Source organism: Sphaerodactylus townsendi, linkage group LG03 (assembly GCF_021028975.2).
Source record: "Sphaerodactylus townsendi isolate TG3544 linkage group LG03, MPM_Stown_v2.3, whole genome shotgun sequence".
Classification (NCBI taxonomy): Eukaryota; Metazoa; Chordata; class Lepidosauria; order Squamata; family Sphaerodactylidae; genus Sphaerodactylus; species Sphaerodactylus townsendi.
Genome location: NC_059427.1, coordinates 126,071,735 through 126,648,450, shown reverse-complemented (window position 1 = coordinate 126,648,450; position 576,716 = coordinate 126,071,735). Strand labels below are relative to the sequence as shown.

General features: G+C 44.7%; 3 protein-coding genes across 25 annotated transcripts in view; 1 reads left to right on the top strand and 2 right to left on the bottom strand.

Annotated features, from left to right (window-relative positions):
* Window positions 1–110,821: 110,821 nt before the first annotated feature.
* On the top strand, window positions 110,822–513,585 carry RBFOX3 (RNA binding fox-1 homolog 3). Of its 17 annotated transcripts, none has more exons than XM_048491460.1 (16): window positions 110,822–111,047; window positions 241,648–241,746; window positions 318,312–318,356; window positions 411,255–411,303; window positions 491,659–491,913; window positions 493,108–493,248; window positions 494,210–494,263; window positions 495,957–496,049; window positions 497,128–497,188; window positions 497,490–497,543; window positions 498,377–498,509; window positions 499,570–499,599; window positions 503,418–503,457; window positions 504,386–504,447; window positions 509,612–509,747; window positions 510,907–511,100. In XM_048491460.1, the coding sequence occupies exons 5-16, from the start codon at window positions 491,692–491,694 to the stop codon at window positions 510,949–510,951; spliced, it is 1,071 nt and encodes a 356-aa protein (XP_048347417.1). In that variant the 5' UTR covers window positions 110,822–111,047; window positions 241,648–241,746; window positions 318,312–318,356; window positions 411,255–411,303; window positions 491,659–491,691; the 3' UTR covers window positions 510,952–511,100. The 17 variants fall into 17 exon arrangements, with proteins under 17 accessions (XP_048347417.1, XP_048347419.1, XP_048347420.1 ...); XM_048491459.1 differs by lacking the exon at window positions 110,822–111,047 and adding an exon at window positions 111,398–111,629 and having other exon boundaries at window positions 318,310–318,356; XM_048491462.1 differs by lacking the exon at window positions 318,312–318,356.
* ENGASE (endo-beta-N-acetylglucosaminidase) lies at window positions 502,982–541,449 on the bottom strand. 7 transcript variants are annotated; one of them, XM_048491447.1, is made up of 14 exons: window positions 540,409–540,979; window positions 538,965–539,041; window positions 538,669–538,866; window positions 537,641–537,789; window positions 535,971–536,128; window positions 533,893–534,041; window positions 532,077–532,242; window positions 531,641–531,744; window positions 531,276–531,384; window positions 525,811–525,995; window positions 523,233–523,384; window positions 521,672–521,777; window positions 521,368–521,482; window positions 502,982–503,492 (listed from the first exon to the last, which is right to left on the bottom strand). In XM_048491447.1, the coding sequence occupies exons 1-14, from the start codon at window positions 540,424–540,426 to the stop codon at window positions 503,454–503,456; spliced, it is 1,725 nt and encodes a 574-aa protein (XP_048347404.1). In that variant the 5' UTR covers window positions 540,427–540,979; the 3' UTR covers window positions 502,982–503,453. The 7 variants fall into 7 exon arrangements, with proteins under 7 accessions (XP_048347404.1, XP_048347399.1, XP_048347403.1 ...); XM_048491442.1 differs by lacking the exons at window positions 502,982–503,492; window positions 540,409–540,979 and adding exons at window positions 516,854–519,193; window positions 541,332–541,449 and having other exon boundaries at window positions 538,669–538,870; XM_048491446.1 differs by lacking the exons at window positions 502,982–503,492; window positions 540,409–540,979 and adding exons at window positions 516,854–519,193; window positions 541,332–541,392.
* Window positions 541,450–569,419: 27,970 nt separating this feature from the next.
* Window positions 569,420–576,716, bottom strand: part of C1QTNF1 (C1q and TNF related 1) — a 14,093-nt gene continuing 6,796 nt past the window's right edge. The window contains exons 3-4 of the mRNA XM_048491467.1: window positions 574,751–574,890; window positions 569,420–570,735 (exon numbers count right to left, since the gene is read on the bottom strand). Of these exons, the coding sequence (XP_048347424.1) occupies window positions 570,185–570,735; window positions 574,751–574,890 (691 nt within the window). The 3' untranslated portion in view covers window positions 569,420–570,184. The remainder of the gene's footprint in view (window positions 570,736–574,750; window positions 574,891–576,716) is intronic.

Genomic DNA, 576,716 nt, shown 5'->3' with positions numbered 1-576,716 from the left:
ACCCACAATGCATGTACATATACACAAAGAAGAAGAAAAGTAGTAGTAGTAGTAGTAGTAGTAGTTTGAATTTATACCCCCTTTCTCTCCTGTAAGGTGACTCAAAGGGGCTTACAATCTCATTTCCCTTCCCTCTGTCCACAACAAACACACTGTGAGGTTGGTGGGGCTGAGAGAGCTCAAAGAACTGTGACTAGCCTAAGGTCACCCAGCTGGCATGTGTTGGAGTGCACAGGCTAATCTAGTTCCCCAGATAAGCCTCCACAACTCAGGTAGCAGAGCGGGGAATCAAACCTGGTTCTCCAGATTACAGTGCACCTGCTATTAACCACTATGCCACCACTGCTTCATTTTCGGGGGGTGGGGACTCCCTCGCATGAAGCGACTCTGTGCACCTGCACATATGAATAGTTTACCTGGTGTGAACCTGCATATAGGTGTGGAGTGCATTTGTGCTCACAGTTGCTTGCATGTACTGTCTGGCAACCATCACCAGTGGTGACATCTCCGTACATCTGTTTCTCCCTAATACCTGAGGCCAGCATTATTTATACGTGAAGGCTGCTGCTGGATCTGTTCCTCCCATTTGGCTGCCCTTCCCTTCATCCCAGCTGCCTCGTCTCCTCGGTGACCTTTGGAGGAGCGCAGAAGTGCCGACTAAACTTTGGCAATCGAAGCGGGAGGCGGCGGGCGGCGCCTGCGGGCTGCCGAGCTGGTGAGTCGAAGCCTCGCTTCCGCCTGCCTCTGTCCGCGGTGCTGAAACGCCCCGAGCCGATCCCACCTCTGCCGAGCGCCGCAGCTGCCTTGAGGGGCCCGGCAAGACCAGGCTCGCATCCCATAACTGCAGACTTCCCCCACTTTGAGGCTGAACCCCACCGCGAGGTCCCGCAGACGCCGACGGGGCTGACCTTTCCAGTGCGGGCTGGCAGCACTTTGGTCCTGCGCCCCCCCCCCCCTTTCCGGCTCCTCCACACCCTTCAGGGAAGTCTAAATGTGCTTTAATGGCTTGTGCTGTCATTCCCCATCGATCTCACCTTCTCTATCGACATATGCACGGGAGTCATAATCTTCTGCTAATCTTCCACCCCCTCTGCGGAAGGAGGGCTGCAGGGCTCATTTATCCTTGCTTAAACTTTGCTCAAGCAGAGTGGGAAAGGTGGGTTTGAAGCAGGTTGGCCGGCAGGCGGGCTTCTTCTTTGAGCCTCCAGAGGGGAATGTGAAAAGAAAGTTAGGAATTCAGGTGAGATCATCTCAGGCTAACATCTATGCTCTGTTCCTAAGCGCTTTGTGTATGTGCTTGTTTGAGTATGTCAAACATGTTCGTGCTTGGGTCCTTTTCTGGGTACCTCTAGGTCTAATATTAAGGACCTCTTTGACATACTACATCTCTGTGGCTGCGTTCAGATATCATGATAAAGCACATGTAATTTAAACTGCAGATTATTGAACTAACCATGGTTAGTGCATCAGAAGACGGAAAATAACTAACCTCAGCTTGGTGAGAGCTGACTGCAACAAGACTAGCATGGATTATTTTCCTCTCTGTAACTGTAGCTATGGGCCCAGGGAGATAGTGCTATTGGACAAGCTGAGAGTAAATTGGAATTCCTGCATAATGACTAACCTGCGTGACTACAAACCAGGAGTCATAGGCTGAGATATCTCTGGTGAAGAATCCTAGTTTGTGACCTTCACATTAACTGGAGTGGGGTGCATTTGGATGCTGCATTAAACCAGAGTTTAATCACATAGTATAATGTCTTGGTGCAACTTGGATGATTCAGCCCAGAAATTCCTAGATGCTTTGCCTAAAATGTCCAGTTTCCTATACTCTCAGGGGCCAAACTATTCTTCAAACATAAAAAGCTGTGCTGCTTCTGAACAATAGACCATCTAGTCCAGCATCCTGTGTCATACAGTGACCAACCAGGTGCTCCTGAAAGGCCTACAAGCCAGGCACAGAAGGCAAGGAAAGGTGCTCTGATGTTTGCTGCCTCTGAACATAGAGATTCCACATCATCATCATGGCTAGAGCAACCAGTCCTCCATGAGCTCACTTAATCCCCTTCTAAAGCCAACTAAATGGCCATCATCAAATGCTCCCACACAGAGTTCCTGAAGCCATACGATCATCCAGAAAGCTGAAATTGCTTCAATGGACAACCTAAACCCCTTCATGGGGGCCCAGAATTGACTAGTAAGAGCTTCTCACATAAGTCTGGGTATGGAGGGGCCATTCTAATCAAAACCAACTGACAAATTTATTTTAACAGTGTAGAATACTTATGTTTGCACTGCTCTGGAAATTTTTGTTATTGACACAGCTATGAAAAAACTAGGTTTTTGATAAATATTCACAATTGCTGGGGACAGCACAAAACCATCCTGTCCAACACACCTGCAGGTGACTATTGCTTCCTTTAGCATTCCCATTTTAATTGTTCCCTTACTAAGTGGATTGGGAATGAAGTTCCTCTGCCATGCTGTATTGGCATTTGGCACCTCTTGAACCCAACTGGACCTCACCATTGAAGTCCCTATCACCAAAAACATATTGGTTTTCCAGCAACACAGTATGAGTACTTCATGAGCTTTGAATGCTTGGGTTATGTTGCTTTAGCTTAGGGATCTGGTGGCCAAGGAAACTACAGTGATCTAGCTTCCTTGCTTGCTATTTTCTAATCAAGAGTTGAGAAGATTTCACTCCCTACAATGAAGAGGAAAATACTCTTCCTCCAAGGGCCACAAAGGTACTTCTCTCTCCTGAGCTACTCATTGCTCTCTTGTGTGATGTAGCAGATAGCAGGAAGGGTTAAGACTACCCAGAATTTTCTGCCTTTGAGGAAAGAATCAGCAACAGGGTCTGTTGCTGTGTGACTGACAGCTCTTGAAATTATTGATAAATGCACGTTGGCCACTGGAGTCTGGTGATTTGCCAGCCAAGCAACCCCAGTGGATTTCTCTCTTGCCAGCATCATTTTTCTTGATGACAAGGTGTTCAGGAGGGGATGGGCTCGGGTTTAGCTTTTGTGTAACTTATTCCCCTTTTCTATGAATCATGTGTTTTAAATGAACCCTGACATAAGAACAGAGAGGAGGAAACAGGATTTAACTTATACATGCAGAGTGGAGATGAAAGATAAACTTTGAGATGAAAGACAACTTGGAAAGAACTAATGTAGTTCAGAGAACGTCCCAGTTTGGATAGCCCAGGCTAGCCCAATCTCTTTAAATCTCAGTCAGTATTTGGATCTCAGTCAGTATTTGGATCTCAGTCAGTATTTGGATGGTCAGTATTTGGATCTCAGTATTTGGATGGTCAGTATTTGGATCTCAGTCAGTATTTGGATGGTCAGTATTTGAATCTCAGTCAGTATTTAAATCTCAGTCAGTATTTGGATGGTCAGTATTTGGATGGAAAACTGCCAAGGAATACCAGGGTTGATACACGGAGGCAGGCAATGGCATACAACCTCTGAACATCTCTTGCTTTGAAAACCCTATGGGGTCACCATAGGTCAACTGTGGCTTACAAAAAAATGTCCAGAAGATGTTGGTTTGCATCCAACCACATGCAGACTTTGCTGAGTGGCAGTGGCATTTTCCCACTTCCTTCCTGCTGCAGCCTACGGTTGTAGTGTATCTTTTTCTGCACACCCCCACTATTCATTTCTTTTCTTTGCCAGTGTGCTGCATGATCAAAGCAATGACAGCTGATATCAGCACAATGATCTCTGACTCAGAAGGATGTCAGTGGAATTTCTGGGCCCAGGACAAACAGCAGGGACCTAGACACCTACCACTATAACTTTTGCACTGTTGCAGAAAACACTCGAGAGGGTTATGGGCTGCTAGGTCAGGAAAAGTATGTGAGCATCTCCCATACTCCTTTTGGCCTGTCCATTAGCCCAATTGTGTTTGGACACAGGATGATGAATTGAACTCTACTTATTGGTTGTTGGACTGCCATGAGTCCTACAGTGATTTTTTTTAGTGTCATCAATTCACAGCTGACTTGGGTTTTTCAAGGCAAGATGTGTTCTGAGGTGGTTTACCTTTGCAGCCTCTGCACCATTATCCTGGAATTCCTTGGAGGTTAAAAGCCCATTTTGTGTAAGACTCAACAAGTGGAATGAAACACCAAAGGGCTGGCACAAGAGGCAGAGACAACCACAGAATGTCAAAGAGTGAGTTCGTGTGTAAATATACACAGTCAATCAGGTCTCCAGCAGCCCACCAGAAGCCCTGCTGGGCAAAGGTCCATTCTGGTCCCAAACCACTTTCTAGAAACACTTGGAGGTGGGCATCCCTGATTCAATTTATATGCTGCCAATAACGAACAGCTCATTACACCAACAGATCCGGGCCCCGCTGGACTTAAATTGTTTCCGCACGGCCTGTAAGAGGGAGCTTTTTACCAGGCATTTCTATCTGGCCAGCCGGACTGACTTGACTGTTACCATCACTGACCTCCTGTGGGTTTGACAGGCTGGGGAGGGACGTCGTCATCTGTGGTTATTTTTATTGGTTTTTATGTGTATGACACACAGTTTTATCTTGCACTTCCAGCAGGTCCCAGGGAAGCTGTGGAAGCTGTGAACAGGTGCTTGGAAACAGAGATCCTTCTGGTGGGAGAAATGGGATCGCTCCTGGTCTAGATGGGGTTGCACTTCCCCTAAAAAAAGCAGGTGCATCACTTGAGGGGCTGGGCCCAGGTCTCCTGTTGGATGAGCAGGTGTCCAGGAATGACTTTTGGCTGGTGTGTCACCTGCAGCCTGGTTTGGTGTATGCCATGGTAACATCTACTTTAAATAACTGCAACATACTTCATGTATTTTATGTGGGGCTGTCCTTTAAGAAAGCCTAGAAGCTATAGTTGGTGCAGAATGCTGTTGACTGGGACAGGTCATGAGGACTCATCACTCCAGTCTTGTTCCTTTTACATTGGTTCCCAGTTTGCTTCTGGGCCCAGTTCAAGGTGCTGGTGTGAACATTTAAAGCTCTTTAAAGCTTGGGGCCAGCGTACTCCAAAATACTACCTTCTCCCATATGAGCCTAGCTAGGCCATCCACTGCAGTCCTCTTTGGAGGCCCTGCTTTGGGTGTCCCTGCCATCTGAGGCTAGTTAGAAGAGGAAGAGCCTTCTTGATCATGGCACCACAACTTTGGAAATCTTCCCCAGGGAGAATTATTTCTCTATTGTTGTCTTCTGTAAGGAGACTTTGTTTTTGCTCTTTTTGGCATAACTCCAATAATGGAGGAGTTGGCCCTTCTCTCTGATTTTTCTGTTATGTGTGCATGCTTATTGAATTTATATACACATGCACACACACGCATTTTATTTTAAATGTTGCTTTGATGTTGAAATGTCTTAATGCTTTTAGGTCCATTACATTAGGAGGGTGGAAAGGTGACATAGAAATGTTTTACATAAATCAATAGATATACATGTTGGAAGAAAGGGACTTTACGCTGTTTCCTGCCTCATCCTACAGAGGGTTTTTTTTTACTAGCGAGCTAGTGACTAGATAGGGACTTAGGAATTTGTCACCTTTATTCTATCATGCTGAGTCTATCCCTTTGATGTAGACTGATACTCTTAGGGACTTCCTCCCTTGCTTCCGCCTTCTTCTCAGAACTTCTCCATCTTACTTTCACCATGCATAGGGAGAGGATGCATGCCTCGAGCATCTGCCTCCATCCAGCTAGAATAGAATAGATAGTGAACCTATCTCTCAATCTTTCTATCCAGAATGGAGTTCACTAATAAATACTCTTTTTATTAGATTAGAAACTACAAACAACTCTGACTTTCTTTTGTGTCTGAAGTTCTCTCTAGCAAGCTCAGCCACGCGTGTGTGCCCAGGTAAGCTTCCCTGTGTTCAGCCTCTGTGCCGCTCTGCTACTTTTGCAAGGGAAACACACACACCAGGTGTGGTTCTCCCAACAATACACAGTACAAACAAGAAATTCAAACAAAAAATAATAAGATGAGTTGGATGATGACCCTGGTGGTCCCTTCTGACTCTGAAATTAAAACAAATAAAACACTAACGAAGACATGAAACCCAAACACAAGCAAAGAGCATAATTGCACCTATTAAAAACTGCAGATTTCCACAGAATCCTCTTATTTGGGGTTGTCTTGTAGCAGGCACACCTCCGTTGCCAGAGCTGCCCCCAGACTTACCCAGGAGTCACAGGATGCTGACTTGGGAACCCACAATACCGGCAAACGGGAGGCCAGTCCTCCAGGCCAGGGGCAACAAGAACTGCTGCAACAGTATTAGCCCAGTATAGGCCAATTGAACCACACCCACCAGCTGCTGAGCCAGCCAGATGGCGAAACCAGCAGCAAGGAGGAGGCATGCTGCATCAACAGTGATGCAATGTGGGCCTTAAAGACTGTGTTGCCAGTTCGGGCAGGGCAGTGGGAGGGGGAAAGAGGCTGCAGGGACTGCCCAAGATCCCCCTGAGGTCTCATGAAACTGCAAGTTCTTGTGAGACTTCTGGGAAATTGCAGTAGGCAGGAGTTATCACTGTGTTTTCTGCAAGCTGGTTAGTGGCTTTCATGGGTTTCAGATCACCTTTCTGTTGTTCCTATGGCTTGATTGCTTGAGCAATCTGGAACTAATGTCCTATATCCAACTACTCTTCTCAGTAAATTTTGATGACTTTCTCCAGCCTGAGGATCCTTTCTCTAACTTAAAGAACTCTTCTAAGTTGGCCGAAGGTTCCTGCGGCCAGAGGAAACGGTCAAACTTAGCTGAGCAGAGTGGCTGGATACAGGCCATTAAGTCTACTAGCACCTTCATCTGGCAAAGCTGCTCTCTGCTTGTGACACAGTGCAGAGTGTGCAGTCGGGGTCAGCCTTGCCTACACTGATTTTCGTAGTCCAGATGGCTCTGTGGTCCTGCTTTTGTACAGGGGGCTGGAATAGATAATTTATGGATCTCTTCAGCTCTGTTTTGATGGAGGTGTCCCAGAGTCTATTGTAGTAGCAAAGTCTATCACTGACTGTTACTTGTACTGAAAAGCCACGAATAACAAGAATGTTCCCATCAGCTCTGATTGAGCTTTCAAAATGCATTACGTTTTGTCACGTATGTTAATAGGATATAGGACCTTTTTGAGTATGTGATTATTTACCAGTTATTTTGTGGACTATTTAGGCAACAATATTCAACTTCGGCCCATTATGCATGGAGCGCTTCCCCCAGTGCTCCTCACCCCGCAGTTTCTTCACAGTGGGGGTCTCCTCGTGTTTCCTTCTTTACACATGAGGAGGTGCACCACTGCCTGCTGTGTGTCTTGCATGTCTTTCCTGCCCCCACAACCAGGTTGCTCCCCCATCCAACATGAGATTGAAGATTGCTGGTTTTTAGAAACCCCTTTAAATGTAATATCGATATTTCTTATATCAATATTGTGCAGGCTGCTATCATAGTTTTTGGGGTTTTTTAAGGAAAATGCTGGCTGTTGATTCCTGGGAGGAGTGGGGGAAGACTGTCTCCCTCCTGCTGTTTTCAGGGATTGATGGCCAGCATTTTCCTTTTTAAAAAACCCCAGTGATAGCAGCCCGCTCAATATTGATATAAGAAATATCGATATTACATTTAAAGGACTCCAAAAGAAGAAGAAGAAGCTGGCAATCTTCAGTCATGTGTTGGACAGGGAAGTGACCCAAAAGAAGCAAAACCCTGAAGTTAGGGGGAAACATTGGGGTTTCCCTGCTATTGGTAACTGTGGGGCTTCTCGGATCTTCAGCGGCACAAGTGAGATCATATCAGTACAGAAATCTCTGTCCTGGAGGAAATTTACCCTTACTGCGGGGCAGAGCACCAGTGAATAACTGGCCATTCTCCCAGAATTCACTACTGCTGCTATTTCACACCCACCATTGTGCCCTGGCTCATATTTCAATGTGGTGTTATCAGGGAAGACCTTCTACTCTCTTCTTCCTGTTATACACTATAGAACTATACTCCTGTTGTACACTATAGAACAGTTATACACTATAGAACAAACCACTTGCAAGCCATTTCTGCCCAGGAGTTGAGAATTACATGAACAGGGGTTGACTCTCTAGTCCAAAATATTTGCACACGTACCCACACCATTCCTTTGCCTTGCATAATATGCCAGAATCTTGGCCTGAGTTTGAAAATGAGGGCAGGCTCATCCTGTGCTCGGTGATCACATTCCTACACACACGTGCACATGAACACAAGTGTGCGCGCACATATGCACACGCTCCTAAGCCCAGCAAATACACTATTACAGTTGTCATGGAAATTAGAAAATGTGTCTGTTTGAATTTCCTCAGCGCAGGCCTCCTTGTTCCCAGCGGTTGCTACATCAGAGAGCCGCTGGCAGTGCTAATGCAGGCGCCACTCTCATTAGATGGCTGGGATGCGCAGTGGGCAGCCACCACTTTCCCCCTAGACAGGCTGCCACTGAGTACCGAGGGCCACAATCGAACGTGTCAGGCTTCTTTAAGCTGCAGAAAGTGAAGATGTTTCACAGCAAACTGAAAGGTGTGATTAATCAATGCTGTTCCCCTGAGGATCCTGGCGTGTCAGGCACAAAAAACCACATACATCACAGCAGGGGGGAAGGAGGGAAGGCCTTGCTGGGATTTTTTTTTTCATGGCCATTTTATTTTTTATGTAAGCTGCTGTTTCCTTTGTGATTTCAGGCTTTGGAAAGCAGCTGGCCAAGAGCAGGGCCAAGAGGAGCAGGAAGCGAGCACAGTACACGGGGGATCTTCCTCTGGATAATGAGCTGTTGTGATTGATGGTCGGATGCAACGCATTGCTTCTGATGTGCTAGCTGGAGAGATATCCAGTCTTGTTTCCGAAGTGCCACGCAATTAGGCAGGGCTGGTCTTGGGTCCCACCACACAGATCAGGCAAAGAGAAAACACAGGCTAGAGCCAACAGCCAGAACTGTGGCCCCCTTTCACCACAAAGGGGCACTTTTTGGGTGACGTTTGCTTCATGGTGTGTGATTTTGTGAGATGTTTATGGGCATGGTATTAGATGGGGACCATTTGGCTGCTTATGTAAGAAATGTGTCATAAAATCAAAGAAGGGAAAGAGGAAACTTGGAGGTGAGCTGGAGGGAGGGTGTGCATGTTGGAGAAAGGATGGGAAAGAAATGAAGGGAAGCACATTTTGATTCCCCCCCCTTCATTTATATCCTGGCTTTCTCCCCAATGGGCACTAAAAACAGCTTACATCCTTCTCTCCTTCATTTAATCTTCACAACATCTCTCAAAGGTAGGTTAGACTGACTGTGTGTGACTGGACAAGGTCATGAGCAAGATTCCATGGCAGAGAGGGGAATTCGAACCTGGGACTCTGAGATCTTAATAGTTCAGTCTAATTGTTATGTCACATTGACTCTCAAAAGTGGAAAAATATGTTAATGTGCAGTTGTGCATTGACACTGCAGAGATAGTAGTTGAAGTCTGTACTGCTTTTGCAGTTAGGTGTTCTTTCAAGAAGTACTCTACTGTTTTCAGCACTTGAACAATCAGTTCATAGTCGTGCAATATCATATATGATAACTATAGTTTATGGATTCTGAAGCCTACATAACCCATGATGTTGCATGACTTTGAATGGAATAGACTGCAAAAATGATTGGGGCTATAACGGAAATGATCTGGCTGAGCAAATGAGACTATTCAACATCAGGGGAGGAAGTTACCAAGGAAAACTAAGAACTGCATTGTTGAATTTTGAAGGCAGGAAAGTAGTCATGGATAGTGCATGCATGAGAATCATGTGCTTATATAGTACATGCTGATATAGCACAAGGGGTGGAGTAAGGGGAATTTGCACCCGGGAGCGCACATGCTGTGCGCCCCTGCCGCCGTGCCCCCACCCCAGAATGCCCCGCCCCATCCCCGCAATGCTCCGGCCACACCCATACCACAGCATGCGCCCGGGGCATCATGCCTCCCATTGGCACTACACCATTGTATAGCACATCTGTGTATTTGACAGATGCATGTACACAAGTTTTTCAAAGTACCTGTCTTTCTGCTCCCAGTAAATAATCTCAATCATCCCAAACCCCAGTTTGCTCACTTTGTGAGGATACTGTGTATATGTAAACAGAGGTCCAGATAGCTTTCTCTGTGCCAAACCATACTGTTCAGATGAGGAACGCCTTATCAGCGCCGATAAAATTCTCAGGTCTTCAGGCAGGCTAAGAATGCAATTAGACACTGAGAATCTGCAGCTCTTTGTCTACTACAAAATGTCACCTTTGTTCAGGTGTGATCTTAGGCCAGCGGTACTCTCCCAAATCAACAAGCCAGCTCATCAGCTAACTGGCAGGCTGAATGGCAAGGATCAGCCATGTTTCTGTAGTGTCTTCCCTCAGGTTAATTACAAATAGCATCTTCAGAAGTATAACACAACACCTCAGAGGATAAGGCCAGCAGGACCCTGAAGCCTGAGATGAAGGCAAGGCATTTAGGGGGTTAGAACAGAATGAGAACCAAAAGGCAAATGATGTGTGTTGCTGGAAACATGTTTGTCAAAGAAAGACATCTGGTTTTTTTTAACTTTGTTCTTTGACTACTGGCTCAGAAGTGCACATTTTTTTCATTAGAACTACACAACACTGATTCAGAGCTTGAAGTGTTGCACAGAAGTGCATGTTAGGAAAACCTGTGCATAATCTAGAAGAAGAAGAGTTGGATTTATATCCCCTCTTTCTCTCCTGTTAGGAGACTCAAAAGGGCTCACAAACTTCTTTCCCTTCCCCTCCCCCTCACCACAAACACCCTGTGATGTAGGTGGCGCTGAGAGAGCTCAGAAGAACTGTGACTAGCCCAAGGTCACCCAGCTGGTGTGTGCGGGAGTACACAGGTTAATCTGAATTCCCCAGATAAGCCTCCACAGCCAGGAGGCAGAGCGGGGAATCAAACCCAGTTCCTCCAGATTGGAGGAATCTAATCTGCTCTTAACCACTACGCCACTGCTGCTCCCACTGCACCTGCTCTTAACCACTATGCTACTGCAAAGCAGACCAGTTTTTCCCATGGAAGTCTCCTGTTCTGGATTTGGAAATGATATTTTAAGGCAGCTTTCCCACCTGGGACTCTTATCCTTCCCCAAGTTCAAATTCCTTTAGAGCTGATACACATGCTAGTGTTTCTGGATAACTTACTAATGGGGACAGGTTTCCCGGCAATAGAATCTGATGCCAGAGCTACTGCTGGTAGATGTGAATCAGGGCAGAGATAGAGCAAAAAGCCATGAATGCCATATTAAATAGAGATTTTTGTATGTCTGTACATGAGAAAGGCAGCTTTGACTCACTCAAGGAAATGTGCCTGCAACTGCTCTATCCTAATTCCCCTTTTAACAGCTGTTCAAAACCTACTTGCCTTGCAGGGCTTTGGCAAAGGTAACAAATAAGCCCAAGGGCGTGCTGCGATGTATTCTAAACTCTGAGATACGAAGTAAAACTTGCCTGCTCATTTGGACGGTTGGCACTTCCTACTTCCAACCACAGTGGAGGAGCCATTTCCCCATCCGTGGTGCTTTGCTCTAAATCAAAGCAATTGGGCTGTGTTGTAGCTCCAGAGGGTGGTGGCCCTGGCCTCTCGGGGCGGCTGGCCCAGTTGCAGGTACATTTCCTCTTTCTTGATGGTTCCCGTCATTCTTTTCCCAATCCCGCCCCTGGCACTGTGTCGCAGCTCCTGCCCCTCCTCCCCGCTGTTCGCCACATCAGCATGACAAGGAGCTGCTCTCCTGTCTCTCCATCTCGGCACCACACATAAAAGCAGCCCTGATGGCCGTGACACAATAGCACAGCCAAAACTTAATTTCACAGCATTTTGCATGTAATACTCCATAAAACTGACCAAATTTGCTGGAATCCAAATTCCATCTCATTATGTGGAATTGGTGCAAAAGCGGAACTCTCTTAGATTCCAGGGCTTGCAGGCCCACTAAGGGGATGTCACAGAAGAAGGGGAAATAATTAATTAGGTGCCACCCTGTATCTTTGATCCTCCACCACCAGTCACATTAAACAAAATGCCTGGCTCATGAATATCAACATGGCAAAGAGCCTTCATTTCCTGGTTGCTTCTCAGGAGTCTAAAAGTGAGTCTCAAGTCAAAAGGAAGTTGTGGGGAGGGCTACGTGAAGGGATATCAACCCTTCCTTCTCCAAACACTTTCTGTATTCATTTTTAAAACATGCATTAAGATTCAGTGGGAGATGCTGATACCCAGAGGTGTAGCTCCAAGGGGGCGGGGGGGGGGAGGCGATGCACCAGGCATGGCAGGGGCATGGTGGGGACGTTCCGGGGCAGGACTGGGGCATTCCGGGATGGGACAGGGGCAGGGGACGCACCAGTGCACTGGGCGCTTTCCCCCTTTGCTGTGCCTCTGCTGATACCTGCTGGGCAAGCACAGAGATGGAATTGCAAGGGGACCTGTGGGGGTCTTAGGACAGGACAGAAGGGCATTGGTACAGGGTAAGAGGTTAGAAATGGAATGCCCTTGAACTGTAAGGCTTTGCTCCTTCTGGCAAAATCTTTTGGAGAAGCTGCAGCCATTTCATTGCTTTCTCAGCTTCCAGTCTAGCTCCACTCCCCCAAACAGCATACTAGATCTCGGATTATAGATGCTTCCCGGTCACAGTTTGTTCTTTGCCTGATCAGCCAACACTCAGATTTTGGCCTTGTTTGTACAGGTGTTTTCCAAGGTGTTGTTTTTCTGTCTTTCCCAACTGCCCTCTTCAGGTTCTCTCTTTTTCTCCCTTCCACCCTTTTCAGTATTGCACAGACCTTCTGCAACATGCCTCAATATTTCCCTCTGGGCTACAAATCTTTTTCATTGGGACTTACTTCTGTTGCACCCTGCATTTCCGGTGGCCAACGTACTAGTACTGACATAGATGCCCAAGAAACAGTTCCTAGTTCTGGTGCCCTGTGATGGTTTCGTTTTCATTGAGCCGGGAGTGAGGTGGTCATTTAACTTACAGAGTAAATTCCTGGTGGGCAGCTGCTGTCGAGGCTACTGGTGGCCAGTGGCAAGCAGAGACAGGACCCTGTTGTTTTGATGGCACCACAGAAATCAGTTGCTTGGACCCTTCAGCTGCAATATTAACCAGTGTCAGTTCTCCAATTGCCTCCTTTTGTCCTGCTGTCAGTTTGCAGGGTGCGGCAATGTGTGAGTGGTGGCCATTTGTTGGTGCTGCTAGGGCAGATATGTGTGATTTGCTCCTAAGCCATTTCAACCTCCCAGTCCACCCCTGCACTGAACAGTCATGGTGAGTGCAGTTATATGAGGCCCTGTGCCTTCTCCTTCTTGTTTTCTGCACTTCCAGATCCTTTGTTTCTGAGGCCTCCAAGGAACCAGGACCTTCCGGTGGCTGCAGTCTTCTGGGTCATAATGTCACAAGCACATGATTGAAAGGGAGGCTACAGGATTGAGACTGATTTCCCAGATTCTTCTGGCCTTTCAGTTGAAGGGCAGAGCACCAGCACATCATGCTGCCCCCCCCCCCCCGCCCTGCCCCGGCAATCTAACCCCAGTGAGATATAATAATAATACTGAGCATTGCCATCCTTTGACTTCTTTTTACTGGTGCATTCATTTTCAAGGATACACAGTAAATAAATATTCAAGTGTGATAGATATAAAAATATCTTGGCAGAGATGATTTTACTGCAAGTTTTGTTGTCAATCACTAAATGTACAGGTGGTTGTTGTCCATATCTGGGAAAGGAACACAGGACTGTTCATCACAGCTTTGTGGTGTTACTTGTTGCTGGCGTTTCGTCTTCCATATGAAGATGGAGTGATCAGAGAGTGGATAACTGAGTCACCACAAGGAGCTTTCTTTGCTCTTGCCTCTGACATAACAAAACCATTTTAACATGGTGTTGACAGGGGAAGCTATTAAATGTTGCCTTCCTTAGTGGTTTGTGAAGTCTTACGAATACTTTGCATATTTCAAAATGAAGGCAGGCTCCCTTCTGACTCAAGCCTATCTTTGGAATGTTTTCCAGGAAGAAGGAAGAGGAGGAGGAGCAGTTTGGATTTATACCATACCTTTCTCTCCTGTAAGGAGACTCAAGGTGGCTTACAAGCTCCTTTCCCTTCCTCTCTCCACAATAGACACCTTGTGAGGTAGGTGGGGCTGAGAGAGTTCCGAAGAACTGTGACTAGCCCAAGGTCACTCAGCAGGAATGTAGAAGTGCAAAACACATCTGGTTCACCAGATAAGCCTCCACCACTCAGTTTGGAGGAGTGCAGAATCAAACCCGGTTCTCCAGATTAGAATCCACCTGCTCTTAACCACTATGCCATGCTGGCTCCTGATCATATTAGGAAGCATGACTGTTTACAAAACCATGGTAAATTACAATGTGATTTCAACATGATTCTGGTGGGTAAGGAAAACACTGTAAATCACTTTGAGTCCCCATTGGAGAGAAAAGGGTATAAATGAAGTAAATAAAATAAAAGGGTTCAGGGAAGTATTCAAAGCATTTCACATGAGGAGGTTTAACTGACAAATAAGGATGACCCAAGTTCCCTGGCCATGCAGGGATTTGAATGCTGGTCTCCCCAAGTTGATGTCCTAGCTGCTACATCCAGGCTCAGATTTCCTCCAATCAGATTGGCAGTGAGCCCTGGTAATATTGCTTTCTGTGGTAGTATGAAATGCAACCCTCTAATTATAGGAGGAGGAAAGAAGGATGGCTAGCAGGCACTTAAAGGGTTCCACCGGGATAGCGAGAGATGAAAGAGAAATCACTTTTGACAAGAATTCTGATCTGGACACGGCATGAAATATGAGTGACTTGTCCACGGCTTAAAACAGCCATCAAGCCTGCATACAGTGCATCTGACAGAGCTGAACATTTAAAAAACGCACACATACACGCCATATCGGTTTCTGTTTTTACTCTCTAGCCCCACCGCCCTTTCCTTGAGCTAGGAATAGGGCACAGGAGCCTCGACTCCAGCCACACCTCTTCTAATCAGTCACGGTAAGGGACTGCTGCCTGCCTTTCAAGTATGGTAATAAGGAAGCCAATACTCCTCTTGGGGTCAGCCTCGGCACGAAGCAGGCAGATTAAAAATGTCCAGCCAAAGCAATTCTGCCAAGAAGCGAATGCGAGAGAGCCCATTCCGCCTGATGAAATTAATTAATCTCCAAGTCAACAAGGATGCTCTCGTCTATTCTTTACTTAATCCATAACCCTGAAATTATGGCATCTGTTCAATACAGATGAAATTAATTGCCTGGGGAAACAGGCAACAGGTTGCATTTCTAATGCCCTCCTTATCGCCTACTGTAATCAAAGCTACAAAGTGCTTCCCTGAACAGACCCGGCAGCAGCCATCATGGGATTGTTTGTAGCAGCCACTAAACGCCAGAGCAGCTTCCCTCATAAATCTGGACCAGCAGCCCTCACTGTTCAGTAAAACTACAGCCAGCCACAGGGAATGGGTCGTCAGAGATGGCGCATGGGGATCCAAAGCAAGGGAATCGGTGGCTTGAGACAGAAGGCATTCTTGTCAAGAATCCAAACGTCCTGATCACATCCTCCTCGAGACATACCAAAGACATGTGTTAGAATGAGAAGCTGGGAGTCTTTTGTTGAATATTTCTCCATTACTGCTGCCTTGACCTGCAGAACTTCAGCTAGCGTTTGTTCAGAGCCAAGATGGCTTTACCTGGAGGCATGTATAGTGAAAGACAGTGCTGGATGATATCTTCTGCATATTGATGATGCTCAACCCCAAAGCTCCAGATGATCTTATTCAGTGGTCTCATCTAAATGAGAGCATGGGTGAGAGAATAGAGCCTTGGGCAGCCACTGCACAAACCCAGAGGTGGAGCAACCAGGGGACAAGGGGGGGCGTTGCACCAGGTGTGTGCCTTGGGGGTGTGGAAAATCCCCCCCCCCACGGCGCCCCTCCACACTTACCTTAATGAAACAATGCAGGCTGGAGAAGCGGCCTTTTCCCTTCAGGCTGAAAATGGCCTGGTGGGAACTACACTTCCCAGGAGACCTTGCGAGCCTCAGACTCTCATGGGAAGTGTAGTTCCCTCCAGGCTATTTTCAGCCTGAAGGGAACAGACCACTTTCCCAGGCTGAACTAAGGTAAGGGGCAAAGGATGAGGAGGCAGTGCGCCATGGAAGGGAGGGCATAAAACACAGAGTGCGCACCAGGCACACTCTGGCCAAGCTACGCCTCTGCATAAACCCCACCCTGATGCTTCCACTCCTTCCTAGGCAAAACAAGTAGAATCGGCAACCTCTGGTTTCTTAAGTTTGGGACATTTCTTGTTGTCATTAGTCACTTCAGAAAGATGAGTTCTATGAACACAGTCCTAAGAATAATTTCTGGGAACAAGTCCCACTGAAGAACATGGGCCTTACTTCTCAGTACACCTGCTTAGGAGACCTGCAAAAATGGTGATCCATCCAGGAGTATATAAACCACCACCCGTACATTTTGGCTTTCCAGATGTTTGAAAACTCCTTGCTTTCCACACATGAAGCACTAACAGCAAATTAATGATACCCTGATGGCTTACCAAAACAAGGGTGATACATTGAAAGTGGCTTGGGAGGTCATGAGTTGTATAGGCTGAAAAACTTTACATTATTTTTAAGTATGTGTGTGGAATCTTTTCTGATGCTTGCCTAAACATTGCTCACCTGCAAGGCCAATCTACACTACTTCAAAGGCTATATTGCATTCACAGTCCCTTGCATTACCTCCAGCCTCTCCAAATTTATTGTCCTGAGACAATAAATGTGTGTTAGAACTATTTCTTCTCTGTGTGTTTGCTTTCATACTCATGTGCCTTTAGAATACTCAACATGTCCTACTCTGTTTGGCCAAATCTGTCCTGCATGATAGACCTGTTTCAGGTAGGTGTCAGGATTTGGTCAGAAGAGTCCTCCTGAGAGGACAAGGATGCTGTGATGGCTAACCCCATTTAGGTTGAAACCCTGGCAGACTCTGTGGTTCCTGGCGTCTCCAACACCCAGGATGCTTCAGAAGACAAGCTTCTAGGTGTGGTTGCAATGTCAGAAGCTGAGATAGCCCATGATAGTCTAGAGCCAAAGATGCTGAGGAACTCACAAAGGAGACCCCCTTGTTGCCATAAATCCCACAGTCACCACTAGTACCCCAGAAGCAGAGAAGATGGAAGGCCCAGGCAGAAGCTCAGTTCAGATGGCAGAGTGCCCAGCTGGCTTCCTGGGACCTCTCCTCTGTCCTTGAGGCCTCAGAAGACCAAGACCCACCATGAAGCTTTGCAGAATGCTGAAGGGGGTTTAGTTTTAAGTACTTGCAGGCTTCATGTCACTGTTATTCTCACAATACTAGAACCAGGGGGCATACATTGAAAATTCTGGGGGGAAGAATTAGGACTAATAAAAGGAAACATTTCTTCACACAACGCATGATTGGTGTTTGGAATATGTTGCCACAGGAGGTGGTGATGGCCACTAACCTGGATAGCTTTAAAAGTGGCTTGGACAGATTTATGGAGGAGAAGTCGATCTATGGCTATCAATCTTGATCCTCTTTGATCTGAGATTGCAAATGCCTTAGCAGACCAGGTACTCAGGAGCAGCAGCAGCAGCAGCAGCAGCAGCAGCAGCACGCCATTGCTTTCACATCCTACATGTGTGCTCCCAAAGGCATCTGGTGGGCCATTGTGAGTAGTAGAGTGCTGGACTAGATGGACTCTGGTCTGATCCAGCAGGCTCTTTCTTATGTTCTTATGATGGCACTAATTCCTATAAATATCCTCAGTCCAGCTCTGGTTGTTGTGGAATCAATGGTTTTCATAATCTTGGCCTGCCTGGGTAAAAAAGGAGGCATACTAAGAGTTTCAGGCTGAACAGATTTGCCATGTGAGCATATCTTTCTCAATATCTGCCCTTTATCTACAAGCTGAGCCTCAGATTGATTTATCTCACCCACAGTGTTTACCAGCCGACTCAAGCACTGAGTCAGGCAAATGAGGAGCAGCCATGGTTGACAAGCTTCATTTCTTTGTTTCATGTGGCTGCTTTTGCACATGTGCAGTAGGGGGAAAAATCTGTTTCACCCCATGGTCATAGTTAAAGCAGATCATTACTAAGCACAGATTACTAGTGCACATCCCCTTTGCCCCTGAGCAGCAATAACTGACATTTAAATAATCTGTTGACTTCCTGCTGTTGGTGGTTGCACAGTTATGGGGAATCTCTCACAATATTTGCTATCACCACATGCTGTGGGCTGAATTGGGGGTTGGTCAAGCATGTCTTGCTTCAGCACAGCTTCTGACTGCCTCCCCTTTGCCTGCGCCCTACCCAGGTTCCTTTCCCTAACAGTCTTTGTCATCCAATTTCCTTATAGTGTGTGTTGTATGTGTGTGAGTGTGTGTGTGTGTGTGAGAGAGAGGGGGGGATTTGGGGGGTAAATGTTGCAGGAAGTTTAGTTCCTTAAATTGCTTTCTGGTGTAGTTCAAAAGAGTCTGTAAACAACCTGCCAGAATGATTTTGAGAGATGAGAATTGCTTCTTTAAGGTCAGCAAGAAGTGCATTCAGGTACATGTGAATGACTGGGCAGCACTTTTGATCAAGATAAGGAATTTTCCCCACAACTTTAGTGCAGGCACAGGCTTGAGATGCCAGTTGTTTGATGCTTGAAAGCTGTTCCAGCTGGACCATTTTCTGCAGCACAACCTTCTTCCTCTTCCAGCAGAATCATAAGGGTTTGGTCCCCTGTAGTCACATTGGATAGGCAGCATTTCTGATTGAACTGAGAAATCAAACTTCAGAAGAAAGAAGAGGAAACGTTACTGATCCCTGCACAGAACTTTAACATACTAACTAATCTGACAGTTTATTCTAACTCTGTGCACATATAGGTGCTGTTGAATTCCACCCTCCTAAGCTTGCTTCATGTCATCTACTGATCTTATTATATGCAGATGATGCTGTGCTCTTATCCAGAACTCTGCTTGGGCTTCAAAGAGTGCTAAATAAGTTTACAGTTTACTGTGAAAATGAACATCTTGAAATCAGATTTAATAAAACAGAAGTAATGGCCTTTAGTAGGTGCCCCAAAAAGCGAAACTGGATAATGAAAGGGAATAAGATTGAGCAAGTTAATAAATTTAAATACTTGGGAGCGGTGTGTGAAGAAAGTGTATATATTCCTTTAAATTTACTTAGAGATTATTTATCTTGTAGACTGGGTCTTTCCTGAGGCAATCATTTGGTTTTGCTAGGAAATTTACAATGCAACCATTTGGTCTCACTAAAGTTGTAAACTGTGTTTAGTTTAAGTAGTGTTATTTTTTAGATAACAGAATTGGTTTTTATGCCACATTCTAAACCAGACAGATAGGGCCTAATTTCCAAGAATGCTCAGGTGAGGGTCATCTAGATGAGCCAGTTCTATAACATTCCTGACACCATTTACGGATCATTAGGTGTCTGGCCTCTGGTGTTGTGGACTACAGGTTTCCTCCATCCCATGCCATGGCATCATGCTGGCAGGGGATGATGGGAACTGTAGGTCCCTGGCCCATCAGGCAACATCTGAGTGGTCCGCTGAAGTTTGACACCTATGATTTAGATAGAGAGATTCATAAAGGATTCTTCTTAAGATTTTTCTCATTGTTGTTCTTGTCTTCTTACTATTCTTCTGCCTTAGGCTGAATAACCTTTTACTGCGAGTGGTCTACTGAGAGTGGGTTTATCATCCAGTGCCCTTCTGGTCCAAAACACCTGTTAACCAGCAGGTAGAGGACACAGAGTGCCAGCAAGTTTTTATGAAGTCACCCAGCTTTATGGCTTCTCTGACATCCAGTCTCCGGCTTCGGCTATGACACTATGACTCCAGCTCCATATCTAACGTATCTAGATGTTCATTCCCTTGGGAGAGCCCTTACCCTAGCTAGGTGTGCAGTTTTGCCATCTGCTGTTCTGGATATAAGAAGATCCCTTATTCAGAAATAATATGTTCCTGTGCTACAGGAGAAATTGAGACTTCCCTTTTTATAAGAAGTTATGGGCAAAGATTGTTCTCCACCTCCCTGATAAATTTCCAGCGTATTCAGACAAAGTTCATTTAGGAAAAACCTGTTAGCCAATGAAAATCAAGTATCTCGAGGCAGGTGGCAAATTTTTGTGCCTATGTACTTAAAATTTATGGCTAGCTTGGTTATATTGTGTTTTAAAACTAAATATTGTTATCTTTTAAGAAATGTTTTTGGATGTAGTTTTACCTTCAGGTGTTATTGGTTAAATATATTTTTCTTTTCTTTTTCTATATTTTTAATGCAAGTCAACATTTTTATGGTTTTTATTGTTTCCCTTGAATGCCTTCCATTTTATTATTCTGGAACTTGGGTTGTTTTACTCAATGGGTATTATTGGTCTATGACTGTAAATGAATGAATGAATCAAACAAACAAACAAACAAACCCTGTGCAAATAAACTGCAGTTGCTGGAGGCAGAGCACATTTATGTGTGTTACGACTGCATCCCACATTACAACAGAAGGACAAGTTTGTGTATTTCAAACATGGGCTGTCCCATCATCTTTTCTGGGGCATGTGAAAGACTTCTTTTCTTTTTTTGCAGCCAACCCCAGTGGGATTTTCAAAGCAAGAGACAATCAGAGGTGGTTTGCCATTACCTGGCTCTGTGTCCTTAAATGCATGGTTAATGTGAGCCTATGAGCATCTGCCATGGATGCTTCCCTGAGGGCATATGTTCCATTTCCACCCCCCCTCCATTAATTCAATATTTTTCAAATGGCCCAGAAAATAAAGTGGTCGACCAGTAGCAGAAGTGTGGGAATTGTCCTTTTTTAACCTGGCTGAAGCAGGCTTTCTACAAATATAAGAGCTGCAGAAAGATCTCTCTTTACATTTTCCAAGGCTGCAACTGAGCAGACTAAAAATAATGGTAGGGGTGTGAGAGACTGTGCTTGATCCTGGAAGGAGAACAGAATTACTGTTAATTACAAATGTCATGGTGACTTGTTTCTGGTCTAACTGGGCATGGAATACCAGGCATCAAGTATTCTGCTCATGAGGCAGGCTTCTGTGTTCAGAAGTCTGCTGGCGGGTTGCCCCTAACAGCTCTTACACAGCTTACCTTGTGAATAAGGCATCCTTTATCTCCTAAACAGAAGGCTGGTGAGGAGATTTGCATTGCACAATTCAGCATACTTTCTTCCGCAGACGCTGTTCCCGCCTGCCTCCATCACAGGCACATAGAAGTCCATCTTTTCCCTCCTCTTTGCCGATTCTGACCTTCCCCTAGCAGGGCCCCAACTATTGAAGGACACTCTTCTTCTCTCCCGCTCACACATGCCGAACGACTTTGAGGGGAATAGAAAGGTCCTCATCAGAATGGATCAGGAGAACAGGAGCCTTTACCTCTGGGTACAGAATAATAGTGATTTACTTTTTATTAAAGTCCCCTCATGGGGAGTTAGAGAGACAGAGCGAGAGGACGTGAGGGGGAAATGTGATCAAAATTAGTTCCCTTGATGGAGCTGAAGAGCAGAGGAGGTGTCGGGAAGCAGCAGGTGTGCCCACTGTGAGGGATTCCAGACTGCCAGGCAGGCTGTCCAGTGCTAGGATGAGCTTGGCAGGAGCAGTAAGTGCATAAACTGTCTGACACAGCAGGGCAGATGTCCCGCTCTCCCTCGATGAGGAGCAACTCATGAATTGTGATGAGCTGTAAGCAAAGGAACTTTTTGCAGAACTTGCTCTCCACTGTCAGTGGACTTTGAGCAAAGGCAGAGGGCCCTGCCATCCTCAGAGAGATGGAGAATCTCTCTGGGCAGGCACAGTGTCACAGAGCAAGCTGGGATTAATGTAATTGAATTCATCACCCAGGCATTAAAACATGGGAACTTCCAAAGTTGGGGGAAGACAAGGGAATGAGGATAAGAATTGATCCTAGACTTTGGAAAGGCTTTGGGGGGGCGGGGGGGGGGGCGGTGTTGCTTTTCTGAATGTTGGAGGCATGGGATGGCTATGAAAATATGATAGAATATGTGTTTCACCTGGCCTGACTCCAGTTCTAGTTTAACCACTACACCATGCTGTCATCACATACGTACAGATACACTAGCACACACACCTAGGCAGATCTATTTGTACCATCTCCAGCTATATCCAAAATTAAATCTGTCATAGTACCAAATACAGTCATTCCCATCTTCCAATCGTTTTTTCTAAAGCTTTCAGGTTTTTTAAAAAAGTTTTCTCATTTTGTTGATTTTTGGGGGAAATTCTAAGAATACAACAGAGTAGACCAAACCTACCCTGACTCAAATGAACCAGTGTCTGTGTACCATTTCAAATAACTTAAAAAGAATATTATAAACAATCGCTTCAGGCTTATAGATATATGATGCCAAATAAGAGTCATTAGTTAGAATGTTAATACGTACAAAATAGTTTTGTGTTTTACAGGCTGAGCTGCAGCTGCTGCTTTTCATGATTACTTTAAAGGGAATCCAGGTGAAATTTATTGACTTTTCAATTCTCAGTGGAAAGTCTGAATTGGTATATGATTTTCTCCACTATTAAAATGCACCAGGCTTTCCGAAGCAAAAGATAAGGGTGTGGGGGGGAGGGGACAGGCTTTGGAATTCCATCTTCTTAGCAATATATATTCACTATTAAAAGGAAAATACTGAGCCATATTAGTAAATGGGATGAGATTATCCCTATACCTAGGTAAAAGAGGATCAGCTCTGGATTCCTTGGCATCAGACAGCCGGTGATTTTGCTAGTGATGCTTACAACCTTCTTCCAAAATCCAAAGCCACTCTCATTACACATAAAGGTATGAATCTTTCTTTGCACAAACCTCCCAACCACCTTCATTGCATTCATCGTCTCAGTAGGGACTTATTTTCAGAAGTGTCATGTACAATAGGTTCACAGTTTTGAAGGCCAGTGATCTGATGTGGAGAGAGAAGAAGGTAGGCTATTTGGCCCATTTGTCATTCCATGGGCCTTGTGCTTGTAGCTGTTCATATAAAATAGGTTTTAGAAATCTGAGGAGACCCTGCTATCCAAGCTTCACGTACTTTCTAAGGCTGTTCAGAATGGATCCAAGGTCACTAGCAGAGAACATTTGTCTTGCTTGGAAATGCTGGAAACATAAGAAATTTAGTGCTCAGATTCCTTGATTACCTATCACAGTTTTATCCCACCCTGTCTTTATGAGGCTCAAAGAGGTACAGGTAACTCTTATCTCTTCCATTTTCTCCTCACGGCAACCCTGTGAGGTAAGTTAGGCTGAGACCCGGTGACTGACTCAAGTTCCCCCAGAGAAATGCATGGCAGAATGGGAATTTGAACGGAGGTCTCTCAGGTCAAAGTCTAGCAATCTAACTGCTACATTACACTGGCTCCTTGAAACTCTTATGAAATCCAGGCAAAATGCTCCTAAAATGATTTTCTAGAGAGCTGAAGATGGGGTGAAAAAAGGATTTGAGAGCACAAAACAGTATATAAATTCTACAATGAAGTGGCTGTTAAAATAACAGGTATACAGTTTTTTTTTCATTTTCATTTCCTAGATTTTTAATGTTGTCAGTGTGAAAGCATTAGAAATAGCGCTGATTGTGTGGTACGATAAAGGATACAAAAATAGGTCAAGAAGGGAAGCAGTGATCAAGCATAGCCTCCTCCTGACCTAACCAGTATTTTTTGACAGGGTTTGGTAAAACAATAAAATGCTTTTCAGAGCTGAGCTGTATTGTAATGCTAGATTAGGTGTCAGAAGCCTGCCCTTGTCAATGGGTCTATAAAGAATGGTTGGGTTTTTTAAGCCTCAGATGTTATTATTATAATTGTTCCAAACAAATCATTCCAGCAGTGTATGCCACTCCTTCAGCCTGGAAGCACCGTGGTAAATTGGTACCACTTGGAATAGAAAGTTAAACTTAGGTACCATAATCATTTTAATTGCAGCTATACGACCAACCCGTGACAAGTGTATTTTCCTGTAGGCACTTAGGACTTTTCAAAAAGAGTAAAGCAAGGGGGCAAATTGTGACAAAGCCCAGACCAATTATCAGTAATCTGAACACTAAGGCACTTCCATAGTCTAGAAGTCCATTTCAGAGGATATACAGTGTTTGATTTCTAAGAATTTTGTCTGGGAGGTAAATTGCTATGGCTCTAGACTTGTTAAAATGTACTGAGATTTTCCTGGAGTTTTCCAGCTTTCTTGGCAGCGCAGAGGAGCTCCAGTTCCAGACTGGAGAAAACGATGTGCCTTCAGCTGCTAAAAGTCTCTTTAATGTGTACTGACTGTGGCTTGTCTGTGAGGTCTCAGTTCACAAACTTCTCAGTTTATTGGCTGCAGGGTCTCAGAGAGAGCATTGTAGTGGGGTGCTATTTATGGGGATTTCACACCATTAACCCCTTGGGGGTGTACTTGTTACCATGATGGCCAGGTCTTCCCTGGCCACCAGCTGGGGATGCGGGGATACAGGTGGGAAAGTGCTGGAGATTTGGGGATGGAGCCTGGGGAGGACAGGGACAATGCATCCATTCTCTCCAGCGAACTGATCTCTACAGTCTGGAGATGAGCTGTAACGCCAGGGGATCCCCAGGTCCCACCTGGAGGCTGGCACCCCTACTGATCTTCAGAGCCTACTGCCACAGGATGTGATGATGATGCAGCACAAAAGAGGCAAGGAGCAGATGTGCCAGAATGTATGCCCAAACCAGGTTTGCTTACTTGCATCTGGGAGACAACACAGAGTTTGTTGCCTCATATTACGGTTTAACCGTTGCCCTGCAAATAGAGCAGGCAGTGGAACCACTGATACTGCATTTTTGTTTTAGACATTTATTTAGAAAATAAAATCCCAAGAGGGGGAAACAGGTTAACATTTCCAGTGAACTGTACTTTTATCAAGACAGATAAATAACATGAACATCTTGCAGAAATCATCCAGTTTTAACCTCTCCCAGTCCCCCACCTCTTCTCCTTCATACTCGCTCTGTCCTTGTGCCCTTGATCCCCCATAGATCCATGTTCACCACCAAGGAGATGCTGCCCTCACATCTTCCAGAGCCAGCCTTCTGCCTCCCAGACTTGAGGCTCTCTTTCTCCCAGTTTTGCCACAAAAGACCCCTTTGTGGGAATTTGGCCAGAGCAGGCCATTGGTGGCTGCAGACAGTGGCTCTTCAGCCTTTGCTTCTCCATCTCACGGGGTGGCAGCTTCTCTGTCTTTTGTCTTGTTCGCTTCAAAAACTCAGAGACATCCGACACACCTTCTGCAAGCACGAATAGCCTTATTCTGTGTGCTGTCTACTCCACTACCTGGGCCCAGCAGGGAAAACAGGTCAGTGTCTCCTGCTGAGGAGCGTCTCAACTCACCCTTGGTGTGCCCATTTGTATGTGTGTGTGAGAGAGAGAGCACATCTGCGTGCCCTGCCCTGTTCCAGCAAAGTCATCTGCTTTCTTCTGCCTCCAGGAAAATCTCCCTTGTCACGCACACTCCCCACTTCGGCGCTCACCCTGCAGTCCTCCGGCAGAACGCCTCTGTCTGCAAGGTCATGGCCGAACCATCCAGAGAGAATTGACATTCTTCTGCCTGACCTGCGCTGGTCAGCTCTTCTCTGGCACTCTGGGATTTCCTTTTTAGCTTCCAGCATGGTGACTCATGCAAGCACAGATGTGTTGTTGTCTAAGAAGATATCTGGCAAAACAAAAAACACTTGTCAGTGAACAACGAATCCCCAGGGCCAGTTGAAGCCAACACACCTGCACAGTGCTGTGAAAAGGGCAAAAAGAAAGCAGACCTAGTCAGACTGACCTCTCCCTGGAACGGGCATCAAAGATTTGGGAATCAGCAGTACCATTTCCTACTCAGGTTCCATAAAGAATTTCTGCCTATCTGTTATGTTAAAAATGTCAGGACTTCTTATTAGAAATGTCATTGTACCTTCATACTAGGGATCAGGAAACTATGGTTTTAAAGGATTTAGATAACTACTTGAAAACTTAATTTCCCCCCCTGTGTCATGTCAAGGCTGTTTTCTTTCTTCAAGGCCTAATTGGTAATTGATAAGCAGCATTTTGGCTTGGATCCAGCAGTAATTTTTTTTGCTAGAAAGTATTTCTGTCAGTGGTGGGCAACTTGCTCATGTACCCTTCCCACAAGGGTCAATAGCCTCCAACGGGTGGCTGGAGATCTCTCCCTATTACAGCTGACCTCCAGGCCACAGAAATTGGTTCACCTGGAGAAAATGGCTGCTTTAGAAGGTGAACTCTATGGTATCACGACCCACTGAAGTCCTTTCCCTTCCCAAACTCCGCCCTCCTCAGGTTCTACCCCCCCCCCAATCTCCAGGTGTTTCCCAACCTGGAGTTGGGAACCCTACTTCCCACTACAGTCCCCAAAGCTCCCCCCCAAGTGTTCTAGGAGTCAGAATCCCAACAAACAACATGAGGGGGGCAGTTAGAGATCTGTACTGAGAGGCAGTCGTCAGCAAAAATCACCCACTTCCTCCTGTCCACAGAAATCCTTCACTGGATTTTGTCTTAGCACTAATGAACACTTTGCCTCCTCACTAATTAAAGAAAAAAACAAACTTAAATGAAGACCACACTCTGTGCAATCCAACTTGAATTCAAGAGAGAACGTGGGCTACAGATGACGTAAACAAACAAATTAGAACGTTAATACATAAGCACAATGGGATAATATCAGAGTAATATAAAGGTTGCTGTCAGACCTCAGGATGCCCATTTCTTTAAAGTTTAAACCATGATTTGTGCAACAAACTCTGTTTTTGTCTTGCAGAGGCAAGGAACAAATCCTGGTTTGTCCATTAACTCTGATATATCTACTTCTTGCCTCTTTTCTGCCACTCAGCAGGGAAGACATTAACTCTATAATGCTGTCTCTGAGACCATACAGCCAATAAACTGCAGTTTGTGAGTTTAGGCATTGTTAAGAAACCAGTTAGTACAAACTACAGGTAATAAACTTCCTATAAAGCTAATTTGAAAGAACGGTCTTGTGCCAGCCCTGTTTGACTAGATGAACTGACTGTGTTCAATAAAGTGGAGTAGGAGTGAATAATATTGCAAGCACTCTTAGGTACCCATTGGGGAGGAGAGTGGGGCACAAAACAAAATTTAGATTTCAGAACTAGGGGTGTGCACAAAAAATCAATAAAATTCAGATTCAGGTCTAATTAACATAATATTTTTAAGGAAACCTGGCAATTCCAAAACCCCATATTGTGAATATCCATATTCCTGAAAAAAATTGGTCCATTAGGCCAGAACCCAAATTTTAGTCCCACCCCCACCCCATCTCCTTCCATTCACTTACCTTGAGTCCAGCATCAGTAATGGCTGCCTCTGAGCCCAACGTGGAACAGCCTTTGAGTTCTGCTTCAGCCTGACCAGCTGTCAGCAGAGGGAGAGGAAAGTGGGAGAGGGGATTCCACACAGTCTTTTTTAATGGCAGCAGGGCTGAAGCATTATCTGGGATCCTTTAAACTGCGCCAACCTTTTCTCAGGAGGATAAAACCTCCCAAAATACCAATCAGATATTTTTCAGAGTTTTTTTCGGTTCAGCTTTGGCGAATGCACAGCCCTTTGGCGAATGCACAGCCCTCACATCACACCAAGTGAGCTCTGATAGGATGCTTCATTCACCACAGGTTTTTTGTGTGTGTGGGATGTGTGAATGAAGCCAAAATTGTGAGACCATTTTTGAGTACATCGGAACTCTTCTTCAAGACAGGCAGTTCAGTAAAACAAAAACAAAGCCAAAAAATGGGGGCGGGGAGAGGTATGAATAATTTTGTGGGCTTCTGTTGCAAACAGGATTTTCAGAAATGTAGCTTTTCTTTACCCTGCATTACAAGTGGCACCTAACCACACAAACAAGGAGCTTTCAGAATAATGTAAAATTATAAACAGAAGAGGAAGACTGTTTTTCGTGTCTCCCAAGGTCCCAGCAAATAGTTGTGACGGAAGGCTGCTCTGCTCTCTGCTGGCAAATTATCTTGCTCGACCATTCACAGGCATGCTAAAGCACAAGTGCAGAAGAAGATGCTGCAAGGCTGTCCTGTGGTTCCCAGTCCAATTTCCTCATAATTTAAATACAGTGGCAGGATCCACTAGCAGGGGAGAACCAGCAGGCTGATAGGTGCTTGCAAAAGCCCTGGTTCACTCGCCTAGTCTCCTCAGTCCTCACCAGTCATTTTAATTGTTCCCCCCCAAAGCTAGGCTTTGAAACAGAGAAATAAGTCCCATAATGACTCAGGGAGAGGAGATTTGCAGAGAAGAATACACAAGCATGGGAGGAGTTACGTCTTTCTCCCTCCCAACAGTCTGTCTCCCCCCACAATTTGCCTCCCTCCCTGTTCTTGAATTTCTATTATCCCTGCACATACACCTCCAGAAAAATGTATTTGTCGAGATAGCCTCTGGTTTCAATGAAGTACAGCTCAATCAAATGCTGTGCAACTGACCCTAAACTGCTTCCAAGCCCCAGTAAAATTGTCTCATTACCATATTTCTCCCTGTGATTCTTACATTGGTATGGAGACTCAAACTATATCTTGAACATTCCCAATCTAATTCTGGTATATGTTTCCTGTGGCCTCATCGAAGGCATTGTGAGCTTGTATGGTGCAGTGGTCAGTGTTGGACTAGGACAGTGGTGGCAAACCTATGGCACAGGTGCCAGAGGTGGCACTCAGAGCCCTCTCTGGGGGCACGCGCAAACACACACATCTAGGCTGGCCTGGGCCGCTGGGCTCTATTATTAGCATTAAACCTAAGACCTAGTTTTGGGGAAGCAGTGTAGGTAACCCTGTTAACCACTGTTAAACCCCACTGATTTTCATGGGAAGAACTAAAGTGCGATCCTTTACCTGGGAGTAAGCATGGTTGCTGACAATGGGGCTTGCTTCTGAGTAAACCCTCCTAGGGTCGTGATTCACCCGTTGGAAGAGTTACAGGGTTGCTTCAAAGCAAAGCCACTGACTACCACCAAGCTTACTCCTGAGTAATGCGTGCCTTGGAGCCAACCATTTTTTCTAAACTAAAACCTCAGTATTCAGGTTAAATTGCCATGTTGGCACATTGCGATAAATAAGTGGGTTTGGGGTTGCAATTTGGGCACTCGGCCTCAAAAAGGTTCGCCATCATTGGACTAGGATCTAGCAGACAGACAGGTTTGAATCATCACTCAGGCCAGTCACCCTCTCTCTCCCTCTCAGGTTCTAAACATAAAACACAGGAGAGGAGAAACACGTCAGCTGCTTCGGGTCCCAGTTGGGGAGGAAAGTGCGATACAAATAATTAAATAAGATGCTAGGCAATCCACAGAGAAATGTAACCTCCTCAGCATGTTGAGCTTGAACCTATGAACAAGATGAGCCCATGAGGCAAGACTCTTGGGAACCTTGAGGAGATTTAATGGCTGAGTGAAAGCATGTTGGGGGACTGGTAGTTTACTTCCTCATCACAGCTCCATGGAGGAAATGGCTTGCAACATGGAAGGATGACAGCTAACGGTCAGTCTCCATATTGCAATCTCCGCAACTGCATGTAACAGCATTCACCCCATGGCTGCACCTTCAATGATTTATCTGTCAGGATATTGAAAATTGCAAGGTGGTCATATGCTGGTCTAGAATGACTGGAATGTAACAGTCAGCAGAATTGTAAAGGTCGGAGCCTCTCTGTCTGGGTCTGCAGTGATTGGCATGTTAACAGCTGCAGCAGAATTGTAGCAAAGTCGAACCTCCTCTGTGTCTGGAGTCTGCAGTGATTGGTGCATGTAACAGTCAGCAGAAGTGAAAAAAAAAAAAAAAAAAAAAAAAATAAAAGGTCTGAGGCCAGGATGATTAGATCATCTAGCTAATGATTTGCTGGACAAAACTATATAAGAAGACTGCATACCCAATTCGTACCTCTCCTTCACCTTCAGGTTCGGGCTCAGATTGTTGTCAGAGTAGAGAGTGGATAGTTATTGTTATTTTTGTTCCTTTGAGAAACAAGAGATAAAGTATTCCTGTTGGAACTAAATCTACTGTCTGAGTGTTTCTTTTTCTTATACTGCAAGCAGTTACCTCCTGTTCTAGCAAGGGTGAGTTGGCACCTAGTCCTTCCGCTGTGCACTAGGCCAACAATTTGGTTATGGGCCCAGTATCCTAACCACTGAAGCTGAAGAGTGTCGAGGCAGTGTGACCGCGATGACCATGTGCAGTTTGCCTTTTGAACGCGGCTGACTGCAGGGAACTCTCAGCATGGAGTGTGAAATGCAGGAGCTTTCTCATCATTGAAGATTTGGGCTGTAATTCGAGACCCACCGAACCCAGAGCACAGCAGCAGAGCAGAGGGCAGATGCCAGAGCCAAGTCCATAATGTTGGCTGTGGAAACTCAGCTCACATCTATCTACGGGCTGCTGAGAAGGCTTCTGACTGCTGGAAGGTGTTGAAGGACCTGTACCAGACGCGGAGCTACTTTGGTTCCCAAGGTAATCTTGACGGAACGTTTATAATTTGAAGCTGAAAGGAGGTGAAAATGTGGCCAACCATGTCCAACAGCTCGTACACTATTCGTCGAGCTGGAGAGACAGAGGCATGACTTTCACTGAACATAGGGCCTATATTGCTATCTTCCTAGATGACAGCTGGGACAATTTTGTCTATAGTATGCAGAGCATAAAGATGATTTGACTCTAGACTATGTGACTGCGGCCTGGGCTCCAGGAAACAAAGAGAGTTTTGCCTTGAAGCCACAGCCAGAGAGAAGCCTGCTGTTTCCAGAGGCAAAAGTGAAACCCAACTTTCCCTGAACTGTCAAGGTCATATGCAGTTCGTTGTTTTCCGTTATTGGCTCTACTAATCATCTTCTCTGAGAATGCCCACAGAAGGAGGAGAAAGAAGGGGCCAACTAAGGACGAGGGGAAGAGGAAAAGAAGGCACTACTTAGCTGGCATTGCGCTGAGAACCGATGTCAGAAACCAACCCATCTGGCTCTTGGACTCTGCTGCTCAGAGCATGTAAGTAAATGCTCATCACCTGTGACTGAGGAGTCCAGGCAAGTGTGAAGCATGTCAGCTTGGCGATGGATCACCAGCTGCTGTTACGCTGGGAACTGCCTACATACCATGCCTGGTAAAGTTGCAAAATGTGTTGTGTGTTCCTGGACTGGATTTTTTTGTTTTGTTGGCGTCCCAGTTTAGCTGAACAAGGGTACAAAACTATATTTGATAGACAGGGTTGTACAGTATGGCAGGAGATGACATAGAGTGTGCAAAGAGTTACACTCTGCGACAAAATGTATGTTATGACTGATAAAGGGCAAAATGAAAATGTAATGAATGTTTCAAGTCTAGCTAATAGCCTATGCATGATGATTGTGTGCACTATCTTCACAGAGTCCTAGGACATGCAAGAAGTTTTGCCACCATCAAGCAGTTGGCAAAAGTATGTGATTTGAATGTAAAGCCTTGCAAAGCTTCTAGACACAATTTCAGTCTGTAGTGGGGTTAGGTGAAATCTATCAATCCCCAAAAGAGCTACAGACAAATGGAAAGACCATTTGAACTAGTCCATGCAGACTTAGCTGGTCCTTCCAATCAAGCGAAGGGTGCACGATATATATTTCTGCTGATTGATGATGATTATAGCAGATATTCTTACCTGCTTGCTGTTGGAAATCTAAGGGCCGAAGCCTTTACAAGGTTTAAGGAATGGGTCTCAATGATTGAGCAGGAGGTTCCCTCTCACAAGGTGAAACTGCCTGCAATCTGACAGAAGCGGTGAGTTCATAGGAACAAATTCCAAACATGGCTGACACAGAAGGTATTAGCCACAGGAGAACAAATCCGTTCAGCCCGGCTGAAAATGGCGTGGCTGAGAGGACTAGGCATTCTTCAAACAATGCGGGATTGCGTGATAAATGATGCCAAAGGTTCATTCCATTTCTGGGGAGAGGCTGTCTTAGCTGCCACACATGTAATAAACAGATTTGTGGAGTTCAGTATCAATGAAACACCATTTTCAGAATGTTTGGCAAAAGGCCTTCCCTGAAACACCTTAGAATGTTGGGAGTTTGCTAGCGTCCTCATTCCCCAGACAGCGGAAAAAAAAGGACAAAAGAAATGGCAGGAGCTTCGTTTTGTAGGATATCGCAGAATACCAAAAGGCTATAGATTTTCATTGGGCATGGAAAATTGCTATCTCCGCGAGTGCAAACTTTGAAAACATACAGGTTGGGAACATGTGCATCAAAACTCTGAAGTGTTCTTACCACCAGTAAGCCATGACACAGTACTAGTGACAACACACAGCCCCTCCCTGTTCAGGTCACATCTGCTCCGAGGCCTTAAGCAACAACAGAACAGTGATAGTGATCAGGAAGAGGAAGCCAGAGGGAGAGGAGGGGGCTGAGCAAACTCAGATAGCTATACCGCATGAATCAGAAAGAGCAAAATAAAGGCATACCACCAAAAAGGTTTATGGTACAAGAAGTGAGAGTGTGTGCCAGTGGGGACAGAACCACAAGGTTTCCATGATATGTTGAAATGTCCACCTGAGAACTAGGAAAAAATGGAATCAGGCTATGGACAATGAGTTTTGAATCCTGGTGAGCAAAGTGTTTAGCACATTGTTGATAAACACCTACTGATAAGCCCGATCATAGGTGCAAGATGGAGTATACAGGCGTAAACCTATGCCCGATGGGACTTGCAAATATAAAGAAAGCAAGATTAGTCAGCACAAGGCTTCTCTCAAACAAAAAAGTTTGACAGTTATGATCAGACTTATGCACCCTGCAAAGGCCAGAATCCATGAGATTAATGATTGCTCTGGCTGAGCAAAGAGACTTAAATAGGGCGGTTGCAAAACAGCTTATTTAAATGCGATTTGCAGAATATATACATGAAGCAAGCACCAGGTTATGAGCATGAACAAGTTGATAAAGTTCTTATAAGCTCAACAAGCTTTGTCTTGAGACTCAAACAGTCAATATGTTGGAACAGGTGCATACACAAGAAGCATTATGTGAAATGAAATTGACCAAAGTGTGTGATGCCTGTATATATACCAGAGGTACTGGTGATGAATGTATCATTTTAGAGTGATTTATGTTGATGATCTCTGTGTGGTTGCAAAACAGACAACCAAATCAAACAACTTTACACTGAGTTGAGTAGAAGCACTTTAAGCTGAAAGACTTGGGGTATCCTAAAAGCAATACTGGGTATTCAAGTCCAGTAAATCTGAAGAAGGGATGTGTTTCGACACAAAAAACAAAAGATAGAGGGTGTCATACAAAAGCTGGTCTGCAAGATGCCAAAGTGGCACAAACCCCAATGGTGGCTGATTTTTTTTTTTTGTAAGCAAGATAACAACAAAGCATTTGAAAGGCAAGACCTATATGCGTTCCTTAATTGTTGGCAGCCCTGCTGCATTGCTAACTGGACAAAGGTTGAACATAGCTTTTGCTGTAAGGTTTATTAAATTAGAACAGTTGCAAAACCTACAGAGAAAGACTGGCGGGAGACTAAAAAAAGAGTAGTGGTGCTTGAAGGGAACAGCTAACTGGTTTACACTTTTCTAGCAAAACAACAAGGACTTAGTGGTGTATCTGGACAGCTCATTTGCAGAGGACTCAGGATGTAAGAAGTCAGTGAGTGGTTATTATATGCAATATGGCAGCCATCCCGATTTGTTGGAATCTCGAGGAAACAAACGGTTACCACTTCAACTGCACAGAGAGTATCACGACTCTTAATAGAGGCATGCAATGAGCTACAATAAGGTTATGCAGTTGCTAAAGACCTGGGTGAAATGTCAGACAACCTATAACAGTTTTTGAGAACTCACGAACATGTATAGCCATGGCAAAGAAGCGAAAACAACAAAGTCGTGCCGCTAAACATGTAGCTGTGAAATTCCAAAATGTAAAACAACTGAGAATACAGTCAAATATGATTAAGTTACAGTACTGTAGATCATCTGCAAACATAGCCCGACATCTGTAAACCATTACCAATACAAAAAACATAATGACTTGGTGTTTGGTTTGGAGTTTAGCAGATGTACAATTTGCTTAAGGACTCTGTACAAAGTGAGTGAAATAAGTAACTCATGTTACTTGCTGACTATGTACTAACTATGTGTGGTAAAATAATGTAGATGACTTTTGTTTGTAATTATTTTGTTTGTAAATATTATGTAATGAGGCAACATTCCAACCAGATGAGAAGGGTGTCAGGATGTGAAAATTGCAAGGTGGTGTATGCTGGTGCAAGTATTCAGAATGTAACAGTCAGCAGAATTGTAAAAGGTGAACCTCTCTGTCTGGGTCTACAGTGATTGGCATGTAACAGTCAGCAGAATTGTAAAGGTGAACCTCTCTCTGTCTGGGTCTGCAGTGATTGGCATGTAACAGTCAGCAGAAGTGAAAAGGTCACAGGCCAGGATGATTAGATCATCTAGCTAATGATTTGCTGGACAAAACTATATAGAAGACTGCATACCCAATTCAGTACCTCTCCTTCACCTTCAGGTTCGGGCTCAGATTGTTGTCAGAGTAGAGAGTGGATAGTTATTGTTATTTTTGTTCCTTTGAGAAACAAGAGGTAAAGTATTCCTGTTGGAACTAAATCTACTGTCTGAGTGTTTCTTTTTCTTATACTGCAAGCAGTTACCTCCTGTTCTAGCAAGGGTGAGTTGGCACCTAGTCCTTCCGCTGTGCACTAGGCCAACATTATCTTGTTGGGGGTAGGTCTATCCTCAGAAATTTCAGCCATCCACATGCCGGCATCTAACAGTATGAGGTGGATACAAACAAACAAACAAACAAATAAACAAATGTTTAACAAGAACAGCAGGAGTCCACATAGATGATGCTACAGCTGTAACACAGATGCTATGCAGAAGTCATTTGTTGTAACTTCTGTGGGGCAAAGCCTTCACCCAGATGGCTCAGGCTAGCCTGATCTTGTCAGATCTCAAAAGCTAAATAGGGTCATTTGTGATTAAAGCTGGACCCAAACCTTACTGAGGCCAGGCTCAAATAGATCCTCCACATGGAGATCAGGGGTGGGGTAAGCTGGCTGGTCCTGTTTATGATCTCCATGTGGAGATTGGGGGTGGCACTCACTGCACTCAACTCTCCTCCGCCTTGAACTCCCTGGGGAGATTGTGGCCAGGGCACAGTTTGGGGCGGGTATTGTTTTATAATGCTACGCCCCTGTCAGCATGAGGGTCAAGGATCAAGTATAGATGTGGTGTGATGCACCCTTCCAAGCAGTTTGTTCTCTTCATTAGGCTTCATCAGTTTATCCTGTTTTGAAATTATTCATTCTCACCTCTTTGTGTTCTATTAAAACCCCTCCAGTGGGATGCATATATTTTGGAGCTCCTTTGAGAATTGTTCATAAAGCTACATTAAAAGTTAGTGTGAGGAAATCCAGCATGGCGTAGCTTCGGTGTTGAACTTTGATGGGAAAGACTCAGGTTAAAATACGCACAGTCGTGCAGCTCACCTAGTGACTTTGGGCCAGTCACTCTCTTTCAATCTAACCCACCATTCAGAGTTGTTGGGAGGATAAGGTGATGGAGGAGGAGGATGTAAAAAAACACAGGCAAACCACCCTGAACTTTTTGACGGTGGAAAACCAATGCGTTAAATGTTAATGATGAAAATTCTTGGAAAAACGAAACCCAAACCTGCTGCTTCATTGAGAATCTCAGCACGCCAGCATTTCAGTTCCAAATAGCTTCTTTATCCAGTAATAGCCATTTTCCAAGAAAATATTTAAACCTAGTCAAAAATAATGGTCCTTCCCCAATGGCACCTCCCAAGCCTATGCAAAAATATCAAGAAGTTTTCTGTTGCAAATAAATCTCAGCAGGGTCTATTTGTGACACTGAAGAGGGAATTAGAGATGATGATCCCCCATGGCCAAAGTGAAATCTAAACCCTGCAAAGACTTGGTTATGCCTTTCTGCAAAAGAGCCAATTCTTGTGCACAACACCATTAATCCAGCCCAGCATATGCATGGTATTCCAACGTAAACAGCCTAAATCCCCATCAACAGTTCTAATTAAAGCCCATTAACCAGAAACCAGTTCTGTCCTTAGCAAAGTGAGATGAGACCTGAACAATGCACACCAGGGAAAGCTCTCCGCCCAGCTCCCGCCTACTGCCTTGCCAACATAGCTGGTTAAAAAATACCCATCTGCCAACATTTGCTAGATGTCCGTTTGAAGCTGGTTGAAGCTGCTAAAGCCATTTTTCTGGATTGGTTTTGGTGGTTTAATTTTTTTTCTCTAGGGAAGGGTTTCCTGTAAGTGGCTAAGACAGATACCAGTATACATGTGACTAGCACATTAAGGCCAGTTGTAACATAAAATCCATACTAAAAGGGTAGTAATGAATTAAAAGAATTGCCAAGCTGACAAAGGCTGATATTTCTGGGGCATTTTAGGAGCCCCTTCGTTTTCCCATAGTTGAAGCTGAGCTCCCAGGATCAAAATCTATGGAGGAGAAAAAAATAGAATTGTTACTTCTCGCTCTGCCCTATCAATTTAAATAAATTAACTATTAGATTAACTACACTTAAAACAAAACAAGAAATCAATCCCACCAGCCTTGGCTGCTACTAAACTACGTTTTGCACCACTAAACCGATAATTGCCAAGGGTGCTCACAAAGGAGATGCTGGTAATTGGATTCCATTTAAGTGTTCCCTCTACATCTTTGTAAGAGGGAAATGCAGAGAAATCTGGACGCCTGTGCAAAAGGGAAAGGCCTATTACAAATTGCCCTCACCCATAGTCCCTCCCCGCCAATCTATTTTGCACTGAATGATACATAGAGCCAGAAGGTTTGCCTGCAGCATGCTTCATCTTGTGCCATGCAGTAAAGTGTAGAGGCATTCACAAGCTTCAAGTGTGTCCAATTTATAGAAGGTAGGACAGGTGATTGAGAGAGATGAGATTCCTAGCGAAGGCCACAGTTCAGGCCTTAATGCCTGAACATCTGGAGGCACAATCATGACATGTTATTTAGATGAGGAGCCTTTCAAGGAGATCTCTGTGGTGCCTGCGTCAGAGTGATACCTCATTAAAGGCAGCCCCCTTTTCCTCACAGTCCCCCTTGTGTCAGTGAAGCTTCATTCTACCAACTCAAACTAGAAAAGCTGACACAACAATGCATTTATGCCACTGGAATAAAAGGGGCTCCAGTCATAACAAGCAGCAGGAAAAGAGACTAGAAGGCAAAATTCTCTTTTGCAGGGCCAGCAGAATTGGAACAAAAGACTCATGGGAAAGGCAGTTCCCTTTCTGTGGAGCAGAAGACACTGTCTTTCTTGTCTGGTAAACCACACACGACCTAGTGACTCCAAGAACACAAGACCAGGCCAAGGTCCATTCAGTATTTTTCTTACCAGTAACGGTCAGCAAGCTGGAGCATACTCTCTGCCCACTTGTGCCCTGAGGTGATTTTCCCTCTGAAGTTCCAACGGCCGTTTTCTTCTGTTACTGAGCAACTCCCTTGTCTACTGTTATAATAAAGAGGTAACGTGAATGTGGTGACTTTTCCCTTAGATTTCCAATTTGTGTTTTCCCACCTTTATAATAGAAATAAGAATAAAAATGTTCTCGTCTGCTCAGTGTGGGCACCTCTCAGCTGGGCAGATAGCTACGGTTAAGAAACACAAAATAAAGCATTTCTTTTCTGTCAGAAAAAAACATAGGTAGCAGAGGCTTTATAACTTTAAAAAAAGATGAAAAATGAAGTTTTTATTAAGAACAAAAAATAGTTTTGACAAAGTACTACATTTTATGAAACTTAAAACAAGTAAGTATTGATGTTAACAACAACAAGCTGTTGTTGGATCTCTCTTCTTGTTTGGGTACAATTTAGTTTAGTTCCTTTCAGTTTACAATCAGGCTGTTATATACAGATATATACTCATAAGTAGATGTGAAACACTGTGCTTTTTCTCTTTCTCCTTTGGCAGAAGAACCTTCAGTTTACTCTCAGGTAAGTATACCAAAACAGTTTCTCTTCATATAACTGTACGACAATTCCTTATCTAGATGTGTCTTGCCCACATGTTGCTTTCCAGAGCAGGATTTACTTCTATTCCTCAGAAAGTAAATTTCCTCTCTTTTCTCTTTGAAACACCACAACTCTTATAAGTTTTCCTGCTTAGTCTCTGCATGTGGATTCCCTTCAGAGAATACAAACTAGCAACCCATGTGTATCTTTAGTTTGACTGTTTTGTTTACACCAGGCACTCAGTACAGATTCCTTTGCCTGTCCAGTCCCTCAATCAGAGTAATCTTTAAACTCCCAGAGAATGGAGCTCATTCCACACATGTGTTCACTAGCTCACTCTGAACAGAACTCCCCTCAAAATCTTTTCATGTTGACTCAAGAACTCTTCTTCTAGAAGTCAGCCAATCACAAGCAGTCCTCACTTAGCTCCTTGTGTGCTGCATTCCAACTGCAGTAAATATGGCTAAATGTTGGAATTTATCACATAAGCCAACCCTGGGAACCTCACAAAACAGGGTTTCCCTTCATCTGATATTCAGTGGTAAACTGGTTTTATTTAGCTATTTTTCATGCTATCTAAGCAACAGTTTGTAAATCCCAACCACCCATAGCAGATCTCTCCCTCGAGGATTCTCTACACTCTCAGGAACTATGGCAGGCTGTTTTTCCACCACCCTTTTTTATTTAACTGATGCTTGTATCTTAAAAGGCCCATTGAATTCTGAAACATTTCTCTCACATAAAAACCTTCAGTGCTTCAGGACCATGTCCAGCCTCTGGCAGATAAACGGTTTCCGCCTAAAATAGGAGAAATGGGGATTATTTGCTACTCAGTTGATTATTGCTGTTTAGTTAAGGAAGGTGTAAATGTGAACATGCTAAGAACACATGGATAATCTGTGAGTAGAGGTAAAACTGTAGTGAATTAAAGAAGCCGAACTTACTTTGAAGTATGCAATCTTTAATATATTTGCTAAGATAAAAAACCCTGTTGAAATCAGTGGTACTTATTTCTTAATAGACATATTTAGGGCTGGCTGGGTGGCTGGGGACAAAGGGATAGTCTTGGGCATGTGGCATGCTGGATTGACAGAGAAAATGAAGACCAGGCTTAGAGATGAAATGCAAGACATCTATGATCAGAATGTCTCACAGTTTTTAAAAGGATAAAAGCAGCTGCAAAGAAAGAGGAAATCCAGACTGCAGTTGTCCTGCAGAGAGAGGAAGTCCTCTGTACCCCATGGGGACAGCTGACAGGTACCTCCTGAAACAAGTAGCAACTGCAGGGTGCAACTTCAACTGCAAACCAAACCAAACCAAAACACCAAGGAAGGGTAAAAAATAACCCTCTCTGCGCCTCTTGGTCACGAGTTGGATTGTCTCCTTCCTCATAGCAAGGGATCATAGATCTAGATACCTGGTGGCACTTGAAGTTCAAAAGCTGGCTAAACAGAATCCCGCAGATGGAAAGTATCTGTGTGTGGGGGTATGTAAGCTCAGCATGTTTCTGGAATGATGGAAGCACCAGACTAGACTGTTGCAGGAGAATTACCAAGGGATATTAAAGTGATGCTATTATTAATATTTGAATCCACATGAAAGAGATGTGAAAATAATTCTTTTGTTCCCTTCAAGCTTGCATGCATACAGACCAGATCAGATTGTTGGCTAAAATGCAAATTACCCCTTCTTTGAAATGCATCTTTTCTTGATCAAAAGTCCTAATTTACAATGGAGTTGATTAGTCTATGTTTTCCTTCCCTGTGGCAATCAATGGCCTATTACCCTTAGAGCATTGTCCAATTGTAGGTAAGTTTATTTGACGAGATCCAACTGGGAGGATTGTGACCTACTTCTTTCTGGCTTTATATCCATTATTCAGTCCTGATGCGTAGTTAATTAGGGTGGATCCCATATGGAATACTTTTAAAAAGAGTCAAAGCTCCATTTGTCAGATTGTGTGTAAGATTTTGTAGGTATTTTTGTGACCACAGTTATTTTGTCTGGCAGGCCTCTTCTGCACATGCAGAATAATGCACGTTCAATCCATTTTCAGTGCACTTTGAAGCTGGATTTTACAGTGTGAAATAGCAAAATCCATTTTCAAACAGTTGTGAAAGTGGAATGAATGTGCATTATTCTGCATGTGCAGAAGGGGCCTAAGGCACTACAAGATTATCCTGGAACATATTAACCTGCTGATGTCTCTGTGAGGAGACAGCGGAGTCAGACATGGGGTGTGAAATGGTCGTGGCTCTCTATAGCGTTCAAAAGAGGCAAGAAGGGTAGTGACAGGTGATGGCCTGATCACTTGCGAACTTGAACCTGTGGGAGAGAGTTTGTTGATGGTGGTAGGCACTCTGTGTGAGTGATAACAATACATCACACCAGATCTCCCAGATCTCAGTAGAACACTCTAGCCCAGTGGTTCTCAACCTGGGGGTCAGGACCCCTTCGGGGGTCGAACAACCTTTTCACAGGGGTCGCCTAAGACTCTCTGCATCAGTGTTCTCCATCTGTAAAATGGATAAATGTTAGGTTTGGGGGTCACCACAAAATGAGGAACTGTCTTAAAGGGTTGCGGCATTAGGTAGGTTGAGAACCACTGCTCTAGCCACTACTCCAAACTGTTTGAGCCTCTACTTCTGAAGCTCATGTGGCAGACAGCATTAGATTGGTAGAACAATGGTGCAGATTGAAGGAATGGATTTGCATCTTATACTTTTGCATCTTATACTTTTGCAATTTGAATTTGTGTAAAATAAGTTACTGGCTGTATTGGCTGCGTTCCATTAGAAATCAGAAACCATCCATCAAATTGTAGTGGGACTGGGAGTCTTTGCAGACTTTATTTTATTTAGAAGACTTACATCAGTACAATAAAATAAAACATGATTAATAACTGAAACCTGGGCAGCAATACACAATCAGGCGCTCCCAAAGGCCTTCCAGAACAAATGGCTTTGAATAGCTGGAAGGCCTATAAAGGTGGTGGCAGTCACGGGAGTTTCAAAACAAGTGCAGCAGCTGCAAAGGCCTTCCCATGGGTCTCTGCCAATTGTATTGTGTTCAGTGCAGATTTCTATAGCAAGGTCTCTCCTGCGTATCTGAGGGCCTGGGCAGGCTGATAAAGGTGGAGTTAGTCAGTGCTTCAGATAATGGGTAGCCCAAATCACTGAAAGCTCAAAAGTAGCAATTTGAATGGGCTGAAAACAAAATACAAGCCAGTTTAATTGATCAATTACTAGCATTAGGTTTTATATGTGGATCCCTGTTAAAATGCTGACCAACACAATCTGAACTAGCTGAAATTTCTGGACAATCTTCAAAAGCCAGCTCCAAAGCATGTCTTGTTATGGTAGTCTAGGCTTCATGTTACCAATGCATGAGTGACAGTGAATATCACTTGCCATGACTGGACTTGGATTTGGCCACTGCAGGGAGAAGAATCAGAGCAATGACCTTGTTACTAAAAATCAGCTGTGCCGCCCCCCCCCCCTTTCTTAAAGGAACCTGATATTCCTTTTCTCTTTTCAAGGACGTTATCGCCTTCTTTAAACCTGTCTTAGCAGCTTCTCAAATAAATTAGCATCTAGAGAATCTTTCTCTCTTTGCATTCAAAGGAAAGGAGCATAGTAGTGCCAGCAGCAGATTGCATTGTTTAGAGGCATTAAAGAGACACAGAGAAAGCTCCTGTTCTTTCCCCTGCTGCTGCTAGCATATATAATTCAGTTCTGCAGGATAATGGGCCTTTGTGTATGTGTGTGCATATTGCTGCTTTGCACAATGTAACTGGGAATAGGTGAGTGGGTGTCTATGTCATTGGGGATACACGAGCAGGCAGCTGGGAGCCCCAAATTTCACTCGCTATATGATCTCCCATGGCGTTCTGGCCCACAGAAATGGTCAGATGCTAAACAAAGGGCTGGAGGAAGTGATTTTTGACCTTAACTCACAGAAATCTTCCTTTTTGAGAGGCAGTAAACCTCTGACCCTAAGTCCAATGTCCAATGTCTCAAGTAAATAATTGCAAATATCAGAGGGGATGCATAGGACAAGCCTTGATTCTGTGTAGTTTTTGGCTCTCCTCAATACCCTTTAAGACATGGCTGGCACTGCATACCTTCAGGCCAGAGGGTCTGCAACCTAGAGCTCTGGAGCCGAATGTGGCTTGGTCTCTATGGAACAAAATATGGCTCTTCAATGAAGAAAATGAAATCACTAAGCCAAGAGGTACTGGAGGGTAGCTGGAATGCTTGAACAGTTAGTATGTGGAAGGAATGACAATGAAATATTTTATGGGACTAAAGGGCTTCTTTAGCAATGCTGTACAGAAAGGGAAAGGTGACCAGCCTCCAATAATCCAAGAGCAAACCATGCACAGATCTATGCCACTACACTAAAACATTGGGCAGAATGCTCCTGTCCATATTTATTACTTTTCGTGGAACCTCATATTTGCCACTTCCTAAAAAGGACCACTCATAATCACAACCATTACTGGGCAAAATTCACAACTACATTTCTTTCATAATACGTAATGCATGAATGTTCCTTTGTGGGGGGAAAAGGGAGGGGGTTATCATATGTTCCCAGAGGTTGGATACAGTGGCAGGTTTTTGATAACAGAAGAGAGGAAGATATCACTAGTTCTTCCCTTTACTTCAGACCCCCCCCCCCCCAGTTCATCCCTCAGGGCCTAAGTCTCTCTCTCTCTCTCTCTCTCTCTCTCTCTCTCTCTCTCTCTCTCTCTCCTTGTCTATCCGTATTATTATTATTTATTATTATTTATTTAATTTGTATACCGCCCGATCCCCGAAGGGCTCCGGGGCAATCTTTCTGTCACTGAGGGTGGGGGAATCTGCCTCTATCTCTTCCCACCCTCCATCTCCTTAGGATTACAGTCAGTACAAGGAAACTTATTTCCTACCATCTCTTAGGGCATGTAGATAGATGCAGGTTGTCTGGTGGAACTTAAATATCAATCATACGTGTGTGGTGACCACACACAGATGGATGTCTCAGTGCCTCTATTGCCCCTTGCCCTGCCTGTCTGCCACCATGCACAAGCAGGGCAGACTGTTACTGCCTGCCTGCCTACCAGAGGTGGGATCCAGCAGGTTCTCACCAGTTCCCGAGAGTGGGTTACTGATTATTTGTGTGTGCCGAGAGGGGGTTACTAATTGGGTCCGCTTTTCCATTAGAAATTCCATTAGGTCCCAAAATCATAAAGTCCTGTTGTTTCCTATGTGGCTGGTTAGCGAAGGTGGAAAACGGGATAATTCTCCCTGTTGGGCTGTTTTAAAAACATGTTTTAGAAATATGGTAAAGTTCCTTGTTTAAGGAAAGTATCCTTCTTTTGATTTCTAGAAACAAAATTAAGTATTTGAAAGTATTAAGTATTTGACAGGCAGTCAATTAGAGAAGTAGTTGTTTCTGTTGGCAGTAGACGATAGGACTTGCTAGAATGAGTTTAAATTATGGACAGAAAGATACCAGCTGGAAATTAGGAACTTTTTTTCCACAGTAACAGAGAAATTATTAATGCCCCGCCCCTGGAAGGCCCGGCCACGCCCCTGTCGTGCCCCGCCCAGCCCCATTGGCGCTACGCCACTGTTTGAATCCCACCACCATGGGAACCTGTTACTAAAATTTTTGGATCCCACCACTGCTGCCTACCCATTTTGGAAGGGAGGACCTGAAGCCTCTTATTTTCCTTTGCCTGCCTAGTATGTGCCAAGTCAGTCCTCCCCATCCTTGAAAGTGAAAGTTCCATCATTGCCTCACCTCCCTACATTAGCCTGTGCTCAAGTCCACAGCAGCTTCTTAGTATGGTGTGGTGGTTAGAGCAAGTAGAATCTAATCTGGAGAACTGGGTTTGATTCCCTGTTCCGCCACATGAGTGGAAGACTCTTATCTGGTGAACTAGATTTGTTTCCCCACTCCTACATTCCGGTATAAATCCAAACAGTTCTTCTAATCTGCCAGCTCCTGCCAAAGCCAGATCTCTGGTTCCAACCCCTAAGGCAGGGGTCCCCAAACTTTTAAAACAGGGGGCCAATTCACTGTCCCTCAGACTGTTGGAGGGCCGGACTAAAAAAAACTATGAACAAATTCCTATGCACAAATGATTGTAAAATGTTTGATTTCACCTTTCAGCCTTTCTAACGTCATGGGTCTCATTTTGTGTGAACAGTAAATCCAAAGTATGTCAAGTACAGGGTGGGCTCCAAATATTGTTGGGGAGGTTGTGGAATACCTTCCCCTGTAAAAAAAAAAAAGCAGAACATTCCCAATGAAGCATTCCATCTAACCCAGGATCAGGTATCTTCCTGGGTTCTTTTCCTCCCTCAGCAGCCGTAGCTGAAATGCGATTCCTGGAGCCAGCCTGGCTGATGCCAATGGGAGTGAGGCGGAACAGAAAGCCTGAGAGCAACACATGGAGTAGCTGAGAGGGAAGGGCGGAGCAGGCATTGCCACGTGTAAGGTTTCCAACTCTGGGTCAGAAAATTCATGGAGATTTGGGGGTGCCATCATGTAATTGCAATCAACAGCCATTGGGGCTGGTTCCTCCTCTCCCTTGAGCCCCCACTGCACATGAATGGAGCCATCGCTGCCATGCCTGGCGGGCCGGATAAATGCCTTCAGGGGGCCACATTTGGCCCCCGGGCCGTAGTTTGGGGACCCCTGCCCTAAGGCAACCAGCTACATTTACCATTGATTGCCGGCAAGCACCAGTCTACAGCATTTCCCTCCCGCCGGACCCCTGCCACATACCTCATCCTGTTCTCAGATCTCCTTGCATCCTTTCCACATCTCTATCAGTCTGGAGTCCAAAAGTGCCTGAGGATGGCATCATTTCTGGCCACATCAAAGCAGAGCAGCTTGCACACTGGAGTGTGGTTCAGGTGCAGAAAGACTCATGACCTAGCTGTACTTGCAATGTATTTAACACAATTTGCTCCAGAAAGAAGTTTTGCATATTTTACTGTAGGTGTGAACAAGTTCTGAAGAACCCATATGGGTGTCATTCCCTTGCACTGAACATACCGATCACAGACAACTTCCATCAACTAGAACTTAAGAACCATTTGCAGAGAGTTCACTGCTCAAAATGTTCAGTAATGTTTAAAATCAAGTCTTGATTGAAAGGAGTGCTATTTATTTATTTATTTATTTATTTATTTATTTTGTGAAGAGACTTCTGCCTCTCAGTCCTTGTACAAAAGGAATCCAAACTAAAAAGTCTGGTTGCGATTCTGACACCCAGCCTAAGGGTTTGATTTTACATGGAGCTCCTGACCAGACATCCAGAATAGCTTCAGAAAGAACTCTTTGAGGAACACGAATCAAAGGGAAACCATGTTGAAAGGAGAAGTGGGAGCAAGCACAATGCAGACAGAACATGGGCTTTGCCCTCAGTTTTCTGCTATTATGTGGAATCTCCATTGATCTTTGTCAGACTTGTAAGAACAACATGTCTGCTTGCACATAGTTGAAACAGCTTAACGTCACTCTGCTTCAATCCCGGTGCCACTTTAAAATATGGGGCTATATTAACACTGGACAACATTACAATGTTGTTGTACTCAAGAAGAAGAAGAAGACTTTATTTACGGTCAATGTACTCAACCTCAGCTACTCTCCCCTATATGCAGTAACGAGATACTAGCCCAAGACTATATTATAAGGAGGGGTTCTCATACGCCACTGTTTCGCAACTCCTCCCGGAAATTATGGACATCAAATCTCCCAACTTTACCCTTGAACATGTATCCCATCTGCAATAACTGCAAAACAAGAGGCATTTGCATGGCATATAAGACATGTTAATAATGCAAGGCCTTAATTGTTTTTTTTCCTTATACAAAAAAAGCCAGAGTGTGAAAAAAATTATCTTACTTTGCTTCTACTTTTGAGAAATTGGGGGAGGTACATGAAACTGCCCAATGACTTCAATAGTGAAGTCCTGGATTTTCACATTGTCTGGTATGAGTAGTTGTCAGCATCTGTTGTTCTGAAGCACCAAGGTTTCAAGAATAAGCAAGACTTACAGTCTGCAAAGAGCAGCTGTTCTCCTGCCCTCCCACCTTGGCAGGAACACCGTGAGGCAAAACTGCTGAGGACAGAAGTTCCAGAGGGAACTGGAGAAAGGGGAGAGCTGGGGAGACACTTTTCAATAGATCCCATTCCCAGACTCTGAGTCGGTAGACGGCACAGACTTGGCTGCCTTTGCTGTTGACCTAACCCCATTGATTTCCACCGATCCAAGCCTGATGAGATGTGTGAAGCGATCAATGGTCCTTGCTGCAGCTCTGCAAAGGAGTGCGGGGCGGGGGCAGGGGCAGGCAGGCAGGCAGGCAGGCAGGCAGGCAGGCATCTAGTGTGTGACCCTTCTTACAATATGCCCCATTAAAGTAGCTGAAGCAGACAAACAAAATTCACTTTGTTCTTCTTAGATGGTCATTCTGCAAAGGAATATGTATTAGCAAACAGCAGTTTTTATTGCAGATTAAATTAGTACTGTATGCTTGCTCTCACAAAGAGAATCCATATCTCCCCATCATTTGTACATCCTAATGTATCCCCCCACCCCATATGCCCTTTCTTTGATTTTATATTAATCAGGCAATAGAAGGCCTTGTCCAGAATTGTTTCACTAAACAATAACAATGAAATAATAATAACGTGACCTAATGGTTTCCATTCTAGAAATCCTTCTAACCATCTACGTACTGGGAGAGATATTTCACATTGGTTCCTTTATCATTAAGAATATTGAACAAGACATTCTTTGTTATTTTTCTGGAGTTCTGCTATAAACAGGTTTGCACATCTGTAACAATTCATCCATAGTTTAGAAAAAGATTATATTTTGCAAGGAAGCAGTCTTGGAATTATTATACATTTGTGTAACACTGGGTAATAATTTAACATAGGTTTCTTGATATCATAAATAGTAATGTTGCCAAAATCCACAATGACCTAGCTTGGCGTATTAATTGGATCAGTTTGCAATGCTCAGTTGTATAACAAATCAAGCACAATTTTTCCCAGCAGCTCTTCATAAGGACATAAGAAAGAGCCTGCTGGATCAGACCAGAGTCCATCTAGTCCAGCACTCTGCTACTTGCAGTGGCCCACCAGGTGCCTTTGGGAGCTTGCATGCAGGATGTGAAAACAATGGCCTTCTGCTGCTGCTGCTGCTGCTCCTGAGCACCTGGTCTGCTAAGGCATTTGCAATCTCAGATCAAGGAGGATCAAGATTGGTAGCCATAGACTGACTTCTCCATAAATCTGTCCAAGCCCCTTTTTAAGCTATCCAGGATTGGGTGTTAGTGACCAGCAGCACCACCATTTTCACTGGATCTGGAAATGAGATTCCTATCAGATACAATCTGCTTTCAGCAAACCAAGCACCCAAAGTCAGATAATTTGAAACTCTAATCTGGGTTATCCATAAAGTTTAGAACATGCCAAGAAGTTATTTAGTGTTAACGCTTTCCTCTCAACACAACCTCCCATTAATGGCTGAGAAACTACATGATCCAGAAAGCCTATGGGTGGTGATGGTAAATGTCTAATGGCCCAATCCAGATGGGGGAGCCCAAAATGATATCTGGGAGCAACAAAAGGCACCTGTACCCGAGGAGGGGGCAAAGAAGCTGGCCAAGTGCCCCACAGCCAGGGTAGTCAAATCCAGAAGTGAGCACCACTGCGGATCAATGCTGGTGTCTGAGAGGACAACGGCATGGGGGGTGCAGCAGGCTGGGAATGGAGCTGACTTTAGTTGGCTTCCACTCAAGCTTCTGAGCCAGGAACACCATGGCATGGGTCTCGGACTTACACCACCTGAAAGGGTGATTTAACTCTGTTCAGCCCTATGGAGGGCTTTCCAGGCGACCAAGAGGGATTCCTTTTTGCTGCCTCCCTGTGCCACCTGGAAGTGGCATGGCGAAGCAGCAACAGTGCCATTCCAAGCTGCTGTAGCCCTGTGGATCGGATGGCCCATGTCTCTTTCTCCATGGCTAGTATAGAGTAGGGGAAATTAAACTGTAATTCCTGGATGGGGAACACCCGAAGCACCTTCAAAATGCATGAGACAATAATATAAACTGGGAGAGAGTTCTCAGGAAACAGATGAGCTTTTTTGGATTGTTTCTCAAGAAGGCTCATAAATACAGAGCTGACTGAATCAAAACAAGAGAGGTTTGTTCAGAAGGCAAATTCCCTTTATTTTGATTCAACGTCAGCTCAGTATTTATAAGCTTTCTTGGCAAATGCTCTGATACTAATTCTGAGTTGAATGCAAAACCTCGTGATGAGTTTACAAAATTCAATGGGATTTGAAAATACGAATTTTCACAGACTCTAAAAATATTTGAGCTGAGACAAGTGTTTCTGGGGGGGCAAAATCACTGCAGGAGGTCATGTCTTTAGTCCTGTTCAAACCTTTCTTTATGAATATATAAGGGAAATTCTTTCTCCCAAATCACAAAAACTGGAAGAGTCTGTTTATTTAAAAATGAACACCCTGTATTTACAACCAGCAAGCCTGACATCCTGCTAAATAACTAGTGTAAAACTGGTGTAAAACTAAGGTAAGGGTGGCACACTGTGCTGGAATAGCTCACCTGTTGTCTTGTCTTATCCAATGCACTGATGTGTTGTTTTATAGCCAACATAATATTATGGCTAGAAAGCTGTGATTTGAAGGATGTCAATATTGTTTACAGTGTTGTATACAGACACAATAAATGCGAGTATGGCCTTGACCATAGTATATGATTAATAACAGCACCGTTGAGAAAATGTTTGATGAAACGCTCATAGAACACTTCATAGAAATCCAGTGCTGTTAGAAGTGATATATTTCAATGGCAAAAAAATATAAAGCAAGAGTGGGTAAGAGTCTTCAAATGATTGCCACTTCTGGGGCTAAGAAAGGGTTCTTAGTGGTTGCTTAGGAACTGCCATATGCTCTGCCTGACTGAAGGTTACTCACTCTTCAAAGACAACCTGCCATACCCAGAGAGGGGTTGGGTCAAGGGGCAAAACCCAAGAGATCTGGGACACCCTATGTGGCCAGCAGTAGAGCCAATGATAGAGTGTAGAGCACAGAAAAATCTTCTGTTCAATATAGAAGGGACCATGGCTCAATGATACAGCATCTGCTTTGCATTCAGGAAGTTCCAGGTTCAAACCCCAGAGACTCCAGTTAAAATGATCTTCTAGTGGGAGGTGATATGAAAGGCCTGGAATCCTGTAGAGCTGTTCTTCCAGTCAGAGAAGAACAGGTGTTGCTCACCAATAGTAGACTGCTTCCCAGAAGTAACTCATGAAAGACAATCCTCTTCAAGAGTTGTTCAGCAGTGATGGGGGAATCCCCTTCCCAATATCAAACAGAGGATAGGGCCAGGAGGACACACCTGGTGTAAGGAATTCCAAAGAGCAGAAATAAAAAGGCTTTTGATTATAAGTCCGTTTATTCAGACATCCTGGAAAGCACACACACACGACATGGCAGGAATGAGCATCCCCGCTCAAACAACAGGTTATAATGCTGACTAACCCATCCCCCCTGCCCCGTTCTCATGAGAACGGAATTCTACTATGCAACAGCGAGATAAGCATTCTCACAAGGTTGGTGCAGGTCCTGGCCGGACGCCCGGCCAAAAGAATCTCCTTCAAGGTCAGGTTAGGCTGTAAGGGAAACAAGAACGACTGAGATCCTTACACCTGGACTCAAGAGCGCATGTGAGGCTCCTCCCTCACCAATGCTACCCCCTGGCCCTCAGCCTTTGTGCTGTTTTCATTCCCTGGAGTCTCCCCAAGCTTCAGAATAGAAATGGGGAGGTGGGAGGGTTGCATCACCCAAGTCCACTCTATTTTCTTTGCCCTTGTTTGGGCAATACAATGCTCTCTCGCTCCTCGGCCTGGCTGTGGAGCTGCCATTTATGCTTCCTCCCCATCCTAGCCAATCAGCCCCAGTCTCCGACTTCATCCTTGCTGCTCCTCACCTTTCCACTTACTGGCTGATTCCTGGGCATCATTCCACCAGACCCTTCCTGCCTGACTCTTCTCATGTTCTCTCATGGCTGGCCCCCTCTCGTGCCACACTTAAGCCACCATGGTTGGGTTTCTGCTGTCTACCTCCATGCTCGCAGGCTGGCTGTCATGATCAGCCCCTGTTTAATCCTGCCATGTTTTAACTCCTGCCCGGATGTGGGAACATGTCTTTGCTCAGTCCCCCTCCCTGCTATGCTTCTGTTACACCACTTTGATCTTTCTCAGGCTCGTTATCAGCTCCTTGAGACACCTGCTGTTTAGCTCTGTCAATAGTGTGGAATGTAGGTTGTTTTGACCCTGGTGGGGGAAGGTGATTTCTTCTTCCAACAGACTGTGGGATTGGGGGGTGCCATCTCCCTTGGGGAACTGGTTGGTGGGGTGACATAATGTAGGGAGTAACATGGGGTATAATGGGGACTGCAATACTGGCTAGGCTTAGTTCTGGGAATAGAATTCTAAGTGCTTATTCCTGATGCTGTTTCATAATAAAGAAATCAACTAAATACAGAGTCTTGTTATTGAATAGTCCAGGGGCACAGCACTGGCCCGATGGCCTCTGAAGCTTGCTCTTCCCTGGTGTTTTGCCCTGGAGCCCAGATATGATGCCATCAGCCAAAGCTCTAGGATGCAGGATGGAAGTGGTCAGGCCCATATGCAGCAGCTGCAAATACTGCTGCCCAGAATCCTATCCTGGAGATCTGGCTGAGTTGATGGTGGCTGCTTGATGTACAAGGGAGGTGAATAGGTCTAACTCAGCTTCTGCTGTTTGGGGGGAGTCCCTGACTTTGCTGCAGGTGCCTTGGTCAGGGGCAGGACAGATGCTAGCCCTGGACAGCCCGCCAGGCATGTCTTGGCTCCATCTGCGGCAAAACGCTTTGACTTCCCTTATCTAGCAATGGGGAGAAACCCCAAAGAGAAAGGCTGGTAGTTTCTCATCTGGCTGGCAGTTACACTATGCACCTGCAGAACTGGCAGAGGAGTACAGAATTTGGCTTGAGAAATGGAGTTGGCTTCAGCTGGCCAGGCTCATAAGGGAGAACACAGGCCCAATGAAAAGTGATGTGGAATGTGGGGAGGAAGAGTCACCCCAACTGGTTGCTTTTGAATGGCCCTGAATTTTATTCGCAGCAATCCAGGGCAGCTGTTAGGTGGCTTTTACCTAGTGGTTTGGGCTGTTGATGCCCAGGGCTACACACCTGGGCCTGTTCTGGATCTTTTTTTTCACTGTGATTTGGAGTGAAGCCCCTCATTCCCAAGGCAAAAATTTATCCACAAACATTAGATTAAAAGTTTTTTCCTTAAATCCACAAACATTAGATAAAAATAGTTTTTTAATCCACAAACATTGGATAAAAATAACATCTGCTGTTAGAAATAAATGTTAAAAGTTGAAAAATAGATTTTACATCTACTTCTGCTTGTCTGTGATTACCAACATTTCTCTTATCTTCTACCCTACCTGTTATTTCATATGGATGCTAAATTTGAACATTTGGTGAATTTTAATTCCAGAATGATCCCTCTTTACTACCGTAGTAAACATACATACTGCATTTCTGCCAAGGTATTCCACCAAGAATATTAAAAGGCAAAACAATAGAGCCATAGGAATTCTTACAGGCCCTTGCTGATTCCTTTAGGAGCTAAGATGCCAGCTACAGATGCAGGAGAAATGTTAGGAACAAGATCTACCAGACCACGCCCACACAGCCCGGAAAACCCACCACAACCAGTAGGGCCTGGTTTTCTCTTCTCTCAGGGCAAAAAGAACTTTAAACAGCATCTGAGAAGGTTCAGGAAAGCCTGCCATTGTGTGGCTCTGTTCCCTGCCTGCTCTGAAGAGATGTGTATTTTTTAACATACGTAACGAATGTGCTGAATTGGAGGCTTTAGCTGTCAGAGTTTTTTCTTCCTGCATGTTTGGACTTCTGTAGTTGTTGCATTTTGCTAATCTGTAAGTCTAATAACTGGAAGGCCAGACGATTTTATAACAGCAAAAGCAACCCCAATATAAAGGAATGGAGAGAAGATCTGAAGGGAAAGCACTTGAGTTCTTCCGGCAGTCCTTTTGCTATCACAGGAGGGAGTTGTGGCCTAAGTAGTTCATAATAACCTTCCCTCCCCGAAATAATGTTTTTAGTAGCCTAAGTAATTTAGGTAAATAGGATTAGTGTGCGCAGAAGGCACTGGCGGGATAATCCATATTGTCCTCGTTGTAATATCTTGCCAGGTGACCAGAGTCATCAAACAGCAGGCCTTTCAGCTGCCGCACACTTGACATAAGGAAGTGCAGACCCTGGGACATCTGCTCACAAATGTGCAGGCGCCAACACAATAACCCTCTTCAAACATTATGTCCATTAGAACTGGGAGCTTGCCAATCATGCGTAACAAAAGCATCCCTGCATCGCACCCAATATGTGTGATCACCATTCTATGTGATTTAGGCAATGAATGGATTTTCCACACATGTACAGTTTCTAAAATATGTGGACCTTCCAGGCATGGTCAGCTTCCATACACATTTCTGAGGACTGTGTATATATCTGAAAAATCCATGTGTTCCCTCGTTAACCCGAAAGGGCGGCACCTGGCCAATATACTTGGTTGGTAGACTTTCTGTATATTTGCAGACTGATGCAGACTAGCGTTGTTCAGTATGCAGGCTAGTGTTGTTCAGTTTTTGCACACAGGAAGTTCACTTCTTGGGTGTCTAGTGAAAAAGGGAAAATTAGGATAATCTTGTACAGAACCTCAGTTTAACTCACGCCAATAGGATTCTCTTTCTTATTGCTCTATCAAGTATCCTTCAAGTGCAACAGCTGCATGGTACCAGGTGGGCACAGGTATGTGAATGACTTCTCACAAGATTTTAACCATGGCATCCAAAAATGCTCATTTTCATGGGCTGCTGATGCCGTGGTTAAAGTTACCTGGCAACATTGTAAGCCATATATACAAAAATGCTTACTTCATGGAGGTGGATTGATGGTGTTCCATTGTAAGCACTCACTTCCAGTGACTAGGTAGACAGGCCAAATAATATTTATTTACTGAATCTGTTTCAGTAAGCTCTTCTAAGCAAAATATGTTTCTGAGCTCTTCTCATGATGTTGGGATCGATGGCATCCACCAATTCCATTTTATCCTCACAAAATCCCTTTGGGGTAGGGTGCACTGAGAGCTGAAGATTTCATCCAGGCCTCATCAATCCAATTTCTACTCTCAATCAATCCCACCATAGTGGCTCTCCCACTGGTCATTACATAGCAACAAACCTGGTTTTCTATGTACATTTATCAGCCAGTCTTCTGCTGCCTGTCAAACACTTAATGGTTTATTTTAAGCACATCCCATCTTGCAGTATGATTGCCCCCAAGGTAATTTTTTGTTGCTTTTATATTTTATAGTGTCCACCCGAAAACATATGAATTCCATGATCCTATGAATCCTATGATCATGTGATCCTATGAATCCTGAGCACAAGCTTATGAAGGCAGGTCTTTTCTTTACCTTTCCTCAGTAGCCTTCCTGAAAAGTACTTCTGGGAATCAGGAAGTCTCTTGTGAACAAAACACATTGTAGTGCAGGGTAGCTGTAGAAATGAGGGGGAATTAAACATGATCCCTCCGTCTGCCATTTCAGATGGTTCTCTGTAGATTTCCTCCATTGGCTGAAGAGAGATGGGGGACTTCACAATCCCCTCCTTCTTACTGCCGCCCCCTATATCGTAGGACATTATGTAGTACCCCCAACCCCAAGCATCATGTTTTTGGGAATCACTGGTAGAAAGAAAAGGCAGAGAAAAATCTCTGTTGCTTTCAAGGTTCAGAAGATTCAACCCTTATAGTGTAAAGTGGCATTAAAGAAGTAGTTTCCAATCTATATATCACAATCTAGGAACTGAACAAGCAGAAATTTTAAAAGGAGTGGCAGATCTTGGCACCATATTGCATTACCTGCTGCTGAAAATTAGAGGCCCATTAGAGGCCACAAGCTTCAACAGTCTAAAAAGATGTGGGAACATTGATTTAGAGAAGTATCTGTTATCAAGTTAGAGACTGTTCATGTCAATGAACTTCCCCCAGATAGCTTGACCCTATGAATATTTGCCTGTTTTCCTCCTCTGAATTTGTCAAGGCTTAACTTCCAGCTGTTTGTTCTTGCTCTGCATTTTCCTGTTAGATTGAAGAGCACTCTAGTGCCCAAAAGATTCTCCCTGGGAAGATGCTTATACACAACCATCAAATGACTCTTTAATCTTATTTGTAATGGGCTAAACTGATTTAGCTGTTTAATTCTCTCACTCAAAGGGCTCATTCGCATGTTGCAATTTGCAAATGGCAAGCTTCTGTTACATTATGACATCACAACCCACACAAGGGTGACATGTATCACTCTTTTACATGGTAGGGCAGTCAACAGCATATTGGTGATTTTTTTCACCTTTGCAATTTTTTAATGTCACCTGTGCTTTAGGTTTTGTGAGAGATAAAAAGAGTCCTTTGGATATGCTGAACTTGATAAAATTTTAACAGACTGCTTGGTCTCCACTGAGCATAGTGAACTAGTCATGTTCATAGATCTGTCACATAAGGCTTAAGTACACTTGACAAATATACCTGCACCATGTGTTTCTGTATCTTTGTTCCAGGCAATTTTTTTGTAACAGGTGGACATTTCCTGATTTTTTAGAGTATGGTGACCATATTTTAGATGTGTTACATTATAGAGCAGGCAAAGACATGCATGGGTTTTGAGCATGGGCTGATTTGAATGTTAAGCAGAGACAGAATTCAGAAGAAATCTGCAAATGCAGAATGGTCTGTTTCTAGATTTTGTTTGAGCATTGTAGGACCCAAATAGACTTAATGTGAAATTCTCTGTAATGTACATATTACAATGATACTTTCTGTTCACATCACAACTCTGTTTTTAGGATTACCACCTCAGCAATCTAGAAACATGTCATGTGAGGGCCATTTCTCATGTAGTCTCATGCTGAGATACCTTGTCAAGAGTGCCTCGATATCCTCCATAATATCCATAGGCCTGTCCATGTCTCAGGCAATAACTTCAGGTGGATAGCCATGATTGTCTGAAGCATCCGCATCTTGAAATAGGCTGTGGGGATTCCACTTCTAAAGAAGCCTACCCTCGATGCAAGATATCCAATGATCAACCAGTCTCAAATGTTCCATTCTTGAGGGAGGTGATTGAATACATCCATGCTTTCCTGGATGAGCCAAATTGTTTAGATCCCAGAAGGTCTAATCCAGGATTTATGGTGGTGTTTGTTCTGGATGTGGTTGCCCTCCCTTTGAAGGGAAAGGTTTGTAGTCTGGAGGTATCTTGGATCCAGGCCTACTGATGGCAAAGCAAGGTGCCAGGAGTGGCTTTTAGCAGATTCATCTGGTTAGTCTGCTGTGACTTTTCCTGAGTAGAAAAGATCTGGCAACTGTGGTGTATGCCCTGATTATATGTAATTCTGCAATACACTCTATATAGGGCTGCCCTTGAGAAGTGTCCAGAAACTTCAGTTGCTACATTCTACAGCCAGGATAATGACCAGAGTGGGTAATAGGCGCATTTACACTGACTCCCAATTCATTCCCATGCACAAGTCAAGGTGCTGGTCTTAGGGTTACCAACCTCCAGGTGGTGTCTGGAGATCTACCAGAATTACAACTGACCTCCAGACAACTGCAATAATTTCTGAATAATTAGAAATACACACCCCGCTTAGCAAGCCTAATTATGTGAAAATGTGGACAATATTACATCAAAATATGAAAATATCATGCATTCACACATCACAGTCATACTCACAAGCTCTCATACAATTAAAACCTCTCTTACAGCAATAAATAAATATAATATATAAATAACATGAGATGCTTTGTCCAGTTCTCCTGGAAACTCCAGGAATCCCCTGGAGATCTTGCCAAAATTGCCAGAAATCTTCAATTATTGTCCCAGTATCCTCAATTAAGAGACTGGTTATATTATGGATTCAAAACAGTGATCAATAGTCACTAGTCAGTAATAATGTTCTCAAGTGGATAGGATTCTGCTGACCTTGCAAAAGTAGCCCTTTCTGCAATTAATATTGCTATGAAGGGCTTCTATAGATTGTACTTGGTTGTGAAAAGAAATCTCCAACCCCCCACCCAGCCTTGCAAAATGCGGGCATTGTGTGTTTTTACAATGGTTCTGTTAAGCGGGCAATGCTATAATGGGCCTGTATTCTGATGAGTGCTTGCACATTTCATTTGGTTCATCTGAGCTAGCAAAAGTGCCTTCACCTTCAGGTTCCACTCTTCAGGTTCCACCTTCAGGTTCCACTCTTTGGCTCATTCCGCACATGCAGAATAATGCACTTTCAAACTGCTTTCAGTGCTCTTTGAAGATGTGTGGAATGACAAAATCCACTTGCAAACAGTTGTGAAAGTGGTTTGAAAACGCATTATTTTGCGTGTGCGGAAGGGGCCTTTGTTTTAACATAGGTTCTGTTGTTTTGTGCTGCCTAAGTGGGCACCTGTTCATTGCCAAGGCTTATGCTGAGCTTGCAAAAGTGCCTCCAATGCTTCATATTGCTTTGCAGGGCTTCTATGGGTCGCACTTGATTGGGGAAAGGGACCCTCACAATGCTGGCATTCTGTGTGTTGATAATGGTTCTGTTAGGCTTCACTGACAGAGCGGGACTAGGTGCTGGCAGGCATCTGTACATTTCATTTGGATCAGACTAGTGAAATCCCCCCCCCCCACTTAATTTTGTGTGTGGCATTGTGTTTCTCTGGTTTGACATTGGTTGTGTCAGGCTTTGCCACATTGGCTTGTGGTTCTGATGGATTCCTGGGTTCTGGTTTGGTTCTATTGGGTCTATGTTGGTTCCTAGGGTGGGAAGCATTGACCTGTGGTTGATCACAGGCATGCTGCTTTGCTTTTTCCTTGGAGGGGAAAAAGGCTGTTCCTGCTTTTATTGGAAACAATGGAGAATGGATGGACCTCCTGATGGACCCCGTAAAATTGGACTCCCCGATCCAATATTCACCAAACTTGGGGGTTCTTCTAAGGAGAGGCGCCTGCAGCTTTTCTGAAAATTTGACTCCTTTACCTTAAAAACAGATCCCCAGAAAGATTCCCCGTAGACTGCTATAGAGCTGGGGGGTTTTCATTTACAAAAGTCCCTGGAAAAACCATACCAATATGGGAATTTGGGAATATTTGGGAATCTTGAACATTTTTGGCTCTGATGTACCCAAATATAAATGTTAACCTTTTTTTAAGGCACGCCCTTACTTACATATGTTGGAACATATAAAAAGCCTTTTGCTTCAGACCAATCAGATTTATTATGTCTAGGATACTGCTGTCAACTGTAGCCAGCCAAATTTTGTGCCTACATCTCTTATTCTTACTTACGTGGAGCTACACAAGGCACTGATTCCTTATTCTCTATAAATCCTTCCATATGCACATGCATACCAACTTCTGAGGTGCTATCAAGGTTCAAATATTTTCAAGCTGGCTTATAAAACACAATAATAAGAATCTGTCTTCTGCAACAAATATCACACTTGTACATAATGGCAATTGAATGCACACAAGCCTAGCCATTGGTCCGTGAGAGTGGAATGCATGTGGCATTTGGCAATATGGGAAAGATCTGCAGTTTGCTGTAGAATGTGGTTCTCTGCCACTCCTGTTGCATCCAAAGATCCCCAAAAAGGTGCTGCACAAAATTTAAGTTATGGATTATGGACTCTTCCTTTGTTCCTTTTTATGCTGGGCCATGGCACACTGGGTCCTTAACACTGACGGGGCTGGGAAAAAGAGCAAACACTTGGGCCCAACAATGTGTACTATAGTTCGATTTCGAATACTTTTAATGGCATATAAGTGTACTATAGTTAAAACAGCACGACAAATCAAATTGAAATTAAAGGTGGAACAGGTCTGAGGGATCAAGTAAGTCTTACAGTTAACTCTTCACAGCGTGGAGAGTGTAAATTAATGCCGATGTTAATGGATTGGAAGTTGAGTGAGTGATAGACACGGTAGAAAACTGGGGTTTTAAAAATCCACAGAAAGCTGCTATGAAGATGGAAATATCAGCAGACAAGGCAGGAATCTTAAATAGGAAGAAGGGGCTGGTGCAGAAAACAAAATAAAACCAGATGAGAATGGCAAGTGTATATAGAATTGTCAAATGGTATATCCAGACATTGACCAGATTCACCTAACTTCAGCACAGTAGCAATATAAAATGCCTTCTATTTCTACTCTGTGACAATTGTTGGGGAACATCCAAAAAACAATTGCCTACAAATCAGTTCACCTAACTGTGGATCTTTCTAGCTCACTGAGGGCCAATTTGCCCATTACAAAGTCCATTTTTAATGTGTGAATTATAACATGGAAATCCGTCCAAAAAGCAGTGCTATGATCATGACAGGTGCAGAGAAACAGTGTGGCATAGTGGTTAAGAGTGTTGGACTAGGATAGGAGCCCCCAACCTTTTGAGCCTGGGGCACATTTGGAATTTTGAAATGGTATGAGGGGCACAGCAACTAAATGGCTGCTTTAGGAGGCAGAGTCAGCCACAAAATGATTGCCACGGCTCAACTTCAGTAACATACTGTAGATCCTTGTGCTATGGTGGCAGCTGCTGCTAAAGCAACATGTAAATAAATCTGCACAACCAATCAAACCTCCAATAGTCAATCAGAAGCGAAACGTCAGAAGAAAATGCTTCTAGAACACAGCCATACAGCCTGGAAATGACACAACACCCCAATCAGAAGCCTTGCTAGGCAAAAGCCCTACCTGGCCCTACCCACTTCCTAAAAAAACTTGGCAGGCACCTGAAAAGATGTTGGTGGGCACCATTGAGCCCACAAGCACCACACTGGGAACACCTGGACTAGTGTCTGGGAGATCTGAGTTTGAATCCCCACTCATGCCTTGGAATCTCACTAGGTGATCTTGGGCCATTCACACTCTCTCAGCATAGCCTTCCTTACAGGGTTATTATGAGGATGAAATTGAGGAAAGGAGAATGCTGTCAGCTGCTTTGGATCCCCACATGAATTAAATGCATAAAGGAAAAAGTTGCTTTGCCTTGCTTTGACTAAGGAAGTGCGAGGAAAAATACTTTTGCTGAACATCTCAGCATTTTAGACATTTTGGTTACCTGCCAGAATCCAAAGATAGAAATCGGTGTCCAAGGAGTGGCGTGCTTCAAGGCTGTTCAGTGTTGCCACTTTCGACACGCTGAGCCGTAATGCCTTTCTTGTATTGTACTTGGAGAGGTATGCATTGAACTCCCTCCAGATGAACTTCATTACGGAGAATGAGCCTTCCCCCCCGCCTCAGTAAGTGTGTGTGTGTGTGGGGGGGGGGATTGTTTAATTGCATTTACAAGGCAAAATCTGATGGAATAGCGAGATAAACTCAATCTGAGCTTTGTTTGTCACATGAGACTTAGTCAGACTTTTTTGCCAATTAGAAAAATCCACAGCGAAAGCACCATTTAGAACACTCTGGAACAACACAAAATGTGTGGCCCCGGGGGAGGTGGGAACAGAACATGAGACTGGCCTCTAATCTCTTCCCATTATCATTCTCCCCTCCCAGTTGTTCACTCCCATCCCTTGGCAGCCCCAGTGTGCATTTATGCTTCATCTCTTTCAGGTGACTAATCATTAGACTAATTACTGGCTAATCGATGTTTAATTAAACCTTGGCTGTTAATTACAGAAAGTGCTACTGCAATGTGGGAGTGAAATATTTCTTAAATACTACTTTCCCCCCTCTTTTCCGCAGAACGACCTCTTTTTGTGAAATCTTTCTTTTCTTCACTGTGGCAAAAACTCATTTGCTGGTCAGGTTGTGCGGGCTTCTCAGAAGAGCAACAGCAGTGAGTAGAGATGGACAAACAAAGGCATACGGGAGTTCTCTTATGTCTGGTTTTACTCTGCAGGGTTTTAATTGTTACCCTAAGCCAGTGGTGACGAACCTATGGCACGGGTGCCAGAGGTGGCACTCAGAGCCCTCTCTGTGGGCACGCGCGCACAGAGTTCGTCATGTGGGGGGGAAATCGCCCCCTCATACACACATCTAGGCTGGCCTGGGCCCCTGGACTTGATGTGCATGCACCTTAGTGAGCAGGGAGGACTCGGCTGGCGGGCCTGGTGCCTGTGCTCCAGGTGGCTGCTGCCCAGGGGGGTGGGCAGAGGCGGCAGAGATGCTAGAGAGGCACAGAGCGGTGCATGTGGGACTTCCTGGAGGCTACAACAGGCTGGCCCCTGCTCGAGGGGGTTATTCAGGTTAAATTGCAGCGTTGGCACTTTGTGATAAATAAGAGGGTTTGGGGTTGCAAATTGCAATTTGGGCACTTGGTCTCGAAAAGGTTCGCCGTCACTGCCCTAAGCAGTCTTGAGCCCAGAGGAAAGGTGGGGTACAAATATTTGAACAAATAAATAAGCTTTCCGTGTCAGCAGTAACTATGAGAATCCTGCAGGATCAGATTGGAGGTCAGGATCTTCTTTCCAGCTGTGACCAACCAGATGCATATGGAGTCCGACCAGAGATGGGATTCTTATAATTTAACAACCGGTTCCGATGGTGGGATTTAAATAATTTAACCACTGGTTCTTTACAAGCACCATTTTAACAACTGGTTCTGCCGAAGTGGTGCGAACCTGCTGAATCCCACCACTGAGTCCGACCCTGCTTCATAGCAACAGACAGAGGAATCTGACTTCTGTACATGAAGGTCCCATTTGGCCATTGTGGCGTACAGTTATTAATGGATCTACCCAGTGGTGGGATTCAAATACCAGTAATTTAACAACCAGTTCCAGTGGTGGAATTCAAGTAATTTAACAACTGGTTGTTCACCAGCACCATTTTAATAATTGGTTCTGCCGAAGTGGTGCGAACCTGCTGAATCCCACCACTGGATCTACCCCACCCCCCCATATGAATCTCTAGTCTCCTCTTGACTTCATCTGTGCCACTGGCCTTCATGACATCCTGTGGCAGTAAGTTTCTCAAATTACTTCTTTATTTTGGAGGAGAGCATTTTTAACCAGTCTCCAAGACTGGATTCATGGTGGGTTGCAATGATATACAATTGAAGCTCAATACAGCCTAACAACCAGATGTAACAATCATCAGAACCATCTAGGCACCAGGGTCAAAAGCCCTCCAAAATAACTTATGCAACATGTGGACTCCCAGCCAGCACAGCGGATGCCTTCTTAGCAGCTTCAGGAATGCCATCCCACAGAATGAGAACAGCTACTGCAGCAGCTCTAGATCTAACATTTATGTTGTGTGCAGAAATGCATTTTTTCACCACTGATCTGATTAAGAAGTAGTTTGGAAGCACTAGACTGTTTACCAAGCACCTGAATTCAAGATTGCCCCCTCCCAGCTGCTTCCCCACCTGTAGGGGGAATGAAAGGAGACCCACATCTTTTCCTTGCAAGTAGAAAAGCAGCTTTGGAGAAGGGTTGGTTTAAGTCAGGGATAGGGAACCTACGGCTCTCCAGATGTTCAGGAACTACAATTCCCATCAGCCTCTGTCAGCATGGCCAATTGGCCATGCTGGTAGGGGCTGATGGGAATTGTAGTTCCTGAACATCTGGAGAGCCGCAGGTTCCCTACCCCTGGTTTAAGTGAACAAATGGCTGGCAGAGAACAGATTAAGTAGCGCCCTTCCCCCACTGATCCTCTTCTTAAGATTCCAGCTTCCTCTGGATGCTTTTGCTTAAAAGAAAAACTGTGGGAAGGAAAATCATGAAATTTCACACAACATGTAGGTCAGCCCTGAGGCAGGGATTGATGTAGCTTTACAAAAACAGACCCAGATTCAGAAATGAAAGGGGAATGCTGAAGAATGAATCAAGGAATAGAACAATGGGGAGCAGAGGACAAACTCTTGACACGCTGTGTGTGCAGAAATGGGAATGGGGGGTCGGAAAGGATCTTGCAACAAGGGAGAAGCAGCCAAACCTGCTCCTTTGCTGGTTCAAGACTCAGTGCTGCTGATTATTTTATTGATTTACAAAAATTATATGCTGCATTTCTGCTCTTGTCACGGGTCCTGAGGCAACTAACAGATGAAATACATATATAATATGAAAACATCTTAAAAACAATTAAAAGCAAACAAAAACACATCATTTGAACACTTAAAACCAAGTTAAACTACGCATATGATATGATAAAATGTATGTCTGTTAACGGACATCAAGTTGCTTTTGACTCATGACGACCCTATAAATCTATGTCCTCCAAAATATCCTCTTGTTACCAGCCTTGTTCCGATCTTGCAAACCGAGGATTTAGGTTTCCTTTATGGAGTCAGTCCATCTCATGTTCTCTTTTTCTGCTGCTTTCCACATTTCCTAGTATTGTCTTTTCCAGTGATTCTTATCTTCTCATTATGTGACCAAATTACGACAGCATCATAGAGTTTGGGGTGAATGCTAAAGCAACACCCAACTCGAGCTTTACTTCATAATACTTCATTTACTTCATAAATAGAATCTTCCTGTGAGTGAAAAGTGAGTCCTGAATGCCTTTATGCAAAAAGAGATCCTCACTTCTGTGTCATAGTTCTACTTTCAAAATACCACCCCATTTCAGATACTTCTAGGCATGCTTGAAATGATATTTAAAGTCAGTTTGCACAAATCCACAGTGAAATTCTTCTGTGCATAACTCAGTGGATACATGAGACTGATTGCCAGCACCTCTCCAGGATCTCAGATGGACCATATCACCTACTACCAGTCACAGGTGTCAAACTCATGGCCCTCCAGATGTTATGGATGTTATGGACTACAGTTCCCATCATCCCCTGCCAGCATGTACACCTACCTGATCCTTTTAGTGGGAGATGTTAGGGATTGAACCTGAGACATTCTACAAGCAAACTAGATGTTCTGTCACTCAGTCATGCCATCTCCCCTTATTTCAGAGGCCCTGGAATGGAGACATCGATAAATGTACTAGTGATGCTGAATAAGATGGGAGAAGGTCTCTAATATTCCAAGTTACTCCCATCAAAATAATTACCCCCCCCCCAAAAAAATAACCTTATCAAAGCTCACAGCAGCGTTTGTATATACTGATTCAACACAACCTGCAATATAATGTCAAGAATGCTTCCTTGATATTGGGCCCCTCCGCACTGTAGGATTCAACCTTAGTTCGATGTAGATCCGACCCGGGTACTCCACACAGCCGTAGCATTCGACTAGTGTCTGTCTCTGCTCCCCCCTCTCACCGTCAAATTTTTGAGCTCGACTGGGAGGTACAACTTTCTGGTGAACTCAGGTTGCACTCAAGCCGAAGCTGGCGGAGTGCGGAATCTCCCTTGCCTCGACTCTGCCAGCCAGCCAATCACAGTGCAGTATTTCGGCCATGCGCAGAACGGGAGACTCGTGGCGGGGGCAGCGAGAAGCGCGCCTTTAAAAAAATCCTCCTACGTAGCTCCTATGTCGGTAAATTAAAAAAAGGGACACGCACTCACATTTCCCGCCATAGAACGGCAGCCAGTTGGGAATGAGGAGCGGAAGATGCGAGGAGGTAATCCCACCCTCGGCTTCGGAGACACGAGCCAGCTGCTATGCGGAGTAACAGAGGAGTCGAGCTCAGGTAACGATTTCCGAAGACACGAGTCGAACCCTAGCTGCCTCTGCTGTGTGGAGGGGCCCATCATGGGGGGTGGAGACAAGGTCAGTTAGAGATTACTCTAGACCTCTTGCTGACCAGTTGGAACACACATATACATATACATATACACGTGGGAATCTGCAAGGACTTGTTAGGAGCCCCTCATGTCCCTGCAAGGACTTTTGCGGAGCATCTCATATGCCCCTCCTCTACTATTTACTGTTTCCCATTCCTGAAAGACCCCATAGCTTCTCCCATTTTTCCTGCTTCCTTCTCACAAAATAGGAAACCTACCTTTATCTGCTCCTCTGTCTTAAGCTTCCCCCACCCGCAGCAGACTCTACCTATGAAAACTATGGCACAGTTGTGTGTTCCCAGGCCAGCCACTGGGCCAGGCCCACTTGCATGGTAGGGAGTCCTCAAGGACTTGTGTGGAGATATATCATTGTCTTCTCTATCCTGTTCGCTACACTATCTCCTCAATCCTTCCTCCTGTGAATCCTCTTCCCTTTCCCTGCCTCATTCTTTCCTTCTCAGTCGTTCACCAACCAACCTTTTATCTGCCTCTCATCTTCAGCTACAGACCTTACCGTGAAACTCTAACCACTATACCACACTGCCTTTCATTGGGTGGCTGCTATTAGGGCAAGGAGCCAGACCTACTTGAGTCTTGCAAGTAGGTATCAGGTCACCCAGACATTGCTGTCAGGCCTAAGTTTACCAACCTCCAGATAGAACCTGGAGATCTTCCATAATGACAGCATGGTGTAGTGATTAGGAGGAGCAGTGGGCTCTAATCTGGAGAAACTGGGTTTGATTCCCCACTTCTCCTCATCAGTGGCAGACTCTAATCTGGTCAACTGGATTTGTTTCCCTGATCCTACCCATAAGTTTGCCGGTGACCTGGGGCTAGCCACAGTTCTCTCTAAACTCTCTCAGTCCCACCTACCTCACAAAGTTCTTTTGTGTGGAGGGGAAGGGAAGGGGTTACAAGCCGCTTTGAGACACCATGTAGTAGAGAAAAGCAAGGTATAAATCCAATTCTTCTTCTACAACTGAGCTCCAAATGACAGAGATTTGTCCCCAAGGGTAATGATTGCTCCAGAGGATGGACTTTATGGCATTATATCCAACTGACACCTCTCCGCTCCCCAAACTCTGCCCTCCTCAGATTCTACCACAAACTCTCCAGGACTTTCTCGACCTGGAGTTGGCAAACCTTGCCAGGCCTGGACCCAGCAAGTTCTCCCTCAAAGGCTAAAAACGGCCTGTAAAGGGTCCTGCCATCTCCCCCACCTTTTTCTAGCAGAGCAAAGCCTGGGATCTGTGGTTGCCTAGCAATGGCCATTGAAGGAATTCATTGCTAAAAACTACAGGTGCTCCATTTATCAGTTTGTTTGTTTTTTAAAAACCAATATATATATATAATATATATATTAGATACCATATTTTTCTGCAAACCTGGGACATTTATCAGATTTGTAGAAAGATTTGTCTTGCCTTTTGATAGCTCCAGTCACCAGATTTATATATTCTCCGATTTGGCCGACTTGGCTATTGGAGTATACAACTGGGGAATCGCAAGAAACTTGCGAGAAACTTGCATTCCTCCGCCTTCGTGTGCATTTGCGTGTGTATCCACATATATATTTATATAGTGCATGTTTGTGCATTTGCATAGCCACTGGTACAGGATAATATATTAGCTCCATTAAGACACATGAAGTGTTCTGCTAGCAAAAATGAAAAAGCTGCTCAATTTATTCTGATCAGAAATGTTTGGTAACATGTTACAAACCCTAAACCAGCTCCATGCACACAGTGTCATTTTCTTTCTCTTTTTTCCCTCCATCAGATTAAATTTTAAATTGATTTGCTGGTATCAGACCATTCATGGCTCTCAATATGTCATCGCAGGTAATGAACCGTGCCAGAGACACATTTATAAACCTCGATTAGCTTCCTCCATCAGGAAAGGAATGGGGTTGCTTGATGCAGGGTTTTGTGTTGGGGTGTTGTTGTTTTTTTTGCTTTTTAAAAAACTTGTCCTAAAATTCTAAAATTCAAAAGCCAGATAAAACAAGATCCACAGCAGCAAGTAAGGACTTTTCACTGAAAGAGTAAAATATCTTATTGACTAAGATAAGATAAGAAGTAAAGGCCACTGTTGAAGATAAATAAGGAGCTGTATTAGGGATGGAAAGTAGATTAGAGAATCAGTGAAATCTGTACCATGGAGATTAGATAGATTTTACACTACTTTCCTAAGCAGAGTTACGCCCTTTCAAAGTCCATTGAAGTCCATGGGCTTAGAAGGGTGTGACTCTGCTTAAAATGGCACTGTTGTTATTGAAGATAAGACACCAAGAATAGGTTAGTTGTGCAGTTGAAAATGTTATATTACATTTGTATTCTTGTGTACCTTTCTATCTCTGCCTATTCCCAGAATCTTGTACTTGTATGGTCCAACTACAATGAGCTTTCTCAGTGATGGTTCCAAAGTGTAACATTCATTTAAACTACCCACCATCTCAGGATTCCTGGTGGCCATTGAGCTTTTAGAATTTCTGAGGGATTCCTTGGAGTACACTTTCTGCGAGAGAAAATCATGGTGGCGCTGGTGATGACAGTTGAAGGTTAATATTTTTAATATTCCTAATTTCCAATATTTCACAGGGATTTCAGGGTCCAAAAGCCATTGGGCACAAGGAATTTGCAATTTTCCATTGATTTCTTTTTACCCAAGCATTTTAACTAAACTTTTTTAGTTTGCTCTAGACTAAGGACTGGTTTATAAACATCATTATCAATTACACTGTGTTATGTACTTTTATGCCCTGCTTTGTAACACTGGCTATTTTGTATCCATTTGTATTTGTTTTTACTGCTGTTTTCTTAGTATTAGTTGCAAGATGCCTTGAGCAGGACTGGGGATTACTGTGCACAGAGGCAGCTCTCAGAAGAGAGGGATTGAGGAGAGTGGGTATATTTAGTGGCCTTAAGTGATGGGTTTGCAAACTTTATCATATCAGTTTTCAATTGGGCCTTCTCAAATATGAGCACAGATAGGTGAAAACTCTGAAATGTGGAGGCATTTGTACAATTCAATGTGGCTTTATTAAATAATAAGATAGTAATCAATTAATTTACACTCACAAAGTATACAAGAGCTGACCTTAGAAAGGAGTCTGGCTTAGGCCCAATTCAATTTACCATCAAGACATTTGGGATTTTCCCTTGTGGAAATGGAGCCCATAGGAAATCGAGTAGAGGTTAAGGACTCCTTTGACTTCTTGTTATTGCAAGGAACTCTGCACATGCTCTGAGGGACTTGCTACAGCTTAAGAAATGTGTTTAGTTCAACAGTTTTGCTTTTCACTTGAACCTGTATATGCTGTTGTTGGCTGTGGTTTTTTTTTTAGCTCTTGTTCCACCCCTTGTTGGAATCAAACCACTTTCCCCCTTTCCTCCCTTTTTTGGCTTTGCTTAGTCTCTCTTGCCCATGTGCCAGAATGCACAGGTGCTACTGGGTTTGTTACAAGATATTTTCTGTGCTTTCTATCCTGTTGGCTTGATACTGTTTCAGTACTGTGCTAGAAGGGTGCCTTCGCAGCTGGTTTCAGTCTAGATGTTCTCAGGGGGGTCTGAGTGGCAGCAAGAGCTGACCAGTATATTTTCCAAGGAACTCATGTCTAAGGGAGCTTCCCAATGAGGAAAGACACCCCCTTTCTACCACAGCAATCACTATCAAAAATTACGAAAAGATCTGGAAATTATCTCCCACACCATTAACTCATAATGACTGATCCACATGTCATAAAGTCCTTGTTCGCTGCCTAACATGTTTCTATGAGACATGTACTGGGAGTTTCCACCCAACATTTAATTCTCAGGCGCTCATGGGCCCAATTCAGATGAGGGCTTTAGCATGTGGAAAAGCCTCCTTTTGCCACCATCTTCCCAATGTGAAATGCCCTTGGTAAATGATTTGCCCCATTGAGGAAACTTAGGTAGTCATCAGTACATGTTAAGCCTCCACATCAGGGCAAATGGTGGCTCCCCAGGGCCTATTTCAAGTCAGAACAACAAGAGGGGGGCAAGGCTGGTGTCCTTTCCATCTGCACAGCATGGTCTCGGTCTGAATTGTAAGGGAGTTAAGCTCCCAGTGGGGAATGCCAGTCTCACATTTGATCAAAAATTCTCATGGCAAGCATGAGGACTTTATATCTTGCAAATTGACTGTAATTGCTCAGGCTATGCAAGATTTTATAAAGGTTCAGAGGAACTCGCCCAGTCATTTATGGGATGTTTCTCTGCTTGACAGCTGTATTGCCTCCAAGATACCTTTTGGAATAATAATAGTTAATTTAAAGCCCTACATCAGAGTACGCCCAGCCTGCGTTCATTTTTTCTCTTATCTAAGAATTTAATTTACCATTGAATAGTACATTAGATCCCTTGGTAGCTCTTCATAGGATACAGTAAATCCTGATCTCATATGATAGATTAACACCCACCAATGTGTCCAGGAGTTCTTATAAATGAAGTGCCTGTATACACACTGTGTAAGAAGAGAATCACACAGAAGTGATGACTAATAAAACTCCAGCAGGTAGGCAAAGGTGTAGCTCCAAAGGAGTGGGGGGGTGTAACACACCAGGAGTGTGCCCCTGTGGGGGTGTGGCAGAGGCGTTCCTCCAATTGGGCAAAGTGGGCAGTTGCCCAGGGCGCCCCCTTGTGGGGGGCGCCAAAAAAACTGCTAAGTGAGATTCTGTTTTGTGGAATCCTTTTTTGTATTTTCAGTGTTTTTCTGTTTTTGGCCTGCAGAGGGCACAGTTTTTAGGCTAGCAACACCAAAATTTCAGGGATTTTTTGGGAGACTCTCCTGATGATATCACCCAGGTTTGAGAATTTGAAGGGTTTGGAAATTTTAGGGAGTTCAGAGTTATGAACTCCCCACAAGGGGCTGCCCCATCCCCCATTGTTTCCACTGGGAGCTAATAGGAGATGGGGCCTACACCTTTGAGGGTCCATAACTTTGAGACCCCCTGAACCAAACTTCACCAAACCTGGGTGGTATCATCAGTAGGGTCTCACGAAGATACTCTGAAATTTTGGTAGGTGCTATCTGTAATAATTGCACCCCTGACATCAGGCACCGCTAAATTTCCCCAGATTTTCCTTTTAAATCCCACCCCCTTCCTGCCAATGCTTGTTTTCTCTTTCTTTTATTCTCTCAATGCCTAATAAAGATGATGATGATGATGATGATGATGATGATGATGATGATGATGATGATGATGATGATGATGATGATGATGATGATGATGATGAAATCCACCCCCTTCGGCATTGATTTAAAGGTTTGGTCACAGTGGGAGAGGGTGGCCGCCCATGAGGGGGGCATCAAACTCAGGTTTTGCCCAGGGCTCCAGTTTGCCTACCTACGCCACTGGGGTGTGGTGAGGGCATGGCGGGGGCGTTCTGGGGCGGGATGGGGCGGAGGACTCCACTGCAAGGTGCACAGGCGCTTTCCCCCTTGCTACGCCTCTGCAGGTAGGTTTAAGAACTGTTGATACAAAGTTCAAAACCTATCCAGAATGATAGATCATGATGGGAAGGGGGTGTCAAATGGTTCCATCGGAACAAAACACAGTTCTTTAAGAGCAGCAGCACCTTCAACGTTTTCAGCATCAGCTAATGTTCCAGTAGTAATCCCTTGAATAGGAGAGGGTGCTTAACATATGGAACATGGTTGTTGTGAGTTTTCTGGGCTGTATGGGATAGGTTTCCCCTTCATTTCCAAAACAGAACTGTAGGAGTAGAGAAAGAGAGAGACAGAAAAAGAGAGAGAACTTGATCAGGGAAACAATAGCTAATTAAATTTACTGGGATCATTGGAAAGGAAATTATTTAATATTCTGTATGGAATTTAATATCTTAAGACATGGATGGCCTTTATTTCATCAGAGACCCTGTTCTATCTCAACACCAGGAGTTTTGTATTTCATGTCTAGCTACCAACACTGTTTCCACATGCCAAAAGTGGCTCCAAGCTGGCCCAGTCTAAACCCTCTCAGGGCTCCAATGTTGAAGAAACATGCAGCCAGTATAAAGTAAAATTGCAATTGTATGAATGTTGGCTGCATTATTTCACAACCACGCACCACCTATGTTTGCCAGCCATATGTTTGCCTCATAATTACAGAATATATGTAGCACAGTTTGTTTCTCCAAAGTATCGTTGTATTACAGCACAATTCTCTACAGTGTTACACCCTTCTATGCCTTTTGATGTCAATGGACTTGAAAAGGTACGGCTACTCTTAGGACTATACTGTTGTTTGTTCTATATCACATTCTGTCCCTCCCTTCCTACAAGGAGCTCAGATTGTCCCAATTTTTCATCACAGTTACTTTCTGGCATAGACAAGGATGGATGATGGTGACTTAAAACAAACTTTTCAAAGGATTCAAGTCACTGCCAGCCAAACCTGAGAAAGCCTTGAACTGAGCAAGTTGTGCTCACAAAGTAGAAAAAAACCCATGAACTAGATGCACAACAGGCAACATTTTGGTCACATGGAGAACCCTTAAAGTCAACAAAGCAAGCAGAGGGATACTTGTACAAAGGAAAAGGTGATTCCTGGATTATCAAAGGAAAGAACGGAAAAGTCAAGTTTCCCTTGTATACCTCATATGGTAAAAATGCCTCCAGAAAAAAAACAACTCTCCCAAAGGAAATTCACTGTTTATTCTTTCCTGTTCCTGTAGCCCCTAATTATCACTGAGCCCCACATCCTCACATTCCTTCCTGATTCCCACTTCATTTGGGTTCTGCTAGAGACAGAAAAAGCTGTATAATTTTCTCTCTTGAATAGGAAGTCCCTTAGTGGTACACAAGAAATGCTACCACTCCTCTTCTTTCCCTGCCATTTTTAACAGCTTGACAAAAATGAAGAGCAGGGTATCCAGGCACATAGTCTAACAGTACACATTTCACACAAATGTGTTCCTTACCTGCTCTTTTAATGGCTGCAGAATTCTGTGAACGCTCTCAAATCCATCTAGTCTAGACCAATTCTTTTCTAATAATACAGCACTGAAAGAGGCATTCATGTTTCTCCCATCAACAACCTTAAAAGTTGGTGATAATTTCTAACTTTTTCAGGAAATGTTAAGATTATAGAATTTTACACAAAGGAATATCCTTTCCCAGGAATTTATATGTAAACATTGAGCTTTAAATCCTGGATTTTGATTTCCCCCCCTCACGATTTAGTACTGCTTTGTACAACAATTAACTGATTGGTGCACCTGATGATTCCTTTGCTGCAGATTTTAAATAAAGGCTATAGTAACATTTAAGAAGGTGTACAAAGCTGGTGGCATTGTTTTAATCTATCAGATCTTGAACATTGCCTGTTATTAAATTATTTAAGGTTAAAATATTGCTTCCATTTAATGTGCTAAATATATCAATTACAATTACATTGTATTGCAGTAATAGAATCACAGTATCATAGAATCACAAAGTTGGAAGAGACCACAAGGGCCATCAAGTGCAACCCCCTGCAGGAACACACTGTCAAAGCAGTCCTGACATATGATCATCCAGCCTCAGTTTAAAAACCTCCAAAGAAGGAGACTCCACCACTCTCCAAGGCAGTGACTTCCACTGTCAAACAGCCCTGACAAAAAGTTCTTCAAATGTTTAGGTGGAATCGCTTTTCCTGCACCTTGAATCCATTATCTGTATCCTAGTCTCTGGCCGCTTCCGCATGGAGGCAGAAGCGGCCAGGTCGGCGTATTCGACGCCGACCTGATGCCGCTGGGACTGTCTGCATGGACAGTCCCAGAAAGAACCAGGAAGACGGCGCCGCTGGGCACCGTCGCCCAGTGAACTTACCTGGTCCCCGGCCCTCCGGCGTGTCGCCGGGGCCTGGGGACACTCCTCCTCTGCCCTGAGCGCCTGCTGCAGCATCGCAGGGCAGGGGGGCGTGTCCCCAGGCCTTGGCGACGCGCCGGAGGGCCGGGGACAAGGTAAGTGAAGGGAGTGAGTGGGAAGGGGGAAGCGCCTGGAAGCCGCTACCGTTCACACGGCAGCGGCTCCCAGCCGGTGTTTCCAGGAAAGTGCGCTTCCAAGTGCACTCTGGAAACGCCGGCTTGGCGCCAGTTGGGTGGCGCGAGGGCGGTGCGGCTGCGCAGCAACTGCGCCCCCTGTGCGAATGGCTCCCGTGCGGAAAGGGAGCCATTCGCTCCCATACAACGCCCGTGCGGAAAGGGCCTCTGAGGCAGCAGAAAACAAGCTTGCTCCCTCTTCAACATGACATCCCTTCCAATATTTAAACATAGCTATCATGTCCCCCCTTAACCTTCGCTTCTCCAGACTAAACATCCCCAGCTGCCTAAGTCTCTCTTCGTAGGGCATGGATTCCAGATCTTTTACCATTTTGGTTGCCCTCCTCTGGACATGTTCCAGCTTGTCAATATCTTTCTTAAACTGCAGTGCCCAGAACTGAACACAGTCCTCAAGGTGAGGTCTGACCAATGCAGAGTACAATTACTTCCTTTGATCAAAACACTATACTCTTATTGATGCATCCCAGAATTGCATTGGCTTTCTTGGCTGCCATATCACACCTCAGTTTGAGGTCTACTAAGACTTCCAGATCCTTTTCACAAGTAGTGTTGTCAAGCCAGGTGTCACCTATCCTATATCTGTGCATTTCACTTTTAAGTGTAGAATTTTACATTTATCTCTGTTAAAATTCATTGTGTTAGTTTTGGCCCAGCTCTCTAATCTGTCCAGATCATTTTGAATCCTGCCCCTGTCCTCCAAGGTGTTAGCTACTCCTCCTAATTTGGTATTATCTGCAAATTTGATTAACATGCCCTCTATTTCATTATCCAAGTCATTGATAAAAATATTGAATAGCACTGGGCCTAGGACAGAACCCAGTGGCACTCAACTACTCACTTCTCTCCAGGATGAAAATGAGCCATTGATGAGCACTCTTTGTGTTCAGCTAGTCAACCAATTACAAGCCCATCTAACAGTTGTATTGTCTAGTCCACATCTTTCCAGCTTACTTGCAAGAATATCATGGGGCACCTTATCAAAGATACTACTAAAATAAAGATATGCCACGCAGTGGCAAAGCCACAAGGGGGCGGGGGATGCGTGGTACACTAGGCACACGCCTGGGGTTGCAGAAATCGCCCCAGGCCCCTCCCCCTTCCCCCCGTGCGTCTACCCCGTGCACCCCCCGCGGCGCCCCCACCCCTTCCCATACTTAGTTCCTTTTTCAGAAGTTTTTCAGGCTTTAAAAGGCCTTGTTCTCAGTAAAAAATGGCCTGAAAAACTACAGCCCCCAGGAGGCCTTGGGGCTCACAAGGTCTCCTGGGAAGTATAGTTCCCATCAGGCCTTTTTTTTTTTACTGAGAACAAGCTCTTAGAGCCATAGGAGCTGAAAGGGCCCATATACTAGTCAAACAAAAAATATCTGACATAGGGAGACAAACAGACCTACAGAAGTGCCCTAAATTCCTTGCACCGGAACATTTAAGATGGCAAGTTAGTACAGCACCATATCTGTTCTTTCTGGAAAACAGCAACACGAGAAGATCTTTTACATTGGCCAGATGCCACTCTCTTCCCTTGTTACTGCTAGAGGGAAAATATAAGAAAGTTCCTTATGAAAAAAGGCTTTGCCCCTGCCCCCTAGGCAAAATTGACACTACCAATCACATGTTTTTTAGATACCCCATGTACGAACAGCCCCAAAAGGAAATCCTTAGTCCTGTCCTGTCTGCCTTAACCCGCCTAAATCACAAAGATTTACTGGACTATATATTGTCGGGCAGAAACCAGAAAACCACACGGGAAACGGCACGTTTCTGTGCACACATCTGTAAAGACAAAAAGAGATATCCTGTGGCCGAATTGTCAAGGGAAGGGTAAATTAGATCAGTTCAATTTTTAGACGACTTGGCCAGAAGTCCAGTTTTTTAGCCAGACTTGGCTGGAAGTCCAGTTTATTAGCCAGTCCTTATTGGCTTCCTTTTTGCAATACTGTAGGGGCCTCTTATAGCTAAATTTTTATCACTGTTCCAATCACTGTATTTTTATCCATTGTATCACAATTTAGGTGTAATGGGATTTTAAACCTAAGTCACAGAAATTTTTTTATATAAATTATTTAATTCCTGCGAACATCCCCTCAGTCAGCAATATTGACTATATATTTTGTACTATGTACTATCTTTGATTCGTGATTCATTATTGCTGAATTGTGTATTTCTGTTATTGCTGTTCTTATAGATGACTGTAAAGAAATGATTTGGATTTGGATCTGAGAACAAGGCCTTTTGAAGCCTGAAAAAGTTCTGAAAAAGGAACTAAGGTAAGTAAGGGATGGGGGACGGGGGGTGGGGGGCAGGGGGGCAGGGGGGCCAGAAAAATGTGGAATGCGCACTGGGCACAGTTTGGCCCAGCTACGCCTCTGATGCTATGTCCACAGCATTCCTTTCATCTACCAAGTTTGCCATTCTATTAAAAAAAAGAGATAAGATTAGTCTGGCGTGTCTTGTTTTTGAAAAACCCATGTTGATTTTCAGTGATCACATTATTCCCTTCCAAGTGCTTACAGACTGTCTTCTTAATGATCTGCTCTAGAATCTTTCCTGGTATTGATGTCAGGCTGACTGAGCAGTAGTTGTTTGAGTCCTCTTTTTTGCTCTTTTTGAAGATAGGGACAACAGTAGCTCTCCTCCAGTCCGCTGGGACTTCTCCTGTTCTCCAGGAGTTCTCAAAGATTATAGCAAGCAGTTCTGAGATTAATTCTGCCATCTCTTTTAATACTCTGGGATGTAGTTCATCAGACCCTGGAGATTTGAATTCATTAAATTATTCAGGTATTCCTGTACTAGCTCTTTATTTATTCTGTGCTGAATTTCCCCTACTGTATCTTCTGATCCATTTCCCTCCAGTTGAGCACTGTTATTCTTTTGGGGGGAAACTGGGGCAAAGAAGGTGTTGAGTAGTTCTGCCTTTTCTCTGTCCTCTGTTAAAATTTCACTATCTTCTCCATGCAGTGACCCTATCATATCCTTTTTCTTCCTTTTGCTATGAACATAACAAAAAAAGGCCTTTTTAAATTGTTTTTAACTCTCTCGCAAGTCTGAGCTCATTGTGAGCTTTAGCTTTCCTGACTTTCTCCCTACATGCCTTGGATATTTGTTTCAATTCCTCTTTAGTCATTTCCCCCCTTTTCCATGTCTTGCACATGTCCCTTTTATATCTTAACTCACTTGAGAGTTCTTTAGACATCCATCCTGTTTTTTTAAACACCTCCCATTTTTCTCCTCATTGGAACTGTTTGAAATTGTGCCTTCAAGATCACACTTTTAAGGAACTCCCAATCCATCTGGTACTCCCTTCTCTTTTAATGTTCTTAACCAGGGGATCACACCCAGTTGTTTCCTAAGTTTACTGAAATCAGCTTTCTGAAAGTCTAAAACACGTGTCTGATTAGACTTGGCATCCCCTTTCCATTGTATAATGAACTCTAGGAGAACATGGTCACTCCCACCTAAAGACTCTTCCACTCCATTAATCAGGTTATCATCATTGGTTAGGAGCAGATCTAAAATAGCCGATGCCCTTGTTGCCTCGTCCACCTTCTGGACCATGAAATTGTCTGCAAGGCAAGTGAGGAAATGGTAGTCTTGGCAGAGTTTGACTCCCAGCAAATATCTGGATAATTGAAATCCCCCATTACTACTATTTCTCTTCTTTGTTAAATTTTGCTCATCTGCTCCAGGAAGGCATCATCCAACTCTTCAGTCATATTATTTTGGCCTCTGCACTCTGCAGAGGCGCATTTACTGGTGGTACCCTGCCCCTCAATGATGCAGCCGACCTCCACCTGGGCCAGGTCCTTTACTGCCCTGGCCCCAGCCTGGTGGAACACTCTCCCTCCAGTTATTCAGGCCCTGCGGGACCTACATTAGTTCCACAGGGCCTGTAAAACAGAGCTGTTCCACCGGGCCTTTGGAGAAGCCGGTCGCTGACTGTCTGCTCCCCTGCTGTAATATTCTTTCCCCGCTGCAATATTCTTTCCCCACTGTAATATTATTTTATGCCATCAGCCAATTGTTACATCTTGTCGGCTCCTCCTGGTAGGAAGCATAAGGGCTCTAGGGCACCACCTAAAATTGGGTTTTTATCTGGATTAGATTTTAATGTATTTATTTAAGTTGTAAGTTGGTTTTACTGTATTATTGTTTTGTTGTAAACTGCCCAGAACCCTTTGGGGATGGGGCGGTATACTAAATTTAAATCATCATCATCATCATCATCATCATCATCATCATCATCATCATCATCATCATCATCATCATCAATCAATCAATCAATCAATCAATCAATCAATGAAATAGATATCAGATTGCCAACCCCATTTGCCACCAGTGACCTCTTGGCAAACAAATGTTCCTTTTCTAATCATTGCTTGTTTTTGACTACACTGCAATATTGGCAGTCTGCCCTGTACGTTACATTCTGTACACAGTTCCCTAACACTCCCCAGGTCTCAATAAAAGTCTCCATGTCCTAAACTAATATTAACTCAGTCTTTCATCTCATCATTCCTCTCCCTGTATCGCTCAAACAGCCGTAAAAACAAATAATTATATATCTCATGAGCCTTCCATAGAGCTCCACTCACAGAAAGAACTTTTTCTCCACCTACTTTTTACTGTAGCCCACAGAATCCCTTGAAATGCTATGCTGTGGGATTCAGGGGTCCTCTGGAGACAATCAAGGACAGACTGTGTGGGAATTAGGGAGACAGAAATCCACAAAAACTGCTGCTGCTTCTCTGCCAGCAGGTCTGTTCTTCCACTGGTGGAAAGGAAGGTTGGATACCACCCCTACTACCTCTGTTTTTCTGGTGCAGAGGTCTGCAACCTGCAGCTCTCCAGATGTCCCATTGACTACAAATCTCATCAGCCCCTGCCAGCATGGCCATGTGTATCCCAGCCATCCTCCAAAGAGAAAATGGCAGCACTCTTTCTCCTGCCCCTTATTTTATTTTCACAATATTATTCTTAGATGCACTGGCCCAAGGTCATGAGAACTGAACCTAGGGCTCCCACTATTCCATACTACTAAGGCTACTTAGCAACCATTCTGAAATGTTAAGAATGTTCAAAACACTTTACTTCCATCGTTTCAGCAGTCACTACAACAGTCCTGGCATAATACCAAAGGGGTGAGGGGGGTGCGCAATGCACCGGGCCTGCTCCCGGGTGGGGGCGTGGTGAGGGCGTGGTGAGGGCATGGTGGGGTGGAGGACGCACCAGTGCACCAGACATTTTTTCCCTTGCTACGCCTCTGTCCTGGAAGGTAGTTCAATATAATCTTCCCTGGATGATAGTGTGTGCATGTGGCTCGGATACCATCTCACCTAAACCCAATTTGAGAATGCACGGTGGGAGAGAAATCTGAGCAGGGGACTCCTGGGTTACTGCTCAGTCTCTTGGCTGCTATGCCACACCAGGTTTCCTCTGAAGCTGCATCTCTTACAACAAACCTGTATCGTATGTAAATTTAATATGTGCTCAGAACAGTGCCTCCCTTGTAGAATTGATTGCAATCACAGAGTTCAGCATTTTTAAGCCAAGAGTTTCAGAACACTATGAAGGTATGCATCACACGCTGTCTTCTATAGCCATGGTGCCTAGCCAGTTAATAGCTAACTGCCATTTACAGGAAACTTTAGGCTCCTTCTGTGGAAGCCCACTTAAATTATGCACCTCTTTCTCTGTGTATGTGAAAGCCTCTCTCTGCCTCTTGCCCTGACACTGTCTCTCATAGGAGCAAGCAATGATGAATACAGAAGCAAAATTGCCACTACTTATATCATCAGTGCCTCTGGTTAATTCCTGTTAACTGCCAGCAAGGTAGCCCTAATACCTCTGCAAAAGACAAAATAATTACTTATAAACATAGTTCCCTCTCTTCACCCTGTCTCTGCTGAATTTTCATGATGGTTGGTCCACTGTCAAGCGTCCCATTATAGCTAATTAAAAATTATAATTATGGCAGAAAAACTAACTCAAGAGCGTCAAACAAGAAGGCAAAGACAGACTGGCAAGGCAATGTACACTGTTGGTGAATCCTGTCCAGGACTTTCCTTCCTTTTCTGTCCCATTTCAAGAGGGGAAAAAACCTCTGTCTAATTTTTACACTGTCTCTCCTCCCAGCCTACTTTGCCAGAAGGAGGAGAAGGAGGAGAAGGAGGAGAAGAATGAGGAGGAGGAGGGGAGGAGGAGCAGGAGTTTGGATTTATACCCACCCTTTTTGTCCTGTAAGGAGACTCAAGATGGCTTACAAACTCATTTCCCTTCCTCTCCCCACAACAGACACCTTGTGAGGTAGGTGGGGCTGAGAGGGTTCCGAAGAACTGTGACTAACTCAAGGTCACCCAGCAGGAATGTAGGAGTGCGGAAACACATCTGGTTTGCCACATAAGCCTCTGCCACTCAGCTGGAGGAGTGGGGAATCAAACCTGGTTCTCCCAATTAGAATCCACCTGCTCTTAACCACTACACCATGCTGGCTCTCACCTGCTCTTAACCACTGCACCATGCTGGCTCTCACTAACTCAAGTGATCCCTTTTGTAATGCCCTCAGCAACAGGCCCAAACACACTTTATTTTATGCCCTTTCACACTTGTCGGCCTGCATTTTCTGTTTTAGTTCAGTGCAGTGTGTTGGCCACCATATTGGCCTAGGATGTCTGAGTTCAAATGCCACTCAGCCACAACATTCATTGGGAAACTTTAGGGCAGCTGCTCTCTTTCAGCCACATCTACCTCACAGAGGAGAGAGAAACCCTAAGCTTCCCAGAAAAGGGATGGAATAAAAATAGACAAGACAGTCCAGCAGCAACATTGTATGCCAAATCTTACCTAAGCCCAGTTTGAGAGTGCATGGCGGGAGAGAGATCTGAGCTGGGGACTTCTGGGTTCCTGCTCATGTAAATGAACAATATTGGTCATAATTTTGAAAAGAATGTCTTGTTAAGCTAGGACCTTCTAATCCACATTTTGATCAGTTTGTTTTATAAGTATATTGTATTCAGCTAGTTGGCATGAAGAGAAAGTCTCTTGCTCCATTACTGCCAGATTAATAGCTGCACAGCAATGTGTTTGTTTAATCCAGTTGCTAGTTTGGAATCTCTCAGTCCTTTCTGATTGGTTCCAATTTCCATAGCAGAGTTATTATGGCAGCATCTGCTCCCTACTTTCACAATTCCAAAGGTCCCCAGAGGTTCAGCAAGGCTGAGGGTTCTTGTATTAGAGGGTGATGGGAAATTCATGGGTAGGTCCATCGGTGTCTATTAGTCACGGTGATTACAGGGAACCTCCAAATACAGAGGTGATATAAACATCTGAATATCAGTGTTGGAAACAACATCAGGGGAAAGACTCAGTCTCTATGGCCTGTTTGTTGGCTCTGAATTTCAGCTGGTTGGCCATTGCATCAAATAGGACACTGGACTCGATGAACCTGTGGCCTGATCCAGTGGGCTTTTCTTGTGCTTCTAATTGCTTACATGCAGGGTTTCAAAACATTCCATCATGCTCCCATTACCATTCATTGTGTCTATATTCAGAAATTAGCTGATGCTCAAAAGTAGGAAGGCATCAGTATTCTGGCATGTGTGTCTCACTATTCAATTGCTAGCTCAACAATGGTCTTTGTTTAAAGGCTGGGCCTGGGGTCTATTCCAGCTGAAGCTGAATCTTGACCATACAGAAGCTGAAGTGTTTCTCAGACTTTGTGAAATTCAGAGAAGTTACTTCCAACAGTGTTGGGTTGCTGGACTGTCAGATCTGTAGCTTTGGATCCAATCCTACACACTTGAAGTACAGGCTGTGGCAATAGCCAGGAATACTTTCCCCTGGTTCCATTCAGTGAAAAGGCTGCACACTTCTGTCAGATTTGGGTTTGGCAACAGTCCGTTATGTCTGTATAACATCAAGATTGACAGAAACTGCTTAGCATGTTCTGAATCAGCTTGTCTAAGAACCATACCCTTGAACTCCCGCCCTGACTGGGAGAGGGTCTAGAAGGTCCAGGAAAAGCCCCTGGAGAAAGACTTACCCAGGCCCCAGGGGCGCACAGGATGGCAGACCCTGCAGAGCAAGGCAGCTCACAGGGAGGCTCCCCACCTTGGCAAGAAGTTGCCTGGGCTCCAAAGGCTGCACAGTGGCAGAAGAGTCCTGGAAGGCAGGCCAAGCCATGCCCATGCCCAACACAGCACCAGATGACCAGGCCCTAAGCAAGGGGCCTGCAGCAGAGGAATCTCTGCCCTCTTGGAGCAGGAAGGAAGGAAGGAAGGAAGGAAGGAAGGAAGGAAGGAAGGAAGGAAGGAAGGAAGGAAGGAAGGAAGGAAGGAAGGAAGGAAGGAAGGAAGGAAGGAAGGAAGGAAGGAAGGAAGGAAGGGGAGAAGCAAGTAGGCTGGATGAGGGCCCTTAAAAGCAGGGGGAAGGCCAGAAGCAGAACCCAGATTTGGGGGGGGGGAATAAAAAGGGGGAGGGACCACTGAAGCACAGTGCACCTAGACACTCAGTCTGAGGATGGAGGAAGGCTCCTCAGACTCTGGGGAGAGGCAGCCTGGGCAATGCTATTAGAAAATTCCAGCAGTCTCCCAGTTACTCAGAGATACAGAGCCGTAGCAAGGGGGAACTGCACCTGGGGCACGTATGTGCCCTGCGCCCCTGCCATGCCCCCGCCCACCCCCACCCAGCCCCAGAATGCCCACACCACGCCACTCCCATCCCATGCACCACCGTGCACCCAATACAAGACGCCCCCCTTCCCCTGGGTGCTATGCCACTGCAGAGACATATAGATTGGTTCAAGGAAGCAGATAAGCTTTTATTGCAATAATAGCGGGACAACGTGCTGTAGTCAGCCAAAAAACAGTGTCCAAAGTACACATTTCAAAGACACTTGTTCGTGCAGTTTTTCAAGCAAGCAATTTAACTTTGCAAATACCTGATTGGTTACATTTTGCCACCACACAATTGTCTGAAGCTGATTGGTCTGGTGTCAGAATTGACCACCACCCGGCCCAGCTGTAGGGTGGGACCCCCTATCTCTTATTGAGCAAAGGGTCTGTCTGCAGCTAGTGAAAGTATCAGTGGACCCAGGTATCACACAGCAGAGCCTGTAGCAGCACAGAACAGCAGAGTCATGGTAAACAACATGTCACATACTCCCTGTTTTCCTTGATAGTACACTTGTTTGACCAAAATATGATCATATCAACAATATGTACGTGACAGTCACAGCTCTCACTTCAGACTTGTATTTGTTCCCTCTGGACATTAACACTTAGACCCTGGTCATTTTGCCTTACAGTCTAATATTTCCTGCAGTGCTGGGGCTCAGGGGCTTGACACAGTTAACTTCTCAACAAGACTGGGATGTCTTCATATTATGCCTGTGCCACAGTATCCAGGTTTATGTCTGCCTCTTCTGAACCAGAATCTAAGATGCTGGGTTTGACCTATGAGGTGGACTCTACACATGCTTTTATTCTGCAGAAGTGCAGAAAAGGCACCAGAATATGAAGAGAGCATGCAGAATACAGCTCCATGGGAATCTTGGGTTTCTGACATTCCTTTCTTTCCTTTTATTATTTAAAAAAAGTCTTTGAAAGTGTGGATGTGATTCCAAGTAAAATACCAGAAACCAGAGAAGATCCTGAACAAACATTTCAGTGGTTAGAGGACGGGCTTCATTGCCTTGCATCATTCTTGCACTTCCCTATATCAGGAATTGCAAGATAAATTATGCCGTATAGGAGAATTTATTTAGATATTCTTGATTTCCCTAATTTACATAAGAAGAATCCAGGTTTTCTTGCTTAACTTGTTGCAGAATTTCAGTTACCTTGTGGTAGAATTTTTTTTTTTTAACACAAAGGTATTCCCAGCCCTGAGTATAAGCCTGAATGTTATTATCCCTCAGTAGACAAAATAATATTTTTGTGCGTGTTCCATTTAAAATTTAAGGTTGAATTTTATCATCCCTGCCTTCCATTTTGACTTTAAGGGAATGAAAATCTGCCTGTGAAATTTCCTTACCCTGAAGCTTCTTTGAGCAGTATTTCAAGATCTTATTAGAGCTATTTTTAATGAACAGGAAGATGGATTTTAATATGTATTTACTAATTAGGAACCATGACTAGTACAGAGTTTCTGCAGCCCATAGCATACACATGATCAAAATCCATAAATCTCTCTCGCACATGTTAAGGAAATGCCATGGAGGTCTTCCACTTTGTTGAAATTTAGCATTTTTAGAATATTAAAGTGGTGCCATGGCTGCTGTGAGAAGTGCAGTCAACCACTAAGCTGTTGTGGCTTTTGGATCCAGTCACAAAATATTTGGAAGCTCAAAACCAAGCATCCTCCTGTGATGATACCAGCTGTTCCAAATGGATGCTCTGCAGATAGAAAGAGGATGCCTAGTGGGCGATTTTGAAGCACCGACTGCTACACAAATAAGGAGGACAGCTGTCAGGACTGCAACTCCCAGCATGCACTGGCTCCTGCCTTTTTCCAAAAAGAGCAGGAAAACAAACTGAGACGCTACATCCCACCGGAGCTTCGGAACCAATGAGAGGCCAGGAGCTGCGGGGAGGGGAAAAGTTGATTGGTTGCTGCCTGTTTTTGTAAATAGAATAAATACTGGAACTGAGGACAAGAATCCTCAGTTCCAGCACCCTGTAGCTAGGGCAACATAATTCAATAAAGTTCATTCCTTTTTATTAAGCCGACTGTGAGTGTGTTCAGCCTTACAGACAGCTATGATTGACTCTTTGCATTGGGGGAAATGTGCTTTGGAAATGAGGACAGGGTCACCAGGAAACACATTGGCAGGGTCCATGACACCCACAGGCATAAGGATGAGGGTTACATAGGCTCATTCAGTATGAAAGTGTTTTGACTGATTTTCATAAAATGGGAAGTAGTTCATAACATCTCCACTGTTCTAAACACTCCTGCTGCTGAAAAATGTTTATCATGATTGATCATGATGATGATCCCTCAGAACTTCACTGGTGATTATTTACTATCTACCCTTCTGGAATTTACCTACAGGTATACTGTCGGTAGAATACCCTCAACATTATAAACTTGGTAGGATCAAAAACTCTGCACAATGGGGTCATGTACAGACAGGGAAGCAAGTAACAGGGGATAGCGCAAGGGATAGCGAAGAGGAAGCAGGGGAAAGGCATTGGAGGAAAAAAACCCAGGGATCCATCAGCCAGGTGATCAGCAGTGACTTGCTTGTGTTGATTTCCTACCTGACACCAATCATCTGGCAAGCACAGTATTCTGAAATGGATTACAGCTAGTGCTGTACAGGATGTGCTTTTAGCCCCAAGCCACTTGGGAACACACAGTTGCTGACCCTTTATATCTTGGGACCAGGGCTATCAGAGCAGATCTAATTTCCCCTTCCCATGCATCATTCCAGGTCACCCATATTTCCTTGCACCACTGTGGTGAGGAGCTCCTCTCTGCAAACCATTGAACAGATTTCTAGTGATTACCAGGATGAAAGAAAGAGGACAAATGGCTGTCTCCAAGAGAAACTTCGCCTAGAATCTGTCCATCAGCTCATTAATCAAAGACTGCCAGCAATGTGTACCTGTCACATAGCATTCTCCAAATAAACATTTCCAGCTTTGGACTGGACTGGTTGTTACTATTAGCCTACGTAAGTTATTTTAAATTGCCTGCCAAAGCCATATGTCTCCAATCTGACCAAAATTGCTCCAGAACACAACACCTTTTCACCTGGAAGCCTTGCATCTTATTTGAAATTTTTCCCACCATCTGGAACTAAGCCTTCCTCTCCTTCATCCAGTCAGATTTTTTTTTAAATCTTTTATTTCCAGACCTTGGAAAAGGGAAGGAGACAACATGAGCTTGAACTGGAAAGGGGGCTCTAATCTCTCTGTCTTACACATGTCTTCCTGACCACACACAGCAACAAAATATGTATGCAGAAAAATTGATATAAATGGATACATGCTCATGACGCATGGATACATGACAAAACAGATGTGCAGAATCTTCATCTATAAGGACATCCTTATGTGAAGTGTGAAGTATATCCTCGTATCAAATATGAAGTGGCACTCAGATCAGATGTTAATAAATGTGCATCTTTCTTTCTTATATTTCAACTAAAAAGCAGTCAAAGAGTTTCCAAATGGAACGTTCTATTGAAACCCTGAAAGTGCTTAATTCATGCAGCAGGAACTGTGGTCAGCTTTGAGCACGTCCTCCACCCACTATAATGGGTCTTGATAATTGCCTGATGCACTGTGATGTTCACTGATTGAATAAGTTGGACAGTGTGATAGAAACTTGGGCTTTTACTGTTAATATGCTGCAATAATTACATTTTAAAGTTGCTCATTAGGTTGCGTAACTTAACAATGCAATCCATTGTCAATAATATTTGTAAAACACATTGTTCTGAAAGTGCATCAGCCCAGTACTTAAAGCTCCATTCTCTTTCATTCTTCTAGAGACTTGCATAGATGACTAAGTTAATGAGAGCTTTGGTCAACAAGTACAGAATGCTGTAGCTACTTCACAGACCAGTAGTTGCTTTGTCACTTCTAAACAATAATATATGCAAAATGGACGATGCAGGTTACTTTACTGGGCCAATATTTGTCAATATAGGTAGAACAAGATGGATAACTGTTGCCTGAGGTCTGTATTCAGACCTCTGGTCCAACCAGAGGTATAAAAAGGGTTGCTTGCATGTACAGGAAAGCAGTTGGGTTCTCAATTCTTCTGTCACCATTCTTTTCAACACAAGCAAGTATTTGCACACAATGTGACTAACCGTCATAGACTGTATAACTTGTGAAGAGACTAAATCTACAATATATACATTAAAGGGGCTGTATTGCAGTATTGCCCCAGTACATCTTCAAGTATGGGCTTTTCCCCACTTCAGAAATGGTAGCTCATGTAATCCGCGCCCTTTACATTCTGCTGCTTTCCATCGTGGAAAAATGAAGCATTCCCCAAGACAGCGCGCTTGGTGGCCCAGGTGTGTGTGTGTGTGTCTCTGTTGTGATTGGATGTTGTGCCACTTTTAAGGATTTTTCCCCCTTCCTGAAATTGATGTGGGTTCGTCGTCATGTAGACACGCCCTGCTGTTGCCTGATTGGTCAGGAGCACACACGTCACGGTGAGCGGCGCAAAATTCAGTATCGCGTTAGCTGCCGAAGTTCCCCACAACCCCGCGCCCAGCGCGCAGTTTCCCAAAGGTTGCTGTTCAAAACAGCAGCAAAATTGACGCATGCTGAGGAGCGGGGAGAGCAGCAAATTCGGGCCGACTGCGCTGTCGCCGCTGCCGTGGTGGGGAGCACTTGAAAACCCCAGGTCATTTGACTGGGTTACCATGCAACAAATGGTGAGTGGGGAAAGTCCCACTCAGAAATGTCTCACAAACAAACAAGGATACATTCATAAGAACTAATCAGCACTTTTACAATTGCTTCCCTAATCTTTACAGGGATAGCTATTGACTAAATATTGAAAACTTAACACTAGAGACCAGCTTCCAGATATATTCTGGCTTCAAAAATCTTCAAAGGCTCATGAGTGTATGGTGCATACAATGTAAATAAAGATATTATTGTTCATTCCCATATTACAGTTCCAAATCTAAAAGGCAGAACTTCCATTCTACTTACTTTCAATGTAGATCAGTGAGTCATATATAAACTTGTTCTTACAATAATCTGAAATAGAATATTTATAAATGAGCAGGTCCCTATTTCAACAAGGATATTCTATTCTAGTATGTCTAAACAACAAAGACAAAATTAGACATAAAAATGACCAAGTTGGACTTCTTTTGGCTGTGCAAAGCTTTCTCTTGCTACAAAAGTGTCCTTGAAATGAAAGAACTCTGACAATCATTTAAAGGTCAGTTGCCAGCACAGCTCCTCACAGGTGTTAGTAATTAAAGTGGAACAGTTCACAAAAAAGCAGAAAAGTCCAGGTTGGAATTGAGTCCCAAAGGATATGTAGTTCACAGCCGGTGGATGTAGAATGCTTTGATTCTATGCAGTTCTTGTTGTATAATGGTTTGTGGGTCTTTTTTTCCTCCGTAGTAGCCAATACGAAGAAACGAAGGGATTTAGGCTCGTGTTATTTTTATATAAAATGTTCCACAAGGGATGCCTTCATGATCTTACTTCATATCTGTGACAAGTGCTCTAGCACCCCAATTTTTATGGTCTTGATTGTCTGACCAATGTAATTTAACCCATGATCAAAATAAAGCAGGTACACAGCATTTTAGTATTACAACTGGTAAATTGCTAAATGTCCCTGTCATAGTTTTCCCTGGAAATCCAGATCTCATTGCACTCATGCACCAGCAGGCAAGCTGCGCACTTTCCACACTGGTAATGTCCTGAAACACCCAAGAATGGCTGTGCTTTGGGTTTTCTAACATCTGCCCTAATGAAAATGTTTCCCAAAGATCCAGTTTTTCTGCATCCTAGCATGGGAGGTTGTTCACTTTCTGGTAGTTCTTTTATAATCAACCAAAACCTGTGAATAACTTTTATTAATGTTTTCACTCAGATGGGAATATTTGATGGAGCTGACTATTCTATTGTTCTCTTCTCTCTGCCAATTAGAAAGAAGGTCTTTCCTTTTAGCGCTATCAGCCTTCAGTCTGGCTTTTTTAATGACTGGCCAGGGATAGCCCCTGTTCAAGAGCTTCACCTCAATGGACCTCGTAATTTTCTTATGGTCTCTTTTGAGTGTATTATTTCATTTAGCCCTCAGGAAAATCCCATAGGGGATATTGTTCTTCCAGTGGCAGGGATGGTGTGAGTGCTAATGAAGACACACATTGCTGTCTGTTCCCTTCCTATATAAGGAAACTGCTAAGGAACTTCTTTCAGTAAAGATTGTCTTGACATCCAGAGGCGTAGCAAGGGGGGAAACTGCCCGGTGCACCGGTGTGTCATCTGCCCTGTCCCGCCCTGGAAAGGGAAATTTCTCAAAGATGAGGGGGATAGTGTGCAGGAAGCTGAAAGGGAAAATCAAAGAGAGTCAAAACTGTCCAAGATGCTTGGAGGTTATTTAAAAACACAGTTATAAAAGCTCAGCTGGAATGTGTTCCACAGGTTAGGAAAGGTAGCGCCCAGTCCAAAAGAAAGCCATCACGGTTAACAAAGGAGGTTGAGGAAATTATTAGGAAAAAAAGATGTCTTTTAGAAAATGGAAGTCCAACTTAACTGATGAAGAATACCAGAGAGAACACAAATGGTGGCAAAAGAGGAGCAAGTTAGCTGTAAGGGAGGCAAAAAAGGATTATGAGGAATGCATGGCTGCAAACATCAAGACCAGCAATAAACAGTTCTTCAAGTACATCAAAAGCAGGAAGCTAGCTAGGGAAGCGGAAGGCCCATTAGATGATGAAGGATCAAAAGGTGTGCTAAAAGATGACAGGGAGATTGCAGAGAAGCTGAATGAATTCTTTGCATCTGTCTTCACCCAAGAGGAGGTGAGGAAAATTCCTGCACCTGAACCAAGCTTCTTAGGAGGTGAATCCAAGGAACTAGCACAGATAGTGGTAGACAAGGAAGAAGTTCTGGCAGCCATTGATAAACTAAATGCTACCAAATCCCTTGGCCTAGATTGCATTCATCCAAGAGTTCTTAAAGAGCTCAAGCATGAAATTGCTGATGTTCTCACTTTAATATGCAACTTATCCCTGAAATCTGCCTCCATCCCTGAAGACTGGAAGATGGCCAATGTCACACCAATCTTTAAGAAAGGGTCTAGGGGGGACCCGGGAAATTACAGGCCAGTCAGTTTCACATCTGTTCCTGGAAAATTAGTAGAATCTATCATTAAAGATAAAATTATTAAATATGTAGAAAAGCAAGACCTGCTGAGGAAGAGTCAGCATGGCTTTTGCAGAGGCAAGTCCTGTCTTACAAACTTACTAGAGTTCTTTGAGGATGTAAACAGGCATGTGGATAAGGGGGAACCAGTGGACATTGTCTACTTGGATTTCCAAAAGGCTTTTGACAAAGTTCCTCACCAGAGACTATTGAAAAAACTCAGCAATGAAGGAATAAGAGGGGAAGTCCTCCTATGGATTAAAAACTGGTTGAGGAACAGGAAACAGAGGGTGGATATAAATGGGAAGTTCTCACAATAGAGAGATGTAGGGAGTGGTGTCCCCCAAGGATCCATTTTGGGATCAGTGCTCTTTAACCTATTCATAAATGACCTGCAAGTAGGGGTGGGTAGCGTGGTGGCCAAGTTTGCAGATGATACCAAATTATGTAGTGTGGTGAGAACCACAAAGGATTGCGAAGAGCTCCAAGCGTACCTTGATAAATTAGGTGAGTGGGCTAAGAAATGGCAAATGCAGTTCAATGTAGCAAAATGCAAAGTGATGCACATAGGGGCAAAAAATCCAAACTTCACATACACACTACAGGGGTCAGTGCTATCAGTCACAGACCAGGAAAGGGATTTGGGCGTCTTAGTTGATAGTTCCATGGGAATGTCAACTCAATGCATGGCAGCTGTGAAAAAGGCAAACTCTATGATGGGAATAATTAGAAAAGGAGTTGATAATAAAACTGCAAGGATTGTTATGCCCTTATATAAAGCTGTGGTGCAACCGCACTTGGAGTACTGTGTTCAGTTCTGGTCGCCACATCTCAAAAAGGATATCGAAGAGATAGAAAAAGTGCAGAGAAGGGCTACGAGGATGATTGAAGGATTGGAGCACCTTCCTTATGAGGAGAGGCTGCAGCGTTTGGGACTCTTTAGTTTGGAGAGGAGACGTCTGAGGGGGAATATGATTGAAGTCTATAAAATTATGCATGGGGTAGAAAATGTCGACAGAGAGAATTTTTTCTCTCTTTCTCACAATGCTAAAACTAGGGGGTATTCATTGAAAATGCTGGGGGGAAGAATTAGGACTAATAAAAGGAAACACTTCTTCACGCAATGTGTGATTGGTGTTTGGAATATGCTGCCATAGGAGGTGGTGATGGCCGCTAACCTGGATAGCTTTAAAAGGGGCTTGGACAGATTTATGGAGGAGAAGTCGCTCTATGGCTACCAATCTTGATCCTCCTTGATCTGAGATTGCAAATGCCTTAGCAGACCAGGTGCTCAGGAGCAGCAGCAGCAGAAGGCCATTGCTTTCACATCGTGAATGTGAGCTCCCAAAGGCACCTGGTGGGCCACTGCGAGTAGCAGAGTGCTGGACTAGATGGACTCTAGTCTGATCCAGCAGGCTAGTTCTTATGTTCTTATGTTCATGCCACGCCCCTGGAACGCCGCTGCCATGCCCCGGAATGCCTTCACCACACACACACAGGAATGCCCTCTCCACCCCCACCCCCGATGCATTGCACACACCCCGCCCTCTTGGAGCTATGCCTCTGTTGACATCTAAAAGAGGAATTTGAGCGTTGTTTTTTCGTGGCTGAAAGTTTAATAGTATGATGCTGGGATTAAGCCATTGTACAAAGGGTTCCGCTATTTCTACATCTCTAATGACAATGAACAGGTCATCAATGTACCTTTTGTAAAATAATACATCTCCAAGAAAAGGATTGTCAGCAGGATCCTTACTAAACTATCTTTAAATCTTGCCATGTATAGGTTGGCAAGCACAGGAGCAAGGGGAGATTCCATGACCAAGTGTCTGAGTTGTAAGTAGTATTGATGGTCAAATCCAAAGAAACTGTGATCCAAGATTAAATCTAGGAGCTCCAGCAAAAAATGAGTGGGGAGGGGGGAAACGTGTAGTTCTGGAGTCAAAATAATATTCAGCTGTAATTCTTGCCTCATCATGACATCTAATGTAACCAGAACAGCTCCAGGTGGAATCTTCAGTGGGGCAACCAAGATTATGGGGAGCATGTCATGGGGTTTGTAAGATATTTGGACAATGTCATTTGCTCATTATATAATTTTTTTCAGGAATCAAACCCCCCATACAATCAGACTGATAATTTGCATGCAATGTGAAAACAGCAATATTTTGAGTGATTTTATATCTGTGCACTGTGTTCTACTGATAGTCCGTGCACTGATAGCTGTTGATGCATTTTCACAATTAACTGGGTTGCTTGTATTACGTGTATCCAGAGTCAACATTCATGGGCTTTGGGTAATTTGGAATTAATGACATCCAGAATATCTGAGCTGCTTTGGTGCCTTTACAGTGGACATCATTTGTCATTCATTGGCATCCAGCATGCTTAGTGAACTGAACTACAGTCCCCAGGTAGCAGTGCAATAACAGCAAAATATTTGCAATCTATTTTAAAATACCTGATTAATGCAATCATATGCTGCTTTGGAAGTCAGGCATGTAAAATGTTCAAGGATGTAATAGTACACAGACAAGTCACAGACCTTGCCTCCTACCACCCCACTCCAACAGGAGAAGCACCTTCTTTCTAAGCCATAGGTGTCAAACTCACGGCCCTCCAGATGTTACGGACTACAGTTCCCATCATCCCCTGCCAGCATCATGCTGGCATCTAGAGGGCCATGAGTTTGAAACCTATGTGCTGCGCCCCCCCCCCCCCTCCGTTGAGTGACTGGGGAAGGGAACAACCAGAGCTGATGGAAAGAAGTGGGAGGTGCACAAATAATTTGCAATAGATTTTAGAACAGTTTCAAGCACTCAAGAAAAGCTGCATAACTTTTCAATACCATGAGGATGCTGCTCATACTTGGTTATCAAATTGCTATCAAGTTTCAGATTTCATTCTGCAGCGCGGAGGGACTTTAAAGAATCCATTAGTGCTCCCAAGCAAGGAGCTGTCCACAGAAACCATACAAGAAAAGGTGCTGAAACTGAGCTGGAATGAAGAATGCAGAAGGAATTTGCAGCTGCGTCATCTCAGAATCTAGTTGGAGGCCTCATTTTGGGCATACTGCAGACTGAATAAAGGTCATTTCATATGCCATGTTTTAACATGTACGTGTTTTAACATGTGCATGTTTCAACATGTATATATTTTTAAAATGTGCCTGGAAATTAAAATTTACTATCTTGCTGATGCTACAAGGTAGTGGCTTCATTTGAAACCTTTGCATTCAAGGGCATTATGTTTCATAAACTCCACTGTTTAATCAAATGCTAAATCCATTGTGATGAGGCCATTAAGTGATGACCCCAAATATCTGTGTTCATAACCATGGTTGGTCTCTCTAGAGTTAAGACTCTCTAGAGTAAAGTACAATCTTGTGGAGGAGGCCCAAAGCCCCTCAGGAGGCAGTGTGACCCTAGCACCAGAGTAAATGCCACTTCCGGCAGTGTAAGGGGCATTTTTGCCAGTGCAGAGGCATTCATGCTGACACTTGGGAGCCATGCAGCTGTGTGACACTCTAGTGCAGAGTCTGCAACCCGCGGCTCTGGAGCCGCATGCGGCTCTTTCAGCTTCATACTGCGGCTCCACATGGCCTGAAGGTCGGAGGGTAGCGTGGGCATGTCCCTCCAGCAGAGCAGCGCTGGAAGGAAAGGTGAGTGGAGGGGCTGAACTGGAGGTGGCTCCGTGTGGAGCCGCCTCTCTGGCTCAGTACAGCGCTTCAGGGCCATGGAAAATGGGTCCAAATGGCTCTTTGGTTGGTAAAGGTTGCCGACCCCTGCTCTAGTGCCAGTGCTGCCACAGTATCAGTGTTCCAAAGAGGTTGTTCTCAGAGGTGAGGCTGGCTTAAGTCAGCTTCCTGATCCATTTTAGCCTGGACCACCCCCATTTGCCCACACAGACTTATGCTGTATAAGGGTAGGCACAGCCCACAGAGCTGCACAGAGCAAGTTTATGGGGTTTGGGGAGCATCCCTGTTGGCTTGCTGGCTGCAATGCAGCAAGCTTGTTAGGAGGTGGCATGGCTGCACCGTGGCTGTGCCGTCTCTGCCTGTGCCACAACTCAGGATTGCCCTCTTAGGTGGACTCTGCACAGCATAATAATAACAGGTTACATCCATTATTTTTGAATCCGTGTCTATTTTATTCTGCTTTTGGCCTTCGCATAGGTCTCCATTTTCCATGAAGGAAACGATCTGTTTTCTTTCTGCCCCTTTGCATGAACCCGCTGTATGTATATTTTTTACAATGCAAACACATAGGCACAAACATCACATTTTTCCTGCATGCTGATTGGCTGTTCCATCACCACAGTCCCCCTTCCGCCAACTCCCACTCTCTGTGAAGGGAATTCTTCCAATTGGTGGAGAATCTTCACCAAGCCCGGGAGCCCAAGCATGACCTTTCCCTCCCATTTCTCCAGCATGGAAAAAAAAGTTTAGGGCTTTGAAACCATGACACATGTAAACATGAAGTATGCAACTTAATGTTGTGATGTGCAAAATGATAAAATCCGTTCAAAAAGGGAGCAGAGTAATATGTCTCATCCACATCCAAAGGTGTGTGTCTTCCCAGCTACGAGCTCTGAGCACCCCAAAAATAAAAGGAAATGGGCCAATGCTTGCAATGGTCCCATTTGATGTGAATCTGTTGATGTACACATTTGGGTGAAATGGCACTCACAGTCACTGCCAAGGGGAGAAAATGTGCTTGGCGGACATTTCTGAAATGGCAGGCTATCGCATCAGTTTGCAACTCAGCAGAAATGAAATTGACATAATGTAAGGTGGGAGAAAGGGTGGCGGAGCAGGAAAAATAAAGTGGTTGGGAACTTGTGCCATTCCCTTGGTAGTGGGTTCAACCCAGGATTTTTCAAAACATCGCAATGTTGGCTTTTAAAAAAATGGGTTGAGGGAAATATAACTGGCCAATCCTGCTTTGGGGAAGGGATCCATGCAAAGTACTTCCCCAAACCTGGATATTTCCCTTCGTCAACCTGTTATATTTCTACTGTGCAGAATCCACCTTAGATTGTTTTCCAGTCTGCTTGATGGAAAGTTCTATATGACTGGAATATTCTTTCTCCCACAGAAATGGGTCTATTTTACCTTTTTCAAATACTCCATGAAAAGATTTTGATGCCATTTTAAATTATTCATCTCAGTGGGGCAATGTGAGTGTAAAGTTATTTTCTGGAGGTTACAAGGAGAGGGTTGTGAGTGGAAGAGGGCTACTGCCACTAGAACAGAGAGAGTGCCCTGTGTATTTTGACATGCTAATGAAACTGATAGGATTAACATTCAGTTCTGGTCTTAGTGGCTGCAGATCTAATGAAAGCCAAAAGGGAGCTGTGTCAGCTTCTGTCAGGGGCAAGATTTGGCCTATAATGTTAATCAAGTGTAGACTTCATGGCCAAAATTGCGGGGAGTGTAGGGGGGGGAGGGGGATCCTTTCCTGTTTACATCCAGTGAAACCAACATTCTTAATTTGAAAGATCGGCTCAAAAAAAAAGAAAAAGAAAAAGGGAGGGAGGGGAGTTTGCTTTTATTAAAAAAAACCTTCAATCATTCAAAATGTTATGCAAATCAAAAGTCCAAGTAAACAGAATGCTATCCACATAGGATTACATTTACATGGTGAATTCAGATGACATGAATTGCAAGCAAGAGAGCACCCCAGTGACAGCCTATCAGAGACAAAACATCTGGAAAAGAAGAGCCAACCAAGTCCAGCAAAGAGCAAGGAAGCAAGACACTTGGCCTTTTATTATGGAAAAACTGTATAATTTCAAGTATGATCTTGGCGTTCAAAGAAAAAAAACCTTAAAAGCACTGAAAGACAAAAAAGCTCTGAAAGACAAAAACAGAAAGACAAAAAAGTCATCAATGTAGAATAGCAGAGGGATAAGGACTCTCCAGCGTGCAGCATGGACTGTCTGCCTGCTGAACAGAAATTGTGAGTGTATGCTCAGTGCAATAATTTCCTGGCTCTCAGGGAACAAGTTCATACCCTTGAAGCTAAGACTGCTGACCTAGAAAATCTGAGAGAGGCAGAGATGTATGCAAACAAGATTTTCTGGGATATTTTAGAGGCCTCCTGCTCCCATGCTGACAGCTCTTCTGCATTCACAGTGAGAGTCTCAGAGTAAGAGGGGATCTAGCTGAAAACAGGGGAAAAGATTCCTTAGAAGGGACCACTTTTTCAGGTAATAAAGGATACCTCTCTGGGTTTGAAGGATGAAGGCTCTTTGTAGTGATTCTCTAGAAACATAAAGAAGAGTCTGGAGTAATACCCCCCCTTCTCTCCTACAAGGAGACTGAAAGGGGTCTACAAACTCCTTTCCCTTCCTCTCCCCACAATAGACACCTTGTGAGGTAGGTGGGCCTGGGAGACTTCAGAGAGAACTGTGACTAGCCCAAGTTCACCCAGCAAGTTTCATGTTTAGGAGTGGGGAAACAAAATCCAGTTCACCAGATAACAGTCTGCCGCTCAGGTTGAGGAGTGGGGATCAAATCCAGTTCTCCAGATTAGAGTTCACCAGCTCTTAACTATTACACCACACTTCAAATCTGTGGCAGGTATTTTGATTACACAGCGATATGCCTGCCTAGTGGCAAAGTCTGAGGACATCACACATTGTCTGCACAGTTTGATGAATAATGGGGAGAAGAGTCATGCCACACGTTGATACCAATTATGTTGAGAAGTATTAATTGTATTGTCCTGGAACAAAAGGGACATGGTTAAAGTCCAGATCTAAAACCACTACAGAGGAAATGCTGCCTGTTCCATACAAAACCAAAGATTATAAATCTCAGAGTATGGATTAAATAGTGGTATGAGAGGAAAAGTTTAGATATGATAGGCACTGGATAACATTTTGGGGCAAGCCTACCCTGTACAAAAGTGTTGAGTTTCACTTGAAGTGAAATGCACCCAGACTGCTGGTGCTTAATATCAAAAGGATTGCAGAATAGCTTACTAACACCTGGCGAAGAGCACCAAGAGGTGAAGGACATCTAATTCAAGATGATTCAATGCTAGGGTAGAATGGGGAAACTGATTAGTGTACATTAGATGGAACAACTGAAGTGCTTAGTATAAACCAAGTACCTATAGTGGACATTTCCAAAATGGGGGGAATCAATGGGATACAGCTATCCCTGGACTCAAACTATGTAGGTAGCATACGGAAAGATGCATTGGGAAAGAGATGAAATACCTCTATGTACCACAGAGGGCAGAGGGCTCAATAAAAAAGAAAGCTTCAGAAGACTAGACCTCTGCATGGAATTGCTGTTTGTGAAAGTCCCAGGCCCGAAAGATAACTTAACAATGAAGACATACTTTTGCCCAGCTGACCAACACTCTGAAGATGATCTTGAAATAGAGAAGAGACAAGGAAGACAACCAGAGAAAAGATCTGTGGTTTCTTCAGCTGCATTTTCTTGTCCTTTTCAAACACGTACATTCTTGTCATTTTCAAACAGCCGAATGTGTGATTTAACCCCATGTTCATCCAGGTACTGTTACCTGGTGTGATTTGTGAAGAGAATGTGTGTGTTGGCCCTTTCTTACAAACAGATATGAGCACGTGCATGCATGATGTATAATAGATATGTGCACATACATGCATGATGTATTCCCTGTACCAAATCAACAGAGCTTCAGTAAGTGGTTAATTGTGTGTTCAAGTAATGTCAAAAGGACAAAATGTCTGGATACCATTATCCTTTGGAACAGATTGTCATTCATAAAGCTGATTGTTTCTGAGTGGTATTTAGCATTGGGTGCAAGTATTGTTGCACTAATTGGGAACAGGGTTCACAGGGTTCTTAAGAAACTCAGGTATGTAAATAGAAAGTTGTCCAAAAAGTCCAACACAAACAGCTTTGGTTTCAGAAAAGGGAATTTCTGAATTAATCCAAAGGAAGCTGGAAGGGAGAATAAAAAAGGTCAAATCTCTTCAGGATACTTGGGAGTTATTTAAATCTCCAGAAATGAAAGCTCAGCTAGAAAGAATATTTCAGATTTGGAAAGATATCACCAGTGTGTGTGTGTGTGTGTGTGTGTGTGTGTGTGTGTGGGGTGAAGTCAAAGCCAAGTCACAGACTAGTTAAATATATTCAGACAATAATATGAAGGTGCTTATATGGAGTGTAACCATGCGTCCCTTATTTTCTGTCTCTTAAAGGGCTGCAGTACACATTCCATTTTCCATGTGTCTTCTTGGGGTCTACGCTAAGGACTTCTGGTCAGGCATCTTCTGAGAGATGGTCACTAGGAATTCAAATCTCAAGGGTGTGGAGATTTGAGATTGGGGCTGTAGCATGTGAGGAGCAGGGGCTTAAGTTTGCACAGTTTTCCCAATATGAAATGACTCTGGGGGTGCTGTTTCCGTGTTGAAGGCTGCAAATGTACCAATGGAATACACATAGGTTTTGCTAATTGGATAAACTGAATTTTCTGAAGCCATTTCAGATTGGTAATACAGTGCAGGGGAAAGTTGGTGCCATGTGTTGTGGCCCCAATCTGAATCAGATTTCCGCATACTTGGGAACTCAGTTCCTATGGGGAACTCACCACTATTATCTGGCTGAAAGTCATAGTGTGCCACCTAGACACAGCCCATGGAAAAAGGTCACATGTAGTTAGGCCCTTTTACTATCAGCAGCAACCCAGTGTTTCAAGCTGAGGTCTTTCACAGCCCTGTTATCAGAGATTCTTTAACATGAAGTGTTGGGTATGGAACATTTTGTGCACTGAGGTCACATATATTTGGCAGTACAGAACCATGCAGCTAAACCGTAGGATCTAAATTACAGGACCAGAACAATTGATCACTCGTTTGATTGTGCCAAAATCTTCATTGGACTCAAAATGATAAAACATCTTGTGGCACATTAAAGACTATAGATTTATTGTGGCATAAGTTTTTGTGAGCCAGAGTCTACAGGCTCATAAAATCTTAACCCACAATAAATTTGTTAGTCTTTAAGGTGCCACATCGCCATTATTTTGCTTGGGGTAGACTAAGACAACTACCCCTCTGGGATTTTACTCAAAATTACTACTAGTGCTAAATCATTCCATGCCATGCCATTCTGATTTTAGAAACACAGAGTATCTAATGATCTTTCTCCCACTTCCTGCTTTTTTCAGAACAGAGGCATCAAAGGGTGCAGACACAACTTTAGAAACTCAGTAGGAGGTGTTTCTTTTTGACACATTTTTGGTCCCTCCTCCCTTCCAAGCAGGTATTCCTCTTCCATGTTTAGGATAAGTGATCAGACAAGCTAAGGATAAACACTCTAGAAGTATGACATATTGCAGATGAAAACTGTTTTTAAATGATGTGCATATCAGTGTGCACAGGTTCACATCTCCGTGCAGCTGTGATTTTGTACAAAAGCAAAACCTTTGTGTCAAACTGCATCAACAATTTCTCTCCTATATCCACTTTTCCCACTACTGTTATTTACCATGGTCAATTCATCCCCCACAGCTGCACAATTTTGAGACTGGCCCTTTCTTCGGCTATGATTTGGTCTATCAGGCCCAAATGAGCCCATTCTGCTTGAGGCCGCGGATCCTCCAATCAAGACTCAGCGGAGAGTTTTTCCTCACATGGCAGCATGAGGTTGCCTAGCAATCCAACATGATCTCTTCATGGCAGCTGGCAGCTTCTCCACTCTGCGTCAGCTAGTAGTGATGCACCTTCTTATCGGCAACATATCGTCTTCCAGGTGGATGCTGCCTGCATTTGCATCCCTACGTTTTGGGGTAACAGCCTTGTATGTTGGCTGCTCAAGAAGCTCAGCAACTTGGGAACTCTGGTGGATTCTGCACAGGGCAAATATAATGGGTGTAGGATGTTATATTAATGGGGTGGAACTTTGCACAGGTCCTGTTCCAAAATGAGTTTGGCCCATTTTATTCCCCTCAACCCGAGATTTTCGAAGGTCACTAAACTGGCAATCCTTTTGCACAATCCCGGGTTGGAGGCGCTCCCCCATGAACACAACAGGCAGGAGACACTTTCTTTCCCTCCCTTTCACACATTCACTTTAAGTTCCACACCGTCCACTGTCAGGGAGAATCTGCCCACCTGCCACTCTGCACAGGTCATTGCAAAGTACAAAGTCCCCCCAAGCACTGTATTGTCGAAGGCTTTCGTGGCTGGATTCAACTGGTAGTGGTGGGTTTTCCGAGCTGTGTGGCCGTGGTCTGGTGGATCTTGTTCCTAACGTTTTGCCTGCATCTGTAGCTGGCATCTTCAGAGGTGTATCACAGAGGGAAGTCTGTTACACACTGTGTCCAGAGAGAAGGGAATGTTTGGGATACATATTGTCCATGTCCCAGGGTGGGGAACCAATCAGTAAGTGTTTCAGTGGAACTTGTTATGCAAAGATGTGGTTGATAGTATTGTATTGTGGATGGGGCTTATCAGTCCAGGGAGTGATTCACATTTTCATGTCCTGCAGCAGCAGCAGTATTGGTGAATGCAAGATCTACCAGACCACGGCCACACAGCCCAGAAAATCCCCCAAGCATGTTTTCTCCCCATGGCAGTGAGTATGACCGATCTACAGCAATACATTCATTATTGCCCGCCATTGCAGGGAGGTCTTTTTTCTTTTCTTTTTTTCCCTTTTGTGTGTTGCACATGTGCAGCTATGCAGGTGCATCCAATTGTATTGTGAGACAATCAACATTGCTGTGTGGGTTTATTTCTGTATGCCTGGGCAGCTACCCATGTGTTGCAGGAATTCTTTTTTTTTAAAAGAGAAACTTCTCCAAGCAAAGGCACAGAAGCAACCTGGCTAGTTTCCATGATCTCCAATTGCTGCCTGAATGGGTGAAGGGCACACATGTGAATGAGAAAAAGGAAAACAAATGCTGTTATAAGGACTGCAACCCATTATACATGTGCTGGGTGGAATCAACCTCCGTTTCCATTCTATATATCTGGTAGTTAAGGCAAGTCTGTTCCTGGTAACTGGAAAGAAGTGCCCCCCTCATCATTGGGGCTGTACTCATACTTTTATGAAAACAGTCTGCACAATATTAATATGGATAAAAGTGGTGCTATCAAGCGTCACGGAAATCCTGTTCATACATTCAAAAGTTGTATGTATAAGAAGTACATAATAGTGAGTATGTGAGAAATGTGCATAAATTAATTTAGGCATGGAACATAAGATACAAAATAAGATAAACTGGGGAAAAAAACTGAAGAAGTTATGGTTTATCCATTATTGGGCTCCTGTTTTAGCAGGCATGCATTTAGTAGGAGCTCTTATCTGTAAAGAGAAAACAATCCTTAATGAGGAATGTTCATGTTCTTCAGTGTCTTGAGTTCTTTAAACTGATTGTCTGAAAGGGTATTATCATTACGCAGCACTGTTGGTGCATGCGAGCTTTTGTAGATATGTTTGTAAATAGATTAACACCTAAGAATCTCTGGATCTTGCTCTGAATGCTTTTTAAAGGCTTTTCACCTTGTAAATGTGCCTAACTTACACAGCTATTGCTGCTAACCGTGTGTAGGGCACTTACTTCATTGTCTGAATACATGACATAGTCCATATACCTCTAACAGTGTTTCCAAATGGTCTTGCTGTGAGACACAGCTACCAATTAGCTCAAGAGAAAGCTTATGTAACCCGCCCCCAGGAGGCCTAGAACATATGTCAACCAAGTTTCTAATGGTACTAATGATGAAGGGAGCTGTGTTGCTACCTGTGAAATGCAAAGAGTTAATTCACTAGCTACTAGACTGCTGGTAGCATTGCAGTTTGCAAAATGTTACTTGAGAATAAGCTGTATGACAAGAGACAGCAGGTGGGTTCTTGTAGTGCTCAAAGGAACAAGAGAAAGATACTGATCATCTCACGATAGGCAATGCTTTCTCTTCACCCACTGCCTGACCATTGTCAGGTTTCAGATCAGCAAAGATTAATTCGAAGGAAGAAGCTTGAAGGAGAGCAATGGTGCGACCTTTACTGGTAGTTACAGGAGACATGAAAAGTACAACAGGAGACAAAAAGTACCAAGTTAGGTAATAAAAGCTGGTATCAGCTGTGAAGGAGCTAAGGCCCTTTCCACACGGGCCATAAACAGTGCCCTGGGGACGGCAAAAACGCCGTCCCCAGGGAGCTGTTCACACAGGGGGTGCAACTGCTGCACAGCCGCGCCGCCCTCGCGCCTCGGTATTATGATGCGAAGCCGCCGTTTTCCGACCTCGCTTCCCCAGCAAGGTTTATGGAAAATGGCGGCTTCGAGCCACTGCTGTGCGAATGGCAGCGGCTCGAAGGCGCCATCCCTCCCCCCTCTGACCAATCGACCTACCATCTCTGCGGCCGGCCAGCGCGTCGCCGAGGCCTGGGGACACCCCCCCACCCTGCGACGCCGGAGCGGTCGCGCAGGGCAGGGGGGCGTGTCCCCACGCCTCAGCGATGCGCCGGACGACCGCAGAGACGGTAGGTCGACTGGGCAACGGCGCTCAGCGGCGCCGTCTTCCCGGTGGTTTCTGGGACCGTTCGTGCAAATGGTCCCAGGGGGTTGGGTCGGCGTCGTGAACGCCGACCCAACCCCCATCGTGGCTGTACGGAAACAGCCTAAGGCAGGAATGAAGGTTTTTGCCCTAGAAAGACCTCGTATACATATTGGCTACAAGGACAACTGATATACCCAAAAATAAGACCTACCCCAAAAATAAGCCCTAGCATGGTTTTCCAGGATTTTTAGAGGATGCTTGAAACATAAGCCCTACTCCAAAAATAAGCCCTAGTTACAGATTCCCCAGCGCAGCTGATCTGGTTATGTGGGGGGCACAAAATCATGGGGAAAAAATAATACACCCCCTGAAAATAAGCCCTAACACATCTTTTGGAGCAAAAATTAATATAAGACCCTGTCTTATTTTTAGGGAAACACAGGTATTTGCCCATGGACACTTGCACCTCAGTGAATCTGTAGTCTTAATAGTGCTATGAGACTTTTTTTGGGTTCACAGCTCCCCCTCTTTTATCCAGTTCTCATCTGAAAGAGTTCATAGGTGCAAGGAACCAATTGGGAAGGGGGAGAAGTGCGCAGTCATATTTCACATAGTAAAACTGTTACCTTGTTTATGAACCTCCTTCCTAAAAAATGTGTTTCCAATGCCATTATTCAGAGCAATGAAAAGACATCAGTGAGAGAAATTAATTTCATTCTGGATTTGGAGTGTATGGGTACTTTCGCAACCTGAAATTAATCAGCCCCATTGTCGTCTGCTTCTTTCTGAACCAGATTGAGGCAACTACATTTGTTTAATGCTGTAACCAGTCAAATGGGTAGAACAGTGTCCTCAAGCAAGAGAGATAAGAGGCCCAGTAAATGAATTGCAAAGATTTTGATTATGCTGATTATAAATTTGCTTTTATGACATGGGAAGTTAAAGAACATAACAAAAAACATTCACACTGTAGCGTCTAAGGAATTGCACGCGCACTCAATATTAGAGAAAAAAAGGCACAGAAATAGTGAAGAAGCAATGTAAAAATACAAAATAAAACTCAAAGATAAAACATAAGGTTAAAAAGACATGAATGTATAAGCAATCCAAAAGTAGATTATAGTTTAATTGCATCAGCATTGTAGTTTGCATTGTATTAGCAACTGCCTTTGGTTAATTTATAACATCCCAATTGAAACAGAGAGAACAGGCTTTTCTCTGACCAGGCTAGGGCTGTTGTCTTCCTGAGAATACTTTGTCCAATGATCTTTCTTCCTGTCTCTCTGATGTTTCATGTTGGAGAGCCTCTTCCTATTACAGCTAACTATTGTGCTCCCATTCCAGTCTTTCTCCCTTTCACTGCTCCAAAGCTCCTTCTTTCTCCCATTTCTGTAACATGAGAATTATGCATGACTTTCCTTTCTCCCTTTCATTCTAGCCAGAGGTCCATTTGGGTTGCTTACTTTCCATTAAGAACATAAGAAAGAGCCTGCTGGATCAGACCAGAGTCCATTCTAGTCCATCACTCTGCTACTTGCAGTGGCCCACCAGGTGCCTTTGGGAGCTCACATTCACGATGTGAAAGCAATGGCCTTCTGCTGCTGCTGCTCCTGAGCACTTAGTCTGCTAAGGCATTTGCAATCTGAGATCAAGGAGGATCAAGATTGGTAGCCATAGAGCGACTTCTCCTCCATAAATCTGTCCAAGCCCCTTTTAAAGCTATCCAGGTTAGTGGCCATCACCACCTCCTGTGGCAGCATATTCCAAACACCAATCATGTGTTGCGTGAAGAAATGTTTCCTTTTATTAGTCCTAATTCTTCTCCCCAGCATTTTCAGTGAATGCCCTCTGGTTCTAGTACTGTGAGAAAGAGAGAGAAAATTCTCTCTGTCAACATTTCCTACCCCATGCATAATTTTATAGACTTCAGTCATATCCCCTCACAGATGTCTCCTCTCCAAACTAAAGAGTCCCAAACACTGCAGCCTCTCCTCATAAGAAGGTGCTCCAATCCCTCAATCATCCTCGTTGGCCTTCTCTGCCCTTTTTCTATCTCTTCGATATCCTTTTTGAAGTATCTATAGTATTATTTCCTTTATCATTTCTAGACTTGTTAAGCTCTTCTTTCTGATTTACCAATTTCCTATCTACATTATCTTCTGTGTGGATCTCTGTTAGTTTCTTGGTCTTCTAAGCATTGTTTTCCTGACATCTTTCCGCTAGAGGAGGATCAAAACTGCCCAGGAACAAACCAAACCCAATCATACCTGTTGTACTGACTGCAGTGGAGTCACTCAGCCTGGACACAGTCAGTAGTGGTGGCACACAAGAACATCAAAAGAGCCCTGGTGAACCAGACCAGCACTCTAATCCAGAATCCTGGAGGGCCAAGAGAGACCAAGGCCTTCCTTTGATGTTGTCTCTTAGCTCTGGGCTTTGGAGGTTTGTTGCAGCTGAATATTTACTCACTAGGGCTAGTAGTCATTGATGGACATATTCTCCATGAATCTGTCTAACTCACCTTTGAAGAAATCTATGCTTGTGGCCATAACTACTTAATGAGTTAAAAAGTGTTTTCTTTTGTCTGTCTTGTTCCTAATACCTTTGGTGAGATATAGTATTGGAGAAATGGAAATTCTTTACGATACAATCCTAAGAACTTTCCTGAAAGTAAGCTCACTACCCACCAGGTAGACTTGAGAAGAATTCGGAGTAGATAGCTTAGGATGGAACTATAAAACCTCTATGCTTGCTCAGTGATTGGTACTTGCCCTTCTCCTGACAGCTTGACGTTATGTCTGCAAAAGAGCTGCCATAGGTCATAACACATTTTAAGGTTGTCTGTCATAGACATCAGAAAATAATCCAGAAGTGGTTACAATATTCTTCAATGAAGTTCTATGCAAGGTGAGTAACAATAATTCTCCACAGTCAGATCTGAAGAGCTTGGAAAGGATAGGGTTAGATCAGTTGTGGAATTCAGCAGGTTCGCACAACTTTGGCAGAACTGGTTGTTAAAATGGTGCTTGTAAACAACCAGTTGTTAAATTGTTTTGAATCCCACCATCAGAACTGGTTGTTAAATCATTTGAATCCTACTACTGGGTTAGATATAACCAGCAGAAACCCCTCCCTTTCCCTCTAAGCAAGTGAACGAAAGCAGAGTAACAGCATTGCCTTGTTTATCATAGTCGGCTCAGCTAGTTCACACAGGAAATGGTCTTTATCTCTAACTACAAAGCACTACCAGCCTGGAATGTGAGGGCCGGAAGGGAGGGAGATGAGAATGAGATGAGCCTGGTAACAGTCCAAGCCATGGTCTGAGAACAGCTTGATGTCACCACATAAACAGATCCCAGACTCCCAACAGGAGGTCAGCAGGAGTCTTATTAAGAAGAAAAAGAAGAGTTGGATTTATATTCCCCCTTCCTCTCCTGTAAGGAGACTCCTTTCCCTTCCCCCTCACAACAAACACCCTGTCAGGTAGGTGAGGCTGAGAGAGCTTCGAAGAACCATGACTAGTCCAAGGTCACCCAGCTGGCATGTGTTGGAATGTACAGGCTAATCTGAATCCCCCAGATAAGCTCAAGTGGCAGAGCAGGGAATCAAACCCAGTTCCTCCAGATTAGAGTGCACCTACTCTTAACCACTATGCCACTGCTGCTCCATATCAGGGGGATATTTCTTTAGCAGCAGTGCAGGACCATTGAGGACATGACACACTCCCTTTCTAACTGATGGAGAATCCAAAAACCACTCCACCCACTACCTTTCCCTCTGATCCCACAGGTAGATCAGAGGGTAGGATTCTGTTAAACTCTGCAGCCAATCATAGAGCCTTGTTAGATGTATGCAAGTCCCCGCCAGGGGACACAGATTTCATATATTTTGCTATATGGCTTGAATACATAGCTTGAACTGCATGTCTACAGAACTGAGAGCACCCAAATGGGAACTTTTATGAAGAGGCATTTTGACCAACTACAAACTCCCAGCAACCGGTCAGAAATCTGAAATAAGTGAAGGGCAGAGGAGAGGCCACTAGTCTTCTCAGAGACCAATTACAGACATCTTGTCTCAAGACAATGTGGACAACCATGTGTTATAGTGGATATAGCGTCAGACTACTAGGATGTGGGAGTCCCAGGTTTGAATCCCCTCTGTACCACTATGGAAATTCTCTGGGTGGGTCAGTTACATACTTTCAGCCTAACCTACCTTACAGGATTACTGTGAGGATAAAATGAAGATGAGGATAACAATGTAAGCTGCTTTGGGTCCCCATTGGGGAGGAAGATAGGGTATAAATGAAGTAAATAAAATAAGAAGGTGGACACAAACACCCTTTAGGAACTTCAACACCACTCCTTCAATAGAGGCTGCAAGGACAAGACAACTCACACGGGTCATCAAGTTATGCAGTATCCTGGAGGCTAGGGGAGGAAGTGCCATTTCAGCCGGAGGAAGACATCAAATTTTGCTTTGTGGAATGGTAGGATACAGGATGGTGTGTGTTGGTGTGTGAGTGGGGGTGGATGGCTCATTAGACAGCTATATAGTGTCTTTGTCCCGATAATTATGGGCTAACCAAACCATGACTAAACAACCTTCCCTCACCCATCAGGTGTTAGCAGAGTGTCCCCCAGACACCAGACACAGGTATGCATGATGTCTGCAGTAAGAAAACCCTTGCTTCTCAGAAGCCCAATGCTAAGCACTAACAGGCCAAACACTCATCATTCATTTCTCTTTGCACGATGGCAGTCGGGACAAACGGAGCAGAACAATCAGGAGCCGCAGATAGAGTCCTAATGCAACTCCATGCAATGAATGGATGAGTATTACTTTGCTGACTGTATTATCTCTGCTAACAGATATTTTGCCAAATGTAAAAGCCACTAAGCCAGGGGGACTACAAATGGGAAAGCAGGAAGGAAGGTGGAGGCGCTCAGACTGGAATGTCACTTGGGCAATGACATCCTTTATTACATAGTCACTGTCCCCAAAGGACCAGACTTACCCATTGCAGCTGTTACTCAGGCCTGTCTTGCCTCCCTGCAGACACCCAGGCAAGGATAGTCTCTACCCCAGTGTCATAAAAGCCACAATTGAGGCCTGCAAGAAGGGACAGCAGCAGCAGGAGCAACAGTGCCTTGAGAGGAACCAGCATTTCCTCTGTGTGCTTGTCTTTGCTTTGTTCTAGTAGTGTTCCTGCATCTTTTCAGGTTTCCTGATGGACAGTAATATAACAGCTGCAGCATTAACCAGCATGGTGATCCAGTGATAGGGACAGCTGCACCTGTTATCCCTCTATCTATCATCCTGCTTTCAAAGGAACAGGGATCCTGCACAAACAAGAAAAACTGCTTGATGCTGTCAGACTTCATCCACAAACCGATGCTGTTTGATACAAGCTGTGGCCATCTCTCTTCCCAGGACAGCTGGCCAATGAGGAACCGCTCCCAGCTCTTGCTGCTTATCATTGTTTCAAAAATTTAAATCCTTTATTAAGACAAAATCCAGGAAAGTTGATACAGATACTTGGAACAAAAATCCAGCCAAGGGATCTACTACATTCCACAATTCCTGTCAATATGAGCTCAAACAAACTTTATAACATAAAACATTTTTCTATCTGTCTTGAAGGTAAATGTTATAAAGTTTTGCCTTTCATGGCCAGATTTCGCTGGTTGTTGTGGGTTTTCCGAGCTGTGTGGCCATGGTCTGGTAAATCTACCAGACCACAGCCACACAGTCTGGAAAATCCACAACAACCAGTTATAAAGTTTGTTTGTGCTTTTATTGATGGGAATTGTGGGTATCAAAGAATGTAGTGTTAGGAGTAGTGCTGAATAAAAACCCATAAGATTCTTTGGGGTCCCATATGCTTTTTCAGTTTAACTAAATATCTTAGGGACCATCTCTCCCCATATGTTCTGATTTGGCCTCTGCAAATTTGCTGATAGTCCCTGGCCTCTCAGTGATATGGCTGGCCTCTACCTGGGCCAGGGCCTTTACAGCCCTGGCCCCTGCCTGGTGGAACACTCTTCCTCCAGCTGTCACATTGGACAGTTCCACAGGGCCTGTTAAACGGAATTGTTCCACCGGGCCTTTGGGGAGGCCAGCTGCTGATTGCCACCCACCCATCCGCCCACCCTTGTATACCATCTCTGCGGGCTGTGATTTATCACGCCTTGTCCTCTCCCAAAGGGTTTTTTTATTAGTTGCCATCTAATATTAGATTCCGAATTGTGTTGCCTCTATTTTACATTATTCTGTTTGAATTATTTTTATAACTTTTAAAGTGTTTTATTTGTACACCGCCCAGAGCTCTTCGGCAGTGGGCGGTATAATAAACAAGCAAGCAAGCAAGCAAACAAACAAACAAACAAATAAAGATGATGATGATGATGATGATGATGATGATGATGATGATGATGATGATGATGATGATGATGATGATGATGATGATGATGAAGCAGTTACTGAAAACCTTCTGTGGCCCACTTTGGTTTGGTGCTTGTCATTACAGGGGCATACGTGTGTTCCTGTGGCATAAGACAGAGAGCTGTGCTGGGGCATTCCCAGGCTAAAAGCTCAGTGGAAGCTGACCAAAGTTAGCTCCACTCCCAGGAATGCCTTTGGCCTGCCCCTTGCTGAGCCAGCAAGCTCTTGCACACCCCAGGGCAGCTTTTGAGCAGCGAGCCCTTCTGGGTTTGGGTGCTGCACAGCTCCGCGGTGCCCACCCACCAGCACATTTGCTCTCCCTGTCAGCATAGCACATGCTAGCAGTGTGGGCAAATACATCAGCATGGCCCTGTGATGCTTCCACAGCCCATTTCACACCCCTCCTCCCGCAATCTGGATTGGGCCTTAAGGGTCGGCATCTTGCCCATTATAATGAGTTCTCAATAGCCTGCCATATTATCCTGCTGCCATATTATCCAATACTGTATTTCTTATTTCAAAGCAGTGTATATGATTTCCCCCTCCTTCCTTCCTCTTTATCCTTACCACAATCCTGAGAGTCCAGTTACGGGTAAGTGTGTGGGGGTAGGGGGAGGCTCACCTGTTCAGGGTGATGACTGAGGGCTCTCTGAATATATGAGCCAGACCTTTGGTTGATCAAGGTCAGCCCTGTCTGCTCTGACTGACAACAGCTCTGTGGGATTTCAGGTGGTAATCTTTCATCTCACTCACTTCCTGGTACTTTTAATCAGAGGTGCCAGAAACTGAACCCAGGAGCTTCTACATGCAAAGCGAATGCTCTTCCACCGAAGTACAACCCCTCTCCCAGGAAGTGTGTTTGTATATATGACAAGTGAAGGGGATGTAGATGGTAGGGTCACCTGATGGTGGTGTTTCAGCCATTGCTGCTTGATGAATGATACAGCCTATGCATGGCTAATATGAAAACACTGCGTGCAACAGGAAAAAAAGACAGCAGCATTTAAATTGGGAATTCTGCCTTTGTTGCAATGTTCAGTTATGTTTCTGTAGCTGTTGTTGCACTTCTGGACCCGCTGCTGGCCAAACATGTTCCTGCAATACATTACATTGATGTTAGTGTTGGCATAGAGGCCGCCTTATTAAAAGGTTGTCCTGTTACTTATTAAAGCTACTTGCCAATAGATGCACAGATAGATGTTGGAACAATAGATAATTCATGCTAAGTAAAGGAAATACGGTCTGTAGTTGACCCACGTGGTCAGCGCAAGAACGAGACGAGACGCGGAGATAACATCTGGTGGAGATCGCCAGCAGCGGGAGACCGGAGGTCCGTGCTCCTAGCGAGTCTCCCGCATGCCGGTTCCTGGCACCTTTTATTGTTATCCTATCGGGGGCGTGTAGGAGGGAGGACCGGGGGGAGTTCCGGGAGAGCGGGAGGCGGGAGGTCGGGAGATCATCATGTGATGCATGATCTCACCTGGCTACGTGCGGAGAGGAGCGTAAGCGTCTGAGCCTAATCCTCACCTGGGGGCAAGACCATTGTCCCTGCGCCCGGTGATTGAGCCAGACAGTTCATGACCCGTGACTCATGGGGGGATGAGGAGTGGGGGTGCGGTGCGACCAGCAAGGCCGTAGGTCCGTTGGCGTCCCAACGTTCTACCACGGTGCTGCTGGGTCGGCAGTGCATTACTACAACGGTCCATTCAATCTAATACTTTATAGGAAATATGCAGTCAGAACTATATTTGATACTGGGATTCCCAGTGTGGTAGTGGAATGTGCTGTCAAGTCACAGCTGATTTATGGCGACCAATGGGATTACAGATCCTTAAATATTAATTATATGGCTGAATACTGGCAAGCTGAGGTGTAAACTTCTGAAATCTAATGTTTGTGTTAAGATTACATCTCTTTAGACTGCAATACTTTATCTGTACAGCTGATTTTATCCAGGATGTATTGCACAAACATGCAGGAAGGCGGTGACTCACTGTAGGTACTAAATTTTCTTTCATCTTCCCCAATGTGCAATGACCATCACAAGTGACAAGAACTGACACTGGTCAGTTCTGAGTTGGGTGGCCAATGAGTTACATCAGCTATGTTGATATACCTTGAAAATGAAGCTCATATACCTTTATCCCTGGATGGGTCTCACTGAACATGTGCCCATTATTTTCTAGTTGGCATTCCTAAAATAGTCCTCCAGCAGGGAAATCATCACAGAGAAGACAGAAAGAGACTGAAAACAGAGGCACATAGTTAATTATGTTTTTTGATCTTTTCAGAGTGAATTTCTTGCAGTATTAATGGAATGTTAGAAACACTTAAAGGGAGGATACACAAAGAAGGCTTGAACAATTGGTGGCTTCAAAAATGGAGGAACATGTGGCATCGAAAGGTATCTTAGTGCTCAGTGGTTCCCCCATCCAAGTAATAACCAGGGCCAATCCTCCTTAGCTTCTGAGATCTGGGCTGTTCAGGCCCATCTATCTATATAAAAGGCAAGGTGCATTGGTGTTATCTCACTTTTTAAAGACACATGTTCACTCCTGTCCCTGTACTTGCTGTGAGAGCGTGCCTGCCAACCTGGAGTGAGATGGGGGGGGGGGAAGGAGGAATACCAGCCAGTGAGTAGCTGCATGGGGGCAGGAGGCTGGCCCTGGACCCCCGCCCCAAAATGCAGCCTGGATGAAAGAAGGGCAAGCCCCATGAGAGGGAAGAGTAGGCAGGGATGTGGCCCTGTCTGTCTCAGTGGCCCACATGCAGTCCTGGACCCTGGTGGCCAACCTCCAATGTGGGGAGACCTCCAGGAATTGCAACTGACCATCAGACTACATACATCGCTCTTCACCCCCCAGAGAAAATGGCTGCTGGGGGGGGGGTAGAGTCAGGGTCCTGCCAGAGCCCAGGGGTTAGGGAAGCCCCAGAGTGACCCCACATTACAGCTGAGCTCCCTCCTTTCCCCAGACTCTGCCCTCTTTGGGGGCTGGGCTCAGATCTCCAGGAATGTCAAAAGCTCAAGTTAGCAACCACATAGAGATCCCCAAGGGAGGGATTAGCATCCTGCAAAAGCTTCTACATGTTGAATTTTAACAATGAAAGAATTTTAACAATGAAAGAAATGGCCAGCAAGTTTTCTAGAACTTGTTGTATTTTTTTGCACAACATGCTTTATTGCTAGTCTGATGATATCAGGATAATTGATCAGGAAGAATTTTGGAAGGAAATAATACAAGGTACTAAGTGTCCTGTGGATTTGGTGGTGTTGGCTCCTTGTGTGGAGAAGAGAATTACTGGCCTGTGCAATCCACAGCTGGTCTGGAAGAAGGCTAATGAGTGTTTCTCATTAGACTGATATGTGGGGAAGTTCCAGAAAGAGAACTACATGTGGAGAAGGACAGCGGACTAGATGTCCCCAGGGAAGAGAGCAGGCACTTTTGGCCTGGTGGAATGCCTTTACTGTCTGGTGAGCAATGAGAGTTCCAATGTGCTGACCACTAAGGCAAAGGAAAGACACTTCCCTACCAGCGATGAGGCCTGAGAATTAGGATTCCTTGTATGACTTGAATAAGCTCCGAGACTTGCTTTACATGCTCAACATCAACATGAGAACTATATGAAGTAGCAGTGATGATGGGAAGATACCTCTGAGCACTGACAGGGTGCAAATGTTTCACTACAGCTGGCACTCAGACATGAGAGATCCAAATGCATTCACTTAGTGGACAAACCCAGGGAAGAACCTGACGGTTTAGGGGTAAGGAATCAGATGCGGGGGGGGGGGGGGGGCATCCTCAGATGCCCGGCCTAGGGAAGCTGAGGGTTGCTCGCCAGGTCCTCCCTTCCCAGCGCTCGCCAAGCCGTGGAGGGATGGGGAGGCGGGCACAGGTGCTGCCGCACGTGGCCTGGCCGGGGCTCCCCCTCCCCCGCGACGGGGGCGGGTTCGCGCGCTCCCTCCTGCTCGCTTGCTCGGGGCTACAGGCGGCTCGGGCGCAGCCGCGTGCTCTGCCAGCCTGCCAAGCCGGAGCCGGGCGCACAGACGAGCCGCCTTCGCCGCCGCCGCCTCCTCCTCCTCCCCGGCCGAGTCCTTCTCCTCGCTTTGGGCGCCGCCACTTTCTCCTCCCGCCGCGGGGCTGCCCCGGGGATGTCGCTGCGGGCGGAGGGATCCGGGGCTCCCGCACTGGCCTGCCCCCGCCGCAGGGACCACTGAGAGCGCGTGAGTCAAGCGCGAGGACTGCCCGGGCGCCGCCGGACTGGGGTTGGCTGGGTTGCCTGCCTGGGCTCCCTTCCCCTCTCGGGGGCTTTCCCTCTCCTCAGGTGCAGCCCAGAAAAGTGGGGAGTGGGGGTGAGGGTGGGGGAGTCGAGGCAGGCTCGCTCGCGCGCGGGCAGATGCGGGGGGAGGGAGGAAATCCCCGTGGTGGCGGCGGCGGCGGAGGAAGGGAAAAGCCTGGCTGAACGCGCAGCTGGCGCGGGGAGGGGGCAGGGCTGCCGATTGCAACCTCTCCCCCCGCCCCCGCCCGTGGTGCGCGGGGCTGCTTCGGAACCGGGCGATGATTCATTCGTTGCGGGGGAGGCGCGGAGCCACTTGGCTAATCCTCCCCCCCATCATGGCGAGCCGCCTGGGCTTTTAGGGGGTGCTAGCAATCGGCGGTCTGGGGCGTGTTGGGGAGGTCAGCTCCCTGCCCCGTTGCCGCGGAGGTGAAGGCAGAGGTTCCCCTGTAGAATGGCCAGTCCCGGGGACGCGACTCTTGACCTCCTCCGGCCCCTGCAGCTCGACTCTTTCTCTTGAGAACCCGAGGTGTGCCTGGGAACAACTTGGCGGGGTTGACTTTGGAGTAAGCCTGCATAGGCTAGGGGTTGGGGGGCTGGCAGTCCGTCGCCTGTAACTTTTAGGGTCGGGCCTTCCTCGGGATAGGCAGTCGAAATGGAGATGGGTTTAACGCAGGGGGTGAGGTGAAAGGTGGGGGAGTGTGTTTCATTTCACTGACCGCGTGCTTCAACTTCTTGCTTTAAAGGGTCTGGGTAGAAAAAACTAACGCCGTTTGGAAAATGTGTCCTTCCCTCTTCCTCGGTTTCTCCCCCCTTTGTGCTAGGAAGAGGTTATATAGGCTGTAAAGAGTTGGAGGTGGGGGTAATGTGGAGCAAAATCCCTCTCTTTATTGTTTCTTCTGCAGCCTTCACAGAGAAGTTGGGTTGCTGTGCTGAATACCAATACAGAGCTAAGCTCCCTGTACATATCTGCAACACCATCCCAGGCGGAATTGCTACAGACTGGAAGGGGAGAGGGGATTTATAACCCGGTGGTGCCTCCCCCCCCCCCCCCCCCGCCCACCTCCCTCTATCCCCCTGTGTTATCACACACACATTATTACACCGCAGCAGGGAGCTCGCAATGAGAGCTTCCCTTAGAAATCATTATGGAAGCAGTCTGGAGCAAACTGGCTCCAGGGGAAATAGGAGATAACTTTAGTAAGCTCCAAGCCGCAAAGCCAAATGCTAGCTGTGGTTGAAGATTACTGTATTGTGCAAATTCTTACCTTGTCTTTTGTCTCTTTGCTCCCTCCCCCCACATTTTACAGATATGATATCTGTACAGAAACTGTCGGCTCTGTTATTTTGGCTTTGTGAGATCGAGCGTATGAGTATGGGCAGAGGAAAGGAAATAGACTGAGGTGTAGCATTTTGCTTAAATTGTATGGATGTGATTGGGAGGAGAGCCATCAGTTATATGAGAGAGTTGGAGAAACCCTGGCCGTGTGGCCTATTTGATACAAAAGCCATGGGGAAAAAGGGAGGGTTGTAAGTGGGTTTCCAGCCTGGAAACAGGATTCATGAACCCCATTGTGATTCAGTGCAGACGTGGTGGTGAGTGGCGAGGCCTGAGTTCAAATCCTGGTTCAGCTGCATTTTGTCACAGATGTAGATGGAGGTGAAACCATACAGGAGTTGCCTGGATTCCTGGCTTGGGACTGAGCAGAGCTGGAAGCACTAGCTGTGACCTGGGGGAAAAAAACATCCTGGGGCCTCCCCACCTTGTTATTGTGGTTAGCCAGGCAAACCAAGCGAGGCTTATCAGTTTTGCCATCAGTAGTGTGATTTGTGTGGGCTACAGTTATGCACCTAATCTCCAAAATGTCGTTCTGTAGTGGTTCCGGTTCCGGCGATGAGCGTAAGCCAGCGTGTTTTCCTTACTCCTCTGTGTTTTTGCCTACTTTATCTACTTATGTGTCTCAAGAGTTGTCGTTCTGTAGTTTTACCCCAACAACTGCACTTTGACTTCTCATATGCAAACTGGTCATAACCGTGGATTGTCTCTGGGATGTTGGTGAAGAACCAAGATTAAAATTGTAAAGTTTAGTTCATTTTTGATAGTCTTATTGTTAAGTATGTGGTTGGTTATTTCTCCAAACAGAAAAGCTGCTGTTTGGGGGGTGGGGGGAAATACCTTCCTATAGGAGATAAGAAATGGGATATAACAGCATTAGAAGATCTGTTCATGTTCTGTTCTCTCTAATATATTTTGATCCAACATAGCTATAAACCCATGCAAACAGCAGGTAGGTTTACAAATAGCATTCATCTGGTGTCGTTGATGGTTTCAGAAAATTCTTGTTTAAATAATGGCAACAGACATGTATATCCTCATGACTTACTGGTCTGACGCGTTGCCCTCCCCCGCCCTTTTGAAAACATCTGAATGGCTAGTGTTTAAATTAAATATAACCATTAATTAAATCTTTTGATGTAACATTTGCTGCAGTTTTTTAAAACTGTAAAGCCCTTCCTCATTAAGTTTGCATTTTGGATTCTTAGCAGAGATCTTAATTAGGGCTATTGTAATAGTGACGTTAACATTAATTAAAATCAGCCCCTGTAGGTGAATGTAAATGGTAAAGAAAAGCCTAGTATGAAATGTAGGCTGATTAAAAGGAGGGCCAAGGTAGGGAGCACTATAGTGCATATGTACATTTGGGATGTGAACGATTCTTCTCTCTCCCCACCAGTTTTTCAGTTCTCAGAGACTGTTGTGCAGCTAGGAAGAAAATATGCGTATGAATGGTAATGGTGTGTTCCGAAGTTGTAAGACTTAAGTGAGCATCAAATCTGAGCATTTGTGCCTAGATTTTAATTTTGTATGGAAAACTAGAATCTAAATAATTTGTTCTAATCTGTGTTAAGGATGCTTTGGGGATATTTAGGGGAGGAGGAGAGGTACAAATAACATCTATGCATTTTGTTAAAAAATTACCATGTATTTTGATGAACTGAGAAATAACAGGTATATTCCTGGGATCTACTATATTGCCTTTAAACAAAATCAGAGTTATCTATCTATACTACCTTGAAGCTCCAATGATCCATTTGCCTGCAGTGGTGAACCTCCAGTCTTTGGAATATTGCACCTGTCCTGTGTTCCTGTGTACATATGGCAAAAGGTGTTCACCAAGTTGTGAAGTGGCAGTGTTTTAACCTGGTGTACTGGTATAGGTAGCAGGTAGCCTTCAGAGAGAGCTACAGCAATGCTCATTGTGTTGGTCTAGGGCTGGGGAGACTCTGGCTTGCAAATCTGCTTGGCCATGAAGGCCACTGGATGGCCTTGGGGCAGTCTCTCTCAGCCTAACCTTCCCCACATATGGATTGTCAAAGGCTTTCATGACTGAAATCAGCTGGCTGTTGTGGGTTTTCTGGGCTGAGTGGCAGTGGTCTGGTAGTTTTGCTCCTAACATCTCATCTGCATCTATGGCTGGCATCTTCAGAGGCAGGTCACATCTCACTATGGCATGCCTCTGAAGATGCCAGCTATAGATGCAGGTGAAACATTAGGAGCAAAAACTACCAGACCATGGCCACATTGCCCAGAAAAGCCACAAGAGCTGCTTCCCTGCATAACTTTTGTGAGAGTAACATGGAGGTGGGAAGATGAGGATCATGTACACTGACTTGAGCTTTTGGAATGAAGGGTGTGTGCCAGTGCCTAACAATCGTTTTCCTTGCCTGTTGAGTATTAATTTTGGCATTGTTTCCCAGGAGAGGAAACTTGGTTATGGGAGGGAGGTGGGGTGGTGTCAGCGTCTGAATAAGAAATGGTTACAGAGCTTTATCTTTCTGCTGTATATGCCAGTTACAGGATACCAAGGAAACTCATTTCATTTTAGTTCACCCCTCTCTGCCAGTTAGCCTCTTCTGTTTCTTCAGGGAACAAACAGATTTTCAGGCATTTAAGGTTTCTCGGTTGCATTGGTATCATATTTTGGTTAGGCAAGTCCATTGCTCCCTCAGATTTTATGGTGGTTTTGCAGGCTATTACCCCTATTTGATGTGTGTAAAAGTAATTTTAGACAAATGTACTTGCGTTGCAGGAACAATTCAAGAAAATGAGGAATAATGGTAGCCTATAGTGTTACTGTCTTTTGGAGAGGCTAGTTGATAAGAGGAGGTAGGGAGAACTTCTCCCAGAAAACTCTCTTGCTATATACAGACTACTGTGAAAGATATTATGGAGACGTTCTTCCTGGTACAGAGTATATGGAAGGCATTGTCTGGGGAAAGAACAGGTACAATAATGCATTGAGGGGGTAGGGGTGGGGGTAGTGCATCAGGAGTTCTTCGTTTCCAGTGTGGACAGTTGTGCTGATGCTGTTTGCATCTGTTTTGTGGATAGATCAGGGATAACTGTAAGCTGTCTTCACATGTCTAATGAACATACTTAAGCAGACATGCCTGGATGCCAGGCTTCCTGTTATTTGTTGGACTGGCAATTGTACGAAAGGGTAAAAAGAGTTGTTCTTTGGATCAAGGAGTACTTTTAAAAATCCTTCCTCACTCAAAACAAGTCAACAGTGTTTATTGATTAGGCCTCATTTTTAGTGCAGAAGATTTTTTTAGCTTTGCTTTTATTTGAAAATATATAAGGCAGCTTCCAATAAATCAAATTCATCACAAAACATCAACCCACTGTTATTTGCGAACTGATGAAAGAAGGACAATGGATGGCCCCACTCTTCTTCCCATTTTTGTTGAGTGATTAAGTGCTCTTCCAAAATAAGTTCATACTTCAAATACAGTATGCAACCAAGGAGGTGCATTAAGAAGTGTCTTCAGGTTGAAAACCAGTAAAGTAACTTTCATCTAAAGTCAGACAAGTCTGTTGCATTCTAGGAATTTAGGAACTGAGTTCATTCTCAAGTTTTCATTAAGGCTTTGAGGTATGGTATTGTCAGCAAGGAATAAAAATTTTACTAGTTTTATGTAATTGCTTCTTAAACATCTCAGAAGTCAATTCAGCAACCTTGCAAGGTGGGTTGTTACCTTCATATTGATAGTTAAGAAAGAACTGATGCTCATACCCATTTGTCAGAGAAATGAAACAGAAGAGGGACATCATGGCTGAGCTAAACTGGGAACCTTAACTGTTAATTCCTGCCAGTAAGAGATGGAGGAGGATGGGGTAAGAAGGTCATTGAATGGTCTTGGGAGCTAGGAACAGTTTGTATGATGGAAAGCAAGTATATATAGTAATATATAAAGAAGAAACTTAGTTTGCCTAAATGGAAGGAAAGAATTTGTGGGGTTGCTCCGGGAGATTAAGAGACGTCACTTCTTCCTAGTACTGTAGCTTTCTCTGCAAAGGTTGTAGGTATGTGTGCCCCTCTCCTTGTAAACTCAGAAAGGTGAGTTATGCACAAATCCTTGTGAATCCTGGCTACTGCTGTTAGAACCTGCAGTTCTAATCATCTTTACAAGAAATAAGTCTTGCTGAAGTCTGGGACATAATGGCTCAGTAAACATGGCATTGGGTTGCAATTTACATTTTAGGTTTTATCTTTTTTTTTTGCTCTGGAATTTCATCTAACAGATATTTAAAAGCCTGATGGGTGTCCTTTTTCATCTTTATCCCTTCTGACTTCTGGAAAGAAGTTTGAAAATGCTTTGTATTTGACATCGAAGGGAAGCTTTCTGCCTGGGGAGGTAGCTATGAAGAAATTTGCCTTTATAAAATTAGTTCTGCTCATAGCATATTCTCCCCAAATGTGACCCCTTGCCTTTTAGCTCTTTTATTCTGAAAAGTTTCCACTTTCTGGCACTTACTAGTAAAGTTTAAAACCTCCAAATATTTCATTCTCATTGAGGTTCAGTGGTAGTTTAGGAAGCATCCTCATTGCTTTCAGTATTTCCTTCTGCTGATTATTTCTCTCTTTTGTTCTGTGATGGATACACTTTGTCTCATGTGAAGTCCAAATGAAACTGTTCGGTTTTTCTTTGTTGCTATTGTTGCATTACCTGCTACTTCTGCTTGATAGCCAGATCCCTGTTGACTGGTAGGTGCTGTAAAATACAAAATGCCATGACCACCTTTGCTCACTTGCCCTGACATTTTCAGGGCTAAAATTAAAATATTACATGAAAGTACCAAACCAGTCAATTGGCCTAATTCTGTGATAGATAACTCAAGTATATGTAGGTAAGTTAACTTTACTCTCACTCAATGTGGATGAGTGTGCAACTTGGGTGACTTGCTTTCGCAGGCCACCTCAGTACCTGATCACTATCTAGGGTGATTTATCAGTTTGACTTGGGGTGGAATTATTTGTTGTGCAGCTGCCTCATAGCTTGATCGCCTGATGTTTGCTACAGCTCTGTAGAGTTGCATCAGAAAAAGCTATAGAAGAGACGGGGCCAAGGAGTTCTTCAGTCTTCTCTTCACTGTCTGTTTTCCTGTCTTCCTCATAAACATGGCCATTTAGGTTTTAGCATGTGAGATTGCTGCATAACATATAATGTTCTCCCAGAGTTTTAGAAGACTGCCTGAAAAATGAAAGGATTCCTTTTTTAAAAAACCCCCTGTGTGTGTTGCCTCCATCCCATGGAAAGGTAAATGGTTCCATGACTGCAAAAGGGGGATAGTGATGGTCACAGCATGTGTGAGGTTTTGGTACTTAATCGCATTGGCCATGATGGGTCAGATATGTTAGGAAGGCTTTATAGTTTTTGTAATTTGTCCTCTAACAATAGCGAATGTTCCAGTTTCCTGGGAAGCATTTCCACTGTGTTAATTGTTTCTAGGCATCTTCATTTTTATGGCAATGATGAAATGAAGCTAGATTTGCTCCTTAATGCCGGCTTGTTTACATAATTATTGATTAGGAGGTGATCTGAGGCAACCAGTCTAGGTGGCTAAGAAAATCCAGGTGTCTGCAGTGAGTGACACACAGACCTCGCTTTACCATCTTGGGTCATTCATAGGTCTCTTCTGTTTTGCGAGGAACTTACCACTGTATATCAGAAATGGCAACATTGTTGTTTATACAAACATTAAAGGGGATGAAAGAGGAAATCAGAAGCCCTTGACTCAGCTGTCTCTTTCAACTTTCTTTAGTCTGTGAGATGCTTTCAGAGCCTGCACATAAATTGGAGAGGGAGATGATTTGCATTGCAATCCTATGCAGAGATATTCCATTCTAACTTCACTGAAGTCAGTGATCCTAAACTTGAATAAATCTACATAGGATAATACTATTTAGTATCTTCAGAATTTTGGATGTGGTGTTGTGGGGCTGTCATCAACACATGTTTGTTCTGTGTGTCCTGCCACAGTCCAATCAGTGGTGTAAGTTTTCATAGTGTTTCTAGATATATCCTGGAAAAAACAAGCTCTGAAAATCATAATTAGCAGTGTTAAATAGACACACAGACCATTTTATTGTCTTGGATGCTAATTGACTGGTGTCAGTAATGAGTAAGACATTTTCCACCCCACGTCCCATTAGGGCCAGAGCACATTTGAAAACTTTTCAGACTGGTCTTTCCCCCTCTTTCCCCCTCTATTGATTTGTTCAGGTCTTGAGACTGGAATTAGGAGAACTGAGCTAATGGCTGTCTTCTCTCACCTCTGTCTTCTCTCACCTCTTCATCCACTCTATGTGTTTAATCAGTCCCGATGTTGGTGCTGGATTGAGACTTGTGCCCCAGCAATAGTTAAGAGGCAGTTGCATGATTTGAGATAAATAGTTGTCTGTATGCATTCAAGCTCTGATAGTTCTGTGGAGCTATTTTGCAATTCACCATCCTCAACAGGAATGACGTTTTATTATGCATGCCTGTCAGCAGTAGGGTAGTGAAATCCAGATACAGTCTAAGGTGCAAATGGATACAAGCTACATTTCTGCAGTATTTTTGCTGTTGGATTATGTGGAAAAGCATATGGGTGAACAATTTCCCCTCAGATTTGGCCAGCTTCTAAAGATACTCAGGCAGCTAAATGACTGATTGTGGGTAAGAACTACACTAGTGTGATCAGGTTCCTGTTGGATTGTGTCCCAGCAATGAGGAACATCTATCACAACTAATGTGGAACTTGGAGTCTAAAAACTAGTCCAGCACAAATGAAACTGGAGGGACATCGAGGGGTACATAAATAAATGGCACCATTCAAATGTTTTAATTCTTAGGGTAGTTTATCTAGCCCCATGGGGTGCATTTATTTATTCAGTGTGTAAGTGCAGAGTTTTAAGAACAGGCATTTACTAAATTTGTTTGTCATCATAATTTTTCAGAACTTATCGGCTGATGGTAGATAACTGCCTTTTGAAGGTTACTTGGGATAACAAAAAGAACAAGTAGAAAACTCTAATTTATTGGAGTATTTATATGTTGAGTATTGTGTAGATAGTATACTATAAATAACTTAGTTTTTATTAAACATCTGGGGTAGAGGCAAAGAAGAGGAGGATAGAAGTTCCTTGTACCCAAAGTACCGGTATTGTGGGGTTTCTGGGCTGTATGGCCGTGTTTCAGTTGCATTTTCTCCTGACATTTTGTCTGCATCTGTGGCTGGCATCTTCAGAGGAACCTCTGAAGATGCCAGCCACACATGCAGGTGAAACGTCAGGAGAAAATGTGACTGGAACATGGCCATACTGCCCAGAAACTCCACAACATCCCTGTGATTCTGGCCGTGAAAACCTTCGACAATACAGTGTTTTTAAAGATGTAAAAGTTGCATGTATATTTGAAATGGTGTGAATACCTGGATTATAGCCAGGTCGGAATACCTCCTGGGGTAAGGAATTAAAGTTCCTGAATGTCACAATATAATGACTTTATGAACTCCACCAGTGACAGCTTGCAATTCACTGCTCATACTTTACAATAAAATACTTGGCAAACCCTAGAGAAGCAGTTCTCCTCTCTTCCTACTTCATTTGGTTTTTACTCAGGTTTTGATACTTAAACGCATAGCCAATATCCATCCCCTTCTGTCCTTTGTGCAGAGATGCTGGTTTGAAATGCCTTTTCTATATAAATATTTATCCATTCATATAATTCCAGCTTCTGCTGCTGTCCAGCATAAAAGACTTTGACCTCATTCCTGATAACACCCACTCACTTGTATACTTCAATTCTAAACCAAACATGAGCCCTGAACAAAACCTAAACATTTCTTTTTATTTTCCTGAATTAGAGAGAAAGCTATATTATTTGGAAGTCTTTGGTTAACCCAAACTGGGATAGAACCTATAAAAAGCCAGGTCACCAGTTTAGAATAAGTCTAAAAAGGGCAGATATACTTACTGGCTCTAACCTGAATAAGTCATCTCTACATAGAAAATAAGTTTTTTAAAAAGCTTATGTTTAGGATTTTTTCAGGTTTCTGGATTCTGTTTTCTTCAAAGCCCTTGGCAGCAGAGGTTGGGACACAGTTGTACTGTTTTAAGACGACAATTTGTTGTAGCAGATAGATAAGCAGCTTGGTAGAGGATGGGGCAGGCGGCAGCATTTTTCTGTGTTGCAGAGATCCTCATGTTGTAGTTCTGAGATTTTCTCTGCAGCTGTTAGAGGTACTGCTGGAAAATTTTTCTAATTTTTTCCTACAGGTCACTATATGCATACTTTCCTTTGCGGGCCTTATAGGTTTTTTCTGCACAGAACATTTAAAACATTTTGCAAACGTTTTAAAAAGAACCGTTTTGGGTTTTTTAAAATCTGCATACTGTAAGAAACTAAAGAATTTCTGGTGACAATGGTTCCTTCCATTTTTTTCTTTTTTGTGAGCTATTGTTGAAGCTATGGAGATACGGAGACTCAAAATCTGTACATATTGCTGATTGTCATATCGTGTCACCATAGCTTTGAAGACAGCTCACAGAAAACAAAACACAAAAAAGGAAAAATGACATGTTCACATAATCGGCAGGCAATACTGAGTTTATTAATGTACATTAATGATGGAAGTGGTTGGCAGCAGCAATGCCAGATGAGTAAATGTCCCTGGGAAACTTCAGCAAATGGCGGCTAACATGGAAAGTAATTGAAATGGCAGAAAATTGTGAGCGGTGGAGAAAATGAAAGTGAGAGCTTCAAAATTGGGCGGGAGAAATAAAACGTTTCTTGCTCTCCACAGCAAGCAAGAAATGATTTGGGGTGGTTAGTTTAGTGTTTTCAAATAAAACCATTTTGGGATGAAATAGTTTTGAAAACATTTTGGGGGAAAAGCTGTGAGAAATTCCTCCCCAAAACTTTTCTGTTTCTGTCCTCAAGACGTTTTATTTGTCTTGTATGGAAAACGCTGTAGAATTAGTTCTATATGGTTCCAAGCAGAGCAACAATCTCCCACTGACTAGAGCTTAAGAAATCTAACTCAAAGGGGGATTCTGGCAATAAGAAGGATAGCATGTGAGGTTTTTTTGGATTCCTTCTCTGTTTCATTTTTTCTGAGTTGCTGCAATGTCTGTGTAGTGTATATAAGCAAATGTTACTATGGTTGGGGTTCATTAAAACAATATTAAAGCATCATAATATAAAATCCACAAATGAGCTGGCTTTTGGGGTGAGCTGAAACGGTTACTGAAATTTTAAAAGCCAGAATCTTGTTGGTTACAACTGAAAGTGCTGTGGTTTGACTCCTTGAACTATCCCATAGAATTCAATGGCACTAAAAAGATTTACCTTATTAACTATAACAAACTCCATTGTAATTTTGAGTCTTCCCAGGTACCTCAAATTGCTGTTACCTCGGGTATGTGTAAAATATTACATGTAAAATATTAGAGCTGATGTCTAGTACCCTGTTTCTCAGAAAATAAGACATCCCCTGAGAATAAGATGTAGTAGAGGTTTTGCTAAAGTGCTAAATATAAAACATCCCCCGAAAGTAAGACGTAGCAAAGTTTTTGTTTGGAAGCATGCCCGTCAAACAGAACACCAGAGCATGCAGCTGTGGAGCAGAAAAATAAGACATCCCCTGAAAATAAGTCATAGCGCATCTTTGGGAGCAAAAATTAATATAAGACACTGTCTTATTTTCGGAGAAACATTGATGTCTGAGTATTACAGTTGGGGAAGAGGATGGTGTGGATTGGGAGGAGACAGATAGAAGAGGCCTCCCTGAGGTGGGCAGGAAAGTCCTGGTAAAACACTGCTCCTTCTCTCCTACTCCCCAAAATTGGCAGGGGCAGAGGCCTGTGCAGACATGCTGTTCTCATGCCCTTTGCAAATATTGGCTTCAAGAAAGCAGAATGCAGTCCTAAGATGTCACTCATTACTAGTCCATTCTCCCTTCACCTAGGATTAGCTGGGAGAAGGGATGGTGCTTGGGGAACATGCATTGTTCAACAAACCCAGTTCCACTGCCAAAGAACCCATAGCAAATTCCCATTGCAGGTTAAAGGGCCATAGGAATCTAGGAGCTCAGTTCATTAAAGCGATGCACAGAGGTAGAAATCACCTGTGCTTGGAAGCTCATGGGAATTGGACACACTATTCTTATCCAATATGTGATGCTTGATAAGAAGACACTTACATGAGCAGATCTCCTCAGATGGATCAGGTTAGAGAAAAAAATGGGTGTTACAGAAAGAGCTGGAAAGATGGAAATTAAACAGGAATCCAGTGATGCTTTAAAAACCAACAAAATTTATTCCAGCAGAAACTGCTGTGACTCATAAGAATTCATTTCAGAGGCTAAAAAGGAAGATTTTTTCCTTTTTTGCCTGTGACAACCCTCCTTTTCTTTGCTGGGTTCCTGGGATGTAACAAATAGCAAGAGGAAAATACACAAACAGTGAAACTTTTCTCAGGTCTGCACTTGTTGAATACTTTTTAAGGAAGGCCAGGACTGCAGATTGTGATGCTGTGTCTGCCTTGGATCTTCCTCTGCAGGCTCTTGGGCCCCTGTCCTTTCTGGGTCCCTTACTTTCCTATTGACTGTTTTAGGAGGACAAGAAGGTGAGATTTAGTCATGCTCTTTACCTCTTATAAATTCTGATTCCCTAAAATTCTAATTTCAGCTAACCTGCATACTTTTAAAAGGGCTTTGTGAAACAGTGCAAGTGTCCTGTTTCATCAAAGCAATTCATTCCTTTTTAACAGTTGTCAGATTTATTTTTGGCAGCTGGAAATGAAAAGTAACTTTATTAAAAAATTTAGGTCATGTTGGTAAATTGTAAACTGTAAGTAGCAGAACACAGGATTTTTTAAAAAATATGTAGAAAATGCTAATATTCTGTGTGTTCGGTGCCCTGGAAACAATTAATGTCATCTGTCACAACTCTGATGTGAAAAGAGATATCAAAGTCTGCTTGTACTTTTTACTTCCTAATAGTCTTTCCTTGCTTTCTTTTTGAGCAGGGGGAAATACAGACAGCAGTGAAGCCCTATAGAATAATTAGCTGCTTAATTAGCATATTGTGTTGTTGGCATTGTATATGTGACCCTTTCGACTTGCTGTGTGAGTAGGCTGAGGCTTTTGAAGCCAGATTTTATAGTAAATATTGCTGGGGGATTCGTTTTGTTCAATATCAGCAAAATCATTTTGTTAAGTGTGAAATGGGTGAGGATTTTGAAAGCCACAACAGGTACGAGTAAAATTCTAGTTAATTGGTAGCGCCAGCACTGCATCCAAAGTGGTCCGAGCAGCTGGCTGTGGCTGTATAATCCTCATAAAATATTCTCTAATTAGCTGATTGCGTGCAATTAGATCTACTTCAAGTAAAATAAGGGTCCTCTCCCCAGATCTCTCCTCAACTGCTGGACTACATACATGTGCCAATGGATTGCTAGAGGTCTGTAGAAGTGTAGTCCTAGGAAGTGGGTTCAGTCTTAAAATGTGTTAATTTCATACTGGTGGTGGTTTGAGTTACCATATAACCCCCTTAATAACTGAATTTCTATGCAATTCCTGCCTCCTTTAAACTATTGTACTTCTGGAGGGCTAATGGCACCAAATATGCAGTAGTTTGTAACTAGAGCACTGCAGAGCTCACTTGTCCCTTCCCTGCTGCATTGATAAATCTTGTCTGTGCTGTGTTTCTCTGCAGTCACTGTAGAGAAATGAGAGATCCCCCCCATTCATTGCATGTAAGCATAGGTTTGTAGGTTCACCAAGCAGAGGTCAAACCATGTTTAATTATGAAAGACAGTTACAACCCTTTCCTGTTCTACTTGCTGGCCAATTTAAAGGGCTGCTTGCTGACATTAGAATAAACTGGACAGTGCCAGTTGAACTATTGTGGGTTGTTCTTGAGGAATGATTATTTACATTTGCATTGTTTACCAAACTGTGGCATGTATGAGACCCAAAGGATTACACATTTTTCTTAGCAAATTCGGGGGAACTCAATTCTGTCTCATCAGTGCTGGAGGATAGAACAGCATGGCAAAAGAGGGCAAAGGAGTGAGTGGTTCCATTGGCATTTCTGTTTAAAAATGTACCCTGGGAAATGAAGCGCTTGCCTTTCTCCCCTAAGCAAAATGGGATAGCTGTAAGCTTCCCTAAGCAAAGCTAGCTTGTAGATGTTAAAATGTAATGAGGAGCTAGTCTTGGAGAGGGGTTGGTGACAGTGGTCTTGCTGTGTTGATCCTTCTCATAAATACTATGACTTGCATTGAAATTGAAGCTAGCTCAGTTGGATGTGGAGATGGAGGTCGGAACTGATATTGACTGAATGTGGTTCTTTCCTTGTTGTTGTGTTCTTCTTGTAGAATTCCTGACTCAGTGTGTTCAGAAATCTTTTGGGATGTGTGACTTCAGTATGTGCTGGGGCATTTATAAAAGATGCAACCATACCATTTCTCCCTTTCCTTAATCCTTGTACCATGACCCATGCAACTAAGGAATTGTGACTGCCGTAAAACTAGCACAGACTGGTAATATGACAATACATGTTGTGTATAGTGTTGGTCAAACAAAGTTACTGTTAAAGGGAGTGAGCTATAATATATAGTTATCATAGTCTAGTACTTTGTGAACATGGAGCATAGACACAGAAAGCTGGGCAGATTTGCCAGGATATGCGTGGCACGTGGTACATCAGAACTGTTATACTTTATCCAATCAAATTGTCTCCCAGTCCTTTCTACTCCTGTAACTGCAGGGAGATGTCGTCTTCACTGTTCCATCAATTAAAGACAGTTATTTAGTGGAATACACAAGAGAGGGCCTTTTCTATAGCAGCCGTACAATTATGGACTAGTTTCCTGAGGGAGGTGTACCCAGGCCTCTCAATATTGTTTAGGAGGCAGTTGAATAGTTTTATTTAGGGCTGCATTTTTGTTGATTTAGCCTTTAAGTCCTAATTGCAGTCCTAATTGGAGTTTTTAATAATGGTTGAGAGCCAGCGTGGTGTAGTGGTTAAGAGCAGGTGGATTCTAATCTGGAGAACTGGGTTTGCTTCCTTACTCCTCCACATAAGCAGTGGACTCTTATCTGGTGAATCACATTTGTTTTTCCACTCTTACATTCCTGCTAGATGACCTTGGGTTTTGATTCCCTGCTCCGCCACATGAGCATTGGAGTCTTATCTGGCAAACTAGGGCTCTTTCTGCATGGGCTGAATAGAACGCCCCAGGGATGGCAAAAACGCCGTCCCTGGGGAGAGGTTCGCACGGCCGGTGCTGCTGCATCACAGCAGTGCTGGCCTTGCCACTCCTGAGCAGCGTGAAGACACTGCTTCTGAACCTCACTCCCTGAGCGAGGTTTTTCAGAAGCAGCGTCTTCCAACTGCTACCATGTGAACGGCAGCAGCTGGAAGGCGCCATTTCCCCCCACCGTCCCTGAACGCCGTACCTCATCTCCTGGCTTCCGGTGTGTTGCAGAGGCCAGGGAACACGCCCCCTGGCCTGCGACTCCAGCGCTGCCACTCCAGCCTGCGCGCGGGGGTGGGGGGGAGGGTGTCCCCTGGCCTCTGCGATGCGCCGGAAGCCAGAAGATGAGGTACAGCGTTCAGGGACAGTGCAGCCTGTGCGAAGGCTGTGCTGCCACCTGCACCCCTACCGGGACCGTCCGTGCGAACAGTCCCAGGGGGGTGCGTTGGCATTGTTTATGCTGACGCACCTCCACTTGTGCTCATGCGGAAAGGGCCTAGGTTTGTTTCCCCACTCCTTCACATGAAGCCTGCTGGGTGACCTTGGACTAGTTGAAGTTCTTCGGAACTCTCTCAGCTGCACCTACTTCACAAGGTGTCTAGTCACAGTTGTGGGGAGGGGAAGGGAAAGGAGTCTGTAAGCCCCTTTGAGTCTCCTTACAGGAGAGAAAGTGGGGTATAAATCCAAACTCTTCTCCTTTTATTGGGTTTTTATGTTTTATTTATATTGTAAGCCACCTTGAGTTCCACAAGGGAAAAGGCCAGTTAACAAATGTTTTAAATCAATATTATATAGGCTGAGCAAATTGTCTGGTATACATTTTATCTTGGACATTAATCCCTTTATTGTCCTATGTCTTCCTCGGCCATTTCTCTTCCCTTCAAAGTTCTGATTCATACCCAACTATTTTTTTAAAAAAAGAAATCTTAGTAAAAGCAACTTTCCAATTCCTTTCATTTTACAAACTTAATTGCACCATATCCATTTTTTCCTAGAAAGTCTTCCTCTGTTATTTTCTGTTGTTGTCCTGATAAACAACAAAAAATGTTTTGAATGATTGACCTAGCAAGCGGAGTCTCCCTAGTCCAGAAACTATGTTCTGGCTTTGATTACAGAACAGATGGCAGAATTACATGTGAACTAGAGATACTGCAGTGCTAACAATAAATTTTCCAGTGAATTAGTTGGAAGGCTGTATACCTCTGTAGGCTGAAGTGCTGTTGGGCAGCATTTTGAAAAAGTGGCTTGCCCTGAGCTGTGGCATGACTGTGGTTTAGCCAGTGGGCAGCTGGACTGCACCACACTGTGTGTGTGTTTGTGTAGCGATCTCTGGGGGCACATTGTATTGCCATACACCTATCTGTGCGGCAGATGCGGAAGAAGCATGCTGTTCTGTGCTGAAATACTCTGCAGGTAATCTGCATTAAAGTGCATTGTCTGCTGCAGTGAGTTAAAGCAGCATTATAGCAGGAAAATACATGGACCGATTCCCATTGTGTTGTCAATGGGCTCCATCAATAATACATAAAGAGAACTATTTCTTCCTCAGTGGCTGCAGTGGTTGTATTGCTGGGCTTGCCTAGCCTTCTCACTGCAGATTGTTGTACTAACCACCACTTATAGGTCTCTGTGCCTTTAGCTGAGGGATATCAAATCCTATTTCATGTTATGTCTCTTTTGTCTCTGGGTATTGAATGCGCTAAATACAAAGCATGCTGGGGGTTGTGTTTGCAGAAGGAGGTGTCTGTTTCTGTTTATAATCTGCTTCTCTACAGTATATTGCAAAGGTAATTAGGAGTCCTGAGATAGAGACGCAGCTATCTTTGAAGCAGCGAGACTCATAAAGCTTGATTCAGGGACCTCGTTATCTTTAATTTTAAAAATAAGTTTTTTTATTTAACTTTCATGAAGTTACCATGGTTACTCCCATACTTGGTGGCTTCTTTGCCTCCCTCGTACCTTAAATGCAGCTGTGCTGCCATTAAGAATTAAAACATCAACATCGGGAGCATCCCCAATGTCATGCCAGCCGTAAATCGTGTTAGTGGAGAAGGAGGCTGCCCTGGCTGCCTTTCAGAGGGACAGTGGAATAGGGGATGTTTTAATGCAGCCCTCTTGAGACACTGGGCATAGTAAAATGTCTCTGCCCGCCCTGCCAGAATAATTAGAGGCAGTGCACAGGAGAACTTAGAAAGGGATACAGCATTAGTTTGTGCCAGAGAGAGAATGTTACTTTCCTCCTAGCAGAGCTACTTTGCTTCCTTGTCATGCGTGTCAGCAGCAAATTGAAGCACTGCTGTGCAGTTGGGTGATGCTGCCACTTTAGCCCCTTGTTTTAGTTGCAGTGAATGGCATATTGGTTAACTTTGCTTCATGCCACTGTCTATTCCAGATACTTACCCTCTTGCTATCTTGACTGTTCTGCCTTTAGATGTTCCATGCAGTGATGGGATTCAAATAATTTAACAATTAATTATTTACAAGGAGCATTTTAACAACCATTTCTGCCTGTTGAATCCCACCACTGGTTCCATGGACCTATGAAGCTTCTTTATAGTGAAGCATGCCATGGGTCCATCTATCCTACAACTGCCTATCGTGGCTGTCAGTGGCCTTCCAGGATCTCAGGCAGAGTTCTTTCCCAGTTCTGCTAACAAATATCCTTTCAGCTGCACTTCTCAGAAATTAAACCTGGGACTTTACAATTTTGACGGACCTGTTTACTGATTTCCACCCATCCTAAGACTGGTTCTTGCATTGTCTGAATCTGAGGAAGTAACCCATTAACTGGCTTAATCTCTCCTTTTCTCCCTTAGAGCAAAGGGTTTTTGGAATCCATGGAAAGTATCTGTCTTCTGTTCTTGTAGTTGACAGTGCAACAGATTTTCACCAAGGGCCCAGATGGACTTGTTGGATGTGTCTTCTGACAAGAACATGCATCTCTGTCCAGGGTAACCAGCTGTTGAATGTCACTAGCTGAACTGGGTCCACAAAGATTAGCAGTTCTTGACATGCTTCCTTTGAAGATGAAAGAGCGTTGGATTAAGTATGAAGATTTATCCCACTGCCTCTGTACATGAAGCTGCCTCATGCTGTGCCAGACCATTTGTCTATCTAGGTCAGGGGTCTGCAACCTGCGGCTCTCCAGATGTTCATGGACTACAATTCCCATCACCCCCTGCCAGGATGGCCATGAACATCTGGAGAGGCGCAGGTTGCAGACCCCTGATCTAGGTCAAAGTTTATTCTGGCAGTGACTCTCCAGGATCTCAGATAGCAACCTTTCACCTCATCTAGTCCTTGACCCTTCTAACTAAAGAGATTGGAGATTGAATCTGGGACCTTCTGCCTCCAAAGCACCATGGACCTGCTCTCCTAAGGCACGGTTCTTACATGCCAGTAACATGTTCTAGTAAAATTTTGCTGCCTGTTGCTGAGAGGAAGAGGACAATGAGAAACTGTTTGTTCAGGATTGTTTTGATTAAAATTTGATCTCCCCTTAAATGGCAAACCTCTTAAAATCTTAGTTCAGTTGCCCATGAATAGTTAATTGCTTCATTAACGGATTACATTCAGTTATTACCAAGATCTTTCTATTGCTGCCTCAGAATAGTCAAATCTGTTACCTATTGTTGAAAAGAAAGGCAATCTTTATTTTCTCTCTAGTTCCTTGAACCAAAAGTGCCTCAAAGTGCCCTTAATTCTCGGGCTCACTAATTAAAATTGATCTGTGCCCTTTAGTTGACTTCACAACCATTTTAATAAGTTAAGACTGCATCTCCACACTGAATGATAGGGGTTAGCTTTGGTTGCATATTTCTGTTTTGAATGCATTGTTGGCTGTTAACTTGGGTTCTGTTTAGGCTGTTGTAAACCTATATGAATTTTAGTGAGAACTTTTTTCCCTTTGTACCCTGTGGGTTGTCTTACACTTCAGCAGTTGCTATGATATTTATAGCCATCGATCTCAGAATTTGCAGACATTGTCTGCTGTTTGCAAGCTTGGTACTTCATTCAGAAGTTTGCAAGCTTGGTATCCCTTTCAACCTTTTAGATGTGTCAGAAGTGTGTTCTTATCAGCTGTCTGTGGATGGCTTCAGATTCTGATCCTTGGTGTTGTGAGGGCTGTCCCTTGAAAATAAGATGCCTGCTTCTTCTGGCTAAAGAAATAATGCCAGGAAAATGTGAGAACCCCTTTTGCCAAAATTGTGAGGCCATTGGCAGAAGATATAGTTTCAGAACTTGAAAATGAGCTGGTAATGAAGCTGGAGAGCCAGCGTGGTGTAAGGGTTAATAATGGTGCATTCTAATTTGGAGGACCAGGTTTGATTCCCCATTTCTCCATACGAAGCTTGCTGGATGACTTTGGACCAGTCACAGTTCTTTCAGAACTCTTAGCCCACATGGAAGTAAGCCATGGTATACCTCTCTAAACATCTTTTGCCTTGAGAACCCTGTGGGTTTCCATAAGTCAGATGTGACTTGAAGGCACGCACATACAATTAAACTGAGGCTTGGTGGGTTGTATTTAACAGAGGAGCTTCAGGAGTGAATGGATAATGCATCTGCCCTTGGATCTATTTCAGTCTGGTTTCAGACCAGTTTTTGAAATTCTTTATTTGCTCTGGTGGATTGTCTCTGCTTACAAATGGATCAGAGCAGTGTATACCTTTCAGTCCTACTTTATCTGTAGCCTTTTATATCATTCACGTTGTGTACATATGTGCCTCAAGAACTAGCTTCTGTTTCCATTTTAAGGCCTCTATATAGGAATAGTCTCACTTGGGTGTTGTGTTTATTGTTGAAGTTGTAGTCTGTCAATGTAGCTTAGTATTTTCTCTTAGGAGTGTTCTCTCCCAGTCAGAAGGCATAGAGACCTATATGTTTGCTGCAGAGCAGGACTGAAGCATGAACTGGAAGAAGCAAAGGTAATCTCACCACTGCCCATTAAGCCTCAGAGAGTATTACACAGATGACTACTGTATCCTGCTGAGGCATTTAGAACATAAAGTAGATGCGAAGATTATGGTGGCTTGTCTTTTGGTTTTGTTTTCTGTCAGACTCAGGCAGATTTCACACGGGCCAAAAACTGCGGAGTGCAATTGGTGTAAATGAAAACGCTACAGCCTCAGAGCATTTGCATGGCCGGGCGCCCCGTGGACAGCATGCAAATTGGTCGGGCCACAGGCCTTCGCACAGAGACGTGGCAGGGGGTTTTTTTGTTGGTTGTTCATTCCGAGCCCTGCCACCCTGAGCCCCGATCTTCCTGGCTCCTGTAAGAGGGGTCGGGTGTGTGTGTGTGTGGGAAGACGGTCAGACTCATGCCCCTGGGCACAGTTTGGCCCCAGTACGGCACTACTTAGTCTGGTGCCTAGCTGTTTGGTCAAGTGGCTGAGGGGCAATAAGCTGAAAGACTGTGGTGAATCTAGATGCCACTCACTAAAAGGGATTGCTTTGCCTATTCTTGGGATCATTCTCCATATTGTAGATGAACTAAAGAGTTTGGGGGTACTTTTGGATCTTGCCTCATTGTGGGAGAAACAGTTTAGCATTGTTGTGTAGTGTGTCATTTTTAATTATACATGTTCATCTCATTAAAAGATTTTTTTCTCTTTTAGACTCTGCTCACCTAGCTATGCTGATCCATGATGCTATAGCCTGTATGTAAATCACAGTATGTGTGGCTGTTCTTAGAAAGAACTTGAAAACTTCTTAGTGAAAATGAGGCAGCTCATATTTTAACTGAAACAAACCAATATGAACATATTACATCTGTTCTAAAACAGCTCCACTGGTTTCCTTGGGTAAATTAAAAGACTGGTTCTTGCCTTGAAATTTCTTTGTGAACCAGGGTTTACATACTGAAATACTCTCTTCCCTCTATAAACCAGTGAACTGGTTAAGGCCTGCCAGTACCGTTAGCATTCATCCTAGTAATCCATGCTCTCTGTACCATGTTTTAAGAGTCTTCCATTTTCCTTGACTTTAATCGTAGGTCTTTTTGGCCATCAGAATTCATCAGAATTACTGGCTACAAGTATTGGTTTACATTTTAAGAAATTCAGTATCCTACCAGCTGTCATCGTGAAAGAGAACTTTTGAGGGATGTCCACAGCATGGAATACTTGGGTTCAGCCCATCTGGCCACACTGCTCCATGTTTCTGTAACCTCATGGTTGGAGTATTGCAGCAAACGCTGCATGGGGCTACTTTTGAGGACAACCCAGAAACCAAAAGTGGTCCCGAATGCAGCAGCTCAGCTATTGTCAGGGGTTAGCTGTTGGAAATGTCTACAGTCCAGTTTGAAGCAGGTACGTTGGCTACTAGTCAGTTTTGCAAGTTCAATTCAAGATCCTGGCTATGACTTTTAAAGCCCTTCACGACCTGGGATCCACATATTTGAAGGACTATCTCCTTCCAAATGTCCCTGTGCACTGACTAAGGTCATCAGGCAGCCATCTAATGGCTATCCCCTCACTTTGGCATCCATTGGAGCCCAAACCTTTTCCATCATGGCTCTGGGTCTGTGGAATAGACTCTTTGAAGAGGTGAGGAGAGGCCTTCTATTTGGCAAAATGAGGAATTGCTGCAAGGCCTGCCTGTTTGCCAGGGCTTTTGCGGGAGTCTGAATTGACAAGCATCTTTAAGGGACTGGAAATATATTTAACTGTTATTTTAAGCTTCCTTGAACCACAGGGAAAAGCGGAATATAAATATTTTAAATAGAATGGACAGAATGTTTCATTTTACACTAAGCAGCTAGTTGAGGAAGACCTTTAGGCTCATCCTGTGCAGGTAGCTATGGTGCGATACAGTGGAAGAGTTATAGTATATCTAGCACTGATACATGGGAAAGGATTGACAGGTCAATGGAGGCAGCAGTGGTAGGGCAGGCATTGGCGAAGGGCTGTACAGTAGCACTGTTCCTCCCTCCCAACAGATATAGTAGTGATCAGAGACTGCAGGTGCATGAACCAACAGCAAGGACCAAATAGCACTGTTGGCACCATATCTAGTGCTAACAGAAGAGCAAGTATTTATTTATTTATTTCCATTTTTAGACCACCCTCCCCCGAAGGGCTCAGGGTGGTGTACAGCAATGTCAAATATAAATATAACAATAAAACAATCTAATACAATTTTAAATTCACAGAATTAAAAAAAACAATTTAAAATTCACAGGTGGCGACTTATCCCAACTCCATTCCCTCCCACGGGAGACCTAGGTGGTATGAGGGTCTGATGGTCATCCCGGCTGGCCAAAAGGATACAATATGGAATTCCTTGCACAATAGCCTAGCACTAAGGAAAAAAGAACATTTCATGAATGCAATAGCCTTTAAGATTATTATTTCACAAAATTAGCAAAAGTGAACAACTGTCACTTTTGGTACAATATCAGCTGAGCTTGCCAAGTCCCAAAGTTGTAACACATGTTTTTCAGGAGGTCACCCCTAGGGATCATGTGAATGTATTTTTAAACTTGTGGGGAGATATAACCACAAGTCCATATAAGAATCCAAATAGAACCGAAGTGCTGAATTCACCTGACTGGTTTTGCAGGTCAAATTAGAAATAGAACTAAAATTCTTATTTATAGGTCTTTTCTCACATGGGGAAGGGATGTTGTAATCACTTAGATACAGAAATAGCAGGTAATGCAAGTTATACTACACAGAGTGACAGTGAAATCGAGGTGGCTCAGTACTGTCAATAGTTAAGTACTGTTGGGGAGAAATAAATCAGGGGACAACCACATCCATACTGTGTTATTTGGGTGTGCTAAAATTAATGTCAGTAGGTTGTTGTTGTTGTTCAACTACAGGAAGAAGTAACTGCTATATGGATTTTCAACTATTGCTAGTATTATTCCGATAAATCAACATTTACATAAACATTTGAATGTTTTTAATGTGATATTTAAACCATACTTGATGTCTTACCCCCATGTTCAAATATTTCAGTTCTAGTTGCTGTTGGGCCCTAAAATTGGTATGAACAACATTAAAAACATTATTAAATATAAATTTTTAAAAGTGCTTAATCAGATCACTTTATTCAGAACAGAAAAAAATCCTATTCAATTTTTTTCTGGAAATGACAAATTGGCGTGGCAGTGGAAGTCAATCACAGAAACAATTAGCATTAAATCTTACTGTCCTTGTTGGGAGAACGTGTGACATTTTTGTACTCTCTTGGAGTAACTCTTGCTGCGATGCTCATGTTTGTGCAAGTGTTGCTTCCCAGGCATACAAGTTGTTAAGACTGATGTCATGAATTAGTATGATTCTAGTTTGTGTTAGCACTGCCTTAAGCTTTCTGAGTTTTCACTAATCCTGCTTCTTGATACCTTAAAAAAAACCTGATTAGCTAGGGATGCCAGCTTTCGGTGGGACCTTGGGACCCACCAGAATTATATAGCTAATTTACAGAGAAAATGGATGCTTTGGCTGATGGACTGTATGGCATTAGACTCCACTGAAGTCCCAGGCCTTCCCAAACTCCCATCTCCCAAACGTCCAGGAGTTTCCCAAACTTGACCCGGCAACCTTGGCCACCCCTGGTCAGAAGGGGCCTGGCAACCCCGTGATGAGCTTTGTAACAACGTTGGTGGAATTCAAAGTAGAGAAAATGGGAATTTGGACTGCAGCCATTGTTACGATGTTTAAATAATTAGTTGTCTTTCAGCCTGTTCAATTGTTTCGTGTCAACACTGCTTTTTAAAACTAACCACATGTCCTTGTTGTTTCCTCCCAGTCTTTTTACTACCTCCATTTCTTCCATCCTTTTCATCTCCCCTTTTCCTCCTCCTTCCCATTGAAAGGTTGTTTTTTCTTTGCTTTTCTTGCTGTGTCAAGGCAATGTGGCCTGGTTCTGTAATAAAGAGAAGGCTTATTAGAATTAAAGCCTAACAGTCTTTAAAAAAAAGCAATCTCTGCAAGATTGAAGCCACGGGGGAATTGTAAATTCTCAGCAAAGACCTCATTTAAAGACTGGAATGAAAATGTGTGCATGGGTGCAAGCAGCGTAAAAACCTCATTGGAGGAGAGAAGTTTCAGTTTGAAATTAAAATAAGTGAAGAATTGGTGTGTGTGTGTGTGTGTGTGTGTGTGTGTGTGTGTGTGTGTGTGATGTGATATATATATATACAGAGAGAGAGGGGGGAGGGGGGAGGGGGAGGGGGTGCTGAGGTATGCCTGCACTTACCTAGTCTGTCATTTGGTCAGTGTTAAGTTGGTCTGCTGGATTTTTTTCCCCTCCGGGTAATTATTTTTTAAATTTCAATCTCAACATCATGTGCCAGATAATTTGAATGTAAATATATTTAAATTAACATGTACACAAACCATGGTAGTTCTGTTTTCTTTTAGGGCACAAGTTTCAAACCTAGTAGCCTGAATTCAACGTAGTTCAGTTAACACAGTTCATTAATTTAAAATATTTATATGGCCACCTTTCTCCAGACCAAGTCAGGATTAAAGATAAGTAACAGTAACATAAATACAACAATAAAACTGTTTATTTTTTCCTGTGTTGAAACAATAACAGTATTAAAAACCCTGTGAACATACTTTGCTTGGCCTTTACTCAGGAAGCCCTAAATGCTCTGTTGAGCAGTTCTATTTAAAATCTTGCTGGAAGCCCCCTGATCCTTTCCATGTCGCAGTCGTGGGGCAACTGCTGAAAAAGCCCATCCCATGACAGTTACTGAGGAGTCACTGCCAGTAGGCCCTGCTTGGATGACTGAAGCTGCGCATATGAACACAAGGAGGATCTGTCCTTCAGGTATGAGGATCCCAGGGTTTAAAGGTAAGAACCAGCGCCTTTTAAGTTTTCTTAAGAGCAGGGCAACAATCTCTGCTTCCTGCTACCCTCCAGCTGCAGCTTACTGATCCCTCTGAAATGTTGTCCTTAGGGCTAGTGGGCTTTCAGGAATAGTACGCTGGGAGCAGCAAGTTAGCAGGAATCGCCACCTCCTCTTTAGAGAGCTCGAGAACATTTCAGTCTTCAGAATGTGATTGGATGTAGGACAGGCTTTGTTTTACTGCTCATGTTCTTGCTTCCCTTACTAAATTGTCAATCATCTTTTTCTGTGTTCGTAAAAAAATAATGAGGGGATGCATTCCGTTCAGCTTCCTCTGTCTCCGTTTCCTATCTTTGCACAGCTTTTGCACCCATTTCCTGATCTCTGTGCAATTGCTAATGGTAATGAAGGTACCAAGTAAGCATCTGCATATTTTAGTCAATCCATAGCCCTACCAGTTAATATGTGAAGTAATGTACTGCTACAGTACAATCCATGGGGAGGAGCGGGGAAGCATGACCCTGGCAACAGCTGAGAGGGCATTTCTGCCGGAGGTGGGCTGCCAGAGGTGGGCTTTTGATGGTACTGGTGAGATAACATGGCAGTGTGATGCCTGGGTGCCAGCACAACTGCGGGAGCAATGCTTCTTCTGTGGAAAAGCTTGCACTGGCCCATAGGGGGATGTTCTTGGGATGGTGCTGACATGACTCAGCTTCATGAGCTCTTTCAGCCTGGGAACCCTCCCATTAACAGGTTTGAACTTATGCTGGCAAAAATGGTGGTGCAGCCCATTGTGCTGCATAGGACTCTTTCTCGGAGGTAGCGGGAACATCATTGTTGCACTGATGGCCACAATGCAGCAAGCCTCTTGGGATGCAATGCAGCTGTGCCATGACTGTACCATCCCCAGCCACAGAGCATCTGCTTCCCCACCAGGATTGCGTTTCAGGTTAGCTAAACATTGCAGACTCCAAGAGCAGCAATTCTTAAAAAGTACTGGGGATCCACGACATGTGTAGGCCACAGAGTAAGGAGGTTATCAGTCAAATAGGGGATTAAGTCAAGATGTTCTTCCCAGTTCACAATGAACCAGCCTACATTGTTATGGTTGTTGTAACTCACTTCTGTCTTTCATTTAGAATTCTTTAATTTAAAAAAACCTAGTGGTGTACATGAAGCTTCTATTTGTTATAATATCTAAAATATGGAATTTGTCAATTTCTTTATGTTTTTGAAAGCTAATAAAAGATTACCAATGGTTTGTAAGATTTTTTTCTTTGTCTCCCTTCTTTTATTCTCACATAATATAGGTGGTTCAGGATTCTCAAACAGTTTATACTCCCATTTGGTTACACTAGTGTTTTTTCAGTTTTCTAATGCTTTGTACAGAGAATCCTAGCAGTAATTACTAAACAAGACATATTCATATTCTAATAGTGAAGTCATCCAAATCTTTGGATGCTTAAATCTGGTGACGGGAGCTGGGAAGGGGCAAGACAGATTTTTCTATAAACCTGAAAAGGGCCCCAGGTTTGCAGGAAAAAAATAGGCTTTTAAAAAACGCACAGATGATAAAAAGGAGTACCTGTAGCTTTAAGCAATAGAGTTCCTTAGTGGCTGTTGCTAGTCAGTTCTAAGACTTAAAGGAAGGGAGAAGAGCCCTTCCCAGGCCTACTTTGACCTTTGAGAGAGAACTTATTGGGGCCAGACTTGGCAGTTCCAGGTTGGGAAATTCCTGGGGATTTTGTGGTAGAGTCTGAGGAAATCCAGATCCCACCTAGAGGTTGGCAACGCTTGGCTTGGCAGCAACCTCTGTGTGACTTGATACCATCTCACTTGCATGATTCAACAAGCCCTGGCTACTCTGAACCTCTAACCGTTAGAGCTTCAGAGTAGTGTCTGTGATACCCATGTTTGAATTCCCATTTTGCTATGGAAGTTCACTGGGAGATTCTGGACCAGTCACATACATTCATCATTCAGCCTATCCTATCTTGCAGTGTTGTGCAGATAAAAAGGAGAGGAAACTAATGTAACCTGCTTTGGTCCCCACTATGAAGAAAGGTGGGATAGAAATGAAGTAAATGAATAATAAATACAGCTGAAGTTGAGAAGTAAATAATAGGTAGGTTGGTGAATGGCTGTGGGGAGAATGGGGAAGGGAAAGAGGAAATAGTGTGGAGAGGGAACCCTCTTTTTCTTTTAGGGTTTTCTATCATTTAAGTGGGTTTTGCCCAATGCCAAGGAACACAAAACTGGGCCACAGTTTCTGTATGTATAGGGGGGATGGGAAGGGAAAGCATAAGACAGATGGGCAGGTAAAGGTAGGGGTTGACTGTTGGGTGGGAAGGAGGTAGGTTTATCAACTACAGGTTGGTGGGAGTGAACATAAAGATTTCAGGAGGGGAGGGACTTCCAAAGGGTATACTGCCACAGACGCCACCCTCCAAAGCAGTCATTTCCTTCATGGGAGCTAGGGTTGCCAATCTCCAGCTGGGGACTAGACATCACCTGAGATTATTGATGGCAGAGATCAGTTCCCCTGGAGAAAATAGCTGCTTTGAATGGTGGATTGCATGGCTGAGGTTTCTTCCCTCCCCAAAATTCACCTCCCAATGCTCCCCATCCTTAGGTTGGCAACCCTAAAAAGAAAGCAGACAAAGGGAAGCAGCTATGGGGGCTTTCAGGAAAGAGAAAGAAGAAATATTGGGGGAGAGGGAAATGAGTTGCCTCCCACAAGTATTTGTGGGTTCCTAGTTGTTTTCTCTGTTTTGTGTTTAGATTAGAATATGTGAAAAAAATAAGGGATTTAGAGTCTATGGCTGATTCCGCATGGGCCAAAAACAGCAGTGTGAAAACAGTATAAACCCTTCTACACCATTTTAAACCCCTTTACACCATTTTCACACTGCTGTTTTTGGCCCATGCGGAATCAGCTTAACACAACAATAGAATTAACATCACTGTTTTTTGTACTGTTATGGATCTCCCCCAAGTCTTCATTTCTTGGGAAAGCTCTACTCCATGTTTGTTGCATCATTTTATCATGAGCCTACCTTCTTTGCACCTCTGCCAGAGTAAGTGTGGTGTTGATATATGCATGATTACATGCTTTCCTTTTTTCTTGTACACTGGTAACTTGCACAAATTGGAGATGATTCGGGATAAATTTAAGATTATATGCTTTTTAACTTGAAATGCAGCTCTGGGGTGGGGGCTTCAAAAATGTTATAGCTGCAGGAGGGGGGGTATTTATATTCACCACTGTTATCCCGACCATTCTCCCCACCGGTCATTAATTTTTACCAGAAAAACAGTGAAAGGACAAAGGACTTCAGCAGTAAAGGAAAATTTAAGTGAAGGAAAATTATTTTGGAAGGGGATCCTGCCATGGATTTCTTGTTTCGCATGCAGTTCAGCACTCAGACATGAACACAATGGTACAGTACAGATACACGCGAGACCGTGGCCCCACTGATATTTCTTTAGGGATGGAGGAAAACGAGAACCCTAGAGACACAAGTGTCTCTTCAGCTGGTATAAGTGTACAGCAAAGAAACAAAGTGCAGTGAAGAATCGCTAATCCTTGTGAAAGCCTGTGTATGGTGAAAGCCTCTGTGGGTGGAGCATTTGCATGCCCTCTTGTGGGTTTGGATTTGGAAAATCTTGTAGAGAAGAATGGGGCAGGTATTGTGTGAGCTTATCTGTGAGCAAAATGGAAGTAATGACACTACAGGCAGGCAGCAGTGAGAGCTGATTTATGTATGTTTCTGAACCCTCCCTGCCCTGGGGCAGGGCAATGGGGAGCTTGTACTCTGATGCAAACAGGTGATGACAAAGATATACACATGGATACAAATGCAAGCATTTCCTCCCTTGGAATATCCGCAGGTCAGCAGTAAAAATGATGATTACACCAGAGACTCCTTGCTGCTTGTTAATTTAGACCATTTGAAAGGGAAGGCACTAAGCTGAGAAAGAGCTTCTGAGCTGTAGGTTTGCATAGTTCTGGAGTCTGATCAAAATTCCCACTGAATGCGGTTAAGCTGTGCTTATTGATGTTGTTGGAGACTTGCAGCAATCACCACGGATGTGTTAAGGGGCAAAAAGGTGAACCATGGGGGTAGTCGGAAGAAAGTGCTGTTGATTATGAATCATAACATTATAGCATTTTTCTCTGTGGGGAGAGGTTAATGTTCTGAGTTGCCACAGCCATTAAATGACAGGTTGGTATTTTCATTTTGCAGTTGGGTTCTGAGGCTTCAGATATTTTCATGAAATGGATTACTTTGTTAGTATACCATATTGAAAAATTATTGGCTCACAAAAATATTTACTGGTTCACCTACCCACACAAACCTGTGGTATTCATTTGTGGTCTGGGAGAAGGGTAAATGGTTACGATTTCCTGACTAGTTGTCTCCAGTCCTGTGGTGAGATAAATTCACCTACAGATTTCACCCAATCTATTAAATAGTTTCTTAAATAAAGTTACTTGAAAAGGGGGAGACTCTTGGAACAAAATTCTGGGCTATGTAGTCACTGTATCTTCCAAATAGTCTTCAAGGGCAGCCCCACATTGCAGTAGTCTAATATTATCAGGGCATGCACCACAGTGTCAAGACTCTTTTTTGTTCAAGGAAGGGTACAGCTGGCTCACCAGCAGAAGCCAGTAAAAGGCATCTCTGACTGCCACTGCCACCCCCTTATCCAACAGGGGGCATGGTTTCAGTAGCACACCCTCACTATGAATCTGCACCTTTAGGGGAGTCCAACCTCATCCAGAACGGGAGACACATATCTTACTCCGGTTAGGATAGCCCATGTAAATAATAAAGATTGCTGGAGAGACTGTGGTGAATTCAGAACTTCTGTTCATATGTTGTGGTCCTGTCCAGTTACAGCAAACTTCTGTAGATCAATGCTTGCAAAGATTGCTAAAATAACTTGAGAATCAATAAATTATACTGTTTTAGCCTTACTCAATTCATTTATCAATGAAAACACCATTTTCAAACAAAAACACCATCTTTTTATTAGTTGCAGTTAGAATGCTTATTGCTCAATGTTGGAAAAATGCCAAAGGAATTTTCTTAGGTGGCCTGATAGATTAAAGACTATAGTGGTGCTTGAAAGTTTAACAAATAAGGTTAGGTTAGTTCAGGGGAGAAAAAAAAGATATGTCTTTAAGATGATTTGTAATATTTTTATAATTTATTTAATGGAATTTCAAAAGCCTATTTTCTTTATTGGGTGAGCCTCACATGAACAGTTGGAATAAGGTATTTAATAGTTATATCAGATGAGATATATGTATGTGTGTTTGTGTATTTATATATATAGAAATTAATATTAAATTAATATGTAAAGTCCAGAGGGAAGCACTTACGCCTTTTCTCTTTCTCTCGTTTGATGTTGTATGTTTTTGTTATTATTTTTCTTTACTGTAACTTGAGTGTATCATTTGTTATATTGGTTTCTGTGTGGTTCTTTGGTTGCTTTGCAGTGTGGTTGATTTTTTTTTGCTATGCACGTATATATATGTGTGTGTAATAAAAATTTTAAAAATAGGAACAGAGGACTCATCAATTTGTGAGTGAAAAAAGGAGAAGTTTTGATTTATACACCACCTTTCTTTCCTGTAAGGTGTCTCAAAGTAGCTTACGAACTCCTTCTCTTTCTTTCTCCGCAACAGACACCTTGTGAAGTCGGTGGGGCTGAGAGTTGTCAGAAAACTGGCTAGCTCAAGGTCACCCAGCAGGCTTCATATATAGAAATGGGGAAACAAATCCAGTTAACCAGATGAGAGTCCTTTGCTGATGTGGAGGAGTAGGGAAACAAATCTGGTTCTCCAGATTAGACTCCACCATTTTTAACCACTAACCTTTTGCTTATCACTAGCATCTCCATTTTGTCAAGTTTTGGTTTCATTTATATATTTTAACCCTACTTTTCTTCCCATTGGTGACCCAAAGCAACTTATAACACCTCTCCATTTGCATTTTATTCTAACTATAACATTGTGAGGTATTGTTGCTAGGAAGTGGTTGATGTCTGAGAGTTTAGGTGAGAGAAGCAGGAAGATGGGCAATGGTGAAATCATAGGGAGGCCTGTGGGCTGGTGGCAGAAGGGTCTAAGCAGCAGGGCCACTGGTCAAGGCAGTGGGATGGGTCTGGGGGTGTTACTGTAGCTGCTGTAGTTGGGGGGAGGAGGAGTTCCTTTAGGGCTATGCTGGATCCAGATGTGAGGTGGTAGTAGTAGGCCCAGAGAGCAGATCTGGCTAATAGGAAGGACTTCAGAAGTCATACTGAGGAGGAACCAGGGGTGGACATCCGAGGAGGAGGCAGAGGGAGGTCCACCTTGTGTGCAGGAGTGACCACAGCTTTCCAGTGTTGGTAGACAGAGTTCGGTAAAAACCAAAACCAAATAAAGAATTGATTGTTCCCTGGATGTCAAGACTCGCCTTGAAGGGCACAGGATGGCATGGAGTCTTGATCCCCTCCCTTTCTACTGTGTGCCTCTATACCTGTGGTGGCGCACCTATGGCACTCCAGATGTTCATGGACTACAATTCCCATCAGCCCCTGCCAGCATGCCAATTGGCCATGCTGTCAGGCTGATGGGAATTGTAGTCCATGAACATCTGGAGTGCCATAGGTTCGCCACCACTGCTCTACACTATAGGTGTCAAACTCACGGCCCTCCAGATGTTATGGACTATAGTTCCCATCATCCCCTGCCAGCATAACGCTGGAGGGCCGCGAGTTTGACACCTGTGCTCTACACTATAAGCAATGAAGTGTTATACAGCTTTATTTTAAATATTTAACTTGTTCTGTGCAGTTACCTCTAATGTTCAAATTTTTTTAGATTTTAGACTTCCTGTAATTCAATGAAATCCTATTCATCTCACAAATATCTTGGAACTGTAACAGCAATTGTTTCAGACCTATTTGTGAATGGAAGCAGGAAAGAGCTGTCAACATGGAAGAAGGGGCGAGGGGGAACGCGTGGACAGCAGTGTGAGGGAGTGGGAAGGGTGAAATTAGGTAGGCTGGCCATGGGCAGAGGGAAGATGTCCAGGGCAAAGCTGTGCTCATTAGCAAATCTGCCAGGCTCTGGCTGCAAAGCAAATTAAAAGTCATTCTAGAAGTGGTGCCACTTGCCATGGAGAGAATGGATAATGAAAGTGGGGCTCAAGGAAAAATGTCCGTACAAGAAATCTTGCCATAATCAACATTTTCCCCTACAGTGTGGCAGACACCTTGTGCATAATCAGCCCGCGTCAGATTTCAGAAGCTAAGTAGAGTTGGCCTTGATTAGTACTTATATGGGAGACCCCCAAGGAAGTCCAGGCTGCTACACAGAGGTAAGCAATGGCAAGCTCAGGCATAGTATGCAAAGGGAGCAAATTCCATAGCTCAGTTTCTGCTACTTTATAAGGAGAACACTGTTTTCTAGGCAGTTGCTGAAGTTTTGTTGTGTTCTGGGTTCTCTGATTCCTGATCATTAGGGTGTGCTTTCTGCCAAACCTCTCTTGGGCTGGCCTCCAGAAAAGGTGATTTCCCAGAGGATTGTTTGAAAGCTTCAATTAGTCTTGAATGCAGCAGAAATATCAGGGTAGACAACAGGCAGAATATCTATTAAGTGTTTCCATTGGCTGCCTGTTTGTTTCTTGTCCCAGTTAATGGTACTGGTTTTGATCCACAAAGTCACAGGAACTTAAGGACTGTCAGTTCCTTTATAGTGCTATCCAGATGCAGTATCCTTTATCACTGGCCCTCATCCCGGCAAGGTGAGGCTGGGTAGCTGTGAGGGATAGAGTTTCCTAAGTGGCGGTCTCCTGACTTCAGAATGCCTTCTTCCTCTTCCTGTGTTTCATGCCATTGCTGTATGTGGGTTTTTTTTAATCTGACCAAGGCTTTTTTAAAAAGTTCAGCTGGCTTTTAATTGATCAGTATTCAATTCCTGATTTTTTTCCCCTTATGCTTTTGTAAGGTGGACTTCTGGATTTCAGTTTGCTGTGGTTTGCATCTCTGGCATGCCCTGTTGTTTTTTGATCTGTTTTAAATTCGTTGATATTTTAGTAACCTTGGGGGATAGTTTATTTCTAATCGTTATAGAGAAGACTGCTCTGAGCACTCTGGTGGAAAGGCAGTGTATAAATATTTTAAATAAATAAAAACTAAAACCAGAGAATAAAGCCAAATGATTCAGCTGATGGAGCTGGTAATATATCAACTTTCTTGCTTTGGACAAGGTTCAGAGAAAGATGTTATGGACTTGCAAGATGTCAGTCTTTGTCCTTGTTTCTTCTACCCATTTCCGTTTGTTTCTGTGCTTTTTCCTCCAACCAATGCTTAATCTCCTAGAAGCTGTCATATTACATAAACCTCTCAGTGAGGTACATCCATTTCCACTGCCAACATTTCCATATCAAACACTTGTAACATGCCTCTGAACTGACAGCCCTCACTATACATGCTCTGCTACTTTACAAAAGAGATGCTGTGTCTATGAGGAATAGAATTACATGTGCTGAACCATCATGTGGTCTGTGCATGGACGCATTTTCGCCTATGTTATGTTCGTTAACTAGGCCTACAGAGACAGAGGCCAAGCCCCTACACGCACGCCCCACATAAAATGAGGTTTTAGCTGAGCTAAAAGGAAGAGAAGGATACCAACTCATATGATAAAAGTGCTGAGAGAGCCAGAAAGAGCTTCTTGAGATGTGTGCTGGATGGTGGGTGGGCAAGAGCCACAGACACTTCCTTGCCTCTTGTCAACACAAGTTTCAGGGGGAAAGCTCCTGCAAGTGCTATGCTAAGCATCAGAGGCTTAGCTCCAAGGGGGCCGAGGCACCAGGCGTGTGCCCCGTGGGGCGCGGCGAGGGCATTTTGGGGTGGGGACATTCCGGGGCAGGATGGGGGCAGAGGACGCTCTAGTGCACTGGGCGCTTTCCCCCCTTGTTACACCTCTGCTAAGCATAGAAGCTGCAAAGAGGTGGGGAGCTTATGAAAGCTCTTCCTCTGGCTGCTGGTATTGTTGCTCTTCCTCTGGCTGCTGGTATTAAGTGGGAGTCTGAAATACTCCATTCGTGTTCTCTTTTGGTTGCCATTATTGGATAAGTGTTCCAATTTAGTTTTGCACAAGATAGTAGGTTGTGTATATAATTTACTGTGTAGAATGGGTTATATGCCTGCAGGGATGCCAGCTTCCAGGTGAAACCTGGGGATCACCAGAATTACACTCATCTCCAGACTACAGAGATCAGTTCCGCTAGAGGAAAATGGATTCTTTATGGCATAGGTGTCAAACTTGCGGCCCTCCAGATGTTATGGACTACAGTTCCCATCATCCCCTGCCTACAGTTCCTATCATCCCCTGCAAGTTTGACACCTGTGCTTTATGGCATTGTACCCAATGAGGTCCTTGTCCTCCCAGGAGCTTCCCCCAAATCTCCAGAGTTTCCCAATTCAAATCTCTACCTCACCAGTGGCTTGGGGGACCTGGCAGTCCTATATGCCTGATAGGGAGAACTGTTGTAGGATGGGTCAGCTCAAAAGGTAAAATGAATGGTCCAAAGTTCAAAAGTTTGAGACACCCTGTAGTACATAGATCAAATATCTGTCTTCACATACATAACAACAGCTACATTGTGGTCTTTGGAGCTGGGCCTTCCCCAAAGTCCAGTGTTTCATTTTCTGGTACTGTTTGTTCATTTGCACAAATTGAGAAGACATCCAAGTGTTCAGTAAGACTTATGATTGTGTATGCTGTAGTTAGAATAGAACTCGTTTCTCCAAAGCAGAAGATGCAGAAGTGTGGGGGCTTGCTTATCTTCAAACATATTACCATACAGCATCATACTTTCTCTTCCCAGGTCTCATTTCCTTCGGCTCACACATTGGAGATACTGCTGGACAGGCTTTTTTGGACAGAATAAGCACATTATAGGCAGGTTGTAGATGCATTTCACATTAGCCTATTCAAAACAATGTTACAAATATGGATTCAGATAACTTGGTCTCAATGAATACAGCGTGACCTTGTGCAAGGCATTTTCCCCTGCCTATATAACATGCCTATAACAAGGCATGTTACAACTGGGACTCTTGTTCTCACAAAATCTCAATTGGGAGAGTGTTGTGTGTTCTAGAATGCTAAAAATCTGTGCACTGGACAGAATTTGGAGTAGAATGGGTCAGACAATCTTCTTGAAGAAAATGTTTGAACTGTTCACCATGTGGGAAGAAAGGGAAAGCTGTAGGTTTGGGATAAGATTACCTAGCTGTGAATGGAAAATGGAGTGAAGTCTGCTGGCCCCTATCCAAAACAATCTTAGTTCCTTTCAGCATTCCATGTACCTGTCTTAAACAATGCTTAAGCAATCCTTTCCCCTTTGCTGCAGTAACAGCCAAACTCTTTAAACCTCTCACTTGGAACATGAGGTCAGCTGTGGTCAGGATTTTAATAATAATATACTCCCAGCCATTGTATAATAACAACAGCCTCCACAGTGGCAGGTCATTGCTATAATCCTGAGACTCTTTTTGTGGGGCTCTGTGGAGGCCGCCTTTCTTGGTCTAAGATGCAGTTCTTTATACGCTTTCCACTTTGTAACATATGCATCTTGGGTTGCATCCCAGCTCTGTTCTATTGTGGGTTTGGCTTATTAGCATGGAAACATTTGCTGTGGGACGTGTCATCACTCCCTCTCCATCCCCAGCATGTATTGCTTCTCTGTTCCATTGAGCTATCCTGCAACTGAGATTCAAGGTCAGTGAAAGACTCTGAATTTAAGGAGGATGAGTTGGCATCAACGAGTCCAGAGGGGCAAGCTTTTCCTCTCCCTGCCAGGTAACACTCCTCACAGCCATGATTTATGCCTGACTACCTTTTCTGAATGGCATCCAAATGGTGTTTCTGTCAGGGCCAAAGGAGTCTGTTGTAGAGAGATTGAGGTTTACATGTATGGAATTTTCCAGTGACCTGGTGTCCTTCCAGTTTTACTCTGCCTATCTGAATGTTTGATGTATACCCAAAACATCTGCATAACCAATTTGTATAGTGTAGTAGTGAATACAGTGGTAGGCACTGGAGTTCTACACTTTCCAACTCCTGCCTCTGTAGCCTGGAATAAGGGGTTATATTTGTTTCACTCACAAAGAATTAAAGCATTGGACTGAAAGATCTCTACTGTGTTATGAGGCTCACTGGTTGACATTGTGCTAGTCAGTATTTCTCACCCAAACTTACCTCATAAGTTGTTGTGAGGATAAATGGGAACCACATGCTGTCTGGAAGGATGGGACAGAAATCTAATAGATAGGTTTTTATCCGGTAACATCATCTGTGGTTTTGAGTGAAGAATATAGAAGTCCTGAAATTGTCTTGAGGGCCTCTGGGCAGATTGACAGGTGGGGGAAATAAATCTGGGGAAAAATCAGCATGGAAACATCTAGATTTTTTTGGTTGTACATAATTCTGAACTATAGCAAATGGGGAAAAGTTTAACTTCTCCATGAAATGTGCCCACTTGCATATTTTATTCTGACAAAGGGATTTGGATTTTCAAATTGCAGAACGGGGAAGTTTTGAGAAAAGTAGACATCCCGGCAGGAGATTGAGGCATAGGAGAATGGGATGCTGTAATTGGCAAAAGACGTCTCCCCTGGCATGCCCAAATTGCCTTGAGAATCAGTTTGACAAACGATTTTCTACACCTGGTGGCTAAAGCTTTTTGCATCTCACCGCCTGCAGCATATGAACAAAAGCATATCAAAGTCATTCTGTTGAAATTGGCCTCTTTCCCTCCCTCTTTTTTTGGTTATTTGTGCTATCAATCCAGCTCTCACCCAGCACAAGAAAACGCCATCCTTATGCAAAAGTCCACCAGAAGCTGGATAATTGTGTTCACTGTTTCTCTTTCAAGTGAGTGTGTGCGTGTGTTTGCCAAGTTGAATCTTTCAGCAACAGAAGCAGAACAATTTGCCTTCCATCCTGATTCTCAGAATGGGGAATTCCATACCTAGTGTCAAATTTTGTGCACAAAAATATGCACAGTGTCGCAAGAAACTTGCATTCTTTAAAAGTTCTCCCTTTGGTAGTGTGAATATAAGTTTGGAAGTGTGCACAGTGCCTGGTGAAAGGGGCTCAGCGGGATTTCTAGTAGTTGTGAGCAGTTACTTGTATTGCTTCTTGTCCTCACTTGTGACTTTCTGGTGAATAACATGCAAAATAAATATCTCCGTGTACATATTTGTAAATTACAAAAATCAGTTTTTCTTGGCATAGAATTTGGATTAGTTTAGCACAGAACTCTCTCTTGGGTGGAGGTCTTGCGCAGTTGTTATTTTCCGTGTGAGCTACTCCTCTCTACAAAGCAGGCTTTCCCTTCCTGTGAAGACTGTTGAACAAGGCAAAAATTAAGGAAGATGGCAAATATGCTATTACATACATTTAGGAAGTTAAGTGGAAGAGGACTTTTCTTCTAAATTTTCAGTCCTGTTGTGTCTGACCTAGATTAGGACGGTAGACTCCCATGGTCTCCTCTTTTTCACACGTTGGTTACAAGCAGAATTAAGGTCTGCCTAGCTGTTAACTTCCACCGCTGCCTTATTGAGAGACCTCTGACATGGCGAGACAAGCTGTGGCTGCTAATGGAAGCTGTAATTGGTGAAGTGTGTATCCCATCATTTTAATGCAGCATTTGTAGAGATTTCTGCCTCACTTGCACAGTGGGAGGAAACCTTGACACTAAAAACGCGAGTTACTTTTTAATGTAATGTCATTAAAATGGTTTTTAATTGAGTTCATTTCTACAAATTCTATGATAAATTTTTAACCACCTTGGCTTGAGAGCAAGAGTAGCTCTCTCTTGTGTGCCCTTCTAATTGATTCTGCATGAACATGAGGGGGATGTGCTCCTGTCCTTGCTGGCGGAAAATAGAGTTTAAACTTAGACATATAGAGATGCCTGGAGCCTCTTAACTTTTTTTGGAATATTTGGGTGCTGTGTGGTTTCCAGGCTATATGGCTGTGTTCTAGCAGCATTCTCTCCTGACGTTTTGCCTGCATCTGTGGCTGGCATCTTCAGAGGATCTTCTGAAGATGCCAGCCACAGATGCAGGCGAAAAGTCAGGAGAGAATGCTGCTAGAACATGGCCACACAGCCCGGAAACCACACAGCACCCAAGTGATTCCAGCTGGGAAAGCCTTCGACAATACATTTTTTTGGAATACTTTTTTCTTTTTACAAAATTGGCCCAGAGGTTAAGGGAACTTGTATCCACGGTAGGCTACAACGGATACAAATGCTCATCTGGACACCCGCACCTAATCGTCATGCTGTGTTAATGTAATTAATAATTTGAATTGCATTTGCATCAACAGTGTTTGTGCCAAACCCTTGCTGGTAGCTATGTTATATATTTTGTGATACTCATTTCTAGAATACTTTAAATTCTGATAATAAGGGGAAAAAATGAAGAAAGCTTAAGTCAGTTGTGTGTGTTAGTGGGATGGAGGAGAAAGTGGATCATGATATTTCAAAATCATACACATTTGGAAAAAGACAAAGAACTTAAGTTTCTTTCAGTTATGCTTGGAGCTTTATGTGTGTGTTGTGGTGTATATAAAACATAATCCTTCATGTACCTTTTGTAGAGTAAATTGTGGAACTGTGAGGATCCAAGAGCAGATTAGAAAGACAAACTGATTCTTTCAGGAATGCTGCACTGTTCACTCTTGCTTAAATTGTGTTTTGAGGGCATCTCGCACAGTGTCCCTCTGAGCATTGTAACTGACTTCAACCTTTACTTACAAATATGCTGCTATTCTGAGCCATTGAGAGAGAATAAGCAAAAAAGGCTTTCCCTTAGGCCTTGTGCTTCTGTGATCCCTGTGAATTGCACACAGCGTGAGTGTTTAGGGTGTGATGTTGCTTGCTGTCCTCTGACTAATATTACTGTTTCTTAGTCCCTCCACTTCCTGGTGGACTTGCAATCTTTGTGAAATGGAATGGTAAGTGAACTGTCAGTCTGCTCTGACAGACAGCTAACTCTTTTTTTTTTTGGTTCCATTGCACACACTTCCAAAACCTCCCCAAGTTTTGCCTTTGTTTTCACTTATTATGCTCATCTGGACACCCATAGCTTCTCTCTGAAGGGATGTTTGAGTTTGTTTTGTGTTGCTGGGTAGAATATATACAAAATTATTAAATACAGTAAAATACTGGATTTCTTTTCTGTTGACCAAACTATCTCTGTTTTAGCCTTTCCAGTTTGTCTGTCTATATAGTTTCCAGTTTGTCTGTCTATATAGTCTTTCAGGCTGTGGAGTGCAAGACTGATAGACATATTTAAGCTACTTGTATATTAAAAAACTTGGGACCAATGTTTTAACATTAAAAAGCAGCTATGAGGCCTCCAGTTTGGATGGGTGTTGCACTACTCTTGGAAGGGGAGTTAACCATTCTGCTCATACCATTCCCCCATGGAAATGTATTAGTTGGAGTAGGGGAAAAGTCCAGCAGTAGATAACCACAGAGAGCAGTGCAGTGACATTTTACTTGAACAAGAAAAGGCTTACTGAAACCGAATCTCCGATTCATTATGTGGACATATATGTCCTTAGCATTTCTGAAGCAGAAGCTGCCAATAGTTTGGTGGATTCCCTTGGTCCGTCTGACCATTTTTTCCATGAATGGTCTCTCAGTAGTCAGTTCACCTATTCTATCATTCTGCTTCAGAGGCACACGCTGTTGGACTTGTTTGTGATGGCACTGAATCTAAAATGTTGACTCCTTTTTATGCATGGGCTTGAAAGACCAGGTGCTCAGGAGCAGCAGCAGCAGAAGGCCATTGCTTTCACATCCTGCACGTGAGCTCCCAAAGGCACCTGGTGGGCCACTGCGAGTAGCAGAGTGCTGGACTAGATGGACTCTGGTCTGATCCAGCAGGCTAGTTCTTAAAGAATGATGAATCTCTGTTGTGCACCTTCACCATACCATCGTACCATGCTGGCAGGGGCTGATGGAAATTGTAGTCTATGAACATCTGGAGCGCCATAGGTTGGCCACCCCTGCCATAGACCTTTCCACTTTGCTGCACTTTTACATTATTTGTTTTGACTCTGAATGTCCTCTGGAAAACATATAATGTGTGTCTTGATTGTCCCAAACTGGCCTTGGCATCTATGGTTTACAAAGCATCTTCAGCCAAAGGACATCCCCAGCTTCTTCCCAACAGATCAGATCTTCTAACCCAGTCAGATGGTCAGATCTTCATGCAAGTTTTTTTTAGTAGTTTGAAAGCCTTTTTGTACACTAGACTTCTGCACAGTTGGAACAGATTCTCAGTTTGGGTTTCATATAGACCAGCAATCCCAGCATTTTCATGTTCTTAACTCTCTCCTTTTCCTACAGAAGTGGTCTTTAGTGGGACAAGATAGATGCCATTTTGCTGCTTTTTGGAAAGACTTGTAACTTCTACAAATTCACAGAGAGCGCTATGGTACTATGCTTCTTGATTTGCCCTGCACACCCTCCAACCTTCTGACCCCAGGTGGTCCTTCAATACTCCATGTGACCTTGCATCAGAGAGCTTCCCTCCTAGCCTGCATGGTGAGACTCCTCATCTTCCTGTCATATGATTGATGTTACATGACTGATTCATATGATTTCCTGTAATGCTAGTGCCTAGTCTACTATAACTGTTTATATAGGGATTCCATATATATCATCATGTTAATAATTTCTCATTTCTCAGGGTTAAGAATAAATGGTTTATTGCACATGGAGAGAATCCAGCCATTTCATAATTGCTTTGAATTTCTTGTAAAGTGTAATCTTGTAAAGTGTAAGCATTGTTTGGTGAAAGCTCCATCTCACTGCTTTGAGAGGCAAGACACTTCTGTCTTGGTCAAAACTTTAATGTAGACCAGAGGATCTCCTGTTGCTGTCACCTATGCGGCTATTTCCTGGTAAACAGCACTGACCTTCATTAAACTTTGTTTCTCTGTGCAAGATGCAATCTCAGAACAACTATCAGAAATACACTTCTCTTCACTTTACAGTCTCTTCCTTCCAGCTGAGTTACTTTGCTAAGTCCTGTTTTTGAGAGTGCACAAAACCAGCAGAGACAGTCTAAGCAGTTACACATCTTTCTCCCCATGTCCACTGCAGAATATTGTCCAAAGGGTCAGTGAAAGGAATTGAGCAGGAAGGCATCAGTTTTGCCCTCTCATCAAAATCAAGGCATATTTTTGTGGATAGCTGGGATGAAGCCAGTGCTCCCAAGACTTTCTAGAAAGTGCTTCATGTGCGCTGCATAGATATATTTCCATATGTGTGACGGCACAGAAACTTATTCAAAGAATAATAGTTCTAAACATCTCTGTTTTTTAAAGGTAGAAATGTAACCAAAACAGGTTTTTTTATGTTCGAGACAGTCATGAAGTCCTTTTACTTCAGAGTTCCCCAACCTTTGTGAGCCTGTGTTGGAAATTTGACACATTGAGGTAGGCACAACCACAAAATGGCTGCGACAAGAGGCCAGCCAACCAAAAAATGTTTGGGCATAGGAACATGGATAACTTAATAGCAGCTGTTCTGCACTTCAGGCAGAAGCTTTGTGTAAGAGGATGCCTTTTTAAATTAGTAGATTTTTAAAAACTATTTTCTTACGTTAAATGGCTTTCCTTCAGTCACACAGTGAAGTTCCTTGTGATACGGTCGCAGCTGCTGCCATAGCCACCTTTTCACAATTTGCGCAACCAATCAGAAACCCTACTGGTTAAAAACCCCATTCACTTTCTAAAAACAGTTGGTGGGAGTCAGGAAAGGTAGTGGCGGACACCAGGTTATATCAGACTGGTGTCTCATGAAACTGCATTGGCTTTTTCTGTCAGATATTGTGAAAATGTTTACAAGTGTTCACTCTTTTATGGTTCCTTTTTCAAGCTCCTGCTCTCTTCCTCTGCAAGCTGGTGGCACAACGTGGACAATATAGGGCTTTGTGCTATATAAATGGTTAATAAGAATTTAGTCCTGTGTAAAAATTAATCAAGTGGAATACCCATTAGAAGGAATGATTGTAACAGGAAAAAAAACTGTAGAAGAAAGGGCAAGGGTTTTTTTTTTTGGTGGAGAAGAGTTTGAGCACCATAACTTCCCTTTTACAGTGAATATTTTAGGTTAAGTATTTTATCCAAGTGTTAGAGTTGCCGGCTCTGCATTGGGAAGTACCTGGAGGGGTTTTTTTTTGGGGGGGGGGAACCTGGGGAGAGTGCGGTTTGGGGATGGACCTCAGCAGAGTAGAGTGCCATGGAGTCCACCCTCCAAATCAGCCATTTTCTCCAGCAGAACTGATCTTGGTCTTGTGAAGATCAGTCATAACAATGGAAGATCTTTAGGTGCCTCCTAAAGGTTGCCAGTCCTACCCAGTATAAATATGCATGTTGTAGTTGGCCCAGAATTATTTTTTTAACAATTGGAAACACTGTTGGAATAGGGAACACCTGGTGTTTTAGTAGCAGTGCTCTGGCTTCCTTGGTAATAATGTCTTTCATAACATGAGCTGTGTATCCCATCTCTTGACTTGAAAGATGTGCTCTGCTTCCTACCCAGGCAGCTTCCTGTGCTCGTTTTATGACTTCATTCACACTGAGAGGTCATGATCAGCCAGTTGTTTAAAGCTTTCAGTTTAATTCCACTGTGCTTCTGTTAAGGGTTCCTTTGGGCCTTCAGGATCTAACAAGAAAAATCCATGTTACTGGGTCTGTTCTATATTGGGTGAATGACTACTGCTTTTAATTAACATATTGGCTTTGGAAGAACCTGTGTGTGGTGATGACTCTGTAATAGTGGCAGCAAATTCAGCTTATTTTCTTAAAAATATATTTCAGTAGAATCAGAAGGATTCTTGATATTTTGTAGAATTTTCCCCTGCCTTCTCACCATGCAACAGTTTCTTTTTTTTTGCTTTGTTTTGTTTTGTTTTGTTTGCCATGTTGTTCTTGCTGCCTTAATCGAAACACATTTTAAAAGCACTTTATTTTTTATTGGTATACATAAAAATTATCAAACTCAGGCAAGAAATAAAATACACCAGAAATACTGCACTGCAATAAATTACAAAGTAGTTTTATTCTGAGGCAAGTCCTACTGACTTTAGCTGGATTTATTTCCAATTAAGTGTACTGAGAATTGTGGCATAGGTGAATGTATAGGGCCTGTGGGTTTTAAGTGGGGTAACTTTTAATGGTGGAAAACATAATTTACTGGAGTACCAAAATAAAACTCTGGGACATTATGTCTGGTTTGTAGGTAGCTAGAGCAGTGACTACATAAGGTTAAACAGAATGTCCCTGGGTTAAACAGAATGATGGTTAATGATAGGGGAAAGCTGAGAGCCCATAATGAATTGTGGAAGGAGAGAACAAGATGGAAATATCCAAATCTCCCACTTAATGATCTTTTAAAAAAACTTTCATGGACTTCAATTAGCCAATTTTACCTCCTTTTTGACCCAACTTAATGCTCTTAGCATTGTGTGGCTCCTTAATAATATTCAGTTAGTCCCCATCAAGTTACACTGGATTTACCACTGTTTTAATATGCATCATATTTTGGCATCCCTAAAGACTCTTCCAAATATGTAGAGCTCTTCTTTGTCTGTGGGCAGCTTGGTTTTGCTACTTTCATGATTGCCATGGGGGCAGTCACTTCTGTACATCTTGATGCAGTGGAAATTGTGTTATTTTAAATGAACAATAAATTAGAGGAGGTAGAAGAGGAATTTCAGAGCAGTGTCCAAGGTGAGTAATTTTCTTGGAGTGTTGTCTCAGCAAGCATGCTAGTAGTAACAAGGTACGGTAACTTTTGTCCTTAAAAAATCCAGATGTGAATGATAGGTAATCAGTTGAGATACAGGCAGTGGTGGGATTCAGCAGATTCACACCACTCTGGCAGAACCAGTTGTTAAAATGGTGCTTGTAAACAACCAGTTGTTAAATTATTTGAATCCCACCACTGGATACAGGCATATTTTGGTACAACATATAACTTAATTTCTAAATTATATTTGCTTTATAAACTCTTCGTCTTCTTCTCTGATTTCCTCGATGCTGAACTGATATGCCTTGGTGATGGCCTTGGTGGTGGTTCTGAGGGGAAAAAATTAGTCAGAGAAGCAGGGCAGGTATTTGAGTGATGGCTGCAAGATGGGATGCTTCAGTCAAAGTTCAGAAGCGTTCATCACACGGAACAGGGAAGGTTTTCCTTTTAATGTGCTGATTAAGAGCCTTCATGGCACCATGACATGGTGAGATAAAATATTGGGCACCGCATTCTTTGCCTTAAAACTTAATTAAAGCCATATATCAAAAAGCAAGACCCTGGGCTTAATAAAAAACTGATAAAATTATACTAATACACTTCAGTTCCAATCTAAAGCTCTCTGATGGAAAGCATTTGAGAGGCCAAGCCTGTAACGAGATTAGAAACGCCTCCAATACAATATTTATGCGGCAGTCTCTGCTAGAAGAAGCATGGCCTTAGAGGTAGGAACGTCCTGATATCATAGCAAGGAGGAGGTGGTCGCTGTCTTCCTTTCAACCGAAGAGAGGATACAGAATATGTGAGCGCTTCACAGCTGTGTGGGGGAATAGCCTGTTTGCAGTTGTGGGACTAGGACTAAATATATTTTAATGACTAGTTCCTTGCCTGTGTGTGCGGGGAATGGGAAAAAGGGAAGTCTGAATGGAATGTTAATGCTCCGGGAGAAAAATCCCTGTTCCCTTCCAACAGTTCTCCTTTCAATATGTGCTAGGTAGGAAAGCCTCCCCTCCGAGATCAGTCGTGCCATTGGGAAGCCCAGCACCAAGCCATGAAAGCTGTATAAAGCTTTTCAGCAAAGCAGTATTTGCTTCACTTCCTCTTTTTAGAAGTGGCGAAATGCTGTGCCAGGCGGCAAACACCAGGTACTTTAGGACTCTCTTGACTGACACAGCTGCAGCAGATCTCAAGAGCTGCCTCCAAGTGCCATCTTGGCAATGGGAGGTCGATTGCTAATGCACAGCATAAATCGCTGCAGAGACAAGGTAGGTCGGAGGAGGAAGATGGGATCAGTAAAGCATTACGGTCAGCAAGACACAGTCCTCAGAGGAAAAACAGGATCTAATTATAAAGAGAAAGGAGGATATGATATGTGAGAGACGGCAAGGACCAAAAGGGCTTTTCATTCTCCTTCCAACTTGAAAAGGAATTTCTGCTGGATCTGTGTGCACATCGTAGATAATACCCTCAAGCTCTCAGAGGGCGCCTGCGTGGCACAGTGTTCCTGGCAGAGAACTATGCCTGAAGTATTCTGGCAACTCTTTGTCGTGATTGGCAGTGGTGAATCCTCCACAACTTTCTCTCTTATTTGCCATAATAAAACTCAGTGGTGGGAATAGCTCTTTTGGGACCAGGCTGAGAGGAAAAGATGTTGCAAGGTACCATCAGAATGTGTTCTGTATGGTGTACCAGTGTGGTTGCCAGCCTCGAAGTGATGTGTGCAGGTCTTCTGGAATTTTTACTGATCTGCAGACAACAGATGTCAGTACTCCTGGAGAAAATGTCTGCTTTAGGAAGAAGATTCTATGGCATATCCTCCACTCTCCCCAGGCTCCACCAAGAAAATCTTCAGAAATTTCCCAGCCGGCAGCCGACACCCATAAGACCGAAAAGCATGTACTGGCGGTGGGGGGAGAGAATACATTGCTCTCTGCCCACTGCCTAGCTATCACTGTTCTCAAGCTTCTGTCATGGCCCAGAGTTTCTGAACTTGTGCCCAGTGGCAGGGACAGAAAGGCACAGGGGGTCTAGGGCTGAGTGGAAGGCAAGCAGCTCTGTGTACCTTCAGTTTTCTCCTTGCAGTCTTTTCATTTCATACTTTTTAGGCCCAACTATGGCAGCCAGGCCTTAGAAGAGCAGAAAATGGGACAAGGCAGGCAGCTCCTTACTCTTCAAGTCTTGAGTTCAGGAGGTTTTTCCCCTCCATATTTGCTTTTCAGGGCAGGATCATTGTTTTCAACTTTCTATTAGATAGTCTTTCCTTATGTGTCCAGGACCAGTGAGTTTTGTTTCCAGTTGGAGGTCTAGCAGATGGCTTGAAAAACAAACATGCTTCTGTTCCTCCTACATGGTGTCTATTGGATGTAGACACAAAGAGAGGAGCTTATGCCAATGCAGGCAGCATGGGTGGGCAAAATAGTGTCAGATGGGAATGACGTTAGAAACCTTCCATTTAGATGTGTGGAAACAAAGTAAGGAATTGGGCAATCCTAACAACCAGACATAATCCCTGATCCAACACCAGGCATGGTGTCTATGTCATTCCCCACCCAAGTTTTTTTATGTCCCTTGTCCATTACGTTTTTCAAATGCAGTGTTTCTCATGGCCTGTTGCATGTTAGCAGTGGAAAACTATCAGCTTATCCCCAAATAAGTAATCACTTTGACATCTTCTGACTTTATTTATTCCAATGAAAGAGATTTTGTTAGACTGCTAACTGCTGAGTCTTCAGTGGGCATTGGGAGAAGTTTGGTGTGGACATGCAGATGGAAGCAGCAGCAACCAATGTTGTAGCTTCTTTTTTTCTGAAGATTGTTGATCAAAAACATTGATTTGGGGTATGCGCGCTTGTGCTGCCTTGTGAGGGTGTGAGCAAGGAAAGGTGTTTAGTATTTTGCTAAGTGAAACTGTTGGATAAGAGGCTGTAATCCTCCAGGAACTTCAAAGTTGCAAATTAAGGCTGGTCTGTAGCCATTACTGGAAATTTTACACGCCATAGAATTGGTGAGAGTTATTTATCTGTTTTCAATAGCGGTATAGATTGGTGTGAGCTCTCAAGGATATTTGCTTTGTAACATATTCCTGAAAACAGTGGCATACCAGGCCTAAATAGCCCCGTCTCCCCGCAGCCCACCCATGCCCCAGGAAGGGCAGGGCTCGGGGCCAGCCTGCCACCAAGCCCTGCCTCCCGGCCTCCCTGCAGGCCTGCTCCTGCCCTCCCCAGGACCTGGGGAGGGCAGGAGTCAGCCTGCAGGGGGGGTGGGGGTGGCTTGGGCACGCTCTGTGGCAGTAGGCTGGCTCTTGCCCTCCCCAGCAATCCGGGGGGGGGAGGGAGCCAGTCTGCGACCACAGTGAACAGCTCAGCTGGCAAGTGGAGCCCCGGCATGGGTGAGCCACCAATCACCAGACGGGTTGCCGCTCTTTGGGAGAGGCCAGGTGAAGGGACCCAGCTGGTGCCCAGCACCCCCCCCCCACGTGACGAAATGGCATGCGCCCATTTCGTCACGTGGTATGCCACTGCCTGAAAAAGAACGGTATGCCACTGCCTGAAAAAGAACCACGTGTTGGTTCTCGTTGACTTCTTGGTTTGCTAACCTCCAGGTGGGGGCTGAAGATAATTGATATTAGTTGCCCTGGAGAAAATGGCTACTTGGGAGATAGATTCTAAGGCAGTGATGGCAAACCTATGGCACTCCAGATGTTCATGGGCTACAACTCCCATCAGCCCCTGCCAGCATGGCCGAGAGAGTTCCAAAGAACTATGACTGCCCTAAGACAGTGATAGCGAACCTTTTCCAGACCGAGTGCCCAAATTGCAACCCAAAACCCACTTATTTATCGCAAAGTGCCAACACGGCAATTTAACCTGAATACTGAGGTTTTCCTTTAGAAAAAAACAGTTGGCTCCAAGGCGTGCGTTACTCGAGAGTAAGCTTGGTGGTAGTTGGTGGCTTTGCTTTGAAGCAACCGTGCAACTCTTCCAACGGGTGAATCACGACCCTAGGAGGGTTTACTCAGAAGCAAGCCCCATTGCCAGCAACCGAGCTTACTCCCAGGTAAAGGATCACGCTTTAGTTCTTTGCATGAAAATCTGTGGGGTTTAACAGCACTTAACAGGGTTACCTACACTGCTTCCCCAAAACTAGGTCATAGGTTTAATGCTAATAATCGAGCCCACCAGCCCAGGCCAGCCTAGATGTGTGTGGGGGGTGGGGGGGCGACTCTGTTTGTGCATGCCCATAGGTTTGCCACCACTGCCCTAAGATCACACAGCAGACTTCATGTGTAGGAGTGGGGAAACAAACCTAGTTTACCAGATAAGACTCCGCTGCTCATGTGGCATAGCGGGGAATCAAAACCTGGTTCTCTAGATGAGAGTCTATCTCTTAACCACTATAACACACTGGCTCTAAGTAAGATAAACTGGAGAAGTAGAACTATTTCAGGAGACTGTTAAGCTGAATGTCCCTCGCCTTTCCCAGGGTGTTATTAAGATGTCCTGGGCAATGTGAGTATGTCTCTGCTTCGTGGTTTGTAAGTGATGTGTTACATTTCTTTTCCAGGTGCAGTTTGCTAAGTTAAAGAAATAGATTTTGGCATGGATGTTTAAACACAACTGATCTTCATACTGTGCTCAGTGGAATTTACTTTGATCTAAGCAGTTGTAATAAAGTAGGCTGCAGCAGAAGGAAGCTTGGGGAGTGTTCTGCGTGGCTCTTGGCATGCCCCTTTTTCTTTGTGCCTGACTTTCTCAGAGTTGATGCTGCTGGGGCCGTAAGCATTTCCTCATCCCTTTTGATCCTTCTCTAGCGGTCCTTATGGCAAATGAACCGTTTTCATCTGCAGCTGCAGTTCTAGGTGGAGGGTGCCAGGGAAGGGAAGGGCAGACTGATGATGGCAGCCTACAGGGGGAGCGGTGAAAGGGAATAGTTGTTTTTTTAAACTGGCTTAGAAATTCCTCTGCTCTACTTCCTTCATTTAAATCAAGCTGTGGATGCTTGAAACAGAGATTCTGTGAATATTCAGTCTGCCAGGAGATAAGGAGGGCAGCTGCAATGCAGCCCTGGGGATACTCATTCCCCTCTGCCCCCGAGTGCATCTTTTGCTTTCGGTAAATGATCAGCTCTGTAGAAGCTGGATAGGGGTGCCTCTCCCTGCCTTCATTGGCAAATGGCTCCTTCCTTAGTTGATAATGTTGGGCTAGCCATGATGCAAGTCCTGCCTTCCTTTGAAAAAGTCAGCCCCCATGTTTCTAAATTTCTGCAGTGTGGCTGTTTCTGTAGGGGACATCATACCAGCAGTCTTCCTCACCTTTCTGTGACTCATCTCCTGGCTATTTGCATGCTGGATATGACCCTTGCAGGAATGGCAGTAAACAGGATACCTGAAGTGGACCAGCAAACATCTAGGTCTATCACCTGCCCTTTACCTGGTCAGATGATGGATACTTATTCATTATTCTTCGTATCCTGCAGATTGCAACTCTGCGTGCAATGTCTTTCTTGCTGGCAGCACAGTAGCCAGGCTTTTCTTACTTCTGAAACCCCACCCCTTTCCATCTTCTGGTTTCCTGTAGCAGCTGGCAGATGGAGAAGCACAAGGGAAGATGGAGAAGCACAAGTACCTCTGAACCCTCCTAAGCTCTGCCCCTCCACCGGTGGCAGCTGTGGTGGCATGAATCCCTTTTTTCCTTCTTGACTGTATTTTGAAATCTGTGCCTTTCCAGTGGCCAAGGGCCCCCACGAGCTACACTTAGCAACATGCCTCTTGCTTTTTGGGATGCAGTGGGGTGGGTGGGAATGTCATGTGTATAAAATTAGCACTGCCTCGTTAGGCCTTTTCAGGCTAATTCAGAGTGAAATGCTCTAGCAGCGGTGGGCTGATTCTATCAGGAGAACAAGGACTAATTAAATTCACTCTGACCATCAAGCAGTAAATTATTTATATCCAGACAGATGCAATCTAATCTCTAACATCCAGCCCAGCCCTTCCTCCTCGATGGGTGGTGGTGGTGAAAGGTAGATTAAAGAGAAAGGTGAGCATATAGAGGCAGCTGCAGCTTATGATGGGCAGCTGTGTGGGATAACGCTTGGGAGAGGTAACAGGTGACCTTGGTTTCCTTCCAAGTTGATTGCTCCCCCCTTCTTATTTTGTGTGCAAGTTTGTCAGGGAAAGTGTGATTGCAAATGGGATGGGCAAGAGTTTGTATGCAGTGTGTAGGGCTGAGAGCTATAATTGGTAAATTAATCAACGGAGGCTCTAGTTGATTGGTGAAGGTAGATTTTAATGGCTGAAGCTGACTCATTTTTGGGGATTTCTTTTTCGGTCACTTTGGTTCTGATACGCAGTTGTAATGAGATGGGGGAAGCGTGCAGCCTTTTCCATCTATTGTTTTTAACGTTCACTAGTATCTGTTTGTTGCGCTGTATGTTCAGTTTTTCTTTTTATCTCAGAAAGTTATCCCTCTTTGGTTGATCATATGCAAACTTAACTTTAATCAAGTGAGCATGAGGCAGATGCAAAAGAGACCAATTTTTTTTTTAATCAGCTCACTGCATTAGTAATGAGTGATCAGAGCTGTCTGGCATAGAAGTTTCTAGTCTTTGGGGTGTGGTGACTCATAAGTCCAAATTTACTTGGTATGGTGATTGGATTAAAAAAGAAAACCAGATCATACACAAAGATGGAAAATTGTAAAAGCTGAGGACCCACTTTCATAGGCTTCACTACCCATTTTTGGGTTAGGACCTCCAGGCTGGGAAACTCTGGTCTAATAGACATCTAGTCTCTAGTTCAGTGGTGGTGAACCTACGGCACTCCAGATGTTCATGGACTACAATTCCCATCAGCCCCCTGATTAGCCATGCTGGCAGGGGCTGATGGGAATTGTAGTCCATGAACATCTGGAGTGCCATAGGTTCACCACGATTGCTCTAGTTGGCAAATTGAATTCGTGTAGTCATTTTCCTTCCAAAAGATGTATACATGGTAGGCATCTATATAAAACTGGATCTTCTATCTATGTTGAGACTTGAACCTAGAATGGAAAGTTGTTACATAAATAAGATAGTGGGGCAATTCATTTTTAGCTTATAGAGATTTCAAAGGATAATTATGGTGATTGAACAGACTATTTAAGTGCTGGTTTCTCAAAGTGTTATGTGAATGTTTGGCCATGTGGCCCATGGCGTTGCCTTCAACAGTGCTAACAGCTTTGTCTGGGGCAGTAACTGTGCATAGCACTTTCCCTCATTAATGTGAAGCAGTGTAGTACAATAGGAAGAGTAGCATAGAGTAGATTATATTCAAATCTTGTCATGCACATGACATTGCAGAGTTTCATTAATAGCCACCTTTTCTCCCCAGTGAAGATCCAAAGTGGCTGATGATACAGAAAACAACAACAACAGGAAAGTAGCTACTGGGGATACAGTATAGGACGGTGATTGGGGAATCCAATGGTAAACCACCCCATAAGCACAGTCTGCCTAGTAAACACTGATGTGTCGGCACCCCATGGGCCAGTAATGATCCAGTGCTTGCACAGGGGAGTACGTTCGCCTTTTCAAACAGGAAAGAGAGGAGAAGACTTCTGTGTGCCAAGCAGAACTTACCTTTCTGTGTTAGCCCACCTCTTCCCTGTTCATGGCTAAAATCCTTAGGCTGAGAGCTGAAAGATAAGAGCTCCTTGGTTTGCACCTTCTGGCCTTAACTAACTGTGAGCAGAGAACAAACTCAGCCAATTGTTATGTATCTGCTGTTAGGTAGCAGGGTCTTTCCCAATTTCTCACAATTTTCATCATGTTGCAGATTGGAAATGAAGGAAGAATAATTGAGAAACTTTCCAGGATGGCTGAAAGACGGCATGAAGCATTTAGTAGGCTAAGAATGGGCATACATTCAGTTTCTCCCATTAGCAAGCCGTCTTTAATGCACTGTTTGAACATAACACAAACATGACTCCAGGGAGTACTTAGCACTTGTAAGAAGAAGGGCAGTTACTTTCAACCTTCCCTCCAGTTTATCTCAAAAGTCCATCATCTATTCTGCCTTTATCCCTGGCTATGCAGACAAAACTAGTAATGCATGTGTGTTCTTTCTAGAAAATTGAGGCCACTGTTAGTCTTGCCAGTTAGTACAGGCTTCATTCTGGGTTGTGGTTCCACTAAAACTGAGAACAGTTTCTCTGTTTATAAAGAGACAGGAAAATCTCTTAGGCTTCAATACATGGGTTTTCACAGCTTTCCTTCAGGCCAATCTGTTCATGACTAGAAAAAAGGATTGCATGTCTTTTAATGTACCAGTTCTTCATGATCAATAGATAAGAGTATATGTCAATGATTCATCCAGTCCAGTACCCCACTTCTGACAATAACTTCTGCAGGAGACACCAAAGTAGAATTAGTGAGAAGCCACAAAGCAACTATAAGGCAATCTCTTCATTTTCTAATCTGCATATTATGCTACAGTTTCACTGAAATCCCTTCTGTGTAGGAAAAATGATGAACCTTGTATGTAGGACATGCTCGGTGCAACACCTGAGACTAATCTACATGCGGTTCCATGGAAGTCCTCTGTCTGTAAGAAAAGTATGAAGAAACTCTAGGTGGCTGTGTTTTCAAACATTAAAACATTTTAGTGAATGGAGAAATATTTCACAGGTTATGGTAAAACATTACATGCAAAAAAAGAGGAGCGCTGATGGTCCACAGCAAAGTTCAGAAACAATCTCAGAATAACTGGTTGTGGGGGGTTTATCGGACTGTGTGGCCGTGGTCTGGTGGATCTTGTTCTACCAGACCATAGCCACACAGACCACCAGACCATGGCTACACAGCCCGGAAAACCCACCACAACCAGTTGAATCCGGCTGTGAAAGCCTTCGACAATACAATCTCAGAATAAGTCTTACTTTTTTCAAAGCAAGAGATGTTCAGAGTTGGTTTGCCATTGCCTACCTCTCTGTTCTTGCCCTTGGTATTCCTTGGAGGTCTCCCATTCAAATACTTGTCAAGACTGAGAGTGTGTGGCTGGCCCAGGTTGCCATGGCAGAGTGGGGATTTGAACCTGCGTTTCCCAGATTCTAGTCTGATATTTTAACCACTACATCACCCTTGCTCTATTACTAGCAATACTTTGTGCCAAAATGCTTGTAAGAGAGCCTCAACTTGATAGCATGGAAATGTTGCCTGCATTTCTAAGGGTTTGGACACAGGTCTAATCAAAACAGGTTATTCCCTCCTCACATTTGACTATAACTTTAATGGCCTGTTTTTGTCTACATTATGTCCTGTAACTGTCATGTAATCACTCTGCCATTATGCCTTTATACAACTTGTCACCTGACATGACCCCCAGGAGTCTTCCTTCTGGAATGCAGGCAGGTAGCACAGCCTAATCTCAGAGCAGATACAAACTGTTATGATCTTCTTTAAAGACCTTGCTTTCTTTTGGTTATCTGACCCCAGTGTCTGATTAGATCATTCTTGTGTCTCAGTGGTAACATGAGCTTTGATTGCTTAAAAGCCGCAGTTCGCTCTAATTACTATTGAGCTGACACACCACTCCTTCCCTGCAGTTGAAAGGATGAGGAAGATGGTGGGGGGCACAAAGGAAAGGGAATTGTTGGTTAATCTTCAAGGGCCTTGTGTCGATTTGCACCATCCACCTCCCTTCAACAAATGGCTGGTAAGAATGCCTTACTGGGGGGGATAACATTATTTCCATTGGTTGTGGTGGGTTTTTCAGGCTGTGTGGCCGTGGTCTGGGAAACACACCCTGGAACACCCACCACAGCCAGTTGAATCCAGCCATGAAAGCCTTTGACATTACATTACCTCCACTGTTCTTATGATGATTCACTTCCCTTTTATCCTCACAACAACCCTGTGGAGTATATATGCTGACTGACACACTAGAGTTGCCAGTTCTAGGTTGGGAAATACCTGGGTATTTTGGGGGTGAAGCCTGAGGAAGGTGGGGTTTGGTGAGCCAACGTAGTGTTGTGGTTAAGAGCAGGTGGATTCTAATCTGGAGATTCCCCACTCCTCCACCTGAGTGGCAGAAGCTTATCTGGTGAACCAGATGTGTTTCTGCACACCTTCATTGCTGCTGGGTGGCCTTGGGCTAATTACAGTTCTTCGGAGCTCTCTCAGCCCCACCTACCTCACAAGGTGTCTGTTGTGGGGAGAGGAAGGGAAAGGAGCTTTAGGCCACCTTGAGTCTCCTTACAGGAGAGAAAGGTGGGATATAAATCCAAAATCATCATCATCATCATCATCATCATCATCATCATCATCATCATCATCATCATCATCTCTTCTTCTTCTTCTTCTTCTTCTTCTTCTTCTTCTTCTTCTTCTTCTTCTTCTTCTTCTTCTTCAATGGAGTATAATGCCATAGATCCACCTTCCAAAGCAGCCGTTTTTTTCACAGGTGAACGTATCTCTGTTGGCTGGAAATGAGTTGTAACCCAGGAGATCTCCAGCTACCACCTGGAGGTTCATAAACCCTATGACAATCTGACTTGAAGTAACCCAGTGAACTTCATAAGTGAGTGGAGATTTGAATCAAGTCATTCCAGTCCTAATCCAACAAACAAATCTCATTTTCAACTGGATTTTTCTGAGCTATTTCTCCCTCCTCTATCTCCAGTACGGTGCTTTGCAAATTGTCAGAGTAGAATTTAAATCAGCTTTCAATTGTGACTTGCTCTGTTCATGGATGCCACTTTTCTGCTTTTCTTTCCTTTTCTTATCCCTCGTGTTGCCACCAGCATTGGTGAGCACCTCCCACCTTCCCTGTGCGCATTTGTTCTCAGTCATCTCTCCTAGCCTGAAGTAGCAACAGGAGCTGGGTCACATGTGCCGCTTTCAGAGCACTGCTTCTCTGTGAAGAGGCTGGACATTTGGCTTTAAGCACATAATTTATTTACTTTTCAGTTTGAGTTGCTCCCAAAGCAGCTTACAATTTGAATAATAGCAACAGTTGCTGCCATTGAAACAAGCTGCAGCACTCTGTCTGGTTAACACATTAGAGGTTTGCTTCTGGGGAGAGGAGAACCTTTGTCCTAAAGAGATGAAAATTTCCGGTGGCTGATTTGTTAGAAATGGGGAACCAATGACTGAATGGATAGCAGCATCGCTCTTATGTGGAGAATTTTATTTGATGGCTGGAGGGATGCATTGTGCTTTCTTCAAGTTTTCTGCTGGCCTGACTGCTGCAGGTACCACCAGAGGCGTAGCAAGGGGGGGAAATGCCCAGTGCACTGGCGTGTCCTCCGCCTCACTCTGGAATGCCCCATCCCTGCCCCAGAATGCCCCCACCCGGAACACCCCCATCTTGCCCTGGAACGCCCACGCCACGCCCCCACAGGGGCACGTGCACCCCCCCCAGCCCTCTTGGAGCCACACCTCTGGGTACCTCTGCTATTTTTTCTATTCCTTCCCAGATGTTGGCAGCTACTAGTGGAGTGGGGTGTTGAATGGTGGCTCTGGCTCTCTGCAATCTTTTTCTTCCTGAAAGCAGCAAGGAGACTTTGGAGGAAAGTCATGACCTGAGTCCTCTTTTTGAACCTCTTGTTGACCAAGCTGCTGCTGCTGCTGTTCTTTCTACTCCCCAATACGCACAACTCTCTGATCCAGCCTTTGGGAGCCTGCAGACACATTTGGATTCTGACCCAAAGTGGTAGGCTCAGTCACAGAATGGGTGCCACACGAGGTGGAGCCAACTAGAAAACATTAGGGAGTGAGATTATGAATAATTCTAATAGTAACTCTCCAGTGTTTTAGGCAGAAGGTTGATTTAACAGATTGCCTTTTTAAATGACTATATTTTAAAAAATATCTTCCTGTACAAACATGCATGGTAACCCAGTGAAGATCTTTATGCAGGGATGGCAGCTGTCACTAAAGCAAATTTTGAAATGTCCTCAGATCTCTGATGTCTAATCAGCACTTGTACTTGGCAAAAGCCCCACCCACTTTCTGTGAACAGGTAACAGCACCAGGAAAGGTGTAAGCATATGCCCTGATGCCTGTGGGCACCACATTGGGAGGTCTCAATTTCCTGGTACATGAATTTCTCTTGTAGAAAATGTAAGCATGCAGGCCAAAATGCTTCAGTCCATTATTGCTGGACCATGTGGGAGGTTCTAGTCATGTATTTTGGTTTATACTTCCTACTACTTCTCTATCTTTTTTGAAGAGGAGGAAGATGAAAGTCGGCAAGTTCTATATTCCTGCCTTAGAGGGTATTGTTGTGTAACGTATACGAGTTACTGTGTTCCCTCTAACAGCAGCCATTACTGTAGTTATGAGGGGACCTGATCTTCTGTAGCCAATCGTGGCTTGCCACAAGTGATCAACCAAGTGCTAAATTACAAGGCTGTTTTTATTTCTATCAAGGCCACTCCGTAATTTTTCATCTTTAAATGGGAAGCTTTGTCAGGCATCAGGGCTTGCAACCTGGTTTGTGAACAGTAGGCAACAGCTTATGATCTGATATTTTTCTCTAGTAAATTTATTCTTCCATCATATTCAAGGATAAGGTGTAGTGAAGAAGCTGTGAAAATGTAAGTAGTATGCTTTATGCTATCTAGCGACAGCCATTTGGAACTGGAAAATAAAAACCTTTTCTTTCCTGTCTAATTTTTGTTTAAAGGAAATGAACTCCAAATGTTTTGAAGTGAAACCAAGTGTTCCTAATCGTTTATATTTCAACTATAGTTGTGATACATCCAGTTTAGGTTTCTACTACATAGCAGGCTTCAGAGGCGTAGATGCCGGGGGGAGGGGGGTGCGCGTTGCACTGGGTGTGCACCTGGGGGTGGGGGGTGCAAAAAATTCAGCCTCATTTGTGGTTTTTGGGTATTTTTCAGTGTTTTTTCGGTTTTTGGCCTGCAGGGGGCGCAGCTTTTAGGCTAGCAGCACCAAAATTTCAGGGATTTTTCGGGAGACTCTCCTGATAATACCACCCAGGTTTAGTGAGGTTTGGTTCAGGGGGTCCACAGTTATGGACTTCCAAAGGGGATGCCTTACCCCCTTGTTTCCAATGGGAGCTAATAGGAGATGGGGCCTACACTTTTGAGGGTCCATAACTTTGGACCCCCTGAACCAAAGTTCACCAAACTGGGGGGGGGGGGATGATCAGGAGAGTCTCCTAAAGATACTCTGAAAGTTTGGTGCTGCTAGCTTAATATTTCAGGGGCCCCCAAATTTCCCCATTCTCCTTTTAAATCCACCCCCTTCGGCATGGATTTAAAGGGAGAATTTGAGGTCCCCTGTTTAAACATTGAAAGTGATGCTGTTCCAGGGTGGGGGATAATCAACCCCAAAACAGCATCACTTTCAATGTTTTAACTGGGGACCCCAGATTCTCCCTTTAAGGTGGATTTGAAAGGAGAATCTGGGCTCCCTAGTTTAAGCACCATTGAAAGTGATGCTGTTTGGGGGTGGATTCCAGCATCACAGCGGCCGCCCAGATTTTGCACTGGGTTCCTTTTTCCCTAGCTATGCCTCTGGCAGGTTTTCTAACAGTGCAGTCCTAAACAGAGTTCCTCACAAGACCACTAAAGCCTGTGGGATCACACTGTTAATCACATTAAGAGGAGAGCTTGTTTATAATTACACATGATTACTGATATGCTTTTTGACAGCATTAAAATAGCTTAGTGGTCTGGTCCTTGCAAACTCTTAAGGGTCAATTCAGCGGTTATGGATTGAGTGTGTCTATTGTATACACCATTACATTTGAAGTGGTTGCAAGCACTTTTTTTTCTTACTTGCCACAATGAAAAATGGCAACTGACTGCATCTCCCAGTCATTTCTGCATGGGTTAAATAAATGCCTCCATCTGCTTCCTATAGAACTGGTTTAATTTCATCTATGTGTGTCTACACAGTTCATATAGGGTGGCCCTTAGTTAAGTATGCGTGATCTGCCTTTTTAAAAATCTGGCAGTTTGCAAACCTGGTGTCTGAAGCATCAGATAGTAGAGAGGAAGCATAGAACAGTATTTGGGGAGTGAGGACATATTCCGTCCTTTCGTGTTCACATCTAGCTTCCATCCTCCTGTGGTTACTGAATGTATACATATGCCTTAATCACTGTATCTAATAATAGACATTGGTGTAATCTTATTTAATTAAATTTATTTTCTCCTTTGGCTGCTGCCTCATGCCACATGAGTGGCTTGTGCAAACCTACAAGACCACAAATGAGTTGCCCTGGCTGCTATCTGTTCATACTCTACCACTCCTTTGTGAACAGGGTAGTTACAGTAGCATGGCTGGCAGCAGCAGTGTCAGCCTTTGAATGTACAAACAGCACCTGAATGTAGTAGAGGAGCTGGGAAAGGGATGCATGTTTAGACATAATTTCAGTTGTGTTGTTTCGAGTCCAGAAAGTGGTGACAATGTGGATTGTGTGACAAGTCCTACTAAATCTTTTCCAGCAGCAATAAAAGGCTCTACATGGCCAAACAATCACAGAACACCAAATAGACTTCAAAAGGCCAAGCAGTTCTCTTAACTCATGCTCCCAGGAGCCAGTCTGTGTGTACGGTGTTCATGCAGGCATGTATGTGGTCATTTTTGATCTTTTTGCCAGCGTGTGTCAGTAAGATTAGTCAGGTGAGGATGTGCACTGTAGCTTCAAACAAGCGGAAGAGGTTGAAACAGTAATATGGGAGGGGGGGGGCACAAGCCGTGGTTTCAACTTGCAGGGGAATTGGATAATGGGAGGGTTGATTAAACAGCTTCCCTTACAGGGAGGAATTAAGAATTTCCCTCTGGGTTTGGTGAAATTGGTTGGAAGGGAGAGGTAGAGGGACTCAGCCAGGCGGAAGAACAGGAACTTTGAAGTGTCAGTCAGGAAGGCCAGCGCTGTTTGATTCTTCTGACCTCCCTTGCTACGGTTTGTGACAGCTTATTGGCTACCATGCAGCAAATTCTTTTCACTGAGGATGTTTTAAAACACAGCCATGCAAGCAAAGGCCATTTTAAATGCCATGGGGAAATGAGAGAGAAAGAGAGAGACACATACCCGGATGGGCATCTTAGAAACTGTTTCTCTTCAAAACTCTTTCGGCATGAGGCATGAGCATTTCTGGTCACGTGGGGGGTGAGGTAGGGTTGATACACCCAGTACAGGAGGGGATATGGGAAGAATATGCTTAGTTTTATTCTGACCTGTTGAGTCACTTTGTCTGGAGCAGTGTGGGGACCTAGAACTGTAAGCTTCCCTCCGGAAACAGAGTGGTCTGAACTGCAAACAGAAACCCCAAACACTGAGATTAGATGGCATTTTGAATATTAAGGAGATGTGTGAGAATGCTACCACTATCCAATTTCATCAAAGTAGTCTTAATTTAAAATCTGCATATTAGCATATCTATATGTCCAGTCTCTTCAAGAACTGAGATGACGATCCTTTCTTCTTTTACTTTACCGGTGAGTGACTTTTCCTTGAAGAGAGATTTCTCCAAGACTTATTTGTTCTGGATGTTGGGCTTGGGTTTCCAAGTTAAAAAATCTGACATTTGATCTATTATTATTATTATTATTATTATTATTATTATTATTATTATTATTATTATTATTATTATTATTATTATTATTATTATTATTAGCATTTATAAACCGCCCTCCCCCGGAGGGCTCAGGGCGGTGTACAACATAGATAGAGCACAACATCATTTTAAATACAATAAATATAGATTAAAACAGCTCTAATAAAAATAAACCCTTCCCCATTTAAAATGCAGCATTAATTAACTCAGGATGGCGCCTGCTATTAATTCCCATAAACCCCAAAAGGGAAAGGGTGGCAGGATCTCCATGATGTCATAGCGGAGAGAGAGGAGAGGGAAGAGGGCCCCTTATCAACGGCTGGTCTCCCCAAAGGCCCGGTGGAACAGCTCAGTCTTACAGGCCCTGCGGAACTCAGCAAGGTCCCGCAGGGCCCGGACAGCTGATGGAAGAGCGTTCCACCAGGCAGGGGCCAGAGCTGTGAAGGCTCTGGCCCGGGTGGAGGCCAGCCGTATCATCGAGGGGCTAGGGATCACCAGTAAGTTGGCCTCTGCTGAACGCAGAGACCTATTTGGGACATATGGGGTAGGACGGTCCCGCAGGTACGGAGGTCCCAGGCCGCGCAGGGCCTTAAAGGTTAACACCAACACCTTGAAAATGATTCGGAATTCGATTGGTAACCAGTGCAATCTACTGGACCAAATATTCTCTAGATTCTTACAACCAATTTTGTGTTCTTAACACACTAGCAATAGTGTGCAGAAAAAGCCCATTGTGCAGAAAAAATACAACAAACTTTAGAAAACTTCAGCCTACTATCACCCAGGGAAGGGGGTGGGGGGGCATGTTTCTGGATCCCTGTTCTCCTAGTCCAGTACTCTTAAATTCTACCTGCTGCAATAGAGGATGAGCCGCAACTGTTTTCTGAGTCTATACCTTCCAAGGCAATGAATTTACACCCTTATTAGAAGATACATTTGCCATCTAGCTCTTCTTCCCTGCCTATTCATCTAAAGATATAATGTATGTACTGAGAAGTACATAGTGCGGTGGAAAATTGCTGCTCTTATGGTTTGCCTACCTTCCATACTGTGTAATAAAGCTCACCAAGTTTTACTATCCTCCCATTGTGCATTTCCCTTCCCACTTTACTTTCTTCTGTTGGCAGGATGGGGGGCAAAATGTATGTGCTGCATTTATACTCCCTATTTCTCTGCAGGGCAGGGGACCCAAAGCAGTTTGTATCAATCTCTTCCATTTTATCCTCACAACAGCTCTGTGAGGTAGGCTAAGCTAAGAGTATGTGACTGGCCAAGATCACTCCCAACAAGCTTCATGGCAGATAAGGTCTTCCAGATCCTAGTTCAACACTCTCACAGCAGGTTTCTGCCATTAGGATGTGGTGATCCAAATGTCAGGGACAACGGAGCACCTTCCTTATGAGGAGAGGCTGCAGCGTTTGGGGCTCTTTAGTTTGGAGAGGAGACGTCTGAGGGGGGATATGATTGAAGTCTATAAAATTATGCATGGGGTAGAAAATGTTCACAGAGAGACATTTTTCTCTCTTTCTGGGGAGGCTAACCAAATGCCTGGGTGAAGAGGAAGGCCTTTGTCATGCATCTAAACCTGTAAAGGGTAGGTGCCTGGTGAATCTCCGAGGGGAGACTATTCCAGATCTTTGGCGGCAACCACAGAAAAAGCCCTCACATATGCACCCCCCCCTTCACCTTGACTGGGGAGGAACCATCAGGAGTGCCTCCCGCTGTGACCTCAGTGTCCGGGCAGGTACATACGGGTGTAGGCGCTCCTTCAGGTAGACAGGGTCCAAGTTGTTTAGGGCTTTGTCAGTGTCAACACCTTGAATTAGGCCCGGAAGTGAATCAGGAGCAAGTGCCGTTCCTTAAGGACCGACATGATGTACATCGGTCCAGATGAACGAGCTAACAGCCTAGCTGCTGTTCCTTGCATACCTAATAATTGGAAGGTCCACTGCCTTTAAATCTACATTTTAAATTTTTTAGCTGACCCTCTCTTTTAGCATGGCTTGAAAGCAAGGTATTTAAAAGCTGCTGCATGTCTCTTTAACACCCAGTGGAACACATTAACCAGTTTCTTAAGTTAGTTGCTGTTTCCATTCTGATACTGCACATCACACTAGCAAAGGGATGATTCCAGGATTCCAGGATAGGTAGAATTCTTTGGTACAATGGAAATGTTCCGTGGCTTGGACATCTGCCACCTGACCCATTGCCGAGGTAGCCTCTCCTTAAGCCCAATCAAAACACCTAGGCAAGTCTCAATCTGCATAGGGCTGCAGTCCTAGTTGTTCTGCCTTCTGCATAATAAGAGGCTGACTCGTCCCAGAGCTGATGCTGTGTACTTTTTCATTTTGGTCACATTCCACGTCTGCCTTCAGCTTGATAGAAGCCAGTGAAGAATTTTGGTTAGTATGCTTATGGGAGGTAGGGAGGAGGGGATGCTATTCTGTTGCTGAACTCAGTATTTTGCCACATTTCAGTGCACTTTTGTCTCTGCTCAGCCACCGATTCTGGGCCCAAAGAACTTGTAGTGAGATCCATCCAGCCCCTGGGAAGAATCCAGTAACTCCCACTTAGTGTACTTGAACAAACCATTGAAATTTTCTGTCTTACATCTTACCTTGAAGCTTGAAGGATATGATAAGGAATAGCAACAGTGTGCACAAAATACTTTACTGAGAGAACATGGGTAAACCTACAGACTAATACAAGGGGAAATGAACATATCCAGCTGCTGTTTGCTCTCCATCTCTTCCATGCCTTTAAAACATTGGGGGGGGGGGGCTATTCTTGAAAATCATTTCCAGAATTATGAAGAATATTTGAGGCTGTACCAGTTTCAACTGCAAATTAGGGAATAACATTTTTCAACCACGCCCCATTGGTAAAATAACCCTTTCTGCACGTGACAGTGAACACATTCAGTGTAGGTTCAGCGTAGGTTCCCTTGGGATGTGGTAGTATTAATATAGGGGAGTATTAAAAATGCCCTAATCTGGATAGCCCTAGCTAACATAGACCATTTTTTCATGGCCAAATTGTCCCATGGTAGATCCTGGATCTTACATGCCGCAGCACTTTCCCCACTGTTTCTGATTCTGCATGGCTCCCCGGTTCTTCCCGGGAGTCAAGGCAGGGCTAGTGTGTTATGCCCCAGCTGTTTCCGCACAAGCCCAGGACTTTCCCATTTGCACTGCAAGCTGTTCCGTAGTCTCTTCTGCACATGCGTGGACAATCTCCATTTCCCGCGTTCTGATTGGATGATTCTACCCCCATTTCCACACTCACTTTCACTGTGGAAAAAAACCCCAGAGGGATAAACTGTAGATCTTAGACAGAAAAGCTGGATGTGGAGGCACCAGGAATGGCAGGGCGCCGATTCTCTCTCACAAGGATTTCAGTCAGAAAAGAGGAGTGTGTGGGTGCCGGGATCGGCAGGGAGCCAATTCTCTCTCACACAAGGATTTCAATCAGAAAAGCAGGGTGTGCGGGTGCCAAGAATGGCAGGGCGCCGATTCTCTCTGACACACAAGGATTTGTGTCAGAAAAGTGGGGTATGCAGGCGCCAGGAATAGCAGGGCGCCAGTTCTCTCTCGCACACAAGGATTTCAGTCAGAAAAGCAGGGTGCGCTTGTTGATTGGTAGGGTGGGCCACAGTGGTAAGGCGGTTCTGCTGGTGTTTTCACAGCAGTGGAAGCACACAGAGGCAAGCGGAGTCACACTGTGGCATTTCAAAAGAACCTCCAATTTGGCAGTTTTTAAAAGCCATGGGGAAAGGGGAAAATGGCGGTGCAACTCAGGGGCAGACCCAATGCAGCTTCAAGGACCGTGAAGAATTCCAGGCTGCACTGGGATGTTCTCTGTGCTAACAACGGTACAATTTGGCCATGAAAAAACGGCCATAATCTCTTCAAATCTCAGAAGTTAAGCAGAGTCAGCTCTGATTAGTATTTGGATGGGACACCACCAAGGGATACCAGGATTGCCATCCAAAGGCAGGGAATTGCAAACCACCTGTGAATGTATCTTTCCTTGAAAACCCTATGGCTTGAGTGTCAAACTGATTTGATATGAGATAAATATGACTTGGTCAAACTGGGTTGTGGGGGAGGGGATGTCTGCCTCAGCTGGTGAGCACCCAGCCAGCTCACTAGCCCAAATTAGCACATGGGTTGTGGTGGTGGTGGGGATTAACTGCCTCAGCTGGTGGCCTTGCAGCAGGTCATCAGCCCAGATCAGTACTGGGTGAGGTGGTTGCCATGAGTTTGTGCATGGCTGCCTCAGCTGTCAAGCCCATGGCAGGCTCACCAGCCCAGATTGGCACTGGAGCGTGTGGCTTGCCAGGCCAGATCAGGAGTGGGGTGAGTGCCTGGACTGGCAAGACCACAGTGGGATGGGGTGGGTGCCTGGAGATCAGGAGCATGTGTGCGTGTGCTTGGACCAGCGAGCTCGCAGGAACTGTGCAGAGGTATGCCTCAAAATTCTTGACCCCTTTACTTTTGATAATCTTGCTGGCCTTGGGCGTTTGGGGTCAACACTGACTGTACTTCTGGGTGAGAGATAAAGAGGCTGGATTTTCTGTGAAGACAGAGAACCCACGTGTATGAAATAGAGATGAATGCAGAACATTTTTTTCCCAGTGAACTGGAACACACTTTGACATCCAAAATGAGTAAGAAGCATTCATCCTAGCCTGATAGGTCTTCCATTAACTGAGCTTGTGCTTCATTGAAATAGTTGTTGGAAGTTGAGACAGAACCAGGGTAGTTTGGAGAGGACACTGTAAAATGGTCTTGAAGTGTGAATGAAAAGTTAAAATGACTGTTAAGAGAGTGAAAGAGGCAAATCACTTGCTGAAGTTTCAAGTGGAGAAAATCTTATGTTCTTGTTACCTCTTTTTACAGGGAAGTTTCTTAAAATTTTAACTGTACAGTGGCCAGAACTCTTGGAGTGCCCTTCAATTCAGTCCCATCATGAGCTGGCAAATTAAAGGGCTTTATACCTAAGGCATCAGGTTTGGATGTAATTCAAAGTAGTTAATCTTTGGTGGTCTTCATTATCCTTGCTTCTTTTTATGCTTTGGGCTGTCCCCAAGGCAGTAAGTAAAAGGCAGAAATTCTCAGGCTTTTGATAAAGGATCTTTTGTGTCAATCTTGGCATTCCTCCTTGGATTAGCTTCTTGTATGTTTCTGGAGTTCTGAGAAAGCTAGTTGGACCTGTTATTAAAACCCTAAAACCTGAAGTTCTATGCCCAAGGGAGTAATTAAAAGTCTTAAATGTGTGAAAATAAAGATAACTTGAACATAAAGTTTTAATGATCTCTGACCTCCACCCTAGGTAGAAAATTGTCTTTGCTGTATGTCTCTGCATGCTTATAGATCACACTTCTTTTGAGATCACTTTACTGGGAAGTATGGTTTTCTCCACCAGAGGCAGAGGACATCTTATGGGTGTTTCCCATCACTTGCCAGGAAGGCAGGAAATCAACTTTTTCTTCTTCCTGTTTCCTTGGGAAACACCCACTGCACTTCAGTTTCTTTTCTACCTTCAGTTTCTTTTATTTTCACAAAGAGGAGTAGTAGAACAGTTGCCTCTCCTACTTCGTATTGTCTTTATTCTCTTTCCTGTGCTTCAACCTTTCCTCTTTCTGTCACCTTAGTCTTTCTCCCCTGAGCAGGAGGTCATCTCCTTATTGTGGGCGTTTCTTACCGGCTTGCCAGAGAGGCAGGAAGTAAACTTCCATTTCCTGTTTCTCGTGGGAGACCCCTCCTCCTTCCTTAGTTTCTTTCCTGCCTCTGAGGGAGAAGCAGTCCTCTAGATTCTACCCTGAAAAGATTTTTCCCTTTCCCAAATTTTTTGAAAGCCAGGTCAAAGCAGAATGGGCTAAACCTACCGCAAATAGACAGATTCCTGGATTCCTAAAAACGATGTACGGTGCCCCTGCATACACCAACCAGCTGATGCAGGTTTCCTTCATAGATGCACCCATTGCAGCTCTTCAGTCTAATGACCTGGTCACAGGGGATGGGGAGCAATTCATGAGAGATAGAAGAGTGGATCGTTTCACCAAGAGGTCCCAAGAGGCCACAGCCATGGCAATTAGGGCATCAGCAGCAGCTTCCATTGTCTCTAAGGCCAGGATCGTCTGAGCCAGGAAGCGTATTGAGTTGCTTCCAAAGGAAAATAAGTGCCTTCATGGGGGCACATCCAGAATTTAAAGGCGGTCTCCTTCCCTGCTGATGTCATCCTAGATGCCATCTCCTTCTCAGCCAGGGCTATGGCCTTCACAGCAGCTACCCGCAGGCTCCTATGGCTGAGAACCTGGCCCGCAGATTTCCATTCCAAGACCACAGTGGTGGCTTATCTGTTTACCAGAGGAAAACTGTTTGGCCCATACCAAGGACAAAGGGAAGGTCATGCTCTGTACATTATGCTGGGGAGATAGGTGACCTGCTAGCGGGTCGTCCTTTCATACACAAGATACACTCCCCAGGTTTTGCCAGGGCTCAAAAAGGGGTTGCTGAGCAGCTAGATCCTTCAGGAAACCCCCCTCCAAAAGTGGTTCCCCCCAAAGGGTAACAGGCCAGGGGGAGAGGGGAAGTCAGCAAAGGCATGATTGGTGCCCCTTTGGTGGGGGCGCGACTCCCCATGTTTCAGGAGCAGTGGATCTGGTCAAAGGTGGACTCCTGGGCCATAGAGGTGGTCTCGGGGGGCTATTCCATCGAGGGGCTATTCCTTAGAGGTCCCCCTGGAGCGTTTCCTGATATCTCCAAGGGCCAAAACCAAGGACGAGTTCTTCAGAAGCTCCAGGGCTATACAACATCTCAAGGACATTCAGGCTATCAAAGAGGTACCCCTACAGGAGAAGGGCTGGGGGATATAGTCCATTTTCTTCACAGACCCCAAGCCAAAGGGGACTAGTGTGCCATTCTGGACCTGAAGTTCCTGAACAGATTAGTCAATTTGCACCATTTTCACATGGAGACCCTCTGGTTGATCACAGAGAGGCTCCTCCTGGGGGAGTTCATGACCTCGATTGACCTGTTGGAGGCTTACCTGTATGCCCTGATGATTCAAGGCCACAGGAAGTTCCTTTGCTTCTGACACAGGGATGTGCACTTCCAGTTTCTGGCACTCCCCTTCAGCCTGTCGTCAGCCCCCAGGCTATTTTCAAAGGTTTTCATAAATCTCACCATGCTCCTGTGGTGCCAGGGAATCCACATTCATTCGTATCTAGACAACTTACTGATCTGGGCCCCCTCCTTTTCTCAGGCCCAAGAAGACACTCAAGCAGCCATTGTTTGCTTACAGGAGCACAGATTCTTAGTAAATTATGCCAAAATCTCTCTCAAGTAATAGAACACCTGGGGGTTGTGATAAATTCAACCTAGCCAAATTCTTTGTCATGAAAAAAAGGGTGTCCAAGATGAGATCCACAATTACCCAGGTATTCCAGGGCAAGCCCTCTTCCCTCATGACTTTAGCAAGCTTGATGGGAATCTTGGTTGCCAATACCAAGGCTACCCAGTGGGGCAGGTTCCACGCATGAACCCTGCAGCAATTTCAACTGTGTATCGTACACAAGGCAAACCTGCAGTTGGTGGTTCCCAGGATCTTGCAGCACATGCTGGTTTCACGACCTGACCCACCTGTTTAAGGGACACTGCTTTAGAAGGTCCCACAATAAGGAGATGCCCTCCTGCTCAGGGGAGAATGACCACTGGATACTTATCGTGAAGGGTCCTTCTCCTCTGAGCAAAGGAGGATATCTCACCTGTCCAACAAGCAGACAAAAAAAGGGAAAAGGACATTCAGTTGTTAGTTCCTTGGGGGGATGTCTTGGGGGGGACAATTGTCTTGTTTGTTCAGTTTCCTGTTAGTCAGGTTGCAGCCTAATGGGGGATCTGTTCCTTTCCCCTCAGCCCCTTACTTTCCTTCCTACCTGATTCCTGTTGGGGTTCTGAGAGATACTTTCTTGTCTGCACTGCTCGTTGGAAGTATCCAAAACTGAGGAAGGAGGAGGGGTCTTCCACTGGAAACAGGAAGCTGAAGTTTACTTCCTGCCTCTCTGGCAAGCTGGTAGGAAACGCCCACAATAAGGAGATGTCCTCCTTCGCTCAGAGAAGGACCCTTCACAGTAAGTGTCCAATTCTGGTTTTCTCCTTGTTTTGTTCCTACCATTGTGCTGCTCTGTGGTATTCATACTTGCCTTTTGATTCTGTCCCTTTAATACTGGTGCTGCTTTAATTAGTGTGGGAAGATCAGTCTTATCTCCAATTTCTGCAGTGATGCAGAGATTGCCAGCTGCAGCAGCCTCTGACGCTTTCCTGTCAGAAGAGGATCTCAACACACTCCTAGTAGCACAGGAAGAAGGCAAGGGCCAGGCAGGCATGACCCGAAGGGCTGTCTCTGCCTTACCAAGCCCTCAGGCAATGGTGCCATTTTGCCCTCTGGGAAAAGGCGTAAAAAAGAAATGAGCCAAAATGGCTACTGCTGAGAACAGCGTTCCCATGAATTTGTGACTCAGGATTATTCCCAAGGAGGTTGGCTTTACTCTTGAGGAGACACATGAGTCAGAGACCTTTGATCCCTATCACCCAAACAACCCAGCCAGTCCAGGGATCCCCTCTTTCCCTCAGAAACTACTGGAGGAAATGAAAGCCTATATGAGGAAGGAGATGTAAAAAGGGCACTGGCAGCCTTACTGCAGCAGGGGACTCCAGTAAATGTTAATTTTGCACCTCATTCTTCATACTGCCCCTTGGGCAAGAGCTTAGCCCTTCCCCACTGGGAGGGGGGATTCTTCAAGGCTCACTAAGGCAGCCAGGAAAAGGAGCAGATTCAGCCCAATGAGAGATGACCATAATTCTGAGAGGAGGGAGAATTCTGACCGTAATGCTGAGAGGAGGGAGAATTCCTCTCTGAAGAGAAGAAGGGCAGAATTCAGGTTATGGAGCAATATCTTCGCTTCTTTAAGAGCAAAGATTATCAATACCTACTGGCCCAAACTATGTTGGCCCTTGATATTAAATGCGCCCAATCAGAGGAACAGCAGAATTAACCTGACACCAAATCTACTCATAATGGCAATATGGAATCCCCACCCCCCCTCAGTTTTTTGAGCAGCAGCTCAAGAAGAAATGAGTCAGGCCAACTTCCAATCTGCAGGTTCCAGCGTTTGTTAAAAAGTTATACGCCCTCTCTGAATATACTAATGATTTGTTACAAGTTCCTTTAATAGTCGGTCCAGTAGCAGCATTGCAGTCCTCTGGCCTTCTCTCTGAGGATGTTGATGGCAATATTAGAGACAGAGTCGACTGCAGAGCCGACCACTTTCAAGGAAGACACATGAATCTCCAGCAATGGTTCTTCTTGCCTGTGCAACTGCATCTTTAGTATCTTGTGCAGGCACTGTATGAGCAAGAAAGATATCACAACATCCCCAAGTCAGATTGAAGATGTCAGAAAAGGGCTTCCAGGATACCCAAGGTGGCATCCTTCACAGCAAACACCACCCTTAATGCACTCACCTTTGCAGGCAGACCCATGGATATGGCAATGTCCACCAGGTGTCTCCACTGGCTGCGGGCCAGGCCTGCAGATTTCCATTCCAAGACGATTGTCACATCCTATCTGTTCCAAGGAAACAAGCTCTTCGGGGAACCACTCAATCGTTACCTGGTCTAGTCCAAAGACCAGTCTAAAGCCATGCTCAAGACCTTGCGATGTGGGGGACAGACATAGAGGAAGCAAGTATTCCTTCCGTTCCCACCACACCATACCATGCTTTCACCAGGACTTCTGCAACCAATCTTTTCCCCAAAGAGGAGTTTCAGCTGTTGCTTCCCCTCCAAATCTGGCTGGAAGGATCAGGAGGGAAAAGGAAACACCAGCCTGTATTTAACAGCATGGATTCTTGGTCAACCTACAAAAGAGTTCCACAACTCCACCACAGGTGCTGGAACACCTCAGAGTAACAATCAACACCAAGTCCCACAAATTTGTGGTAATGAATAAGAAGGTACAGAAAATAAAGACCCTGATACTCCAGGTCATCAAGGCAAGATCCTCAACCCTCCTGACTCACAAGTCTGATGGGCCTACTGATCTCCAACTTGAAGGCAATACCAATCTCCAACTTGGGGCAGTCTCCACTCATGTGGCCTGCAACACCTACTGCAATAATTCCAGATGAGGATCACCAAGGAAGTCAACCAGTCTTTCACAGTCCCTTGCCTGAGGAGGTGAGAGATTCGGCCTGCTTTGGTGTGAATAAGAGCTTAACACAAACATGACAGCAGGGCACCTTTTGGCTTCATGAGAAAGGAACTCTAATGGTACTTCACAGATATGTAGGAGCTTCCCAGAATGGGAAGCCTGTTTCCTTGTATGGTTTCAAGTCCAGAGGTTTACGGGCAGTGTGAGCACCAAAGCCAAGCTCACCTACTCGATCTGTTGGAAATTCGGGCCATCTTCCTGGCTCCCATGACCTTTTAACAACAAATAAGACACATGCTAATCAAAATGGACAACATTGCCATGAATGCATACCTGATCAAGCAGGAAGGTCAAAGTTATCTTTATCAGGAGTCCCTAAAGAATTCCTAGATGGGCGAGAGAAAAAAAATCCCCCTGTCCATGCAGAGCAGACAATGCCGGGTGGTTCTGGGCAGCCCAAGGAGCAGATGAAGCCACTGCACAACAGCAAATGCAGAAGTGACAGTGGAGCTCAAACCAAGAAATATTATATACCAATTTACATGTGACACACCTAGGCTCAACACAGTCATAGAGACCTGTTCGCCTCCCCATCATACCATCAAGTGAGAAGGTTGGGATCACTTTGTTTTGTTTCACCCCAAAGTGGGAAGCTCTCCTCCACATGCTCTGACCTGGTCATGGCCTCAGGCTCTCCCACTTCAGAGCTTCCCACTCTTTCCTACCTAATTTTTTATGAAGACTCCCAAGTGTAATCTGTAAACAGCAGGCAGAGATAATAGTCAACACAACATACTGGCCATGCAGACTGTGGTTCTCTTACTTCAAATGATGACAATAGCATCATTGTCCCAATTGTTGGTCAGCAGGGATCTACTTCAGTAGGGGTTGGTATGCCACCCAGACCCAGAGTGATGGCAACTGACTGTTGGAAATTGAAAGGGATTTCTTTTATGGCCTTGATTATACTGAGAAGGTCACCAACGTGATGTTAGCCTGTAAAAAGAGTTCCATGTCCAAAAATCTATAACTGCATCTGGAAGCACTTCACCAACTGATGCAAAAGAGGATCTATAGATTGCCTTCATCCTAGATGTTCAAACCTACTGGATTTCCTACAGGAAGGACTTAAAAAAGGATTGAGGACTGCCACATTAAGAAGGCAGGTTGTGCAATCTCACGCTTTTAGGTTTCTTAAGGGAGCGTCCTATAAAGACAAGCCTATGATCCATTGTTTTCCTACCTGGAGGTTCAATATAGTCACCCTTGCAATCTATTCAGGAGCTTTGTCTAAAGCTCCTTAGACAAAGATGATTTTTCTGGTAGCAGTCACATCTACCAGAAGGGTCTCAGAAATTAGTGCCCTATCAGTAGACCCGTCCTTTTGTATCTTTCACAAAGATAAACTGGTACTTAGAATCAATTTGTCGTTTTGTCCAAAGGTTAATTCCAAATTTCATGGACAGGAGGAGGTAAATCTACCCTTCTTTTGCCCAACCCACAACATCCTAGTGAAAACATGTGGCATACTCTAGACTTTAGACAGGCAGTAAAGGTATTTATTATTAGAACCAAATCTTTTTGAAATACACCTTTTTAATGTCCGTCTCCCCCTTCCCCCCATCAAGGAGACCAGATTTTGGCGCCCAAAATTAGTAAATGCTTAAAAGATTGTATAGCCAAGGCATATAAAATCCAGGGATTGAGCCCTCCAGCAGGCATAACTGCACACTTAGGAGTGCTGCTACAAATGAAGCTCTAGCCAAAAATATCTCAGTTGAGGAGATCTGCAAGGCTGCCACCTGGTCGTCAATCTCTGTCTTCATCAAGCATTACAAAATTAATAGCTGTCGCTTGGCCCATGCAGCTTTCAACGGAAGGATCTTGCAGTATATGGAAGAGGATTTGTAACAACCCACCCTGATTTGGGGACACTGCTTGGGAAGGGCCCACGGGATGTCTTCTGCCTCAGGGGGGAACGACCATTGGTACTTACTATGAAAGGTCCTTCTCTTCTGAGGGTAAGAGGACAGCCCCTGGTAGAGAGGAAATGTATCAAGATTATGGAGGTGTATGTTGGCTTTTGCTCTTACAAATAAGGCTGCATTCAGACTTCAGTTAAAGCCAGGATATGCATTATACTGACTTCTATGCCATACATTTGCCTTACTTCTCCTTTCTCATGTGGTTAGACACTAACCCTGGTTACCTGTGCTATATGAATGAAGAGGACAATATAGCACAGGTAACCCTAACCCTAACCACATGAGAAAGGAGAAGTGAAATCTAGTCCAGGGGTTAGGAACATAGGTACGACTCTCCGAATGTTCAGGAACTACAATTCTTATCGGCTTACCAGCATGGCCAATTGGCCATGCTGACAGAGGCTGATGGGAATTGTAGTTCCTGAACATCTGGAGAGCCGCAGGTTCCCTACCCCTGGCCTAGTTAATTCACCTAGGCACCTGCATTCATAAACGAGTGTAAGTAGCCAAAGTTTGTTACCAGAGGCGTATCTAGGCAAACTGGAGCCCGGGGACAAAACCTGAGTTTGGCACCCCCCGTATGGGCGGCCACCCTCCCCCACCATGACCAAACAATGATTTTTGCACCAACTCACAAAACACCTCTCATCCCCATCAAAACATAGATGGCTCTCTCCCTACCAACTTTCTTTCCTAATTTTGTCCTCACACCAACCCTATGAGGTAGGTTAGCCTGAGAGAAAGCTCCAAGCCAATGCAAGTTGGTATTAAGCATGTAAATCTCTCACAAATCACCCCCAGCAAAACATTTACCAAACAAATGTCAGCATCATCTCTCACAAAACACTTCCAGTGGAATCCACCCCCAAACAGCATCACTTTCAATGGTGTTTAAACTAGGGAGCCCAGATTCTCCTTTTAAATCCACCTTAAAGGGAGAATCTGGGGTCCCCAGTTAAAACAGCATTGAAAATGATGCTGTTTTGGGGTGGATTCTCCCCCACCCTGCAATAGCATCACTTTCAATGTTTAAACTGTGGACCTCACATTCTCCCTTTAAGTCCATGCTGAAGGGGGTGTTTTTAAAAAGAGAATCTGGGAAATTTTGAGTGTGCCTGCTATCAGTGTTAAGCTAGCAGCACCAAACTTTCAGGGTATTTTTAGGAGACCCTCCTGATAATACCACCCAGGTTTGGTGAAGTTTGGTTCAGGGGGTCCAAAGCTGTGGACCCTCAAAGGTGTAGCCCCCATCTCCTATTAGCTCCCATTAGAAACAATGGGGGATTGGGCACCCCTTTTGGGAGTCCATAACTTTGGATCCCCTGAAGCAAACCTCACCTAACTTAGGTGGTATCATCAGGAGAGTTTCCTGAAAAATCTCTGAAATTTTGGTGCTGCTAGCCTAAAAACTGCACCCCCTGCAGTCCAAAAACTGAAAAACACTAAAAATACAAACACACAAACGAACCTGAAATTTTTGCACCCTCTACTAGGGGGCACCCGGGGACATCGGGTACCCCATGTGCCCTAGCAAATACACCACTGTTTGTTACTAACCTGGATTTTGCTGGGCAGCCATCTATTTATCTATCCATTCATCCTGGTCTCCCTGCCAAAGCAGGCTCAGAGTGACTTCCAAAATTTCAATAAAAATATATATAAAGTAAACATCTACAATATAATGTCACCTTAAGGATCCAGTGCACTGCCTGGCTTGATGGTGATGTAACGGCATATAAGAATGCTGCATAAATAGCAGCCTGTCCAATCTCATATAACCCCAAAATTGTTAAAATTGCTACTTAAATTGAGGTTTGAGCAGCTAAAACTTTTTAAAACTGGGGGGAGGGGCAAGAAATGTTCATTCCAGAAATCTTTCATTGTCACAGGAACATTTTTTTTAAAAAAATGGATAACATCATAGCTGAAACACCTGATGATTAAATGGGAATGATGCCTAGGTTTTAAAAGGATAATGAGAAAAGGTATGCCCCCCTCACAAAGACAAAAACTGATGCCAGAGGTCTTTGTAACAAAACAAAACACATGTATTACAGGAGCTACAAACGGGGGCGGTAGGCGGGAAGAGAACCTCTGTAAAAATCAGAAAACACATCCACTGTAAACTATTCTAGGTTTAACGAAAGCCTTGTTTTCCAGTAATCATGGCGGGATTAAATGTTTTGAAAAACAGTTTCCTATGAAGGAAGCTAACAAAGATGGAGTCACTGCCTTCTACTCTAAAAGAGAAAAAGAACAAGTTGTCTAGGCTACAGAAACCATTTTAAGGGAGGTCTTGTGAGTTGGGTTGAATGAGGTGGTTGAAGTGATATCATAGTATCATGCCCCTTGTAGCTTGCAAGACATGTACAGTAGCAAGATAAAAGAAACCATGCCAGACTTCTGAGTTTGCTTGCTTCTGGAACTGATTATTTCCAGCGATGGCCCTGTTTTTTTCCTTCTGTTAACATTTTTATAGGTAGCAATTCTACCATCAGATGCAATAACAACTATATTAAGCTATGTCCAGTGATAGGGTAGTGATATAATTCATGGAGCCAGAGTCCTTTAAATCTCTCTGTATATATACGTAAGTATATATGTTTTTTAATTTTTATTTTTCTGTTTTTGACATTGTTTCTCGGCCCCTCTTTTCATGCCACTTGTTAAGCTGTTAACTCACTCCATTTATTTAGTGCGTGTGTTGCCGAGAGCTCAATTTTATCTTGGTGAAAACCAGGCTTTCTCATGGGCACATAATGAAATTGCATAAATATACCCTTAGCCAGGGAATCTAATTTATTTTCCCTGTTCATTATGGGGGAGAAGGCCATTATGAAATGTATAACTTTTTTTTTCTTCTTTCCCCAGTGCTGGAATTGAAAGGCAGGCGTGCGGGCTCTTTTTGTACTGATGATTTCGCCCTGATTCAATTTAAAGCTGGTTAGAGCTCAAATACTGTAGCGTAATTGACAAAGATCAGTGTGGGCTGTAATGCTAATGTCTCGGCTGTGGCTTCAGAAGCTCTACAAGACAGCAGGTTAGAAACACTATCTGAGGAGACTGGGCCTGTAATCATTTCCCTGGTTGAAGACAACCCAGCATGTAAATTGTGGTGATTCAGTCTTCTTATTTTATTTTATTTTGGCAGTATAAGGGGTGTTACTCAAAATAATAATTTGGGTTGTGATGTCTGCTTCTGTTTATCAGTGGGTACAAACTTAGTGAGCATGTCAGAATGGGTTTCTGCAACCTGTTGCATCATCAGCCTGCAGGATGGTTCTTTGGCTGCTGCTGCTTTTAGGGGCCAGGGGATTCTCTGCGCGGTGATGTTACATACATTTTTTTATTGCTAGATGTTATCAGTGGAGAGAGCAGAAGCAGGCAAAGGGAGTCTGCTCTTTTTGGTGGCAGCTGTGCCTCTCCAATAACGTTTTGTTCAGGTCTGAGGATCTGGTTATCTGAAATCAGAGAAGAGGTCAATTCCCACATTTGCCATCAGTGTTGTACTCATGGTTGCATTGACACAAGTTCCTAGAAGCAGAGAGGCAGTGAAAGCACGGGTAATCCTCTGTTTTATCTAAGAACTGACTCATGCGTGGGGAAGCTAGCCATTTGTGTTCTCTTGGCAATGTAGAGAATCAAAAGAGAAATATGGCACTATGAGCCTTCAGCAGCTGCCACTGTAATTTGTAAAAATAGCTTCTGGCCAGTGCAGGCTATGGATAGATGGATGGCTTGGTTAATGTGGAAGTTTTCTTACATGAACTCATACATGGAAAGGATTGTGCAGTGAAATCAGGTGCCCACATGAGTCTCAGCTGAGTCTCTTGGTGTCATGTTGTGGACACAATTTCTGGGATTAATATCCTCAGTTGAGCTGGAGAGAGATGCAGCCTCAGAGGACATGCAGCAGCCACTAGGAGGAATTTCCATACCTGAGACACAGGTATCAAACTCGCGGCCCTACTACAGATGTTATGGACTACAGTTCCTATCTACAGTTATGGACTACAGCTCCCATCATCACCTGCCAGCATGATGCTTGCAGGGGATGATGGGAACTGTAGTCCATAACATCTGGAGATCCGTTTGACACCTATGCCTTAGAGGTAGCATGGTCCACCTTGTCTGTTTGTCCAGCAGCCCAGACTGATTGATGAACTACATTGATACTGCTATAAAATCCACATTTATAGCATTATAATTAAGAAGGGCCTGTTTAGGTGGTGGATTTGAGTGATGCAGAGTGGATTTATGGGCTGCTGCAGTTATATTTAATTTTTTTTAAAGGACAGTCTTCTACAATTGTGTTAGTTCGACGGTCATTAGTATAATGGAGGTTTCCAGGGTCATATTGCCAAGCTAAGGAAATGGCAATTACATCCTAGCTGCTGTGTGAGCTTAATTGCCTCCTGTGTGAGAAACATTCTGAAATGCCGGTGCAAAGGAGAGATGGGAAATAGAGAGATGTCAGAGACTTGCAGCAGATTTCCCCCTTCCCACAAAAATCAAAGTGTTTCCTGAGCATCCCAAGTTCACATCAGGGGACTGGAAGACTTCAATGCAACATTTTAGTTTGGATTAAACTACAGGAGTCTCTATGCTCTCAAAATGGGCTGCTCCTTCTGGGTACTTGTATACATTAGGAATGTGCAGCCCCCCCCCCCCCCCAAAGAACAACAACAAAAGCAGTATTTTTCAGATATGGATTATCAGGGAGTCAAAAATACTGGCATTTCCAGCTTTAAAGGTTCCAAATACTGGTTAGGTATTTGGTTCTGGGTTTCCCCCCACAGAATGCTGGTAACTAGTCTCCATTATTTCCTATCGAGAATCTTTTCAGAGGGCTGCGTTTTTTTCTTGTTGACCAAATTGCACCAAAATTGCAGAAATGCTGCTGGTGACTGTCCTTTAAATACCCCCCCCCCCGCCCATATTTCAAATTCTGTGGTTCCCTGCAGGAGGTGCTGAGCTATCCCTCACTGCTTTCTTGGAGGCAGGGGTTCCTGCTTTATCCAGGGCAAAGGATAGCCAGAGACACAGGAGCAAGAAAAAGCCTCTTAAAATAGAACAGACCAAAAGCCTATTAAAATAGAACAGACAGAACCAGCAAGTCCAAAGAACTAATGCAGATCCAACAGAACCACGAGTAAAGCTTAACACAACCAATGTCAAGATAGAGTATCCAAACAAATATATTTAAAAGGGTGAGGTGTAGTAAGTGAGGACAGGCAATAATGGGATATGCTGGAAAGCTGATTGGCTATAATGGGTGCCACAAATGCCAGTTGATTTCAGTGGGCTCCATTGAAATACATTACAGCACACAAAAATTGCAATGGAAATGGATTTAAAGAGGGTATCTGGGCCAAAGACAGACTGTTTGGGGGCAATAATCAGCCCCCCAAAGTGGAATGATACCCCCTGAGAGTAGCATAAGTGCTCTGGCACTGGAATGACACCCCTCAGAGTAGAACGATACCCCTTGAAATTGGAATCAGTATTCTAGGACTTAATTGACAACTTCCAGAGTAAAATGACGGTCCTGGAACCAGATAAACTGCTCTTGGACTGGGATAATGCCCCCAAGTGGAATGATGATCCATCAGAGTAACATGACAGCCGCCATGAAAGTATGCTGGAACAACCACTGGTCAGATGCCTCCCATGCAAACAGAACCAATGAGCCCACAAAACCAATGCAGAACCAGGGAATCCCAGCAGAACCACAAGCCAAAGTAGCAAGCCTGACAGAAGCAGTGTTGGACCAGAGAATCAGAGAAAAGCTTAAATAAGGGTGGCACTTTTGCAATGCCCACAGAACCATTGTCAATCCACAGAAGCCGAACAGAACATGATGCCAATGTGGTAGCACAAGCCCAACAGAACCAATGTCAAACCAGAGAATCCCAGCAGAACAAAGTTAAGTGGAGAGGATTTTGCAAGCACAGCAGAACTAATGGCAGTCCACAGAAATCCAACAGAACCAGAGTCAGCTAGGCAGACCAGTAAAACACACACAGGCGCAAACAAACACACATACTAACGCTGGTTACCCTGTTGCCTAGGAAACTTGCAAAAGGGGACAAAATCAACCTTCCTTGGAGAACTTTAAAGTTTAAATTGCTGTCTCTGGATATACCCAAATATGTCTGGATGCATTTGGGATCAAATTTACCGGCTTTGGTTAGGGATTCTGTAGTGTGTATTCAGATCTGCATATAGCAGAAAAATACTGAATATTTTTGGTTATATTTTCAAACTGCACACTTCTAGTGCATGTGTGGTTTCTCAGTGGATCTTGTATAAGTAATACATGCTTTCTCTGGCTAGAGACTTAAAGAGTCTGCTCTAGCATTGGCAAGTGTCACTTGGATTCACACATGATGGAGAGCACTCTATTTTCCCTGTTCCCTGTGCTTAGTGAGATGGGGTTAATATTAGCTTTGCTTAACCTGCTGGGGTGTTTGTGAGGATTAATTATTGAAAGCCTGTAAAGTGCTTTTTTGAATGCAAGTGCAAAGCTTTATGATTATTTTATCCTGTCCCACACTCCAGGGACAGAGCAAGCTTTCCTTATGTGGTTACAGGATCACATGAACCTGTCACTTAGCAGTGCTTGCTGGCATTACTGTTGTTTCCAGTAGTAGCAGAACGGCATTTTGACTTTAATTGAAGTTGTAATCCTTTTGTTTCTCTGATCAGGAAAGCTTAGGGTTTTTTGTGCTGGACCTGTTGGGACAGACATTCTCTTCCCCATCAGCTTAATTGATCAGTACCTAGAGTATATTACAGTTACACTGTGTAGTCTAGTCTGTGGATAAATCTGATCTAGACCAATTTGCTGGTCATAAAGTCAGAGCAGGCACAGTGCCCCATTGTAGTAACGAGCATGCATGTAGCGCACGTTTGTGTTCACTTTTTTGGTAGAATCCTAAAGAACAACAAACTTCAGAGGAAAAGAGTTGAGTTCTAAAGGGTCTTTGCATTTTGTTTTGCAGAAACTGCCTGAATTTTTCACTTTATATTGTGTTAATTTTACATTATATTTTATTTCTTAACATCACAGGCAAAAATCTGTGACACAGTCCTCAAGTTGTTGCTAGAATGTTACTAACTACTGCTTGATGCATAAATCACTTTTCTTTCAGTGCAATCCTATGTAGTTATTCCAGCCTAAATTCGTTGATTGCAGTACAGTCTCACATTCCAATTTTTGTTTGTGGGAGCATACCTACAAGGGACTTCTGCAATCCAGTTTGTGATATGGGAAGCATCTGTATTCAAAAAGAAGAGGTCCCTTCCGCACACACAAAATAATGCGTTTTCAAACCACTTTCACAACTGTTTGCAAGTGGATTTTGCTATTCCGCACAGCTTCAAAGAGCACTGAAAGCAGTTTGAAAGTGCATTATTTTGCATGTGCGGAATGAGCCCGAGTTGGTTTTTATACCTAGCTTTCCTCTTCCATAAGGAGTCTCAAAGTGGCTTACAATCGCATTCCCTTGCTCTCCCCACAACAGACACCTTGTGAGGTTGGTGGAGTTGAGAGAGTTCTGAGAAAACTATATCTGGCCCAAGACCACCCAGCAGGCTTCATGTGGAAAAGTGGGGAATCCAACCTGGTTCTCCAGATTAGAATCTGTTTGCCAATTCTAGGTAAAATGCTGTTTAGTCTGTTAGCACTTGCTTCCATGTGCACTTGTTGGGAGGGTTAGGGTTAGCTCATTCCCTCACCTCCCCGCTACTTGAATTGAAGATTAAGAACCAGTCATCTAGTGTGATACAGTGATAAGGATATGAGCAGGCTTGGGAAGTCTCCCATTTCAGTGGGAGACCTCTCACCTCTCACTGTCCCTTCCTGTCACCACTCATCCGGGTAGTGGGAGAAAGATGTGGGAGGGGATGTGACCATTGATGTTGGCATGGCTGCACTGATGTCTCTTCCGGGGTGATTGGAGGTGATATTGCATCATCTAGGACAGTTTAGTACCCCTAGCAATGTGATCATGTTACTTCTGGTCAACATGGAAGTGATGCTAGTCATGTACCAGTGATATCATTTTTTGCTGGCAAGGCTGTAGCAGTCCCATGCTGGCAATTCTACTATGAGCTATAGTTGGTAAGTCCCTGATTCTAATCTTATCTTAGACATAAATTCAGTAAAATTGTATTCAAGCAATTTACAGAAGCAGCCACATTGGTATTTTACATGTCTGCTACATTTATTCATGGACAAAGCAGAGGCTATAGTGGGGCTCTAATTTTGACAACACAAAATGTGCGCAGAGAATGGCAGCTTGTGCCTTGACTCCTGCATTTCTGATCACTAAAAGCAGGTTACACCACACTCTGGCTTGCTTCTGATATTGCAACTAGGCTTGTGAAAAGTGTCTGAAAGTGATGCAGGGTAGGGAGGTTGAGCCGAGGAGGGGGACATATTCATTGATCATCACTCAAATGCATATCTAAGAATTTGAACCACACTTTTGCTTTACATGTAAATAGGGCAGACACATGTAGAAAAAGGTTGCTGCCCCATATTTGCCTATTTGCCTTGGTTCGTGCGTGGTGACCACAGCATCTGTTCAGTTTAGACCAGGGGTAGGGAACCTTTAACTCTCAAAGAGCCATTTGGATCCGTTTTCCATGGGAAAAGAAAACATTTGGAGCCGCAAATAATTTTTGACATTTAAAATAAAGATAACACTGTATATTTTGGGGGTTTTTTAACCTTTTACTCCGCTCATTCTGAGAAGCGCATGGATGCGTCCGCCCTGCCCTGCTGCCTGCAGGGCGGGCAAGGATGGGGCCAGCGGCTTGGCTTGTGGAGCTGCAGTGCAAGGGCAGAAGAGCCGCATGCGGCTCTTGAGCCGCAGGTTTCCTACCCCTGGTTTAGACCATAATGACAACCACTTGTGGGGGGGGGGGGGAGGTCACTGAAGTGCATATATGAAAAAATACCAAGATGGCAAGAGGCATGGCATGGGACTTTTGCTTGATTCCAGGTAGTTTTGCATGTGTGGACTTAAAAGCCAGTGCGTTTCCATGTAAATGTGGAGTTCACCGTGGCTTTCTTTTTAATTCGTTAGGCAACTGATAAGACATGATGCTCTTTCCCCCCTTTACCCTGCCCTCTTTAGGCACAGAGGACCAGCATCTCTGCACCTTGTAATGACATCATCTATTCCTTCTGTGAAAGCAAAAGTTGTGCCTGTGAACCGCTTCCCCAAAGAGGGTGAGAGACAGATGTACACACAACATAGGCAGTCCATGGAGAGGTACCCATATGCTCTGCTATCTCCACTAATACACTTATTCCATGGATACTGAACTCACACAGTTATTAAAAGCTCAACATTTTTTTGAGCCGTCTGTTGTCAGTCTTCACCATTTGCCACAACTGTTGTCTAAAACAGCAGAATTTATTTCGCCCCCCCCCCAGCATCATTGCTTCCCTGTGTACCATCAGTATGATTTATATATTTGAAAAAATGTGGTATATTTTTCCTTCCTTTTGTTCTGTGGAATGAGAATCAACTACAACTGGACATTGGAAAATTGAATGGGGCATATTTTGTATACGAGAGATGAGAGGATTGCTTTTGGGAGGACTGCATATTTAATGCGTTTTGCAGTGAGAATCCAGCATTACCATAACGTATTGCCATATGTGGTTTCTGGAAGGCCTTGGTACTTTATTGCAAAAGATATTTTAAAAGGCTTTTCAGAACCTGAGCATTGAAATATCTGTCATCTAGGAGCCTGCATATGTGGAAATCCCTGTGTATTAGTTTGTGTTGGCAGTGACATTAATAATGCCTATATGCTGAATGGGCCAATAATCTAAAAAGATAGGTTTTATTTACCTTATATCTCTGTCTCACCCCTACCATTCTATGATTTTTTTTCCATTATAAAAAATCTCTTAAATAATTTCCTCTTCATAGCTTCTAATGCAGTGAACTCACTAAACCTCATGTAAGAATACGTTATTAGTATATAAGTTGTCACTTGAATTCCTGTTTTCTTTTGCTACAATAGACATAACATAGCAACCCCTCTGAAAAATATCTCTGAAAGAGCCCACCTTAAAAATGTGTAAGATAATATACTCCTATGTTTGTTCCTCGGCCAGAATAGAACCCAAGAGTACACTTTAGCTGGGTCAGCTCAATGGTCAATGAAGCCCAGTATGTAGTCTCCAGCAGTGGTATGTGTAAAGAAAGGCATCTCACCTCACAGGTAACCAGTGTAGAGCTTTAGGGGGAAAATTGTATTCTGCTGATACTTCAAAGATATCCTGAAGAATCCACATCAGGGCAAACACTGTAAATCAAGTTTACAAGTTGGAGCGCATCAGGCCAAGAAATCTTGCCCAGAAATGCTTACTCCCTGGCGCGCGCCGGGAGCAGAAGCATGTCGGGGCACAAAACCTTGTCCCGATGTGCTTCCTTCTGACAGTGCGCTGAGAGAGGAAGTGGGTTGGGGCAAGATTTCTTGTCCTGATGTGGTTCCTCTTGCCCTGCTTGTGCTTTTCCCATGGGGAAAGTGAGTGCACTTCTGGTGTGACTTTTGTACCAGTGTGGGGCAAGGACGGGGCAGAGCCAGCTGAGGGTAATTGGCCCAAGTAATCTTTCATCTGGAGACCCATTTGGCTAGAAGAAAACTGATACCACTGATGTAAAACCCGTAAGATTCTTCCTGAAGTACAGACCGTTATCTGTGTCAACCACGGGCTCAAAACGATGGAGATTTTTCAGCAGGTAGAATAAGTGGGGACTGATGTCACTAAAATGAAATCTATTCTGGAATATCAACTTCTCCCCTTGTGAAAAGCTTACCCAAAGCCGGGTGCCTTACTAGTAACATACCGAAACCTGGGTTCTTTATTCAGATACTTTCGAACAACTGAGATTTTAAGAAAGAAAGAAAAAGAAATGGCAAGAGCAGTTCTTTCTCAGCTCTAGATAGTTCCAAGTATAAGAACAAGAAAATCTTTTGAAGAATCCTTTATGAATGAATCTCTCTCTTAAATGGTGCCAGGGGTTTTATAGAATTGACTCATCTAAACCATTTGATCAGTAATTAATCAATTGGGTGTCAATTAGAGTTGGATCTTTTAGGTGATGGAGATGACCCCCACCTGAGCATTCTTGGCAATTAAGCCCTATCTGTCAGGTTTAGAATGTGGCCGTGTAAAAGCCAATTTCATTATCTAAAGAATAACACCACTTAAACAAAACACAAACAGTTTACAACTTTAGTGAAGCCAAATGGTTGCATTGTAAATGATCTAGAATTGGTAGCCTAGATAAAATTAGGGTCCATACTATCAGCTCTCACCAGCATGGCCAATTGGCCATGCTGGTAGGGGCTGATGGGAATTGTAGTTCCTGAACATCTGGAGAGCCACAGGTTCCCTACCCCTGATCTGGAAAAGCCAAATGGTTGCCTCATAAAAGACCCAATATACAAGATAAATGATCTCTAAGTAAATTTAAAGGAATATTGATTGATTGATTGATTGATTGATTGATTGATTGATTGATTGATTGATTGATTGATTGATTGATTGATTGATTGATTGATTGATTGATTGATTGATTGATTGATGGGTTTATATGCTGCCCTATCCCCAAAGGACTCTGGGTGGGTTACAACATATTTAAAAAAACATTTCATAACAATAAATATAAAAATATAAATCCTAACCAATTAATAATTTAATTTTTTAAAACACTGAGGTAAACGACATAAGTTTATCCTTCCCACCTTCCACCCTTCTTTCCTCCCCCTCCCCCAGGAGATCAAAAGATGTTATACTGTATTCAAACAATCCAGCTGGCTAGTTAGAAAAGGCCTGGTGGAACAACCATTTGCAGGACCTGTGGAACTGACATACTTCCCTCAGGGCCCTGACATCACCCCGCAATTTATTCCACCAGGCCGGAGTCAGGGCCATAAAAACCCTGGCTCTTGTTGAAACCAGACAGATATTCCTTGGGCCAAGGATTTCCAGGAAGTTCTCCTCTGATGAACAGAGGGGCCTTGTAGGGCAATATGGGGAGAGGCTGCCCTGGAGATATGCAGGTCCACTACCGCTTAAAGCCTTAAAGGTCAGTACCAATACTTTGAAAATGATCCGGAACTCGATTGGCAGCAAGTGTAGTTCTCTAGGAACTATTGTTATATGATCGTAACTGGCTGCCCTGGTAAGCAGCCTTGTGGCTGCATTCTGAACAAGCTTTAATTTCCGGATCAGAGACAAAGATAGGCCAGCATAGAACAAGTTACAGTAGTCCATTCTTGAAGTGACCATTGCATGGATTACTGAGGCAAGGTCGGGTTTAAAGAGATATGGGGCCAGCTGCTGCACCTGTCTGAGATGGAAAAAAACAGCCTGGGTAGTCCTCATGGTCTGCCCCTCCAGCAGTTGACTGGAGTCCAGAATCATGCCCAGACGCTTGACTGATGCAGCTGAATGAATAGTTGCATGGTCCAGAGTTGGCAGCTGAAAGTCCATAGGTCTCTCCCCTCGGCCAACCCAGAGAACCTCCATCTTCACTGGATTTAACTTCAGTCAGCTCGCCTTCAACCACGGCTTCAAAACAATGCTGGAGAGCCTCAGGGATATACACACTTTCTTCATACCCTTCCATTCTGGAAACCTGAGAGGAGACTGGAAATTGCTTAATGCAAAAGAAGGGACAATCACCCTAGTTTTTAGCCATAACATTAAATGGGGTAACCATATTTTGTTAACTTCACATTTAAATGAATTGATCCATCTCTTCTTTTCCAACATTAGAGAAATGCTTCTAGAAAAAAGTGGAATGTATTTATTACTCACACTTTTGTCCTTTGCTCAGTTGATGTTAACAGACAATTTTTGTTCAATTGGATAATTTTTTCTTTACTGCAATCAGTGGTTTTCATTTCAAGGAAAGTCTTTGCAATATTAAATTGGTATCATGGTAATTTTGCTTCCATATAAAAGCCTAACTTTGTTTATTCTTACAATTGCCCTTATATTTTGGGTAAATGGCAGCAGAGCTAGAAAAGCTTGTGAGTTTTCATTTGAAGAATAGTTTTTCAAGAACCAAGACGTGAGATCATTTAGCTCAGGGGTCTACAGTGTGTTGCCCAGGGGCACTGTAGCGCCTGCCAGCATCTTTCCTGATGCCAGCTAACTGTTCTTAAATGGTTGGCAGGGCCAGATGGGGTTTTTGTTCAACAGGGCTTCTGATTGGCCATTGGAGATGTGGTTGGCTGTGCAGAATTTTTTTAAGTTGCTTTGACAACAACTGCTATCACAACACAAGGATCTTTACAGCAAGTCTGAAAGCGTATTCAGTAAAGTATTTTAAACATGTTCATTGAAAAGGCATCCTGTTAAATAGAGCTTCTGCCCAAAGTATTTCCTCTATGACATTTTGTGTTTGGGTTTGCCTCTTGTGGCAGCCATTTTGTGTTTGGGCCCAGCACCCAAAGGTGGCGACAGGCTCAAAAAGGTTGGGAATCTCTGGCTTAGTTTATAGTTTATCTATACAAAACTTCTGTTGGTGTCAATCTAAGTGCTCATCCACAGCAGATCTGGGGAATAGGCCAGGAAATAAGGCCCCTGCTCAATTAGGTCTGGTAACTTGACACCTTTGTCTGCAGAGATATCCCTCATTTTCTAGATAAAATAGAGCTGCCCACAGAGACTGTTTTATCACCTGCTATAGAGAAAATGAACAAGAAACAAGACCACTGTGAATGATCCAACCATCATATGTTGTTGATATCCAACTTCTGGGAGGCAGATGTTCTATAAATCTGGGATTCTACTCTTAAGCATCAGTACATTTAATGAATCTTTCATTTTTGTTGATCATTGGGTCTGGAAAGATTAGCCTCCTTTTTATATACTTTCTCCCAAGGCTACTAGCAAATACTTATAGATATCAAGAGGTTTCATGTCTTTAAAATCTTTTTTAAAAACATATATATAGATAGATACAGTATCTCCAGTAGCAGAAAATATGTTGATAAGGACAACGAAACATTCCCCTTCAAATGCAAAATCTGTCTTAATCATCTAACTGTTTGCTTGTTCTGCTAGGTTGACAGGTTGTTTTGGTAACTTGTGCTTAAAATGAGATTCTGCTTCTCCCCAGCACCATTTTGCATCTGCAAGGCCTATTAATTCAAAATTATTTACTCCTCATCTTTCTTTGTATTTTGAAGCCACGCGCATGTTGTTTACTTTCAGCAAGCTGACTTGCTTGAATATTTCCCTGTTTATAGTTATGTTGGCTGGCGAGCAAGAAATCTGGTATTAGGGATTGGCCTGTTTTAAATTTCATTAACTCAACTGTTTCCATCTTGTCTGTATTGTCATTTTGCCACTTAAAGTAGAAGTTTCAGCTCTTCTGTATGCTAGGAGTAATTCACAAGTAGCTATTTGAACATTGTTTTATTCAGTGGAAAAAGGTTGAGATAGATACAGTAAATAAAAACTTGTGCCAGAAGGAAAAGTCCAGTAGGAAATCCTAGGTTCAGTCCACCAATTTCTCTTTTTCCTCTTTCACTGTTGGCACCCAAATGTACATAACAAATTGAGTTTGCCACAGATATTTATTGTAGTTTGTCAGCTTTGTAAAGGACTCTTTGAACCACAGATATTTATGATATGTGACAACCTTCTGGACAGAAAACTTTACATAAGAAGGTGCAATCCTGCCTGCTAGCAGTCTTCTCTTTGTTCTTGCAGTGACCTGTGTAGCTTTCATCATATCCTTGCTGTGGTTGGTATTTTATTGTATCCCACTTTGCAGACTTCAGAACAGAAAAGTGGGCTATAAAGTATACAAAACACACTGAAAGAAATGTTGTACTTGATTTAAATAATCTTAACAGCCCTGAGAAAATGTAAGGATTATGCTTGTACTGTAACAGTGACTTGCGCATGTGCAGATTCAAATTGGTATGTTATGTATCCAAAATATTAAATGTTTCCCCCAATAAAGTTTTTTATTGTTTTGAAGAAAAGTAGAAGAAGAATTTAGATTTTTATCCCCCCTGTACATTCTCTCCTGTAAGGAAATTTGAAGGGGCTTACAATCTCCTTTCCCTCCCCTCCCCGCCCCCCACAGCAAACACCCTGTGAGGTGGGTGGAGCTGAGAGAGCTCAGAGGAACTGTGACTAGCCCAAGGTCACACAGCTGGCATGTATTGGAGTGCACAAGCTAATCTAGCTCACCAGATAAGCCTCCACAGCTCAAGTGGCACAGCGGGGAGTCAAACCCGGTTTCCCAGATTAGAGTGTACCTGCCCTTAACCACTACACCACGCTGGCTCAGGGTTGACAGGGTTACTCAGGAAATTCAGCCTAAATACATGTTTGCAGTTGATTACAGTTTTGTTAGGAGCAGATAGTTCTTAAAACCTGGCAGTTCCAGGTACTGTTGCCTGTCTTTGTTCACCTGAAGCTGAATGTGTGGTAAGGTGATGTTAATTACCCTAGAAAGACTGAAATTTGCTTGGGATATTTCTCTTTAAGTTTATGTGCATATGGTATGAGTATGCACATTGGGTTGTACAATCCTGCGCAGTTACTCAAATCTGCACCTGTTGGGTTTTGACTGGGGTAATGCTGCATTAGGATAATATTTTATGTCTCATTGGCACTGTGTTAGAGTATGGGATAAGTGCTGGGCTTCGGTTAGTAGTGGACAGTGTTTAGCTGACAGTTTTGTGGTCTCTCTGTGTGTTTCTACTACATGCTTACATGGAAATAAAAGGTAACCCTGCTTTGTAGCTGAAATGAAATAAGTATTTCTTACCATTCACTTTAAAAAGGTGCTAGTTATCTCCACACACCACAATCCTTTTAGCAGCTCTGAGCACCTTATAGAGTAGCAATTTGTAGTGGCACTGATGAGCTGTAGGCTGTACAGTTTCTGCAGGGTGTGACAGTTGCAGTACATATTGCACAAAATTACTTGGGAAGGAGCTGGGATGTGAACCACCCAGAATGCACCACTCAGGTCACATTTATATTTGTGAACTGCTGCAGGGCATGTACTCCCCAAAACCTACTGCACAACTACCTTTTTGCCCATCTGTGCCACAAGTAGTGTCTGGAGGAGCTCCTCTTGATACCAGAGTCAAATCTTGCTTGCCGTTTAAATGCTGCTGTTCAAGTGGAGTAATTGTTAATCCAACTTGGTGGAACGGTGCATGGAATTGTGCGGCCCGTTTGCAGGGCAAATAGAATGACTTGCACGTTTTCTAGTTTTAAGAACCTCCGTGGAGAAAAGGATAGGAAAACAGGCCAAGAACTGTAAGCATGCTTTTAAAAACAAAGCAGAACACCAGGCAGCTCACATCTGCTTGCTATACTTTGGGTTAATACAATGTAGGAAATAACTCGTTTGCTACAACAGTACATCTTTGCTTTTCTGTGTATGCCCAAGTGCAAAGAACTGGGGCTAAGGGGTGGGGAAGCTGCTTCCTTGTGGTTGAAATGGAGATGCTCGACACCTTTGCATCTGCAGTCTTGTGTACTAAGAGGGCATTTCCTCAGTCAGCCAAACATAAGCAGTGCTGAGAATGGGGGAGTGGCAGGTAGGGTCCTGAGCCTCTGATGTGGAAATGTCCTGCTGCTGTTTGCTTTCATGTCAGTCAGAGTTTTGTCTCCTCAGCTAAATAGCCCATCTCTGGGTGGCTGCTTTGGAGCCAGAACAGCTGAAGCACAGACTTGAGAAGAATAGCAGGATCCAGGATAATCGCAGAAGAAAAACACATTCGACAGAAGCAACTGTCCCCATAAGACCAACTAACAGTTTAGCATCCAGGGTGTGTGTGCAACCTCCTCCATCTATTCTAGGTCTAATCAGAGGACAAATACAGTCAATGGAGTGATTTGGTTTAAGTGGTATCGCAGGAATGATGAGATGTGAAGGAGCACTATGCTAAATATGTTGCGTGCTGGTCAGTCCAGGGATTCACTCCCGCTCCTGATCTGTCACGGCAAGCTCCCACGGTAGGTAAAGAGCACCCCTAATATGTGGGTTTTAATAGTACTCCCAAGAAACGCACAGTAAGATGCTTCTATAACATACCTCTCGAAAGGATTTCATTTAGCTGTGGGAGGGGGAAAAACCATAAGGATAGGAAGCGCAGAGAGAAGATTAAAACCCAGACTTAACTTACAGTCCGTCTGCCTGCAAATGTGAAACCCTCATCTCTTGGGTCATTTTCGCTCCACTTTTTCCTGGTGATTGATGCTTGTGACTGTAGGGTGATAACCAAGTGACTGCTTTCTCTTCCTCTGAGGGCTGATTGAATGCAAGTTTTATGGCTCCTTGAAAACTGGCCTGTTTGGGGGGGGGGGGGGGGAAGGGGAGCACATTAACCTCTAAGTATAAAAGAAAGGTGTGGATGTAGGAAGCATAGATCTCTTTGACTGTTAGTGTAGATAAGACTGCAGGGGATGTAGAAAGTAGTACTTCATAAGCCCCTTATGTCCTTGGGAGAGGTAAAGAACATGGAGTGGTCTGATGGGAAACTAGGGTGAAATGCTGTATGTCCACTTTGCAATTGTATAACCCTTTGCAATTGTATAACCCTATTATAAAACTTGCTCATATGTCATATTATAAAACTCATATTATAAAACTCATATTATAAAACTTGCTCATATTATAAAACTTGCTCATATGTCAAGATTTTGGACGTCTGGGTTGACTTTTGGATATTTTCTCTTCTTTCTGTAATAATGTGGGTGCTGTCCAAGATTTAGACCCTCTTTTCTCCCTTGGAAATGAATGGTTTCCACTGACATTTGAGGAATAAAGTAAAACATCTGTAACTGGGTATATAGTTAGGGTCAGCTAAGACTTTTCCATACCGTATCGGTTTCTGTCCCCTGTCCCCAGGATATGTGATATGACAGGTGCCCAACCCTTTTTTCACTTATTTATCACTCGGCACCCCATTTTCCTAAACTGTACCCCCATATTAATAAAAATGTTTGTAATTAATGCAGTTGCTGTTATTTCAAATGTATGTATTGTTACTGCAAATAAACAGCCTAATAATGGAATTAAAAACAATGGAGTAAGATGAACAAACAGTGCACATATATAACAGTGCATATAAATACTCAAAAGATACAGTGAGCTCAAGTTAATACTTAGGCTCATTGCGCACATGCAGAATAATGCACTTTCAAACTGCCTTCAGTGCTCTTTGAAGCTGTGCGGAATAGCAAAATCACTTGCAAACAGTTGTGAAAGTGGTTTGAAAACGCATTATTTTGCGTGTGCAGAAGGGGCCTTAGTTAACTAAAAACTATGTTGCATTAATTAATACATTACACTTTTACATTTAATTTATTAATACTTGAATCTTTAATATCTGGTAATACAGGAATTGAAAAATTAATTTTAAACTTAAAACAATGTCAGAAACTGCACTTTGGTGAGAAAACGTGGAACTACCTCACTGAACACTGCACAACAGCAGTCTACATGCGAATGTTCACAAAGCAGCGGAGAAGAGGCGCATGCATATTGCAGAGGCACGTTTGCCAGAATAACAAGGGTAGGGAATGCAGGCTTTTCTTGAAGTTAAATAACGATGGAAACCCGCACCACCACTTATCATAACATTGAATCAATTACACAACTTTTGACTTGTATTTTGTCTTACACTGTTGACATTAATGTACCTTTTCCCTCCATTAGATAATTTTTTTCACATACCCCCGAAGGTTCTGGAGTGTACTCCTGAGGCTCTACATCTGCTCCCATTACTCTTCCTTCTTCAAACATGTGTTGTGCTAATAGGCCTTAAACTGTCTCACCATGTCCACATCTCTCTTGTCTCAGGCTCTCTCATACACAGTCTCCCAGGGGGTGTTGGTGTGTGCGTGTGCACAAGTGCAATTAACAGCTGACTTCCCAGGGCATGAGGTCTATTCTCCATTTGTTCAAGGACATCCCTTCTCAATTAAATCCTGGTGTGGGACTAAATGAAGGGACTGCTAAGTTCAAAAGGAATTTTTATTTATTTATTTACCTTTTAAAAATGCTGTCTGAAAGGGTCTGTCTGAACAAAAGAAGTGCCTTCTTTTTCCATTAGACTGGTTGGGAGGAGAGAGAAAAGGCACCCATTAAATCCCCATAACGGCTCTGTCTATGTTAACATAAAAACAGAGTGTTTGTAAATATTGGTTCTAGGATAATGGGCTTGGAAGACTGTGCAGTAGATGCTAGAAAGCTTGCTGGTTTGCATTGTTATATATGTATCCATTATACTGTATATTGTGCAGCCATTTTACTATAATGGGAGTTCACTGCAGGAAGAGTTTAACATGGCCTATTCACAGTTTCAGTGGGCTTTTTGAATGTCTCCTGGGAAAGAATTTATTAATTGTAATGTATGTTCCAGTGCTGAAAGAAGCACTTGCCTTGAATTAAAATTTCACATTGGAAATTTTTTGGCCATCAGGATTAGGATGGCTCTATGGAAGTTACTATCTATCCATTTGTCTGCTCAAACGTCCCATTTTTATCCTGCCTTTACTCCATGGATCTCAGGGCAATATATATTTTTCTGCCCCACCCCCAGTTTGTTCTAACAATAGCCCTGTGGGGTAAATTAGGGTGAGGGGGAATGTGATAGGTCCAAAGCCACACAGAGAACTTCATAATGAATAGGAGATTGATCCTGTTTTGCCTTGATCAAGCCATTATCAGTCAGCCTGCCTTCTCACACAGGGCTGTTCAGGTAAACTGTGATAACCTCTTATGTGCTGTCCTAAATTCCTTGGAAACAGACTTGGATACAAATATAATCCATGAGGTGAAGTGTCAGGAATGGCTTTTTGGCCCTGCCTTGTTCTGGAATATATTCAGTTGGAAACACTGGAGCCTTCCCATTTTCTTTGGCTCTGGCTGCCAACACTTCTTGTTAAAGGAAGAGGTTGCTGGCAGTGTAGTCAAGAACTGCTTCTGAGAGCTCAAACCTCCTTACTAAAAATTCTGGTTCCTCCCTACCCCCATGTCTGCCTTCTTCTGAGTCCTGCTTGCTTGTGCATCTCTCCTTCTCTGCTGCTTCTTGGCTTTCCCTCTGATCCCACCAGGTCCAGCTTGTCCACTGTCAAGGAGCCATGGTTAATACAGTTTGTGGTCCACCTCCTGGGTTTTTTTGTGCAGGATTCCACGGAAACTTTTTAATGGATGGATCTGGATAGTGGCCTCTCCTGCTGTTGTACAGTCATTTTTTCTCCATTGCTGGACCAGTTCCCTGCCTGTCCTGACAATGTGCTTGTCCAATTGTAGGCACCCTTACCTAAAATCTATCTGTTAATATCACCTGTCAGTTTCTGTCTGTGATCTCAGAGACTAGTTACTTCACAATCCTTCTAGATTTTGAAACAAAGATCTCCCTGCCATTTTCTTTCCTGGGATGGTGGCAAGGAGGATTGCCAATGTCCAGGGGGGGCTGAGATCTCCTGGAATTATAGGTGACCTCCAGATGAGATAGACTTATTATTTATTTTAAACATTTGTTCCTCTTCTCTTGGGAAAAATGGCTGCTTTGGAAGGTATATGGCATGGCATTGCACTCTACGGAGGTCCATCCCCTCCCCAAACCCCATCCAAACTCCACCCTCAAATATCCAGGTATTTCTGGACCCAGAGTTGGCAACCCTATGTACAAGTGCAATTCCAAATTTTATTTAGAAAAAATATATAATTTTGGGAAGGGGAAGTTCAGATGTACTAAGATAAAAATACGCCCTGAACTTAAATGAGTAATTTTGAGTGGTGGGCTGGCTCTGCTCCTGGAAAGTACAAAGGGGGTCTGTAGAAGAGCAAAACCATCTTCTTGAGCAGCTGCCCTGCAAATGAGACCTGTGTTCATTCCAAGGTTCTTCTCTACAAAGTGATGCCATGTCCATTTAAAAAGCTCCTGTTACTAGTGAGTGCAATCAGTTTCTTGTGCAGCAGAAAACTTGATTTAGCGACCTTTCCCATCCCTCCCAAACTTTGTATCTGTCCTCCCCAAAAATCCCTCCTCTCCTCACCCCCCCCAGGCCCAAATGCACTTGGGCTGCTCTGGAATTGATGATCTCATTAAAGTGTCAAGCTAGCCCAGGGATGGTTCCATTGCGAATGAGGATTTATGGCAGAATCTGCCTTGGTGACGGTTTTATCACTGGCTTTAAACAGAGCTGGGCAAGGCCTCCTGGGTTTGGCTGCACCAGCTGCCTCATTCCCTAAAAGACCCAATCAGGTCTACTTGGGAAGGATTGTGTTGGGATATTATTCAAGAAGCAGAAAAATTAATGGTGGTTAATTAAAGTATTCAGTCCATGACTTTGTGGAAGGAAGCGACTATGTCATTACAGGTGATCTAGGCATGGATGAACTGTGCACTTCACATCTGATATCTGGAGCAGCTCTAAGATACATGATGCGTATCTCTTGCTGATGACACACTGATGGCAACCCAATGACATTCTGGGTGGGGGTGAGAGGGCCAGAACTAGGCAGGGAAAGGGCTGGCAGCCTGGCTCTGCTCCATGCTGAGATCCTCAATCAGGAGCACATCTTGGGCAACTTTTCTGCCACCATCAACATACAGACAGCAAGTTGGGTAGGCACAGATATCATATGGCTTCATGGATACTGATGGCAGCACAAACATTGGGACAGTGGCATCTGGCCTAAGATGCATCTACTATTCAGCCCATCTTCTCGACTTAGTGCTTAAGGATGCCTTGGGTCTGGGTTTTGTAGACAATTCCAGGCTGGACACTGTGACTTGTGCCTTCTGGCAGCTTTTCCAGAAATTCTGGCATCTCACAGGTTACTTCTCACCCCTTTGCTGTGTGAGAAGGAGGAGCTGACATGTTTGGCAACACTGGCACTCACTGGAACTCCACCCATGCCAGGTTTTTTGAGCATTTGGTAGGGCAGAAGGGACCTCTCACCCCTTTGTTCCATGAGACTGAGGTGGCACTGAAAGAGAGCCAGCTCAAGCCAGACAAGTTGTTGATTGTCTCTCAGACTGTGGAGGTCCTTAGGCCCTTTAAGGACTTTACGCAGTTGTTCCCGTTTGACATGGTGACACTGGCTCTGGTCATTCCCATGATCATTTCTGAAATTATTAGAACATTTAACATAGTTGTAATTGAAAGGATTTTTTTAAGACTGGTTGATTGTCTGTTACAAGTACCTGTTAGATCTAGAATTAATCTGCCCCCTAACTGGGCACAAAGGACAGATGAAGCGACTCTGTGAAGGTTCTCTTACCTATAATGTTCTGTGAGGTTCATGGGGCGTTTGCCAGAGTTGCCTAGTCTACATTCAGCTACCCAACCACCACAGGCATCCACAGTCTAAGGTTACATCCATCAATTAAACAAGCCAAAGGGGAATCTGGCAGTAGAAGCGAGTCCCAATGAAACAAACAATTATAAAAAAAGAAAAGGCTATCCAATTCAATTAAACATGACACAAGGAAAACCCTCATGGCTCTGATGACGCTTTCCCCCCCTTCTCTCTCCTCTTTGCCCCACCAGGCTACAAAATAAATTATCATGCAAACTTAAGAGTCTGAGCTATCGGAACAATGAAACAAATTTTTTAAATTTAATTCATTTATACTTCCAGCACAAAGTGAATAATGTGGGGTTGATTTTTTCTTCTTCTCCCCCTTTCTTCTTCTCTCCTTGCCTTGGCATTACCTAGGACTATTATGGGAAATTAATCACAGGGAAAGGCAATGAACGTGATCTATTGCTCTTTAAAAGTGCACTGTAGTGATTATATAAAAATCTATTAAGAGGACAGAAAATTTAAGAGCAATGCTGTTTTAAAAGGGAGTCAGGCTTAGCCTTTGATGCCGGAGGAGATTAAGGGGGGGGGAGGGGGCAGAGAAGGAAATCAATTCTGTAACGCGTTCAAGTGAAGACCTATGGAGCACAAAGTTTTTAGCAAGTCTGCCTTATCAACTAGGGGTCACCCTACAAGAAAGCCATCTCAGTGCTTACAAACTGTCCAGGGCGCCATCCTATACATCAGCAAAAACTGCAAGCATAAAGATCACTGACAGCTTTATAGACGTAGCAGCCCCACAGCTATGTAAAGAGAAGTGGACTTTTAACACAGGACATTGGTTCCAGTATCCTTTTTGGCAATGACCTACTGGGTCAACCCATCCTCTCTGCTGCCTGCATTTCCCCCCCTGAGAATCTTCATTACTATTATATCGAACTATATGAATTAAATCAAGTGTTGATAGACCAGGTTCTTCTACAGTTACAATAACTTTAGACCAACTTGCTCCATGTCAGAAAGTTAATAAAAATACTTCAAATACTAAAAAAAAATCCTCCGCACTTCTTCTCTTATTGGGGAAGGGGGAAGAGAGTTGAAGGACTGATTTGCCTGTCATTAAAAGATGCCTATAATGGAAGAAACTGACAAGTACTTATCAGCATGGAAAATAAAAACCATGACCAGAGACTGCTGATGATAAAAGTCTGGATAAAGCAACATTTTATGCTAAACAATTTCAGAAGTTTAACAGTCTTTTCAAATGGGATTCAACATTTCAGTTTCAAAATGTGCTCAGATATTTGATGCATATTTGAACCATTTCAAATATTTTTTTCTGTAGCAATATGTGTTTTGTATTATTAGGTTACCATTGACAGTACATATGCATATCTATAACTGGGATAATATTAGAATTCTGTGGGTATTCTACGTGGGTATTCTATGTTAACAGTTTTAGCACAAACCCTGTCAATTATCTGACCCATGAACCACATACACACCCAACTAACTGGGCTCAGGAGTTAATACCCAGGTATTGACACAAAGCAACAAAAGGCAAATGTGAAATTCCCTCTCTCTTACTCCGCATATAGAGAAATCGGCAATTTTGCCTCTCAAGCTGGGCAGATGACTGGCATTTTCAATTTCTCTGCAACTGAGATCAAAGGTGATGCAATAGTTATGGTGCTCTAAACAATTCATAGTTTGTTTAAAAGTGCACAAAAGAGTTCCAGGATGGTCTCAGATAATATCACTACCATAAGGGTCCTGCTTAGGCTGAAATCCCATGCCACAAAATTAATCAGCAGAAAAGCTCAATACCGCCCTTGCTACAACCTTTCGTAATATACTCAGATTATTTAAGAACAATTTGCTACATATTGTATTGTGATGAGAAAGGTAGAATGCAGGGAGCATTCGCAGGCATGCAATTCTGAAATGAAGGCCTAGGGCTGGAATGGCAAAGAAGCAACAGATTTGAAGAGCCACCATATTCAATAACCTTAATCTTCAGAAGCAGCAACCTCTCTATAACAGTCCTGGCAGTCAACAATAGGGAAACGGCCTGTCCTTTATACCCTGCTTGCTGACCCTCCAGGGAAACTGGTTGGACACTTTGTGAGGCAGATTGTTGGACTAGATGAACCACTGGTCTGATCCAGAAGGGATCTCCTTGAGTTCATATAAATGAGAGCTGGCCAGCCCACATGTGACCAAAAGACTCCCACCACGGCACAGGAACTTATTTCAGTTCCAAGGTCTTGTCTCATGGCTATGAGTCAAATGCTTGACCTAAGATAGTGGTTAAATGCAGGAATACACCTGTTGTTGCTCTAAAGATGGATAATAGCAGGCAGTAATTAACATCAAGGTACAATATCACTTTGAAGCACATCATCATGGCCCATACTCCCTGAAACAACAAATGTTGTGGAACTACCTAGACTAAGATTAGGCAAATACAATTTTAATCCATGCCAATTATGTAAAAGCTTTCTTACAGGGCAGAGGGTTAAGCAGTTGCACATCTGAGCACTCTGGTTTCAGCACTGCATCTTTTGTTTTTAGCCTGGAAACTGAAGCGAAAACCTATACTGGCTATGGAGCTCAGTAGAATCACTGCTCTCCCTGTTGAGACAGGAAAAATACTGGAGCACGAGATGGACGCTCAAGCCTTCTACATGAAGTAGCAAGTTTTAGTTCCTGCCTCCCTGAGAAAGGGTTGGGAAATCACCCATCCAAGATGCCCTCAGTCACCTCCAGGAGAATATGGATATTCACGAGATCATATGGCCACTGTGCTTTCTCCAACTGTCAGTACCTCACAGCCTGCTTTCCTTATCCTGAAATAGAGAGAGGTCTGAGCAATGATCTCAGTTGGAAGGATGGGTGTTTTGACCATTTGGGCCAAGACCCAGATTTTGTCTGCTTAAAGAAAAAAGATCATCAGGATTACATGAATACTTCCCAATCCCTTCTCTCTCACTGGTCCAATTCCAACCAAAAAGAGATGTTCAACTCACAGCATGAGACTCTGCAGTGAGAATGTGGAGAAGTACTAGTTTTCAGATTCTAATTCACAAACAGGAGAAGGGATCCTTTCTGGGGCTCTCAGTGCCATCCTAAGCAGAGTCACATCTTTCTGACCCTATTGACTCCAACAGATTGAGAAGGGCACAACATTGCTTAAGAGGGCACTATGAGTCCCCACAATCAAGGGGTAACATACTGCCCAAAACAGTTCTCCGAGCACAGGACAACTGCGTCTTCATATTTTCCCTGCAGTTCTGTACAACAAGGGCATCACGATTGTGGTGCAAATAGCAGGCAAGTACAGGGATAGGCATCTTGGAGCAGATTGTGGCACCTGACTCTTTCTCTTAATCTGAAAGATACCCCATCAATTGTTTTCATCCAACCAATGATCCTTCTCCCTGTCATTACTTCCCACCCTAGTGCCATCCTTGTCAAGCATCTTTGTCAATGTTGCTTCTAGAGACTGTGCGCTGCATGCAACAGGGAGACCACCAGGTGAGGTTGCTGATTGACTCCCCTCTGGGCTGCCTAGCGGATGCTTGGCCACTTCACCTACCTCTCTCTCTCTCCCTGAAGAAGCACCACCTAGTTGTGCTTCATCAGGTGGTTCCAGTGTCCAGAAGCTGATGGTGTTTCTCCCTCGACTGATCCAGGCCCTGCACAACTGGCATTTTGCAAAATGTGGACTTCCCTTGTCACCTGGAAGTGCTTCCAGACAGAAGATGCGAGGGGGCACCCATGCTGACAAGGATTTTTTAAACCAATTCTTAACACACCCTTATTAAAACTAGCTTCTATTTAAATCTCTCAACTGCTATGTCAGAATGGCTCAGATGGAACCTGCAAGGAGGGCTCAACAGTGTAACTGTACCAATTCAATAAAGCAACAGTGAACAGACCTCCCTCCCCACCTCCACCCCCGCCCAAATATTCCAAACAAGTGAAGGAAAAACAGGCCTGCTCCATTACAACACCACAACAGCACAACAGAGAAGCAAGCACTAGAAAATGAAGGGAAGGGGGGGGGGATCAATTAAAAAAACTGAAAGAGGAAGAAACCCAAAGGAAAAAACACTGGAACAGTAGTGAGAAAACACACATGTTCACACACACAAAAAACTAAATATAAAACCTGAGACTCCCAAAAAACCTGAACCTCCCAAACAATGGCAAGAAATTGCAAATAATCCTTTGTAACCAACCAACTGAACTTAAAGGCCCTGGAAAAACCTCACAAACACAATAGAATGTAACCACCAAGCAGTTCCTCAGCTCTCAGAAGGATTTCTGGCCTGTCTTCCCCTTGTACCACACCAGAAAACAAGGGTTTTCAAGAAAAGAAAGAAAGGGTGAAGGAATCCCCGCAAATCAAAGCCCAAGAAAAGTAGCTCAGTGGGGGGAAAAACAACCTCAGCAGAGCCACTCACACAAATGAAGCCCTAAAAATACAAAACTCTTAAACAACTTTTAACAGATAGGGAAACCAAACTAAATTCAAGGCAACTGAAGGGTCTTTAGACCTTGCTAGGCCCTGAGATCTCCCCGCTTGCTCCGCATCTACCAACAAGCCCAAAGGAAAATGTGCTACAGGCACATTTCACAAAAAAATTAAATAGACCAATTTATTTAGAAAACAAACCAGTTATCCCAAACTGTTCAATGTCCTCCAGGTGGCAGGCAGACACCAGGAATCCAATACTGGCAGGTAGTAATTTATTTTTATTTATTTATTTATACTTTAGGCTTATATACCGCCCCGTCCCCGGAGGGCTCTGCTTAATCCTAAAGCAGTTGATGCACCAGAAACTTGAGAGTGGGGGTGGGGATGATCAGCAGCTGAAGCCAAGCTTTGCACTGAACTCTCTCAAACCTCTGCCTGGAATGGGGCCTGCTGGAGCCAGGCCCGCTATTTGTGCTTTTTGGCTGTGCATGCACCAGACACACAAAAATCTGGGCAAAAAATGGCCATGCAGCACTGTGGTCCCTCATATGAAGTCCTATTGGCCACTCTAGTTTCTGCCCTCATTTCCACTCTCCCCTCTCTGGAGGATCTAGGCTGCAGCAGCCTAAGCTTCAGTAGAGTTGCAAAGTGCATTGCAGCCTTCGGACAAATAGGAAAGCTCCACCAAGCTTTCCTATTTGTCCCTTCAGGATGCCTCTCCCCCTCCCTCCTGTTGCTCTGAAACCATCCACAGGGCAGGAAAAGGTCAACAAGGAATTGCTCCTTCAACAGCCATCCAGCAAAGGAAGGGCACTTTAGCCAGGCCAGAAATACCCATCTGGAAGCCTATCAAAGCACTAGCCAAAATCAGTTAAAAGGGAAAGGGCTTCAAATTTTAAAAAAGAATTTTCATTTTCCCCCCTTTTATGGGCTATTAGAACTGGGCCATGGGAAAAGCTGAAAGAAGCATAAACGTTTTTGGGTTTGTTTGTTTGTTTTGCTTCGGCTATCGGCTTCATCCAAATATTTGAATGCACAGCCCTGTTCGGATGCACTGGGGATGTTTATAAATTGTGAGAAACCAGAACAGTTCTACTCGTAGAATAAAGATTAGGGACTTGGTGATTCCTTATTATGCCTGCTAGCATGCTTAAGAGCCCAGAAGGAAAAGACCTAGTTGTGGAAGAATCATACTGTAGGTGCTGGGAGGACAGTTTAATATTTTGTGCTGAGGTGCCAAAACATCAGCCCTGTTTAAAACCCTTTCCCGGTGACCTGTATGTTATGCTCCTTTGATTACACTGAAAGAACTTGAGGTAAATGCAGAGGATACTGTTTGATGAGAGACATATTGTCATTTAATTATTTTATTGGACTTCAGGGGTTGGTGGGAAACTTAAAAATGTTGGGAGGTCAGGAGAAAAGAATCCAAAGGTGCAACAATTTTAATTTGTTCAGATAACATTGTCCACTGTGCTAAACCTGAAGAGCATGTGAACACTATTTTAGGCCTGTGTGAATACTGCAAGGAAGACGATCAGGTAGCATGCTGGTGTGCTCTGTGTATGTGCCTGTGCGTGCGCAACAGCTGCTCTTTTGGATTGTGTGACCTGGTCTTGCTACATTGGGATTAGCAGGGAACAGCATAGGGATTGTTCTGGCACTCACATGACCTGCAAGTGCCCGCCATGCTGAATCAGTGCACATCATACTCAGGGGGGGATGCTGCTGCATGGAAACATTTTTACTGCTGTTCCATTTTGTGGTGAGTCCGCACTATGAGGGATGAGCCTTTGTTGAGGGAGAAGCAGACTGTTAGGCCATGTGTGCTGCAAGTTAGCAATCTCCTCCCTGGAAAACACTGCCAAGCAATCTGTAGTGCTGTGACATAGTTTAATGTTGAAGAGAGGAGGGTGATTCAGCAGAGATGGATAATAAGAGCAGGGTGCACAGGGCAGAATAAACCCCATGAAGAATGGGGGGGGGGGGTCAGTATTGAAATTTTGCTGGTCTTCAGTCATCCTTGCCAAATCTGCAGCTTTGCCTTGTTGAATAAAAGCCAGTATGCAACCAGTGCTGGAAAGCAACCCCCATCTGTACTCTCTCTCTGTCATTGCTTTGTCTCCATACCTCCCCTAGTGTGCCTGTTTTTTTTCCCCTGCCAGCCATTCATTTGCATCATGTAGCCTTTGGAATCTAATTTGCAGCTTGCTGCTCTTGGGCAAAGCTTCCTGTTTTATGTGAACTGGCATCTTCTTGGATGGAGGTGAGTTCTGGCTGTACTTTCTTCATTCCTGCCCAAACCAGGTGTTTCATACTTCATCCCTCCAATGTGGCATCCCTCATTAGCTCTCCAATCCATCAGACTGCACCTTCATTTCCAATGAGTTTTGAAATACATTTTGCTAAAGCTTCTCCTTTTCCTCTTTCCTGTGTAGGCCATAAATCTGTAGTTCATCCTTTCTTGTCTTGGGAGCCTTACCAGTCTCCAAGCAACCTGGTTCTCACTTTGAGGGAATCTCTGTTTCCTTCGCCTCAGCAAAGGGCAGGAGAATCTGCTTTAAGCCCTTGGTACAAGCTATCACTTTTGGAAAAGAGGCAGCACACCATCTCTAAGGCCCTTTCCACACGGCAATAGTGCAGGGGTGCGTCGGCATGAACAATGCCGACGCACCCCCCTGGGACCGTTTGCACGGATGGTCCTGGGAGGGCAGCAGGCGGCTGCGCAGCCTTCACACAGGCTGCGCCATCGCTGAACTCCTACCTCGTTTCCTGGCTTCCAGCGCATCACAGAGGCCAGGGGGACACCTCCCTCACAGGCTGGAGTGATGGCTCTGTCCCCTGGCCTCTGCGACGAGCCGGAAGCCAGGATACAAGGTAGGCATTCAGGGACGGTGCAGGGGAAATGGCGCCTTCCAGCTGCTGCCGTTCGCACAGCAGCAGTTGGAAGAAGCTGCTTCTGAAAAACCTCGCTCAGGGAGCGAGGTTCAGGGAGCAAGGTTCAGGTTCAGCGCCGCTCGGGGGTTGTGAGGCCTGCGCCGGCCGTGCAAACTCCTCCCCAGGGATGCTGTTTTTAGCATCCCTGGGGCGCTCTTTTCCACCCTTGCGGAAACTGTGAGAACCTTTATTGGGGAAAGTGGGTGGAAATCCAGGTTCTAAACTGAATCTAGTGCTCTCTGGGAATCCTTGACCATGATTATTCCGTTTAATCTGAATTGTTTAGTTGGCTTAGGCAAAAACTTCAAATTTTCCTAGACCCCCTTTTTAAAAAAATGTGCAGTTGTTGCTTGAGGGCTCAGTTGGAATAGTCCTTCCAAGAATCAATGGATACATTCTTCATCCTTTTTCTTCTCATGGAACTTTGTCTACATCCCTTGCCTCAACCTGAATATAATTCCTCAATTATTCTTATGTGACTTAAGCTCCACTAGTTTGTGCTCAAATAGCTCAAGTTAAGGGAAAACCCCATATTATGCAATTGGGTCCTATCAGCAAATGTAAACAGATTAATGCAAAGCTGACTAAATTGCATAATCTATTTGAGCTGCAAATAAGGGATTCACTGGTTATGGAATTTGATGTTTTCATCTTAATTTTTAGTACAAAACTTAAGTAGTGCCCGAATGGAGTTTAGTTGGGAATCCAGTTGCCAGTAATTAGAGTAATAGTAGTAGTAATAAGAGAGCCACAGGGGAGTCTTCTTGGAGAGCAACATCAGCAGCCTTCATCTCTTATTTTTCATATTAGTATTAGAATTGCATCCTTTGACAATGAGTTAGGTTTCTACTGTGCTAGTATTGTCTACTCCAAGGGTGTCCAAATCCAGCGCTTCAGATGTTGTCCATGCCAGCAGGAGCTGATGGGAATTGTAGTCCATGGACATCTGAAGCACCAGAGTTGGACACCCCTGGTTTACTCTGACCAGAGGCACTTCTTCAGAGTCTCAGGCAGAGGTCTTTCGTATTACCTGCTGCCTGACATTTTAAATCTGAAAATACCAGAGACTGAACCTTGAAAGCTTCTGCATCCAAACCAGGTACTGTGCCAATGAGCCATCATCTCAGCCCTTAACACCTAGATCTTCCTGTCTACGCAATATCATCTCATCAAGAAGGCAGAGGCAAAGCAAGGGGCGAAAGCGCCCAGTGCACCAGTGAATCCTCTGCCCCCATCCCGCCCTGGATGCCCTCGCCACACCCCCACAGGGGCACGTGCCCAGTGCGTCACGCCCCCCCCCCCTTGGAGCTATGTGTCTGCTAGAAGGAAGAAGGTAACAATCACACTTGTTTGTTTACTCAACATGCACAGTCTAGAACAGTTCACATGAAACAAGGACTGTTAACAAACTGCAGTAGCTTATTAAACACTGGGAAGTGCTCATCTTGAAATTGTTACCCGTAGAGTTTCAGGCATCTCTGTGAATGTGATGTGACCACCTGAGAAGATGTGCAATGGCAAAAAAAAAAAATCTGCTTCTGCCCTTGACAGTTTTGCTGGCCTCCGATTAAACCAGCAGCTTGCTTCTGGTGAGGCAAATAGGGACAGAATCTGCAACTTTTTGACTGCCTGTTCCTTGTTTTAAGCTTTTCTTCCTTTCTTTCTGTGTGTAGTTTGTGATTGTATTAGTATGTGCTATGTTACCAGATTGCATCAGGGAAGACTGCAGAGGTAGGAGCAGGCATTGTTATGAGGTTAGCATGAAGAGTATAATTTGCCTGCAGTAGGAAGGATGATTGTTTCTGCCTGTAGCTTCTGAAACCTTGATGGTCAGCAGTGCTGGCGAAGAGAGCGCAAGGTCAAAGATAATTCAGTATGAATTCCCCATCTGAGACTGGGCTTGTCTTTTTTTTTAAAAAAAAAAACCCAAACAAAGCCAGTTGGAAAAGGGGGACAGAGCATGAGTTGGCATGAACAGCCAAATCTAAGCACAGCGACAATCCCTTGGGGAGTGCCAGGGGTCAGAGGGCTACCCTGAGTCAGAATTATGAATTCCCCTCGTTTCCTGGTGCTTGACACTGATGGGGCTTCTGCAGGGCTGATCAAAGAGGAGCTGTCACTTCCCTCTTTAAAATATGACTGCTGAGTGGCAGATGGCGAGGAGAAGAGTTTAAGATCTAATAATAAAAGGGAGAGTGGGAAGGGACTAATGAATGCATCCCTGTATTTCTGAGATGTCACCTTGAGAGACAGGTGGATGTGTGTATGTCAGATTTTGGGTGGGGGGGCGGGGGAGATGCATAGAAAGGACGAGCAAGCTTGCTCTTTTATTCTGAATATGGAATAAATGGGGTGGGGGATCAGATTGGTTCAGTCTGTTGGGGGAGGAAGAGTATACTGTTACTGAATGCTGCACTCCTTCATCTCTACTACAGCCTCTGGAGAGCTTAAGTGCCAAGATCAAGACAAGACATTTTACCTCTTTCTGCAGTGTCACTTACCCACAAGGAGGCCTGATTTGCTGGAAATTACATTTAGAGCCAGAATTCTTGGGGGAGTGTTGGAGGAATCTGCCACTCTTGTCTCTGTGCGCTTGGCTGGGTATGTGCAGGAAAAGTATGCTTCTGGAAACGACAACAATGCTCCTTGCTTTTTTCGTTTTCTGTCTCAGAGTCTGTTTCAGGATTATATATTTATTTCAAATGTTTATATTTCACCTTATCTCCTTAGATGCCAAAGGAACAACAAGCTGCAAATACATAAAACATAATATAACAGTAAATCAGCGAGATAAAACAGCACAGCCAGATCTTCCAGGACAATCTACCCTCCACCAAATGCTCTTTGAAATAAAACCATTTTCATATGCCTTCCCGAATGCAGAAAGTGAAGGTGCCCTCAGCGCCCACTCCGATAAGCCATTCAAAGGACTGATTCTGCCACTGGAAAAACTGTAGCCTAACTTGTCAGTCCTGAAAAAGGGCACCACAAAGAAAAGGCTGTCTGAAACTACTGAGGGATGCAGATCATTAAATATGAGAACGGCAGGCCATAAGGGACTCTGAAGTAATAGCCAGAATTTTGAATTAGGCCTGGGAGCAATAGTTTTGGAAGCAAATAAGTAACCAGCGCAGTTGATGAAGCACTGGAGTTATATGTTGTGAGTGGTTGACCCCAGACAGATGTCATTTTGTACCAAGTGAAGCTGCACAGGTGTCTTCGAAGGAAGCCCCATGGAGAACATGTTACAGTAGCCCATTCTAAAGATTACTGTGGCATGGTTCAATGTGACAGGTTAAGTCTTAAATAAGGGACCAGTTTATGAGTTAGATGCAGTGGTGTAGCACCAATGGGGCTGGGTGGGGCGCGACACCCTGGGCGGGGCAGTGGAGGGGTGCAGTCTGGCCATGGAGTGGGCAGGGAGTTCCAGGGCGGGGGTGCAGTTCCCACCCCTCCCACTCCCCCCGCTAGGGTGGGTGGGCCATGTCAAGTTACCTTCCCTGTCACTTGACGAGGCCATCTCTGTTTCTCCAGCCGGTCGGAGTTTCCTTCAGCGGTAGCAGCATCCCATCAGGGGTCCCTCAGTCAGGAAAAAGGTAATCCACAAAAGCAATACACAAGGCAGCATCGGAACACCCCGGGCGCAGTTCCCCCTCGCTTTGCCTCTGGTTAGATGTAATTGAAAGGATGCATCTTTTTAGTTGGTGCTGCAGTTTTTCCCTTCTCCATGCTTCAGTGGTGAACTTGCTCAAGGACTTGGTGAACCTGGGAATTTTAAAGGCTGAAGGTCTTTCACTGTTTTGTCTCTTTTTCCACCCTACTCTCTTTGCTTCTTTCTCTCTCTGCTTTATGTGTTAGCTGATTCCATAATTTCTGCTAAATTTCTAGTAACTGAGATGAAACTGACATCTTGAGGTGTGAATTCTGACCAGGCAGGCAATCTGCATTCGAATGCTCATTCCTTTTGTATCTTGAAGGATCTTTCCACTTCCAATTCTTGTTCTCAGGGATAAGACTTTACGAGGAAGTGCTACAGGTTAGTTTTCTTCCATTGTATTCCTTTCCTATTCCATCTCACCACTGTAATCTATTTTTGCCTTTTCTTGAAACAGAGAATTCGGTTCTTGGGAGCTGATTAGGTGAATGGTATACTCATTGCACCAGGCTCTCTATCTAACTATCTAAAATGTGGAAAAAATGGCCACTGCTTGTTGGAAGTTTGCTTTCAGAGCTTCATATCTCTCCTTCAGATGAGCCTTTGGCCTTTATTTTGAGTATGTGTTTTTTTTTACCACATAGATTTTAAATGTTTTCTGTGCTGGCTGTTTTTTAATCTTTTATGAAAGGAGATTTGGTTTTCAAACCTTGAGAACCTAGCAGATAATTAGTTGGAGCTGCTGCACTGAGTGTTGGTCTGTGAACCTCCTATTCTAGTTGTTCAAGCAGCCTTAAAGTAATGCTGGGAGAAAGTGAGTGCTCGGCTGAAAATATTAATGAATTTTTAAAAAGAGGTAAGGTGTCAGGCTAGAACCTGGGAAACCCAGGCTCAAATCCCACTTGCATCGTGGAAGCTTGCTGTGTGACCTTGGGCCAGTGACAACACTCTCAACCCTGACCCTGACTTGTGTTTGGATGGGAAATCTTCCAGCATCCCATGGCCGAATGTAGAGGCAGGGAATGGCAGGCCACCTCTTGCCTTGAAAATCCTGTGAGGTCTACATAGATCAGCTGTGACTTTATGGCCAAACTAACAAACAAACCTATCACATATTTACATTAGGCTATGGAAGGATGGAAGATGGATAATTGGCATCCATAGAGAAGTTGCATCATTCCTCATAATATCAAGCCAAAAGCGTCAACTTAATGAGCCTGCTGAATGCCTCAGCTATTTTTTCAAGTAACTCACATCCAGTCTATCACCTCATTCATCTCAGAAGGTATCAAACTGTTCAGTGTAAAAATCCAGAAAGACTCTCCTTTAGAAGTTGGTACCGCTGCAGATCTGATGTCTGTAGACTTTTCATAACCAGAATCCAGCTGTTTAATCTAAGTGGTTAAAAGCCACAAAAACTGTTTCACAAATCCTCTCCAGTCTGATATAGCTTTTGTGCTCAGATATGTATGTTTTGACCAATCTTGTAGTTAATCCTATATACGTCAAGCCACAAGAGCATTGTATAGCATAAATTATACCCCTGGAATTACCATTTACAAACAATCTTATGTAATAGCTCTTCGTTTGAGATGATATCCTTCATATGACTATTAAATTTGGTATGGCTTACAATGAACCGAAGTCCAATTTTCATGATGCTTCATCCTCTGCATTCTGGTACAGCTGACCAAATTGAACAAGAGGTTCTTTTGGACTTTCCCATACTTTGAAGATATCAGCTAAAATCTCTCATACAAACAATTCTTATAAATACTATCTTTATTTTGAAAAATCAGCTTTTTCTTAAGTCTATCCATAAACCAGTTTGCTAATTCAGGAGCAAATTTGCAACCCATTGCCAAAATCTCCCAAAAATTATTATGAAATTGGAGAATACTCTTTTTTAGGCACAGTTCCATGACTTGACATAAAGAAGATGTGGGGGGGGGGGGGTTGAAAAATGCTCTCTCCTATCAAAGCTATCATGTAAAAGATACAAGACTTTTCTTGTGGGATTTTAATATATAAAGAGTTACATCCAAGGTCACAAAAAGTCATTTTCAGACATCAATTTTACGTAATTGATCTGATTTAAAAAATCCTTAGTGCCTTTAAGATATAACCCAATCTTGGGGGAAAAAGACCTCAAAAAAGAATCCAAATATATTGCCAGGGACTTCAAGTGGGCCGACCAGGAAAAAAGATACAAGAGAAAGTATCCAAGAGAAAATCGCATGTCATCTTACTTAAATATCCATCCAGTAATCCTTTCTCCACAATCTGGACAATTTTTTCATACCAGTAGTAGGGTTCTCTGTACTCTGCTTCTAACGTGATGTATTATTCAGTTTTCTCTTTGCCTGCTTAATGTAATCATTTCTATCCAACACAGTTTTGATACCCCTCTTTGTCAGCTGGTTAAAAAGTAATATTTTTACAAGTGGAAGGTTCCCTTCATGTCATATAGAGCATTTATTGACTCTAACTAACTGAAACCAATTGTAATCTCTGGATGAAGCAAATATTGGTGTTTCCACCATTGTTGGATAAGTTTCCTAGAGATACATTATGAAAATATTCTGAATAAATAATTGGGAAACACTCATAATTCATTATACTTTCTGAATAAATAATTGAGAAACACTACCATAATTCATTATCCTTATATATAAAGATATTATTTGGCCTTGGTATTAAAAGATTTTTACCATGACTTGTAGAAAGTCCTGTCAAGAGTCCTAATTCTCGCCCTAGCAATGCTGCTGTTTGCATCACTGAACATCACTGAAAACTGCAACCAACAATGTGCATTGTGTTTTTTGTTAGACATTGCAGGCACATTTTGCTATACAGTTACTTTCCCTATAGCCAGTGGCTCATAGCCAGTGGTATCTTCAAGGAGGAGGAAAATGTATAAATTGTGTGTATGATTCTGTGATACGTGCAACTGCCTGATTTTCTTGGAGGGCTTTTCGAGCTGCCACAATCACTTTAAACATTATGGTTGAACTTTCAGTTTCACTTACTCTTTTTCTTGTCTAGCACCAAACCCCTGGTGGAGACCTGGTTCGAGCAGAATGACTACATTGCTTATAAATCAAATGGCACAGTATGTGCATCACAAAGAAATGACAAGGCTACATCTTAAGGGATCCCCAAGGCAGGATTTTGCTGTTTTTCAGCCTACCCATTTAAGACATTCAGGGAGGTAGTGACATGAGGAACAGGATCTCAGCAGGCTAGGCACTTCTGTTGTATTGATTAAAGTCTTTCCGCCATCAACTTCTTTTTAACATTTTGGGTCCCTGTAGTGGGAGGAAGATGACTTGAACTGGTGGGCCGCTACAGACTCTGGTTGCTTGGGAGGTACAACCTGCCGTCTATGTACTCAACCCATCATAACTGATTATATTTAGCGGTGCGGGGGGGGGGGGGTCTTAGAAGCAGCTTTGTTGGGATGGAGGATGGTGTCAGTTGCATTGAGAAATTTTGTGAAAAAAACTACTACTGGACCCTACTGACCTATGCAACTATTGTCCAGTCACAGATATAATCTTTTGGGGGGTCTTGGACAGGTTGTAGAAGCCCAAATCTAGTTGTTCCTGAATGGCACTGGGTTGGAATTGAAGCTTTCTTGGTTAGCATGGCATATGACCTAGGCTGGGATAGCTACAGTGTGTATGATAATGTTCATTCTGCTGGACCTCTAATAGCTTTTGTTACTTCTCTTCCAGAGTACGCTTCTGGAACATCTGGCATAATTAGGAATAGGAGACAATGTGCTCGAGTGCTTATGCGTTATATTATGGAGTCCTGTTAAGTATATTTTGTTCCCCCCACCCTCCAGCATTCTATATTAAACTGCTGAGAGAGATCTTCAGGAGATTTTGGATGTCATTAGTAAAGGAATGATGATGCTCGTGGAGGGTATTAAATGATTACTGGCTTCAGACAGTACCATGTTACTCAGAGGCATGTGATCTTAAGCCTGTGGTTAGGTGAACTTGTGGCTCAGGGCATGGAATGCTGACCTGTGCTCTAAGGCCGTTGTGACAGCATATCAATTTCAAGAGGATATGATCTTTGGAGGGGCCTTGAAATAGTAAGGGAGCACTACCCAGAATTTTAGTCACAACAGAAGTACCCAAATCAAGTTCCTATTGAAGAAAGTCTTTTATCAGGAAGAATCCATTGACAGGTGTAGAGAATTTTAGTTTGTATTTTGATTACTAATGGGCAGGAGATGAGCTAAGTGAGAACAAAAATTAAAAATTTACTATTCAATTAATTGAGTGAAGGTAACATTAAAAAAGTTCAGAATACTAAGTACAATTATCCATCATCAGTCTTCTTCTGATGCATTCCAGGACATCTCTTTGGAAACCAAAGAAAAGCATCTGATACTGTGTATTTTAAGTATTTATTTTTAAATTATTTATTATTTATCGACCTCACCTTTGTTCTTTTGTGGAACTCGAAGCAGGTTACATAGGATACCTTCATAGTCTCCAATTAAGACACTGACTAGACTGAGACCTGCTTAACCTCTACAAGGTTGCTGCATAGTATGATTTTTGCTCACAGTAGGAACCAAAGTCATTAAAGGGTTCTGTGTTCTGATGGTAATCCAACTTTCATATTTAGAAGATGCAACATTTTTTCTTAGAATAAACTATGAATATTAGTCTGTCAATGCATAATTGGTCTTTCCCTTTTTTCATTGTAGAGAATGCATGCTGGATTCCCTGTCTTCAATGAATGTCTCCTTGTTCTGGATAGTATCATTTCATGGTGCTGTTTAGCTGTGCGAGCTGTGTTATAGTGACACCTGGTGTCTGTCATGTTGCAAGTGTTATGACATTTCATTTTATTTTATGATTTTACATTTTATGTTTTTATTACTATTGATTGTTTCCTGATTGCTTACTAGACCTATATGACAATCATTAAGTGCTGTACCTTATGATTCTTGACAAATGTATTTTCTTTTATGTACACTGAGAGCATATGCACCGGAGACAAATTCCTTGTGTGTCCAATCACACTTGGCCAATAAAGATTCTATTCTATTCTATTCTATTCTACATAGTATATTTAGCATACCATCGTTGTATCACAGGTTTGATTACTGCAGCTGATGTGTTTTCAGTTTGTTTGCATGGGAGATGGGCAGCCTGCCTAATCCATGTCTCTTACCCTAATGGTCATTGTTCAGTACAAAATTTGCAAAACAGTTTAACAAACTGAACTTAAAATACATTTCCTCATAATAATATTTTGTTGACAATTTAAATAATCTGAATCACAATAAAGTTTGTTCTATGCATTCCCTTTGTAAAAGTTCAACCAAGTGCTTCTGCACTTGATGACCAACCTTGCATATTTAGCAGTGTTATAAGAGAGCTCATTTTTCCTATCCAAAAGAATTTTTTTCCTATCCAAAAGAATTTTTTTCCATTTTTCCTATCCAAAAGAATCCAAAAGAATTTTAATTCATTTTGGATGTCTGTAAAATCTAGCAATGTGCGTAGTAACAATTCTTGGTGGATTTGATTATATATATATAATAAGTATTGGTGGATTCTTGGTGGATTTGATTATATATATATAATAAGTATATATATATAATAAGTAATAAGTATTATATATATAATAAGTATTTATTATATATTTTAAGTATTTATTATATATTTTAAGTATTTATTATATATTTTATATATACATACACACACACACACACCCCACAATCACATATCACATGTTTGATCATCTCTATATTTCTGTCCTGACAAATAAACGTACATTCTCAAAGGGTCGCTTTAATATAAATTCTCTCCTACATTCTGAATTACTTATTATTGGAGAGGTAAGTCATTGGTGATAACCTGTTTGAAAGAGTGGATTTTAGAGCTATTTATATCATGTTGTCTTTCCACCCCCTTCATCCTTGACCTTTTACCCTTTCGTTGCATATTCTGTTGGGGATAGCTAAACTATGCATGCAGATCATTTAAATGTCTTTAGCTGAAGATTCCCAGCTGAACGTGTGAACTGTGGGAAAGCATTGTTTCTGAGATGATGACATAAGTTCTAGCTTAGATTTGTTCTAGCTTATTCTTACATGTAAGTCATTGCTGGAATATTCCACTTATTATATGAGGCATTGCTTGTGTGAGCTGGATCTTAGGTTTCATCTTGTCTTTCCATGTTGTGAAATAGTTGTTACAATTCTCCCTTAAGCTTTGTTTTTTTTGAAGCATGCAGTATTGTGCATGATTTGAATATATTTTGGTATTCTTTGCAAGACATAATATTCTAGTTAAAGGTGTTCAGTCATGGCTCTGTACTTAGGGGCCTGGGTAGGAGTCTGAAGAAAGCTCATATCCCTGTAAGAATTGTCTGGTAGACTTTCTCCGCTGGTGGTCTGTATCACATGTTCAGCAAGAGACTACGTAAAAAAGAATGAGTTTATGATCTATTCTGTATTCAGCATTCAGAAGTTTTTACGTGTGCTTGAGTGCTCTCCTCCACTAGTTACTTTGGCAAATAACTATTGATGAATTTTTCTGATATGTCTTTGTCTAATTCTTTAGACAAATGTATGAAATATCTCTTCGTTTTTATATTCTAAAGAATGAACTACATCCAGGAGAAATATATATTTTCTGTACTATGAGGGGGTGAAAAAATGAATGTATTGTGTCTTTCTTCCCTTCTAGTTCTACCTAAGTCATTCCCCTTCTCCCAACTATGTACCTCCTTCAGTTCTTATAAATTGTTCTTAACTCAACTCTATAATTGTTTGTAATTGTGTTTTTTGAAATTTTTCTGCAGCTGTACTGATGTATCAATTACACATGATTCTTAAGATCTGCTAATAATCTTTAAAAGCAAGCATGGAGGGAGAGGGCAACTCATAAACTTGTAACTTGGGGCTGCAATGGTGGAGCAGATGGGGTGGACTTCTTCCCCTGTGACCCACTACCACCATTCCTACCGCAGCTGCTGTTAGCCCTTTTGGGGAGAAAAGGCAGCCTAATATGCAGAAACACAGGTATATGTTCTTGCAGATGTCCCAAGGAGCATGACAGTAAATGAAATATATTAATCTTACACTGTGGATGGAGTCTCTCGAGGACAACTAAAACACTTAACTGATATTCATTGACCTGAGTTCATTGCTGTAGTTGCAGGTACTGGTTGTTTTTTCCCCAATCCCTTCTGGAGCTGTACTACCAGCACTTTAGTTTTTAAAATTATTTTGCACAGCCATTCTCCTTAATCCTAGAGAGACTCAGAATATGCAGATATTTTCTCTCAATGCTCCTCTGACCAACAACATTGAACTGGTACTGTTTTGTAGTAATTCTTGGAGGGCTGCAAAATGAAGGCACATAAAATGAAGAGACCTTGTCTTTTGTGCTGTATAAAAAAAACCCAAAAGGATAACATAACCACACTTGAGTTCATGGAGATATCACATACTGTGCTCAACCATAAATCCATCTAACCTTATGCTAACTACTCTGATATCCTTTTGACTTGAGATGCCAAGCAGATGTACGACTGCAAAGGATCTTGTCTTTCTTGTTATATGGGCCTGTATCCAGCAGTGAGGTTCTGAAGACTTACATTTTCATTATTAGGAACTCAGGTTCAGTGACAGAACTTTATATTTCGAAGGACTTGGGTTCAGTCCCCAGCATCTCCATTTAAAGGGATTTGAAAGACCTGAAATCCTGGAGACCTGCTGCTTTTCAGAGATGACAACACTGAAATTGATAGATTAGCCTCATCTGACTCGGTATGAGGCACTTTTGCATCTGCAAGAGAGCTGTGATTTCTCACTGAGCCCCTTGAAATTTGGTTCCTATGGTTTAGTGAATCTTCAGGAACAGTGAAGTATGCATGGTTTTCTTGCCAGGGGGTGATAAATTTCTCTCCCACTACAGATCCCCAAATATCCAAAACTTTTCATGCCTCACAAGTTGTTCTTCTTGTAGACTTCCAGAAATGCCACAGGGAGACTTAATTTCTCCTAGTCACAACTTTCTGTTTCAGGACCTGTGTGACTCAAAACACATTTGAGGATTGTAGCTGTTTCATGTTAAAAAATAAGGCCCAGCTAGCCCTGAGGAAGAAGAGAGCTGTTTACTCTGTGTGCAGGGGCAGGAGTCTGGATGAAGGCTTTTGCAAAAGAAAGATGAAAAAATGTAATACCTTTCCCCTTTGCCTTTTCTTTCCATTTTCTTTCCCTATCCCTAAATGCTTGAAGTGGTTTTCCTTTTGACCCAACTTTTTTTTTGTTTGAAGCTAGTTTGGCAGAAAAATGCTTCAAACAAATGTTTGTTCAAAATATTTTAAATCTCCCCTTCTCTGTCTGAAAATGCCTGAGGGCTTTTACAGTGAGGTAATTAAACTAAATGTCATTCAGAATTGAAACACAAAATAAAGTTTAAAAAAGCACCAACAATCTGCATCAGAACATAGAGCAGAGGTTCCAAAACCTGGTTCCTATAGGTACCATGATGCCCTTTCTTGGTGCCTGCTAAATGTTTGTAGAATGTGGCTGGGTCTTTTGCCCAGCAGGGCTTCTGATTGACCATTGGAGATATGATTAGCTAAGCAAATTTTAAAGAATTGCTTTTATCAGCAGCTGCCACCACAGCATAAGGATCTTCACTGCACGACTGAACGTAAGCTGTGTGTATTCAAGAACTTATATTAGAAGAATATGTTCATTTAAAAAAGCATCATGTGAAACAGCAGTTCTGTCTGATATAAGGAAGTGTTACTATTAGAATTATGCATAATCTCACTTCCTAACATCTTGTGGTTGGATCTGTATCCTCTGGCAGCTGTTTTGTGTTGGCTCTGCATCCTGTAGCAGCCATTTTGTTGTTGTGCCCACCACCCTGTGTCAGAATTCTGGGAGGCCTGCAGACTCAAAAAGGTTAGAGACACTTGAAATAGAGCCAAAAAATTCTAAATGCAGTCTGTCTGGCCAAATATGTGGCCAAATAATACAGAACAGCAGTTCTATCAGGCAAACATTTGGGCAAGGGATAGAGGTTGGAAATAGACATTCAAGCAATTGCCTATGACAAGAACTTTATTAAAAACCAGGATTTTAAACCAGGTATCTACAGTTTAACAAGGTACCATGATGTCAAGGTGGTCTGTCACCCATTTTACCTCAAAAGGTTAGGCCTCACAGAAATAGGCCTCTAAAAAGACCTTACCTAACAATGAGATGAGGAAATGAGTGAAGGGGACATGGCCTTGCTCCCTCCCTCACACACAAATTTGAGTTTTCTTTTTTAAAAAAACAGAACTTGTCTGTCCTTGAGCACCTTTGCAATGTTTGTGGGTCTACCTGTGCAAAATGCCGCAGAACAGAACAATTCAGTCGTCTTCTCACAAATCCCTTTGCTTGCAGTCTTTGTTGTCTTATTGAATATTGACATTGGAAATATTTTATTTTAAGCATTTCAAAATAAAACATGCAAAATAGCCACCTAAAACTTTTTAAAACCACCTTTTCAACCAATTTAGCATTCCTATGGCCATAGATGACACTGACCCTTGGAGCAGGACTTCTGAATTTGTCATGGTTGAGTAGGTGCATATGGGAATAGATAGTCTTAAGGTGTGTTGGTCCATAGAGGGCTTAAAGGTCATCACCATGAATTGGGCTCGGAAGCAAATAAAGAGCCAGTGTAAGCGAAACAAGTCTGGAGTGATATGGTCCCTACAATTTATTCATTGATCTTATTTTATTTTTGCCCCACTCTCCTCCACTGTAGTGGTCTCAGAGCGGCTTCCAACATACAATAAAATTTACAACATATATAATAAAATACAATCAATATATACAATAAACCATGTAACTCCTGTGAAGCTTGACCAGCCGAGGATAGAGCAATTTCAAGAGTCCCCCAGCCCCACAGCTAAACATACAACCCCATCCATAGAAACAAGGGGAAGGGACATGAGGGGGGAGGGAGGCCAGTAAAATGACTCCAGCCAGAATTCTGGCCACAGCATACATAGCAACTTTTGAATACTCTTCCAGGGCAGCCCCACATATGCTACTATATGTGGTAGTCTATCTGGATGTTACCAGGACATGTACATGTACTAAAGTGGATTTTTTTTCCCAGAGAAGGCTGAATTTATTGAAAGGTGCTCCTGGCCAATGCTGCCTCTTGCTGTCCACAGGAGCCCTGAGTCAACCAGCACCCCCAAGCTACAAACCTGCTCCTTTAAGAGGAATGCAACTTCATCCTGAACAGGAGGAAACCTCAGTTCTTGGGTCAGTCTCTCCTACTAGTAGCAGCTCCATTCTGTGGGGATACTGAGGAATGCAACTTCATCTTGAACAGGAGGAAACCTCAGTTCTTGGGTCAGTCTCTCCTACTAGTAGCAACTCCATTCTGTGGGGATACTGAGGCCTACAATTCTGTATCTTCCTGGAATATTGTCTGGTCTTGGTTACCAGCTGAAGTACAAAATTTAGTTTTCAGTTTATTATGTTGCAGTGAAATAAAAAGATAAATAGAAAGTAGCCTTCGACAGTCTCATTTCACTAGCTAATTTAATACATATTCAGAACAAAAAAAAACCCAGTTCCATGAGTCTACTGCTTTATCCAACCTCATTACTATATAGTGCATTTAGAAGCTTGGAAAGAGAGAATACCTTTCCGATGTGACCCACTTTTACTTTTTTTGTTAACATAACCATGGGAAATCGACCTTCAGAGACCCTCAGCAGCGAGCCTGAATAGGATGTGATTTAAAGCTGCATGGAATACTTAACATATTTGTGCATAAAAAAGTCCAGAGTGGAATTCCTAGTATCTGTAATCAGATGAGATGTGCAACCAGTACCTCAGTTACCCTTATGTGGGCTTCAGTTGACTGATTGCTGTCATTTGGATTGAAAGACTTTGTAGGAAACAGTGAACAGGCACATAGAATCTGATGCAATGAGTTCCCCTCTCCCACACATACACGCACGCAGAATCTACTACACCCTTGGTACCCTGGGAAGCACAGAAAGTCAATGAGTACCATGCCCAGTATCCATTGATCCCCAGCCAAACAGATTCCCCCCTCCCCCCCGGTACAGCCAGTGGTAGCACCCGACAGGTAGTATAAAACCTGCTCTGTGTACAGGCAGGCCAGGTGCCAAATTGTGCAGCATAGGACTACATTGGTTGATCCCCACAACCGTACGATATAGCATCTCACACCAGGTGAGCTCTGCTAGTGGCTGCTACAGTGGCTGCTACAGTGAAACCTTGGTTTTCATTGCCTTTGGTTTTCATCGGTTTTGGTTTTCATCGATTTTTTTCAGTGAAAAATTTGTCTCGGTTTTCATCGATTTGCCTCGGTTTTCATCGATTTGCAGTAAGGTGCAGGGGTTTGTGGAGAAAAATCACCCGGACAAAGCTGTTGCAGGCCATGTCTGCAACTTGTTTAATGACAATGTCTTGCCCCATTTCAGACAAATCTTAAAGAGGCATCAGAAACAGACTTCTTTGGGCAGCTTTCTGGTGTGACATTGGCCCACTGGCTCTGAAGCTGGTCCTGGTGTTATTGTTTGTTACTGTTTTCAGCATTAAACACTATGTTTATTCACCAAAAAATGTGGTTTTGGTATGTTTTTTGGAACGGATTAATTGGATTTACATTGATTCCTAAGGAAAAGTTTGCCTTGGTTTTCATCGATTCTTTTCAGACGGATTACCAACGAAAACTGAGGTTCCACTGTACATAATCAGGTTTGTGGGAGCACAACTCACCAACAAGGCAGATAGACTCCTGTGGACCAGTTCTCCCTCCCACGGAAGCTGCTTCTTTGCCCCTGCAGGGTGCATCCCAATTCTGTTATGTAAACTTGGAGCATCCATGGCAGCATCATGCCATTCAACTACTGAGCACTGCCCCAGCGTTTACCACATGAATGTTTCTGCACAGAGCAAGGCAAGTTCAGTGCCCCCACAGCTCTTTATCAGGTCCCCCTCCCATGCTCCCGTCCCCCTTTCCAGCCATGGGCTTTGGCCACACCTGGGTTGCTGCACCTGACAGCTAGACCGCATGACATCGCAACACTCAGCTGGTGGGGGTCACCGCCAACCACAGCCTCCTGGTGGCACCAGCTGGAACCTGCTGGCAGCCAAGACTGGCCCAATGGGGCCTGGAGTTAGCCCACCCAGGTGATTCCCCAACCAATCTGAAAGTTTTCTTCCTCCCTCCAGGGACCTGCCTGATATCTGGGATGTTGACTTCTGGAGGTGGGTCTACCTTCTGACATCAGAGACCAACCATCACATTGAAGGCACCTGGTATGGCAGGTGATCCCCCCCGAGGCCCCACCCCTGGGTCCACCCTTAGCCAAAACTGTGGTACCCACCTGCCCTAGGACAATGTAGGTGGGCAGGGTTTGGTTGCTCGTTGCTCAACCCCATAGCTGTTTATTCTGCAGGCACGCTCCCTTTGGTCATGCCTCTGCTAGCTGCTTAGCTGCTGCCATCCAGAACTGTCCACAGCATTGGCAGATCAGCAGAGCTCTCCTACACCAGCCCGTGGGATGATTGCCCTGCCACATAAGCCTCAGCACCACGGTTGGAGTGTTGGAAGGTCCTCCCCACAGTGACCACTCAGCACCATGGCCTCTCCCATGTTATTTTTACTACCCTTGTGCTTCTGTCACCACCCTTGCTCCACATAGATCATATTTCTGGGTGGATCTGCTTGGGATTGCTCCCAGTGTGCAGGGAGAAATGCTTGTACTGCTGCACCCATTCTGTATAGCTGTTTCCTGTGCCTTTAAGAGGAAAGGGTGTGTGACCCAACAGTGTTTAGCCCCACCCCTCATTCTCCCTCTCCTTACATGTCCCTGGGACCAGATTTCTGTAATTGGGTTATGCCCCTGTGGTGTTTTGTCACCCAGTGGGCTTCTATGAGATTTGAACCTGAGTTTCCCGGATCCTATAATAGTATCCTATTATAACTGCTACACCAGATTGGGCAGATGTGTTGGAAATGTTTCCCCCCACCCTTCAGAGTAGAGCTTCATTGTATTTTTTGCTGCTAGAACTTTGACTCACCTGAGAATGGGGGAAGACAGGCTCATCCCTTCACTATACACGATATTGGCTTGACAGCCTCTTCAGAGCTGCCCCTCTGGTGTCTCCCTATCCCTGAAGAAGCTTTTTAGCAGTTTTGCCGCAATGGAATCAGATTCCTAAATCCATCTTTCTGCTGCCACCTTCTCTGTTAACTCTTATCTTCCTCATCCTGCAGCAAAAGCCACTGAGTGTGCCACAAAGATAACTCCCGTCAAACGAGCAAATCTGGAAAGGGAAGCCCTGTGAGAGAGATCAGGTTGGGCTAATGTGGGATACAGCATATAGTTAGCAAAGTTTGCTTGGTCTTCTGTTAGGGCCAGGAGGATTCAGTGTCTGCCTCTTTTGCTGCTCTAGTAGGTATCAGACATCAAGCCATCTGATCCGTTGTGTCTTTATTGTCTCCCCTTCTGAATGGCACATGCCAGGAGAGCTTTAGGTAATGTTGCAGTGCTTTCGTGATCTGCATGTTTTTCCCCCTGTGGCCTGCCAGTACTGATAAATCCTTCAGGCTTCTCTATTGAATAGGCACAGAAATGCTGAAAGAAGTCTTCCTGAATTCCCACTACACACAGCAGGGAGGTGCTTTGTAGGGGGTACTTGTGCTTCGCTTGGGGGACGGGTTTTTGTAGCAGCCTGTGCTTAACTTTACACAACTTCTTTGTTCTTGGAGGCATTTTCCTCCTGTAGCCCACCGGGTGCTCTCCTGTGAGAATGCTTAAGAAAAAGCTGCAAAAAGAAACTGTATTATATCACATTTTAAAATATTGTTTGCTGCTTTTATTGCCATGGTAGGAGGGAACTGCGCTCTGTAGAATATTTGTAGCATGTAACAGGCTATGATTGCACTGGAGCATGTTTATTAATTACTACATCGCTGTCTCAAAAATAACATTTCCCTGTGATTCCTTTTTGTTAATTGGATGTTTGTATGATCCTGGATATCTTAGTTTGTATACAATCATGTATGCAGGAAAAGTGCCTGGCATCTCCCCATCTTCCTATCTATTCTGACAGTATCTTTTGATCCCTTGAAGGGTAAGTCCTGCGGCTGCAGAATGTACACGGAGGAATAGCCACGTGGGATGGGGTTCTGTGGTGGAAAAGTGGGTGAAATGCCTTTGAAATACCTATGTTTTAAAATTCTATCCTTTCAATTTACATTCAAGTCTGATTTGGTTTTATATAGGAAGCTTGTACTTGGCCCTCTCATGCTGTGTTCCTGACCATGGCCTGAATTGTAATGGGTATTAAGTATGAGTAGAAAAATATTGGCTGGACATTAGGGTTTTTTTATTGTGAGAGTAGTTAAGTTGTGGAATTGGCTGCCTAGGGAGGAGGTGAGCTCTCCCTCCCTGGCAGACTTTAAGCAGCAGCTGGATGAACGCTTGCCAGGGATGCTCTAGGGCAGTGGTGGCGAACCCATGGCACTCCAGATGTTCACAGACTACAATTCCCATCAGCCCCTGCCAGCATGGCCAATTGGCGAACCTATGGCATGGGGGTGAACCTATTGTATTCCAGATGTTCACAGACTACAATTCCCATCAGCCCCTGCCAGCATGGCCATGTCCAGTCTCTCAATGTCCAGTCACCAGATAGGGGGATTTCAAGGATGTCTTATTGAAATGTCTCTCCAAGCTCTCTGACACAAAATGCGCTGGGAAGAACCACCAGCACCCCTACAATGTACACTTTGGGACCAGATGGAATTGTTTAAAATCCAGAAGGAGTTTTTAAAAATAATCAAACTAGTCTGGACAAGTTCTCTCTGCAAAGTAGGACAGATGCCTGGAGAGGAGAAGACCACTAAAGGTATATATAGTCCACTTGCTTTACTACCATCAGATCCTCTGACGATGCCAGCCACAGATGCAGGTGAAATGTTACAAGAAAATGCTACTAGAACACGACAATACAGTCCGGAATCCACACAACTCCCCAACTTACAGTCATGTTCCCAAAGTTATGGGATGGTGTTTCTGAGAGTGACAGGATCACACCTATTCTCCTTTCTTTTGGACATCTGTGAAAGATTGAGCGGTATAGATGATTGATTTGTTAGCAGTAACTATAACATTTTCTCCTTTTGTTCTGGTTCTCTGTTTTGTGCATAGGTTATATTATATCTAATTCATGTGTGAGCCACTTTGAGTTTCCTTTGTGAGAAAAGCATGCATGTTCCAATTCTTTAAATAAAACTGATGCCCTGGCCCCATCCCTTTCTTTTCTCCTTTCTTTTAAGCCAAAGGATGAATTCTGTCAGCAACCTTAATCATTATATTTAATTCTGAACTGGGTCATCGAGTGTGAATGAAGAAGCGCGCGCACACACACACACACACACACACACACAGAGTGGGGGTGCATATTGTTCTTCATGTCTGGGGGAAGCCCAGGATTTGCAGAAAATTTGATATATAAACAAATACTTTGAGAGTTTTTTTAAAAACCCAAATCATAGAATAAGTGTCTGATGCTCTTAGAACTGTGTGGCACTGACATCTCTCAAGGCTGTATTGTGAGATCTCAGTAGCCATTTGGGGGGATTTCTAGGCAACTTGCAACTGACTTTGCTGAGAATTTGAAGCCTTAGTGTCAGATCACGAACTCACAAGCTGTAAAAGATAGGAGGAAGAGATGAAAATGTGCAAAAGGAAGGTGTTTAAACTAAAAAGTAGAAGACTGGGAAGGGGAATGAAAAATGGTGGGTGGTGAGTGAGTGAGGAGGATAGAGGCCACCAGGTAGAATAAAACAAGGTGGGTAGGAGGAGAGAAAGAAAGGGGAGAGGCTACAGAAAGCAAAGGAGAAGCACAAGAGGGAAAGAAGGAATGAGGAATTTACATTTCTATCAGAAAGTCCTGTTATCTATATAAAAAGCTAACAGTGACTTTGTTACTCATGCCCTAACGCCGAAACGGTTGGACGGATCACCCCCAATTTTTCACATGATGTCCCTTCCTGTTGCGGGCAGGTAATCGGACCTTCAAATCTCCAAAAGTCCATACCTGAGCCAGGTAAAACATCTTTTTCCTGGTGCACCAGGCCATGAAGCTGGCTGTGTTTAGCTGTCACCCTTAGAATGTTCGTGCAGCATGTCTGTGGCCTAAGGGGTTGGTATGCCCTTAGAATATTCATGCAGATGGCCACAGATGAGCAGTTAAAACAGTAAATAGGTAATACTGTTAGGTAATACGAGTGGAAGTGAAACACATACACACTTTGCCATGTGAGACATCAGGTGGGGTTCCCCCCCTCACATGCAGGTAACTTTCACTTTCTGTGCCTCACCCACTGCTACCACACAACACACATACTCTCATACACATCCAGCTCATCCTCACACACCTCACTCTGCCCTCCCTCACATCCATCCCTTAATGCACATCCCTTAATGCACATCCCTTAAGGCCATCCCTTAATGCACAGGTGTCGTGATGCTGGCAGGGGATGATGGGAACTGTAGCCCATAACATCTGGAGGGCCACGAGTTTGACACCTATGCCTTAATGCTTCTGGAGATGGTAGTGACCTAAGACTGCTGCTTGTCTCGTCAAGTGTAAGACTTGGAAAGTTATAGGTCAGTGATGGCAAACCTTTTCGAGACCGAGTGCCCAAATTGCAACCCCAAACCCGCTTATTTATTGCAAAGTGCCAACACGGCAATTTAACCTGAATACTGAGGTTTTAGTTTAGAAAAATGGTTGGCTCCGAGGCGTGCGTTACTCGGGAGTAAGTTTGGTGGTAGTCGGTGGCTTTGTTCTGAAGCAACCATGCAACTCTTCCAACGGATGAATCACAACCTAGGAGGGTTTACTCAGAAGCAAGCCCCATTGCCAGCAACCAAGCTTACTCCCAGGTAAAGGATCACGCTTTAGTTCTTCACATGAAAATCAGTAGGGTTTAACAGTGCTTAACAGGGTTACCTACACTGCTTCCCCAAAACTAGGTCTTAGGTTTAATGCTAATAATGTAGCCCAGTGGCCCTGGCCAGCCTAGATGTGTGTGGGGAGGGGGACGACTCTGTTTGCACGTGCCCACAGAGCGGGCTTTGAGTGCCACCTCTGGCACCCGTTACATAGGTTTGCCACCACTGTTATAGGTCCTCCCCAGAGTTGTCTGATGTAAGGACAAGACAAAAATCTGGGGATCTTGTCAGGAATGAATGCTGTAATGGGAAGTAGATGCAGAGTGTAGCAAGCTATAGTATAGTGGAAGTGGGGAAAATATCAGAATGAAATTCTCAGTTTGGATTTGAGTACATTAGGGTTGGTAACAATGAGGAGAAAAACAAAATGTCCTGCCCCTTTAACAGACAGAATGGTGTTTTTTCCTGTTGTGACATGAAAAATTGCAACTGCCTACTTACACACATTAAGTCACTGTTAAAAGGGCAAAACATTTTTTCTCTAGGTTATTGGCAACCCTTGAATATACTATTGTTTTAGGTCCCAATCAAATAAGGTGATAGTCATCTATCCTTCTACTAAATAGATGACATGACAGGTCACTTTGCTTCCCAAACTCAGCACCTCACCTGTGTATATCAGAATTGGGTTTTTCATCCTCACTCCTTGTGCTGCGTCCAGCCCCACAGCACTTTGGGGCTCAGGAGAAGCAGGTAGCAGTGAGTATATTTTAGAAATCTGTTTTTAAGTCACTGCATTGATCTACTTGAGACTAAATGGTTACCAGCATGTTCCGTGTTTGCTGACTCAGGAGAAATCAGCTAAAATTCTTAGGGCAAAAACCAAACAAACAGATTTCAGAGGGAAGAAAAGGCAAAGCCTGAAAACAGATGTTAATCTATAGCCGAGAGCAGTGGTGAATAGACCCTGTAAAGAATTGGACTGTGTTGCCTTTAAAGGTGACTGATGGAAAGAGCTGGCTGAGAAGGCAGGAGGCCTTTTGGCAATGAACTGAGTCATGCTAAGCTGCTACCCAGCTGTGCATATCAATAGAGTCTAATGAATGGGTATAATTAGGTGGAAAGGGAATTCCAGCCAGTTGGGGGTGGTTTGTGGATTATTTGCTGTAAGTATAAGGTTCATCCCCTAGCTCCCCTTCTTCGTCCTCTGCCGCAAAGCAAGTTTTTCTTTTATTGGCAGGCTGGTAGTTGAATATGTGAATGCAGTTTCCTTTTAACTTATATTTAACAACACAAGCCTTTATTGGCATATAAAACGGGACAAAGTTTTAAAACAAAACAAGGTTAAGAAATACAGTTAAAATTGCTAAAATTACTAATTTCCAGTATAAAATTTGCAACAGTTTCACAAAAGAGCACATCAGAGCTGTTCAGGAGATTGGGTATCTTATAACACTCATGCCACTGAGAACATTTCAAGAAAATGGAATTCATGTATTTCATGCGTATCTTATTGTATTTAGGGCATAGAAACAAAGAATGGTCAAGTGTTTCAACCGTAGTCCTATCACATGAACAAACTCTTTTAGAACGTTCCATATTCTTAAATCTTCCCTTTTAACTTATATTATGAATGTGTTTTAGTACTAGAGTACCATTTACAGACTGGGGAACAGGAAATCTCCTGCCCGTAGCTCCCATTTCTCTTCACCACTGGCTGCTGGGAGAGAAAAGCCTGGTTTCACCACAGGGTTCTTGTGATTCTTAAGCCGATTATACGTTGCTGCTTTGCCCCACAGCAAAGGAACATTTCCTTCGGGGCAGAGATTTCCTTACAGATGCGCTCTGTGTTACAGCATCACAGATCCTTAAAGTCCAGAGGCTAGTGAAAGCGGGTAAACCCTGATGTTTTCCCTTGCCTCATGATTTCCGCTCTTCCTCCTCCTTCAGGTCACACACACACACACACACCCCGAAATGGCATTTCCAGGGGAACTACAGCCAGCTTTTGGGAAAAGAACAAAAATATCGATATAGCACAGAAATATTGATGTAATTAAGGGCTTTAAAAACCAAGTTGCAATCTTGTGATAACCGGAACTGACCTGGAAGTGGGGGCAGGCAAGCTACGGAGCAGGAAGTGGAATGCCTTTTCACATATAAACAAAGTAATACAAGGAGATCCCACTACAACCCCACTGTGAAGCAAAGAGCCCTGAGGAAAGCACTCCATGCCTAATGGGCTTTGCTTTATTTGCTACTTACAGCCATGTCAGGTGGATGATGTGAGATCTACTTCTGGTTTATAAGTGTTGGGAAAGGTGTGTTGGGGGTAGTTAGAAAGATGTGTGTTTGCCTTCTCTATTCCCTAGTAATTAGAGTGCATCTAATTTTCCTCCAGTTTCTTCTGCCAAATGTCTATCTTCTTTTGAAAAGAAGACCATAGAACAGGGATGCCAAACTCATTTGTTAGGAGGGCCAGATATAACATGAATGTGACTTGGTTGGCCTGGCCGGGGTGGGTGGGGGAGGGGCTGCTTAAGCTGGCAAGCCTGCAGCAGCCTCACCAGCCCAGATTGGCACTGAGGGAGGTGGTCAGCATGGGGGGTGGGGTAGATGCCTCAGCTGGTGTGCTTGCACTGGGGAAGGCGGTTGGTACTGGGGGAAGGGTGGCGAGCTCACAGCAGACAAGCCAGCCCAGATAGGCACAGCGGAAGTGGCTCACCAGACCAGATCAGGGGGGTGCCTGGACTGACAAGCCCGCTGCAGGGTGGCAAGGCTCCTTGGACTGATGAGCCTGTGGTGGGCATGCCAGGCCAGATTGTGAACAAGGTTGCCTCAGCTGGCTCAAGTTCCTTGAGAAGCCCTGCCAAGGGGCCGGATCTGGCCCCTGGGCTGCCTATTTTACATTCCTGCCTTAGAACATATAGGCAGTTGGTAGAACAAAGGAGATGCACAGAATACACTTGTCTGCAGTGTATGGCACACAGAGAGACCAAGTATTTTGGTTACTCTCTGTGGGTCATTGCCTGGCTTAGTTCATTTAGTTCATCTTGATGTCTTGTTGTTCTTTAATTATGTAGATCCTCAGCCTGCCAGGTTAAACATTTAATTAAATATAAAAGCAGGCCCCTGAACAGGCCCTATGAATCTATACTTTCTTGGAAGTATAGAATATCAGTATCCTTGTTGCTATAGGAGACTAGGGATATTATTTCCAAGCTGATTTAAACAATCTGGCTGTTTTTCAGAAATACTCAAGTATTATATCTGGATATTTCTCTGACAGCCCCATCCAAAGGGAGAGTGGGGTGAATGGCTCTTGGGATAAGTGCAAGTTTGCACCAGCACATTTGCTCATCCTGGTGGCACATTTTGCAAATGCACCAGTAGGATGGGCAACTTGGGAGGTGGGCAGGTGCTACAGACCTACACAGTGCCTGACCTGGAAGGGCTGATGACGTTCTGCCATGCATTGGTGTCCAATCAGACACCAGCACCGGGGGCGGGGGGCATTGGGGTGTTACCACCCAGGCTTTTGGGCTGTGGGCACTGCAGCTGGTGCCCCAGACTTATGCCACCTATTCAGTCTATTCAGCACCAAGGAGTATGGGCAACCGGGGAGGTTTGTTGATATTCCTGTCTTCCTTCACCGACCAAGAGCCCTCTAGAGGCAGTGGGGCAGTGTGGTAGTAGTGCACCAGGTCCTGTCATCTTGGGCTCTGAATGGGGTGCCTGTCTGTGAATAGTTTTCATTCAGATTTTCCACTACATATGCAAAATGTATTTGCCCTTTGCAGTTTTGGGGAGTTTGGAGGATAGAAGGTTGGTTATGATGGAGCTGGGGTGCTGTGTGATTTTCCGGTCTGTATGGCCGTGTTCTAGCAGCATTCTCTCCTATGTTGGAGCTGTTCCACTGCAGGCATTTTATTCCCTTTCTTCTGGGTTTTAAAAGCAATCCAACCTTGCAGGGGTCCTTGAGTGCAGTTTCTGCAGCTTTTCCCATAATACATTTCCCAGCTTCTGTTTGCTATTCTGTCATGGGAATAAATCTTACAGTCTGGATACACAATGTATTTCACTGCCTGCTGCTTTCTTGCTGACTTGTGGGGGATATGAATGGGAAATGGGTACTACTTAGACGAGGTTTTGGGGTGGGGACGTTCCACTCAGTGCCTTGATTGATAGCACTGTAAGCGCTGAGTGAAAAAGCCCCATAACAATAGGGGACAAGCTGTTAAACTATCTCTGCTCAATCCAGGCGTGGAAAGCAACCTCTGCCAGCTGAGATCGATCAGGGATGACATGGCAGGCTTTTGGAAAGCCTCTGTCTCTAGGGAGGGTTAATTTTTTTGTCATCTCTGCTGTTGTGCCTGTGGATATGATAAAGCTTTGGTCCCTTACAAAAGCAGCAGGGGGGGGGGGGCAAAGGCATCGTGGGGGCATGTACTCTTTTTTGTGAGATTAATTTGAGGCCACATGACCAGAACAAGCTGCCAAGCATATACATATGTACTGTTATTTTGTAAACCAAGTCATTTTGGAAGGAAAACAATATATTCACAAACTGTTTTGCTTCCACATAATAATCCCTTTACTTTGTTTAAAGGTTCCCATTGATGCAGTTGATTTTTTTTGGTACACTTGTTCTTTTTGACCTTTGTGCGGTGAATGGACGAGTAAAAGAAGTTTTAAAAAAGGAAAAATAATGGCTCTATGAATTCTAGGAAGAAAAACTGTCATCCAAGCATAAATCTACAAACCTATTTACAGTATCATGCAGTATTTATGGAAACTTGGCTTTGTCCCCATGCAGACTGGTGAAAGAAAGTAGAATGCCTTTTTCATGTGGTGGAATTTGGGATAGTATGTTCTGGCACAGACCATTGGCTTTGTACTTCGAGCCTGGAGGAACAGGATAAGGGGCTTGCCTGTGTTGTTCCTTCTGGGTTCTAAATAAACAGGTTCCAGTTCTGTGATCTCAGCTGGTGGGCAAGTCCTTGGATCAACAGCAGAAAAATTGCTGGAATGGTAAATAACATTGAAGACAGGGCAAGATAGATGCAGAGCAATTTGGATCACTTGGTCAGCTGGGCCCCATTCCAGCAACCTCTAATTCAGTGTAGTAGCCAAATGCAAGGTCATATCTCTAGGAATAAAACAAAAGTATCAGCCAGAGCTATAGAACTGACACCATTGTCTTGGAAAGTAGGATTTACTGGATCCTTCTGGTTAAAGTTGTAACTGATTATGGGTGCCTAATAAATAACCACAATCATGGTGCGAATGTGATCCACTGGAGCTAATAAATTCTGACAGTGGAGATTTTCTTCATTGTTTGATTGTTTTGATACATCTGAGCATAAATGTTTTTTCTTTGGAGGTTTGAACTGTATAAAACCTTCATCTTGAGTTTTACAAACTTAGTATAAAACAGGTTGAGGGGGAGAGTTAAGTCTCACTCAGACCAGTGCTTTAGAAATACCTGTCCTAAGCCATGCTTGCTGGAGACAGTGAAAGCAGCTGGAGGACAGTGAGATCTCAAAGGGAAGAGACAGTTTCAAGGTTTAAAATGCTAGAAATATCTCATTCTGAAGACTTTAGGAAAAGCTTCCTTTGATCTAGCATGAAGTGGAGAGGCTATGGGGGTTTTCAGGCTATGGGGGAGGAGGGAATGAGATGCCCCCAGCAAATTCTTGCAGTTTTTTGCTTGCATATTGTAATAGCCATATTGGCCTACTCTGAGGATACTTTTAGTGACTGGAGCAGTAAATCGGCAAGACAGATGGTTCTACAAACGCCAAAATACCTCAGGGTTGTTGAAAAAGGTGAATTAAAAAAACACATTGTGGGGCTTGAAAAACCCAAACATGATAAAAAGAGCCTCTGTAGCTTTAAGAAATGGATTCTCTCAGTTGCTGTTGTTTATTTACTTCTCTTACTGTTCTTTTGATTCAAAGGTGTTGACAGAATAAGATCCAATCCTGTTACAGGTAATCACCACAGTTAAATATTTAGTGACTGCTAAGGTAGTTTTTTTGATCCTCATCTACAAAGAAAAACAGACAATTTTAAAGATGATACGTTTATATAACCTATTAAGAGGGAGGTCAAATACCTTTCTCTCAAATCAGACCAGATTTCACACTCCAATAAAATATGTTCCAAGGACTCAAGCTGTCCAAACACACTATCCCTGTGAACTGGCCTTCTAGTACGGCTGACGAAAAAGAATTGAACCGAGCAAGCATATATGCTCTTCTATAATGAGGGACTGTTAGGTCTTTTAAGTAGCTCAAGATAGCATAAAAGAAGGGAACTTCAAAGAATGCTGGTGAGCATATGTGCCCTGCCCTCAATAAGGTACTTCTACTATCCAAATACAGTATTGAGGGCCAGTTGCTGTTGCTAAGCAACCATAGCATTCAAGGCTTGGAGTTTCTATGAGTAAAAGGCAGGAGCAGGGCCCTTTCCAGGTCTGTTTGCCCTTTCTCAGAGGACCTGGCCCAGGACTAGGTTTGCCAGCTCCAGGTTGAGAAATTCCTGGAGATTTTGCAGTGGAATCTAGGGACTATGATGTTGGGGGAAGGGAGGGACCTCAGCCAGATACGATGCCATAGAGTCCCCCCTCCAAAGTAACTATTTTCTCCAGAGGAGCAGGTCTCTGTTGTCTGGAGATCAGTTAGAATTCTGGGAGATCTCCTTGTTGCAAACATGTCCCGGCAGCAACCGCTGCACACCTTGATACCATATGATTCGCATGACTCACCTAGACCTTGCTGCTTGCTACTGTTCAATAGGAGACAAAGCCAGTGTGGTGTAGCAGTTAGAACTGGGAAGTGTGAGGTTTCTTCTCTCAATAAAATGGCAGCATTTTAAAGATCTGAAAAGCTGATCCCAAATGATCTTGGTTTCTTTTTCGGTGTGATTCAGCCCTGCCACCATTTTTTTAAAAAAAAGCTTGAGTGGAATCCCCTGTCCCCTTCTCTTGCAGTCACCTACACAACTGTACCATGACCTCCAGGCTCCACATGGGGCTTGGAGGCTGTGGGCAGCACAGAGCAGCAGGCCGGGCTTGGCTCAGTCAGGCCTTGCATGCAGCTCTGTGCTAGTCACCGCTGTGACTATGGGTTCCATGTGAGCCTCAGAAACAGGGGTTTCCTAGGAGGATGGAAAAAGGAAATAATGATGGAAGAGTGGATAGAGGGGAAAATTAGGTGTCCCCTGATCCTTGATTGTTCCTTTCCAAGGTGTATTGGGGGGGAATGGCACCTGGGGCAACACCTGCTCTGGGCACCCCCCTTGTGACCCACTTGAGCCAGGGGGTGGCAGCAGGTGGGGCGGTAGCAGCTGGTGGGCACGCAGCTTGCTGTGACCCGCCAGCTTCTCCCCCCCCCCCCCACCTCCATTGTCAGAGGCCGTACTGCCTCGTCTTTGGAGGCAATAGGGCAGACACTACAAAACTGGACCATGGCAGTAGCTGGCAGGCCCGCAGCTTGCCGTGACCTGCCAGCTGCTGCTCCCCGTCAGCAGTGGCCATGCTGCCTCATCTTTGGCCTCTTACGGGGCCAGGCTGAGGAGCACCTTGCGAGTCCGCAGAAGCCTTTGGTCTGTGTGGGGCCACCCCCCCCCCCGGGACCAGATAAATGGCACCCAGGGACATGGGTTACCCATGTCCCTCTGGCAGGTATGCCCTTGTTATGCCATGTCCCTCTGGCAGGTACGTCCCTGGTTCCTTACTAAGCAAATGGACCTTGCGCTACAAAACTGGACCATCATTTTCCTTGTCAAAGACTGCTGGGAGAGGAGATGGAAAACTGGAGGTACCTAAATGAAGGTTAGCTGTTGGGTGGGAACAAGATAAGGAAACAGGAAAAGGGGATCAATTGTGTGTGTGGGGGTTGAGTAAAAGGAAAGAAGAAATAGTGTGGGAGTGAGAGATGAGATGCCTCCTGCAAGTCCTTCTTGTATACCTTATTTTGACAGATGTGTGTATTATTTAAATATATATTATTTGGGCAACCATTAACATGCTATGATGTGTTTGATGCTGATATGTTATCATAGGACCAGTATTTACACTGTTACAAAGTTTAACACCCAGATGTGCTAGTGGTAGTCACACTGTGATTTATGAGAGTTTCTTTCCAAGTAATATGCTCTTTTGTCCACTACAATTTTTTTGTATTTTGTTTTCAACTTAACATTTCCTCCTTTTCAGATGGCAAAATACAAAGACCTGTGTGCTCAGGCAGAATAGGGTGCAGCAATGTGCATCTGTCTTTTAAGTATTAGGTACATTTGCAATTTTGTTTGTAGAAAACTAGGCATTTATACTTTCAAATTTCATAAAATCAGAGAGATAGAATTCAAGAAAAAGATACTTTGGGAAGACGAAAATATGCACAGTACTAACTTTCCTATCAGACCTAAATTATTTTATGGTTTTAAACATCCAACCTCATCATCCAACCTGATGAGGAGTTACAAAGAACTCAAAAGCTTGCACGCAGCATTTCTTTTTGGATTTTATTTTGGACCAATGTGGCTGTTGGCTGTGTCTTTCTACTTAGAGATTGGGAACAAATTGGCTTTTAAATATAACGAGCCAAATTGTTGGCTACAGGCTTCTTAATTCATTCTCTTTTAATGTGAGTTTTACATATCTTTAGAGACAACACATTAAAAAAACTTATGGACTGTAAAGATCTGAAATGACAAATTACTATAATGAGTCTACTCTACAAGTCTCTGAAATTTTTGTGGATTTGAAGGACACTTTAAAGTAGAAATTAAGTAATTTTTTTTCTGTTGGTATAATAGCAGCTTCATTTTTAGTCACAGATCTCTTCCAGTTAAAAGTTGCTGTCCTTGACCTTGTAACAAGCAAAACTGTGGCTTCATGCTTCCCCCCTACCGCCCCACCCCAGTAGATAGCATTAGTGGACATGATGAATCAGACCTCTATCTACTCTGTTTTGTGGGTCTTTCAGTGTACTTTACTATTGGAAAAAGGGAGAATGACACTTAAAATAATTGTTCTTTTCATGTCCTGTTCTTCATTCTGTATGTATGAAAACTAGGTCTAAAATTTCTTTTCTCCTTTTCTTCCAGGTGGAGGAACCTGATGGCTCTCCTTCCCAGCACAGAGTATTAGTAGCTTCGCTGAATCTTTACATCTGCTAGATCTGACACGGTTGCTTGGTGTTCTAGGTAAGAATATGGACAGAAAGAGACCCTATGGAATATCTGTGACTGGGAACAGGGGTGTACACTTACAGTGGTCCCCCAGGCCCAGACCTTCATGCTAATATTAGACTATGGAAATTTTATAGAGAGAAAAAGTAAGAAAAACCTGAGAAAGGGGATTTGGTCATGTAACTGGGCATTTGGAACCCTCTGTGGAGTTTGCTACAAAAACCTGTTTTCTTTGTCGTATATCCATGCCAACCTAAAACTTGTTGGTTCTGTTGCCTCCCATGAGGACTGTGCAATTCTCCATTGCCCCTGAAAAAAACGAGCTGAGTTTTAATTGGACAATTTCCTCTACTTTTCCCTGGGGCAGCCTATTAAGTGAAGAAATACCATTTTTATTGTAATACACGAATGCCAAGGCTTGGTCATGTGTATACTTCTAAAACACATGCCTTATTTTCTGTGCCTGCACTCTGTGCAAAGCGATGTCTGTGAAATATTAGCTATTACTTTTCCCAATGTTTTTATTTTAAAAATTTCTACTTATTGAAGCACTTCCCCACCTCCACCCCCCAGTGGCGCATTTTGCCTGGGTGAGTCAGTTCTAAAACTAAAGCTCTTAAGGAATTCACTGGCATTTTTGAATAAGTCAAACAATGAAAAGAAGTTAGAACACGTGTTCATGTTCTTCCCCTGTCCTTGTCTGTGACTTTTTATCATGATCTGTAATGTCCTACAAAAGAACATATGATCAGATCAATGGTCCATCTGACCCAGCATCCTGCGTACAGACAAATGCCACAGGAAAGCCCACAACGATGGCCTGTTGACAACACACCACACATGCAGGCTGCTTCCTGGCACTTGACACTAAGATGCACTCTGCTTCTAAAACTGGGGGGTTCCTATTCGTTATCGTGACAAATCAGCAACGACAGACCTACCTTTCATGTATCTGTTTAGTTCCCTCTTAAATCCATTTAAGTTGGTGGCCATTGCTACATGTTATAGTGATGAGGTCCGCAAGCCAACTACCCACTGAGTGGCACAGTCACAATATGCAGCAGTACATTTTTGTCAGTATCTTCCACTAGTCAGTTTCATAGGGTAACCTAGAGTTCTGTTAATAGGAAGGTAGGAGAAAAAAATTCCCTCTGTCTATATCATGCATAATTTTATAGGCTTTCATATGTCACCCCCCTCAGTTGTTGTTTTTTTCAACCAAGAAGCTAGAGACTTTAGCCTTGCCTCACAGGAATTCCACTTCCGTAGTCATTCTGGCTGTCCTTCTCTGCACTTTTACTATCTCTTTTATATTATTTTTGAGATAAGGTGACCGGAACTGTACACAATATTACACATGTGTCTGTATGAAGGGCTTGTATAAAGAGGTTACTGTAGTGGCCATTTTATTGTTGGTTTCTTTTCTCATAATCCCTAGTCTGGAATTAGCCTTAAAAAAATTACTGCTGCACACTGAGCTGACATTTTCAGGGAGTTGTCCACCATAACCCCAAGGTCCTTTTCCTGGTCTGATATCAAATCAGGCATCACTGTGCACCGCTAAAAGAAACTCTCTAAACGGGCAACACAATTGTAGATGAAGGCAAACAGGTAAACACAATTGTAGATGAAGTTCAATGTAACACTGAATGCTTCTCACGGTTCTCTTCTTTGAGACCAGTTTGGTATCATCTGCCTTAGTATGCATCTTCAGTTCCAGGTCAACATGTATTGGGGCTAAAAGCACTGAAGAAGTAGTGATGGTAACTGAAGAAGTTAGGAGGGGGAGCTGTGGGCTGTGAAGAGAGGAAAAGGCACAGAGGCAAGAAGATGTTTTGTAACTCGTGACCATTTAAAATATTGCTAAGTGTCTTCAGTCTTCAAATGCAAAGATACATTTCCATTCTCTGGGGCATCTTCTAACAACTAATACTATTTCTGTTCTCCAGCAAAAAGTCGAATTCTTTCTGGCCCTTATTTGCCCTGTTGACCTTTGTTTTTTAAACCCTTAATAGCTATTTGAGAGTCGCACCTATGCTATGTATCAATTTATTTATACTGAGACAGAGTGTATCTCTTTATTAAAGTCCCTTTTCAGCATTGTCCTGCATCCTTTGTGGACACAGTATATTGCAATGTTTTATCATTTGAGTACAATCAAATTCTTCTGTTAGTTTATCCTAGCCAGCATGAATTATGCTCAATCCCAATTACGAAATCCACACCTTTTTTTCTTAGTTCAAGGCTGCTGCTAAGTCTTTTACTCTGTTTTTGCCTGGTTTTCTTTATTGAATGGATGGACACTGAGTGAACAAATCTGTTGATTCTGAGTCTCATCCGGCTTCATGCTGCCTAAACTGCATAACCAGAATCTTGCAGAAAATATGAAACAGCAAGAATCTCACCCCTGCCCATCCCAATTAGCATGTTGTGTACTTAGTTCAAAATATATATTCAGTTCTGCATCAAGGAACCAAAATGCTGTGCTTGGATTATTGCAGCAACTTATACTGCAGGTACATTTCCATCACTCCCAAATGCTGGCTTGAATCCACCAGAAATTTTTGCAACCAGGAGGGATTTCTTTCCATGGAGTGTGATTTTCTCAACCTCCCCTATCCTGATGGAGCCCCAAATATCACTGATTTATGGTTTCGGGGCGGAGGATCAGAGGACCCCCAGGAACATCATGTGGGGAGGTCTCCAGTGGTGGGGGAGGGGGATCAATGATAATGGCTCCTTTTTCTGCTTGTATGACTCCTCCATTGCACTAAAGAAGAGTTTGGATTTATATCCCCCCTTTCTCTCCTGTAGGCTTACAAACTCCTTTCCCTGTGAGGTAGGTGGGGCTGAGAGAGCTCCAAAGAACTGTGACTAGCCCAAGGTCACCCAGCTGGCATGTGGGGGAGTGCACAGGCAAATCTGAATTCCCCAGATAAGCCTCCACAGCTCAGGCTGCAGAGCGGGGAATCAAATCCAGTTCCTCCAGGTTAGAATGCACCTGCTCTTAACCACTACGCCACTGCTGCTCAGTAAATCTCTCCTATTCTAACCTGATTTGTAAAAATATTCATTTTATTTGTTTTAACTTTCTTTGCTGTTTGTTCTTACTTTTTTATTATCAGGGTAGGGAAGAAACAAGGGTTCACCTGTAGTGCAACTTGTTCCACATATCCCTTTGTCTATGATGTCTGTCTGGATGTACAACTTGCTTGAAAGGTGATGTATGCATGTCACTTCCCAGCATGTCACTTCCCAGCAGGGCCATATTTACATTTTTAAAGGCAGGCAAAAGTACAAAATGATACTTCCCATATATTATATACATATTTTCTCTATATCCTATAAGATAAACATATATAATCAACAACTCTTTTTAATGATATAATAAATTATGTTCATCTCTATGAACAGTTAACAAAGAATTACACTTTCACATTAATTTTTCTATCTGTAGTGTTTGACTACTCCCTCTGCCTCCCTGCACACATAAAAACCCAACCCAAAGATAAAGTTTTTCAGTCTGGCTTTTTCTGGACACTTAAAAAAAATACATCACATATAATTCTGCCATGGAAAACATCAAACATGTGCCATGCTCTTTTGCAGCCTGATGAAATACAGTACAGCCTAAGAAAGGCTTCATCTGGTAATTATGCTTCTAGAAACTAAAATGACTAAGCTGAAACTACTGTACTTTAGTCATTGAAAAAGTCGCACTGGAAAAGACAATAATGCTAGGGAAAGAGAAAGACCCACCACAAGTCTGTCCTTTTCCCTTCTCTGCCATTCTACTCCAGGATGCTCAAGGGCTTGCAGCACCTTAGCATAAGGCACGGGGACAGGAACCGCATTCTAAACCATTAACCGTCACCAGCCCGCCCCCCCCAAAGCCTGTTCTCTTTCTGTGACTATTTAGTATGTGCCAAACATGCCTCCACCCCCAAAGTCTTGCATACACAAAACCTATCACAGCCACAGTCAGCATGTGGTCCTTGAAAGAGGAGGGTGGGAAGACAAGGAATTGGGAAGTCCTGCAGATGGGAATGGGGCATGTGTGCTGCAGACCAGGCCATCTCTTCTGGGTGATTGAACCTCCCCCACTTTCTTTGTCATTTAGCCTTTATTTGGCATAAACAGTATAAAAAGTATAAAATCACATCTAAATCGCATCAAAATACAAACTTGCAACATATAACAAATTAAGTTGATTCATATATACTGTTGCTTGTGGGATATTTCCAGCAGAAAGTTCGCAGCCATTTTACAGAATGTAGCATCAGAATTATTTAATAAGAACAATAGTCTGCTTAGTTCATCCAGCTCGCTAGGTATCATAGAAAGCAACCTGGAGTATTTGACTCTAATACTTGCCGATTTAGGACAACGGAATAATTGGTGAGTTAATGTTTCTAATTGATTTGCACCACATGAACACACCCTTTTGCACATTTCTAGGTTGTTATATCTACCTCGTAGTATGGCAGAAGGGAAAACATTGAAGCGAGCGAGTGAAAAAACTCTTCTCTGATCCGGATTGGTCAGATGATACAGATAGGAGGCCATTCTGTTATGTTGCAAGGGGATCGATAGATGCAAAGGTGAACAAGTCTTCCTCGCTGCCAGAGTTAAACAGTTCCATTCTCTCACCAACAACCTTTGTTTCAATAATCTATACGACTCTGAACAAGTTAAAGGATTAGAAGGGAGTCAAGGGGTACACCAATTGACTCGATCTCCCTCTCTATCAGCGAGAACCATGAATTACTCTGGGTATCTGATAGTATTAGGTGAACCAGAGAGTGCCCATTATGTGTATAATGCAAGTGCAGCCAAAATTTAAAGGCTCTCGACCAAGCCCTGTAGACCAATGAATTTTGGCCCAGTTCTAAGCAGAGAGCCGCATAACATACGCAATTTGGAAGGCCCATGATTTCTGAAAAAATTTTGATTGAACCATATTCAAAGAGTCATCCACTGCGTTCAACCAAATGGGAACACCATATAGCAACTGAGCTTCTATTTTTGAATTAAAAACTTTGACTGCTGCTGGAACAAGGGCATGGCCCTTTCCATAATAGAAGCGCACAATGGCATGAAAGCTGTTAGTAGCTGCTGCCATAGCAGCTTTATGGGGTAACCAGGAGTGATTATAGGAGAAAATTATTCCCAGGTATCTATATCGACTGACCTGCTCTACTGGCACCGTGTTAATTGCCCATTTGTGCTTTTATGGCGTTTGGCAAAACTAAAATCTTGGTTTTTAGGTAGTTGATAACAAGGCCATTGTCTACACAGTATTCTCCACACCTATTCAGCAGTCTATTAAGTCCGACCTTAGAGCGGGATAAAAGGACAGTGTCGTCGGCATATAGCAGTATTGAAATATGCCTTGTCCCTAGTTTGGGAGCATGGCCATTGATTCCCGTTAAGGCTGATGGTAAGTTCGGCCTCAGGAAAAGGTTGAAAAGAGGTTGGCGCTTAGTACACATCCCTTGCCTAACACCATTATACGTTGGAATAGAATCTGTAATTAGACCTCTCGCCAAAGTACTCTTAACCTCTACAGTTTGTATCAGTGTAGAGTTGCACTTATCAGATAGAGGAGTTTATTTATCTATTTCCCCTGTGTAGGTGATCAATTTAGCCCAGAGACGGATTCTCTTGATATTGTGTCAAAGGCTGCTCTTCAGGTCAATGAAGGCAGCATAAAGTCTAAGCATCTTGGACCTCTAGTGTATTTGGTAACAAGGTCTGCTGCACAAAAGAAGCATTGCATGATCTAAATGTCTAGATTTCCCCCTTGTGAAGCCTATATTTTGTTCAGGACCAATGATGTTCTGCATTGGATTGACCCAGGTTTGAAGTTTGGATAATAGTGTTTTGGCATACCGGAACAACTGAGATTAAACTAATTGGGCGATAGTTGGCAGGATCTGACCGGATCATGCTTCTTGTGGATAGGCACAATACCGACTGCAGACAGCCAAGACTTGTAGGAATGTGGCCTGAGTCATTAATTTGAAGAGAATGATTTTGCCAATAGGGGAGCCCACCAGTCAACATGTGACTTTAACATCTCAGGGGAAATTAAGTCTGGACCAGAGGCTTTACGGGATTTCATTCCGGATATTAAGTTCACAACTTCCTGTGTTGCGACAGGTGGCCATTTAGGAGTATCCAACTTTGGAAAGAATTGAAAGCTAAAGGTGGTCTCCTCCTTTTGAAATAATCTCGCATAATACTCTGTCCAAACCTCTGGTGGAACAGAAGGGAACGTCTCTGATTTTGTAGGATTTAACCGATTAGTCATAATCCAGAACCGTCTAAAGTCGTTAGATATTATGGCTTGGTAAAGATGATCCCATTCCTGATTTGCGTACTGGATCTGTTTCTCTTTCATTAAGGCATTTAACATGGTTTTATGTTGAGTTAACTGGCTCCACACTGTCGGATTCCTAAATTCCTTAAACTGTTGATAAAGTAAACGGATCCCCCACTTTCTAGCAGCATCCTAACCAGGGGGATGGGGCTCACACACTGCAAAACAAGCCATCTCTTCTGTGCAGTTGAGCCTCTTCCACTTCCTGTTGCTGCCTCCTCTCTGGCCACCACCCTGGATTACCTGCCCCCCTCCCTCACTGATCCGGCCCTGCTTTCCAACATTCTGACGCAGTCTCCCATCATAATCTAGTGTGATTAAGAAAGGGTGGAACTATGCAGCTAGGAAAAAAAAGTTTGATGTTTTTGTCGAGGTTACTGGAAAACAGGTTTTGCTTGCATTCTAGAACTGTGCCTGGATCGCTGCTTTCTACCATATAAGTGAATGGCTGTCATTCATTCCATTAGGGGAAATTACCCAGTTTCTCCCCAAAAGTGGGTGACCTGCTGTCATTTATGAGGATCTTGGCTGTGGGTGACTTTGCACAGAGAACACAGTGACTTGTAGTTGCTCTCTTTTCTGAGGGGTGCCCCTGTGAATCACAAAACCTTTTGCAACCCTCCCACCATGTGTCATTGATGGGCATTTTTCTAGTCCTCAGGCTCCTTTTCAGTTTGCAGTTATTGAACATGGCAGTACGTACTTGAATGGGACACTGAATTGTCAGCTTTGAGAATATGATACATTTAAAGAATCTTCTACATACCTCCAGAGGTTCAAGGAAGGCATTACTGAGGATCCCAGGAAGTAAAAAGGTTTATGTGAAAAGCCAGAGAAAGGTTTATTTCTGTTTGGATTAAGAAACTGATGCCTAGGAGAGGGCATATGGAAGGTTTTTTTTTTAAAGGTATGCTAATTTGCTCAACACAATATAATTTCCACACTCCTCTATGTGTACTCTGTGTACTCAGGGCGCCATTTCACACCAAAACCAGCACAAGTCAAGTTGTGCTGGTTTTGATGTGGAATGGCTTTTTGAACACCTACAGAGCAGCATGGCAGCTATGTTGTGTTAAGCAAATTAGCATCCATTTTCTTCCTGTCACTGGTTATGGTTTGGAAGGGACTAAGTGGTTGATTTGCCACAGGCTTTTTCCCATTGGGGAGCAGTGTGTGGAACTTGAATGACTGGAAAACAGAAGTACAAGTCCTATCAGGTTTTAAAAGATTGATTATAAATATTAAAACACAATATATTTGGCTGAGGAGTGAATAGGCAGTAACAACGAAATATGATTAAAGCATGCAATGTAGGGATGGAAAAGTACATTTATTATGCCATATTACTGACCTGACATTTTTGAAATAATCCAGGAAGCATGTGTGTATTGCGGGGGGTATTTTGTCAGAATCCTCACCTAGTTGTGCTCTGGTTTGAGCAGCTATAACATAAAGTACTGTGCTTTCCTCAGTCTTTTTCTTGACAGTCATGAAGGCGGGGAGCATACTTTTTAAAAAAAGGAAACTGATTTCGTACTGCCAAGCACTGGTGTTTAGAATACCAAGAGCTCTGCTCTGAGAGAAACATGCCAGACTGTGTTGTGCTACTTGCCTATCTGGTCCACGATAGCTTTTCACCCTTGGGGCAGCAGCATGAGGTTAGTGATTATGTTTGTCTTACCAACGCCCGACCAAACCTGTCGCCTGCAGCTGCGTTGCAAGCATTAAAAACCTCAGTCTGCTGCACATGGCACTCTTTCTTCCCACCAAGCATTGGCTGCGTTCTGCTCTAGTCTTTTGTTGCTCCCAAGTGCATGCTCTGAAATCATAAAATAAGGAACATGATTCCCCCCTCCAGAACCTTCATTTCTCCACTGGGGGCAGAGGTCGTCCTGAGAGAAGGATTAAAGAGAAGCCTTGTCTTTCTGAAGAGGCGGCACAGCCGTATTTCCCTGGCTGCATTAATCAGTCTCAAGGAAGCCAAGCTCACAGCATCACCTTGAAGCTTCTTCAGAGTCTTTTGAAAAAACTCTGGGTGGAAGATACTGCTCTTTGCGAAGGGGGGAGGGTTAAAGGGACCAATCGCGCTGGTTTTAAGCAGGCGTAGTGTGGGCAGATATTATGCAAGCTTCCCACACATCTGCCAGTACACCTTTATTCTGTAGCATTAGTGTTTCCTGGGTTTTTCCACATCCAGTTCTTCACCCAGTCTCTCTTGAGACTTGTCATGTCCTCTGTCGTTCTAGATGGGCCTCTAAATGGTCAGGTCTATTATTGTCCCTTGGACCTCATCTGCCATAGTCTTTTTGGGGTATGTATTTTATGCTTTTATTTGCCATTAAGAATGGTCTTCTATTTGCCATTCAAAAAAAATGGAGAGGGGGAGGGGGTTTAGAGAGATGTTGTTTTTAAACTTTGCTCAAAGGGGTATGTTTCTTATTTAATCTGTATGGAAATAGGCCTGCAGACACATTCATCTTACCCTGGGCCCTTAAACATTTTGATGCCTTTGCTTTTAGCTTTGTCAGGTAAAATGAGTAGGGTTGAGAGGACTTAACCGTCAGTGAAATTCTTCAGCTGTGTATTTGGAGGTGCAAGGGTGCTTGACTTGTTCTGTAGAGTGCTGGGGCCAGCAAGGTCTATCTCTCTGACTCAACGTGGAATGGATTTAGTTTTTGGAATAACTGAAGAAACCATCATCCATCAATGGCAGCAGTGCTGTGCTAGGGAAGCTTGGAAAGCATTATTTAGTCATATGGTGCTACTGAATTGAAGAACTGAAGACTGTACTTAGCAGAATAGCATGCCTCTTCACCATACAATGTTAGAATATGTCTGCGATCTAAGATGGTTAAGTTCAGTGTCATTGTGCAGAGATAAATAGCTGGAGTTGATTTCCTTTGAATGTTGAGAAAAAATATCTGTTGTGGGAGTTAGGGTGCTAACTTTGAAGACTTTATGGTGGTCATTTTAGAACATCATTCCTGGGATCTGTCTAAAATCAGACCAGCTTAATGCTGATAGAGCATTTAAGCAGTGCATGCCATCTTGCCCCTGCTTGTGATCTACATTTTTGTAATTGTGTGATGTATTTGAGAATGACTGAAGTATGTGGTTGAGTGTCAGGTATGGTGGCCTAGCAGTCAGTGGAAATCTTCTCAGGTAGTGGAGCAGGCCAAGAAACAGGAAGTTGGACATCTGAAGAAACCTCTCGCTCTGCTTTTGAATGACAGGTTGCATATGAGGAGGAGCTAGGCCAGCATGAGCCGCTTTATAGTACCAAGTGGGACTATATTGGCTTCTTGTTTCATCTGATCCTGGTTGGAAGTGAAGCTGCACTATCATTTGCTCCTGCCATCTGTATCAATCACATTGCTGCAGCCCAGCTGGTATGAGGCCTATAGCGGGCTAATTTGATGCACTAGCAAGTCAGGCATTGAGGATTTGCTGTCAGAGAATACACACCATCTGAAACCCTTTGTCCCTTATGCTGTAGAGAAGTATGGAAGAGGGAATATGTTTCTTTAGTTGAGGAGTCCATAAAAATGGAACATTTATTGTAGCACAGTCACATTTAGTGGATGTTTGGCTGGGATGGCAGAGCCATAGTGCTATAAGAAACACACCAACATCCTTTTCTAGCAATGGGATTCTGTCCTTGATAACTGTGTGAGCTGACAGGCAAAGGGAGAGTGAGCACATATAGAGCAATAAAGTAGAGAGTCAGCATGATCTAGTAGTTAGGAGCGGTGGACTCTAATCTAGAGAACTGGGTTTGATTCCCCACTCTTCCACATAAGCTGCAAACACTTATCTGGTTCTCATCCAGTGGTGTAATGGTTTAGTGGACTCTAATCTGGAGAACAGAGTTTACTTCTCCACATGAGTCGGGACTGTTATCTGGTGGATTTATATCCCCACTCCTATACATGAAGCCTGCTTGGTGACCTTGGGCTAGTCATAGTTCTTTGAGAACTCTCTCAGCTCCACCTACCTCACAAGGTGTCTGTTGTGGGGAGAGGAAGGGAAGGAATTTGTAAGCCAGTTTGAGACTTTTTGCAGGAGAGAAAAGCAAGGTATAAATTCAAACTCTTATCTTCAAACTTTTAGTCTAAAGTAGTTACTCTGCAAGTTTACTTTTTGGCCTCTTAGAAAGTACCATGAGATTATGAAGTGGGGCCAAGCAGGGCAGTTTCAGGACAGATGATGTGTGCTGCTGACCTTTATGATACTGCTCGCCCATCATTGTTTGATGATGCATACAGTGTTGGGTTGCCACTCTTGCCAGTTTGACACATCCACTTTTTAATTTATGCATATTTTGGAAATGTTCCAAAAGTCACCTGCCCACAAATACACAATGAGTAACACAAAAAACAAAAGATGAAAAGGGCAGGATAATCAAAACACTGAAACAATTGTCTGGTCTTAAACTATTTTCCGTTTGCATGCAAGCACTGAGGTTTCTCCAAGTCTAGGCTTCCTCTGCCATTATGTTCACCTTGTATCATGGAAATTCCTATTATTAATAATTGTTGGGGATCCTTGGGTTCTAGAACTTTCAGCTTCAGGCAGGGATTTGGGGTGCTTTGTGTGAAATAGAACCCTGGAGCTAGAGGCCTGCAATATCAGGAGGGAACGCAATGTAATTTGGTATCTGCAAGCATACTCCTTGTCATTGCTAAATCCTTTTGGGAAAGAAATGCTTTTTAGGGAAAGAACTGGCAAAAGGCAATGGAGCAACATCCAAGAGGGGAGCCCTCAAGGTACTTTTGTTCCAATGAGTAGGAGTCTTTAGATCCGCTTAGACATAAAAGGCAGCACAGTTCCATTCCCAAAGTCTCAGCTGAAAGGGGGAGAGAGAAATGAGGCTGCAAAGGGAGGAAGGGAGGTCATTAAAAATGGCATCTCGAAACCAGGATGGGCCTTTCTCCTCCCCCTCCTCATCCAGCCCTAGGAAATAAATTGGGTCAGACTTGAAAGTGAGTTTCCTTGCTGTGGATTTAATTTTAGCTCTTGCAGACTAGTTATCGTATCGTAAATGCCAGGCAATTTTTAGGAAACATGCCCAGCGAGGCTTAGCTGCTGTGTAACAAGATTTGTGTCTATTTCCTGTGGTAGCATGCTTTCAGTAAACAATTGTGGGTTCCCAGGAGTCTGCAGGAAGGTTGGGACGGGATAAAAGGAAGCAGCCAGCTCTCTGTCTGTCCTTCAGCTTTTGGGTGAAGCGCTGTCCATGGTATTGCTTGTGTGCCCCGTGCCCTGGATGCCAGACTGGCAGTGAACAAGAACTGATGTGTTGACATTCTTACCTGTGGAGTCAAAAACAGAAAGCTGTTACAGAAAGCTGACCATAAGCTCCTGCTTGATTCTCAAGATTCTTCTCCTCATGGTGATCTCACAAACACAAGAAATGAGGCACCGGTTTAGATCTGTGGTTTGCATAGAAGAATCTTCCATCTGTGCCAGTAGACCTTGGCAGTGCTTTCAAGGAAGATGTAGAAGGGAAACCACAGCATCAGGATAGTCTTGTTTTTACAGTGGAGATTCAAGTATTTTGTCAGATGGCAGCTCCGAATACCTTTTTGCTATAACGGGGCTTTGGCTGATTTGTTGTGGTCGTGCTTAAAAGGAATGTTTTGCTATGTTAGATGTGTTGCTTCCTCATAAATCCTTGTTCATGCGCCCTTCTCTTGGAAATTCCCTCTAGCAACATCCTAAAGACATTATTAGCTTAGCATTACGCTCCGTCTTAACCACCCCATCATCACTGATTTGATTGAAAAGTATTTTACTTTGGGCAGTCTTTTGCTGTGACAGGGATGATGGCAGGGGCTGTAACTATCAACATTGCTCTCTTCCCCCTTTCTCCTGTGTCTTGCTTTTCCTGTTAAATCTGTCCAATTAGTGTCTATTAGTCACTCAGTGTGTTAAAGCATTAAGAACAATTAAGGGTGTGAAGAGTTTCCAGATGCAGTAATGTTAAGCACAGGAGCTGGCAGGCTGCTGTCTAATCCCATATGCAAGCAGTTGTTGGAGAGAAGGAAAGAACATAGGCTGTGGGATAGACCTGGATACTGACAGAATGGGGATTTCTTATCAGCATTTTACCTGCCATCTTAGACCATGGCAAGCAAAAACTAACTGGCGTTTTGGTAGTTTACTGGCCAGTTCCCCACATTATGCATTGAACTTGCAATTTATTTATTGTACCAGCTGAAGGCCATAACAGTGTAAACTAACAGAAGAATGACTCCTGGTTACAGCATCAATTATGTATCAGATGAAGATCCCTTGACTTGAAAATTACGATGTTCAGGTTGGACCAAGTACTTGTACACTGAAACCTATTTAGGATGGTCCTTTGGCTGAACATCTTTAACTATTAGAATCAAGCCAAGTAGCAACTTCAATCATTAGATCCCGTGTGTAAAATACAGCATATCACTTTCACTGCTGGCATCCCAGTGCTACTTAAAAATATGCACAGCTGCTCTAGAATATACTGATGTGTTTAGACACTGTACCATTCTGGACATGGATGTGAGGCTGATTTCCTTCAGTATGTAGCATCCCAATTGAAAATTCATGCTAAAATTATATTTATGAAATATTCTGGCGCAGAGGTACACAAAGTTTACAACATTTCAGGCTCAAACCTGGGTGCATTTCCCATTGTAGTTTGTTGGTGGGGTCATAGAGAGTGAAAATTTTCTGTCATACCACTTCAATGCATCAGGCTGTGGTTGCTGTTTGTAGCAGGTGGCGCTGCCTTACTCTAGCGTGTTGTCATTCTGCTTCAGGTTATGGTGTGATACCAACATGATAACCATCTTGTTCCATCCAAAATCTGATTTGTTTGTGCACTGAATCATAGCATCAAACTGCAGTTGTGTTTTGTGCTCCAGTTGTAGCAGCAGTTCTCATTCTTTGTCAACCCAGGGGTCCATCATTTTGATTAAAGGTTTTGCAGCTCTTTCAAGCCCTTCTCTCCAACTCACCTGACCAGTACCCTTTATAGATATGCAGTGAATCTCCTCCCTTAAAGTATGCAGCAAGCCTCCATCTTGAAATGATATAGTATCACCCATATCATATATAAGCTAAAAGCAAGTGAAATATCAGTTGCTGACCTAAAAGGTTAGGTGACTCAGTGGGGCTGCAACTTTTAAAGACCCTGTTTCAGATTCAAGGAGGTAGGTAAGGGAGGGTTCTCGGGTTCAACCCCCCCATTCATGTCCGAAGCTCCGCCCCTCCGTTTGTGGGTTTTAAAAACATTTTTAGTGTTTTTTCGGTTTTTGGCCTGCAGGGGGTGCATTGTTTGGGCTAGCAGCACCAAACTGTCAGGGATTGTTTGGGGGACTCTCCTGATGATACTACCTGGGGGCAGCTGGTGGGGGGCAGGGGAGGGGAGGGCAGAGGAGTCTGCCGTCCCTGGCCTTGGAGAACTGCTTTTATAAGCGCTAGGCCAGAGGCGGGGCTTGGGGAGGTGTGGCCATGCCCTAGGAGCAGGTGGGAGTGTGGCCCTCCCAACCCCCCCCTAAAAATCTATACCTACATCCCTGTTCAGATTCAGTTCATTCTCACCCTTTTATTGTAAAGAACTTTGTGCTTGAGATGACAAGAAGCTTCCTTATTGGCTAATAAATTTTCTCCAGATGCTGGCAAAATAGAGGTGGGAAGGTGCATTAAAATATGCAGAGCTGTACATAGAAATAAAAGACCAGCAGTGCACAAAACCAGAACTTTATTCAGTTGAAAGCCAAGGGAAAACAGTGGCATCTTTTTATCTCCATGGTGCATTGGAAAGTATCTAAAATATCTGATGACTGTACATTCTTGTCCACTCAGGCAATTAGATTTCCTGGCAAGGCATGTTTCTGGCTTGTGCTGTGAAATGGAAGCTAGGTGACTGTAAGCATCAGCAGCTCTAGGAGCTGCCCCCCTTTGAAAGACAGGGAGGCAATTCCTTCCCTCCAAGTGTAGCATCCTTGCCTCCATTCATAGGAAACTGAGAAGGCTTCTGCAATGGGCAGCTTCATTCTAAGGAGTTGTCCCAGTCATAGAACCCTGCAGGGAGTTCGAATAGAATTCCAAGGATGACAGTTGAAAACTAACAGTTGGAGGAGAGAAAGATTAACGGACAAATTTGAAGACAGCTGAGTGAACTGAAAGTTGTCTGTAAAGGATTCTCCCTGGGAGTGAGAGGAACACACATTGGTTTTAGGATCAAGAACGATCTATAACCAGTTATAATGAGCAATAGCTCTGCTGTAGAGAGGGTGATCTCAAAGTGTTGTATGGGAAATAACTAAGGAAAAAAGTGATCCCTGGCCAACTGAAAGAAGTAAACTGTGGAAGTGTGTATATTTTCCTAACTTCTCCTAATTAAGAGCTATTGGCTTATGAGTGTGACACAAAGCAGTAACTGCCAAGGAAAATCAGCCACAGTACATAATAGATGGATGAACACTTTTAACATCTTGAAATACAAAGTAGTTACATCTTGAAATACAAAATATGTCTTGTATATTTCTATAGGAAGTTCCTCGTCCTTGTTTTTCTGTTACAGTCCAAGTTCATTTAATGGCACATCCTAACTTATACCATCCCCTAAGTGGAGAAAAATAAAACCTGTTCAAGTTTTACTTTCATAGTTCATTCAGATGAATTCAAGTTTACAGTATATGTAGCTTATACATTGTTCCCTTTTAATTGTACTTCAGCATCTACTGATGACACTTGGATTCAGCCAAGAAATTGCTGCAACTTACCCAGTGCAGTGGGTCCCAGTGCATCCTTCAGGAATTGATTTTTAGATGCAGTTTTATTCTTTGTTTAGTAGTTTCCATGGGAGGACTAGGGTTAAAGACTCCTTTAATAGGATTAATGTGATTTTTAATTTTAGTATATTACTTGCAGTATGTAATAGAGGAATACCTCGTCTGTCTCCGACTTTTCATCCAAGCACCACAGATCTGTTTGTGGCAATTATCCCATTTATTTCCTGGGAACCTACTCTGTAAAGTGAATTAGTCTGAGAGATAATAACTGGCGCAAACTTACTTGGAAAGTTTCCTGCAGTGCTTTGAACCCAGGTTCCTATTGTCCAACTCAGACAGCCTCTGTCTATTCTTTTATACTTAGACTAGTTAAAAATAATTTTCTTGGAAATTAGGTCTTCCTTGTCAATGAGATAGCAGATGAGCTTTTTTCTTACAAAAAAGTTGGAAAGTTGTCTTCAAAGGCAGCCAGGGAAGATGGAGTGCTTGAGCATGGGACATAAATTTTTTAGTGTTAGAAAAAGGTGTACAAGTGTTTCCTATTTTGGGGTACTTTAACAGTAGCTAGTTTGGGTTTCTGCCTACTATCCTGTGTGTTCAAAGAATTGGGAGTGGGGATGGAGGAGGCTTTTAGAACTTCTGAAAAACTCTCTGGGGTCAAAACCCATGACACTCAGGCAGATGGTGTGAATGATTTTTTTAATGACCTTGTTGTTGTGCTAAGCAGTTCCCTCACTTGCAGAGTAAAGACAGGTGGACTGTTGCTGGAAGCGAGCCATAGAATTACAATCTGCTGCTGCTGCCAGGAATTCACCACCTAACTTGTGCCAAAAGAGGGGTGGTGGGTGGTAGCAGAGGAAGAAATTGTAAGAGGGAGCCAGAGGCTTAACAACTGTTATGTAATGGGCAATTAAAAATGCAATGTACTTTCCCCCCTCATTATCCCAAGAATTTTTGTACCACTGTATACAACTTTGTTTTGTTTTTGGAGGAGACAGTGGAACTTCCTAGCTTACTTTTATTTAAGAAAGAATATATCCTGCACAACAGAGACCATTATAGGGAACAACCAAATTGCTCAGTAGTAGGATCCTCTGTCCTATCAATTTTGCTGTAGGGAGCAAGAGATACCATTCTAGATTCTGGAATCTAAGATTCCAAATGAGTGCTTTGTTTTTGTTTTGTTTTTTTTTAAGCTGCCAAGTGATCCACTGAGCCTGGATCTTGATGCAGTTTGGACCTCTAGCGATTAATTGGATGGTTTGGAAAATGGGAGGGCTTGCAAAATCAATTAGCTTGTTTTCATGTGTGGGAAAGGGAATGCTGTGATCCTTCTGTCTTCAGCTAGTATGCTTTGCTAGGGGCTTGCTGAGGTGATACATCCCTGGCATGGGAAATGCTTGTAGCATCTGAGAAATGGCAGTTACTTAACATGCAGCTAGTGTTGTGCTCAGAGAAATTTAGATGTAATTTTGTGTGTATGTGTGTGTGCGTATTCGCATGTAAATGTGGGTAGGTGCTGTCCTGATTGATGGCAATTAGCATTTTCTAACAGTAACAGATGTTCAGATTGCCAGGAGGCTGGTACCTAATGCCCACGCCACCATCTGTTTCACTGGGCACTGCCACAGGAATCATTGCTATCAATTCTGAAATGTGTCTGAAGAGTCCTTGTTGGGGCGTACTGAAGAGTCCTAAGTGAATCTGTGTATGCATTTGGAGAAAAAGAAGAATGATGCTTAACAGTAGTAAAGGTCCTCTCAGGCTTGTAACTACTTGGTCCAGCTTATTATGGGATTGAGTTTTTCCATCTGAGAAACCATCTTTGGATATTGAGTAAGCAGTGAATGACTGCACAGGATGCAGGATGCATACTTCAGTTTGTGGATGGGGTAGTTGCATTTGACCTTTGCTTTGGTACACACAGATTGTTGGTGGAAGGCATAGCATAGCATAGCATGTTTCCCACACAGAAGTTTGTCAACTAGCATTTTTTGTCAACCAACACTTTGCCAATTATAAAATGCAGGGAGTCCAGCTGTCACAGCTGAGAATTATCAGAGCCTCCCCCCCCCAAGTCAGCAGCATGCTGGGCTAAATGATTACTCAGTACAGATTGTAAACATGCCCCCAAGACCAGCAAATCCAAGATATTTTCCTTTCCTCCTTCAGTCAGTTGCATCCTTAATTTGATTTTAAATAATCAGAGAGATTATGGCTTTTAATGTTAATATCTTTCCCCTTGGTACTTTATTACTTATTTTATTGATTTGCAGTTGATATATTATATAAAAGGGTAACATCCAAATTATCTTGTGAAGAATTACATGAAGGTCTTCTAGACCAGCAATATATTGATAATTGCTGGGACCAGCAATATATTGCGATGCATATTTTAAAAAACTGATAGCTATGCACATGCAAGGCTGAGAAGTGAACTAGTGATTATTATTCAAGAAAAATCTGATAACAGTTGTCACTGATGCTTCCTGGAAAATACTAGTTCAGTACTTTACAGACATTCAACAGTAGAAAAAGACCAGGGAGTAGGGAAATCTTTAACCAGAGTACTTATGACCATCCCATTTCCAAAAGAGATCTAATTTGTTTGTTTATACCCCTTAGTTGGGCTAAGGGCAGTTTCCAAAAGAAACACAACAGTGTAATAAAACTAAAATCTTAATATAAAACTAATGAAAAATGGTAACAAAACTAGATGGTGCCAAACTCTGTGTAAGGCCCAATTATAAGGAAGGGAAATAGTTAATAAATTTATAAATATGGATTTTACAGTAAGAAATAAGGGAAGGAGAGAAGAAAGGAGGCCAACATGATGGAAACCATTGCTGCCCTCAACCACTGGCCTTGCAGAACAACCATAGGCCTGGTAGAATTGAATCAAATCCTGCAGGGGCCAGATCTCATTTGGAAGAGAACTCCACCAGGCTGAAACCAGAGCCAAAAAGCCAGACAACTTTAGAGCCAAGGACCACTAGTAGATTGTCTCCTGATTGACAAGGCATTCTTTGCAGTATACATTGAGAGAGGTGGTCCCACAAATACAAGACTTCCAAACCGTTAAGGGCTTTAAAGGTTAGTATCAAAACCTTGAACCTAATTCAGTACTCCACCTGCAGCCAGTACAACTGGCTGAGCACAGGTTGAATATGTGCCTACCAAGGGTTTCCCGTGAGGACCTGTGCTGCTGCATTCTGGACCAATTGGAGTTTCTGAAGAAGTCTCAAGGTAGCCTGCATAGAGCCAGTTACAGTAGTCTAGCTTTGAGGTAACCACTGTATGCATTACAGTGGCTAGATCAGGGTGAGATAGGTGTGGGGCCAGTTGCTGGATCTGATGAAGGTGGAAAAATGCCACCCTGGCAACATTCATGACCTATGGCTCCATCAATAAGGAGGCATCCAGAATCACCCCAGATTCTTGACAGATGGTGCAGGTGTTAATTGCTCCCCATTAAGAGTGGGGTTTCCCCTACCCAACCACAGGACCTCTATCTCAGATGGATTCCATTTCAGCCATCTCTGTCTCAACCACCTTCCCATGGCCTCCATACAACTGACCAGTACATCTAGGATGGTATCTGGACGTCTCCCACCAACAGACATAGCTGAGTGTTGTCAGTATATTAATGGTGGCCCAGCCTGAAACTCTGAACTAGCTGGATTAGGGGGTGCATGTAGATATTCAGTATTGGGAAGATGATTGCCTCCTAGGGAACTCCACATACTAAGGCGTGCCTCAATGTCATTTTCTCCCCTTGCACTATTTTCTGTCCCTGTCCTTGGAGAAATGAGACTAGCTATTGTAAGACTGTCCCATATACACCGGCATCAGCAAGGCAGCGAGCCAAAAGTTAGTGGTTGGCTGTTTCAGATGCTGACCTGCTCTGCCCTGATCTAGCTGTCTAAGAGGACTGTCCATGAGGGGCATACTGAAAGCCAGACTGAAATGGGTCAAGCAAGAGCTGACGTGTCCTCCAGGAAACTCTGGAGCTGTTCCACTACTGCTTTCTTGGTTGCCTTACCCAGGAACAAAAGTTTTGATGCCATCTGATAATTGGAAAATATCCATAGGATCCAAAGATGGCTTATTTACTACTGCCTCTTTTAAACCCCATGAGAAAGCCCCTGAACTGAGGGGTAGATTGATAATGTCCACCAGGGGCCCTGTATCTCATCACCACTGGCTTTCACTGTCATGATGTGCACAGGACCAAGGGGCTGATGATAGACTTCACAGCCACCAAGATCCTGTCTACATCAACTGAACTGGTCCAGGATAGGACCTGAAGATGGGCAAAGGCCCTTCAGTTGTGTAATTCAATGGCCTTTCCGGCATGTCATTCTTAATGAGATCCGACCGAGAATTAGCACAACAATCTTCTGCCAGCCCCGAAGTGTTTTCCTTGATGCATCTGGTCTTGATTAATGGACACTTGGAATCCTTTTTTCCCAACAAATTGCATTTGTCAAGGAAGTCATCAGTATCAGCAACTGGAACCACAGTGCTGTCCGGGGCACAGCATGTTTCGAAGGCATCTGTTGATTGCTCCTCAGTCTTGGCATCAGATGGCGGCTCTATTCTTCCTGACACATAATCTGGATCATCCCTGTGCAAAGTCTCTTTGTGAATGGTGAAGCTGGTTTCTTCTTCAATCACGAGAACATTGGTTGGAGCCGGCTGAGCTGCCTCCGCTTCTGAAGACACAATGAGATTTGAAAGCCTGTTCAGAGCAGAAACAGACTTCTGCACCTCTAGAATGATAGTTGTGGGGAGACACCGTACATACTGACAGACGTCCTCATAAGAAAATTCATAGATCGGGATACCTTTGATTGAAAGGGTTTTATCTCCAGGAGTCACCCTTCCCATAGATGCCCTTTCGGCTGCTCTGCCAAGACGCAACCCAGGTATCACAGCCCGTAAGTGAGTGGCGTGGATTTCCAGATCCAGGCCAAAGGATTCATTTTCATTCCAAGTCAAAGTAATCACTTCTGTACGGCTCCACCCAAGAGGACTCTCGTGTGCTTCACTCTTCTGGTTTTTTGGAAACGCCCTCCCAATGACCTGATTGCCAGCACCGTGTTCTTCGTTTCTCGGCCGCGGGACCCCATGGTATTCAATGCTCATCAAACTTTTAACTCTAGTGACTGCTTTGTGTTCCAGTTTAGGGGATCTCTTAGATTCCAGCTGTGTCTCTCAGAAGTCCTTCAAGCTGAGGTGTTGCTCTGTCATATGTGAGGAATCCAGAGATTTGACTGGAAGGAAAGGGGATTCCTTGGCACTCTTGGCTGAAGATGCCCTGAAGATGCCCACGGTTGATACATTGTGGATATCTGCTGCAAATTCTTTCTCCTAGTTTGCAACCTTGCCTTCTGTTGGACAAGTTACTCTGTGCCTTCTTTTGGCCTTTGGGTCTTGGTCCTCTCTGAAACTGAACGCCATCTTGCTTGGCAAAATCATCTTCATCGTTGGCATCACCATTGTAGAAAGCAATCCTCCTCTGCCTCTGGAACACGGTTCGGCTACCTTTGGGGCTATCATTGAAACTCACGTGCCAAACTACTTCCCTGGGCTTGTTCACAGGACCAGGTGAGTTTCCACTACTGGGCAAATCACACAGGGCCAATTCTTTTGTAGTTGGAACGCCAGGAGATGGGAAACTCTCGTCCAGAGAGCTGCTCCCACTTTTGGGACAAAATTGCTCTTCGTCACTGGAACCTGTGACTGTGGTCTCAGAAAGCGTCAACTGACTTGTGCCATCCTGCAGGAAGTACTGAGATAGCTCTGTTTCAGAATTGACGGACCCCTGCCGACTCACTGGCTCCAAGAAACGCTTCATTGTCCAGCTCAGAGGTGAGGAGGCGTCACTCTGCTTAGACGTCACACTCAGAGATGGACTCTTGGGCAGATTACCTGTGACTTAAGGGTATGGGACATCTTTGTTTTCTCACTGAGTGGTGCGTGCAATGGCTTCATCCATCTCCTGTTCGGAAGCCTTTGGGTTCGGATGGCGGCTAACGATAAGGCTGACTGGGCCTGGGCCCCATTCACTCAAAATGGCATAAGCTTCACTCAGAGCTGCATGTCTCAGGCTGACTGAATCAGCTTCCAGGATTTGATCACCGCGGCTGGTGGCAGCAAGAGCTCATGGTTGGGCCATTACAACCACTTTGTCCAGCCCTTCAGTTCACATACTGTATCAACACTGATGGGGAAGTCATGGTGGAGTAACAAAATTTTATTTGCAAAAAAAAAAAAGCTCATAAAAGCCTCACAGCTGATAACCAAATCCCTGTTACTCTGAGGTGCCTGAGAAAGTGATGTCAGAGACTGAATTACCATAAACAGTTGTGCGGGGCAAAAGCTAGCAGATGCAATGGACATTGCATAATGAACTTTTTCATAAATGTCCCATAGGATGTTCTAATTTCATCACAAGTTCATCTGGTAAGGAAGAGTTAATCCCTCCAGGTGTGACCTCGGGATCCCCCCAAATTACAGCTCATCTCCAGACTACAGAGATCAGTTTTTCCTGGAGAAAACAGATGCTGTGGAGGGTGGACTTGCTGGCATTGTACCCCACTGAGGTTCCTGTCTTCCTGAGGCTCCGTTTGCAAAACTCCATGAGTTTCTTGCAACCCTACCCCCCTATCATCTGCTGCTGACCAGTGGGGACCTGGCAATCCTGGAATGAAAGGCTGAAGAGTATGGAACTCTTTTTGATGAGATTAAGATTTATTTTTTCATTTAAAGAATGGATCTGATTCAGTGATAGAAAATTGTAAGTCAACTACAATAAGTGCGTACAGACTTCTCATTTTTCCATTCATACGATACTCAAACTGGAAGCTGCTAAATGGATAAATGGGTGGTTTAAAACAAACAATAGAAAGTGCATTTCCACGTGAGGGACCTTTGGAACTATGCTGTCAGAAATATAGCTGAATTTGGGGGGAGGGACAGGATGCTAGGCAAAAAAAATGAGAAATGCTAGTTGAGGCAGGATGCTAGGCAAAAAAAATGAGAATAATTGAAGTTATTAGGTAAAATGCCATATTTCTGGACAACAGTGACTGACAGTAGGAGGACTCAGCTAGAACTTGGGGGATGCTAAAACTTCCTTGACCAACTGATGTTAGAAATGGAGTACAGGGCCAGATTGATGGTTAACAGTATCTAGCTTAACACTCCTCTCCCAGAGAGTACAGCAAGCTAAGAACAGCTGGTAAGGCATTGCTAGTCCAGTAGCTTGCAAGGCCCACAGTTTGAGTAAGCCTGTGAAAAAACACACGTGGGTAGGGAGATTGGATATTTTTTAATGTGCTGACAAACTCTACTTATTTTTAGGATAGTGAAAGTACTCTGCAGCCATATGCCAAACATTGCTAGAATGTGTTCAATTTGCATAATTCTGCTTGTTGCAAAAGCTCAGATTCTGCCTTTCTGTACAGCAAACAATCGTGAAAGGGACTGAAAGTGCATTATTCTGTATGTTCAGAACGGGCCTGATTATCTAGAGTTCTCTGTGGAACATACCAGAAACATTTTCTTCTCAGCAATATTTTCTGGCTGAAGATGCCTTCGCTTCTTAAGAGTTTGGCCTCACAGCTTATTACTTAGCTGATCCACATTCCACTTACTTTCTTGAGTTCTCCATAACTATAGATTAGGTTGATATGGAAAGGGATGGTAGCTCGGTTCCTGAATTCAATATATGAGGAATTCAGAATGTATGGTGGGGCCAAGCACAGAACGAGAAAGTTTAGAAGTCAGAACAATGTGCTGATGCAAAATCAGCTCTGTGCTGATGCAAAATAAAGATACTGATGAGGAAATGTTGATGTAGTCTTGGGGGCGGGGTGGGAATAAAAAAGAATAGGTATTTAATGAAGATTCAGAAAGACATAAGGAATTAAATATTAGTTCTCTATGGCCCTTGTGGAGAAAACTAGGCTTTAGATACAAAGGCTGATTTCACATGGGCCAAAAACAGCAGTTTGAAAATGGTGTGAAAATGGTGTAAAAGGGTTTTAAATCATTTGCAGCCCAAGTGAAAGAGTTGAGCACCCATAAGAGAATCACATAAAGACAAGCATGCTTTCATTGTGGTAAAAACATATTGGCCATAGCCTTCTATTAAAACACATTCTCAAGGAAAACAGAAGTGTAATGTGCAGAATGGGGGTCTGATCTGTGTGCTGGGCAGCATAATTGCTATCCCCCAGCCCATAAAATTTTCCTCACCTGCTGGGGAAAATGCACTTACTAATTGAGCAGCAATTGAAAGACTAGCTTGCCACTGGCTCTGACTCTCTTTTTGTATGAAGGGGCGCAAGCCCAGAGTAGCCCACGTTTGGGGTACTCACCGGCACTATTTATTGCTCCATCCTAAACCTCTGTGGAGGTTCTCAAAAGTGGGTATCGAACCTGGTCACCCAGCACTGGGGACTAGTCCCCCCATGCGCAACCTGCAAAGGCTATGACAAATAAAACATTATCAAGCACATTCCAAAAGGGAGAGGAGGATGGGGAAGCGTCTGCGGCTGCAGTGAGCAGAAGGAGCAGCGGCCAGGCCAGGCCTTTTATGGGCTCTGGTTGGCTCCTACCTGGCTGACATCAGCTCCCCAAACCTCTGTGCCTGCGTGCAGGGTCCTGCCTGGTCCCCAGGCTTGGGACCAAGCTGCGAGACCAGGAAGGGAAGCGGGGAGACCGCATGCTCCCCTTTCCCAGGACTGCAATGGCGGCCACGGTAAGTTGTGGCCGCGTATTTTACACCATTTTCACACTGCTGTTTTTGGCCCATGTGGAATCCACTTAAGATTATAAAGTCAGGAATATTTGCTTGAAGCAGGTGCAGTTTGACAAGGGAGGTTTTTAATTTCCTGTCTCCCCCCAAAACATTGGCACTTGCTATACCCAAGCAGATTCCTTGACATCCCTGCCTGGTGCTACAGCAGCAGCAGGTATCTGGATCTTGCATCTGCTCTTGCCCTCGCCAGAGGTTTTGGGGATTCTTTTACTGCATAATTCACTGCTGTGTTGCTCTGAAGATGCAGCACTATCAGACCTAGGATGAGAATATATCTGTAACTCATGCTTTTCTCATTTCTCTGCACTGTTAAAATTTTCTGTCTTTTTTCCTGCTTGCGTTACAGCCTACTTTCCATCACCTATATTTTTTTTTTGGGGGGGGGGGGGGGGGGGCTCTGTGTAAAGCACCCAAAAGTCTCCTGTGGTGCATATCACAGTGTAAGGCACACTGTAACCCACAACATATGTTACTTTACTGTTGATTCTAAGCAGGGGAATGTAATAATAGGCCTCGATATGTCTTCTGGAGAGTCTACCTCCTTAACTATCTCCCTCTTGTTCTGCTTCCCCTTACCCTTCCAGCATATGATGCAGCTTGTGAATGTACTTAACAGTCTGAGCAATATCCATGGAAGACTTCAGAATCCCTCTCTAGTCTTCCTCATCTCCAGTTCTTTTCAGTGCCTATTTTCCCACACTCTGCACAATAATCCATATTCCAGAACTCCACTAGTCATTTGTCTGAATAATGACCATTTTCTGCTGCCCAATGCCTCCATGTACTCCCATGTAACACCCTTTTCTCCTGACTTATTTCTTGCTTTTTACTACCTGCATGTTGAATTATTAACAATTTCTTGGGCAGCTTTCCCAAATAACTTGAATGATGCCATGGTGCACTCAGGATATTTCTTTCTTTTTTAGGAATTCATTCTCTTACTTAGGGCATGAATTGTGCTCTTGACAGTGTGAATTGGGTTTCCTAGTTTGAATGAGGTGTACTTGGAAAGTCATAAATGGATCCCACTTACAGCTGGGTTTCCTGAGATTCCAGTGCATCCCTGTCTGGGCATAGAATATATTCTTTAAATGATTGTGAGTCTATGCATATAGGTGTGCTGCAGGCAGGTGTCAGCTATGCAGACAGCCACAGGTCCAGAGCACAGGAATCCAAGTAGGCAGGCAGACTGGGAGCTATAGCAAGCACGGGAAGATCCAGCAGGAAATGCACTCATTGCACCCAGGCAGAACCAAGCTCAAGGCAGGGCTTATATGGAGATGCTTGATTGCTGCAGCAGAGATCCTGTAAGAAGTTAGTCTTCCTCTGCTACAGGCTCTGTTATTGTGCCATACCTGGCAGAGAAACGAGCACTCTTCCTTTGACTCTGTAGCTGCTGTCACTGTCTCCGCCTCCTTTGCACAGCTTGCTCATCACAGGGCTCGATGGAGGACTGCGCAGGTTCTCTCAGCTGCATGGTATCAGGTGAGGAAGGACTGGTACCTGACTCTGCTGCAGTGGTGGGATTCTACAGCTTCAACCACTAGTTCGCCCCCCCCCCCCAGCCATTCCACCCTACCACGTGATCCCCCACTGCCCACTTACATGGCTGCTGCAGGCTGGGCTTCTTTCACCTTGGAGCAGGCCATGCACCTGGGTGCAAGCTGCATGGCCCGGTGGGGCCTTTCTCCAGCATTAGCAATGGCCAGGAGGCCTGGGTGGGCTCTAGCAGGCCACACCACTGTCCCAGACATGTAGCCCGATCTGTGACCACCCTGGGGTGGTGGGATTCTAGCCGGTTAGCTACCGGTTGTGCCAAACCGGTGCGAACCAATTGAATCCCACCTCTGCTCTGCTGCCTGAACTTCCTCATTTATTTATTTATTTATTTATTATTGTATTTGTAGACCGCCCCATCCCCTAAGGGCTCTGGGCGGTGGACAACAAACATCATAAACAATTCAGCAATAACAATCACATTTAAAATCAATAAATATATAAATTACATAAAATTACAGCGATCTATATAAGCAGGGGCGAATCTAGGAAAACTGGAGCCCGGGAACAAAATCTGAGTTTGGTGCCCCCCCCACCCCAGGTATGGACGACCACCCTCCCCCACAATGATTTTTTGCGCCAGCTCACAAAATACCTCCCACCACCAGCAAAACATACATGGCTTTCTCCCCACCAACTCTCTTTCCTAATTGTGTCCTCACACCAACCCTATGAGGTAGGTTGTTAGCCTGAGAAACAGCTCCAAGCCAGTGCAAGTGGGAATTAACTTTTAAGCATGTAAATCTCTCACAAGTCACCCCCCATCTGAAGGCTTCTACTCTCAAGCAAAACATCAGCATCATCTCTCACAAATCACCTCCTACCCCCCCAGCAAACCAGGCATGGCCCTCTCCCCCCCTCTTTCCTAATTGTGTCCTCACACCAACCCTGTGAGGTAGGCTGCTAGCCTGAGAAACAGTTCCAAGCCAGTGCAAGGGAAATTAACTTTTAAGCAGTGTAAATCGTCTCACAGGGAGTCACCCCCATCTGAGAAAGTTTACCTCAAGCAAACATCAAAGCATCCCTCTCTCTGCCAAATCACCTCCTACCACCAGCAAAGAGCAGGCATGGCTCTCCTCCCCACCACTTTCCCTGGTGATGCTTGCACAGGAATACCAACCCTGTGTGAGGTGGGCTGCTAGCCTGAGAAACAACTCCAAGCCAGTGCAAATTGGGGAATTAACTTTTAAGCATGTAAATTTCTCTAGGGGTCACCCCCCATCTGAAGGTTTACCAATCAAACATCAGCATCATCTCTCACAAATCACCTCCTACCCCCAGCAAAACACGCATGGCTCTCTTCCCACCACTTTCCTGGTGATGATCTCACACCAACCCTGTGAGGTGGGCTGCCCCAGCCTGAGAAGCAGCTCCAAGCCAGTTACAGGGGTGGAGATTAACTTGGCATGTGTCTCTCTGGTCACCCCCCATTCTGAAGATTTCACCAAAACAAACATCAAAGTACCATCATCTCTCACAAACCACCTCCCTACCCCCAGCAAAACAGGCATGGCTCTCTCCCCACCACTTTCTACCTTGTGATCCTCCACACCAACCCTGTGAGGTAGGCTGCTTAGCCTGAGGAACAGCTCCAAGCCAGTGCAAGTGGGAATTAACTTTTAAGCATGTAAATCTCTCACAAGTCACCCCCCCATCTGAAGGTCTACCTGAAGCAAACATCAGCATCCTCTCTCCTGTACAAATCACCTCCTACCACCAGCAGCAAAACAGGCATGGCTCTCTTCCCACCCACTTTCCTAATTGTGATGCTCTTCTACACCAACCCTGTGAGGTAGGCTGCTAGCCTTGAGGAACAGCTCCCAAGCTACAGTGCAAGTGGGAATTAACTTTTAAGCACATGTAAATCTCTCACAAGTCACCCCCCATCTGAAGGTTTCCACCAAGCAAACATCAGCATGCATCTTCAGTTCTGCTACTGCTTCTGGGCTCCCTTGCTCAGCTTGCCTTTTCCTGTGCACTGCTGGCTGCTGGCTGCCAGGTGGGAGAAGGCTTCTGAGTAATGCCACACCTCTAATTTAAGTGCGAATAAGGCATGCTGGGTTAGAGGGAGTGGGGAGGCGGAGCTCCCCCTGTGTCCCAAGCTCCCTGGGAGCCCAGTGGGACTTCTCCTTCCCCCCCTGGACACTCCAGGCCACCATACAGAGTGGGCGGGGCTACGACAGGCACTGGGAGCAGTGGGCTGCTTCAGTGCCTGCTTTCTAGGGCTTGCTCAATCCCTCCCTCTGTAGGAGGATGTTTTGGCACCCCCCACATGACCTCAACCGATGCGCCCGGGGACAAGGGGTACCCCATGTCCCTAGGCAGGAATGCCAGTGCATAGAAGTCATATATCATATGGCGTCCAGTATTCAAACTATCAATAGATAAAAAGACCCCTCCCGAAGAGGGGGCGGTATAGATGTTGTAAGCTCCCAGAGTGATAGAGGGAGGAACAGGAAGGGCGCACACCATCAACGGCCGGCCTCCCCAAAGGCCCGGTGGAACAATTCGGTCTTACAGGCCCTGCGGAACTCTCCAAGATCCCGCAGGGCCCCAGGACAAGGATGGTAGGGAGAGGTGTTCCCACCAGGGCTGGGAGCCAGGGCCTCCCTGGCTCCCGTTGGAAGCTCAGCCAGTTATCATTGAGGGGGGCTGGGGACCACCAGGTAAATTGGGCTCTGCTGGAGCGCAGATGCCATGTAGCCAGGGGACATATGTGGGGAGGGTAAAGAAGCGGTCCCCGGAAGTGCACGTAGGGGGAGCTCCAGGTCAGCGCTAAAGCCTTAAAGGTTGAAGCCACTCCATGCCTTGTGGATGATCTGGAACTCCACTGGGAGCCAGTGCAGCTGGCGCAATACAGGCTGGATATGGTCACGATAGGCTCCACCTGTAAGTAGGTGCGCTGCTGCATGCTGGACCAGCTTCAGCTTCCGGATCAGGTGCAAGGGTAGGCCAGCATAGAGCGAATTACAATAGTCTAACCTGGAGGTGACCGTTGCATGGATCACAGTGGCCAGGTCAGCTTGGGAGAGGAAGGGGGCCAGCCGTCGGGCCTGGACGGAAAGTAGTGGAAAAACGCAACCCGGGTTGTATGGGCCACCTGGGTCTCCATTAAAAGAGACGAATCCAGGTGGACCCCCAGGCTGCGAACAGAGGGGGCCGGTGCCAATGAGGCCCCCTCCCACACCGGCGGCTGGAAATCCCCAACCTCCCCCCAACCTCATGAGCATCCTGCTCTAGCTGAACAGTGTGGTCAGCTTCTGCTTCCTCGTGCAGAGTCACTTCTGAGTGCCCAGCATTGGGAGGTTCTGTATCTGAGTCCTCAGAGTCCAGGTAACTGCCCACAGGCATGACAATAGGGAAATTGGCTAGAGCATAATGTTTTCTGGGACCTGACCACCTAAAGCAAGGTTCCTGGAACTATGGAGAGGTATTTTCACTGAATGTGACTGAAATGGAAGACATATTCAGGTCTACCTGTCTCTTTTCTGGCACAGCAATATCTATCTGAATAGGAAGTGATTAATAATATTATTAGACTACACATTGATGTATATGACACTTTCTAGAACTTCATAAGCAAAAATAACAGGCTCACAATTACTTTACAATCTCAGTTTTCAACCTGTGGAGTATAAAAAGGAAGGGAAGATGTATGAATTAAAAAAAATTAATTAGATGCATCTAAGATAGGTTGCATTTATGAATGAGGATTAAGGGGTTAAACCAAAGACTTAAAGGAAAAGTTTTAAGGGAGGATATACTGAATGGAGGAGAGGGGATACAAAATTGGCAAGAGAGAATCAGCAGAAAGCAGTAGACATTCAAACAGCTGAGGATGGTAGAATTTCAGTAGCAAAGGGCATGGGCAGGAATGTATCCCAAAGATAGGGATAGAATCAATCTCTCTCTGTGTCAAATCACAGCTGACTCATGGTGACCTTGCAACATTTCAAGGCAAGAGACATTGAGAAATGGTTTGCTATTGCCTGCCTCCATGTCACAGTATGGTGTTCCTTGAAGGCCTCCCATCTACTACCCAGGGTCAATGCTGAGAGTGTGTGACTGGTTTAAGGTAACCCAGTAGGTTTCCATAGTGCAGGTGGGGATTTGAACCATGTTGGTTCTCTAGAGGTGTAATATCCTATTCTGGAGTATACGTACTTCCTTGTAAGCCATATTGAGTTCTGCAAGGTAGAAAGGTGACTAATAAATGTCTTAAATCAATAAAATACTCTGAGGTGTAATATCCAGTTCTCCTCCAGCTTTGCCCTTTAAAGCTGTTCTATGTATGGTTGAAGGCTTTCACGGCCGGAATCTTTGGGGTATTGTATGGTTTCCGGGCTGTATGGCCGTGTTCTAGTAGCATTCTCTCCTGACGTTTTGCCTGCATCTGTGGCTGGCATCTTCAGAGGATCCTGCAGGCGAAACACCAGGAGAAAATGCTACTGGGACACAGCCATACAGCCTGGAAACCACACAACACCTATGACTGTTTTGTTTTCCATAGAATGACTGCATTTTTTAAAATAAGCTGCATGGCCCAAGAAGATATGTGTGGACTGCTTTGCTCATGGATTCAGAATTTATACTTTCAGCCTTCTTACTCATTCCCTCCCTTCTTCCTTTGCCCAAGCTGCCTGCCAAAAGGCTCCGAACACCAATCAATTGTTTTCCCTGCTCAACAGTCAGATGGTGCCACCACTGCACCTCCCCCGCCCCATCAAGAGAGAGCTGAGCCTCCAATTTAGCCAGCATGCTCTCAGATCGATACACCAATCTTTAGCGGGCTCTCTGTTTTTTCTTCCTTTCTCAGTCAGCTTTGAGCATTAGTGGAGGCAGAAGCTGGCATGAGCTGCATGTACCCCGAGCGCTAATTATTAGGAATTCTGGTGCAGACTGGAAATTGACTGAGCCATTCCTTTTGTCTGTTCCTGGAGTAGAGAAGGACAAGGTGTAAGAATAAGTCAGTTCAACGATCATTTATTGACACAGCAAGTGATGTATTGTAACATAATCATTAAAATTTTATACAACCGATAACGAGTATCTTCTTGCATTTCTTAAGATGTGTGACACTGGAGAACGAAGCGGGCTTTTCTTGTTTGCACCAACTATTTGAACTGCATTTGGCCTTCCATGTTCAGTGATTGCTCCTCACCTCCATGAGTCTAACCATATCACTGAAACTTCATCTCACCCCACCTGTGCAATAATGCTCTGCAGTGATTAGTAGCAATGTTTAGTAGCGATCTGTCGTGTTCCACTGAGAGTTGCTGTTCTTGATAATAGCAGTATTCGTTCTGTGTACCTGCTCCTCTTCTGGAAGTCTCAGCACTCTTTATTTGTTGTGTGATTGGATTTCAAACCATACAGTTGGAAGAGACCATGAGGACCATCAAGTCCAACCCCCTGCCATGCAGGAATATCAGAGGCGTAGCTAGGAAAAATGGAGTCTGGGGCAAAATCTGTTTTGCACCCCGCCCCCCCTGTAGGTGACTACCCACCACCACCATGACCAAAGAACAATTTTTTTGCACCAGGTCATTTCAAAGTCACCATCACATTATAGAACATGTCCCAACTCACAAATCTGAATAGAGCAATGGTCCTGCGATCCATGGGCAGGGAGGCGTGCTGCACATGAGGTGTGTGTGTGTGGGGGGGGGGGGAAGGCTGGGAGAGCTTGCTCTGCCCATGGATCCTTCTAAGTTTACTGAAATCAACTTTTTAAAGGTCCAGAATGTGTGTCTACTCTTGGCAGCCCCTTTCTGCTGTATATCAAACTCCAGGAGAACATGGTCACTCCCTCCTAAGGATCCTACCACTTCCCCCCCCCCCATTAACCAGGTAATCATTGTTGATTAGGAGCAGATCTAAAATAGCCCATCCCCTTGTTGCCTCTTCCACCTTCTGGACTATGAAATTCTTTTCGAGACAAGTTAGGAATTTTTTGGACCTTATTGTCTTGGCAAAGTTTGACTTCCAACAAATACCAGGTTAATTGAACTCTCCCATTTCTACTACTTCTCTCCTTTCTGAAAATTTGGTCATCTGTTCCAGGAAGGCATCATCCAACTCTTCAGTCTGACTTGGGGGTCTACAATAGACTGCCCCCCCACCGTGAGATCACTGTTGTTTCCATTCCCCTTAATTTTTACCCAGATGCTCTCAACTTGGCTTCCGGGATTTAGGTCATGGACCCGCTCACAGGTGTTATTTTCCTTGACATGTAATGCTACTCCTTTGCCTTTCCTAGTGGGTCTATTTCTCTAAAATAAGTTATACCCTTCAATTGTTCCAATCATGAGACTCATCCCACCGGGTTTCATTGATGCCTATTATATCATATTTGCTTTGCTGTGTTAAGAATTTGAGTTTGTCTTCTTTGTTTCTCATGCTCTGTCCATTAGTCAATCTAATGGTTCATTCCCCCTGGATGTTTATTTAAAGTTTTTTCCTTCCCACTGTTGGGTTCTTGAACTATTTGCTGAGTTCTCTCTCTATTATTATCTCTAGCACTTGATGAACTCCTGCCCTCTCGAATACTGGCTCCCTCACCCATGCTACTCAGTTTAAACCCCTCCTGATAAGATTTGTAAGCCTCCTAGCAAAAATGTTCCTACCTATAGTTGTGAGGTGCAACCCATCCCTTACTAGTAGTCTGTCCTTATGAAACTGCAGACCAGATCTGAGGGTGATCTGGCTGCGACATCTGTCACCCCATTGATCGCCAGGGTTGATTCGGCTGATCTGGCTGGCTAGGTGGGTGTCCCTTACCTCCCTCACTGCTCCATGTGCGTCCCTCCTGAAGCTGTGCGCTCGATGGAAGAGGACAACCATCCCAGATAGAAGGAATGTACTGTTCTTTGGTCAAGTTTATACGAAACTGCAGACCATGGTCCAAGAAGCCAAAATATTCCTGGCAACACCACCTGTGAAGCCAGTAGTTCACCTCCACTATTCTTCTTTCCCTCCTTCAACCGAGAGTAGAGATGAATTAAAAACCTATGCATCCAGATCCTTCAGCTTTCTTCTGAGAGTCTCAAAATCCCTTGTGATGTCCCAAAAGCTACATCTTGCATTGTCATTTGTTCTCACGTGAATAAAAAAGGGATAATGGTCAATGGGCTTGACAAGTCTTGTCAGCCTCTCTGTTACATCATGGATTTTTGCCCCAGGGAGACAGCACACCTCTTGAGACATCTTGTCAGGACTGCAGGTCACTGCTTTTGCTCCCCTCAGCAGAAAGACCCCCCCACCCCCCTGGAGAGCCAGACCCGCCTTCAGCTGGGAACCAGGAGGAGGCTCCATCCACAGGGCTCAGCTTCTCTACTCCAGTATCCCACTCAGCCGTGCCAAGCCACATTTCTAAGGCCAACCTTCTCTTTGGCAGTCTAGTGCTGCCCAAGATTCACAACTTCTCACATGTGGTTGAGGAAACTAGAGTGCAGATGGGGGAGGGACCACTAAGATAAGGTGGTAGCAACAGGTGAGTAGGAGATAAGAAGAGCAATATATAGATTAGGAGAAGGAGAAGGAGAAATGCGAGAAAAGGATAAAGCAAAATGTAACTGATAAAGAAAAACTGTACTTACGGCACATTTAACCCTCTACGCAGTTCAGACACAAAGAAGCTTAAAGTTGTTAAAGAATAAGGGCACTGCATTGCACAAATCTTTAAAATCATGTGTCCCATTCCATGAACCCCAACAACATATCTGTTTTCCACCAATTTACTGATTCATAAATCAGCAGCATACATCACCATGCTGCTGTCAGTGCTTTCCAGTGAGATAGGCCTTTCAAAGCTTTCAAAATTGTGTGACCATAGCAGCCTTCCTGACAAGCTTAGGAAGGTCATTCCACAGCAACTACTGAAAAGGCTTGAAAATGGGCTATAGCTGTCCAAATCGGGATAATCAACAATTCTTAATCAGAAGAATGCAACTGTCACACAGAAATACACCAAGAGAGGCTGTTCTACAAGTATTGAAGAAATTGAAGAAAATAGCAGGGATATCAGTAGATTTCAATGGGACCAAACTCTTGTGGAAATGGGGTAGGGATAGCAAACTGGGAGGTGTTCCTGGAACAAGTTACAAATCTTTCAAGGTAGGGAGAATTAATAATAATGGGAGACTTCAACTACTTTGACATCTGTTGGAAGACAACTCAATTGAAGATGGAATGTCCAATAAATTCATTACATGCCTTTCCTACAACTTTCTTTGTTCAGAATGTGGAAAAAGGTAAAAGTATTAAGAAAAGGGGGGAAAATGCTGGAAAGCAGAAGGGGAGTGTAAATCCAGCGAGTACCCTGAGCTTCAGAAAAGTTGATTTTCATAATCATACAAAAATGCTAGATATATTATCTAGCAGTGGAATCCTGTCCGATAAATTTCAGGATGTGTGGGAATTCCTAACAAAGAGTTGCTAAAGGAACAGTTGAAAACAATATCAGTGCCAAAGAAAAATGGGAGACATTCAAAGCCACTGTGGCTGCATAAAAAGCTAAGTGATGAGCTAAAAATAAAAAAGGATATGTATAGAAAATAGAAGGAGGAATGTCTACAGATGAGAAGCCAGATTGGTAAGGATTGTATTGGGAAATCTGAAGTTCAAAATGAACCAAGGGTGGCAAGATCAATACAACAATGCATTTTCAAGTATGTTCAAAGGAAGATGAAGGAAGCAGTTGGCCCATTGCTCAATGGCAATGGCAAATCATTCACAGATGGTAAACATAAGGTAAAACTCCTCCGCTCCCATTTTGTCTCGCACTTTTCCTGCAGGACATCAGAAAGGTATTGAGAATTGTAACAGTACAGGATTGCAGGTCAAGATTGATAAATAATTGGTTAGAGTAGCCCCAGGCTAACCCGATCTCATCAGATCTCAGAAGCTAAGCAGAGTCAGCTCTGGTTAGTATTTCTATGAGCACCCTCCAGGGAACACTACAGTCATGACACGGAGGCAGGCAATGGCAAACCGTCTCCAAATGGCTCTTGCTTTGAAAACTCTTTAGGGTCAGCATAAGTTAGTTCTGACTTGACAGCACAAAAGAGAGAAAGGGAGAAAATACTTAACTACCCTAAATGAATCCAACTTTGAATGAAGATGCATATTTATTAGATTTTATATCCTGCCCCTCCCTTCTCAAGCTCAGGGCAGCGTACAACAATTAAAACTATTTTAGAAACATTTAAAACATTTAACATCTCAAATACAGTATAACAAGCAATACAAACAGTATTTGAATCTACTCAACAAGGGACACTAAATAATATTACAACCTTGGCAATTTGATGCTCCCAGGTTGATAGATGGGAGAGGCCTCTAAATCTTCACCTCATTGCCTCAACCGCGTGCCTGATGGAACAACTCTGTCTTACGGGCCCTGCAGAACTACACAAGGTCCTGCAGGACCCAGGTCTCCTCAGACAGAGTGTTCCACCAGGCTGGGGCCAGGGCTGAAAAGGCTCTGGCACTGATTTAGACCAGCTGAACCTCTACGGGGCCTGGGACTTCCAGCAGATTTGTATTTGCTGAGAGGAGCTATCTTTGGAGGACATACCAGGAGAGGTGGTCCCTCAGGTACACTGGCCCGAGACCGTTTAGGGCTGTTTATGTTAATACAGGAACCTTGAAATCTAATTCAGTGCTTCTCTTGAAGCAAGTGCAGCTGGCAGAGCACAAGTCAGATGAATTACATTTGACTGAATTCAAGTCAGATGAATTACACCCTAGGATACTAAGAGAACTTGCTGATTTTTCCAAAGAATTGTTTTTTGTCATTGAGAAATTTTGGAGGACAAGTGAAGTGCCATGAGTTGCAATGAGAAAATGTACCAGTCTTCAAAATAAAAGCAGGGAGGGTCCAGGAAGCTACAGACCAGTCAGTTGGACTTTGAAAGCAAAGAAGATACTAGGACAGGTTATAAAATGATCAGTCTGCGAGCATCTTGGAAACAGTGTGATTCACAGAAGCTAGTCTGGATTTGTAAATAATAAATCCTCCTTAATCTTGCCTCTTATTTGATTGGATTACTAGCTTAATGGATTGTGGGAATGCTGAATGTATTATATCTTTGTAGCAGGATGCCTTTACTTACAGCTCTGTCAGGAGGCTGGGGCAGAAAGGTACTTCATGTCCTTCTCTCTTTTGCCTCTTTAGTAGTATGCCATCTCCCTGCCCCTCTCTCCTTGGTGCCATGCAGGGGACTGACACCCAAGGTCGATCTTTGTGTTAGCATGCCGTGTAGCAAGGCAGTAGGAAAGAAAATGTGCAATCCTTTTAGTTAAATAACTTTATTACTACATGGCACAACTCATGGTAACTACAAGACAGATCCAACTATACATAAACAAAATTAAAAAGAACATAATAAAAAAGGTTACTTGAATGCCTGGTCCTTGAATGCCTGGTCCAGTCTCAGAAGAAGACTGGCTGTTGGTTGCATGGTGTGCCTTCCAGGACCACACTTGCAAGCGGCTTCATTGCTCACATCAAACCCCCCTTTGACTCTGTCTCTCTCACACAGAGATTCCTACACTCACACCCCCAAACAAAGGAACAGCTCCCATTTTCAGACCCCTTCTCTGTGGGCTTCTCTAGGACCTCATTCAGTTTGGATGCAGAGTTCCTGGGCTAAGCCAGCGGTGGGATTCAAATATTTTAACAACAGATTCCGATGGTGGTGGGATTCAAATAATGACTGTTAAAAAGTATTAAAAATATTTTAATATCACTTTTTATTGTATTAAATTATTAATACTTAAAATATTGTAAGTATTAAAAAATGAAAAAGAAAATTTTAACAACAGGTTCTACAGAACCTTCGGAACCCCCTGAATCCCACCCCTGGCTTAAGACCACCAGAACATGGTCCCTCCAGTCAAGAGGTTTAATACATCAAAGAGCTATCATGTTTTTCCTTAAGGTTGTAAATGACTTTCCCTATCTGGTTACGTGTATCTTTCCCATAATCTTCCACTCTCTTGCATGCCAACCCAGCCTTCCATCTCCACAACTGTCACAGCATATCTTGCCTATCTGCCCATTATCCACAACAATCTTTTCAGCAAATAATTTGACAGAAGTCCTCCATGATATTTTGTTCTGCAAACAAAGTCTCGATGACATTACCAGCACGTGAGTTCATAACTGCTTGGAGGTCTGTACTCTGAGTTCAGTTGGATCAGTCTAAGGGGAGATTCCAGGTGGATTGGTGTAGGCCTATGTATTGGACAGTGAACAGGCCCTGTTATCAAGCCCAGTTAGTTGGAGTGCTAAATTGGAACAGAGGAGGAGGTGACTAGCACTGTTCCCTCACAGTCTTGGTTGAAAGGTACATCAAATTACATCTGCAGTCTACCTTGGAACAGCATGGGAGGAGATGTACTGTGGCAAGGAGACTATTTGCAAATCTACCTTGAAGCAAGGTGTTTTCTCCCTGTAGTCAAGCTCCAACAGGTGGTAGAAAAACCATCTGCAGCTAACCTTGAAGCTGGTGGGTGTGCACAGCTGGTGGGGTACACTCTCACTCATGCCACTACCACCCACCTCCAACATGAGTGTGGAGAGCTATGCTGACTTCTCCTTTGTCACTAATTACACCTCTCAGGGTGGCAAAAACAGATGAGCTAGCTTTCCTGATAGTCTTGAAGAGTTTATCAATAATGTGGATGAAAAGATGGGAAGCATGCTTATCAGAATAATATATGACACAAAGCTGGCTTGGATAGTTAACAGAAGACAGAAATACATTCATAATGACATTGACAGGTTGGAAAGCTGGGTGAAACCAACAAAATGAAATTCAACAGACAAATGCCAAGATCATCTTTTAGAAAAAAAGAAATTCACAGGTATAGGATATCTACCTTCACAGTAGTGCATGTGAAAAGGATCTTGGGATGGTGACAATCACAAACTGAACATGACTGGGAGTGTAATGTGGCTATAGAAAAGGTAAATGTAATCTTAGGCTTCAGTAATAGAATAACATCTGAATCATGAGAAGTACTTGATCTAACAGCAGTGTTTGACCTGGTCGATTATGATCTTTTGGCTCACTGTCTTCTTATCAATGGAATAAATGGAACAGCCTTGCAGTGGCTGGTTTCCTTCCTTGGGGTCAGTGACAGAGGATGGCATTGAGAGAGAAGACCTCGTCATACCACTCATTGGTGTGTGAGGTCCCTCAAAGAGCAATGCTTTCCCCAGTGTTATTAAAACATCTATGTGCACCCTCTAGTTCTACTGGTACCGAGTTTCAGACTGGGTTGCCATCAATACGCTGATAGCACCCAGTTATATCTGTTGATGAGCAGCCAACCAACCGTCATTCTGGACAACTTGATCAGCTGTTTGGATGCTGTGATGAGGTAGATGAAACGGAGCCAGATGAAGCTAAATCCAATGAAGACGGAAGTCCTGTGGCTAAGCCAAGGAGGATCTGAGACTGGGTACCAGTTCCCATCTCTTAACAGTGTGCAATTAACACCTAAAACAGAGGTGGGATTCAGGGGGTTCTGTAGAACCTGTTGTTAAAATTTAAAATATCACTTTTTTAATACTTAAAATATTTTATTAAGTATTAATATTTTTAATACTTAAGATAAAAAAGTGATATTAAAATTATTTTAATACTTTTTAACAGTCATTATTTGAATCCCACTACCATCAGAACCTGTTGTTAAAATGTTTGAATCCCTAAATCCCTGAGTCCTAAACCATCAGTCAAGAGTCCGGGTATGATTCTGGATGCCTCCATTTCAGTGGAGGTCCAGGTCACAAATATGGTGTGATTGGCATTTTTTCATCTTTGCGTCAGGCAACTGGTGCCTTATCTGTCCTGCTGTGACTTGACTACAGTGTTCCCACAACAGTCACCTCCAGAATTTATTACTGTAACTCACTTTACACAGAGCTGCCCTTGATCCTGATCCAGGAGCTCTAGACGGTCAAAAATGTGGTTTTGCAGCTCCTTACTAGGACATTGTGGAGAGCCCATATATGGCTGGTGCTGTATGAGCTACGGTAGAATACCAGATCTGTTTCAAAGTCCTAGTTTTAACATTTAGAGCCCTTAATGATCTGGGACCAGCATATCTATGGGACTGCCTTTCCTCATATGTACCTACACCAATAGCAACTTGCTGGAGGTCCCTGGCCTGAGAAGTGTCCAGCTAGTCCTCAACTAGGGCTAGGGCTTTCTCAGTCCTGTCTCCAGCCTATTGGACTACTTTGTTGAATAAGACCAGGGCCCTGGGAGAGGTATTACAATTCCACAGAGTCTGTGAGACAGAACCATTCTGCCAGGCCTGTAGTTGAGGACAGCTACATAGTTGAGATCTAGCTGCCTCCCTCTCTCCTGCCACCCCTCTTTCCCCCTCTTTAAATCTGGGGTGGGGGGAGTGCATGTATCTACCCTGATTTGGTTTCATGCCATCTTCATATGAGTTTCATAATTGTATTTTATCTATGTTGTTAGTTGCTCTGAGCCTGCTTTGGCAGGAAGAGCAGTATAATAATAACCATAAGAACAGCAGTAATAGTTCTACTCTATTCTATATCAGTTCATCTGGAGTACTGGGTTCAGTTCTGGGCACTGCACTTCTAAAAAAGATGTAGCCAAATGAGAACAGGTTCAGAAGAGGAGAACTTAGATGGTTTGGAAAACAATCCCTAGCAAGGAATGTTGAAACAATAAGGTATGTTTAACTTGGAGGAGACTGAGGAGTGACATGATAGCACTCTTCAAATACTTGAAGAAATGTCATGAGAAAGAACAGGCTTGTTTTCTGCTATTCCAGAGGGCCCAACTAAATCTAATGTTCTGAAGTTGTGAAGTTGAAATCCTTGTAGTTATTTCTTTGGATCCCTTTTTATATTAATTTAGAGATTATAGTGAATTGAACAAATATTAAATTTGAGTAGTGGACTTTGCCCTGTCTCTGACCTGGAATTTTATTATACCCCAGCTGCTTTTGATCTGGTTTCTTTCTGGCATCAGAAAGAGTTATCTGTAGAGGTGCCAGAATGTCAGCTCATCCTGTCTCTTTTGTTATTCTAACAAGGCGATATATCACTGAAGAGTTATCAAGTGTTCTTGGAACATCCTGACAAGTTTTCATTTCCTCCTTCTCTTTGGAAGGAGGTCTCTTGGTTACCAGCTTCAGGGAGGGAGATGTCATTCTATCTGGCAGGAGGTGGAGTGATTTCTGTTCGGTTGTTATATTCAATCAATATTATCATTGGCTATATGTTAATTGCGGCCAAATGTGCAGAGGCTACTCAATGATCGCAGACATGGCTTGGATTGAAATAGGGCTGCAACCCTTTTTATTTACATAATTCTTACACTCGAAGAGCGCATCATCTTAGCCAGTCAGCCTTCCTAGCTGATCCTGGCTTCACCCCATTTATTGGGGGGACTGAGTTCCTGGGCCATGGGGCATCCGCCCCATTCTTTTGTGGCCCATCCATCTGGGGTGTCAGGCTCGCCTGCAGAGGCCCTTAGGGGCATGCTCCCCGAGCCCGCCCCTCTCCAAGCCTCTTACGGAGGCTCCCCAAAGGCAGGGAGGTCCGGCATGCAAGCCAGTCTCCCCAAAAACTTTGTGCTCCTCTGCTCAAACCGCCCAATAGGACTGTGATGAGAACTAAAATATCCCATCCCTTCCGGGAGGGCCTCAAGGCGTTGAAAGAGGCCGAGACCACCACGTGCTGCCTTATAAAGGTAGCTTGCTCCACCCTAAATGCCCGCATGCGTCAGCATTCATATTGCTGGGTGGTAAGGCGTAGCCGTCCGGCAGCCCAGGGACATGCATGCTCCTTTTCTGGAGCCCTTACCACATGCCCTGCCCCCTGTTGCAATTACGGGCCTAGTTGATTCTAGTGTCGTTATTTATGATGATATCATCCATACTATAATCGTGCCAGCATTTCTTTGTTCTGGGCAGTTGGCCAGGATTTCTGAGGAGTTAAGGAGCAGACTTGGTTAACCAAATTAAATATCATTTTTAGAATAAAGTCTGACTCTAGATACTACTGTTTGACTAGGATTCCCTTCAATTTGGGGACAAATTTATCTGTCAGTTGAACATGAGGAGAAGTTTCTTAGCTATGGGAGAAGTTTAACAATCATTTAAGTGGGTGGATGGCTCCCCTTTGTTGGAGGTCCTCAAGCTGAGGCTGAAGAACTTTTACTCAGGACACTCCTCCACTGATCATGGGGTTAGGATGGAGAGGCACAAGTTCTACCCCATTTTGCTGCCTGTTTGTCATGGCTATTGCCTTCTGTCCATCCACGAAAAAGGTAGAATATTGTTACAGTAGTGATTTTCTCACTTAACCAAAGCAGGTGTGAAAACAAGAGGCTATGCAGTTTTATCCCCTTCACAAAGGGACTACTGTTTCCTTTTTTGCCAGTGATGTGGAACTGGGTGGGGGGGAGAAATACATTTTTTTTCTCTTTGTAAAGACTTTCCTCCTTTCCCCACTACTGTCCTCATCAGAAATGGGAGAACAGGCACGTGCAGGTCAACAGCCTCAAGCAGGAAAAAGTTTTGGGAAAGGGGATAATCTGTGGTAAAGTACAGTAACCAAAAACTGTGTCTTTAAGAGTTAATACAAGACAGCCATCTGCTTCCAAAGGGTGTCTGGGAAACATGGTGCTAACTGTACGGTGATGTCCTTCTGGCCTAGCTGAATATTTTTTTAACAAAAACTGTGCCTCTCTTCTTCTTGTAACCTAGTGTATCTTTTTGTAAAGAGCTGGCAGACACCCCTAGAAGTACATTGCCGCAGATAGGGCTTAACAGTAAGTTTAGAACCATCAGAATGAAGAGAATGGGCAGGCATATAGAAGAACATGGCCAGGGATGAGAGACTGAAGATATTTAAGTTTTGTTTATATTGCTTACTAAAAAAAAAGCTGGAATGAGGGGAGGGAAAATGCAGAGCGCTAAGCTGTCACCTAGCAAATCTAGACCTGGGCAAGCCAGTTGTACCTGAGCCAGGTGTGAGATGCTTCTGTAGAGCTTTTGTTAGAATTCTTTGCTTTATCTGGAGGAGTTGAGACCGGCTACAGATGCATTGTGTGTACCATGGCTTGCATGCTGCTGCTTTAAAATCCCTTTTGTATTTATTCTTGCAACTGAAACTCAATTTAAATGGCTTTCATCTTGCTCATTAATCACTTTTTAAAACTTGTTTCCATCTGAACAGCCAAAGAGTGTTAGCACAGAATGTGACTTAATTAGGCTCATTTAGCTTGATTGCTAACAAAAGGGGAGTTCAGTTAGTCTCCATTCAATATTCATTAGTTTTTGTTAGGCAACCAAAACTTTGACTTTGGCTTTAAGCCTGGCTGGACTGGAATCTCCTTTCACCGTCCCAGGTTGTGTGTTGCAGCAGTGTGTTATTTGCAGTATCCTATCTCCTGATGCCCACTGTTCTCTCCGTGACCAGCAGAAACACCTGGTGGGTTGAAGGGTTAACCCTGAACCTTAACCCAAAAAGTTCCGCAATTCAAACCCATGGTGTCAGGATTCCTACTGGTTGTACTACTTAAGGATGATTGGGTATGGTAACAGAGGTCACATGCTAAAGCTAGGTGTTTAGGGATGGTTGCTTCTTCTGCAGATCAGTATGCTCTGACAGATTAATACATTGCCAGATTCTGTAGTTCATTTCATAGTAATACACCCAAACTTTGTAAAAAAAAATCCATGCACATTTCAAAGAAATAGCAACACCCACTGGAGCCCTTGAGAACCAGGGCAGAATTCATCAATCAGCTGGCTGGATCTTGAGGGTCAGCCCATGATAGATTCCTGTTTGTCATTAACCTCTGGATTTCCCCTCTCCTCCCAAATTCTTTTTCTCCCCTGAGGAAGAAAGCACCAGAACCTACTGCTTCATACTTGAAATGTTGCCTCCACTTTGAGTGAAGCAAATGCTCAAAGTTAAGTTTCCTCTACTATTATCTAAGTTTGCATTTAATATTTTTTCTTTACAAAAAGCATTTGTTTTTTTAAAAAATTACTAACTGCCCTTGATCCCACAAACTTTCTGCTACAATGAAATGTTTAAGTGCTGTTTGTTTAAAAGGAGTAATTATATGTGAATTAGAGGGATCAAATGTGTTTATAGAAATTCAGATATGGGAACTGCAGATTTGGGTTGGGTTGGCCCAGAGATGTATCCCTCTACAGATGGATGTGTTACCCCCAAGCACCTTCCTTCTGCCCACCAATGCCGAGATTTTCCCTCCAGTTCTAACAGTCAGATAAGACTTTGGCTGAGCAGCCCTTTGTTTGTTGTCTGATGCAGTAGCATGAACATGATGATTTCACTCTGTTTCTCCTCACTTTCTGCTTTTCCACCTTACACTCATAATAAAAAGCAAAATGCTCTTCAGCTGCTCAGCTAGGGCACAACTCAGCCAGGCACAGGTCTGTGCAGAGGAAACACAAAATAAATGTTTTCCTGCTGTTCAAAAATAATTTAACTTAGGCACCAGAGGCTTTATGACATTAAAAGAAAAGTGTAGTTTTTATTAACAGGAGCACAAAAACAGTTTTGGAAAAATAATAAATATTATAAAATAGCTGGTAAGTTGAGATGTTATTATTTACGAGTTCTTCCTATATCTTCACAGTAGTTAGAAGACAGCTTGGGTCACTTATTTAGTGCCTTCTAGATGTTATATTCAACTTATTACTTACAAGTATATAAACACCAGTGTAGGTGACACAATGTGCAATTTGTCTTTCTATTAATTTGAAAGACCTTCAGTTTACCATCAGGTAAGTATTCCAAAACAGTTTCTTCAAACACTGACTTTTAAGACAATCTCTCCACTAGAGATGTCCTGCCTACATATTGTTTAACAGAGAAGGAATTCCAGCTATCTGTCAGAAAGCCAATTTCCTCTCTATATTAGGATCCCCACCACTCTCATAAGCTTCACTGCTTAGTGAGTGTGGGTCTTCCTCAGAGGAAAAAAACCAAGCAACCTGTGTGCTTATTTAGTGCCACTGTTGTGTTAACACCAGGGACTCAGCACAGATTTCTTTTTATTCTGACCCTTCAGTCCCTCAAACAGAGTAGCTTAACCAATATATAACAAAGCCTCTTCAGCACACACAAGCTCACCCTAAAATGAACTTATCTCAAAATCTCCTCACACAGCCTTTAGAGCTCTGCTTTTTCACAGCCAGCCAATCACAAGTAGTCCTGACTTAACTCCTTTTGGGCTGCAGTCCACCTGCAGCAAATAAGGCTAAGTGTTGGAATTCGTCACAATGGGCATTGTCTGTAATAGTCTAATGGAAACTGCTTATTATTTGCTGTGATCAGAGTACTACTGATACAACAAAGAATTTGAAGGTATGTCTTGTGGGATTCATGGATTTCACCCTGTGCAAAAGCAGAACTCCCTAGAAATCATACCTGGCAGATGTATGTTCATTTTCTCTTTTTAGAAGTTCTGAAGGAGTGAACTTAAAGTCCCATTCCCTTGGGTCCCACAGACTGGAAAGCCTCATGGCCATTCCAAGTCTTCACTCAGTAACCACACCTCTTTATTTTGTCCTGGGAAAAACAAAAAAACAAACTAGTTAGTGACCACCACCGCTAATAAATATGTCTCTTGCTGGATGAATTTGCCCCCACCTGGTGCCACATTTTCTGCGTAATTCTTACAAACTAGCACAGGGCTGATCACATTGCACTTTCAATTTTTTGAGCTAGTACATTCAAGGGATGCTGTGCTTAACTGCTGCCCCTCCACTTTGTTGCTTAGCAAGGCAGAACAAGTGTGTGTGTTTTTAACAGAGATCAGGCTTCAATCATGCAACGTAAGAAAGTTTAATAAATAAAAAGAGTACACATGCTGTAGTAAAGCATCATGTTGTTCAAGGATACAAAGAAAAGGTGAAAATATGCAATACTCTAAAACCAAGGAGGAGGAGGGGGAGGAGGAAGAGGAGGAGAGTTGGATTTATATCCCCCCTTTCTCTCCTGTAAGGACACTCAAAGGGGCTTACAAACTCCTTTCCCTTCCCCCCTCACAACAAACACCCTGTGAGGTAGGTAGGGCTTAGAGAGCTCAGAAGAACTGTCACTAGCCCAAGGTCACCCAGTTGGCATGTGTTGGAGTGCACAGGCTATATCTGAATTCCCCAGATAAGCCTCCACAGCTCAAGCAGCAGAGCGGGGAATCAAACCCAGTTCCTCCAGATTAGAGTACATCTGCTCTTAACCACTACACCACTGTTATTCGGTATAGGTACTGTATAACACAAATGATGTAGTTATCCTATAGAGCATAGGTGTCAAACTTCAGCGTTCTCCAGATAGTTATGGATCACAGTTCTCAACATCTCCCTCAAGCTACATCATGCTGGCAGGGGATGATGGGAACTGTAGTCCATACCATCTGGAGGGCTATGAGTTTGACACCTGTGCTATAGAGGGTCACTCTATAATTATCCTAAGCAAAGTTTAATTAAGCCAGTAAATCTTCATATTCCAGCATTCTCTTCTGTGCTGCTTTATTTATGTTTATAGACCAATTGGTTATAAGCAAATATAAGAGAAAACAAGGTACATATAGAAGGAAGAGAAGAATTTGGATTTATATGCTCCTTTTCTCTCCTGTGAAGAAGAAACTCAAAGGGGCTTACAAACTCCTTTCTCTTCCTCTCCACACAACAAACACCTTTTGAGGTCAGTGGGGCTGAGAGAGTTCCGAAGAACTGTGACTAGCCTAAAGACCCAGCAAGCTTCATGTGTAGAAGCAGGGAAGCAAATCTGGTTCACCAGGTAAGAGTCCGCCCATTCATATGGAGGAGTGGGGAACCCGGTTCTCCAGAGTCCACCTGCTCTTAACCATTATACCATGCTGGCTCTCACGCTATATCACTTATTTTGTGACAAGTGATATAGTTACATTATGATATAGCATTACTATTATTATTGAATACTATAGACAAGAATCTTGCCATTGCAAGAGTCACATGAGGATCAACTTCTACGAACAGTTTAGCTACAATCTCCAATTCTGGAACTGGGGTCCATTTTTTATTGTACACTGTGATCCATTTATCTCGAACAATAGCATCTTTATTACAGCCAATAAAGAAAAGCTGAATTGTGTCCACTTTACTAGATTTACAGGCACAAAGCCTTGCAGGGAAAGGGACCCTTGTAAACCTGCCTAATAGTTCCCCTAAAGGTAGCACATTTAATCTTGCTTTAGAAAAAAAATTCAATATTCAGGTATTGTTAGGAGTTTACAGTATGCTGCAAAAGTCTTTGGGATTGAAAAATCCAGTGTTCCAGTGTTTATATGTCCTTCATTATTTTAGATCTCAGAGCTGGAACGTATGCCCCGTGGTTCCATACCACATGCCCAAGATCAGTCCTTGGGTAAACATTTAGTCCTTCATGACTTGGGCCTTCTTGAGGACACATTGAAAAACGGGAGAGAGGAAGAAAGAGAGACCTTCCTCAAGTCTTGAGAATTTATAATCTCCCCTTGCAAGGCCACCTCCCTTTTGGGATCATTCCAATCTCCCTGGCTCTCAAGGAAGAGAAAACTGTCCAGTCATTTAGCTGACCAAGTCTTTGTCCCTTTGAGTGTAACATTCTAGCACAGGTTGACTCTTGGAGGACATAGTTTTCCAACATGTTGTCAGCCACATTTCCAAACATAAGCATACTGTCTTCTGGCTCAGTACTTACTGCCCCAAATATTACATTTGTGATATGGAAATAGTCAGAAATAGAAATGAGTGGGTGCTAGTCCGTGTGACAAGCTGTTGCATGGAGCTGCTTCCCAGGTGATATGACAAATTTTATTCATGCCAGTGAAATCTGTCATGCCAGGTAGAGCCAAGCAGGAATGTTTTACAAATGGATATCTTTTCCCATATTATTCCTGCCACCTCAGGTATGCATCAGCAGGAATTTATTTGTTTCTGCTGCATCCTGCCATCCCAGAGTATGTCCAATCAAAGCTGGTACTCTCTTCTGAGGGAATATATTTATAAAAATATCTGTATGTGAAAATCAAAGTGGCAGACATGCAGATTCACTAAGACGGGTTATGAATTCTAAAGTCTGTGGTAATTGCTTAAAAATTTGGCTAGTAGTTCAGTAGTTTGAAGAGGAATGTGAAGGAGCAGAGGGCCATCCTTCTTGCTTTTCATCAAGGCCTTGGTTCTTCATTGCGACCTTCTATGTGCAGACCCACATGGGTCTGCACATATGCAGGCCTGCTGTGGCCAAAGACTGTCAAGCTTCTTAGAGATGTCTTGAGTTTTCCTGAATGCTCCCCCTCCCCCAGCTCCAAGATGGGAAAGATTCCCACTGAGGAGTCACGAGGTACAGAAGGGAGTGGTGAGTGTTCCCCTCATTTCTCTTTTTGCCATTGCAAACTGTTGACCTGTCTGGCTTCTCTTTTAGAGACTTTTTCTATCAATTGCCTGTTTTTGGTCAGTGATTGCATTGTCATGGAGTCTGGTGGAGCACTATTTATGAAATGTTTGACCTGTGAGGCCAAGATGGCCAAAAATGATAAGCATATTGAGTGTCTTCTCTGTTTACGGGAAAGGCACATTCTAGCCACCCGTAAAGCTTGTGCTTAGCTCACTCCTCAGGCAAGAACCATGAGGGCTTCACACTTAAAAGCATCCCTCTATGAAAAATCGCTTGCACCTGATTCAGAGGCAAAAGTTAGTAACTCATCCATGCATCCTTCAGTTTTCTCCCTTACCATGAGAGATACCAACGTCCCACTGTCTGGAGGTAAAGCTGTGGCCAAGAGGCCGTGGAAAGATCTTACTCGGACCAACTGGGGTGATGCCGCCACTGATCTACCTTTCAATTCCTCTTCAGCGTCATCAGTGGCGACTCGGTGCAGCTATTCTCAGTGTTATGGTTCGACGTGCTGATCTGTTTGGAGCCATTTGGTATCGAGATCACATGCAGAAGTTAACCATGCCTTACATCTGCCAGATGTGAAGCTGAGTTTCAGTCAGCATTGGGGAGTTTTGACACCAATTCTGGGATGTTTGACAGCTTGACAGTCGGGTATCAGATGGCAATGTGGTGTTGGTTGAGATGCATCCTTCAGAGCAGTTGATTTCCACTCCTTCATTGGGGCTCCACTTCTCTGCAGTCCACTGGAGCCATTCCACTTCCACAGCCTGTTCAGGACGCACCACAACTTCTTCTCACTCACGGCTGCATGGAACTCCTCATAGGGTTCATAGCACTGAGGTTTTTGCAGCATTGTTTTTGCAGCACACTCTTCTTCCTGCTCCCTGTCCCATCAAAGGTTGCTCGCAACCGGTGCCACTCGCACCAACCATTGTCCCTTGCCAGTGGACCTGCGTCAGTCTGACTCATGCTGTTCTCATCATCGATCCATTCCTAGGAGTCATCATTTTTCCAAATAGAGCTGGCATCAATGTGAGACTTGGGCTCAGCACACTCCCTTGTCCTCTAGATGGTACAAGTCTTCAGCAGATCGTTGGCATCGAAGGTATGATCACGTCAGCATTTGCTGTCGAAACATCAGTCCTCAGATGACCACCAGTGCTGATCTGACATAGATCGACATTTTGCCTCACCATCTCCACTACGCTCATCCTTAGCCCATAGGTGTCAATGTGATTTGGTTGATCGTGGCTGCGATCGTTGTTCCAGGTCACCCAGCCGTTGCTGTGCATCGGATTTGAGCCAGTTGTGTTCACCTCACCTATACTCCGTCATTTGGAGCTGGCTGTGGAGATTCCAAGTTTCCCAACAAACACTCCCCACAGGGTTGATGATTCTCCAGACCATTGACAAGGTCTGCCAGAGGGTCTGGAAGCGGTTTTTCACCTGATTCATCTATAGTGTCACATCCAGGCTCTGAGGATGTTTCTGATCCATCCCCTGATGATGTATTTGGGGTACTCTTAGATGTGTCTCCTTCAGAGGAATTTACCCTGTATGCCGAACATCTCATTTGTATGGCCAATGTTTTAGGAATGGTCATTGAGGCACACGAGTCAGGGTGTAAGGGTTCAGTGGTGGATGTCTTACCTTCTTCCACCAAAGCTCTGGATGCCTTGCCTATGGTAAAGGCATTCATTATATTGCCACCAATAATTTGGACTCCCTGCTTCAGAGGCGAAGCTACCAGGGGATGGGGTGTCGCGTTACAAGACCGGCGCCCCTATGTAAGGCAACAAAAAATTGAAAGGTTCAAGTTAGGGTTTTTTTTGATATTTTTAGTATTTTTCATTTTGTTCTACTCTTCGCAGGGGGGGCAATAGTTTTTAGTTAAGACAAGGGTGGGAACCTGCGGCTCTCAGATACCAGGGACCACAATTCCCGTCAGCCTTCTCTGTCAGCATGGCCACTTGGCCATGCTGGTAGGGGCTGATGGGAATTGCAGTTCTGAACTATCTGAAAACCGCGAGGTTCCTACCCCAAGCTAGCAGCACCTAAAGCCAAATAGGCAATCTTTAGGAGACTCTCCTGATGATACCACCTAGGTTTGGTGAAGGTTGGTTCAGGGGTCCAAAGTTATGGACTCCCAAAGGGGGTGCCCCATTCCCCATTGTTTCCAATGGGAGCTAATAGGAGATGGGGGCTACACCCCCCCCCTTTTTGAAGTTTCAGCCAAAAAGGGGGTTTTGCACCCTAGCTTAACGTACCTGCCCAAAGTGGTTTCTCCCACCTGTCACAGGACATTGTCCTTCCTGTCTTCTATTCTCACCCTGCAATGGCTGCAGAAAGGGTGCTTCACTCCCTAGACCTTAAGAGAGTGTTGCTTTTTCATTTAGACAGGACCAGTCCTTTCAGGAGGGATAATAATTTATTTGTAGCCTTCTCAGGGTTCCTTAAAGGTTATAAGGTTTCCTCGCAGACCATCTCACACTGGGTGACAAGGTCTATCTTGAAGACATACGTATGCCTTGGTGGGGGTGGAATGCCATATTAGCATTCAAGCTCATTCCACCAAAGCCCAGTCTGTTTCTGCACCTTTTCTTGCAAGGGTTGACATCGCAGACATCTGTAAGGCAGTGATGTGGTCTTTGTCTGTGATGTTTGTACAGCATCACACTGTGAACATGACTCAGCTGTGGGGAAAGCTGTGCTGGAAAGCCTGTTTAAATAAAACATGATCAGAATTGGTCTCCTATCTGGCTTTTATGGGTCAGTGTGAACTTCCTTGAAGCCGACTCTGTCTATTGGATTCAGCTTACTACTCTCCAATGTGGGTCTGCACAGAAGGCCACAAAAAAGAAGAACAGTGTTGCACTTCCGTGCCATTTGTTCGTCGAGTGGCCTTCTCTGTGCAGGCACACATCCTGCCCTCCTTCCCCGCTGCTGGCTGCTTCATTCGCTCATTCCTGCCCCGCATTTTACTTGATGTTTTATTTTTAGTTTTAACTGATTTTATAATGTAATTCATAAAAGTCTGCTTTTCGTTCTTAGCTGTAGCAATTGCATTGAAAGACGGGATGTACATTTTGAAAACAATATGTAGGTGTTGATTTGCACACGTATATATGTACATGTATATATACAAGGACTCTGCTCTTGTTTGGCAGAGCCTACTTTGTGAGGGGGTTTAAGGTATTTCAGCATATTCTTCTTATTATCCCTCTGCTCTCAGGGGCACAGTCACTGACCCTGAAAAGCAAATAAATAAAAGCCCTGGATGTGTATGGCTTCATGACTTCACCATCTGATGTCTGCAAAGAAGTGTGAAATGTGGCATGAAATATGCAAGCAGCCCAGGGCTGTGGGGTTGCTCCCTCCTGTCCCATGCGTTTTTGTTCTGTCTTACATTTTGCTGGCAAAAAAAAGCACATTATCTCCTCTCACTGAATGGCATAACTTGCGTAGGCTTTGCCAAGGTATCAGCTGGCCAGGAGGGTTGTTATTTTTCAGCAGCATTTACTAGGTCCCTTCTGGGGGACACAGAGCTGGCAGGTTGCCTCTTTACTGCGATGATGATGAAGTCTGGAGAAGGCAACAACTGCAAAGGGGTATCCTGTGGGAAAAATGTTCACCTCTACCTCTGTTTGCCTGTGTGCCAAGAATCCTGAAGGCCAAGTAGCTGCAGGGCCTGCATTCAAGCCATTTTTAACAGGATGTGGATTCTGGAGACTGGATAACATTGATATAAAAAATTTCCCAGACGTTAGCAGTTGGTGAAGAAGCAAAATTTACTGAAGCTAGAAAATCTGACCGGACTAGGAAGAATGGGGATCAAATGGCAGGGATTGTGAGGGTAGACCTGGGAGAAATTTGATGGATTTGTGAACTGCAGAATGCAGAAACTGGGCAGGGGTAGCAGAACATGGTTTTGGGGTCGCAGAAGCGAGGCAGAAAGTAGAAGGCTGGATGAAAGGAATATTATATCTTGGGTGGGAGCTTTGTCACTCAGTTCCTGACAGGGTTGTTATGTGGGACAACAGTGAAGTTGTAGGATGCATTTCATGTTTGAGTCAACCTGACCTCGTTTTCTGAGCACTGCCTTGTACCTGGAGCCCTTAGGCTGAAGAGAAGAGTCCCCCTTTGTCTTGAACCCCAGACTTTAGTTGGGCTGCTGGATAGTTGAGCTTTAGGTTAGCTCCAAGATGGCTACAAAGGCAGTTTAATCTTGTGCTCACCTCCTCTGCATTCCTCTGCTGCTAAGGCCCTCCTGGGGGAGTCTCTTGCTCTGCTTCAAAGTTTCCTTACTGTGATGATTATTCTTTCTGCTCTGGCATCCGTTACAGTGACAGCAGCCGGGGAGAGCGGGGCTATCAGAACAAATTTCTCATAAAAGGGAACTAAGTTGATGAAACCATTACAGTGCATGCATCCTGTACTCAATCATTGTGACACATCACTGGGGGAAGCGTGGGCATGGTAAACATGTGAGCATGCGCGTGTGCGCGCACACACACACACGCAGCTCAAGTGAATGTCCCTTCAGGCAATCTGGGCTGCTGGCTCCCCCTCGCAATGTTCTCCTGTCACTCCTCCATTTGTCCCCCTCCGCTCGCCATTTTTGCCTATCTTGGGAGCTTTCCAGGCAGGTGTCTCCAGTTTGCTGATGCAACTACTAATGCTTCATAGCAAAGGCTCTTCCCTCCCCAGTGTTCAGCTTTTGCACCTGAACAGGAGCCTGTTGTCTCATTCCCCTAATAATAGGGCCAAGAAGAAAAGGAAGTAGCTAGGCAGATTGCAATTGTTGCTCCACTATTTAATCTATCCTCTCCCTATCCTGAGATCTGTCAGGGTTTGCATTTTTTGTGCTTCAGTGTGTTCTTGTGTTTCATATGCATGGGGAGGGATGGCAGGACTGGTCTGTAGACGGTTGAGTGTGTGTCTTCTGCTCTGTCAAGTCGTTTTCAACTTATGGGCACCCTATGAATTGATGGTCTCCAGAATGTCATATCTCTGACAACCTTGCTCGGGTCTTGCAAACTGAAAGCCATGGTTTCTTTTACTGAGCCAATCCCTTTCTCTCTTGGATGCACACTTTAATATGTTGAGGGGGTTTATGTGTGTCAGTGAAGCTGAAAGCAATACCATCAGGGGTTTAGACTCTTCGTCAAGAGGCTAAGCTCCTGGCAGAGTCACTCAAGGTGGAATGTTCAGAGTTGAAACACCAAACTAAGATTCATCCACCCATTCAGGAATCAAGGTCGCACGAGCAGAAGGGAACGGACAGTTCCAATGGTGATGGGGGGAGAGGAACCCTTGAAGGGTAGCTACTGGTCAGCAGCAGTAGTGGAAGGTGGCGCTGGCAGAGAATTTTTCATGAGCAACAGCAAAGATACTTCAGCTGACCCTGGCTAGTACTGCTCAGAAGGCAATGGTAACTGACCTCAAAATCTCCATGATATGGAAGTAGATTTGTACATTTTGAGTGGTGTTTTCCAACGACCAGTCAATTTTCCGGATGGATTAATGGTGACCCTAAGTGTTCAGCTTGGAGGCAGTGATGTACATGAAGTTGTTGCTGGAAACACTGGCGTTATGTCGCCGTGTTCCGCAGCAAAGTGGAACCATGCATGCACATTCATTTTGGGAACCTGGATTAATAAAGGGTTCAAGATGCATGCGTTTGAAATGTGTATATACACACGTTTTAATCCCATCCTTTGTCCTTTAGTGCAGCAAGACCTGATGTTTCCCTCTAGTGGTAAAGTAGTGCTGCCCTTGAACAGGTGGCTTCTTTGCTTTAAGGGCTGAAGGGGCATGGGGAACAGGATCTAGAAGTTAATGCATTCAAATGTTGAATCAGGTATAGCTCTCCCATAGAAAGGCTCCCTATTCCCCATGCCCTTCAGCTGTTGGCTGTAGCAGAAAACTAGAAGCCATACCCTCTGGGAGTTTGCCATAGTGGTCGATAATGTCCTGAGCTGGCAAGTCAAGTGACACCAGAGGGTCAGTCTGGTTCTAATGGATGATGTAAAGACTTTGCCTGCTGGAGTAAAGATCATTTGAAAAAAGAACTGATCCTCCTCTGCTTCTCCATAGTTCTAGCTTCTTACCTGCCAGACTTTCTCCTGTCACCTTGTTGCTGGGTCACTTCCACTGCACCATTTGTCAGCAAAGTCTTCTTGCTGGTCTCTTTATCTTTCTTCTTTTCGTTCTTGGCTTCTTTGACTCCCAGCTTCCAGGCCTCTGCTCTCCATTTCTGCAAACAGCCCTTAGATCCCACTGTCCTACACTTTGGGTTCAAGTTTATTCTTCTTCCTCAGCTTCTCTTTTCTGCAGATTTTGCTCTAGGTTGTAGTCGTTGGTCAATACCACGCTTTGCTCAAACTAGTTGAAAATCAGTTTTGCAGTGCAGGGCTGCAGAGTCTTCAAGAGAGACTTTTAAGGGAGTAAGGATTCGTCAATAGGTTTTTTTGAACTCTTCAATTGCAGTTGCATTAATAGGATTGCTGAGACTAGTGATTTCATTCCATAGAGGGCAGGAAGTTTCCAAAAATCCTAGAAATAGGAAGGAAAGTAGAAAACAAAGTAGCATATGAGCTTTGAAGACCATTCTTTTGATGTCCCCCTGGACAATCCAGGGCTAGTTGTTCACTTCCCGTCAAGTTAAAGGTATGTTTGTGCTAGGGCCCATAGGTCTATGTATCTCCAGCAGTAGGTAGAACCATTTGTGCAAAACAGATCTTAGGATGATCTCCTGTGTCTTTTTATGAGGTTTCTTCATGGTGAACAACTGAATCGTGTGTCCTCGCTCCATTTAGCTGCTGATTTGAGTTACATCTATGAAGTACGCCTTCTGAAATCCAGTAACAATAACCATGCTTAAAGTATTCAGTGTATTTATGTACATTAATTCTTACAATTGTAATGTTAGCTAGGATTGTATTATTATCCCTGTTGTGCAGATGACATGTAGAAGACTCCACTGAAAAATGGCTTCTTGCAAAATATCCAGCAAAATTAACAATGACAGGGTGTCATGGCAGGGCGCTTCAGTGGTAGGTCTCTGTGTGATGATTGTCCCTCTGGGATGTGCCAAGCATCTTCTTTATAAGTGTTTAGAGTGCTGGTAAAAATGCACCTGTTTACCCTAGCCTTTGGCAGAAAAGATAGTTTCCCCCTTTGAAAATGTCAGGATTTTAATAGGTTTTTAGGGATTCTAATCGGCTTTTTGGAATTTTAACAGGCTTGTAGGAATTTTAAACAGGTTTTATTGTGCACGGTTCATAATTGGTTTTAGGTTATTTTTATGTCTTATGTTGAACCTTCCTTGAGACCTTTGGATATAAGGCTGGATAGAAAGGTATATAAATAAATAAATAAAATATTTGAACCAAAGCCTTTATTGCATAGTCTTCTAGCCTGTTCACTGCAACATTTGCAATCTTTGCCTTTATTATAAGCAGGTAAATACCTTTATTATAAGCAGGTAAATAGTCACTGTCTTTCTCTTGGGCGTTAAATATGGAAATACAAAGGAAATTGTTCCCTCTTTAAATATATGATTAGGAATTGTGTCTTGAAAGCCTGGGGGAGTCTTTATAGGCTCCTCTTTTGCTGTCCTTGGATGAACATAGTCTCTGTAGGATAGGCACTGTCCCCAAAAGAATTACTGTAGAATACCAGGTTGGGATTCCCTTCAGTAACACTTACCTGACTTATAGTACAACTTCTGGTTGAGGCATTAGAAACAGACTATTGTATTGTCGAAGGCTTTCATGGTCGAAGTTCAACTGGTTGTTTATTGGGTTTTCCAGGCTGTGTGGTTATGTATCTGTAGTTAGATCTTATTCTTGACGTGCAAGCCAGAGGCATCTGAAGCCTTGGTGGATTCTTTCAGAGTGTATCACAGGAGAGAGGAGAGTCTGTTACACAGTGTGTAACACACTTCTCTCTGTGATACACCTCTGAAGCATTTCGCCACACAGATGCAGGCGTAAACATTAGGAACTAAGATTTTTTACTTCAGACCACCTACTCGAGGGTTAGTTTGCTCTAGATTCAGAGATCTGCAACCTGTAAGTTTTCGGTTCAGATAGCTTCATGGGATTACAAAATCCCATCAGCCTCTTGCCTCAAGATGGCCAATTGCCATTCTGGCAAGGGCTGATGGGATTTGTAGTCCATGAACATCTGGAGAGCCGCAGGTTGCAGACCCCTGACCTAGATCTTAACACTATGATAGGACAAGACTACAAGTGAACCTGCCAAACACATTTTTTGTGGAGAGATTTAGGAAATAGCATCCATTCCTTTTCAGGGCCTCACCTTGCCTACATTGAGGCTGGTAAGAATGATGAGGGGGGTGGGGGAAGCACTAGCAAGCAAAATATGTTTTGGGGGATGGGGGTTATTTAGTTCCAGTTGCATTGAACATTAGTGGGTGTTGCTGGTTAACCAGCTATGTCTGCTTCCTAGCAGAGCCCTTATCCCTGCTGGCATGGGCAAAATCAAATTTCAACATTTCCTTTCTCACCCCCAGAAAGTGAGCAACTCATCTGTGGCCCTGTCAGCTCAAGGATTTACACTTGCTCCCTGCCAATTGCTGCCTCACCCTTCTCCCGCCTTTATCCCTGTCATAGATCACTCCAGGCGCCTCGCCTCGCCACCAGCGGGACACTTCATCAGGCCGAACTTTTACGCTGTCATTCTCTTCTTCTTTGGGGAGAGAGAGTGGGAAGAGGAAATGGCCTCAGTAACATTAGATTAACGGCCTAGCAGGAGTTGAGCAGGGGGTAGTGGGGAAATCCAAGAACAACGAATCTGGATTCTTCTCTCTTCCTAAAAGGAGAGGCCACCTATTTGGGTGGGAAGGAAGAAGTGGGCCAGTGAACAACAAAGCCCCCTCCCTTCAAAACTCAAGCCTGAGTGCTGAAAAGAAAGTAAACTAATTAACCACTTTCTTGCTTACTCTTTGGCCTCCTCTTCGGAGTTGTGGCAGGCATGTGAGAGTGACATAAATAATTTAAAAGCTGTTTCAATTATTCTTATTCTACTTCAGGCTGTTGTGGCAGCATTATACCTCACTAGCAATACAACCTGTTGTGCAAAAATATATATATATACAATGGGCTCTAGAAAACTAATCCTCCCAGGGCAAGAGATGTGGACGGGGGATATCTGCAGGAAATGGCACCCAGCGCAAACACTGACATTATACCCCCAAACATCCCAGCTTTGCCTAGAAGGGGTAGCGGGGTGCCTGATTTTCATAGCCCTTCCCCCATTTGCAAAGCTGGATCCAGGCTTTGCAAAGTGGGCGGAATTAACATCTGTGAAGATGGGGAACCTATTGAGTGAAAAAAAAATACAAAGAGCTGTAGCAAGGCAGAACCCACAAGGAGGTGATGTGTCTAGGGTTTACACTACATAGGGACCCGAGAGGACATTACCACTACCTTTTTTCTTCCGGTCTCCCCCTTCTTCTCTGCCTCTCACTATCCATCCTGCCACCCCTTCTCTTAATTTTCTCTAGTTTTGCCCCACTACCCCAATTCTGTTTTAACCCCCCAGTTCTCTCTTTCGGCCCCACTATCCCCGCTCTGTTTGAGCTTTCTGCCCCTTTACTCCAGCTGTCTTTCTGCCCCCTGCAACAGCTCTCTCTGCCAATTTATTCCAGCTCTCTTTCTCTCTTCCTATCCCAACTCACTATTCTTTATATTTCTGTCTCCCGGCCTACTCCAATTTTCATTTTCTCTTTCTGACCACCTGCCTTAGTTCTCTCTCTTTCTGCCTCTCCTCAGCACTCATTCTCTTTCTGCTCCTACTCCAACTCTGCACCCCACCCCCAGCCCAATTTTTGGTAGCTTGCTTGGAGTGCTCTGCGTGGGTATGATGAGGCTTCTCTCCCCATAGGCCCGCTCTTGCTGCCCCAGCCAGAACTATTCCAGATGCAGTGGGGCCTTCCCTCTCCCCCTCAGCCTGGGGCAGGGTCACCTGTTCAATCCTGGCTGCTGGAACCAGGCGCACTGCTGATTTACTCGAGAGTTGGCTCAGGGCAGGGGTCTGCAACCTGCGGCTCTCCAGATGTTCATGGACTACAATTCCCATCAGCCCCTGCCAGCATGGCCAATTGTCCATGCTGGCAAGGGCTGATGGGATTTGTAGTCTATGAACATCTGGAGAGCCGCAGGTTGCAGACCCCTGGCTCAGGCAATGGATAGGACAGCTGTGCAAAGAATCCTAATGGAGAGTTGGCTCAGGCAGGAATAGGACAGCCCTGCACGGACCCCAGAGCTTTAAGAAGCAGAGTAAGGAGGAGTCTGGTAGTCCCATTATCCCCTATTTACATGAGAAATGGCACCCTCTGGACTACATCTCCCAGAGTTCTTCACCTTTTCTAGTTCATTGTCAGGAACATGCTGCTCAGTTATATGCCACACAAACCAAACGTATACCCTAGATTCATTATTCATCCCAACTGTTTTCTTGAATTAACCAGTTTCTGAGAGTTGTACAATCAACCCATGTTGGCTTACTGGTTTGTCTGAATAAATGCTACCCTCCTCTTGCTGCAGTGGTGACACACAGGCAACTCCAGAGTTTCAAATCATGCTGTGGTTTTTCATGAAACATTTTTATGAAAATGTTGAGAAAGTTGAGAAAGTCACCATTGGTGGCAGCCATTTATTGAGCCTGTGAAGTGTTTTTAGACATTGCAGGGGTTACGTTTTATCTATAGGCTAGAAACTGGAATTTTTTATTTGGATTTTTAAATTGATGTTTAATCTATAACAAGTTTTTAGCATACATTTTTAGGGTATTTTGTTTTTGGTTATGCAAACTACTTTGCATGCTGTAAAAGACGAAGTACACAGTTTTAAGCAAACTAACGTAACTGCTTGGCAACATCATATAAATCTGGTGGAGTTCTGGAATGATAGGGAAGGTCTACAGTAGCCCAGTGTTTTGTAAATGGCAGGAAACCTATGTCAAAATGTGGACGCTGGTCAACTAATTACAAATTCTCCAGTATTTGCTTCCCACTTATCCTTTCCACATACACAAATGACTCTGAACAATTTAGATCTTCTTGGTACACAAGAAAGGGAACTCTAGGGAGAGGCTTTTAGTCCTTGTTTTCTGGCCACCACAGCCATCCCTATTGAGATGCCACTCCTTTCTCCTAACCACTATTTTCCACTTAAAGATATGCTCCTCATCCCTCCACTCAGACTGCAGAGCCAAAGCTTCACATTCGTCAAAAGAGGCAATTGCTCAGTCATCAGCAAGGATCTATCAGGCTCTGCTCCCTGTTCTGCAAGACTGTTTCTCCCGAGCGTCGATGTTCCTACAACTAGATCAGATTATCATCTGAGTGGCATAGTTCATTTGCAGCGCTGAACTGAGTGGGGTGTGTGGGTCATAGATACAAGGAGAGTGCAATTCTGGCTGGTGCTTTTGTTCACTTGCATTCAGCACACACTTCATTGCAGGAAACAATAGCTTGCCATAGCATCCTTGAGACTATGGACTTGAACCGGAGTCCAGTGTGTACATTATTAAGGGTGACACTGATTGGCAGCTGCTGCTCACAGGAGCTGGAGGCTTTCCTGTCCCTCAGCCATCCTTCCTACTGAACATTATTTATTTAACAGCCTCTTTGTATTTCTGGGACAACAGCAGGAACTGTATGGGGAAATGGTTTGGAGAGGGGAGAAGGAGGAGGAAAGAGCTTCTGTTTTAAAAGTATTTAGGCAGACAGCTGTCAGTTAAGTGTGTTGGAGTCTTCCAAGCCTGAGGATAGCTTTGACATGATGGGGTTTTTTAAATATGGCTATGGAGAAAGCAAAAGGTGGCTGGCTATCTGTGAAAGTCTCTTTTTTCAATCCAGGCCTGGAGAGAGTAGCAAATTGCAGTAATGGTGGTCCTTAATGCCTGTAGGAGAAGACTCGAGGGGCACCACCATTCCTTATCTCTGCAGACACCAGGCTGATAGTGAAAAAAAAGCATATTGCATCTCTGTACATATATCAACTTCATACTGGTAGCTAAGGAGCCTATTGGGAGCCTGAGAGGTTATCACTTGGACAGGGGAGGAACCTCAACTGGGTATAATGCCATACAGCCCCCTCCTAACACAAGTAGCTATTTTGTCCAATGCTGATGTCTGTAGTCTGGAGATCTGTTATAATTTGGGGACATTTTCAGGTCTCCCTGAATGTTAGCAACTCTATAACTTATGGGTGGGAGGGTTATGACAGTCACATAGTTTGGAATATGCTGCCACAGAAGGTGGTGATGGCCACCAACCTGGATAGCTTTAAAAGGGGCTTGGACAGATTTATGGAGAAGTTGATCAATGTCTTAGCAGACCAGGTGCTCGGGAGCAGCAGCAGCAGCAGCAGGTCACTGCTTTCACATCCTGCATGTGAGCTCCCAAAGGCATCTGGTGGGGCACTGTGAGTAACAGAGTGCTGGACTAGATGGATTCTGGTCAGATCCAGCAGGCTGTTTCTTATGTTCTTGTTCTTATAGTCAGCATGCTTGCTGATTTGCTGGCTAATCTGAATACGTATGCCTCCCCCTGTTAAACAGAGGGGAGAAGACATGTGCAGGGGTATTACAGTGAAGTACAGCAATTGTTGTCATTTTATTGTAGGAATAGAAAACAGCATGCCAGGAGTAGGCAGCTCAACTATGGCCTCTGTAGGGGCAGGGGACTGTTCTGTTCTTTGCAAACATACATAGTTTTGAGAGAAGTGAAGCCAGTAAAGCTCATGCTGCTTGGAGGTGGGCAAGAATTGGTAATTTTTGTTCTTAGCCCTGATTCTCGGTCTAGGTAGCTCTGAAGGATGCAAGAATATATATTTAGCGTATCAAAGTTCACTTGGTGTCTCACCTGAAGCAACTGAAAACAATATAGAGCTAACCCAGGAGAGCAGCCTAACTGCATCAGATTTCAGAATGGGGACAACTGCAGATGCAGCATATCTGTCAGAGCTGGAAAGCTGCAAGGTGTGTGAGCCCTGCCTAAAAATGACTGCAGGATTGGAGAGCTGTCCAGTTCCCATTTCTGTCTGTCTTTCTTTTTTTTTAATACGGCACCCTTGCAGCAGGCCAAGAAGCCAAGCCAATGCCTATGTTTTCATACTGCTCCAAAAATCTGATGCTTCCTATGTAAGGAATCACATGCTGGTGGCTTGGCATGACTTCAGCCATTAGCAAGCAAACTCTTTCCCTGTTGCATCTATAATGCATAGAGCAGGGGCTGATTTGGGCCTGGTATGTATTCAGAGCCTGGCTAATATCCAAACATGGCAAGATGTATCACTAGGGAATGAGAGGGGACACTAATCTTTCATCCTGTTCTGCTCATCCCACTCTAAAGGGGTTGAACTCTCCCTCAGGAATGCTGCTTCTGTGATGAAAATCCAAGCCTCTAGTGTCACTTTATTGCAGTAAACACAAAAACACTGGGATCATGGCTCTTATGTAGTTTGGCAGTTGCTTGATTACATTGCATTTAACTGGTGTACTGTATATTGTGCTGAGTGACAAGAAAAGAGCTGATGAGCAAAACACTCTCTTCCCTTTCCTCTCTCAAATTCTGGGGCAATGCACCAAGGAGATGAACAAGGGAACATATACAAATTGGTTCTTCTCCACAGGTTTTTGCTACCATTAGCATATCCATTAGAACTGCTTAAAGTGAAGCATCTAAAATGCATATAATTTGTTTTGTGGGCGCAGAACAAAGCAAATCCATAGAAGGTAAACATTAAATGTTGACATCGTTATTGGAAGTGATTAACCAAGATCCAGAACTTAGCTACTGTTATAATGGAGTATCAGATAAAATTCAGTCCAGAAATCCTGATTAGAAGCAGATCTCTCTTTCTTTGACCACAGTTTGTGTTTAGTTGAGAATGGCAAAATGCTAAACAGGTCTCTGTTTAAAGAAGCCAAACTCAACAAGTTGAGAAGCAACAGACCTCCCGAACACCAGGTAACTTTTGACCAATCCTGATTTATTTCCGTGCATTGTTATTAAGAGCCTAGTTTGACAAGAACATAATTAAATTGACTGGTTCAAAGGAAATCACAGAATATACATTCATTCTGGAGTGAGACATTTGCCAACATACAACATTTCACTGGGTTGCTGGGGATTTAACAGCTCATCATCTATCAAGAGGACAGTTCAGTTAAATCATTAGCATAAGTCTAGGGCAGGGGTAGGGAACTTGCGGCTCTCCAGATGTTCAGGAACTACAATTCCCATCAGCCCCAGTCAGCATGGCCAATTGGCCATGTTGGCAGGGGCTGATGGGAATTGTAGTTCCTGAACATCTGGAGAGCCGCAGGTTCCCTACTCCTGGTCTAGGGCAAAAATCCTTTACAGTTTTGGCCAAAGAACAGAATTTTTTGGGATGTCATGTTTCGAAGGGAGGAGAGTTATTACTTTCTGATGTGGGTGGTGTTGGCAGAGAGACCCTTGAAGTACAAAAGTCGGATATTGTGGCCAGTCCTCTGCTATCTGTAGAAGGGCTTTAGTTAAAGACAAGCGGGAACCTGCAAAGAAGTTGCAGATACAGCTTTTCCATTTCCACATGTTTGTTTTTTTCCTTTTCATATCAACCTTATTTCTGTCTCTCTCCTACTCCCCCACCATCAACACTCTTTTGGCTTTATGTATCGCTCTGTTTTTCTCCCTGAGGAGGAGGACATCTTGTCGGGTGATTCCCACGGACCAGTCAGCGAGGCAGGATTGATTTTTTTCCCTCTTTTTGCTTCCTGATCCAGCGGGAGGGGGGAAGGGGGTCACCATTTCAGTTTTGTTCCTGCCTCAACAGGGAGACGTTCATGAGAGTAGCTGTTCTACTCTTTTCTGAATACTTTCATTTCTATTTTTCACTTCTGCATTATTGCTTTCTTCTAGTCTTCTCTTCTAACTATCCACCATTTCCTTTCCTTTCGTTCCCTGTCGATCTTTTGTGGCCTTCTGCCTTCTTACTCTTATCTCCCTTTCCTTTGAGCTTCAGAGACAGAGTCAGCTTGGAAAGCGCACCATGGCTGCTCAAGCTGTACGCAGAGAAGGGAGTGACAATGAGGGAAGCTTCTTCTCAGAGCTGGAGGAGGCAACAGCTGTAGCTGTGTCAGTGGAGACGAGCAACGTCCGAAGCTGGGCTGCCCTAGCCTTCTCAGAGACGGAGCCAAACCTTCGCTCCAAAAAGCCTCGCTTGGAGTAGGCACTTGAAAGCTGCGCGGGAGACTCCTGTAGCAGCTGTCACCATTTTAGCCGCAAAAACAATTGTCAGACAGAAAGGGGAGACTGAGGAGAGGGCCGGGTCACCCTGCCCCATGCGACGCTAAACCCAACCAGTCACTCTCTCCTTTGCCTTGACTAGCTCCAGACTCCTCCTGGCCTCCTGGTTTTTTCTCATCTTGGAGGCAGTCAGTGGGAGAAGAGATGCAGTCATTTGTGAGGAGCAGGCCTGGGCCCACTGAGGGCCATCACACCATTGCATTCCCCCAAGAAACCCCACTAAGTGGCCTATCAAGGCAGCCCAAAAATCAGTTATCAACAGCAGATAAGAAAAAAACCACCCACACCATAGGAATCAAAGGAAACACATGAATCCAAAACACAGGCACAACAGAAAGCAAAAGCAATGTTATAGCAGCATACAAACCACAAAACAAAATGAACTGAAATGCACAAAAATCTGCAGGAGAACAGATAAGTCCAGTGAGTCCAAATGAGCAACACTGCAGGGTGTGTGTGCATAAGTTAGAGATTCTCCACTACGAGGATGGACAATCTGGCTTTTCTTCCCATTTCGTAGTTCCAAGTCTGCTTTACCAGTAGCACAAAAAGTTTAAGCCTGCCCAATCATGGGTTTGATTAGCCACTACGAAATTAATGTATATAAAAAAGAGAACAATAAATAGCACATTTAAAGGAAACACATCACAAATGTGGATTTTTAGCAGACACCCCCCCGGATGCTATGATCTCCTTATTGAGGGGTCTGGCTTCCTCAGCTGCAACCATAAGAACCCTAAGGCTTCAGGCTTGGTCTGCTGATCACCATCGCTGCATATCTTTTCAGGGGAATAGACTATTCAGGGAACAACTAGGCAAGGTCTTAGTAGAGGCCAAAGGTACATAAAAGGTTCTCCCCAGACTCTTGGGAGGGGTGAAAGGAGGGGCTATGGTTCCTTTTGCAGTCAACATAGCTCCCTAAATACAAACAGGAACCTGGAACTTCTTCTTGGAATAACTTCTCCAAACAGGACAAGGGAGACAGAGAATCCAAGCAGTCCAAGAAGTAGTGCAGGTCAGTGCCAGTGGGGAGTTGCCTTCTCTTGTTTCAGGAAAGGTGGCTATCTTCCCAAGGAGATCAGTGGATGCTATAATTAGTCACCAACGGCTATAGTCTGGAGTTCAGGCAAACTCCACTGGATCATTTCATGCCCTCTCTCCAATCCAGAACCCTGGCAAAACATCTAAGAACCAGAACAGCAGTTCATTATCTATTGCAAATCCAGGCAATAGAACCTGTGTCTCCTTCTCAGAGGGGGATCTATTCTATCTTTTTTACAGTGGCCAAAAAGAACAGCGACTGGCGGGCCATTCTGGACCTGAAATATGGCAACAAATTCATCAAGTTTTGACATTTCAGGATAGAAACCCTCCGTTCCATAGCATAGTCACTTCAGCATCAGGAATTCTTAACCTATATAGATTTGATGGCGGCATATTAAAAAAAAAAAGCATCTACCATGTCATCTGGCCTCCCATGGGCACAAGGGGGGGGAGGGGAGTAGTCAGACGCCATCCACATTTTAAAATGGGTTCTGTTTTTATATGATATTAAATTATGTTTTAATGTTTGTTTTAACCTGTTGTGAACCGCCCTGAGCCCTCAGGGGGAGGGTGGTATATAAAACTAATAATAAATAAATAAATAAAATAAAAAATATCTCCAAATCTCGATCCTCCCAAGTCATCAGAGGTCCCTTCACTTTTGTGTGGAGAAGATGCATTACCAGTACAGGGCCCTACCCTTTAGACTGGCACCAGTGCCACAGATGTCCTCCAAGGTGCTCATTCATCCCATTGTCAGACTATGGGAAGCAGGCATCAGGTTACACCCTTACCTGCATGACATTCTAATAAGGTCAGAGCCTCAAGCCAAATCATATGTGGATACCCAACATACCATCGACTGTGTCCAGAGCGTTGGGTTTTTAGTAAACTTAGCCAAGAGTTCCCTAGCTCCAGCCCAACCCCTAGAACACCTGGGAGTGATCATGGACACTACTCTGAACAAATTCCTGCTGCCAAAGAAGATATCAAAGAGCAGAGAGTTGATTGCCTCTATATCGAAGACACCCCCAGCTCCTATAATGTCCCTATCAGCCCTGGTGGGGCTTTTGCTTTCAAACATGAAAGCCATCCAGTGAGCGAGGATACATTCTTGCCCTCTTATGACCACTTCAGTTTCAGATCATGCAGAAGAACAAACGATTGGTTCCTGTTCCTTCCGGGGTCCAATGCAGTCTCTTATGGTGGACATACACCCCCAACCTACAGCAAGATTGCTTTTACTTGATGCAGTATCCGTCCCAAGTCTTTACAGATGCTAGCCTGTTGAGCCAGGGGGCTGTACTGAACAGCCTACCGGTTCAAGGTAAATGGGCTCCAGAGGAGCCTCAAGTGCCCCTCAACCTCTTAGAGCTCAGGGCCATTAGGCCCCTTCTGCACATGCAGAATAATGCACTTTCAATATACTTTCATAATTGTTTGCAAGTGGATTTTGCTATTCTGCACAGTAAAATCCAGCTGCAAAGTGCATTGAAAGTGTATTATTCTGCATGTGTGGAAGGGGCCTCAGTCTTGCTGTCCTTCACTTCTAATTGCAATTGTTTCACTCACATTTCCTGATACTTATGGACAACATCGCTGCAAGGGCCCACATCAACAACAGGGGTGGCTTTAAGTCGTCCGGCCAACACAAGGAGGCGATGCTGATACTGTTCTGGGCAGAATCCCACCTGTTATTTCTTCAAACAGACTACATAAAAGGAGTTGCCAACACTGAGGTGAATTGGCTCCACAGGACCTCCATACAAGAGGGAGAGTGCTCACACATCAGGCAAGTCTTCCTGCTGATAGCCAAGTAATTCGGGAGACCTGTAGTGGACCTCTTCAAATGGAGGAAAATCACCAGACTCCTAGGTTCATGTCACAGTACCATCATTGCCTAGCTGAAGGTGTCAACGCTGTTGCATCCTAGCGGCCTGAAGGCCTTCTATGTGCATTCCTTCCTCTTCCCATCCTTGCCAAGGTTTTCCAGAAACTCAAGGAACAGCAAGTGATGGTCATCCTGGGGGCTTCATCTTGGCCTTGCCATCCCTGTTACATGAACCTACCTCAGCTATCTATGTAACCTCCTTTTTGACTGCTGGTGACACCAGATCTGCTTCACCAGAGTCCAATTCTCCATCCAGACTCAGGTTGGTGGAATTTGACTGCATGGAAATTGAGCGCAACAGGCTACTAATGCTGGGATATTCGTCCAACGTCATCAATACCATTCTGGCATCCAGACATCCTTCCTCTACTAGGATCTATAACACTACATGGAAGACCTTCATCCAGTGCAGAAGAAAAACAGAAACTTAGCCTCCAACTGGACCTCAAAGTAATGTCGACATTCTTGCAGGAAGGAACAGATAGTCTCAGAGCTACCACCTTCAGACAACAAATGGCTGCATTGGCCACTGTAATCCTATCCATTGACGGCACGCCCACCACTAGACATCCTCAGGTCATCTGTTTCCTCGGAGGGGCATCACTGAAAGATATTCCTACTAACCACAGATTCCCCACCTGGAAGTTGAATACCATCCTCAATATCTTGTCAAAACATCTGTTTGAACCCATACAAGGCATTCCCCTTAGGTGGCTAGTGATGACTCCAATTCCAATTCCAAAGCCTTTATTGGCATTATAAACTACAGAGTTAGTAGAAAAGTAGAAAAGAGGCATTTATCTACTAACTGAGACATTAAAACATTAAAATGCATTAAAACATTAAATACATTAAATACATTAAAACAATGTTAAACGTTCACAACCACGCCTTGTAAACCGCACACATATAAATTAATTAACCATTACTACTATGTAGACAATGATTGCGCCTGACCAAATAGTGCCTCAAAAAACTTGCAACATTCTCACATACAAGATCACAGGACCCATTGAGTAGAAAGTTCATCACAGATGGTAACCTGACAGCATTTGAGCTCTCTACCAATGGACAGATGTACATGGAGCGTATAGACTCGTATATTGGACACTCCAATAGTACATGTTGAACCGTCTCAACAACGGCCATGTTACATTGACATAACCTGTTCTCATATGGAGTGTTATTATACCTGCCAAGAGTCATAGCGTTAGGTAGAGCATTAAAACGAGCCAAAGTGTACACTCTGCGTTGTTTGGGGTTGCACAGAATGTACAGATAGTTGGCACAGTAATCTGATCGGACAATTCCCAAGGCCTGTGGGGAGCAGCTTTTTCCCCCCTCCTGCAACATTCTCAGTTTCTCTCGTTCAACTAAAACAGATTTAATTTCATTATGAATTCTGATGGCAGACATAGTTTGGAACTGGTCAGCTGTTAAGCCCATGTTGTTAAGTTTCTTATCTATGTCAGCCAACCATTTCACAGATGTAGATTCTGATAAGAGTTGATGTATAAAACTATTGGGTCTGGGCTCAAAATGAATTTGGGTCAGTGATGACTCTGTTCCTAGTAGCCATAACATCAGCATGGAGGGTCTCTGAGCTTGAGACTCTCTCAGTCAGACAGGACTTAGGCATCTTCCACAAGGATGTGGTTACCTTAAGAACAGACTTGGCTTTTGGACCCATTAACTCCTCCTTCCATAGTCAACAGGAGATCAGTCTCCCATCATTTTGCTCCAGACCTACTCACTCAAAGGAGCATGTTTGGTACAAGCTGGACGTTTGGAGAGCTTTAAAGTGCTTCGTTGAGGACCCAGTCTGAATCTCACAATTTCATGCACGGCCTCCATTTACCAGCACTTAAAGAGTTCTGGCGGCGCGCCGGTAGGAAGCCCGTTCGCGGCAAGCGTGCGAACGGGCGGATTGCTGAGGCCGACAGATTGGCAGGCGACTCCATGCACGGTCGCCTATTCTCCAGTGCCCCACTCACGATGTCCTCGTCGTCACCTGCTGGGCGTCGAAGCCCCGCCCGCAGCTGCCCTCCGACCCCTGGAGGTCTGGGGACCAGTGTGGTGAGACTCTGACGCTCCAGCAAACTGTTTGGCTGGAGGACTATCGTGAGTGGGGCGTATAAGGAACACAGCGTCTTCCAGGCGGCCTTGGTTCGCGCAGCTCCACCGGGAAGACGCTTCCTCCCCAACAACAACCCTTTAAAGGGGTTGTTGTTTAAACAAGAGGCAGCCCTGGGGAAAGGGAAGCAGAGTCAGATCGCGCGCTGCTCGCGTTGTATTATATCAAGCTTGACAGCCTGGAAGAACGTTTTTAGCGCCCCCAGGCATTAAATTTAATGGGCCGTCTTGGAAACGGCCTCTGTTCACATCAACTTCTACTCCTAATTTGGGCCAATGCATATCCAAGGCCATGATCAATTAAAATATCAAATCATGGATCATGTGGGAATAGAAAGCTCAGGGTCTGTAACCGCCCATTCCTTGAGGACCGCAGCAACCAAGATAGCATTCAGTAAATGAGCCTCAGTCAACAAAGTATGCAGGGCAGCCACTACAAGTTGAATATATACCAGTCAATCAGTTCAGCATTTGGAAAAAGAGTTCTGCAAACTATTTTAGAGATTCTGGATGATGACCCACCTGGAAATTAGGACACTGGTCGAAGAGGTCCCAACAAAACGTCCTCCTCCTCAGAGAGAATGGTCCATTGGTTACTCACCAAGAGCATCCTGACACCTACCTCGGATAGAGAGTTCTCTACCCTAATCACATAGTCAAAATGGCTTATGCTCTCCCCTGTATTTTTCTCTCCATTTTGAACCGGGGCCGCCAGGCGCACTAGCCTGTATTGTTTAATAAACCCTGCTCAAAGGAGAGCCATAATTCTCACCAGGTTTAATGTTATGCCTTCTGCCTTGTTACATGGCAGATTATAACAAGCAAGAACAGGGCTAAGGATTGGGCCCGTGTAATGATGGCTCAGTTGAATCTCTGGCCCACCAATTATTACACTGTTTCAGATTCAAGGAAATCAGATCCAAGTATGTGAATCTTACTCCTTTACATTTACCCGATCTCCCCGATTTATTTAGATCACACTACTTGCTGCACAATCCTGATCCTTCTCTCTGTATGATAGTGGCAGACTTTCTCCTGGAAATTACTAAATGCCAGTAGATTTCCCTCCACTTAACATTTATTTCCTGTACTGTATATGTTTTTAATCAGTTTTTTTACTATTGTTGTACTGTTGTCTATGCCAATAAAGGCTTGCTTGCTTGCTTGCTGACACCTACCTGCAGTTACTCCTCTCTTTGTTTCTCTTTCTTAATCTCCCCCACGCCTGCTGTAACTTTCTTCACCCTCCAATCCATTACTCTCTCTCCCCAGCACTTACTTTGTCCCCACAATGCTGCCAGGATAGGCATAGCTCCCAGCCTTCCTCTTCCCACACACATATAATGGTTGATGCTTCCAGGATCGCCATGATTCCCAGCCTCCTCCCTGCTTGAAAATCAACTTTTGGTCTCCTCCCACGGGAAGGACAACACTGCTGGAATGTCTGCAGCTCCTGGCCTTCCCCATACACAAAGGATAACAAAACAGAACTAATGCAGCTCCTGGGTGTTCCCCCAGGTTTGCAGAACTAGTTGTTTTCTTCCTGTGTGGCTCAGTGGCATACCTAGGCAAACTGGAGCCCTGGGCAAAACCTGAATTTGATGCCCCCCCCCATGGGCAGCCACCCTCCCCCAACGTGACCAAACAAAAAATTTTTCCACCAGGTCGTTTCAAAGTCACCATCACATTATAGAACATGCCCCAACTCACAAATCTGAACACAGCAGAAATATTTTTTGAAAACATTTTCAAAATGCTTTCAAAATAGTAATAATAACCTTTATTAGGCATTGAGAGAATAAAAGAAATAAAAGAGAATAAAAGAAATAAAAATGGATTTAGAAGGAAAATCTGGGGAAATGCCTGCTGTCAGGGGGTGCCTGCTGTCAGGGGTGAAATTATTAAGATAGCAGCACCAAAATTTCCAAGTATCTTCATGAGACCCTACTTATGATACCACCCAGGTTTGGTGAAGTTTGGTTCAGGGGGTCCAAAGTTATCGACCCTCAAAGGTGTAGCCCCCATCTCCTATTAGCTCCGATTGGAAACAATGGGGGATGAGGCACTCCCTTTGGGAGTCCATAACTTTTGGGACTCCCTGAACCAAACCTCACCAAACCTGGGCGTGGATATCATCTGGATAGTCTCCTGAAAATTCCCTGAAATTTTGGTGCTGCTAGCCTAAAAACTGCGTCATCTGCAAGCCAAAAATCCCACAGATAGACCCGTGCAGAAGTTTGCGTTTCAACAAGGCGGCGTTTCAGCGGAAACTGCCCACTTTGCCCAATGGGAGGAACGCCTCTGGTGTGGCCCCTATCCATCTATTTAACTATCTTCAGATGGGGGGCACATTAGGAATATATAGATATAGAACTGTCTTTTTAGAATAAATCATAATTATGTACTGAACTGAATACCGGCACGCAGCTGGGATTCTGTGACACTGCTTTCTTAGCGTAGCATCTCTTTTGTTTGTTTTTATGTTGTACGGGAGGTGTTGTCTCAATATTTCTTTCCTTACATATTTCAGTTAGATATCATCTTTCTCCCCAATGGAGACCCAAAGTTATTTACACTGTTCTCATCTCCTCCATTTTACCCATTTTACCCATTTTACCCATTTTACCCTTTCTGAGGGAGGTTTTGCTGAGTGTGCATGATTGGCTCAAGGTCATCCCAGCAAGCTTCCAATGCAGGGTGGGAATTTAAACTTGGGTCTCCTGGATCTTCGTCCAGCAGTAACAAGTGTACCAGGTTGACAGGCAGCAACACAGGTTGGAGCCCTGTGGACATTAGCCCTGAATACCTTCTTGCTGCATTTGTACATGGTAAATAAATCTTAAAATGATGCTAACATATTTTCTGGTCCCAACTCAATATATCATGTGCAACCCAATTCTGGAAGTTTTTCAGAGGGTGTTGAATCGTGACCTAGATACATGATGCATCCTTCCAGGATGCTTTCTAACGTTCATCTGCACACCAAAAAGAGTAAACTTGAAATGATTTTTAACACAAAAAAGGTCATGAAAATGTAGTCTCAAAGTACTTTTTAAAAGGTAAACAAAATACTCTTCTGTGTATTGTGAAACAGTTCCGTAGCCAAACATGTAGGAACTTTGAAGATACGTCGCTTTCCTTGACATTTTTTACCTTTGCATAGTCACATATTCTAATTCATTGTCGAGAAGAGTTCAAGCGGAGCATGTATGTGTGTGTTGTGAAATGCTGTTTCAGGTAGCTTGTGTAGGTTTTGTTGTGGAGGGAGGTTCCAATTTGTTTTGCTCCATTTTGCTAATTTTTGTGCATTGTAAGTCACTTTGAAGTTTGCAGAAAGGAGCCTGTAAAGGTGTTAAATGTTTCCTCACCCACATTTTTCCAGCAGCCATTTGCTGCAGTGGCTCACTGGTTTGAAATGCCAGTGTTGTCTGAACCAGGGGGACGGTTGGTTCAATCATCTTTGGGGATGAAGTTGGGAAGAAAGATGATGGTGATTGCTGGCAACGTGCAATGGGCTTTCAGCTTAGGTTGGCCAATGAAGCCAGAGGGAACATAGCATAATAAACTAATGATGGGTTCATCTCTGAGGGTCATAAGGGGAGGGGGTTTGGTAAGCACCAAGGGTAGTCAGAGGCAGCTGTAGAAAGTGAGGGGCATCCTTTTTTCCCCCATTTTTCTTCTTTGTTGTCCTGTTAAAGTAATTATTTTAATGAGGCTGTCTGCATGCTTCCTGCTGGCAACTCTGCCTGGGCATACATGAACACAGAGGCTCCTGAACAGCTTATTAGCACTGCCACGAAAGGCCCAAAGGAAAATAAACTTCCAACCAAGTCTTGACTAGACTTCTTTATGGAGGAGTAAATGTCTGTGGAGCTGTCCCTCCAGGTTCCAGCTCTCAGGCCAGCCCTCTCAGTAGGTTTCATGATTGTCAGGTGTCCTGCCCAAAGGGGACACCCTAGGAGCTGAAAGACTTCTATGCTTCAGGTGATCAGGTCTTCTTGCCCCAGAATGGCTTAACAGCCAGGGTCTCAGTGGCTTAGCTTTTCTTCAGTGGCAGTCTGTGTGCAGACCAAAGGATTTTCACACTTGGTCCTTCCTCTCTTTACTTCAGGTTTCTAAAATCTAGTTTGCTGAGAGGAGTACAGAGCTTGGTTGTAGTAGCTCTAAAACCTGATTTAACTGCTCATCCCCATAAATAGCAGATTAATCTCTGCTGTGGTGTCCAACAAATTGTCCCCTTCCCATAAATCTGATGGGAAATTTGTTTTCCCTCCCATACATGTATAGAAAATACAGTGATAGTAAGGCAGGGTGGGGAGTTTTTCTTCATTTGTTTTAGGGTGGCTGACCAGCTGAAGAGTCCTGGGGGTGTGCAATACTTATTTTAGAACCTTGTGAACAAGAGGCTAAGGGGCACCTCTCAACACTACATTTTTCTTGCATAAAGATAAACATACATGTCACCGTGACATTTAAAGGAGATTTTGCCACACATAATTGGCTCCAGTAACTGCTGCCCATATTTAATGCCTGAATCAAGCAAGAACATGTATTCTGCAGTCCAGACATAAGAGTGTATTCTCACAATTCTCCTTTCCCTTACCTAACCCCCCTGTTTTTGAGTAATAAATCCTTGCCTTGACTTCCCTCCAGTCAGTACCTGTCAAGTATGTTGTTATACCTTACCTGTAGTTCCTTACACTTCCAAATTATACCCAGATGATACTGAAATAAATCACAGGAGACGCTGCTGAGGCTGCTGTATAATTCCTGGGCCCTGCAAAGGTTCCCAGTACAGGTGATGGATTCACTGGAAATGCTGGCCTTGGCTAAAGTTGTATCCGTGCATTAAATCTCCATTATCCTTTACAGTGTGTGTATGTGAGTGGGGAGGGGGTGATTAGGAGACAGACAGGGAGTTGGTAAGAGATTGCTCTACTTGCTGTTTGACAACACAGTCATCTCTGGGACAACAGGGCCTAATGAAACTAGATTACATGGTTTCACTTTGACAGATCATTTTGAAAAATGTGGCATTTTCATTCTGTTTCTCTTATTTATCATTATTTTGGGCTGGCTGCTCTGGGTGGGTGTGAGGAGCAACCTCTGCATTGCCAGCTACAGAAACTCAATTGCAGGATGTGTTGGCAATTTGGAAAGGATGGCAGTCCAGGGCTGGCCTCTGGGTGTTTCCAGTCACTCCAGAGTGAAAGCTGGAGGGCGAGCAGGGTGTGATTCTGCTGGTCTATGGAATTGTCAAGCTGAAAATGCCTGGTAATGTCTGCCATCTGCTGACACAGAGAAGCAGGGCTGATTCTAGCTGCCGGTGCAACAGAACTTGCTGTGGTGGACTTCAGAAAACAAAAGGGATTGTCAAGGACGTGCAGGAAAAAATTAGTCCAGGAATCACCCCTCTGTTATAAAGGAGCTTTCTCAAGCTTGTGGGCAGATAATCTTCTTGGAAATGAGACTGCACTAGAATATTTCAGCGTGCAGCACACTGAAGTCAGGTCCAAACTTTAAAATACATAAGCCATTTGTGCATGCATTACTTACCCCGCAGCTGTTTGCTTCGCAATGGGTTTTTCCTGCAGTTTTTTGTTTACACAGGGATTCTCTCCCCTGCAAAGTGTCCTTAGAGTTAGTTTCCTATACCATGTAAATTTCAAGGCTGTATCATCTTCAGTGTTAATTTTCTTTTTTTAAAAGAAGGTCCTTCTGATTGTTTTGAAATGATAGCTCAATGAGTAGGAAAAAGTACAGTTGTGTGGGCAGGGGAAGGCGGAGAGGAGCGAGGAAATCCGAAGGAAGCTTAATGCACAATCCTCACCTTCATTTTGCCTGTGAACGGAGATAAAACGTTGTAGGTTTCAGTAACTACGGGGATTCTCTGATTTGAGAGCACAGTGAGTTTCAAAGAGGGAAAAACATGTGCTTAACCAAAAGTCAAACCCAAAGGGAATGTCTGCTCAATGTGAAGGAGACTACAAGTGTGTGAATAGTCATAGTTACTCATTCTCTAGCCAAGCACAGGGCTCAGGCTTATCCATACTAAGCTTTTCACAAATTTGCATGGATTTTAAACCTGCCTTGTCTGTACACTTATTCCAGTGCGAGTAGAGCATTTACATGCTGCTTGTAGTGATAGTGTGAAGAGGGTTAAGTTTTTCTGCCTCACTTTATTACGCTGCAGTATTGGATAGAGGTCACCTCTGGTGTGCCCTGTCATTGCATCTCTTGCTCTCTCCTTTGTCCACTTTTCCTAATTCAGAAGCAGTATGCAGGGTACATTTTTATTAGACAGAAGACTTTCCCCTTAATTGCAGAAGACATTTGTATCGGTCATTTTTATGCAATCCATTATTCTTGCCACCCTGATTAGTTCCCTCCGTGTCATGTGTCTTGCCTTGATTACCTCTGTGCTCTCAGAGGTGGTTTTGTTTTTGTTTGGTTCAGACAGATACAAAGGGAGGTGTGGGGCTGTTTACCAATATAAATCCCCACTGTACTTCCTCCTGTCCCTGCAATGTGTGTTTGTGGCCTGGTGCTCTGACTTTCCCTTCCATCCTATTTTCCCTGTAAATGTGTGTGCATGTCTGTGTGACACTATAGTGTATGTTTGTTCTGCCCCATTAGAAAAAAAAGTATTCACAATGAAAGCAGCATTACACTAAAATATCTGGGTGTAGTTTCAAAAGTTTACCTTAGCCCCACATATCGAGAAGAGTTGCTCCTTTTTGAAATGGTGTGAAAAGGAACTGCAGGAAATACTCAATGAAGACTTCAGTGAATAATTACTGAGGCTGGATCCACAAATCACTTGGGCATTGCACTTTTGAAGTAGTTCACAAATGGACAGTTCAGTTGTAAATCACTACTGAAGCACAATCACAGTGCAATGTCCAGTGATGTGTAAATAGCAAAGGAAAGAGGGAGAAATTAGATAGAATTTGAAAGGGATTCTGTGATCATAAATTGTTAAGTGCAACCATCTGAGAGTCACTGTCTTGCTTGGTGACCACCAGAACAGCACAAAATAGGTAGGCCTTGAGTCCATATTGGTTGTTCTGAACTCCCCATCCTCCTAATCAACACTTGTTGCGGAGGGGTGCGTGTGGAACAAGCAACACAAAACGCAGCAATAGCATCAGGACAAATAATATGGGCATAGTAGCTTCCCATGTTTTCTCTTCTTTCAAAGCATTTCTCAAATATCCAGAGGGTGCCTTTCATCCTGATTTTTCTCTGTAAACCAAAGTTCATCCTTTTCAGTCAGGAGCAGCAGTGGCGTAGGAGGTTAAGAGCTCGTGTATCTAATCTGGAGGAACCAGGTTTGATTCCCTGCTCTGCCGCCTGAGCTGTGGAGGCTTATCTGGGGAATTCAGATTAGCCTGTGCACTCCCACACATGCCAGCTGGGTGACCTTGGGCTAGTCACAGCTTCTCGGAGCTCTCTCAGCCCCACCTACCTCACAGGGTGTTTGTTGTGAGGGGGAAGGGCAAGGAGATTGTAAGCCCCTTTGAGTCTCCTGCAGGAGAGAAAAGGGGGATATAAATCCAAATTCTTCTTCTTCTTCTTCTTCTTCTTCTTCTTCTTCTTCTTCTTCTTCATAAGAAACTTTTTAACTTATGATTTTAGATATAATTGGAGGGAGGGTCTGTGGCTCAGTGGAAGAATTTCACCTTAGTGTACAGAATATCCTAGGTTCAATCTCTGGCATCTCCAGTGTAGGCAGAGGCGGAGCTACCAGGTTCAATCTCTGGCATCTCCAGTGTAGGCAGAGGCGGAGCTACCATTGAACCGGGGGTGCGCATTGCACCGGGCACACGCAGGGGGATCCCCCCGTGGCGCCCCCACACACACACACACATTTACCTTCTTCAAACAGTCCAGGGTGAAGAAGTGGCCTGTTCCCTTCAGGCTGAAAGCCTGGTGGGAACTACACTTCCCAAGAGACCTTGCAAGCCCCAGGACCTTATAAAAAGTGTAGTTCCCACAAGGCTGTTTTCAGCCTGAAGGGAACAGGCCGCTTCTCCAGCCTGCACTAAGGTAAGGGGGGGGAGGGTGCTGCGGAGGGGTGTATGTGGAAAACACAGAGTATGCACTGGGCTCACTCTGGCCTAGCTACGCCTCTGGCAGTAGGTGATTTGAAACCCTACTACCTGAAACCCCGCAGAACTACTGCTAGTCAGAGTAGACAGTACTGACCTTGGTGGATCAATGGTCTGATTCAGTGTAAGGCAGCTTCATGAGTGTACAATAATCAGTGCTTCAGCCCCTTTTAAAAAGTTGGTTGCATATTATTTGCCAAATGTTTATTTTGAGAGCTTGATCCCTGACGACAATGGCCAGAGGTATCATAGACTCTTATGAGTGGGAAATTGGTGATTTCCAGGTTTCCCCCTTTGTGACGGCTGCTTTATCCTGAACCCCCCAGTGGTGACGTGACATTTGGAAGTCTTTTTTATTTCCTGAGGAGAGGGTTTTCCAGACGAAATAATCTCTGCCAGCAGATAAAACAACAGAAACCCCAATAACAGCAGCAAATGCCTGAAAAAAAACACAGGGAGGGGGAGGAGAAGCCATCAGTCATAGAATAAGAAGAGAAAGGGGGGAAATGAAATAACTGGTAACTACTCTACCACTTCTGTTGGGACACATACTGCCACTTGACACTTCTAGCAGGATAGTGGATACAATCTGTCTGTCTCACACACTTGTAAACCTAGGGAGGGCTGTCCCCTGATATACACAGCTGTAATTATCCCACGTTTAACCCACAGTTTGTGGAAACTATTTGTCTAAGGCTCATTCCGCACATGCAGAATAATGCACTTTCAAACTGCTTTCAGTGCTCTTTGAAGCTGTGCGGAAAGGCAAAATCCACTTGCAAACAGTTGTGAAAGTGGTTTGAAAACGCATTATTTTGCGTGTGCGGAAGGGGCCTAACTGAATGTTAGTATAGTTCCTGAAAATTAAATCTAGATGGAAAATGACCCTGTCTTACTAAGAGCACAGAAAGTTCCTTGCCTAACAACTTCACTCAATCCCCAGACACATCTTGTACTAGGGGAGGTATTTATCTTCATTCTACCTGTTTCTATGAACAAGAGGAAGCAGAGTTGTTCTGTGGTTGCTGTTTCCTTCCCCTAAACATCTCTCCTTTTCTCTCCAAGAGGCAGGTCTGATCAGAGTGAATTCAAGCTCCAAGTCTGGGACTGCTGTGAGTACTTCTTACTTCTAAATAACTGTAATTCCAGAAGAAATTCATGTCATAATTAGTAAATTTGCTAATACATTGCTGGTTTTGTTGGCCACTGCATACACTTTTTCTGCAAAAGGGGAGCACCCTTTCTGCATGTTCCAATATGTTTTATGCCAGTAAGTTTCATCAATTTATGGTTTGAGAGATTCCTTCAAAAACTAATGTTTTCATGGCTTTTCCCCCATGTAGTTTCAAAGAAACCAAATATTTCAGCTATATATACCACCAGTACTGGAGAACTGAAACATAGCAGAAAAATAGTGCTTTGATAGTAACTTAACCATATTTTGGTGTCTGCGTACCACCCTATTGGCCCAGGGAATTTTCCTGTACCCCAGTAGTGGGATCCAAAAATTTTAATAACAGGTTCCGATGGTGGTGGGATTCAAACAGTGGCGCCGCCGCACACGTGCACCTCCAGTCCCTATTGGGCAGGGAGGTTGCTTTAGTAACCCCTTCTCGGTACTCAGAAAAAATTAGTAACCACTTCTAGAGAAGTGGTGAGAACTGGTTGGATCCCACCTCTGTCGTACTCATAGCAAGAATATGCAACTTACTGAAAGAAATTAGCCTAGGTGGAACATTGTCAGTCTTGTCATGAAGCACTGGGACAGACTAGAGGAAAATGAATACCACCACGTGAAGCTGATCTGCAGATAAGTGTACAGTTTGTAGGTTATTTCCAGCTTATCATCCAGAGGCGTATCTCTGCTGGGTGCCGAGGCGGCCATCAAATGTCAGGGTGTTTTTAGTTTTGTTTAGGAAAGTGAAAGTAATATAGCATAATGTGCATATATTCGTTTCTTTCGGCTCACTGTGGCGGATTCCGCATGGGTCGAAAGGTGGTGTTTTACACAGTTTTCACACCGCTCTTTTTGGCCCATGCGGAATCCGCCTATCATTGCTGGTTATACAGCAGGTTCTGAAGTTGCTGCAGTTACCATGGAGTACCCTGATCAGCCCTAACCTGGATAGCCCCAGGCTAGCCTGATCTCACCAGTTCTTGGAACTTAAGCAGGGTTGGCCCTGGTTAGTATTTGGATGGGAGATCTTCAAGGGCTGAGACGCAGAGGCAGGCAATGGCAAGGTTCCTTTGAACGTCTCTTGCCTTTAAAACCCTACAACATCACCATACGTTAGTTGAGCCTTGATGGCACAAAAAGACCCTGCAAAACTTGTTGGATCAGATGAGACAAAAAAAGAATGTTTACACTGTGAGCAATGATGAATCTGTCATATTAGCCTCTACTCTCTTAAAAACTGTTGTCTGTCTTTGTCCTGACTTGAGGCAAGGTGCTAGCACAGGGGTCTGCAACCTGTGGCTCTCCAGATGTTCATGGACTACAATGGAGGAGTAAATGTCTGTGGAGCTGTCCCTCCAGGTTCCAGCTCTCAGGCCAGCCCTCTCAGGAGGTTTCATGAATGTCAGGTGCCCTGTCCAAAGGGGACACCCTAGGACCATGGTGGCGAACCTTTGGCACTCCAGATGTTATGACTACAATTCCCATCAGCCCCTGCCAGCATAGCCAATTGGCCATGCTGGCAGGGGCTGATGGGAATTGTAGTCATAACATCTGGAGTGCCAAAGGTTCGCCACCACTGCCCTAGGAGCTGAAAGACTAAATCAGGGGTCTGCAACCTGCGACTCTCCAGATGTTCATGAGCTACAATTCCCATTGGCCATGCTGGCAGGGGCTGATGGGAATTGTAGTCCATGAACATCTGGAGAGCCACAGGTTGCAGACCCCTGTTCTAGCATATGCATTTTTGTGACCGAAGAATCCTCCTGTTCTTCAAAAATTCATTCTCTCTTGCAGCCAGCACACAAGTGTTTCTTCTACAAAGGAGTGGAGCCATTTGAGTGCTGCAACAGATGTTTGTACTGAATAAATGCGCTGCCCTTTGCTGAGAATAGCATGCCAACCTGCCTATGATCGAATTTTAGACCTATGCTGGTAGTATCTTGATGTTGACAAAGACTGTAATTGCCTCCCACCCAGGAAGAAATTATATATTAGTATGGAAGACTCTCCCACAACTTACTTGTTTGTGTACAAAAGAACAAAATATTTTTGCAGCTTTATGCTTTTCTAGATGTTTATATATTTGTAAAATGGAATGTCAGAAGCTTTTTTTTAAAAAAAGGAGCACAATTCTTAGAACAATTTCTGTGATTTGTTCAACAACAAAGTAAATAAGCTTGTGAAGATAAATATAAACTCGCTATTGTGGGAGAGCATAGGTGCTCTTGAAAATTGCAATGAGTATGGAAAAATTTCTCTCCTTGCAACATCTAGATTATAAAATGAGTATCACGGTGTTACCGTGCATGAATTTCCCATCACCACTGCATGGGTGTGTGGTGACAGGCAAACCTGTAGCTGGTAGATCTCATGTCCTACATTTTCCAGTCCTAAATGTCACAGTGGGAGGAGAGGAGAGGGGGAGACACCAGCCTTTTATTTTAGTTCAGTTATAAGGTTTCTGTAGTAGCTACTTCCTGTCAAAGTAAGTGCCCAGCTATGGTACTGGTGGCTTCCTATGCAATCCCCTTGGTCATTTAAGCCTTTCCAAGATGATGGCGCTGCTTTGGTCATAGGGAGAGGTTATAAGCTAATAATGGAGAATAGTCTCAGAATATAGAGGGTAAAGGCACATGTGCAATTAATTGACATTTTTAGACAGGAAGGTAGTATTCAGGGACATAGGTATAGATTTTTTATGGGGTGGATTCGGTGCCCCCAGTAGTCAAAATGGGGGGAAGCGATCCCACATGCCACGTGAACTTCGCTCCCCTCCAACCACCCAGATCCTCCGGCAGGCTTGCAGATCCCTGCTTCTCCTTCGCACCCCCACCCCCCATTGGCAAACAAACCCCTACCCATTTCCCAAGTCTACAGAAACGAAGCACATAGTTATACTAGTATTGTATAACTGTAATCACAGAAAGGCGTCCCTTTAGCTTTGCAGCTTGTTCAGCTATCTGCTGAACAATTGAAGAAGAAGAAGAAGAAGAAGATGAAGAAGACGAAGAAGAAGGAGGAGGAGGAGGAGGAGGAGGAGGAGTTTGGATTTATATCCCCCCTTGCTCTCCTATAGGAGACTCAAAGGGGCTTACAATCTCCTTGCCCTTCCCCCCTCACAACAAACATCCTGTGAGGTAGATGGGGCTGAGAGAGCTCCGAAAAGCTGTGACTAGCCCAAGGTCACCCAGCTGGTGTTTGTGGGAGTGCACAGGTTAATCTGAATTCCCCAGATAAGCCTCCACAACTCAAGCGGCAGAGCGGGGAATCAAACCCGGTTCCTCCAGATCAGAGTGCACCTGCTCATAACCTCCTATGTCACTGCTGCTCCCAAGATCCAAAGCAGCCTGTAATGAGGTCCAATTCTGCAAGCAGGCACTCCCAGTAGAATGATCCTCAGCTAAGGGTAGAGGTTGAAACGGTGAGGAACTTTGGCAGACTGAAAGTGAGTAGTGGTGTCACCTTCATGTTGTCTTTAGGGTGTTTTATAGCATGAGCAGTGTGGGTGGTCAAACATTCTGTTTAGGTTATGAGGTTGAACACATGAAGCCGCCTTGTATCGAATCCGACCACTGGGGTTTGTCAAAGTTAGTATTGCCTGTTCTGACAGTTAGCGAGTCTCAGGTGGAGGTTTTTCACATCATCTACTATCTGTTCCTCTTAACTGGTGATGCCAGGGATTGAACATTGGACATTCTAACAGAGAAAGCAGATGATTAGTTGCTGAACCATCCGCCAGAGATAATACTGCCCTCCTTGTGAGAAGTCTAACCAATCTCAGGTATGCCTGTTTTAGATGGTGCCTGTTGGAACCTGGCCCAGTGCTGTCTTTCAGCCCAGTTGAAACCTTAGACACAGGCACGAGATCTGGCTTCATTTCATCTGAACTCAATTTGTTCATCTGCATGACCTTATTTCTTGGCCATCAGCCATGCTTTTGACTAGATGGGGCGCTATTGAGTGTAATTTATTTTATGCATATGTGGTAACGAGAGAGCCCTTTTGTTCTCCTGGTCTACAAGACTAAAAATCAGCAAGCAAATTTTCACCATGAAACAAGGTTGTGGCAGGGAGAGTTAATTAGCCTCTCAACAATTTAGCCAGGATAAGTAGGAGATTGAGCATAGGAACTAGAAAAGGAAAGGGGTGAAAATGTTTCTCACTAAAACGTATGCCTTAATTGCTGCATACATTTGGTGCTCTAGGTTTGCAGGAGGCCAGACAGAGTGATCACAATGATTGACATGACCACAGTGATTGACCGTTGACAGTAAATATTGTGATAGTCATGCAGAAGAGAAGATTAAACAGGCCTACAGAGAGAACATCCATTTAATGGCTTTTAGTTCAGGATAATCAGGATCATGAAGCATCGTCAAAATATCTAGAACTGTAGGAAGCGTTGTGTGGAGCCGTTCATCCGTTTGGTTGATTACTGTGGTCTGGCTGTTTGAAACTTAGGCTCCAGTGCTTTCCATACTTGAGGACAAGATCCATTGAAATTAGTGGGACTTGCTGCGGAATAAATGTGCACAGATTGCATGTATAGTTTCAAGTCGTTATAATTATTCCCAAAGTAACCCATCACAAGTTGACCGGGATTCAGTAAACTAAACAAACATGAAGCAAAATGAACGGATGATGGGCTCACATGGGCAACTGTTACAGATTTTGAGATAATGAATTGGCCAGTGTCAGACAAGACTCTGGGGCTCAATTAATTGTTGGTCTCTTCTAGCATTTAATACCATGAACTGAGCCAGCTGTCTTGTGAAATCCTGTACAGTGTAATCTCTGCCTTGGAAAGTGTACAGATGGAAAGCAGAATGGCTCAGGGGCATAACTGCATTCTGGTATCTTGCACTAACGTAGCAGGCTTACTGAAGTTCTTGACCCACAATGAAAATATCCCCCCTCCTCTAGAAATACAATATCTGAGCTCCAGTGGCTGGCTTTACTAGGCTAAGGTTTGCTGGCATAGAGAGAGTTAACGTAGAGTGATTTGTTGTTGTGTTTACCCTGTGGCATAAACATTCTGAAATGCATGCCAGCCCTCATTTGCATATTGATATGTATCCTGAAGGGACACAGTTTGGAAAGTTTTTGTGCTTTTTTAGAAATCCATCTTCTCATGCAAGGGAGGAAATTATTCATAATTAAAAAGCAATAATAACACAGAATGAAGGAACCCAGCTGTATCGTACTCTGTGTGTTTGGGTATGTGCGGGGTGTGTGTGTGTGTGTGTGTGTGTGGTGTGTGTGTGAGGGAACACGGGAGAATCTATTTTTAATAGTTTCCACAGCAACAGAAAATTTTGCTTACAGTAAATTTCATCCTGTGAAAGGAGGCTATTCTGATGCTGCTTTTGTGAGACACTCAAAATGAGTAAACAGGTTGTGATGCTGGGCACCCTCTCCTTGTCCTGTGGCAGCCTCCAGAGCGCACTAGTTGTTGCCCACAAGACAGGGATTAATGAACGCTGAAATAGACCCCTTTTCTTGTGAAACCGAGCTGCTAAAAGAACCCCTTATGGCATCTACCTCCTGCATACTTCTGCCAGCCCACCTCTTCCTTGACTTTCTTGGTATCCTCCTGTTCTTGTGGAACTTTGCAGAATTCACCTTGACTGAACAGCAGTGCTAACATAACCATCCAAGGACTGGCTTTGCATTTATCACTCCCAGAAGCCAAACGCAGACCCTCAGCCAGCAACATGCGAGCCTCTTGGCCTTCCTGCCTACTTCCCTCTGCGCTCCCTCAGTCCCTCTTCATCTCCATGCTTTTGTGCCCTGCTTAAATTAGCACCACATCTGCGAATCTCTGTCTCATTTGCTTTACAGCCAGAGTAGCAGGTGGCTATACCTTTGGGGAGGAAGTAGAGTTAAGGGGTTTAATTCCAAAAGAGCACTTCATACTTGGCTTGCCAGGGGCTGGCATTTTCATGCTGGACTGCATGATGAAAACCTGCCTGACCATTGCTTGTCTTTGCAGCAGATCCCAACATGTTCATTGCCTCTGCTATCCTCATTCCACATCCTGATCGTAGCATTGAAAGCATGTGGATTTCTGGTATGTTCATGACATTTGCATGGTACAAATGGAGGACCCTGAAGGACTTACAGGGGAATGCTCCTTTTCCCAGCCCCACTGCTTGTTCTTTCTTTTCCCTGAAACTCCCCTTTCCCTGCTTCATTCTGTCTTTCCCATCTACAAGTCACCCTACTTTTATCTTCTTTCTTGTCTTCAGCTTTTCCTGCTTCCTTCCTGCTGATAGCCTTTTTCTAGGGATAACTATGGTCCAGTTGTGCAACTCCAACGATGAGGCTGGGCCCAATTGTGGAAGGCACCTCAAGGCCTTGTGGAAGGCACCTCACTTTCCCCTGTATCACCTTCCCCACGCTATTTCTTCTTTTGCTTCTTGTGGATACCCCGTATCCCCACTTTTCCCTGCTTCCTTCTCTTTTCCCATCCACCCACCAACTTACCTACAGTAATTGTTATTTGTTTACTTCATACTCTGCCTTCTTCTATCCTCCACTATATCCTAACAATAACAACCCTGTGAGGAATTGTAGTCTGAGAGAATGTGACTGGCCCAATGTTACCATTGAGCTTCCATGGCAGAGTAGAGATTTGAATCCAGGTCTCCTAGTCTGAAACTCTAACCTCTGCACCACACTGACTTTTGTGGGATGGCTCTTGTTGAACTGTAGCAAGCAACCAGTCTTAGGTGAGCCATGCATTTGCATCAATGGTTGGAACAGCCCTGGAAAGGTTACTGTGCCTCCCTATGCTTTTTACTGACAGAAACCAAGGCTTGAAGGCTGGCAATACTCATCTAGTTGCCTAGGAAGCCTCACCATGATTATTGCAGAGAGTAATATTTCTTAAAGCTACAGATACTGCTTCTATTTCTTGAGGGGCTTAACCTCTCCAATATCTTGGTTTTTAAATTTCAGATTCTTCTGCAAACATATTACTTTTTTGAGGTTTGTATGAAGATCTGTATTTTCTGTTCATGATGTCAGTCTCAAGATGGAAGTTTCCATAGATTTGGCCATACTGCAAATTAGATATATTGATTGATGAGTGAAGTTCAATTCTCAGAAAAGCTGTGCTTTACAGTTTGTGACTCTGAAAATTCTTGAGGTGTGTCATATGTCTGTAAATAAATATCAGAGGTGGGGATGGTAGTTAGAACAATCTGCCACAGAGTTTTGAATGGGTAGCCTTGGCCAGCCTTGGAATAGAACTCTCTCAATGAGACTTGGCTTTCCTTTACTTTCTAAATTTATGAGATTCCATAGCATTAATTTTGGGCAACTTGAAATCAGCACATAAAAATAGCATTTATTATTGGTGTCCTTGCATTTTTCTGTTGCCTTGTTCCCTGAAATGGTTAACACTATGAATAATACCAATATTTGAGGGTGTTCTGTTGCCTTCCATGTTTTAGATAATGCTTAGGCAAAAGACAGAGCTATTTAATGAAGGTTTCCTTTACCTCAGGAGGAGGGACTTGGCTGCCCTCTTTCCTGTTGATTTTATGAATCAATAGGAAGGAGCCTTTCTCACCTGCCATGGATGGTTTGCAGTGACATGTAATAGCTTTGGGAAGCAGATAGATGGATTAATTTCTTTGCACATGCTAATGTTGAAAAGAATTGAGGTGGGTGCTGTGGGACCTGGGGTGGGTGGGGGGTTGAGGTAGCCCATTAGCTAACTAACCTGCCCTTCTGGTGAACCAAAAATATATTAATCTTTTACACAGTTGTAAGCTCTTATAAGACGAAAGGAGGTTGGCTTCAATGATAAGAGAAACAGGGAAACAGGAATGCAGAGATCTGCTGGTATGACAGGGTGTGGGTCATAAAAAGCATAATTAAACTGTGCCATGTTGGGGGGGGGGAGCAGAATAGGAAAGTTTTGGGATTAGACATCACTTGTTACCTGAGGGATAGAACAGCACAGAAGTGTCCAGCATTGGTAGGGCCAGTAGTGCAAGTGTTAAGCAGCATAGTAGATCCCTGAGCATATGATGAGGCAGAGAATTGAGGGACTGTTTTGCCTCCTGTTGATACACACTTTTTTCAGTCCTGCCTGCATTCAGGACTGCCTCACCAAGTCTGGTGACAGCCACCTCTAGCCACTAATGTTGCCTTTTGTTTTAGCACAGTGACTGGACACATAGTTGGGAACAGCAGAATCCTTTACTCTGTGGCCTTGCCTGGCTCTTTCCACGCAGATATTGAGTGCTAAATATTCTCTCTGGCTTTAAGGTTGGCTAAGCAATGACATGGAGTAACTGGGGATGGGCTTTGATAGACAGCTGGAGCCATCTGGCTGCTCATGAGTTCTCACACTTCAGTGCTACAGATATTTCTGCCTGGACTTTGGAGTCAATAGGCTGAGAACCAGAACGTTTTCAAAGGGAGGGAGTGGTTGAAGATGACAGGAAAATAAGAGTCTCTTTCTCAGATGTGTCTTGATGTTGTAAGCAGACATGTTATGCCACAGGTGTCAAACTCGTGGCCCTCCAGATGTTCATGAACTACAATTCCCATCAGCCCTTGCCAGTATAGCCAGTGCTTATGAACATCTGGAGGGCTGCGAGTTTGACACCCCTGCATTATGCAAAGGTGGTGAAGATAAGGGCCTCATCCAGCTGGTTGATTAGGTTTACACTATGGTATGATTCTGTGGCCATTTGGATGGCATCAAGAACTATAGGTGTGTAAACCAGCATCTAGAGAAGATAAGGTAATGTATAAGAATCACACTCTGTACTCTACAGTGTCATCTGCGTGGATCCTACTTAATCCCCTGGTCCATCACAGACTAGCTAAGATCAGGATGGGGGTGGGCCATAGTCCTTGTATGACTTGCTGCAGCTTTCAGGTGGACTGAATCAGTTTGGTACACATACATGCGTTTGTGGACATACATAATCACCAAATTGTGGGGGAAAACCCCAGGTACAAGTGCCATGAGCATGTTTTGAAGAGTATAGGAATACTCCTTCACATGCTCAACCCCTGCTGGTTGCATGATGTTTGTATGCCTCTGACATAGTTCCCTGTCTCAGACTAAACAAGAATTATGACCCACAATGATGCAGTAAACGTGATGAAAACACTGTCTGAATTTTCTCAATAATATACTGACTTGAGGAAATGCAGAATTTAGCCGAATTTCTTGGATTTTGATAGTAAACATCCCAATTTTTAAAAAGACAAAGAAACTAGGTTCGGCAGCAAAACCTATATGTTGACAGAACTATTTGAGTATTTGCTAAAAGTGCATGATTGATTTTGATCGTTACATGCACCCACACACACCTGAACACATGTTTCTCTGCGACCTCTCTGACTTAAGGGATCAACTGCAGGGGAATTCCCACCTTTACAAGGAACTGAAGTGTAGGAGTCTGCCTTACAACCAAGAGGAACTATGGATATGAGTAGTGGTGTGGGTAATTTCTTGGCTGCAAGGCTGAACTATGTAACTATGTCACAGTGTAAGGCCATGAATGAAATCATATGCCCAGAAATTGAGAAAGAGAAAGTAGATTTATGGATCAATACTACACATAGTTATACCATTCTGTGTTCACTGGTGTTGTTAAAAGTTATCGGTGGACCTTTTTCATGGAAATTCTATTAGGAAACCAAGCTGTCAATGGAATTTCCTCTGTGGGCATTGCCCCCTGCTTTTAACTTTTACTGTTCACTTTTCTCAGTCCCATAACAAGAAGTTTCTGCTGGAAATTGTTGCTTCTCATTGGCATTCCACAACTGAATTTGAAGCTCAGGTTTTCTCTGTTTTCTTTAACAATTGTGCTTTTAAGAAGGCAGTGAATAAATTTGCACCTGCCATTGAAGAAAAGTATCTTTTCAATTAAAAAAAACCCTGCAAGTTCCCTTTAGCATCCATCCACAGCTGTAGTTACACCAGTTGTTTTATTCACATATCTGGGTGTTTGCTTCTGGCAATAAAAGTGGAAAAGATCCAGTAGAAGGGGTTGAAAAATCCATCCATTTGTCCATTTTTCAAAATACTGTGTGTGTTTTGTTTGTCAGAAGACCGAATGGCTAGCCTAAACCTGGGCTAATCAATTGAGTAGTGCCATGCTAGCCTGATCCGGGTAGTTAGGGCTTCCGTTTGTTAAAGTGCTGTGCTTTTGAGGCTACAGGAATGAGCTAGCACACATTACCACATATTAATCCCTTCCCAGGAGCCTCTTGTTGGCACTTTGTCAAATACTCACATGGTCTACTATGCATTTTGCTGGATATCTTTGGGACATTTGTTTGGGACTAATTTGACAGCCAGAATGGTGTTATGCTTAGAGTGCCAGATTGTGATCTTTGAGACTAAGGGTCATACCCAGAGGCAGCATGGACAACACTAGATCCTCCCTGCTTTGGCACCCCACAATATCAAGTCCTGCACCCACCAGGCCCACTGAGGCCGCAGATGTATTCTGTAGGTATCCACATAGCAACCAATAGTGGCAGGTCTTTTCAGAGTCAGGTACTCACAGTTGGCAGCTAGAAACAGGAAAGCCACCATGCCCTGGCTGCCAAATGTTCTCAGGCGCTAAGCTCTAGTGTAACGATCAGTGGTAGGATTCAAATAATTTAACAACCAGTTCAGGTGATGGGATTCAAATAATTTAACAACTGGTTCTGCCGAAGTGGTGTGAACCTGCTGAATCCCACCACTGGCAACAATTGATTAATAAAGTGCAAATGTGAAAAGTGCAAAGCACACAAACTTTCTATGACATAAATTGCACACGCAACATCAGTGCCTAAAACAGATCACATCTGGAAGAAAATTTCAGTTCAGTAGATCAAAGTTTGCCTATTCTGTGGTCCAGCTAATTCGCTATGATTAATATCATTTAGATCAGCAAAAGTCAAGTGTACTTGCTTGCCAATGGCTCCCATTGTGCAATCCTGTATCTTATAGAACTCAGTCTCCTGGTCTGTTGGCAATCTCTCCAAACTCCCACCGCATACGCAACGAATATACAACAGCAGAAAGCATTCTATGGTAAACCATATTTTCGAACAACCTTCCTCAGTGGTAATATATCTCTTGCCGACTTAATGCATGAAATGGCAGGCTCTTAGTCACATCAGGGATGCGAGAGCTAATTCTACCTTTTAACCTTGGATTAAATCGGCAAGAAATCTGTTACCACTGAGGAAGGTTGCCTGAAAATGTGGTTTACCAAAGAATGTGTTCGCTGTGTATTCATTGTGTGTGTACTGGGAGTTTGGAAAGATTGCAAATCAGATCGGGACACTGACTTGTAGAAGATACATGATTGCGAGCCTGCACAATGGGAGCCATTGGGCATGCAAATAGGCTGAACTTTTGCTGATCTAAATAATACAAATCACAGTGAGCAACTAGAAAGTGGACCTTGGAACAGGTGAACTTTGATCTGCTGAACTGAAGGACAGATCTATTTTGTGATGCTGTAGGTGTCATTTGTGTCATAGAGAGTTTGTGTGCTTTGTACTTTTTGCACTTTTCACATTCGCACTTTACTAATAAATCATTACACTAGAGCTCAGCGCCTGAGAACATTTGGCAGCCAGGGTACGGTGGCTTTCCTGTTTCTAGTCACTCACACTTGGCAACCACACCATGAGAAGCTACACCATGTGGATGGGGAAGGGGAGTGGCAGGTAGTGTTGGTCCCGCACCCCGGTAAGAGAGAGCCAGCGTGCTGTAGTGGTTAAGTGCAAGTGGACTCTCATTTCGAGTAACGGGTTTGATTCCCCATTCCTCCACCTAGGGGTGAACTGAATTTGTTTCCCCACTCCTACACACAAAGCCGGTTGGGTGACCTTGGGCTAGTCACAGTTCTTCAGAACTCTCTCAGTCTCACCTACCTCATAAGGTGTCTGTTGCGGAGAGAGGAAGGGAAAGGAGTTTGTAAGCCCCTTTGAGTCTCCTTGCAGGAGAGAAAGGAAGTTTATAAATCCCCAAAAATCCTTTGTCAGCTTCTGGGTAGAGAGGAGGACACTGCCAATGCCCTAAGGCTGGCTCAGGCCTTTGAAAGTCTTGAGGGGAAAGACTGGCAAGGCAGACCAACTCTGGCTCCTCGGTAGGTAAAGCTAGAGGAGAGGAGGTGGAATAGGGTAGGACAGCTTTCTCTCTGAAGTTAGAGAACATGTTGGCGTGAGGATAAAATGGAGACAGGGCAAATTACTTTAGATACCCACGGGGGAGAAAAGCGGGGTATAAATGAAGCAAATAATCTCATTTTACCAAATTGCTATGGGGCTCAAGTGAGACAATCTCTTATATCACACACACACACACACAGTACCCTGAGCTTGCCGACTGCAGCAGGACACTTGATAACCAGGAGCAATTTACAAAATAGGATATTTGATGAAAGAGAGAATGGTTCCGCAGAACTTCCTTGATAGAGACATTTTCTTTATGCGAACCTGAACGGATGCAGCTTGTTTCTCATGTTGCATTCTGGGCCGCAGCTGTTCTCCAGTCATTTGGAAAGAGAGTTGTTGAAATGTAAGGATTTGGTTCTGTCCTATTAATGATTCATTTCCTTGCAGTGTCCCATCATTCCCTCCTGGAAGTATTTTGGATCCTCCTGCTGGGTTTGTTTGTGTGTTCCTAGTGCTGTTTTATCTCCGTCACAGCCTGGGTGCTGAAAAGCAGTTACCCTTCCAAAATAGCTACAAAGTTGTGCCATAATCTCCTACTGCTCCACAGCTCAAACACTCAAAGTAATTTTCCTTGTAACTTTTTGCTGGATCAAGCATACTATTTTATTAGCATTGTGCCAAGAGTCTTGCAGCTGTGGCGGCACAGCATGCATGTTGCTATGACTTTGACTGGGAAACCAAGATTTTGGAGTTTTATTTTGTACTTCTGATATTACCTCATTGTTCAAAGTAGTTTGAAGGCAGAGCGTTTGGGTATATGAATGGCTAGTCTATGTGAGCTGCCGTGGATTGGGATTGCTGGTGGGTTCAATCAATAGAATTTGGTAAAATGGGTATTCTACAACTTGAGTGATACCTGCTATGGTTTGTCACCACCAGAGAGTCCCATTCTTGGGAATACCTGATCAGAGTTTAGACCAGGGGTCTGCAACCTGTGGCTCTCCAGATATTCATGGATTACAAATCCCATCAGCCCCTGCCAGCATGGCCAATTTGTAGTCCATGAACATCTGGAGAGCCGCAGGTTGCAGACCCCTGGTCTAGAAGGTGGTGCCAGTTAATGTGTGACATGAGTTATAATGAATAAGAAGTATCTGTATTTTATCTTTCGCTGCCAAGCAGGGCTGGGTCTTAAAGTGGCTCGGAGAGCGGCTATGGCTCAGGGGTATAGAACATTTGCTTCACGTGCAGAAGGTTCCAGGACCAGTCTTTGAAACGTCCACTAAACGAGTCTTGCGGACTTGGGCTCTCCTTGAAACTGTAGATGGTCACTGCCGGTCAGAGTGGATAATACTGAGCTAGAAGGCTCTGTGATCTGACTCAGCATACTGCTGCTTCATATATGATAGGCAAAATTATTTGTCCTTCACTGGCATTGGAAAACAGATTTTTTTTGGGGTGGGGGGGGCTTAGAAGTATTTTATAAATGTATTTTATGGGCTCAGTTTCAGAGCAAAATTGTCCTAATTTGGGGGGGGGGGGCAGAGTTGAAGCTGTCCTGGGGGGTGAAATTCCCACCAAAAGAAAAGACATCCCCTTTGAAATGTTTGCTTTTGTGACTGAACAGTATGAAACACAATCCCTTTTACCAACTTGCCAGTGCTTTGCCAACAGAGGTGAGTGTGTGTGTGTGTGTGGGGGGGGGGATTATGCTGTGCTTCACTCTGCCAATTACCTCCTTTGAAGTGGCAGCTGCTAATTTAAAGGAGGCAATTTGCAGCAGCATCTACATCCCTTCATCCTCCCTTTCAGGAGTTTGCCAAGAGAGGGGAGACAGGCCTCAGATTACAACTGCCACTTTGAAGGAGTCAACTGTTTTGCCCTTTCTCGGAAGGGGCCCAGTCATGATACAGAATGTTCTTAAGGAGTCAGGTTTGTCAGGTCCATAAGAGTACTTTCCAGTTGGCAAACTCCCAAAGATGTGTACCTTTTGAGAGGTAGGTTCTGCCATCTGCTTGCTCAATCCTTGTCTTGATTAAATCTGCGACGGGAGGGGGATGACTTTACTGGGTAGCAGAGATAATTTTTGCTTCCATAAAGAATACACTTCTCTGAACGTGATAGTTGGGGAGGCATCATTAAGGAAGCTATCACTGAACCCCATGAAGTTCAGGTTTTGGAATGAGGTGCTACCACTATGTGGATAATACTTAGCTTGATATCTCCTTTCTGTCATATTCTGGGCAGGCAAGCATTGGAAACCTAACTCATTGACTGGAACTGACAGAAGAGCTAAATTTGTGTCTGGTAGGACCTTAGAGACCAAGAAAGATGTTTGAGATAGAAACTTTTGAGAACCAAAGCTCCCTTTGTCGGATACAAATAGGAATTGAGAGTTCGTGGGTCCTTGTATTGCAGTCAGAAGGTGGGAGGGGTATTGCAAAAAAAAGGGGGGAGCTATGTTGTAAAGGTATAATGCAAATTGTAATCAGCTATTAGATCCTCAATGGGGTATCATAGAAGATTAAAATGTTTTCCTGCTGATTTTTGAGTGTCATGATTTTTTATGTCAGATTTATGCCCACGTATTCTTTTGTGTAGGAACTGACCTGTTTGTCCAGTGTAGAGAGTGGAAGAGCATTGCCAATGCTTGATGGTATATATAACATTGGAATATGAACCAAGTGCAGGAACCTGAGACAGGTGTTGTTAGGTCTGGTACTTGTGTTATCAATGTGAATATGGACAGAGCTGACATCTTAGTTTGTTGCAGGCACCTGGTCCCAGAGCCCATGTCCACATTATGGTGGATGAGAGGTTGTTTAAGGTTAAGAGATTGTCTGTGAACAAGAAAAGGTTTGCCTTCCAATGCCTGTGAGAGAGGAGCAATATTGTCTAGTATTTGTAGTGGGTTGTTAATGATGCATTGAACTAGTTTGAGCTGAAAGCTATACGGGACCACCAGTGTAGTTCTGTTGTCACAAGTAGGGCCAAACATATCAGATTATCCCTTGGTACAATTCTGCCTTTGTTGATCTATTTCCTTGTTACATCAGGTGGGTGTTGTAACTCTAGAAATGTCTGTTGTAGATCCTGCAGGCAAGAAACTCTGTCATAGGGATTGGAATAATGCAACTGTGGCATAGAGCTTGGTTATAGACAACTGACTTTTGGTGTGTTTAGGATGGTGACTGGAGGCGTGTAAATATATTTGGCAATCAGCAGGTTCCCAGTAGAAGATGGTTTTTGTGCTTCCATTATGTATTTGCACAGTGGTATCTAGGAAACGTACTACTTTTGTGGATTGATTCATTGTCAGATTGATGGTGGGGTGGACGTTGCTGAAGACCAGTTGAAATTTCTCCAGTGTTTTTTTTCCCCGTGTGTCCAAATGATTTAAAAAGTCATCAATAAATCTCAAGATCAAGAGGGGTGGTGATGGGTGGGAGCTGAAGAAGAGCTGCTTCAAGTCAGCCATGAAAATGTTGGCGTGTTGAGGTGTCGTACAGGTGTTCATACTTGTGCCATTCATCTGAATTAATAAATCATCACCAAAACTGAAATAGTTGCAGGTGAGGGCAAACTGGCAGAGTTTGGTGGTGAGCTCAGGTGAGATATTGTCTGAAATGGTACTCCTAAAGGCTTGTGGTTCAACTTTGTGTGGATGTTGGTATATAGAGACTCAACATCCATGGGGGCCCAAATAGTGTTACCTGGAAGATTGTCAACAGATTGTATTTTTCTCAGGAAATCTGTGGTGTCTCACATATAATTGAGGCATTGATGGAATAGGGTCTGAGAATGGAGTCCATGTATGTGTAGAACCAACAGAAGGATGTATAAGAGTATGCAAAATACAATCCAAAAGTATTCCTGTATCCACATCAAGTGTTTCATCCCTTCAAAGTGGTTAGAGTTAGGCTCCACATCTATTCCCCTCCACCTTTTATGCCTTTTCCACATATTAGCTCTTTTATATGATGGGATTGCTGGGCTGTGGGGGGAGCCAGCATTTTTGTGCTGATTTGGGGAAGGGGAATGAGGATGCAGTTCCCACCCACTTCCCCACTGTTTGCTTCTGATGGCATCATGGGGCATATTTTCACCCTCCCATGTGGAAAGGGCCTATATCTTCCTGATTTAGTGATATAATTAATTTAGGAGTAGACAGAGAAATCTGACTTCAGTTATCCATGCCTTGGTAATATCAAGTTCAACTGCTTTAATGTGTTCTGTATGGAATTCTTTGGGAAATAATAGTTGGCACAGAAGGGGAGGCCTGAGTCAAGAAAGATAATAGGCTGGTGACCCTAGATATCAGTCTGTGTCTGTGCTGGGATCAAAATGATGGTGTTCCCTCGCAAGTCCTAGGATTAAGATGTTTGAGGGACTGCCTTCATCGATATGAACTCATCCAGCATGGCTAAGAGCTGGCTGAGAGCAGGTGGACTCTAATCTGGAGGACCAGGGTTGATTCCCCACTCCTCCAAATGAGTGGGGGACTCTTACCTGGTGAACCAGATTTGTTTCCTCGCTCCTACACATAAAGTCAGCTGAGTGATCTTGGACTAATCAGTTGGTTCAGCTCTCTCTCAGCCCCACCTACCTCACAAAGGTGTCTGTTGTGGGGAGAGGAAGGGAAAGGAGTTTGCAAGCTGCTTGGAAACTCCTTAAAGGAGAGAAAAGCTGGGTGTAAATCCAAACTCTTCTTCTCTTCTTCTTCATTCATGACCTTCTTCATTCCTGACCTAAGACCTTTAACTGGAGTGCTATTCTGCATGGGGGCCTGAGATGAGACTTGTTGACGCAAGAGCTGCTGCACCCAGAAAATAAAACTCCCCCTCCCCCAGGAAGTCCACTTCCACCACTCCTTTCTAGACTGTTGATGCTTTTTAAAAACAATATTTCTTCATTGAAAGGAATTTGGATATTTAATAAAAACAAGCAGCCGCAATTTTAATAGCCTTCCTCCATCACTAACTTGACTTCTTAAACTTTGCTAGCTTACCTTCCTCCAAGGAAATAAGGCAGTGTGTATGGTTTTTCCTTACTCATTTTATCCTCACAGTAGTCTTGTGAGGTAAATCAGGCTGAGAGTGAATGGTCCTTGGGCATCTAGTAAGCATCAAGGCTACATGAGGAATTTGAACCAGCGCCTCCAGATCCTAATCTAACACTGACTTGTGCATGGCATTGGCTGTCAGTTATCTTTTATGATTGTTATGTTTTTTAAAAGAATCTTAGCATGCACGGTTGCTGTATGCCAGAGGCGTAGCTCCAAGGGGACGGGGGGATGACACACCGTGTATGCTCCCTTGTGAGGGTGTGGCAAGGGCGTTCTAGGGCGGGGGCGTTCTGGGGTATGGCGGAGGACACAGGCGCTTTCCCCCCTTGCTACACCTCTGCTGTAAGGGAAAGATTAGGGTCCAAATACTTGAATAAATACAATGGGTCCCCTTTTCACAGAGGGTGAAAGGTATTTTGAAATGCTGCACCCTAGTTTTGGCTCAGCACTAGTATATTTGGGGTGACTTTTGGAACTGCAGCCATGGTCAGCCAGTGTGCACCATGTCAAATTTTCAGTGTCTCATCACACTGACTGATGCTCACTGGTTACTGGCACTGTTGGTCAGGTTGTATCCCCCCGCCCCTCGGCCACCATGTCCACACAACCATGGAACAATTTTAAGTTTGCATCCAATCACACCTTTCCTAAGCAATACCCAAACCCCAGCCAAGGCACCCATTTCTCAGATAAGGAGGCACCATCCCTCCGTGGAAGTTAACATCACAATAAATTATGTCTGCTGCAACAGTCTAATGAAGACCCTCCTCTAAAATTCATAATGTCTTGATAGACTTTCTAGATGGACACTTGTAATTTAGAATAGTAGCAAAATGTTTGTACCTATCATTGCACGTGATATTTTTGCTATTCTTACAACAGACCAGTAAAAACTTTGAATTTCGTCAAATGCCCCTTCGTCTGTAGCCCAAAATGTGTATAACACATTTTAACCAGTAGGTGGCAGCAATAGCATATTCAGCGTATGCTGTTTAACAGGCTGGAAAAACTTTGGTGGTGGGTGGGCTGCATTAGATTGGCCTCCAGCTGGCAGTGCAGTGGCAAAAAGGAATGAAGTGTGATAAGGGAAGGAACAGTGGGATCAGCGCTGTACATTTCTGAGGAAGTCACATCTGATCTCAGAAGGCCTTAGAACAAATGTAATTGCAGGGCCTAGAGAGCAAGAGGCTGCCCCACATTTGATGCTTCCGCCCCAGAGGCTCCCGGCAGAACTTTTGCCCTTCATGGAAGAGGTAGGTTTTTATCGTTCCAATGCACTGCCCTTACATGCAAAGAGGCACTATCACATGGAAGTATATTATCTTCCCCTCAGCTTTTCCTCTGTTTGGCCTTGTACCAAACCTGTTCTCCTGATGCAGCAAGGTCCTAGCTGTCTCTTTAGGGCATAAATCCCCAATCTTTTTGGAGTGCAGGAACTCTGAGAATTTTGAGAGAGGGTAGTGGGTTCCATGCAAACAGCTGCCACAGGATGACTCTAACCTTTTCCCATTTGTTCAAGAAGAAAAACAAACATTTTCAGCTTTGAAGTGGGCAGGAAAACATCCAGGTAATTATGGTGGTTTATTCCCCCCAGAATTGGGCATTTTAATATGGAAATCTACTTGAAACCAACACTGTATACGCCTAGGGCCGTGGTGGCGAACCTTTGGCACTCCAGATGTTATGGACTACAATTCCCATCAGCCCCTGCCAGCATGGCCAATTGTAGGGGCTGATGGGAATTGTAGTCCATAACATCTGGAGTGCCAAAGGTTCGTCACCACTGGCCTAGGGTTTTATGGGGAGTGGTGAATGAATGACAGTATTCTGGATGTGCCTGACCTGGATGGCCCAGACTAGCCCAATCTTGTCAGTTCTCAGGAACCAAGCCTGGCTAGTACTTGGATGGGAGGCCACCAAAGAAGTCTAGGCTTGCAGTGGCAAACCGCCTCTGTTTCTTGCCTTGAAAAACTTGTAAAGTCACCATAAGTCAGTTCCAGCTCAATTCAATTTCCACCACCATTCTGGATGTGTCAGGTAATAGGAAGGTAAATGGGGCAAAGACATTTGAAAAGGGACAAGGAAGGTATGTCGGAAGGGGCCAGGAAGTAAGGCAGCATTTGGCTACTAGAAAACACACCTGCCGGTTTGTAGGCACCCATGCCACACCAGGGACTCCTCTTCTAAGGCTTCAGCCTTGTCACTTGCTGTACAAGGAACTGCTCCATAGTAAAAAGCAGCTCACTCACACCCACCCATGCTAAAAAAAAATCTGTCTTCAGCTGCTAAAGTTGACAATTGTCATATCCTTCTGTTAACTTGAGTACTAAATCCAAAACTGCATTAATACTAAGGATTAACTTTGTGTGAGGAGGGAGTAGACACCTTAAAAATGAATGGCACCTTAAAAATGAATAAATAGTGGCTTATAAAAACTTATCCCCCAATAAACATGTTAGTCTTTAAGGTACTGCAAGACATTCTTGTTTAAGGGAATGAATCTTTGCACCCTTTTTGGCCTCCTCTTACATTGTTGCTTGTTTAGATTTGTGGAAAGTGACACTTTAAAATGTTCAGGCTTAACTTCCACCCCGGAAAATAATTTCTGTGGCACTTTCATATTGGATGTCCCTGTTGTAGTTGGACAATAATGATCCTGTCCACATGGCACACTTTTATAGATGTGAAAGTCACTAGATCCTGAGGAACCAAAGGGAGCATTTCTTAGGAGATCAACGGCCTTCCCCCTTATTTTTCCACTGCGGCTGTGGCTGGCTGCAGCTGATGCCGTATCCACTAGAGGGTGCTACAGCTTAGCAGAGTGGTGGGAAGCCTTTGCCATAAATCAATGGTTCGCTCAAAGCACAGTGCTGGCTTCCCCAGCAGGGAGTATGTGGCAGAGCTCCTCATTTTGCGTAAATTCCATGCACCCTGGTTTTAAATGCCGCTGCTGGCATGGTTGGGAGGGCGTAGACACTGTTCTGGTCTTCGTGGCGTTTTCTGAACCAGAGATCGATAGAATTAAAAAACCATTTCCAGTGCTTTAAAACAAAGCAAAAAACATCATCAGCAGAAACAAAAATAATAAAAAAACCCCAACAAGCAGTGCTTCCTCCTGCAGGGTTTGCAGCTTGAACAAACTCTGCAGTATTGAGCTAATGCCTGAGAACCAGCAAAGGAAATTGAGTGGAAACTGACAAGGGAACAGAGATGAAGCTGACTTCTTGTGCTCTCCCATTGGCAGCTGAGGAGGAAAGTGCAGGCTATTGCTTTGGTTATTTATCTGGGTAATAAGGGCATCCCCCAGGTAAGAACAGATGGGGGATGTGAACTAGATGCAAATAAAGAGAACTGCAGCCGGCCCTGCTTCAAGAAGCTTCAAGCTCTGGGTCTGCTCACCTTTTCAAGCCAAGCTTCACTAAATCGTGTAGTGGCCTTGTGGGGGGAAAGGACATCTAGGAGTTGTAAAATGGGCAGGGTTGGGCTTCTTGGCTTTCAGTATCATCCTCTATCCTAGTAACGTCTTAATGTAGTCTCTTGATTTCTTTTTAATCCCTTTGGGTTAAGCAGATATTATTTTTTAAAAAAGAGGCTAATACAAACAGACTTGGGTTTCATGATGCTATATCGTCTGTGATTTAATTCTAGCCTCGGCACTGGGTCGAAGCATGAGTAATTGAGCTGGTTCAATTGAGGCATTTTGTAGAGTATTGTGGAATATTGAAGCTGAGCAGCAGCAGAAGGGACAGACGGAGGATACTGTTTTAAACAAAGTGACCTTACAGCCAGTGGCCTTTCTACTTCCTTGGGCACAAGACACCTCATGATGTGGTCTACAAATTGCAAGTCAAAACCTCTGTTTTTTGTTCTTCAAGGGCTAACGCCATCTCAAGGCTTCTGTAACAGAGAGTCGATCACTGTTTACTGTGTTGGGGTCGGTCCACATTTCTGTGCTGCTCCTGCTGTATGGGAGGCAGAGAATGCAGCAAGGAGTGAGCTGAGGAATGGGGTCACTTCAGTGGGGTCAGGTGATCCGAAGGTTGCGTGGGCTAACAGCGACAGAGGGAATAAAGCCAGCTAAGTTGTGGACATGAGTTGGTAGGATTTGTAGGAGTGCCTTTGTTGTTTACGCCGTTTCGAGGCTTCCAAGATCTTGTGAGATTTACCCAAGACAACCTTCAACTTTAAGCACTTCTTTAATAAACTGAATTGGATTCCACTGGGCAGCAGAAGACCTGAGCCTTCCTGTCACCTGATGACATTTTGGTGGGTAAAGGGACCTGGCTGTTTTCCTCACGTTGTCAGTAGTCCCCTCTTGCAACTTGTCTCTACTAGACGTTCATCCTTTGGCAGGTGTGTCTCTTGCAGTATTCTTGTATCTGTTACTGGGAGAAACTATCAGTTTTTCCTTTGAAATACTTATGTGCCCTCATATTATCTGAGCTGGAAAACGGAATGTGTCAGCTCTGAAAAGCTCCCTTTTCCAGCTCTAGCTATTGAATCAATACTAGCCGATCACGGCTTGATATTCTCTGTGTGTGTGTGTGAGGTTGCAAGACACACGCCTGTAGTTTCTTAGTGGTGAATGAAAATACACTCTGAACATGCTCAGGGAGAGAAGCCCTCCCACATTTAACTGCTTTGGCACAGTTTTGGACTGTTCCTATAATCAGCCTCCATTGATTCTATGATCAATGTTGTCAAGACTTTTTCACTTGAATGTCCAGCCTCTTTCCTTCCCCCTTTCAGGCTGTATTTTGGGGGGAAAGGGCCAAACTATATATCAACTTTGGATCTTCTGATGAGTAATTTAGTTGCTATTGTGTTTTGTGATGGTGTGTGATGTGAACTGAAGCCACAGTGCTGGAGAAGGGGACAACCATTTCCTTGACCAAAGATCCATCTTCTCCTTCTGCTTTTAGGAATAAGTCAGGTTCCTGTATTGCAGCACATTTTTTCTCGCTGAGGCTAATAGCACCTGTATTATAGCTGAACCCATCCTGAGAGCCACTGTGGTGCAATGATTAGCATGTCAGTGAAGCAGCTGAGAGACAACACTTCCAAAAAAACCCCTCCCTCACTGCCATGGAGTTTGTTGGGTGACCCTGAGCTAATCGCACCCACTTTCAACTTCATCTACCTCAAAGAGTTGTTGTGAAGGTAAAGCAAGGCAGCCATAATTGGTGCCTTGAGCTTCTTGGAAGGGTGGGTTGGAAGAAGTGTAGCGGATAGTCAAAATTGGGCCGGAGGGAGGGGGGTGATCAGGGGAACAGCATAAAGCAAGGAAGAAATGAATCCCCCTTCACCAGCACTGTGGCCCCAAAGTTTGAGCACCTGTGTTTTATATCTAAGTTACACCCTGCAACTTGCATTCAGGATACCCCAGTGTGACATTTAGTTTTGGCTCTTAGCAGACCAGTGTATTCAAATATAGGGAGATGGGGGAGAAATTATGAAAGATTCCTGCAGTGAGAGTGGCAAGCTTGGCACACACTGCAGTGGGGCAAGAACGTCACCCCTCCCGTTACGCCATTGCTGCCCAGGTGCATTCCTGAACCTCTGAATGCAGCACAGTTTATCCTTTGTAAGGAGCTAAAGTGCGGGCCTCTATATCCTTCATCCAAGGTGGGATTTCACATTCAGAGTCTTAAAAATAGAATTTAAAAGGTAAAACAGGAAATATATTTTTAAAAGAATTTTTTTTAAAAAAATTGTGTTCCGCCTGGGACGGTATGACGTTTGCCTACTTTCAGCGGGTGCGATGAAATGTTTAGGGTGTTCTCTTGAGTGCTCCCGCTCTCCCACACAATCAGGTTTGTGAAAATCAGCTTGAATTTCTTGATTGATCATTAAGCACCCTATCCAAGGGGTAGCTAGCCCATGACAACCACAGGGATCTTGCTGGCACCAAGGTGCATTCTCTACCCCACTAAGTTCCTTTGATTTGATTTGCTCAGCAACACTGGAATGTTCTAAAAGATCTTGCAGCTCTGTCCTGATTCCCCCTTCCCTCCCAAGAAATAACTTTCAGTTTTAAGAGAAAACGAGGGGTTGTACTGAAACCAGACTTTCCCCTACTAGTCTTCTGCAAAGTTAAAAAAAGATTTGAGCATTGAAGACAGATACAGGGCTGGAATAGACAGTTTCAGTTTTTAAGAATTCCCTTTGCAGCTAGGCGTTCTGTACCAATTAGAGGTTTTGAATGCTATTCAAGGGCAGCCCCATGTAGAGCACATGGCAGTAATCTAATCTAGATGTAACCAGGGCATGTACCACAGTGGCCAGATCTTTTCGGCTCAGAAAAAGCCACAACTGGCTAATCAGGTGAGGCTTCTAAAAGGCATTATTGGCCACAGCTGCCACCTGCTTATCCAGGAATGGATCTGTGTGTCCAATGTCTCCCCAGTCTACAGAGTGGTTCCTTCAAGAGGATTGCACTGCCAGCCGGAACAGGTGTCCCCTTAAACCTCTGATGATATTTTCCAACCCCAAGAAGCATTTCCTTCTTATCGGGATTGAACATCAGTTTATTAGCCTGCATCCACTTCAGAACTCCCTTAAAGCACAGGTTCAGGGTTTCTACAGCCTTCCTGGGAGGCTACTACATCCTATTAAAAAGGTAAAAGTGCAAGCATCACATCACAACGCTTACTAGACAGGCTGTTTAAAGGATGGTTTGCCCAACGCCTTCCCCAGTCATCTGCACTTTACGCCCATTAAGCCTCAAAGGGATTAAACGCTTTGAGATTTGTCATATCCATCTAGTACATTTTTAACAAACTTTTCTTCCATAGATCTTTGGGGGGGCATTTGTTGTTCTTTCTTCTCAATCTTTTCCTCACGACCATCCGGCGAGGTCCAGTGGTGGTGAACCTGTGGCACTCCAGATGTTCATGCTGGCAGAGGTTGGTGGGAATTGTAGTCCATGAACATCTGGAGTGCCATAGGTTCACCACCATGGGGTTAGGCTGAGTGAGAGAGATTGGCTCAAGGTGAACAATAGTGAGCTTTGTGGCAAAGTGCGGGTTGCTGTCTGGGACTCCCTCATGCAAACTCTAAATGAGAGTCAACACCTTTCTCATTTGGAAAGGGCTTGAATTAGCTGCAATGTTGTGATGGTCTATTTCTGACACTTCAGCATACTGGGGTTTGTCTCTTTTTCTCAACCTGATATTTCATTCTGGTTTATTGGTGTGCAAGAAAGTCCAGTTTATTAAAGCATCCCGTCAGATATCGCAAGTTGTGATTATATTTGAGTACTTCCTAAACAAAAACAAAAATCCTGTCTTGGCTCTGAACAGAAAGGGAATAGAGGTGGAGCTGTGCAACCATGAGAATAAACCAGAGGTGTTTTTGATAGCTGAATGTCAAATTTTGAAATTTGAGGAGAGCGGCATCCCTGTTTCCTGTTCCTCATCACTTCTTAAGCAGGCCTTGCTTCCTGTGATGTAAGCTCAGGTTTTAAGGAACTTGATTGGTAATTTGCTTTTAACAGTATATTTATGCCTGGCATTGCAAAGGGACTGTTGAGCAGCACAGCTGAATTCTTGAGAAATGTACTCCAGCTATTGACCCACTTTGGGAGCTGGACAACAGTTTTATTAATTGGCATTCATTTAGCATTGTGAACGCAGAGTATACAATAAATACATTTCAAAACCTAATGACGCAAAGAGCAAAGCTACAGAAAGGAAGGAATAGCCTTGTTGGAATGTATGTATTTTTGGGGTGTGTGGAGGAAAACAGTTGTTGTCTCATAGTCAGAAAACGTTTTATGGAAAAGCAAACTCTTAAGGATGTGTTTTTTTTAAAAAAAAAGATTATTCTATGAACAACGGCCAACATGGAAAGAGCAGCAGAAGCAGGAGAAGGGATTACAAAATATTGGGAGAATATAAACTTGCTGCACTCATCCCAGATAAGAGATTCAAAAGGAAATAGTTATCCTTCTTGTTGGCACCAGGGTTTAAGCATGCAACTTTTTTGAATGCATTTCTTGTTTTAACTTCACTATTCCACTGGTCCTGGTGGGTTTTCCGGGCTGTGTGGCCGTGGTGTGCAAGAAAGTCCAAAATCTGGTGGATTTTGTTCCTAACGTTTCGCCTGCATCTGTGGCTGGCATCTTCAGAGGTGTATCACAGAGAAAAGTCTGTTTCTCACTGTGTCTAAGTGAGAAGGGAAAGTTTAGTGGGGTATATTGTCCATGTCCCAGGGTGGGGAACCAATTATTAAGTGTTTGGGTGGAACTTGCTATGCAAAGGTGTGGTTGAGTGCATTGTATTGTGAGTGGGGATTGTATTCCCTACCCGCAATATGTATTGTATTCCCCACCCACAATATGTATTGTATTCCCTACCCGCAATATGTATTGTATTCCCCACCCGCACACTAAACTTTCCCTTCTCAGTTAGACACAGTGTGAAACAGACTTTTCTCTGTGATACACCTCTGAAGATGCCAGCCACAGATGCAGGCGAAACGTTAGGAACAAGATCTACCAGACCATGGCCACACAGCCCGGAAAACCCTCCAGAACCAGTTGAATCCAGCCGTTAAAGCCTTCAACAATACATTTCACTATTCCAGTTTTTGCATTTCTTCTCATGTCTTTCACTCTTTTTTGCATTGATTTCTAAGTTGTCTCACTGAGTAAGTCTCTTTACATCGTATGTCTTGTACTGTCCCTATTGTATTTCTAAATTTTGTAATCCACCTTGAGTCTCTGTGAGCATGGGAGACTATAAATAAAATAAACATACCTGCATAGGTAAGGTGACTGTCTGATTTATGTATTAATTTTTCTACTGCAAATCCCCTGTGTGAATTTACGGACTGCTTTTCCATTTGTGATTCTAGAAAACCTAAGAAAAACAATGTTACTTTTGCTGTTCTGCACTAGTTTTTGATCTTATTCTTTGAGGTTTTAGTATTTGTGTGTGTATAAATTCTGTAGAACTGGATCTGTTCTTGCCCTCACTTAGGTGCCTCAGGATAGCTGGACTTGTCAGAGCTCAGAAGCTAATCAGGGTCAGCCCTAGTTAGTACTTGGATAGGAGACCCCCAAGGAAGTCCAGACGATGCAGAGGCAGGCAATGGCAAAACATCCCTGAATGTCTCTTACCTTGAAATCCTTATAGGGTCACCATGTAGGTCAATTGTGCCTTGACAGCACTTTCTATCACCACCAGTAGTTCTGCCTGTGTACCTGCTAGGCTTTCAGATTCAATCAATCCATCAATATTTACTCCGGTCATAGACCAGAAGTTATCAAGTATAAAATACAAGATCCACATTTACATTTCCAGACTAAAATTGGAGAATAAAACTGAGGTAACAACATTTCCAGTAGCCTGTTATTTAAGGCTTTCAGATTTGGATGATATGGTACTGTATCGGGGTACCAGCTCTTTAACAAATCATGCGAAATATGAATTCAATTGTTTTTAATGCAATTTCTCTCTCCCTCACCCTGCTCTTGCTTCCCTCTCTCTCTTTCATCTGTCACTTTCCCAGTCTTGGGTAATCAGAAGAAAGTGTAAGGCCGTGGTTTTTCTTCTTGCTGTTTATAGTGTCACACTGAGGACTAGAATACAAGTATTAAGTTTACCCACCTAGCTTGTGAATTCTGTCAGACTGAACAACTCTGGCGATACTTCAAAGAAATCTGGCAGGTTGATTCTTGCGACTTCACAGAAACCCCCACCCCACCCTACCCCAACACTGACTTCATTTCAGAAGCAGACGGTTTTCTGTCTTTCTGCGGCATTTGGCAGTATTAATCCTGTTGGCTTTGGCAATTTCTGCAGGTGCTGAGAAGGCTTTCAGGGGGGACTGGCTGGTTGGCTGACAGGAGAAGTAATTCTCTATGGCAAGGTTCTTTAAAGCAGTCTGGCAACAGCAGCCTCGATTCCTGTGCTGGGGTTTTCAGGGAACAGGTCTCTATGAAGATGCTGGTACATCTTGTAGACTTCTGGTGGGCAGTGGGGTTGCCAGCAGTAACGGGAAGACGATGCAGCCCTGGGATATTCATAATCCTGCTGCTGTGTGCGTGGCTTCCTGGAAATGCTCTGGACAGAAACAAGCAGCCAGAGGGAGGAAGCCCTTGCAGTTGTGCCTCCATGTAAGTTTGTCTCCAAAGAGCTGGTAAAGCGAGGAGCAGGACAGGAAGGGGCCAGCCATCACCTCGCCTTGGGAACGAACAGCCGTTCCCTTAATTGTCAGTCGGAACTTGTCAGCGCCATCGCAGGAGCATGGGATAAAGTGTTCCAGTGAAAGAGATAATTGAAAATCAAAAAAGACTTTGTTAATTTGATTAGACAGAGCCGGAGTTGAATTGTTCTTCATCAAAAGAGATTTAATTTTGACACACAATTAAATCCTCCTGCTGTACTGGTGCCCTGCTCCCTTCCCAGGAACCGAGGCTGACTCAGGGCAGCAGGAGTGGGGAGCTTTAAAGGATGGTGAGGGGATTAAAGGGGTGAAGAGGGGAGAGAGAGGCGGAGGGGGGGCTCCAGGAGCAGGCAGATATGGAGGGAATTATTTGGCTGGATAGAGATGGAAAAAATAAAAGAGCACGGGAAGGAGCAATGATTGAGAGATCATTGCCATGCCAGGAAATCTTCATCCTCCCTGACCCCACTGTGCTCATCAACTCTGGCAGTGAGACTCACAAAACGGACACATCTTGAGAGCTCAAATCTCTTGATTCAGGAACCACTGGAATGGTTGCAGATCAGTACTGAAGGAGAAGGGTAGAAGGGTGCCCCTTTTCTTCTATCTGCTGCTACTCAATTCCCTGTTGGAAAAACCCACTGGGGCCTTTCCCACATCTCTAAGTATCGAGTAATGACCTGGAAGTGGCTTCCATTGGCAGCCCAGTGTTGTTGTACATAGGCCCCTGTTCACTTGGCACAAATCACATCAATATTATAAAGCTTTGGATGGAGCTAGGATGGAAGGAGGATTCAAGCCTTGTTCAGCCATGAAGCTCCCAAGGTTAAGTGACATAAGCAAGTCCACCATCTTTCATTCCAAAATAGCTTACAGGTGTTGCTGTCAGACGGGTCTGTGAAGCATCATTGGACAGGTTGGGGTGGGTTTTCCGGGCTGTGTGGCTGTGGTCTAGTGGATCTTGTTCCTAACGTTTCGCCTGCATCTGTGGCTGGCATCTTCAGAGGTGTATCACAGAGGGAAGTCTGTTGCACACTGTGTCCAAGGAGGACACAGCCCAGAAAACCCACCACAACCAGTTGAATCCGGCTGTGAAAGCCTTCGACAATACATCATTGGACAGTTTAAGGTGAGAAGTCATAAAACCCTTGGCTCCTAGGCTGCATGGTGACGACTGTGTCTGAAGATTAGGTCTGTTTTTGAGGAAGTGCAATGCTCGGGAATTACCGGGCTCATACCTCGGAAAGGACCTGACCATAGCAACAAGCTGTCTCATCTTACCAATTGTAGCTTTCTTATTTTGCCTTTTTCCTACTGCTTGCATGAGGACATAATTTTGGCAGCATGCAGTGAAATAACAACAGAAAGGCTTATCTGGAAAACTAAGGAAGTAGCTGTATTGGATGTTGTCCTGGTGAGAGAAGGGTCAATTGCGGCAGCTGCTAGTAGTCTGGAGCACGGAGCGTTCATAACCCTAGCTGAGGCCGTGTTTGCTTCAGCAGCATAAATGTGCTGAAATCTCAGAGCACATAATAATGTTGCTCAAATTCAGTTTCTCTGAGGGTGAATTCTCATCTTGCACTCACTAGTTGTTTCCCAGCATTTTGCTGTGTGCCTGTGTCTGTTTCAGTAGTCGGCCTGATTCCACTTCCTCCAGAGACCTCTCGATCCCCTCGAGAAATCTGGCCAAGCTTCTGCCTTGTACTCTTGCAGAGTGAGACTTGGTTAGTAAAACATGGCCAGCTTTGGTGTATATTTGACCACTCTGGGCCGAATAGATCTAATGGGACCGAAAGACCTAAGGCTGCTCTGTCATAATGGGGAGCCCGTCTTCTGGGCAGGCTTACTGATTTGCATTACTTCCAGCAGGAAAAAGGGCAAGGAAGACACTCCTTGAACCTAGTATTGAACCAGATAAGCATGCAGCACATTCCTCCCGTGGCATTTGCCATTCACGGTTTTCTCTGAGACAGTCCAAGGATACTTGTGCATTTTGAGAGCGTCACATTTTCCTCAGTCTGCATGACATGCATGTCACATTTTCCTCAGTCTGCATGACATGAGATGCTGTCAATGGGCACAAGAATCCACTAAGCCTGTGAGATCGCAGAAGACTTTTCCAGTGGGGCCAAAGGATGTCTAGGGTTCAGTGCAAAGATAATGCTTTAAATCCTTGTGGGCAGAAGTATTGCAAAAGTCACAAAGGAACCCTGGGGCACCTGAAAAGGTAACAGTGTATCGCTGCTTGAGCATTAATGGACTAGAGCAGGGGTCTGCAACCTGTGGCTCTGCAGATGTTCATGGACTACAAATCCCATTAGCCCCTGCCAGCATGCTATGGGATGGGATTTGTAATCCATGAACATCTGCAGAGCCTCAGGTTGCAGACCCCTGTACTAGACCAAGTACTCAGTCTTAAGCTGACTCAGTAGATTCTGCCCCCCAAGAGATGAGGCCGCAATAAATTGGTTAGTCTTCAGTGTGCTATAAGACTCCTTTGGGGTATGTGTATATGTGTGCTTGCTGCAAGAGCCTTGTATGCTGTCCTGGAAGAAGATGTAATGATGTCTACTCTGTCATTTCCAGGCTTGGGGACACTCCTGGGAAAATGGGGCACGGAATAGAAGCTTCCAGTGGGGAAGGCTGGCCTTGAAGGGCAAATGCTTGTTTGCCCCACATTCCTCTTTTTGTGTGTGTGGTGCTTCGCTGCTCTCCCTCTCTAGATCAGCAGCATTGCAGTCTTGCTGGCTCATCTGGGGTGAGATAATTGAGCAAACAGGCAGGAGGCAAGGGACGCTGGGGCCAGTGTTAATTTAATTGAGTCGCTTTGTTCACAGCAGAATATTAACCTCTCGGGCAATAGTTTGAGAGCGAATTCTACTAAAGCACTGGTTCAGAGCAGGGGCTGCGAGTCGACATACCCCTGGCATCATGGGAGGAGGGGCTGTGGAAAGAATCCGGGCACACCTCTGCTCAGCGAGCTGATGATTGCAGATGTATTACTGCTGCAGCAGCCAGGGACGGCTCCCGTGGGAGAGGGGATTGAAAACTAAATAACCCCACTGGGACCAGCTGGGGAGGTGAAATAGAAGGAATGTCTTAAGTAAACCTAGGAGAGGGAAGAAAATCCCTGCTTGCTCATGGGGGAGGCTGTTGTGAGATACTGAAGTGCTGTGGGGAAGTGGGGATTCCCTTTCCCCTCACAGATGGCCGTGACAGAGCAGTGGCAGTTTCGTACGGCTCAGCATAATTGATCTTTTTTTAAAAAAAATATCTCTGCTTAAGCACCAAGGCGCTAGACAAGCTGAACGGTAATATGGTCTGACAATTGGGCAGGGGGGATGCTTAAGGGTTAAAAAGAGTCAACAGTGCAGAAGGGCCACCGTTTGAGATGGGACTGTGTGTTGATGTGGAGGGGCTGCTTCGGAATCACTTGTAGTATTGGGTACAAGGGAAACCCTGACTTCCGCAAGGTGGTTAAGGTACTGGCTCAGGGTACAATGAGGTACTGGCTGAGGGGGGGGGATAGGCAGAAACGTTGACACGGGGGGGCTGGTGGCAGGGCTTTAGAGCATCAGCGCAGCTAGATCGTGGAAAGAGGGTCTGCATAAAGAATGCTCTGAGTTAAGGCTGGGGATAGTTAATAGAGCTTATGTAACAGGCAACTAAAACAGGTGGTACAACGGTCTTAAGGGTTTCTGGCAGAGCTTTAGAAGTGACTACCACATTTGCTTCAGCATTTTCATTTCCCTGTGATATTTTCCAGCGAAAGTGCTCCCAAACCTAACTACTTAACCCCTTTCTGACCACATATATTTCTGACCTTAGACGTGCTCAGAGCAAAGTCTGGCAGCTGATGTTCCAGGGATCCACAGAACTGAACTGTGCCCCAGTCTTATCCTATTCCTGATTTTCTGTCAGCGATCAAGAAACTAGCATGGTGGAGGGAACTAGAGAATATGGAAGGGATGTTCCTGTGTGATGTCACTGTAGGTATCTTGGCCAGGGCGGGGGCAAAAATCTTAAATCAATCTGGTTTTAACTCTGATGTTCCTAGCAGCAGAAAGAACCAAACTTCCTTTACTTCAAGGTTCAGTTTGGCTGCTGGGAACCACATGGAGCTTTGGTTGTTTTACCACTATGAAATTAATAGGTAATCTAGGATGAACGGAATGTCTTTTATTCTTCAGTTTCACTATGTGTTGGAAGACATGGGGGAGGCCAGGAGGCCATGAGAGAGTAAATTAGATGCTATCACTGTGTCTCTTCCTTTAAAGTCCTTGCTGAAATTTTTCCAGAAAGATTTAATAATGTGAGACCCCATCCCATTCGAGCAGCCGTATAAAAAGGCAGGGCTTCCAGATCTATATCTTTAACTCTCCAGGACATTAGGCTATTTCTCAGGAAATGTGGCTTCTGCCCCCGGTGCTGCAGGGGCGAGTTCTGCTCTCTCCCCTTGCCTGCAGGACTTCCATACTTTCACGGCAGGCTACAGAAGAGGGCAAAGGAAGGAGCACTGGGAGGTCAGTTGATGCATAAGATTCATCCTAGAGTAACCTCAGTGTCTCTGTCTGGCAATGAGGGTTCTGGTTCTTCCAAGGTTAGGAAATTCAATCCAAATTGAAATTGCAGTTCCCATCATGAAGTCATCTATAAAACAGAGCTAGCCCTGTCTGCCTTCAGGAGGTGAATTCTGTTGAACAGTCTGCCATGTTTAATATTGAGAATTTTGATGAGGAAGATCTTCCTTTGCTTTGGCAGGATATTGACTGATGGGATGGGGGTGGGAGTGATGAGCCTTTCTCTGACCCTTCACCTTTCAAAAATTCAACTACATTTAATATTGGGAATTTCACCAAAAGAGCGCTCTGTGTGTGTGTGTGTGTGTGTGTGTGTGTGCGCGCGCGTGTGCGCGTGTGTGCGTGTGTGCGTGTGTGTGCTTGGCAGCAAGATGGGCCCCTGATTGGATCAGGACTGTGGGATAAGGAGAGAACAGTTTAATCCTTCTTCTCTACGCCAGTGTCTTGACCAGACATGGCCCTGGGAGATGTCATTTGTCCCACCAGAGAAACATATGAGTATTGATACAGCTACCTTCATGCTTTGCAATGGGGCAGGTCACAGCTGCCCAGGGACAAATCATTCAGGAAAATGGTGTGGATGGACTCTTAAGGTTCCCTGCCATGTTGCAGTCCTGATCCAGCTTGACTCCCTGGGATGTCTGGTTTTTCAAGAGAAAAAACCCTTGAGAGCTCCATTTGCACAACTCCCAATAGCATCTGCATTTGAGCATTTAGTATCTGGGTGCTTCTTGACCGAAAGGGGAGGCAGAGACTTAATTAACTGGAATGAGAGGCAGAGACTTGCTCTCAACCATTAAGTGACCTTCACTTAATGATTGTTCTGATGTACAAGTGATGCTGCTGTCTATTTATGTTCCATGGACATTTCCCATTTGGGTGCATTTACTTTTTGGAAACAGTAATATGTGCTTTGAGGGATCAGCAAGGCTTTTCTACTTTTGATCTACCTCACCTTGCCTGGGGCTGCAGGTAAGTACGAGTTTGCGCTGTTAGCAAAAGTTGTCGATATGTATATAAATATAAATAAATAATATAAATATAAATAAATAATTGCTGTATGTTCAAATAGTGATATGAAGCAAACCATACCTTTGGAACAAGATATTCAATTAAGGAACATTCCCCCAATTTCTCCCTATTTTGCTATAATGCAGAATTTTGAATCTTCATCTTGGCATGTTGCCATCGTGACAGAGGGTGGGGCATCCATCCTTGGCCCTAAGTCTGCAGAAACCCCACTCAAAATGGCAAAAGAAAAAAAAAGTATCTAATCCTGGAGGTAAAGATCTGCATGTACTAAATGCCTTCTTACCCTTCCTTCCCTGGTTTGTATCTGTCAGGTTAGACCAGGGGTCTGCAACCTGCGGCTGTCCAGATGTTCATGGACTACAAATCCCATCAGCCCCTGCTGGCCATGCCAGGCACCCAGTCCAATATGTGCAGGAGGTAGATGGATAGAAGGGCAATGATGTGTCCCCGTGGCCCACAAAACCCAGAAGCCAGCGCTGCTGTAACAGTACAAGCTGTGGCAGCCTCTTGTTTGGCTACAGCAACCCCCACTTGCTTTCCATGGTGTTTACCTAGACTGTGTTGGCTTGTTGCCTTATTTGTTCCCTTCTAATTGAGCAAATGTGCTGTACGCGTGGAAGCTAGGCCAGCATCGACTTTATTAGAGGAGAGCATCAATAAAAGGGCTGCACGTTTGGAGGCTTGGCTTCAGATCTGTCAGAAGAGAGGAGTTTTAAAGTTGCGCTTTATTCATGATGTTTTGATTTCTCTTGCTCTGGGGACGCTGACTTTGATAGATTGCAATGCAGCAGCAGAACAATATAATAATATAGCATGGTAGCCAGCTTTTTCAAAGCAGAGATTTGCCATGTGCCCTGTACCCTTTTCTTCATGTTTCAGTGCATTATATCTTGAACCCACAAGCAGGCTTAATTACGGAATGGATTGTGTTTTTCTTCATCCATTCACTTGGTGGCTAATGCTGGCAAAATCTGCTGTATTGCTGATTGCACACTGCAGCACTGATGGCTAGGTTTGCTTTGGATCATCCTCATGTCTTCAGTGCAGTCCTGCATAGAACTGTGCTGGTGCAGGCTGGCTGGCTGGCTGCAGAGAACTGACCAGAGGGCTTCTAGAAACACTTGAAGCACTCTCCCCCCTGGAACTGAGAGTCGGCTGGTTTCCTGCCCAAACGGTCACTTGAGAGGAGGCGTGCAGAATGTTCCCCCTTCAGTTCTTTCTTTGCCACCATGGAGAGAGGGTCTGCTTCACCGAGTGTTCCAATTTACCTCAGGATCTTTTCCTCCTTGATGATGGCGTTATTCAAGAAGTGTTCCAAATGTGGCGCTAAGATGGCTTAGATTAGAACGATGTGCATGAAGAATGCCTCTTCTGTCTTGGGGCGACTTGTGGTTCTGATACGTGCCCTTCATGCTGCCTCATCACTCTGAAGGCCAGGCAAGTACAGGCTTTGTGGGAAAAGTCTCTCACTTCAGTGGATACTCCCTCTAGCGACTCTTCAAAGAGAAAATATACGTCTTCGGCTTCTTCAGTCCCTAGGATTACATCTGGGCCATCTTCTGACACAGCATTAGTGGGCACATGGACTGCTTCAGAGCCCCTTGCTGAAAAAACCAACAAATAGGTGGAAAATACTCTCAGGCCAAGCTACTAACTTCCCAACCCCAGGACTCATCACCAATGTGTCAACAATTGGATTCCCTCATTTGTCCACTGGTTGTCTCTTCTTCATGTCCTATGGTAAACTATACCATTACCAACAACACCATTTCATGTCTCCATCCATTCCCCATCAGCAAGGGAAATGGTCTTGACAGAGACAGAAAGGGAGACAAGGTGGTTGGTCCCCCAGGGATTCCTCATCTAGGGGTAAACAGCCCACAGTGCTCAGAAAAGATTTGCCGCAACTAGTAGACGAGACTGTTAGATGTGATTGCCAATGGAGAGCTAAGATTGGAACCTTGTGGCGGTGCCCAGGCAGTGGAGGTGGCGGAGTCTCCCAATTTGCTATAGAGGGTGCTGCCAACATCTTTTGTTCTGATGGGTTGGAACAGACCAGTTTTCTCATGGGGCTTCTGACCCTCACTGAGAGGATGTGCACAGTGGGGATCCTGAAGCGGATTAGTGCCAAAGCACCTTAGGATCAGGCAATAAGCAATCTTTCAGCACCACCCTCTTCTTGTCTTTATGTTTCTACCCTCTCTTCTTTTGAGGCTTTTTCACTGGGGGCTCAGAAACAACCCTGGCTAGGGGAACCAATGTGGCGGCTGAAGTGTCATCTGGCACCGAGAGTCTAGAAGGAAACTGAGAGCCCTCTTGTACAAAGCTGCCTTAAGGTAGGTGGCCCTACTTTGTCTTGACCGAGGAGTGTGAGACAAGCAAGCCTTACAATGGAATATGGGCTTTGCTGAGACACAGAAGTCTCTTTGTGCCGATCCATCTTAGCCATCTTTGTGCTATAAGTAGCACACTTCTTAAACAACATGGTGTCCTTTTTTGCCTTGGACTTGGTAGAAAGCCAGAAGATGCAGAGAACCAGAGCTATAGAAGGAAGGTCTATCCTCTGTGGCAGCAAAAGAAGAACTGAGCGGACGGCACTCCTCCCCCTCCCTTTTACATTCTACTTTTAGGCAGGAGGGAGAGTGAGTGCCTCTTAAAGCTACAGCTGCAGAACAGAAGATACACTTTCTATTCTATCCATGGTGGGCAGACTCAATGTGGGACTGCACAGAAGACCCATGAAGATGAACCAATTCCGTAAACATCTCTTATTCAATCTAGAATGCAGAATGACAGAAGTAGTAGAGGCTATGAATCCCAGGAGTTTTTGCATGTGGGTGACCTTTTAAAATCTATTAGAAAAGACAGTGACTAAAAATTGAATGGCCTTGAACACATGTATATTGTAGGGAAGAGTTTGCATTAGCTGCTGCTAGAAGTACGAAGCAACCTTCGCTGCATTCGGTCTGTCAGTGCTGCTGGTAGTCCCCAGCCCTTACCTAGTTCAAGAGTTTCAATGAAAGGCAAAAAAAGGTCCTTACAATCAGGGCTTTTATTAGCCCCTTGGTGAGCTCTCTCCCTCTCCTTCTCCCTCCCTCCCTCCCTCCCTTCCTCCCTCTCTCTCTTTCTCTCTCTCTCTCTCTCTGCCAGAGCAGTTAAAGCATTGCCACTCTGCTTTTGATCCTGTACGAGTTTCTTTCCTTAACAGAGGGAAACTTAGGTAACCTTGCCTCTGAGCATGCCTTTGCTTGTTATGAAAAGGCAGGAAGCTATCTTGGACGAGGAGGAAATTGATTTATTCACACCCTTGTGATTTCAGATTCTCTTGATGACAAATCTGGACTGGGAGGGCTGGTCAAACGACACTATAGGAAAGCCTCAGAGATGTCCCAGAGCATCATGGGTGGTTCAAGGACCATTCTGTTTATGTGGCCATAGCCTCCACTAAAAAGGAACTTCTTGAGACCTCACTGTGGTTTTAGATATGTTTCAAGAAGTGTACATTTCAACAAACTATCTTGCTGGATGCTTTTGTGTGTGTAATATATGAATTCTGGTATGTTTGGAAAGGTCAGTCTTGATCCCTTAAGGAAAGCTATCTGGATTCTGCACTTATGCAGTTGTCAGCCTGGAGATTATTGGGGCTTTGTTTGCCCAGTTGTACAAGGCTCAATTAAGAGGAAGGAAAGAATAATGATGACCAAGTCTGGGTAGGAGATCCCTCGCCGCACCTGCATACAAAATACTTCGCTAAAAATAGAGAAATCTGCTATTTTATCTACACAGTTTCCCATTATATAGAGATGATGTATTTCAACACGAATCCCAAATGTTGATATTGTAGGTTGTGTAGCTACGGAATATCAGATCATGTGAAATTATCATTCTTTTGCCACTGACCTTTGAAACCTCTAGTCCAGGTGTCCTGTAGAAGTTAATGCTTTGTGCTGCTTCCCAGTGCAAATGGAAATCAAACTAAGATGGCTTCTGGTTGAAGGAAGCTATTGGCCACCCCTGTCTCACTAGACACTCCATCCCCCAAAATCTAGACGGTCTCCTTCCCCAACATTTTTGGTCTTAGGACTGCTTCATAGATTACTAATGCTTACCTGGAGGCAATTTTCCTGCCAGGGACCTACAAATATGGCACCATTGCTTGTTTTTCCACAGATGCTGTTTCTCAGTTTGAGTATTCATGGAAAAAATAAAAACCCAGGTTTTAGAAATATATCTTTGCATGCCTTATCAAATATAGCAGTTGGTGGAAGGTAGATTGAGATCTATTAAATCTTGGTCAATTTTTGATGGCCCAACAAGTGAATGCTGTCCAAGTGCTAGGAATGTTGAGCTAGATGGATCTTGATCTCATACAGCAATGCTGTAATGTGCATAAGCAAGAAAGAGTACAGGGTCAGGATCACTTAACTCAAATGAGTGATGCATAAACAGAGATCCTCAGTATCTATTTCTGTATACTGCTGGACTGCAAACAGCCTCTATTTTTGCCATCAAGTCACAGCTGATTTAAGGCAACCCTATATGATTTTCATGGCAACAGACATTGGCAGGTGTTTTGCCATCACCCAGAGGCATAGCTAGGGAAAATGGAGCCCGGTGCAAAATCTGAGTTTTGCTGCACCCCCACCCCCCCCATGCTTGTGGTTTTTTGTATTTTAGTGGGTTTTTTCCAGCTTTTGGCCTGCAGGGGGTGCAGAATTTAGGCTAGCAGCATCAAAATTTCAGTGTATCTTTAGGAGACTCTCCTGATGGTACCAGCCAGGTTTGGTGAAGTTTGGTTTAGGCGGTCCAAAGTTATGGACTCTGAAAGGTGTAGCCCCATCTCCTATTAGCTCCCATTGGAAACAATGGGGGATGGGGCACCCCCTTTGGGAGTCCATGACTTTGGACCCCCTGAACCAAACCTCACCTAACTTGGGTGGTATCATCAGGAGGGTCCCCCGAAAACTCCCTGAAATGTTGGTGCTGCTAGCCTAAAAACTGCGCCCCCTGCAGGCCATAAACTGAAAAACCCTAAAAATACAAAAAACAAACCTGAAATTTTTGCTGTTCCCCCCCCCCCAGGCACGCACCCCCCCCCAGCCCCCTTGTAGCTCTGCTGCTGCCATCACCTCTCTCTGGTATTCCTTGGAGATTTCCCATCCAAGTGCATGCCAGGGTCGAGGCTTAGTGTGTGTGACTGGCCCAAGGCCAATCAAGTAAGCTTCCATGGGGCATGTGGGGATTTGAACTTGGGTTTCCCAGATCCTAATCTGATACTTTAATCACTAGACAACACTGCCAGGCCTTCCTATGCTTAAATATTATTCTGTATAGAAAAATGAAAAGCAGTTTATGAGAATCCTGTTTTATTTCAAGGATCTGCTTCTTAGAGTGTTTTCTGGCTCAAGTTTATTCTGTGGTGTCTCTCTTGCTCCCCCTTCATTACCCAGATAATGATACTTACTGAAATAAAACAGTCCATCAAAAGTTGGTCTTACTCTGCACATTTGGTTTCTGGAAGGGGTTGCTTTGTTTTAAATATTTTAAATACACCCATATTGCTTTGGATGGAAGAAAAAGAATCAGCTCTGAAGCATCCAAAGCACTAGGGGTAGTAGGACTGGGATGTGAACATATCTATGAAGCCTAATTATCAGGATTGATGAATTTGCACTTCTCATCTTCCTACTGACCAGGTTTGTTTCATTCACCCAGGGCCAAACTAGGTGAGGTAGTAGGAGATTAAGGCTCAATCTCCACACACACCTGAGCAAAAACCAAGGCTGAAGTACTGGGGATGTATGATTTGGTCTTCCTTGCCCATACAAGTAAGTATGGGCATTAAGTAAAACATACAACCAGTGGTGGGATTCAGCAGGTTCGTACCACTTCAGCAGAACCGGTTGTCTAAATGCTGCTTGTAAAAACAACCAGTTGTTAAATTATTTGAATCCCACCACTGCACCAGAACCGGTTGTTAAATTATTTGAATCCCACCACTGCACCGGAACCGGTTGTTAAATTATTTGAATCCCACCACTGCATACAGGTACATGTTTAATAGTGGTACTAGAACTAATTCCAAGCCAACCTATTAACTAGTGCGTTCATACATACTGTAGGAGTAATGAATGGGCGGGGGGGAATCTACCTGCTGAAATGGTATGTGACAGGTTCCTGCTAACCGTTTACTTACAGTAACAGATGAGCCTCCCAATATGAATGCTTGTACATATGAATGCTTAGCAGATAGTCTCCAGTAATGAACGAGAAGAGCGGTTTCTGTCTCTTGAAGAAACGAATGGATGGAGTGCTAGCTTGTTGTTTATGGCTCAATGAGTGGTAAGGGGGCCGTGTGATTATTTTGTGGGTGGTTTGGGTCTGAGAACAGCAAGGCAGTTTTGTTTTTTAGGAAAAACTGTGCTTGCAAGGATGGTCCGGCAGCCAATCAGCAAGAAGCCGCTGCAATATATCCTGGACTGCACAATATTGCTGGCCCAGTAGGCAGTGCATACACCAGAGAGGTTGACTGTATTATTTACAGAGAGGCAAGTGGGGTCTCTTAGGAGGGGGAGGAAAAGAACAACTTGCATATTAAACTGGGAAGTGCAATTAACGAATGAAAAAGACATTTTATCACACTTTTATTGAAGTCTTAATAAACAAATAAAAAGCAGCACAGGGATCTGTGGATTGGGTCTGGAAGGAGCTTGCTTGACATAAAACCCCATGAAGCCCCAGTTTCCCTTCCAGCCTGAGAGATAAATAAAAGAATACTGCAAAGAGACGGAAAGAAAAGGCACCTTGTGTGCCTGAGAGGGCTTGATGAACCCCAGGACTTCCCTCTAAGCCTAGGGAGCTATTTGGGTCTGACTCTTTCTCATAAGAACCTCACAAAGGGCTTATAAAATGCTTGATGCTGGAAGTCAAGTGGGAACATAGATCTGAACTCTGTAAAGACTGTTATAAATAATAACAGTAATAATAATTTTGCTTTACAGTTGAGCCTGCAGAGCTTCTAACTCTTTTACACTGTAACTTACTCTGTAATTTTCACTGTATACATGGAGCGGGCCACAGCTTTTAAGTATATTTTTCATAATTATGATCCACCCCATCTTGAATGTTCCAAGTTGGTACCAGTGGCTTAAAAATCAAATGTGATATTGAAATACGTGTGTAAAGTGGAAAACACGTTGTTTGGGATGAGTCATTGTCATTCAATCTATTGATCACACCCAATAAATAAATGACAATTGAGTTAACTCTAGTATTGGCCTGCAAGCCCATGACATGACAGTTTCTGAGATGTGCCACACCAGTTGCTCCTCTATTAATGTCAGACAATTCAGACTACGAGGGATGCCAAATCAAAATTCTGGACTTTGATACTAAGGAGGGCTCTGCTCACCAGATTCCTCTCCACCCAACCCCACTCCCCAATCCCGCTATCTGCAACCTGCGGCTGCCCAGATGTTCATGGACTACAAATTCCATCAGCCCCTGCCAGCATGGCCAATTAGCAGTGAACAATGCATTTCATAAAGCCTGTGTATGGATAACGAAAGCCACCATCTTGGAAAAGATACACTTTCCTCTAGCTCACAAAGGGTACACAAGTTCTAACCTGCCTCATCACAATCTGCTTTCCTGAGTCCTTTCTTCCCTACCCAATCCAATCATTTCTTCCTGTCCCACTACCAGAGGACCATAAAACTTTACTTTGAATTGGAATGCCCTGAGTTGTAAATTCATCAGCTCTGCCTAAAACTTAATCAAGAGCTGGGCTGTCCCTGGCTCTGACTCATTTGAGCCATTTTCCACTGCATGGTTCTCTCCTGAGAATGTAACTCTGTTTTGTCCAAGAAGATTGCCTTTCTTAGCATCACCAGAGGGCCAAATTTTCTCACAAATGGACGCCTCTGGTCCTTTGATTCCTGAACTGCCTTTCGTTTGGTTCCCCTGTGCCCGACATTGCCCCCCTCTCTCTGCATCCAGTACAGGAGTTGAATCTTGCCTCCTTTTACCTTCCTTCTGAAATGGGTAAATATCACCCTTCCCTCAATAACATCTATTATTCCCATCTGTCCTTCACCTCTCTATATATTCTAGGCTCCTTGAAACTCTGTATGTGTGTATGTGTTGCCAAACTGTGTGTGTACCTTTTATTATTTTTGTTTAATCAAATTGTCAAAACTTCACAAATTCTGTTTTCCTGTGGCTTTTTAAAGGGAGAAACCCCTGTATAAATTGGTAGAAATCACAAATCCTGGCCTCTCACATTGCAAGGAGGCTGTCCTTGCTAACTCCTCAACCTAAAATGGGACATACCCTACTAATCTGGGCAACACTAGAGACTTCATGAAAACAAAAGCCAGAGGAGGGTGATGTCTGAAGATTCTGTCATTGTATTGTCGAAGTCTTTCACGTCGGAACATTATGTTAGCTGGTTGTATGGTTGATGCAGATGCCTGATGCTAGATCTGTGGCTGGCATCTTCAGAGGATGCCAGCCACAGATGCAGGCGAAACGTCAGGAGAGAATGCTGCTAGAACACGGCCATACAGCCCGGAAACCACACAGCACCCAAGATTCTGTCATTCTTCAACTGTGGCCATTTATGTAGCATTTGATAGATACTGAATATGATGGTTTCATAGATTCTCTGCAGAGTTCTCCCAGTAGTAAATCAATGCCAAGAACCAATGCCAAGCCACCATTAACTAAAATGAGGACCGGTACCGGCTTTCCCCCACTTGGACTTCCCCACACATTTCTGGCATGGCATTGTTCTACCACAAAACACTGCAAATTCTGTGAAAAGTAAGCCAAATTCCACAACCCTAATTAAAATGTGCTGGTGCAAAGTAGTGCTTTTCCTAAATGGTGGCCAGAATTTGACTTTGCTATAGAGTACTCCTCTACATGTCATCTTTGTATAGCCCCCTGAACAGGCAGCATAATCAAGGTGATATTTTCAGTTAATCTTTGGTACCACAGCAAAGAGAACAAGTGTGGCACAGAAGTTAAGACTAGTGGATTCTAACCCGAAGAACCATGTTTGATTCCCCACTCCTCCACATGAAACCTGCTGGGTGACCTTGGGACAGTCACAGTTCTCTCAGAACTCTCTGAGCCTACGTGGAGGCAGGCGACACCAACCAACTCTGAACGTCTGTTGTCACCATAAATCAGCTGCAACTTGATGGCACTTTCCACCACACCCTACTAGAAGAGGAGAAAGAATTCTCTTCCGTCCCAAAGAAAGTCACCATGGTAGGTACAATATGTGTCTGATCATCTAGGCAACTCCTAAAATAAGCACATTGTTATCTCAGAGTACTGTAGAAATCTCCCTAGACTCATTGGAAATGTGCTGGTTTTCCCCTGAGCTTCAGGTAGAATTGTTTACTTTTGGGATGAAAAATACAATACAATATGCACATAATTGTCATTTATAAATGTCTGAACTGTATCTCAGGTAGGCCGTCTTTACTAAAATCAGTAGCCGCATTTTTATGCTTCTACTGTGGATGGTGTTTTTTTCCAATTCCCTGACATCATTTTGCTTCTTTCTAAACTGCTGACGCAAGTAACCCTATAAATTAGCAGATGGTGGCACAGGGAAATCTCTTGGCTTCTCTCTTTTTTTCCATTTTTTAAAAACAGTTTGATTTTTATAAAAGGGGAATTGGGTTGGAGCCAGGAATTCCTCAACTGGCAAAATAAGTTGCTGGGGGAAGGGGGGGGGTGAGTGTCTGGCTGGATACCCATATGAGACAGTTTATTGAGGGTTTACATGTATATTTTGAACTAGGTTTGTGGACAGTGGTGCATTAGATTCTCATTGCTTGCTGAGGAGGGGCTTGCCTGCATTAAGAACACATTTTTAAAAATAAAAGCCTTAATTTAAAAGTATAGGATATACATTTGCGTATAACTTTCAGTTCTGTTACATTTTAAAGTGTCTCTTATTTGGAGGCTTAAGGGCAACCTAGAGTTGGTTTGCCTTGCTGGCACTAGGAACAAACACAAACTTCTTCACAAAATAGTCTATGTTGCACTATATACCCTCTACTGAATAAATGTTCTGTTGCCTCAGTAACACTAGAGGATGAAATGATGCCTTGCGTTCTGGTTTCTTTAGAGCTCCTTGCTGCATTCCCCCCCCCCCAAAAAATACCTTCCAGGCAATAAAGTCAGACAGTTTGTAATCTGTTAACAATAGCTCCACTTGCATTCTTCCTGCTCTTTGTCTTAAAGAGAATTAATTTTTTCCAGGGTAAAATCACCTGCCGTGTAATTTTATTCTTCAATTATTATTTTTTTGCTTTGAAAGTTAGTGGCTGAAGACGAGTCCTGTTTTGTAGCATTAATGTTGAAGTCTTTCACGGCTGGATTCAACTGATTGTGGTGGGTTTTCTAGGCTGGGTGGCCATGGTCTGGTAGATCTTGTTCCTAACGTTTTGCCTGCATCTCTGGCTGGCATCTTCAGAGGTGTATCACAGAGAGAAGTCTGTTTCACACTGTGTCTAGTGAGAAGGGAAAGTTTAGTGTGGTATATTGTCCATGTCCCAGGGAGGGGAACCATGTCACACTGCACAGGGAGGCCATTGTAATTCACAATCACCAAGACAACTTCAACAAGAAAGTAGAGACTCTGAAAGCTAGCAAAGCTTGGCTACCAGTACTTAAAAAATGGACTGATAACCCAACCCACAATACAATACACTCAACCACACCTTTTCCTAGCAAGTTCCACCCAAACACTTACTGATTGGGACATGGACAATATACCCCACTAAACTTTCCCTTCTCACTAGACACAGTGTGAAACAGACTTCCCTCTGTGATACACCTCTGAAGATGCAAACCACAGATGCAAGCGAAACATTAGGAACAAGATCTACCAGACCATGGCCACGCAGCCCAGAAAACCCACCACAACCAATGTAATACCTTTTTTGACTTGGTGGAGGGGGCTGTTGCTGGATGTGTTTCAGTTCTATGGAACTACTTGATTCTTATTTCAATTCAGTAAATTCCCTTCTGTTTCTCTCCTTCCGTCCCCATAATCATTGGTGGTTTCCGCACAGGGAAACAACAGCGCTCCAGGGATGGGAAAAAATGGTCCCTGGGGCACTGTTCGCACAGGCGGTGCTGTTGCATCGCAGCAGTGCCGTCCTGGCTCCCCTGAAGTGGCGTGAAGACGCTGCTTCTGAAACTCGCTTGGGGGGCGAGTTTTTTGGAATACGCCGGTTGCCACCCGTTGCCAAGTGAACACCAGTGGGTGGAAGACGGCGATCTTCGTGGGTATCTCGGTCAGCTGTTTCATTTCGTCACTCTGAGGAGGGAAGGGGACACAACTCCTTGCCTCCGTCGCTTCAGCCGCTCTGGCCAGAGGGTGTGTCCCCTTCCCTCCTCAGAGCGACGAAACACAGGGAAAAGGTAGGCAGCTGTTCGGGGGGCTGCGCGGCTCCACCAGCCGCATAGCCTGTGGGGCCATTCGTTCGAATGGCCCCAGGGCTTGCATCAGCATCAATCATGCAAGCACGCAAGCCTGCATGTGCAGAAACCGCCATTAATATTTGTGGGTCTGGAATTTTTTGTTTACAAAACCACAAAGAAGTATGGTATGTTGGTGAGAGTGTCTTGGAGACCTAGATAAAATCTTTGCTTCTTCCGTGGAAGCTTGCTGGATTACCTTGGCCCAGTCATACACTCGTAGCCTAACTTACTCCACAGGGTTGTTGCGAAGACGAGAGAGACGTGATGTAAGCTGCTCTGGGTCTCCAGCAGGGAAACAGCTGGGTATAAATGAAGTAAATAAATAAAAATCAAAAAGGTCACTAGCCTGCCTGATCAGGCCTAATTCCTCGAATTGGAATCCACCTAAATTCCATTTGTCTAGCATCAGCAAGCGGGACATAGCAGCCATCTGTTGGTTCCTAATCTGACCCACTGGCAGAATTCGTCATGCCCACAGGAAGAATATTAGTCCATAAAAAATGGAAGATTTCATGTGTTACTAAGGTGCAAAAATTTCCTGCAGAGTTCACGGTGCTTTCTGGATGATTCAGAGGGAAGCTGGTGGCACCTGCGTAGAAAAGACCAATGGAATTGTATTGGGCCATTTGAGAGTGTTCGCAGAAATGCAGGCAATTGCATCTTCTTACTAATGGGGGCAGGAGAGTGCATTGTTGCACTTTTCAGTACGCAGGTTCCTGTCCACTTTTAGGTGCTTTTTTAGCTTACAGTGAATTTGTTCCATATCCTGTATCAACTTTCTAACCTTTATAAACTTGTTTGATTCACTATAGTTGGACTTCAAGTATTGCTAGTTAAAAGGTGAGGGACTGGGATAGACTTTTGAACTTTTGGACGTTGCCATTTGTATTCTGATTCTTTGCCTGAGTCCTTCCTGGGGACCCACTTGTCCCCAACACCAGGGCCCTGCAGAAGTTTGTGTGCACTTTGGAGAAGGCAAGCCTCCCGCTAGTGCTGGTTGGGGCTCAGCAGGGTTCAGCTACATTGAGGTTTACAAGACAGCCTCCTAGATAAATTCTGGAAGCGGGTTACCAATTCTGGCCAACAGTTACACGGTTTTGGTTCCCTCTTTCCTCTAGGTTCTCTGTGCCAGAATACATGTGTGGGGGGGTTTTTTGTCTTTAGTATACAATCCTAACTTTATGCTTTGGTTTATCACCATTTGCCAGAAAGCTGTAAAATTCCCTCTTTATTCCACTGGGGGAAGTTTTTGTGCCTCCCTTGAGTGCCAAGCATCCAAATACAAATGTATTCCTCTCGAAGTGCAGTTGTCAGAGAAAACCAAAGACCGTTTGTCAGCCCAACTTCAGAGGAGCTGCATGCATTCTGACAAACTGCAGAGCCTTATGTTTTATTCACCAGGCCTGAAAAATACCTTCCTGAATAAGGGGGCCCATAAATAAACCAGCATGATGAAAATTACAGAGGATAAGAAGTGATACAGTGGAGGCCCTCCTTGAACGCAGCACAATGAGCTTAGAGAAGGCAGTGGCTTCCATTGTATATAATTCTGCTTGATAGACTTGATGTGGAACAGGAGAAAATTTCCTAGAGAGAGCGAGTGTGTTTTCATCTTACTAGGGAAATAGAAAGGGTTAGATACACTAGTCCACTGTGCTTTTGTCTGTGTCTCAGCACAAAAGGTAACATGAAGGTTACAGGGGGCAGTCCTGGCCCACAACACTCACACATGCTGCACCTCCATGGGGTGTCACTTTAAAAAACATCCTAGAGTACAATGACATCTTCTCATGCAATGTTTCTGTTCAAAAGTTTGGTTCTTACATACATGAGGTGTCATAGAGGAGGGTGAGAAGAGAGCAGGAACTGGGGCATACGGAATACAGGTTCTGCTGTGACTGTGCCGAAGCAATCAATAATAGAGATTCAGGATCCTGAAAGCAGAACCTCACTGGCTGTAATTGCTGGAGCAACTGGTTCCTACTTTGAAGTTCAATTAACTCAATTTTGTTGTGAGACATAGTAATCCTTTCCACACTTTTTTGTTAGCAGAGGAAACCCATCGGAAGGATGAGGTCTTCATTTTGGACTTGTCTGTTAGCTGTCACTCTCAGGCTGGTGTCCAAAAGTCTCCTGTATGTAATGTCCTAATAGGGCCGTGGTGGCGAACCTATGGCACTCCAGATGTTCATGGACTACAGTTCCCATCAGCCCCTGCCAGCATGGCCAATTGGTTGTGCTGGCAGGGGCTGATGGGAATTGTAGTCCATGAACATCTGGAGTGCCATAGGTTCGCCACCACTGTAATAGAAGAAGAAGAGAGTTTGGATTTATATCCTCCCTTTCTCTCCTGCAGGAGACTCAAAGGGGCTTACAATCTCCTTGCCCTTCCCCCTCACAACAAACACCCTGTGAGGTGGGTGGGGCTGAGAGAGCTCCCAAAAGCTGTGACTAGCCCAAGGTCACCCAGCTGGCGTGTGTGGGAGTGTACAGGTTAATCTGAATTCCCCAGATAAGCCTCTACAGCTCAGGCGGCAGAGCTGGGAATCAAACCCGGTTCCTCCAGATTAGATACACGAGCTCTTAACCTCCTACGCCACTGCTGCTCCTGGGTAATAGACGTGGCCCATAGTAGTTTTAGTGTGTATTGTCTTGTATTCACTGTCAGGCTAAACTTCTTTTTCCAGGGTCACAGTGAAAATGGAGACTGCCCTTTAGTCTGTTCTAAACCTGTCTTCCTGAGAGTTGGGGGTGGGAATATTTAACTCCACCTTGCTGAGCCATCAAGGCGGCTGGCATCTCTGAAGTGCTAGTGATACAGCGTGGTGCTGATGGGGAAACTACAGGCATGGTAAGTTTTCTGTCTTGGCTGTGTCTTCTCTCCACATTGCCTCTACAATTTCACATCGTCTCGTTAATGAAAGGAGATGGTCAGCCTTTTCTTCTAACCTAGTATGCATTCACAGTTCAGCTCAGCTCAACACCTGAAGCCAATGTAGCCCATAATTTCCGTCATTGCTGCCACCATTACAGCAACCAGGGAGGATACCAGTCTAGAGTAGTCTGCACTCTTTGAAACTCAATAACTGCACAAAATGGCTCAGTTTATCTGCTGTCAAGTCTTTGGCTCTCAAGCGTGCAGAGTAAAGAAATGTGTTTACCTCTCAAAAAAATAGCATATTGTAGTTGGCTAGAATGTTGCGCTAAGATCTGGGAGACCAGGTTCTAATCCCTACTCTGCCATGAAAGTTCACCGGGTGATCTTGGGGCAGTCACTTTCTTTCAGCCTAATGTACCTCTCTGGGTGGATGTTGTGAGGATAAAGTGGAGGGAATAATGTTGTGGTAAGCTGCCATATATTATCACAGGGGAGAAAAGCTGGGTATGAATGTCTAAATAAATAAATTGACTAACAGGGTTTGCTTCAGATAATAGGTACAAAAAAAAAGAATGAACGAGCAGGCCCATTTTGTGCAGTTGATATATCCTACATCAACCACACTATGTTTTAACTAATCATTAAAGCTGCCCCCTTCCTATGCTTTTCCCTTTGTTGAAAACAGTATTTTTGAAATGGTTCTGGTGGGTTTTCTGGGTTGTGTGGTCGTGGTCTGGTGGATCTTGTTCCTAACTTTTCACTTGCATCTGTGACTGGAATCTTCAAAGGTGTAGACATAGTGTGTAACAGACATCCCTCTGTGATACACCTCTGAAGATGCTAGCCACAGATGCAGGCGAAATGTTAGGAACAAGATCCACCAGACCACAACCACACAACCCGGAAAACCCACCAGAACCAGTTAAATCCGGCCCTGAAAGCCTTCGACAGTACAGTATTTTTGAAAGTTTTCTGTATTCTTGCAAATGTCTCTAATGCAAATTTGGAAACAGGGAAATGAGAATATTCCCAGGTTCTTTCAGTGTTGCTGGGCTGAGAAAAGAGAAGAGTGTTAATACTGTTGGAAAGGTGCTAAAATTTCATCATGGATTTGGGGCATGGATTACAAACCAAACCCCTGAATGGACTTCTCAGGTTTTGGATCAAGGAGGCTTTTGCTATGTCATCAAACCTAGGGTTTGTAATCTAGGGGGTGTGATAATATTATTTGGACCCTGACAAATGTACACAAGCATCTGGACCTCATAGACTTACTTCTCAAGTTGAGAAAAGAAAGTGCTGAGCCTAAGCTCTTAGCTAATGGCATCATACAAACAAGGAGTCTGCTGCCAACTGCACCATTCTCTCTTCATTGCAAAGTCTCTGCTCATTTCAACTTGGCTGCAGCTTCCCAGGCTATAGAAAACAAGTGGATTTGCTTCTCTCCCTTACCACAAGCAACAGCACACATCACTCAAATACTAACAGTGTTTTGTTAGATGTTGGGCTAAATGAGATTCTGTTCAAAATGAACGGTGTGATTTCTTTGAATGTCAGTGATTGTTCTTTTATTACCCAGTTAGCTGTTAACTATCTTATTCGTACCTATCCATTTTTCCTGCCCTCCCTTCCGGAGACCCAGGGCAGCACACATGATTGCTGCCTCCTACGTTTTAGCCTCACAAAAGCCCTCTGAAGTAATTTAGGTGGACAGCCCAATCCAGAACCCTGGTGGTCGAGATCACACCGGCACAGCAGCACCCCACCACCTCCAGAGGGCTTTCCAGCAGCACAGGGAGGGAGAAAAACAAAAAAATCCCCCACCCCCAGAAAGCCCTCATAGGGCTCAATGGACTTAGGGCATGCTCCCAGCCCTGAACCTCAGGTGGAAAGCAACCAAAGTCACCTTCACTTCCAGGAATGCCTCCACCACATCCCCACTACACTGACAAAGCTGGTAGTGGTGCAGGAGCACTGACGGAGTGCCCAGCGCTGTGTCTGGGCATTCCCAAGAAGCAACACAGCTGCCTGGTAACATGGCCCCTCCACTGGGGTGAGTGCCCTGGGGGTGGTAAATCCACCATCTGGAGGCCACACCACCTCCTCAATGCTCTTCAATCCCCCCCCCCCCGGATTAGATCATAAGAGAGGAATTACTGACCCAATATCACCCAACGAACTTTGTCCACTGTGTAATAAGTAATCTTACATATCTAATTTTGAACCTGGACCCAGAGTGTACATCAGAAATTTTCTGCAAAATGCAGCAAGGAACAGACAGAGAGGATGTCTCTCCAAGCATGTAGGGACACCCCCCGCCCCCGCAAAAATAATACAAAAAATGGAGGAAAACAGTAAGTTACAACACCACCATACCAGAGAAAAATGCAAATATTGCAACTTTTAAAAGGTGCTGAGCAAGATTTCCCAAAATCAGTAAGTTTTGTGTAGTTACCTAGCAATCTCATAAAAATTGGCCCTTTTTTTTTAAAAAAAAAAGGAAGGGTCCCCCACTTGTATTAATTATTGTTCGGCAATTGGGGGGGGGGGGGTGATTCAAAGCACTTTTAAAAATCTCAACAATTTAATCCTGCAAGGTAAGCCAGTACTACTGTCCCCATATTGCACTAGCTATGGGGAAAAGAATGAGGTATTCCAGGAGATGGAAGTCTTCCATGGTTGAAGTAAGGATTGAACTTTGAGAGTCATAATTGTAGCTTCTTCAATTCACTCAATAGTGTTGGTCTCTGACTCAGTTTTGGGTCTCTCCTTCTGCTGTGAACTGGAACAGAGAAACTGGGCTTTGCGGATTTAGTTTGTTATTCTGAACAAGAAGCTGTGGAGGAAAAGCTAACATTACAGGTTCATTCTACCACTGCAGATGGTACTCTTTGTCTGAATGGACAAGCAACTATCAGTCTGGATTATGCAGAGCCACCAGTAAGGCAAAATGGATTCCCATCATAGCTGTCTGGAAATGCCCATGAAGCTGATAGAAGGTCTCAAGTTGGATTGCAGAAATCCTGCAGATCAAAAGTGACATTGAAACCAGTAGATTTGGAAGGTTGAGAAATAGCATATGAAGACCGAGCCATTTGGGATGTATGGTTTGTGCCTTCCTCTTCCTCTGTTTTTGAATTTTCTACAGCATTAGTCTGCAGTAGCTTCTTCTCGGTCTTTTAAACTTTTTTTTCTGACTGTTTGTTTCTTCTGCCTTACTGAGTTTCAAAGAAATAAACTTCAGCACCCTGCAAAAGAGCAGCTAGGCCTCCAGCCACAAACAGCAAGCCACAAAGAACATGAGACGCCACTGCCTCCAAAGCAAGCGGCTCAAAGGCTGAGGCAACGAAGATGTTGGGGCAGATTTCAGCTCCATCTCCCTGGGCTCAGCATGTTCTGGAAGAGTCCTGTATGAAGCCTCCTCTTGAAAAAAATCTTTCCCCTTCTGTCCCCACAATAAAAACCAAGGGAGCATCTCATCCCCACCCAGCCCGATCCTCCCTGCAGCAGAGGAGGTCGGAGCCATGAAATATGAACACTTAGCATTTTATGACACTTTTAAAAAATTGCTGCCTGACAGCCATAATCCACTGCTTAAAAACGGAAGTGCAGTAAGTTGGGCATTGCTATTCATTATATTCTTCCCTCTGTTCAGAGGCTTGGACCTTTGGTAGCAAGTTGAAATGGAAAGAAAGGAAAGAGGAGAGATCTCAGTGCATGTTTATATGCACTCCCCTCCCTTTCTCTCTGGGACTCTCTTTTGAAATCCATGAGGATGTGGCTGAGAAACTCATGCTTTTAAGCACTCATGTCTTCAGAAGGTGCATAGAGGCAGAGGAATATATTTGTGCACATATACCCATGCACGTGGAGTTGCTATTTTCTCCTTCAAATGGAATTCTGTAGGGATGCCCATTAAAAGTGCTGGCAGGTTTTTGAACAAGTCAAAGGAAATGACTTGAGTTTTACAAAACATGTAGCTGAGCAGTTCCTTCGCATTGCATCACATTTCTCCAAACAATACAAAACGTGCACTCAGATTTTGGAATCTGCACCCAATGGTCAGTGTGAAGTTACAAGAATTAAAAAGTCAGTTAAATTCATAGTAGGCTTCTATTTTGTTCTCTTTAAATACTTACACGCTGTATTTTCATAACAATGTGCATGGCATACTTTACAGTACAGTACCAGATTAAAAAACAACAACAATCCCGCTTACAGGCAGCAGTAATATAAAATCAACTAAAACCATATGAGATCATTGTTCTGCAGCGAAGCTTTCAGATGTAAAGACTCACTGGTCCATGTTGATAGCCATTTCCATAGATATTTTTGAGATACTAGTCATCCTTGGGGTGTTGGGATCTGCTGCAAAGCTCTGTCAAGGAATTCAGTTGCGTTGCCCTGGACTTCTGCTTTAAGCACAGAGTGCCCACAGTAAAGGGCTATTCTGGGTCAAGCTCCAGCCTCTCTCACACACACATACACCTATGCCCCATGCTGCTGCCAAGAGCATATTTAAAAAAAAACTAATTGATTTTCCCTCTTGCCAGTTCTTAACCTGGACGTTGCAGTGGTGGCAGAAAAGGCCTGATTAGAATCTTTCCGAAGAGGCCAGTGAGTTATAGTAATGGACACTCTTTGAGCTGTCTGTATGGCTCATAAATCTATCCCCCTCTGAAAGTGCAGATGGTCCATAATCGTCCATCATCCCAGAGTTCAGCACTGGACAGCTCCTGGGTGGGTTTCTCCTGAGAGGCTGCTTTTTCTGCAAGCTAAACGGAACTAACGCTGCAGCAGTGCAGGGCTCTCTCCATAATGGAGAGCAGGCAAGTGAACAGGCCAGCCTTCAGGCATGATTTAGAAGGAAACAGACAATAAATATCTTGGAGGCTAGAAGCAACCAGAGGCAGGTGGAAGAAAGAGCAAGGAACCTAAAGACTACCGCCGTGCTTACAGCAAATGGGCTGAGGTACCCACTTTAGGCAAGGGTGACATCACAGCCTCAGTGGCAAAGGAGGTACTTGTTAGTTCTATCTGTGTAGCAAAGAGCCAGCATAGCGTAGTGGTTAAGAGCAGGTGGATTCTAATCTGGAGAACCAAGTTTGATTCCCCACTCCTCCACATGAGTGGCAGAGGCTTATCTGGTGAACCAGATGCGTTTCCACACTCCTACATTCCTGCTGAGTGACCATGGGCTAGCCACTGTTCTTTGGAACTCTCTCAGCCCCATCTACTTCACAAGATTTCTGTTGTGGGGGAGGAAAGGAAAGCAGCTTGTAAGCCACCTTGAGTTTCCTTACAGGAGAGAAATGTGGGATATAAATCCAAAACTCTTATTATGATTATTATTCAAAGAGGCCTTTGGAAGGAGAAACTGGCTAAATGTGGGAAGACTTTAATTTCTTTTCCTTGTTCTTCATAGCCCTTTGAACCCACAGAGACTCCTGCAACACTTCTGAAATGAAAGTTTGGTCTAGAAATTTCAGGTTCTCATTGGACTGCTTAACAAAACCATACCTTTTGTGTAGAATAGGTTCTGCAAACTGGAACAAATGTAACAGGGCCGTAGAGCTAAGAATTTCAGTTCAAGCAGCAGCTATCGATATGTCTCCTACTTCCCATTAGCTGCTTGAATGTTAGAAATAGAATCCAAAGGGTCTTTAATAGAAGAGGGGGAGAAAAGAAAGCTCCAGCCACTCTCTGCTAGTTAGCTGACCAACAAAGCACTCATTCCCAAGCAAGTGCTTCACAGCCCTCAACTCTTGGTTTGGCCACAGTCATAAACTTCATTTTGTGGCTTGGAATCCTATTTCTGTGGCTGTACAAGAAGAACTCTTTACTTTTAAATTGAAACCAGCATCACTTCCCCAAAGCAAAGAGCTAGTTTTGTCTTTCCTCCACCTCCTTGGTCCAGGGCAGGGGTCTGCAACCTCCAGCTCTCCAGATGTTCATGGACTACAATTCCCATCAGCCCCTGCCAGCATGGCCAATTTAGCCACTATAGGGAGCACCTCATTAAGAAAGAGCTGCTTTTGTCGTAGGAAGATGCTTGACTTAGACAGTGGCTCTCAACCTTCCTAATGCCGCAGCCCTTTAATACAGTTCTTCTTGTTGTGGTGACCCCCCAACCCTAACATTTATCCATTTTACAGATGGAGAACACTAATGCAGAGAGTCTTAGGTGACCCCTGTGAAAGGATCGTTTGACCCGCGGCCCACAGGTTGAGAACCACTGGCAGAAGCTTCTAACATTCTGTGACTGGTCATGGTAACCATGTTGTGGTTAGCCCTGCCCCTATGGTAGCCTTTTTATGGTGCCCACAGCCCTTTCTCAGAATTCCAGAATTGTCTTTAGGATCAACAAAAGGCCTCTGCCATAGTCTAAGCATAAAAGAAAGTGGAAAAGGAGCTTCAGAATGCACTGGATCTTGAGTAAGCAACTTGGCTAGCTAACAAGAGCTATAACTTAATGTATTGTCGAAGGCTTTCATGGCCAGATTCAACTGGTTGTGGTGGATTTTCCAGGCTGTGATACACCTCTGTGATACACCTCTGAAGATGCCAGCCACAGATGTAGGCAAAGCATTAAGAACAAGATCTACCAGACCACGGCCACGCAGCCTATAAAACCCACAACAACCAGCTATAACTTAGTTTCCATTCTCAGTGACTGCTGCCAGAGTAGGCTTCACTAGATCATTTTAATCATATTGGTATCCCTCTTTTCCCCAATCAGATAGTTGTGTATATCTGGGTTTGTTTTTTTTTCATTTTACCCTGTGAGGCGGAGTGATTGTGACAAACTATATTGCCCACTGTGGGTGTTTCTAGCATGAAATAAATGTTAAAGTGACAGGGACTGGAAGCAGGAAATGAGCACTTTGCCTCATTCTGCACAGATTTTGATCTTGCCAACATATGCATTTCTAAGGCGACTGCAAGTAAAGCTGTATATTCAGAGAACTTTTCTGCCTCTTGCAGCCTCTTGCTAACACATAAAATCCAGGGCCAATAGGCTGGCTCTTATTGTAATAGAGGTTAAAAATATTCCCACCACTCATTTGCCAGATGTCAACTGGCATCAGGGCTGCCGCTGGTCGATGAATGATAGGGTGTCATGTGGCCAGGCAGTGTTGTGTGGCAGACTGGGAGACCAACATGGTACACTGTCCAGCTTTCTGACTCTGTTCTCAACAATTTGCCTTGTCAGACATACCTCCTTCAGCAATCACTTGTGAGATCTTTGTGTGTTTATCCTTTCATTGACAGTGCATTGGAAGAGCTGGTTGGATGTGATCATGGATCCAAAGATGTCTCAGCACTAGTGTGTCTGGGTTGTCCTCTGCAGGACATGCATGGGTCACAAATGCTTCTCTTCAGCTCGTCTCAATAGTTCTTCCTGCATTTCAAAAATGCTGTTTTGTAATTAGTTCATTGGAGCTGTAAGCAAGGGAATCAAAACCTTGAAGCTGGCTTTGTGGAACTCAAATGACAATGGGAGAGACCTTAGGCTAAAAAGAATGGTACTGAGCCAAACATCTGATTCCTTTTATCCCTCTAGTGCAGTGGACCCGGGAGAAGGTGATTCAGACGACATATTAATATAGTCAACTTACACATTGCTTTGTTCAGGGGAAACTGTGCCCAGTTACCTATATGAGCACTCAGGGGGCTTTTGCATTATTGTGAACTGTCAGGATTTGGGAAACTTCCTTTTAGAGACATTCATAGATTGTATAAGCACTTCTTGCCAGAACTTAGCTCTCCTGGCTCATGCTTAGGTCATCACCTGCAACAGACAAAATGTCCTCTGAGTCACATTTGGATATTACCGTAAAGTTGAGGGTATGTTTCTCTAGGAGGAAGCAAGATGTGCATGTTTTGCTTTTTTATAACATTTCATTTGCTGAGCATCATCCCTTTGATTCCATTTCATATCTTTCTTCCTTATTGTTTCAGCCGGTGTCTTATAGGTGGTCCCTGGATTGACTGAGGCAGGGCACAGCCTCCAAATGAATGCCTCTCTTGGTACAGCCACCATACTTCTTTTTCCTTCTTTTTCCTTTTTTCTCGGTGGCCCTGGAGAGGGCTTTCCCCCAACCTTTGCCTTTGCTTTAGCTGCTGTTGGCCTCAGCAGCCCCCTGTATACCAGTTAAGTGTCACAACTGACACACTGTGTTGCTGTGGTCCCAGCAGGATGGGAGGTGATCCTTCTTTACCAGGTAGGCAGAAGGAACTGGTATAAATGTTAGACAAGGTTTAATTGGCCCAAAGCCCCATCTGCTAGCTATGTAAGGGGGCACCCTAGAACTGGACAGCACTTTCTGCTCCACATGAACAGAATAAGCTTCTACATACAATCTTCTTGGATGTCTGCTAACTGGCTCCACTTGACCCTGACTATGAGAAAGTCTCTTGTAATGTTGGCATTAGGATCAACTGGAGGAAGGTAGCTGCAATGGGGGCGGATATTAAACCATCTCCTCCTTCGCACCATTTTCCTCATCTAAAATTGCCCACCCCCACAACTGATATTTTTTCCTGAAAGGGAAAATATGTCTTGAAGGAGCTTCCCAAGATGAGAGAACCACAATCTAGTCCCATACATTAGATCCAACAGTAGTTTGACAAAAGAACTTACCTGCCTCAAGGATCTTATTGAGTTACTCTATGTATAATCCCGCTGTGCATGCAGCTTAAGCACACCAGCGCCAAACCTGTCTGGGCTACAGATCTCAAGCATGCTGACACTGGACATGCAATGGCCAAGAGCCCATTTTAAGTGAGATGCTGGATGTGTGCAAGGTTGCGAGTCAACTTCTTTGGTCCAACCAGCACAAACTGTGTCCCTACCCCCAAATTTGGCAAAGCAATCTTTTTGTTTGGGTGTTGTGTGGCTTCCAGGCTGTGTGGCCGTGTTCTAGTAGCATTTTCTCCTGATGTTTCGCCTGCATCTGTGGCTGGCATCTTCAGAGGATCATCCTCTAAAGATGCCAGCCACAGATGCAGGTGAAACATCGGGAGAAAATGCTACTAGAATACGGCCACCCAGCCCAGAAACCACACAACACCCCAGTGATCTGGCCATGAAAGCCTTCGACAATACAATATTTTTGTTGCTTCCCTATCAAACTGGACTATCTAGTTTAGTACAATTTTGCTATTTTATTTCTGCCTTCTAGTCTCTATGACACTATTAATTGCATCCTTAGATGTATAGGATTGTGGCAGGCAGGGGGGAGAAAGTACCTACTGGGGGGAGGGAGCAGGGCAGAGGCAGAAAAGGAAATCCCTCTCATAGCCTTTCTTTCTTTTCTGTCCCTTCCCACCCAGTCTTACTCTGTCTTTTTCTTCCATCCCCATCTATATCCCTTTCCCCTTTTGTTGGAATTGCTTTGGAAAACATCCACCAAAATGTCTGGAGACACTCTTTTTGAGGATGCTGCTGATAGCCTGTATAGGAAAATTCACTAGAGGCTCTTCCTTAAAAAAAAAATGTCAGCAGCAGCTGAGGGAGAATATTATTCCTCCTCTTTCTAACAACCCCACTGAGATGGAATGAGTGTGCTCACTTCAGGGACTAGGACAGTGGTGGCGAACCTTTGGCACTCCAGATGTTATGGACTACAATTCCCATCAGCCCCTTCCAGCATGGCCAATTGGCCATGTTGGAAGGGGCTGATGGGAATTGTAGTCCATAACATCTGGAGTGCCAAAGGTTCACCACCACGGGACTAGGAAGTTCCAGTGGCTTGGATATGGTAGCCATTTGAGATTTGAAGTGTCTTCTTCACTCCCAGCAGGGCCTTCTGGTAATCTACCAAAGGTCTCTGCACCTAACATAATTTGTTATATTGTCAGTTTTTATAGCTTCTATTTTCAGTGTACAGAATTATCCAGATAGAGTCCAGCAGCACCTTAGAGACAACAAGATTTTGGGGGTATAAAAGCTTATACCCCATAAGCTTTGGGGTCAAAGCTCCCTTCATCAGGCACTTCTGAAACAGAAGCATCCAGATTATGAGGGCAGTCTATGTTGGAAGTAAAGATATGATCTTGCCAGCATGGATGGGCAGAAAAGGAAAGTTGTCAGGTAGGAAGGGGAAGGAATTAATATGACTATTGGTAACTAATATTATTGGTCTGACAAATGTGTAAGAGAACCCCTAATGTATGGTAGAGGCGATCATGAAAGGGTTTCCTTTGAAGAATGATATTTTAAGCAATTCAGCTTTGATATGCTGAGCTGGAGTTGGCTTGAATTACCATTAAGCAGTGAGCTGGCATATACTGAGTGAGGTAGGAGTGAAGGAGCAGACAGAGGCCCTTTCCACACATGCAAAATAATGTGTTTTCAAACCACTTTCACAACTGTTTGCAAGTGGATTTTGCTATTCCGCACAGCTTCAAAGAGCACTGAAAGCAGTTTGAAAGTGAATTATTCTGCATGTGCGGAACGAGCCCGAGTCTTGACTAGAAATGAAAGACAATGGAAATCTAAAAGGGAAAAAATGTATTTGTGTTTTAAACATATAAGCCCATCATGTTCAGTTAGAGTATCGACCGCAAGGCCAATCCATTCCCACAGGTTCCTTGAATCACTTCCTTGCAATCCCAAAAGGCACTCATATAGTTCACAACGTGCTGATTTTCCCCCTGTGAAAAAACTAGCACCAGCTCCAGTTCTGGAGGGGAGTTTAAGTGGAATGCTATCCCCAGAGCTCATATCCCATCAGAGCAGAGGCCGCTCAGATGTAAAGTGGATGGGCTTATGGGAGCAATTTGCTTGGGAAGGATGTTCCTCCCAACTTTTCATTGGGCTCCCAGCCATCTTGCTGGTGACAACATGGTGCCTTGCATGCAAAATTTATAGTAAATTTTGAATCATAACCGCCATAACTCACCTAACAGAATCCCAGGGTCAGTTTGCAACCATTACTTGCCTTTTGCAATTTCAAAATCTGGACCAAATAGGTCAGAAATATAATATCCACAAAGGCCCAAAGCTCATGAAATGTTAAAAGGTATTGTCTGGATGAAAGTTCAAATGGGCTTGTAATAATCATCCTAGGTCTGCCAGGCTAAGTTTACATTTATGCTAGATTACAAAAAAAACTTGTTATCAAATAGACCTAAATAAACACAGTCAAACTTCCTGATAAATTCTGATTCACCAAATTTGCATTGGAGTCCCTCCTTGAAGATCTTGTATTAAATAACAGTGATGGTCAGGTCAGCAGGAGAGTATCCCAGGAGAAGAAAAGACCTGTTGGGTGGATTTAAAATACTGTCAGTTTTGAGGTCAGATTGGTTTTCCTTTTGTCCTCTAAATGGAGATGGGTCTGTAGAAGCAGCAGAAGGCCATTGTTGCCTAGTAAAGGCCCCAATACAGTGATTGCATTTATCAGACTGGATGACAAGCAAGTAAATGAGCTCTTGATCATAGCTGTCAAACTCGCGCCCTCCAGATGTTATGGACTACAGTTCCCATCATCCCCTGCCAGCATCATGCTGGCAGGGGATGATGGGATTTGTAGTCCATAACATCTGGAGGGCTATGAGTTTGACACCTGTACTCTTGATAGTATTCTTGGGAATAATAGTCTCTCTCGAAAGGGTAGCAGAGAATGTGGTGACATGAACGTAGGGTTCTTGGACGATCCTTTGGCCCCGTTGGTTCAACTTCGCACTTCTGATGCCCAGGCAAGAAGAAACAAACTCCTTTGTTTTCCCCTTGGGCAGCAATTGTTTGATCCCAGCCTTTATTTAGATACAGCCAACCAACCTGACTTTTACAGTACATATCAAAAATCCAGACTGAGGATTGCTTCTGCAGCAAAAAGCACACCAAATTTGAGCCTCCGTTGGCTTCTCACTCTGCAATCACACAACTCTCTGTTCAGTTCAATTGTTCTGTCTTTAATAATGTTCATTATTAAAGACATGCTAGAGAGAGAATTTAGAACACGTTGTACAACAAAATGAAATAAAATACATAATTTTATTGAATATTATACTATAATGAAAGGATTGGGCTTTTTTATTCCCAATGTATGTCCTAAAGAGGAGCAAGAAACACAGTTTTTCATTGTCTGCAAAATCCACTGGGACTTGTCCCAAATGCAAGACCTTATTTACCTCTCTAACCTTTTCAAGCCCAACTCTACTTGTGTATTTGCAGGCATACCCCCAACATACTATCAGTTTCAGAGTGGGTTTCTCCCCTCCACTCATTTGCTGTAAGTGGCAGATGAGCTTACCAAAAGGTAGAAGAGGGGAAGAGATACTAGGAGAACCCACTGTTCGTGGAATTCCTGACCTTTCTATGTTGGGGTTGGGGGAGAGAGAAAATATGAAGTATCTTGTAAGTTGGAAATGCTTCAATGTGTATTTCATTGACAGCTTACTGCTGTAGTGGAAACAGAGAGATGGAGAAAGGTTTTCTCACACACATTTTTATATTGCTCCAGAATATCTCCTCTTCTCATAGCAAATCCAGTTTTCAACGTACTCTCTAGCAGATCTGTGGGTTGCATGCAGAGCAAGTAATGGGTAATAGATAATAATTAATAGAGCACTAAGGTGGTGAGGTAGAGAAATAGAGAGATAATTTTCACTATCCTTGGGGAGGCTATCGTTTGCACACTGCCCTTTTAAAAACTCTGTTTACAGCAGCCATTTGGGTTACACATCACTTTGTATAAAGCACCCTTGGGAATTTGTAATAATGGCTCTTTGATTAGTGGCTTTTTGGCTGGAGAGGGAGTAGTGATGAGCTGTATCAGGGCTTTACTAGGCTGTCCAAGGTGAGAGGCTGCAAACAGCCTTCTGCCTCCTTCGTCAGCTAGTACTGGGGGTGGGCAGCCCCAGTCTGTGAGTGGGGGCCCACTGCCCCAGGAAGCAGCCTGCTCACTGAGCCCAAGAACCAAATACTACTTACGATTGGTGATATCAAGAAGATGACTGTTACCCCCTTCTGAATAGTTTCATTTGAAAAATAATATCCCACTACTGTTAACTAATGATCGAAAGAGTCATTTCTGGTGAGGTCACTTCTGGTACAAAAGTGGGAGTGATGTTGTTCTCTTGACACAATGCTCTAGCTCACTCAGAATGGTTTGGTTTGACTACGTAGTTTGGGGTGAATCCTAGAGCACTGCCCCAACACAACGATGCCACTTCAGTGGGGATGGGCCTGTCCCCCCACACGAAAAATTTCCCACTGGATGCCGTGGCTAGAAGTCCTACCTTCAAGGCAACTGATTGCCTGCTTAGTGAAACATTATGCTGGAGTAGATAAGCCACTGGTCCTGTGTCGTCTTACAAAACTTGCCCAATTTTATCAGAGAAGACATCCTTTGCATCTGCTCGAGAATATTATTGCATTGAGTGATGCTCTCGAGAATATTATTGCATTGAGTGATGCTACCACTGCAAAGGTCAGAGTGCAAGCTGCCTCCTGGGAGAGCAAGTACAGCTGTAAACAGAACAATTTGAAGTTAACTAAAACAAACAGAGACAAATGAATGGGGATTAGGGTTCATGAGAATCAGTGGGGGAATGTCAGACCGAACCAAAAAGTTTTCACCTGTTGGCTAATGGAAAACCATAATAGAAGAGGACAGCCAAAGCTCCCTAGGGAGGTAGGTCCATAATTTTGGTGTCAGAAACAAGCCTCTCAGATCCAGAACAGGGCCTTTGAAGATTACCATAGTGCTCAGGTAGATTCATATGGGAATAGGTAGTCCTCCGTGGGGACAAGAGAAACCATCTGTTTCTTTATTCCCCCCACCCCAAACGGAGAACTTGGGCTTCAGAAAAAGGAATGAGCTCCTTTTCTGTACAGTTCAGGAAGAGGCAGGAAAACAGGGGCTCCTGAGCAGCTGTAAGTCTGGGGGAGGGGAGCTAAGTTTTCAGGAGATTGGAAGAACTGTTCTGACTCTCGGCTTCAGCTGATCTCCCCAAGAGTCAGATCTTATCCTTCAGGTGGCCACTCAGCAGGCCTGGGCTTCAAGAGCAAGCAAGGGTAGTAGCACTGCAAACTGGTTGAACTGGCAAGGCTGTCTTTCCAGGACCCCACCCCCCTGAGCCCTGTTGGGGAGAGTGGGATATAAATGGGGGGGGGGAGTAGGCTGGGATATAACTGAGTCCAGCTGTACTGCTGACTGGTGTTGGTGTTCCTGGAGCTGCTCTGCACACTGGCCAGGATTCTGCAAGGAGTCACCCTCAGTGCACTGCTCTGCCCTGCTGCTGCATGTAGTCAGCCTGGCAATTCCCCATCTTTCAGCCTGGGTCCTCTGCCAGTAGCATTGCTGTGGACTGGAAGAAAGTCCTGGGAGGCTGGAAAGAACCTGGCTAAAGTCTTGAAGACCTTGGCTAGTAGAGAGGCTTCCCTTGCAGGCTCTAGCAAGGCATCTTGTGACACTGAGAAGGTATCATCTTCAAGTTGTTCTGCAGCACCATATCCTTCTAACAGCACCAGGTCCCTTTCCTGGTCCCTCCGGTCCTCCTCAGTCACTGACCTTAGCTCTTCCTCAACTCAGAATCAATAAGTGGGTTTGTGAGTATCACAGCAAGAACCTGACCCCCAGCTGAGATTTGGCTCCTGATTCCCTTCATCACCACCAAAAAACCCACCACCACCACCACCACCTTTGCTTGGTATACAGCAAGAGATCAGAAGCCAGGTCCCAGGTGATCCCTTATCATCTGGAAGTATCTTCAGATGGCTGCAAGTAGCATGTTGCTGTGAATTACATAGGTTGTGAACAGCTAAACAGCCTGATCTGAACTGGCAGGTACTTGAGTCCCCCTAGCATGTATATCCAAATTGTTGGGTGAGTAACAGAGTAACTGAGAGTCTGGTTCTCATCTGGTTCCATGACAGAAGATTGACTGCTGAGTATCTGGCATAAGGTCCCTAATAGCCAAAGCGTGACTCTTTTATGATGTGGCCTAGCCAAGATATATGGCCGAAGTATTAAACATGCCCAGAGCATGACAACAGGGCATATTTGGGCCTGTGACAGTGCAGGAACTCAAACTCCATAGTCTCCAGGGGTGTATGAAGGACCCCACAAGAACCACCCAGTCCTATCAGCAGCAGCAGCACAGCTAAAGGGTTTGATGGGTCTTGGGTTATTTTGAAACTCAGTTTTTGACCCTCTAAGCCCCAGGGTCTCTAGTATTTCATTGGCAGGCCCAAATGGAGGCTAAGCTGTGGATCCAAGGACATCCATATCCTTCTAACAGGAGATGGGATACTAATGTGGGTGGCCAGTTTCTTAAAAGAATTTGCTTTGCTCTTTGTAAAAACGAGGAAGGCTGGAAAGCAGACAGGAACTAACCCACCCCCCTTCTCAGCCACTGACCCACAGCCCCACCCATCTGGACATTTCGCCTGTCGGTCTCCTCCAAAACGTTTGACCGCCCCCTCTTCCCGGTTTATCTGATATTTTTCTGCTGATGGCAGAGGATTTTCTTTAACACCTCCGGCAGACTCTCTGCGCCTGCGCTTCCCAAAGGATCATAAATTCCAAGCGGCACAATACTGCTGTGTCAGCAAGTTGGCAAAATAAATTGATATTAAATGCAACAAAAGTCTTTTCTAATTTACCATGGTGCCTTCCCGGCCCTGCCGTGAAGAAGTAACAGAAAAGGGGAAGAATAGAGAATGTTCCGGCCCCTGCCTGGAATAACCCTCAGCTCTCACAGGCAGGAGGCCCAGTTAATTAAAGATTCTGTGATTTCCCCTGTCCTCTGTGCTGCTGGTGCTCTGTACGCTTGTGTGTAGCATCTTTTCATGCACATGCACACATGTTCTCAACCACAGATATGTGTGTGGGTATGTGTGCATACTCAGACACCCCAAGGGTACGTCTTAGTGAATGTGTGCCCATACTTACAGTTTCTCTTTTGGGAATACCGTAGGTCATTTCTTTGGCACCCAAACGGCCCCTTCACCTATCTGTCTTGAAATGTGCGCATAAGACATTCCTCCTGTTACAAATGCATCTGTCCCATTGTTTCTTTTTCCTCCTGTGCATAGACGTGCACTCCCAGCCTTGTAAAATGGTGCTGCAAATTGTAACTATGAATACTTTGTGCCTTGCTATAAATTATGAAATACTTTGAAGCCTTTAAACACAGATTGAGTTGGCTGTACAGGAGCATTTCTGTAGATGGAAAGGTTTCTGCCGACAAAGCTCAACTTTCTTGCCTCTCCATTCCTACTGCAGCTCCACTACTGTTGTAGGGAACAGGGAACCTCTTTCCCCCCTCCCCCCACAGGACAGCATTTGGGGGGCAGTCTGGGCTACAGTGGGATGGAAGAAAGTCATGCTCCATGAGTGGAGATCCTTCCATCCTTGGACACAGTTCAAATAGTTGCGTGCATATATCCCCGTGCATTCAACTGGGTATACGTGCCACTGCTTTTGTATTGCCCATAATTCTGATGTGTTTCCTTCTTTCATGTCCTTCTTATGCACTAACATTCCCAAAGCATTCATCTCTTAGGGTAGTCATCTATTTGTCAACACACTGTGCCAAGGGGAGGGCCTTGTTTGTTTCTGATGCCAAATTAGCTTCAGTTCTGTTCTTTACATGTTGGACTAAGGATCAGCATTATGGTTAATCAACTGTAGAAATTCATTGTATAGGAGCACCCTTACCCTCACAGTATGTCAAAGCCCAAAGTTAAACTGGACATTCATATCTTCAAATGCCAGCTACATTACTTGGCATTTTGTTCTAGAAGAGTCACTTTGGTCATTTCTGCAGCTCCTGGACTTCTCCTTTCTGCATATACACTCCTGACTGCAAACATTCTGCATTTATTTCTCTCCATTTCCTACAACCCAGTTATTGAATCACTGCCCACGCCCCCCCAACACACACAATTTTTTACTTTTAAAAAATTCAGAACTTAAAGATACTTCCCTGTGCAATCACCCAGTCATTACTATCCAGCAGGGTAGATGACATTACATAATGACGTTTATTAGGCAGACTACATTTACAGGGTGGTTTGCCATTGCCTTCCCCAGTCGTCTACAACTTGCCCCCAGCAATCTGGGCACTCATTTTACCAGCCTGGGAAGGATGGAAGGCTTAATCAACCCTGAGCTGGCTGCATGAAACTGACTTCTGTCAAAATCGAACTCAGGTTGTGACCTGAACTCAGGTTTGGCCACAGTACTGTAGCTTGTCAATCTGCCCCACAGGGCTCCTGGCCCTCTCAATACTTACAAAACAATAAATGGAGAGCAGTAAATAATGCATCCATTATGTAATCTGATTGGAGAACCAGACTGATCCTTTTGCAGAACTGTGAAGTTATTAGTGCAGTGATCTTGCCCTGCCAGACTGCTGTCTCGTGTACCTCATGCTTTTATGCCTTCGACTCAGAGCACTGAGGCGTTCTAAGGGCAGTGCTGCGAAGTCTTGGTTTCCCTGAACTCACTGGAGACTGATGGTATGCTTATTCACAGCATACCACTAGAGAAACAGCGGAAGAGAAGATACAGTCCTACTAGGTCAGCCAACTCATAGCTCTGCCTGTCTGTGACTCTTCTCAACCTGCCAACTTTCCTCTTGCAAACACACCTGCCCCATCTCAGCCATTGGTGGGATGCAGGGGCATATTGATAGAAAATGGCACCCAGGGCAGGTACTACCAGCTTGCCCCCCTCCCCACCTCCATGTGCAGATCGGGGACCAGCACGCTATTTGACACTGGGCTCAGCTTGGCCAGATTCAGCTTTAGACCGTAGGCTTCAAGCCTGCATTTTAAAGCTCGACCTAGTCATGCTGAGCTCAGTGTCAAACCAATTGGCCATGCTGGCAGGGGCTGATGGGATTTGTAGTCCCTGAACAGCTGGAGAGCCACAAGTTGCAGACCCCTGAACTAGACAGAATGAGTGCTCGGTTCAACACTGAACTCAGTCTCGCTGGGTTGAGTTTTAAACTGCAAGCTCAGGCTGAGCTCAGCTTTGAACCCTAACCCAGACCCCAAACTCAGGGCAAGCCCCCTTGAATGCTTAGCTGAATCTGGCTGGGTTCAGTGTGTGCCCCACCACTAAAAGCCTCTGGTGGAATGGCACCTTCTCAAAGATCTGATGAGTACCTGTCACAGTCAAGAGTTATCAGGAGTCCGAATGAAGCATCCACAAGCATACAAATAACATTAACATTCTTGATTCTGGGACCTTGTTCCAATCCTGGACTACTTTCAGCAAAACTGTAGGGATACATTCCTAGGACAACAAGTGGATACAAGATGAGACAGCAGTTGTAGGGAGCAGAGAAACATTTCCACACGGTATGGCGACTCCAAGCATCAGACATGGCACATGTCAGCAACTTGCTGCATAACTAGGTCATGTATTCGTGGAAGCTGGTAGTGCAGGCACCGAGACTTTCCTGATGGCACTGATACATAAGATAAACCACCCTGTCAAATAATTTTGGGTAGCCTCCACTTGGGCTGCTACTGTCATCGTGGCCCAGCAGCTTGGAGCAGAGAGGCAACACTGTTATGACACCTTTTCTCTCTTTTGCTTCCTCTGCTTTTGCTGTGAAGTCTTTGTGGGAGGCGAGTTGTGCAAAAGGTACTCGGAGAGCTATATAGTTTAATATCCTAGCCATCAGAGCTGACATTTATGTTGTTAATTTTAAAACTCTTTATTCCTTCTCTATTAAGTTAGCCACATTTTCAGCGAACGAAATAACTTCCTCTCCCTCTCCAGCTGCAGCCTAGAGGTTTTATTGACATTAGATTTCTTTTTTTTCTTCTCCCTTTCATGTTTTTTCTCTCTCCCGTTCCCCTTTTTGTGGTGACATTCCAATAGACATGTTGCATTTAGGTCCAAGTATGTTAATTCAGTAAAGTCTGAATGGCATGGAATGCACAAGGAACACCGCATTATCTGCTGCCTTCCAGGAAAGTCTGAGTCACTGGGACAAAACCTGCACTCTCTGTCTCCTAATGGGATATGTCTAAACAGCTTATAAGCCTTTGGGAACCGTGGTGCTACAATAGACAGTGCTGGCCAGAGCTGTGTGTTTGTGTCTAGCAATTCAAAAGAAGCGAAGAGAAAATTCAGAAGGTGGATAGGTGGATTATCAGTGTCAGTTTCTATTAAAAGCGGCCTTCTAGCCATGGCTATAAAGGTAGCTTTGGAAGTATGTATACACTAGTAGTTGGTTAACTTCAAAAGCGGGAAGGGGGGGTGTTGACTGAGCTTTCCATTGGCCAGAAGGCCAGATTATTTCTGCATTCTTTGTGCCCTTCCTTCAGACAAACAGAAGTGGAACAAATCTGCCTGGTTTGCATGATTTTTAAGAGATTGCAGAATTTGTCTTTGTCTTATGTAGAATTCAAGTTATTTTGGCATAGGATTTGTTTTTTAAAAGCAGAGTACTCTGAATTGTTAACTGTCCAAGTTATGTTTGACCACCGGGGGTAGGGGGGTAGGAGTTTATCCCCCAGAAGTCGCCCAGCCTGTTACCCATTATTCAGTCACCATCCAAGTCCACATTTCATAAAATTACTCCCCAGAGGCCTTGTATTAGGTTAGTCTACAGCCAGCTTTGTTATGTGTGAAATTACCCTTTGGCAATGACCCATTCTTTCTATCAATCCAAGGAACTGAGATTGGATACCCTCATTAAATTTTTGTAGCCATAGACTGGAAAGCGAACCTGGCAGGGGTGGGAAGAGAGGTTCTCATGGCTGTCCCCCCCCCCACCCCCGCAAGGTGGATTCTTTAATAGCTGCTCAATTTCTTAGTTCTCAAGTCCCAGCTGCATGTGTGCTTCAGCATCCATTCAGGTTAAGAAATGAACCTATATTCAGAAATCATCACAATTCAAAACTTCCACGAGCAGGAAAGTCTGTGACCTAAACATCCATTAGGCCAGTAACAAGACAGTGCAATCCAGTACAGAATCAGATATTTCTAAGTCCATCACAGTCAGTGGAGTTAGAAGGACGTAACTACTTAGCATGGCAGTGTGAAGGGGCAAACAAGGATTGTTGAGTGAGCAACAACTGAGAAAAATGGGTGGGGTAGTGTGGATCCAACCTTGTGTGTTGCATATGGATAAAAAAAAAGATTCCCGCTCAATGCCTGACTTGCTTCTTCATTCACTCATCTGGATGGCTTGTTGCATCAGAATTCTGCTGAACTTCTCTTTCGTGCCTTTTCATGTTTTATGTCCCCCCACCCCACCCCAGAACTCTTATATTGGAGATTAACATTTAGTTCCTCCCTCTATGTAACATGCCTTGCCAAGTAGTAGCTAGCATCAGCTTTGGTCTCTGTGCCTTTCTTTGTAGGCTTCTTCACAAACATGGACCCATGAAACTCGGGGAGGGGGGGGTTCCCATCACCCTCCCTGGTTGGCTGGCCCCTTGATGCTGCTGCCTCTGGCTGCCTGGCCCATGCCGTGGCAGCTCCCTCCTGCCCCATCCATCGCCTTGTATTGCCACTGCGTTCACCTATCTGGCTCACGAGAGACTTCCCGCCCTGCTCCCCAGCCTGCCTTGCAGCAGCATCACAGCTTGCCTCATTCACAGTGGGGAGAGGAATGGTGGTGACAATTCTCACCTGCGCATGGGGACAAAGACTTGTGCCCCTCCTTGATCAGCTTCCTGGCCAGCACGGCAACTACTCCTTCTCATCCAGTTTCTTGCCCACCTGTCTCATGTGGCAGTGGCTCTGGCCCTACCGTCTCTTCTACCTGGTTGCCTGGCCTCCTTAACATTGAGCTGAGTCTGTGGAAACACAAATAATGTACCCCCCCCCTTTTCGGGAGTTTTTGCATTTTTCCGCAAACCTGGGATGTCCCCCAGATTTGTACAAGAATACCCCCCTATCTCAATGAGGCCCCATTCTCTGGGTCTGCTGATTCACATGAGTCTTATTTAAGCATTAGATGCAGAATGCATGCCCATATGCTGACTGAACTGTTGTACAGCCATCCTTCCCTAGACTTGTATCTAGCACATTCATGTAGATTGCAGGCTTTTCCAGTTCCCTTTATAACATGAACTTCTTAAAAGCTCCACTTCAAAATATTTTCAGCAATTCTTCTGCGCTAATACTGCCCATCCTAGCTTCCCACTTGAACTCAAACTGTGAAAGAGCCAGTCACACTGCCCTTTCCATATATTATCCTGCCCCCACTGAATGTGCCATCCCAGACAGGAACAGCCAACTTATTCTGGGCACCTGTGTCTTCTTGATTAAACCTGCAGATGCTCTCCTCTTATAATCCAGCCCGTGAGCCCTGACTCGCTTTACTGTCTGGGGAGCACACCTGTTTGCAGCAAACGCACACAGTGATTTTTATGATCTTCCTCTGAGCAGCTCCCAGCCGGGGCCAGGCCTGGGTTATTAGTTATTTTTAGCAATCAATGTTATTGACGCCATGCTCGCTGGAGGAAGCCACTGGAGGGCTGTTCTTCTAACTCATTACATTTAGAGCTGAACTATCCCCTTTTCATATAAATCCTGACACATCAAGATAAAATATGCCACTTTGCAGTACGGCTCTGGCTCCAGATGGGGAGGTTGTGCCCCTCTGCCAGGGAATGCTGTAGGTAGGTAGGGTTGTGTGTGTTTGAGAGAGAGAGAGAGAGAGAGAGAGAGAGAGAGAGAGAGAGAGAGTAAAGGGAAATGGAAGGAATATGAATTTAGTTTTGGGGGATTGTTCAACGCAGATTACTTTTTGGAATTCTTTCCACGGGTCCATTTTCACATTTTGCTGTTCATTCTGATGCTCCTATCGCCAGGGTGATGGATCCTTCGCCGTCATAACTTCTGAGTAGTTCTTTTTTTTACGTTGGCACATCTCCCTGGGGGAAGGGGGGGCCTCTGAACAAATGGCTAAAAGTCAAGAAGAAAATGCACGCAGCAATGAAATGCAGGGCAAATATTGCTGCCATCACAGCTCCCTACACTCAATAGAAACTTAATTCCAGAGAGGAGGAATTCGATGTTAACCAATTTACCTCCTGATCTGTGCAATTCCAAGGGCAGGTTGCAAATATTGCTATTCAAGGAGAAGCTCACGCCATCTTCAGGCAGTGTGACCTGCCTCCCTAACCCAAAATCATTCTACCATTGTGGCCAGTCCTAAAGTCAGGAGTAAACACTGCCATGGCACTACAAAGCAAAAGTGGAATAATAGAAAAGACAGCAGCATGGATTTACCACAATTATCATTTGAATAAAAGAATGACAGCTGTCAGTTGGTGTAACGAAACTACTCCTTTGGTCCCTGGGATGCAGTTTAGGGGATCCCAGCGTCCTCTAATAGATACTGATCAAGGGAGAGCAGAAGGTGATTGTAGAATGAATGATAAAGCAGTCATCTGAAAGTCAAACTTCAAAAATCATCTAGGTCCATTTTTCTGCACTAAGGGAAGATTTTAATAAAATGTAAATCATCTCTTAGCAATATTAATCACACATACCTCCCCCCGCCCCCAGCAAAAAAACACAAAACAAAACAATCCCTTCCAGTATTAAAAAATACCAATGCTTCTCTTGGGAATTGTATTCCCCAGCTCAGCTATTCTTACAGAGTTTTTTCAGATAGATAATTTAAATGTGCATTTTTGTTATTTGGGGCAACTTTCTCAAATTCATAAAGTACTGTCAGTTATTTTCCAGTTTCTAAAAGGCCCTGGCAAGTTATTCTGTGTAGGTTCTCTTATAGAGAAATAGGTTGATTAATTTGAGTTTAATTTGAAATATTTCCGCCTGATCTGTCTTTGCTATAGACTTAAACAGGAGTCATGTTCCTCTTAATCTTTATTTTTTTGAAACCCCTTACTCACTTTTTTTCCTCTGAAGATTCGGTGAATTTATTTATGTTGTTTCTTGATATGTAGGATCTTGAATGGAAGATAGGGTTTCAGTCCATCGTTCGTCTGAAAATGAGGCTGATTTATGCACTCACACACATACACAAATATTAAGGATTAGTCCGGAAAGTCTTTGTATCCAGGGCTGGGAGTTGGTGGGTGGTAGATTTCATGTTCCTTTGTACAGGCATGAATTTTTTAGGACTCAGTATCAAATTTTTAGGCACTATCCCTGAATGGGTCTAAATGAAACATTTCAAAATTCCTCTGTGGTAACATCTGGAATTTTCCTCGTCCTCTCTTTTAATATATATATATATTGCCTAGACCAACTATTTGAGCCCAGAACATTTGGTTGGTATGCAGTACAAAAATGCCTCTGAACACTTGAAGCTGTCTTATGCTGACCATTGGTCTATCAAGCCCAGTATTGTCTTTCTGACTGGCAGTGGCTCTCCAGGGTTTCAGGCAGAGGTCTTTCACAGTGTCTGCTCCCTGGTCTTTTTAACTAGAAATGCCAGAGATTGAGCTGGGGAAGTTCTGCATGCAAAGCAGATATTCTGCCACTGCGCTATGGCCCCATCCTGCCCTTTGGTTGTGATTTCATCATACAGTCAGAAGAATCGCTTCAACAGTTAGTATTTAGTGCCCCAAGATTGCTGATCAATTTTACTTCAACAAACAGAGAGTTCACCTTTTGGAACTATGTCTTCAGTAGTCACATTTTCCTCCTTCCATGTTACCTTGAATTCCGTTCCTAGAGTTGGGTGGATGTGTGCTTGAAGGCCCTCTGAGTTTACACTCTGCATTGAATCTTTCACTTTAAAAAGTTCTGCCCACAGCAGATGAAAAGCAGGAGGCAAATATATATATATTTGCCTCCTGCTTTTTTGCCTCCTGATATATATATCAGGATCCGCCACGCTTGAATTTCTTACTGTGCAACTGAGTGCAAGAGGGGATTACTGGAAGCTGCAGCTAGGGTATTGACAACCCACGTAATGGGTAGGGATGTTTTCAATCACTGGCATGATATTAGGGAAGGCCACTCTCTGCCTGAAATCCTGGAAAGCCGCTACAAACCAGAGTAGACAATACTGAATGAGATGAACCAATCATCTGCCTTGTTATCAGACAACATTATATAATCCCCCTATCCTGGGAAGTCTAGTGATATGGGAGATGTAATCTAGTACCACTGGTTCATTATAGAACCTACTTCATTTCTACCTTCTCTCTATCAGGGCAACTTGTGGCTGAGGGAAGTAACCAGTTCCCCACTGTACATTAGCAAACTTCAGCCTGGCCAGGCATAAACCTGCTTGAAATACCTCTAGCCTGCCTGCTTGCTTGGTTTACTGTCTTGTGCTGAGGGGACTTATCTGCATTCAGACCTAATCTCATCATAAAAAGCATTTGAGACAGGCCTCACCTGAGATACTTGCTGAGATGCACATATTTAATCAAAAACATTACTAGATGGCTCAGTCAAGTGTTCTGGAAACAGAAATGCTGAGGTTAACGCTCCAGATTAGCTAGATTAAGCAGAGCACATAATTACTACCACACCTGTATTGACTGCAACATGATGAGAGTTTTTTTAATCAAATCAAATACTTTTGTTGCCATGCAAAATATGCAACATAGATAGCCCTTCCAATTAAGAAGAAGAGAGTAATAAAACAGACACAAATATAGCATAAAAAGAACAGTAGAAAGTAGAAAAAACACATGTGAAATAGTTTCAATTCAGCTTTGCCTACTGGGGCAGAATCTAGCTGAGTAGGGAATCATACAAAATCTTTCAGACATAACAGTTGAATGGAGAACATTGAACCTGGATAATGTGAAGGCATGTCGCTACTGGGATACAATGGCATAGTGGCTAAGAGCAGTGGCTAAGAGCAGGTTCACTCTGATCTGGGGGAACAGGGTTTGATTCCCCGCTCTGCCACCTGAGCTGTGGAGGCTTATCTGGGGAATTCAGATTAGCCTGTGCACTCCCACACATGCCAGCTGGGTGACCTTGGGCTAGTCAAAGCTTTTCGGAGCTCTCTCAACCCCACCAACCTCACAGGGTGTTTGTTGTGAGGGGGGAAGGGCAAGGAGATTATAAACCCCTTTGAGTCTCCTACAGGAGAGAAAGGGGGGATATAAATCCAAACTCTTCTTCTTAGAGATATTCACTGTGGGCATCTAAGCTTGGTACCATGTTTCCCCGAAAATAAGCCCTACCCTGAAAATAAGCCCTAACATGATTTTTCATGATTTTTGGAGGATGTTAAAAATATAAGCCCTCCACCAAAAATAAGCTCTACCAGGTAGTTACAGATCACAGTCGAGGACTATGCCCTGTGCTCCCTGCCAATGCGAATGCAACTTGTGTCACACGTGACAGGGGAAGCAACAGGTTGCTGAGAGCCTGCCTTAATGAATTGTGAAGGTACTGTATTTCCCCGAATATAAGCCCTACCCCGAAAATAAGCCCTAATGCATCTTTTGGTGCAAATATTAATATAAGATCCTGTCTTATTTTCGGGGAAACATGGCATTATTCCTTAGTTCAGTGGGGAACAGATTTTCCTAGCTGCATCACCGAGTTTCTGTTTCACTTTGTCAAGAAGTCTACATTTTACTAAACCATATGCTGCTGGAGATATTTGTCTTCTAGGGAGAGATTCCTAATCATGTTGCATAGTGTGTGGAGGGTCAATGCTATGAAAATGCCGTCTACTTGTTGCCCTTAAAAGGGTTCTCCACCACTTGTTAGTTTTATGGTCTTCCCCACTGTACAGTACAATGAGCCATCTTCTTCACTGTGCTGTCACACTATCTATCCTGCTTAAAAAACCCTTTATGAATAAGAAATACTACGAGTCAGTGAGAGGTAAAAACTGCTCTACAGTGTAGGAGAGGGAGCCTAATATACTGATTCTAAAGTCACTGGCAATAGTATTACAAAGAGAGGACAAGAATCAATAACCAAAAAAAAAACCAGAATAAAGAATGAGCACTATTTGATGGTGCATCTACTAATCTAACATACATAAGACAAGGCTATTCCAAAGGCAGGAAATGGGAGCAACGTTGCTAGTGAAACAAGGCTAGTGCCAGTTTGAAGAAGGCAGCAGTGTCCCTGGTTGGGCACAAAAAGCTATTTCAATTTGCTTTTGTACTTCTCCATTCTGAGATGAAATTAAGCCACAGAGAGCAAAAAAAAAAGGGTGGGGGGAGAGAAAGCCTTTCTTTCCTTCTCTCTTTAAAGTAATGCATCAGTGAATCCCTTAAGGGTGAAAGATTTCTGTGTGGAAGTTTTCCATGTATTTTATTCATCCTTTGTGTCTTGGATCCCACAGCACTTTCAAAATCCTCGCTCCCAGCCAAATCCCTGCACACTCTGGGCTGTTGGGTTTTCTAACTATTGTTTCCAATCAATTTTACAACGGATTTGTATTTCTGATAAAAGCCCTTTCCTATCACCGACCGCTCCTGCTCTGTCATGCAGTATGCCAGTAAGAGGCTGAGAATCTCTTGCTGATAGGAGCTCAGGGAACAAATAGTATAAGGAAGAAAACAGTTCTTAGAATGGTGTCCGGACTGGCTGAGTTTAAAAAAAATAAATAAACACAGTCTGCTGTTGGTGTTTATATAAGATGGAACGACGGCTGATACGACTCTTGTGATCTTGCACAGTTTTTATACGTCAGTTTTCTGAAATAGATCTTTAATTAAATTTGAAGATGTGGCATCATCCTGTATTTGCATAGGATCCCTCTTCCTTGTCATTGTACTTCTTCCTGCACCCTAGCTAGTGGGCATAATATATTTATTTAAAACATTTTTATGCTGACTTGCCAACTGATCAGGGTCCTCAAGGCAGTGAATATAAAAACATTACAACATTTGAGCAATTAAAAACACATTAAACATAACAAAATGATTCAATTAAAACTTATACATAAACTCTGAAGGAAAAGCCAGTAAACATTATCCCAGATGGAACATTATGCTGGCAAAAGTCTTCACTTGCTGGCACAAAAATAAGAGGGAGGTAGAAGACTCTCCCCATGGAGGGACTTTTAAAGTTTTTGTGCCATGACCAAGAAGGCCCTTTCTCAGGTTACCCTCTGTCTAGCTTCAGATGGTGAGGGCAACTAAAGCAGAGCCTTCAAAGATGACCAGAGAATATGGGTAGGTTCGTAAGAGATAATGTGATCCTTAAGATATATTGGTTCCAGGATGTCCTGGACTTTAAAAGTCAACACAAGCACCTTGAATTGAGCCCAGAAACAAATTAGAAGCCAGTGCAGCTGAAACAAGATCGGAGTGATATGATCCCTACAGGCCACTCTGGTCAAGATGGTCTTCAAGGGCAGCCCCATGTAGAGCACATTACAGTAATCTAATCTAGATGTTACCACAGCGTGTGCCACAGTGGAAAGATCTATTCCATTTAGGATGGGCCACAGATGTTTCAGCAGCCAGAATAAGTGAAAGGCTTATTTGGCCACCACTGATACCTGTTCATCTAACAGGAGGGGCCCAGATTCAAGAACATCCCCAAGTTACAAACCTACTACTTTAGGAGAGTGCAACTCCATCTATAACAAAGGATAACCCATTTTTGGGGTCAGATCCTCCTCCCACCAATAGCATTTCCATTGTATTGGAATTTTATTGGGATTAACCCTAATCCATTCCAATACTTTGGGAACCCTCTAGGCCAACAGCTATGTAGTAGAGTTCCACTCCCCAAGCACCTGGACTAGGATATGGGAGACCCAGATAAGAAGTTTGCAGGGGCTTTCATCTTTCCTCAGTGCCTTTGGGCATATGGGTGAGATTGAAGACTTCCTAAGAAGTGTCCAGGCTATAACCCCAATTTGTTACAGTAACTGCATGTGAATGTTGCAGTACATTTGGGTTGTTTTCTTTTAGACCCAGTTTGCTAACAGTGTCTGAATTGGGAGGTTAGATCCCTCATGGGAGAGGGAATGAACAGACATGGTTGGACAAAAATAAACCAGGGTTCTTGTCACAGCTGAACTCTGGTTTGCTCATGGTGTCTGAATACAGTCTATTTGTATTCATACCTCACTTTCGTTTTGCTGGCCTATTTCCAGCTAGTGCATATAAGTGATTGGTAGGCAGTGACCGGGATTAAGATCCGTCTCCGTCACAGATTACTTAGTCCTCTCTGCTGCATGTGTATGCTACCGGCAAACCAGACTCTGGACAGTAAAACCTGGGCAGTCTGCCTGCATCAGGCTGCTTCTTGTAACAGAGCCTCAAATCCCAGATTCCTTTTTTACTGTTGCTTCCCTCTTCTTTCCTTTGCTGCTAGGAATATCATGTGGCCAACAAGCAAACAGAGCAGGTTCTCATGGTTTTCGCAACATGTATGCTTATATATGCTAAAAATTACCCTGGTTACCCCAGATTGTAAAATGTTTGTTTCCATTTCAAAAGAACAGTTATTTCTATATTCCTGTGGGTTTGAACCTTTCATCCATAATCTTCAGAAATCAGTGGGTACCGCCAAAAATTTAATGTTAGTAGAGTTCTTCAGTTGACACAAATTATTCAATATTGCCCCCAACATATTATGACCATGACTAGTGGAAGTAGAAGCAAGTAGCTTCTGGAAGTAACAATCTGCCCTGAGCCATGGATATCATGTCCAGATATCTCTGCAGCTTCTCCAGTTTCACTACCTAAACACTTTTGAGAAAATCTGTCTTCACAGCCACAAGGACTAGAAACTTGCATCTAAAAATAAATAAAACCTGAGACTCACAGTATACTTGGTTTAGCACTATTGTTTTTTAAATTTGCTGCTTAAGATATAGTAGGCAGCACCCGACTATAATCAAGGCCAGTCGTGTGTATAGTGGCAGCCATCGCTTCAGTATCTTCGCTTGTGCCTATGGAGGAAGTATGAAAAGCTAATTGCATGTAAATATTCCTAATTTACATAATTTCATCTAAATTAGATTCTGATTTTCTGGCTTGTGTTTTTGTTTTGGTTTGCTTAGAATGTACACAAATCAGCTCAGAAATAATAGTCTCTCATTTTGCACACACAGATCCGTTTAAGGCGGTATCCTTTGCATGTTAAATATTATATAGGAATTCTAAAAGTCTTCTTCCTTGGTCAGCCATTCTGGAATGAATCTTCTTTTACCTGTAGGGAAAATTACTGGGAATTTAGGTTTGTGTTTTCCTCTGGGCTCCCCAGAGATAGTAATGTGAAAAAGCCCCTTGCTGGCTCCCTTGCATCATACATTTTTATAATCTGTCCATTTTTGAAATATGCATTCCTTGATATCATTTTCTCTAATCACTTTTGCACTCTCAGCAGTTTTCAGGACCATTTTTTTTACCAGCATCAGACTCAGAAGACTATTAGCTGCAAAATGTTATGACTCAGGTGTTTGGTGATGCAGCTTTCCAGTATTAGTCCCAAATAGTTTTGTATGTTGCAAAGTGAATACAGATAGCCAGTTCTTGCAAACACAAATAAACTCTAGCCTGGGGAGGTGTTGGTTGATGTTGGTGAATGTCCTGAAATTCTAACTCCAGGCTGGCAGGCAGGAAACAACGAAGCTAATAAAAACTCTGCCTGTGGAGCACCCACACATCAAATCAGTCTCTCAAAACAAGAATCCTTTCAAACAGAATCCTGACATACTATTTGCTATGTAATGTAGCAAATTGATTCGTGCAGAAATGCATTTTGGGCCAAGATAGCGCTTTCCCCTTCCAAATCCAAGTGGCATCCTCCTTGGAAGTCCGATGCAGAGTTATGTCCTTGGAAGCCAATTGCTTTACAAGAGTCTAACTCTGCATCGGACTTCATCATGGAGAGCTAGTGGTTTGGGTGCGGGTCTACTGTGAAGAATCAATTGGGAAACAAGAGATTTCAGCTCACTTTTGCACAGCTTGTGGCAGAGCTTTTGTTCCCTCGCTGCAGTCATTGCACAGAGCGCTGAAATCACTCATCAACTCCTTGTGTAGATAAAGTGATGATGAAGGGGCCCTGCCCTCACAGGAGATAGCCACACCGACCTTATTGAGGATCCTAATCAATTTACCCCAGTCCCCATCTCCTGCCAGTGCCCCATGTGATTAACTGATTTGTTACTCATTGATTTCCTCTCCTCCTCTCCCCCCCCCCCCCCAGCCAAAGGCAGGTGCAGCAGCAAAGACATCTTTGGAGCTTCTGCTAGCAGACTCAGGCAACTCGCTGCTAGGCTGAGAACAGCTGTGCATTTTTTCTGTTTCTGAGAATTTTATATAACATATATATTTGCTCAGAGGGGCATGTGAACAATGCCCTGGCTATTCCAGGTTCAGCACTGTGCTGCTGCAAAAATTGGGTATGTGTGTGCACTTAGAAGTCAACTGGAGGCTGAGTATGGCTGAATTTTTGCCCAGAGCATTTAAGGACCTTAGCTTTGCTTTAATCACTAGCCAATTCCCAGTGTCCCTATAGTAGTTTCTCTTGAAGGCCCCCTTTGCTATGACATGCCAGTCACCACCATTCTTCACAGATTTTTTGTACCCTCTTTTTTTCCCTTCCATTACAAACCTACCCATGCCTCATTTCTACAAATACTGATCGCTCCAGCATGAGATTCCAGTAGTCTGAGTTGAATCCTGAACACTCACACATTTATAAGCCTTAAACAGGCCTGGTTCTTTTCCAGTGTTTACCGGTAGTAATGGAAAAGGCCTCAGACAGGGGAGATGAGGCAAGGTAAGTAGGTGGATGAGATTTTTCCATCTCAGCTGCTGAACAGATAGGCCGTCCCCTCAAAAAAGCCTGTATGGAGTTTCTCTTCTCATTAAGACTCCAGTCAGAAAGAAGCTTTGGCATCCATGTCAGAATCTGGGCAGTACATCAGGTTTTCCCCTGGGCTGACTGGATCTCTACCCCATCTCTGTCAAATGGATATCACCTGGCAATCTGTACTGTCCTAACAACTGAGTAGGCTCAGAACGTGTGAGCAGAGTGCAGGATGTGCCAGGGAAAGAGACTCCTCTGAAACATGGACCACTAAAAGCAGGGCTTGGTTGAAACAAAGAAGCCTGAGCCTCGTATTGCTCAGTGCACTTATATTGTGAAGACTTTGAACTAGTAAAGGGAGTTACTCACTTCCTCCCCACCGTACATGATCCTTCTATCAGGGTCTGCAACCTGCGGCTCTCCAGATGTTTGTGGACTACTGTTCCCATCAGCCCCTGCCATGCTGGCCATGCTGATGGGATTTGTAGTCCATGAACATCTGGAGAGCCGCAGGTTGCAGACCCCTGTTCTATCCAAACTGCAAAAGAGCTTTCCTCTGTGATGCTGGGCCCCGGAAATGTCTCTACTTGTTTTTTGAATAGGTGAAACAACACATCAATACAGTCCTTTGGGGAAATCTGGGAACTGATGAGGACTTCAGGCATTGCAAATAGAACAAGTCTGCATTTCACGTTTTTTCCTTTTGCCAGTATTGCTTCTTTCTTATCTTTCTTGCTTCTTTATTCGATGTCTTCTTGTTTTTAACCACTATTATCTCTGAGTACTGCTTTGTTTAAAGTTGTGTTTCCTCAAAGTGAACGGTCTGAATGCTGTCACTCTGCTCAGAATTCTTCGAGTTCAGCGTGTGCTCACCGATTGATCTGAGAGAACTGAGGCAGAATAGCATTGCGAGTGGGGTCTGCTTACTAGTCAGAGATCCTAGGTTCCAAGTGAGAATGGCCAGAGAAGGACAAGGCTGTAAGTGAAGATTTTGGCTTCAGAACTATATGCCACTTCTCTTAAAACCAGCCCGATGACTTTGGGGTTGAATTTGTTTCCAAACACATCCCCTGTTCTCTTTGCAGTGCCTTATAATAATAGGCCTGTGAGCCTGTCACCTAACCAGGCCTTTTGCCGAGGCTCTTAGGCATCAGTAGGGACAATTCAAAATGGTTAATAATCATGCTAAGGTTCACATGTGCACCTCACAGGGTGTTTGTTGTGAGGGGGGAAGGGCAAGGAGATTGTAAGCCCCTTTGAGTCTCCTACAGGAGAGAAGGGGGGGTATAAATCCAAATTCTTCTTCTTTAAATGTATCTTCTTGTAAATGCCCCAGGTTCAGATGACCAGGAGTAATGCATTCAAGGTGAAGGAAAAGAGATTCCACCTTAACATTAGGGAAAAAAGCTTCCTGACAGTAAGGGCTGTTCGACAGTGGACTGTACTACCTCAGAGTGTGGTGGAGTCTCCTTCTTTGGAGGTTTTTAAAGAGAGGCTCAATGGCCATCTGTCAGGAGTGCTTTGATTGTGTTTTCCTACATTTCAGGGGTTTGGACTTGATGGCCCTTGGGGTCTCATCCAACTCTGTGATTATGTTATTCTACTTATCTGTTCTCTCTAACTGTGAAAAGCATTATCCAATGATTGGTTCATACACTGACTGGGACTCGTGCATGAGAATGAACCACCCAAAAAAAACCCTGAAACTTTGGTATTGTTCTGTTTCCACTAAAGCACAGATTAGCAGTACTTGGTAAAAGTTCACATGCAGTAATCCACTGAATTTACCTGCACGTGCGAACCAACTTTAAAATCAAAACGCCACTGTGCATGTCAAGGTTTCTTCTTCCCTGGTTAAATTTAAAACTGGATTGAGATTCTACAAATTGCAGCGAAATCTTCTAACTCCCTTGCACAGCGGTCCCCACTGTCTGGAAGTGTTTCCTATGAATTCACCTAGAAATTGCAACTTTCAAGGCCATGAGCCTCAGAGCAAGCAATTGCTTTCTCTCCTCTTTGGAACCATTTTCATATAATGTGCAATTTCATGGATGAGGGAGATGCCAAGAGAGCCATCGAGAAAGCGGAGGTATCTCATTGAGGGTTACCCCACCCTACACGAGTGGTCATTACGGGTACCACATGTACAGACACCACGTTCAGTGTTCAGTAGCCTAGTCTTGAGAGAAACGTTATTGGAAACAATTATAAATCCCCATGAATGCCATCTCTGTTGTTTGTTATTGAGCACACTCAGTTCTTTTGCAAGCTACAGACAGCAAAGGAGGTTGGGTTGTCCCTTTAGAATTTGTGTATCATGTTTGATCTGTTTCAAATGCTTCTGATACATCATTTCTAAACTATCCTATGAGATAAGTTGCTGTTTCTGCCCCTAAACAACAGAAAAGCTGTAGAGGCTGGGGGGAAAGAATAGCTTGTCTAAGTAACGCAGTGAGGTTTTGGCTTTAATAAGTTTTGAACCATGGACTTCCAGTTTCTTCCTGGCTACTGAGTATATTTATACAGGAATAGGGTTCTCGTGCTTAGGAAACACCGAGCATGCAAAAACTTACTCCAATGCACAATGTTGTAAGATGTTTCTTTATAAACATCCCAGGTCTGTTGAATCAGTTCTTACATTTTTATTTCATTTTTTTAAATTGCAAGACTACAACACAGTCCACCAAGACGTTCTCATCAGATCGAAACGATGCTCTTGCCAACAGAATTCTTGGAGAACCTCAGCTATAATTAATGTAATATGCAAACTTTAAAAATTATAATACAAACTAAAGCACGTATTCACCCTGACCATGATCTTTTTATTAAATAAAACCATTTCTGTCTGGCTAACCTTTTTGCTACATCATCCATTCATTTTTTTTCTTTCAAATTCTAAAAATGGCATGCAGGCACTATGAAATTTATTGGGCTCTTTAACAAGAAACTAATAAATTGTCCCTTGCTAGAACTTGCCAGACTTTTATCTCGCCAAGCAGCTAGCATTGAGGGTGTTCATTGCATCTCGGTATCTGTGATGCTTAGCGATGTAATGAATCCAGCTACTACTTGTAGCAAGTGTTGTGGGATTCCTCTCTCCCTGTCTCTGAGTATGTTTCTTTTAGCAATTCTATGCAGCCAGGCTGACGTGCCTGCTATTGCCTCACTGTTCAGCCTGGACTAACTTTGGTGGTCTGCTGTGAAAGGGTATTAAAATCTGCTGTGTGAGTTCAATGTGTGTCAGTACCATGCATGTGAGCACCAAGTACATTTGGAAATTGTTGAAATCACAACTGCTGAAGAAGATATTGTGAATAGGCTCTTGTGAGCTACTGCATGTCTGCAGGGGAGATGCCAGAGGGCACCACTGGGGTACCAGTTTTCTCTCTAGATCAGCTCTCCAGCATCTTTTGCGCTGTCCTATGCCATGCCGGTTGTGCAGTAATTTGTAATCAAGGTGTGGTAGTAAATGTTAATTTAACACAGCATCACACGGCCGCGCTGTCTACTCAAGTGCCTGCCTTGCTGTGCTCAGATGCTATATTGTACTCCCTTGAGCATCGTTCATTCTCTGGAGTGGATGAAGATCTCTTCTCCTGACCTTAGACTGCATTCCTCCTGGGATATCCCTTTTTCTCAGCCCTGGAATACTTCTCTGAGGTGTGGATGTTTCACTGGGGCAGGGGGCTCTCCTGGGGGCCTTGATTGATTGAAGTGGTTACTTAGAGGCGCTCTCTTGTGTGTGACAGATATTTCTTTCTTAGAAGAGGGGAGAAAGATGACACATGATTCCCCCAGCTCTTTCCTCCAGCGGCACTTGTGCGATTTACATTAAGGCCCATAACCGGGGTTGGAGTAAATGAAGCAGGTTTGCAATTAGTTTTCAAAGTACTTATCTCATTAAAGTAAATGAATTATTGATTTAGTGACACTCATGCTTTTAGTGAGCGGCACAGTGCCATCACTGCTCTGTTCTCCAGCTTGACGAGCCAATGGCCAGCCCCAGCAAACTTGCTTTGTGTGTGGTTTTTCCTCTCTCCCACCCCCATCTTTTCTTTTTGTAAAAAAAGAACCCTCCAAATCCCCCCCCTGTTATTTAGCTTTATAATTAAAGTGGATCCATGTCAAGAGGGAGGGTGTGGGAAATGGGACCTTAAGAGATTACCTTTGAAAGGAAGACTGTGGCCTTATTTGGGCCGGGCAATTATATTCTTTTTGGGAGCAAGTCCCAGTTGCCTTGTGTGTGTCAGGGAGCAGCTGCTGCCAGGGACAAATGCAGCAGTTTTGCCTGGTTTCCTCTGCCAGCCATTTCCTGGAGTGCCTGCCACAACGACAGAAGTCTGCCCACTCGGGGGAAAGTACCCAAGGACGGAGGAAATGTCTGTCAAAATCTGCAAGGGCATTTTTCTGGGCAGCACCAGCCTGGCGTGAGCTTCGGGTCATGCCTTAGGATAGATGGTTTATCACTGTCAGTTTCTTGGCTTGTCCAGCTTGGAGACACTCTTTCTGGATGGATGAAAGAAAACAAAGGCTGATAATGTAAACAGGCATGGAGGAACTTGGATTTGGGGCTAAACAAACTACCAGCTCTTGATTCAGCATTTTGGCATCGCTTCCTGAGACATATTAGTCTTGTCTTGATATATAGAATGCTTTTTAATAGAAAAGGAACACTCTGAGTATGCTCGCCTTCTCTTACAAATTCCCTTCTTCAGCTGAAGTGCCAGGAAGGAGGGACAGAGTTTTTACGAAGCAGCCTTTCTTCTGGAATATACTGGAATATAAGCCTATGATACGAGGAAAGAGCACATTTCCTTGAAACTGACTATATATCTTGCCAGTTGCACTTTTAATGCAAAGTATTAGGGCATGATGGATTCTGGCATTTTGGATGTTTGTATTATCCTTGCAAGATCACTGCTTTTTTAAAAAAATAATTGGCACCCAGCACATGGGCACATTCCTGCACATGGACACCCTAGAAAAACAAGAGCCCTACTGTATTAGCCTCAGTCCATGGGAGTCCAGCATCTTGTTTCCAGACTCTTCTGGAAATCCAAAAGCATACCAGGAAGGCGACAGCCTTTCAGTGTTGTTTGCTGAGTAACTGGTGGCTGCAGACATGGTGCCTTTTAAGGTTACATTTAGCTATCACAACTAATAGGTATTCATAGTAAATCTCCTTTTATCGATCACATTTTTATCACTTGTTATTTTAGGGAGCTCACGGTGATATACATGCTTTTTTTCTTTTTTATTATATCCTCAAAACAATCCTGTGAAGTAGATTAGACTGAAAGAGAGGGACAGCAAATCACCCAGGAAGCCAAGGGAGGTTAGAATGGGGGTCTCCTAGGACCACATTGGCCAGTGGCCGTGATTACACATTTTTACAACAAGTTCCATAAATTATTAATGCATGTTGTGGCAAAATATTATTTAGTGTTCATTCAGAAAATGTATATGTTACCTCTCTGGAGATTTTAGGTTTCTTTTGTCTCTTCCGAAACTACTGGTGATCACACACACAAAGAAATAATCAACTATGATAGTTTAGACATGATTCTGCTGTCCATGAGATAGCCAATCCTGATGACTTTTCATCCTGGATCATCCTTGCTAATATTTAGCAATATGTTTGTTTAAATCATTTGAACTTTTGCTTTTCCAAGTCTCAAGGCAGCTTTCGATAGAAAATAAACAATAAAGGAAATAAAGTGAACAAACTAAAACAATTTAAAACCCAGCTAAAGCAATTTAATTTATAAATACAATGCAATCAACAACCATTGCAATATAAGGACACAGTGTCCACAGCAGATTTTGGCTTTTTGGAAGAGAGAGGTTTTGAGCACTCTGAAAAGCCACAAGGACCAATCCATTATAGCGCTCCTTGGGGGAGGTCATTCCACAGCCTTGGAACAAGCACAATAAAGGCCCTGCTCTTTTCTGTAGATTTTTTTTTTGTCTTATACGAACAATGTTGTTTGAGATAACATAACAGAGTTCATCTTTGAGGTATACAAGTTCCATCTCTTAGAGGTTTTCAAGATAAGAACTATTTGGGACTTGGAAGTTAATTGGTTGCTGGTACAGTTGCTCCATAACAGTTTTGATTTCCCATCATCTGTGAAGAAGGGACTTTAGCATTCTTTAGCCGGAGCTTCTGGGTGACCCCACACAAAGCACATTACCAAAGATTACAGATATGTGGATTGGTATGGCAAGACCCTTCTTCAGAAAAGGATGAAACTTGTATAATAAGTGACTGATAAAATCCACTCATTTTGTACACCTGCTCATCTAGGAGCAAAGCACGGTCAAAACAGAATGTCTAGGTTTCTAAACTGGTCAGGCAGAGAAATTATTATCCCACCTGCCAAAGGAAGGAATCCAGAGTACTAGGATTATCAGCAAGCATTACTTGTCTCTCCTCTAGATTCAGTTTTGTCCTGTTGAACAATTCTGCCACCACAGCCTACGAAGCCTGGTTCAGAATCATGAGTGCTGCTGCTGGATGCTTACTCCTGAGTAGCAGTCCATTCCGTACATCCATCACAACATCAACAGTGTTATCAGTAATATCCCCTCCATGTATTTTCAGAGCATACCAAATCCCATTAGGGTCCATAAGCCTCAGGTGAGGCCATTTTATTTACCTGTGCCAGCCCATGTCAACCATATCATGACCAGGAATCAGAGGAGTACCGCCTATAGTTTGAGCGGGGGGTGGGCTTCTGCAGTCCAGCCTGGTGCCCCTCAACTGCCTCCCTGGTCTTCAGTGTCTTCCTGTTGCAGGGCAGGGCCAGGCCAAGGAGTGCCAGGCAGGCCTGCGGAAGCCCCCCTTCCCCCCTCGGCCTGGCAACAGGAAGATGCAGAAGACCAACCAGGCAGGGAGTTTGCCAGCCCCATTGATGGAGTTTGAGCGGGGGGAATTGGGGGCCGTCCAGTCCGCCCCCAAGTCCATCCCCAAGCATGGGGGTGGGGGGCGCCAGGAGGAGGTGTTGTCCCTGGGTGTCATCCCCCCCCCCAATAATCTCTGCCAGGAATAGCCCAACTTTGTCAAAGATCTCATTTCAGGGCTTCCTATCACCAGGGTGTCAAAAGTCAACCCAGCTGACATCAGTACAACTTGTGATTCTTCATATATGTTGGGTCCACAATAACATGGGATAGCTTCATGAAACTGATGAGATACCACCAGACAAGAAAATCTCAGTTTGAATGTTAAATTTCCTTAGCAGCATAATTCCAGATGGATCTGCTTCACCAAGGTAGAGTTTTCCTCACTGTGACATCTAGGAAAACCACTGAGCAAGTGGATAAGAGTACCCTCCAAAAGAATTCCTGGTCTGTTACTGGATCTCATCACCAGATACACATGTAATCACTGATTTCACTGCTTACACATACAAGGCAGACAATTACAGTTTACATTAGCAATCTCATTTCCTCACTTGTCATTTTGTGTTTCTGCTGGACTGAGAACTTGGTCAGGGAGTTGGTCCAGCATTGGCCCATTTGCCTCTCTCAAGCAACTCGGTACCATGTACTGTGGGCTTCTCGTATCATAATAAAGAAGAAGAAGAGAAGAGTTTGGATTTATATCCCCCCTTTCTCTCCTGCAGGAGACTCAAAGGGGCTTACAATCTCCTTGCCCTTCCCCCCTCACAACAAACACCCTGTGAGGTAGGTGGGGCTGAGAGAGCTCTGAGAAGCTGTGACTAGCCCAAGGTCACCAAGCTGGCGTGTGTGAGAGTGTATAGGCTAATCTGAATTCCCCAGATAAGCCTCCACAGCTCAGGTGGCAGAGCCGGGAATCAAACCCGGTTCCTCCAGATTAGATACACGAGCTCTTAACCTCCTACACCACTGCTGCTCATGGAGATTTAATTATTTAACCAACCTGGCAAGTCTCAGAAGCAAGCTTACATTACTTAAACTGGTTAAGTGAAACTGGTATCGTGAAAATGAGAACATTCTTAACTATTCACTCCCCTTTTTAATCTTTCTACCACCCTATCTCCCCTGTTGTATAGCCAACTTGTTTAAAAGCTTTGATGCCATATAGTCTAAACAAGCCAGTGAAATAGAAGCCACCGGTGTGACCAGGCTAGAACAAGAGCCACTGTGGGTTTGGCACCTGGGCTCTGAAATAAGGGATTATTTAAAGAAGTGAGGCTTTTGCAGTCAGAGACACCTTCGTTAAATAAGAGACATCTTGAGTGGAATTCTCCACAGCAACAAGAGCTGCAGAAGAGAAAAGGAGCTTGAGGTGGGCTTGGCAGGTGCATCCCACACAGAGAACAATTCCACTGCTGAATCACCCTCATTAGCAAAGTTTCAAACCGATTAATGGAAGACAGGTCTATCAGTGGCTACAAGCACCTCTATATAAAGAGCACCTCTGTGTTCAGAGGCAGTAAACCTGTCTCGTTCTCAGGGCAGATCATCCATCCGGGCGGCAAAGGCTGTTTTTGTGCCATGGCCACACCTCAAGCCACCTGGACATGGGTCCAGAAAATCAGTTTCCCCCAAGTACATCTGCAGTTGAGCAGCCCCCATTGTGTCCAAAACCTTGCCCCAAAATGGAATGTTGGCCAATGGGCAATTGCTGCTCAGTTCCATAGGGTCCAAACAGGACCCCTTCAAAAGTGGATGGACCACTACCACTTTAAGAGGCACCAGCACTACCCCTTCCCTCAAAGAGACATTCACTATCTCCTGAACCCACTGGGCCAACCCCACACAGCTAACTTTTATTAGCCGGGATGAACAAGGGTCCAGAGGTGTAAACTGCATCCCTGTAAACAGCTTGTCTACATCCTCAGACCTCAAAACTTGAAATTGATCCAACAAAACAAGATCAGGTGGTGCTTTGGACACCTCCACAGGACACTGTTCAACAGAGGAATCCAATCCTATGCAGATCTGAGCAACTTCATCCTTAAAGTGTGCAGCAAAATAGTCACAGCAGTTGCCAGAGCATTCTGGCCACTGTCCTTTGATCAGAGGACAGTAAGCAGTTCACCACCCTAAATAACTCTGGATAGCTAATTGTGGACACAATGAGGGCAGAGTAATATACCTTCTTTGCTGCTGCCATTACCACTAGCTCTCACCAGTGTCTGGTCAGATCTGCAACACGATTTCTGCCACTTACACTCAAGCTGTCGCCCCTCCTAAGAACATAAGAACATAAGAACAAGCCAGCTGGATCAGACCAGAGTCCATCTAGTCCAGCTCTCTGCTTCATTCTCCTCAGCTCCCCAGTATCCCATGGGGCCTGATGGTCTCTCCTAGTAGGGTGGGGGCCCTCACGAACAATCATGTCGATGACCCTCTTCATTCTAACCATTTCAAAGTTGAGGCCAAGGCCTCAACAGGAGCACCAACCAGGTCACCAGGAAAATCCCCCCCCCCCGAGCTCTCAAGAATCTTTGGGATTCCATCGTCCTCCATCTTAATTGGTCCCCCATCCTTGCCCTGTGTGTGGGGGTAGCATCTGAAGCCCAAAACTCACCAGACAGTGATCTCTCCATGACAAAGGACAAATATTAAGTCCCCCAACTTACGGATCATCCTCAATCCATCCCATCGCAAAAGACCAGGTCAACAGCATGTCCAGCTGAGTATGTTGGACTAGACACAAACTGAGATAGCCCCATGGGAGCCATGAGGTCTTGAGCCAGACCATCAGAGGCATCCTTGATGTGGAGGTAGCCAATTGCGGTCGGCAGGGAAAGTTCCTGCAGAGCCTCTTGCACGTCTGCTTGCAAACAGGCAGGCAGCTTGTCATGCCATGTGCAGCTAGTGAGAAGAGCACTGTTTGTCCACGTTGTCTGAGCCGAATTCTCACCACAGTGGGTCCCTAACCAGCTGATGAAAACATGGCCTCTTTTCTGTGCAAAAGCTCTCTTCATTTAATTAAAAGTGTTGACTTTGTGACCAGCCAACCCACCCACCTGAGAATGTACCGATAAATTAAACATTAAGCTTTTAATGGCCCATAAAGGAACTCTTCAACTGTTGCTTGTGTATGGAGAGGGACAAAAATAGGAAAGAGGTGGGTGGGAGCAGGTTATATGGCCGTTTAATTTGAGCTCATGAATTTCATAAAACAGCAAAATTAATTTAGGAATAATAAAAGGAAGGGGACAGAAGGTGGGACTTAGCAGGAGTAGTTGAAAGGGCAATGGGCAAAGGTGCTGTTTGGTTTGGTCTCTGAGGCTCCCAATGTAGGTCTTTGGGTCTTTAGAAATCCCTGCCTTCACGCTGGTGATTATTGTTTTAAGACAAGCATACAGGTAGATAGTTGTATAATGTTTTTTTAATTATTATATAGGATTTGCAACTTGTCTCAAGTGTCTGGTTGGAATAGAAAGGCAGGGTAGAAATAATTAAAATAAAATGAATGAATCCACCTGAGAAACCGCTGATGTTGCCCAATTTTTCAGGTGAATGTTTAGGAAATCTTAGAATGCTACACTCAGTTCTGAGCTGTGTCGTAGATTTCTCTCTATAGCCTTGGACAAACAAGGTCTATTCCGAGCTCAGTTATGTCAAAAGCATGGAAGCAAGCTTGTATGTTTAAATTCACAGCCCAAATCATAGACGTGAGATTCTAGTAACTGTCTTCTCAAGTGAAATCCTCAAGGGATATTACTAGTTACCAGCCCAGTCACAGAGGCACGTATAATGGGTGTGAATGAGGTAGCATCAGGGATTGCACCTCGTTGACTGAGATGCATTCCTAGCTCAGTGTAGTTGTTACAAAATATATTGGTGGTGATTGTATCTAGTTGATTGAGATGCATTCCTACCTCAATATAATCACTACAAGATATATGTAGCCAAGCCAAGATATTTGTTACCACTGCTGCAATGGGACATTCTTTCCTTGATTTTTGTTTTATGGCTTCACATGCCGAGTAGATAACTAGGCTCACCCCTGACACTTTTGGTCCCATGGGAAACAGGATGTTTCCATTTGCCTGTGATAGCAGGCGGCCGGGTGACTTTATCTCTCTCTGTCACCGACCTTGGGGCACCTAAGCTCCAAAATAACTCTTTCTCACATTCTTTGGGGAAATGGGAGGGGAAGTCAACTTTTGGATAAAGGGGCTAACAAAAGCCAGGGTGCACTGTTGCCTACCAATAAATGCTGCTGATCAACAATACAGAGTTCGTTTATTGATTCAAGGTCTGAGACCTAACAAGCAGGAGTCTTGCCAGAAGTCTAAGAATAGAGTGACTGTTCAGCCATTCTCCAACCTTTCCCCTGTTTTGCCCATCATTTGCTGACTGAAGCCTGAGTCTCTGACAGGTTCCTTCACGGGAGAATTTCAGCCTGAAATTTATGTGCGCAGTATATGTCTATACAGGTAATGAAATGGCTGTTGAGGTACGTGTTTGAGTGCTTCTTTCTTTAAGACTTGTCCAAGCTATCTTTTGTCTGGTTTACATCAAATGCCTTGATGATGATGATGATGATGATGATGATGATGATGATGATGATGATGATGATGATGATGATGATGATGATGATGATGATGATGATGATGATGATGATGATGATGATGATGATGTCTGGATCATACTGGATCCCACTGCAGTTCCTCTTTATATCAATTAACCGCTTTGAAGGTCCAATGAGAATCCTCATGTGATATAAAATTCAGAACAAAATGTACTCATATGGAAGGGAAAGCCAACTCTTCGATATAGCTTCATAATGTGTGCAAAGCTTGGACTAAATCATAGTGTGTCTCATGCCTGCACTGCTGGGTGCTCAAGAATCACCAGCCCCCAGCAACCTCTTCTCCTGTGCTCCTTCTCTGGACTTTACCCAGCTCCAAAGAGCCCCTTGTCCCAAGTTGTGCAATGCACATGCCAAACTGCAATAAGCCAGCAGTAGTGGAGACTCCTTCAACAGCTCCATTAATCACCAACTACTTTCCTAGGCTTGGAGAAGACAGGCTCTTCCTTGCTCTAGTTGGAAGCAACACTGTGTATGAAGACGTGGCCTTTATTGCCTGAGCTGCCTGCATTCAGCTCCGAACCCACCATTCTGGTTCCACTGTCATGGATGTCACCGATTGCTGTCTTAGGGCTCTCTTGTTAACTGACCTATCTGCAACAGTTGGTTGCAGAACTACTTGACAGTGCAGTTCCCTGCTGCATTCCATGCCATTCGCAAGAATTTTGGCTCAGGGAAATCCTTCAACAACGGCGATTGAATTTACCTTGGCAGACATGACGATTTGGTAATGAAATTGTTCCTGGCGCTGCCATCACACTGCCTTCTTTTTATCATGTGTGTCCCGTGAGTCTTATCAACTTGCCTGGGGCCTCAAACAGCCCACTGCCAAGCTTTGTCTGTCAGCGCCTGGGGAGACATTTGCTGTCGACATATACCCATGGGATAGACCAGAGCGCTGTGTTTCCTCCACAAAGATTCTATCAAGTGCTTTTGTAGGGTGAAGGCAAGCAGTAACCGCTGTGGAGCAGCACTCTTTGCCTCCAGTTGTGGTCGTTACTGCTAGACCAGGGGTCCCCAAACTATGGCCCGGGGGCCAAATGTGGCCCCCTGAAGGCATTTATCCGGCCCGCCAGGCATGGCAGCGATGGCTCCATTCATGTGCAGTGGGGGCTCGAGGGAGAGGAGGAACTGGCCCCAATGGCCTTTGATTGCAGTTACATGATGGCACCCCCAAATCTCCATGCATTTTCTGACCCAGAGTTGGAAACCTTACATGTGGCAACGCCTGCTCCGCCCTTCCCTCTCGGCTACTCCATGGGTTGCTCTCAGGCTTTCTGTTCCGCCTCACTCCCATTGGCATCAGCCAGGCTGGCGAATCGCTCGCTGGCTTCTAGGGAGGAAAGAACCCACGGGAAGATTTTGTCCCTGGGTTAGGATGGAATGTTTCATTGGGAAAGTTCTGCTTTTTTTTTACAGGGGAAGGTATTCCACAGCCTCCCCAACAATATTTGGAGCCCACCCTGTACTTGACATACTTTGGTCACTGTTCTAAAAATAGACCATGACAGAAAGGCTGAAAGGTGAAATCAAACATTTTACCATCATTTGTGCATAGGAATTTGTTCATAGTTTTTTTTAGTCCGGCCCTCCAACAGTCTGAGGGACAGTGAACTGGCCCCCTGTTTAAAAAGTTTGGGGACCCCTGTGCTAGACTGAATTGCCCATGAAGGGAAACTACAGTGTTAGGGGTGGATGTCACCAGGGCGCTCATGAAAGTGAGCTCTGACTTAATGAGCTCTGGTTGTCCCTGAATTGGGCTCACAGAGACAGGAATTTCTGTCATTGATCTCCGTACTGGATGTCACTGGCAGTCGGAGCACCCAGGAATCCAAACAAAGTAGAATAGGTGCAAAGAACAGGGAGGCCTAAAGGCTCGAGGATGAAGGGTTACCAATCTGCAGGCGAGGCACAGATTTCATGTAGAATTACAGCTGATTTCCAGGCTACCATGATCTATTCCCCTAGGGCAGGGGTCTGCAACCTGCGGCTCTCCAGATGTTCATGGACTACAAATCCCATCAGCCCCTGCCAGCATTATGGGAGTTGTAGTCCATGGACATCTGGAGATCCGCAGGTTGCAGACCCCTGTCCTAGGAGAAATAATAACTTTGGAGGCTAGATTTTTTAGGGTCATATTCCTAAAGAGCTCCCTCTCACTATCCCCCCTCTCTCCCCACAGCCCCCAAGAAGGAGTCAGCAACCCATATTTCAGGGGTCTGATTGGAGTAACCTCAGCAGCCACAAAGCTGCTTAATCCAAAAGCCATGCTGGTTTTGAGAAAAAAGCAAGATACTAGTCATTAGAAGCTAAACACAAAATGTTCAACATACTAGAAAATCCTTCACTTAGCTGTGTGATTGAGGCTCGTCCAAATATTCATCTGCTCACTTAGGGTGCTCTTGAGCCGTCCAGCAATGAAATGTTTACAGGATTCTATAGAACGCAACCAGTCACTACTTTTTAAAATATTCCTCATACTCTGATAGTATTCCTCAGTCAAGGCACCTGTAGGCCAGCCCACAAATCAGAGGCTCCCCTGTGGCACCCCTCTTAGGTAACTGAAAGAGTCGGCTTCAGAAAGGACCCGGAGCATCAATTTGGTAAAATTAGCATTTTTGTCATTTCATGCATGTAGCTATTGAGCAAGCAGATGGTGAGAGAAGGAGGGAGAAGTGACTTGATCCTGCTGATTAGTTGTGGATTTAAAAGTATAGGAACTGTTTATGACAGTAGGAAGCAAATATCTGGGAGGTTTACTTTTTGTGGCAAGACAGCAGCACTTAAGCTAAGCTGTCTGTGCCTTCCTAAACAGAGCTACACCTTTCTAAGTCAATTAGCTTAGAAGGCTGTAACTCTGTTTAAGATGGCACTGTAAACGACGTGCCATGGTTTAGCGTTGCAGCATAATCCTTACTGTGAGACTAAACTCCCCCGGAGTTCCCCTGGGGGGAAGGGTAAGCGCATACAGATATCATGAATCAAGCCAAATTATCACAGGGTTGCACTTCAACACATTTGATCAACAATTGTTACCTTGGTTCGCTTGTGTAAGCAGGAGCATGGTTCACACTACTGTTCTTCAGGAGTCTGGACAGGTTTCCGGAAACTCCTAGGGAGATAATAACACATGCTCGGAAAGAATGTTGCCAGTCAGTGAGCAAATGGCATCGACCGTGGGTGTGTTAGCCATAACAACAATTGATTTTAATTCTTCCTTCTCTCTCTTTTCTTTCTTAGTGATCCCCAAGTGAGCAAGCACCACGGGAAAGCTTGGCTAATTCCAAAGGTACCACAGTTGTTTCCCTTTTCTTTTCCCAGAAATCTTGGAGAGAAAGGGGCTTGCAGTTTTAAAATTTAGAATGCCCTGTTTTTCCAAAGTGTAGGATTGAGAGGAAAATGCTCCCTTTTTAGTCGACTATATAATGCTATTCTGCCTTTGAAGAGTTATTCATTTAGAAAATAATAAAAAGGATAAAAAATAAAAATAGTTGGCAAGATTTGTTGCTCTGTTGTAGATGTACAAAGGAGGAAATTCCACACGTGTTCATTTTTAAGTCCAAAAAGACAGCAGCATTTGGGCACATGCCACCAGCTAGTTACCTATAATGCTGGCATTTAAGAACCTGAAAGTAACAATGAAGTCATGGCAGTGTTATTGTTACACTTATCATTTATATAATCATTTGTATGTTTGTATTATTGGTAATGTGTACAACAGCTCTGTAAGGTGGGACAGCAACATTATCATCCCCAGAGGGGGGCTGAACCTTACAAGTAATGCCCCTAGTGACACCTACCTAATTCATAGAAGAGAGGATCTTTGAACTAGGAATTTCATGACATGCATTTTATGCACGGAACTACTATTCTACGTAAGCTCTCAGAGAATGTGATTGATTTGGTCAATTCTTAGAGCAACATGGTTAATTTTCTGATTGGGGCGTTATGTTTCAGTCCTTCTGGGCAGCCTTGGAGTGAATGTGGTGATAGCCATTCCAGCCACTCAGATGAACTGCTCCTTTTCCCACTTGTTTGTTCCTCTGAAACAGTGGTTCTCAACCTTCCTAATGCCCTGACCCTTTAATACAGATCCTCATGTTTTGGTGACCCCCAACCCTAAATTTTGTCCATTTTACAGATAGAGAACACTGATGCAGAGAGTCTTAGGTGATCCCTGTGAAAGGGTCGTTCGACCCCCCAAAGGGGTCCCAAACCCCAGGTTGAGAACCACTGGTCTGAAAGTTGCTCAGTAGTCAGAGGAGATTCCATGTTTTCCCCCATATTTGTGCTGATTCTCCAATGATGAATGTAAGTGGAATGTTTTGTGAAAATGCCACAATATTTGTCAGTGTCTTATCCCCAACCCTGCAGACTATTTCAGCAGTAGTTCTTGTCCCATTTGAAAATGGCATGTATAGTAACCTAGGGAATAACAAGTTATTCAGAATAACTGAAAACCTCAGTTATTCTTGAAGCAGAAAACTTGGAGAAAATTTGCAGCCTGCCCAACTATATTTGGTTTTGTAACTGACCACAATACCTCTATCCCACAGTCTCTAAAACTCATGCTTCAGTCATGTGGGAAACCTAAGCCTTTTTTTTTGTTTGTGTTTGAGAAATGGTTGCAGCATCTTCTCCCATCTGTGAATCCACTTGTTTATACACTTCAATTATAACGTACTGAAGGGGGGACAACAAGGAGGCGACAGTGTTGTTCTACTGGAAAGTGGCTGATGGTAGATAATTGTTACTCTTTTTTTTCTACTTATAGCGTGCCCAAAGCATTTCAGGTGCATTGCTTTAACAGTCCCTACTTCCAATCTTCAGTAGGGAAGGCAGCATGGGTACAACCTGATCTATTCAGATCTCTGAAGCTAAGCGGGGTCAGTACTTCAAAGGGAGACCTTCAAGGAAGACTGCAGAGGAAGGCAATGGCAAACCACCTCTTAATGTCCTTCCTTGAAAATCCCATAAGGTAGCGGTGGCGAACCTATGGCGCTCCAGATGTTCATGGACTACAATTCCCATCAGCCCCTGCCAGCATGGCCAATTTGCCATGCTGGCAGGGGCTGATGGGAATTGTAGTCCATGAAGATCTGGAGTGCCATAGGTTCGCCGCCACAGCCATAAGGGATCACCACAATCAGCTGTGACTTAATGGCACTTTACATACATACACTACCAACCTGCAAATCAGCATTAATTCTAAATTTCAGATAGGGAGCTCAGGCTGGAGGGAATAGGGAGTTGTTTAACATCTCCTAGGGAGTTTACTCATACTCAGGACTTCCTGGCTTGTAATTTGGACTCTGAGAGCAGAATTGCGTATTACAGCAGATGTGTTTCCTCTTCTCCTTAACATCATAATACAAAATGTTGGACATGATGTTATTGCACTTTCACTTCCCTCTCTTTTCATTGGCTGATTTGGGGGGGAGTAGAAAGGCAAAGCACAACAATACCACGCTACATGGGCTATGTTGCTATACCCCATACTGGGTAGGAAGGGAAGGTTTGCTGTTTTTGGTGGTCACTTCACCTCAGCTGTAATGTCAAGTTCTGGCCTTTGAGAGATTTACTCAATGTAAATGTTCCAGAAACGTAATGAGCACAGAAGATCTTAGTATGCTTTGCGCTCAGATCCGATTATCTATTTGTAAAAGGCCAAGCTAGCACTGGAGCAAGGCCAAACTGGACAGAACAAACTACAGTGACTGTCAGAGGCGTAGCTGGGCCGTACTGTGCCCGGTGCGCACTCTGCGTTTGATAAGTTATGCTTGCCGCAAGTGAACAGAATGCTGGTCATGCAGATTTAAAAAAAAATATTATAGAGGCATGGTAGCAGTCAACGGAGTGATTTGTTGTGTTATGATATCTGATTGGGATCAGGATCATATGGGTGAGCAGATGAAATCTTTTTTTGTGTTCGTATGGTGGCCCCACATTATGCCCCAGCTGTGACTGGCCATTCGTCTAGAATGCTGTGACCTCTTGAGTAAGTTAGCAATGGAACAACATACCATGGGAAAACTCTCCTTTGTTTGTGGCTTACTCTGTTTGTGCCTTACTTACTAATCTGACTTGAGTTTGCCACCTGAGCTTTTCAGTGGCATTGTTCTGGGTCATTAAGCAAACATGAAAGTCCAGCCTGGTGCCAAGCACAGGTGTGTGATTTCCCCTGTGTAAATTGCACATAGATTTGTGTGTTGATACAGACAATATCATTTATCATTTTGCTACCTTCCTGCTAGAGGCTGTCATATCCAGTGGTGGGATTCAGCAGGTTCGCACCATCGTTAAGATGGTGCTTGTAAACAACCAGTTGTTAAATTATTTGAATCCCACCGCCGGAACCGGTTGTTAAGTGATTTGAATCCCACCACTGGTCATATCCCCCAAAGTCTCACTGTATGCTGTAGAACAAGCTCTTGCTAAAGGCCAGAGATTGGAGGAAGAAAGGTGAGAGTAAATCAGAAAGTCTCAAGCTATGATCTTATTGGGCTGGTCCTTCTGGAATCAAGTCAGCTTATAAACACACAACAGTTGGCGACCAGATCAGTAGTCGAGTGCCCTGCCTTCCATGCAGAACATTGCTTCCTTCTGATAGAAGGAAAGGGCTTGCTAAGGAGCAGCAGTGGCTTAGTGGCTAAGAGCAGGTGTACTCTGATCTGGAGGAACCGGGTTTGATTCCCAGCTGTGCCACTTGAGCTGTGGAGGCTTATCTGGGGAATTCAGATTAGCCTGTGCACTCCCACACATGCCAGCTGGGTGACCTTGGGCTAGTCACAGCTTTCCGGAGCTCTCTCAGCCCCACCCACCTCACAGGGTGTTTGTTGTGAGGGGGGAAGGGCAAGAAGATTATAAGCCCCTTTGAGTCTCCTACAGGAGAGAAAGGGGGGGATATAAATCCAAATTCTTTTTCTTCTTCTTCTTAATGCCAGTCCCTGATCCATAATTCGAAATGGAAAGCTGTTCTGAAGGCTAGAGAATTGCACACGGGAGTATAATCCCATAATGCAAAACAGCAGATGTGCCATAGACCAGTCAAAGTAGTGGATGAATTAATTAAGAAGCAAATCCAAGGCCACACACAGCAAAGTACTTTGTTTGGAATAGTTATATTGTTAAAAAAAAAAGAAGAAGAGCCCTGGGAGCTTTGAAAGGGGAGTGGGGTTTCGCAGGTGCAGATTTGCTGCCACCAGTGGAACTTGTGAACTGTTAAATGAATAGAAAACTCCTGTTCTGTTTGCACTGTCCTGTCAGTAATTTAATTGCAAATTATTGCAAATGGCACAAGTATATCGGACAGATTGATACTTCATCTCACATTCAGTCAGTGGAACAGTTGCTGTGGCGGGGGGGGGGGGTGGACCCTCACATTCTCTTGCCCTCTAACATGAACAGCAGAAACTCTTGAGTGGTTGAATGTCCATATCTGACGGCTGAACCGCTGTTAACTCTTTTCCCTCCTGGGGGCTGGAATGATTTTGCGGTTTGATGCTCAAGTATTAATCAGGTGTTAAGAATCTCTGAGCACTTGAGTCACGCAGAATTCCAGCGCTCTGGGGACAGATCTAGATGTTGTTGTCATCTAATTCATTTCTTTTACTTTTGTCTTCGTGATCAAGTCTGTTGTAATACAGTGTGTGGTGTAACCTTATTGTGCTGTGCATTTCTGACAGCATGAAAGGGCAGCATGATGTCATGTCCCTTGTTGCATTATGCTGCGCTTCACCACAAACAGCGAAAGAGACATAGTGTGGTAGCACTAATGGACTGGCTAATGGACTGGCCTAGGATCTGAGAGCCAGGTTCAAATCCTTGCTCTGCTGTGGAAGTTTACTGGGTAACCTTGGGCTAGTTGGGTCAGTCATACACAGAGGCGTATGGTGGGAAAATGGCACCCGGAGTCAGCTGTTCTCCGGGCACCCCCCCATGCTACGCCAGGGGGCGGGGCTCAGGGAGGTGGGCCAAGGATGGAGCCTTCCAATTGCGTCTGCTCTCCCCAGAAGGAAGGGCTGAAGGGACTGCTGGCTTCCGATGACAACATGGGCGGGGCCAAGGTCTTCCTGGTCTTCCTGGTCATGTGGGGGGCTGATTTTGTGCCCCTCCCCACGCGTCCAGATTAGTGGCGCCAGAGGGTGCCCCCCCTTCCCCTAGGCAGATACACCACTGGTCATACATGCTCAGCCTAACCTATTTCACAGGGCTGAATGCTCTTGTAAGTGTCCTCCAGATCACTATTGGGGAGAAAAGCAGAGTATAAATATCTAAAATAATTATTTAATAGCATCCCGTTCTTACCCAAGATCAATATAGGCTGAAAATCTGGCTCTGGCTGTCCTGTCTTTGCACCTTGTTATAGGGTTTTATGGCCTTCCAGGAAAAAAAATAGTTAAAGCAGCACACAAGCTCTCTCTTAAAATACACTATGAGTTTTCCTCTTTAAAAGGGGCTGTCAAAGCTGGAATGTTGGGCCCTGGCAGGCAGAGACTTTGCCAAGGGGTTGGAGATCACCAAGGCAGCACAAGGTTGTCCTGTCCATCTTCTGATCTGATAGAGTGTCTGGGGCATGAACATATCAATGGCAGGGGGCATCTTGACAGAACTGACAGCAGGGCTCTCACACAAACTCTTCCCCAGCCAGAATGCTTCTTCCGAGGCAGAAATATCATGTATGTGAATAAAATATGCAACAGATTCCTTCCCCTTCCTTATAGTTACAAGGGAAACCAAACAGTTCTCAGAGGGTGGCCACGTGTGGCAGTGTCCCTGCCTGAGAGAAAAACATTGCTTTCCAGCATCTGTTGCTGATAAAACTTCTGCTATTGCCTAAATATTTAGGACAGATTGAGCAACATGGAAAAGTAAAAGAAGCAAGATGAGAGAGGCAGGCAGCGTGCAGCTGCTGCACAACAGACACCGTATTTCCCAGAACCACCACCATGGCATCCATCAAAAACTCCAGTTCAGCCTGGCAAAGAAATAACCCGGTTCCCCTCAGATTAATACAAGCTCTCCCATAAGAACCATGGCCCTCAAATCAAGGGTGTCCAGAGTAGGGTTCTGGGATTCCTAGTTAGCAAGCCCTTTGCCACATAGACTTACTCACTGTTGCCACAGAGAGACTCTGACTTCAGTTCGGTTTCCAGACCTTTCCTGTGCAGCCTTGCAGTTGAGAGAATTGGATCTTGGCATGTTCCCGTGAAGCTGAAGGCTCAATTGCCTTATAAACCAGGGGCTTACCAGCTGTCCTGGCCCTCCTTTATCAAGGCAAGCGCTGCTTTCAGCAACATGGCAAAAGCAGAGAGCAGTCAGACAGCCTGGAGGCTCAGCACCAGTTGGGAGAAAGCTGGCACCTCACAGGTTAATTACATGAGCGGCCAGTTCCCTTATTGACAGGGTAGCTTGGAAAATGCTGAGGCAGGACATACACTGCAGAGTGTCAGAGCGGCAGGAGCCTCCGCTCCCAGCTTCCTTTCTTTTCCCCCCTTCTTTCTTTCCTTCTCTCGCACACATGCAAGCATTCTCACAGCATAGCCCCTCCACCCCCACCCGTCCACAGCAAACCTGTCAACTTAGCCGGCTGGTCCAGTAGCTGAAGCGCCTTTTCTCTGATTGGAGCCACATATCCGGCCAGAAACCCCCGTGCTGCCAGCCAGCCAGCCCTACTCCAGCTCTGCGGGAAGAACAGGTCTGGGCGCTGAGCTGGCTTTGCATCTCTTGCATCTCCCGTCAAGGGGGTGGTGTTTTCTGCTGTTCAGCCCCACCCCCCAACCTCCTGTTGTCAGGGTCTTGCTCCCTTACCTTTGCCACCCACCTGGAAGCCCCCCCACCTGCCGTTCCTGCATCAAGCTGGCACATTGGATACCCATGGCCAGCTCTGAGGCTTGCGGCAGCCTGCAGCAATTGTCAACGGGGTTGTGCCTCTGAAAGGGGGAACCCCGGCCATCATCACAGGACAGAAAGAGCCGGGGGTGGGTGACACATCCAACAGCCTGGGCTGAATCGCCTCTCCGTGGCTCTGTGGACATCCCTGCTGCCAGCATGATGATGTATTTCTGGGTAGGTCCTGGCTTTGGGTCTGTGTTGGGTGAGTCCAGGTTGGCTCGTTATACGTTGTTACCAGTTTCCAGAGTTTTAGTGTCTGTTTGGAGGTGGGTGTTTCTGTGCAAAGGGTTTTGCTACTTCCTTGAGTGTCTGGTGGAATGAGCCCCTGATCTTAATTTTCTGTCCCCATTCTTAATTTCAGTGGAGGTTGGTTGTAGATTCCATACCCCTTCCTGGATTGCTCTGCCATGCCTTGCATTAGCCTAGCCAGGGGTTATTCTCTAAATGCTATGTGAGGGGGATCCTCTGCTTTTATACTTATAAATGTCTATCTAAGGGCCTAGGTGTCCAGCTGAAGGTGTATGCTTCTCAGGTGCCTTGTCCTCCCCATTGTGTGCTCATTGGATTCACAGCTGAAATAGTAAATCTCTGCCTGGCAGTGGAAGAGCCCACTTTAGCTTTGTGCATTACTCTGAAGAGGCTGGGATTACAGGTGAACTGTCATCTGGCATCCTGAAGTGTGAGCAGAGGTGTCGATGATAATTGCAGGTTCTTGCAGCAGCCTATTACTTCCTTATCTGTACCTCCCATGACCGTACCCGAGTTCCCAGCAGATCAGTATACACAGAATGGAATGAGGGGACACTGGTTCCATGATATCCAAGCGAAAATCCCACAACTCCAGCTTTGTTTTCCACACCAGTGCCATTGTGGAATTGGCAAGGTGGATGGGGAAGCAGTCTTTGAAAGAAAAGTGCTGTGCAATTGGATTATGCACGAAAGAGGCCTCTTTGAGCCTTTGGTCTTGAACATCAAGGTTTTAAAGCTGCAGAAGATGAGTTAACATTCCACCAGGTGATGAAGGAATAATTTCTGAGATCAAAACTACAATTCAGGATTGATTGTGCCCTTTATTAGGGTGAAGCAGGGCCTTGCTGGGATTGGCATCTAGGCCCTCCTTACCCTGTAAGGTAGGACAGCAGAAGAGAACTGACATGCCTCAGTGACCAGTGACCACTTTTAAGCTATTTAAACATTTCCCAAGAGAGCCATTTTTGCAATTTTGCAATGCTATTTGAACATTTCCCAAGAGAGCCATTTTGCATTTCGCTCTACCTGCCCAGGAGTTCCAGATTCTTAAGGTAACCGACAAGTACACTTTGGAAGATAGCCACTGTCCTCCCTGCTTCTCCCAACCATTCTGCTTTTTGTGGCCTGGCAGATTATGATGGCTGATTCCAAATGTTCTCAGCTTTGTTGGGGTCCAGATGTTGCTGGGCTGCTGCCTGACACAGGAGTGGAGATGGTAAAACAGACAGAAATGTTATAGAATCAAGAGGAATGGAGGAGCAAAACACACTCAGCCTTGGGACTACTGATAGTCATGTGGGTCCCCTGCAGGCCAAGCCATGAGAATTTCACCCCAGTAACCATGTTTTGGTGCACTTTCCCACAAACAATCACTTAGATGTGAAGCTTTGGCGTTTGGAAAGCAGGTTGTGGTGAACAGAGCATTGCTACCAAAAGAATAAGTGTCAGTTGACTCCTTGTTTAGAGAAGGAACTTGACCGTTGCTGATTTGATCAACTATGAGAGGAAAAGTCTGCTTTCTTGCCTCATATTACGTCAGCCATGGTAATAAACGATGTGTATGAATGATGCAGGAAATAGCTGACTTTTGTGCATACACAGACCAAAAGGGATGCTTCTTGGTCAAGTGGTAACTCAGTGGCTGGTGCGTAGGAATATTCTTGAAGGAAGCCCAATTGGGCTTGTGGCTTTGTGTCTGCAGCACTGACTCATGGTCCCCAAGCATGTGACGATGACCTTGGAGTTGATAGTCTTCAGCTGGAATCTGAAACCAACTTTGCTGCTGACCTGGAGGCAATAATTAAACGTTTGTGAGGTGGAGTTTTGTCTGAGCACACCAAAATACTACCAAGCAATAAATCTGGCACTTCTATAATTACCGAAGATACTCAGGTTGCAGAATTTACAGACTGTAGCAAAAGCTAAGAACCACATTCCTTCCTTTTTCATGCAAGTAGCCCCCAATCCTTGTTATGTTGCAATACTCCTTGTGCACTTAACATTGGCCTAGGAACTGAACCTTATATGCTGAGTGAGGTCAATAAATGAGAATTGGAACAGAAGCCAGAATATAACTGAAAACAGCATCATGGTCCAGATAGCAAGGCCAAGTCTGAGCAAGAAACAAGATCTGTTTTCAAGTCTTTGTTTCATTGGCTTCCTGCCCAGTTTTTAATTGGAATGATAATCAATGAGAAATTCTACGCTGGATGTATACAAGATCAAGTGGCAATGCTGAGCATAGAACACTTGACTTCTTGTCCAAAGCAAAGTAAATTTGAATTTCTGCTTATTTTATTGGTGTGTCCTTGCAGCAGGATACCTGAAGGCCCAAACCTCAACACTCAACACTGTGATATTGTAAGCCACCTTGAGTTGTCAAGATATGGCGGGGTACAAATATAATTAATAAATAAATAACTGGCTTTGCTCCGGGAGACTTTGCCCCCTTGATATCCAGGCTTCCTTCAGGGGGCCTGAAAGGATATAGGAAGGCCCAGTGCTCTTTGAGAAAATGGCTTGTTACTGCTCACTTCAGGTAGTCAGGCAGCTAGCTCATGTTTATCTTGGCTGGCTGGCTAAGAGAGAGATTCTGAACTATTTTAAACCAATAAAAGTGTAGCAAAAATGAAGACTAATAATAATTAACGTATATGAAGAGGACTCCCAATTACAGTTCCTGCTTAACTGGAAGATTGTAAGAGACACATGAAATACGATGCACGCGGGGGGGGGTTAGGGGAGTTTTACATGAAATTTGATAATCCCATGGATCATTTCCCACATGTTCCAGGAAAAAACATTTACGAATAGTAACAATGCTAAGGCCAGTTCACACCAAACTTTTTATGTTCCGCTCAAAAATGATATTTGGTCATCTCTAAATATGAACTTGCACAAACCAAAAATTCCCAAGATCACAGCAGTCACTGCAGTGATCGTGGAATTTTCTGAACCCTTGTCTGGGCTGCCGACCAGAACCAACCAACTACTTAGGGGTGCATACCAGAGATCTTGCGCAAAAGAGCAAAAGGAGAATAATTTTAGAAGTAAGTTGTGTCAACTAGACCTCCATGGTTCTTTGTGCACGTTTAAATTGTTTGTATGTGCTTGCCAGAATGGCTTTTTTCTTTTTAAATCAATGACAAAAATGAGTGTGTTGGATGGTTTGGACAAATGTGAGGTGAGAGTGCCTACCGTCATGCTTTTCGAAAGTATTGCCGGTAACCTCCTCCGATGGCTGATTTGCACTTTGCATTTTATATTCTGCAAATTACCTTCCACATTCTCGAAAATATGCAGGAACTGACAGTATTGGCATCTTTTGGCACTTTGAAAAAAAACGGCCAAAAGCAGCAGACAGGAAGGAATCAGTCTGCGGCTTCTGATTTTATTTCAAAAGACATACACCTGACTGTAACGCATTTATCGCACGGGCATTTGGCACATGCGCGATAAACATGACAGGGCTGCAAAGAACTGTGAGGTCTGGCAGGTTAACGGAACATCAAAGGCAGACCATTGGCGGCAGGGCGAAGACGCAAAGGTGCACGCGGGCGGTCAACATGAGCAGCCTGTTTGCTATGCTGATACTCCGGAATTAAAAAGGCTTATCACCCTCACCTAACGGCTCCAATTTCAATTGAAACTGAGGTAGAGAATTTTGGTCCTCTCTCAGAACACTGATTGGAGGTGAGGCGAGGTGTCACTTTAGGGAGCTGCATGTGTAGCCTTACTGTATGGCGTTTGAGATGGTCAAGGCTTAAAATGAGAACTCGCCACCACCACCCCATGCTCTTCCCTGACAAGCTATGGATCAAAACAAAGGGGTGGGAGGCTAGCTGTGTTCTGCTTTGTCTGCGGAAGATCCCCAGGCCCCAGGGATTAATTTAGTGAGGGCCAAGGGCTAGAGTTGAGCTGTGACTAACTGGTGGCATTTTCTTTCCCCTGGTACAGAAATGCAGCTTTCTGTAGATTATGAGCAAGTGGCTGTTTTATTCTCCAACTGTGCTGTGATTTGCTAACAATCACCGGTGTTGACAGTTCTCCTCTCCGTATCTTCTGAGAGACCTCCTCCTCTGAATACTTCCATCAGCAGTTGTTTGCTTGGAGATATCTATTCTAGAGACATCTGCACCAACCCCAAGTCTAGGTCACTGAAGGAACCGTAACAATTTGGCCTGTCGCCTTGCAGATGTTGCTGTGGTCATTGCCCATAATGCTTTCATACTAGCACCGAAAAACATTTCGCATGTGCAGACGCGAGAGGTATTTCAACTGAAACTCAAAGAATGCGAAAATTCTTCCCTCGCCAGAACGCCAGATATAGAAAGAGCCTGCCTTTGGATCGAGACCAAGAGTCCATCTAGTCCAGTACTTTCTGCCATTTACACTCACAGTAGCCCACCAGGTGCCTTTAAGGGAGCTTCCGGCATGCAGGATGTGAAAGCAATGGCGCTTCGCTTTCACCACTTTCTGTTTAACGCATGCTGCTGCTGCTCCTGAGCACCTGGTCTGCTAAGTCATCTGCAATCTCGGATCAAGGAGGATCAAGATTGGTAGCCATATAGATCGACTTTTGAACAGGCACATTCTGCCCCTGCCATTCCTATTGTGGATCAGTGCTTGTTTTGCACTTAGCATTTCCAGTGAAAACCCTGTTTCTTTTATATACTTGGTTCTTATTTTGGGGCATGTCTAGTTCCTGCAGGGCATATGCTCAGATAGATCATACTTACAAGTGGCTCCAGAAGAATATGAGATTGCCGGGTAGAGGGCTGAGGCACCCAGGGCAGCACCTTACTCGGAGCAATAAAGGCTGCTCGCTGGCCAAAATTTCAACTCCGAAGGAGCCTCTGCCAGCTGAAGGAGCAGCCTGGCTGGGTGGGCCCGAGGGGAGGGGTGTGGGGGGCAATTCTCCAGCCCCCCAAATGACCAGCTGGTGTGTGCCCAGGGACATTTGACCCCAATTGCCCCCTGAGTGCTCCACCTCTGGGCTCAGGTCACTTCGATACTCCAGCTCCCATTGCATATTCACCGTAAGTGGCAATTACTAAGAACAAGCTGGATCGAGTGGTGTTCATTCTACGCCAGCGAGGTCAGGTCTCCACTTTTTATGTGGGGTGTCCCTTGAGAAAGGATATTATACCTGAACCATTTCCATGCACATTCAATAGTTATAGTCATTCAGAGAATACCGGGTGGTGCCACTAAAAGTTACTGGATTTCCACATGGATGGGTTTTGGCGAGAATTGGATCTTACTGTTAAGGCGGCAATCGGTTATAAATGGAGAAGTTTGGCCCCTTGTTTTCCTATACCTGTGCCGAGCAAGGTATGCCATGGCATCAGCTATGTTCCTCATACATGCTCTGCTTCTTCTAGTTCAGCACAATACTTAGCATGTGTATACAGGACTTTACAGTATTCAGAGCACTTCACATACGTTTTCTCAGTGATCCTTAGTATTGCCTTGCAAGTAGGTCAATAATATTTTTGTCAAATTACATTTAGGGAGTTGTTAGCTGGTGGTAGAGAGGTGTTCGTTTCCCCAATAAAGTGCTTAGTGAGCTTATGGTAACTAGAGGGTGAAATTTGGCGGGCGGGATGAAAATCGGGAAACTTTGGCAGCTTTATACCCACGCGTGCGCTGCTCAGCTCCTCACTCCTTACCCTGTGATATTTACTTCTTGGTATGCACAGTCCTATATTTTCCCATCACCTAGAGGCGTAGCTTAAAGGAGGTGGGGGACACGAAGCCGCACTTAGGCAAAGCAGACATTCCACGGGTTCGGTAGGACATTAGAACTGGAGTTTGGTTTGGAAACGGAGGAAGCTGCGCCAATTCCGCGAAAAACACTTTTCCCCCCTACGCCTCTGCCATCACCTCCCAGCAGCAGCCAGTAGTGTAGACTGGAGGGCAGGGAATGTGATGACATCTCATTTATTCATTTCACAAAGTGAAAACTGCATAGAGTATTCACCAGGAGAAGGCCAACAGGGCATAACAAGGCTGCCACTTTGGACCGCAAATGGATTTAAACCACATCTTCTTTATGGGAGAAGAAAAGACGCTGGCACCAAGGAAGACCTGCCACCTTGCACTTCAGGGCAGATGTTCTCTGAATAATCCCACTCCTTAGCCAAAGGGCCAGCGAGTTTTTGTTGCCTGCAGAAAAAGAAAGACAGAACATAATTCTTCCACCTGCTGCGAGCAATCTACCATAATCTTGCAGTGTGCACTCTCAGGCGCACCTGGAAGCGAGAGTCTGCCGCCAGGATCTATTGTTTGGAGGCTGTTTCCAGGACTGCTTTCCATTGCTATCAGTGTCAGTGATTCGACTCCAGCTTGATACCTGGATACTACTGTAGAACATTACCGGCGTGTGGTTTTAGTGCAAAAAAGTGCAGCCATTACTCAGTTGCTGCAAGGGATCGAAATGTCTCTCTCCAGAGTAATGCAGTTGTTAGCGCTCTGAGATTTATTGTGTAAAGGTGAAATCCGGAACCTTTCTTTAGAGTAGCGCGCTTTGCTTATGGCAGGGAAATACGGCACATGACTCAAACCACAAGGCTCTGCATGAGGTTGCTGAGATTCTCTTTACCCTTCCCTGAGGTCTGGAGAAATGCTGGGGAAATAGCTGACCTCACTCTAAGCCTCAGTGAACCACAGAGCCCAGAGGAGGCAGCGATCAATTAGCTGGGGCCCTGTTTTTAATTGATCCATGGACATGTAATTGATCGGTTTGATTAGTCAATTAATGTTGCAACCGTTATTATTATTAATCGTTAGTAGCTGAGTAATCCCCGCCCCCAGTACAACCCAACACACACACACAGAGAGGTCCGGCATTCTTACAGCAAACCCTCCCCCTCCCACTTCATAGGCCTCTTACCTTTGTAAAAAGCCGCACACTCCCTTTTGCATCACAGTCTCCCCATTTGTTAGGGAAAACCAGCACACCCGACTAATTACTCTTTAACGTTTTTGCTAGAAGAAGTGGAATTAAAGGTCTGCAGCAAGACTTCACTTTCTCCATCTGTATTTGGTTCTGTACATATAATGTTATGAAACAGTTTCAGGGGGGCTGCATTAAGAAAAAACGCCTTGGATTTGGAGAAGAGGCTGCATATTGTCGAGGAAGGGGCAGGAGGCAGAATACTCCTCCCAGGTAACAAGAATTTTGCAGAAACAAACACCTTTTTTTGTGACTTCTTCACTGTTCGCTTCCAGTCATGCTTCGGTACCAGGGTCATGCTGTCTCACCTAGCCTGTATATTGAAGTTTTGCTCCACATTTCCCCCAAGTGGCAGTGGTTCTGTGAGGCTTCCTCATGACGTTCTCATGCTTTCTGGGTTTCCTGCTACTCTGCCACATGCTTTTCCACAGCTGCTTTGGTACACCCTTTTCTAAAGTGCTCCACTGGTGGTGGTGTGGGGGGCGGGGGATACTATTACATGGAAGCTTCACTGCAACTGTGAATGCCTCTGCATTAACCAAGGCAGTGAGTACAATGCGTAGTCATTCCCATGTAAAAACAAACTCTACCCTCTTTGCTCCGCTCATAGTTTTCCTTGTTTTCCAATGAAGGAAAGTTTGTCTCTCGAAACTTATACCCTGAAAATCTTGTTGGTTTCTTAATGTGTTGCTGGGCTCCAATCTAGCTCTTCTGGTTTCCATCATGCAGTGTACTTTATTATACTTATTTTAGCCAAATTCACAAGAATCTGCTTTATGTTTTCAGGAGAAAGGCGGGCTATAAATGCTGCAAATTAATACATTCCTGCCTCCGTTCCTCACACCACAGAGGCCCTCCTGGCTTAAACACTATCTGTGAATTTTCTGTGGCACTCCTTGTTATCCAACGCATCTTTTGGAGGGAATTGGAAAACTGTTCCATTCCAGAAAGCTTTAGAGTTGGGTTTAAATAGGGACAGCACTTATTTATTCACCTGTGATTATTTGAGGTCATTTTACGTTTATATTTCCTTTGCGCCTTCTTGAGGACTTTGGGGGTGAAAAGGAGCTTTGTAACTGTGCTATATAAATAAGTTCCCATGCGAAAAGATAGCAGTTTCTTAGAAAAGAGGAAATTATGGCCTTTTATACATGTGCTGCTTACTGCATGCTTGAGAAGCAGTTGATTTGCAATCATTGCTTTGCGGTACTTTTTTGCACCATCCTTCTTCCCCTCAGTTTTTGTTTAATCTACTGCAGGGTTTGTATTTTTCATATCCGTGAAAGCTGTGGCTTTTGCTTGCCCAGGTGTGTGGGTGTGACTTGTGACATGAAGAGGTGTATTTAGGGGGACGGAAGGGCTGATGCCTCAGGTGCCGCTTGAGGGGCACAAGGCAGCCCTGAGCCCCCACCCGACATCTCACCCCAATATCTCTGCCTACCTGGCTGCCTCAGCTCACTCCACCTAGCTGGGCACAGGACAGCTGAGTTGCAGCAGAGAAGGTGAAGGAGAAAAGTCCCCCCTCCTGCACGGAAAGGTGTGTGCTGCTGGTGGCCCAGCCCTCACAAAGCTCCTTCCCCCTGTCCGAGGCGATCACCCACGACATACAGACCTGGTGCACTTGCAGACTTCCTGTGTGGGTGCTGAGGTGATCAGGGGGCTGCAGAAGGGGGAAGGGAATCCTGCTGCCTTGGAACTCCCCCAGCTCCTCAGCCCCCATTCCACATGCATGCAGTGGCCTCTGCCAACTACCAGTGCTTCAAGGGTTGTATAGGGTGGGGCTGTCTGTCTTTTTATGTGTGTTTCTTTTTGTCTTTCTTTCTGTCTGCCTTGCTTCCATTCTTCCCACAGTGTGAGTGTGTGTTTGTCTTTTCCTTCCTTCCTTCCTTCCTTCCTTCCTTCCTTCCTTCCTTCCTTCCTTCCTTCCTCCCTTCCTCCCTCCCTCCCTCCCTCCCTCCCTCCCTCCCTCCCTCCCTCCCTTCTTTCTTTCCTTTCTTCCCTCCTTCTTTTCCACAGTGTGAGTGTCTTTCTTTCCCTCCCTCCCTCCCTCCCTCCCTTCCTTCCCAATGTGTGTCTGTGTCTATCTTTCCCTCCCTCCCTCCTTTTAGTTCATACAACTAGGGTTCTTCAGTCCTCCCCACACCTGAATCTGCTGCCCTACAACAGTGGAGGCTGGGTTGGAGAGGTGCAATTTCAGTGCTTGCCCTGGGTGCTATTTTCTGGAGCTACACCCCCGGTGACATGGCAAAATGGTGTATTCCTTTCTTTATTTTGGCACAAAAGGTATATTGCAGCTGCACCAGTGTTCCCCTTCCACTGCCTTCCAGCATCCATTTTACGTAATCCCAGTGGTTCTCAACTTGTGGGTCGCGACCTCTTTGGGGGTCGAACGACCCTTTCACAGGGGTCGCCTAAGACTCTCTGCATCAGTGTTCTCCATCTGTAAAATGGATAAATGTTAGGGTTGGGGGTCACCACAACATGAGGAACTGTATTAAAGGGTTGCGGCATTAGGAAGGTTGAGAACCACTGGCATAATCCTCTTCCCTCCACCCATCTGCCATTTTGCCTGCCTTCTTCTTTGTGTCCTCTCCTCCCACCATTTCTATTTTTTTCCACCAGCAGCCGACTAGTGATGGAACGCTGATCTAATCTTCCCATCATGATGCTCACTTTCAAATAAGGATAGATGTGTAAGGATCGCAGCACAGCTAGAGGCTGCTATCCTACCCCACTTTCTTGGGGCTAAATGCTGCTGAATCTGGAGGCTTACTTCTGAATAAACCTGTCTAGGATGATGCCCCACAGGACAGATTTCTCTCCACCAAGCAGGTGATGTTACTGCACCCAGAGCACACTGCACATTCTACCAACTAAACGGCTCACAGCATTCTCTCTCTCCCCCTGCCCCAGTTTTGCTTGACACTCATTCCCTACAAGGAAGCCCCTCTCCCCCCCCACACACACACACTCAGGCAAGATCACAGGAGAAGCAGCAGTGCAGAAAAGTCTAAAACATTGACAAATCTGAGAATCCAGCCTTGTCCATTTCAATGTGGTTCGTTGTTTCATTGATAGACTTTTGCCACTAAAATAAAAAAAAAGTGGAAATCTCCCAAAACTTTCAAGCATGAGAAAATGGAGGTGACATAGGAATGGGAATAGGGGGGAGGTGGTTGAGTGCGAGGAATGCCTATGGTGTGGGTAGGGGAGAAGCAGGGAGGGTGGAGAGAAGGAACAGGCAAATGTTTATGCATCAGGATTGCCTTCGCTTTCCCTGCAAGGAAAAAGAAGTCACGCGTTGGGAGCATTCACAAAATGCTGAAAATTGCAGAAGCGAAAGCGCAGTGAGTGCGTAAGAGGGGAAATTGTGTGGATTTTTTTTAAAAAGCCTGAAAGGACTGTATGCTGAAGCGAAGAGAACACATGTGCATAAATGGCTTGTGTTTGACTAGAACTGGATTGAGGTTAAAATCTTGCTACACGGTGCTGCCAGTTCATCATGCTGGGGAGCATTAACCTATTTCCCCCTCCGCCCACGCCCCCTTCAAAGGTATTTCATTTGTCTTCATTGACATTATTATGTAGCCTAACATGATTGAATATCTGATGTTATAATATCCAGCTTGCTTATAGAATCCCTGGCTTGTTAGAATCATGCAGTGAAAAAAGCACACAGTTTTAAAACTAATGGTGCTGCCGTAGTATGTCAAGACTGCACACGGTACAAAAAAAAACCCTATGGAAACCTACTTTCACTTTGAAAACTGAGTATTATGAAAATTCGGTACAATATAATCCCAAACAGCATTGCTTTCAAACAAATCTGGTGGGTTGGAAAGTTGGAATTCCTGAATATTGAGACTACATCAGAGGCAGCCAGCTGGCTGCGAACACTGGAAGCCGGCTTGAGATAGTGAGATCAGGAAGGTAGGAATTACCTGCCTGGTTCATTCCCCAAACCCGTCCAATTCATTATCCTGTCTCCAGCAGCGGCAGCACCTGACTGCTTCAAAGCCTGCTGCCAGACTCCCTATGTGTTGGGCAGAACAGGGCTAATCTGCCCCAGGAAGCACTCCTCCAAATGGCCCTGTATTGGAAGCCGGAAGGTTTATATCCTGCTTCGGAGGTTGGTTATATTAACTCATCTTTCTAGAGCATTTGATCAGAGCTTCAAGGCTTTTTGAGCTGGGAAATAACCATTCAGTGTGATCTCTTGCATGTATAGGTTGCAGCACTCCAAATGTAACAAAGCCAGGCAACTTAGTTCAAGGAGTTGTGGTGGGTTTTCCGGTATGTGTGGCCGTGGTCTGGTGGATCTTGTTCCTAACGTTTCCTGGACACAGACTTTTCTCTGTGATACACCTCTGAAGATTCCAGCCACTTTAGGAACAAGATCCACCAGACCACGGCCACACAGCCTGGAAAACCTACCACAACCAGTTGAATCCGGCCGTGAAAGCCCTCGACGATACTTTAGTTCAAGGAGCCTAAACATCAGTAAGCCCTGCTCTGCCCGAGTGAGCTTTTCTCTGTTTGTTGGCTCTCACTATTGGGTAGCTGCTTCATATTGTTTTTTCATGGGTGAATTTTGGTTGTTTAGCCGCTTGTTCTGGCCACTTCAAAGCTCTTACTGTTCCATAGTGACAGACAAGCACTTAAGCAGCTGTTGCCCACGGCTATCAAGCAGTGAAAGCTACAGACCCACCCAAGAACCCTCCGTATAATGTGGGAAATGCTGAATATGTGAAAGGCTACAATCCTAGTAGTCACATGTATACCAAAGTAAGTCCCGTATAAACTTGCTTCTGAGTAAACACAAGATCAGGCTGTAAATGTCCTTTGCCTCTCTGTAGTTTTGGTTGCCAACCTCCAGGTGATGGCTGGAGATCTCCTGGAATTACAGCTTTTTTCAGGAAACATTCAGTTCACCTGGAGAAAAGGGTAGGGATGTCCATTTGGCAAAACCAAACCAAACCCACCTCCCCCCCCCCCACCGCCTGAAGAATACCTTACCAGCATGTTTTGTCGGATTCCTCCCCCAAAATGAGGGATTCCTCCCCCAAAATGAGAAAAGGGAGCTGAAAAGCAGATCTTGAAAAACGCCAAATTTTTCTGGAACCACTTCAGCCCCACCACCATTTTTTAAAAAAAGATGGAGGGAACTCCACTCCCCCTCCCTCTCCCACTCGCTTAGCTGCTGACCACTGCCGCCACATCCAAAATTCACGTGCGCTTGGAGGCAGTGGTGGCGCAAAAGTGAACACTGGGCTCAGCATTCAGCTCTGCCCCGCCACCTCTGAAGTCCACATGGACTTTGGAGGCAGCCGTACCAAGTTGAATTGAAGCCCAGCATTCAGCTTTGCACTGCTACCTCCGAGACCTGCATGGACTTTGGAGGCAGCTTGGAATTTTTCGGGATCAGGTTTAACAGATCCCCAAATTTTTTAATTTCCGTGAATAAACTGGGGGAAAACTCCATACTGGGATGAGGCTTCGGGTTTATTTGTTGGATTGTTCAAAAGTTGCTGAGTCTTTTAAACCCAAACCCAAAAAATACCCCCCCCCCTCAAAAAATTGTGCATACCTCCCAAAAATGGCTGATTTGGAAGGTGGAGTCTATGGTATTGTGCCTCATTGTAGTCCCTTCCCTCCCCAAACTCCACCTTTCTTAGACTCCCCCCCGCCCCGCACTAAAAAAAAATCCTCCAAGCATTTACAATGTGGAATTGGCAATCCTATTTGTGCTGGAACTTGTTTGTCATGAATTAAGCATGAACACCACACAGCTATCTAGTCCTTCTTTGATCTCCGTCACTGAACCAATCTGGGTGTTAGTTGCATGGGCTAATTCTACATTGCTGTGCTGGCAAAATTATCATTGACTTGTAACATGCCTTTTCCAGTTGCTTGTTCATGAGCTGACTCAAGGGGAAAGGGAGGGTATTTATCTCAAGCCAGTGTGTAGTTATTAATAATGTTATTAAAAGATTTTGAATGAGGAAGTTGATTTCACACACAAAACAGACGCTGGGATTTTGCTTGTATCTTCACCTGAGACCTCAAGTTGTGAGGCAATCATTGCTTTTCATACAGGAGAAATAAATGATACTCTCACATGTGTGGGAAAATCCACTTTGCCCCCTGCCGAGCTGCCACTTGATTTGTGAATTAAACATTTATGCTGCTGAAGCAAGGAAGAATTCTACGGAAGCTGCCCCCCGGCACATCTTTTATAGAATGCATTTGGTTTTCCTTCTGTGTAGTCAACTAGTGTCCCATGGACCTCTATCTACCCCGGCTCTGGAGCCGGAACCCTTACAGCTGCCTCACCTGAAGGAGCCTCCAAGGTCTGCCAGACTTACTGTTCCCTAACCCATCGTAGCTCTGCTAATACCCCTCCCAACCAGCCATGAACAGATGCTCTCTGCTGTTTTGCTTTTCTTTTCTTTTGGAGGATTTTTTGGTAAATCTGTGTCATTCCTGGTTTTCAGGGAAAACCTGAAGAGATAATGTAAGAGCCAAAACAGATCAGTAAAATATCTTAGAACTGTTTTTTTCAGTAGTCAGAAAATCCAAAACAGGGTAGAATTATCTCGCCTTCACCATCCCGGTCAGTCATTAAAGATTAGTAGAGCATGAACTTTCCCTAGAAGCTAAAATGGCCAACTTGAGGCTATTCTACTTTGACCACATTATGAGAAGACAAGAGTCACCGGAAAAGACAATAATGCTGGGAAAAGTTGACAGGTGCAGGAACAGAAGGCCCAATATGAGATGGATTGACTCAATAAAGGGAACCGCAGCCCCCAATTTGCAAATTGTTAACATTAGGATGTTGGGGAGAACATTAATTTGTTCATTAATTCATAACTTAGAAACAACTTGTCAGTTCCAACATCCACACAAGGCATGGGAATCATTTTGACTGTGAAAATTCATTTCGCACTAGCATGTGCTGCATAGTGTGATGTGATGCATGGGAAAATATAAGGGACAATGCGAGTAAGAGCCAGTGAGAATAAGAGCTGAAGTGGAAACTATGGTGAGAGAGCCAAAAACTGATCTTCCACTTAAAAAAATGTTTAGTGGGGTATATGTCCCAGGGTGGGGAACCAATCAGTAAGTTTTTGGGTGGAACTTGCTTTGTAAAGGTGTGAATGAGTGCATTGTATTGTGGGTGGGGTTATCAGTCCATTTACATTTGCATTCCCTGCAGCAGCAGTATTGGTGAATGCAGATCCTGTGTCTGGGTGGAGTCTATTGTCCATGAACTTAGCATGCCCTTGGCTGATTCTGGTGTTTTTAAGTACTGGTAGCCAAGCTTTGTTAATTCTCAGACTCTCTTCTTTCTTGTTGAAACTGTCTTGATGTTTGTGAATTTCAATGTCCTCCATTATTACTCTATTGTAGGTAGATTAGGTATTGTGGGTAAAATGAGTACCCAGCTTGCTGCAGGTAAAGTGTAGATAACTGGAGACAGAAATGATGCCTAGTAATTGTTGTCATGTCATGTCACCCTACCGATCCGTAGAGACTTGGTGGTTCCCCGGGGAACTACCTTTATCTTTAGGTAAATTGTAGCACAGGATAAGGGAGAGATGATTAATCTTGCCATTTGCCCCTCAATGAGGAAAACATACAGGCCTGTTTGCAGTTTTTAAAACAGTGGGAAATCTGTTTGTGGATGTCTCTTCACTTCTAGTGTGATCCTCAGGACTTCAGAATGCAGAAGCATGCTGGTGCATAGCTTAATTTACTATACCAACATGCAGACAAGATCAACACAGAAATAACATTGTATCTTTGTACCGTGTACCAAAAGCGATAGGGAAGTTCTGAGTTTTTGACAAGTTTTACACTTTGCTTTCAGTAACATCCAAAGCAGAGTATTAGTTTTTCTGAGAGGACGCTTTCTAAATGGTGCAAAAAAAGAGAGAAACCAGGAGTGCTCACCACAGAGATATCAGGTCGCTTTTTGCAACCGTGAATCTGGTTTAAAAGATTTACAGTACAAGTCATAAACAGAGTTACATCCTTTTAAACTCGTTGACTTCAATGGACTTAGAAGGATGTAACACTATCTAGGACAGCCTCAATACTCTTACCTGTCGTGCAGATATAAATCTGACAATGAAACAGCGAAACTCCCGAGTACATCTGTCAGTGTTATACAGGTGGGGTACCCCTGTACTGGACAACCCACGTCCCTACATCATGGACAATCTTATTTTATTACATATAGTATAATACTCGCAAAAACAGTTCGGATAGACTCACATTGGGAGGCGAGGAGGCAGAAAGTAAACAGTGATTTGTTTTTCCTTAAATGTGTAATGCAGAGGCTACTCCTGTGGGTTTGATTCCCAGCTCTGCCGCCTGAGCTGTGGAGGCTAATCTGGGGAATTCAGATTAGCCTGTGCACTCCCACACACACCAGCTGGGTGACCTTGGGCTAGTCACAGCTTTTTGGAGCTCTCTCAGCCCCACCCACCTCACAGGGAGTTTGTTGTGAGGGGGGAAGGGCAAGGAGATTGTAAACCCCTTTGAGTCACCTGCAGGAGAGAAAGTGGGGGATATAAATCCAAACTCTTCTTCTTCCTCCTCCTCCCTTCCCTGCCCTTGGAACTCCTTAAACCCCCTGGCTTGAGAAACTGGTGATGGAATGCTATAATATGATTGAGTCAAAATGTTCCTGATGGTGGCTCCATTGTGCAATGAATATTCCTTTTAATAAACAGTGCTGTCATGACTGGGAATTGGTATATGTGTGCAGTCATACATGCACATCTATGAGTTAGCTGCATGCACAGTTGTATTTGGCATAGGAGTCACCTGTGCTCTGTTTCCCAGCCTGCTCCTTTTCCTCTAGCCAACCTTGGTTCCCCCCAGTTCCAGCCTCCCCATCTCAGCCATGAACCCTTTCCCACTTTTATGCATCCTTTACCTTTCCGTGTATACTGCAAGCTCCAGCCTCACTGTCTCTGTTCTGAACCCTTTCCTACTTTTACATCTCCATTGCTTTTTCTTCCGTACTATGCCTGGACCTGCTTTACTTCAGTTAACGCTATTGCAAATGGATGCTAGCTCCCACAGTGCCCAGGCACAGCTAAAGTAAGCCTGTGTGTATTTTTCTAATTTGGGTGACACCCAGAGAATGCCTAGCACTGTATAAAGTGCTGGTTTGATGGGTAACAGAGACGCTCGCTAATTCTTTCACAAACAGTTACAAGCAGTTTCAAGAAGTGGGAGATCTGGGAAACCAGACACAACATTCCGTGAAGTATTCTGAGTGAGGGATGTAAGTCAATGTGCTGACCTAAGCATGGGGAAATTCCTAAGAAAACCTAGAAAATATTAAGATGTGCCAGGCCCTAAGAGGCATCACTTCTGTGATATGGAAGGGGGATGGGTGGTTCTCTGTAGATTTTGCCACCTTTCATATTCACCAAACAGCTCTGATGCCTGCTGAGTCCCAGGCTCTGAACCATACTCCGTTCTGCCAGCTTAGGAGTAATTGCTGCAGAAAGCCAACCTACCTGCTGAGAAGCCACCTGTCCTATGTCCTCCCCCCCACACACACACACACAAGTTGTGGCTGCATGCCCTTTACAGCCAAGGTCATGTTGCACTCTGTGGTCTTCAGAGGAGGCTACCCTGTCTTGGCTTCTCGCCATCTGGAGGCATTCTGTCCCTTGAGCTTCAGTTCTCTGGGTGCATTTTGTCAGAGGCAGATGTAGCTGGAATCAGCCAAAAATTACCAACTCAAACATGAGAGAGTGACATAAAAGCAACTGGACCCACATATACCTATTCTGTGCAGACTGGCGGTCCTCCCAACTGTTGTTTTGTAACCCAATGGTAGCAAGACAATACTAAGGGAAGGAAGGAGGCATGAAAAAAGACACCCAGGTTGTGATTTTCCAATTCTTAGGATTTCTGAACTCACATTTGAAGGTTTTATGAGAGCTCCCCAAGTTTTCTACATGTAAAGGGAAACATTTTACATTTTATGAAATAAATACAGCATGCACACTATGGCTTGGATCCACCAGGAGGTAGTTAAAATTCATTGATTTCCACATTCCACTGCAGATCTCCATCTTCGCTGCTCATGCCATCCATGGGGGTCTACTGTTTCCGGGGAGCAGCATTTCATAGGACATTGTAGGTTGCAGTAGGAAGGGAGAAGTGAAAAAGTTACACTCTGCTGGCAGAAACCCCTTCCGTTAGTGGAAATTTCCAGTGGATCCATGCTAGTCTGCTTTTTGGCATTCATAGCCTTTGGGGGAAATGCTGTGCAAATTAATGAAATATCAAATGCACAAATTTGGGAAAAATATAATAAATGGAAGGTCTGCTGCTGTTTTGCACATTGTTTTGCACATTGAACAAGTTGCTCGCCGCTTTTCTAAATGTGCTTTTCTGCATTGTAGGCACACATTGATTCTGCAGGGCAATTGAAATATCCCAGGATTCAAACTTGGCAGAAAAGCTGTCTGATATATTCTTAAGGCATGAATGAGGGAGGGAGCTACTCGAACAGGGAGACTAACAAAGCACATTTGAATATTCATGCACGTAGAAGACAATAATGCCGTCACTTTCTCACTTTACAGGTTTCAGCAAGAAAGAAATGGTAAAGAACCTCATCAGTCCTCACCAGTTAAACACTCGGTGAATATCAGAAATACGTATGATTTGAGTAACACTGTGTGTACAGGTTGCATAAATTCAGTGATGAGCCCTCTGTGGAAGTGCATCCACCACAGTCAAACCTAGATAAATTCTTCTGCCCAGCAGGCACACATACCCCTTATCAACTGGATCATGCCCCACGTTGATTGGCTGATCACTGTGTTAGTCATGATCCCCCCCCCAATTCCAGGACACTTTAAGAGTATAACTGGGGGAGGGGGGAGTTGTAAATAAATTATTTATCTGGTAATTGTGCATGTACTTGGGGGAGAAGCTTTCCTGTTTCCCCACCCTCCCAAATTTGACCATTTGTTTTCATTCTGGCACCAAGGGCAGTGTGTGACATAGGGGAGAAGCAGAGCTAGCTCTGTAGCAAAACCCTCATAATACTGTACTGCTTGTTTCTAAGTACTTCTAGATGCAGAGCGGACAGGGTTCAGTTAAGTGCAGAGAAGACAAAGAAGTTGCATGGGTTGCCCATCAGAATGGCCTAGGACATAGCCTTCATGGAAATCTTACAGGCCAATTGGCAGCTGGTATATTTTGACAAATATTTCTAGAAGGGAACGGTCTTACATTTTCTGTGGCAGAGTGGTTGCTGTAATCTTTTTTTTTAATGGGCTCACTAGTGATAGTTAGCATTAATTTCATAAAAACTATATCTAAGGCACCATGCATAGGATCAGCCTGACTGCACGAGTAACCTGAATACCATTCAATCTAAAAAAAAGAGGCCACAGAAACCTTTGTAATGATACAAAAAACACTGGGGTGTAACTTTGAATTGTGTGCTTTGAAAGGTGTATATGCTGTCCAAAAGTTCTGGAGCTGCACCTATCAAGCTTAGTGGTGCAACCACATTGGTGTTGAATGCAGAAATAACATGGTAATCAACTGGAGGCCAAGACAAGATAAATATGAAGGGGGTGTGGCCCATTATACATGGAATGCTCACCTCGGGGCTCTTAGCTGTGCAATGGGGCTGTAGTGTGATCTCCTTGCATTTCTCCGTTTACTTGCATAAAGCCATTCTCTGCTTGCCCCCCAGCTTGCTTGCTGAAGTTTCAGTGAGCCTCTGCTTTTCCTGGTTCTCTTAACTCCACCAATCAACTCCTTAAAGACACAGATATCATCACACTTGTAGCTGCAAGACAAAGGGCTTTATTAAAACCCTTTGAATAGCAGTTATATCGATATACCTGTGATTGCAGTTATATCAATATTCTAGCCATCCCAAAACTGATTTCCACCACACATGAAAGAGGTGTGGACAGCAATGCAAGGAAGTGGGAAGGGTGGAGCTAGGTGGGCTGTCTGTGGGGGGAGGGCAGTTGTTCAGGGCAAAGCTGTGCTCACTGGCAAATCCCCACACTCTGGCCACAAGGCAAATCAAAACTTGTAGAAGTGGTATCACTTGCTGCAGAGAGAATGGAAACTGAAAGTGGGGCTCAAAGAAATACATCCATACAAGAAATCTTGTTGCAACCCACATTCACCCTCTCTCACAGTAGACACCTTGTGTATAATCGGCAGGGATGGGTGGAATAGAGATCTAAGGTCTGGTAAGGGAATAAGAAGCATGGTAGCAGATTGCTAAACAAGTGGAGCTGGAGAGATCCAAAGAAAGTAACTTTTGGGAAGAGATTACTGGAGAGCTGGAACCAGTTTTGAAGGGACAAAAGGAGAATATCAAATGAGTGGGATGTATTTATGGAATGGAGATTATTTTGCCATGACTGAATGCTGTCTCTTGTTCCCTGTTGTATAGTATTGATTTTTATCCTATTGTCTCTTCCTTGTCCCTCTTTGTTCCTATGTTGCTCTGTGGAAAGCACAAAAATACAAAATGGACCATAAGTGGCAAACAGTCCCCTTAATATGCTTCCAAACGAGTAGTTTCTCTGGCAAGGGAATATTCTAACCTGCCATTCAATGTGGGATGTTGGAGGCCTTCCTCACCAACAGGTCTCTTCACAAAAGTGTGTTCCAGCAAATTATTTGACAAACCAATGTTGGTATCTTCAGGGAAGACTTCCTAGATGCCTTTCCAAAAGCCGGCAAGACCATGTCCTCATGAGACATGCATGCATGCAATCTGGCAAGAACAATGTTCCTCATAATCCCTCTCAAATAGAAGCATTGGCTGAGATCAGGTGCAGATTATACCGGCTGTGTTGTGGGTGACATCCCACTAAAAGACAAGTGATAAGTGTACATGTGTGTTTGTGTGTATATAACTACAATAAGATGAAATAGGAGGGGTTTTATGAAATAGGAACATCCTGATATCCTATTTTTCCGGGACACTGAGAGGTTTTTCCTTTCTACTTTTGCCAGACGCTTTTGGCTTCCGCATTATTAAGACTGTGATTTGGAGATTCAATGCCCGCCCTCCCCTCCCCCCCCCAAAAAGAAACTCCTTTATCCACAGGCTCTTTTATCAGGCTTACTGTGTCACCGTCAGATTTGCAGGCCCACTTGCTGCCAAATTACACTGTTCTTGTGTGCCTTTGACATTGTGTTATATTAGTATTAGTGTGAGGTGTCAGAAAATGAAGGTATATTTATCATGAGTTGTTCAGATGTCAAGAACTCTGAGTCCTAGCGGATTCCTTGGCTACAACACAGGCTGTTGTGTCACTGGATTCCTGTTTGTTGGGAAGAACAGAATAGATCTGATTCCTATGTAATAATATACAAACATGATCACAGTTACTTTCTAATGGGAGCAGAAGGGCTGGCACAACGGAGAACATGAAACCGAACTAAAGCTTCGAGTGTGGAGTTCAAACACATCGGGGGGGGGGGGATTGTTGTAAGATGTCACTTCTGAGAACAGAGGGGGGTGGGTTGAAAACCATACCAAACGATTTGCATAGTTTATGTGCAACCCCTTAAGACAGGTGCATGACCTGAATGACACCTACTTCTGCTTTCTTATGCCCTCTCCTGTTTGTTAGCGTGGGTTTATTTCCACCATGTTGTGTGGAGCAAGAGGGACGAGACTTTGTCTCCGTGCTGCTGAAAAGATTCTTTCCTCCTTGATAAATGTGACCTTCTTTCATTTTGGGAGGATCATGGCAATGTTCTGGCCGTCATATTCAGAATCTGAAGGTAGCTGCATAATTAGCATGGGCCGGGAAGCAAAAGCCACGCCAGGCTTCCCTGGAGGACCTGGCAGATTCCTCTGGATGGTTGTGAGTTCTCTTTGTGCTGTCAGGAGCTAGCACATTGGGGCTAACAAAGCAGTGACCTAAACAGCCAACTCTGCTGAAGCTCCATCTGTCCAATCTTCCTCTATCCTCAGAATGGAAAACCCCCGACACACCTTCGATTCTGTGTGGCTCTTGCCATGTATCCCTTTCTACAAAGAGAACTGTGACAACACTCACAAATGTGTGATTTGCCTGTAATCCGTGGCTGGGGAACCTGCTAAAGAGTCTTGATCACTCTGGCAGTTTGTTGCTCTGCTGTGATGCACCATTTCTTCAGATGGGCCAAGATGTCACGGCTTATGGCAGCTTCTGTTCATGCTGTAAATCTGCAACTGCCTGCACCCCATTTATACCAAAGCTATCCAGTGCAGTTGCACCCAACACATTTCCTTCAAATATCTGTGCCATATGGAGCTTATTCGGAGTCCTCATGGGAGGGGGTGATGTTCCCTGAGGAATCCATAATTCAGCAAAGAGAAGCGGGGATTCACCGAACTATCGTTGCCTTGACAGAGTGCCTGTGTGTGTCGAGTCAGGTCTGAAAACAATTCAAGCCCCCGATCGCGCACTCTGCATTTTTTCAGATGGTTGCCGCACCAGGAAGAATCACCCAATAAAACTCACTTAGAAGCATCTCTGCCTGGCGGGGAATATTCTGAGCCTTGGAAGGCAGCCCAATTGCAGTGAACCCCATATTGTGGCTGAACCGCATGCAGGATTCACGTTTATGCAGCGCAGCGAAGCCTAGCACAGGTGGCTCTGCAGCTGGGCAGAACAGTCCAACCGGGCCCTGCAGTGCATCTGCTTTGAGCTTTTGGGAAAGATGGGCCAGGGGCTTGGAGGAGGGCTGCCCTCAAGTAATGTGATGATAGGCAGAGCAGCCCTGACCTTCCCCAACATTTGCAAGTAGCCCACAGAGCTTGTGGCTCTGAAGTCAGCAGAGAAGCAGACAGTTGTCTCACTCTCAAAGCTGCCAGGGCTACCCTGACAACATGTTCAAATGAGTCACTGACTTTCTTAGAGGGTGGCCCACAACAGTGGGTGTCCCTTTCCCTAGAGCAGCACAGTCTGTACCTGAGAGAAACAAGAATGCTGTGAGACATCCTTGTTTCCCTAGACCTGGATTAAGCTTAATTTGGGATGTACAGTAGTTTTATGTTTTTCACGGGTAATGTGTCTGCAGGCTGCTCCATACCCTTGGGATGAGGTTCATTAAAAATCATAAAGAAAGCCACATAGCCAAATTTTCTCATACGGCCGCTGCATGATATGGCTATCAAGTGACCATTTTCTGTGCCTAGAATATAATTAGCATGTAAATAAAATACCTGTTACTTTAAAGCTAACTGTATTGTGGGAAGTATATTTCACAGTACTTCTTGGCTACCAGGTTGTGTAAAGATGCAACTTGGCAACATGTTGGAGATCCATGTTCTGGTCTCTAGATGTTCCTAATTTTCCTCAAAAGTGGCCACTAAGATGTATATGATTAGAATCAGGTCACAGTGGTGGACATGGTTGTTGGTGGTTTATTCTCTGCTGTTTCTCAGGTAGAAATCGGCCCTGCCAAACACCTATTAGTCCTGCTGCAGAGTAGGGGAAAGACATGTTGTCTTTTGTGCCCTACTGGTGCCCTCTTTAGCAAGTAAAGAGGATAGGGTTTTTATATCCCCAAAGGATAATTTCTCCTCATATCAGTTCTAAGTCCCCAATCCAGACTCCCCTGTCAGCTGCTCTTAAAAAGAATTAAGGATGTCTGGAAATCTCACCATGGATCTCCAGAATATCACCTAGCTGTGTCTTCGGTCAGCCTTCAGAAAGGGCGTTGAGCTATGGAGGTCTCCACATGGTTTCTCAGCCTCTCCCCATCAGTCCAAACAGAGTAAAAGTCAGAGAATTTGTGAATGAGGATCAGAAAACTACCTTAGCCTCCACTAAATATTTAGCTGCAGTGACTGCTTGTAGGAGGGTTAGATCTTCACCCGTTTGAGTCAAAAGAACAGTAGGATAAGTAAGTGAGGAGCAATGTCAGAGACACTGGTTGCAAAGGCATCACAGCTGGGTTTCTCCAGATCGGGACTCTCTTCCAATGGACTCTATCAGCGTGTGTAGCTGCAGTGGCACGCTATAAAATTGATAGGGAGAAAGGGTGAATAAGGATAATGATTTACTTGACACCATGTGTGTGTAGCCGTTTGATAAGCTTCTTGTCTCTGTAATGTGCTATGAAGTGATGAAGAGAATTGTCTTTTACTTTGTTGTTTATATGAACAGATCAGTATATAATTCAAGGTTAATAAGCAGAGGATGAATGAGAACAGTTCTGTGGGTTATAGTTACCTCAGCATAGGCTCATTCTTTCCTGTCCAGAATTTTGACTTTCACCCAAGTGCCAATCCAGGGAGAATGTACAGCTGGGGGGGGGGGGGCGGGATGGGGAGGGATGTGTGCAAGTTATTTTGAAAGGAGGACTTTCACTAGGTATGAATTCTTTCATAGTATCACTGTCAGGCCTGCGCCATACTTGGCCTGGCAGTTCACACGCACACAGCCTCGATGCAGGTGGCCCAGCTATTATCATCGCCCAAGGCTATGGGGCCTCTTTCTTCCGCCGGCAAGTACCTAGCTCAATAGTGCTTAAATGGTTTCTCCTTATCGGCCTTCTTAAGGGAGTAACCTGCCTGTCCCAAAAACAATGTCTCTTTCTCACTGTCCTTTCACATGCTGATATTATGGGAATGTGAGTGATAGCCCCAGTTTTGGCTATCTGGCCGTTGAGCTGACGCAGTTCTAATAAAGCTCTTGAACAATTCTTGAGACTTGAGAATGGAGTAACAAACCCTTACAATCACGCTGTGACTCTAAATAGTCCACCTGGAGAAATGCCTCCTTTACCGCAGATCTTCAAGGTGGAAGGTTCTTGTCCAGTAGGAGTCTCATCAAAGTGACATTTTTCCAGGCGTAACTTGTACTGCACTTGCACATCAGTGGTACTGAAAATATTGGGAGATACTATAAGTGAAAGAATTTCTGTGCCAGATGCATTTCCTGGGAGACAGGACTCTTGCACACCTTGAAGAATCACAGCAGGGAGCATTGAAGCATACATAGAAATGTCCTTATTTTTTATATCCTCTTCTGCAAAACAGTTTTTTGAAAGATGCAGTGGCTCCATTTACAAAGCAAATACATGCTTGTGCATAGAAGGGAATGTGAGCATGTGACATAAATTGCTTGAGGGTTCCTCAACCCAACTCACAGCCACACGTATTATTGGGGCATCTCCATCACTTAGAAAGTGCTCCATCACTCAGTGTGGCTTGGAAGCACTGTGTGAGGGGAGGGGGACTTCTGCCTTTCCTCTCACACTGTTTTCCAGAGCAGCAGTAGCCACAGGGGGTAGGGCAGCTGTATGCGACTCAGAATATGTGGAGCCTGAGATAGGGCCAGCAGAGATCCTCCTGCAACCATTTCCACTCTGGAAGACAGTGCAGGAGGGAAGACCAAGGCCTCCCTGCCCCTATGCAGTCCTCCTGAGCTTCATCAAGTGACAGAGTGCTTTGTAAGGCGAGTCCCACAATGGTGCATATGACTGTGAACTGGGTTAGGAGTTCCTGACACAACATGAGCGCATCTCATGTAGATGATCCTGGAAACCTGTATCCTTAAGACATTTTTGAGAAGGGGGTTGATCCATTCAGCAAAATGTACACTGTCCATGCTCAGAGACATTCTGCCTGTCATCCCAGAAAATTTTAAATCTGCCCCCTTTCTTCACACAAAATTAAAAGGAGCAAGGAAAGGCTTGAGAAGAACCACCACTGCTTGCCCCATTTCTAGCAGCTTCTGTTAGTCACTCGTTCTCAAAGCTGGAGTAAGGTTGTGGCTCAGTCAAAGGTATAGCAAGGGGGGAAAGCGCCCGGTGCACCGGTGTGTCCTCCACCCCCGTCCACCCTGGAACACCCCCGTCCCACCCCGGAACGCCCCTGGAACACCCCTATCCCATTACAGAATGCCCCCGTCCCACTCTGGTATGCCCCCGGAACGCCCCCGCCACACCCCGGAATCCCCTTGTCCCACCCCAGAATGCCCACGGAATGCCTCCACCACACCCCCACAGGGGCACGCACCTGATGCATTGCACACACCCCTCCCCCTTGGAGCTACGCCTCTGGGCTCAGTGGCAGGACATCTGCTTGGCATGCAGAAGGTCCCAGATTCAATCCTGGCATTTCCTGGCATCTCCAGCTGATGGGATCAAGCCTTAGGTGATGCGAGAGACCTCGACCAGTGGTCTTACATTGCATGAAGCATCCTCTTGTGTCCAGAGCAAGGAGGGGAACTTGTTCAGGGCCAGCTGGGGACCGAGCAGCCTATGCAGAAATCTGACTAGTTCCCCAACCTGGGACATGGTCAATGCATACCCCACTAAACATTCCCTTCTCACTGGACACAGCATGTAACAGACTTCCCTCTGTGATGCACCTCTGAAGATGCCAGCCACAGATGCAGGCGAAATGATAGGAACAAGATCTACCAGGCCACGGCCACACAGCCCGGAAAGCCCACAACCGCCAGTTGACTAGTGCCGTTTGTAGTCACCAACCCAGTGTCATCTTACCCAGCTTTGGATTTCAGTGAGTTAGATTTCATTCATTCCTTAAATCAGTGAGTTAGATCTCATTCATTCATTCATTCATTTATTCAACGAGTTAGATTTCATTCTGAGAGTTTATAGAACTGAAGTGCAGGTCAGAGGCAGTGGTTCTCTCGGAGGCTGATCGTGCATATTCTGAATCATAAAGGCTGTGTGGTGTGACTGACCTGCTAGATTATCCAAATGGCAGACCTCATCCCCTAAAAGGGGGAGACACCCCTCCCTGCCTCCACACAGCCCAGGAAACCATACTTGGAAAAGAAAGGTTCTCCAATAGTGCAGGCCTTGTTCTGGAAAGACAGAAGGTATAATTTCCCCCCCTGCAAGTGGGGCTGGGAACCAGGTCTCTGCAGTGAATTGGAAGCTGCTGGAACTCTTGAGAGACAACCCAGCCCCCAGGAATAACAGCAAATGTATCTCCAGCCGAATTCTGCTTATATCCAGGAGCAGTTAGTTGGCTTCTATCTGCATAGACCAGACGTGCAACAATGTCTGTGCGCCTTTAGGTGAGCAAGTCTGTGTCAGGGCAACATGAAACAGGCTTTTCTTGACTCTCACCTGTAGGTGAGAGTCAAGACCTCTCAGCATCTCTTTCGGTATAAATGGGGTTGTTTCCAAATGGAGTTCTTGGGGGCCATTCAAGTCCTTGAACTGGCTAATCCACTGAACCAGTGTATCCCTGATGTGTGTGTGTGTGTGTGCCTACATCCACACTCAGACCTCGGTTCTCATGCTAGATGTCCCCTGTCCTTGCGGCTGCATTGGAGAGAATCCTTCAGTCCCTAAGGAGGATGGGCATCCCCGAGAATAGTGGAACAGCGGAACACCAGAATTTCCTGGCGTTTGTCGCAGGAGCTGCCGGCTAGAACTTGCTCTCTTTCTCCGAACTGATTCAAGATCGGCGGCAGGCCTCAGCTAGGGACCCCTCCTGCATTTCGAGGCAGGCTCGGTGGCCTTATTTATCCCAGGACAGAAGGCAGAGCTGCGGCAGGTGAGGGGTTAAGTGCAGGCTCTGCTGTTCTGGATTTTCTTGGTTTCGCAGTGAGCTGTTTGATGTTTGAATGCACAGGGGACTCCCCCGCCTCTCAACCCTCGCTCCCTCCTCCTTTGCTCTCTCTCTTCCTCCCCGCCCCACGCGCGCACACAGACACACACACCCAGAGACACACACACACACACTCACACCCTTTGCGGACCAAAGGCATTCATTCAGCGCCTTCGTCTAATGGCACCAAGTGACTCGCAGCTTTGCGTGCTGCTCCTTCTCCGTTTAAGCCGAGGGCACAGCATGCAGCTCCTCCGATGGAGCCCTCTTAAATAGCTCCGCACAGGGGAGCCTGGCAAAAGGAAGAACCACGGAGAAAAGGCAAGTGCCGGGAAGGGAAGAAGCAGCAGCAGCAGCAGCAGCAGAGGGGCTGGGAGCAGAGCTGTCAGCGTAGCCGCTCCTGGGCTTGCCGGCAACACATGCTCTGCTCGATGGCGAACTCCGGCTGCCTCCTGGTCTCCAACTCAGCCCTGCTCCCGCACTCTCTTCCTTGTCCCCCAGCCTTCCTCTACCTCCAGCAGGTAAGTCCCACGCCTCTTCCTTCCCACGTGGTGGAATCCCCAGAGCCAAAGGTCAAGGCTGGGATTACCCCCTTTCCCTGAATAGCATGCCTATTTGGGTGTCCCAGTTGTCACACAAGTTGTTGAGGGTTCTGGGGCAGCAGCACCTGTGTTCTGTCTGGCTGCGGAGGTGGGGTGGCATCAGCTGGGGGCTGACACGGATGGCACTTTTCCTGCATTTTGACGTCGTCAAGTGGGGGCACATCTGTGCTCAACTTTTGGTAGATGTGTGTGTAGAAAAATAGATGTTGCAATGGTGCGGCATGTGTCAGTAGGGTGCTGTAAAAACCTCTTCGTTGTAGATCTTTATTATGGATGTCATCCAATGGCATACGTGTGCTGTCCTTTCCCCTCCTGTTGCAGTCAAATCATATGTGTGTGTGTCCACCCTGGGCTATTCTATATACATCTATGTGAAGTAATGTAAAATATAAAACTGTCTGTCTCAACTTGGCCCTCTAAACTGCTGCAGAACAATTTCCAGCCAGCTTTAGAATTGCCAGCTGAATCCCAGGTGTGTCTCCCTTAGGTTGAAGCATCTCGCTGCAATGTGAGTTTAGTTCCGTAAGTTCTCCCCAGAGGGAGGGGAGCCTCTCAGGCCTACCTCACCCCCACCAGTACCACCACTGCACTTCCTTTCACCCCATCACTGTGGTCATAGAACCGCACATGTTTCCTTGCCTGGGATCTCCACAGGGAAACGAAGCTGCCGCTTCAAAAACCTCTTTGCAGCATCGGAAGCCCCCATTTCCCAGCTGGGCTAACTCTTCCATTTGCGCTTGAAGGAGTTTAAAAATTCATGGCATCCTAACCGCTGGTACTAAGTGGTCTGTCGACGGCAAGCCAGCTTTGGGGAAGTGGGGGCTCTGCCGCTTTGTTCTGCACGCTGAGTTGTAGGAAGAGAGGCAACTGCTTCTTTGGGGCTTAATTTTTTAACCTCTTGAAATGGAAGGCTTTGAAGCCGCAGGAATGAGGTAGCTCAGACCCAGGACTTCCTCAAGTTTCGCAGAGTGAGGCAGCTGTTTCTTCATTTCAGCACTGTCTGAAAAATGGGAATTCTCTGAAACAAGCGTAGAATATGCCAGACATGGGGAGAGAGCCCAAGTAGTCTACTTTACTGTCCTGCAGGAAGAAGGAATTGGCTGGGCGGGGGTCTTCGCGCACATTCCTGCATAATGCACCTTGTACTTGGGATTCAATTGGGCTTCCTTTCAAAGGGAAAGCTCCCTGTATTCTAATCCGTTGCTGGTAGAATTTATGGATGTCTGCGGGGTGGGGGGGGGGGTGGGGATCAGTGTGGGAATCTGTCTTGTTTTGAACTAGACGACAGTCTAGGCTGAGATGATTAAAGCAGGAAGGGTATTCTCTCAGCGGAATCCCTTTGGGTATCTGGTTTTTTGGTCGCACTGCGTAGCACTTCAGTCTGCTAACTCTTCAGGAAAGCTGCATGGATACGTTTAGCTTGGTGCTTATTGCATTTTCCTTAGATTGGGCAGGAAAGTGTTGCCAGCTAGTTCATTAAATGAGTGGCTGGCCCCACAACACTGGAACAGAAGAATTTAGGAGAAGCTTCACTTGACAGCTTCATTCACTTTCTCCATCCGGTTAGCTTTTCATTTGGCCTGCCTCTTTCTTTGCTTTTTCCAGGCCTCCTTTGCTTGGGTTGCAGATTTTTAGATCCTGGGTAAGAAGAAGGCTCTGTCTGTATGCGGATGACTGACTGGGAAATAAGTTGAGGTTTTATCTTGAGTTTGGGATGAAATTTCAGACCTCTTGCATTTGACAGAACTGAGTACTCTGCACCCAAAATTCCTATGAATTTACAATAGCATTTTTAAAAATTGTAAGAAGGAAAAGTAAAAGAAGTGGAGCCAAATGTTAGATGCATTCAAATGCACCTAGAGCACCTGACATGATTGCCCTTATTCGGCCACAGTGTGGTGTAATGGTGAATCTGGAAGACCTGGATTCAAAACCCACTCTTTCTTGAAGCTTGTTGGGTGACCTTGGGCCATCGAACTTCTCTCAGCCTAATTTACCTCACAGGGTTGTTGAGAAGATAAAATGGAGACAGCACAGCTCCTTGGAAGAAGACAGGATAAAAATGTGCTAAATAAATACATCTTATTATTCCACGTCTGGCTCCTGTGGAGTCATGCTGCATACCCCATGGTGGTGGAATGTGAGTCCCCAACATCTTTTCTATATCTTTACAGAGCTCTTTCTATATTTCTCAGTAACTAGCCCGAGCCCAGTTCTGACTCCTGTTGTCTAACGTACAGGAATTGTGCTTTGCAGTGAATGGGCAGAGCCTCCAGGGAGCAGGCTAGAGCTTCTGTGGGGCCTATAAACAAACTTTCTCCAGCCAGAAGAACATTTGTGTATTCACAATTCAAGAACTAATCTGCCATGCATAGACTTGTAAGCAAACGTGTGTATATCATTGGTGGTCCATTGATAATCGCAATCAGATTATCCAACCATATAAAGCAACGTTTTATCAGTCAAGCCATTGGTCCATCTAGGCCATAGGTGTCAAACCCACAGCCCTCCAGATGTTATGGACTGCAGTTCCCATCATCCCCTGCCAGCTGGGATGGGAACTGTAGTCCATAACATCTGGAGGGGCGCGAGTTTGACATCTGTGATCTAGGCATAATAATATTTGCTCCGACTGACAGAGGCTTCCTAATGTCCTGTGCAGAGAAAACTTTTTCTGAAACCTGGTGCTTGAGATCCTTTAATTGTTGATGCCACTGGTTGAGTCTGAGACATTCTGATGCTAACCCATGCAATGCTTGTGCTCTGCCACTGAGCCACCGCTGGCTGTGGACAAGCACACTGCATTTTAGTTTTGGCCTAAGGTGTTTTGGCTCGGATGACAGCAAGAGTTAATGTGTCCCTGCCCATTACAATGGTCAAACAATATAACTTGCTGCCCCTCTTATGACGCTCCAGGTCAGTCACCTGAGAGGTCTGCCTGAGGGCCCAATGGTAGAGCTGGCCTGCCTCGAGTGGATCATTCCATAATTTTTCTATTAGCTCCATCAAAGCCAACAGCTGTTTTGTGTGTACCATTAGATATGGACCTTTGGCAGCAAGCTTCGTCCTTTATTTTTGCAATATCTGTTTAAAAATTATGTTCATCTCTCAAAAGTAAAACTTGCGTATTTAGCCTTACTCGATCTAACAGTAATGTCACTGAACTGCTGTGTCATAAAAGGGTTGTTATTCATACATTTTTAACATGTGTATACATTTTTGGATGCCAAGTGCAGAAGGAACTGCTGATACAGTCTCTAGTGACCCTGTATTTCCCACAGGCCCATTAAGTGTTCAGACTGTAGCCTCTCTTTTGGACTTTGAGACAGCAAACAATAAAAACAGCAACAGTAACTACCAATTCAGCTTCTCCTTCACTAGTTCTTTCAGTCGTTAGTTGCTTAATATTCTGGGTATGGCTGTCTACGTAGATATGTGTATGCATTTATGTGTTGTGTGCAATTTATCTGGTCAGCTCAGAGGGGAAGACCCTTCCAAACACATACGAAGTGTTTCTTTGAAATAATAGAGTCAAGAAATTAGGAACTTTGGAAAATTAGGGTGCAGATAGTTAGGATTCTTCAGTGGGTGGTTAAATTGAACAGGTGTTCATGAATCAAAGTGTCTTTTCAGTGTGTATTGTGTGCTCTTAGGCATTTATGGCATATTTGTAATTATACCTGTTTTAAAAAGATTAATGATGATGTCTCTGTGTTTCTGCTGTCTATGTCTGTAAACATAGAGCTTCATAGCTGGAGTGGAAGATTGTTGTTATGTGTCCGATGACCAGCTGAATGCTGATATGAATATTTCCAGACTCTGTTGGCAGTGAGCTCCACTAGTAAATGGCAGGGATGGAACAAATTGGAAGTTTTAGTTGAATTTCTTTAATATTAATTAGTACTTTATATTTTGTTGCCTATCCAACAATACAAAGTGATCCACACAACTAATCATATTACACATTAATTCTCTGCACAATTCTTTTGCAGTTATCTGGTTGAAAGTGCAAAGTAGATTTTGTTCACAAGTACGTTGGAAAAATTCAGCTGGCACTCCGTCACTTTGAATATTTGTTCTGATGCATCAAAGGGCACATGAAAGAAGACTTCTGCCCATGGAAAGTGGCACAGAAATATAGTCATAGTACCCTACATACCCTAATTCCCTCTTGAACGCCAATTCTCTCTTGAGGGTGGGAACTATTTTGGGAAACAGTCCTGACATAAGCCAGGACCTTTCTGTTTTAATAATGATAAAGAAAGCCTCTGATCCTTTGGCCCCTCTGTGACATATGAATATTTCAGAGGGAGTCTCCAAAACCAGTTTGTTTGGGAAACCATGGCCAGCCTTGGAGGTAGCTATTTTTTCCTACTCGTTGCCAGTGGTTGGTCCGTAGAAGGAAGAAGGGATACCTCAATATCTTTCTGTGTCCAGGTATGCAAGAAAGGAAGGTTATTTTCAAGTCTGTGGACTGGAGATGAGCTAAATCAGCAGTAACTTCAGGATAGGAAAATAATTTAAAAGAGTGGCTCTGTTGCAGATCTATATGAGGGTTTGTTACAATTGCGGCATCTTTTTCATAGTGCAGGATGATCGGCAGAAACAGCATTCGTCCTGCTGGTGTTTAAAAACTGCCCTTGGCATTATTAGGAAAGAATCCTTAATGGCTCCCACAGCAAGCAGCCATCTTGCTGCCCCAGTTGGTGCATGTGTTGCCATGAAATACCCTCGGTATCTGGTAATGTATACAGCTGATTCTGTTGCCGACGGGTAACTCTATTAATGTGTGCTAATTTGCAGAGTGGGTCAGAGCTCCTGTAAAATTTGTGCTCACATGGCCGCTGCAAGTTGTTTGAAGTTGGAAGGTATTGGGGGTGCCTGTAAAGCTTTTGGGTCACCCCAAGCAGAGCGCATCTCCAAACTGACAGCACCCTCCTGAACAGAAAATTGCCATAGCTTAAAGGCAGCTTAGAGGGGGGAAATGGTGTCATCGGGTTAAACTTCCTTGGAGAATAAATGTTCCTTCATCACTAACCACATTGTTGCCAGTGAAATCCTTTCTTATTCACCTGTCCTTGGTGCTGCCTTTTCACCCTTTTCATTTTTCTTCACTTTCGGCGCAGCCTTGCTAGGATCCTCTTTGCTTCCCAGGTCGGGGCACTTGGGTAGCAGGCACAGCTGGGCCAAAGGAAGGAAGTCCATCCATATTACTAATTCTTGAAACCAAGCTAATATAAAATGTTTGGCTAATTTGTTTTTTGTCCTGTGTTTTCATTTAATATGGTCAACTGGCTTTCCCTTAATAAAGACGTGTTAGGAATAAAACAGAAAGACAGAGAGAGACTAGATGGGAGTTAGTGGCTATTTAGACCCTATTGCTTTTTCTTCTGAATTTTTCTTATAGGGACCCCCAAAAACCCCAAAATGAGAATTTTCAGAATTTTCATTATTACACCATTTATGTTTGGGTCCACACCCAACTTACAGTCACACAAGCTGACTTCTGTATCCAAACACCTGCTATCAGCTCTGCACAAAATCATACAACACAGACTGTTTCTGCACAGTCATGGTTCCAGCATCAGTTCTCTGTGGTTGGTACAAACTTATAACATAGTCCCCTCCTCTGTTCCATCTTACAGATAAAAATTCGTGCACCATGAAGGGGGGAAAAAACCTTATTTCAGAAATGTCACAAATAGACCATATGGGTTTGTAGCCTAAAGCAGGCCCCCTGGAGTACCAGGCCCTAGTCAACTGGGGACTTGGTAGTTAGCTCAATGAAAATGTCAACTCAGAGTGCACCAGTGATGAAAAACAAAAATTTCCGTATTAGGAATTAATTATTGGGAAAATGAGTAAAAGCAAAATGGACAATGTTGTGATGTGGTAGTATAGATGCACTTAGAATCCTGGGTACAATTCTGGTTATCTTATCTACAAAAGGATATTGAAGCATCAGAAAAGGTGAAAAAGAAACCCAAACCCCAGAATGTTCAAAGGATTGGAGCAACTTCCATATTTAAAAAAATTAAGGAGTTTGGGGCTTTTAGTTTAAAGAAAAGATGACTTGCGAAGGAACAGGATGAACGTTTTCAGAATTATGAATGGAGTGGAGGAAATGGATACAGAGACCTTTTCTCCCTCTGCCATTACACTAGAACCCACAGACACCCAGGCAGCAGGTGCAAGACAGGCAAAAGGAAGTACTTTTTCACTCAAGGAGAAATTAATTTATTAGAATTCAGTGCTAGAGGTTGCAGTGATGTACTCTAGTTTAGTTCACTTTAAAAGGAGATTGGACAGATTTGTGGAGGACAGCTGGTTAGCCATGAAGATTAAATGAACCTCCATATTCAGAAACTGTTACCTCCTGAATATCAGTGCTGGGGAGGGGGGAAACAGCAGAAGGAATCTTTAAACTTGATGCCCTGCCTGTGGGCCTTCTGGACATCTTGCTGTCCATTGTGTAAAACAGAAGTTGATGGACCATTGCTGAGATCAATAGCTTCAGATTTTGAGGAACAATCTTTGCACTTTTTGGGACAATGAAATGGAAAACATGTGTTGGCTCTCTCTTCCCACAGGTGCCAGAATTTGAATGCAAAATGCAACCAAGCTCCCTCACTTTTGCTATAACTAATTTTGAAGATAAATAAAACAAATTGGGGAGGGTAGAATAATTCAAACCGAAGTTTTGTGCCATGGCCATTAATTTTAAAATATTGGTCTTTAAAAATCATAGGTTGAGGTTTTGTAAGAGATGCTAGATTCTGTATGTTATCTGCCCAGTTGCACAGATCCTGCAGTGTTTTGGATGGCTCCTTCCCTTCTTGCATGTGATAATTTTTCAGAGTGGTGGAATCCCCACAGTCAATTAATCACGTGATACTCACGTGAAATATCCAGGTTTCAGGAAGAACTCCCCACTGCCTGATCGCCGAACATGGATTCATCCTGGTTCTGGCGCTCCCGCTCCCCCTTATTGCGTGTTTTTTAAGAACCTGCATGGAAGTGCACCTTTTTAAAAAACATGCACCAAACCCAGATCAGTGGGGAGGACTGGGGATTGAATCTAGATTTATTTTCCCGCTGTATGGGAGTGACGCGGAGCCTTCCAGCCAATCAGAGCGCAGTGCACTGGCGGAGGCTATGGAAACATGGCTGCGTGGAACGTGATTTCTGTGTCAACTGTAAACTTAAATTAGACTTTTGTGCCAGCGCAGCTGCATGGGAAAGGAGTGCCAAAGCCACGCATAAACATAGCTTAGCGCGAAAAACAACTACTGTCCTATCTACTCATGTGTGTGGTGACGTAGCTGCGCAAAAAAAGTTTTTAAAAAATTTCCCGCTCTGACACAGCGCAACAGCCAATCAGGACAAAAAAGAAAGAGCCACTGAGCAGATCGTAGATTCGATTGTGTGATCGTGGGGAGTGCTGCACTGTTTGAAAGCATTATAGACATCGATGTCCTCATCACGCACATGCTGCAGTGGGGAGGGTGAAACCGCAATGAAAAGGTGCCGATTCTTTTGAAACCTGGTTGTATCTGGATTTAATTTCTCAGTGGGGAAATGGCCAGTATCTGATATTATTGTTACATGTTTTGATTTGTTCCTTCAAAGTGATGTACCTTTGCAAAGGAAAAAAATCTGGAAAGAAGATAGTCATGGAAAATTGGGGCATTTAAGGCAACTGGCCAAATCCATCAGGAAATAGACAGAGATACAGTTTAGAGGTATCGGCCCAGCCATTTAGAGACCCTGCTATTTCCTAGCCTGGGTTTCTCCTTGCTGGACATCTCACTGAATTCAGAGCTATGCCAGCTCTGAGCAACGTAGTTGTTGTATCTAAGAAGTACATCCAATGGAGTTTGCATTGAATCAGCAGGATACTATCCAAGCGTCTGAATGAGCTTGGATCAGATCCTTCAACAATGTAATCCCTGGCACTGGACATCTTCTCCAAGGAGTGAGGCAATCTCTGGCAAAGAACAGTCTGAAGAGCAGTCCCAGGGGTGGGGCTGATTATGCGGAAGGAAGGAAGGAAGGAAGGAAGGAAGGAAGGAAGGAAGGAAGGAAGGAAGGAAGGAAGGAAGGAAGGAAGGAAGGAAGGAAGGAAGGAAGGAAGGAAGGAAGGAAGGAAGGAAGGAAGGAAGGAAGGAAGGAAGGAAGGAAGGAAGGAAGGCAGGCAGGCAGGCAGGCAGGCAGGCAGGCAGGCAGGCAGGCAGGCAGGCAGGCAGGCAGGCAGGCAGGCAGGCCTTTCTTCTCGATACAGGTCTAAAAATAATAGTTGGGAATATTTGTAAGGCCTATTTGAACAGGGAATGAGGGAGTGAAGCAGTCTGCATCATAGACCTGGTTAGAACAGAATACATTTTCTGAGAGTGAAAAAAAAGTTGTCTTTTCTGTAACTTTCTGTAAAAGTTGCCTTTTCTATGACATCGAGTGTCTTCTCTGCAGACATGCATGGGGACTACACGGACCCTGTGGGACAGCACTGAAGACATTGTTGTAACACATGGCCCCAGAAAAATGTCCAGAGCTTGTTCTCTGCTCTTGTCTCTGTCACTGCTTACTCCCTGCTCACCCCGTAGCTTGCAGGATGTATACATGGAATCTTTGGTTTACAATAATATACAGCCAGTGGAGATGAAAATCCTTGGCTCATCCCTCAGAGTTGTTTTCAGTTGCTTGTACAGATTATTCTCTGCATTTGAACAGGTGATGATGGGCAGAAGAAGCTAAATCCCCTTTATTTTGCAGGGCTGAAGGAAATGCTCAGCATTCCACCTTCAGGCTGGACAGCCTCTAATCTCTGGTGCCTTCCTGTTCCATCGCAAAACTAAATAATAAAGTCACTTCGTTTTTATAAAGTGCTTTTTCTAAGTGCTCAACAGACTTAAGCCAGCGTGGTGTAGTGGTTAAGATCATCGGACTCTAATCTGGAGAAGTGGGTTGATTCCCTACTCTTCCACACGAGCGGTGGATTGTAATCTAGTGAACCAGGTTTGTTTCCCCACTCCTGCACATAAAGCCTGTTGGGCGACTTTATCTCAGAATTCTTTCAGACCCTCCTACTTCACAAGCTGTCTTTTGTGGGGAGAGGAAGGGAAGGAGTTTGTAAGCCACTTTGAGAATCCTTACAATTGAGAAAAGCAGGATACAAATCCAAACTCTTCTTCTCTCTTCCTAAGGCCAAATAAGATAAGATACAGGGAATTCTGTGTATGGAGTTCCCACATTTCTTTTTAAATAACTGCTTTGTGAGCCACAGTTTGGATTGGGATCACAGTGCCAGGAGGAGCTAAATCCTTCCCCAGTGCCATTTTTCCAACCCACAAGGATGTCACAAGGCTGCTGTTTGCCCAGTTTAAAAGGGGATGTGCAACTGCATTAACATGCAAATTTTAACTCTGCAGGAACATTTTGGGTCAGGAGAATTACAGGAAGGGGACTCGCGCCCCCCCCCCCCCCGCAACTGAGCTCTGTGCACCTGTTTTTGTTTGTTTTGTAAAGAACACTAGAACCAATATCTCTTCTGCCTTGCCCCTTACCCTCCACACCCCTGAAGCTGCATGCAAACTTGTTTTTAAGACAATCAACCAACAAACTAAGTTTAGGAACCCTAGTAACTAATTTGTTTCATTGAAGATTAAAACAGCTAAACAGCTTTGGTTGACGAATCTGTCCCTTTAAAATGTAGTGAATAGTCTTTTTAGCAAGCATGCCATGCCGGAATTCCAGCCTAGTGTAAACAATAACTTATTCTGTATCCCATCCCATGTCTTTTATTGTCTGTAGTCTACTAACCTGGGGAGCAGGCAGCCGATCAGCACGGATATATAGGCAAATGTTTAGGCCGGGCTGTTTCCCCTCCTGCTTTTCTCCAGGGTAACATAAGCCCCAAAGGTCTATGGCAGCTGTGACACCAAAATTGCAGCTTTGACTACTCAGGAAACGAACCAGTTAAAACTTGCAGCCCTAATTATTTCTGAAAAACAATAGAAGCGATTTTCTCTTTAAGTTTTCACAGCACTAACCAATCCAGTTGTGCTATCTTAGTTACTGTACAGATGTGATAGGAGAGGTACAGGAGTCCCTTAATTGCTATTTGCAACCCCTCCCCTAGTCAGATTTATCCTAGCCATGCTGAGTTTGGTTCTCCAATGCCAGCTAGCAGAAATATACACATACCTTATTCTCTATATTTCACCCCCATTCATCTCATTTGTGTGGGACGAGGGCAGTAGTTTCTGGCACAGTCAGTTTTCATTCCAAAATGGAGCCCATGATGGGGGGGGGGGGGGGATAACTTCTCAAAATGAACTGACCTATATTTTTCACAAGTAACCATATGTGGGTTTATGCCATTGTTATCCACACTACAGCAGTGTTTAGGTAAGACTGAGAGTGTTTGAGTGAAGATTTGAATTCTGCCTCTTTCAGTCTAACTCAAACATGCCATTAAGTATACCACATAGATTATTCACTAGAATTTTTCAGTCTGCAATATCCTTGGAGATAGGTAGAAATCTCTCCTCAGTGACTGGCCTCAGGGCAGCTGAGTCGCCTGAAGTAGCTTCTCTTCCACTGCAAATAAATAAATAAATAAGAAAGAAAGAAAGAAAGAAAGAAAGAAAGAAAGAAAGAAAGAAAGAAAGAAAGAAAGAAAGAAAGAAAGAAAGAAAGAAAGAAAGAAAAAGACCTGTTCTAAGAGGGATATGAAGAACAAAGAAAGAGAAAGAGCCAGCATGTTGGTTTGGGGGCTCTATGTTGTGGGGAGTTAATTAGAGTTAATTAGACTAATTAGCTTGCAAATGAAACTCAGCATTTCCCAACATTTCTTCTTTCTTATGAAAATCCTAACCTGATACGTATCACAGTTCTGGCTGCCCTGTTCCGATTTAGGGGGCTGCCTCATCTCAACCCTGGCTGCGGCTTCTCTTTGATGTGATCGTATGTACACTCTTCCAACTGCCCCACCAAGACCCTCTGCTGGTCTCCCAAGAACAGCCCTTGTTTGAGATTGTTTCGAGTTGTATTTTAAATCTGTGGTTTCCCTGATGTCCAATACTTAATGTAGCATCTGAACTGGAAACCTACAGGTTTCAGCACAGTAAGAGGGTACGCTGCAGATGTTCATGGCAGTGTGACAATTTTGAAACTGCAGAGCCTCTGTGGAAGCATAATCTGCCCTCAGACCAAATGTACCTGTTCTTCTCCAGGACTGATCTCTGAAGAGGGAGGAAAATAGCTCCGAGACAAGCAGAAGTCAGCTGTGCACAGTACTGATTGGCTGACCACATACCATGATACCAAGAAACACCCATCCCTAGAGCAGTTTGGCTCTTTAAAAAGTTTCTTTTCAGGAGTACAGGCCATCTATTTGTATGAAGGGAAGGACATAACTGATAATAGAGCCATCAGTTAGTCTGATGGTATATCAGCTGCAAAGTTATACTGACTGAAGGATGCTCAGTGAATTCTCTGTGCAGTGTCCATCTTTACCTGCAATGATGGGAACACTCTTGAAAATACTGAGCAGTGACTGGAGCTCCCAAGGAGTGTGTTCTCCTCTGACGCATAATACAGATTAAATTGTGTGGTTTCATCAGTAATTGCGTCAGCTCTGTCTTTGGTCAGGGAAATCCTACCCCCGGGGCAGCTGCAATGGGAGCCAACCTGGTTGCCAGCAGCTGCTGCTGGCCTCTCTGCCACCGCTGCAGGCAACAACAGCTGTGGGATTCATTTAAGCAATGGCCATGGGCAATCAGCTACAAGCCTGTTGAAAGCCATCATCACCCCAGGACCTTGCCTCTTCAGCACCGATTGGCGTTTGACAAAGCTGCTTCAGTGGCATGCAACCTTGGCCAGGGGAAGGGGCGGTCACCATGACCGAGAGCCACCACTTCCCACCGCCTGTTCATGTGGGAGTGCATTTGGCCTCCCCTCCCCCCCGGAGCCCCCACCCACCAGTCTCTGCTTGCCCACCACCCACTGCCTCATCCATCTCTCCCCCTCCCCCTCCCCCCCAACCTGCAGCCAGCCCTTGGTCGTACCTCTACAGGCAGCACACTGCCTCACACTGCCCACTGTCTTCCACAGCCCTGGTTTGCCTGGCCCAGCCCCTCCCTCTCTCCCCCTGTGCACCCAGCCCCCAGCCGTACCCCCTGTGCAACAATAACCAAACCAGTAGGAAGAGGGTTGTGAATAAGTCCTGAAAAAATAATTAAGAAAAATTGTCAGATATATATTTCCAACCTCAATTTTTTTCCTTTTAACGTTTGTTGTGAAAGTAATGATTGTTCGCTCCACTCAAATGTCAGTCTTTATAATTACTATAAATAGCAGTCTCCACTCATTTAGAACTTTACATTTTAAGTAGTGTCAATCTGTAAAAGCATATAATAACAATCTGTAAAAGCATATAATAATAACATGAAATTAAAAAAATATCAGTATTTATAGTACTGTAAATTAATTTCAAATACCAACTTGTCCATACCAGATCAACTTTCACAGTGTGTTATGTCAGTGCTGAGTTAGATATACAATTTGTCTGTGTGTGTGTGAGTGTGTGTAAATGTTGACCTCTGAAGAAGACATTTGATTCGAAACGCATAAGGACAATATTGGCAATAGCTCATCTGCTATCAGATCAATATTTGTAACAGTTTATATGCTATTAATGTGGGGGTTTTTGTATTACTGGAGATGCAACTCCTGAATTTATATTTCCATTGAATTTCTACAATTTTAAATGGTTGTAAAGGTTTTAATATAATTCTTGTGAATACAGTGTAATAACATATTTTGTATGTACTTAAGATTTCAATATTCCCTCAGTGTTTCTCAACCTTTTGGTTCCTGGCTTATTTTATAAGTTGGGTTTGTGTTTCCCTTTGTTTGTGAATTACTTAGGCAACCACCAGCAATCAGCTGCAAGATGGCCAGGGGTAGGCTGCTTCCCTGAAGCCAGTGCTACCTTCGCAACTCCAAAGGCAACAGTCATCCGCTCTAGGGTCTCAGCGGTGGCTTTAGAGCAACAGTCAGCTATAGAGCATTTGTAGGGACGCTGCCCTGATTGCCTCCCTGATTGCCACTAGTGGTTCTGTGGCCCCATTCTTGAATCTGTCCTATTGCCCCAGAATCACTAAGACCTCCTTGACATCTGGTGGTGAGGGTGGAATTGCAGCTTGTTGTTTGATGTGTGTGATTGAGAGAGGATAAGGCAACCCTTTAGGAATTCAGGATGATTGTGTGGAAGTTTGCTCCAGGAAAGATTGTCAGTGTTCACTTTCCTTCACTGACAATTTTTTTTCTTGTTGCTGGGCTTCTGTTTCTTATAGGAAAGTCACAACAGTTTTGAGACCTTTATCGGCTCCAGCCTTAGCTGTCTTGGAACTCCAAAGAAAGGTCCCTTGCACACCCAGCCTCCTGCAACAAATACTGGCAGAGCTGATTTCCCCCTGTTCTACAACACCCGCACCTCCGGCTGCACTATTGTTTATAACCAACGTTGGCGGATTCGTATTAATGTACCTAACCTTTCTTGGCAGAAGTGGCCACTTCAGCACTTTCCCACCTAGCAGAGCCAGAACACTTTCCCCCTGGCCATCACCGACCTATTCAGAGCCCCTGATAGCCACGAATCCCTGACGCCGACACCTTCTCGCTCCGTATCGATCCCCTCTCCTTTCCAATCAGTACTGCCAGGGTGATGGATCAGAGATGCTATGGCCTCACGCACCTATTCTCACTGCTGATGCACCACAAAGAGCAAGAGCTCGGAAAAGCATATTGAGTGCCTCATTCTCCTCTGGAAAGCTCAGGAAGATATTAACCAAGCCCTCCACCCACATGGCCTAGCGATTCTAACCAAACTCCATTTATCCTTGATTGCCGATCTTCCTGAGTTGGCAAAATTCTGAAGCTCTTCCCTTTTGATGATTTTTAGGGCTCCTGGCTTAAGACCTTAGTTTCGGGCCTCCCTCACTGGCTGAGAGTCTCTTCATGAACTACTTGCTAAAACTACAAGCAGTGATGAGGACAATATTGCCCATGATTCCTTGAGTAGTCTATGGTCATCGGCCCTCTCTTTCCAAACCCCCAAGTTTATAGTAGTATCATAGTAAGGGTTTTAAACTTAAGCACAGAACTGATATCCTAGACGGCTTGTAGTGATATGCTAGACTGCTCACAAGGGAAATGTAAAATGAACAGAGACCAATTACAGGCAAAAAGGTATCCTTTGTGATTGGTTTTGTTATGCACACCTACATGAGATTTAAGTTAGATTAAAAAAACTGTATGGTTTTAATGTCACCAAGATGGAATTTGAAATGGAATTATGTACAAATGATAAACATGTTATTTCTAAAATGTATAAACTTTTTCTGAGATTGGAAAAAGAAGGAGAACAAATGAAAGAATGTATGATAAAATAGGCTATTAACTTTGAGTGTAATATCCAGTTTGAACAATGGAAAACTGTGTGATCAAAGGGGCTTAAATATACACTAATTTGAAAGAAAATACCAGACAAACTGCCAAAATGTATCAAATAAGTGTTGGAAATATGAACGTCAAGAAGGGACATTTTATCATTTATGGTGAACTTGTAGAAAAGCTAAGGAATTTTGGAAGTTAACAGCTCAATCCAGAGAGGGGGGCCAAGCAATGTCTGGAGGCAGCCGAGGTCTGCACCAATGAATTTTCCCTCCCCAGGGCATTTACCCCAGCAGAGGGGCAAATTTGCTGGTGGGCAGCTACCATAGCCCTCCACGACAGCCGGATGTGGTGCAGAGTGTCACATCAGAGCACTTGCAGCCCCGCTGGTTCTGTCAGCATAGCAGGGGCATTCCAGAAGTGTGGCCAGGAGTGGAGCCAGTGTTAGTCGGCTTTCACCCCAGCTTTGTCAACCAGAATGACAAGCCCTGGGGCTTGGACTTACGCCACTCTTCTGACAGGTTTTTCAGCAGCATGGGGAGGGGTTTTTTAAAAATTGCCTCCCCGTGCAACCAAAAAGCTTTCTTGGGAGCAGCAGCACCCTAGCCCACCGAGGTATCTGGACTGCACTGCCCTACATGCAATAATTTAAAAAAATTACATACAAATGAAACCTGAAGTTTATCTATTAGGAGTTATGGATAGATTTCTGGAAAGAAAACATGGAACTTGTTATATGTGACAGCAGCAGCAAGAATACTGTATGTGCAGAAATAGAATACTCCAGTTATATCTACAATTGAAAAATGGTGGGTGAATGTATTCGAATTAGCAGAGGTGACTAAACTCCCTTCATTAATTAAAGAAAATAATTTGGTTAAATTTTTGGCAACTGGAAATTCTTGATAGATTATTTGGACAAAAAAAATGATGATTAATGGTTTTGAAGGCTAGAGATTTTTAAAATAAGATCCAATAGAGAAAAGTGTTACTTCTGTTAGTAACTTTAAAGATCCCATTTTATTTATGCTGTTAAAGAGCAAGTGATAATATTTTCTTTTTCGTGCTAATACTCGATGCAGATGAAACTGGAAGTCCTTACAGGAAATGTTCTTTGTTTTTGTGTGGGTGGGTATGATTTTTGTTTTGTTTTCTTTGTGATCTAAAGTTGTCTACGCACTAATAAAAACTTTAATCAAACCCTCGCCCCCCTGCCCCCAATAGAACTGGAAGTATAAGTAAACTCTGATATATACATTTGTTTGTGTAAGTAAACAAAAATTTCCTTATCCTAAAAGCCATTTCTCTTCATTTTGTCCTATTATTACATTGTAAATCAGATTTGTTATTTGTCTGACAACTATTGACGTGGATGCCAATTATGTTGTTTGATCTCTGAATTCCTTCTGTTAGGATGTCAAATAATCATAGAGTAGGACGGGACCATACAGGCTATCTAGTCCAACACCTCCTGACAAGGGATTATCCAGCTGCTGCTTGGAGACTCCCTAGGCAGACAAGTCTACTGCTAAACTACTCTTAATTGTAAAAAGAAAGAAAAAAGCCCTTCTCCTACTATTCAGTTGGTGCCACTCCACTCATATTTTAAACCCATAATTTAAACCCTTTATTGGGAGTCCTGTCCTCTGCTGCCAACAGTTCCCTGCCCTTCTCTAAGGCAGATTATACATTGGTGCTCTGCCCCACAATGAGGGTTGATTTCCCTTGTGGTTTTGATTGCAGAAGTACCCACACTTATGGAAACCCCACAGCTGGCTTAAAAAATAATAATAATAAGGAGCCATTGCAATAGAGTTGTGAAGAATATTGATATAGCCCCGTCTGCTCACTCCTGCCTCTTCTCCCCATCCTCCAGGCTCCCATTGCTTTCTGGGGGGGAGTAGGGGCTTGCCTGACTGTGGCGGCGTCCTCCACCACAAATAATCAATCATGCCTGACCCGCCTCCCTCCTGAGCTCTCCAGCACTGCAGCAGGGGAAGGGAGGGAGACTGCACTGTGGAAAAATATTGATATGAAATTTAAAGTGCTTTTTTAAAAAGCTGTCAATCTTGCAATAGACGGCGAGCGACTAGGAAGTGAGGGTAGGCAAACCGCACACCAGGTAGTAGGGTACCTCCTCGCATGTAAACAAGGAAATGCAAGAAGACCCTACTCGGGAGTGAAGAGTGTTGCAGAAAGTGTTGCATGCATATTGCAACCCTTCAAATACTCAGTGGCAGCCTTTCAAATACTTAAAGAGAGCAATCATATCCCCCGTCAAATTTCCTCTTCTCCAGATTCAACATACCCAAGTCCCTCAGCCTTTCCTTGCAGGGCTTGGTCTCCAGACCCCTCATCATCCTTGTCACTATCCTCTGTACCATCTTTATTCTGGCCTCCAGAACTGCACACAGTACTCCAGGTTTGATATGACCCATGCAGTTTACAGTAGGACTATGACATCTTGCCAAGGCCGGAGAGAGGGGGAACTGCGCACAGGGCACGCATGTGCCCTGCACCATTGCCACGCCCACGCACCGACATGTCTGGTGCGTCGCGCACACACCCACACCCTGTCCCCTTAGTGGTACTCCACTGCATCTTGTGCTTTGGATGTTATTGCCTCTTTTGCTACTCTCCAAATCCATATTAGCTTTTTTTGTCAGGGACATCAATGCTGCCCCTCCTTGTGTTTCATGCAGGCTGTCTAGTCTAGCCCTGTTAAAGCACTACATAACAGTCCATGTTTTTGTCCGTTCCTATGTTGCAGTGAAAACAATGGATTATAAGTAAATTTAGATCAGTTTTATTCATTTGAAAGAGGAACTTAAAGTATAGTAGTTACTCTGGGTTTTAGAGGTAGGGTGATATTGTGAGGGATCAGCTGATCAGCACAGGCCAATCAGCACTCTGCACAGCTGTCTTCTGTTTTGATGTTGTAGAACCATTTTTGTGTAGTTGTTCAGAGCTTGACTTTGGAGATTACTAGGTATGCTTTAACTAAATGTTCAGGTGTTCTCAAAGTAGCTTTGGTGATCTAAAAATTATGTCTGCCTGTATCAATCCACATTGGTTCTTCGCCAGAAACAGAGTGCTCATGGGGACATGTGGGGTCACATGTCCCTGGGCGCACGCCAGCTGGTCACATGGGGGCAGAGAATCACCTCCCACAGCCCTCCCCTTGAGCCTGCCCCATCAGGCTGGTCCGCTGGCAGAAGGACGGGCCAGGTGCCCCTCAGCCCCACCCTGCCAGGCTGCTCCACTGCTCTTTTAGCTGGCGGAGGCTCTGACGGCTGAAAGAGGAGCCTGGCAGGGCCGGGCCAAGGGGCAGCTTGTGGCAGGCTCCTACCGGCTAAGGTAAGGGGGGGGGTGTGCAGCCAGGGCAGGTATTGCCCTGGGCGACATCCCCCCCCCCCCCCCGCCTCTGCTCTTCACCCAAGACAATTTGCCACATCTGTAGATCAACATGTTTTGGCCTTGGTCTCATAGTGAGTAAGCTTACAGGGCATGGGCTGCTTCTGCCATTTGTTTTAATATCTTGAGTGCCACTTTTAGTGGCCAGGTATGAATGCATGAGCTGGAGAAAGAGATTCTTCTCAGTTTGTTTATTCTTGACTCATTTGCTCTCTCGCTCTCTCCTGGTTTTTTCTGCACCCCCTTCCATTTACTATGGAGGGAAAAGAAAAAAGAGAATCCTGCTATCCAAAAGGCCAAACAACATCCCTCTGAAGTCCATCAGGCTTTGTAGACATTGCTTTCTACTGCCTAGTGCAAAGTGGCAACTTACTGTGGAAAAATAACTAAAATAACTGAAACTCCAATTCAATGAAGCCAGGATGAACTGCCTCATCGTAACAGCTTCTATGTAGCATCTTCTCCATATACTGTCCAAAACCTGAATTCCATGTCTGCGTGAAACCTATATCTTTCTCCAACTTCATCTCAAGTAAGAGGAACATTAACCAAAGGAATGATAGGAACTGTATGGCACATAATCATCTATATGTGGTAGCCCTCCCAACCCTGAAGGTGCCTTGCCGTTGCAGGTGCATGTCAGAACACAATTTGTGTAAAACCTCTTTGGCACATACACCCAGAGAACCATCTAAGACCTTCCTCCATCAAGTCCCTGAACAATAATTAATTCATTTTTAAAGTTTATAAATTCAAGCAGCCTTGTGAAATGGGGATGTGATAATGGAATCTGTCTGGCATCCTGTCTCTTTTCCTCGTTTCAGATCACTAAGTTCCTTCCTGCTTCCAGAACCTGCATTTCCATCATGGTCAGGAAAGTACTGCTTTTTTTAAAAAAAAAAAGCTGCAGTCCCTCTGGTTTGAACAGCTATAACTGTCCCCATATTCAAACAAACCCAGTTTTGCTTTAAAATCACTACAGTCCTTCAGTCCCTTTCTGTGTTATTCCCAGCTGCAACACACCATGTTCGGTTCTGTTTCTGTCTTGGCACTGTGGTTGTTCTTACCCTACAGTTTCTGCAGTAGCCCATGGGCTTTGTTAGCACAATTTGGTTCAAATGTCTGATTAGTCATTAGGAGAGCAAAGGGTCAATTTGCCAGAGCTCCTTCCTCTCCATTTAACTAATTTAACTGTGGAATTGTTATAAATTCCATTTTATTAGAGCCCTGTTTCTCAGTCCAATTGAATTACCCAAATCTCATTTTCTCAGAAGTGCTGAATATGTAATTAGAGGAAAAATTATGCTCCTGATTCCTATTAGTGTGGTGTATGTGTGTGAGAGAGCGTGTCCGCATGGGGGCGGACCACTGCGTGTATATGTGTGTTAGCAGATTCAGGTCGTGTATGTGCCTTGGCCATTTTATCTAGCGTCAATGTCTTGTGAGGGATCTGAGCAGCATATGTGCACTGATTAATGTTCATGAATGTGATTTTGTCTGAGAGAGCATGGTTTACAGTGTGTCATGTTTTTATGGGTTTTTTCTCTGAAAACCATTGATACCTGTAGTACTTACAAAAATAAATCCTCAAGGATTTACTTAGTGCTGGTATTTTGATGCTATGATGGTAACTGGGTACCCACACAAATTGGTTAAATACCTGCTTTTTCAGTAACCTTTTTTTAAAAATCTGTTTAGTTCTCAAAGTGTACTATTACATGCAATTTGGGGTGGGGGAGAGCATGCACACTTATGATTACATATTTATATGATAATCCACACTGACCGTCTGTTTCCCCAGTGATTTCTATGTGCATTTACTTGGGTGTATTTATTTATAAACTAGGAGTAAATTCTACCTGGCTTATCAGTTTATGCAAATCAAACAGCATGTTGCCCCAATTTCTTTGGGATACATAAAAAATGGCTGGGATTAATTGATTTGGTAAAGTATAGTAACCCAGAGTAATATATTCTCCTCTGTGCAGAACTACTTAAGCCACATAATTACACTAAACCAAGAGACAAAACAGAGAGACTGAGAAGGTGAGGGTATGTGTTTAGGGTGAAGTAGAATTAAGAAAAAAAACCTGATAAAATCTCCTTATCCTTTAGTGTTCAAATCCTCTAGCACAGATAAGATGAAGAGATTCTTGCTGATGTTTATGTGAGACATATAATATTGTTGGAATTTAAGTATCAACAGCTCATACAATTTCTGTGAAGTCCAGATTCATACAAAAAGGAACTGAACGATCATAGTTTCATTTCTTCCTGATTCACAATCATAGTTTCATTTCTTCCTGATTCACGATCATAGTTTCATTTCTTCCCAGCAGTTAGAGGACCAAGAAGAATTTAGTTCAAATCCCCACTTGGCCACGATGCTTATAGGGTGAACTTGGGGGCAGTCCTCTCTCTCTCTCTCTCTCTCTCTCTCTCTCTCTCTCTCTCTCTCTCTCTCTCAGCTTCAGGTTAGATATCATGAACTTGGTTAACTGCCAGTTTTGTGCAGACCAGTCCTCCTTCCCCTCCCTCACATGGCGTGCCAAAACTCAAGGTAGAATTCTTCAGCTACTTGATTTAGCTGTGATGTCTGAATGCAGGCACTTTCACTAATGGAGATACATTTTTCACTAGTAATTGGAGATCCCAATTACTGGGTTAATAATATACCTCAGTTAACAAAAGTGCCTGTGTTCTGCATAAACAGACAGTGTAGTATAGTGCTTAGAGTTTTGAACTAGGGTCTGAGAGACTTAGGTTCAAATTCCCACTCTGCATGGAAAGTCCTGGGTGACCCCTGGCCAGTCACACATTTCTCAACCTAACTTACCTCACAGAGTTGTCGAGAGGTAAAATGAAGAAGAGGAGAAATAGTGTAAGCGATTTTGGGTCTCCATTGGGGAGAAAGATGGAGTGACAATAAACAACTTTATTGGCATATGAAAGGTGGAGTATACATTGTTAAAATTCAGACATCATTATTAACTAGCAGGCCCGGCCACACGTTGCTGTGGCAATTGTCCTTCTCATCACAGTTGGCAACCCACACAGATGTCCATGCAGGTCCAATGATCCCCAGCATAGCCTTTTGGGATGGTCAAATGGAATCCCTCTTTCCCTTTTCAATGCACATCGTTATATGGTGGTGTCTTTTTTTTTAGTATAAGGTAACCCTTTGCATTCCACAATGGAACTGTCCAGAGTGTGAATCCTGCTGTCCATGAGGCTGGTTGACACGCACAGTCCTGGCTTGGGTAAGGCAGAACTGGGGCAAGCTGGCTATCCCAGTCAGGCAGCAGAGGCAGGGTGGTGAGGCGCTCAGATGCGGGAGGGCCAGCTCCTGGGTTTCTTAAAAGGGACCCACATGCAAAGAGGCGAGCGATGAGTGTTGGTTCGCCCCCACCCTGCGGATTTTTTTAGAAGAAAAGGCAAACTCAGCTGCAGCTTGTAGTAAGAGAGGCTGTGCAAGCGAGAATATGGGTGAGGAAGTGGGTAAGTGGTGGTTGGATGTGAGGGAGGGCAGAGTGAGGTGTGTGAGGATGAGCTGGATATGTGTATTGTATGGTAGCAGTGGGTGAGGCACAGAGAGTGAAAGTTACCTGCGTGTGAGGGGGGGAAACCCCACCTGACGTCTCACACGGCAAAATGTGTATGTGTTTCACTTCCACTCATATTACCTAACAGTATTACCTATTTACTGTTTTCACTGCTCATCTCTGCCCATCTGCGTGAACATTCTAAGCCCTCATACCAAGCCCTCAGGCCACAGACAGGCTGCACGAACATTCTAAGGGTGACAGTTAAACACAGCCAGCTTCATGGCCTGGTGCGCCAGGAAAAAGACGTTTTACCTGGCTCAGGTATGGACTTTCGGCGATTTGAAGGTCCGATTACCTGCCCGCAACAGGGAGGGACGTCCTGTGAAAATTTGGGGGCGATCCGTCCAGCAGCTTCTGAGGGAGACCATCAGGGGCAAACACACTGTTAGATTTTTATATATATAGATTGGCAGTTTGGGTATAATGGGAAATTGCATTACAAAAACCAGGAAGTAACTTATTAGCTCATTGTATGAGGGCAGGAAGGAGCATATGATCCTCCGGCTACTTTCTGGCTTTAACACCAAACCAAGATTTGGCTTACTCTTTGAATCATGCCTTCTAAGTACTTCCAGACATCTTTTCTCAGGTTTTCAATATAAATTAAGTATTCATGTTTCAAAAGTGTATGACTTAACTTAATTTACTTCTGGAACTTGCCAGTGGGTAACAGAATTACATATCTAACAAAGAGACAAATGGGAAACTATAAGTGGCAGGTCTCTGTGTGAAGCCTTTTTTAAAAAACTGAGGAGTCCCACACAGCCTCCCAAGGTTTTTGAAAGGTAGGTTCATTTTGAACTGCAAACCTTCTCCTCAGTTTCCAGGTATTCTACAGGTCGTGAGTGTATAAGCTTTGGGTTTGCTGCTGTGAAGTATAATTAAAACATCTGAGTTCCTCAAATTCTCTCCTAGTCTGAGATGTCCACTTTGCAAGGTTGATTTTTTGAGGTAATTTTTTTCCTGAGGTAAAATACATTCCCCTGCCCCCAAATCCTTCTCCAGGGAATCCATAATTTCAGCAACATATTATCTGGCTTTTTCTCCCATACAGTCCATCTATAACCTCTGTGTATGACTTTATAGAACTGTTCCAGTGTTATTAAATTAACTGGCTTTCTTAGTGCCAATCAGTAATATATGTGGTAGGGTGGCTAGAACAGGGTGATCTCATGGTCACACAAATACTACTGTTACTATAACATATTTGCAGTATTATACTCAAACAGTTAAGCCTGAAGTACTATAATTTACATAGCACTTATAATTTCAAAAAGAGCTTTCTGTTCTCATAATGTCTTTGAGAAGCAAGTCACCCTTCTTCACATTTCAGTGATCTGAAATCTAGGTTGACACCAAAGGAATTGACTCCAGATTCTCGAGACCAAACCCTGAAACCACTGCACTTATTTTCTCACTGGCTTATAGCAACCCCTGGTGGGATTTTCAAGGCAAGGGACGTTCAGAGGTGGTTTGCCATTGCCTCCCTACATGCCACACCCCTGGTATTCCTTGGACATCTCTGTGGCAAGCCTTTTTTGCTGTACTGAGAGGACACACATCAGCTCCTTAAGATTTTTTCTGACCTAGGTTGATTTTGAACTACAAATTATGGAACAGAAAATGTTAACAGAAAGAATTTTTTCTCTCTTTCTCACAATACTAAAACCAGGGGGCATACATTGAAAATGCTGGGGGGAAGAATTAGGACCAATAAAAGGAAACATTTCTTCACACAACGTGTGATTGGTGTTTGGAATATGCTGCCACAGGAGGGGGTGATGGCTACTAACCTTTAAAGCTTTAAAAGGGGCTTGGACAGATTTATGGAGAAGAAGTCGATTTATGGCTACCAATCTTGATCCTCCTTTATCTGAGATTGCAAATGCCTTAGCAGACCAGGTGCTTGTTAGCAACAGCAGCAGCAGAAGGCCATTGCTTTCATGTCCTGCATGTGAGCTCCCAAAGGCATCTAGTGGGCCACTGTGAGTAGCAGAGTGCTGGACTAGATGGACTCTGGTCTGATCCAGCAGGCTCTTTTTTATGTTCTTAAGATTATTGAGCTCACTGAGGCTGGATTAATATATGAACAACTAAGCAGATTTAATTATTGACATGTTAGTTTTAAAGGATCAATCCAGCAGCACAGGTGTTCTGGTAGACCAAGTAGAAATCTGGTAGAGGCACAAAAATTGTAACTGGTTATGGCTTCAGAGAGAAGTTAGACTTTTCTTCAAAGTTTTCAGGCACAAACAGACCTTTACTGACTAGCCACTAGGTTGGATCCTCTCCTCTCTCACATACAGGGTTCCACCCACACCAGCCTGCCCTTTCCTCAGAGTCAGACTAAAAGGTAGAAGGTCTGCTCATCTCCAGAGACAGACCTAACAATTGAGCACTCTCTCATCTCCTAGAGTTAAAGCTAAACAGCTCTGCCAGGCTGCCAGGCAAAACAACCTTTCATTCTGCTCTTTTTTCTGAGCCAGACCTGAGCTTCTTGAGGGAGACCTCAACCTTTCTCTTCCCCTGAGTTCCCTCCAACATCTCATCCCTCTTCTCAAAGGTGACTGCATGTTGGAACAGGAGCACTGCTCTCTGAGTGGCTGATTTTACCTTTGGGGCAGGACAGCTTTTTGTCTGCTACAGTATCCTTGCAAAGTGATTGGGCAATAGCTTAAAAATTTAAAGCTGGCTTCTGAATATGATGTGCCAGTGAAGTGGGCAAAGGAATTGATTTTTGCTATAGGAAGGAAACCATTTAATGTTTAGTAGACACAGATCAAGAAAGGGAAACTCACAAAGGAAATGGTATGATGCACTGCGGAAGCATCTTAACTGGATGCTGAATTTGTATTCTTCCTACAGCAAACAGGTTTTCCCATGAAATGTTTGACTTGGGTGGATCAGAGCATGGTTGTTGGCCTGCTCATAGCACATCAGACAACGATCAAGGCATACAGCTAGGATTTCTCCTGAGTCCCCTTCTGATAACTCCACTTCTATGAAGTCCCTCTTTTCCCAGCCTCTTGAAATAGTCAAAGGACGGAACCTGCTTATTCTTGGATTAGCCATTTAGAAATATGAACTGTGTCACAGAGAAACTGAATCAGACAGAAACTCTATGCTGGAAGCACAGGAAACAATATGAGGGACAATTTTGCCAAGCGTGCATGTTTATTTTGTTTATCTAACTTGTTCTGTTCTGTGAATTTAAGGCAGGTAACAGCAGCAATCTGGTAAAACCCAAGATAAAATGCCTATTAAAGTATAGAATAATCTATGCTGAAAATTATCCCATGATGTCTCACAACTGAACTATTAAATGGATTGTTAGGGACCGGTGAAAGAGTTGACCAGGGTTGGTATTGGCCCCTGATGCAAGGGCAAGAAAGGAATGACAGTCAAGACTAAATTCATTCTGGTTTAACCTGTGGGTGGGATGGGAAGGTGGAAAGTTTTTCCAATCAAGGAAGGTAGTGCTAACTTAAGGTAGACATCTAAGTTGGGGAGAGGAATAGGAGAGGGTGTGGGTAGGAATAGATGGGAATTGAGGTGAGATGGGAGTTTTAGACATTTTCTGTCTGATGAGCTTCTGGAATTAGTCAGACTAAAAATTCAATTAAAATCCAGATGAAAAAAAGACCTTGCATTTTGAGAAAATACTGAGCCTCTAACCAATAATAGGGGGAAATTCAACTGTACATGCAGTGCTTACACATTGGAATTATCTTGTATGCATGGTCATAAGGAAGGCAGCATATAGGTCTATATACCAAATTGGGAGGAGCAGTGAACACAGCAGAAGTCAGAGAGGGAATTCAGTGAGGTCTGAACGCACTGGAGAAGTGGGTGGATGGGAACAATATGCACTTCAACACAATAAATGTACAGTTCTACATCTGGGTAACCAAAATGAGCAGCATGCATACTGGTGGGAGAATACACTTCTGGGTAGCAGTGTGTGCAAACAAGATCCTGGGTTATGGGTAGACTGTATGCTAAATATTATCAGCCAGTGTAATGCAGAGGCAAAAAAAGGCTAATGCAATCTTGGGATAGGTCTTGCAATTGTAGGTTTTAATTATGGGTGGAAAGGTACCAGCTGGATATTAGGAAAAGTTCAGCAGTGGAATCGACTGCCTAAGGAGGTTGTGAACTCCCCCTCACTGGCAGTCTTTAAGCAGAGGTTGGACGAATATTTGTAAGGGATTATTAAGGTTGATCCTGTACTGAGCAGGGGGTTGGAATAGATGGCCTGCTTGGCTCCTTCCAGCTCTGTGATTCTTTGATTCAAGGTACATGTATGCTCAGGAGATTTGGAGCTGTTGACCAGCATGTCATCTTGGTCATTAAACTGCTGTACAGTGAGCAGGTAAGGAGAAGATTTTCCACCCTTCAGCCTCCATTCAAAGAAAAACTTCACCTGATGAATTTCAACTTGTGTTGCAGATGCTAAATATCACAAGATCCCCTAGTCAGAAAAAAAGTTGCCCAACTTCAAAGGACCAGGGAGCTTTGTGGCTAGGATCTGCTCCAAATTTAAAAGATGAAAATTGCTGCAGTCAGATAGAGTAGGGGCTTCAGATCAGGGTTTCAACACAGAGGGAGAAAATGCTTTAAATCCTTTTCCCACACTGTTTTCCTGATCTCAGTTGTTTTCCTGTGGGCAGAGGTGTAGCTGCAATGGGACATCTGGGGCGGCTCGCCCCAGGCACCGCCATTGCATTCACGTGGCAGGGGCAGGGTGGGAGGGAGCGTTTGGGGGAGGGGCAGGGCAGGAGGGGGCATGCGTGCAGTTCATGCCCCGAGTGCAGTTCCCCCTCCCTTCGTCACTGCCTATGGGTATGTTTTTCCTCACAGGAAATGGCAAGGATGTGTGTGAATTATTGGGCAAAAAGGAGGGAGGTGGGGAAATTGGCCTAATCAGTTTCCTGAGAGTTTATAGAAACCTAGATGGGGAAGATGTTTTGTGCAGAGGAGGCATTTTCACATTTTTCTCCCAAATCAGCTGTTTGTTATAGTCAAACACCTAGAAAGAAGAAGAAAGGCAAGGGACAGAGAAACTTCTTTCTCCCACCCTGGACATTCCACAAGTATATATATACTCCACTTGCTTTACTACCATCAGATCCTCTGAAGATGCCAGCCACAGATGCAGATGAAACGTCAGGAAAAAATGCTACTGGAACACGGCCATACAGCCCAGAAACCCCACAACACTCCGATAGAGAAATTGTTTACAGCTCATGGCCCAGAGATTTAAACAAGTGTGTCTGGCATTAGCAATAAGACAGCTATTTGGGTGCTTTGGGTGCAGTCTTGAACTGATGTTGGGAGATCACTCCATCCTTCTCACTGTATCAGTCTCACTTCTTGAGGCAATGCCATGGCTTTCCAGTTTTTAGAGCAGCCATCTACAAATTGCCATCCCATATATCCAAATGTTCCTTCCAGCGAACCTGAGACCCACGGCTGGCCGGCCTATTGAGTATGCCAGCACATTGTGCCCCTCCCATTTTGCCTCAGTTACACAACATTATCATCCCATCACAGTCTGAAATATACATGAAGTTGGCTGAATGCAGATGAAATTGCACCATTTACAGCATTAATATTTCATGTAGTCTCAGCTCCTTGCTTTCCGGCTAAGGAAGCCAAGAACCAGACCCCCCACACACAGTGGCTAGTTCCCTAGTGCTTGCTGGCCCTGTAGTACAGTCGTATTGCGCATCTGTGTGCAGGCAAATTCGTAAATATGTGCTTGCCCAAATGTGAAAAGCCCTTTCCTGGAGTGTTAAGGAACAATTCATATGCTTGCTCCTTTCTGCCATTCTGGCTAGCTAGCATTGGGCCTTTCCTAATGTGGGGCCCACTGTGGCATAGGTGAAGGATGGACTAATATAGCCCAAGCTTTCTGAGAACCCTCATCCTGAACGTCAAGGAGTTGTGAGCGAGTGGTTCTTTTGCCCTTTTCATCATCTTCGGGTCACTGAATTCATTGAGTCCCAGATTATCAGACAGTGAGGTGAGAAACAAGCAAAATGAAATGAACTCTTACCTTCCATCACAGGGGTTGGAAATGAAGAGGATACAGTAGGGAAGTCAGTAGGGTTTTTTCTGTGGGGAGGGGAAGGTTGAAATATCTGGGTGCAGGTGAATTTTTTTGGTGGAAGGGGAGACAAAAGAGGCTTCTTAGATTATAAGGCTCCCCTTCCAGTCAGATTATTCTCATATCGGATGCTCTTCCTGGATTCCAGCTCAGGGATCCGTCGGATCTCTGTCTCTCTTGCTGAGCCAGACTATGGATCTGTCCTCTGCCCTGTAACTGCATCCTCACTATGATATCAGGACAATCTGCAATCTCTGCCAAATGAATTGGGGGAGGAGGACTGAGATTTAGTGAATGAATTTCTGTCGTGCTGTGTTGCATCTGTCTGCTAGTAATGGGTAATGGATGCAGAGAATCGAACCCAAATTGGGATTTGGGCACAACTAGCCTGCTTTGCACTCACCTGCCCATCCCTCTATTGGCATCCAGCTCTCCACATCCTGGCAACACCTGTATCACTTCTCTAGCCAATCAGTTTAATATTCTGAAATGCAAATTCATTGTGTGTTGAGCATTCCCCTATTGCTGGGGATAACAACCCACCAGTGCGCAAAGGCATACCTCCAAGCAGTGAGAACCTGTTCCTTGCTCAGTGAGCAGCCCAGGCAAAGAATGCTTCTTCCTTGAGGCATGGATGGGTGCATCTTATATGGGGATAGACAATGAGCACCACTGCTGTTCATGGTCTTGCATTCTTTACTGTGACCAGTGAGGCCACAACTGTCATCATCTGCCACAACACACCATTTTTTACCTTTAGCCCTGCAAAGGAGGGGACAGCTCAACTGCACTGTAGTCTTCATCACATTCTCCAGAGACAGAACTATTACCTTTCTTGATAGTGTCTGGAAAATCAACTTTACCTGTTCCCAGCCTCTCTAGTCTTATCTCCCCCACCACCACCACCACCACCACCACCTTTCCCTGGCAGTGTGACTAGAACTCGTCCCCACAAGCCAGGTTCCCTGCTTGGTATGGATAGTGCAGTGTTTAGGGTAATGAAATATTCACAGGTCAGTGCTTTGCTGAGTGATGGCAGGAGCCGTCAGTTCCTTCTCAGGGAGACAGTTGCTTCTACAGCATGACCTCCGCTTCCTGGCAACAGGCATTAGTGTGAAAAGGAGGCCAAATGCTTTTGTGGCCTCTAGGCTTTCTTGCACCTCGTGGCATTTCTAGTCACAACCTTCACCCCTCTGAAGCTCCCAGAGACTTATGGAAGCAGGTAGCTGCTTTTGTGATGTGCTGAGCTGAGCACAAGTTGGGTGGCTGTGGGGACTGAGATAGCGGAGGGAGGGGGGAAAGAGAGCGCGAATGGTCCTCTTGGACTTAGCTGCACTGCTTAATAGCTTTTGTGCTGGGAACATAACACTCTGAGCATAGCTTTATCTGGCAGCCAGCTTTGTTCTGGCAGAGACCCAAGAGACACAGACACAGGCTACGGTGTATGCATGGAACCCTTGACACTACAGTGGTTTAAACAAGCCCGGCTTTCAGAACCCCTGCAATCCATAGCTCGAAAAGGTCTGTGCTGCACACGGAGCAATTTCCTTTTTTTTGTCATGATCCTTCTCCATCTTGTTGGGTGCATCCAGAATATATGTACTTTTGGCTCTTGGTGCACATGTACCACTGTGTAAATTATTAGTGTTCATGATTGTTGAGTAAGCACTTGGAGGTTCGGTTCACTTTTTGCATAAGTGACATCCACAGAGAGATGAGCTGGTGGGGGGTAGGAGAGAAAATATATTAGTTTGGTTTATGGAAAATAAAAAGGTTTCAATGATTTAGGGTGGGCATGAGTCCTCCTAAGCCTGGCTCAGTGTGCAGCATCTGTGTTCTCTGAGCTGGCTCTTGTGCTGCCGTCCTTGGACACTGCATGTATTTTGAACTAAGTAGTCATAACTCATCTTAAAGATTGTTGGGAAACCTGTGTCCCAGGCAGGGGACCGCGCTGGAAATACCATTGGGTAAACAGTGCCATGTGTTTCAGATCCAGAGAAGTGTTCTGCATCACCTTCAGTTGACAGTGTGCTTTATACCTTTTTCCCCCCTCTCATTTACTCTGACAAAATAATTCTTGCAAAGTGGCCGTTTTGGGTTTTATTGTGACATTCCTCTGAAGATGCCAGTCATAGGTGCATGTGAAACATTAGGAGCAATATTGCCAGACCAGGGCCACACAGTCCAGAAAACTCACAACACTGGATTGATTCTGGCCGTGAAAGCCTTCAACCATTCTTGCAGAGTTAAGCGGAGAAGTTGCAGCTTGCTTTAGGCCATCTACTCTGCTTTATAACTGAATAGGAAATTGAATCCTGGCACCAATTCTCAGTCTTTGATAGGACAGGTTCCAGTTTCCTGGGTGCCCAGAAAAGGCAAAGTCAGAACTCCCCCACATTGACTTCATGGACATGGGAGAAGGGGGGAGGGGTTCAGTCAAAGATTTTCTTTGCACTCTGAAATCTCAACAGATGGATTATTGGTATGTAGGAAAGAGTTGTGTCAGACTCAGAATTGACAGCCTAAGCCGATATGCGATTGCCCCTTTTGCCTTCCTCTGTGTTGATCTGATTGATATCCTGATAGGAAACCCTTTCCGGTGTAGGTTCAGCTTCCCAGGAATACATGACAGTTGTTTCCTCCTCCCCCAAATAAAAGGGGGAAAATGTTAAAAATGGAGTCATCAGGCGTGAGGCGACAGGCGCCATCAGCAAAGTGCGGTGTCGGCAGGAAGCGGCCCCACTCACTAAATGACGCGAAAGCGAACGGCCCCATGTTTGTGCTGAGGCTGCAGAGAGCTGTGGGGAGAGAGCAAGCCAAGCAAGCCCAAAAACTCCATTAATTAAAGAAACTCGTTAATGAGGGACATTTAATCAGCGCAAGATTAGATCCAACTCCAAGTCTTGCCAATGAGGCAGTTAAGGCAGCCTGGGCCAGGCGCTGCAGAGGCATCCAGCAAAGAGGAGGGAGCTCTAGGTAGATGAGACATCAGCAGCAGACAGGGTGAACAGGCAGAGCCGAAGGAAGGTGCCTGGAAGGAGAAAGTCAAGGGCTCAAAGGACTGGATGTTTCCCCCATTTTTATTTTGGCAAGAGATGGAACGTTGCAAGTGGTGGATTCTGTCCTGTCTATCATTTCCGACGATGACGGGAAGGGGGTTGATTGTCATTGCTTCAACTCCATATGCCATTCTTATGATGTCCCCTGTCCCCCAGCTCTAACATTTCAGGGGACCTTTGCGGCTGCAACAAGAGAGGGTTGCAGAAAGAGATGCCCTGCTAGTAGAAATCTGTTCTGTCAGCAGAGATTTGAGGCAGGACCCAAGCTGATATATGCATGTTGACAATCTGTGCCTATTCCTTGTTTCTTCCTCTTGGATTTCCACTTGCCTCGGTTCACCTGTGGAAGAACCAGGCAGAAATCTGATGGGTGGGACAGAACGGGCAGGAGAGGAGGGCTCATGAGCCAGGTTCCTTAAATTCCAAGAATCCAGTGTGACTCCTTACTGTGTAAAGAGACTTCTTCTCAACTGTTTGACTTCCTTCTCATCACAGCTCCATGCCAGTGCTGGCTGTTAGGCTCTTAGTCTGAGGCTGTGTTTTGGGAGATTGAGGCAGCACTGGCGTTTGGTTTGAATGATCTGGGCCCATTGGAGGCAGGCTTAAGAGACAAGAGTACAAACTAATCCCTAAATACTATATTCAAGCAGTGTAAGGTAATGGAGTGGTCTTTACTGGCCATGGGATATCTTTATTTAATACTGTTCTACAACCTTACAATGTCTCTACAAGTAGCAAATTAACACTGCAGAACGGCCTGGCCTAGAATCTTTCTCTTTGAGGTTCTAAATTTTGATCTATGGAATTTTATTATTTACACCAAGAGCATTCAGAAACACAGAGAAGCCAGAATTCTGCTACCTCAATCTATTACTCTATTATTTATAAAAAGTTCTGTGGGTTTAGATCATGCTCAGTATAAGACAGTAGAACTCTAAATTATACCACCAGAGGAAGGGCTGTATTTTTTTTTAAGTTCACAGGTAGGGGGGAAATCCCTGCGTGCCATAAATTGGTGCATCAGTTGTTCAACAGCTGTTTCTAGCTTCCATATTGCTCTGAAGTAAATAGCGGTTTCTGTTGCTGTGGACCTTGCTCTGGAGCCTAGGTAGGCAGCTCTGGGAGCACAGTGCATTTGAAGGTGCTTCGTATTGATCTAATTTACCTCTAATGAGGTGTCTCCATTAACACTGGTGAGTAAGACGTGACACCATCTGAGAAATGCTCCTGCCTCATCACACAGGCCATGCAGGAGCACCAAGTGGTGAACGATGATGCGTTCTCCCCTCCCTCAGGACACTCATTCTCACTAAAGCATAAACCACAGGAGGCCACACAAAACGATGTTTAAAGGAGGGTGAATGACCTGCAGCACGTGAGGGAAGGAGTAGCTTGTAGCAAACACAATATGGGGAACGTTAAATGTATTTTGGGAGGGTGGCCTGGTGGGAATCTGAGGTAGGGAAAGGATTTCCTGCTTGAGCAGACTTCAATAGGATCTCATTACTAATTGAAGTGTGTGTCTGAGTGAGAGAGAGAGGTAGCATTAAGAGAATTGATGGAAATTGTTCAACTCAGTCTTAGCACCCCACACGTTCCCCATTCCAGACAGGCCTGCGTGCGCACGTGCACATCACGCTCAGCCCTCTGTCAGGAGGTTTGTCACAGGGAGCTATAGTTCTGGGCAGATGTGTCACACAAAGGCACGCTGGAGACCAGATGAGCCTAATGGGGCCTGAAAGGAATCGTCTCCAGAATGATGCCAGGACAGGCCAAATTAATAATGGAGATTAGCTAGGTGTTTGCACATATCGGAGAGGCCGAGGTTTGAAATTTCAGGAGATGGCAAGGGTGGCCCTGTTGAATGTGCTCTATATGCTTCCTTGTCCCCTCTGGCATACTTCCCACCCATCACTCACTCTCCCACTCCCAGCTGCCCTATCTGGGCACAGATAGAAACACCCCCAGATGTTCCACAAATGTGGTGGAGCATAGATGGAGCGTAGAGGCAGGACTGACATCGTCCCTGGTATCTCTGTTCCTGCTACATTGCCCCTACCCCCTATGTTTTTGGGAGTTCTGGCTTCTTCTGACCAGTTTGTGCTGGGGAGGTGATGAGCTCTTTCCATCATAGCAGGTCACGGAGAGATAAACTCTCTCACCAGAAGCCATTGATCATGACTGACAGGTGTCTGTTATTTTAAGAGAGATCTCCTTTTTTTTGAAAAATTCTTCCCAATTCCAGGATATCATCACAAATTAGAATGTATGGTATGTCACTGGTTTTAGAACTTTATATAGCCCCCTCAGCTGTACCTCCTGTGACTTTTTATGACATGTTTTATCTGACAGCTGGGGTGGCATGAGAACCTTTTTCCTCAGCTGTGGGGAAAAGGCATCCTGTGAACAAAGGCCTGGATTACCTAGGAAGGCAACCATAAATTGCAGCAGGAAAGGAGACCTAAGTGGTGGAAGACCTGGAGGCAATTCAGGCCAAACTTATTGTAAGAAACTGAATTGGCGTGATAAAATATGTAATCGTTACCAAAGTCTATAAGAAGTACAAATCACTGACTTGTGTTTCAAGTGGATGTCTGTGTCTCTGAGCACAGGAGAGCTCAGATTCTGCAGTTAAGGTATGGATTTCATGTCTGACATTCAGCACAGTCCATTCTTGAGTCAATGTGCCAGGTGGCTTGTACACAATGTGCAGACAATTGTCTTTCTTCTATTTCAGAATTAGGTACAATTCATTCTCCTTTATTTTTGCTGACTTCTGGTCATTTGGAAGCCTGAACTATCAATCTCTGTTGCTTCTAACCTCCACTGAGGTTAAATTCTACATGTGATACATCATTTGGTGTTACTACTGTGGACTGTATTAATTCAGGCTGCCAGGTTGTACAACTGTATTTTGAATGTTTCCCACTTTTAAAAAAGCATAGTCATCAAGCATATTAATAGTAAAGAGATTACCGCGCATAGGTGTCAAACTCGCGGCCCTCCAGATGTTATGGACTACAGTTCCCATCATCCCCTGCCAGCATCATGCTGGCAGGGGATGATGGGAACTGTAGTCCATAACATCTGGAGTGGGTCGCCAGCTTCTGACACCCAGCAGGATGATAAGGCTGTTATAACATCTGGAAAAACAGTTAACTTCCTAATAGATAGTGGAACCCTTCTCCCTGTTACATGAAGTTTTATGTAAGCAGGGAATTAAACACAGTGTGACGACATCATGCTCACTTCAGTGGTGTCATGCAGAATATGACTTTCTTATTCTCACTTAATTTTCTGTGAAAATGCATCAAATGTTATTTATGTATTTTTATTTTTAAAAATGTACAGTGCAATTGTAAATAGAATTTACACCTTGACTTCATTGGTCATAGAAGAGTATAAGTCTGCAGAGGATCACACTGTCACGTACTGCCTCTCCAGTTTGTTTTGTTCATTTACCGCATTTATATATGACGTTTTGCTCTAACGACCCAAAGTAACTCAAATTAACCAAACTGCAATAATTAGGTAAAAATGAACTGAAAACAAACAAAACATAATTTGCTGTCTTTACTAATATCTGCAGGTATTCGAATAAAATATCACGGAAAAGATCTAGTCAGACATTTGGGTAGCTGTGAATGCTCATCTTTCTTTGCGTTTTGTTTGTAAAATTTATAAATCCAGTGGTTTGAGCCTCACTTTTAGCAGGTATAGTTTGTCACTGGGATAAAGAAACACACCTCCCCTACAACATGTAGCTGAAAAAAAGTGTAATGGGAGCATCATATTAGTCTTTCTCTACCCCTACTCATGTACATTTGCTGTCCCTTGTGAACTGTGGAAACGTGGTGATACCACACCATGTTTTTTTAAATTTATGCATTGTCAAAAAAACATAGAGGATGGCACAGATCAGCATACTGTTGCCAACCCTGGGTTGGGAAATTTGGGGTCCAGCTTGGGGAGGGCTGAGATTGGGTGGAGGTGGAGACTCTTCAAAGATGTGATGCCACAGAATCCACCCTCCAAAGGTGCCGTTTACTCTAGAGGAATTGATTTCTCCAGTCTGAAGATCAGTTGTAATTTCAGAAGAACTTCAGTCCCCACATGGATAATGGCAATCCTAGGCCAAGCTATGCATGACTTTTGGAACTTCCATGGTCAAAACTCTAGAAGTATTATAGAGCTTTTATAAATATCTGCAGTAGAATGTGTAGTTCTATTTAAATGTATTTATTTATTTAAAATGTTTCCATCTCTCCTCATGTCCTCAGACTCTTCCATGCTGTTCCCCTGATTGAAAATTCTCCTCCACCTGCTTAAAGCCCTGGTAGGGAAAAAAGATGGGTGCATTTTTCTCTGTTAGAGTCAGAAAGGGGAATTTTGAATTAACAGAATAGCATTCCTATTACTGTATACCTGACTCATATTGCTGACATGGTTGTTTTTTAGGATACAATAGCACATCTGGAGCTCAAACAATAGAACTCCAGCGTTGCTCCCTCTCTGGTCCGATCCTAATATAGTGGGTGTGGACTGCTTTGATCATAGTAACACTAGAAACCAATATTTCATTTTCACATGGTGCATGACATTGAGTAATGTTCAAGTAGCATGAACATGTGAAGCTCTCTCACACTGAATCAGACCACTGGTCCACTAAGATCAGTACTAGCTACTCAGAGTGGTAGCAGCTCTCCAGGGTCTCAGATAGAGGTCCTTCACATCACCTGCTGCCAGCTGTTTTCGACGGGAGATGCCAAGGATTGCACCTGGGAGTTTCAGCATGCCAAGAAGATGTTCTACCACTGAGCCACAGCTCCTGCCACAGCATGCTGAAGTTATAGATCATGGATCTGCAACCTGTGGCTCTCCAGATGTTCATGGCCATGCTGACAGGGGCTGATGGGATTTGTAGTCCATGAACATCTGGAGAGCCGGCAGGTTGCAGACCCGTTATAGATGGTTGCTGGAGTTCTATGTGCCTGAAGAAATTGCAGGCTGCTGTGTTGATTTCTCAAGTTTTTATCCCCAAGTAGTATATTCTCTCATTAAATCAGCTCTCAGCATTTCACGCCACAAGTGAGTGAGTAGGATGATGCTGTGAAAAAAATGTTAGTGGCTGCTTTATTGCAGGTTCTATTTAGTTAGTAGGTTTTCCCCCTCCATTTCATGGAAAGTGCATTCTGCTTTCTCCTTAAGGGCATTGACAGCTAGTCAGAAACTTCCTGCCATATCTATTACAAGCCCCATATAAGTAAATTTAAGATGTGTTAACACATTGTGTCTTTGTAAGTTGGTTTTTATTTTGTTTTGGCTTGCAACCTGCTTCGTGATTTCAGTTCTTACTAGTTACTTAGTGCATATGTATTGCAAACATGTGTAGGGTTTATGACGGACCGCTTTTTCTAGGGACACATCATCATCTCTAAGGGGTTGTAAAAAGTCTTCTGCTCCAATCCAGCAAAGCAGATGTGTGTACAAATGCAGACTTCCATATGTCCAGCTGATGCATAAGCACATCTTAGTACACATTCTAGCAGAGGTGTACAAGGTCAAAACGGCGCCCGGCGACAAAGCTTCCTCCAGGGAGCCGGGAATGGCCAGCCCCACCCCGCCCCCTGTGTGCAGAGCCCCCACCCACAGGCCTGTCTGAAAATCCAGGCTGTGGCCTTATCCCATGTCCTGCCTTGAACTATCGTTTCAAGTTATGGTGAGCATTTCAAAAATAACTTGAAAAGATAGTCCGAGGCAGAACTGGGCCTGCTAAAAGCAGGCAGACAGGGCCACGTTTCTGATCTCCAAGGTCAGTGCCTTGGACTATGTCAGGGGTCTGCAACCTGCGGCTCCCCAGATGTTCATGAACTACAATTCCCATCAGCCATTAGCCATGCTGGCAGTGGCTGATGGGAATTGTAGTTCATGAACATCTGGAGAGACGCAGGTTGCAAACCCCTGGACTATGTTTTCAAGTTATAGTGATCATTTTAACAACATACCCATGAGCCTTTGCATTCTAGTCTCAACCAGTTCCTGTTGAAGTAGCTGGTTGCGTCTTTTTTTTTAATGTGTCCAGGGACACAACCACCTGGGCCGCTCATTTCTATGTGCTATTACATAGCGATGGCCACAGGATCAAATGTTCTCATGTGTAGCTGACTAGGTCACCCCTACACACCAATATCCTCTTGAGTAATCAAGAGGTACGCCAAGCCACACATTCACAGAAAGATGTTTGGGGAAGAGGGTGGAAGATACCTGTCTCTTTAGCACCAGTAATTAATGTCTTCATAGTCCCAATCTGCCACTTCTTTGATGCTCTTGAGAAAATTTTAAAAAGCAAGACATCATGTGACCAATCAGATTTAACCAGCAATGACGCCGTTGGGGCTGGTTGAGCTCATTCAGAATGAGGGCAATGCATGTGCACTCAGCCCTCATTCTGAATTTGCCCTCAGTGACACCATCACATAGGGTAAGATTTAAAAAACAACCACAGGAGCCAGCCCAGGGATACGAGAGTTTGCAGCAATGCAACCATACTGTGAATACTTCATCCCAGTGGTGGGATTCAGCAGGTTCGCACCACTTCGGCAGAACCGGTTGTTAAAACGGGGTTTGTAAATAGCCAGTTGTTAAATTGCTTGAATCCCACCACTGCTTCATCCCCTTCTGAATCATTTTCCCCCAACCGTCCTTTTTGAAGCTGACAAACAGAATGACAAAGTTTGTGTGTGGTGGGTGTCTGCTTGATTTTCATAATAGTCCCCAAAAGGTTTGAAAGATCTTTGCTGAAACAGGGATGGGCAACAAGGCTTCCCCCACTACATTTTTTTTCCTTTTATGGAACCATTAACGTATCTGCATCCGATCTTCAGTTCTGTATTTGATCGATTGGCACATGGAATTCATAACATCAGATGTTTCCCCCCCTAATTCCCAGGGTCACCCCTGGAAACCTACCACATATCTTGATCTTTTAAATCAGTAGAGCAGACAAAAACTTCCTCATTTTGTGTGTGTGTGTGTTGTGTGTTTTGTTCTACAACGGATAATTATCAGTTGTAGAAATGTAGTGGGGAAGGAATCTTTCTTTTTGTTTTTGGCTTGTTGTGTGTGTGTGTGTGTGTGTGTGTGTGTGCGTGCATGTGTGTGTGTGTGCGTGTGTGTGTGTGTGTGTGTTTTCAGGGGGGGAGGACCTGGTGATATAACAGCCCACGAATGTATGTTTTTATGGTCCCCTGCATGTATGTTACTTGCAAGTGAGTCTGTTGGGCTCTATGGTCTGTGCTGTGTTTTTTCTGACTCACATTAGCACTGAGGATCTATTCTCCTTGCATATTGTCACACCCGTTTCACACGACGCCACATCATCGTAGCAGTCGTTGTACCTCAAAAATGTACCAAGTGGGCACAGAGAAAGCCTCCAATGTGGTCAAGGCTGTGGAGGTTCACTGTGGTCATATACCTGCCTTGATTCTCCTGGCCTAATTAAGTACGAGTTACTTGGCATGTGAGCTGATGGGCTGAAGAGGCTGCCAACTTGTGCATTAGGTACTGCATTATCCTTTTGTTGGGGATGTTGCAGAATATCAGCTTGCTGATGTTGGAGCTGTGGGAAATCACAGAGCACCTCCTGTTCTTTACCACTGACTCCCCCCCCCCACACACACACACCCCCGATTCAAAAAGATTTATTTATTTATTACTGTCTGTGAGCCATATAGATTAGCAAACTCACCATTCTTCTCCAGAAAAGGGAAGATAACTGTAGTTAAGGACTATGCAAGTTCAGAGGCGTAGCTCCAAGGGGGGAAGCACCCCTGTGGGGGTGTGGTGAGGGCGTTCTGGGGCGGGGCAGAGGACACACCAGTACACCGGGCGCTTTCCCCCTTTGCTATGCCTCTGTGTACATTGCAGTCCTCTGGAAACTTTTGCCTGTCCTTCACATGCAGTCACAGGCAAGCAAATTCATTGCCTGTGAGTTCTGTGACAAATATTGTATGTAAAGTTACCAGGTATTTGGTACCAACCTGGACACTCCAGTGTTTTCACTGAGCGACTGAGGAAAAAGCTGCAAAAATGGTGGACACTTTACTGTCCAGTATTTTTTCAGAGTTTTTCCTAACCAGATGGTGCAAATGCTGGATTGGCTGGGTCAACTGGCCACCTTACCAGGACCAAACAGGGAATCCTTGGAGGAGGATATGCCAAAGCAACCCAAATGCAAAGCAGCAGCAAATGCAGTTTAACATGGGAGCTAGTGAGGCGGAGTGCTCCTCCCAGTGCACACATTGTGCTCTGGCCTGCTTGCTGTACAAGGAGGCTGCATTGTCTAGTATTTTTCTGAAAAAATTGCAAATGTTTCAAAATTCCATTATTGTCCCCCTATTAATTAACTGATCACAAATCTTTCTATCACAGAGTTAAGTTAGAAAGAGCTGGAGAGGTATGCAAATTGTATATATCCTAATATTTTCTACAAAAATTCTGATTTTCTATCAAGAATACGTAGGGTTGGGGTTTTTTTTGCTAAAATCCTGAGCCCCACCATGACCAGCTCCACCACCACCCCCCCCTCAATGGATGGCTTATTGACATTTCTATCGCCAAGAATCAGGTCCAGTCCATCCAATGCACAACTCAGCTACCTGAGATGGCAGAGAGAGTATTAAGGATTCTAGAACATTTGGGAAATCCTGAGAGGGGAAATACAGTTCCCCGATCTCAGACTCTTGAGCCTGTGAACTCATGAAGTTGCTGTATGCTGAATCAGACAAATGGTCTCTGAAGATCAACACTGCCTACTCTGACTGGAAGAACTTTCTGACTGTCAAGGCTGTTCAGAGGCGTAGCAAGGGGGGAAAGCGCCCAGTGCACTGGTGCATCCTCCACCCCTGTCCCGCCATGAAACGGCCCCCACCATGCTCCGGAACACCCCCATCACGCCCCAGAACGCCTTCGCCACACCCCGCAGGGGCGCGCGCCCAGTGTGTCACACACACACCCCGGCCCTTGGAGCTACGCCTCTGGGGCTGTTAGACAGTCACTGCCTCATTGTGGAGTCTCCTTTGGAGGTTTTTAACAGAGGCTGGTGAACATATGTTGGGAGTTCTTTGACAGTGTGTTCCTGCATGGCAGGGGGTTGGACTTGATGGCTCTTGTGGTGTCTTCCAACTCTATGATTCTGTGACTGGCAGTGGCTCTTCAGGGTCTCGTGTAGCAGCCTTTCCTACCAGTTCCTCTTTTTAACTGTATATGGCAGGGACTGAACCTTGGACCTTCAGTGTACAGAGCTGGTACTCTACCATTGAGCCATGGCTCCCCTCCCAAAGAAAAGCAAAGGATCTGAGATGTGGAGGCAATTGTGTCCTCCCCCATTTCCCCTGAATGTTGCAGCCTCTTTTCCTGCAGCCCATGAAAGTGGATACAACAAAACTGTCTAATCATGCATGGAATAGGGGAGTCAATCAGGCTGCAACTGCAATAACCGGGAGGTGGGGGGGGGAGGTGGAGAAAAACTGTTCTTTTGGCTGTCCATGTCATACCTTCATTTATTGGGGCAAACCGACACGACACAAAACACTGTGCAAGCCTTTGAGCTTAGCAGAACTCTTCATCAGGGCAGAATTTACAAAAAATTAAGACATCAAGGAGGGTAAAAGCAGATTTTTAAGATCTTAGGATCCTGTCTTGTCATCCTTTGATATTTGGTGCTGCCTGGATCACAGACTCTAGTTTAATTTCTGTAAGTTTTGCATGACAGCATTTCCATTCTGGAAGAAACAAACAAGGGTGGGTCATCTCATTTGGAAAAAACTGGAGTCCAACAAGGTCCAAATGTTTTTTCCAGGCTCGTTTGTTCTAAAAGTTTGAAATGGGGAGGGATGGAATCTTTTGCTCACACCATAACCACCGTTCTGCTGGTTTCAGCTCTGACCATTTGTATAAAAATGGGAAAGGAGCAACAATCAGGAACCCTGAGGAGGAAACATCCTCTTTCCTCCACTCCAACATCAAACCAAGTGGAAAAGAAGGGGAGGTAAAAAGATTTGCAAAGTAACCTGATTTCCAGTACAAAGAGCAGGAAATGGGTGATCTGTGCAGAATATCCTTTATCGAATGGTAATATTTACATTACTCTCTTCATGAATCTGGATCATGCCCCGCAGCAGTCACTACCATGAACTTTTCCAGGTGAATATGATTCTGGAAATCTTACGGGGCATGAGGGTTCAAGAAATTAATCCCAAAATATCTGTACCAAGTGTATGGAGTGCACAAATCACATGTATGTTGTGAATTACCAGAAAGCACATAAATCCAATGGCAGAAGTTGGGATTTTTCCCCCATTAAAATTTCTCAAGCCTATTTCTTTCACTTGAACGAATCGTGCTAGGTAGTGTGGACTGCTTAGCATCAATTAGGGTTTCTCTGTCCCTGTCCTGAAAAACAGTTTGAAGAAAATTGTCTAGGGTCGTTTCTTCACAGTCCAAATATGCTGGGTTAAGCAAGGAAAATATCCCAGTTTGGCCAAGAAGTTTGCATGGTTCTTGGTTTTAAAGCAGGTTTGTCCCATGATATTTCCCTCATCCTGGGATTTTCAAAAATCGCCAATTTGGTGATTCTTTTCAAAAATCCCGCATTGAACCTGCTACCATGCAAACACCACAGGAGCAGAAACAGTTTATTTTCCCCGCCCTGGGGCCTTTCCCCACTTACGATTTCCTGGCAGGTGCCACTCCCAGCACGAGCGATTTCCAGCATGGGGTCGTGTGCGCGGGGCAGTCAGAAGGTGCCGTTTCTTCCAGCATCAGAAATGACGCGCGCTGAAGGGACATTGGGGCGCAGAGTCGGGGCGGCTGCGTTGTCGCCGCCCGGACTCGTGGGGAGCACCGCTGGACCACGTGCTATTTGGGGGCAGTAGCGTGCAGCAAACGGTAAGTGGGGAAAGGGCCCTGGTCTCCCTGCCCCACTGGCCGCCCCCCTGATCTCCCCACCTAACGTCATGTCAGCTTTCAACTCTGCTGAGCCGCTGACCATTTCAGTCCGCCCTTCCCAAAACATTCCCCCAAGCACGTTTTTTGCTGATAGTATTGGCCAGGTGCCATTTCGCCTGGGTTAATCAGGAGTGGAGTCCCAAAATGTCCCCGTTTTCTTTTCTGTACATATACTGGTTGCTCAGGGAACATAGCAAGGAGATGTGCGCTTTGGGCCAAGTGTTAGTGGGCATATCATGGGGGGTGGGGGTGGGGAGACTCTCGTTTTCCACAAAAATATGAGAATGTGAGTGGGAATGTGATGTGATGTGACGCTGCGTCTCATTGTTTTTTGCTGCTACTGGCCGTGTTGAAGCCTGCGCCTGGCCCTATCCAGAACTGAAAAGGAGAGAGCTTCATTTTCCCCCACTCGCTGAGGGTCAACCAATCAAAAGCGCAGCTTTTTTGTGGGCCAGCAATTCAAAAGGCTGGGCAGAGATGTTCATTCAAACTGCCGCCCAAAAACAACAGCCAATCAGAATACAGGATGTTCATGCATGCACAGATATGCTTTCGGTGTAAGTACAAAAGACCCGGTCTCGTGTGAAACAAACTGGAGTATTTCCTCTCGGTCTTCTGTCAATTCCTTTGCAGAAACGGGCAGCCGTGCGAAGGGAGAAACCAGGATAAAATAGGCTTGGATTGTAAGATACCGATTGTAACCCGGTATAATTATGCCGTGTGGAAACGGCCTAGAAAGCATCACTGCTGCCCCATGCTTTTTGCCCTGGCAGAGAAGCCTAATTTGGGATTCTGAGGTTCCCGACTCTGCTTCTTTTCTGGCACAGCACTGAGCCACTTCAACAGTTTCCTTTCCGACAAACAGGATAGCGGGCACAATGTGGTCTCAGGCAATGTCGTATCAGTATGGATGCCCCTATCTTTCCCCCACCCTACCTCCCAAAATACCAGATGCTGACACTGTACAGCCAGAAGCTGAGTAGTAGTCCTTGAGCGATTTTGCCAATTTGAATTTTTCCCCCTCGTGCTCTATATGTGTCTCTGTTTACTGCCGTGTTCCTTGTAAGAGGGCTCTCTGACATCCTCCGGTCAGCGTGGCTGGGGACGAGACCTCGGGTGGGAAGGTTTCTCTCTTCCAGCAGGGAAAGCTGCCTACCCAACCCTATCCCACTGTGATCTTGCCTTGTCATAAATTAGCCACATACACCATTAAGGAGCCCCTCTCTTCTCCAGGAGCTGCAGATGTATTTCAGAGAGAGAGAGAGAGAGGCAGGCAATGCTGTGCACGGGCTATAAAGCATCTGGGAGCAGCGCTTGGGCTCCAACCGGAGGGGTTTGTGGCTGTTTGTCAGCACGAGGAACAGGGATATGGTGTGGCATGGGGAGGGGGAGAGCGGAGCAGTGAAGTGTGAAACAGGGTGTTAGTGGGCAAGGGAGAAAAATTATAATGGAAGAGAGAGGGAGGAGGGAGAGGGGCTGTATATGTGAAACTGCTTGTAAGAGGCTGTGTGTGTGTCCCCTTCTGCAGGGCAGCAGTAACGTGTCAGCCACCTTATCCGTGGGATTGCTCCCATTACGTGGATAGTTTCTGTACCACCAGTCGATGCACTGAGCAGCAGCTAGTGGCTGAGGTATCATGGAAAATCTTCCACATAGTGTGAGAGAGTTGCTAATGAGCTGATCCACACATTATGGCTCTCATGTGAAGCAGCTGCCATAGAGAGGGTGTTTCAAGCAGCTTCCCACATGGCAGTCATAACTTATTAGGAATGCCAGCCTCCGGGGGGACCTGGGGATCCCCTGGAACACTGGTGTCAAACTCGCGGCCCTCCAGATGTTATGGACTACAGTTCCTATCATCCCCTGGCAGCATCATGCTGGCAGGGGATGAAGGGGAACTGTAGTCCATAACATCTGGAGGGTCACGAGTTTGACACTTATGCCCTGGAATTACAGTTCATCTCCAGAGTACAGAAGTCCATGCCCTGGATAAAATGGATGGTTTGGATGGTTGATTCTATGGCACTGGGACCCACTGAGGTCCCAGTCTGCCCCAGGCTACATCCCCCCCCCCACAAATCTCCAAGATTTTTCCAACCTAGAGGTGGCAACCCTACCCCCCTACCCCCACCAGTGGCCAGGGAGGACCTAGCAGCCCTTTAACCTGTAGAAGTCAAAGATTTATGTGTGTGTGTGTGTGTGTGTATGCCAACCCCAGGCTGATTTTTGTTTTGGGAGGGGAAGTCATGTTCTCATTTGCCTTGGTTTCTCTCTGATCAGACAAGAGTCTATAGGAGACCACTGGCCACTCCTTATGAACTGCTGTTAGCCCTTCAGTCATGGATCCAGGGAGTGCCAAAGCCATCGCAACTTGTTTCTCATATTAAAACCCAGCCCTTGACTGATTTTAAATATAAACTTAAGCAAATGTCCTGTTGGAAATTATGAGGTGGGATACATCACCAACGCTCCTCTTCAAATGAGGCAGATTCACCAGTGATCCCATCAGGAAATTCCCAATAGGCGATCGATTGCTCTGGAAGGCTGCTCCTCCCTGAGCTGCCATATAGAGAACGTTTGAAGCAGCTTCCTCCGTAGGGCACTGCCTCAACCTTGCTGGGTTTCAAACCAAGCCAGGCTACCTGCCGAGCCGCAAGCAGCAGCCTTTGCCATCTCACCTGCACGCTCTCAATTTTACTGTGCCACATCCAGTCGGGAGAAAATCGTGTTCTCCGTTCCCCAGGGCCCATGCAACTTCTATGCAAATAAAGAGACACACAAAAAGAAAGCAGCGGCACAGCTGTAGAAAGGATAGTGCAACACTGAGGAAACTAGCTGCAAAAGCATCACAAGTAAGGTGACAGGGATTGGGAGGAGGGTCGGCTTGATGACCTTGTTGGGGCCCCTTTATCCATCAGTGTGCACAGATAGAAAAGAAACTCTGGTTAATACAAAACAGAACCCGTGAAACCTTGGGCTAGTCACAGTTCTGCAGAGCTCTCTCAGTCCCACTTACCTCACAGGGTGTTTGTTGTGAGGGGGGAAGGGAAAGGAGTTTGTAAACCCCTTTGAGTCTCCTTACAGGAGAGAAAGGGGGGATATAAATCCAACTACTCTTTGTCTTCAGGAAGTCTGTCCACCCATTCCTTATTTCTTTCAAGGCTCCACCATTCAGTTTCCTCAGAATTATTTTATTCAAGAAACATAGTGCCATATGGAATTAAAATTGGCAAGAGGTTTTAGAATAACCTAAAGAAAACTAATAATCTTAAACAAATGAATGTTTTAGTCAGGGGAAACAAAACAGAACATAAATTCAGGCATAGAAAGACATAAAAGCTACATGCTAGCATAGCTAATACTGACAGGGGAGATGGCAAATGCTCTAGGACAGGAAGAAATATTTTTAGAAAGTTGCTTGTGCTTTTGAAAGTAGTACTTCTTTTTTCAACAGGAGTCATCCCTGCCACTATGCATCTGGCAAGCAGGTATCAACAGGTACACCCCATGTTGCCTGTGCACATTCTCAGCCTCTCTTTGAAAACGGCCTCACATTGTGCGGGAAGAAAGATCCATTTCAGGCACTGACAAAGCGACAACAGAAATCCAGAGCTCTTGAATGAATCAACAGCATTTTGCTTATCATTTCAGGATAATCTGGCTTGTCGGTTTGATCCCAGCTGGAAGTCTGGAGTGAGGAAATGGGTGGAATGCGCCAGGGAGACGTTGAACTGAATAGCAACAGGATCAAATGGTGCTGGGTTTCCATAGTCATTTCAGAGTGAAGGTTGTCTCCGTTTAGGACTTTATTGCTTTTATTCTAGCAGGACTGACACTGCAGAAGACGGCTGTACTATGATTAACATTTTAAAAACTGGAATTGTTCTGCAGGTCTTTCCTGCTTCTTAGAGCCACTGGGGTATAGTGGTTAAGAGCATTGTGGGCTCTGATCTGGAGAACCAGCTTTGCTTCCCCACTCCTCTACATGAAGCCTGCTGGGTGACCATGGGCTAGTCACAGTTCTCTCGGAACTCTCTCAACCCCACTTATCTCACAAGGTTGTATAATATTCCTTGAGTTTTTAACTCAGCCATAAAAGCTGGTGTCCGGTACGGAATCTGGCATCCTGAAAATATCTGCCTTCCATTTTAAAAAGCAGTATCCATTAGTAAACCCAGTTTTTAAAAAGACAACTTTACAATGTGTGGATGGTGCCTGGGACAATCTCAGGAGCTGAGCAGAGTTTCCTGTCTTTCCCGACATCTTCTCTGTTCTTGCCCGCCCCCGCCCCCGCCCCCCCCCCCAGCAGCCCACTTTCTTCCTTTCAGGCCTCTTTAAGCCTTCCTGTGCTTGCCAAAAGATTTCAAGTTCTGAGAAAATCAGGATACTGTTCTCCGTTTGCTTCAGGGTTGTTTTTTTCCTGGCCTCTGTGATGCAGAATGTGGACTACTACTATGCTTTTGGTTTTTTATCACAACCCAACACTGACTGTGGCATCCAGAGCATACTTTGATTACAGCTTGTAGCTAAAATTACTCTGACAGAAGTCCTCAGACAGATCTATATCAGCTGCTTCCGAAGAGAAGGGGGAATTGATGATGTGCCATGATCAAGTTTATGAGTTCACATTAAGTTTTAGGTAGCGAGTAAGGGTGTTTGTCTCCTTATGTGTCCTCAGGGCAACCAGGACGCCACGGCTCCGCCTGACGCAATGGCCCAGCCCTACCCTCCAGCCACATATCCACCGCCCCCACAGAATGGCATCCCTGCAGAGTACGCTCCTCCGCCACACCCACACCCAGCACAGGATTACTCAGGGCAGAGCACAGTACCTGAGCATGCCTTGACTCTCTATACGCCAGCACAGAGCCACACCGAACAGCCGGGCACTGACGCCAGCACGCAGTCCATAGCAGGCACACAAACAGTACCGGTAAGAGATTCTCTGCAAAGACGGCCTCAGAAGGGAATCGGGTTTGACAAGGAGAATGGTTGGCTGGGGTATGCTGGGCAGTTGTGGAAAGCCAATTGAATGGGGGGAAAGGGAGGAGTTCTCCCTGCGACAGTGAAAAACAGAAGCAAGGGATGGCTCGGATACAAAGCCCAATTAGATGGAAATGGGGGAGAGGTGAGGCCCATCAGACAGCCCTGCTTGGGAAGTGGGTGGTTTGAAGCAGCAGGTCACACACGCCATCTTTATGTCAACGTTACAACTGAGACCCAAAAGGCACGTAGGGCTTTATGGATCAGCATCAAGATGGGGCAGGGCTGAAACAGCAGAGGGCTTGTGCAGCACAAGGCAGATCCGTGAAGGCAGTTGTAGCCCCCCGCTGCCCCCAGGGGCATTTGTGGCTCAGCGCTTAAGTTTCCTGGCTCCCCTCTTGTCCCTAATCACTTGTAATCTACCTGCTTGGCAGTTTGCCAATCCCATTGTGCCAATGATGTGGTTGTAATGCAGCTCGGCAAGGAAGCGCTGAGTGAGCAGTTCCCAGCCGCTCCTTGGTCCCTGAGTGCCAGGCTGGCTGTTTGCCACCGCACAGCTAGGAAAGCAGGCTCTGGCTCCCCGTGTGGCCTGCAGGAAGGCAGGCAAGCAGACAAGCAGGCCTCCGTGGGAACTCAGGGCCAGGGAACTTTTTCTCCCCATTCCCCGATGCATCTGCTCTGCCCCCCGTCCTTATCCCACTACCTCGCATGCTCAATGCTTAGCACTTGTATAGCCTCACAAATGAACCATACAACAGTATTATAACATAGGCTCGTGTTATTCGATTGGAGTGGGGGTGGGGTTGCAAGTAAAGGGGTAGTGGCTTCCCAAAGATGGCCTAGTGAACAAGAAAAGATTTGACTGAGGGACTTCCAAGCTCTCCACACACGTTCTGGCAACCTCTCTATGTCCCCAGTTCTATATGCCATTAAAATGTTGGAGCCACATGACTTCACATTCAAGCAGGTCCACAAATGGCTGCAGTCAAACATCTGGAGGGCTGATATCCCCACCTAAACCCATTTGTGACAAGCAAAACCCACTCACCAACAGCTGTGCCCATTACAAGGTGTGGCCAGAAACATGCCCATACCCAGATGTTTGGATCAGTGCTGAAGTGACGGTGGAAATATGTCCCCTCAGCAGACAGATGAAGTGGCACAGACAGACAGCCAGACGCTACACCCGCCGGAGAGTGGCTCCGATAAGCAGCAGCCCAAACGGCTACATGTTTCCAACATCCCTTTTCGTTTTCGGGACCCTGACCTGCGGCAAATGTTTGGGGTAAGTAATTTCCACATACCACACTCACGCTTGCGTGTCCCCAGGAAGTTCAGAGTCCCTGGAAGCGGTAAAAGCAAAGCTGTGAAGACAAAATGCCCTTCCCAAGCTTGACCCAGAGTCCATGAGTCCTGACTGAACAGCTTCTGCTTAGCTTCTTTATGGACAGTAATGGCCTCTGGGTCAGCCTTGCAGAGCCATGAGTGGAATTCAGCATTCTCACTCTCTTCCTTCCCTTCAAGAACTCCCTGATTAAGCCTCACCATGGCAGGAGCGCCCTCCATTTCTCATGACCCTGAGCCCCAGCAGATTGACTGGCCTTATCAGCCCAGCATGTTTTAAATGGAGCAGCTCTGTGTTTCAGAACAGAAAATGCACAGATGCTGCTGAAATGATGGAGTAGCCATCCAGTTGCTGCTGTGCTCCCAAGGGACGGCAGTGGGACCCCTTGGCCAATGGGAATACAATATAATGAGAAGCATGATGTCTGAACGTGGTGACAGATCCTTGCGCTTCTGTGTAGACAGGGTGGTGTAGTGGTTAAGAGCGGGTGCTCTAATCTGGAGAACCGGGTTTGATTCCACGCTCTGCCGCTTGAGCTGTGGAGGCTTATCTGGTGAACCAGATTAGCTTGTGCACTCCAACACATGCCAGCTGGGTGACCTTGGGCTAGTCACAGTTCTTTGGAGCTCTCTCAGCCCCACCTACCTCACAGGGTGTTTGTTTTGAGGGGGGAAAGGAAAGGAGATTGTCAGCCCCTTTGAGTCTCCTTACAGGAGAGAAAGGGGATATAAATCCAACTCTTCTTCTTCTGAGAACGGCCTCTGATTCTGGCAGTGGTCTGAGTTCAGTGCCCAGGGAGAGGGAATAAAACAAAGCAGAAGGGTTTACATTGCCAAGATAGGGTGGCAAGAAAATGTTTGCCTGGGTCCCATTTTCATAATCTGTTTGCCCTTCTTTTCAGCAATTTGGAAAGATCCTGGATGTTGAGATCATTTTCAATGAACGTGGCTCGAAGGTGGGTTCAACGTGTTGGTGTCTGGTTGGGGCCTAGTCTCAACATGGGTGCATCTTCCCAGTGGGCCAACCTGCCCTTTCAGTATTTCATTCTGCCCACTCACTCCTATCCTTCCCGTTCTCTTTACCACCCCCTCTCGGTGCCTCACTCATTTAAGCTACCCCTCCCCACCTGCACAACTCTGCAGCCACGGTATTAATCGCATTCTGATGTGAACTTTCCACCCTAATGCTGATGTGCAGAATTTATAGTACTTATTGCACAGGTTTTTTGTATTTTCCCCTTTCTGAATTCATAACGGCATAACTTTCTAAGATGATAAACTAGTAGCCACCAGCTTATATAAAAACAGCAATTTAAAGCAGGAGAAGAACACTCAATTGTGGTGTAACGAGCAATCATTCTCATAGAAGAAATGCTGTATTTTATACGCGGCAACTTGGCACCAAAGGTTGAAGGCAGAAAATATGAGCACGGCAATACAGTTGCCTTTTAAAGAAACAAACACCAAAACATTTTTGACGTGGTCTGAACTTTATTTCCCTGAAGGAACGAGGTGCTCAGAATGTGACAGGTTTTCAAATTCCTTTCAACTGGTAAAGAACTCTAAGGAAAAGACAGATATCTATTACACAGAGTCTCGCAGTGCTGTGAATGGGCTCTCTCTTTCATTAGAAGCGGTTGCAATAGATCAGCAAGCTGAACGCACATCTATGCTGCAGCCACCAGCTGGTCACTTTGTCACTGCCGCCTCTCAGGATCAAGGCCTCGTGCCGCTGGTCGCCCAAGATGGGGAGAGACTGGTCTGTTTCTGTCTCGGGCAAATGGCCACTCGCAGGGAGTTTTCTTTCTCCGCTTTCTCATCTGCCTCTCTCCCCGCCCCCTGTCACCATAGCACAGGTTTTCTTGCTGGAAAACAAAGCCCACCCACTCCCACACCCCCAGCCAACACTTGCGAGAGCAGCAGCCTGGAAAAGCACCCAGCTGCAGAAACACCTCTTTTGTAATCCAAGGGGTGGGAAAGGAACTGGCAGCAGGTGTGTGACTAGTCAGGGCCTGTGTCACATGTGACTATCAAATATGCCAGTATGTTACAGACAGATAAAAAAGGGGATCTCCAACCCTGCTGCATGACATCATGGGCCTGTTTCCCAAGCCCTGGTCAGTTTCAGTACTGGTTCTCAGTCCCGTTAAAAAATCTTCCTACGACCGCCTTTCATTTTCCAGGAAAAAACATGACTCCAGGGCTGCGCAGATTCCATTGCAAATACCAGAACCACAGCTCATGACTGACATCCATCCGTTGCCCCCTGGGGACCCATTTCCTTCAGACCTAGTAAACTCTCTCTGCCATATGTTGATGTGCAGCTATCATCCCTCAGGAAGGCAGTGTCTGTCTCACTCCTCTCCAACCTTACCCTACCCCCTTCTCCTTCCATTGCCCCTTCCCCCCAGTCCTTGGGGTGATTTGGGAAGTCCACATCCTGCCTCTTCTCCCGGGCCCCGGGAGTCTCTGTCTCTGCTGCTCCTTACTCACCCCTTCTCTCTGTCCTGTCCCTCCCACCCCCCTTCTCTCTCTCTCTCTCTCTCTCTTTCTCTCTCTCTCTCTCACCATCCTTTTCTCTTCCTCTTGCCTCTTTCCCTTCCCATCTCTCTCTCTCTCTCTGTTTCCTTTTCTGTCCCCCACTCACAGGGTTTTGGGTTTGTAACTTTTGAAACTAGTGCAGATGCCGATCGGGCACGGGAGAAGCTGAACGGCACCATCGTAGAAGGACGCAAAATTGAGGTGCGGCCAAGTGCACTGCCTGCTCTGCGTCGGGCACGAGGAGCCCTGTGTGCTCTCCCCCACCCCATCCCTGTTGACCGTTCTTCCTCTTGAGCCTCACAGGACAAGCAGTCGGGCGGATGGATGTTGCATGCCTTGTGCTGTTGATGCCCAGAGGGTGAGAGGAGGAGGGGGGTGGAATGGAAGGAAAGGAAAGGAAGTCAGCATCTTTTCCACTGGGGTATGGCCAGATGTTTTGGCCAACCTGAAGGAAGCAAGACCAAGAGTCCCTGGCATTTTCCAGATTACGAAACCAGCTGCAGCTGGCATGGGCTTGAGGTGCCTAGGCCTAGGGGAGGTTTGTCATTTGGCTGCCATTATTTCCTGTTTTCTTGATACATATATATAAAATATTAAGTATTGAATTAAACAGTGCTAATGAGAAATGGCTTGGTTTTGTCCTAAGGCAGCTGGCATGGCCCTTTTTGCTTCCACTGGGGCATGAGCTGCCGCGTAAGGATCATGCCTGTTGCGTGAGTGGCTCCTGCCAGAGCCGCTTAGTTCTGGTAAACCAGAGCTGTGTGGAGAGGAAGTAGTGCAGTGTTTATCCAGACAGCGTTTCACTCAATCTCCTGCCATTTTGCTCTGGGCTTGGTTTCTTATGTACTTTCTTGTGTGGCATGGTGTCCAGCAAGTGATCGTTCCTCTGTGCATGCAGCCTGGGCAGGGCCCTGCATGTTTAGTTGTGAATGTGACATTGGAATTGTGTAAGGGGAAGTTTCAGGAATGTGGCAAACCTTCCAGGATTTTTGCACTCTTTTGCACCTTACGTCCGTGCTCCACAAGGGGCTGCAAGTTGGAGAGCAAAGGGCATTTTGAAAGAGATCCCAAGAGGAAGAAATCAAGAATTTTCAGTTGGATCTGGCACTGCGGGCAGAGCATCTCCTATGAGGACGGATTTGAACCAGGGTCCCAAATGATGTTTGTGAATCCTGAAACTTTCCTTGTATACCTGTTTTGGATATCATGCTTTATATCAGGGTGAAGTTTGGTCCAAGTCCTGTCAATCACACACTTTCTCTGCTCTTTATCTCCACAGGTCAACAATGCCACAGCACGGGTAATGACAAACAAGAAGGCGGCCAATCCCTACACAAATGGTAATGGGAAGGGGAGCGCAGAACTGGAGAGGGGGTGATGTCTGCCAAGCTTGCAGGCCCTTTTATTACCTTGCAGGCCCTTTTATTACCTTCAGCTTTGGAGTGGGGCTGTTTACTGGAAGTTGGAGGGGCTACAAGAGGTGCAAAACATGTGATGTGGGGAAGCCTGGTTTTGTGACACATTTCAGGGAACAGAAGTGGCAAGACTCAGGCATAAAGGAAGAAGGGACAGAAGTAGCGGGCAGATAGGACTTAAAGTGTATTCTCATGGCTCCTTGTTTGTTTGTTTTTCTCTATATAGGTTGGAAGCTGAACCCTGTAGTGGGCACTGTCTATGGCCCTGAGTTCTATGCAGGTAATGTCTGAATCAGGGGGAGAGAGGGAGGGGAGGGGTGGTATGCAAGGGAGGGGAGGGAAGGGGGTTCAGCATCTGGACCTGCCCCACCCACGCTAGCAGAGGGAGGGGGAAGGGAGGGAGGGGAGGCATGCAAGGGAAGGGGAGGGAGTGGGAGTGGGAGTGGCATGCGAGTGAGGGAAGGGGAGGGGGCCTGGCATCTGGACATGGCACACCCACCCTAGTGGAGGGAGGGGAGGGGTGGCATGCAAGGGCGGGAAGGGGAGAGAGGGTGGCATGCAAGGGAGGGATGGCATGCCACCCCTCCCCCTCCCCTCTCCTCGGGATTACAGCCCAATATCTGAATCAGGCCAAGTCCGAGGGCAAGAGTTGCCCCTTAGGGATCTTGTAAAGACCACTGTGTTTCGTAACAGGTCATAATTATTTCTTGTTTCTAATATGCAGTTGTCCACTGCTGCTCGTAAAAACCAGGGAAAAAAAGGAAGAGGGACATTGATGGATAGAATTAGGACTTCCATAAAGCATAACTGAGGCATAATAATGCTTTGGTTATTCTGCATGCCTCTTGTTGTGAGGCCATAGAAGGGAGTGACAAGGGCAAAGAGATTAGGAGTGGAAGGATTATCTCAGATCGGAACGTAACAGAGAGATGGAAGAGAAGATTGAGATGTGTGTATTAGTTTCCTAGCACCTTGGAATAGATCTAAAAACCTCACCCAGAGTTTAGGGGAAGGGGGGGATCTGCCTACCACACAGGCATGGGCATTAAATGCTTAAATGTGTTAAGGGTTATTCCCAGGCAACGCTCATAGAAATTTCTTTCTCTTCGACAGTGACAGGTTTCCCATACCCAGCCACAGGAACAGCAGTAGCATACCGAGGGGCACACTTGCGGGGAAGGGGCCGCACAGTGTACAACACATTTCGGGCAGCTCCTCCACCACCTCCCATCCCCACTTATGGAGCGTGAGTATTTGACAACACCTGGGCCTTTCAGTTGCGGGGGGAGGTGGGGGGGTTGAACCACTTTAGCAAGAGCAGATTGGCCATCACACTCACTGGGAACTTGAGTGATTGGCCACTGCCCTGGAGGGCCTTTGGTGGAGGAAGCCTGCCCCTCTCACAAATGCCCCCACTGCTTCCAGGATTTGCCATCCAGCACTCATACCCTCCTGCTCTTCCTGCCACACCAGCATGCTTGATAGAAATGAAGAGGACTGCCTGGAAGGGCAAGATCCAAAGCCTTGCGCCTCAGACAGGCAAAAGAGCAAACTGCATAGCTCATCTCAGACAGGCAGCCAGAGCTTCTAGGTGCAAGCCTCAGTAAATCCTCCTCCTGTCCTCCCTGCTTTCCTCTTCATCGCCCTCCTCTACCTCCCTGTGCTTCTGCCCTGCCCCCCTGCCCCTTTCATCCCATGCTGCCTTCTCCCTTCCTCTTGTCCTTGCAGCCAGCCACTGCTCAGCTGTTGGGTCCAGTCCCTCTGTTCACAAATGTTCGGATCCTTCCCAACCACATCTCCACCCTCCACATGGGGGGGTGGGGGGGCTGGCAGCCTCGAGCTTGCTCCTTCCAGACTGTTTATCATCAGGCTTCCTCATGTTGGGACCTCTAGCCCTGCCTTACCTCTCTTTTGACTTGCCAGCCCCCTGCAGTCGGGCAGAGGCCGTGGGATTGGGGTGTCACTGCAAGTCATTCCTTCGCTCCTAATGGAGGCAAAAGTTCTTGATGGAAGCCTTGCTTCTCAGAGATGTCAGGAAATGTTTTTATTTGTGTGTGTGTGTGTGTGTGTGTGTGTGTGTGAGAGAGAGAGAGAGAGAGAGAGAGAGAGAGGTTTTCCATCCTTCCCATTAAATTGTTACGATTCAGTGACAGTTCTAGAAATTAGCATCAGTGAAGAATTTGAACAAAGACATTGGAATGAACCTTTTCCCATTCTAAATTAAGTCTTTGATATTCGTATCTCTGGGTTTTACCCCCCCCCCCCAAAAAATCTTTATATAATTTCATTAATGCTGCAACCCTAAGGACACTTTTCTCGGAGCAAGCCCCATTGAAGTGAGTAGGAGTAATTGAGTGGATTGCTCCCTAAGTCTGTTATTACACTGCACCTCAGTAATAGCACCACATTCGTAGGCACTGCACTATGATTGACCTATTCACTTATAAGTAAATCTGAGTTCAGTGCGGTTTGGTTCCTAGTAAGTTTATTTAGGTTTTAGTACTTTAGCATGGTGTCCACACAAGCCATTTACTTCATTCCCAGCCCAAATATGACACAGTTCCTCTGTGGAGTTCTGCACTGTTTTTCCTTTGTTTAGTTGTGGAAACATTTCCAGTTACCTTTTTCTCCATTGTTTTTGAAAACGTTTTTACAGCAATGCTTCTTGCTGAAACATGAATCATCGTCCCTCACAGTGCGGTCATACTGAAACATTATTTCTTTTCCACTAAAAGGGCGACCCATTTTCCATGCCCCCTGTGTGGTCGCCAAACCTCCCCTTTGGCACTTACTCCACTGTTTTGCTGGTTCCCAACCTCACTCCTTTCCCCCTCTCATCTTAATTTCCCCCACTTCTGTGTGTTTCCTCTCCCCCCCCCCCAGTTTATTTCATGAAGCTATGTAGCATCACTGCAGCGCCCGCATGGAAAAAGTGGGGGAAAATTATAGCAGCCAGAAGGAGGGGAGTGCAGACAAACATGGAGATAAATGATAGCATCAAAAACACTTTTCAAATGTAAGTGCTGTGTGTGGAAAAGCCTTCAGAGTACCATCCTAGGAACACTTTCCTGAGTGTAAGACCTATCAAATGGAACTAACAATCCAAGCCCAAGGCGACCGGGGATGGTGCTGCTGCCTTGCCCTGTGCTGCCTCCAGAGGGCTTCCAGGTGGCATGGGGAGGCAGCTAAAAGGAAAACAAAACAGCTGCCTGGAAACTCTCCATAGTGTTTAATAGAGCGACGCCACATGGAAAGGTGGCTTAAGTCTGAAGTCCTGGCCGCAGTGTTCCTGGGAATGCCCAGCCAGCCCCTCCACCCCTCACACCGGCATCCAATCGGTTGCCGGCATTCCTCTGCAGCAGCACCCACTTCTGAGTTTTGCCGCTGCAGAGCTGAAGGGCACCCGGTCACTAGCACATTTGCCCTCTCCACCAGTGGGGGTTCCCCTTATGCCAGCAGAGGGGGTAAACACACTGGCACGGCTCTGCACTGCCTCCATTCACCCATTCACCCTCTCCCCCAATAGGGTTGGGTTGTATGTTTCTGAGTGAATTTCCTAAGATTCTCTCTACGAGAGTAATCATAATCCAGTCTACTTGGTGGCAAGTTCCATTTTATTCAGTGGCACTTACTCCCAGGCACTTATTCCTATTTCGGCAAAAGAAGAGGAAAAGCATGTTTAAATTCAGAAACAGGTTGGCTCAGAAGCGGGGTGAGGAGGAATATCTCTGCTTTGCTACTAGCCTTGTCTCTAAAGGCAACTTCTACAGGTGACTTTAGATCTTGTCAGCAGAAGCCTCTTGTTTAATGCTGTCTGAGTTCATTAGGAAATTGTCAAAGACAAGAGGTGAATATTTCAAATGAAAAGTTCTTTTCCTGTCCAGCATCCTTTTTCCTCTCCATCTTGCCGTTGTCAACAGAATAATCTCAAGAGTCATAGGATTCTTCACTTAACGCTCCATCAACTAGATATGGTTTGGCTACATTTGGAATACTGTGTGCAGGTTTTGTTGCCACATTTCAAACTGGGTTTGTAGAGCTAGAAAAAGCTCAGAAAGGAAACCCAAATGGCCACCTAGGAGGGCTCAGGAGTCTCAGACATTTCAGTTTTATGAAAAGTCGATTAATGAAGAGAGGGGAAACAAGACAGACATTGTAAAATTTAGCACTCTTCTCCCTGTGCTAGAACTTGTAGAATGGCAGAGCTTTTGAATATCTCTGGTGCTGCAGTTTTACACACACTCACCAGAGAATAAGCCCCATAAGTAGGACTTGCTTCTGAGTGGATACACTTCAGATTGTGTTTCAAGACATCTGGGCAGTCCTGTGTTGGTCTTAATAGATAATACAAAAATTGTGAAACTTTTTCCCAGGGTTTTTTACTCCCCAGTCAACACCTGCCTTTTAGCCAGAGGTACAGCCTAAAGGGCAATATCCTCATTTCCCTCTGGGAGGTGACTCTGGAGCTCATAAGAAGCCATGTTGAACAGTTCTCGGTGTGAACACATTAGACCTCCAACAAGTCCTGATGCCATGCGTAATTCGGTGGTGTGAGGATCTAGGCATTCCACATTCTAAAATGTCTGTATTAAGCATACCTGATTACGTGACTAGCATTCTTTACCACACTGTCTCGGCATAAATGTGAAATGAAATGAAACTCTCTAGCACTGACTTGGTACCAAACTCCACAGCAAAATTATAATTCAATCAATAACCAAGAAAACCCAGAAGACATCTCTCCATCTTTTATCTCAGATTTTTACCTTTATGCTCAGGAGTCTTATTCCTGTTTGTGAAACAGTTTGGCACTTTGCAGTTGAAGAAATAAAACTAGTTAATTCTGCCTTGGCGTAATCTCTGTATAGGGAAATTAGAGTTTACTGTGCTATGCAGTGAAAGGGTGAGGGGTTTTTTTTTGTTTTATGCAGCTGGAATAGTGCAGTGGGAGTGGCTGCTAGATCCATGTACTTGCAGCACAAAAGCACTTGTGTGGCATTTCTCATATTGTGATCAACTCACAGCTGGGAAACCGTCCTGTGTCATCATGTTTCCCCTCCCGCCCCAATCTCAAACTCCATGTCCAACATAAATTATGCAAGCCAATTAAATGTATGCAGATGTTCTCTGCAGAAAATACTCAATTTGCATGCTCTGTTCTAAAACTGGTTATTTTACATTTTACGCAGAGTAGAAGTGAGGATAGCAAGAAACTGCATTACTCTGGCAGCCAGAGCAGCAGGACAGGTGTGGAGCATCTGGGAGCCAATGGGGAGGAAAACCTAAATAGGAGCCATGCAGGAGAGAACAGGTAGTCTGAGATGGCCCAGGTTCCTCCCCTTGCTTTCAATACCCTACAGCAGTGGTGGCGAACCTATGGCACGGGTGCCAGAGGTGGCACTCAGAGCCCTTTCTGTGGGCACGCATGCACAGAGTTCGTCATGTGGGGGTCGGAAAATCACCCCCCACACACACACACACATACACACACACATCTAGGCTGGCCTTGGCACAATCCTTTACCTGGGAGTAAGCTTGGTTGCTGGCAATGGGGCTTGCTTCTGAGTAAACCCTCCTAGGGACGTGATTCACCCATTCAAAGTGTTGCATGGTTGCTTCACCAAGCTTACTCCCGAGTAATGCGAGCCTCGGAGCCAACTGTTTTTTTCTAAACGAAATCCTCAGTATTCAGGTTAAATTGCCGTATCGGCACTTGGCGATAAATAAGTGGGTTTTGGGTTGCAATTTAGGCACTTGGTCTCGAAAAGTTTTGCCATCACTGCCCTAAAGGCATGCAGCTGAGAAACATCTGTATTAAAAAAAGATTTAAATGAGCTCAAAATTGTCACAGTGTTTATGTTACTGCACTAATATGTGGAGTGTGCCTGAGAATGACTTCTCTTCCTTGGTCATCCCACTCACCTGTCAGGCAGATCACCCCATCAGCCTGATGACTTGCATAACTCCCACCGTCTACTCTAGGCAGAGAAAGGCAATTAACAGCAACTAAGCCAACTCACGAAGGTTGATTTGGTGCCAGCTCTGGAGCTGTCCTTTGAAATAAGTTTGCAGACGCATGGAATGGACAGAGTCCTTCTTCACACACACACAGCTAGAAGTCACGGTTGTCTTTTCCCCCTCATTTTCTTTGCAGAGTGGTTTACCAGGATGGATTCTACGGTGCTGAAATTTACGTAAGTCCAGCTCTTCTGATTCCTTTTGTGAATCCCTGTTTGTGAAGCAAACACAGCATTTTAGTTTCAAGTCAGGGCTGTAGTAACGAAGCAGCTGGTTTTCACGTATGCCGCTGCTTTTGTTCCCACAAACGGTGTCCACTGCTAATAAATCTGCATGCTGCTTTGCAGAGGATATATTGTGTCTGACAAATTGCACCTGCTCTTTGGGTTCTGAACTGGTAGGGACAATGGACAACCCCCAAATCTGGGGAGATAAAGGTGGCAGGTCAGCACTTTCCCCTCTCCCACGGCTGTATCTTTCTTTTGTTTTTGTCCCTCCTGAGTTGCAACCCATAATGGAAAAAGCTTCAGAAACATAATTGTAGAAATGCTAAAACCAGTTTCCCCGTGCAGGTGCTAGGAGGGGACCAGCCCAAAGAAGCACCTTGGATGCAGGGCCACACGATGAACAAGGGGTAGGGATTGGGGATGTGCAGGTGTGATATGCTAGTAGCCAGTTCCTTTTCACATCTGCTCACCCAGAGGGGGATTTATTTTCTGGCCCCCTGTCACCAGGCTGTATTACAGCAGCGTTTCCACTCCATATTTAAAGTGCTCTGGGCAATATTTCAGGCAGGCTGTGACGGATTTATCAGAGGCGACATCTCGTTAACACTGCCACCCGCCAGGGAGGTGACATTCTCTCTTCAGCATGTTTAATTTCTGCAGGTTAATGTTAGCGAGACCCCCAGGGAATGCTAATGAGACTGGTGTTGACTAGTCTTGGGGGTGGATACATGACTCCCTCCTGGATGGCCTTGCGCCTGCTGGTGTGCCCATGGTCTTTTGCTAGGAACTGGCCTTTTGGCCAAGGCACCCCCTTCCCAGCTGGCCAAAGTAGGCAGGCTTCTCTCCTTTAATGGCTTATTTCTCTTGTTTGCTTCAGGGGGGTTACGCAGCCTACAGATATGCCCAGCCTGCAGCGGCGGCGGCAGCTTACAGCGACAGGTAAGCAGCCTTGTGTGTCAAGAATATCCTTTTCACCTGACAGAGAACTGATCTTGCAATTCATGTCCTGGTCCCCTTCAAATGTTATCAGCCAGCCTCCAGGAGACAGGGCTTAAGAATAGAGCTACCATATTAAGGGATTCTCTCTAGGGCGTGGGGAAGAGGAACCACCCTTGTCCCTAGCAAGTAACTTTTTCATTTTTTAAAAAATGAAACTTTTTAAAATGCACTTTTTAAAATGCCTCTAAGCCATAGGTAGTCATGTAAAAGTAGTAGTCGCAGCAGTCAGTGAATGGGTAGAGTTCAGATGTGGGGAGAAAGAGGTTTTAAGTGGTCTGTTACCCTCTCCTCCTCATCTATAAAATGGGGATAACAACAGTGGCCTACCTTATGAAGTCATTTGAACACTTAGAAAAATGCTATATAAATATTTATTATTATTTATAAAATACCCTGAGCATTTACAGCTTAAGGATTAAGCTGTTGAATAATGTCTTAAGTTAAAGCTTCATTCTCCTTTTGGAATGTTGGTCTAAGAGCCTTTGAAATTCAGCTCCCCCCCCTCAAAATCCTCTTATAATTTCATTCTCTTCATTCATATGATCCAATATTGACAAAGGATCTGCTTCAATCCCACCCCTTCTCTCACTAGTTTCCAAGTGCAGCCAGAAATCTATTTAATCTTCGCTTCTTGCATACCAAAACTAGTTCTTTCCCATTTAATCTGTCCTGCATTTTGTTACCAAATTGTCAGTCACTCTAATTTTCCCTAAAGGCACTGATGTAAAAACCTCACAAAACTCTCCAAAGTGCTAAATTTAGGAGCTAGCAAGTGTTTTGTTTTTTTCCTCAGAGCCAGAGTTGATATTCCCTCTCATAGGCCGCCAAGAGCCTATTTCAGATGTTGTGACTAGGGAGAATTAGCAGACATTTGGGGGGGGGGGCTGCACATCAGCCTACTTGCATTATTTGGAACACATGTATCGATTTTATAAGTACCCCCACCCAGTGGTGGGATTTAAATAATTCAACAACCGGTTCAAGAGGTGGGATTCAAATAATTTAACAACTGGTTGTTTACAAGCACCATTTTAACAACCGGTTCTGCCGAAGTGGTGTGAACCTGCTGACTCCCACTACTGCCCCCACCCCTCCCATTCAAACAAAAACCCTCAAAAGGCAGGACTCCTGACGATGCCAAGAGGCTGTTCATGCATATGGCCACAGCCTCTAAGCATGCGTTTCCACTCCCTGTACCCAGCGAACACTCATTCTTCTCAGGTAGAACTTCTGAAAGGGATTAGTGCCTCCATTATGAGGCCAAGGCAGAACTGCGAGTGCATCACTGAACATCTTCTTTTTGCCTTCCTTCCACAGTAGGGAAAGGGAACCATCAGCTGCAGTCCCAGTTTTAAAGGAGCGCAGTAGTGATTTTACTGCAGTCTGTTTGGACAGGGGGTTCTGTTGGTTAGTTTGTTGTGTTTTGACTGATCATGACTTATCAGTGAAAATATGAAGAATTTCCAACCCTGGAATACCAAGCTAAAATTGTATCACTTATTCCATCCAACCAGGGCTGCTTCCACACCAGGATGGGAAAAGATGTCCCTAGCTGTGGAAGCAGCAGCAAGTGGCATGAGGGATGCCAGCCTCCAGGTGGGACCTACGGATCCCCCGGAATTACACCTCATCGCAAGACAATAGAGATCAATTCCCCTGGAGAAAATGGGTGGTTTGGAGGATGGCATTCTATCCCACTGAGGCCCCTGTCCTCCCAGGGATCCACCCCAAAATCTCCAGGGATTTCCCAACTAGTTCTGGCAATACCTCCCACCCCCAGCAGTAGCGGAAGAACCAACATGGCAACAATTGCACGAGCCCCCTCCCAACCCAGCAACCCCCATCCCCCAATTCCAGATGAGTCAAAGTGCGAAGCAGCATCAAACTCAGCTGGAATGGGGGAAGCCTACTAAAGCGGAGAAGGGAGGATTGGCTGCAAATGGAGCATCCAGACAGATGCTCCACCCCCCCAAACATTCCCCACTGCTCCTCTGAGACGGATTAAAGAAAGCTTGCATTTGATCCAGTGCGAAGGAGAAAATCCCAGGTGGCCCCACCACTCGTACTGGGAAGGAGCACGATGTCTACCAGGAAGCTATCCACAGCTGTCCAGTGCAGAGTGACAGTGTTACAGGGCTTCACTCACAGCTGACAAATGACTGAGAGGAGGCCCCATCTGATTTGTGCCGTTTCTCAGCCCTCTCAAGGCGCAGCAGTTTCTCTGTGTTCTGGAGTGGAAACATTTGGTCTGCTCCCTGGTGCCTCGTGGGATGCATGAACACTTCAAAATTATCCATTTCTCTCTCATTTAATGGCAAATGACTAGTTTCTATTACCTCAGCTATCAAAGAGATGGAGGCTCACCCCTTGGTGAGGGAGAACAGGGTCTCTGGTGACCTCCAGTGGCACAGATGTGGCTTCCCTGTGTCTTCCCCCCAAGCCTCCCTCCCCCAGTCAGCAGGGAAGGCAATGAGTTGGTGGGAATCACCCCTTTCATTAGCCCTGCCCACATGTCATCAGGCTTTCAAACATTCCCGCAGCGGAGTGAAAGGAAACCCCAGGGAGCCGCCGTTATGCTGCAGCAGAACCTTCTGACGGCTTCCCGTTGCCAAGGCTGATTGGAACGGTCGGAACAAGAAATGAGCAGCTCATGTAGTCTGGGATTGCCTTGGACCCCTTGCGGGTCCATTTGAAAATGCCCGTCAGTTTTATTTATTTTATTTATACCCCCATCCTTTCCCAAAAAAGGTTAGTCTCAGGGTGGCTTCCAACACTAACACATACAATATAATACTATACTGATAAAAACCACAGAATTTAAATTGTAATTGCTAATGCTAAGTTAAAACACGGCAGTCTGCTATCATAGCTACTAAATAATATTAATGTGTCCTAAGGGTGGTTTATAATACTTGCCAGCAGATGACCACAAATAACATGAGATTTATAGGTCTTCCGTGAGTAGAGACCGAGAGAAGGGAAGGGAGGGAAAGGGAGGAAAGAAGGGAAGGGAAGGGAAGGGAAAGGACCTGTTAGAACCATCGCTGCCTCATTGCCTGGTGGAACATCTCTGTCCTTCAGGCCCTGCAGAACTGGACTAGATCCTGCAAGGCCCCAGGTCTCATTTGACAGAGTTCTACCAGGCTGCCCCTGGACGAGGACAGCCGGACAGTTCTCAGGCCAGGGACCACTACTGAGTTGTTTCCTGTAGAGCGTAAAACTCTCTGAAGGTATATCAGATGAGGTATACAGATACAATGGCCTCATTCCATTTAGGGTTTTAAAGGCAAGTACCAGAACCTTGAACCTGATCCAGGACTCAGTCTGGAGCTGTATATGTGCCCCCATGATGGCAGGGGCTGATGGGAATTGTAGTTCATGAACATCTGGAGAGCCACAGGTTGCAGACCCCTGCTCTAGACTTTCTCCTTTGTGGAAAATGGAATCTCAAATGCAGGCTTTGAGCACCCCGATGCTTTCCAGGATCCTAATTGAACATCGGGATGTGTGTATGGAACCCGGCTCCTGCTTGCAGGTCACCCTTGCCGGTCACCCTCACTCCGTTTAGGTTTTACTTTCTAATTTGCAGGCAGGGTTGTCAAGATCCCTTAGTGTTTTTATTAGAAGTGTCAAATAAGATGATATAAAACCTTGTACAGTAAAGTTCACACTTTTGTGATCCATTCAGCAGTTAATATATATCCTTATTAAAGAGGCCCTTCTGGGAGTTTCATATCTATTAAGAACATTCATATTGTGGAAGCATTTAAATCTTTTATTTCCTCCACTGATTTTCATAGAAGGAGTGACCTAGAGGGCCTTAGATTTGTATGGCTCGGGATTCCATGTTTGAAACATCAAATCCAGTATGTGGGGGGGTCAGAAATATATATACATATATATATTTCCACCCTAGGCTCTGGGGACAAACCATTTTCAGGTTCTTTCTAGCAAATGTATTTGCTTGTTTAACCGATAGGTCCCAGGTAGAAGTTGTTCCAGACCTAACTCTCGGTTTTAGCTAAGCGGTAGAACACATGAAAACCACACCAGCATCAGTGTCTGGAATGTTTCCGCTAAAAAGTTGGGGGAAAGACCTTGCTTGCAGGTGGAACTGCACAGCTGGGTGACGTCACCAAACCCCACATGCCCCTTTCCTGCCACAGAGCCACATCAGGAGGGAGCAGTTTGGAAGCAAAGAGCAGCCAGTGCAAGCAGGGGGCGCACCTTCTCCCTCCACTGCAGCTCTGTGGCTCCAGACCCATTCGTTCACTGCAAACATGCACCATCAGCTCCCCTGTGAGCAATCCCCTCTCAAGGCCGCTTTGTAGCAGAAGAGTAGTGTCAGGTGGTTAGAAGCGCAAGTTAGCTGACCGTGTAATTTGGAGACCTTGGGGAGCTGCTGCCGGTTAGAGTAGAGGCTGGGTGGCTGGTGGATCAATGCCGTGACTCCACGTAAAGGCCAAATTATACATTTGCAATATGTCCACTGTTTGTAAATGGTCATAATGCTTATGACTGTAATCTACCTCAGCCGCTTCTTTATAAGCTGAGACTGCGGACTGTAAATATCTTAAATAAGCAAACAATAAATTAGCAGCAAGGCCATGTGCTTGGCTCAGGTTTGACCCGATCGTACTGAATTGTAGATCTCAAAACCCTTTTTTAATGTTGTCCTTTTCACCACTGTTTTTACTTTGGTGGTCTCAAACTCGTCTTGGGATTTCTGTATTTTGCTTAGGTTTCAGCCCCTTTTTCTTTCAAGCACAAATGTCGCAGTCTCCTTTCTTATCTTTCTGTTCAGTGACCATCTTTCGGATACTAGCAATTATCCACCTCCCAACCCTTTAGAAACATTCAAGCAAATTCCAATCGAGAAATTTGAGGAAGAAGAGGACCCGTTTCAGCCTCGCTTTGAAATCTCATTATTGTATAAGTGTCCTGACGTTTGAAATTATCTTGATAGTCGTGGAGGAATTTTAATGCCAGATTATAAATGTGTTCCGCAGAAGTTAAGAAAAGAACCTTTCGATATCTCTCTTGTGTGTATTTGTTGCTTTCTTTCAACTTACGATGCCTGACTCATAATTTTTTGAACATTTAGGGTTGGCAACTCTGCGACCCCCCAGTTTCTAACGCTGCCCCCTGTGTTCGCTCCTAGTTACGGCAGAGTTTATGCAGCCGCAGATCCTTACCATCACACCATCGGCCCTGCTGCCACCTACAGCATTGGCACCATGGTAAGAGCCATTCCATTCCTCCTGATCTGAGTGCGTGTGGGCTTTGTCTGGGAGGCCTGCCTGCTTGGGGTAGGGTAAGCTCCGTAGAATGAAGGTGATGGTGTTGGGATGTCTGAGGGAGCGCCCAGCACTGGCTCTGCAGCGGCTCGCTTGTGGTCCAGGCTCCATCAGGAGAGAAAGTGCAGGAACAAAACCCCCAAAGAGGAAGAGCCCCCAAACAGGGCCTGGCTCGGACCCTTCTGCCTTTACAGCCCAGAGGGGAAAGCACTCAAGCAGAGACCCACGTTTGAGGGGGCTCCGGGCACTTACCAGGCTTCTCATATTTCGCTGACTTCTCCACAGCTAGCTGCCTTGCTCCATGGGACACGACCTGATTAGGTGAATACGTTAATTTGCTCAGAAACTTTTTTTCAAGGAGCAGCTAATTCTTAGCTAGAGGTCTGCAGTAGGTTATGTGTGCGTACAGAGATGCACACAGGTGCACAACCAGTATCCTCTCTTGCCCCTCTCAGTCTTGCACACCTTGCCACACCCAGTTCTGGCAGGGTTGCCTCCTTGCAAACAGCGATAGATACAGCATCAAAGAGGAGAAACATCCAAGCCGTCCTGCAACTGTTTTTGCTTTTACAAATCTTTCTTGGTGCCTCTTCTGGGACTACCTGCTAGCTCTCCCATTGGTATCAGTGCCTTCCTGTGGATAAACCAAAAAACCCAAACCCCATGTAGCAGTAATCCCAGAGGCTTATCAATTGGGCTCAACTGTCAACTGTCATTGCTTTCAAGTGGGGAACACTGGGGAGGGGGGAAGGATTCTGGGCTGCGTTAGAGGAAGCCAAAGCTTGAATGCCAGCTGTCTGTCCTGTGACGGTTCACAGAAAACAGGTAGACACCTGTTTCAAAAGCCTTTTGTTCCTGAGAAATTATACCGGCACTGTGATTCATCCACCATTATCTGGAAATCCCTAGAGTCCCGGCCTGACGCAGCTCTGCATGATAAAGGATTCAGTCCACCCACTTCCACTCGGCCACCCACACAAAACCGGACCTCTGCCAGCCCGGGGTCCTGAGGGACCACTCCACTGGCCGAAGTAGCAGGGCAGGGATGGGCTGTGCCTCTCCTTTATACTGATTGGCTTTTTCTCCGTCTTTGATGTTGCAGGCTAGTCTATACCGAGGAGGGTACAGCCGCTTCACTCCCTACTAGCAAGACAGACCCAGCCCCTCCTCACAATAGTAACACTGACTGCTCCTTAGAAACCAAATCAAAACCCAACGGACATGGGGCGCCCTGCCCCATGCTGCTGGCCCTCGTCAGCCTAAGCCACCTATTTGTTTACCTCAAGCCGCCTCCCACGCCTCACATCCCAACTGCCTCTGACGGTGCACAGCCACGTTCTGTTTTCATTTTCAAAGCAACCAGCCAGGGGGTTGGGACAGGTGCCTGCTTTCACCAGAAAAAGCCACCAGCAAGCAGAACCTCAAGGAGAACATTAAAAGAGCCCGTCCTGCTTTCCTGTCACTCCCCGTTCGAGGAGTCCTCCGTGCGACATGGTTGCGCTTGAGATAGCACCCTCCCCCCAGTAAGGCATCCCGCGTGGCACTGGGGGTTTCAGTCTTACACTTCTCAAGAGACAGGGAGAGGATACAGTTTAAAAGACCTCAGGATTTTATCCCTCTCAGCTAGACATTGCCCGTTCTCTTCCCTCACACCTGAGAAGAAATATCAGCGCTGCTAGCAGTAGGTTAGGGCTGGTGGGCTGGACTGCAGGCCATCCTAGAAAAATACTAAATGCACACAACCTCTAGCCGTGTCCTGTCCTGCTCAGTTGTGCTCAGTCTCCAAATAACAGCAGGGAGGGTTTTGCTGTCCCTCACTGTCCCTCCCCTCCCTCATTCAGGAGTGGTGCCTTCAGGAGGGATGAGAGATGGGGTGGGGCTTTGCCCCTAAGCAGGCCTCAGTGGGGGCTGGAGAGCAGCCTGCATCCCCAGGGCTTAATGTCACCCAGACATGATAACAAGGAGTTCCCCTCTAGGTCCAGCAAAGGGTTCAATGCAGAATGAAGGAGCTGGCTGGGAACAGCCCCTGAGTGGGCTGCATGATCCCAGCTCTTTTCCCAGTCCTGTACAGGAGAAGGGTCATACTCCTCTGGACAAGATTGGAACAGGCTTTCGTACAGAAGGGGGACTGGAGGGGAGGGCTTTTGTGCCGAGATAGGAGGAGGTGGGACGAGGCGGAGGACCCCAGGGGTTGAGTGCCAGTGCCCCCACGTCCCAGTTCTGACGCTTTGGACCAGCACGCACCAGAGAGAGTGCCAAGCTCTCCCCCACCTTCTGCTGCACCGCTCTGCCCCCCCCCCTCCCCAGACTCCTGCCTGCCTGCAGTTGCTCCATGGAACGTTCTGCCTTTGTTTTCTGTTGTAGTGAAACCTTCAGCTGTTTCCTTCTGGGACCAGGAAGGGCACACACAAAAAAAATTTTTTTAAAGCAAAGCAACAAAACAATTACAAAACTAACGAGCCGAGCGACTGAGTGAAAGCCCCCTTCTGTCCACACACGCGCCCCGAGCGACAGGCCATCCGGAGCGCAGGCACCGACCGACCGACCCAGCTGGACGGAGGGACAGCAGCTGCCCACAGACTCTGACAAAGCCGTCCACGCCAGGAGACCCACGCCTCGTTCCCTCGCTGCAGACCACGGGGTCAGGAGGGGCAGGCGCTGACACAGACTGGATTCTGCAGGGCCCCAGGCCACCATGTCTTCCTTCCAGCCCTCCTGAAGAACTGCGGCTGACCCGCGCTGCAGATTACGCCACGAGTGCACCTGCAGGGCTAGCAATCCTGCTTCTTGCTTCCCGGAACCTCCCAGTGCTTTTTGTGCTTTGCTGGTTCATCCATTTGTCAAGTCGGCAAGGCCTTGGCATCCCGGGCCAGGCAGGGCAGGGCCACGCCAGGAGCTCTTGGGAGCAGCCACCCTGTTCCACTGGGGAGGGATCTGGGGTTTCAGGGGGATTTTATTTATTTTTGCTTTGAAGAGATTGCACTTTCCCCTCCACCTGAGCCTCCCAGCTCCCTCCTGCTCCAGAAAGAGTCAGACTTTCCACCCTCCTTTGCCCTCCTTGTTGTAGGCTTGGCTGGTCTCAGCCTGGCTTGTAGAACCAAGAGCCACCTGAGAGCATCCCTGTTTTTCCCCTGGTACCCCAGATCTGCCAGGGAGCTCTGACCCTGCCCTCAAGGCCTGAGAAAGGCCACCTGCTCTTTTCACAGTTCCTGGGGCAAGCACATACTTAATGACTGCATGGCCAAGCTGGGGGGAAGAGTCAGGGCCCCGTGGCGGCAGCAGGAAGCGAGAAAGGCCAGGGCACCAAGGGAAAGCTCTTTGCTGCACAAACTAGGCAAACGTCCGCTAGCCCAAGCCCCCACTCATCAGCGTCCTTCCTGCCATGGGCTTCAGTGGGCAGAGTGCATGTCCTATGGCCCGTTCCCCCCCCCCCCACTTACCCCAGAGCCAGATGGACTCAGGGCCTCCCCCATGCCCCTGACCCCACCTCGGCTTTTCTCATCTCATGAAACCTCACTTTCTATTCAGCATTAAAGCTCCTGACACGCCAGCAACCAGATGATCCTCCTTTTCTATTCTCGTTGTACATAGCCCCCTCCTCTCCTCTCCCAGCCCCGCCCTTGTATAAAGCTCCTCCCATTTGCTGCCTAGACTCCCACCTTGGGAGCATCGGCCATCCGCCCCATTCGGTATGCTTCTAAGGTGTTACCATTCAAATAAACAGTATTATTATTATTTATTGATTATTAATATTATTAATAAAGGTTTCTTTCTTCAACAAGGATGGCTCAAAATTGTTATTTGGGTGCTGTAGAAAATAAAGGTTATGGATGGAGGGTAATTTGGGAATATGATCCCACAGTAGCAGTGTTGTCTCCAAATAAAAGTTTTTCTCTAGGGCAGGGGTCTGCAACCTGCAGCTCTCCAGATGTTCATGGACTAAAAATCCCATCAGCCCCTGCCAGCCTGGCCAATTTGGTTTAGTCCTGAACAGAGTATAGTCACGTTCCTTACAAAACTCAAAGTGGCTTACAAACGCAGTTAAAACACATAGGATAAAATACATTTGTATTTGTAGTCCATGGGATCTGTAGTCCATGAACATCTGGAGAGCCGCAGGTTGCAGACTCGTACTCTAGGGAGAAAAGTGCCGTGTCTATGCGTCAAAGGGACTCCACGCTGACTAATTACTACTGCTGAGGTTCTCCTTCATATTAGGTTTGCGTTGCACATCTGGTGGCCTTCTATTCTGAACACAACTCACCAACCACATGCAGGTGCCTGTAAGCAAAGGGCTGCCGAGCAGTCAGCGGGCCCAGGTGTGGGGACTGTGCCTTCATAGGTTGTGCAGGCCTGCTCTGTAGATGGGAGTCCTGATGGTCTTCACCTCATTATTTCGTTTCATTTAGGTTTCGTTTCATTTAATCCATCCACTGATAAGTCTATTAACATAGCTACTGTTGTGAAAAAGGGTTTAAAAATTCTCCACGCACTTTTCCCTCCACACTCCCAAAGCCATGTGGCATGTCCCCCTTCATAGCTTTGTTCATCGGTGACCCAGGCCTGTGAATCCCCACTTTTACACTGAGGTGATGGGAATAGCACACAACCATCAAGTCAAGATACCTGCAGTGGTTGCGCAGAAATGCATCGTCCTGAAGAAATGGCTGCAAGTGTTAGGAACTCAGTGTGAGCACGTAGACACCCCCTGCATCATTGACACTGAGGTTGAAGGCGAGCATTTCATGACCAAAGCCATGTGCCAGGCAGGCAGACCCTGGATTTTGCATCTAGCTGCAATCATGCCCACCTAAGGAGCAGTGGTAGGTAAATGTCAGCATGTCGTTTTCCTTAGCTTCAAGCTACTGCCTTGTGCAGGGACAGGGCCCAGGCGGCGAGGGAGCCGAGATTCTAGCGCGTGCCATGCTTGGCGAAACTCCCTGCTGCTAATTGTCTGCATGCCAGACTGCAAAGGAATAATTGCCATTATCAATTCTCTTGCAGGCTGTGCATCACAGATTCGGGGAGGGGCGTGTTTGTGCGGTGAGGGAGAAATGGAGTGATTGTAGAAATGATGATGCAAAAAAGCGAGGCAGCACGATTGCCTTTACGCACATAGAGGCAAGAGATTTGTCTTGTAAAGGGACAGGACATGGTCATCACCTCGCTCCAGGTTAGTGCTTGATGGAGGCAAACTGAAAAAGAGAACAGGTTGTGGTGGGTTTTCCAGGCTGTGTGGCCGTGATCTGGCAGATCTTGTTCCTAACGTTTCGCCTGCATCTGTGGCTGGCATCTTCAGAGGGGTATCACAGAGAGAGTTCTGTTACACACTGTGTCTAGACTTCTCTCTGTGATACACCTCTGAAGATGCCAGCCACAGATGTAGGCGAAATGTTAGGAATGAGATCTACCAGACCACAGCCTGGAAAACACACCACAACCTGTTGAATCTGGCCATTAAAACCTTCGACAGTACATCGAAAAAGAGAAGTTTACAAATGGAGGGCTACAGCTCTAGACGTGCTCTCATGGCAGGTCCTTTCTTTCTCTGTCTCCCCATTAGGTTTATTATAGGACAATATCCATTCCCTGCACTCTGGATTTTATTTTTCCTGTATAGAACACACTCATTCACTCTACAAGCCAGGAGGATCACACATCAACCTTTAACCAAGCTTAAGAATCTTTTCTTTATTTTCTATAAAGACCTGTGGCAATCTACTAGCCCTGAACACAGATATTTTCTATACCCTGTTCAGGATAGAGATGACAGGAGGTGTGTGAATTCATCCGCCATTTCCTGGACTGTCCTTGTTCTCAAACGCTCCGCTTGGGTTCTATTGCCTACCTAGTTCTGTCCCCGAGGCACCAGGACCCAAGCAGAGCATTCTAGAACAAAGATGGTCCAGGAAATGGCAGAATTCACACATCTCCTGTCATCTTTATCCTGAACAGGGTATAGTCACATTCCTTACAAAACTCAGTGGCTTACAAATGCAGTTAAAACACATAGGATAAAATACATTAAAAACATGAAACCAAAAATGTAAAATCACTAAGGACCCCACTCAGCCAAATGTCATCTAAAATAAAACTGCCTTCAACTGCCTCCTAAAGATCAAAAGGAGGGGGGGCAGGCACACGTCCTTGTAGGCTAGGTTCTATAATTGTTGGACTGCTACTGAAAAGGCTCTCCCTTGTGTTACCACGAATCAAGCTTCTTTGATTCATGAGACAGTTAAGTCTGTCTCTGCAATCTCAATTCCCAGGCAGGAACATATGGGAGAAGATGGTCCTTCAGATCGCCTGGTCTCAATTCACATAGGGCTTTAAAGATCAAAGTAGACACAGCTTTAGAAAAGTGACTCAAGAGTGGAGGGAAAGAGAGGTAGCAAGAAGGAAGTGCAATCTCCTAGAAGTCACAAATACACAGGGGAACCTAAAATATTCACAGTGCTTTTATGCCACTTGCTTAAAAGGGGATGAGAAGTCATATTGCTGGCTTTTCATGGCAGCGGAGAGATATTTCGCCTACTCTCCAAGATATGGGACACACAATATGCTACCCAAAAGAGAGACACCCAACACATGCATGCCAGTACCACCAAAAACCAGTATTACTGGGACAGAAGTGAGTCAGATTTTGAATGGGGAATGACTGACTGGTTCAGTCTTAATTCACCCCAGTACTTCAGCCCCACAGCAGATAATACTTTGCTGCCACCTTGTGGACCCTTTTGGAAACTGCACCAACATTCCTATTTACACAGCCAAATTTGAATTACCTATGTCCCACCTCAGTCATCCCATAAAAATCCTTCAAACTTCTCTTGAGTGAAATTTGAGGAAATTAGAGGGGAGGGAGGACACACCTTCAAGACTTTTGACTTTACTCACCTGGAATTCGGAAAGCTGCATCAATTGAATTTTGAATTTGTATTTCTGGTTTGAGGTTGTTGGGGTTTTTTGCAGTCTTGACTGAAGCACAATTAGTTATGACTATCAATAGGTCTGTTTGAGTCTACCAAAGGTAATAAAATTGCGAGGAATTTCATCATGAATTTATTAGCTGCTGCAGAGAAGTAAAGTAGCAAAATGACAAAAATTTCAACACAGCTATAATTTGTAAAGTTGCATAAGTTTATGAAAAAATGTTGATTTCATGGGCTGTGGCTGAGAATTTCAATTGTAAGTGGAGTTCTGTATGAGGGAGACCTGTTTTTAGAACCTTGCTGTCATAAAGCTCACTTAAGTCAATCACTCCTAAGGTGGTTGTACGGCAAGGGTCAATTGGCCATGCTGGCAGGGGCTGATGGGATTTGTAGTCCATGAACATCTGGAGAGCCGCAGGTTGCAGACCCCTGTTGTACAGCAAACATGGGAGAAGGGAAAAACCATTTGCCAGCCTGAGCTCTGTGGTTCAGAATGAATTCATAGTAACAACAGACACCTACAGAACAATTATTAATTTTCCTATACTGTCTGTTTCTGATTTTGTAAAATTGAATGAAAAGTGATTTTATAAAGTGAGGAAAGAGCAGGGCTGCACTCAACTGTGTAAGAACATCCAAGCTTATACCGCAGAAATCTTGTGGTCTTTAAAGTGCTATAGTCTTGAATCTTGCATTTCTACTGTGGACCAACACGATTGCCCATCTGAAACCACCCAAGAGTGCCAGCACTTCCCTCTTCTGATCATAATGGGACAACAAAGAGAAAAACAACTAACTGAAGGTCATGACTGAAAAGTCTTAACATTTTGGGGGCTGTGACAAACATTTTGTTCCTTCTGAGGGGAAGCACACAGTACTCTTCAAGATTTTGGGATCAAGATTCAATTTGAACTATAAACCTTCCCCTCAGTTTCCAGATGTTCTACAGGTGTATAGGCTTTGGGTTCACTGTGATGGACAAGAAGATTATTAAGATCACTGAGGCTGGATTAATACATAAGCAATTAAGAAGATGCATTTATTTATTGGTTGCCTTAAAAGGAACAAACCAGCAGCACTGGCCACCAGGTAGACAAAATAGAAACCTGGCTGAGGCACAAAAATTTTAACTGGCTATGATTTCACAGAATAGTTGGATTTTCTAATATGCTTTTAGGCACAAACAGATTTTTACTGACTTGTCAGTAGGCTGGGTCCTGTCTCACACACAGGGTTCGACCCACACCAGCCTATCCTCCCGCCCCCCCTCCCCCCAAGTCAGACTAAAAGGTTCAAGGTCTGCTCATCACCAGAGACAGGCTTAACAATTGAGCAGTCTCTTCTCTCCCAGAGAGAAAGTAAAACCACTCTGCCACACCACCTGGCAGAGCTACCCTTCAGTCTGTCTGCTCTTTTTCCTGAGTTGCCACTGCTCTCTCCCTGAGGCTGAACAAAACTCCCCTTCCCCTATGTTCCCGCCAACATTTCATCCTCCTTCTCGAAGGTGATCGGATGCTGGAGCAGCACTCCTTCAGAAGCAGGACAGCCTTCTGCCCATCAGAGGGGCAAAAAAAAATATTCAACACAATGTTGCAATGTTCTCCTGCACCAACAGAATTACCTTTGCAGGAATAACAGACATCTTAAGATGTAGGCTGAAGATGGACATGCATTTTCCTGAGCAACACACAAGTTTACAAGAAGACTCCCCTTTTTGTTCTGAATGTGGTCAAATTGCGTGTAATTCTGCACCCTGACTCCAAAGTATAGTGTAACACTCTTTGTCAGGGTTTATTTCCCTGAAAATCATTATCCTGGTATAGGATAACTATAGCACTAGAACAGTGACACAATCAGAAGGTATCTTTGGGTACACGGTGTCAGGGCCAAACAGCTGCAATTCTGAAGCTGGAGAACAGGAATAATACTGCTTGCCCAACCATCTCACCACTTAAGAGGCCCCCTCATATCACAGCTCTGAGACAGGATCTTACTCTTTTTATTTTAGAGTCTGGCGGGTAAGTTAATTTACCGAGGATTGGGAGTGCCACCAGTGCTGGGCAGCTTTGGGTTAGAGTATACAAAGAGGAGTTTTCCCCACATGGCAGCAGCTACCCGTATCCCATCATGGAGCACTGGCTCCACAAGGAACTCCAAGTGGCAGGAAGCCTCAGAGTGAACGTCGGGCACCCGCAGACCAGTCATGCGGTAACAGGTTGCATGAGCTTCCCCAATCTGGATCAGAGGGGGTTCGGGATTTTGAACACACGACCCGCTGCGGTAGTGCACACGAAAGCACTTGGCTTCGCTAGGAGGATAGGTCCAGTGCAAGGTGAGGCTGACAGAGAGCTCCTCCGAGGAAGGGCGATGCCACTGGACATGAGCCACTTCAATGGATGACATTAGACCGCCAGTAGCAGCAGGTAGCGATGAGCGCAGGTGGGCAGCATCCAGCACCTACAGCGAATCAGGCAACAGGTTACTGCTGGGAATAGCAGAAAGGAAGAAGATGGCTACTGCAGGCAAGAAACAGAAGCATGTGAAGTGGTCCCAAAGGGCAGGCACAGATGAGCCAGGATTATTAAGATGGAGGATGGAGAATCAAGCATCAGGGAGAGAATTAAACCAGAGCAACTCTTGGTGCTCCCACCTTGGAGAGCAGGACTGAACTGAACCAAAGCCAGTCTTCTGGAGACCTTGAAATTTACACCCAGCATTATTTCAAGAAGAGGTGCTTGCAAGCTTAGGGGTTAGTTGGGAAAGCCAGTGTAATCTCTGCATTGCTCTCTCCCCCTGTGAGTTCAAAAAGTGAAAAGCCACCCCACACTGTATCGCAGAGGTATAGCAAGGGGGAAAAGCAGCCGGTGCACTGGTGCATCCTCTGCCCCCGCCCCACCCCGCAACGCCCCCACCACACCCCCAGAACACCCTCGCCACACCCCCACAGCGGTGTGCACCCAGTGCGTTATGCCCCCCTGGAGCTACGCCTCTGCTATATCAATCAGGCCACATTGTGTGAAGTTTTGGAGGCCTCCTTTCAGAAAGGATGTGGACAGAATGGAATGGGTGTAGGGGAGAGTGATAAGGCTGCTCAAGGGCCTGGAGACCGAGCCCTGTGAGGAGAGGCTGAGGGATCTGGGGATGTTCAGTCTGGCAAAGAGGAGGCTGAAGGGTGGGAAAGACTGCTCTTCTTGAAGTATTTGAAAGGCCGTTCCTTAGAGGAGGACAGGGAGCTGTTTGGCAGCAGAGGAGAGGACTTGCAGTAACGGGCATAAGTTACAGGGAGATATTCGGAAAACATTTACAGTAAGCCTTGTTCAACAATGGAATTGGCTACCTGGGGAAGTGGTGAACTCCCCCTCACTGGGAGTCTTTATGCAATGGCTAGACAAACACTTGTCAGGGATGCTCCAGGCTGATCCTGCATTCAGCAGGGGATTGGAAAAAACGACCTGCAGGGTCCCTTCCAACTCTATGATTCATGAGGAAAGGAGTCTTACAGAGCCCAAAGTGACATAATGATGGCAGAGATGACTTATTAGGTCTCGTTAGCCTTAGGAGCCTCAAGAACACATGGCAAGGTTTTGTAGTTACTAGGCAGAAAAGGAGAAGTGGCAGAGGACTCGACCTCTTTGGAAACTTTGAAAGGCAGTATGATTTGCCAACCTTTCAACTGCCTGCTGTCTACACAATATGTTTCTACATAATATGTTTCTTCACCTGTTTACACTAATTTGCAGATGTTCCCTGCAGCCACACAGGAGCTGTGGGGAACTGCTTCTAAAAAGAGAGAGCCCACGCAGGCTTTCTACTGTGCCGTGGGAGAAGAAAAGGCTCAGGTCTCCCTCTCACACCAAAATTACACTGGGGAATATTTTGCCAATTTTGCTGTACACAGATATTACACATGGAGCAGCAAAATCAGTGAAATAACTCTCCCCGATGTAGTTGTCACATGAGAAAATTGCTTGAGGGTGTGGGAGGCAGGAGCCTTTCCTCCCTTTGAAGTATCACTGGATGCTCTGTTTTTCCTTTTTGTGTGTGTGTGGCTGTGGGTTATGGGGTAAACTAGTGTAAACAAGTGGAGACATGTATGGTATAGTTTACCTCTTTACCTTTGACAGCTACTTGAAATGCATAAATTAGAAGAAGGTGATCACCAGGGTGTTGTGGGTTTTCTGGGTTTTATGGCCATGTTCCAGTAGCATTTTCTCCTGATGTTTCGCCTGCACCTGTGGCTGACATCTTCAGAAGATCATCCTCTGAAGATGCCAGCCACAGATGCAGGCAAAACATCCGGAGAAAATGCTACTGGAACACGGCCATACAACCCAGAAAACCCACAACACCTTAACTACAATTGTGTTTCAAATGGATGAATCCATGCCCTCCCTCATGTACAAGGTGGCCCCAAGATCTCTGGGAGGCTCAAGTTCAAATCCCCTTGGCCTGGCCCCTCTTTTTCCTATCTTATAAGGTTAGTATGAAGATAAAATGGAGGGGAGAATCATTTAAAGCCACTGAAAGTCCACACTGGGAAAGATCCTGCCTGTACCTGAGCTGCTAAAAAAGGTGACTCCTTCAGCCCCCATTTCCAGATTGTTCCCTGATACTCCCCACTGTTCACTTACCCAGATTTCACCCAGGCGGTAGGTGAAGGGCACTTCATCCTGGCCTCTGTGCTGACGGGAGACAGCAACTGAAAGCTCGTGCAGGATACAGTTCTGGAGCTCCAGCTCATAGCATCTGGGGATAAAAGGAAGCCGAGAGTCAGGGCTCAGCCCGTTGCAAAGAGCTGAGAAGTCCATCCCACACGGCTCCCAGCTCTTTCCTTTGGAAACCCAAAAGCTCACGAGGCTTTTGAGGAAAAAATCAGCTGTTTGCATGAGAAACTTGTCACTGAATGACGCGTTGTGCTATTCACCGTCCACTCACCGGCCCTGCCAACCAGGATCCCCCTGCTGTCCACAACCTCTCATCAACTGGGCCAGGTGGGGGGGAGGCGTGAGGAGGCGTGAGGGTTTATGCCGGGTTGGTTCTGCTGGAGGAAAGAGAACAATCAGAGAGAGGCAGCAGCCATGGAAGGGGGGAATGGGGGTGTGAGAGGCAAATATAGAGAGGATGGTGACAGAATACACCAGCTATTCAGTCGAGAACTGCCACTGTTGGATCCATTCTAATGGACAATTCAGAAGATGCTCCTGGCAGCCATTTACATCCAGTGTTCTGTGTATTGGTTTTTATGTCCTTTTTTTTTCAGGTCAAAATTATGCGCACTTTTTAAAAATTTTAAAATACAGTTCCAGCACCTGGCTGACCCACTGGCGCAGTCAGAAGAACTCTTGACTTTTACCAAGGCCACCTTCCCTTTTAAATTGTATTCCTTCCCTTCTCTTGTCAGCCTAACAATTTATTTCCTGTTTGTTTCCCTAATGACAGATTCTTTCTCTCACATTCATGAATCAATTGTAAATAAGAAATGCTGCAGGGCGGGGTGGGGGAGTGGGGAGGGCTACATAGTGTTTTTACTTTGCACAGCTCTTTTAAAACAAATCCAATATTACTGAAACCATACAGTAACGTCTGATTCTAAAAACATCTGAATTTAAAAACAATGTTGCTGCCTATAAAGTACTCAAGTCATCCCCACCTCCGCAAATGAACCAAGAAATTACAATTAATAGTTCAAAAGATTCAAATTAATAGATGATTACTGGTTGTGGTGGGTTTTCCGGGCTGTGTGGCTGTGGTCTGGTGGATCTTGTTCCTAACATTTCGCCCGCATCTGTGGCTGGCATCTTCAGAGGTGTATCACAGAGGGAAGTCCAGTGAGAAGGGAATGTTTTAGTGGGGTATAAATGTTCATGTCCCCGGGTGGGGAACCAGACAGTAAGTGTTTGGGTGGAAGTTGCTATGCAAAGGTGTGGTTGATAGTATAGTATTGCAGGTGGGGGTTTTCAGTCCAGGGTGTGATTCACATTAGCATTCCCTGCAGCAGCCGTATTGGTGAATGCACAAAATCCACCAGACCATGGCCACACAGCCTGGAAAACCCACTACAACCAGTTGAATCCAGCCATGAAAGCCTTCGACAATACAATAAATGATTAATTACAATTAACTGCTAATTCATAGATTCCAGGAGGGAAGCAGCATGTCATCACCAAAAAGGCGTTAACTGGGCTAAACGCTAAAGAACAAAGTTGCAGGAAAACACAGAACTTTGGTAAACAAGACCCACTTCTCAGTAGACGCAGTGGAATCTTGCTTGTAGGACTATATTTTAATGGAGAACATAGTGCTAAGTAATGAATGGAACCACTCTTTCAGTTCCACTTGCAGCTGAATACGCAAAGTGGATCCTTCAGAAGTACCTAAAGATAATTGTTTGGACAGCATCCGTGAAGCCACTTAGCAAGAGGTCTGAAACTATGGATTGTTTTCTGCAGGCTATCAGAGGGAAAGCTTCGGAGGGTAGAAGCTGGGAATTCCTTACCAGATCGAGCAGATAAATCAAGGTTATAACAGGTGTGTGACTCCTGTGTTGTCAGCTCCGGTGCAACGGTCACTGCTTGAGATGGACCTTCACATTTATAAATTAAGACAAGGTACAGTCTACGAGGTGCCGGCATCTGAAAGGAAAACAGCCTGGTAACCCCCCCCCCCCAATCCCCAGACAGACAGGGAGAGAGACAGAGAGAGGACACAGTCACTGCCAACCCTCGGCATAAATAAGGCTTCCAAAAGCTGTGGGCTAGAATTTCCAGCACAACATAGATGTCTGGAAAGAGTTCCAAAGATTCTCAGACTCTCCCAGAGTCCTCTAGGCCCAATCACATGCATATTGTCATTACTAGCATGTGACAGGATACATGAGGCTTCCCGGTCTCTGATACAGATCAAGCCACTTTGCAGTTCATAATAACCATGTCCTTGAGCAGATCTATCACCTGATTTCCCACCACCACCACCACCACCACCACCCCCCCATCGTTGGGTTTTAATATCCACACAGAGTATTCCCTCCCTGTCTTGTCCGCATGAAGAATACCACTACCAGGACCAACTCAGTAATTAATTCTCCACCTCTTGGGTCAAACCCATGTCTAGAGTGAAACTCAGTCACTGGATTTATCACAGTATTTTACAGGTCAAGGACACAGGCAGAGAACGTGTTCATTAGAAAACCAGCAGGAGAGCAAATATAATCCAGCTACAGCTTACCCAGGTTGAAGTAATTTGACCAATAAATTTGGGGGAAGACAAAAGGAGAGCCTGAGGCACAGTGCAGAGTATCTAAGGCAGGGTTGTCCAACTCTGGCCCTTCAAATGTTCATGGACTACAATTCCCATCAGCCCTGCTGCCATGGACAAGGCTGATGGGAATTGTAGTCCATGAACATCTGAAGCACCAGAGTTGGACACCTCTGATCTAGGGAGTCTTCCTCCAATCTAGATGCTCAACAGAATACTCTCTTCCCTGCTGTCCACCCCCAGTCTCCTGCCGTTTAACTAATGAGATACCCTGAGAAACAGGCAGGCTGTTATCACGCCCACTTGGGCTGCTGCCTCTTCTCCTCCTTCCAGAACAGTTGGCCCTAAACCTTTTCCTGCTGCTCCCAGCGGCTGCTACCATCTCAGTTTGGATCACCAGGGTGCCTACAGATGCAGTAAACATTATGCTGCATCAGTAGAGCAGGTAATCAAGTTTAGGGTAGCTCAGCCTGATCAGAATCCTCTTGCCAACAGTTTAGGTGCAAGTCACTGTCTGTTTTTTTAAAAATGAGACCATGGGAAACCACCTCCAATTCTACAAGCATCTTCCACTAATTTCACCTTTTCCCCCAAAAGGCTGGATCACAACTCTATGTTTAATCAGAACATAATAAGGTTCACTTAAAGCTTGCTACAGGTTAAAATTATGAGCTAGGATTTTCTACTTCAAATATTACAGGAAGGGGTCGTTCCTACCTTGTTTCCAGTCTACTCATAACATGCAGAAGGAAAACTACAGTTTAAACATGTGAGAAGGCCATCTCCCACAGAGGTAGGAGAAGCGGAGCTTAACTCCAATCTCTAATGAAATGTACTGGCCAACCGAAAGGGCTGCTCTGAGCTACCCATCACAGGTTGCTTCTGCGCAGGGGTTTAACCTGCACAGGAAGCCCACTGCTATAAAGGGAAATGTCCACAGGACATCATTCTGAGAACGTCTCAAGGAATTCCTGTGGCTTTCCCCTTTGCACCAGATTAAAAATAATCTCTGGTTTAAAGGGAAAACTTCAGAACAGCGGTGAGGGAGCCTCCATCACCACTATGGGGAAAAGGCAGAGTCAGCTGTGCAGACATTCCCTCTTCCTTATGAGTGTTTTTTCTTCCTTCTTTCTCTGCCAAGTTGTGCAGGGGATGGCAGCAGCAGTAACCAAAACGAGGTGTAGATGCAATTCCCAAACGGCTTGATGCTGTCACTGCCATGGTGGGGGTACGTTTCTGTACACCCCCGACTGGGAATGGCCATGAAGAATACTACCTGTGTTTTTCACCAAGCTGGGAGGGAACCTAGGAAGCTTTCAGGGAAAAAACAGTAGGGAAGCAACCTCCCTGTCCCCTCAAGAGCTGTCCTTTGCAGACTTCTCTCCACCATTTTGTCCTCTCACTCCACCTCCCCAAAAGCTCCCACAATCCACCACTACTGCTCATTTTACCTTAAGACTACTCTAGCAGAGAAACTCTTGAGCAGTAAATGTTTCTGCCTACTCAAGTGCTGGACAGCTTTGGCCAAAGAAAGTTAAAGAATCTTGTCCAGTGGAAGGCTAAGAAGCAGGGAGGCTGTCTGGATTTCATTTCAGCTGAGAAAACCCAGACAACGCAGAGGTTCAACCCTTGAAATCCCTTCGAACCCTGGACCGCTGCAAATCCACGAACGAGCATGCCTGTATAGCACATGCAGTGTGTGCTACATGTTTTCCTCTCCTTCCCTCAGCTGTAAGTCAGTCTTAGATGCAGCTTCCTCATCTTTTCACAGAATCTTTTGTCTGGCCAACCAAGTTCCTGCACTCTCAGTTGCTACTCACCTTGCTGTGACATGCTTAGCGCTGGGTGGGATTGCCCCCTCCAGCACCAGGGAACTACCCCCACTCCAAGCATCCTCCAAGCAGCAGCGGGTCCGCAGCCAGCCACCAGTAGGCACCCGGTGGTTTGTGTAGAGGGGCTGGGCCTCCTGAGCACTCAAGTTGTACCACGGTTTGGTCCCATTCTCCTGATTTAAAAAAAAGTAATTATATGCTAAGAACATAAGGAAGAGCCTGCTGGATCAGACCAGAGTCCGTCGAGTCCAGCACTCTGCTACTCACAGTGGCCCACCAGACGCCTTTGGGAGCTCACATGCAGGATGTGAAAGCAATGGCCTTCTGCTGCTGCTGCTGCTGCTGCTGCTGCTGAGCACCTGGTCTTCTAAGGCATTTGCAATCTGAGATCAAGGAGGATCGGTAGCCATAGATTGACTTCTCTTCCATAAATCTGTCCCTTTTAAAGCCATCCAGGCTAGTGGCCATCACCACCTCCTGTGGCAGCATATTCCAAACACCAATCACACCTTGTGTGAAGAAATGTTTCCTTTTATTAGTCCTAATTCTTCCCCCAACATTTTCAATGTATGCCCCCTGGTTTTAGTATTGTGAGAGAGAAAAAATTCTCTGTCAACATTTTCTACCCAGTGTACAATTTTATAGACTTCAATCATATCCCCCCTCAGACATCTCATCTCCAAACTAGAGTATCAAATGCTGCAGCCTCTCCTCATAAGGAAGGTGCTCCAATTCCTCAATCATCCTCGTTGCCCTTCTCTGCACTTTTTCTATCTCTTCAATATCCTTTTTGAGGTGTGGCGACCAGAACTGAACACAGTATTCCAAGTGCGGTTGCACCACTGCTTTATATAAGAGCATGACAATCTTTGCAGTTTTATTGTCAATTCCTTTCCTAATTATCCCCAGCATAGAGTTTGCCTTTTTCACAGCTGCCATGCATTGAGTTGACATTCCCATGGAACTATCAACTAAGACGCCCAAATCCCTTTCTCAGTCTGTGACTGATAGCACTGACCCCTGTAGCGTGTATGTGAAGTTTGGATTTTTTGCCCCTATGTTCATCACTGTACATTTTGCTACATTGAACTACATTTGCCATTTCTTAGCCCACTCACCTAATTTATAAAGGTTCGCTTGGAGCTCTTCACAGTCCTTTGTGGTTCTCACCACCCTACATAATTTGGTATCATCTGCAAACTTGGCCACCACGCTACCCACCCCTACTTCCAGTTTGAATCGATAAAGTACCACTGTGATCATTCTGGTACTCCCTCTCCACCTCAAACATACAGCCACATACACCTTTTCTTGAGTGAACTTCAGCAAAGTTTGCATTTGCCTGTTTCATGCAAATTGACCATTTACCATCTGGATGCATCATCAGGTCTCTTGCCCTACAAAGGTCAGACTAGCATGTGTTTCTTTCTAGGTAATTAAGTGAGCTTATTTCTTTCTGCTAAATAGTTCAAACTTTCAGCAAACAATTGCATACCCCTCCTGCTGAGAGGAAGTGGATTTTCCAAAAGGTCATTCCATTGTTATATTCACAAACAGTAGAACTAAGTAATTAAGTTAGGAGCCTCTCTTGCAGATCTAACAGTCAAACAAAAAAACCTCCACTGAGAAATTACTGGGCTAGAATTTAGCTGGAGGTTTCATAGCATTCCTCTCTCTCTCTCTTTTTAGAGGAAGACTACTTCTGGAAACTCACAACTCACACACACTTGCAGATCCTAGCTTTTCTCAGAACTAGTGGGTCCCTATCAAGTCCTTTCCAGTTCACCTTCAAATTTAAGGTTCCCAGTACTTGAGGAGGCAAGAGCTGAGGAAAAACTTCAGTCAGCAAAATTGCTCCTTTCAGCAAGAATGGTCAGGAGCACTCAAAGGCTCAACTGGAGGAAAATGCCATTTTCTCGGAAGTCCAACAGTATTCATCTCAATTTCTTAAATGAAATCAGGATTCTCTTAATCACTTCAAGTATTAATTAGTTTACAACAAAAATCACCATAAGCGTGGTGGGGAAATTGGTAGGATGATACCAATAACTCTAAGTACTATATTCCTGCTGAAATGCCCACCTGAACATGTGTTTTCATTCACCTACAGACATTCAGATTCAATGGCCCTCTTCATGGAAGGCACCCCACAACTGAGGATACCTTGTTATGTGCCCTCACAAATCATATCAAAATGAAATGTGACTCACAGCAAGCCCTTGCCACCAGAACCAATGCTGATTAGAACAGGAGAAACTTGGGTTTAAATCCATACTCAGCCTTAAGCCATCTGGGAGACCTTAGACTACTTCCTTGGTCACCCTTTCCTACTCAGAGGGCTGATGGGAAAATAAAATGGAGGGCAGCCATGGAATGTGATCCATGATAGGTTACCAGCTGACCCAAGGATTGCACTAGAATTTCAGAGCAAATTTGCCATTTCTCTCACTTAGTGCAAACCAAAGGGGGAAGGGAGGTGAAGCCACAGTGGAAGGATCGCGCCAGCACCTGCGCCACCAGTGGTGTGCAAAGTGGCAAGTTCGCTGGCACAGAGGGACTTACCTTGATGGCCAGCCACCATGGCACCAAAACATGGAAGTTCAATTCTGCGGCAGTGGGACTCCACCGCAACAGCCTCCACCAACATGGAGGGAGACGTTCTGGGGGTGGTCTTGGAGGCATAGTTGACTTTAGTTGGTCCCCGAAGGACTTTTGCCCTGAGAACACTCCTTATGCTGGCAGCCAACTTGTGCCACCAAAAAGTGTGGCGTAAGTCAGTGTTCCCAATGGGATTTGTCTGGCAGCCAGGCAGAGGGATATGGAGGGGGGGGAGGCATGGCTCGGTGGTGGTGAGCGGCAAGCCCCGCCCCTCCACCTCCCTGCAGGCCGGTTCCTAGGGAGAAGGCTTGGTGGCATGCAGCTGGGGCACATGCTGTTTGGTCACATGGAGGGGCATCCATTACCCCCCCCCGTGTCCAAATGGCAGCACCCAAGGACATGGGTGTTCCCATGTCCCTAGGGCGGTATGTCCCTGCAGCCAGGGTTTTTTTCTTTTCCCCCATTCCTGCACTGCCTAAAACCCTATTGGAGGCGTGGATGCACTACTGCAGCCCTGTCCCAGGTCACTGTTCTATCCCCCCACCGGATTGAGGTGTCCGTGTAGCAGCACTTGGCACAGCAGCAGCTATGCAACTTTCCAGCTAAATTCAGAAGCGCTAGATATGATATAACTAAGAGAGAAAGGAGAAGGAGGTGGTCCTCTCTTGCTTCTAGGCTATTGCTCTTCTGTTACTTTCAGAAAGGTCCATTTGGAATTCTCACGGAGTGTTGGGATTGAAAGGGAAGGGCTAAATTTGCAGAGTTTAGCATGTGGCAATTAAAAAAAAAACCACTCTGCCTGCTACCATGTTTCTCCAAAAATAAGACAGTGTCTTATATTAATTTTTGCTCCCAAACATGCGCTGTGTCTTATTTTCAGGGGATGTCTTATTTTTCCGCCCCACAGCTGCATGCTCTGGTGTTCTGTTCGACAGGCATGCTTTCAAACAAAAACTTTGCTATGTCTTACTTTCGGGGGATGCTTTATATTTAGCACTTCAGCAAAACCTCTACTACGTCTTATTTTCAGGGAATGTTTTATTTTAGGAGAAACAAGGTAGTTCTTGTTTGTAAATCACCCCCTTTAGTAACTGCTTAACAGCAATAAAGAGGTAACTTGGGTCTGGAAACATGAAAATTAGATGTGACAATAGAGTCTATCCTTGCAGGAAAGACTGTGACAGTCTTAGGAAAGGTACTGCCAACTCTAAAAAGATACCTCCATAGCTAACAATCCAAGTCAACGAAGCCATAAAATGCAAAAAAGCCTCCTCTAAAAAGTGGAAGGTCTGCCTCAATGACATGAACAGAAGGGAGAACAAGCTCTGGCAAAAGTGTAAGTCAATAATTACATGAGCAGAAAAAGGAAAACTGATTAGTGGGATTGCTAAAAGCTTCAAAACAAGCATTTCTTTAAATATATTCAGAGCTGGAATGGGTCCTAATGGCATATTTCCAAGGGTTCTTAGGGAACTCACACTTGAATCTGTTGATCCACTAACCAGAATATATTAACTTGCCACTAAAATCAGCCACTGTACCAAAGCATGGAGAGTAGCAAAAATTACACTGATTTTTAAATCAGGGGGCATAGAAAATTACAGGCCAGTTAGCCTAATGTATGCTTCAGGGAAATAAGTAGGAACTAATTTATTATTATGGGCACATAGCCTGCTGAGGAAAAACCAGCATGGCTTCTGCAAAGAGAAGTTCTTTTGGAGTTCTTTGAAAAAGCAAACAGGTAGATGATCATGACTCAGTAGACATTATGCACTTTGACTTCCAAAAACATTTTGACAAGGTATCTCACCACAGGCTCCTGAGTAAACTCAGCAGTCAAGAGATAATAGGAGGGTCCTTTTATGGATTACAAATGGGCTAAACCATTTCAATCATCGAGCAGGAATGAATGGAGGCTGAACAGTTGAATGGCCAAGTCTGCAGATGCCGCAAAATTATTCGGGATGATGAAAACCCAGGTGAACTGGGAAGAGCTCCAGGACAATTGCGACATAACAGGTGAGTGAATAACAGTCTGGCAAATAAAGTTCAGTGTAGCTAACTGTAAAGAATCCCAATTTTAAATACATGCCAATGGGGTGTGAATTTGCAGAGTTTGTGGGGAAAGAGACCTTGGGGTTGCAATGGGTAAATCAGTGAAAATGTGGACATAAAGTGCCATAGCAGCAAGAGGCGAACTCTGTTTCAGGGATTATTAAATGAAAGTGTGAGGCCGTTTCTGCACAGACAATTACAGCGTTGTGCCGTCAGTGTTATTGGCAGCGCTGAAGCAACAGAGTGTTCGCATGGACGGGCGCTCTGTAGACAGGTAGCATATCGGCTGAACCTTGGCACTTCACACAGCTGCGCTTTGCAAACGGCGTTCTTTTTCCCCCAGAGTAGATGTCATGGGCGTTCAGCACCAGGATTGGCCAGTGTGGGCCGCCATTGTGGGGGGCGGGCTCTGCCGCACCGATTCCTGGCGGGCGCTTCACATGACGTCAACTGCGGAGCGCCGTTGTTGAAAAGAAATGCTCGGTGAGCGATTTTCAAATAAACCGTTGTGGGCCCACTGCAGCGTCATTTCTGCAGCGATGGCCGTATGAACTCCCCACCTATAACACTGTTTTTATTGTCCTTTTACCAGCTTTTTTGGCCCGTGCAGAAACAGCCTAAGAACCTCCCCCCCCCCACACACACCCCCAGCAAGTTTCCATGCCGAAGGTGGGATTCAAAACTGGTCTTCCCAGAACACTGGCCAACAGCCAAAAACGGTAACTGACCACTAACAACTCAAGGCATAACACAACTTAGCTTCCCTCCCTCAACAAGCTACCTCTTGCCCAGGTACTTACCTGTCCATTGTTGAAGTGCTTCTTACCCATGCCTAGACTGAACCTGGTACCAAAGGGAAGGGAGTCAATACTATGAGTAGGAAGCCATTCAGACAGCATGCCCCAGAATCTGCAAAGAGAAAGGAGATCATTACCAAGCAATCTCTCTCCTGTACCACCAAAGGCTGCATAATACCTTTGACATTATGCCTGACAGAGAACCGGTAGTCTTGACACATCAGTGTTTGCAAGCCTCTTCGCAAATCTGGCTGTAGGGCCTGATCAGATACAGCCCACTCATTGCACAGAGCCTACCTCATTGCTCAGCTCTCTGTCCCAGGAGACAAGCTAAAAACCCCTCCCCATCTGCTTCTCATGGTTCTCACTTGTTCTCGTTGTGCAGGAAGTCCGTAGCGCCCAAGTGCTCATACACCCAGCCAGGTGCAAAGATAGCCACAGAAAGGCCATGGTGACGAACCAGGCGTAGAGACTGTAGGGACATGAGGAAAGCAAATTGAACATTGCCCTTCAGGGGTTATCCTAGAGAGCCTTGGTGACTGTGGGGTTCAAGAAGGACAGTGAGGGCAATACAGGCATGCCAGCTTTCTTGGCACAGAAATGCTGAAGATGCCAGGGCAGGATATCTGGCCCGCCCCAAGGACTGACTCTTCCCTTTGGAAAGTGTCCTGTGCAATCAGTAGTTGCATTGATGCCCTGCATTGTGAAATGCTGTGGCTCTTGGTCACCAGGCTGAATCCACAATAGCCATGTTGCCTGGTACAACCACATCCACTAATCCCAGCAGTCGCAACGCCTGCTCACCTTGTTAGAATCAAAGCCGCCACCTACAACATCACCACGGCCGAACACATCCACCCCCACGTAGACGTCACACCGACGCTCGCCTGCCATGTCTCTCGTTTGCAGCAGTTGCTCCTCCTTCCAGTTGTAATTAGTAAAGAAACCGTCACAAGCATCAAAGTAAACCCTGCGAAGGCACAAGCAAAGGATGGCTGCCATGTGACTTACAGACTAGAAGATATTCTGAGGTTCTTAGATGGATCTAATTGAAATTCTTCAGCCAATCTTCACTGACTTGCATGGATAAGATCAGTGCACCGTAGGTAATACACACACACACTCTCTTTCTCAAACTGAGCACTGGGGTTGAAAAGGTACCTGCCCTTTCCATATTTCTAGTTGGGTAACCTTTGTACTTAGCAGCTAGAACAGTCTTGCTCAGCCAGAATTTATCAGAGTTCGGGAACTACTCAGAGTTGGCCACACTCAGTTCTTAGATGGCAGACACCAAGGAATACTGCAGTTGTTATACCATCTTTGCTCTTCTGTTGCCTGGAACCCTATATAGATGAGGTTCATCGTGAGTTGGCTGCAACACATTCTTCTTTTTCTTCTTCTGCCCTTATTTCTAATAGCCAACAGCTGGTTCTTTGTGAAGATTTTAAAAATCCACACAATGGAATCAGTTATGGCTACTATTTTGAATTCCGCAAACCTGGAAAAGTACAATTTTTTTTGCAGGAAAAATGTAATTTTAAAATACAATTGGGCAGAATTTTGTAAAAGCAACCCAAATTCAGATCGATGTCTGCACATACACAGACACGGTGAAAAGATTAAGCGCCCTGAAGTTGGGGTGGCGTTTTGAGTGGCTGTAACAACTTAATAAGTTGCACAAAACTGCAACACTAACTTGAGACTCAACAGCTGTTTGTCCATCCCTTCCTTAAGAAGGTCTATTTATATTTCAGTCATATTTGTATATTGATTTTATTTACTCATAGGCCACTTTTCTCTCCAATTGGGACCCAAAGCAGTTCATTACAACATTCACTCTTCTCCATTTTATGCTCACAAACCCCCTCTGAGGTAGGTAGACCGAGTGTGTCTGACTGGCCCAGGATCACCAGAGAGCTTCATTACGCAATGGGATTTTGAGCCTGGGCCTCCCAGATCCTAACAATTACACCACACTACCTCCTTTCTCCTTCCCCCAAAGGAGCCTAGGGCAGAATACGTGGCTTGTCCCATGTTAACCTCACAACAATCCTGTGAGGTTCTTTAGGTTGGGGATATGCTTAAGATTGGTGGGTTTTGGTTGTTGCTTTGTTTTAAAAAAAACTAGGCATAGATCTAGTTCTGAGGAATGCCTTTCTGTTTTTGTATGCTGGCATCAACAGCCTTTTAGTTTCACCCACTTTGGTTGCAGAGCTTTCCAGTTTGTTTCTTGGCATCTGTACACCATTAACACAAAAACAGGAATCAGTTCTAACACAATCATTCGACCAGATTTCACTCGCATATTCAGGGGATGGGAGGACACCCAGAATTACATCCTGAGCAAGAAAAATCCATGTCATAAACCAGGACTTTCAAATCAAAACAGTGTGCTCACACAATCGGGCAGCACCTCCAGTTCAAATAACTCGCACACCGGCACGCCCTAATAATTATATAGGGTTCAACACACAACAGGAAAATACAACAGGACAAGAACAGAAGACTCAGCAGAACAGTAAAAAGAACCCCTTTCATTGGTAAGAGTTGCTTTTCCTTTTCTGCCTTCTGCCTCTGGATTTCTTTGGTGCAGGGGAACAGGGGTCCTCATATCACTCACTGGTTTTTATCATTGAGTTCGTTCTGCCAGCTGAGTTCTCCGTTCCTCAGGACACTGTCATACCACACCACCTTTCCTCCTGGCACAGCTTGGTGCACCCGGTCTGTCAGGTGTCGCAAAAAGTGTGGCATGTTCCGTGCAGCTGCCGCCTGCCATGAAAGAACGGAATGATCACCCTTCAGGAAGATCTTTAGAAGACCCAGTCAGCTAACACCCTGTCCCTATCCCCCTCTTGTTCTCTCTCCCCCTGTGTTGCAGAGCCAGCGTGGTGTAGTGGTTAAGAGCAGGTGCACTCTAATCTGGAGAACTGGGTTTGATTCCCCACTCTGCCACTTGAGCTGTGGAGGCTTATCTGGTGAACTAGACTAGCTTGTGCACTTCAACACATACCAGCAGGGTGACCTTAGGCTAGTCACATTTCTTTGGAGCTCTCTCAGCCCCACCTACCTCACAGAGTGTTTGTTGTGAGGGGCGAAGGGAAAGGAGTTTGTAAGCCTCTTTGAGTCTTCTTACAGGAGAGAAAGGGGGGATATAAATCCAACTCTTCTTCTTCTTCTCTGTCACAACATAATTGTTCTGTGTATGTCCTTGAAGGTCTCACTCAATCATGATGGAAATGCTACACTTCCATTTGGGAACTTACTTTCTAGTACAGGGCATACATACACCACATTTTGTGAACAGAAAAAGGATTTCCTCACTGAGATCTACCTCTGATAGCCTGATTCTGCCTATCAGATCAGACCTTTAAATCTCTCTCTTCCTCACTCACCCACTCCAGAGCAATTTTTTTGCTAACTGGTTTTGAATTTTTGGGGGGGAGAAAAAAAAGAGAGTAATGAATGAGTTACTTCAACTGAATGCAGTACTTGAAGAAATAAAGAAGTCAGACACCCCACCTGAAGCACAGGCAATGGGGGAGGTGCCAGGCAGGTCACTGGATTGCCATTCAATTAGCTGCTAGGTTATTTATAAAATGCAGGGTAGAGAAAGTAACTGAGGTCATTCTGCAGGAGAAATCTGGACAAGCGCCTATTTATTTTACCTAGATTTCCTACCTGGCTCAAGAAAAAGCAGTCACAAGATCACTGACATACTGTCAAGTTAGAAGGATTTTAAAAACACATAATATTTTTACACAGAGAACAGCTGATATGCCTCTAGCTCAGCATTCTCCTTCCTTTCAGTCCTTTCCTTTGGATTAGTCTTTCCCACTCTTTTCACCTCCTTAAAAGTCTTCCCCATTGATCTATGCCCCTCTCAGTATATGGGACCCCAACACTTAGGTAAAGTTCTGAATAAGGAGGTGTTGAGATCACCGACAAAGTTACGTTTCAAATAAAAGACAACACTAGACAGAAAGTTTCAGGACTATAGTTCAGAATGTAGTAATTGCGTTATGTTTTTATAAAACCTGCAGGAAAGGCAGGTTGGTGGTTGTGAAACGGAAGAAGTGCTGAGTTGTCAGGCAGATTGGGTCACTCACAGCAGGAAGAAGGGGAGATGGACAAGATTTCTAAGTTGCGGTTACCTCCAGTTCGCCTCCTAATTATATATCATGCCTACTCCCTCTTTTAGGATACTCTACAGCAACAGGAATTTTCCACAGAAATACTATCCAATTACATTTCCCGCACTTAAGAGACTTTATTTGGCCCGGTATGCAGTGCTCCTCTAGGATGCCTGTGTAACATCACACCTTTTTATTTCAAATTAATCTGGGAAATCTAATACTCCTTAATGTGTACTAACAGTTATAATGCAGATTAGTATCATCAATCCACACTGAAGAGAACAGGCAAAACCAGCCTTCTCCTCCCTGTTAATCACTCTAATAAGGGGTAATGAAGCTGCATCATGAAACTGAGGGTGCCCATAGACACCATTTCAGCTCCCCTTGAGCCCAACTAGGGACTTTAAGGAATGGCAGAAGGAACAGATGAGTAGGCCCCACATACACACACACAGTGAGTGAACAACATGATCTTGAGCTTCAATAGCAGCCAAGGGCCCTTGTCTATGCCTGGAGGAAGACGTGAGAGAGCTGGGAAGGGTTGCAAAGAGAGAACATTGCTCACACTCAAAGTATTCTCAATGTTGACCAGCCAGCCATCAAATTGATAGAACTGTGCAATCGCAGCCAGCTGTTCAGCCACAGAGCGATACGCTTCCTCCTCGCCTGCCAGAAACGATTCGCAGATCTTGGCACCATCCGTCCACTCTGTGATGAAAGTCCCTGGGGAGAGGGAGATGCAGAGAAAACGTGAATCTTACCTCCTGCTTCATCTAGAACCTCTTTACAACAGGAAGAAAACAGACAGGTGGGAGCTGGCTCTGGAGAACCCTCAGGAGGAAACAGGGAATCACCCAAACACATGAAATGCCAGAGGTAATTTCTAATTCCTCTCCCACAAAGGAATGCTATAAACGAGCGAAATGGTGCAACAGCTGCTTGCAGGAACTCACAACACATCTCAGAACGAGGATGTGATACCAAATTAACAGTAACTCACAAACCAGGGGCCATTTCAGAATATTTTAGAAGAACGCAACTAGTGGAATGGAAATGCATCCCTGTCCTTCCAAAGAGGGAAAACCCATCGAACTCAGCTAGGACAAATGCAGAAGTAATGACTGTGACCCACAGAATTAAAAATGTGGCTCAAAAAGGCACTTTATCTAGTATTCCTTCCCAATCCAGAAATACTCATCCCCAAGGAATATTTACCTGGAAGCAAATCCTATTCAGCAAAACTTTCATTTCTCCATGTGACTGCCACTTTCAATACTGTTTCTTTGCTTTACAGATACTGTAATTCTGCTTAATGTATTAATTCCTCATTAACCACAGTAGCAGTAGAGTTCCTCAACAGATCCATAATTATCAGTATTTGTTCAAGGAGAGCAGGAATGGGTTTCAATTACTTACTTTTTGCAGCCAAAAAATTCATTTTTATTACAGTAATCTCATAACAGTGCAACAATGATTATAAAAGGTATCAATAAACAAGCACATGCCATTTTTGCATAGAGAAAATAAAAAATACCCTCCCACCACCACCACCATCAGGAATAAGATCTGATAATTAAGAATCAATTCGGAATGTTGCATCTGCCATAAAAAACAGGAAAGTAACTAATTAAGCAGAGAAAAAGCAGGTGTAAAACGAGCAGTAAAATTTAATGAGATGGTATTGCTGAGAAACCTCAATAACTTTTTGCTGCCTACACTAGTGGTACAATTGAATTTTAAGGGTTTTTTTTCTAATTGCCACATTTCAGTTCTGAACAAAGATAGCAGGACAACAGAGAATGGTGACAATAATGACATCTGGAGTGCCATTGCCCTGACAAGCCAAAAGAAACCACAGCACACATCTTGCTATATTGTACCCGGTATAGCTCCCTAAGAGGAGCCTTCATTGATCCCCACCTGAATACTGATCGCTTAAACTCTGATATGGACAAGACTTGCTATCTTTTAAATGATCATAGTCCTAGAAGAACCAAAGATGTGGCTAAGTTTCTAGCAAAGGCATTTTATCCCAATGTTTTATAAAGTTTTATATGTTTATACATGCCAATAAAGGTCATTTGATTTGATTTGAATGACATCTGGATTCTCCATTAAAATGTATGGAATGATGCCTCGTGTGGAAGTAACCACTGAGTACTTCTTTAAAGCAGCTCCAACTCAGGACTGACATCACATGCTCCATAATGCTTCATTCCCCACCCCAAAACTCACCCAGCATAAGGACACCATTGCGATGAGCAGCGTTGGTCCAGACTACTGGTGGAATGGTAACTGTGTGATGGCTGAAGTAGACAAAGATGTCAATATAGCGCCAATGGTAGAACACAAAAGGGTCATTGACCTCTGATCCCTGGATGAATCTGTCCACAGTAAAAGAAGAGAGACTTTGTCAGGAATACGCAATTAGCAAGAACCAATATCACACACAGCAAAGTATGGGGCAGGAACGTGTTATAATGCCAGCAATTGACGCAGGTGATGTTAACATCCCCTGAAGCTGGGGTGGAACAAAGTCGTTCTCTCAAGAGACTCTATAATAACACCTGGAATTTTCCAGACACTTATAGGAATTAAATTTACTTCCCTGCTTATCCTGTAAAGTGAGCATCCATCAGCCAGTTTTTCAGGCTTTTAGTTCAGTGCACCTAAGCTAAACTGGAAGTGCAGGAAGCAAGGATTTGTAAAAGCATGACCCTTCTACTATGGACTCACACAAAGCACAGCTATTAAAGTACAACCTTCACAGTCTATGCTGGTTCTGCAGGGGGGCAGGAGAATTGGGATGTTAGAAGTTACTGGGACTGCACACACAATGGCGCACAGAGGAAGTGTGGACCAGGAAACTCCCAGTTCCTATCTCACCTGAGCTTATTAAGCAGCTGTTCGCTCAATTCCCCTCCCCTCTTTCCACATACCAGCCTTAATATGATAATAACATAAAAGTACTTTACAGGGCCAATTTACGTGACTAGGAATTAATGTATATAAAACACTTGTATATAAATGTATGTCAAGCCAGAAGCTTGTAACATAAATACAATGTACATAAATGCTAGACTTTATTGCACTGGGTAACCATCAGACTCCTTTCATAACTATATGGATGCCTCCAAGGGCCACATGGCTCACTCAAATGTTCCACCAAAACTAGCTTGCAGCAGTTCTGGCTATTTTTGCCAGTGGGGTTTCCAAATGTGGAAGCTTTTCAGTTGCTACTGCACACTCCAACAAATCCCAACCTGTCTTCAAGGTAGCCTCCCTTCATGTCATGGCACACCAGCGTACGGGGCCTGTTGCTGTCAAGCAGAGGCTTTCGTTTAGCTAATGGCTCAATTGATATGTTGAAAGCATCATCAGAAGTGGATTTCCAAGACAGGAGCTCCTCCAAGCCCGAGAGGTAGAAGCTGATTGGCTCGGTGGTGTGTCTGTCATACTGCCTAGCTAGGAAGATGGAAATAGGCAGTTAATATTGTAGGCTGGTGATAGCAGCAGCTCCCATAGTGATGGAGACGCACCCTCCCATAGCAAATCTTACCAGGGAGAGGATCGGGGGCAAAACTGACCACTCTGTGGAGAACGGAAGTTCTTTGGCTCTCCATACCCAGCTGCAAGCTGAAAACAAGAGAATGGTTCAGAAAAACAATCCCATTCAGGTATATTAGAATTGCAGATACTCTCTGGATTCACACTCTATCCCCTACTCCAAATTCTAGGGGATAAATGTTTAAAGACAGCTAAATCTTCCTATGCCATTCATTAACCCTACCAGTTTCCCAGAGATGGATGGAACATCTGACGTGGCGGTTCAGTAAAAATCAATTTCCAGTGATCTGTGTAGCTCTCATTGTCACAGTGCATGCAGAGGCATTTGCAGTGGCAATGCAGCAGCCACAAAGCAGTTCTCACCACACCTTCCTTGCCTCAGTCCCCACAATTCCCCTCCCTCTACTGTAGGTTTTTTTAAAAAAAACAGGAAATTGACATATCACCATAGTAATAATGTAGTGTCATACACTTCTTCAACAATGCACAATTTCCCAGCTCTCTTTTTTTAAAAAAATAGTAAACCTTTGGCCCTTTTTGTTGCAGTAGTAAGGGGAAATGTGTACCTTTCCCCATATAACTCCACAAGGAAAAGGGATAGAGACTTAAAAGAACTGGCACTTTGTTGTACCAGTTCTTTACCTGTTCAGTACCATTACGATGTTACTGCATTATAGCAATCTATCAATTCTTGGGGATTTTAAAAAAAGAGTTATGGTAATGGGAGGAGGAAATAGCGGTTGTGGAAGATGAGATAAAGAAAATTGTTCCCAGTCCACACAGCATCTAAGAGCACTTCAACTGATCTTTAAAAAAATATATACCAAACTATATTTAGGAAACATCACAGCAAAACAAGGGGAAAATGGGGTAATGTGATGTGAATATTCCTGAAAAGCTGTAAAGACGTCAAAGCAGAACAAAACATCCACATGGAAAAACTCCTAGAGGGAAGGCTTTCAACACTGTCAAAGTTTCCATCATGTGTCCTTGGACACTATGCATGCTTAGTAGGCAAGAACTAAAGGAGCAGGAATCCTCCAGAGAGTGTGGCACCTAAGAGACAGCTGAGATAGGGGCAGTGATTCACAGTGAACTAAAGGGCCAAAAGTATTATTGAAGATTGCCAGTCCCTGCACACTCCCTTTTAAAGGAGGGTCTGTCAGAAGTTTGAATGCAAAAAGCAGGAGATCACAAAACAAAAGAAAACCACAACTTTAAAAGAGCGATAATAAGAGCCCTGCTGTGGCATCAGATTTTGAGGAACTGAGAAAAGATTTGCTGAAGTTGACTGCAAGCCGAAATTTGTCGCCACAGGAATGAGGACAGCCTAATGCAATATTTGGAATATTCTTTCGAAGTCTTTGCTCCGACATGTAAAGTGGTGTTCTGTTCTCTCTTGCTCTGTCATGATCTTGACTGGGTATCACTGATACCTTAAAATTCAGCACCATCAGCAAGGCTTCCCATCCTGGCACACCGTGACATCATGCAGAGTTATTCCAGTGTGATCTTACATAAGTACTTCCAGGCAGAGGCAGGTCTTAATGTTGCCAACTGAGCCAGAGAAAGCTTGAAGAGTTACTTCCAATACTGCAGGGTGAGTCAAAGTCGGTATCAACACAGCACCTTGTTCAACAAGAGTTCTTTCCTTGTTGTCTCCACATCTCATTAGAAACAACTCGTGTGGAGGCACCGCCCAGCCTACTAATCTGTATAGGCTGGCCCTAGAGGGGCAGAGAGATGCTGAACAGAGAAGATGGAGACCAGGTTACATTCTCCTCTGTTTGGACAAGGATGTACAGCTACACTTGTACCCATGGTACTCCTCAGAAGTGCTGGCTGTCATTTCCCCTGCCACACATACACACACAAGCTGTCCAGCAACACCATCCTCTCCACTGTATGCTCTGTCCATTCATGTGCTTCATTCAACCCTCAGTATACAAGTTTTAGCCCAATACTAGGGAACAATTCGAAATGAAAGAGCTTTGCTATGGATGCCAGAAGGGTGTTTCATTCATGTCCACCTCTGCAGAACCACTACTCGCCTCTGAGCCGAGACTAACTTGCACACAGGGAGTGCATCCTTGAAACCAGTTCTCCAAGGCAGAGGGCAGCTCAACCCGGTATGGCACCAGCAGTGGTCCACAGGCCATCACGGGCTGAAGGCGCTTTTCAAAAGACCTATCGGTTGCTGATGCACAAAGTATTCTGAGCATGTGCTGAGTGCCTTTCTTTTATCAGCGAGTCAGTCTTCATAGAAGCAGACTGTGAGGTCAAAAGACGATCCTGACAAGCTTAGGACGGCCTTCCACCACATCCCCAGCCCGGCTGTTCAACCCCGCGAGTTTCTTACCCCAGGCTGGGCCTGAAGCGCCCCTTCGCGGGTGGTCTCTCCTCACTTCCGCCATCGCTGCGGCCGCCCCCTTCCCCGGCCTCGGCCCGCTTGGCCCCTCTCCTCTCTCCGTCCCGCTCCCCTCCCTCCATCTCTCTTGGCGCCTTCCTTCCCCGCCCCATCACATGGAGGCAGAGGCGGGCCGAGCTCCGGCCTATCATGGCGGAGGGAATACCCCGGCGGCAACTCGGCTCCGCCACAAACTGCGCTTGCAGAGTCCGGGCCGGCCTGGTCTCCGTTGTCATGGCCTGTACAGGCTGGCCCTCCCGAGCTCCCTCGGAGCTGGAGACGAGGGCAGCCTCTCTTCGGGAGCGGCACTTTCCCCCTGGAAACCCTAGTTTTGTGTAACGCGTAATGGACTGATGTAATTAGTGAAGAGGAATGGAAGTGCACTCTGTGTATTCTCAGATGCAATTTTACAAGCCCCCAAGCGAGACCTAGTATTGTACCCAAGAGAGGAGGAGGAGGTTTCGACCCCTCACTTGGGCTCCGTTCTTCTCTGCTACTAGGGTCAGGTTTAATTTTCATCCCAAAATTGTTTGGCCGTAAAAGCAAAATTAATGGCATATGGCATAGACTGTGCTCAACCTCACGTCATCTACACAACATAAATGTAACTTTCAAGATACGCACCAAATGGAAAAAAGGGGGGGGGGAACTATTGAAATTTGCAATTACCTAAGTCATTGCAAGAAAAAAAAACGGAAATGTGACGTCTGAAAATGATAGAAAAAAGCAAAAAATTCCTAATACGTTGTGCATACTGTTGATTGTCAAGCTTTATTACAGACAATGTGTGGAAGGGGGGAAAAAACCTCTTGTGTTCATATCTAATCATTTAAGAAATGCTACCACATAGTAAGTTGGTTGTATTTTTCCAGAGTCTTCAAATGTCAAGGCTGTGACTATAAATAAGAGATTGCAACTGAGAAACAATGCCTCCCCTTAAGATGGACAGGCAGCTCTCCCAATATACTAAACATGGAGGAAGTGTTCATATTCATAAATACATGCGTTGAAAAGACGTTGAACAGTGGTTTAGATATCTCCTTCATAGGACTGACATACCACTGTTACCTCTCCCTCCATTCTAAATATTAACATTATGCTCTGTGGACTCTTAATTTCACTGCGAGTTTATCCTGTCTGTCTGCCCTGCATACCATCATACTTGTTATTTCATATTATACACCACCATTCCACTGTAATTTTATTCAGCACAGTCTTTTTCAGGCTGTAAATTGTCGTTCCATAGTTATTTTCCCTTTCAAAGACAGTGATTACACTGGTTCAACTCTGTTGTTCACTGCTCAATTTTTAGCGCTGTCGTTGTATCCTAGAGAATTTATTTTATTTTCTCCTTTGGTGACTTCAGTGCCATTGTACTAAATGAAGTAAGCAATTTTGTTGGTCCATGTCAGAACCCAAAATCAGAAGTCATGTAATATGTTTTATGAAGACCGAGCAAGCTTTCAAGTTGTCCAGAACTATCAGGAATTTTAAGCTTATCTTTCCTGAGCATCTCAAGACCAAAGGTGAAAGAGTTCTCCATTTTCCCTCCCTCTTCTGATGAAACTAGGGTAGGGCAGTATTTCTCACTCTAGCGCAGTGGTTCTCAACCTTCCCAATGCCATGACCTTTTAATACAGCTCCTCATGTTGGGGTGACCCCCAACCATAAAATTATTTGTGTCCCAGTTCCTAAGACCATAGAAAATATGTGTTTTCCAATGGTCTTAGGTGACCCCTGTGAAAGGGTCGTTTGACCCCCACAAAGGGGTCGCGACCCACAGGTTAAGAACCGCTGCTCTGGTGAATGTTCTCCAATGCAGCCTACTTACAACAACATTTTAAACCAGATGGATATTAACTGATCTGAGAGGAGACCCCATAGAGTCATCCCTCCATAATACATTGATAAACCATAGACGGTTCCCTTCTCACTCTTAAGAATGGGAGAACTTTTAACAAGTTACAGTCACTGCACTGAAGCCCCGGGCTATTTTAATGGAGCTATGGAGGTCCCATCAGAGGCTTCCACCCTGTCCCATTACCTTTTTTTCTCTGGCTCTTCCAGTTGCAGACAGAAAGGGAAAGAGTCATCACTTTTAGCTCTGCATCTGCATCACACCCAGAGGCAGTCAAGGTCTCTTACATCCAGGGTGTGGGTGGAGGGGAGGGGAGAAAGGAAGAGGGAGTTCTTTTGGATACTGCAGGCACCTGTCCTTACCTGCCCTTCAAATGTGAACAGAAGGGGAGTCACAGCAAGTTTACATCTTTAGTCTGCAATTCAAAAAAACAAAACTTCTGCTTTATGTATTGTCGAAGGCTTTCACGGCCAGATTCATCTGGTTCTGGTGGGTTTTCCAGGCTGTGTGGCCGTGGTCTGGTGGATTTTGTTCCTCAAAATCAAAAAGGAACAAAATCCACCAGACCACGGCCACACAGCCTGGAAAACCCACCAGAACCACTTCTGCTTTATATTTTTCTGCCTCCTTAACTACAGATGTCTTTTCTTTCTGGATTGAAAAGCAATTCAAATCTTCAGCCTGGCTACATTGATGGTCTAGAGCAGCGATTCTCAACCAGGGTTCCGTGCGACCCTGGGGTGCTGTGAGCATGTCCCGAATTGCCGCTTAGCTGCCTACCGGCCCCCCCTTACTTTTGGTAGTGTCTCCTGCAGTGACCTTGGGACATGGAGCTGGCGAGGGGGCAAGGCCTGCCACAAGGTCAGCAGCCACTTCCCCCCCAGTGCTTCCCTTAACCCTGGGAGCAGAAGGTGTGGGGGGTGGGGTGGCAAGAACGGGCACTGGGAGGGGAAGGTGGGGGGTGGCATGGGTACCGTGAGATATGAAGAGTGAGGTCAAGGGTACCGTGACATTGAAAAGATTGGGAAACACTGGTCTAGAGAGAGTCTGCTTTAATTATGTTCATTTCACTACATTGTTGATGTATGTTCTATAATTACGGAGGGATACCTGCATTGCTCCAAAAATAAACAGAAATCTATTGGCACCTTAAAAGCTACCAAGGCTTTATTCAATGTAAAAAAGTAGAATGCCATAGAGTCCACTTTCTTAAGCAGCCATTTTCTCCAGGTGAACTGCTCTCTATCACCTGCAGATCAGTTTTGATAAAGCTCCAGCCATTACATGGAGGTTGGCAACCCTAGTACATCATCTGGTAATGGGAGAACACAAAATCAGCCCACCACATGACCAGAGAGTCGGCCTCTCTCTGGGAAGCACAGAGTTCAGCCTCCTCCCTACTGCAAGGTATCCTCTTCCCTACTGCAAGGAACCCAGGAAAGACAACAGAACACCTCAGCCTAGCCATCCCCTGCACAGAATGCAAAGTTGGCTGTCCCAAAACATAGCAAGTTTTCAACAGGCCTAGTCCTGCCTTAAACTATCTTTTCAAGTAATGGTGAGCAATTCAACAATAACTTGAAAAGATAGTCCAAGGCAGCACTAGGCCTGCTAAAAGCAGGGACATGCGGCCACATTCCTGATCTCCAAGCTCAGTCCCTTGGACTATGTTTTCAAGTTAAGGTGAGCATGTCAACAACATACCCATGAGCCTTTGCTAATATATTAATTTGCATATTAATGTATTTATTATCATATTTATATACCGCCCCTTCAACTGGGGAGCACCGCAAAAGGCAGTGTGCTCCTGTGGCCGCATGCGCCTCCTGCGCTGCCGCACTGCCTTCTGGGGCGCTTCCCTGTTTCCTGACTGGGGAGCGCCGCAAAAGGCAGTGTGCTCCGCGTTACAGGAGTAAAAATCTGGTCACCTTACCCAACTGGCGTGTGTGGGAGTGCACAGGCTAATCCGAATTCCCCAGATAAGCCTCCACAGCTCAAGTGGCAGAGCGGGGAATCAAACCCGGCTCCTCCAGATTAGAGTACACCTGCTCTTAACCACTATGCCACTGCTGCTCTGCCTCCCCTCCGTGGTGGTGAACCTATGGCACTCCAGATGTTCATGGACTACAGTTCCCATCAGCCCCTGCCAGCATGGCCAATTGACTGTGCTGGCAGGGGCTGATGGGAACTGTAGTCCATTAACATCTGGAGTGACATAGGTTCACCACCACCTGGAATCTCCCAGTCCAGAGTTGTCAGCCTTAGCTTTCTAGCATAGGAAAACTTCAGCTCTGTGAAGTCTCTAGGAACTACATACTTCTGGGGAGATGCCATCTTCTCTACACGAACAGAGTTCAGAGAGGAGGCAGAACATAAAAATGGAGAAGCTTGTATTTTAATGTTTGGATTCCTTTATGTTGCCAACTCCAGAAGTCAACAACCAAACTATAGCCCAGCCAGTTAACACACCTGCAACCTACACTGTCAGGGCCGCTTCCTCATCTGGATCTTTCTCCCAAGTCCTGTTGCTCCCAAGTCCTGCTGTACTCTTTCTCTAGAGCAGGGGTAGGGAACCTGCGGCTCTCCAGATGTTCAGGAACTACAATTCCCATCAGCCTCTGTCAGCATGGCCAACTGGCCATGCTGGTAGGGGCTGATGGGAATTGTAGTTCCTGAACATCTGGAGAGCCGCAGGTTCCCTACCCCTGCTCTAGAATCAGGTCTGGGGTTGCCTGTCTTCCTGGATCAGGTGTGAAAAGCTCCTTCAGGATGCTTTTGGAGCAGGAAAAGCCATCTTCTGACCCTGCAGGAGGCATGGCACCTTCCTGTCTATAAAGGCTCCAAGACCCCTGGCCACAGCACTCTCTCAGCCTTTAGTGAGCTGCCTTCTTGCCGCATTCACTGCCACTTTCTTTCTGTGACAGGGCGGGAAACAGGGAAGCGCCCCAGAAGGCAGTGCGGCAGTGCAGGAGACAAACGAGGCCGCAGGAGCGCATTGCCTAATCGGGACAATTTAAAAACCCCGCGGGACGCGGGACACATTGCGGAAAAGCGTGAGTGTCCCGCCAAAAGCGGGACAGCTGATCACCTTACAGTTGGGTGACCTTGGGCTAGTCACAGCTCTTCTGAGCTCTCTCAGCCCCACCTACCTCACAGGGTGTTTGTTGTGAGGGGGGAAGGGAAAGGAGATTGTAAGCCCCTTTGAGTCTCCTACAGGAGAGAAGGGGGGGTATAAATCCAAACTCTTCTTCTTCTCCAAAGCAGTCATTACCTTCAAGCTAACTGATCTCTGTAGTCTGGAGATCAGTTCTAATGTCAAGAGATCTCCAGGTCCCACTCTAGGGATTGGCCACTTTAGCAGTTTATGGCCCCAACAGGGAATGCCCAGCAGGGAAAGCACATGGAAACCTTCAACTTCTTTTCTTCTGGTCTCTAAATCATCCTTGTACTATCTTATCTCATTTTTTTTCTGAAAAGGGGACTGCAAACCTCTGCATCACGGATCAATGCCCAGTTGCAGTTTTTGTTCCTATGAAAAGTGATGGGCAGGTCTTTCTCAGGATTTCGCAGGTAAAGAACTGCTGCATGACACCACATGCAAGCTATGTTCAAAATATTTGCATGTTTAGCAAAGGGCATGGGTATGTTGTTAAAATGATCACTATAACTTGAAAACATAGTCCAAAGCACTGACCTTGGAGATCAGGAATGTGGCCCTGTCTCCCTGCTTTTAGGAGACCCAGTTCTGCCTCGGACTATCTTTTCAAGTTGTTTTTGAAATGCTCACCATAACTTGAAAGGATAGTTCAAGGCAGGACTAGGCCTGCTAAAAGGCATAGGATAGAGTCACAGCTTGGAATTCCAGGTTGGTCTGGGGGTGGGGGTTCTGTGTGCACTGGGGGCTGGACATTCCTGGCTCTCTGCAGCAGGGAGAGGGTACCTGGAGGGGTTTTGTCTTTGAATTCCAATTTGGTCTGGTATGCCTTTGGTGTTTGGATTTTTACCCCACCTTTCTCTCATATAAGAAAACTCAAGGTGGATTACAAGATCCTTTTTTCTCCCCACAACAGACACTTTGTGAGGTAGGTTTGACTGAGAGAGTTTCAAGAAATTGTGACTAGTCCAGGGTCATCTAGCAGGAAGTGCAGACACAGATCTGGTTTACCAGATAAGCTGGTCACTCAGGTGGAGTAGTGGGGAATCAAGCCCGGTTCTCCAGATTAGAATCCACCTGCTCTTAACCACTACACCACGCTGGTGTCTACTTTGTCTACCTGGAGACCTGTGCTGCTGGTTTGTTCCAGCCTCAGTGATCTCACTAATCTCTTTGCGCATCAGGAAAGTTACCTCACAGCAGCAAACACAAAACTTATTCACTCACTGTCTGTAGGACATCTGGAAACTGAGGGGAAGGTTTATAGTTCAAATAAAGCCTAGATCCCCAAAATCTTAGGAGGCTGTGTATGTTCCCTCAGTGGGATTTAAAAAAGGCTTGCCACAGAGACATCCAAATACCAGGGATGTGACATGCAGGCAGGCAAAAGCAAACCGCTTCTTAATGTTTCTTGCCCGGAAAACCCAACATGGGTCACCATAAGTCAGCTTGAGCTGATGGCAAGGGAAAAAATGAGGATTGGATCTAGAATATCTGGAGTCAGTTCCTTTGGTGTCAGCCCAGATTTCAGATCATTAAAATGCGAAGAATGGTGGCGTACTTCTCAGAGACATTATGAAGACAAAAAGCAATACACGTGGCAAAGTCCTTTCTAAATTAGAAGCACTATGTAAAATATAGTACTTCAGGCTTAACTGGTTGAGCTTAGCATTGCCCATATGTTACAGTAATAGTATTTGTGTGATCATGAGACCACCCTGTTCTGGCCATTCTTACCACATTTGTTTTTGGTTGGTATTTGGAAAACCAATAGGCAAATAAAAAATAAATTAAAAAGAGTTGTTACATGATCTATTCAGTGTGCAAAGCACTAGCTAAAAATGGCAAGAGAACCTGGAAGGTAGAGCCTCTGGAGAAATGTGAAGCCCTTGTTAGTCCAAATTATCAATTTGTATTATTTGAAAACTGTTTGGAGGGCACAGTGTCACAAGAACGCATCCAGTTAAAAGCCCTAGGCAGTGCTAATAACTGCTGGCAAAGGCAGCATCATTTGTACCAAAATAATTGGAAAGCCAAGAGCAATCTGAAGTTGGTCCAAATGTTCCTTCCAAGATCATCTTGGTGGGAAGAAAAATTAGCACCTGTCTGAGAAAAGGGTGTCTGTCTTTGCCAAGTGTTGAAGATGACTTATAAAACCAGAAGCCGAAACCCTTCTGGGAATGAGAACAGTCTTTGCATATTCCATAGATGAAATGTTTGTATTATGCTGTGACATGGCCAGAGCCCTCCGGGGATTGGGTGAGATATAAATCCAAACAAATAAATAAACATAGTTCTCTTTTTCTTGTATTTGTATTTTGATTCTTAATGAACACTTGGTTAGCTTTCTTGGAGATTTAAATTGAAAAGTGAGGTATAAATGCCTTGACCGAAATAGCCCAGGATTACCTGATCAGATCTTTGAAGCTAAGCAGGGTTGACATTTGCAAGTGTATGAATGGGAGACGTGAAGGCAGGCAATGGCAAACCACTTCTGACCATTTCTTGCCTTGGAAATCCTGCCCGTGGTCTCTGCAAGTCAAATATGACTTGATGTCAAAAATATTCAAGCACATAAATAGGAGGATTATGAGGAGATGGAAAATTAGCTCTGCATCCATCCTTCTTTCTGTGATTTATATGATAACAGATCATGTATACATGCATGCATACATACATAGAGAGTGGGGAAGGAGGGAGGCTTGGCTAGCTCTAGCTAATTCCCTGATAATTTGAGAAGCAATACAAAAGAGAACATGTACAGAGTACGTTTTTCAAGAAACAGGCTCACTTAAATCAGCAGGAAGTGTGTCAATGAAAAATGACTTATCAGGCCAACCTGCCTGCCCCCCACCATAAAAAAAAACCTGAGGCAGAAGAGGAAGAAGACTTGAAATCAGACCTAAATTTTTAATTATTCCAACTGGAAATTCTGCTGCACTGCAGTGATTCTGCTAGAGACTCTGCATCTTATACTGAGAAAGCCCATGGCAGAATTGTGTTTAGGTCTATCAACCAAATGCAAACAAATGCTGAAATTATTTGGATTGGAGCCAGTATATATAAGCGAATCTCAAAGTAGAAGATTTTCAGCGAACTCAAGTAACACTTCTGGGCATGAAAATGTCCTATCCCCTTGCACAGCACACTCATTGGGTAGTCATCCACCTTTGGCTGGCAGGAGAGGGAAAGCACCAACATGACTCTGCTAGGACCAAATGTCACATGGCCCACTACTTCAATTGGCATAAGTCAATGAGCCTTGAGACTAGCCCTCCCATTAGGCATTAGGCTGAATGAATCGTACATCTCAGGCAGCAAACTTTGGGTGCTTTTTAATGAGTGGCTAACAGGCAACTTAAGAAAACTGCTGAGAGGCATTATGTTGGTTTTTATCCATCTCAGGTACCCAAATGTCTTTGCCAGGCTCAGGTAGGATCCTTTCCATTTGACTGTTTTGACCCATACATGTTTTATTGAGTGGGGAAAAGAAAGGCAGGACAGAAATATATATATATATAAATAAAGATTCCTATAACTGCTTGCTTCATTTATCTTATAGTACAAGATGCTTCGCTGAGGACTGGGGATTTTTTAACATATTCTTTCCTTTTTGGCAGGTACACACTGCACATTTATGCTTCCAAAGGGTCTGACAACAAGCCAGTCCAAGCCAGTGGGAAGAGGAAGAGGGTATTAATTAAAAAGGGGGTAAGCCTTTATAAAAGAGTCTTTGGGGAAATCATATTACCAAGCCAATGAAAAATACACATTGGGAAGTAATTTTATATGACAATTGGAAGCAAGTTCAGAAAAAATCAGCTTCCCATTAATAGTACCAGCTGACTTAACAGGAAAGCAGAAAATCATAGCTTTTCTATCACAGATGTGGAGAATAAATTCTCCTCATGTGAAAAACAAGCATTGGCTGCACATTTAATGGCATCAAAAAGGTGCTCTTCAGGAAGTGGCTGAAACAACAAAACAGTCTAAGTTATAAAGAATTGCACTCATCACTCCCACCCAGAGGCATAGGAAGGGGAGCCAGAGCCCAGGGCAAAATGGCGCCCAGGCCTGTCTGCAGCACCCCCCATGAGGCCACCCCCTGCCAGGCCAAGCACAAGTACAAGTGCTTTAGAAGCCCATAATTTTCAAAATTATTATTTTTAACTGTAATGTAAGTTTAACATCTTGTTGTTGTCTTGAGCTCTTCTGAGATGGGCAAGGTATAAAACTAAAAATGAATTAAAAAATTTTTAACAGCATATCCATGAGCCTTTGCTAAATATGCAAATTATGTTTAGCAAAGGCTCATGGGTATGCTGTTAAATTTTTTAATTCATTTTTAGTTTTAGTTTTATACCTTGCCCATCCCAGAAGGGCTCAGGGTGACAACAACATGTTAAACCTACATTACAGTTAAAAATCATATTTTGAAAATATTCACCATAATTTAAAAGATAGCCCAAAGGCAGGACCAAGCCTGCTAAAAAACAAGCCTGTTTAATGTACAGAGCCAGTGTAGCTCTGTGTAGCCTGGGCTTTTAAAGCTTTTGTGTTTGGCCTAGCAGTGGGGTGTGGTCTTGTGGGGGGCCATTTTGTGCTGTGGTGGTGCCTGGGGCAGATGTCCCCATTGTGGCTATTCCACTGCTCTTATCTACCTGAAGATTTTGCTTTATTTGTTTTGGCCTATCAGTACTGCCATTCCACTCTAAGCCTGCAGTCAAGATTCTCAGTTGAATGTTCCAGGTGGGTAATGCCTATGAAAAGAAATAGGGTGACCTGCATGGGTCAGTACTAAGGGATGGTTCACATGACTGCTGACAGGGCAGTCCAACTTGTTCCTATGAGTGGGAATTCTCAATGGCATCCCTCCCAGTCAATGTTTCCATTCCAGTGTAGTGTAGTGGTTAAAGCATAGGGATAGGATCTGGTTAACTCAGGGGTCTGCTCCACACAGCACAAAAAAGATGTCTGTGGGACATCTTAAAAAGAGGTGACTGGCAGGAGACATCTTGCAGGCAGCTTAAGGGGAAAAGGTGCACGTTGATGCGTTCTCCAAAAAAGATGCCTTGAGCTAAAATAAGGCTTCCTGAGGATGTCTTGGGAAGAAAACTGTGCTGAGTACCTTCCCAGGACCTCTTATTTAGACTGTGCAGAATGGACCAGGTTCAAATCCCCACTCATGCCATGGAAGCTTGCTGGGTCATAGCCTAATTTACCCTCACGAGAACCGTGTGAGGTACAACAGAACAGAGGAGAATGGTGTAAGCCAGTTTGAGTTCCCTTTGTGAAGAAAGGCAGGATACGAATAAAATAAACTATTTTATTAAAATACGTATCTCACTATTTCTTGTGGGTGAAGGGGGCTTACAAATCACAATTTAAAACATACATAATGAAAGAAATCTGCAATAACTGCCCTTACCCCATAAGATACATGCAGTCTATACCTTATTAAAATAACAGCCTTGCAGCAATTCCTATAAAATTCTAGTAGCACAGTTTCTTCAAGGAGCCTGTTCTACAGAGTGCAAGCTACAATAGAAAAGGATCAGGCTCCAATTGGCACCAGGCAGCTACCTTAAGCTGGGGAGCCAGTCTGAAGACTGTGGCCAGAGTGCAGGAACATATGGGGAGAGACAGTTCTATAGATATATAGTCCATGAAGTGCTTTAAAGGTCATAACCAGTACCTTGAATTCAACTTGGAAATATGCTGGAAATATACTGTTTTAAAATAGGCACATATGTTCCTGTGGGCTAGTCCCTGACCATAACTGGCCTGCTGCAATCTGAATCGCCTGCAGTTCCTTTGTTGTCTTCACGGTCAGCCCACCACAGAGTGCATTATTAGCAATGCAACCATGATGTTTCAGAAGCATGGGACAATGAGGCTTGAAGCTTATAAAGGGGTCTTCCTAGGAGATTGTGCCCATATGTTGGATCTGTCTCATCCTGCCCTCTTGGCAAAGCTGCTTCTCACGTAGCGGTCACTGTGATTATGCTTGAGATCACTTGGCAGATTACCTCACTGTCCACGATGAGTGTCATGCACAGCTGCCGTTATGCACAGGATCTAATTGGTTGTGGGGGTTTTTTGTTCACATGTATATAATCATGATAGAGATGGCATAAAAAGTGGGAATGCTAAATGTTCAGGTCCTGGGAGTTTCAGGAGTTTGTCTCACTGTCAGCAGCCAACGCATAAAGGGCCATCTGTGCACTCAGAAAGTTGTGTGAATAAGACCTAAGTCAGAATCTGTCTAAGGAATTAACGGTTCAGAGAATATAAATGAGAAAAAGCAAGACTTCCAGCTGTAAAGAGGCATATGTGTCTGATAGTGCATTCCTAGGTGAAGTTACACCTTCTAAATACTCTGTAGTCAATGAGCTTAGCAGGATGCGGCTGTTGAGGACTGCACCAATAAAAGTGATTTGCTAAGATGTGCTTAAGAACTTGACAGTCAGTTGCTGTAAAATTCTCTGATATGTATCTGGAAGCAAGAAAAAAGAAGTTGTTAAGAAATTAAACTGGCCAAGGTGTTACGGAGGTCTCCTGTATTTCCCTCATCCCGGGTCTAGAAAATTGAGGGATGGAATAACTTTCACAACGAGCAGAGTGCGCAGAGGCTGAGCACAGCGGAGCATATCCCGAACATGTGTGTGAGCTTTGGCATAAAGAAAAGTCAGAGTCATTTGCAGTTTTTAATCTAATAAAAAGAGTATTTATTAGTGAACTCCATTCTGGATAGAAACATAAGAACATAAGAACAAGCCAGCTGGATCAGACCAAAGTCCATCTAGTCCAGCTCTCTGCTACTCGCAGTGGCCCACCAGGTGCCTTTGGGAGCTCACATGTAGGATGTGAAAGCAATGGCCTTCTGCGGCTGTTGCTCCCGATCACCTGGTCTGTTAAGGCATTTGCAATCTCAGATCAAGGAGGATCAAGATTGGTAGCCATAAATCGACTTCTCCTCCATAAATCTGTCCAAGCCCTTTTTAAAGCTATCCAGGTTAGTGGCCATCACCACCTCCTGTGGCAGCATATTCCAAACACCAATCACACGTTGCGTGAAGAAGTGTTTCCTTTTATTAGTCCTAATTCTTCCCCCCAGCATTTTCAATGAATGCCCCCTGGTTCTAGTATTGTGAGAAAGAGAGAAAAATTTCTCTCTGTCAACATTTTCTACCCCATGCATAATTTTGTAGACTTCAATCATATCCCCCCTCAGCCGCCTCCTCTCCAAACTAAACAGTCCCAAACGCTGCAGCCTCTCCTCATAGGAAGGTCCTCCGGTCCCTCAATCATCCTTGTTGCCCTTCTCTACACTTTTTCTATCTCGTCAATATCCTTTTTGAGCTGTGGCGACCAGAACTGGACACAGGACTCCAAGTGCGGTCGCACCACTGCTTTATATAAGGGCATGACAATCTTTGCAGTTTTATTCTCAATTCCTTTCCTAATGATCCCCAGCATAGAGTTTGCCTTTTTTACAGCTGCCATGCATTGAGTTGACATTCCCATGGAACTATCAACTAAGACGCCTAAATCCCTTTCCTGGTCTGTGACTGATAGCACTGACCCCTGTAGCGTGTATGTGAAGTTTGGATTTTTTGCCCCTATGTGCATCACTTTACATTTTGCTACATTGAACTGCATTTGCCATTTCTGAGCCCACTCACCTAATTTATCAAGGTCCGCTTGGAGCTCTTCGCAATCCTTTGTGGTTCTTGTAGTAGTGCACCACTGACCCAGCAGCACCGTGGTCGAGCGCTGGAACACCTACGCTCCTACGGCCTTCTGGTCGCATCGCACCCCCACTCCTCATCCCCCTATGAGTCACGGGTCATGAACTGTCTGGCTCAGTCACCGGGCGCAGGGACAATGGTCTTGCCCCCAGGTGAGGATTAGGCTCAGACGCTTACGCTCCTCTCCGCACGTAGCCAGGTGAGATCATGCATCACATGATGATCTCCCGACCTCCTGCTCTCCCGGAACTCCCTCCGTTCCTCCCTCCTACACGCCCCCGATAGAATGACAATAAAAGGTGCCAGGAGCCAGCACGCGGGAGACTCGCTAGGAACACGGAGCTCCGTGCTCCCGCTGCTGGCGATCTCCACCAGATGTTATCTCCGCGTCTCGTCTCGTTCTTACGCTGACCACGTGGGTCGACTACAAGCTGGTGCCGAAACCCGGGAATCCTCGACCCTCCACCCTGCTCACGCCGCCTGGGAACGGGCCGCGATACCGAAGTCCGCTGGATCGGCGCATCCAGGGACCACCGTTTCGGTATCGCCTGTCCTCTGGATCGGCGCATCCAGAGACACGCGTCCTAGGACACTCTCTCGTCCGACGGAACACCGGTGAGTATGGGAGCTTGCAAAGCAGGGCTTATGACAAGCACGTTGTGAACTGGCGTTAGCGAAATGCGGCAGGGTCCCGTAAAGAGAAGGGAGCTGCGCAAAGGTGATTGAGAGATTGAAGCTCAGTGTCCATGGTACCCAGAGGGGGGGACATTGAATCTGGGACTGGGAAAACATCGGGCGCACTCTTCGCACAGAGCCTCGCACGCCGATGTCACTGCTACTGACGTGGAGACAATGTTATGTCGCCATCAGCCTGCAGACCTACAAAACCCTTGCTGTAGGCCGCCCTCCTTTCGATCTTTCACCTTCAATTTCAACCCCGGAATTTTCTCTATCCGCTAAATTGGACGCCTGTCCTCCTTCTGCCCCCCTTGCTCCTTCGCCCATTTCAAATTCTCAGCGGCTCAGCCGCCTCTACTGCTCCGCCTTCATTCCGAAGCCACTGCACCTCCGTCAGCGCCACGTAATGGCGCGGGTTTCAAAACTCTTCGCAGAGCGTGCCACGATCTGCAAAGGAACGGAAGACGATGCCGATATTCTCGCATTGTGCCCCGTCCATTTCACAGATACCGAGGGGGAGGATGGCATTGTTCGGCGGGTTGTCGAGTACCGCCCCTTAAGCTATAACATCCTCACTGAGCTCCGCAAAGCGTCGCGAGGCGTAGGAATCACTAGCCCCCCCCCTCGTGAGAGGCATGCTAGAGGCAATCGCGAGGAATCACTTAATGGTTCCGGACGACTGGAAGAACCACCTTCCGCATGCTCCTGAGCCCTGCACAATTTGTGATCTGGGAGAGCGAGTTCGCCAGCAATGCTTTAGCAGAGCAGCCACCTCCGGCGGCGCCTACACGCCGCACAGCTGCGGCCGATGCCTTCAGTAACCCCAACAATCAGATTGTCCTGCCTGAGGCCACCCTTCACGATTAGCCTCTGAGTGCGCTTACAAGGCGTTTGTCAAGGTCCCCAATTCTGGCCAGCCCACACAGAGCTTCTCCGCCATGCGGCAAAAGCCCCAAGAGCCTATGCCGAGTTTGTGAACAGGCTCCAGGAAGCGCTCAAAGAGGCAGGTAGATGGCGAAGGGCCCAAAGCGAGCTCCTCATGCGCCTGCGTAAAGAGAACGCCTCCACGGAGTGCAGAGCAATCACGGGCCTGGGCAAAGATCCTGAACTGGCCGACATGCTTAAGGCTTGCCAGGACATCGGATCTTCCGCCCACCAAGCTAACCTCCTGCGCGCTGGCACTCTCCACTGGCGGGAGGCAGCCTCAGGATGACTGCTTTAACTGCGGCAGACCCGGACGCTTCCGAAGGGAGTGTAGGCAGCCCGGTGGGGGGGCCTACAACCCCGATGGAGGAGGGTCCTCCCAAGAGGAGAAGGACGCCCAAGACCCGGTGCCCACGATGCCAGAGGCTTCCATTGGAGGAGCGACTGCCCGTCGGGAAACTCGCGCCCGGGCGTCTCCCCAGCCCAGGACCAAGGAGGAGAGTATTAGAGCAGACCCAGACACCAAGGCCCATGCCCAAACCGCCCCCCACTCGTGGTATCTCGCTCACGTGCACCCAGCCCATCTCCTTCAAGTTCCCCCACGAGGTCCTTGTCGCCCCAACCCAGTATGGCGACCCCATCCCTACCGGGACTATTGGGCTGGTGCTGCCTAAGGCCTCCGCCGCTGAGCAGGGAGTGTTCATCATTCCGGAGTAATCGACTCCACGCACCAGGGACCCATCCACCTCCAGATCTGGGCCGAACATCCGCAGGAGTTGCCCACGGAACCAGCTGCGCACAGCTGATCCTCCTGCCCCATGCGCTGCCCGCTGCCGACCCAATAAAGGCGACAAGCCCCGGCAGCCAACATGGCGCAGCCAGCACCACCATCGCAGCGGTGGAAACATCCATCGGAAGCTCCCGCCCATACCTGGAGCTCACTATAGAGGGATGCATGTTTAAGGGCCTGGTGGACACCGGCGCTGATGTGACCGTCATCAGGGCAGCCGAGTGGCCTGACCAGTGGCCGACCGAGGCTTGCCCGCACATCTGGGGGGTGGGGGGAAAACAAACCGCGAGACGGAGCACCCGCCCGCTCACGGTCCACAGCCCAGGACTGGAGCGACAACTCACGGTACGCCCCATCATCTTGAACATCCATGTTAATCTCTGGGGAAGAGAACGAAGGAGCCAGGTCAAAGCGACCTTAGTCTGGAATGGATAAAGCCATCAGGGAGGTAACTAATCCTGATTGTACCTCCGAATTGCCTTCGAACTTCCGCAAGGAAGCCGTACCCCCCCTCCCGTTCCTCTCCCTCTATCTTTCAACCAGCAGGGGCGGGAGGGCCAATTGACTCACTGGCCCTCCTGGATTAAAATCTGGGCCCGTCCTGATACCACAGCACTGCCAGGACAGGCCCCAGTTTAAAAAAGGAGGCTGCCGCACCAAATTCACTTACAAACCAGCTTGAAGCCTCCAGTGGTGATGGTATCATAGCACCATCATCACTTCTAAGAGCAGCTTGGCGGAAACCTTAAGGAGTGGTTTTCTCGGGCCTTCCCAAGATAGTCGATCACAAATTTTAGCACCATCCAGCCCCCCTGCGTTGGCCACCAAGATCACGGTAAGTACATTTCCCTTACAAGAAAAACCCCCCCTCTGCATGTGGAGTCCTCTGCCCTCAACCGCCTGAATGCCTTGCCCCCCGAAGCACCCCTCCCCCCAAAAGAGCTCCGAGAAGCCTTCGTGCTACTGATTAAGCATGCATACCCACAATTCCCAGGGTCCGCCCACCTGCCCTCTCTGTCATATAATTTTAAGAAGAGGGATAGGCGGCCCCCAGCAGAATTGTACACGCAGTCTGCAAAATAGCCTCACACATTAAACTCTAACTCGAATAAAAAAAACTCGATCTTGATCTCCCGCCACCCGCTAGAACCGAACCTGGCGGGACCCGGCCCCCTCCTATAACCTGGGGAAGGGGGTGTGTTTCAGTCCCTATTCCTACAGGCTCCTGTGGATTCCGATTCGCCATAGCGGGCCAGCCCATGGAATGGCGCCAGGAGGAAACCAACCCCATCCCCGAGAGATGGAACACATCTCTCTGAAGGATCCCGCCCAGCGGCCTCAGCGGGAACGCCGACGCCGACGCCCAGACGGTCCAAAGACCTGGATGACCTGGGGAAACATCAAAGCAACCACCAGCCAAGCCCAAGAGCTGCTGCGCAACAGCAAGGCCACCCGAGACACCCGAGAACCTCTGTGCCGCTCTCTTTGCGATCATCACCGCCAGCTTTCGGCCACCATCCTTTGCCTGCTCTGCTGCCTCCTGCCGATGGTGATCGGCCACCCCCTGACGAGCTTTCACCAGACCAACATCTGGGAGCAGTTTGCTGCCGCTGCCAACGTCTCATCTTTCTGCCTGGGCCAGTACCTAGGAGTTGGGAGCCTGCTAAGCTCCTGCCTGCTCCCCGTTTGCAAAGCCCCTGGAGACTTCCTAGCGGAGTCTGGCTTAAGCCCCTTTATGAAAGCTTCATCCATCAAGTACTCTATGGCTGACTGGGGACCCGTCGTCCAAACCCTCGGCCGGCGCTCTCTCCCTTGTCACCAAGACTGTGCGCTAATCATTGGAGTCCAACACCTGCGCCCGCATCTCCGGCGCGACGAGGCCGAAACCGACCGGGCCCATTCACTGGCTCGGCCAACTGGAACTGCGCACGCACGGAGGACATCCCCCCCGCGTACGGGAACATCTTGCTCCCAAAGGGTTGGTTCTGGACTTGCGGGGAGAGAACTTTCAACTACATCCCTGCTCGGCTCTGCGGGGACTCTTTGTTGCCTTAGATGGCCTCACCATCGTCCTGCCTCAGGCTCCACCCCAGGAGCCAGGCTGCCGCCGCCAGCCTGGCTCTGCCCCTCGACCCCTCTTGCCGGAGCGATGCGGTTGCCCTATCGAAGCGGAGTTAAGTCTCCCTCGCGAACTTCCCTAGTGGGAGTTCCCGGACTCGCTTCTTACAACGCTAAGACCATTGGCCGGCTGGCCTGTGCCCTTGCGAAGTCCATCAACTCTACCTCCATTGCTCTGGATGCTCTGGCCTCTGAGCAGCAGGAACTTAGATCAAGCGACCCTAGATAATCGATGCCGCTATTGATTACTTATTGCTATTACATCACCAAGGTTGTGAGAATGTACATAATATGTGTTGTTTTAATCTTTCTGATAACTCCCAAGTGATTCATATGAAAGTGCGTGCATTGCAAAAAGTTGTATCCAGTTTAAAATTATGATGTATTGCCCAATTGGTGGTCAGCCCTCTGGAGCTGGCTGCGGAGAGGATGGTTGAGTGCTATCATACAGCTCTGCATTGGTTTGATTGTATGCCTCATCGTCGGGTCTTGTATCGTTCAATGTGTATCTAATATTGCCTGTAACATGTGTAAGAAGCCCCTCGACTTTCCCCTGCCCCGCAACCAAGTTCTAATGTTGCACAAGCAGCTCGGTCAACTCGACCAAATAGCGGAGGAGACAAGCGTCCCCCTAAATCGCCCCTCTCAGCATTTCGGCCTCCCCTCTAAAATGTAAGGAGGAGATGTAGTAGTGCACCGCTGACCCAGCAGCACCGTGGTCAAGCGCTGGAACACCTACGCTCCTATCGCACCCTACTCCTCATCCCCCTATGAGTCACGGGTCATGAACTGTCTGGCTCAGTCAGGGACAATGGTCTTGCCCCCAGGTGAGGATTAGGCTCAGACGCTTACGCTCCTCTCCGCACGTAGCCAGGTGAGATCATGCATCACATGATGATCTCCCGACCTCCCGCTCTCCCGGAACTCCCTCCGTTCCTCCCTCCTACACGCCCCCGATAGAATGACAATAAAAGGTGCCAGGAGCCAGCACGCGGGAGACTCGCTAGGAACACGGAGCTCCGCGCTCCCGCTGCTGGCGATCTCCACCAGATGTTATCTCCGCGTCTCGTCTCGTTCTTACGCTGACCACGTGGGTTGACTACAGTTCTCACCACCCTACATAATTTGGTATCATCTGCAAACTTGGCCACCACGCTACCCACCCCTACTTCCAGGTCATTTTTGAATAGGTTAAAGAGCACTGGTCCCAAAATGGATTCTTGGGGGACACCACTCCCAACATCTCTCCATTGTGAGAACTTCCCATTTACACCCACTCTTTGTTTCCTGTTTCTCAACCAGTTTTTAATCCATAGGAGGACTTCCCCTCTTATTCCTTCATTGCTGAGTTTTCTCAACAGTCTCTGGTGAGGAACTTTGTCAAAAGCCTTTTGGAAATCCAAGTAGACAATGTCCACCGGTTCACCCCTGTCCACATGCCTGTTTACACCCTCAAAGAACTCTAGTAAGTTTGTAAGACAGGATTTGCCTCTGCAAAAGCCATGCTGACTCTTTCTCAGCAGGTCTTGCTTTTCTACAAGTGTTATAATTTTATCTTTAATGATAGATTCTACTAATTTACCAGGAACAGATGTCAAACTGACTGGCCTGTAATTTCCCGGGTCCCCCCTAGATCCTTTCTTAAAGATTGGTGTGACATTGGCCATCTTCCAGTCTTCAGGGATGGAGCCTGATTTCAGGGATAAGTTGCATATTAAAGAGGTTCGCTATTTTAATCTAATCTAGCTGGATGGGAATGGATGCACTCAGCATCCATTCTCTCTACGCACATGGTGCTGCAGGTTAAAGATCAAGATGGAGAGAGTGAGAGAGAGAGAGAGTGAACTGGAAGGAAGGAACTCCCTGAGAATATCACTCTAACATCAAAGGGATAGTGCCAGCCTGATAGAGTAAAGGTGTCAATCCCTAGGTCTAGCATCTGGCTTACTAGTAAAACTCCCTCTGTGGGTGAGGCAGGAAACAGCGTAAAGTCCTTCTTTTCCAACAAAAGCAACCTGCAAAGACTCTCATCAGGACAATGGAACATGAGTGGTTAGGAATTACTAAAATCTTGCCATGAGATGTAGTCAGAATACACTTTGAAATTCCACTCGCAAGAAAAGGGTGTGAATGAACTTTTGATTTCTCAGAAATTGCAGTAGAAATGTTTGTCTTCAAAAGTGGTCTATCTAGCCAATGGAAGCTCAGAGCAATTCTTAGAGTAACATACTACCGTATCTTAAGAAACCAAGTTTGTTTCTGCATTCTCCAGTTACAGCAGGAGCAAATGGCTGGGCATACTAACTTCCTCCTTGCTATCCCCGAGAAGGCCAGATGTGCTCTCTGCCTTTGAAGTGACTGGCTAGCAACTCTGTAGCTTCCGTTGGCATCCTTAATTCCTGTGGCTGAGGAGATAGGATGTGTTTTGCTTGCTTTTACTTGATTCTTGACTGTTGCTACTATAAGGTGCTATGGTTCTTAATAAATTGGTTTGATTCGTAAATTTAACCTTGTAGGTGTGGTTTATCTTCCTCTTATTACAATTCTGGAAAAAAAACCTGCAGTAGTGCAGCCTAGGCAGCAGAGCTGAGCGCAACAGTGTTTTGTGTAGAAAAAGATACAGACATTTGGTTGAAAACAAATTCATTTTATTAAGTAGAGTTTATAGTACAAGAAAGCCCAACAGATTATCTGGCTTTTACACATGAAGATAAAAATACATTTCTGACCTATACAGCCCTTCAAAGTTTTTCTATCCTGCACATCAGTAGACACATAGCAATCACATACACAGAGTGTGTATCCTGGTATGTGAGCAAAGGAGTGGCTAATACCTATCCCGGGGTGTTCCTTGTCACCCAGACTCGAATTATAACAGCTTGTTTCCACAGTGGCCAGACACCAGTCTGGGGCCCTGTTCTTTGTCAATATGCTCTCTCTGTGTCCATATCTATAAGATTTAAAGTCTTTGCACACACACCTCACCCCCTGTTTGCTCAACATCAAGCCATAGGGGCTGTTGCTGGAACAGTAATTTTAGAATGCAAATTTTCTTCATACTGACTCCTATTCAACTGCATGACAATTGGAAGGTCCAGCAACAAAACAACAAAAATGCAACATTTGGCCCTATCTAGGGCCATTTCCTCATGGCACAATCACACCAGGTTACAATCGGCATCTTACAATCTGTGTCTGTTTTATCCCATTTTCTTCCTTCACATGGCTGCCCATTTTGCAGGGATGGAGCGAGGGGAAACTGCACCCAGGGCACACGGGCACCCTGCACCCCTGCCGTGGTGCCACCGGCCCCCGCCCCGCAATGCCCCTGCCCTGGTCCAGCCATGCCCCTGCTGCAGTGCCACCCAGGGTGTCGTGCCCCCCCACCCTGTTGGCACTACGCTACTGCCATTTTGTGAAGGAATCCAACGAAGACTGGGAGGAAATACTCCAATTTCTTTCACATGAGCCTGGGTCTTTTGTATTTACATTGCAAGCATATCTGCGCTTGCCCAGTGTCCCATGTTCTGATTGGCTGTTGTTTTTGAGTGGCAGCTTGAATGAATGTCAGGAGGGGAAATCAGGGGGATGGGCGGTGGGGCAGGAAGATCAGGTGGCTGGGTGGGGGAAATAAACTGTTTCTGCTCCCGTGGTGTTTGCACGGTAGCAGGTTCCCCCGGGGATTTTTGAAAAGAATTGCCAAATTGGCAATTTTTGAAAATCCTGGGATGAGAGAAATATTGCAGGGCAAACCCACTTTAGGATCGGGAACTGTGCAAACTTCTGGGCCAGACTGGGATATTTCCCTTGCTCAACCAAGGATATTTGGCCCATGCAGAAACAGCCTAGTCTTATAAATCAGGAGTTTCAATCTATGAATTTATTAAAATGCAGCATTGCTCTTTTACAGAACTCTGCTAGCTGCATAAGCCAAAATCTGAACTATTATATTGTATTTCACACAGTTATTCCATGATATTAACAAGTTTTCCCTATACTTAAGCAGTCTGGCAACTCTCCCAGTACAGATGTCCGTAGTCCCATTATATTTGATGAAGATGAACACTACTTGATGTTCAGTGCTTCCTTTCTGGTCCTTTTAAATTGACATTAAACATTTTAGCACATTTTAAAAAAATGTTTGTTAAATAACCAGGGCCCAAGCATAATTTATTTGTGCCTGGTACAAAATTATAATACAAACCCTGCACATCCATGCTCTCATCCCTTATACACAGTTTCATGAGTCATGAAAGAAATATCTATTTTATTCCTAAAACTTGTTTTAAGTAGACAATGCTCATAGGTTTGCAGACTAGGCTGAGTCTTCTCGGATCTTGGTGCTTCACACACTTGGAGCCTACAAACAAAATGCCATTCTACGATGATAACCAGGCTCACGGAGTTCCTCTGAATTGTCTGGCATCTCATTGTACTACAGATGTGTTTTGACAATAATCATATCACACACTGGCGCTTATTGCTAGAATTAGGGTTACTAATGGCTTGGGGGGGAAATCCTGTTCCTTTAATAGAGGCTTAATTGGACATTGTTATCAGGTGATGATGTTTCCTCCATCCCATGAAAAGTTTTGACTGCCCATTTCCACACCTTAAGCCTCTGTTAAAGCGACAAGACTTTTTCTCTCTCCATGTTGTTGGCTGCTGGCATTCTTAACTCTTATCTGTGATTTCAGTTAGGGATGCCAACTCTAGGCTGGGAAATTCCTGGAGATTTTAGAATGGAACCTGGGAAGTTTGGGGCTTGAGGAGGGACTTTAGTTGGGTATAAAACCTTAGAGTCCACCCTCCAAGCCTGCCACACTGGCTCTGTACATTAATAAAGGTAGTTTTTCAGCAGGCTGGCAAAATTAATTTGCATATTTAGCAAAGGCTCATGGGTATGCTGTTAAAAAAAAATAATTCATTTTTATTTTAAGTTTTACACCTTGCCTACCCCAGAAGGGCTCAGGGCGACAAGAACATGTTAAACCTACATTACAATTAAAAATCATAATTTTAAAAAATGCTTACCATAACTTAAAAGATAGCTTAAAGTCAGGACCAAGCCTGCTGAAAAACATTCTTTATTTACATAGCCTGAGGCTCTGAAGCACTTTTGTTGGGCCCTACAGAAGTATATGGCCTCATGGGGGTGGAGGGGAGTACTGCAGACAGGGCTGGGTGCCACTTTGCCCTGGGCTCTGGTTCCCTTTCCTATGCCTTTGGTTATAGTTAATGTGTATTCTTTGTTCTCAGTCTGACTCTGCTCTCTCAGTCCATGCCATGCACTGAGGCAACTGTAAATACGTAACAGTACGATATGAAATTTATTGTGTTATCTCCATGTTATCCTACTCTTTTAGCTAATAAACCTATATACTATGCAACTCACTAGTGTCTCTGTCTTTATTGGTCTCTATTAAACTCTGCTAATAATGTATATCCACCAGCAATATGACAAGGATTAGCCCTGGGATTTGGAAGATTCAGATTTGGAGGTTTCTGTGTTTGGTCTCCCACAGTGAGACCCTTTCTGTTTCCACTGAGAATTTTTTGGAACATCTCAGAAGCACCCTCTTCAGATTGAGCACAGTTTGTTTTTACAAAAGGAGGCCTAGATTTGGGTTGGCGTGGCCTCTTTAAATGCAAACAATGGTTCCCAGAAGAAAGCTTATTTATTTGTATAAGTCTCCATGGCAACCTCTTTGCTGGGTGGAGGAAGTTAAAAGAGGGACCTTTTATGAAGATTAAACACACTCAAATATAATCTAGAGGCAAATACCATAACTCTGTGTGTGTCCTGAGAGCTTGGGTTGCAAGTACAAATTTGTAGATAACAGCATTGTCTACAGCCACTTCCTGTTAAAGCGTTTGCTTAAAAAAAAACTCGGCTAATCTTGTATGCTATTATGTCTTGTATGCTATTAGTTACAGGCCTTTAAAAATATTGCAGGATATTTCAAGGTGTATTACATGAAAATAATTAAAAGTAGCAAGGCAACATTTTAGTTTTTTCATTTCCTGGAATGTATTGTACGTTCACAGTAAAGACTGCAGCCTGGTTCTTTAGTTGTTAACCTATAAAACCCTACTCTACAGGCAAAAGGCTGCCCAAGTAATCCCTGAGGGAAGCCTACTTGATCTGTAGAGTGAAGAAAGAGGGCTGGTTACAGATTTGCTTCTGACATTCATGCTATTTCACACAAGATTTTTTTAAAAAGCCTGTGGACATGACAGAATGTGAATACAAATGTATTATGATCTATACAGATTGTGGAGAGCTGAACTTTACAGTGGGTTTTCAACATATGTACATAGTGTAATGTGAGCAATTAACATGGAGAACAGCACCTGTTAAACTTTCTCATCACAGTGGATGACCAGCTGCTCCATACAGAAAAGGTTGGGCAGAGAAAAAAAAAGTCCTGTCCCTTTAATAGAGCAGTCACAGAGGCCTAGGCCCCAGGTGAATGGATGCACAGGGGAAGAGGAGCTTCCCTTCCACCCAGGTCCCTGGAGCCCAACTCCACTGAAAACCCAGGTGAAAACATGTACAGGGTTCCAACAACATGCTTTTAAGAGACCAGGAGCAGGCCAGCGTCAAGGCTACACCCCCATGGGACCACACCCTCCACAGGGCCACATATCCCCACCTACCAGGTCAGGAAACATAGCATTCCAGATCCCTGGCTTACACAAAATAACTGTGCAGCAGAAGAACTACTTTTTAGCAGGCCTAGTCCTACCTCTCAACTATCTTTTCAAGTTATGGGGAGCATATTTCAATTACCTACCCATGAGCCTTTGCTGAATATGCTGAAATTACTAATTTGCATATTTAGCAAAGGCTCATGGGTTGAATTATGCTTGAAAAGATAGTTGAAAGCAGGACTAGGCCTCCTAAACCACATACCCATGAACTTTTTCTGTATATGCAAATTATTAATTAGCAAAGGGTGTGTGGTTGAAATATGCTCACCATAACTTGAAAAGATAGTTGAGAGGCTGGACTAGGCCTGCTAAAAAGCTAGCTTCTTACTGAACAGAGGTGCTTCATGCAGGTTGGTTAACAGGGGCACCTTATTTTCTGTCCCAGTAGGTGGTAGGAGATGGCCCCAGGAGGGCATGGCCTCACTACTCCTTCTATTTCAATCCTTGGCTCTTAAAAGCATGTTGCTGGAAGCCTGTTAGTGTCTTTTCTGGGGACTTGGGGATGTGCCATGTACCTGAGCTCCACTCCTGAGGGAGGGGGAGAGTGGATATGGGCCATTTAAGCTTTTCCAGACATACAACTAAATGAGAACACCTGAGCATCATTTCATATCTTACTAGTATTAGAGGGGCCAGTTAACAAGCGGGCAACTGTACCAGTACCAGGTCTAGCATTGAAGAAGAAAAAGAAGAAGAGTTTGGATTTATATCCCAGCTTTCTCTCCTGTAAAGAGACTCAAGGTGGCTCACAAGCTCCTTTCTCTTCCTCTTCCCACAACAGACACCTTTTGAGGTAGGTGGGGCTGAGAGAGTTCCAAAGAACTGTGACTAGCCCAGGGTCACCCAGCAGGAATGTCGGAGAGCAGAAAAACATCTGGTTCACCAGATAAGCCTCTGCCACTCAGGTGGAGGAGTGGGCAACCAAACCCAGTTCTCCAGATTAGAATCCACCTGCTCTTAACCACTACACCAAGCTAGCTCTGAAATGAAACCCCAGCCATTCAGCAAAGAACTCATTAGGAAAATGTTCTTGGTTCATGGAACATACAGCATGAGCAGCTGTGAGTCACACTGAAGCTGTCTGCCCCTGGGTGGCACAACAGGGTGATCTTGAGGAAAAATGGGGTCCTCGAATGAGGCCTATAACATGTGCCTCTGGACATAATACTCAGCAGATTGGATACCAGAGGCTGAGCATGCAGGTCTGTTATCCATAGTGTTTCATTTGGCACTTACTTCACCTCACCTCTGCCAATATTAGCCTTAGCGCTTTACTTTGGTGACCTATTACTTCTGCATCGTTCCCTGCTTCGTAACTCAATTTCCTCAGTTGAGGTAGCCAGTGCTGATGTCACTCAGAATACCAGAGCTTGATTGTGTCTTTGATTAGAACAAGAGCTAGGCCGAAGCATGAGAGTGGAGAGGCCCACTCTGTAAATGTAGAACACTGAAACATGAAGTGCAGCTAGGCCCAATGTGCGACCTCTTGTTAAAAAAGAGGCTCAATTTTCTGGCCACTGCCCTGCACATGTTTTAAAAACATCAGAAAGGAAAATCAGTATGAGAACTGGCCTCAGAAAGAGGGAGAGATTCCTTTGGGAATGCAGATCTCTGACCCTGCTTTATTTCTCCACTTTGTCATAGACGACTCCTCCCTTGGACAAAGAACCTAAGCCTCTCCTCGTGTGTAAAACAGTAGTCATCCTATAAGACTTCCAGAAAGTGAGCAGCCACATGTAGAAATGGAGGTCTTTAGAGAGACTTCTGCCCAGTATCCTTAATTCTCAGACATACATAAGGCAAAAAGAGCTAAGCAGAAGGAAAAGATTTGCCAAGAGCATGGTTAGTAGGCCTAATGGCTTTGCATATTTAATGTAAAAAGTAGTGAGTTGCACAGAGTATGCACATCACCCATCTCTCAAGTCCAAGGCCTGATCAGCAGATCTGAATGACTGCAGGGCACTGTTGTTTCCTGCTGAGCACAGGGGGAAGGGACAGAGGCTATTAGAGATGAAAATGATGTGATTGAGCAACCTCAGAATCAGTGCCAGAGTCTGAGGTCAAAGCAGCTGCTGGACATACAGGAATCCCTGCACCAGGGCCCAGTAATTCCCAGAGACATCTGGTACCAGGGAACTGCTACAGCAGGATTTGGGGGAATCACACACACACACACACACACACCCCGCTAAACTACAGCTGGTATGCTTCATGACGCTAAATACTGAAGATTAATATCAGCCTCTCCTTGTTCTGGGATACCAGGACTGATTGTAGAAAAAGAAGAAGAGTTTGGATTTATATCCCCACTTTCTCTCCTGTAAGTAGACTCAAAGGGGCTTACCAGAGGCGTAGCTGGGGGAAATGGAGCCCAGGGCAAAATCTAAGTTTTGCGGGGGGGGGGGCGGCTCCATTTTCCCCAGTGCCCCTTGGTAACTGGACAGTGAATACGTTATATGAATGCTAAGTTTTATTATTATTAATTCACAAAACACTTCATCATCATAAATCAGGCTAAGCAGCTTTGGTTAAGTGTATTCACAGTGCAAGCCATGGAATTCTAGATTTCGGCCGCCAAAATCCAATGAGTGCCAATGGTGTACAATCTCCTTCCCCACCCCCCAACAAACACCCTGTGAGATGGGTGGGGCTGAGAGAACTCTGAAGAACTGTGACTAGCCCAAGGTCACCCAGCTGGCATGTGTTGGAGTGCACAAGCTAATCTGGTTCACCAGATAAGCCTCCATAGCTCAAGTGGCAGAGTGGGGAATCAAACCCGGTTCTCCAGATTAGAGTGCACCTGTTCTTAGCCACTACACCATGCTGGCTCTTCTCTCTTTTAGAAGAATAAGAAGAGTTGGTTTTTATACCCTACTTTACTTTAAAGACACTCAAAGTGGCTTACAGTCACTCTTCTTTCACCTCCCCACAACAGGCACCTGTTGAAGCAAATGGGCTGAGAGAGTTCCAAAGCTCAAGGACACCCAGCAGGCTTCATGTGGAGGAATGGGGAATCAAACCTGGTTCACCAGATAAGAGCTGTACCTCCCGATTTCCTTGGCAAATGGAAAGAGGGAGCAGGACCATTGCGTCATGGGAGATAAGGGAAATATAAACTGCTGTAATCTCTATGCTACTTTGAGTAGAACAGGAAACACCACTTGCTCCGCTCCCTTTATTAATAAAGCTGCTTTGAATTCTGACTACTGGTGATTCGATGATTTATTTCTCCTCAACCTGATAGGGCAGGTTACAAAGAGTCTCTTGACAGCCTGATAGAGCGGGTCACTGACAGTATTTGTAACAGAGTCCACCACTCTTTACCACTACAACATGCTGGTTTTCCTCTTACACAAAAATGCTTAAGAGCCAAGAATCGTGGTATCTACAAGGTGAGCAATGCAAGATTATAAGCTATCCCTGTCCAGCAGGGCAGATTTGGCACCAACTGTTTTGCACAGCACCAACCTTTGCCCACTGACTCACTGCGTATAGAGCTCGGTGCCACTGGGGCTGCTGCTTGGGGTATGGAAGACAGTGCTTGGTGCCTCGAGGCTGGGATAATTGAAGAATACAGATGTGGACATGTTGCACCTGAATGAAATTGCCATCCTTTAGTGCCCTGTTTCCAATAAGACGGGAAAATCCTTGCCTCCTCGTATTCCAAATCAATCTAGCTAATAAGGTAGGGCCTTTAGGCATTACCATGCAAGACTGAATAATGGCAAAATAATTTTATCGGGTTAGGAAATCTCTAGATACTATCTGTCTAGACTGAAAAGGGCTAGTGAGAGACCAGAGTGGAGGTGGGAAAGGATTAGGAATAGGATCTGTCCTTGTGCATGCAAGTTAGGATGTACTGCTCAATGTCGTAAGCAGCTAAAGGGAGTCTGATGCACAGAATATAGAGAAACTGCTTTCCCTGCTGGTCAGCGGCATAGCAAGGGGGGAAAGTGCCTGGTACACTGGTGCGTCCTCTGCCCCCGCCCTGGGATGCCACACCCCAAAACTCCCCCCAGAACACCCCCGCGACGCCCACGGAACACCCTTACCACATCCCCACAGGGGCATGAGACCAGTGCATCGCGCCCCCCATTCCCTTGGAGTTATGCCTCTGCTGCTGGTAAAGTCAGAGATGGGGACTGGCAGACAGATTGCAGTGAAGTCAGGAGTTACTTCAGGGATTGTGACTGAACACAGGAGCATTGAGCAAGCTTCAGCTAATCAAGGTGGGTAATCACCTTAGGTTGTGAGGTCACCTTGAAGGTAATAACAAAACCAAAATAAGGGCAGGGGGAATCTAGGCATCGATACCACTGAACAGAAGTCATATAATAATCATTTAAAGTGCTGGTGAATAATCCCAGGAACACATTCAGGGGCTGAGAGCAAAACAGAATTAAAATAAGAAATCATTGCATAGGAAAGACTGGGAAGTCTCGTATTGGTCCCTGAGGATGTTTGACAGAAGAAACGGAAATTACAGTTTAAGATGAAGAGAGAATGCAGTTGTGAGCTATCTATAGTCCTTTCAGGGCAAGTACTATATTGTTACATTCGTGAATGTAGATGACAAGGCTTAAAGCTGTAGGCAGAGGAGAAAATACCAAAGGGTCAGTGGTTGATAAAGAAGAAATGGTCTGTCCGAGAGAAGTGAGGTCATCATTTCATGGGAGTAATGAACAAAGGAATATTTCAGTATTGGGGTTGAGTCCCAAAGGATGAAATTGTAGGATCAGAAAACAGTAATGAGGAAGATATCAGAAGGGCAGAACAAGGTGAAGTTCTTATAAGTATTTTATCCATCTGCCTGCAGATTCAGGGCTCCGAGCTGGGCTTAATTAGGTATCCGCTGAAGGTAACGTAAGTATCATACTCGTCGCTGAATACAGCATTATCACGTTCACCCTTGAAGAGTCGTATCCAGACTTCATCTTGATCTTGCAGATCTAGCATGAGACTCTGGCTCTGCATGATGCTCCGGTCACTGGCCTGTGCATACAAGATGGCAACTTCAGCCCCGTTGCGCATTATGTGCAGGTAAGTTTCCTTCTGGTTCCAAGTGTGCACATTGAGGCTGAAGAAATACACACCAGGCACATAGCAGTAGAATTTGCCCATGAACATGTTGAAGTGTCCGTAGAGATTAACAAATTCAGTGTCAAAGATCAGCGTCTGGTAGTAGTCATTGCTGTGCAGGGGTTTCTTACGGCCCACCGAAAAGGCAGCATAATTGGTCTTGTACCGCTCTCCTGGAGACCCTAAGCTGCCCTTTTGACCTTTTGGGCCCATTTCACCCATGTTCCCTGGAGAACCAGCTTTGCCCAACTTCCCTGCGGAGCCCCGTTCTCCACGATCCCCTTTCTCACCTAAATAACAGAGAGGTGATAATTGAGCGCCATTTCAACTTAGTCTTGGAATCTATACTCAGCTCAAGAGAGATATCCCACTGTGTGTCCATGAATTTAATCATTCCAACTCTCTCTCAGGGGAGAAGCCTTGAAGGAGAGTATACTATTACAGTATAATCATTCTTTGCGTGAATATAGACAATCAATAGACAAGTCTTACACCCACGGGGTGGTCAAGAGAATTTTGCCATTCATGGCATCCTTACTTACCTGGGTTTCAAAATGTGTTTAGAAACATGGTAAAATTCTCAATATGAAGGCAGGCACTAGAGATGTGTGTTTGTCATGAATAGTTACCAATTGGAAAATGACCATCTGGTTCAAATAGATTTTCATCGTAAGAAAATTTCAAGGCAAAATAAGAAGTCTCTGCTTGAGCAAGCAGTAGCATCTTAAAGGAAAGTTAAAGATATTCAGTGCGTAGTTTCTAGGGGAAGGACAATTACACATATCCCTGTGTTTATCTATTGTGCTGTCTGATTTAATCTCCATTCTCTCCAGTGGCATATCTGCCCAGGGACATGAGAATATGCCATCTGGTCACGAGGGGGGGGCACAAAATCAGCCCCCACATGACCAGAGAGTCAACCTCTCTCCAGGAAGTATGGACCAGGCTGCTTTTTCAGCCCCTCCAGGCACCCACCTCTGCACTACAGGGACCCCAGAACACCCCACCATGCCTGCAAAGGATTCAGAGTTGGGCCTCCCTAGAGAGCAGCTTTTAGCAGGCCTAGTCCTGCCTTGAACTATCTTTTCAAGTTATGGCTAGCATTTCAACAATAACTTGAAAAGATAGTACAAGGCAGGACTAGGCCTGCTAAAAGCAGGGAGACAGGGCCACATTCCTGTTCTCCAAGGTCAGTGCCTTGGACTATGTTTTCCAGTTCTGGTGAACATTTCAACAACATACCCATGATGGGTATGTTGTTAAAGGGCTCACCAGGACTTTAACTTGAAAAGATAGTTCACGGCAGGACTAGGCCTATTAAAAGCAGACAGATGGGGCCACATCCCTGATCCCCAGGGGGTGGTGCGGAGAGAGGCCCAACTTTGCACACTCTGCAGGTGGGTGGGGCTCCTGGGGGTTGCCTGGAGGAGGCTTTGTCTCCTGGTGCTGAATACGCCCCTGATTCTCTCTCATGGGTAGTCTCATACCCATGAGGACAGAGCATTTGACTTGAGCTTGTGGCATCAGGGCCCAAATCTCTCATCAGTTATAAAGTCTACAGGCTTCCCTGGATAATACTTTTATTAGACTTCAGCTACAATTTGATATCTTGACTGACAGTATGGTGTAGTGGCTAGACTATCAGACTAGGACTTGGGTTCAAATCCACTCTATCCGGAAGTTCACTCAGTGAACCAGAGCTGGTCATTGGGCCCAATCTGCTTCACAGGGCTGCAGTGAGGAGAACATGCAGGAGGGGAGCAGGGTTTTACCCAGCTCTTTGGCGGTTTGCGCATGGGGGACTGATCTTGCTAGGGGTAAGCTGCTTGCCAACCCCCTTTTGGGAACCTCCTTATGAGGTAGGGGTGGAGCAAGCCTGGGGTCTGGCAGCCCTGCTTGGGCTGAGACTGCTTGCGCCCCCCTCAGCAAATGGGGGATTCTTCAGAATGTGGCCCTCCGCCCGCCTGGAATTCCCCCCTTTCATTGCTGCCCCGTTTAGCTCAAGGGTGAGTTTATTTTCCTCAAACAGCGGGTTTGAGGAAAGCTGCTTTTGGGACAGCCTGCTTGGCTGCCCTGCTTTCAGATCAGACCCCCATGCTGCGCCTCACGCTCATCTGTTCTTTCTTGCCAATAAATGCAAACGGCTATGGCCAATTTTATTTACCACAAATAAAGTGTTGTATGTTATTTTCAATCAGTTGTACATTCATCACTAGGATAGCCAGTCCCTCCCTCTGGTTGCAATGCAAGTGCTGCAAACATAAATCTGCCTCCTGGGAACCTGCTGTTCTTGGCTTGGCTGGCAGCTTTCTTCCACTTTGAAGGCTAATCTGTTTCCCTGCCACATTTTGATCTCAGATACCACCTGGTCGCTTGTCTTTGTTCTGGGCCATTTCATCAGTGGTATCACAAACTATTTTTTTCCCCTGCTGAACCTGCCACAATGTTCTCCTTACTGGTGAGCTGAGTAAGCTTTACGAGAGCTGCATTGCTAGATAGAAGCAGAGCAACTTTCAAGAACTCAGCTCTTCTCTTGCTTTACTGGTGTAAACAACGTCAGCTTTCAGACATACTCAATTTTTGCAGAGCAGGGCAAATGTAATTTTCTGTATTTTAATCCTATGTAAAGCATTATTAACATAACTCAACAGGTTTGCTTTTAATATAGTAAAGGGATGAATGGATCTGAATGTTAGCATTTGGCCATTTGTTGTCTTTAATATGGAGAAGGAGATCAAGACATTAACTTGGGGGAGGGGGAGGAAAACCCAAATCTACCTCCTGTTTTTCTGGTTGAACCCACTGCTTTTAATTCACCCCTATTAATTCATGCAAAGTGATATAAGAGACTGATGTCTCACTTTCCCATCTTTCTCATTTCTTTGAGCCAAGACAGTCTGTGTCCTAATGCAACCTCTAGACTCCTGGTTTTGGATCAAGATCAATTTGGCTGTTTCCCCTGGCCCGTGTAAAAAAAGAAGCTTGGAGGAGACTATCATAACAGCTCCTTCGGGCCAGGAAATGTTATTTATCTCATATAAGTTCTCCCAAACTGACCTTTCTGGAATCAGAACCTACAGGTTTGTCCAAATGGCAACCACCCCACCTTTATGACAAAAGCATGAGAATAAAATGCCAACTTGATAGTTTATAGAAACTTGTTCCTTTGCTGTTGACTGCTAAATACCTCTGCTTTTACTGAGGTCATCAGGAATTTCAGAAAGAAATATGTCAGGCATATGTCCCGAGAAATTAGCCATGATTACAGCACAGCATGGCATATAGGGTTACCCAACTGTAACCTGGAGATGTACTCTATACCTCTAATTACAAGCACATCAGGGGACAAAGAAGACAGCATCTTTCAATCATTCCTCTCCTGGTCCTGGTTCAATCATTCCTCTCCTGTGTGCCCTGTCTTTCACCTCCTATAACAAACAGGTATCTCTAGGCACTGCGCTGCTGGTAGGCAGGTTGCAAACAACAGGATGAAGGGAGAAGAGAGGAAGAATTTTGGATTTATACCCCACTTTTTTGTCCTGTAAGGAGACTCAAGGTAGCTTACAAGCAGTGGTGGGATTCAGCAGTTTCATACCACTTCGACAGAACCGGTTGTTAAAATGGTGCTTGTAAACAACCAGTTGTTAAATTATTTGAATCCCACCACTGCTTACAAGCTCCTTTCTCTTGCTCTCCCCACAACAGACACCTTGTGAGGTAGGTGGGGCTGAGAGAGTTCCAAAGAACTGTGACTAGCCCAGGGGTCTGCAACCTGTGGCTCTCCAGATGTTCACGAACTACAATTCCCATCAGCCCCTGCCAGGGGAAACAGTTGTCCATGCTGGCAGGGGCTGATGGGAATTGTAGTTCATGAACATCTGGAGAGCCACAGGTTGCAGACCCCTGGACTAGCCTAAGGTCACCCAGCAGGAATGTAGGAGTGTGAAACACACCTGGTTTACCAGATAAGCCTCTGCCACTCAGATGGAGGAATAGGGAACCAAACCCAGTTCTCCAGATTAGAATCCATCTGCTCTTAACTACTACACCACATGTGAGAGATACCATTGCTGCATAATTTCCTAATGCAGGAGATTTACAGAATGGATCTACAGGTTGACCTGCAATGGCTCCTACAGTGTTTTACTTATCTGTGAGTGTTAAGTCTTGGACTAGTGAACAAAAAAACAAGCAGGCAAGTAGGAGCAGCAGTTTTCACAGTAAGCCAGAAGAAGGCTGAGCTGTGGAATCTTACAAGGGCCTGTAGTCCAGGGCCTCTATCCATAATTGGTCACTCCCCCTTACCTTTCAAGATGGTAATGTTGATCTGAGGCAAAGGCTGGTAGTACATAGGATGTGCTGGAAAGTGCTCTGGAGGATCACAACAGCGTACACACTCAGAGCTTCGAGGCCTCTTGTTGTATTTCTCATTGGCATTCTCAACCCTGGGAAGAGAGAAACAGAACAGGCACAGACCAGGAGAAACGGAAAAATTTAACCTGCTGTCCTTAGATAATGCTCTGTGATCACAAAATCATAAGTTTCTTAATGGAAGAAAAGGAAGGATTTAAAAAGCTGTTGGTAGGAATTAGAGCCTATGTATTGAGATGGCGCATAATTTCCATAGTCTCAAGTAAACAATCACTTGCTCCACTTTCTCCTGCCTCTGTTTAAGGATGTACTGATGTTGCCTGAGATGGTTGCTCCACCCATGTGATGTCACCTGAATGTTGTCCAATCATTTGACCTCTGCAACTGGCATATGCAGAAGAAGATACAGATGATGCCCTTTCCCTGGAATAAGATTACTTAGCAATAATAACCACCCAGACTGGATTTGAATCTGCACCTGAAAAAGCAATAGCAGATTGATCAAGACAGCCAGATTTGAGAAAGGGAAACGGTGAGAGGGGAAGCAGTGACATTCCCCACAATATATCGTCAAAGGCTTTCACGGCCGGAATCAGCTGACTGTTATGATTGTTCCAGGTTGAATGGCCATGGTCTGGTAGTTTTTGCTCCTAACATTTCACCCACATCTATGGCTGGCCACACAATCTGCCACACAATCTGGAAAACCCACAACCCACAACAGCCACTTCCCTGAGTATTTCACAGATAAGCATAGGCTCTGTTGTCCCATATGACCTGGCTTTAGCAACACCCAGCCGTCTCAGGAGGGTATATTAGGAAACGCAATACAGCTCTTGCCTTTATAACCCTGTCTATCCACAACTACCTACAGACTGTTTAATCTCACAATGAATCTTCTGGCACTAATAAACTCCTTTCAAATACATTCAGGAAATATTTATAATCTGAATAAGCCCAGATTTGTGATTTAATGGAAGCATTCTAATGCACATGTCCACATACAGATACACACTATAATTTTCAGGGACAAATATGAGACAATGCGGTCAGGCCAGGCCTCAGTAAGGTATGCCAAGTGGGGCTGCCAACCACTAGGTGGGGTCTGCAGGTCTTCTAGAATTATAACTAATCTCTGCTCTGGATAGTGGACTCTATGGCATTATACCAGTGGTGGCGAGCCTATGGCACGGGTGCCAGAGGTGGCACTCAGAGCCCTCTTTGTGGGCATGCGAGCTGTCGCCCCAGTTCAGGCACTCAGCAGTGGCATAGCACCAAGGGGATGAGGGGTTCGCAACACACTGTGTGTGCGCTCCTGCAGGGGTGTGGCGAGGGTGTTTTGGGGCAGGGGTGTTTCAGGACATTCTGGGAGCATTCCAAGGTAGGGCTGGGGCGTGGAAGGGGCACAGAGCGCACGTGTGCCCCAGGTGCAGTTTCCCCTTGCTCCGCCCTGGCACTCAGTCTCTAAAAGGTTCGCCATCACTGCATTATACCATGCTGAGGAGGACCCTCCCCACCCCAAACCCCATCCTCCCGAGCTCTACCTACAAATCTCTAGGAATGTCCCAACCTAAAGTTTGCAATCCTAATGCCAGGAGGTTTTAAGGGTAGTCCTTGGTGTGGGTACAGTTTAGAGAAGATGCAACATCATTTCCATGTGATGCTTTATAGGAGAAATAGGCCTAGGGACACAGAGAAATTCTGTAGAGGCGCTACGAAGATCATTTTGTCTCTTGCTCCTGGATTTCAAAAGGGCAAGGAGATTGGATCCAAGGAAGGCAAATGACAAACATATAGTTAGGTCTTTTCTGTGCATCTGAACATCCGTGTTCACACTTAAGCTGTTGTTTCAAAGCTTGTGTGTATGGGGCAGGGGTTTCCAACAGAGGGCTGTGAATTA

Excerpts from the sequence above, each read along its gene's own strand:
- RBFOX3 (XM_048491449.1), top strand. The coding sequence starts at position 445,150 with ATGCTCTGCTCGATGGCGAACTCCGGCTGCCTCCTGGTCTCCAACTCA. Across the intron at positions 491,914-493,107 it reads CAGGCACACAAACAGTACCG|CAGACAGATGAAGTGGCACA; the intron begins GTAAGAGATTCT and ends ATGTCCCCTCAG. Across the intron at positions 498,510-499,569 it reads CCCATCCCCACTTATGGAGC|GACACTTTTCTCGGAGCAAG; the intron begins GTGAGTATTTGA and ends TGCAACCCTAAG.
- ENGASE (XM_048491440.1), bottom strand. Across the intron at positions 538,867-538,964 it reads TGCCCCCGATCCTCTCCCTG|GCAGTATGACAGACACACCA; the intron begins GTAAGATTTGCT and ends CTTCCTAGCTAG. Across the intron at positions 537,790-538,668 it reads GGAGGCTACCTTGAAGACAG|ATTCATCCAGGGATCAGAGG; the intron begins GTTGGGATTTGT and ends TACTGTGGACAG.